The sequence below is a fragment of the Mastigoproctus giganteus genome, chromosome 5, assembly GCF_048544385.1.
Source record: "Mastigoproctus giganteus isolate SK-2022 chromosome 5, ASM4854438v1, whole genome shotgun sequence".
Classification (NCBI taxonomy): Eukaryota; Metazoa; Arthropoda; class Arachnida; order Uropygi; family Thelyphonidae; genus Mastigoproctus; species Mastigoproctus giganteus.
In genome coordinates this window covers 73,695,172-74,271,887 of record NC_143579.1, presented here as the reverse complement: position 1 = coordinate 74,271,887, position 576,716 = coordinate 73,695,172, and the positions used below count along the sequence as shown (strand labels likewise).

General features: G+C 37.3%; 2 protein-coding genes and 1 non-coding gene across 10 annotated transcripts in view; 1 reads left to right on the top strand and 2 right to left on the bottom strand.

Moving 5' to 3' along the window:
* Positions 1-189,805, bottom strand: part of LOC150085490 (potassium voltage-gated channel subfamily KQT member 1-like) — a 225,086-nt gene extending 35,281 nt beyond the window's left edge. For 2 of the 4 annotated variants that reach the window (XM_090374074.1, XM_090374075.1), the window contains exons 1-6: positions 126,106-126,773; positions 18,963-19,053; positions 15,664-15,790; positions 9,478-9,653; positions 7,963-8,091; positions 3,966-4,076 (exon numbers count right to left, since the gene is read on the bottom strand). In XM_090374074.1, the coding sequence (XP_090230200.1) occupies positions 3,966-4,076; positions 7,963-8,091; positions 9,478-9,653; positions 15,664-15,790; positions 18,963-19,053; positions 126,106-126,467 (996 nt within the window). In that variant the 5' untranslated portion in view covers positions 126,468-126,773. Of the gene's footprint in view, positions 1-3,965; positions 4,077-7,962; positions 8,092-9,477; positions 9,654-15,663; positions 15,791-18,962; positions 19,054-126,105; positions 126,774-174,385; positions 174,544-189,360 lie in introns of those variants that run through there. The other 2 variants (XM_090374076.1, XM_090374077.1) reach the window with 2 other exon arrangements.
* Positions 171,980-172,082, bottom strand: TRNAS-ACU (transfer RNA serine (anticodon ACU)). Its single transcript has 2 exons — positions 172,045-172,082; positions 171,980-172,015 (listed from the first exon to the last, which is right to left on the bottom strand). It is a non-coding gene; the product is annotated as a tRNA-Ser (tRNA).
* A 41,598-nt stretch (positions 189,806-231,403) lies between the features above and the next one.
* LOC150085489 (uncharacterized) lies at positions 231,404-496,429 on the top strand. 5 transcript variants are annotated; one of them, XM_090374071.1, is made up of 14 exons: positions 231,404-231,509; positions 275,191-275,390; positions 296,631-296,943; positions 316,171-316,319; positions 346,705-346,847; positions 364,798-365,001; positions 375,461-375,568; positions 392,077-392,178; positions 400,307-400,404; positions 408,406-408,537; positions 440,812-441,051; positions 450,835-450,950; positions 459,973-460,059; positions 494,542-496,429. In XM_090374071.1, exons 2-14 carry the CDS (start codon positions 275,271-275,273, stop codon positions 496,024-496,026), a joined length of 3,297 nt encoding a protein of 1,098 aa, XP_090230197.1. In that variant the 5' UTR covers positions 231,404-231,509; positions 275,191-275,270; the 3' UTR covers positions 496,027-496,429. The 5 variants fall into 5 exon arrangements, with proteins under 5 accessions (XP_090230197.1, XP_090230196.1, XP_090230195.1 ...); XM_090374070.1 differs by having other exon boundaries at positions 231,416-231,600; positions 275,196-275,390; XM_090374069.1 differs by having other exon boundaries at positions 231,416-231,600.
* The last annotated feature ends 80,287 nt before the right edge of the window (positions 496,430-576,716 follow it).

Genomic DNA, 576,716 nt, shown 5'->3' with positions numbered 1-576,716 from the left:
CCAACGTAAGCAGGGGTCGAGGTGTGGCGCCCACACCACATGGAGGAATGCCGCCCCTCTATGTTACCAGGCAGTACTAGGTGGTAGATGACTCTCATCAACCGGTGAAATACCACCACTTTGCTTATTGGAGGCTTGAAGTGGTGGAACCCATGTTTAGTCTCTAGAGCTAAGTTCCAGTCAACCCTTCCCTATCTCTTCCATCATGCAGTATGATTGATGACTTTTGAGGTTATGATGAACGTTGTGGCGAGATCCAATATTCCTTACATTTCGAGGGTACAGCTCTAAAACGGTTTTCGCAGGCCGGCCGCTAGTTAGTACACCGGACCGAACCTATTGGTAACTCTCTAGGAGGCTTCCGGATCAGCTAGTGTATAATCTTGCTACCTCTACTCTGCCAGATAGTGACTGGAGGGAGTCCGAGTAGTGTGTATGCGGGGAGCATTGTCGAGGCCACGTTATGTCAAGGATCTGGGTATATTCTTCCCACATGTACGCCATATCCAAAAATTTCATTACTTCATACAGCATGTCCCACCCACTTTTTCTTACTATTGAATACACCATGAATTGTCAAACTAATAGAACAAGCTTATCTGCGAAAAGATCTAAACCTCCCAAGGATTTCCTAATTCATTTCACAAATATACGTGGTCTCAATTCTAATCTCAACGATGTCCATTTCCACTTGCAGTCTGCCAAACCCCATGTACTTTTTCTGACAGAATCTCAGTTATCGGCTGATTCAACTACTGTTCATCTCAGATGCCCAAATTATTCGCTGTATGATTCCTTTCGCCTCAAAGGTGGTACTTGTGCATATGTCCGTTCTGATATTCCCTGTCAGAGACTTGGCAATTTGGAATCTCCTCTCTTTGATCTTCTCTGGCTTAAAATCTCTCTACCTCATTGTGTCAAATTCATCTGTTGTCTCTACCGTTCTCCCAACTCCACTAATCACTTGGAGCTCTTTGACTTCCTCTCGTTGCAACTTGACTTTCTCCAGTCCAACTTTCCTAACAGTGAGGTAATTTTCCTTGGTGATTTTAATGTTCACAACTCCAGCTGGCTTCCGTTTTCTAGTCACACCGACCCAGCAGGTCGAGATGCTGAGGCTTTTGCAATTACTAATGACCTAGCACAGATTGTTCATTTACCTACAAGAATACCGGACAATCCTAATCATACAGCCAATACGCTTGATCTTTTTCTCACAAACAACCCTTCTAAGTACACGGTCGAAGTGAGAGGTCCTTTAGGCACTTCAGATCACAACTTGGTGATTGTCTCTTCTCCAATGGAACCTTTATCTCATGGCTATTCCCAACCTCGTGTTGTTTGGCATTACAAGAATGCAAAATGGGATGACCTGCGAGACTTCTTTTCTTCTTTTCCTTGGTCGGATTACTGTTTCAAAACTCCTGATGTCAACGTTTGCTCAGATCGTGTCAGTGAAATTATTCTTGCAGGAATGGAATCCTTTATCCCACACTCCACTTTAAAATCTCGTCCTTTATCTAAACCTTGGTTTTCCAATAAATGTGCTAAGGCTGTTCAAGAGAAGAATGTTGCATATCGTAATTGGCTTGTTTCTAATTCTTCAGTTTCATTTTCTGCCTACACCAAAGCTCGCAACAATTGTAAAGCAGTTATTAATCAGTCCAAACTAGAGTTTGAACAGGCTAAGAGTAGAAAACTTGCTTCTTGCCCTAATGGTAGCCGAGCATTCTGGTCTCTTGCCAAAGCTATTGGCCGCAGCTTTTGCCCATCTCTGCTTCCACCTCTGACCAAACCAGATGGTTCTGTTGTCACTTCAGCCAAGGATAAAGCTGACCTGCTAGCATCCCATTTTTCTTCCAGCTCATGTATTAATGAACTTGGTAAAACACCTCCCACCATTCCCAACACGGTCCATTCAATGCCTCCTGTGGTCTTCCGTCAAAAGGATATCAGAAGGATTTTGATGAATCTTGATGCTAAGAAAGCTCCAGGTCCTGATGGTATTTCTCCACTTGTTCTCAAAATCTGTGCTCCTGAACTTACTCCTATTCTTTGCCGCCTTTTTTCATTTTCTTATTCCAAAGGTGTTTTTCCTTCTGCTTGGAAATTTGCTCATATCCAGCCAGTTCCTAAAAAGGGTGACAAATCCCTCCCATCCAATTATCGTCCCATTGCAATTACTTCTACTCTTTCTAAAGTAATGGAGAAATCAATTAACCGCCAACTCTTAAACTACCTAGAAACCTTCCGTCTGATCAACGATCGCCAGTATGGATTCCGTCGGTGTCGATCCACTGGTGATATTCTGGCTTATGTTACCCATTTATGGACTACTTTAATGGAAAGGTTCGGTGAAACACAAGCAGTTGCTCTTGACATCTCAAAGGCTTTCGATCGTGTTTGGCATAAAGGTCTTCTAAACAAGCTTCCATCTTATGGTTTGCCAACTGTTTTTAGTAATTGGTTATCCAGTTTTCTCTCTGATCGCTCACTGAGGGTGATGGTAGATGGCTCTCTGTCTTCTAACTTCTCCACTAATGCCGGTGTCCCCCAAGGTTCAGTTCTTTCCCCCACTCTTTTCCTCTTGTATATCAATGACCTTCTTCCATTGACTGGAAATCCTATCCATAGTTTTGCCGATGATAGCACATTGCATTCAACTTTCCATTTTGAGAAACCTTGCCCTGCTCAATCAGCTTCAACTTCTCGAAAATCTGCTACCAATTCCTTAAATGCAGATCTTCAGGTAATTCTCCAGTGGGGCAAAGACAACTTAGTTGATTTCAATCCTTCTAAAACTCAGTCTTGTCTTATATCTCGCAAAAAGGATTCTTCTGCTCCTATGCTTATCTTTAGTGACACTCCAATTTCTAGGCAAAAGGATATATCTCTTTTGGGGATTACCTTGACTTCTAATCTCTCTTGGCACAAGCACATTACAAATATTGCTTCCTCTGCATCTAAAAAACTTGGTTTTCTCTTTCGCTCTCGGCGTTACTTTTCTTCCAAACAGCTGCTCACTCTGTATAAATCGCAAATCCGCCCTGCCATGGAATATTGTTCCCACATTTGGGGTGGTGCCCCCAAAACCTCTCTCAGGCTTCTTGATTCCATTCAGAAGAGGGCAGTTAGGTTAATTAATGATTCATCTCTAACAGAGTCTCTCCACTCGCTTTCTCATAGACGTACTGTTTCTGCTGCATGCCTCTTCTACAGATATTTCCATGGGCACTGTTCTTCTGAATTGGCTTCTATAATTCCCGCTCTCTCTTTCAAAACAGTCCGAACACGTGCCGCCACCAGCCAACATCCATTTACTGTCCAACTTCAAACCCACAGAACCAACTTTTCATCTTCCTCATTTATTCATTCAACTGCCGTTTTCTGGAACAACCTTCCTTCATACGTATTTCCTGAAAATTACAATCTACAGAAGTTCAAGTCCAATGTCAACAAATATCTTCTTTCGTCTTCTCAACCTCCAACCCAAGCTCGGTACTAAGTACTATAGGTTCTAATACCTCTCGTGTTTGGGGTTCACATAAAAAAAAAAAAAAAAAGACAGGATTCAACAGAGTGAATCATAAGAAGAGTGAGTGGAACACCGAATATTTTTGTTATTATTGAGGGATACCTGCATTGCGTAATAAGTTAACTGAAATTAAAGGAAGCCTTGTGTTATTAGCAACACAAATAAAATGAAGTTTTTATTTTATTAGTTTTATATAACTTCTGCTAAAAGCTAGCGATTCACTGTTCAATCTGCAAATTTGCAATCGTGGCAAGATGTAACTATCACTTGCTTATATTTGAATTTTTTAAGACTTTAAAAATGAATGATAATACTCTCTATCATCCATATGAAAAAGCATTCCATAGAGTATCCAAGAAACGAAAAGACGCAACTCAGATATTACTTTGGAAAATAATCAATTTGATACTCAACTCACACACCGACTTACCGCTGGAAGGGCGAAAAATGAAATGCCCATAAGCGAACAGAAGGCTGCAATTAGTTTCCCTGGCCATGTTACGGGTACGGTGTCCCCGTAGCCGACGGTGCAGAGTGTAATCTGCAAAGAGAAAGGAGTGGCATTAATATTCTGATAAATTGATTATATGTAGTAGAGGGAAAAAAACATTAAAGATGTTAAAATAATCACTCAGTTTCTATAGTATATTTTGTACAAAATACGTACTTTTTAATATTATCTGAATGCTGTGACTGGCTTATACCAGTTTCATGATTTGTTTTTTTATGATTGCAACATGCATTCCACGTAGGTTTATACCGCTAGTAGAAAACAAGGCTAATTACTCTTAAAAAAAGTGCAGTAATTTCTCTTTAAAAGAAGGTTATTCGCAAAGACTAATTGCTTCGAAAATTCTATGTAATCATCTATAAGTCTCGAGAAACAGGTAATGTGTCAAGAAAAATTATCAATTAATCTTTATAAACAACCTTCTGCTAAATGGCACATGTACCATTGCGTACTGCGAGGTGGTGGTGAGCGAAATTTGAGCGTAATCATTTAAAAATCATTATGCCCAATATTTTGTTGGAAAGCGCAGCGGAGGGTGTAATATTGAATACCTTTGCCGCATCTTTACAAAACTTCCATTTTGTTTCTTCAAGCGAATCTTACCATAGCTGTAAATGCAGCTATGGTAAGATTCGAATGGTAAACTATGGTAAGTACGAATATAGTGTCATTTATTATTTTCACATAGTTTTGTTTCTTTGTAAAAACTAATACATTTTAGGCGCAGGTAGAGTTCGAAAATAATCCACTGTATTACTTTTTTCATTATTTCATTAAATATGTTTGTTGCAATGTGTATTCCATTACACAAGGTTCTTCTTACAATGAATACATTTGCTAGTATATAACACTATTTTTCCAGTATGTACTATTGTTTTTCCCTTGAAATACTGCACGATTATTTTTTCACTCCCTGCTATCATCGTTGCTGGTTTTCACTACTGAAGAAGTCCACCATTACGTAGACTTGATCAATGACTGAATCTTAGTGCAATATTAGTAGCGTAAGAGAATTTCGGATGGTATGAAATGAAGCTGTGGGTCCTTGGTTATCTCAGATGCGCTGTTGCAATTGATGACGTACATAATAGCCGCGATGCTATCTTGTTCTTTACGTTAGCCACCTCATGTGAGTTACCAAGTGATTCAAAAGCTAGAAATTTGCTATGTAATTCCGATGTAAAACAATATTTTGATTTTGGCTCTGCTTTCCTATTACTGTCTTGATTATGGTACACAGATGAGACTAATCCCACATTTGCACTCTAATCGGAAGGCAATATGCAAATCAGGGGATGGTAGCTGCTCAATAACATCCGTTTCCTTATTAACAAACTCTAGAAGACAGCGAGGTTGTCAAGTACACCTGCGCTGACAAAAAGCCGCGTTGTGCCTTCATAAAGGGGGAAAAAGATTACTTCTCATGTATTATTCATTTAAAATTTTAGCAATGAAGCTTCAAGGATGGTTCGCAAAACTACTTTTCCCTTTCCTGAAACGTGGAAAAACAAGTTATAAATGGTCATTAAAGTTGCCACTGTTTAAAGGAAGTCATTCATACCAGCCATTATTACATTGTTAATGTAATAATGGCTGGTATGAATGACAAAAGCGAATATCATCTGGAACGACTGAAATTTGTAGATTTAACGATAGTTTCGGTGGTCGTGTTGCCTGTGTTTATATGTGCTGAATTGCTGTTTCCAACATGTTAACTTTCCTATAATTGTCTTCGACAAGACCACGTCAGTCAGATGGTGGTGGGAGGGATTACTTTTCAATTTGCATTAAATAGAGAATGGATGATAATCTTGGTTATGAGCACTAAACCATATAACCATGCTACAGTTTCCCGTAATCGGAAAGATTGATTACTGAGAATAAATGATGGGGGACAGCTTATATTGACAAAAAATAGATATCGTGGATGCTCATATCGATTGAACAAACCGTTGCCGAGCTGTTGACGTTAGATGACCACAGATGAGATAACAAATATTGGTAACACAGGTTGAACACAAGCGCGCGATCACAAGAGCTTCCTGACACGCCATTAAGAGTTCGTTAAGCTGATAAGCGACAACAAGATGGCACTACAAATATCGTGATTTTGCTTTTGGTAAGCGCGTAAAAGATTTCTTCTTCTTCTTTTTGTGTTTTAGCTTTCGTGCCATCCACTAATGATTAATTTAGAAGCCGACATTTCGGCCAACGAATTTTCACGAGAGGCACAGCGAATTAAGTTGATCTTTCATTTTACGATGGAAACGAAATTCTTTTTATAATGATAGAAGGGAAAATGAAAGGATATACATTTGGAAGTTACTTTTAAAGAATGACGTTATTCGCAGCGGCGAAAGACTTATCTCCATTTTGTTCTTATAAATTTCTTTCAGTGCTATTATGGGGTCAATGTACTTTGGCCATCTGTCGAAGTTGAGTAATAAAATAAATGTTAAATGACATTGAATGTTTTCGTAGACAGCCGACTTGGCACATTTTCCAAGACGATAAACTCTGTCATTCTTGAAGTCCGAATTGTCGAATATTCTTTTTTTTTAAACCCAAGTTAGCATAAAAACTATGATTTAGTAATAGACTATTACAGTTTATTGAAGGCTGTCGCTTCTCTGGCATTCTTTCAGGCTGCCAGCAAGATTGGGGTCAGTTCACAGACGTTTGCCTCTACTGAAGAAGTTTAAGAAACTAAGAATAAAGTTTGTCAACGTGGCTTAGGCCACGTGGCTTAATCCAGAATATTACTTTTTTATAGCACCTCTAAGACAATAATAGTAACTCGTAAAAAAAGTCTTGAGTAACTGAGTAATTACTGAAATAGTTCCATTTAATATTTTAATAGCAAAATGAAACTATTTCTTTTATTAGTTTGAAATGTTGGATTTATCAACTTGGTAACCGTATTTTATGCACATATTTACTTAAAATTCATTTCAAATCCTCGATCCTAGACATCGTTTCTGAGATTCAGTTCCTCCTCCTCTTTCACTACAGGCCACATTTGCTACATGTACTCTACAGTCATATTCCTTACTACGTGCCAGCGTAAATGCTTACAGAAGGAACTAACACATTAAAGAAAAGTGCCTCTTGGCTCTTTATTTCTATTTAAAAACAAAAAATTTGTTGATTCGAGGTCAGAATTCGATTTGTACTTTCAGTCCATAGACTACTGTCCTCAGGCATAAACAAATTATTTTCTAGAAATCTTTTTAGTTAAAGTACGACATATTAGAAAAGAAAAGTTTAATCAAATTATGTGGCTTACACTCAACTCGCTTCCGATCCTCTTGCTGTGGTTATAAGAAGTAATTGAGTTTGTGAAGGACGTGCTCCATTATAGTAAAACATTTGTGCAACAGACCGATGATTCTCATTGGGTCTGTTGCACTCGATCATCTGGGGAAACGCGGCCAGGTGGAGAAAGGCTATCTCGATGCCGTTTCATCTGTTAGCACTGAAAAAGCCTAAAACTCTTTCTGTTTCGACGTTTTACGCTTATAGATTTGTTACAAAGGATTTTGTTTGAATATGGCAGATATATAGTTTCCGTTTTGTGCGTACGATTTCCGTTTTTGGTGATTTTCTTTTAAGATTTACAGAAAAATTGCTAAGTCGATCTCAATCTCGCAGATAATATTTTGCGATGTCTCTGAATGGGATGTTAACTAATTAAGAACCGATAGCTGCACTGCATCGTCCATGGTATTATACCATGGTCGTTAGATACTATCCATTGTCCACGGTCTAATACAAACCTGGCACCTTACAGAAGCTGGTAGAGTCGTGAAGGACATTGAGGTGCGAAGTCGCTCGATATTGTAGGGTCGCTATGTTTTTAATATTTTGGCTGGTACGTGTATTATACCATTAATAAAATAAAATAATCTTGACTTACCACACCCCACCAAAGTGCGTCTGCAAAGTTGCTGAAGTCTGTCGGATTGGCTTCCTTTTCGGCCAGAAACACAAGAAATGAAGAGAAGATGAGTCCCAAAAAGCCAATGTATAAAGTGGTGATGAGTTCCTAGAAGTAATCAACACATACTATGTAGAACAAATTACACCTAATTAATACTGTTTCGGTTCTTCAGCAGTCGTGAAAGTTTAAAACAGTAAGTTGTCTTTTCATTGAGAAGTTAGGATTTAAATTACATTATAAATAAGCCCCGCTATATATTAGAGAACAGTCAATTTTGTTTTATATTTGCACACACAAACAAACTGCTCATAGAAAGCATGCAATTAATGCACTCTGACGCACGCACCCGTGGCCTTACTTGCATTAGTGGTAATTTTAAACAGTCCATTTAAGAGTGGGAGTGGAGAGAAATATATATCACTATAACGGTGTTCTTTTCTGTACCTGCAGCGTTTTGCATTGCTTATGTTTGTCGGCTAAGGTAGTCGTTGGATGTAAATCGATCACATGTACCTGGTAGAAATCGCAAATAGCTGTAGCAACGTTTGAATCTGCTCCAGGACTTCCATCGTTCTTGTTGCTATATGAAGATTTGTCAATCAGAAGCACATGAGGTAAAAATCAGGATTTTATAAATGTTTGAGTAAAAAAAAAAAAAGATATAAAATGCAGATGCTCGTCTCACTAAGGTAAAGAGGAGAGAAGAAGATCCGCTAAGCTTTTAGTAAAATAATTTTTCTGACAATTTAGGTAGTATGTGTCCTCCTTCCCCACACTATTTGTGTACAGTAAAATGTGCATATGACCAGAAGTTCAAGCCGAGGACAAATTAAAGAATCATCTAGACATTTTTTTTTTAAATTTTCTGTCCTTAATATACAGTTTATTTAACCATTCTGCATTTACTTTACTTAATTTATCCTTTTTGGCAGTTCAGTCGGCAGCATACATCGCCATATGCCACTTGTTTGGGGAGGTTTGTGTCGATTCTGTAGAAGACTGAAGGAATTCCTGAAGTCCTCCTTAATCGTGGATGTGGTTTGCTGATCACTGGAGGAGGGAGCAAAGTTTTTTCCAGTGAGTTATTCTGGAATTTTTACAGCCCCCACAACATGCAAATCTGCCGTGAATACATGTTCCCACATAACACACATTACTGCCACATGAGGAGGGAATGTTGTTTCCTGCTATCCACAGCTAACAAGCTGGATAACGTGATTATTAATCTTAACTTCAATTTTTTTTAATTATTTGTCTTTTAAGTAAGGCTGAATAAAATATTTCTCATTCAAATACTGCTTATCGAAAAAAGGCCAAAACAAATTTATTAAATTAAAAAATCACAATTTTAAATTCTAGTAAAATTATAAGCTTTAATTCGGAATTTCTACGTTTATATTCAATTTAATATTTGAATACTGGTGACCAAATAGGGAATTACTTAACAAGTTAGAGGAAAAAAACTTTATTTGAAATAATTATTTCACCTACCTGTCGATGAGCATATACAACGGACCCCAACAGCTTCCAGGTCCCACCACGTCGATCCATTCGAACCATGCGGAGGATCTGAAAGAATCTGAGACCACGAAGGGCAGAGGTAGCGAAAACTTGGCCGCTGCTTCCAACAGCCAGGACAACGATGGAGGCGACAATGACGATGACATCTGAATCAAAAAAGGAGCTCTGTTAAGTCTGTTTACCAACATCGTAATCACTAAAGACTTGACAAACATTCCAGTTAGCTAACACATTCATATACAAGTGTAGAAGCTACACTATAACAGATTGAGGTTTCTCTTTCTTTAATGTATTCACTAAATGTTAAAAAGAAATGACCAATCAGCACTTAGAAAGAATAAATAACAAACACATATTGATAAAATACAATACCTAACTATTTGTTCTCTTCGAATAAACTGGATTTTATTGCAGTAGTATGGCAAGTTACTTTGTCGTGCTTTTAGATGTGTCAGTACATATTATTCAGTCAAACTTGTGGTTCGTCATTAGAGTCCGCATTCATCTTTGGCAAGTTTTACTTCAGTATCAGTTGTTGCATATGATGCAAGAAAGCAAGCTTATAAAGCATTAGTCATAAAAGAAAAAACTTCCCACTACATCACCTGGCCATCCCCTCCAATAGTTTGTCTAGTTCTTCCTTCAGTTTATTCAAACTCTCCACTGACACAACAACAGATGGAAGTTTGTTCCAACAATCAACCAACCGATGGCTGAAGGAAAACCTCCACACATCTATCATGCAATCATCCTTCTTAATTTGAAATTATGTCCCCCTCGTGTATGTAGTTTGAGCAAGAGAAAGAATGCTATCAGCATTGAGCTTGCTCAATGCATTCAAATATTATCTTGCATTCATTACAAACGGATGATCCAACTATACTGTAAAAAACATTCAAACCATTGCTCTTCGGACACCTCAAGAATATCTGTAGCGCTCGCTAGGTTGATGCCGAACCAACTCAATACACAAACAATGTTTTCTTCATCCGTCTCCACACAATGCTTTTCCATTATTCCAAGCATAGGCCCTCCTTGACAGCATGTGGATTCACTGTTTTTCCACTCGTTTGGAGAAGCTTGGGTTCGATTCCTGTCGACGACTGAAGTCATTTCGATCGAGGTTGTAGTTAACTGATCTCAAGCGGAGAGTAGGGTTCCCCCCCTGTGACTTATTCTGATTTTTTTTTCTGCATAGCATGGAAATTGAGCAATGAACACACTTCTTCAGACATAACGCACTCACACTTAAGTGACCTTGCGGATAGCACATTTGGTTATAATTATCGTTCCTTCATTCCGTGTGGAAAAGACCTGGATTCCAATATCGTCAATAACGCGAGGAATTTATGGTTTTCTTTGCATGCCGTGGCCGAGTTAATTGGTCTCTGAAGGGCGACATGTTTTTCCCAGAATTTAGTTTTTTTTTTCTTTTAACCAGAGAATACATGAAATTTAAAGATATAATAAACACAGGTGTATGAATAACTCTAAAATTGAAAATATTTCAAAATATTTGTTCCAAACATCAATTTCTACAACGCCCCATCACCACTGCAGCGGACAGATCGCTGACTGCTGCTGATCCAAGAAAACCATAATGTAATGTCAGTTCGGATGTGGGCAATCCGACATCACTTGAAGTATGTTGTTAAATTCTCGGAGGAGTGTTTCAATGCCTGACGCGCCATGACTGTTATGGTTCTCTTAACCCGATCTCTAGATGATTGCGTCAATCATCTAGAGATCGGGTTAGGAGAGATCCAGTTATGCACTAGCATACTAGAAATCGTGAAAACGCTGAATGAACTTCCAAAGCAACAAAAATTATGCGGAAACTCCATTCTTCTTTTTTCTTTTGGCGATAATAAGCAATCCACTTTGAATTCAACTCACCTTTTTTTGCAAACTTTTTAAAGTAGATGCCTCTTTGCATATTTACGTTCAACGAAATGTAGCACACAGTGTCCCATTCCCATTTTAAAGGTGATGAATGTATAAAATTAAGTACTTTTATACCACGTATGAAACTTTTTGCATAACTTCAACAAGCTATGCTTGAGAGGCGTTAGCGCAACCAAGCAATTAAAATAAGCTAAATTAGAAAAAAAAAATGAACGAAGCGAATTAACCCGCACAGCGTCATGAAATCCTATAATGATATGGTAATATCCTGTCGAAATAACGCGTGGAATTTCCCTAACATTTTCGTTTTTAGATGTTGGATGTCAAGCAGACATCCAACAACAAATTAGATAGCAAAAAAGAAAAATCTGAAAATACATAAGAATAAATGCATAAAATAAATAAAGCGGAAAAGTCACAAAGCAACAGTCAATAATACCATAAATGAATCTTATAGAATTTCCGCAGAAACAGAATTTCCTCAGTCCTTACAGAGTCTTTTGAAGACACAAAAATCGTTCATTACATTTGATCTAGAGTTCATGGGCACAAATTCCAAAGAAATGAAAATTCTTCTCTTCATTAATTTGTAGTGTAGCGTCCAATTCCGTTGCAATGAGCTTCCTGTAGGTTTTGTCATTTCATTACCTTGTTCGGGTCGATTTTGAAGTCTCTAAAGAGCTCCAGAGTATTCGCTGGAAACGGCCGCCTTAATCCTTCCGTGTGATGGAGAGCGCTTCAGAGACTATGAGGGTATTGAAGTCGGGCCCCAGGCGTGGCCTGACCACAATATTATCATAGCCTACTTATTCCCACTGAACAGCCCATGTCTGTCCCAATGCAAATGATTAAAACAGATTAAACTGAAAACACGCGTTTAAATATGGCTGACATCCTGTAATCAGGAAACCACTCAAGAAAACCTAAAAGATGAAATCAAAACTTCAATGTAGATCAGAAAGATCTAGCTCATGCTTGTTTTGATTATATTTTGATATCTGTGTTCGTGACTTTTTTAACCATGTTAAAATACAACATAATGCAGTACTTTATTTGCACAGTCCACATCTATTGTTATTACACACTGAAAAGTTTTTCAGCAACTTGTTTTCAATCTAAAACAAAAACTATGTATAAATGAAGGAAGTATTTTCTTTCCTAATTAGATATTCAAATCTTACTGTAAAAGGGAGATTTTTATGAGTCTTCCTTTTAATTCGAGCCCTTTAAAATTCGCTATATAACAAAAGATTTATTTTACTTTCATGTAATTATTTTGGTACTCACGCATTCTATCCTAAAACAGAATTCATTTTTTGATTATCGTTCCAGCATCTTCTCGGTGAAAAATGAACTCTTATTTTACATTAATCAGTACGCTGGGAACCAGGAAAGGTGGCGCTGATAGCAATATAAGTAAATTAATAGAGCTATTCGCAAGGCGTTAAGAAGTAGCATGTGCTTCGATGTTTAGCAGCGCTGGGTCTATTATACCCTAACTAATGGTAAGACCGATGATAAATGGCTGCGTTTTGTAGCAAGGGTTCACGGTTTTTGTTTCTGCTGTGGGAGGCTCGAGTAATTACATCCAAGTGAGCAGCTACAGCTTTGATTACTTCAAACACCAGGTTCGCTTATCGTGTGTGTTTTTATTGGAATCATCATCAAGGTGTTTTCTCCGGTTCCAGTGAATTTAATAAGAAAAATAGATGATGGCAAATGGAGTGAGGGGAGATAGATGGGTCAGGCCTTTTTGAAGTACGTATAAAGGTCGAATACGCCCGTAAATGATAAGCAGGCGCCAGTGAAATGATGCAGAAATAAAACAGGACACATTAACAGGAATGAACAAAAACTGTCTGCCATCACCACAGGGGACGTTGCACGTTGCATTGCACAGTGCTTGACAGAACTCGTGAAACGCTGTGACTAATTTTTCATTTTTATCTCCAGAAGTCGCATTTTGAGGTTGAGGGTTGGATAAAAACATAAGCGATGGCAAGGGCAGCATTATTTCATTCTGATCTTTTGTTTACAGTTTACATTTTATATTAAAAAAAAAGAAAAAAAAATGGAAATGTTTGTTGGGTTTTTTTTTTTTGCATAACAAACAATAATAAAAACAGCAATGAAAAAAGCCTGTCCTATCCATTCTCTAGTTATTCCATTGCTATCTGCGTGACTGAGATGATAAGTATGAATTAAACGTTGTAGACTTAATAATGTTTGTTTTTCTCTTGCGGTAATGGAGCAATCATGCGATTCTCCGTGTTCGCTTTTTTTCTTGTCGTTAGCATTTCCTTTTGCCCTTCATGCGACCTGACACTTCACTTAATGTGCTTAGGTGCGTCGTAGTTGAATCACGTGACTACCGGGACGATATGATTCCTCTATTTTTGGTCCGGGCTAGTGTCTATTTATCATGATCAGAGAGAGAGAGACTCCTCCCTTCCTTCTTTTCCCTGCCGTGGTTTCTCTCTCATTTATACTAATATTTCCCCACGTGCTAACTGCGGATATAATCATTTATAACGCCACGGATATTATTTCTTTCTCCTATTATAGCATATCATTCTCACTTGTCCCAGCCATTACCTCTCCGATTTCGCTGATCGTGTTCTTGCATTATACAGTCGTTAATGGACATTCACATTCTCCTTGTAATTCAATAGACGACTCAGGGCATCCACAGTTAAAAATTTTTTTTTATACTCCAGCCAGTCAATCTATTAGAAACTTTGGACATTTTATAAATCATGTAATGTGATACAGATCTCAGAAATCAGTTCTTAAAGACCATGACTAAATTTAATTAGTTCAATAAAGAAATGTTTTGCTGGATGAAAAATTCTCGTTTTTTTTTCACAGCTAAATTGAAATACATGCAATTCCAGACGCAATACTTATTTAATTTGCACAAAAACAAAGAACAAAAAAATGACAGTGTAGAAACCGCTGAAGGCAGCAGTCAATTTTTTTTAAATATAATACAAAGAGGGGGCACTATTTCCACGTGATAAAGTTTTAATTTAGTTTTATACACATGTACAATCATACATTAGTATTAGTATTGAAATGGCATAATGATACAAGGAAGCGAACTTATTTCGCATCTGCCAAATAAAATCCTCTCATATGTAAAAAAAAAAATCTTAATATAAAATCTTAAGCCGTCTATAATCTATAAAATCTTAAAGCGTCTACAGTGACACCTTAAGATTTTATAGTTATGCCGTCTGGTTCTTTACTCACTCATCAGTGAGAATATTCCTCCCTCATTTATTTTATTAATTCCCCTCAGTGTATTATACATTTTAACCAATTCAAATCCTCCCCAAAAGGTGTTTAGTTGCCAGGCCCAACAGATCATCTTTTAAGTCTCATATGAAGAATGGAATAATTCTATTGCTAAACTAGTGACAGACATTCATCGTATATAAATTAAACTGCAGAAGTGGACATATTCTCGCTTTCCTTCATTCTATGTGGAAGGCCTGGGTCCGAATCAGTTACGAAAGGAATATACACGTATATGGGCTTTAACACCATGGCCGTGTTAGTCGATCTCAAGCGAGGGTTGTATGTCCACCCCTTTCCTCTTCCAAAAAACTCGGGTTTTTCATCCAACAAAACAGAGAATACATGAAATTTGCAGCCTCTTCATCTTCATAAATTTTGCTACTTTGGTGAAAACAAAATGCATAATAATTGAAAGAAATGTTGGTGCCCTTATAGCGAGAACGTAAAGAAGTCACAGAGGACACTTTCTGATTTATATTTTCCTGGGACTAGGGTTGGTGAACAGCAAGGGACTTCCTGGCTTTGGACTCATCTTGAGGTGTGTCATGAAGTTATTGCAGAGACACACAACTTTTAACTCATTTTTTTATTTGTTTAGATGACATTCTGGTTATCTATCTTTTTCAATTTTCTAAATCTGTTTACTTGTGATAGAAATTTCTCATACAGACCCCCACACCCAATGAGCTGTTTCAGGGATGAGAACTACTGGAACGTAAATAAACAGCCTTTGATGCTAAATTTTATTAAAACAAAAAGTTTTTATTAGATGTATATTGCGTAAATTCTTCCCGCAGGTAAAGTAATATTTAAATTTATAAGTTTTTGTAATAAGAATCCAAAGATCATGCGATCGTTCTTTTATGAATATAACCTTTACATAAAATTATTATTCTGATAATAAAAAAATCAGCTAGCATATTAAGAATTCATGCGACGAAGATTACTTACCAATAACGCAGAAAGGACTTCGTAAAAACTTTAGCCTACCAAGCCACCCTTGGTATCTGGATCGACAACCCGACGACCATATTCGGAGACAAAATTCCACGCCGAACCAAACTACCATCACGATCTCCTGTAAAGTAAACACACTTGAAACATCAGTAAACTTGCTCAAGAACAACACTATTTTGATAACATACTAATTCTGAATGCTTGATAACCGTATAATGCATCACTTTTACTTTACCTGTTTAAATTTTCATTCCAAAATTGTTGAATCTATATTGTCCTAACTTGAATTATTATGTTATTAATTTGGTCACACTCTACTGATAGAAAAATATTAATGATTACTTCTCAACCTCTTATGTATGTCATGTTTTTATTCCATGTTAAAATTATTGTATTTAAGAATAGGCGTACGTTGAATAATGTTTGGAGAAAGGGAAAATCATTATCAATATTAGTCCCATCTTTTCAGATTTTGAGGATTCACCCAATTTATAGCTTTTGTTCTTCAATAATTTTGTCTTCATAATAAGTTCAATTTTTTTGTTGATTAAATTCATTCCAAAGCTGCATTTCACGAAATATTTTTCATATTAGGCTTGGGCCTCATTATTAGTGGATCACCCAAATGATTTAAAGGAATGAACCATAATACTATCAGCTTTCTAACAGAAATGCAGAACTTCAATGGTGCATGAAACATATATTACAAGGTAATGGTGTGCTAACGGGTTATCAGTTACTTCAAATAAATATGCTTTGTTCATAACTACAAGTGTCCTTAGATTTTCGATAGGACATTGTACTATAATTGATGCTTATTTTAAAATCTTTCAGTTTATAGGATAATTTAGACTTACTTTTTATGTTCGTTTATCATTTAGCTATTTAGGACGAAAATTTAAGCATAACTACATAAATGGCCACAAAGGTGTATTCATTTTTATAATATCCAAAACAATATTTTTACATCTAAAATAGTACAGACCTGTTCATGTATAAAATAAAATACCTGACAACTGATATGAAGGCGCTTGCAGACTTACTGTATGCCTGATTAGAAGCGCAAAGCTGAGGTATTGGCTGGACTGGCACAGGATGATGAACTTAATCCTGTAGAACAGCTTTAGGATGAGCTGGAACACCAGATCACGGCGCAGCTGTTCCTCTAATACTGCAGTGAGGAAGGAGTGAAACAAGTTGACAGCATTTCCATAAGGTTCATGGCATCACATACATAATATCTTCACGTATATAACGATGCCGAATAATTAATTAGACGCAAATACGGGAAATTCCTAATTAGAATTAAGTTATTGCATTTTCAAATCTACGTGATTCACAAAATATGATGAAATTCTTATATTCGTAACTCGCTGGAGTTGTAAACTCTATGAATATGTGGCCATCGCCGAGGTGTAAAGGAAAATTATATTTATTATTAGCCAAAAGCGATTAGTCTAATTATTAATTTTAAGAATAAAAATTTTTTCTCGAAAAGTACTGACGTTTGCATACGTATAGTGTATGCATAAATATTCAACATATACTGTATGTATGTAAACAACACAGAATACAACCGCCCTCTCCACACTGGGTGGAAAAGCCGAGGGTTCGAATTCTGTCAATGACGCCAGCAATCTTCATGAGCTTTTGTCTCAAAGTGGCTGAATTAGTCGGTCTCTGCAGAGGAATGCATTGTTTTCTCTCCCGTAAACCGGGTTTTTCATGCAACAGACAGGCAAATCGACCATAGAATACGTCATATTCTATGGTCGATTTGCACCATATTCTATGGTTGAATGCACCATATAATCGACCACAGAACTTATTAACTTTGGAGTACTATTTAGTGCTCCAAACGTCACTCTCTGCTCGCAGAGCACCCCCAGTCTTGTCTATTGCAACTACTAACATCAAAATAAGTAAATAAATCACCCATGACAGTAGCGGTCACCAAAACAAACAAACTGTGACAGCAAGAGGACAAACGAAATTAAAGACCACTGAAGACCAACCGTAAGCAAAGAATATCACATAACGGGAAGGTATGTAATATTATTTGCGTTGGATTGTCCGATTTCTTTTCTTTTCTTTTTATTTCCATGCATTGTTAGGAAGATAACAATATCGCAAGTCCTCTGACCTAATGCTATATAATTAAGATTCTTGTGCAATTTTATGTTCTTGTATTCTCAGTGTTTTGTGAGGTCCTCCGACTTTATATTGCCATTCCGGAATTAAACAGAATTTATTTTATTTAAGTGTTAAATTAATAAAAAATAAAAATGAAACTCGTACTACAATTAATCTACATATTTCATTTGCTGAAATATATATTCATATTATTAAAGCACTCCTTGAATATGTTTGTCCATGATCTCATTCTGCAGTTGTACCTACAATGACATATCTATTGGGTTTGTAACATGCTATTGTTATAAGAGCACAGACTATTTCTAAAAAGCAAATTAATCAATAATAACATCTATAGAGTTTGATAAACTTCTGGCGCCCCATCCCTAAAGAATTCCTCGTGTGTGAATGTAGATACAAAATACTCATTCAGTTTGTCAGCTATCGAACCAACAAGCGAACCATCGATATCAAGTGGACAAATATGATTCATCCCCCTTCCTTCTAGAGATTACACAAGTAAAGAAATCTTTGCTGTTTTTCTTTGCCCCTTTGCCAAAGTTTCTCGTAATCTGCCTTCGCTTGCCCAACCTCCTTTGTGACTTGACTACAGACTCGCTTATGTCTACCATAGGATTCTGTTTCGCCTGATAATTTTATGCATCCCATGCATATTTCTTCTCTGCCACGAGTCTCATAAGTTCATCTGACATCCATTTAGGCCAAGAATATTTCTTAGTTGGTATTAAAACCTAGTAGCTTCTATGATAATTCCTTGAATTCTTCCCATTGCTGATGGTAACATCATGGTAACAAATTTTGAATGTTGAATACATTTTCAAAGTATGAAAATCTATTTAAATTCTATATACAAATATAATAACATAAGTGTAATTCAAACATAAGAAACATTAAGACGATCTGTGCACAGTGATTACTCTCAATTATTACATAATTTTCTCAATTATGTAATAACTGAGAAAATGATAAAAGCATAATAAGAACACAAAGCCATTTGGACAATGAAAGGGGTGCATTGCATTGCATGTATGTAGTTTCTTTTTTTTGAACACGTTTTTAAATTTCATACGTTTATATCTTTAAAAGTTCCTGTTTAATAACCGATAGATAGAATAAAATAATGACATGAAACAACTAACCATACGCAATAAAATGAAGCTACTTGTCTCTTCAAGTTCTTCGATTGTGGAAAAGACACTGAGGACGAGGCAGAAAAACACCATCAGGAACCTGCAAAAGATTATAATAACAGGGAGAAGAAAATATTATAAAATTTAGAATTTATTTAAAATTGGAGCGAAAAATATGTTAAAATTTAAACTGACTTTTTAAAAAGATAGTGTATAAAATGTTTAACATATATAAGCCGTTTTTAATAAGCTTTTCTAAGTTTCTAATAAGATTTTATAATGCTTATTCATTTATTAAAAAATAAATTCATCAGAATAAGATATATATCGGAAATGTAATTATTACACCAAAATTAATTACTTCTAAATCCTCTGGCGTGTTTCCTTTGTGTGTTTTGTTTTCTTTTAGCCTTCTCTTCGTGACGCTACTGAGCCACTAATGAAAGAGATTAAAACTATAAGTAATACGCTCAATCTTCAGTCTTCGGAAAGAGCTGAAGTACCCAGTTAATGAGAGCAACCGAGACTTTTAAGACATCTCCAAAGAGCACTTACTGCTCAGTAGTGAACTACGTAGACTTGTAACAACAAGAGATAAACCAACTGATCGGAATAAAAGCAACTGAAATAAATTGCAAAGTTTTCTAAAAGTAGGTGTGATATAAGAACCTAAAGTTTAAAATTCGTAACGGCTTCTGAGGAATGGAAAGAGACCTAATCTGTGTTGAAACTCGTGTGTTATTTAGTTACATAAGTCTTAATTACGAAGGCGGATAATTTAATCCATAAACAGATAGTGCCATCAGTGTCCTAAGAAGTTCGGATAAGTGCCTCTAGAGTGCACCATATTTCTAAGAAACTCTCAAGACTGTTGCCCTGTCTGGCTTATCGTCAGTTGTCTGGGAGCGTCAAGTTGAACTGAGTGTAGATGTTTTATTTCGTTTTTTTTTTCATAGAAGACTTGGAGACTCGACATCGATGTCATATCGAATGATAGAAATTTACGGTGATCATTCGAGTGATAGAAAGATTTCAGGGAAGGGCTAAAATCTGTGGCTGACGACTTGCCTGCAGTCTGGGTGGCGCAGGCCTCTGCTCATCCCAGAACAAATTATACAAATCCATAAAATAAAATTATTTAATTGCCTTCATTGAAATAAAATCCTGTATTTTTACTAACAATTTTAATGTTTTATTTTATTTTACAATACACCACACTGTCATAACATTTTAGCAACTTCGACGACCACGTGCATTTCTTTCCAGTTTAAAGAACGATCCTCAAAGTGTTATTACCACATATTTCATTAAACCAAGGTTTCACTGCATTATAAGTACTCGTGGATAGTACAATTGGTAGGATCACCATCCTCCCCACACCGGATGGAAAAGACCTGAATTCGATTCTAATCGATGACGTGAGGAACTTTTATTGTCCTTTTTCACAATGTGGCCGAGTTAATCGATCTCAGGCGATGGTAGCATGGTTTTTTTTTTTTTTTTCTCAGAAACTCGGTTTTTTTCGTCCAGCAAACAGAAAATCGACCTCAGAACACGCAACTTACAGACAGTATACAGGGAGAAACATGGCTTTAGTCGCTGATGCTCCTAAAACCTAACAACGACACTGTATTATAATACAGAAATTAAGGAACAGTCAAATGAACGTACATATTCCCAGTCTAAACATTACCTAAAAAAAATCCTCTAAGATTGTCCGGTACATATTAAAATCCCTGGACTACTTACAACATTCTAACCAAAGGATGGCTTAATTCATCCTATTCAAATTAAATTTATGTAAAATAATTGTTTTATTATATTGTACAGAGCGGTTATAAAGTCTTTTCCCACTTTTACAAATTAATCTGAAAACTATAAGTCATATCATATCGGGTTAATAAGATGATCACCACCTGAAGAAGTTGCCACGTGACTTGATGTTCCAAAAATGTTCTAAATATTGCGGCAATTCCAGATCAACTCGACTTTGCTGCAATTTTGAGAACATGCAGATACTATACAAACATGAAGAAATTGAAAATTATCAACTGGGACTTCATTTGGAAATTTAGGTTAGCACCACAAGGTACGTAACATCTGTCTGTCTTTAATTAAAGAAATATCCATGATTCCCTGATAAACATACTTGAGTGGCAATGACTGCACCCAAATATGGATGCACTCTCAAAAAGCCTAAGAAACAGTGTTCGAAATGATTTTTTACACTAAATCTTGTAATGCAATAAAAATATTCGATGTGTGAGCCCTTCAATGTTGGCCATTTCCGTGTCGACATCGTTCATTTATTATTCTCGGCTCTAGTTTCTAGGATCCGCCTATTGTAAAGTTTCCACTGGCAGAATATTGTCAGATTGGTATTATACAAGGTGCGGACGTCAATCCTTCATCGCTATAATTATGGGAAAAGCCAAGAGACAATACCCAAGGGGACATCAAGTGACAATACCCAAGGGGACACCAAGTGACAGTGCTGGAGCTGGGAGGATGTTCGTAGTTAATATTACTTTTAGGATATTGATATTACTAGGGCAAGTGCGTATGCTAAAATTCGACGTAATATCTTGCTCTCCAAGAATATATTGTTCATTCGTTAGGAAGCTGCAAAACTGGTTTTTAAACACACTACCACGAAATGGGAAAAGTATCTGTTTAAATTGTGCAGAATAAATTCATCAGTTTTAAGTGGTGTTCACCCCTATTAACAAAGGAACAAAGAATTGCATTTCAATTTTTCAGAATCATTTTTACTGGACAGAAGAAGCTTGACCATGAATAAAGGTCTATTGTGAATAAACAAACTGATGCCTAGTAAAATATTTATGCAGCGTAAACATTTTACTAGGAATTTTTCATAAATTATGCTCATTATCTACATGCTTGCTATAGCAGAATATAGGGTAATCATTGAGAATTTACGATACCAAAGATGTACAACTGCAGATGAACATGATCAAAATATTCATCTAAAAATACGTTGAAGAACTGCAGATGAATGTGTTACTAAGTTATATTCATCAATAAATATTATGATCAGTTACGTATATGCTATGTACATCTGCATAATAATGCCAATCAGCCAAAATATTTTTAACTTCGATTATTATGCTGACAATAAACTTGGATAAGGAAACAAAGCCCTACATATATGCATCCTTATAACTAATTAATCTGAATTACATTTAATTACCTCATCCCGACCTTCAAACAGCAGCACCAAATGAGCATAAACGCGCCTGAATTATCCGCCATACCAGCAGTCGACATTGTGGCCCTCTGGCGATTGATTCCAAGCGGTAACGAATTGATTAAATTTAAATAATTAATTTTTAATTTTTTATCAATAGAAATAATAATTATTCCACTAATTTTTTTTGTAATGAAAGTTAAAATAAATGAGTTATTTTTTCTTAAAGAAGACCAAAACTAATGAAATGAACGGGGATAACATTAATAACTAATAGAGAAATTAATAAAAGTTAAAAATCCAGCTGAAATTAAAAATTAATCAATAGATTGATACATTTAAAGTAACAGAGATTAATTCAGGAATAGAAATGAAGAAGGAGCATGAAAAATAGAGCTATACGAGTATGAACCACAAAGAAACAAAAGGGATGGATGAACGACTAAAGCGAAAATTGAAAGACAATGAAAAATGAGATAAACAGGAGTTGACAGAAACAAAGCTGAATGGCAGATATGGAAAATGAAATAGAGAGAAAGTGGGAAATTTTCAGAGATTTAGTTTCTGGAGCAGCCGACGTGCCATCAACTCTTTTGGGACCTGTGACCTCGCTAAAAGCATTCAGGCAGGAAGATCACGTGATGCGTGTCGTGCAGAACGCAATGAACACTGTTGGGGTTTCTTCTTCATGCTTGGATAATTCATCCTCTTTTAAAGGAATGCTGTACGCAAACTTTAGCATTTGCTTTAAAGAAATGGAATGCTAAAAGCACATTTGAAGCTACCATACCAATAACTAAGAAGATATTAGACAGTAATCAGTGCATTATAGTCTAAGTTGCTGATGCACCAACAAATTTAACAACAACAACAACAACAACAACCATACCGATAAAATTATTTATTAATTATATTATTATTAAAATTATTTTTCCAAAATGCTGCCAAACATTATTCAATAGCACATTACATTTATATTTATTATTATCATTTATAATTATTTTGGTAATCCCTAAAAAACAATTGGGTCCCTAGCAAAGTATCAATCAACCTTGACAGAAACAAACTGGAAATTAAAAAAAAAAAAGAGTGAAACGTGTTTTGAAGTGGTATACCTTAAAGATAAATGAAATTAATTAGAGAACAGGAAAAGATGGAAAGAAGGATCGTGTTTCTTATATCTTATATGTATATTTATAATAAAATGTTTGAATAATAAAGATTTAGAATTATTGTCAGAGCTAGCCATCCTACAAATTTAATTTTATGTTTGAATTCACACATAAATCAGGATTTGAAACTTCCACTGAATGTTGAGCTAAGAGATATTAGTTCAGAGTGAAAGAATGAATAATATTTGTAGATAAACTGAACTTGCAATAGAACGATCACAGCGGTATAAAAAGGCCGGTGAAACTATTTCGTCAAGAAGAGACATAAAAATTAAGAAAGACTGTGAATACAACTTTAAAGATATGGTCCAAATTTTAAAATGATTTAATTTACACTCACTAACCTATAAATAATTTCTGATAGGCCAAAAAAAGTGATTTCTTCAGAAGGCTGTCTACATAATAAGCTTAACACTTTTCTAGAAAAGTAATAAAGTTTGTTTGATAGTTTTCAGAGATTCTCTGGTATGAAACGAAGTGTAATATCATAGGAATAGAAACTTCAAGATTTTCGGATAACGGAATAGAGGGATAAAATTTAAGATTGTTCAAGGGACCATATATTCTGAAAGGTTTACATTGAAATGAATAATTTTACGACAATCTTTTCTTATCTCCTGCTGTTAGAAAGTTAGTTTTGCATATCTTATATCTTTTCGTAATAACATTCATCCTTAGAAAGCCAGGTTATTCAAAACGGTAATACCTAGTGTCTCTTCAAACTTCCACTTTTAAAGAAATATTATTCAAACATTCGAAAGGGTAAGTTGTAGACTTTGCGTTTTCAAATATGCGAATGATATTAAAACATGCCACAATATTGACGTTAAAAATCTAATAAAACAATCTTCGCGTGCGTTTCTCAAAAATATAACTCTTCGTAAAGTTATCAGTTTTGTGTGTGGGTGTGTGTGTGTGTTAGTGTTAACTAATTCCACAGCCCGACATATAATCGGACCATGAGAACTTGGATCAATAAATGGTATGGAGTCTGGTGGTCACACGAGAACTAAAAAAAATAATTGAGTGACAATGATGGCCAATAAGATTTATAGTGACTAGATTGTACAAAAACAATATAGCGTGATATAATCTCCTGGCATCCAAAGTAAACATTCTAAGACGGTTACAAATGAAAATGTCAACTCTGTGGTGAGATTTCTTAAAGATAAACATTTATTCAGGGCTCAATATTGTCTTACGGATATCGTTCGAAAGACAGACACATAAAATCACAGCAGTCGGTGACTGGAAGTATAAGTTACTTATTCGGGTATCACCTATTTTAGTATCACCTCTGAAGGCAATCCTGAAACCCTGATAAAGTCGCTGTTATGACCGGTTGTATCGATCAATGAGTTATCAGCCAGGCACAGCTAATGCAGATATTTTCGAATCAAGCTTAATCTACAAAGTTTATACACGAAATCCAGTGTGCATCCAAAAAAAAATTAAATAAATAAAACAAGAGGCCCTACCTGAAGAGTATCTTGGCTAAAATAATTGAATGACAGTAATGGCGAATAACAATAATAAGAAGAATAAACTAATAAGTTTCGTATTGGTGAATTATGCAAATAATTTTAATAGACAGTAATGACTTTGGTAATTTTAACGTTTCATTCGTTTGTTTTATATCGGCTTGTTCAGGTTTTTTTTTTAAGCGTTAAGCTGGATTTATTAATTGATCTGAAATTTTCCGTGGTTGGGATAAATTGAGCAATTGGACATCACATAACAGATTTTAAATATTCATCTGCGATTACTGCTTTAAAATCAGTTATAACAGGCTATATTTTAATAGTAAAATTTGAATTTTGTTTTTTTTAGTATTAAACATTTTTCTTAATTTAACGTTATAGCTGATTTCTTGTTGCTTTATATTGTATATTTAATATTTGGAATTTATTTGGTTGTTTTAAGGAATGTTGGCTACTTCTTTTCAGAGGTATATGGTCTAAATACTTTTGTATTTAGGCCATATGTCTCTGAAATTATTCGCTTTGCCCTGAGGATTCATCCATTTTCATTCGTTACACACGTTTACAAAATATAAATAGTGCTTTCATTCAGAAAACAAATTTCTCTCACAATATCCAGAAGAGAGAGAATTAGTCAAACTTTAAGAGATCTGCTTGCCCTAAATTTCTTTTTACGAATTTATAAGTCTATTTAGGAGATCATCAAAAATCTAGATATCGACGAACCCAATTACATTGCACCAAATATAGTACAGCGCACATTTCAATTTTATATATTTTGACATTTTTGCAATTATTTAAGTTAACAAGCAAAATATCACAGAATGTCGATTTATAACCGACTATGTCTAGGAATCAAGCAAAAGGTTAAACATAGTTCTATCTATGTTCGACTTTATATGGCAGATCGCCTCCTCGTCGGTCCCATTTTCCAAAGTCGCCGGACCTGGGCATCTTCAGCTTTCAAATTTCTTTCTCATGGCTGATAGTGCACCTTTCTTCCATGTTTGTCTAAGGAATCGTCGCCTTCTCTTCCCTTGTGATATTCACTCATATATAATTTTAGGCCATCTCTCTTCATTCATGCGCAGCAGATGTCCAAACCATCTCAACCCCCTATTTTCTATATCTTCATCTGCGTGCATACGTCTTCTTATACCCTCTTTCGTTATCCTCTCTAGCCTAGAAACCCTAGAACCCCGACGTAGGTAGTCCATCTCTAGGGCCCTAAGCTTGTTTTTTGTTCCCCTCTTTCAGTGTCCACACCTCACAGCCGTAGCAAAGTATCGGTTCCACTAACGACTGTCCAATATGTTTTTAGTTCTACGGGAGATAGTGTTGTCCCACCATATAGAGTTGAGGGAACAAGTATCTTCCTACTTTGATGAATTCGTATGTAAACTTACTCTTTCCCCAATCCTTCCTTAATTAATCTACATACAAAATATTTGAAAAAGTCGACAGGTTTTAGGTGTATAGACTGTAACTTCCAATTCATCAGGATGTTCCACTGTCCTTAGGTATTCTGTCTTTGTAAAATTGATATTGAGGCCCCGTTGGTCATATGTAAGATGCAATTTTCTCAACACGTATTCTAAATTCTAAATCATAAGCTCCTTGTGCAATGATAATCTGATCATCGGCAAATTTTTTACTCCAAAGATATGTCGTTAACTGGTACTCCCATTCCATAACAGCTTCTTTTACATTCTTGTAAAGCATGTTCCATGAAAAAATTAAACAAAGGTCATAAGCTACATCCTTGTCTCAGCTCCCTTTTTTTTTAAATTGGGTTAGATAAAGTATTCCCAAGTTTAATGTATGCCCCGTTGAAATCGTAAAAATCCCTAATCAGCTCCATAAGCTCTGGATCAACTGCCATATTTTGAAGGGCTTTCCATAATTCCTTTCTTGGGATTATGCTACGTAGTTTGATATAATAAAACTGTATATTTAAAATTGAGTTACGTCCTTACTTATGCTAATGACATAAATTTACATTTATAAGTTTCCGAACAGAAGGATTAAAAGAGTTTAATGAGCATAATTTGTTCTGAAATGAAAGACTTAAAGGGTTTTTTAGTATGAGTAATTTTGATAATATGTGGATATTTATATACTTTTCATTGATATGCTTATGAAGAATTTTATGAAAGAAATGAAGGACTATCTGAAATCTATTGGCTCGAGGTTGAAGATTGTACTTATTGAGATAATTTCTAAAGTATTTTCGAATTTTTATAAATTTTCGAAAGTATATGCGATGGAAGAAGACTTTTCAATCGAGCTTTATGATATTTAAAGTCAAGAAAAGTTGGGCGAATATACCCAGGCCAAAATCAAGTGGATTTTAAAGGCTGATGCTGAATCATTCTGGCGTCCTGCTTTCTTCCGCATCAGTTTATTTTTATTAATGCTAATATATGTGCCTCTTGATTGAGCTCAGACTGGACAAGGATTTAAGTGCAAAGAAGGTGGGAGATTAAACAAAAACACAATATTCTCGATTGAAAATATAAGATGGAACCAAGATAAGAGTAGATAATTGCATAGCAGAACAGTTTATGGATAAGAAGTTTGATGCATTCAGGAAAGATTAATTATTGATTGCAGTAACTTGGTTGTCTAAATAGAGATGCAGAAAAATACTTTTCCTAAGGGCTATGCGGTTGGAAAAGTTGGGTCTTCAGTACAGAATCGCTATTTCTGGGGATCTGGGATGGAATTAAAAAAAATGGCATTTTCTTAAATTTTAAAGTGTGTGTGGTGTTCTGAACTCAGTTTTCAGAATAGTTATTGGTCTATACTGTAATTAATAGCATTGGTATGTAACTTTTGGTGTACACCAATCTAATGAAAATATTAGAGTAACAAGACAATCATGAAAATCCCAATGGAAAGAGATTTGGGGATGAAGTTGAACTGAGACAGGACAGTTGTTTTATTCATTTTCTTCCCATAACAAACGAGACATTTCATTAGGGTATTTACAAATTAGTCAGGAAGTGAGATATATTAGTAAGTTTATGATGGATAAGTTTGTGAGGCTAAGAATGTTTTCATTTCTCGAAACATTTCATAAAAATAGGAATTGATCCTATCGCGTTTAGTGACATGGTAAAAAAGTAGTGTGGTAAAAAGCATTGACAATTTATTTAGAATAAGTATTTCCCGAGCTCTTATGCTAGGAAATAGATGTCGATTATTACATTAAGTTAACAATATTCCAAAAAGAACGGAGATGATGTTCTTTTGAAGATGATGTCCTTTCTATAGATGCTGTGTTATTTTTAAAGCGAAACGCTCATCATGGTCTCAACTTAAAATATTCGGTAGCACCGCGTTCCTGTCAGAAAACGGAACTTAAGTGTTTGTGTGAACATGTTACATTTTTCCAAGTAGCACTTCTTGTATTCCCTCAATGTCCCGAGTGGCTCACATTTACAGTCATTCTAATAAAAAGAAATGCATCAGGATGCACCATCTCCTACCATCATCTCGTCAGCAGCCTAATGGCACTGTCATTCGGATGTCCCTTGAGTCATATCTGTTACTGCGCGGTGTCGTTTCACTGATTCTGTGTGCCCACATACACATCCTTACTGCTGCGTATTTTTTGAAAGGTGTAAGCAATTGTAAATTTGTAATTCATGGGTTCGCTATGCAGCAACGTAAAATTCTTGGTGTCTCGTGAATGGACAAAAATTAATACTTTTGTGTCTTCATTTATTAAAGCTGTGGATGTCTGCTACACTAATGCATTCTTAGTCATTAACCATTAACAACCGAAGCGCCATGATAAGATTCTTATTACCACTGACCACTCAGATAACCGATTTTTTTAAAAGAAAAACAGTAAACAAGATGCATACTCTTAAATAATAAAACATTAGTTATACAAAAACAAAAGACAAATATTACATATCAATCGAATGGCAAAAAAATAGAAATAAAACTTCCTGTTTTATTTCTCGTACTGCCTTTCTTATGCTGCATAAAAATTCCATCCATTGAAAGGAACTGAACTTAGCCCTTTTCCACACGGTGTGGAAGAACAGCTGTCGCAGCCACTATGCAGCCTGGAGGGATTTATTTAAGTCATATACAAAGAGTGAGAAATTTCGGATTGCTGCTTCTGTCAGGGGCAATCTACAATTTTAATTTTAATAGTATATGGCTGAAGTATGTCATAAGTGTTGACGCCTCTGCTGTGACTGGTCATTCAACTTAGAAATTACTTCGTTAGTGACATGGAAAGAATTGATGACTGTGCAGCCAGCGTTACTGAGTACTGTATATGTATCTGAGGAAAATTCAATGTGCGTCGTATCAAACCAATTTGAAATAAAAAGGTCAGCAAGAAATTTATATGGGGTCAAAGTATATTAAACAAGACGGCAGGATGCTAAAAACAAAATAAACGAAATAAGAAATTAAATCTTAAAAAATAATTAATATAAATTTAATGAAAAAGTCTTTGTTTTGCCTTATTTAACCAAGAGGGGTACCAGGTGTTCTTTGAGTAGTTAATAAATGATATCCAGTAATCCGTGTAATTTTTCCAAAGAACGTGTCTTAGATTTTGAACTCAAATATGGCTACATATAAAATATCTCTCTATCCGGGCTTGAGACAGACGTCAGTGGTCTAAAGAAAGCAATAGATAACTGAATTGAGATGTTTAATTATACCGTTGGTTTACAATATTTTTTAGAGAAATGCTTATATTTTTAGATATAATGCGCTTCATTTTTTAAGGAATGGCTCAAAATGAGAAAGGAAAAGAATACCCTGGAGTAATGCATAAATTGTAGAAATACTAAGCATAAAAGGAGGGAAAATAAACATCAGAGAGAGAGAGAGAGAGAGAGAGAGAGAGAGAGAGAGAGAGAGAGAGAGAGGATAGTAGACGGATTAATATATCATCTTCCACACTAAGACATCATCTGAAAAGAAACGTTAATAGACCTGCAGGTCATTGCACAACTCTCTATAGAAGAAAATAAATCTGCTTTAGAAAACAGATTAAATTCTTTATCATCAAGGATATGGATGACCAGAAAAGAGTTTTTGAAGTTCTTTTATCAATCTTGTGAAACAAATGACATTAACCATAAATTTAATAGGAATAACCAAGTGGACTCTGAAAATATTTATTCTTGCCTATCTTTTAAAAACTAGAACCTCTTTAGCAGGTAGGAATCACAAGTTTTAACAAAGAAACAGTAGGCAGATTCTTTCTTTCGAATACTTTGTTGAGTGCTCGTAACTTGCTTGATCAACCGAAGCTCATCTCAAAGTTTATGAAAATGGACTGCCTTTAAACAATCGACCATCTTAAATAGCAGACCAGAAAGGGACAACTTCTGGTTAGTTAGTGTGTGCGATAAGCGCCAAAGAAACTAGGATTGCAGGTGTCAGTATATTGTGTGTATAAAATTCCTGTATTCTGTGGTCGATTTGCTGAACGAAATACCCCAGTTTCCCGAAGAAAAAAAGCATTCTATACTCTCCTGAGACCGACTAGCTCATCTATATTGTGAAAAAATCCTATAAAGTTATTCCTGTCATTAACGGAATTCGAGCTCAAGACTTTTCCATCCTGTATGGGGAGGACGGGTATTATGGTCACTATGTTATCCGCGAGTGTGGCAACTTCTGCTATTGTAACTAAGAAAAGAAGAGTACTGTACTCTTTTTTTTGCATCTAAGAGTACATTAGGAAAGTTTAAATGTACTATCAAAGAGTGAAATTGTTTTTAACAACAGATTTGTTAAAATACAATTTCGGAGAAACTATTACCAAACGGCATTTTGAAAATATCTTAAGAAAAAAGATATGGAATCGTTCAGTAACAGTGAGGATTGCTTTGGAGGGAGGAAAACAACATACAGCTCAAGTCACACACTAGGCGTTCTCTTCGTTAGTAAGAAGCTGGAAGCCAATTAAGCAAACTTGAGTCACCTGTTGTTTTCTCCCTGCTATAGAAATAGTTTTCTGGCAATTGATACGTTTCACTTAATAGGGATATATTTCCAAACAGGCCTGACCTTTTTGGAATTTAATTCACGATAAGCCTGATTCTCTCAATTAAAGTAGCTTTGAATATGATGCAACATTTTAATCTGAAAACAGCTCACTAAATGTAGCAAATAACAAGATAAATATTACATCCATGAATGAAACTTACTGAAATAGTAATATTACTGAAAATATGAAAACTTTAGCACAATAACTAAAACGGAAAACAGATTTGAATAAACAACAGTGACAAAGCCATGAGCAGAAGGAAAATTGCTGTGGCTGAAACAATTTAAACAAATATACTCCAAAAAGAAAATTATGGATTCTGCTTAAATTATTACGATTCGGAATAGAGTAAAGTTAAAAATGGTAAAAATGCTTTAATGAAGCATGTGTAGTAGTAAAGGGCAGCAGAAATGCAAAAATTTTATTTGTGGAAGATGTTTGTAGTTTTATATTTTGTAAAAAAATAATTTGTATCGTTTCTCTGCAATTAAATCGAAATCGCAAAAATTGCTCTCTGCCTCGTTTAATACAACTTGACCCTTTTTTGATATTAGATCAATTTATAGTCCACGAACGTTGGATAAATCCGCTAAAAACTGAATATGAATCCTTATTCAAGTTATTGACTACTGAAACCTTTTGATAAGCCCAATAAAATTATATTTCCAATATGTATATTTTAATATTTCTGTCTAACTTAGCAAATTAAATTTTAAAATTTTAAATTCGCAATTTATAGACACATTAATGCTTTACTTTAGCGTAAATAATTTGTTTAAAAAAAAAACACTTTAAACACAATACAAAAATAATTGGCTGGAAGAAGGAGATACACTGGTATGATGTTTTTCTGTATTCTCAAGCTCAATCCATCAACTTTTTCACATATCGGCAAAGTTCAGAGGTTCTTCCTGTCTCCTGCCAGAAACATAATTAATATTTATTTCTACGTTCGTGCTCGTCCACCTGCTCACACAACAAGCTGCGCACCACATTTCCACCGAGAATTATTGTCAGCGTGTTTTCTATGTTCATATAAATTACTTTACCGTTCTCAGACGATGTCGAACATTTTCATTTTTACTTCAGTAAACTTCAAAAACTTGGGCCAACTGCGGAGAATATGACCTGACTTATTCCCTCTGGTCAAAGAGCGGAAAATGTCGATGCGAACTTCATCGATTTTGATATCACTCGCAATCTGTTGACTGTAAATATACATGGTACGCATTTTTTTTTGTGAGCCACTGCAGAGCTCTCAGGTTTTCTTGCTGTGAACTCCTCGGATGAGATACATACAACGCCCCCCCTCAATAAGTGATATCACAAGACTAATCCTATTTAAGCTTCTTAAGTGTTTTCACCAAAATTCCGTTTAAGTGATGTTTCAAGGTGAAAGAACAAGATTGTACTCTTGAGAATTAAACGCATCTCTCGTTGCAATAAAATATGGTTAAACTTTTTTGAATGATTTACATTCTATTCTTAATATTATTCAAAGCTTTCGGCAGTTAATTACTCTTCGTGAATACGCTTCCCTGGCAAAATATAATGAATTTTCTGTTTATACTCTTGACGACAACATAAGGTCAGAGGAGTCCAAAATACATACAGTTTATAATACACGAACATTCTGTCATATTTAGTAATCGTACAGCGTGAACCACGGTCACTTAAAGCGCGTGCATTTTTGTATCCCCGTGCTCGATCACTCGGCCTTAACACGGTTCTGTAATTTTGGAATTCACATCACATGTAAGAGAATTTAATTTGTTGGAGTCACATGGCTTTCTACATCAATAACTCTTGCCCTTATCTACGCAGCGACCACCTTTTCAATTGAGGAAATTGTATACCGTCCACTATCTTTTACCCTTTTTATTTTATTAAAATAATATAAACACTTTCATAATAATCATGATTTAGCATCTATTCGAATAGATATTGTCAAAGGAAATATCATGTGGTTATAAAAATAAAACTAGCATTTTGTTTGAAGAAAAAAATAGATCAATGTGCAGACCACCCGCTAAGTGATTGAGGATTACAGGTTAAGGTACACTGTTCTAGCCGGTCCAAATAGCAGTTGCGATCTCCTCCTCCTCCTCACTGCGGACTTCGTTCTTAGTTGTTTAATTATCCCTTCGCGGCCAAAGTTCAAAATGTCCTCCATTTTCTATCTGGTGTTTTGGTGTTTATAATCCACGAGAATTGCCCATGGTAAAGGCTTATACAGCACTGTTCTTACAAAATTGCATTATGCAATGAAATATCACTACAGATGGAGTCAGATGCTCGCGAAATTTCTAAAAACGGTACATATCTGATTGCCCCTATTCAAATTATCCTTATCAAAGTGAGTGGAAATTGTTAAATTGTACTAGATGAATAACAAAGCATAAGGCTATTTTGATACTCCCAAATTGAAGGAGGTAAATATTCTGTTAGTTTGCTGTAAGTTAAGGCGGATCGCTGTACAACAGCTGATGATGTGGCCAGGAATACAATAGGATTGAAAGGAACATTTCACCTCAATATCTGAAATATTATCAATCGGATTTGATTTGAAAATGGGATTGTGCAGAACCTAAAACTCTATGAAGATGAAGGAAAGTGCCTGAACTAGAGAGCGGTCATCTCTACGGTCGAAACAGCTCAAGACGTTTGAAAGCATTAGGGAAACCCATAAACCCACCAATTCTTCGGTAGGTTTATGGATTTTGCTGAACGAAAAATCTGGGAGATAAAACGGATCTCTCGCCTGAGGCTGACTGAGAATTAATGGAGGAATTTTATGGGCTGTTTACGCCTATAAAATTCGAAATGTTCGAATCCCTCGACGGGATTCGAACTTTTCGAAAAATGGCAATCGTAACCACTGGCAGCAGCGAGATCAAGAAAGCACATTGGGAAGGGACTAGTACCAGAGAGTTCGATTTTGTCGCCTTGCAATTTTCATGATATTTGGAATATTGAAAATATCTGACAGAACATTGATTTCTCCACAGATGATGTAGTTAAGGTTGTTAACTGATGGTGCCAACGGCAACCAAAAACTTTGTGAGCAGGTTATAAAAATCTGGTTTACTGACGGGTCAAAACTGTGGTGAAGATGTTCTTAAAAAATAATGTTCTAGTTACTAGTAAAAAAATGATCGATTTCATTTGACTCACTCTTGTAGTACTGCTGAAAATACAAGTCTATGAATTGAGTTATTGGTGTTATAGATTTATAATTTGCTGACTCTGATTATCACTTAAACTTATTATCACTTCTCTGAAATACTAGTAAACTGCGACGTCAATCGTAAACAGAGCTATCTGGGTGTAATGCACAATACTCTTAGTTCTGGAAACCGTTTAACAAAACCACAGAAACGTTTAAAATATTGAAATTGGAATACGATTCCAATTTTATAGTTTGTAAATACCATTTATAGAATATTTATCCAGTAAGATTGACCACCAGCCTACGATATTTGGTAAAAAGCTCATAATTAACGGGAATGTAGTTAAACAAGCTTTCGTGCACAAGCATGTACAAAGAGGTATAGCTAAGCAAGCTTACTGAACTAAAACCTCTATTTGGAAATCCTCTTCCCACCATTATAAAAAAAATGTCATTTTGACACAATTATCATAAAATTTACGTCCGTATGTAGTGCATTAATTAATCTAATTATAATTTTTAATTCTTAACCCCTGTAGTTGGTGAATTAACTGAATATGCAACAGTTCTACGATATATGGTTGTTTATGCTCAATATTACTATCAAAATCATCTCTCACCTTCTCCCCCCTCTCTGCAGTCTTCTTTATTTCATCACAGAAGGAGGCAAATACATCCCTGACGCCCTTCAGTTATCTGGATTAAAGAAACCCCCGACACTTTAGCTGACTTCTTATGGAAATAACTTGTAATTTGAAAAATCTTAAACATTATAAACCGGAGATACCGTTACCATAAGTTATTCACTGGTGTCCTTAGAGACCATTCTACGTATTGTGATGACGCCTCTTCATTGCGAATAGGACTATTCACCAACAAACGCAATACAGATAAAAGGATTTGAAAGAACCCACTCATTTGGGCAGGAAAAGACCTGGGCTACTACAAAAGTTGCTGAGAGCGTTTCCGAATGTCTTATTAAATAAGAAGAGTGCGTATATATATACATACGCAACCTTGCGAGCCTTACTCCATTTCTTTTATCTTGAGACAAGAACCAAAGAATCCCTGGGTACCAATGTTAGTGACGTACGATGGTGATGAATCCTCAAAGAACCGCCTAGAAGACCGTGCAGTTGCTAAGCAACGGTCCCACACTCTCACACACACACACATCCCCCCCCCCCCCAGCGGGTAAAATTTTCCTTGGTAGCACGCGAGCGCACGCAATCGGTCCGTTTTCCCGACTCGAATGTTTACATGTGACAAGCCGAGATGCAGGGACTGAGTGGAAGAGTAATGCCTTAATAAAAATGCAGAATTTGCGTCGTGCACAACAACGAATTTAAAAGAAGGATCGTTCGCGAGTAACTGCTTTTCTGTCATTGTAAGCATCATTTTCTTAGCTGCCGATGGTGTCTTTTTCTGTCCAGGAAGCTGACAGAGCAAATACAGGCACTGGTACGAAAAAGGCCTCTAAAGACGTCAATAATGCTCTGCGATCGAAAGAAAAATTCTGACTCTCAGCTTTTATTACGCTTCCTGTTACACGATTATTACATTCTCTAACTCAATTATTGGCCCTGCTCATTCGATTACTGTCGCTGTTTCTTCATATTGGAAATGCATCCTTTTCACAATTTCGCTTTTATGCAGTCGACATCTCTTCTTTCCGACTTTATAGCGTCATTTTTCTCCCTCGCTCTCCCTGTCTGTCTCATATTTATCTCTTTCCATTTATCTATAAAAGCCTTGTTTTATTTTTCTTTTATCCAAGGTCCGTGTTCATTGCAAATATTCCCCTTCTTTTCGCGGTTTCAAGATATAAATTCTGTTTCTCATTTATTTCAAGCCACACTCCGCTTTTAAAATCTTTCCCATAATTTCTTGTAATTTTTTTTTTCTTTTTAAATCTTTCTTTCCTATAAATTTTGTCCCTTTTCCTTTTTAAATCTTTCCCATGATCTTGTGTCCTTTTTTCTATTTAAATCTTTCCATTAATACTTTGGCCATTTTCTTTTTAAATCTTTTGCATAAGTTTTTCTATTTTCTTTTTAAATCATTCGAATAAATGTTTCCATTTTCTTTTCCGATTCTTTCTTGCTTCCTTTTTGCTTTCAGCGTGTGGTTTCTCCTCCCGTTTTCCAATCCAAATATAAAAACAGTACAAATAAAAATCGCGGTATTTAGCACCAGATTTCGTCCCAAAAGTAGAAACAAAACAAATGTTCCTTCTGGATGGATGGATCAATCGCATGTTTCTTTGGGGCTTTACTATCACTGTGAAAGCCATGTAAGAGGACAACTGCAGTGATACGTCATCGTATTGTAAAATATGATAGAAATGTCTGTTAAAATGACCTTGCAGATTTGTCACAGTTCACAAATATTCTGGAAAAATTACAATCACTCAAACGACTGATGAGACATGAATTTCTCCCAGTCACCAAACAGATATGAACCCAGACCTCTCTAAAAGAGCGAAAAAACTGCTCGTGCTCTCACGCAGGTCTTTTGATTATAATAATTTTAATTTGACGGATACAATCGATGGCCTAAGAATTTAAGAGCCAAAATAAAAACATAAAAAAACTAAAACTAATAATTAGTGAAATAAATTAATAGAATGGATGTAATTATCATCACCAAGCAATGGCGTCACGTAATCCTCGAATAGCGTGCCATTTTAATTCCGACAATCAAGTAATGTTGTAATGATTCCTTTTGCCGCTACATCCATCAGGTGCGTTGGGTTATTCAGGTCACGAATAGTACACGGTTGCTTAAACAGAATGTTCTCCCCATAATTATTCCATAAGGCAACGGGTAATTATAGCTCCAAGAAAAGGAAAGTGTTGTAAACACTTTGAACACTGTTGTCCTGAAGTCATAACATCCCACTACCACAAACACACACAGGAGTACACGTATCCATTTGGAGAAATGGAAAGAGTCAAGACTCAAGACGTCTTAAAATATATAATAAAATACGAAGAAAAGAAGAGAATGAATTTCAGAGATTTCCATTATTTTTTTCCTCTTTGTTCCCCCTCATTTTCTAAATTTAAATGAAAACAATTTGACGCAAACACTAAGTAATATTGTTGTTTTTTGCGCCCAGGAAGGTTATGAGGGATCTCTGTAAGGAAACTTGGGGGTGTTTTGTAATTTCGAGTATTCTCTGGTCTTGACAGTTGTCCTGGATGAAAAACCCAAGTTCCTTCTGAAAAAAAAGCGCGTGCAATCTTCGTCCAAACAGACTAATTCTGTAAAAGTAAAATTCCTCCCGTTTTGAGAGATTCCAGTCCAGGCTTTTTTCTATGTGGTGTAGATGAACAACTACCGTAGCCTACATTACGTGCGAAGGTTTAGCAACAATACTACTGTAATCTACCATATATCTGATGAAAATAAAGCGTATTTTAATCATGACAAGGTAGTGAAGTATGAAAAAGACCATAGGGTAATTGTACAGTCTAATATGAAGTAGACTGCTAGAATAGCCCATGAAGTCTGTCCATGATACACAGGAATTTTTCCAGCAGGGAAAAGGAGGCGATTATCCCATTGTATAAGGCAATGGTTAGACTGCATCTTGAGTACTGGACGCAGGTCTATAAGCTTCATTTTAGGAAGGATGTGGATCTATTGGACAATTATCAGTAAAGGTCAATAAGATTAATCATGGACACAAAAGGATATTCTTACCAAGAAAGAGTGGGGTTTCGAAAATTGGGTTGATAAACTAAATGTTGATGGCATCTTTATTGTTTCTCAGACAAAATTCCCAACGGCACATCGTTTAAATTTAAATAAGGCTGGTTGCTGAATAAATGTGCAGAAATTTGCTGTCAGGCATTAAGTGACTGATTGTTGGGACAAACTACCATCTAGTATTGTAGAAATTGGCAGGTTCAACACTCCGGAACGAAAGAGAATTCATAGGAGCATGAGTACGCGGAAGATGGGATGGAAAAGGGCCACGTTGCACAGAGAAGACGACATAAATAAAAATAAATTTACGACGATGTAAAATCAGAGAAGTTCGACAAGAATGTTATAATATATTTAGCAGTCACGCGAACTTGAACCACGGTCACTCAAAGCGCCTGCTTTTACTCATTTTATTTCTCGTGCTGCCTCAACCAACCTATATCGTACCATTTTCGTGGATATTTTATCCTGAAAGCCTGCTGTAGACGCTGCATGATTCTTTGTAAAAATATGGTTAACATCTTCATATTCATCTTGTAGAACCCGTTCTTTCAATTATGTCATCCTAGTAAAGCACTGAAATCGCAAAGTGCATTCAACATGATCTTACTCTGAGCAGTATAAAATAACACCGAAGCATGTTAGAAAAGCAGGATTAGCGAGATATTGCTCAAAGTTATACACTATCATCTGGAAGTGAAACTCCTACAGCCGTCTTGTTTCTACGGCAAGGACATTTAGGGAAAATTGTGTAGCGCCTTGAATAAAATTTATTGTTGTGGCAAAGATTATTATGGCAACATAAACTCTCGTGTTTCTGAACTTTCCCACAATCTCGAATGTAGGCGAACAAGTTAATTTCAAAAGCAAAAGCCACTCAACTAGGAATTGAAATCCCTCCTGTTCCAGAAAGATAGAGCGACTGTCTCTTCCACCATTAGATGCAGCGTTATTGTATCCTGAAAACCGTTTTGTACACTGAAAAATCGCTGAAGTGTTTGAAGTTTTAAATACTTGTATAACATGGTTCTTACTGAATGTTAATTTCTTTAACTACTGCATAACCATTCAAAGAATTAATCTATTATTTTTTTTAAATATAGGGATTTTCCCGAAGTCAACAAGAAAAGTCAATGAGTATCTTTTGTCTTCTCAATCTTTAATATTTTTGCATATCAATCCTGACAATTCAGAAATCATGGTCTTCTCGTTAAAACAACAGCCAACAAAAATCTGTCCAGTCCTTAATGGAGCTTCCATCCCGTTTGTCCAACATCACATTTACCTAGGAATCAGATTTTATCCAAAGCTTCTTTTCGGCCAGCAGGTGGACATACTCCTCACAAAAGCCGCCAGACTGAGATGGATATGCAAGCAACGTCTGCACCATGTAACAGACAAATCCACCATGGTGAGATACATTTCAACATTAGTGTATCCGCCACTTCAGAGATTTCGGGAATCTGCATCTCCCTCTACCATCAAACCAGTTTTCTCATCCGAGTATTGGCTTCTCAAGTGGGCGTGCCCACTTGAGAAGTTAGCCTGCCTCCCCAGCTCCGGACCACCGCTTTGGCCAACGCACTTAACATCCCAAGGCTCATGTCGCTCATTAATGAAAGGAGGCTCGTCACAGCAGTCAAACTGATGACCGGTCTCATCTCCTCCCTCCTCCTTCTGAGACAACTGTGCATGGAGGATCCCAGTGGCACGTCTACGAGAAATTCCCCAGCTATGCCCTCTGCAAAGACGCCTTCATCTGAAGGACCGGTTTCTTCCTCAGCAGATGCTATCTCGAGTCTGGGCCCTAGATGTTGACTTCAACGAGTTCTGTCGAGATCGACAATATAGGAAAGGAATACATTATTATAATATGAATCTTGAGCAACGTATATTTTTAACCCAAACAACTATGTACATATGCTGCAGCGTTGCAATAAAGATTTTTCTTCTTTTAACTCATGCATGGTATTAAGTGCGATGAAATATAATACCTTTGTTTTGGGTTTTCGTAAAAAGTAGCCTATTCATCCATTGGGTGGAAGTAGGAGCAATATTAGTGTGTGTGTGGAGCATAATATCGGCGTTTGAAGGCTTTCTAGGAGAGAAAGAAACCAAAATTCGCCTGCATAGAGTGGCCTAACGATAGTATCCCAGTTTTTTTTTCTTTGCACACAGATGATGAATAAATGTGCAAATGTGAATAAACAAAATGAAATACGAGTAAGTTGCGTAAAAGATTTTGAAGATGCAGTTCTTGGTAGCTTTCCAGTTCGTGTGAGCAAAGATGTTTCATCAGCCAACACATGTAAAAGATATTATGATGTAAGTCATCGATATGTTTTCTGTTTTTTTATTTTACTCCTCTTTATCAACTATGCTATGTTTTCATGTTTCTGTTCCAAAAGAAGAAATATTCCTCCTTTAAAACTTTAAATATCAGAACGCAGGGATTTTTTCCCAATCGCTCTCTACCTTGTTGCATAGTGGATTCGCCACTTGTCATTCGTTTGGAGTTGTAGGATGCAAATCCCTTCGGAAACTGGAGGAACTCTTAAAAGCTTCCTCATTTTGAGTCTGCAATTAGCCAATCTCAGGCGAAAATTGTAGGGACCTCCCTCTGAGTTGTTCCAGTTTTTTCAGTCCATACAACACAAATCGGTCCGTGAATACTCGTTTGTTTGGATAAAGAACACAATAAAAAGACCACATCTTCATATGAGAGCGCACTATGGCTAAACTAATGGAAACGGCAAAGAACGCCTAAATCTCCTTCCCCCAAAAAACAATCGGCATACTTTCAGCACTTTTTGTCGACGAATCTTTCCTTTTTTTTTCAGACTTCAGAAGTTTGGTCATCTTGCCGGATGCTGTTGGTTCACTAATCGCATGGCTCCACGTTACAGCAATAGATGCCAATCTTAGGCGGAGGTCTTTACTCTCCTTTATTCCCAAAAAGCGTGCAGCTGAAAAAATTCGGAAAACATTTGTAAAGAAAAAGAATTCTTCATATTCACTCCAGAGTCGTCTTTTTTTCTTCTTGAACAGAAGAATTAAAATCTTAAATTAATAACTGGATAAGGAAGCGGTTGGCGGACAATTCCTGACTTAGGTGGAAGATAGTTTTTTAGTTTTAATTTGAGCACTTCTTCATAATTCCACTTCTGAATGAATGAGTATTTAAACCTGAACAACTTTATCAAGTATGGAATAATTCAGAAACAAGATTTAAATAATTTAAAAGCCCTTCTAAAAAGCTTATTTCTCTGTGCATTCCTTTCTTGAAAAATCTCTCAGAACTGTGTCCTCAACGACTGAAACTATTTATGTTTCAATTTACAATTATCAGCAATTTTGGTCCTTCAAAATTTCTTTTTGTACTCCGTTAAAGAATCTGCATTCATTATTAGTACCGAAAAGAGGTTCTTTAAATTTTTTTTGCACAGAGGCATTCAATCTAAGACAAATAAGTGTATGAGTTTCTAATCTCTTCAGTGCAAGAGAGATTTAATCTTAAGACCAATTTACAATCTTAGATGAAGTAAATGAAAAATCGGTCCCGTCGAACGGGAAAACTAGTGTTCCTTCGCACAAAATGAAATACGAGTAAGTTGCAGACTGACTGACTGCAGACTGAAAGACCAAAAATCCAAGTTTTTGGTTTCATTTCAATACGTTTAAAATCTGCAGGAAATAGCGTTACTATTCTTTCATGGCATGGCAGAATTAGTCGTTCTCCATTGAGGATTACTCTGGAAGTGCTCTTTCACTGCCATACAGTTATTCGTTCTCGAGTAGGATTACTTTGGAACTGGGCTTTTTGATCTCTCAAAACAGCTAAACTGACCACAGAATACACGAAGTTTACAGTCTCTGTATAATGGCATTTGTTACTCTGGAAAATCTTAAACAACTCAATCCATTTACCATCTAGATTCTGGTTTGATAGTAATTGCCATCTCTTCGGTGTGAAATCTTCTGCAAACGGCAAAAGCTCTGTAATATAATTGTGTATCTATCCTTGACTGTCAGGTGCTACACGGAGGGGTGTGCCTTGAAGTCCACTATAACATATCAGTAACCATCATTGGCAGAGATTTGCGAAAAACTCTATTAAAATTATTCTAAAAGTACTGTTTAATTGTGCTCTACACAATAAGGATTTTTATTTCTTTTTAACTGTCATCTGTGACACGATGTTAAATAAGTCAATGGGATGAAGAGGATGAACCAGAGAAAAATAAAAAAATAGCGTACATTTAATAAATAGAAGTCATAATCTGAATAACGAAGCTCAATTGTACTTCAATTCCAACTCCATTCTTTCAGTAAAATTTGGATTAGTATAGAAATCTCCTCTCTGTATTAATCGTGTAACCAAACAGGAAACTAATAACAACTATTGACTAACGCTTCTGGAGTTTTCTGGAAGCCATCTTAAGATTGGAAAGACTCTCTCAGAACAAAAGAAGTTGCAGTTTAATCAACTACTCAAATAAGATAACGTCTCAGCTGGGAAGTTGTCACAAGTAATACGGCCCGAAGCGATTAAAAAACTTCCTTACGGTAAAATAAACTCTCGTGTTTATCTTCTCTTCTGTGAGAACAGGTTAATTAGCAAAGAGCAGTAATTTTTTTTCCTGCTAATTAGTCGGACACTAATAGGAGGAGGAAGCAATCTTAAAAGATAATGTTGCATAGTTAAAAAAAAAGGGAAAAAACTCAGTGAGAGAGAGGGATTTTTTTTCCTTAGGCACCATCTCAGAGACGCGATTTTGCACACGATTTTCTACTAATTTCACAATTAAAGTGAGCAGAGCTGACTCGTTACTATAAAATCTTCTTTAAGGGTAGATTGAGAATACAGGAACACATTTGAAACGAAATAAACTTTAATGAAGAGAAATTTCTTTTTCTTGGACATAATTAGTGATTATTACCCACTTAAATGTGCAAATATTTTTCGCAATAAGTGCAGTAAAGTTTTTTAGTAATAGATTCCTCAATATGAGAAGAATTTTTGGGTTTTCGAGTATAGTTGGAAACTCATAACAAGTCGAAAAGCCATTAATACCAACATTAATTGAACGTTGTAAAAACTGCATTCAAAATCTGTGTAAAGTGGATATGTAAGATAGGTTCATTATGAGTCATCTGATTCAATCTTTACATATTTATTTTTACTGTATTTTGTGGCATCATATATATTGGAACACGCTGTGAAAGATGCGTGAAAAGAAATGACTCAGGGTCATTTGGTCATTTCTTTTCACGCCTTGACTTTCTTGTTTACAGAGACTACTCTGCAAACGAAAGAATAGTTACGTCACGGCTTCTGGTGGGCGTGACGTAACTACCTTTCCCCTTCAGGACTGCTGATTCCTCTTTTAAAAATGTTCTTCCTGTACGTGTGTTGAGCGTCAAAGCAATTAAGTTTATGAGGAGTCAATATATTTTTCTGTTAACTGAAATGGATTGGGCAGGACATAGCTTGAAGACATGACAGATGGACTAAGAAAATAACAGAATGGTACTCAAGAGGAGCTAAAAGAAAACCTGGAAGACAACAACGGAGAGACAGATGGATGCCCATTGCAGAAAACAAAAGGAACTGGAAAGTTGCTGGAAAAGCCTTCGTCCTACAGTGGATTGAAAATGGCTGGTGATGATGATGATTCTATCGCCGATTTGCGTCTTTCTGGACAAAAACTCGAGCTTCCAGGAGAGAGAACCGTGCATCCGTCGCCTGAGACAGACTAACTGATACCGAAGAAAAAGCCCATAAAAATTCTTCACGTTATTGACGAAATTCGAATCCAGGCCTTTCCATTAAGTGTGTGAGAACGGTGATTATAGTAACTGTGATACCTGCGAGGACAGTAGTTATTCTATTGAATCATTTCTTGACTGTTGTGTTAATCTCCTCCCTCGATATTTTCATAATCTCGGCTATAATTAACTTCGGAGGATTCAAAGTTTTGAGTAGTAGGCAACTACAAATAACTTATTTGGATTCCGAGCCTTACTTCTCTGAAACTCTCATGTTTCTGTGGCCCATACGGTATTCCTATAGCAGTACGCTCAAAGTTGTTGAGAATTTGTGCCGAGGCATCAGGTATATATCCCATCTGTAAACTGCGTCTATTCTATGGCCGGTTTATTTGTTTTTGATGGATGAACCAGTGATTCCGGAGCAAAACAATCGGTTAACACAACCAATTCTCCCTATCCTTAATTTTATATAATTTTATTATATTTTACCATCCAAAACTCCATAGCCATTTTTTATTCGAATAGCCATAGATTGTTCAAAACTCTTCAGACCATAATCGTTGTTTATCCTGCATCTAGAGCTCCTTCCTGTAATTCGATTGATGGATTGCTTTCGCTGTTTTCTTAGCCATCTCTCAAGATACTTGCTCGCTGCATTCGATCAACTTAAAGACAAGGAGACGCTGGGCTAAAGTACTCAGTCGACTCACTACACTGTGTAAACGATCCTGTTCACTTAATTGAGTTTAATCAATAGAAATATGTAAAAGTGCGAACATAACGCAACCTAACATAATTTTGTTAGACCATAGCATAAGTATCCACTTATGCTATGGCCTAACAAAAATACTTAAGATGTTTCGTTCTTTAAAAATTTAGCACTGGGGCAATATATAAAACCATTTTTATGCAAGGCGATGTAACTCAGCACTTATCGATTGAAGTTCTGATTTTTAGAGTCTTTTTCTAGAGATGTACTTAAGAAAAGTCTGCTAGTAACCAGCTAATTTGTACAAATTAAAATTTTCTATCCGAAATATTTTCGCCGAGTTGCCAAAAGGGTTCCTTAAGGGTTTGGAGGAAAATGTCAAAATATTAAATTATGTGCTAGAAATGCAGGTGCTTCTGTAATTTTGATGTCTTCACACATTAAATCGGAAATAAATATTCTTTCCTAGAAAAAAGTGGTTGTTTTTTATTTACTATTTAAATATCTAAAAAAAAAGATTTAATTATGACTCACTCTGAATTTTAAAATCTACTTCCGGCGACATTTTTATTTTAAACCCTTAAAAAAAAGACAATAACTGGTTATCGTGCAAAATGAGGCAGTAGCAACTAGTGGTGGCTTTTGAAACCAAAACTTCTATTAGTCGATTAATTCTTTGTTTGAATCGTTATGTTGTTGGTAATTTCGGATAAACGATTCTCTTTTTAGCATTAGAAATGTTAAAAGAACGGAAATATTATTAATTAATTCCACATGCATCACATCATTTACTGCCTGTCGGGTTCAAATGCTCAGTAAAAGACATCGTTTCAGTATAAGCGTCATTTTGATTCTTCCCAATGGGTTTCTGACCTTGACTGTTCTCAAGAGTCTACGTTGGATCACCAGAGACTTCACCCTCAGGCTCTCCTGTCATGACAACATGAGGCTGAATTAAATGACGCGTGTTTAGCTTTATTGAACACTGCTAAAAAATTACTGCGTTATCGTCTTAATTTAATAGGATTTCGTCTATATTCATGGTAATATGCAAGTTTCTTACTGAACTGTCACTTGCAGTCACTTAGCATGGAGTTATTAGAGGGGCAGAAATAAATTCACGATGGAATAAGCAAAACAAAGGCAATTAAACATATTAAAATGTAATTAAGAATAGTTAGCATAATTTTTAGAAAGCTAATTGACAGTAAAATTTCTTTTCGTGTTGTCGGAAGGGCAACGTAGGGCCAGAGAATCTTATACAGTAAATATTATCGCTTGATCACAAGTAATTTCACCACCACAGTAAATATTTTGCGGTATTTTTGTGGTGTCACTTGAATTTGCCCACTCACGGGGTGGGCAAATTCAAGTGACACCGCAAACTTCAAGTGGCACAAGAGGGTTCCCACTCACCCCGTGAGTGGGAACCCTCTTACCGTTTTTCAATGCAGAGGGGTTTGTCAGAAAATATTCGACACAAGAAAAGCTGACAAATAACTTAATGCATACTACACAAATCGGTTAGACTTCAGTACAAGATTCTTACCCATGAATCTTCGCGACAATGAGTGATAGACAGGTCTATCCCCCACTTCTTCACAGTGATTGGCTGTTATTCACCACAATTTTGGATTAGAGTGAATTCCGTTTTGCTATCTATTCCTGTGCGAAATTTCGTCTCTCGATTTAAAACCAGCAGCAAAGGGGAGAATCTTAAATTTTCCCGATTGTCCCCCTTTGGCGCTGGTTTAAAATCGGGAAGCGATTTTCATCCCAGGACTAGATCATCAAATCACTTCAAAGCAGTGGGGGAACTAGTTAGACCTGCATATCACTCACTGTCGCAAAAATTCATGGGTAAGAACTTTTTACTGTTGACTAACCCATAAATTTTATTCTTCTGATTCCATTCATTTTCTTCCCGGAATAAAAACTGATTTTTTTAGAAAATTTCTTTCTAAACCAAGGCGTGTCTCGCCTAGGAGATAGTGCAGTTTATCTCCTTTCTAGAATTACTATTTATAGTTTACCTTAATAGTGACATTCACTTGAAACAAATACCTATAGACGTTATTTTACTAACATGTAAGGTCATTCACTGTCAAGTTCTTGTACATTCGCAACAGCATATCTGAGCTTTATTTACTCTTGCTCAAAGCGTAATGGACGTACATTGTATCCTAGGTGACGAGTCAACATTGGATATCGCTACCCAACATCTGATGATACTGTGCAAGCAGAGAAAAACATCTATGGTGATCCCCAGCGATATCTCTATGTTGACCGGTTCATTGCTTACTAGTGGCTTAATCCGTTCTTGAATATTTATTTGTTCACGAAACTGGCTTCGAGTTTTCCAAGATAAATCACATATCACTCGAAAAGTCTCAACCAGAAATCGAGTTTATAATATTATCCATAATTTATAAAGTTACTTTTTAATTAATAAAAGAAGTAATTGATGCGTTTATACCAATGACATTAGAATATTATAAGCGCAACAATATCAGTTGAACAGTGATGCAATGGATAAAAGAGTTGAGTTCCATTGGTGTTTTTATTATGTCGGGTATACATGATCAAATCCAGACATAACAGAAAAATTGAACAAAATTGTATAAATGAAAGATATAAATAGAAAAACATGCCACCGAAAGGGCATTTGATGGTTAAATTAACTAATTAAACTGGAATGAATTTCTGCAACATGTACCCACTGAATTAAATTGGAATGAATTAAACTATTGATATTATTTTTGACTTTACTAACCTCCATGGCATTCTGCGATCCACTTTTATTACAAATATCGTCTTAAAGTGGATCACGGAATTGTTCTACCTGCGGGTAAAGTAAATGACTACTTTTCTTGTGTGTTGTAGAAGTATATTAAATGTGTATCATAGTACTAACTCTTAACATTCATAACAAGAATTAGAAAATGTTTTTGAATACAGTCAAATTTTCAAAAACATTTATTATCAGATTAGATCATCACAAGACAGTACTTATCAGACAGTACCTCCAGTTAGGTCAGCTTGAAATCATAATTTCGGGTATGTTGAGATCGGTGAGTTGGGCGGCCATGAGAGAACGAAAAATTCATTGTCGTGTTCCTGAAACCAGTTATCAACCTGCTGGGCCTGGTGGCATGGAGCATTGTCTTGTTGATAGACGCCGGATTTTATGGGTACACTGTCATCATGAAGGGGTGTTGGTCGACGACGATAGAAAGGGAAGCGTTCCCATCGAGGAGTTCATTAACGGTGATCAGAATACAGTGGTCTGCGACGAAAGCAGTTCCCAAACTATAGAACTACTGCTTCCAGACAGCAAACACAATTGTGCTCCAGGTGTCATGGCCTTGTGTTGCTTTCTCCAAATGCGGATATGCCCGTTAGCATGATAGAATTGGAAAAGGGATTCATAAAACCAGGTGACAGATTTCCATGTTTTTGTTCTAGGGTTGATGCTGACGTGCCCACGCAAGGCGCAGTTGTTTGGGTTTTAGCCGCAACGGTCGTCAACTGCTTTTACGAGGTAATGCCCGACGCATAGTCCATATGGATGTCTGCGCAGGTACCACAGTGGTATCGTCACCGTCCTTCATACATCGGGTGGAAAAGGCCCGAGTTCGAATCCCGTTGATGACGCGAGGAACTTTGAGTTAGTCGGTCTCAGGCGTAGATAGCAAGGTTTTTCCACCCCAGAAACTGGGGTTTTTCGTCCAACAAAACAGGCAAATTGATCAGAGAACACACAATTTACAGACACATAACCTAAATGGGTATGTAATGTCATAAATGGGTATTAGAGTCACCCAGAATTTCTTATATAAAATAAATTCTGGGTGACTAATAAAATAATTTGAATTTTCGAGTCCATATGGATCTTGCTATTTCTGCGTTGTACTGGGTGGTTAGTTGGGCTATTGTGCTGCGTCTCTGCTGTGTTACAAAACGAGACGCTCACCACAGGCGATTGGATGCTGCACGCCTTACCCCCACAATCACTTCATATTCAAAGTCGGAAAGATCTTGACGCCGACCCATTCTTCCTGGAAGCTATTCCACCCAAAAATCGATTGAACTACAATCTTATATCAGCCGTTGCCGACTTTGAGCCTTTACCAGCGTCACAGACCAGTCCATTCCTACACAAGGGGTGGTTGCTAATGTAAAGCCAACTCAGACAGCAGTTTGCATTGCTTTTAGTATTCGAATGGCACGATTAAGTACGAATGTACTCGAACTTGTAATCGACGTTGTTCACGTAATCTCGGAAATATGTTTTTGGAAGTTTACCAACTGGAACGCATCGAGTTTATCATTAAGATCTTAACAGTTAAGAATTTCTAAAAATTATTCTTAATTTGTTTAAACTTACTAACAGTAAATTTCCTGCCCAATTCAAGCACTGCCTACAAGTCACTAAGTTGCATTTTCTTTGTATCTTAGATCCCTACCATAAAAAAGAAGTATTTTGATCACCACTGCTAATTATGCCCACTTTTTTGAAAACAAGGCCAATTCTTGTTGCGAGCGCATAGATACAAACCTCGTAGTAAGGTTTTGCTTAACTTACAAAATGTGTAAAAACCTAAGCAGTTAGCCTTTAGTATTGGGTCCTTAGTCGAAGAGGACTTGAATCCGTTTGTTGCGGATAAAATATATTAGATTTTTCTTCCATTTGTCAGGACCTCTACAGTGATCGTGTCTACAAGAAGAAATGCAGTACTGGCTTTGTCCAGCCAGTCCGCGCACGGTTCATGAGCGATATAAGATTATCCTTAATGTTGGCTACCGATGTCACAAATCTTCGTAAATCTGTCGAATTCATTTCATTAACTTTTCAGTTGTCGTAACTCATCCCTGGAGGTTTTTCCTCCTGCTTTGCATGCAACCTTCGGCTTTGGATGACTCGAATATCTTTACTTCTGAGGAACTTTCTTATTTAGGGAAACTGATAACGTAGTTTTTTCGATGCATGTGAAATGATTCCCAGTATCAGTACTTTTTAAGATCTGAAGTTAAATTATTTTTTAAACTGAAAACAGCAGATGGAAAACAGGAGTTAAAATAAAGAACCAAGTAAGGACAGAGAAAAGGCAATACGAAGTTGAATTATGTCCACTTAAATGCCTACATATTGTGTGGTTTAAGCCAGTCTCTATTAGATTAAAACATTGGTTTGCATTGAAAACTGCAATCGTATTTTAGAGATAATATCGAATTTCAAAATGTTTTTATCAATTTTTATAAAAATCGACTTTTCATCTGCTTCTGGTTTTTTTTAAAGTTAAAAATAATAAGAATATTGCCAGCACCTCAGTAATAGCTGCTAATATATTAAGTTTATTATACACACTTCCAGGATCCCGACGATACATGCAAAATAATAAAAAATATATTTTTATTCGGTATAAACAAGCCAGACATTGCCTTCTTACGACTGTCTTCCTGTAGTCTGAGAATTTCGAGTTGAATTTTTGGCTCTTTTAAGATAAATTCAGCTTTCACCTGGATATGTGCCAAGAGTATTTACAGCTAATGAATAACAGAATCTTTCTCTGTCTATCTCTCTAAAGATTTCATCACATTATAACCGCCTATGTATTTTAGTTGGTTTCTTGGAAGAGTGGCTGCAGATGATAACGGATATTTTACTTGATTTTGAAGCGCTAAACAATTTCTTGGAAATTAAGGAAGATTCTCTTCTTTTTTCTCGTACAGAAAAAAAAAGAGTCCTCTTGCGTTGTTCGTCCATTGGGGGAAAAACACTTGGAACCATTACTAAATAGAAATGTATTTTCTTTATTTTGTTATTAGCTGTAGATAAAAGCGTTGTACTTCTTAGTTTTGCAGAATAAAGTTGAGGCAGTTAAGACCACGAGGAGTTGGTACATCGTATTTGTAAATCTTATTGTCTCTAAATTCTTGACACAGATTTTGAAGATTAGTAAAATCTACGGCATAATTACTGTGAAAAAATAAACGTTTCTTCCTTCGCGGGATTCGAACCCATGTCTTTTCAGGACACCACCTTCAATGACAGTCGCAAGGTTTTCTTTTTATAGGCAAATGTACCGAATTTACCAAATAGCAGAAAATTTCAATAATCCAGCAAAATATTACGATAAAATTACATTCGTTTTAATTACTTTATTTTTATATTGAGAAGTAATCCCATATTAAACAGCTATTTTATTTATTTTGAAATTAAAAATGAAAATATATTATAAAAATGAAAATTTATTTAGAAATATCATTTGGAAACTTAAACTGCTTCATAAAGATTGTACAAGATGGATTTCTATTCTGTAAAATATTCATGCAAAAAAATGCAGTGTGGTAACCCGGTTAGGAGAATTTAAGAAATTGGCTAATTAGCAAAAGAAAGAGCTCTAGGTTGCACGATGCACAGACATCCAGAAGGGACAGAGGTAGGCGGATCAGCTCAGATAGGGGAGTGTTGATATTACCATAAGTTATAGAAAAGAGGAACTACAGGAGGAAAGGCGATGAACTTGCTGTTTAAAAAAGAGATTTCAGTATAGCTGCGTCGTGTTATTTGGAAAAAAAGTCCCCAAAGTTGCCAAAAGAATCTTCCAAAATGTTTATAAAAATATGAGTTATTGGTGTGCGTAGTGTACCCAGAGAGTTGCATTAACAGGAATTCCACGGACGAGCCAAAAATGTTTTACTCTAAAGTTAATGCACAAGCAACTAAAGTAGTAGTGTCATATTTGGAGGAATTTACCTCTGGAGATTCTGAAAAGAATTTTCTGAAATAACAAAATTCAATGTACATTCTTTGCATCATATTGAAGAATCCGAGTGTAGCACCAACCCGATGAAAGTGTAGAAAGTAGCCTCATTGCCTTTGACCTCTTGACTTTATAGTGACATAGCTATATCTGGCTTCTAAAAGGTCAACTATTTCCTGTCTCTTATTGACTATTTGTTGAAACTAAAGCAGCATGGTCGGATAGTGAATGGGTGTGCGTTATCATAAGATCATCACAGTAATCTTCTGCAGCTGTTTAATACGGCACTCCCCATTCCATAACTTTGTGATATGTTCTGCCATGCGTGTGATACCCTCATTTCTTCTAGATCCACCTCCACATTTCTGAGATTTAAACACTTTCTTCACATTATTTTCAGGACAGAGAAAATAAAACATTAAGCAATACGGTTCGTTTAATATTAGTTTGTTACACTATTCTACCAAAAATAATCGGACAGCATCATGGAAAAATACGAGTTTTAATAAATAGATTAAAAAGGACCATTTCAAAGCCAGCTAAAGGTATTGGAAATTTAAAAATTTAAAAATCAATAGTATAGTATATCCACACATCTCATGGGACGTTATTTTACTTTTTCAGGTGTAATTGTCCTTAACAGGATCATTTCATTGATATAATCTTAAATCTTGGTCCCATCATTCTTATTCTTTTAATTAAGAATGCTTTCAGTAGAATAAAGCAGTTGAGTTAATATTTATCATTAGGCCTAATTATGCATATGCGTAGTGGTTTTTGTCCTGATTCTGCCTTTATTATTAAACAAATATTTGTACTTAGGTTTTCAGACTTTGAAAGAAAGTTAACAGAACGTGGTATGTTAGTACAGGAATATTCATAAAATCATTTTTATTAGGAATAACTGTTTCAATTAAACTCTGATTCCGGCAGTTTGTGATGGTCGGAACTACTATTAAGATTAAACTATTCAATGAAACAGTTGTACATTTAAATTTACAAAACATTACCCAGTAGGAACCTTGTTTTTTTTCTGACGTTCCATGTATAACCAATTTGGCGTATTATGTCTGGAACATTTAAGCTTCTTTTTAGTTTTAGGTTATGAAATTAAGCATTTTGGCAATGCCAATTTAAGTTTTTATTATCTTTCCCATGCTTTCATGAGAGCATTTATTCTTTATGTCGGACGTGTTGTCATTATGGCAGTTGCGTGTGTAAATTCTTCGTTGAATAACAGCTTGCACATTAAAAGCATAAATGTCTCTCGCGCTTTTCATTTGGAACAGATATCTTTTGAATCTGCAGCAGAATTCGGTGAATTACAATCGAATATCACGAGACCGAAGGAAACTCGTAAATCCATAAATTTACAATGGCAGAAGACAAAATACAATTGTCTTCTGCCATTGTGGGATGCTGCTGCCCGAAGACTCTGTATCGGATTTCATTAAAGCGAACATTACTCACTGTCTTTGCCACAAATAGCGTAAATTAACTGACCTCACCAAACTTCGTACATGAGATTAAGAACTGCTCTTTCCAGCTGGTATGAAAACGTTGCGCTGTACGAGCATTTTTGTGCTGCTCATGTGATAACTCGTTCCCTTCCTTTCATGACCGAAGTCTTCTATTTTTGATTCCCACACAGCTTGCCAGAAATGTCCGACGGTGTTGAAAAAAAGTTATTTCTCTTACATCCTGCATTAGTCTTGCGAATCACGCGATTCGCTTTTCATGTGACGTGACACGCTATCCTTTACTGATAGTAACACATCGTAAAAACGTTTAATTTCTTTTTATACGTTATCGTTGTCGCTCTTTGCTCATTCCAGGGTTTTACTCGTGACATCGTACTTCTGCTGCTAAAATTAATTCGAGTTTCCTCTTCCGGCTACATGCGGTGTCTGTCTATTTGTCATAGCACCACAGTTGTTTACTCTGTTTGCGCATAAAAAGAGGACAAATTCATTTGCTTTGTTCTGTTTAATTTTCTGGCGCATTGAAAAATGATAACCACATTTTTATCAAGAACTGAAGAAAACAAAACCATTGACCTTGAGACTGTATCAACAAATAGTACGTGCCCCTTGATGTTATTCATTCAAGCAACAAATGTTTGAAAATATTACACTTATTGCTGTCTACTGCCACGCCGTAATACTCAAGTGGCTAATTTGTGAATCGCCCTGTGAATGTTAATTTAAAGTGAAATGGCAGATGCTAACACTGTTTCTCCACTTGCATTCACCATTTAATACATTAATTAATTTGATGAAACCAGAAGCGAAATCGCAGTGAAGAACAGTCAACATCTATTGGTTTCTGGTTAAACAGCTCATATAAAAATTTAAAAAATTCTTGTCACAGAAGTCATAAAGAAGCCAGCGGATGTTTTTGAGCGTAAATTGCGAAACAGTTTTTATTTCTTAGATTCAAATGTAAAAGTTTCTTCTTATCTCCCTCTGAGATAAAGAAAAAGGGAATTAATCAGTATAAAATTAAAGATTCTTAAGATCAAGCTAGCACTCCACTAATTCGTTTAATAAATTAAAAGCTTTTGACTAGGCCTCTTACATTAACTAAATTCTTAGTTAAACCAGGGCCGATCCTTGGAGGGGATGCAACACATGCGGGTGTCCAAACAAAAAAGGCTCCAAATCCAAACATATCCCTCAGTCCAGGCAACAGCGAGTGGGTGTCCCCAATATTTAAGCATTTCTTCGTAAGGTCACCCCTTTGTTCCTCTCAATCTTGTTGCCCTTCTCCTCTGTACTCGTTCTAGCAAATCTACATCCTTTCTTGCACATGGGTCCTCTAAACTCTAGGATTGGCATAGAGATAACATAATAAGCCGGGATATCTTGCAATATCACGATCTACGAACTCAGCTCGCATGACGACATAGATCAATAAAAATATTAAAAATTACACGACAGGTTAGTTTTAATATTATTTGGCATAAGGTGCAAGGAAGCCGCAGACTTTTTCTGCACCAGCAGAATTAAATAAACAATTAAAAAAAATAATAAAATTCTGTCTTGTGTTCCATTCCTCATTTAGGTGCTGATTAAGCTTATCTTTGAATTTTCTCCACAAAATTTGTATTTGTGTCCCCTGGTTCTTTCTTCTGCCAGTGAAAATGTGCCTCCCTCGTTCGATTAACGATTTCATTTTCTTTGAATCATTTTTAAACGTTCTAGATCTTTCTTTAGTAGCTGTCTTAAGGCCTGAGTTTCCCGCAGTATTCTAAATGCAGTCTACCAACCGTCTTATATTCCATTTCGCAGTAGAAAATAGATCCACCATAAGAAACCTCATGGACGCACAGACATCAATTTCTTCAAGCCGTCGAAACTAAATCTGAATTAGCTATAGTGTACGCTGACATTGAAGCTGCTTTTGCCAGCCTAGACGTCACAGCCCTTCTCAGACTCCTGCAATTCTTCTTCAGGATTAATGGAGACTTACTAGCTTTCCTCACCGCCTTATTGAAGAATAGAAGTGTCCACCTCACTTTGAAGAAAACCCACTTTACAAGAAAAATTAATGCAGGAGTCCCTCAAGGTGGTGTCCTGTCTGGCCTTCTCTTCTCAGCGATTCTGATTCCTTTCATGAGTCATCATGATGATGCTCTAATATATGCCGACGATATAAAGTTTCTTACCTTAATCCCACCGTCTGCAAACCCAATGGAAATTACGTCTTCCATCACAGAGAACTTGACCACTCTTTCAACTTACTTGAAGATGTTTGGATTAAACCTTAACCCGTCAAAATCTGCAATAATGACTTACTCATTGAAACAGCAACCAACAATAATTCAACCTTCAGTTTTAGGTACTCTAATTCCAGTGGTTACCTGCCATAAAGATCTCGGGGTCTATTTTGATCCGAAGCTGAAATTTAATGATCACACAGAATACCTCCGGAAGCGTTTTAACACCCTACGCTGGAAAGCGAAACAACACTTACTTTATTCCAACGATGCCGCAACCACTACCAGATATCTTCAAGCCACTGTTTATCCGGCTATTTTATACGCTGCTGAAATTTGGGCATCTGCGTCGCCTTCACTTCAAAAACAGGTGTTCTCGTGTGAATACTGGACCCTGAAATGGGCCACAAATAAGCATCGCCGACCCCCTCAATTGAGAACAACTGACATGGCTGAGCAGCTAAATGTGCCCAGGATCCCGAGGTTAATTGACAGCAGGCATTTAATGACTTCAGTAAAAATGTACACAGGAGTAATAAACGCCCCAAACATCTGGGATTTCTGTCAGTGGCACAATCCTACGCCATCCTTGAGGTCAGAGCCCACACTAATCCTCAAATACAACCGGTTGAAACTGTGTAGTCGGTTCCTACCTGCCCAGGAACTCTCCAAAATTCAGGCAATGCTCCGTCTTGGAGTCGACCTTCAGAAATTAGCTACCGACTACAAATACCGTCACATGCTCCTCGAGTGGATTCCATCTGTGGAACTGGGATAATTTCCTCCATATGACGTTTAGTCCTCATTTGTAATTATTATAATTTACATGTTTGTAACTCATAATTTCCATGTAACGGTATTTTTTTTCCTTTTTGCCAATTAATTTCATTTATAATGTAAAACTCCTGGCCATGTCACCGTGTTGAGTATTATTGTCTCTAGTACATGTCCTGTACTTATTAGCAATAAAGAATTTATTTATTTATATAAAGGGGCAATGACATCTTTTTTTCCACTTGCGAATGTCCTATATAGGACATCATGTGCCTTCCTAGTTGTCTGTTTACACTGCATGGAAAATTTAATATCTAACTCAATCGTAACACCTGGATTTCTGTTCCCAAGGTGCATGAAGCCATACATTTAGAAGCATTAGAGTTCGGGTGAATATTTTCAGATCGTTTCAGCAACCAGTCTAAGTCATTCTGAAACAATGACAAAATTAAATTTTTGTACTCTAGTTCTAGTATCAGTTTATAGCCGTGAAAATGTCACCTTTATTCATTTTACTTTCTTCTCTCAGCCTCAATCAAGTCTCTTCTAAGGTGTCTGGTTGCCAAGCTCTGTAGCCAGCATATTTTAATGGTATTAATCTGAGTAGCACTGGCAAGAAAGACCAGAAATTAAGCTAAAATTAAGCTAAATTTAAATAGCACCATTATGTAACCAATATTGATTGTCAGATGGCATAAGATTATTTAGTAAATGCTTGTCTCAATAAAGGAAACAAATTAGATTACATAAGTCAAGTCTATAAATGAAAATAAAGATTAAAATAAATTTGCTTGGGAGACTTGATAGTAATCAATGTCAGCGTTATATATGAAAGATAGACATTTGGGCTGACTATTCCTGGAACTTGCACGTGGACATATCAACTGGTTTATCTACAAAAATAAAACAGTTATAATTAAATTCCAAACTTAATTTGCATTAAGTTTGAAACTTAAATTAGTTCAGTAGAATATGAAAAAAAAGTTATGTTTATTATGACTAACTGGTGAACATTTAGTAACATATTTCATTTTGAAAGAAACGTTATGGGAAAAGCAGAGCACTCTGTCTGGTAAATAAATAGGGAAAATCAGGTGATACTGCCACCAGTTCATTCTTTTAACTGAAGTTTGAAAATTTTAGCATCAGGATATTGAATTTTGACTGTTCATATGATGTTAATGAATTCCAATGATATTTTTTTGAAAATCACTACGTGTTAGTGATTCATAGAAATGTTTTTAAGATAGTTGCAAATAACGTTATTACTCTAATGTGGGTTAAAGAAATCTCCATCAAATTTGTGCTTGTTAAAAGAGAAGACAGATATATTAAATGTGGCAAATTGTATTTATAAAGGACTTACTCAGCTTAAGATATATTAAACACTTAGACTAACATCATATTCGTGCTAATTGGGTCTATTGCAATACCACGCTGTGTAGAAAGGCCCGATTCTGATTTCCATCGCCGGTTCAAGTTAAAAAATACTTCTCGGAGCCGAAGAAACTTTTAAGAGCTGATTTTTATATCGTGGCCAAGTTAGCCAATCTCGGACAAAGATTGCATTCTTTCCTTCTGGAAAAATGGATCCTTTGTTTTGATAAATAGAAAATTGTCAGACGCAGGCACAATTTACAAGCGCAGCATAGCTATCTTAGTAAAATAAAGCGGCGCATAGGTTGGCTATAAATCACTTTCGTCAATATTTTATAATAAGTACAGCTGGTCGGAAGATTCATATCGAGGAGAGTTTCCCTAACAGCTTAGGGAAGTCTGAATTTCTTCATTAAAACTCCCACGAGTCTCCCGTTGCTCAGATTTTCTCTTTTCTGGAAAACAGTGTTAAGGTTTCACTTGGCCTCTGGAAGCCGTATAAATTCCCTACTGCTCGCAAATGAACCGACTCGCTTCCTTATCAATCTGAATCCTACTTGCTGCAACGAATTATTCTTCCTTTTGTAAAAGAGAGTATTCCAGCTATGTTCTTATTGTGTTTTATCGCCTCTTTTCATATTTTTCTAAGCATGATGTACTGTCCAAGCAGTAGCAGCCACTGATAATCCGGATTCTGCCTTTCAGAAGGTTCACATCTTTTCCATTTCACCTCTGTCTGATCATGAAAGAAAAATTAAAAATACGAATACACATTTTTATTTTATCTCATCAGTCAAAGCGCCTAAATATTCAAAACTGTTCCTTCGTTCTGATGTGTTGTTATTTTTACTTATCTCTGATGGATTCTTTCCATTTAAAAGCTGGAACTTTTGCATCTTCTGCAGACATTTTGATATTAAGGAATTAGTATCGTAGCAGTGTAAGTTGAAAAGAAATACACGAAAAAGTCGCATGTAAACAATGTTTTGGACAAAATTTGGAAATTTGTCCAAAACACAATTGGACAAAATTTTCGTCCAATAATGTTTGGAATTTTGTTATTATAAATATTAGGGACGGGAACTTTAGTTGGTTTTTAATATCACTATAAAAGCCTGTACATATTAATAGATAAAATAAAGAAACAGAAATCGGTATAATTTATTATAATCCTTGAATTAGAACATGATTCTTGTGCGTATACATACATATATAGTCCCGTAAACATTCCAGAAAATTAATTCTATCTACAGCTTTGGATTTATTATATTTAAAACTTTTATGGTGGAGTCCAGATACGTACTGAACTTTCATTTTCAACTGATCTCAATATTCAGAAACACTTATCTTATCTTCCTTCATGGATTAGGCAATCCGCCTGTACCGATCTCGAAGAGGTCTGCCCATCTTTTCTTTGGTCTTCCTCAGTCTCTTTTTCCTTTTTCTCTATATGTATAAGCTAATTTAGGGAATCTATTATCTTCCATTCTTTCTACATGTTCTTTCCATCTTTGTCTATATATATATATATATATATATATATAATGTCTATTTCCTTTTTTAAATATTGAAATAATTTTTGCTATCTTCCATTCTTCTGGTATTTTATATTGTTCCCAACATTTATTAAATAGATTTAGTATCCTGTCTTTTAAAAAACTTCCTCCATACTTGATCAGTTCTGCATTTATGTCACCCATTCCTACTGCTTTCCTATTTTTTGTAGCTTTCAATGCCTTTTCCAATTCTTTCTTCGTTATCGGATCTATGTCACTAACTGGATTTCTTCTGTTTGATATGTTGGGTCTTTCCACAATTCTTCATAATGTTTTTTCCATTGTTCTTCCTTTATTATATTTATTCAAGTGTTTCATCATTTTATATGCCAAGTTTTGTCTTCCATGAACATCATGTTCTATTGTGCTTATAAATCTATCCCATAACTGACTGTCCTGCTGTCATCCGGCTATTGTCCAAATGATGGCAAGGACAGTCACAAAATGAGATATCGAGAGCCTTAGACGTGTCAAGAATGGACACTTCAAGTCTATGACATCAGAAGACTGAAGGGATATCTTCAAGGCAAATTAAAGGTTGGCCAAGAATTGTAACATCCTGTGATAAAATCGGTATATTGAAGTTTTAGGGATTCTCTTAGGGAAATCTACAGTGGACGACATGGTAATTATGCCTCGTAAACTCGCTGATATTTGCTTTTTCCACAGTAAGGAATTAATAATAACACAGGCTATTGCTGTTTTCTACTCAGAGTAAATACATTTCCATACTTTAAATGGCAGATTATTGCCGTTTAGATACAACAGGAGGCGTTAGAATAAGGATATTCGATTGCATAATAGTTTGGTAAGAGTATGCGTGTTATGATAATATACTATGGGATCTGGGGTTTTGTCCTATTATTATATTTCTTTATATGACTATGTTTATTTACCCCTAGTACTTTGGAACCCAAATTGGTGGAAGTTATAATATTTCAAAAGAGAGCTGGTAGCGTACTACTCCTCCGAAGACCACAAGCTACCTGACTGCTCTAAAATTGTTTTTAGAGCAGTCAGGTAGCTTTCCTTTCCTTGTATCAGAAGATTCTAGATTATGAGGTTTTCTTTTATTTTCCCCAACCAGGATAATTCTCCATGAATTTTTCTTAGAACTGTGTGAACTTCTCTTGAATAAAGTAAACATAACAGAGATTTATTTTCGATATTAAAATTTACACATAAATATATATAATTTAATATATACATAACCTTTATTCCTTTACTGACCTTCTCGGGGTGTAGTACCAACATTAATTCTATCTGTCTCGTTGGCTACTATTTCCCTAGCCAAAGAACCAATTACCTTTCTTGTGCTGAGCTATAAATAATTTGAGGAGCACCTGTATATTTCTCTTTATATATTCTTTTAGACCTGAGCATACAATCCTCACATACCCTGACGTCTCTTCATAAGCCATGAACAATATACTTACATAATGTAAGAGTTACTTAAATATGTGCATATATACTTACATAACCTTAACCACATCAATATTAAACTAGAACAAATCCTACACTTTACCTAGGATTCCTTTCTGTAAACAAAGAATTTCAAAACCTTCGTTCTAACAGTGCTTTTGAGTCGCAGAAAGATAACATTCTCTCTCATCCCTCTTTCCTTCTAATTAACAGTTTCTCCACTTTTATTTATTTATTTTTTTAGTTATTTTTCAACGCTACCGAACTCGCTGCTATCTCTAGATGCAGTCAAGTCCGTCAGTCCTATTCATACTTTAGTTTCTACACTGAGTCAATACTAGGAGACTTACTTTCTCTTTCCTCTGCTCCCCAGTTGGCGATCTTTCGCTTTTTGTCTTTCCTACGCTTCTACATAGCTGCCTTCCAGGGTCTCGGCTTACTGGTCTGCTAGGCTTTATTTTCAGTAGTCACTCTGGGATCCTACGTTTACGGAAGTCGGGTAAGCTATGATCTACATTCTTCCATTGGTTTTCCCAATAAGACACGGCTCCTGCTTCTGAAACATTCCTCAGTCCATCCATTCAGACTGTCCTTTCTCTTGCCTGCAACTATCTTCACTTCTCCGCACTTTCCCCTCAAAATAAAGGCACTCCTACATAACTTGCTTCAACAAATCTACCCCTTCACCAACCCAACCCAACTGACCTGCCCTGTCCTGTCACTCCTTTTTCACTCTCCTCCGAAATTTTCTTCTCGTCACTCCTTCACATCATTTCCATCCTTCTCTCCTCGCATTTCTCCGTTTTGTTCTACCTCTCTCTTTTGTTTTCTTGACCAGTCACCTTCAATTTCTTTCTGCATCTTCATTCTAATTCGCTGTTGTCTCTGTCTTCAACGTGTTCTGTATGTCCTGAACATCCTTCCCCCAGAAGTACAAGCGCCAGTACGGAAATGCTTCCCTCTTGCAACTTTCCCTTAACGGTAATATTTTAATCCCTTTCGTTCTTCTCTCTGCCAGAAACAGCCTCTCTTGTTTTAAATCTCGTCTCAGGATCTGTGTCTTTGTACCCACCCGAAGCTTAAGATATCTACCATTACCAGGGTCACGGCTCTTTTCTCCCTTGAAGTAGAAAAATTTTTTCGGCAGAGGTGTAACTCTTTTCTCCCTTCATCTTTACAGTATTGCGCATTTGCTTAACTCTTACACATCGAGTTTAAGGAACAATTCGAGGATGGGGCCTTTATTCCTTCTCAAACTTATCTTATCAGCCATTACTTGAGTACAGAACCATTACAAATTCAAAGTAACAGACCTTTAGACAGACTCTTTACTAATCATCACTCTGCTTCAGACGAACACCTGTAGACACTTTAGATGCACAAGAAATTAGGCTACCCCTATCTGTTTAAAATAATTAATTCCAAAGCCAAAACTTGTAAGATTGAGATCTTACAATACATCGGTGATTGGAAAAAAAAGTCAAATAGTTAAGGGACAAGCTCGTGAATTTAATGTTTACTGTGGAAAAAAACAAAATAGTGAAGAATTAATTATGATGTACCAATCATTAAAAAAAATTCAAATACAATATTTGGGAAGTTTATCGAAGGAACCAGTTGATAAAGCTGCCATAAACTTAGAAAAGAAGAATGAACTCTGTTCTGCCATCTTGTTGGTTTATTTTTCATTTGGGCACACCGGTGGGTTTACCAGATTCCTCACATCAATTTCACCACTCCACTGGCAGGAAACAAGCGAGTAACCATTAGTGAGCATTTGCTTTCCTTCCTTGTTTTCGCATCTCGGTTTATTATAGAGTTCTCTGTAACCATGGAAACATTTTATGAGATCTGCCGACTGTTAGATTGCCACGTGAATACGTGCATGCTTGCTTTTAGGGTTTCTTACACATTCGGTGTTCTTTCGCTTCCCTCCCCCACCGCGAAAGGGCTTGCCAGCTGGGTATGCTCTATTTCCTTCGTGACTCACAGTACGGCTGATAATTTCAGTAATGATTTCTCAGTGATCGCCAGAGAGTCCGATCAATATTTTAACTAATAAAAGTCTATTTTTAGCTCAGTGGGTTAACCCAGACAATGTAAGTATATATATTTTTTGTTTATTTATTCATTTTCTGCGCGTTATCCGCTGACGTCTTGGAACGGTGGCCAAATGCAAATGATTTAATAATAAATTAGTCTTAGTCGGTATACGCGCTGTACTCTATTATTTAAGAACTTGAAATCATCTCTTTCTGTTGCGTGGTACGTTTTTATGCTCAAAGTTTCCAGAAGTTCAGTAAAATAAAATAATAGCGCTGAAATGTCCTTTTGTTCACTTTGCCTTTCTTTTTTTTTAACTTACATTTATCGGTATAAAAGACCGCATTTTGATTAACGCTAAATCCCCACCCCCGTATAGATTGACCATCCACTCTCCTCCACCAGCTATTTCCACGAAATCTAAAACAAAAACGAAACCAAACTGCAGCTGAGTTCCATTGTAACAACACAGATATGAATAATTCACTCCTGAAAACACTTTTGGTTCTTCCCGCTATTTGCTACTGCTTCATTATTCACCAGCTTAATGGGCAGAATTTCTGACACGCGACCAGTAACTCCCCCCCCCCTCTCCCCTGTGCAGTTATTACGATGAGACTTAATTTAGCTGTTCGCGGTTCTCCTTCACTGTTATTTCTCTCTAAGCCGCATTTGTTGCGAAGCTTCTGCACCCTTCGTTACAAGACCGGGAAAGAGAGAAAGAGAGAGAGAGAGAGAATGAACATCGTTGTTATGGCAACCGCTTGTGTCTCAGCTGAGCAAATGTTGGACGCTGTTTGGTGCCCAAATTCTTTCCGGTATAAACACAAGAAGTTCTTTTAAGTTTTATTTTTTTATGCTAATGAGTTGTTCTTTTTAACTCCAGTTTATCATTTTAAGTAAGGTGGAGAGGGACAGAAGAAAGAACGTCTGAAACAACTCTAAAGATAAGGTTATACTTAGCGGACAACATGGTAGTTATCTTACGCACCAATCACGAAATATAATGAGGATAAACTTGAATGCATTTGGTCACACTTTGTCAGTCCAGATGGGCACCAAACAGTCAGTTACTTTATTGGCTCAGCGTGTCTACTATTCGTTATGCTAAATACGAAATCTGGAGTTACATTCTGCCTACAATGCGCTTGGAGTTAGAGAACTGCTTTTTACGAGTACGCAGCTGTAAATAATGAATATTGAAACTAGTGATACCAACAGAAAGCAGAAAAAGAACTGGAAAATAATCCTGCTCTTGGAGGGTGTAATTCTTCAAATAAAATTTATAATTCTGTATCATTTTATGAGGTGTATAATCCGTTATAGAATGGGAAAATTACTGTGCAAATCCGCTCTAAGAGAAGCCGTTTCTGGGTTCGAATTTGTGTACTTCTATCTATAGTGAAGCTATTGTAATCAACTCTACAGAGACAGAGAAACAACCGCAATCAATTTCATTTTCGGAACTAAAGAAAAGTAAATTGTAAAGAGATAAACTGAGAAAATATATTTTTCACCCAGAATACTTCACCCAGAAATACTTTCACCCAGAAATCAAGCCACCGTATTCAAAAAGCAAAAAAAGTAAACTGCGGCTATTATCCACCCACTGAAGGATGGAAGCTCCTCAACGATTCATGTTGAGGGAAATGGACCATGATCTGCCACGCTGGTCCAGTGCGGGTTGGCAGATCGACCGTATTTAGCAGTCAGGGGCTTGAATCCCGGTCTACTCAAAGAGCGTGCTACGCCAATTAAAATTATATTTAAAGATATTAAAAATAATCAGCTAAGAAAATGGAGGTGAAACCGTCCTTGTTCGTAATTCAGAATACGAAAGCCGTAAACTTTAAGCCAATAAGTAAGGCAGATTTTCATCTTTCAAAGATGCTATTACCCATTACGTATCACACGCCCATATTAGTGCATGTCTCGAGTAATTTGCAGTTTCTGCACCATAAATTTAGCGGTACTAGCGCAGTTAAGTCATTTTTTTAAAATCTGACAGGTACTCTTTCCCTTGTAGCGCTATTGAAAAGAGAATTAGCGATTTTTATTGTCTGAAAGAGTTAAATGAAGTGAAATTTCTCTCGCGGTTTGCTTGGTATTCTGATAGCTATTTGCCATTGAAAATTGTGTACAAGTGGAGCGAACCGCTCATGAATGGCTGCTCAAGTGTAACGGATGACAGTCGGTTTGGTATGCCAGCTACTCGTAAGCAACAATTCCTAATATAGCTCAACTGCTGATCAATTTTTACACATCAGTTTGAATGTCACATCGATTTAGATGAAATTACGATAAATTGAATTTCAATTAGCAATTGTTTCGGAAACCTTAGTTCCTTAACAACAGAAGTTATCCAGCAACAGGATAATATTCGTTCTCATGGTGAAGTTGTTCAAGCTTCTTTGATATAGGTGGTGGTGTTTACGGGTGATATGGGATACGCCACATCAAGGTGTTTATAAAGGTAAAATACTGTTTTTTCGTTATACTCCGGGACAATCTTATAGCAACAGAGGGGTTTAAAATAGAACAACCAAATAAGCACAATCATAGATGAGCAGTCTGTAAGTACAAGTTTTACGTGCCTTGTAGTCGAATTCACGTGATGCAGTAGTATTCTTGTATTTTATATTGTGCAAGTCACTTCACATCTGACATTCATTTTTGTGTTAAACGATTACTTTTCCTAAAGAACAGAATAGACAGAATACTTTTCATTCAGGTCTAAAACAACTGTGCAATAGATGCAACAGAAAAAAGGAAATAAATGAACAGTTGAAAATGTATACCTATTAGTCTTCGCGGGATTTTATTTGGCTACAAAGTTTCTTCAGTGACGATTTTTTTCAGATGAAGAACCCCTTGTGCCATCATTGAAAACGGCATCCTGGGATGTGCAAACAGAATGGCTGGAGTCGAACTGTATTTCACAAACAGCTATTCCAGCGTTGGCCCTTAAAGAACTTTTAGATCGAAATTCAACACATGTTTTACTCATTTCTTCTCGAGCTTTAACTAAAAATCGCCAAATTTCGTTAGAGAATGGATATGAAAAAAAAAAAAACAACGATCTGGGCCTTCTCGGACAATTGAAGTCCAACTCCAGTTCATATTGTTAGTGAAAGCATTAGGCAAAGTCCCACGACATCAACCTGACGACGCAGGAGTTATTAAGTATTGCCAAAACTCGCTCACATTGAGTTTTACGAAAGAGTATTCATATTGGACCACAAAACACACAACGAAGGAAACCATGATGATTTTGTAGTAATTATTTCGTGGGCGCCTCAATTTCGGCTTGATATCATTAATTGGTTAGCAAAGAATACGAGAGTTTCTTCCTTTGAGATTATCTGAAAGATAGGATGTTTGCAAATAAGCCGCAGAATAGTGAAACATTAAAAAAAAAAGTTCATGAAGAAGGCCATCTTAATGACGTAACAATCATACATAATTTGTAATTAAAATTGAATAATTATATTTTCAGCTTTTGTTTTCAAGCCCTTTTTTGATCTGATTTCCAAACACAAAAGTTATTGCCACAAAACTTCAAGATTTTCCAGACACCAATTATTATTTGAATGTAGCTTCTCAACATTGCGCGGAAGTTATGCAGGGAAGCTATATTTGCATGGAGCTGCTGCTGTCAGGTTTCAATTTTCAGTTTCTTATTATAATGAAAATTCCCCCTAACAACGTGGCAGCTTTTGCGTAAACAACATGATCGATACTGCAAGCCCTCTATTTACTGGAGAGAATGGCTGTTAAATGACTTCGCGTTATTAGATGACAAATAAATTTGACTTTACTCATAAAGGGGTGGGGGATCAGTTAAAGACCGAGACAGCGTCTCTATCTAATAACCGGTTCCGGTTATTGGACAGAGACGCTGTTCCCAACTAATGCTGGATTTCGTAATAACAATGATTCAAACTCAACGACAACGTCTACACAGTCAAATAGCTCCCAGTCTCAACACCCTGGGCAGAATTACCCAAGATATTGAGAAGAGCTATTTGACTGTGTAAGCTTATCACTGCTGTTTATTCTCCCTACCCCATTCCCTTTCCATTACGGAATAGCGCGTATACTGTACAAGCCACTGCGCTTTTTCCTGGATAGATGTTTTTAATGACATTGCCAATACCTGGTGGCGCCACTAGTGTGAACTTTCTGAAACCAATAATGCGTTTCCATGGCCACAAAATGCGTTATCGGAACATTACCATACGTAGTTCAATGTATATTCGTCTCTCGATTAGGAAGATAAGGTCCATGCAAGTACCTGTTTGGGAATCCTGTATAAGATGACTGATTCATTATGACTTTTTTCTACTCAAAAGATATTATTTATGTTTCATAAATCGACCTGCAAAGTATCACGTTGTCATTGAGGCTTAAAGCATATGCTAGTTGTTGAGAAAATGGTTTCGTTTTCTCTTATCGCCAGATTTTGTTGTTATGTTTGTGAAATGTTTTCACTTTAGTTTCAATCCCCAATTGTTATGGTTTGATAAGTGGTATAGAACAACTTATCTTTACTATTATTACTATTATCTGCACTACCTTCTTTCTTTTCTTATCCGTTTAGCTTTATCTAGAAAAGAATATGCGAAGAAGTCGAGCATTCAGATATTTTGTGTTCCGAAGTCTAATATTAAATATCAGCGGTTTTAAGTTAAATCTATGGGCGAATCACGCATGACCAGAATCCTTCTCGAGTCTAATGCACGTTGGAGAACGAAGCCTTCGTTCTCTCTCAGATACATCAGGTAAAATCTTATTTACTATTTCCCTTATCGATGTTATCCCCGAACGAATACGAACTGCTGAAGCTAGATGCAGTATCCACCTTCTGTCCACTAGAGAGCGCTACTCCTGAGTGGTTTAAATGTTCTGTTCATGATTTGGCACGATCACATAAAGTAAGTCAGAGGAATTTACAACGAATCATTAGCGTATTTAGCAGTCACGTGAGACTAACCATGGTCACCTCAAATGCGTGTGCTACGGCAATTCCTTGCTTGACTAACCGTCGACGTCAGGCCTGCAATCTTCTGCAATCGACTTCATTTCAACATAGCTTTGCGCTGAAACAAATACCTGCATGTAAATACTCACAGCAAGACACTTACTAAACTCTGGTAAGTCCCTGACTAACCCACCTGCGTTGCACAGTATATAGCTTTGGACATCATATGGATCATGTTTCAAAACATCGGATCTACAAGACACAAGCAAAACCAAAATTAGCGCCAAACCAAACAGATATAAGCCGTTCCATTGCTGCAGGCGTTCGTATACTGGCCGCCTCATGTGACGACCGCAAAGGGAATGGAGTCACTATAATGTTCGATACAGATAAGTTCTCCATCCTGGCCCAAGTAGTTCTCAAGACGCCAACGTTGTGACAGCAAAAAATAACAGGGTATCATTATGGATGTCGCATCTCTGTACTTCCACTACCACTTTATCTTCCACTACATCCATAACACCACCAGAGTTGGCTTTCAGGGTTCTTTCAATGACTTCAAATCATCCAGATTAACCATCAGCCGACGATGGGATATCCAGCCATCCTACATGTCTCTTAGATATGGGCTTCTAGTGCCAAATGCAGTCTTAAAAGGATCTTTAAGATAGAATTATAGCTGTTAAAATGGGCCAAACTCCACATTTCCCCAGCTGTGAGAACAGTACAGTTAGCTGGTGCCCTTACACTGTGCTGTTGCGATCGTGCATCGGGGTAAGAAGGTTGCTTTTCATACAATGGTAAAATAATTAAGCCAAATATTGGGTATCAATGCTCTTGATGTATTATTCGGTCTTATATACAATTATCAGCACAACAGTGAGCAAACCACGACCGACTCGCACTCGCTGATATCACCTAAGAAGTTCCTTCATACACACAAACTTGACAAGATCGACGGGGACCTCCAAGAAGTGATGAAAAACGGAAAATGTGGACAAGAAATCATCGCCATACTAAAAGTTTAAAACACTGTACCTCATCAAACTGCGCCTTTCCACTGTACAAAAGTGGCTCCTCACGACTATTAGTCGACAGAGAACATCGTTCATCCTTTGGTAGAATAACGAACATTACCAAGGATTGAAGAGGCCGCGTGTTGGTTAGAAAATAAATAAATGCTAAATTCACAGACATGATCTACCAATGGCAGCTGAAGCTCCATGCTAACACACAAACTGCAGAATCATCTAAAATAGAAGCAATTTTTTTGGTTAGGACTATACTTATACCTTAATATGATTAGCGCAGACGCCGGGAAAAAGAATTGAAGGAGACTGGGCGTGGCTTATTTTCACTATTGTTGTCTCCATTGCTTTCTGTTCCATCCTGCGTGTTCATTAATGACATCACAAAAGGCTGCTGGTGACGCTTTGGGATTGGCAACCTATTTTTAGTAACGCAGTCTGCATTATTTAGATTTAATTCATCAATTAATGACATGAATTGAGGTTAACAGTTCACACTGTGCAGGATAAGCGTCAGCTGCTGAAATTAAGTCAAAAGGTAAATGAAATTTCTGTTGTTTGTCTATTTTGAAGATCTAATCTATTTATTTCAGATCGTATTTTTCATTTTTATTATTCTTATATAATAGAAATGGATAGAGATCATCCGTACCCATAAATCTTTTCCCTTTCATCGGAAAAATCTATTCGACAGTTGGATAAACTGCTACATAATTTAATTCCAGTAACAATTCACAGTATTTCAGTTTTTAACCAACGGTAAAATTGGAGAATACTCATAATTGTCATAACTGGGATGTATCAATTAGGATGTAACCTAGCGGATTGGTGAGAGTGCTATTCGGGTGAACGGTGGTTCAAGCTCGCGTGACTACCAAATATGATTAACGATGGTATTTATGATTTATTGTAAACTTCTCTGATCTGGTGGTGGTGGTGCCAGAGTATAAAAAATAACATTTTTCTATTTTTTTAATCGATATTACTGTTTTACTACCTTCTTCAAGAGTCAGCAATTCCTTTCTGTCCGTATTTTTGGCGTACCTGACTGTCTGATTAGACTTACATCGCCTCTTTCTTCCATATTTTCACTAAATCGACTACGGTTGACTTTGAGATATTCAAAATGGGCTGTCTGCGAAAAATTACAACTTTCTGTTATGGCATCCGAAGATTAAGCCTCTTTGAAACTTCATGAGTGCCTTTGCTGCAGTTCCATCTACTTATTTGAGATATCTCTGCTATTGACCTTTTGCTGCTATGCATATCCCTTTCACACCCTTCACTATACTGAGATGAATGTCCGAATACTTTTTGTAAGGTAACATATTAGTTATAATATGGTGGGAAATAATAAAGATGAAATATACACTGCCCTACCATTAATATGGTAGGGCAGTGTATATTTGGAGGCACCTGCCTTTAGACAAAAAAAGAAGCTTTTATTGTGTCATTTAATATTTTGCGCTGAAACCTTTTGCTTTTATATTCGCGCCTTTAATATTCGCGACATACTGTCAACCACCTTTTTATAAATGTCAGGTGATATGTTCCTCCACTCGGCCTTTAACGCAGCCACCAGTTCGGCCTTGTTCTTTGGACGATCTCGATGTGCACCTACCTGACAATCCAGTATATCCCAAAGATGCTCGATAGGGTTCAGATCAGCACTCTGGGCTGGCCAATCCAACTTTTCCACACCCATGTCCTCAAAGCACTCTGTTATGACCCGAGCAGTATGGCATGGCGCGTTGTCTTGCTGATACAGGTATGGACCTTCCACGAAGTATTGCCATAGTGTTGGAAGTGCATAATTGTCCAGGCTGTTCTGGTATTGAACAGAATTCATGTTTTTTGTCGAAACGACTAATGGGTCAAAGCCAAACCATGAAAGGAGCCCTATACCATGACACTGCCTCCACCAAACTTCATTGTTGGGAGAATACAATCAGGAAGGAACTGTTCCTCTGGTATTCGCCACGCCCAGGAACGGCCATCAGACTGGCAGAGTGCGAACCTCGATCGCACTCTACCAGTCCTATGGACAGTAAACTGTCCATAGGACTGTTTTCCACTTCTCTACAGTCCAGGATTCGCGCTCCTTACACCATGTTAATCGGCGTCTAGCATTTGTTGAGGTGATCAATTCTGTTGAATTGTTGATGTAATTCTGTGGAATGTGTCATCTTGCATGCCCACTTTTGCAATTGTCTCTTCGAAGCCCAGTGTGCATATTTATAGCAGGTTCTGCGACGTGTTGCATGCATAGAACCTGTTTCCCCATTCATGGAGGGGTGTCCGGATATTTAATGGTAGGACAATGTAATTATCACATACTGCATCAGAATGTTTTTGTATTTAGCACGTAATTCTATATTTTTAGAATAAAGGACTGCCCCAAGAAAGGAAATTTAAATGATAACGCATTATTAATAAAATTATTAATGAATAATTAATATTTAATTGATAGACTGGCTGATCTTAAAGCAAAATTCTGTTTAGGGTCCATTGGATTGGTTCCACATTATACAATAAGGAATGATGGCAAGATTCGTACCCAAAAATAGAAATGCCAATGAATTATGTTGGAATCTCTTTATATTAAGAGAATGCTGTTTATTGTAATTAGAAATAAAAAACGTGGATCGCTCTCACAGCTGTAAACATTGAGGTTACTGCGAGCTGGGTGATCGAAAACTGGAAACAAAGGCGATGAAAGCCATTTGGATTCGTTGCCAGCTGGCACACCATTATAGGGAAAAAAGAGCTCAACTGAACCCCCAGGTGCGAAACAATCAAAGGAAACCAAAAACAAGTAGACGCTTTGTGAAACGCGCGATTGCGACAAGTGGACAGGGTAATTAGCGCAGCAGGGGGTCGAATTGCGAGTATGTACCGTGCCAAAGGTTAGCGACAACACGACCTCAATGGTTCCGAGGAAAGGAAAACGATGTATACGCGTCAGTTTAACAAAAGCAAACTCATGCGTTAATCAAGGAGACCGATGTGCATGGGTTGAGCAGAGAAGCGTGACAAAAACAAACGCTTCAATCATTTCTGTCAAAGGGCAAGAAGGATTTAGATTGGCTCGAGAGATAAATATAGTGATTTAATATTTAGATTGTAAGAAGAGACTCTTACAATAGAGAAAATATCTTGATATTGAGTATTGAATTAAAAAGTACATTAAAATTTAAAATTAATATTCTTATTTGAAAGTAATAATTCAGAAAAATAGTAAATTTCTAGATTTTAATTAATAAAATTTAATATTATGGAATTACAAGTAACTGCTGTACTGCAGGAGCAGAAAATCCCAGATGAATTCTTCTTAAACATAAATGGTTGGAACGATAGAGATAAAGCGATCATTACCTGATGCAACCCGATCCACTACTGGAATGAATACACTGAAACGTGGGATCAGGTGTTCGTATTATAGAGAAGCGTGACCATTATTTATATCTGAATATAATTGCAGTTATCTGTATGAGACATAGACGGATTGAGTGAAAGAACCAATTAGAAAATTGGACGGGACTTTATTATTGTAAGGAAACATTTCTTTTATGAATATTGATGATAATATTTTAAATGAATATTGATGATACATTGTTCAAAAGAGAGGGTAATGTGTTAAGTTAATGGTAAGAAAGATTTATTTGAATATAAACATGGAATAATTTACTTAACGGATACAAACTGATCACATGTACGTATTTAATTCATTAAAATGTTTATACTGACCTGTGTTTTATCAAATTTCTTTTATTATAATACGATGTAGTTGATCAGTCAATGTTCCGCTTACTAGCCTTTCATGTATACACCCAACAACCTGGAGTTCTGACACAAACAGGCAGAATTGGTTTGGTGTCTGCCTATGGCTTCAATAGGGTGGAAGCTTCCAGAATAAAAGGAAAGTAAAAATTACTGATTTATCTTTCAATCACACATGTACAAAAACAAACGGGGAACCACAAAACAGTATAAATATTGGACCAGAACCAAAAAAATGTAGATTGAAATAAAGAGTGGAGAGCACTGCCACTTTTTGAACTAACTGAAATCTGAACACTTTCAAGATCCCTTACTGTGATAAGCAACTTGGTTCGTTACGTTTTTAATTTATTACCGCACGTGCGACTTTCCCCTGTCCACGCTATCCTTCAAGATCTCCCTTCACTTACTCCTGGGAAAAGCAACTCTCTAGTGGAGTACGAAAGCCAGGGATTAACTTAAGTGGATAAACATATAATTTATTGTAATTTAGAGTGTATATACAGATCAGATTCATTCATCATGCCACGCATTATTCAACTCGTTACTAAATTGGATGAAACCCTCATTGAGATCTATGGCCAGTCTACTAATACCTAAGCGGTCGACTTGCGAAACTCACAAATCGGCTGTGAAAGATCAATACATTTCATTCAATTCAAATTTCGTAGTTAAATTAATTAAATTCTGGCGAATGTCACAAACTTGATTTCTCGACAAGACCTTTCGAATTATGAATGAAATTCCTTAGAGCAAAACTAGAAGATATGATTTTTAACATGGATTCAAGAACGACTAGGATAACACGCAATATATTATCAAGACCCCTAATGTATTGACTCTAATGGGTAATGCTCGAGATTCTCTTTTCATTGCTATATGCAGATATCAAAATAATGAAGCGAGGAGAACCCGTGTCACGCTGGATTCATCCAAGTGAATATTTGTAGTATTATCTATAAATACTATAAGAATTATAAAAGTTAAATGACAGATTGGTTGATCTTCTTTACTCTGCATTAGCCGCTGAAACAGATCGCCTTATATTTTTTGATTTAGGTAAGTGGATCAATAATGTAATGTCCAAAATTTGATACCAGCAAAGTCGCAATATTTAAAATAAAAACATAATTTACACTAGCATAAAAACGTCAAAAAATTCAAGTTGTTTTATGTTACGTATTTCATAAAAAGCGAAGAAGACTGTTTCATGAAATGTGTATTAAAGTTTGTTACTACAAAGGTCCAATTTTCTGCATTTTAAAACCGAAACTGACCAAGGTTTTTTTATTCTATAAAGATGATTCTAAATCTGTTCTATTCTTTTTGAGAAGATTGAAAACGCGCTTCTTAGCTTTACGTATATAAAATGGAGGAATGTCTGAAATTCGATACAATTGGAAAGATCGCTACACCACAGAAAATAGACCAATTCTCAGGCAACTTGCATATTCCCAATATCTTTTTCTAGAGGCTGTAAATAGAATAATTAGGTGGATTAATTAAAAACGTTTTAGGAAAGAAAACAAGAGATAAATGTATAAGCCATACTCACAGCTACTGCCCGATGATAAATGAAACCCAAATTATATAGATCACGTGCTCGGCATAAGATGTATTCTACGTTAAGATGAACAGTGACACTTAACGGTGACCTAGAAGCCTTATATTCTAAATATATCATAGAAATGATAGAAATCCAGTAATAAGAGAAAATTTCTTGGCAATCAATGAAGATAATTTTCCTGCAAAACCAAGAGTTCGCAGGTATGCTTATATCGCGACATTTAACAATTTCCTTCGTAAACTACACTGATCGACAAAATTAACAGAACCCGCAGAAAACGTGGTGTAACTCGTGCAGCTCGAGATGAAGCGAGACAATTTGGTATGGTGGTGTACCATAGAATAACGATGAGAAACTTCGGGGAAGTATAAGGGACATTTAATAGGGGTTGTATAAGAATTAGCAAAAAGATTATGACATCAGTACGGCGTTTGATCCCCTCCAACGGCTAAACAGGCGGTGAACCCTGCTTGATATAAGGGTGTCTAAGATTCTGTGGCAAAAATCACGTTCTTTTCTTCCGCCAGCGTCCTACACATGTTCGATCGGATTTAATCGTGGTGGCCACGGCAGTCGTTGGATATCTTCAGTTTCAAGATATTCCTCCACCACTTGAGCTCTATGTGCAGTGGCGTTGTCATGCATGAAAAGAAAATCTGGACCAACTTCTGGGCAGTTACAGTATCCCTATCAAAACCATGAGGCGGAGTGCGGCTGTTCATCATTATTCCGCCCCAGACGAGAACACTGCCTCCACCGTAAGTGTCCCTTTCTGATATTGTAGAGATGGAACCGCATTCCTCGTTGTCGCCAGATGAAATAATGTCTGGAATCTGTTTGTAGGCTAAAATGGAATTCATCAGAGAACAGAACTGTACCCCATTTGTCAGGGCTCCAAGTCACATATTCATGGCTCCAGTTTCGACGAGCTCTGTGGTGGTGGTTTGAAGTTAATGGGATGCAAACCGATGGCTTTATTGCGTAGAGTCCACTTGAATTGAGCCTTCTTAACACAGTCCGGTTGAAAATGTTTCCACCTGTGGCCATAGCAACCTCAAGAGACAGTTAATGACAGGACATCGTAGGTTTCCGTCTTGAGCGAGATAGCGGTCTGTTATGGTTGACGTAGCCCTCGGGCAACCTTAGAGCTCTTCCTGTAATGGTTCCTGTCTCCTGAAACTGCTTCCATAGCGCAGAGACGACAGTGCGTGACACATTAAGTCAACGTGCTACCTCCGCCTGCGACTGTTCCGCTCCAAATCGTCCAACGGTCCGCCATTTCAAAGAATCATCTAAACGACGATGACTTGCCATCCTGAGTACTCGTGATGTGGCTATCCCACTGAGAAAGCCAAAAAATGGTAATAAAGGGATTTGGTCGGAACTTGTGTTTTTATAGGCATGAATAATTTGCATAATGTGCGGTTGCGCAAGGTGGTAGATCGATTTCTATTGGATACTCGAAATTTGCATGCCAAGATGCCGCCGTAGCTGAGTGGTCAGTGCGCGGGTGCATAAGCACACGTGCCTTGAGTGACCGGGGTTCAAGCCTATGAATGCTAAATACGGTGCTGTTTCTTGTATTCTATCTTGTGAACTCCTCTGACCGTTTGGTCGTCCCGGAGCATAAACAGAAAATTTATTTTATTATTATATCAAATAATCATGAGAAACATTTTGTTCTGCTAATTTTGTCGAGCAGTGTATTAAGAAAATGAATCTGGGAAATCTAAGCGTCCTTATATTAACCAATGTTATTAATATGCAGCACTTAAAGAAATGATCGATCCTCAGAACAAAAACAGCGACAATAAACATCTTTGGAGTAATGTTCATAGTGTGCAGTTAAATAAGGGATCGTTTAATAGGAAAATAAGGACAGAATTTCCATAACACTATGAAAGTTAATATAGGGTAATTTAAATTGCTGTAGCTAAATCCAATATATCCAGGATTGCTCTGGGGGAGTAGAAACGATGTAATGACATGTTTTACGGCATTCTCTATCGGTTGCATCCCTATGGTTTCTTCTGAGAGGTCTTAATCCAATCAGAAAGCTATGGAGGCCGAAATTACATCTTTATTTTGCATTATTCTGGCCTCCCTACCACTTCTTGACATTATAGTCAAATTGTAGATGCACTTCTATCTACTATGTCGAAAAATGCTTAAAACAACCGGATGTTTCATTAGCTTTCTTCTTATGTATTTGGTTAACGTTTATTTATTTATTTATGAAGCGTGTTTTAAAAACATTATCCCTATTAGATATCCCACTTTCGTTATCATATAGTGATACATCTGCGTATGTGTGTGTATTTCCATTATAAATAACTTTCGTTGTACGCTCTAGTGAGGAGGAGGAGGGGGTGGTGTGGCCGAAGCGATATAATGCTAGAATTGTCTTGTAGACTCTCCAGGAATATCGCAGGGTCGCAGATCCCTTTGTCAGAAACAAAGAACAAAGGGAGATCACTCGGGATCACTATTCAACTAGGGTGTGGGTAGGAGGAAAAGCAGCGGTTGCTATGGAAACTGTTCAAATCAATGTTAGGTAAGAAAAGAACCTCTCTCTCTCTCGAGAGAGAGAGACTAGGCGAGTATATGAATTCATTGTGGATTCCTACAATATGCAAATATTGCAATTTAAAATAAAAATCTCTTCCAAGCAGCTTCCTGTCACTAAAAATTTATACTAATTAAAATATAGTCTTCTTTATGTTCTAAAATAGCTACGTAGACCTAGATTTGCTTCAGGAGAGATGTTGTTCCCTTTCTGCTAGTTACCGATTTCTCGTTATGCAAGGAGAAGAATACGAGTTGCCCATAAGAGCTCTGCAAATAAGACTTGTTTAAATAGAAATACGAGTATGTTGTTCTTTAGTTGTAATGAGATATCATTACAGAGAATGAGCAACTATTTCAATGATGCTGGTGGTTATCATTTAATGGGTGGGTACGCACCCACCATTCACCAGACAGAGCGTGTGGTAAAACAACCATTAAGTCTGCAGTGTGATAGATGACATGACACCGTGATGGCACATCGCAGAATATCTTGAAGGACGTTTGAGAATCGAATCAATATATCTTTTGTGCCATGACCATGAAATGGAACAGCAACAGTCCTCCCGGTTAAAGAACAACATGAGTATGGTCTTTGCAACTTTTTCGAAAGTCGTATAAGAATATACGACTCGAAATTTGCAAAATGATTGGTCTTTCTCTACTGCAACCTGTGATGTAGACAGATTCTTTCTTTGTTAAGAAACAAGAATCACACGCGCTAAAAGTCCCTGTCATCGTGAACACCATCGTGCCTCTGCCATCGCACAAGTTCCATAAAGAACTATTAGTATACGTTAAATTTTTGTATGACAGTGGTTCAGACTTTTTATACACAGCCAAGAAAATAATAATTCGATTATAGATAACACACTTCGTACCACTATAAAACTTAGAGGGCTACTGGAAAGCTTAATTTATTTTAAAGATGAAACTGATTGTCATTACTGAACTTCTGGTGATAGCTGAGGTTGAAAAAAAATACGCCGCCTACAGTTATGCGTTCTGTTTGTGGCCTTACGGCTAAGTGCGCTACCGCCGTAACAATTCTTCATTGCAATTATCTGATAAAAATGTCATTACTACATCCCTGTCAGGTGTGGCACAAATTCCTTAGTCTGGACTGGAGAACTCACTTTTACTTGATAATGTCGTTCTTGCATACTCCATTGAACTTTTATGAGAAGTCAGCGAAACAGAAATCTATTTTTCAATCTTCAAGTTTGTTGATGTCATTTTTAATGCTGTGACAGCCAACAATTTCTACGCTGCCCTTAAGCGAAATCAGTAATAAACCTAATGTGATCAACGTTTGTCAAATAGAAGAATGAGAATAAGACATTTCTACTACCTACCAACGAATAAAGTTTGGCAGTTTTAGCTTAATCTTAAGAGCAAAAGTTAAAGTAATAAAATAACATTTCGGAGGGCAATTGCATCTCGATACATAAAATGGAACATCTTTTTGCTTATATTTTTGCCACGTCTTTTCAAACGTTTAATGCTGGATTAATTTTTTTAAACGTCCTCGATAATCATTGATTTCAGCACATATGAACCTATTTTTAGATATTAAACGTTATCGTTTAGTTACTTTCACAGAAATTAAACTGTGGTTATGGCTGATGGCTTCGACAGCACTTGGGTAGGGCCTTGATGGCTCATCAACTGTCCAAATGTCTTCGTATAGCTAGAGAATAATGTGGATCGACATCATTCTGAATGTAATAAACATCCTTCCCTTTAAATTCATCTAAAATGTTTAGATACGAGGCTAAACACTTCAATGTACAGGTCTTGAATCCGATACTCTTGACGATTCTTGTTGAGTTGAATACGGTACTTTTGACGATCCTTTTTATTGAGGTTGAGTCCTTTTGTTCATTGGAAAGTACCCGAGTTGATTTTTGCGACTTATAATGGCTGCCCATTAATTGCAAATATTAGCATTACGTGCAGTTTTTCTGGGTCTACCACACTACTCACATTACCAGAAAATTGCATTACTATAAAAATGTGGACCTTGTTGGGGGCTAGAGCAACATTTTCTTTCACCCATTTCCTTGCTGCTTTGTATATAACTTCACTATTTGTGTTTTTTCCTCAACAGGTTTTTTTTGCATTATTTCAATAAAGTTTTAAAGTTTCTCGAAACATAAAAACAAGCAAACAGTGTATAAGTATTTGAAGAAAAATAACTCAAAAGTGCCTCGAGACTCATCCTATCCTATATATTATTGCCTTACCTGTAATATTCTCTTTATTTTATTATTTCTTAAAACTAATGAGCAATAAAACTTTCATCGGCGCATATTGCAATTCATATAAATGAAAAATTTCGCATTCTTTATATTTAAGTGTACACGAACTCTTAAGCAACTATTGAATCCAAAGAGAGGATGCAAACGAATATCTTTCCATCATTCAGTTCGCTGCTGTTTAAAAAGAATTTCTTCCTAACGATTTCTCCTGTTTGGTAATAAAGACAAAGAGGATTTATGATCGTGTTAGCAATCTAAAATTCAACAACTTCGGTCATTTCTTCCTCATTTTCAAAGACATTTTCTTCCACTGCATGCTATCTCATTCCTTCAAGTCTTCTAAAGCGTGTCACGAAATCCACTCTCATAGCAATTAAGGGACTTTTATGTTTCTGCCGCTCTTCGTGCATCTCCATTGTCTCTAATCCCCCTTTGCCGTAAGGCTGTGAACGACGTCAGACTGAACTGTCAGAGGACACCAAAATGTTGAGCCTAACCTTAAGATACATATCGCGTAAGCATCCTATTACTCGCAGTCTGATAACGTTGCTGTATAGATTATCTGTTCAAAAGTAAAAGGAACTTCAGAGCTTATTCCCGAAGATTGTGGCAGAACGAATATTGCTTTATCCTATTCTGTCTTTAAATATCTGAACGTTTTCCCTGAATCTTGTTATCCCTTTAAATTCTAAACTGAGCTCAGCCTAGCCGAAGCAGACGTCTGAGAATACACTGCCACAATCTGGTTAAACTCACCCAACCTTTTTTCTCGTGCAGTAACATATGAGGATGCGTCAAATAAAAACCACAAAGTCATTGTAAATTACAACATATAGAAGGAATACTAAAATTCCTGTGGCACACTGTTTCCTTAAAATTTGTTTAGAAAAACTGAGTGCATGCGCTGTTCCATCGGATGGCGTCATCCATAAGCAGTCTGCGTACAAAATGGTGGCTCGGCTGCAGTCAGACATGAAGACTGAGATGCGATTCGTAATTCGTTTTTCAGGAAAGAAAGAATAAAAACGGAAATTTATCGTAGAATGTCCGTTCAGCATGGTGAAGCCTGAAGAGGCAACGGCAAGTGGGCGAAGGAGTCTGTTATCCAGAAGCATGCGCGTGCATCACGGCAGTGCCCGTCGTCATACTGCTCGTTCTACGCTGGAAAGGATATCGAAGATTCGGTCTGAAGCGTTACCTCTCCCTCTGTACTCGCCCTTAGTGATCAGCGATTTTTATCTTTTCTGAACACTGAGAGGTACTCAGTGGGTATCACCGAGTACCTCTCAGTGATACCCACGCCAGATGAAGTGGGCTGGCTCCGAGACCAGCCAAATTATTGTTCTTTCGAGGAATATTATTTATTGGTTGAGCGCTGCAGGAACTGTGTTGAACATAGAAGAGACTTTTGCGATTTTCATTTGCGTCACCACCTATTACAATTGGTGCTATATCTCGTTCTTAGGCAGTGTGCTAATTATAAGCCACAAGTCAAGTCTGCTATTCGTACTAAAAAGAGGTAGCCCATTTTACAGATGTCTGATGCCCTGAGTGGGTATCTTTCTACTAGTCAGTGTAGCCTGATGGTTTAGAAGTCAATCTGGCCCTTTAAGTGGCTTAAAAATACTGTACAGTAAAAATAAGGAACCAACGAACACTACAATCATTGCCTCCAAGTAAATTGCACTTGATCTATAATATTAGCTAACATAATAAGGTACTTACATATGGTAACGCAACACTGTATACATTCCAAAATATTCTACATTGTAAGTATGATGAAATATTTGGCTATAATCGAACAAATATCCATGTCTTATAAACTGTTGGAAAGAATTGAGGAACAAAACATAGGCGAATTATATTTACATCGTACTGTTCAGCGTCAACGAGTTCCGTTTGCCTACTGAATTTCGCAATGACTTTCCGACTCCACTCGTAGAAGACAATAATAGAAACCTTTAGTATATATGGATACGGATTAATGATAAACAGAATGCAGAAGAAAACGAACAAGAACCCATCAATGGATTTGTCAGCGGCAGCGTAAAACCTCTGTTGGCAAAACTTATCAATACAGTTGTCAGATATGCTCAGGGCGTTTTGTGGCGCTTTTCCCCTTTTTCCTTTTCTTCGTAGGTCCAGAGTAAGTTTAATAGCACACGTATTTGAGTTGACAGTGGTTAGAACTACGTGACCGAAGGTACCATTAATGATAAAATTTTTGTAAAATTACTAGTTATCAACTCCACTGATCTATGTATGCAGTTGTGCTGGAATATAAACATAAACTTAACCTTTTCTTTTTGAAGATAGCGCTTTCACTAATTCTTTAAAACCGAATTTATTCCCTCAGCAAAATGCAGATTGAACCAGCGCCAAATATAAATTGAGGACTCATTAAAATTACAACTTACTAGAAATAGCAACAAAAGCTGGACCACGTTGGAGTCGTTGGTCCAAAAACAATCTTTCATTTTACTTTGTACTGTTAAATCCATGATCCGCGAATTCCACACTCGCTTGCCAAGGAAAGTAACCCTTTTGAATATGAGATTATCAGTAATTTCAATCCTTAACCTTAGAATTCCTTCGTTATTGGCGTTGGATATCGTTGTAGTTTTTGGCTGGTTCACAGTAGACACACCAACACTTAGCTGCTAACATTTTCTTTTATTATGCGGTCTTTCTTTTACATAAAACATCACACAAAGAATAAAGTGATTAAAACAACAAAACTGTCATCACTACTCGAGTTTTACGAATGTCCTAGTGATATCATTCACAAGTTCGATAAGTGTTCGACTCGAAAAATAACATAAAATAAAAAGTACGCCACTCTTTATTTTCATTCGTGTTCCACCACTCTCACAGATTTCTTTATGGTGCTCTAGGCACGCTCATCGAAAGATTTATTATGTCTTTTCTTTTACCGTTAGCTATTTCATAAAACAGCTGTCAACAAACTTTTCTTTGATCTTCGAATCGATAAAATGTTGGAAAAAGGAACAGTCAGGAAATTAGTTTCTGATTATTCCACCACCGCAACTAAATATATCTACGAATTCTGTGGTATTGTATTACCTATCCTCACGAATTGAGCATGTGGAAGAACGTGTAGTCAATACACCTGTCCATATAAAGGGAAGTAACGTCCTTTTTTGAATTAATAAAGCTACAAAGACTTTCCAAGTTTTTCTGCTGAATGGAACTGAATTCGGCTCAATGGCACTTGGCGAATATTTTTTCGTAGCATGGATATATCTGTGAACAAAACTAAGGCGATCTTTTAAACTGAAAGCAATCCTGACACAAGGTTTGAAAAAAACAATCATAAAATCCACACCTGAAAAGCTGCAGTCATTCGGTTTTAAACAGTTATGTTTATGTTTCCTTGGGAAACATAACAGCCAGCGTGATTACGCGAAATCATCTTTGTTGAAATGCAACTCTAATGGCTACCTCGGAAGTCATTACATACTGAAAATGTATCACTACCAAATAAAAAGTAAATGTTTTTGCTTTTAAAATCGTGGCTTTAATGTACCAGCCGTTCGTATAAGAGGGTTTGTCTTTAAAATTCCTGTTTAGGGAAAATGTAAATACATATTTGGTAAATGGAGCAAAGTTATTTTAAAACTGTAAGAGTAACTTTTAATTAGTAATATTGTCATGATATTAAAGCTATTTATTCTATTCATTTTGCATCCTGTAAGCCTGAAGCAAGCTCGAATCTTACTTTTAATTTTAAAAGAGAAATCAAATCATTTATTTGGAAACATGTACGTGAAATTCTCAGCCTACACAATCTCAATTGTGTCTCTTGACACCGTTTTGAAGGTGTTTCGATGGAGAGCTTCACGTGACTAATTAACGAGTTATCGCCAAAGACCTGAAGACTCATGAGTAGTGACAAAACCCACATCTCAAAGGAGAAAGTTTTGGCGTTGTTTATCAGCTGTTTGGAGAGGGTGATAAAATTAATTTCTGAAGGCAGAAGGTTTTCGAAAACAGAACTATCTTATCGTAAAAACTGTCAGTTAATGAAGCTTTTCTTTTAGTTCTTGGATTAAATTTAATAGGCCGTTTTGATCGAGCATTTTATCCATATTTAATGGAAAAATTGCAAACGCCCATTTATAATTAGGTGAAAAAAAAAAAAAGATAAAGTGCAGCCATTATCAACCCACTGCAGGATGGAAGCCTCCTCAACAATTCATGCTGAGGGAATTAGGTGAAAACAACCACTAAATGTGATTAGCAAAGTTAGAAAATGTTCGTTTTTCCAAAATTAAAGGAAAAATGGTTCTCCTCAGTTCTTTTTATAAAGTTTAAACTTTAAATTTGTTTCTGGGAGCATCGGCAAGAGGAGTCTGCAAGCAGTATGGTCTGATGATGGGTATCGGTAAGATGCCTGAAACGTCACCTTAAATTGTAAAATGGTTTAGGCGGTTAGCTTAATAAACTATATTATTTATTTCACGTGGCATATTAGTGGTATTAATCATAGTAATAATTTTAAAATTTTCCTTTCTTATTACACCAATCCAATTCTTCGATTCTTGCCGAATTATTTTTCTTAATACGTACATTCTTGGTTTTTTTTTTTGTTTGTTTTTTTTAACGGAAGATCAAAAATAGTGTTGTGACGACATTGTGGTTCGTACTAATAGACTGAAAAAAGGCAGATGAAAAAAAAATAGCGGCTTTTTAATAATTTGAATTCTTTATAATTCGCCATTAGTTTCTTCCTTTCTCTGTTTCCATACTTCAAAGCCAATCCCACCTTAAAATGCGAGCAGTTCCCACTAAAATCGATACACTCGAGCCTGCATCTGTTGCAGAGAAATTTCTTCTGCACGGTGACCGTTAATAACACGTGACAGCTGTCAGATGTGTGCAGTTAAGGTGTCGGCTAGCAGTTTCGATAACCATTTTTCCAATGTCTATAAGTCTTTAATCATACTCAGGTTCTATGAAATAGGCAAGGTTTCCATGTCATTTGCTTCCTCATTTCTTAAAAACTCCTTGATGGAAATTTCAAAATCTCAAGTAATATTCCTTATAATAAGGAAAACAACGTTTATAAAACAACCACTGTAATGTCATTACCCCTTTTCGTGACACCCAATACCACTAGCTGATTGCGATCTACTGGTTGAGGTGGTCGATCCAAAAGCTACCGAACCAGTTTCGTTATTATTATGTATAGTTTGCGTAATATTTTAAAATAATTTTAATTAAAATTGAAAAAAAATGGACTATGGTAAAAACATTAAGTCAATCATTTTTGGATTATAACAATTTTAGGTTATAGTTCATTATTCAGATGGTGACATTAATGATTGCTGAAGATTCTCCTTGAACAGAATGAATATCCAATGTTTATTCCCACACTTATAATTAAAAAATAGAAAAAAAGAAACGAATCAAATGAACGATGCATTAGTCTGTTTAATTCCCTTAATCCTGCAGATTTCTCGTTTCTTTTTAGCCACTATATGTTCGTTCACAACCATACTCCAGTTTCGAATCTAAAAGGACACATCGTACATTATTCTAAAGGTCATGGCGAGGAACTGATTTTATGATATTAGCCAGAATTAATTGGATTAATTTTTAATTACGAAAATACTTAACTGAATAATCGCGTTTGTCTTCAAGACGCTCAATTCATCTTAATGCTGCAAACGGAAGCACGGGACATTACATCAGACGCAGAACGCGATGCAGAGTGATGAATCACAGCTCGGGTATTGGATGAATGCACCAGGATGTGGAGTGTGCCCAAAGGATGGTTTCATCCAGATTTGATTACACCAACAGTGAAGTTAGATGTTAGTAGTGTAATGGTATTTGGGTCGTTTTACGTGGTTTGGACTGGGTCCAGTGGTTATCATGAATGAAATCATGAAAATAGCTGTCTTTTGTAACATTCTGAACAATTCTGCCTTACCTGCATTGTGACAGTTCTTTAGAGAGGGGTCGTGTTTATATTAGTATAACAATGCTCCGTGTCGCATATTTGGTATTTCAAATTTAAATGATTATTGAATAAAAGAAAGCAAATCTGCAGCCATTGTCAATCCACAGCAGGATGTAGGCCTCATCAACAAGTCATGTTGAAGGAATGGACCATAATCTGCTACGCTGGCCTAGTGCGGGTTGACAGATCGATCGTATTTAGCAGTCAGAGGCTTGAACACCGGTCTACTCAAAGAGGGTGTGCTATTGCATCCCCGCTCCTGACCACTCGGCTACCTTCGATTACTGAATACGATAAGATAAAGTAAGAGCAACAAAAAGATGGTAGAATGGCATCTATTTAAACTTTAATAACTCGGAAGCAGCAAACGTTTTGCGTTAAAAACTGCAAGCTAATATGTTTTGAACAGTTGCAGCTTCTGGTACTGTTCATTTTAGCTGTTTTAGTGAAGTTCTTTACTATTGAAGAGAATACACTTCACCCCTACATAAATACTAAAACAGAAATCTAATAGAATGAGTTCGGGTGAAGGAAAGGCCAATAAATCGGGCCTGATTCTGATATATCCCCTTCCAACTATCCATTAATTCGGAAACTGATTGAAAAGCATAATTTATCAGCAAGTTCATATATACAACCGTTCAAATTTATGCAACTCAACGTTTCCACTTCCTTTAAAGTGAATATACTAATTATCAGATAATTAACTTGGTCCGTAAGCATCGCACTGGATCTTAAACTTAAAATCAGAATGTCATAAAACACACTGTGCTTTGTCTCCAAACGGACTGTCATACAACGCCGTCCAGAATCCTTATGAAACGTGTGTGAATGCAGATGAAACTGAATGGACAAGCGACACATCTGATTTCATTAACTGTACCAGAGAGAGAGAGTGATAAATATTTAAAATTTGAAATACAGGGAATGAATTCTTTAATGAAAACTCTGTATATTATAATTAATGTGTTATCCGTTTAGTTTCCCCGATCCAGTTTTAATTTCCCCACCCATACTGGTCTTATTTCTGGATTGGGTTCTAAAATTGAGTTCAATAAACATCAAGTTATAACTCGGGTGAAATAATGCCAACTTCTAAAGATATGTTCAAAGGCTAAAAATGGGAAAGAGACACTACAGTCAATCACAGATGCTGTATATCTTTAAAACTTAAAAAGAAACCTAAAAGAAAAGTCTCATTAACGTGCATTTAGAAGTGAACCGTACACATATTTACAACTCATAAGCGGAAACTGAATTATTCATCGCGTTAGGCATTATTAAGTTGAATTACAAAAGGACGTGAACTGTCTGCTTTCATACTCATGAAATATGCACAATCTATTTAAGAGGATCGTCAGTATTTAAATGTTCCACATTTATCACGATCTCGATGCGTCAGGATGCTCGTTAGAGCGGTATGAACTGAAACAGGTATATGCCGAAAATAGAGAATCAATAAATGTTCTCATTGCACGATTTAAGAGCTTAAGGACACTTATATAAGGGCAAAACAAGTCCATTACCATCTTTCTATACAGCAATTTTTTCTAAAATACTTATATGTATGGTTTTACAGATTGTTTGAAAAACTATCGGTTTTAAAGGGTTTTTTTCACACGATCTCTTTTTCAAACAGCTTGTGTCATTTGTTAATTTATTTAAGCTTAGATACAGAAGACATGATTCAAAAATAGCTACGACCAATGGAGTGGACTTAATAGTGGAAAAGTTAATCTATTGTGAATATATCAAATCATCAACAAGGCAGACTCGGACCTACATCAAAGAAAGCCTACATCGAAAATACAGTATTTTTAAAAGTAACTTTATATTGAAAATAAAGCTATTTTCAGAAATATAAATGTTATGAATTAAATTTTATTTATTTATTTAAATACATTCCGTCAGGAGGTACCACCATCGTCTAACAGGTGACAAAGTATAGTAAAACTTCGCTAATTCGGACTGTTCTTTTTATGTGTTTATTTTATTTATGTAGAACGGTGCTTTTGGGAGTGTGGGTTTCCTAAACAAGAATTTAACGATACAAATCTGAAATACTTTCAGAATGTTGCGCAATCACTTCTTAAAAGAAGTAAAATCATTAAAAAGAAAAACTGAAATGCAGATAAAAATCAGGACATTTATATTGTTAGATAACGTCTCTGTACATCCTTCAGCGAAATTTTAATAAGCAACGATAGCTATATTAAGTGTATTTTCTTAACTTACAGTACAACACTGAAAGATACAACTGAAGAATCTCTGGAGGCCGATTCCAGATTCGAACATACAGGCATCGACCATCCATTTCCTACCAAGAAGTAACTATGGTAGCCAAGCTCCTTAGAAGCTCCTTTTCGGAGTTTTGAAGCCATTTCTCTTCGAATCTCAACAAACGTCTTAAGCGAATTGTTACCATCATCCCAATTTGAAAAACAAATCACCTTTCTCATCATGCTTCCTAACCTCTACCTGTAATTGCTTTCAATGCCCATGCCCTTCCAGACGTCAATACCAATGGTGTAATCATCTCATTCCACCCTGATACCACAAGCAGCATCCTTGATAAAAATTTGGGATGCCACCACGCCAAAGTGAACAAAAAAAAAAAGATAAAAGAATATTACTATCATTCCAACTCGGACTAGAATCTTTTCTCCGGGTTTGGTCACCTCAACCAAATCAGAAAACATTAAAAACTCTTCCATTGAGTATAATATCGCTTTCAGGGTTATAGCTCTCAAAACTAGATTTTCCTCTTACCTTTCCATCGTAAACTCAAGTCCAGCACCAGCATGTAATCGAGTTCCAGATGCCTTAGTCCGAATTAGTGAGATTTTATTGCATATATTTCTCTATTGCATACATCTCTCAAATGAAACAGTTAACCATTTCAAGATTTAATTATTGTAATCCGTGGAGCGCATTGGCTAGTTAACAACAAGAGAAATGTAATTAGAACCATCTAGTAGCATTATGACTAAACAATTGAAAAAACTAAGACTAAACCCGCAGTACGAATGAAACGCAATAATATTCCTCGAAATAATATTCCTAAAAATTTCAAGAATATTTAAATCTCTTAGACGATTCCAGTCCTATAGTTTCTGCCACAAAAAAAGTATTTTGGATTTATGTTGAACGTGTTGCAAATAATGACTGCGTTGTTCGGGAACATATGTTTCTGGCAGGTGATGTTATTCATCATGCTTCAGAAGTTTCTTGCATTAATTTCATTTGCTATTCGCTTGGCAGAATTGTAGCTGATGTATTTATTAGTTGCTATTGGAGAATCATTTCATGCCTTACAAATTGACTCATCTTGATATTTCTTCGTGTGATTAGATCTCTACAGAGTATCGAAAAAAAGGATAGATATAGCGAAGTAGGATATATTCCGCCTGTATCTCTTTGGTCATCTTAATCTTCAACTTTCAGTTCTGCAGAAGCATATAAGTGGTGTACATCACCAAATAACAAAATAGGGAGACAGGAATCAATTGTACCATTTCAAATTGATCTACAATTTTGGCTCTTATGTTATCATTAGCATTGCCACCTGCATATTTAATGTATAGTAAAGGTCCCACCAGAATCAGGGGGCCTTTAGCTTGCTCCTTTTGCGCTTAAACCCACTTAAGCGTCAAAAAAGTTCCTGAGATTTTATTTTTGCAAAGAAAAATAAAATTCTTTTCTTGGACATTTTACCGATGTATTGCAGATAAAGGTCTGCTAGGTTACCATTACATTAAACATACTGAAATTATTCCTCTTTTACTATTTAGCAATTTAAATTTGGTTTTATTTTGTGGTTCTAACATAACCAAGTATTTTGTCAGTAATGACTTCAAGAGAACAGCTGTAACATTTCAAATTGGATGGGGAGGACGTTTGTAACGTGATCTAATTGCCTCGAACAATCGGCGACGAGTTTACAGATTTTTATCTTTAATTTGACAGAATTTCGAAAGAAACATGTTTTTGTTCAACCAAACCCAGAAAGAGAGAGACAGTCTAGGCAAATAAAGTTTCGCGCTGTCAGAAGATGAACCAAATAGCTTTGTAAAGTTGAAAGTCATCCACAAACAGCTGCCTTTGATATTGTCAGATAGGAACATGGACGACAACATCGTTTAAATATATACACTATCCTACCAAAAGTCAAAGGAAAGTCCTCTGATTGCAGAAAATTGTGTGTGACTAAGAAATGTGGAAATTTTTTGGCCTATAATCAAAGGAGAAGGAAAATGTCTGTTCGTTGCCAACGAATTAATTCCAAGTGAACAATTGGCAACATGCTGAAGAAATGGAAATCCACAGGTTTCAGTGAGCTCAAGAAATGATCAGGCGTACAGTACTGACCGACAGAAGACATCCTTAGCTTGAAACGGTTAGTTACCTCATCTCACTATCAAACACAAGGGTGTGCAACGTGCGGCCACGTACGCGTTTTGGCCCCTAATCTCAAAAGGTTGGACACCCTGATCAAACACGAAAGAATCTGATTAGGAGCTGCATGCGTTTAGGCAGACCTATATATCTACATGTTACGAAGATGTTTGTCATGAATTTTCACAAGTCTCTGATAAGAAAAATAAATACAAACGGTCGATTGGCATGATGCGAGACACATCGTACCTGGTCTGTGGATAAATGAAAATCCTCACAGGAGGATTTTCATTTATCCACAGACCATGTGAAGATTGTTCTATTTACAGAGATAATGTAGAGGCCTGGCGTGCATACAGATTCTTTTAAAATAATTATGGAGAGTAATTACAATCCAATTACTCCTCCCTGAGTCCAGCTTCCATTGAATAACAATATCTGTAGCCAGCCACTTCGATACGTTTTGCTTATTGTGTGATTAACACATTTCATATAAAACTTTATTTTGAATGGATCAGCTTTGTATCAAAATAAGATTTTTGTTAATGCGAGGTACGATAATGCCAGGTGACCTTAATGCAAACCCATTTTTTAAAGTAAATTTACTGATAATTAACTTGCAGTCATTAAAGGGATTTTCTTTCAGGAATTTTTTAGAACAAATCTGACTGAGGCTAGGCATTATAATGATGCCCAACTTCTTGTATTTTTCAATGCTAACAGTCTCCATTATCTCTCTGTCTCTCTCTCTCCAACGTTTGCATTTGTGAAAAACATACCGTGCTTGTTTTTATCTTGTTATTCCTAAACTTTCTTATCTCTTTCTATCCCATATTCCACCTAAAACAGTTCTAATTTATTCCATATCCCAAAGGTATTCTAACCAGTTTTCATAATATTGTCATCTAAATGGTCTTTTTATTATGCCATGTTCCAAATGAGAGTTCATCGTATAAAACGTTGTTTTATACGATGAACTCTCATTACATCCAATGCCCAAACTGGAAGGCTTGCTTTGCCACAGTGTTTCGTGTGCCCACTAACTAAACAGCCCTCGTAAACTGCCTACATCTAGATATTCATCGATCCAATCCACAAACGCCTGGATATCCTCACTTGTGGATCCACCTTCTGCATGTCTCTTGCATGTCTGTCTCTGCTCGTTATATGGTACTAAATTTTCCGACTTGATGGAATGCAGGCTATTCCATGTATTCATATTAAGGCTCGGTGGAAGAGCGTGCTCTCTATATAACCTACTATAAATTGTACTTAAGGGTTATCTAATAAACTTCAGCTACTTCAACGATAAAATATTAAAACCGCAATCTCCAAAATGTGTGTGATAATTGCCAATCACAAAAATACGCTCATAATGTTTAATTTTTTTTGATTTTAGTATATTTTTATTATTTCTTGAATTATTAATACCGATCATAGTGTAACTGGCCAGCGTTAAGATATAAAAACGAAATTAAATCATGTTCCGGCTCTGGAGTAAACGCACTGGCTGGTTTCCTCATGGAACCATGGAAAGAGATATTTTTGTGTAAAGGCTCAAAAAGGTCTTCTTTTTCCTTTGAAATAAAAATCAATTTGCTTCCTTGTTCTTTAAGTTAGAGTTTCAATTTACTCTCAGAAGAAACTTAAATCAGTTTAAATAGCAAAGGTTGAGCGAGCTAAATTTGCGCCTGCAAACGTAGTAAGTTATTTTATCCACTATATGACAGCAAACACACACCCGTACAAGTGCAGAATAAATCTACACCAGTGAAAGCGCACTGTTAATTTAAATGATTCCCTTCAAGTGATAATTTCTGATAACAAATTTTTCGTTGGGGAGACCAAAGTAATATATTCTGACTAAAAAAAATTTAAGAATTCCGTTGTAGTTTAATTAAAACCTTTGCCTTCTATTTCTTGTTGAAAAAGGCGAAGATAAATTCCATCAAGGAACTGAATCCCCTTTTTAACCACGTTCAAAAAAGAAAGAAAGAAAAGAAAAAAAGATAATACCCATCGGTCTGACAACACATATCAAAGTTGAGTTTTTAGGCGGTGGGATGGAAGAAAGAGCTAGAAGAGCCTATTAGAATTAAAAGGGAAGTTGATAAGCGAAGTAATATAGATCATCATAGCTTAACCAGTGTGTACCAGGGGAAGTGTCCAGGAGAAACAAATAAAAGATGTTGATAATAATAAATCCAATTCAATTTAATCGAAAACTAAGGCACATTTGGTCACTCTTAGCGAAATGGACGGCATGAAAGATGTCTTCAACTTTTTAGATTACAAGCATCAAAACGTTGTGGTGAGGAGTAATATCTGTTGTGAATCATAAAGATTGCATTCATCAGTTAAATCAAAAACGAAAATTAAAAAAAACATTATGAAAGTTATAAAACAAATTTTAGAGTCGATACCAAAAACAAATAGTAACTCTTCATTAAAGGACGAAAAGTGAAACGATATCGTTAAGGTCTTCGAAAGGATGTTTGGTTAAAATGGTTTTACTCCAAATTAGGTTTGTTCAAATTAACGGCTAACTTTTCTTTCCTTGCAAACAGGCATCTAAGATTATTCTCACCAATGCCTTCGGTGTAGTAATCATGTGGACTCCAACAATGATTGGGCAAACCAATCAAGCAGTTAACTGACATGTTTTGTTTTGACTTCCTTCTCAAAGAGCACCGTCTGTGTTTGATAAGATGTATCCGCACTCTTTTTCTACCAGTATCGTGTTACCTATAGTGACATGGGCTCTCTGACACAAGTCCTGATTAGAGTGTCCGTAACAGGTCTCCAAACTGCCAATTAATCTCAGAAACAGACATGCACGATCCCTCAAAGGAAAAAGAACAGTCAAGGGAATCCAACGTAATGAATGTCGTGCTGGCACTTATTGTTCAACTGCTGTACTACTAATCCTTCTCCCCTTTTAAACAGAAGCTAGACAAAGAAACAAGGTCTGATATATTTTAAGGCACCAAACAGCGAAATTAGTGGACAATATAAATAGAAAATATTTAAATGTTAAAGTATATGAAGTCTAACAGATTTAGCCTAAACTAAGTAGACAATCAAGGGCTTAGGAAGTAACTTAATGGGTAGTGCTTTTATTTCGAGAATATCTTATAAAACAATAAAATAAATTTCTCACTGTGTTTTAAGAAATCTTTTTAATGACAGAATTACAAAAGCAAGTGAAAGAGAGAGAGAGAGTCCGGAAATGCTTATTTGACAATTATGAATGGAATCTCGGCTTTCTTCTTCGCATTTTTCCACAGCGTGGGTTCTAAGTAATGCGTAATAGCAACAAAATTAATTAATAATGAACCTTTTATGATATTTCTCACGCTATAATAGTCGCAGTTTCCTTGTTTTTCCCGTTTTGTTGGTCACATGCAAACTCATAACCTTTTACCAATCTATATATATCCTTAATTACGTCCTCTACAAAGGGCATCCACACCCAGCCAAGACTGTTGAATGTTGGCCGATATCGTTGAGGCACTGCTGACTCCATTAGTCAAACTGTCATACTGATGACATCATCGCAGTATGTGTGGTGACGCAGAAATACAATAATTATCATAAATTAGCAATGCACTTATAGAATGCCCATTATAACTAGATTCATGAAAACAAAGTTCCACCAGCAATATCATGCTCTGCTTCTCTCTCCTCTTTATGTAAGAGATGAAAGTTTACTTATACTGCCAGAAGTTAACGTGAATAATTAATGCCAAATAAGAAATTAGTAAAACATTTTCCGTGATTTTCAAGTAATAATATGGAAGGCATGAAAATAAACGTCTCATTTATTTGCACTATACCTAACGTTGAAGGCTATAAAATCGAAAAATGTTTTTGAATTAAAGAAGTTAATATTCTGCCGTTTTATTTATGTATTTGTTTTTGAATTTCAAGGTCGTGACTCACCACATATACTATATTGCCAAAAGTATAGGACATTAAGGAGTAGGCAAATTGGCGATTACACAAATATTGCAGAAAGGTAGTGAAATAATACGTAGGTGATAAAGGAGCTGTAGAAGGTAGAAGTGACATTTATAATCGAAATTTCAGAGAGAAACGACTGCCAACTGCGCTTCATTTCGGCATGATGTCAAAGTTGAAAATCAACCAGATAGGTTCAACATATTGGCAACTAGAGATTTCTGAAAAATGGATGACGTTATCTAGAAAGCCGGCGCTAAAAGTTGACGTCAGGCGCTTATGCAAGCTTTGGGTTGATCTACCAAACAGTTTTGTACCTCAGAAGTGTTAAAAGGCAAATAAATGCCGTGTATTACTCTCCAGCCTCAGTCTCTATAAGCATCTTGTAGTACTGAATATTCTACAGTCCCAATACTGGTCTGAGGATAAGGTTCAACAAGGATTTAGAAATGTATCGTTAAATTTAGCCCTATATGTGCTTCCTGTAAAAACTAAACTTTATCATAAAACTGGCATGTAGACTTAATACTTTAAACACTAATAAGTTGTAACTAGGTCAATCGATGAAAGGGAAGAAAAGGGGAGCGAGAACTCTTCCTATACCTTGGTGATCGGGGACCTGGCCTGGCAGGAAAAAAAATGTCCCAATTCAGTGCAAAATCTAACGATAAACAACATTCAAAGGGGCTTTGAACGTGGGGTTGTGCTCGAGATCATAAATTTCCTCTGGAACACCAAATTGATGGTTGGGCCTTGATTGTACGAGTAACACAGTTTCTGTTGTGAGAATGAAATTCTACATCTTAATAAAATAGCAGATTTAAAAAAAAAAAAAAAATGTGGATATTGAAGTTTTTGTACATTGTACTTCTGTTTATTTACTCTTGTTTTATTAACAGTATTTTTTTCCCCTTTTCAGGGTTGTGTTTTGATTAGTACCAATGAAGAAAAGGTTGCATATGTCCTGTGGCAAGTTGAGCAGAAGTCGATAACCGCAGTTCAACGACATTATAGAAGAAAACACCGCAAAGATCCATCAAAAAACAACGTCCAAAGTTGGTTCAAGAAATTGAAAGCTTCAGGCACTGTCCAAAATGAAACACAATAGGAAGACGGTGTATCCGAGGAAACTGCGGAGGCCGTCAAGCGCGCATTTAGAAGTCTGCGAAAATAAATTCCTAGCTGAAGTCGAGAATTAAATGTTTTGTCGCTATCTGTTCACAAAATGATTGGAAAGCGGTAAAATTCGATGCGTGCAAATCCAGTTACTACGTGAAATCAACCCAACGGTGTCCACAGAAGATTGCACTTGCCAGTTACATGCGTCAAAAATTAAGATAAACCGAAATTCAGAGCAGCATTTCGTTCTCGCACGACTTTCCCCATCAAACGACACAGCTGTCGAATAAGGGGATCGGAAAATCCACATAATCTTCGGGAACGAAAAATTTACCTTTGGTGCGGCTTAATGTGAACAAGCGTCACTAGGCCATTTTGATTCGCCGAATAAACAATCAACGGAAATTTCTAGTTGGTACCAGCCAGGCAATCTTCAATCATTGTGGTCCAGCAGATGAACAACATCGAGAACAATGATTTCTGCATTATCTTTAAACAGGATAGAACGCCACCACACTTCAGTAAAACTGTACGTAAGGCCTTGCAAGTTAGATTTCCTGACGGATTCGTCAGAAGAAATGGGCCATTGTCTGGCTCAAAGGAGTCCTGATCTTATACCACTCAACTTCTTCTTACGGCCTCATATGAAGAACACTGTCTACGATGAAAAGATCGGCGATACAGTTCACCTAAACGAAGCCATCACCCGAGTAATTGAAAACTTGACTCCATATTTTTGAGGGAGTATAGATAAAAAACTGAGTATTGATATTATGTGTTCCTTTCTCTTAATGGTACACATTGAAGTTGTGTAACAATGTACCAATTTTTTTTTTTTTTTTGAAATGAAGAAAATAAACAAAATACACCAACGGAAAAGAATCAAAGCACAATGTACACTGTTGTGTAAAACTTAAGGACCAACACCATTTTTTCTAAAGGTTACAGCCACAACATCAAACGATACAGTCTGTGCAGATTTGCATAACTGTGGCCGTTCAGTAGAAAGCTGGTGCACATGCAAAAATTTGAATCGTGATGAGAGGGCTCACATAAACAGATAAAAACAGCGCTTCACCAGTTATGTGCAAATTACCGAATGGTGAGCAGGATTGTACAGACGTTCGATTTAGGACTGTACAGACGTGGGAAGCTGAGGAAAAACCAAATGTGAGGAGTGTGGCTGCAGAGTTCGGTATCGCCCGTAGCATCGTCTCATGTGCGTGGTCTGCCTTCAGAACGACAGGTACAGCTGTTCGAAGGACCAGTGGTGGTTATCCACGAAAAACAACGCCCAATGATGACCGCTTTATACTCCTACAGGCCAAGAAGGACCGACACCAGACAGCGAGATCCATTGCAAACCAGCTGCACAAGATCACAGAACTCAGGATATCGCGGTTTACTGTGGCCAGACGACTCCACAAAGGTGGACTGTTTGCTCGACGGCCAGTACGCTGTGTCCCTTTAACACCTGCCCATTGGAGACACCGTTTATAGTGGTGCATCAAACACAAGGACTGAACAGCAGAACAATGGGGTAAGGTACTCTTACTGATGAGAGTAGATTCAGTCTCAGCAGCGATTCTGGATGTCAGCTAATCTGGCGAAAGGTTGGCATACGGTATCACCCCGCAAACATCACTGAAAGGGATCGAATGGCGGTCGAAGTGTTCTCGTCTGGGGAGGCGTTATCTTGGATGGACGTACACAACTCCAGATACTGGAAGGCGGTACTGTAACCGGTGCACGCTACTGTACTGAGGTAATCCTTCCCCATGCGTCTGTTCCGAGGTGCCATTGGCCCCGAGTTCGTGTTTATGGATGATAACGCTACACCCCCATCGCACTGCAGCTGTTGATATGCTTTTGGAAATTGAGGACATTGTTCGTATGAATTAGCCTGCCCGTTCCTCTTCGATCTAAATCCCATCGAACACATATGGGACGCTCTTGCTAGACGCCTAGCGGCACGTTCACACCCACCAGAATATGTTCACCAGCTGAAGATGGCGCTGACAGAGGAACGGACGATGTTATCGCAAGAACTTATCAACAACATTGTTCTAAGTATGGACAGGCGGTGCAAAGCCTGCATCGACATTAGGGGTGGCCATATCTCCTACTGAGATATGGAGCGCCTCTTCCCTTTGTTCAATCTTTGGCAGTGATGCATCTGTACATTGGCAGCCAGTGCTATGTTGCCATTTTTGAATAAATGGCCTCTGTACCATTTTGTTTCCGTTGTTGTGTCGGTGTTGTTTCCTTCATTTCTGTACCTCATGAGGTTCCTTTGATATGCTTTTCCCATATCCAGGTCACTCTTATGAGAAGCTACAGGTGAAAACCTGACTGGTCTTTAAGTTTTGCACACCAGTGTACAAAAGAACGTACAAATGCATAACGCACAGTATGAACCTGTTTTTTTTTTTTTTTTTTTCCAAATTCTCTTACAAAACAAGGTCATTCATTTGTGGAATCCCTGTATTGTCTTCATTTGAGACATGGAAAATTATGATTAGATACAAGAGAGAGAATATTAGCATAAGGAGGATTCAGGAAAGATATGCATGTCCCACTTTGACTCCCTGAAACATTCCATTCCATATATCGGAACTGATCACACCGAAGCCTATATAACTGTCCACTCCATCAAAAAAAAAAAAAAGTCATTTTGAAGGAATTCGCCGACCAGCTGAAGCTCGTATGTAGGTGAGCATCATCATATTCCATCAAAATGAATTCAGGGTTACATGGCTCTGAAAAGCCCGACATGTGACTCAAGGGGCATTCCTCAAAAACGTGGGGATCGGTGCAGTCAACTTAATGACGCTTCCCAGGACCCCCAAGCCGCCGCAACGATAGTGGTTCCTGATGGCCTTGTGGGTGTGTTTAGATTCGCTTCAGATGAGAACATATCGGGAATTAGTTTTAAGACTGAATCTCGATTCATCTTCGAAGAAAACATTAGACTCCATATTTTTGGATTAAAGATGTCTATCTGTGCTGTCTTAGCTACCTTCCCTTACAGGTCTTCCCTATCGGAGATAATAGGGAAACAAGCTGGGTCGTTTCACAGTCACCTTTCCTCGAAGACATCTTTATACAGTTTGCCTTCAAACTGTCGTGTCTGCTATAGCCGGAAGTTCGCGCTAGGCAGTGGCAGTAGTTTCCTGGCTGTTACCTCTGCATGACGTCTCGCTGTTAGCACCAGACTTCTGTCATCCTTGGACGTTGTAACTCATGGACCTTGAACTTGCCGTCGAGACGCCTGTCTCTTGATGTTGTTATCCTAACCTTGAAATTGCGATTGTTGACCGATTTACGGTTCTGGACACGGCAGTCTGCGATTGCCCAACCCATCCTCCTCCTTCTGTTAAAAGTCATCCAGCTCTGCGCATATTTCAAACGCCTACGATGCATTCCACAGAAAGAGAAACTCGGTGTGATCCGTCTGCTTTATATTATAGATGAGTGATACTGTTGTTGCAGTGAGAACTTTGTGGTGAACCTGATACGCATTTTCGAGATCTTAAAATCGTATTCCGACTTCATATTCATCGCGTTAAAATCAGAGCGTAATTGCTTTAATTTACTTAATTGCCCTTATAAAAAGATGACTGTAATAACTTTTTGGGGATCACAAATATGATCAATATTAAACAGTAAATTATATTATGTATATATATGTAATAAAAATTAAGCAATAAAAAACACAACAAATATACGACAGATATACAAGAAAACCTTTTAAGGAAACTCAAATTTCTTATCAGCAAGTTCTTCACTTACATTGTTTTTATTTATAGCAATAATCCTAAGGGTTAATCACCATTACATCAATTTGATTTCACTTCTCCTCCATCGTACTGGAATTGCTTAAACAAGTAATGCTGAAGAGGTGCTAACTGCTACCCAAACGCAAGAAAAAAAAACTTTAAATAAGAACCAAGATACCTAATTAAAAAATAAATTAATATTAAATGAACTAGTGGAATAAACAAGAGGTTCTGCACTCACAAAGGGAAGCACACTAGCCTAAACTAAAACCTTTCGTAAATCAGGGGGCAACTGCTGCTTGAAAATATTCAAAGAAATTCCACCCTGAAACAACCTAATGAGGGAATGCAGAGGCCCACAAAGAAGAAACATAACGTGAAAGAAAGCTGTGTTTTAAAAGAAAGTAAAATAAATTTAAATATATATAATTATATCGATTATAGTTAGGTATGGCTTGATAGTTTGCAACTCTCCCATGCTTCTTTATTCTTTTGCTGAGTAAAATCTTTCTTAGCATCTATTTTGCCATCCTTCTTTTGCAGCACTTATCAAATGGGATGAATATGCTTATAACCCCCTGGATAAATCCCTCAAACATTTATTGCATAGTATTAAATAGTAAAATCCAGTTAATACAGCTCAAGAAATATTTGAGTCTACCGTATTCTCCCTTGCCATGATTAAAACCCTGACCTTTCCCCATACCACCGAATTTCCTTTAACCGCTACCTAATTATGACACTATGCTCCCTCCCTCCCTGCTATCGGTTCCTGTCGTTGTAGTAGTAGAGTTCTAGAAGCATCAGCGACTAAGGCCATATTGCTCCGTAAATAATGTCTGTAAATTGCGTGTGTTTTCGGGTTGATTTCCTCCTGTTTACTGCATGAAAAACCTGAGTATCCGGGAAAAAAAACCATCCTACTTCGCTTAAGATATCAGCTCTTGAACTATTCTAAATCTTGATACCACTTGTTGAGAAATAGTTTAATATTTGACATAGTTCTCACCAAGTTATTGAATCTAGTTGATTCATATCAACTAGATTCAATAGCTGTTGTCTAGTCGATTCACGAAAATACTCCTGCTACGTGTACTGCATTTTCACGATTTCCAATCTATTAAAAAAAGGAAATTAAGGTCACCCATAACTATGCACTCACTCCTGCATGCCCATTCAAGATGCCCGAAGAGATTTTTGTCGTATCTTTTGGAATTGCTTGGCAATACAAACGTAACACACTCCATTATTTCCTGTACCACTGGTCGTTTCACATCACACAGACTCATCATCGGCCTAGATTTGATCAGATTCTGGGAACTCCTGTTTTGAAGTAGCATAACCACCCATCCTCTTCCACTCCTCTTCACTTCTGAGCACACTGTACTCAACGTAATGAAATTTGTTATCTTCTCTCGGGATGGTACCACGTTTCAATCATAAGAATAATTGAAACGGTACCATCCCGTTGTAATAACATCAGCGTTAGCTGATCTTACCAGCAGCTCAAGTTCACTCATTTTATTTCCAATACTAAGGTGTGTAACTGATGGACCTGTTGTGACTAATCCATGGGGCCATCCCATATATACAGAATTATGAAGAATACCACAAGTACTTCCAAAGAAGGTGTAAGTATAACTTTGGTCGATACCCTTAATCTGCCAAAGACTTTCCTACCCTTCCAATTAGCAATTTTCCTGAACTCTTAAGGCGTCCTCTGTGGCATCAGGAAATATCTTTGCACCTCACCTGTTCAGGCGAACTCCATCTTTACAAAATAAATCCCCTCTATTAACTGTGGCAGGCCAAGCTGCGAAGAAATTCCCCATAAGCCTTCATGAATCGCTTAAGTATCCATTTAATCCACAAGGCTTTTATCATGTAGTCCATGCTATCATGTCAGGGCGCAATTGCAGAAAACATTTTGACCTATCTCGGGGCATTTTTCAACATAAATCGGGTGCGAATTTGGTGTAGCAGTTGGGATGAATGAGATTGCATTTATTCTACAGGGCGTTCATAACACTTAGTGAATCTGTATACAAGAGACATTTTGAGAGAGAGATAGTTTATCCACTTTATTCAGAGCAATCAATATAGCAGTCAGCTCAGAAATGTAGCTGCCACGTTCAGCGGGAAATGCTTGGAGAGCGTTGCGATACGGCCTTGAGTTCCCTTAGCAAATAAATGCATTTTTTCAGGTGACGTTACACCAACGTTTTGGGTTTTTTTTAATTATTTTTTCAACTGAAGAAATAAATGTCTATAGCAATATCTGCACGGAAATACTTTTAACAGAACAACTTCAAAGTTATATTATAATCCAGGATCAGAAAATCTACTTGTTAGATCTCAACAAACAGGAAATTATTTTCATTTTGCTGACCCATCACAAAAATTGCATTCTTCAATGAATGTTCCTGATGTCAGACAACGTACGTGCCAGTCATAGTTTGGGGATACTTGTCATAGAGCTATAGGGAAACCTGTTAAAACTCAAATTAACAATGTGGTTATCTCCTATAGGATCCGTGGACACGATGACAAACTAAAGAACAAGCTTAGGAATAATTGCTTTGTTGGTAATTATAGGGTTTGGGCGCATCGGCAACTTAGGCCACATTGCGCTGTATATAAATTTCCCGTAAATTGTATGTGATCTGATCGATTTGCTGTTTTCTAGACAAAAACCAGAGTTTCATGGAGGAAAAACCATGCTACCCTCGCCTCAGACCGACTAACTCAGCATCTTGTGAAAAAAGATCAATAAAAATACCTGGCCTTATCGACGGGATTGAAACGCAGATCTTTTTCACCGTATGGGGGAGGAGGGTGATTACACTCACTGTGCTACGTCCGAAAACAATTATTTGGACTTAGGCTATTTTATGCAACCTCTTATTAACTCTACATCGCCATAAAGGATGCAGTGGTGTAAGGAGCATAAAATCTGGACACGATGATTGGAAACATGTCGTATTTTCAGAAGAATCATCATTAACTTTTTTCCAACATCAGGAAAAATTTATATTTTGGCGAATGCCAAAGGAAACACATCGTCCTGATCTTGTGCTATCCATCAAACATGGGGTAAGGTCAATGGTTTGGGCAGTAATATCTTAACATTCTTTAGGTCGTATCATTATCCTGAACGTGCGAATTACTGCCACTGATTACTTTGATATTCTGAGTAAGAAGTTCATCCCATGGTACAAACATTGTTTTCCACAATCCATGCCATATTTCAAGGCAATAATACTCCAATACACACACAGCCAGATGTGTCCGATCTTTGTTTGAGAGGTATGAAACTGAGGCCCAGCATAGCCTGTGCCCTGCACAACACCAGACTTAAACGTTATTGAGTCACTGTGGACATATTTGGAGAGCAAAGTGAAAAGCAGATTTCCTCCGCCTTCACAACTCAAGGAGCTTAAAACGTTCCTCCGTGAAGAATGGCCTAATATTCCTCTTAAGATAGTTAGATTGATTTGAATCTATTCCAGGTAGAATACAAGCTGTTTTAAAAGCAAGGGATAGTCTCTGATCACAGGTGTTTCAATAATTTGGTCCACCTTTGCCAGTCTACACATTGTACTGATAGTATTCAAATTCTGCACCCTATGTTTGCTAGACTAAAAACTCGAGTTTATGTGAGATAAAACCACGCGACCTTCGCCAGAGATGAGAAAACTACACCACTTTGTGAAAAAAAATTATAAATCCCGTCCAGGCGGGATTCTAACCCAGACCTTTTCCTCGCTGTCTAGAAGGCCTGGGATCGTAACCACTCTCCCAGCTGCAAGGGAAGTTTGGGTGAAAAACCAAAGGGTTCACAAAGGTATTCTTTCACCTGACAAACCTCACAAGAGATGAAGGACTTTTAGTTACCAATTTTAAAACATCCATAGGAAAATTTATGCAACTCTGTTGTCAATAACAATTCGGCGCTTGTCCAGTTTCATAAACCTGATCTAATGGTTAAATGCACTATTCTAAAGTCATGGGACATCCGGCTGATTGCAGAAAATTGTAACTACGAAATGTGCAAATATTTTGGGTTATAAAGATGATCAGCTGTTAGCTTCGAATTCATTTCAAAAATCAATGAGCACAAGAAAATAAATTACTTAGTTTCAGAGGAGAGAATAATAGTTGGCTGTCTTTGGAGAGGGGTGGAATGATTAAGCGTTGGGTTTATCCGCAGTTAAATATTCTCAAGCCTCATCAGTTGCATCATGCTGAAGGAATAGAAGTGCAGAGATAACACTAATACCAAGAAACAACCAAGTAGAGGAAAAATACTGAGTGACAGGGGTCAATGCGCCCCGAGACGGTTCGTTACTTTGCCTCAGAATCAGTTGTACAGTTTTAGGCGCATCAGCGACTTAGACCATATTACGCTGTTCTGTATTATTTTTGTACAAATGTGTGTTGTTCACAGTCGATTTTCATATTATGCGGGCTGAAAAATCCCATATTACTCACAGGGGAAATCTTACTTTCTCCGCTGAAATCGGCTAACTACAGCCCCCCCCCCCCGTAGAAACCTTTAGAAATTCCTCTAGTGACGACGTAATCGAACCCAAACTTCTGTAAATGAGTGACAAATTGCAAAACCACCATACTGTCACAGAAGACTTGGGCATCAGACCCTACAGAAGCTGTTTGTAGCTTCGAGCGCAAACAGATTCTCTGGGTATGGACTAGGTCCACTGGTTACAATGCATGGGACCATGCATATCGTGTGTTCTACACTGACAATTTTATGGAAGCGGTCCTTATATCTCCATTACGATAACGCACCTTGTCAAAAAGCAATGACTGCGAACCCATGATTTAAAGGCATAACAATGGAGCATTGAAGCAGTTACTGCAGCCAAAGATGGGTCAGCAACCTATTAACATTTGGAATAAATGCATGTTTTATTCATAACTGCAAATGTCTCTTGACTTTTCGTAATATAATATATATATAAGAGACTTGTTAGATTTGTATCAAGATTGTCGAAATAAGCGTATAACACTCTACTGTGCAAGCTGTTCAGGAGGGTGAATATATTCGTAAGATAAAAAGGATTAATTCATTTGAAATCTCACCATTGATGGCCGGTTAGTTCACGAATGGATCGAAATGATATTCCCTGGTTGTCAAGTAAATTTATTTCTTAAATTTAAGAACGCCAAAAGTCTGAAACCGTCTCATAGCAGTATCGTACTGCTATAATTTATTTAAGGTCAAAAATTATTAAATTCCCTTTATTGTGTGTTTGTAGAAAAAAACCCTCGTTTGTCGAGGTTTGTGAATACGAGTTCCTTGCACACACTGACTGACTGATAAAAAAATATTTATTAACAAAAACTAATGATAAATCACTCCTAGACTAGTAAAAGCTGATAAAAAGACTTAATTTGAATAAAAAAACCTGATAAAATATACAGTATTCAGATAAGAAGCGAGAAAAACAAGCTAAAGGTATACAGGTGGTTTCGCAAGTAGATCCTTCTTCAGCGTTAGTTACAAGTCATTATGAACTTAAGTACACGTGCCGATTCAGTAAACAGGCAAGCAACAGTACAGCCCAATCTTTTTGCACATTGAATGCGCTAATCCTGTAATCTGTGACAGCCTTGAGCAAAATGATAACTTCGAGGGGAGGACACGTGGTAGAGGTTTGTGTTAAGAGCTAAAGCAACTCAGGATACGAGGCGTCAGTATATTGCGCCTGCAAATTTCGTTTATTCTTCCTTCGGTTTCCTTTCTGCACGTGTGGTACCATAAGCATTTGTGGTACCACACGTGCATCTCAGCTCGAAAACAGAACTTGCTAAGTGTGGACTATACATTGGATCTCTGTACTCCTAATAACGATTATTACTTTTGTTACTATTATATTATTTGTACATGATTTGACATTATTGATAATTACTTCTTTTATCTAGGGGAAGAAGAAAGCGCCAGTTCCAAACTATACCCTTCATCCCTTTTATCAAATTCGTCCTTCAGACGACAGTATTCTTAACTTCTATGTCAGTTCCATTATTGTCCGTTTCTCCCCGAAGAACCATGATTCTGGTAAACTACTTTACCTCTCCCTTTCTTTTCTTTTAAGATGTTTTTTTATGTCTTTAGTCAGTCTCGTTTGATACTCTCCAGGCTACACTTTAAGAGGATTACATCGTCAACTACTAGAAAAACTTGGCAAAAAGCGTAGAGATAAAATGTTTACCCTTATACCGGTCCACCTCTGCTTATCAGATTTACCTACTTACTCGCAGTCAAGTAATCGCCTAAAGATCCTCTCGCAACCTTTTTAAAGTCTGCAAGTTGCAAACTTTATTTATTACAAAATGGATTCACAACATTTTTTTCTCCAAGCAGTTCATTGTCTGTTTTTTCTTGTATTTTCTTAACGACAGTGTCAGACAAACAAGAAGCACATCCTTGTTTTATATTTATTTTGCTTCCTGGCGCCGCTTTTGTAGTAATTTTTATCAATCACTGACTGTCAAGGACAGATCAATACTGGAAGTTGCAAGGCCGAGTCTACTGGAATTAGTGATGTGGACCTCAAGTGACAGTCCATATTTTATTTCCATTAACTTCCGGAAATGTTACATTATAAAGAATTCTCTATCATCTAATAATTATCCATAATACCTCTTCCAAGAAAAAAACTAGGGAACCATGAAACAAACTTGACTAATATATGCTTTTGTTAGCAACATGTTACAGACATACTTCTCGCCCTTCTAGATGAACACTACACAAAGGTCACCGTATTATCACAATCTGAGAATGACACATTCTTTCCAGATCGAATTAACATTCCTTTACATCTACAGTGCTTCATTGCACGAATTTTTAGAATGCGTGCCTAGCTCGTTTTTGGCTTAATTTGAAATTCCTACGAAGCGTTTGCTGAAGAAATATTTACGAACTTCCCAACGCATGAAATTTATTTAAATGCTGTTTTTAAACTATTCAGCTTTTGACTACATCTGCTGGAATTATTATAATTAAAGGGCCCCTTTTAAATTATAGCAATTTGCATACGCACGTGATGAACTTATTTTGCCATATAGTAATAAATGCGATATTTAAATATTCCTCTATTTCGTCTTTAGTCTTTTTCTGGTTTTGATAGTTTGATTAGGCTGGGCTAGTTAAATCTCGAAGCAAGCTATTTAAAAAGGGAAACTGCCGTATTGTAGGACTGAAAAATTATACTACCTTGCAAACAGTATCAGGAGACATATCACTCAAATTCATTTCAATTGACTGTCGGTTTTCACTTTGGCCACCTCCACCATCCTGGGTAAGCTTTCTACCAAAGAACAATAAACTTAGTCGGGATCCTCCAATCCTCTTACAGAACAGTGGCCAATGGACCTACCAGTGTGGAACATGTTAGTGTGGCCTCACTGACATTCAGTTGATAGGTATTCCATTTGTTTCAAATCGGGATTCGGTGACAGACAACATTTTGGCATTTGCATATTCATGTCCATGAACCATTCCCAACAGGACCGGATGTATGGAATGAGACATTAACTTGTAGAAACAAACAAGAGTGCAAACCGAAGAAATGTCACATCTTAGGAACTATTTAATTTTTCGAAATGTTAAGGTGGGTGTCGGGCTCGTGGATCGTCCCACAACCACCAAAGATCCTAGGCCATACTGCACACGGTAACTCCATCTCCTCCGGATTTCATTTTTTGCACAACGCGCTACAGCAGCAAGTATCCTCCACGCCCACACCAGCCATCCGACTGTAGTAGGGTGTGACGAGATTCATAACTCCATAGAACCGATATCCACTGCTCAATGGACTATTTGCGGTGTTCGTTGCACTATGCAAGGCGACACCGTTAATTACAGTTGATGTTTGGGGCTTACGTGCTGCAACCCTCCCGCTGCTGGGAGGGTGGCAGAGCTGCTGGACAGTGGTACCGCCATGCTTCAATTTCATGACAATATCATTGGCAGGTCACTTCGAATGTGGATGTCCGAATACCTTTTGGAGGAGAGTGTACAAATTGAATGATTGCAAAGGATAAACAATTGAAATAACTGCACTGCTGCAAGAATTCAGGAAGCTAATGGATTTTACAAAAAAAAAAAAACATTGATTAAATAGAGAAAAACATATATTGATACCAATTACGACTGAAACAGGAAATTTATAAAAAGTTTTAACTCTAATAATAATTATTGAGCACAAAAATTGAATGTTTTTAGGCATCCTCGAATATTATTTGAAAATTCAAATGTCATTTGTTTTCTGTACATGGTCTTTTATATAAAACGGAAGTTATCGATTTGCGCAAAGCGGGTGTGACGCCTTTTATCGTCTCAGGATAGTTTTTCCATTCCTGTTATTTCATGATGATAAAGCCACTGTAATCAAAGTAGGTGTGGAAATCAATATTTGAACATTATCTCGGCTTACATTATGTCACAAGATAAAGTAACTTTTGTGTACTTTCATTTAATAATAAAAAGGAGAAATTTAAAAATAAAATAAATTTTCAAATGTGCTATGACCAATTTAGGGTAACGTGTGTTTCCCCCGGATAAATCCAACTGTGGTATAACTATAGTTATAATAATAAATACGGTATACTTATAAATCGAACTCCACTGCATAATAATTCGATCATTAAGACCATGCCAGCACGATTTTAAAAGATATTTCGGAAAGTTTGGAATTTAACTGTGGACAAAGTTACATGAATAAGATAATCCACTTCGGATTGGCACTGACGAAGGTCATTTTGTCAATCACTAATCAAATGAAAGCTTAAAACAGTGCCAAAGTTTGTTGTAAATAGAAGCCTCGATTACTTTTAGAAGGGTTATCATAAATGCAAGATGTTCACTGAATGGCTAAAGTGTGTCCCCTTTTTTGTGCGATTGACAAGATATGGGTGAATTTTAAACAAAAAAAAAGTTTATGCGAAACAGTCGCGCGTCAAGAGAAGTGTTAATTTTATTGTCAATACTCACTTAAAAACAGCAAAGGCTTATTTTCGTGGCGAATGCGCAGTTTGAATGTATAAGTTCGAATTCAGAAGTAAATGCATCACGTGTATATCATTTTAGTTAAGTAGGCCTACTCAGTCAATTAGAACAGGGATTACACTTTTAGGCGTTTCTTCTCTTAATGGTGTGAATAGCAATAAAACTTAAAAGACGGTACTCACCTTGATTGAACTGCTTATTTACACGAAGTTGTGATGGAAATGAAGTTTAGGTTGAAGTTTAAAATACGTTGAAATAAGTTAATTGGATGAATACGGAATTGTTAAAATTTGCTCAAGGAAGTAGAAGTGTCACGCGAGCGACTTTCGTATTAAACGTCATCGGTTGGCAGTGATAGGAAAGAAGGAAACTGTATTGTATTGAATTTAATAAAGAGATTATAAACGGTGGCTCTGTTTATCTCCAGATTAAAGAATAAACTCGACGGTATTTTGAGAAGATTAAGATCTAATAAAGAAGTCAACCTGCACACGTTACAACAAATTGGGATACGCAGAAACATCCTTCCACACATGTTCGGCATTACCAAATTACACAAACCCGGCCACCCCCCTACGACCAATAGTTTCTTTCAACAAATCCGCTTTTTCCAACCTATCCACTTTTTTAATTAAAATCATATCACCCCTTATGAGATTTTCAAAACTTAAGGTCAGCAACACCAACCAAGCTTTCGAACAAATAAATTCTGCTATAATTTCTAGTGAAGACATCGTTAGCCTCCTTCGATGTCGTTTCTTTATACACCAACGTACATTTACCCTTCACATTACAAGCCTTACGTGAACTCCTAATGAACGACAACACTTTAGCTAATCGCACCTCCCTTAATACATATAAAGAGACACACAAATATCCAATAAGCAACATCAATAACATAATATATTTAATTAAATGCCAACCCGGTTGTAACGCACGCTACATCGAGAGCACTACCACAAAATACGGTTCCACCAAAACTTCCAATACGCGTGCTTATTACCATTAGAACAGCTTCAGAACTAATCAAACCAGCACCGAACTTACACAACGTGTACATTCCCACAACCCCCTAGTCGATTCGGCCATTACATTTATTAAATTAAGATCTAGTTAGAAAATCTTCCAACACGAAGCACTTGTCATACAATGGTGTAACACAACACAACGCCATAACACTACACTTAACGTCCTAAATACGAAACTACCTACCAACCTCTCCCCGGTCTGGAATCTTACGCATATAAGGTTCCCACATGTCGCAAAATCAATTATGGGAACATAGAAATTCTTTATATACACAGTTTCCTTCTTTCCTCTCATTGCCAACCGATGACGTTTAACACGAAAGTCGTTCGTGTGACTATTGGCCTCGCTTATTTCATATTATTTTAAATTTTTCAAGTGACAACCAGGGACGAAGTAGAGCACTTCTACTTCCTTGAGCAAGTTTTAACAATTCCGTATTCATTCAATTAACTTATTTCAACGTATTTTAAACTTCAACCTAAACTTCATTTCCATTCCAACTTCATGTAAATAAGCAGTTCAATCAAGGTGAGTACCGTCTAAGCTTTATTGGTATTCACACCGTTAATAGTTATCTTTAAACAGTCAGTGCCTGGACTTCTTGTGTGCGCGTGTAGCAAAGTGGTATCGTCACCTTCCTCCCCACACAAAGTGAAAAAGGCCCGGATTCGCCTGGACTCAAAAACAAAGGACAGGACCTAAAGTCAAAGATAGACCTCAGTGATGAAAATGCAAAACTTCAGTTGCATTGGACACCGTTTGTGGGGAGCTTTACATTCATTTAACTTGATTCATAGAACTGTTAAATCCATTCAAAAAAACTTTTTAATCAATTTAAAAAGTACTTCGTCAATGTAAAAGTTGATTTTACTTAACTATCTTGAAAATAATACAAGCCTGATACAACCGGGTGAAGGCGCTTAAGTTGACAGTGGTTCGAGCTCACGTAACCACTAAATGCGATTAATGACAATATGTTGGAGTATGAATTAAGCATTCATGTTACCTCGAAATAGTCTTTCTATTTACGTAAGCACTTCTGTAGTGTTTTTGTTGACTTAAAGATGTCTTTATTTTGAAGAAACTTTGTGGTTGTTGGAAAGATAATTACTTCAATGGCATCGTCATTATTTTTTTCTGCCTTCAACTATTGATCTCTACGTCTTGAGAATATTTCCTTATCCTTTAATAACTTACAATAGTAATTAACATAAACAAGAAAATCAATGGAGATTATACGTTTTGAATCACAATAAACGCTTTCCATTAACTGCTGACAGAATCCATGCTGGTCCACTTGGAGTTGAAGTGGTTCGTTTCGATGGGTAAAGAAAATATTATATCCTTATTGTTTCTGTAGAAACTTACCCAAAACTGCATGAAAGTTTGGTCTGTTCCAGGAAAAGAAGCTGACTATTATAAGTTTTACCTCTTCGTGAAATATCTGCTCTGTACTAGCTATGCTGACCTTCACAACTGATGCCAGCTGATCAACAGAATATTCTCCGATTATTTCGAATGTCATCAATCGTTTAAATAGTTTTAGAATTCAGAAGTACCACTTTTTAGAAGTGATCTTGTCTTCCGTTTTTGTGTAGTCTAGAGATGCTGTCTATCCCAGATTTCATCCCTGAGCGATGCCACTTATAGGCAGCTAAAGTGATGCATTTAATTGCTAAATTTATACTTTTCTCATGTGGGAAAAATAAATTTCACAGTAGGGTGACAAACAGAAAACTTAAAGCCGATAAAATATGAACTAAAGATAAAATGCACGGGGGATAAAACAAGAATGCTGTAAAACGCATTACAAATTATGCGCTCCCCTCCTCACGTAGGTAACTGTCCAGTTGATCATTGAATTCCTTCACACCTTCAACTACCTGCGTAGGCAACTTGTTCCACTAATCAACAACTCACTGGCTAAAAGAATTTCCTACAATATAGTCTAAACCTCTATAATTTGATTTTATTAGCCCCTAGTTATGGAATTATTTATAAAAGTGAAAATTCCGCCTTCATTCATTTAACCCCTTTCCTCTCAGAAACATAAATTTCAATGAAGTCCCCCCCGTAGAGGTGCCAAGCACTATTGCCACATGATCTAAGTCTTCACCTCGTACGGTCACCAGTTTACCGAACTCGCTATTCGAGTTGCCGTCTTTGGAATGTTTCAAGAAGATCAGTGTTTCTTTCAGATGAGGTCTCCATATTTAGACAGTTTACCAAATGCGGGCTTACAATTGCTTATACAGCGGGACCACGACTTCCTTCTCTCTCTCTACAGAACAGTGTTCGATAAATCAGCGAAAGGACACCATGGCCATTCCTGGCGCCTGTTTATACTGCTCAGAGAACTTATATCTGCCCGTATCGTAGCTTCAGTTTAATTCAACCCCAATGAGGGGAGTTATTTTGGAATTGCTATTCCCAAGTGTAAGTGTATTTTGCCACATTAAAGCACTGCCACTTTTCTGACCATTCTTGAAGCCTGTTCAAGTCATCCTAAAAGAGCGCTGCTTGGCCCTGATCATCATTAAGGACTTTCCCAATCTTTAAATCTTCTGCAAATTTTGACATCCCGCCCCTTTCGTTGTCGTTTATGAAAATCAGAAGCAACAGTAGTCCAAAACCGATCCTTGGGATCGCACTTCTGACGTTACACCAATCTGAAGAATATCAATTAATCGCCACCTTCTGCACTGCAGTCACCCTGGTCTATCTTGGAATATTTCCAGTATATAATCCTAACGTGTTTCAGCTTTATACAGTAACCACTCATGAGTAATTGAGTCAAATCCCTTGCTAAAATACAAATAAACAATGTGAAAATTGTTTCCTACATTGAACTCATGAGGAGCTGTCAAAATAGCTTACTACGTTAGTTAAACACGATTTTCCCTTAACAAAACCATGTGTGTGTCCTTCAGAATGCCATTTCTATCTAAACGTTGACTGCACTCTTAATTATTGCCTCCAAGATTTTCCCTACTACTCAAGTCAGACCAACTGGTCTGCATTTATTGTCTTCACTCTTAGACCACCTTTACGTATTGTTGATACGTTCGCACTTCTCCAATCCAAAGGAGTCTCTTCCGACTCCAATAATGTCCTCATAATTAACCTCCATGGTTCAATATACTCTTCAGCCGTCTCCCTCAATTAGTGGGTATATGAAATCAACTCCAGAAGCCTTACTGGCCCTTAGTTTCGAAGGTTTATATGTATAACACAGTCATCTGTAATTTCGAAATCGCTGATTTCATGTCTCAGATCCACTCGCACAACCTTTCCTCAGCAAGAAGGTTCTTTCGTCAGTAAATTCCAATGCGAAGTACCTATTCAATTCATCAACGTTAAATGGTTATTTAAGACTTTCCCACTCCTTATACCAGGGTCCGAATTGATTAATTTTCTTTTTATTCACATATATGAAACTCCTTTTTTCCCATTCTTTGCTCTCTTAGCCAGTGCTTTCTTATACGCAGCCTTGGCCTCTAACCTTATCTGTGGTACTATTACAGATTAACTTTCAGCTGTTGTAGGCTTTAATACTTTCCATCGCTCTGTAATTATTTCCTTGCTCTGTTACACTGGTCAGCTTATTCATCCATTTCGGCATCCTCCTCGTGCTATATTTTCTTACTGGTATGCAAAATATATATATATATATATATATATATATATATATATAGCTTCTCTGATTATTTATTTTAAGATAGTCCATAATTCTAATGCATTCGTACTCTCTTTGCAATCCGCCCAATTAATAGATGCTATGTAGCACCTTAAACTGTCAGTTCCCCTTTCTGAAATTAAAACTCGTGCCTTGAACTACTGCAACATCTTTCTTCAACTAACGACTGCGTGATCATTACCTGCCAATGGTTCCTGTATTTTAAGCCCTGGGATATCATATGATTCTGAATAATAATGAACTCTTGAATATTCTTATCCCTAGTATTTTCTCTAACATTCTGGTGAAAATAATAATCATCTAGTTTACTTAAAAATTTGGTTCCCATGGTGAATTTCCCTACCATTTATTCCAATAAACTAAGAGCAGATTGAAGTCTCCGATAATAAGACATTCACATTTGCTTGCCAATTCCATCTGCATGTAGAGGATACTCTTCAAAATCTTCTCTATAGATTATTCCCGCTCTATTTTTGTTTCTAACTAACTCACACCACAGATTCTATGCTGGTAGGCTTAACTTCTGACTCAGCAAAAGCTCTTTTTGCGCTCAGGCTGCTTTTGATAAGAAGTATGACCTCGCCACCTGTTTTATGTTCCTTTTCTTTCCTAAATACATCATAGATACCATGGTGAAACTCGTCATTCCGAATTTCCTGGTGGCACCACGTTTTTGTTAGCTCTATTATATCAGCATTAGTTTTCCTCACCAGGAGTTCGAATTCGCCAGCTTTTTAACAACACTGCTAACATTACTGTAGATAAGATTAAGTATTCTTCTATAGTTTACTAGGCTGACATACTCCCCCATTTAAGTTATTTAGGCTTGCTTTATCTTCTCGCTTATTTTAAACTTTGCCATCCTCAGAACATCTTGGCAATATCTGCTGTTGTGGCAACAAACGAGAATTCTCAAAGTGAGTGCAAGCATTACTTTGACCTATATCATCAGATAAACGCGTGCTATATCTGTTCTACCCTTTAAGTAGCAGTTTCCCTGAACCCTTGAGTTATCCTTAATGATACTTGACTTTTGATATGATACTATCCTTAATGATACTTGACTTTTGATATGATACTATCCTTAATGATACTTGACTTTTCTGTTCTGGGTCACGAATCGGTGGATGCATCGTAAGATACTTGAGTTCTTACGAACTACCAGTTATCTTTGTTTCTAGGGCAAGCACCCGTTTCTTCAGGGACTCAAATTCTTCTCTCAATTCACCAAGTTCTAATTTGAGATCGGTACACTCCTTACATCAGGCGCAAAGAAAAGAATCATCAGTTGAACTTGGTTTGTCTACCAGACCCATCTTAAACTACATCCCATAGGCTATAGAAACGACGAATTCAAGACTCACACCGGAAATGGCCTCAGGCATTTCCGTTTGAATCACAGTGCCCTTGGACAATGTATTGAAAGTGGATCTTGTAACAACCATTATTTAGTAAAACCTGAATTTAAGAAAGATTACTAAATTTAGAATATTACAAAATTTACATTAACAAAGTATTAGAGAAATTAAACTTTGGCCATTTTATTGCTGGGTATTTTTGCCAGACACATGAAGTCAAGACCTCGTTAATGTCTTCAATCTACTGTATCATTTTTCCCATCCAGAAAACTAATTTCCGGGAGGGAAAAACACCGGGTTCTCATCGAGAAAAACGGGCAAAGGGTGGGAACATCCTAATTTTTACCGTCAAGATACAATCAACCAATCATCCACTGTACGTTTTGGATTGAAGAATCGGCGTATTAACTGAAATATGATGTTTGTACAGGTCCACAAAAGGGTACCATTCAGAACCTTTAAAGAAAAATATTGAGGTTGACTGAAGTTTTATAGAAATGAGTGGTAAAATCTTCTGTAATGATTAGCATGCGAAAATCTGATCGGATTAGTTTGGGGAAAAAATCTGTTTTATACTGTTCCAAAGAAAGGAATTTCAATCGGAAAAGAACAAACAAACAAAAATCGTTTTTTAAAACGGAAATATGACCAATACCTTTTTTCAATAGAAACATTCTGGATTATATTTAATTGGATATTTGGAATATAAGATTGCAAATGCTATGGTAAAGGATTTTTGTGAACAAAGAAAATGACAGATTTTAAAAGGATTCCAGAACCATGAAAATAAAACAGAATTCGTAAGAGAAACTTCGAAGCCAAAGAGATTTCCACTGTGTACTTTGGAGAAAGTTCGCACTGCAGGTTCATATTCTTGGTAACGAATACAATAGCATTGTCCATATTCTTTGTCTCCTCACTCGAACTTTGAATGGCTTCAGCAATCTTTTGATCTATCGTCCTTTGATTTCTTCTCGAGATATTTCTTGAAAGATGAACATCCGAAGGCAAAGACAGGTTGAAAATGACTCAGACGCCTTTTGAAATTTTCTTCAATACGTATTTTCAATTTATTGTTTTCGTTAACTAATCTTAATTCTCAAGACTTAGAATTTATAAAGACTCTTTAAACTTCCGGATTTCCACGTTCTCCTTGATTGAGGTGCAATGTAAACAGCCTGAAGGTAGGAAGGAAAACTGGTAGTATAAATTGTCCGTTACTATCCGGATACTGTAAGAATAAAGTAGGAGGTGAAGTTGGCATTATATTTACTACGTATTAATAGTTAGCATGTAATTTATTTCCACTTCTATTATTTTATAAAAATAGAAAATTAAATGCATTACTTTTATCTACAGTAGGTGCGGACACAAACACAATTTTCCAAAGTAAAATTGTAATCATAAAACGCTATTTGAAATCGCATGGTTGGGAGGGTCATATGGTCCTTCGGTAACTTTTGCAAGCACACTGCGAGATCGAACTTGCACTCCTTGCACAAAATGCATGGCCAGGCCTATTGTTAACTGTTGTAATGCAAATTCAAACTATTCTTGTCCCGGTTGTGTAGTATATAAAAGGAAATTTCTTTTTAAAGAAAGGTAAGTCCTTGAAATTCTAACGGTTTTTTCGGAATCACTATTATAAATCAGTATCTGTAAGACTGATAAATCCCATCAAATTCTTTGTATCAATCGAATTTAGAAATGATGGAACGATTGTTGCAAATTTATTTTTTTTCTAGACATTCAGTTTTGTTTAGAATTTGTCTCATTACATTTCGGACGCACTATAATTTATTTATTCATCAGATATGACTATCCAAAACTGAAATAGTCCTGCATAAATCAGGAGTTTAATAAGTAAAATCATCCAAGAAAAATTAAAGTTAAAGGTGTGTGTGTTTATTATTATTCGCCAACTAAAGTACCAGGCTTAGCACCAGTTGCAAATTGTTCGATTATTTTGAGTCCCTTTGTGCATAGACTACTCTGCTGCAGTGCACGATTTAAGGTATATCCGGTGTCTGATGGGATTCGGACTCTTCAAAGGGAGTGACAAATGACGAATTCTTTGAATTTTAATGGTAATCAAAATTACTAAAATCAGAAGTAAAGTGAATAATTCTCTTATTTTACTTGTGATACAGCTACAAAACTTGGTTAGGTCGCATCTTAATAAATAAATAAATAAATATTCATTTATTGCAAATACAGCAAGCCCATCACAGCACATGGCTAGGGGCAGATAAGAATACAAAGGAATGATATAAAGTATATGTACATAGCAAGTTTTATATAGATATTAACAATGGTTAGAAATTTTAGTTATGAATTTAAAAATTGCAGAACAGGGCATTTAGCTTTCAGCTGCCATTACTGGTTGGGTTATTTTTCTTCATTTCATCGGAGATCTGACTCCTGTAGGCTGCAGAGTTGATTAACCTGTTGGAATCAATGTTGTGATGATTTATGAGGTGAAGAAATGCATTGGGGAACATTCTGTCCATTTGTTTGAGCCTGGAGAGGCTGGATTTGAATCGCTGGTTTCTTGTATTTTCCCTGTTGGGGGCAGCTATTATATTGCCTAAATTTGGTGAATCGCATGCAGAGGAGATTATCTTTGCAAGAAGCATGACTCCAGACTCGTTGATCATCTGTTGCAGAGGCTTTGTTTTTAGGTTTTTATAAAGCTGTTGCCTCGATATTGTATGGGGAAAGCGAAGCTTCCTATTGAGCCATCTAAGAACCCAATATTCCAGGGCAAGGAATTTCTTGACGGTTACTTGGGGAGCACCAGACCAGATTTCGGAAGCATAGGACAGAATGGGAAAGATGCATCTTTGAACATGCTTAATGACTGTTTTTCTGTCTTGAATCGCTGCTGTTTCTTGTTTGATTAACCATTTTGCTTTTTGAATTTTTTGAGCAACATATAAATAGTGGGCATTAAAGGAGAGATTTTTATCAAAAACAACTCCAAGGTCTTTGTGAGCGTAAACATTTGGGATTGGGACATCTGCAATTTTTATTTCTATGTGGTTGGGTTGTTTCTGAAGGGAATAAGTAATTTGAGCAGATTTGCTTGCATTTATATTCAGATTGAGATCTTTCAGGTACTTGATGATTTCACAAATCTGTGAGTTCGCATCATTGATAACTTTGCGAATATCATCACTGGCTTTGGAGGTTATAAATAATTTTAAATCATCGGCATATGCCAGTAGATTTGGATTTTCTTGTAGAAGTGGTTGAAGAGATGCTGAAAATATTGTACTGGAGAGAACGGCTCCTTGGGGAATGCCTGTTGAGGTTGTGACGAGAATATCGTCAGTATTAGTGGGGAAGAGGAGAAGTCTGCGATTTAGGCTGTATTGAAGATAGGAAATAATCATTGCGTCAACGAGAAAGTGATTTTTTAGTATTTGAAAAGCTTTTTCGAGATCTATGTTGTCGAAAGCACCTTTGATGTCAAAATAAAATACGTCGCATTGTGCCTTGTCTTGAAATGCAGTTTGGATGCGTACAATGGTGTCAGCTAGGCTTGTTGTTGTGGAGCGCCCTCTGGGACCAAAATGCATATTGACAGGTGCTTTGGCGAAGATTGCATGTTGAAGATATGGGAGCATGATTTTTTCAATAATTTTAGTGATTATTGACGAAACAGCAATTGGTCGATGGCCGGAATGGTTATTTCTGCAAGCTTTTTTAGGAATCAGCGTAATCCTGAAAGTTTTCCACTGTCTTGGAAGGAATGGCTGGCAGATGCACCTGGAAATGATATGCACTAACGAATCAATGATGTATACGCTGGACAATCTAATAATAAAACCAGGGATGCCGTCAGGGCCTTCACTACTATCAGGGCGTATTTGGTTAACTGCATGCTGAACTGTATTTTTGTTCACAAGTTGGCTAACTAGCAGGGCTTGATCCGGAGACACATGTTGCACTTTGTCTGCTTGTTCATAGGAATTAAATGCTATAAATCTGTTTTGTATACCTTCAGTGAAAATGTCAGATCTGCTTGTTTTCATATTGCATCTTATCCATTCAACAACTAGATCATGCTGTAAGGTAGCTGTTGTTTTTGTAGAAAGTGCTCTTTTATTGTGCTTTAGCGTGGACATAACATAATTTTTGTATGACTGAATTTTTTTGAGTTGAAACAAAGCTCTGCTCTTTTTATATTTTATGTGTGCTGATGAAGTGCCGTATTTCTTCCACTGCCTGTGGTATTTTTGCTTACTTTTAAAGTATGGTTTCAGGTGGGATTGGAACCAAGGTTTGGAGTGAGAAGATATTCTAACAAGTTTGGATGCCGACTCTGTTTTCAGTTGATTCAGCCATTTTATAAGAAGAAAGGTGGCGTCCTGTATAGGAATATTTTTGAGAGAATCCCATGGGTAGTATTTTAAGAGCTGCAAAAACTTTTCTTTCTGAAGGAATTTAATTGATGATATTCTTTTAGTGATTTCCAGAAGGGGGCGAGGATTCCTGCAGCAAATTGTTGCTTGCAGTTCTATACTTTTGTGGTCAGATTGAAATGTAATGTTCGTACTAAGTTTTTCATGCAGTGGAAAGTTAGAGTATACAAGATCAAGCGCTTGATTACCTCTTGTAACAGGGACATTGATTTTGTTTGCTCCTAGAACTAAAAATGAGTCAGACAGCAGCTTCATTTGTAGATTATATTTGGGCAGGGGAAGGTTAAAGTCGCCCATTATAATGATGTTAGTTTGAGGCTTAAGAACAGTGGTGATCCAGGTTATTACTTCATTAATGATGTCATCAGTAGGTCCAGGCGGAATATAAATATTATAAATTTGAAGCAGAGATTCCTTAACTTGAATTAGTAGGGAAATTCCTTCAAAGTTGAAAGTATTAGAGTTGTATGTGTTCAAAACTTTAAATTTGGATTTTAAAATTATTGCTGCCCCACCACCTCTACGATTAATTCTTGATGTCATGAATGGCGTGTAGCTGAGATTCTTCGGCAGTAGGAAGACATCTTGTAAAGATTCCTGCATCCACGTTTCAACTAAACATATGATGTCATGCGATTCTTCAACCATTAATGAAATAAGCGTAGATAGTTTATTTTTTATGCTTCTTACATTTTGAAGAAAAATGCTGAGATGGATATTTGTGTTAGAAGGATGTTTGCAAACAGATGTATTGGATGGCAAGTTAAATGATGGATTAAGATGAGAATTAGGAATATTATTCTCTAGCTATGCAGAGAATTCAGCAGATTGAGAATTAGTTGGTAACTTTTCACTAGGGTTGTTGACCGATCCTCCAATAGCTCCATAAAATGGCATGATGAGTAGACCATTTGGCCAGATATCAGGATTTAGATATTGTTGTATGTCACAATCCTTTAGCTCAATTCTAAATGATGAATATGTGGGATGTTTCGTTCTTATTTTGAACGCTCTACCTGGAATTTCTAACTCTAATAGTAGTTGGTCCATCTGCTGGGAAGTAGTATTCGGGTCTAGCCTGCTAATAAAAATGTTATTATTTCTAAGCGTCGAACTATTTCTGTTTCTAATTTTAATACAAGACTGCACATTTCTTGTTCCTATTATGCTTGCATTTCTGTTGTTTTTGCGAGGAAACTTAAAACCTGGGGAGTTTGTAAGCAAGCCATTATGGGAAGGCACTTCAGGATATTGCTCAGTGCGATAATTTTGATAGTGCACGTACAAATTGCTTGGTTTTTGTTGATTACTAATAGAGGTGGATATAGGTTGTCTTCCTGTGTCAACACGTTGCGAGGAAACACGATTGTGTTCTCGGACAGAAAGAGAGCTAGAGCTTGATTTTTGGTATCGCGGAGCTGTTTTTTCTGGAACGAATTCTTCAGCATCTGGGCTGAGGGCTGGAACTGCAGAGGTCTGATGAAAAGAAGGGTGAGGCACCGGATGGCTTTCGACCATAGCCTTTAGTTCGAGAAGCAAGTGGTAGAATTTACATTGCTGATCTTCAATACGAAAAAGATGTTGTTTAATATCTTCATTTTCTCTAAATTGTTTCCTCAGCATATGTTCCAGAGAGGCAGATGAGCGATCATTGTTTGGGGCTGTTGAAGGCAGGGGGGACAGAGAGGAAGCGTCATCCGTTTGGGCGGAGGCATCTTTAGTTGACTTCCTTGTATGGTCTGAGGGCTTAGGAGATTGTACTATTTTGACGGGGGAAGACGAGGGATGGTCAACGTTGCTAAGGAGATCAGCATCTGTTGGGGTATCTTGGGAATTCAGCTTATGCTGATTAGGAGACTGTAAGTTTGCATTCCCCTTGTTAGTACTTTTGCATGAAGGGCATCTGAAATTGTTTTTTAAATTACTGGATTTAGAAAAGTTCTTTATTAATGAACATGCATCACAAAAAACCATACTGCAAATTCCCTTGCAGATAACCCAATTCCGTACTGTTTTTTGACAGACATTGCATGAAACCGCTTCTTTGGGTGGCATGTTGAAGAGTTGAGAATGGCTTTAAATATTAGCAAAAAGAATGTAACAAATAAGCAGGTGAGCTGTTATTGACACAGCAGGGGATCGAAGAGAAGAGTATTAAGCCTGAAGAAATAACAAAACAGTTCGGACGTGGGAGTGGCGGACTGCAAAATTGCTAGAGGGCTGCAGGACTTTAAGCAGGAACACTGTCAAGGTCACGAACAGCTTTGTGTCAAGGTAGGAATTTCAGGTCAAAAGTCAATAACGTTGCTGTTTGTAGCTATGCTAAACAAAGGCTCAGATACTAACGTTGCAGACTAAAAGTTTAAGCTTAAATAAATAGTACTTATCTTGATGAAGACTTCATAAAAACCAGCTGAGTTGCTTGATAGTCATCTATGGAACATGCCAATACATAGATTTTATAAAGATGCCATTTAAAAACTACTTAAAATCACTATAAAGCAGGAGCTGAATCACACACGTCTAACACCTAGGCCACCTGGCGGTACCAAATAAATACAAAATCGATTTAGCAGAGTATTGTATACAGGTCTGGAGGCCTTACTTTAGGATGGATGTAAATCTACTAGAACGGGTGCAGAGAAGGGCAACCAGATTGGTGAAGGAAATAAAAGGAACTCTTATCTAGAGGATTCAGCTCTGCAAATTGCATCATCTGGAGATGAGGCACCTGCATGGTGATCTGATTGAGGTATTTAAGGCTTTGAACTGATTGTGCAAGCTCAGTGCTGATGGGATTCTTGCTAAGGCTACACACGAGGGGACATAAATTCAAATTAAGGAAGGGTGGTTGCAAGATGTGTGAAATTTTGCCTTCAGCTAGTGGGTGGTTGATTGCTGGATCAAACTTCCATCTGTTGTTATGGAAGTGGATGGTTTGAATAAATCCAAGGAAGAACTAGACAAATTCTTGGAGGGTATGGATGCGTGAAGTGTGTAGTTTTATTTTTTGGCTGACTATATAAGCTTGCATCATTTGCTCCTACTAGTAGGGGCAAATGATGCTTGCTTCCTTCCCTCATTTGCTCAACTAGGAGCAAATAGTGCGATAACTGAAGTTGCAAAATTTTCAAAGAAAACTGAATTTACTTATGTGTATTATCAAGTGACATTTATTGCATATTTCAGTTAATAAGCGCTGCCTTCATTTATAACATTGGCATTCATTAAATATTGTAAATTTACCTAGAATTTCTCATTTAAAGCGATAATTGCAAATATTAGTAATTACTCGTATAATCCGCTTCGCATTTTGAGAAAAACTTTAATTTCTAGACATCTTTAAATCGATGATGAAGCTCTCTTACGGAAGATACGATTTAGAAATTTTAATAACTGAAAAAAGAATTAATGCGTTTCAATAAAAATAACATCTAGCTACAGATCTTACATGAAAAGTTTTACGTATATCTTGATTTCGTGGTCTGCAGCTAAGGTGCTGATAGCCGGTAACAGTATCTTTTATTATCACAGATTTTAGCCATCGATAATTTTGTCCTTATCAAATAAGTTATTTTTGCTTTAAGTTTATATTTAACATGAAAATATATTTTCCTTTGCGACTTCTTTTAAGCCTTCATATGACCAACCTATAATCACTCGGTTGGTCCGAAATTTCTGCCATGAAACAAAACTTAATTTTCCAGTTCAATTCTTTCTAGTGTTAATTCTTAAGTTTACAACAGTTCACTGGTTCCGACTCAGAATGGATCAGAGGGCAACAACTTCGTAGGATCATAAAACGCAATCTAGCCAATAATGCCTAGATTGCATTTCATGGTCCGACAAAGCCCACTTTTATCTTCTTGGAGCTATTAACACGCATAACTGATAAACCAATGCATGATGAGAAGGTAACAGTACGGTGCAGTTTCGAATCGAATTTAATAAAAGAACCGGACCATTGGGAAGTAACTTAATGAACACTTCGTTACTATATCCGTGTCCGTGAATAAAAACTGGGATATGGGAATATATTGGAAAATGTTCCGGATTTGAGACAGAATGGAGTAGCATTATTTATTAATAATGCAACACCCTGGTGAATATCACCGGAGAGTTATTTCATTATTAAGAGTACATTTTGGTGGAAAAAACATCAATAGAGCTTTTGAAACAGAGGGGGCTGTCTCTGAGTTCAGATTTTAACCCTATTGATTACTAGCTGTGGAGTTAAACAAAAACGCTGCATATAGACATGATCCCAATGATGTCCCACAACGGAAGAGGCGATCCCAACAGAAACAATGAATGTGTCCCAAAATCAGCTTTCCTCCACTGTTCATAATTTCATTAATCAAATCGAAGTTGATTCAGAGGGACGAAAATTTGAGCAATATTTGTAGTCATGTAGATGGAGACTGCACAATAAAACATTATGGTTTCTTCTGTGTATATTAATATATTTCCATCAAAAATGCACGTGTTTTACCTCCGGTTCCATTATGACCAGCCTTAACAAATCTTCGAGTTGTTTGATGGTTTAGAAATGCATAATAACAATTGGTTTATTTCCAATTATTTCAAGGTAAACCTTTAAAAAACTGACGATAACTATGATTGATTGAGGCGAGAGCCTAAAATTTCATATTGGTCAATTAAAATGAAACAGTTTATACAAAATTTAAATGGAAAAAACTTTCTAGTTATGATTTAGTATGAAAACGTTTTCTTCGATAATCCTAAGATGTTCTGCTAAATGGTAGTACTCCTGTCGAGACTAAGTTAGCTGATCAGGTGAAGGAAGTAGACGTGCTCCAATGAGTTATTCCTGGTTTTTCAGTCCATGAAAATCTGATGTAAAGTCATGATATACGATAAGGACCATGTTAATTAACATGTCATATGAACTGTGCATTACGGCCAAAATCTATCAAAACAAATAACCAACTGAACTAAGGACGAGATAAGCAAAAGTTTCTACTTAGTATAAGTTAAACTTTTATACCATGTACAATATAAATCATCATTGATTATTTATTAATCAGGCAGTGTCAGAGACGATCTATTTTCCCTATCGCGTGTCATCTGGTATTGTCTATTTTCACAACGGAGCTATTAGCAAAAGTTGACATTATCTATGTGTGTGTGGTCATCGAAATGGTGTAAAAACTCTACATTTCTAAATGTAGAGAACGTAAAAAATATCTACCTTGATACTGACTGTAAGCGATATTTCTATTGATCGGATTTCGCAACATAATCAGAAGTAAATGGCCCACAACGTTACTACTATCACCATTTAATTATAGTGGAATCCTATTAACAGAAACGTCGCTTACAGTTGGCCATTAAAAGCCAGTTTCATTAAGTAATAAACTTGAGCACATTAATGACTCTGCATCTCAAGTAAGAGAGAAATTTCTTTATTTTGTAAAATAAAATCTTTACGCTGCGCATCACAGCAAAATGGCCAAATTATAACGGAGAACAGTAACATTCTGATTTTCAACAAATTTTTGACTGCTGTGTTACAAAATAATTGTTTTGTGTATTAATAATTGATGTCTTTAATTTTATTGAAATTAAGTTTCCATGTTTTTATAAGGTTGAGTTATAACTAGCGAATGCCGGTATAATCTGGAGGAAAAATCTTAAAATAGTCAAGAACAGATGACGGGCCTAAACGAACCCTGTGGAACTAGAAGCTGACAAAGATGAACGCTTATTGCCAAGCAGCTTTTCAAGGAGATTCAATAAAAAACAAACGAGGGATTGAAATTTTTTTAAAGAGGAAAATATCGGAAAACTAGAATCAAATGCATGAAATCTATTAAGGAATCCATTTTCTCTTATCAAGATTATTATCTACAAGGTGGATAAATTAGTGAGATTAGAGAAAGAGCCTCTTAAGTGAGCTCTTTATTGGTGACCATCGATTGAAGTAGATATTAAAATACTTAAATTAATAGTTTAATGATTCGGTTATCACTTCTCTCATTATAATCTCATTTGGAATCCTATTTCTGAAAAGTAGGATAACAACTACACTACCCATAATGGATAAAATAGGAACAAAGCGAGACTTTCCTCCTTTAAAAAAAAAAGGATTTAGGAAGAGCATTTTGATCATCAGTGGAATCTTGCAGTGATATAGGAGTACGGTAATGCTGAAATAATTCCTCTGAAACCACAATCATGTGGTACCACTGCATCATCAGCAGTCCATGTTCTGTGACTGCTCAAAAAACTTTTGGTTCTTCTATATTTACTTACAATTCACGTGCTCAGTAATTAAGGTCCATTTCTTGGTTTCAGGTACATTTATATTCAGTTTCAATGTATTGAAATTTAAATACCGTATTTTGCTTTTAATAAAGTTTTCAATTATCTGAATTATTCATTGATCAAACTTGATGCAACTGAATATAGTTCATATCCTCATTGTGCCTTGATGGAGACACAATACAAAGTACAGTGCAAGAAAAAAGTAGCTTTTTTGCCAAAGCTACTTCTAACGAATGGAGACAGGACGTAGATGAAATCCAGCTTTTGAAATGGAAGTTTTATGAAATTTGAAGTTAGAGAAAAGATGACAAGCTTAAAGAATAATCAGCAGCAATAGGGAGAACGTTTCTCCCTATTGCTGTTCAAATAAGCTTAGGGAAGAAACTCGATAAATGAAAGAATATTTAAATATATATAAAATACTACAAACAAGGTAAAACTATAAATTTAAAATAACATAAAATACACTGAAATTATAACTTCAAAGTTTTTATTCAATATTTTTGTTATCATTTGATTAAATATTCCATATTTATTTTTTAAATAAACATTTTATTAAATATTCTGTTATTTATCGGAGATGGGTATTTTATTCAGTTATAAGTGAGGGTAAATTCTCAATTTCAGGTGTAGAAATTTATTAAATGAGCAAAAAAAAAACAGTTAACTTTGTTCTTCGACACTTGAATGACTATTATACTCGTATTGAAATAAAGACATTGTCACTAAAATGGATTCTAACTTTATGACCTTTCTATTTATGAATTATTATTATATATTGGATTGGATGCCTGTCGAGCTAGAAACGCAGCCCGTATCGAAATAACACAGCAAAAATAAGACTTAATTAAAGTTCATATCACAATTTTCTTTGTTTTTCCATCTTATGTACCATTTAATAAAACTTTAAATACTGAAATTCCTTTATGGAAATCTTGTATTACGTTAAAGATGAAACAGGAATTGTTTAAACGATACAAAACGGAATATTTACTCAAATTTCTCTGACCTTACGAGGGTCGTGCCGGAGTATAAACAGAATTTATTCATTTAAAGAAACCTCCACCGATTTCATTATATAGGCTTTCAAAATGGATATCTATCTCGGCAATGAACTTAAACCCTAAAAACAAAAAAGATAAAATTTTCACTGTTACAAATTATTTCAGAACTAGGGGCCATAAATTCCGATTATGGAGAAAGATTTATTAGGCATATGGTGCAAGGAAGCCTGATTTTTAGCCTAGATTATAGGAAGATTTCTTTCAGGCCAGCGAATTGCTAAATACTGGAATAAGTTCTCTCCCAGGAGAGTTGAGATTGACTGCTTGAGAAAATATAAAGATAGCCTGCAGTTTCCGCCGTGAGGAAGAAAACACTTTCTTGTTTTCTTTTTCACATTATTGTTATTTATTTTGATAGTACAGCAAACTCCTATGGCTTCTTTGCACTATACGTCACTAATATTAAAAGAAAAACATGAGTAGAGTACTTATTTAAACTGATTCAGTTTAGGCTTAGAATGCTGGACTAGAAGAAAATTGAAGTAATTGTGAAAGAAAAGGAAGTATATGAATGACGTCAAATGAATAAGACGGTTAAAAATTCTTAATAGAAATAATATTATGGTTGAATATCATCACAAGCAGAAGAACTTAAGGTTTGTTGCCTCAATAGAGTAAGCTATTCTAATAACAGCTCGTGCCTGTGATATTGATCCCCGGAAATTTCTAGTGTCTATGATTTGCCCGACCATGATAATGCGAGGACTGCTCCACTGCCGTGTTTTGAAGGCAGAAGGGCAGGAACTGCTGATTCCTAATGCATTAGGAAGGTGAGTGGTCCTCCCATGGCTCGACTGCCTTTTACTTCTATCACAAATGTGGAAATTAACCTACGCATTTTGTTGCTGGGTGAGCAGCGACATTAGCGTAGGAGGTACGAAGACTGTGGCATCGGTCTGCCCACTGCCGGGTCTTTACTACTTGGCATTTCCTTTACGTCTATGATGACTTTCGACAAATGGTTTCTGGTTACCACTCCATTTCCTCATCATCAAGTGACTACTCAGTCAACCTCATTTTCTCTTTATAGTTTGAGAGCAAAAGTTTCACGAATACAGAAGGCTTCCACAGAATATCGCCTGAAACTCACTGACCTTGAATTTCTCTTCGTTATGATTGACGTCTCGTGGTTTGTTTGTTGATGTTTTTCTTCCACTTAGAATAGGTCCTTCACACAGGAATTTATAAGTGTATTCTAGCTGATGAAATAGGGCAGATAGTACCGAAATAAATCAACGTGCCACTAGAAAGAGACGGACAGACAGGTAGTGAGTTATAAAAAAGGTGAGGATATCGTAAACAGAAGGGAGGAAATGCATATGGACCAAGAGGACGTTTAAATGATAAAAAGAATGTAAACTAAGACAATGATAAAAATGACCTACCTATTTTTGCAATTAAAATACTCAATCGTGAGTCTTATCTGATAAAGTTAGTAGAAATAATAATGAAACGTTTGTATATGAACTCCACAAGTCACTTAGTAGCAAAAGATGCTGCAACAGAAACGTTAATGAAGATAAACAAAATTAAACACTTATATCACGTATAAGAATTTCTTATACGTGATATAATTGTGATTAATTTTGTTGCATCATTAGCTGACCACACCAAGTTTAATTTTACATTTGAGTTAGGTTATTTGAACTTTCCTGAAATATTTAAACTGTTTGAACTCAGTTTAAAGCAATTGGAAATGGATTAAATGTTTAAAATGTCCATAAAACTAAACTTTTTGAAATCTTGTGATGAAAGGGATAGTGCAAACTGTTTATTCGTATATAGTTATAAAAATATTTTTAAATAATCACTCGATGCCAAAAAAAATTAAACTGCTACTATTTCACATTTATAAATTAAATTTTAGGAATGATCTCGAAAAGCAAGCGACAAGAATACAATGACAGAAGGTTGGAGTACTTACACGAACATGTGGTAAGCCACTGCTTTCCATCCGCGTGGCCTTTCCAAAAAGTTATTCACCATGAATCGCAGCTTCCGGTACCTCGGATCTCGGTGACGATGCTTTGTCATAGGAGTTCCCCACAAGCTAAGTCGTGGGTGCACGACTCCCGTTACCCCTCTACGGGACGCAGATTTGTGACCTCGTTCAACTTTGACATTATTTTGTTTTTGACACGCCGATGCTTTGGTATGGAGCTGGTCTGTAGCGATTGGACTCAGCGAAGAAATCGGAATCTCTCTCGAGACCGCCTTATGTAATAGGTTGTTCCTCTCTTGCACCTGGTGACACACGGTCTGCCCGCCACTCCCGACTACTGCCATCGGTGAAGCTGAGCGGCAGCCGCAAGCAGCAAGCTTGTTCGTTCATCTGTCAGCAGTGGAAGCAGGCGTTCGACACAGTAATAGTGGCGGTTTCCTTCGCGCTTTGAAACAAGCGAAGTTACGCCTTTGCCGTTGTACGATCTGTTGGTTCTCGTATGTGGTCGCCCCTGCTGCTGCTAAGGTGATGTTAGATATCGTACAGTAGTTACCAGGTTCCCGTCTTTATCGGGTAATGCCAGATGCACTCACTCGATGGCACTAGTAGCAGCGAAGGCTGCTGGTTGTTATTACATGCACGCACTGCTAGAACATCTCCGATGGAGTTGCATTCCACCAGCTTGTCACTGATTGTCTGCCGCTGCTCTGACGTTGGCTTTATTGCAAGCGGAGACTGGCGATCCTTCCTGGGTTAGATAATGCACGTCATTGATTTAGAATTCCTATACAGGCTGTTGCGCACGCGCACTAAATCAACAGAAACCGATGGTCATCAGTACAGGTAATACGGAACTAGAAAATGCATTCTTCCCCACTTGTCTTTTCTACCACTCTCAAGGGAGGCTGCTTGGACAACGGACATATATCCACCACCGTCTGAAAAGTCTTACGTTCCCGACTGTCAACTATAATAAATCGAAGGAAAAAAAAGGTCGCTAGTTCGCAGAAAGTTTCAAGTGCCCCTCAAAATTACCAATTTTCCCCAAATGATCTTTCTCAATAGAATGCAGTGGTTTCATAATTTAATTCAGATCAACATTAATAAGAATCTGTTATGTAATAATCTGCAATTAATCAAATATCCATTTTACGTATACCATCTGCATTCCACGAGACTCGTGCAACAAACGACTGATTTTTCGACTCTTTTAAAGAACGTCATTGTGGACAATCCACTAAATATTCTTGTTGCATACGAACTAATTACAGCAACATTTCTTGATTATTTTGCTTAATTTATTACAAGTTCAGCGTCACGGTATAAGTGAGAAACATTTGTTATTTTTTACCTTCTGAGCATTAGATTTCGAAATGTGCAATTCTTTCAACACATTACCAAGCTGCTGAAAACTTAAATTACTCTAATTTATCGTATCCGATAAAAAAATTACATAATCGTTACTTCCAAATATTCACATTTCCATAGCCATGAAGTTTATTAGAATACAAGAAACTTCATTAATAAGTTGTCACAGCCGTATAATTCACTTTAATTATAAAATATTAATTAATTGTATTGATTTGTATTTCAAAAACAGCTCTGCAAGTTGAATGGAGTGGAAATTTTCTTATTAATATAAATGTAATTATAAATTAATAACAAATTTAATTCTATTTATGGTAATTAAAGTACACTGAACTTTTTCTTTTCATTTTTAAATATAATTTCGTAAATTTTTAAATGAAATTTGACATCCTAATTTATTTTAACATAATGGATTCAAATATTACATCAGACTGCAATTTTTAAGCTCTGGAGATGTAGATCAGATGTAATACGAAAGATCTTCGCTAAGAAGTGGCAATTGAAGTTTAACCTTGACAAATGCAAAGTACTGCATATGGGTAGAAGTAACCCCAGAGAAACGTACCAACTGTGTGCTACTACACTTAAGGTGGTAGAAAATAAAAAAAAAAGACCTGGGAGTAATTGTGCAGTCAGATATGAAGTTTTCTGAGCAATGCAGACAGGCTGCCAGGGCAGGTCATGGGGTTTTGTCAATGATATATAGGAATTTTGCTAGCAGGGAAAAGGAGGTGATTATCCCTCTGTATAAGGCAATGGTCAGGCCACGCCTTGAGTACTGCGTACAGGTCTGGAGGCCTCATTTTAGGAAGGATGTAGATTTACTTGAGCGTGTACAGAGAAGAGCAACAAGATTGAGGGGAATGAAGGGATCCTCTTACCATGAGAGGCTTAAGTTCTGCAAATTGCAGTGGCTGGAGACTAGGCACCTGCGCGGTGATCTGATTGAGGTGTATAAGGCCTTGAGTGGGTTGAGCACGCTGAATTTTAATGGGATCCTTCCACTTGTTCAGATTACGAACCTAAGGGGGCATAAATTCAAATTAAGAAAAGACAGATGTAGAATAGATGTGCGGAAATTTGCCTTTAGCCAGCGGGTGGTTAATTGCTGGAACAAACTTCCATCTGTCGTTGTGGAAGTTGATAGGTTGAATAAATTTAAGGAGGAACTGGACAGGCATTTGGAGGGAATGGTGTTTTTTTTTTTTTTGTTGGCTGATGCTGCATAAGCTCATACACTTGCTTTCTTGCATCAAATGCCACTACTAATATTAATTTCAAAATTAAACGGATACAAAAGCAATTCATTAAGTTTTCTTTTACTGTTGAATGCCACGTTTGGAAGATTCAGAATTGTAGATCACTATTAAAACGAGGTGGCCAGAACTTTGAACAGGGCCCTGGAATTCAGCTCCCACATGGCACCTTAATCTGACTAGCCAATTGAATTCTGCCAAAATGACAGTTCTTTGATGGAGTAAATAATTTATAGGTTTTTTTACGTGAGTAAAACCCAAAGAATAAACATACTGCTATTCATTTGTAATATCTATGTGCATACACAATACCATAAATTAAATTTTTATTAAAAAATATAATCATTTTTTTAGTTTTAACAGCTCTGAATTTGTATACAACCTAGATTTCTGTTTGTATTCAATAATTCCATTAATAAACAAAGAATGAATGAACTTCTCATTAGAATAACTGTTGGAACACTCACAAGCATTAGTTGTCAGTCAAACATTTTTACCTACGCGACGGGAGGAAATTTGGAGTCTTCATCTGCATACATATTTAGTAAATAATTAACCAACATAATTATTCGAGAATTACTCGGTTGAATTTCGTCAAGTTTGAACTCGAAAAAGTTCCTATCCTCTACTAGTTCTAAAAACATCATCCAAAAAACAATACGAAGCCATTTACCGATTTCCGAATCCTGATCGTTGTATTTCGCTGGTTAAGTCCACAACATGAATTTTTGGCCAAATAATTTTAACTGCTATGTCGACAGTTTTAGCGAATTCAATGAAAATTTCAATTGTCTGAAAATGCAAACTGGTCGCTGAGTGAAATTAGTCTGTTCATCTCACGGGGTTTGCAAGTAACATCTGAACACAATTGATAAGTCGGATTAGCTTTATTTTGCCAAAACGGAGGGATTAAAATTTAATCCGAGAGCAATTGACTTCTACCCCTTTACACATGTCACGAATGGTAATTTCAAGATTGACATCATCAGAAGAAAGGAAGAGTGCCGCGAAATGAAATTTAAGGTCTACCAAGAGTTATAAAATTCCAATATGGCCGCCAAAAACAAAGTTCTACGGAATATCAGGTATCTCTTCTCTGCGTGTAGAAACGAGTCATTGGAGCTAAGTGCCAGGGTCAAAAGGTCAATGTTTTCTTCAACAGGCGAGTCGAAAAGGGGTCATCCTTTTCTTCTTTATTGAAATGAACCTATCACAGTTACCCTAATAGGCGCACCTCTAGAATCTCACTTAATTAAGCTATGGATTAGAAGCAGGATACTCTCCCTCCCAACGGATCTAAATAGCGGATCTTGAGGTTTTCGCATGCGATCGGATAGTCTTTCTTCATGTCGTTATCACCGCTGACGATGTATTTATTGCATTAGATCAAATGTATCGTAGTAATTTATCAAAAACTTATAATATTTTATAATTGTGTACGCTGTAACCGTGATTTTTCAAATAACCATAAAGTAATTCCTAAAACAATTTGACTTTCCAAAAGTCTGCTTGAAGCTGGGGTTTCTGTGGTTTTGGTTGTTTCGTGTGGCATTTCATTATGTCAACGTCACGAACAAGACACTCGCATTAAATTTTTCATTGCAATCATGAATATGGAAAATAAATATTTGAACTAGATTAAACTAATATTTGGGAACGATACTATAAAGGTAATAAGTTTCTGAATTTTTCGAGGAGAATTTAAAAACACGAAAAGATCTGCCAAAAGTGATAAATGTCCTAAGTGCCTTTCAACCTTACAATATAATAAAATTTTAGTGGTACAATTAGAAGGAAGCCACCAGAGCAGTAGCAATTAAACTCCTCGATGCTTCAATGTGACAACGTGCCTAGCCACCAGCATAACTTAAGCACCAAATTTGGACAGAATACTGTCCTTCATAAGGGTTCCCCACCCTCTTTATGAAATAGTTCCACGTAATGAAAATCACAAGACAAAATGAGACGGAAAAATAAAATAGCACTTTTCAAAGATATTATGAACAATGGCAGATGCTGGGAGACTTGTATGGTTGCAGAACGGACGTAATTCGAAGGACAGCCCTGTAGGTGAAATGTTTTCCCATACAGCTATCTTGGGTTTCTTTAAGCAACCAAGCTTATGAGGTATTAGTGTACATATTTGAAAATAGCGTTTATTCTCTGGTCGGGTTACATGTTTTAGTGGATGAAAAACCAGTTTCAGGGGAACATGCAGTCCTTTTCCCAGACCGACTAAATTGATCAAACAAACCCATAATTTTCTTCCCTGTTAACGGGATTCGAACCCAAGTAGGCGTTTTTACCACGTCGAAACATAACAAAACCATTGAATTGTCCTTAGTAACAGAATGTTTGAATATTTACACACACCGTTGTTAGAGTGGTAGGGAAAAGGACTTTATTACTGTCCTTTGTGTTTCCTTGCAAAACTAAGCTGGATTGCCATACTTTGTAGTTAAAATAATGAAAATACCACATTTTTCAGCAATCTGCACATTTTTATTCCGCTTGAGCTAATTCCAAAGCGATAAATTAATAAAGATGCCGACTTATTAGGGAGCGTATGCTGGCATGTGCGTGTCTGACAGCCTAGGTAGATTCAAGTATCGATCGTTTTTGCTAAGGCACCCACCAGCAGAATGGCCTCAGCATCGCAGCTTGAAATCAACTAAGAGGGTAACCTGAGCTATTTTTAGCACTTCGCGTGGATCTGTGGGGGTGACTGATAGACTAAAATTAATTAGTTCGTACTAAACATTAGCTTGCCTCGATATTATAAGGGGATTAAAAATAACGACCACGTGGAAATGTTTAAATTATTTTAAGGTTTTTCCGCGCGTCACCAACGTGTGGTGTGTACTGCTTAACACCAAAGCTCCTTATTTATTATCTAATTTCGGTGCATGATCAAGTAAAATATGGTTCAATCAGGCTGTTAATGACTTTCACAATCTACAGTTCGAATTAGTGAAGACATAAAACACGATAAGAGACAATTGCCTTGCTTTTATTATATATTATGTATATCATTACCTACCATTAAAATATTTCCTAGACAAATTTAGACTCAACCAAAACACTGCCGTTATGATAAAGACAGTTGATATGTTTAGGAAATTATGATACGTGGTTCATATCTATTAAGATAATACAAATGTGAAAAATACACATTTTAATCGTAAATTTAATATTCATACATCAGAACAGTCTCAGCTAGTATTATAGTGAAATGGTAGTTAATATTGTATAATAATACTTGACTGAAATTGTTTTTTCAAAGCAACTAAGGCTATGGGGGGCGTTATTTCCACCTGAGAATGATTATACCAACTGTGCTACAAATAATTATAAAACTATTGAAATAAGGTGGCCAGAATTTTGAACAGGGCCCCTGGAATAACTTAGGTAGATTAGGATCCTTATTTTGTTTCTAAAGCAATTGTTTGAAGAATAAAGAAACCCGGTAGAAACTGCATACTCGAGGTTGAAATCGTGCATCATCAGCCTATAGAATTCATTTATAGTTCCAGCCACCAATCCCACCCTCCAAATACTTTCTTTTCTTTTATATACAGGATATTTCGCATTCGATCTCAACTGCATGATCAAAGACGTTCTGATCCTATTTTGTAATGATTCTTTGCCACCGACGCTAAGGTACAAACGACCGAATCATTTATAACCTTTATCTGCCTGTCCTATTTTCTGCGTCGTGGTCGTCTTTTCTGAAGGGAATTCCACCCAGTTGATCTGAGAAAGAAAAATGTAGCAAAGTTTGTACGAGTACAAAGTTTGCTATATGTCAGTCAATAACCGTTCCATGTTAAAGCATTTTACCTCGCATCTTGATTCCAATTAAATGCCTGCATACCTTCTGTGCAGAGTACCTGTGTATATTGTGCCTTAAAATTAAATGCGTGGATCGTGAATCACGATTTTTACCAGAGTGTAATATGAAACGTATGCTGTGTTACGTAATAGTAACATGTTGTAATATCAGCTTTCATCTGCATTCTATTTCATCGTGTATTCATATCAGTTCCTGATAGTTTTCGCCATTATATTCTCTCGGAGACAACTGTTTCCAGTCACGTCAGGATCCAAAACAACCTGAACACATCAATTACCTGGCATTTTTTATGTTCTGTGTATTAATATATCATTACTTTGTTCATTCGGTAAATATAGGCTTAATCAGCGACGTAGCAAGCTGGTTAAAAGGAGAAATGAGAGCTTCCATTATGTCGAAATGCGGTTGAAGGAATGCCTGCTTTCTAATAATAATCCATAATGTTAATGCAAGATAAATATAAAACTGTATAACTATATTTTCAACTGTAGACTATATAAGCCATATTCACGTGCGTTATAAATTAATACAGGTTTAATTTCCTTTTCCACGTTTCATCCTTTGTTTCTTTTCTAAATTCGCTAATTCCATTCTGGTACATTACTTTTTTAATGGACTCTTGTCCATGAGTGCGTAGATAATTGAAACACTACCTCTAATATTAAGGATGGTGTCGCCGCTTCCTGAGGATTTGCTATCTTCATCTTCCAGAAGTCACTAAACAGGCATTTTTTTAAAAATTTCCTTCCACTCACCACAAATTTCATATATTAGTCAACAATCTTTGTTTGGTACTAGATATATCTATCTCTTTCCTTGGAAACTTCTGTCCCCCTTTTATCTAAGGACCAGCTGTCAGGAGGCGCCCGATAGTCGGTTCTTGGATATATCATGGTAACCACGGTACATCTAAATAAACACTGTTATAACAGAACTTTCAAATTTTGGATATTTCTGGGTTACCGTAGCTTATTGTGCATGGTATTGTACATAGAGTTAAAAAAAAAAAAAGTAACATAATATACAGTGCATGGAAAAGTATTATATACATACAGTATAATTTATATATACATATACCTACAGTATATTATATACATGCAGTAAGAATAAAACTATTCCCAGAATATATATGCTGAAGACCGATGAACCAATACCCAAAGTTATACACAATCGCTTTAAACCACCAAAATCATCCCGACCATTTGATTTTCTGGCAAATCAGGTTAAACATACAGCTAAGTTCCCAAACTATAGAATCCGCTGAAATCGCGAACAAAACTCCCTTAATAATTTATTATTTTATTCTAGGATAACCTAAAAATGAGTACGAATGAACAATCTTTGATTTTTTTTTTTTCTGACGAATACAAATGGCTAAAAGTTATTCTTGTTGCTTATGAATACGACAACCTAAAAGTTGCTTATATCTTCAGCGAATGTGTTACCTCAGAATGCTGTGTCTATGAAGGACTCAGAAAGTGAGCTGCCCATTGCAAAGGGTACTCATAACTAACCTAGGTAAAAAGACTGGTCCTTTATCATATGATAAATGGACCAATCATTTTTCCCCAATATGATCATGCTTGATGCGATCATATCGGCGTAAAAAATGATTGGTCATTTAGTTTTGATGTTCGTCTTACTGGACAGGTCTATCTAAAATCTCTGCAAAACGAATTGCCGAATCTGTTAGATGTACCTCTGCTACACGACGTCGAATTTACTTCCAGCATGGAGTTCCGTTCTGACTCATTTTTCCCATGCAATGGTTAGTCACCTCAATTACTGGTTCCTGAGCAACGGATTAGTCGCAGTGGTCCACAAAATTGGCCACCTAGGTCATCGGACCTAAAACCTTTAGATTTTCGCAAGTTGGTGTGGAAACGAAAGATCTAGTATACCACAGAAAAGTGTAAACAGGAGATGCATTCTTGATTACGTATCGAATGCTGCATCCCGCATAAAAGACAAACCAAACTATTTTTAGGCCACCTTGCTATCTACGCCTGAGACCGACTAACTCAGCCACGGAGTGAAAAAATTCCAATAAAGTTCCTCCCGTCATCGACGGGATTCAAACCCGGGCTTTTTCCGCCCGGTGTGAAGAGGACGGTGACGATATCACTGTGCTACCGCGCAGAACCCGCATAAGACAGCCAATGATGAACTTAGGCGAGCAGCGCACACGATTCAAACGAACCATAACGATTAATCCGATTCAAATGATTAACTATACGCGCGTACGTATCTGTAAACACAGACTATAACTTTTCTAAATAAATTAACACCTTATCGGTTATTTTTATGTATCTGTTATTTTTAATTTATTACACTCATATTTTTTTTCTAAGATTCAAATAACCACAGCCGTATAATTTTTCAGAATCGAACCCAAGTTTACATGCACTTAACTCAATTTCTTCAGAAACCAGCTCCTGAAGTTATATTATATATTCTCGAGTCATCTTGTATATTATTTTGTGTATGTTCAAGCATAAAATTGACCATTTCAGGTAGCAATCCTATTGATAAATTTCGTAATTAGCCCAGAAGAATTCCTCAAAAATTGACTTCTTCTGGACACTTTGAAAGCCATTGTTTGCCAGTCTCGGGCGGAGATTCAACCTCATCTTAGAATATAAATCGTTTTACATACACTACGCATTATCGCATCGTGGTTCGAGTTGCCTTGCAGCTGATTCAAAATAACCTAATGCTTCTATGGAAGAATCATTAGAGTGCGACTTTAATTCTACAATAAGTAAAGAATCAATAGCTTCTATTGAAATGAGCAGAAGTCTGAAAAACAGGATGCAGGATATTTCAGAGACTGCTGGTAGTCATTGCGGTACAAGTAAACACATGGGTTGTGTTAGGGTAGCTAAGAATAGAAACAGGTGCATGTATACCTGCGTGTACACCAATGCTAGGAGTTTGGTAAATAAATTTGATGAATTTGAGGTATTGCTCAAAACATCAAAGGCAGATATTGTTGGGATATCAGAGACGTGGTGTCACACAGATATAAGTAATGCGGAACTGGAATTTGGGGAATACAATGTGTATAGAAAGGATAGACAGGACAGGAGGGGAGGAGGGGTTATGCTATTAATTAAGAAACACATAAAGTCCAAGGAAGTGAAGCCAGTCGACATCGATGGACAGGGCAGCGTCGAGTCAGTTTGGTGTGACATAAACATTGGGAGATCAAAATTGAGAGTAGGAGTGTGCTATAGGCCTAATGACTCTGATGAGTATAATAAGATATTGTACAGGGAAATAGAGTGGGCCAGTAAATCAGAGAGTCTTATAATGGGGGACTTTAATTTCCCAGATATTGACTGGAATTTGTGGGTTGGTCACTCGCACACTAGCAAGGCTTTTGTGGATTTATTGGATGATTGTTTTCTACATCAGCATGTTCGTGAGGCAACGAGAGGGAGCAATACTCTTGATCTGATTATCAGTAGTGATTCCTCATGCATTAAGAACCTGCAGATAAATGAACCACTAGGTGGCAGTGATCACAGTGTGTTGAAGTGGGATTTACTCAAGGAGGTAACTACCATCAGAGGTAAAGGGAAGGGTTTTTGTTTTCGTAAAGGCGACTATGATGGTCTGAGACAGTATTTAAATTCTATACAGTGGGACCAACTGATGATGTTACCAACAGCAAACTCAAAATGGGAAGCATTCAAGGAACTAATCTTGGAGGCTACCAGGCTTTACATACCAACTAAGAAATATTGTTCAAGGTTTAGGCCTAAATGGTTGTCAGATGAACTAATGAGACATGTGGCAAAGAAGAAAAATGCATGGGATACATACAAATTAATGGGTGACATGGAAGCCTATGATAGATATAAGTTGGTCTGTAACCAAGTCACAAAGGAGATTAGGCAGGCAAAGGCAGACTATGAAAAATCCTTGGCAAAGGATGCAAAGAAAAACAGAAAAGAGTTCTTTACATACTTGAACTCGAAAAGGAAAGGGATGAATCAGATTGGTCCACTGGATATTGATGGTTCAACAGTTGAGGATCCTGCTCAGGTGGCTAACAATCTAAACGAGTATTTTGCATCTACATTCACGCATGAGGAGTTATTCAGGAAGGAGAATGATGTAGGTAAAGTAAACATTGGCAGTGAGCTGGATGATTTTGTAATAACTGAGAGGAAAGTGGAGGAGAGATTGTTGGGGATAAACATAAAAAAGGCACCTGGGGTGGATGGGATCTATCCAGTTATATTAAAGGAGGCAGCAAAGGAAGTAAGCAAACCCTTAGCCATAATTATGAGAGCTTCCTTGGACTCAGGGGAGGTACCTATGGACTGGAGATGTGCAAATGTGACCCCAATTCACAAAGGAGGTTCAAAGGCTGACACAAGTAATTATAGACCTGTTAGTTTAACTTCTGTTCCAGGTAAATTAATGGAGGCACTGGTTAAAGAAGCACTGCAGGATCATCTAGACAAGAATTCAGTTATAGCTCAGACGCAGCATGGTTTTGTTAAGGGCAGGTCTTGCCTGACCAATTTGATTGGATACTATGATGTAGTCACAAAAGAACTGGATGCAGGGAATAACTTTGATATTATATATTTGGATCTTAGAAAGGCTTTTGATACTGTTGCACATGGAAGACTGCTGCACAAATTGGAGCAGTGTGGCATTGGAGGCAAATTGCTGCTATGGATAAGGGGATGGTTGAGTGGCAGAAGACAGAGTGGTAATCAATGGACACTGCTCAACGTGGACTAATGTTATTAGTGGAGTTCCTCAAGGTTCAGTGTTGGGTCCGTTGTTGTTTTCGGTGTTTATGAATGATATTGATGATGGGATATCAAGTTTAATGTCCAAGTTTGCAGATGATACAAAGGTTGGCAGGGTCGTTAAGGACAATACTGACGCTATGCTGCTGCAACAGGATCTGGACAGGTTGAACAGATGGGCTGAGAGGTGGCAAATGAGGTTTAACATCGACAAATGTAAAGTGCTGCATATGGGAAACAGTAACCCCAGAGCAACGTATCAACTCTGCGGTACTACACTGACAGTGGTGGAGAATGAAAAGGACCTGGGGGTAATTGTGCAGGCAGATATGAAGTTCTCTGAGCAGTGCAGACGAGCTGCAAGAGTAGCTCATGGTGTCTTGTCAATGATATACAGGAATTTTTCTAGCAGGGATAAGGAGGTGATTATTCCCTTGTATAAGGCAATGGTAAGGCCACATCTTGAGTACTGTATACAGGTCTGGAGGCCTCATTTCAAGAAGGATGTAGAGCTGCTGGAACGGGTACAGAGAAAGGCAACAAGATTAGTAAATGGAACAAAGGGTTGCTCTTACGAAGAAAGGCTTAAGTTTTGCAAATTACAGAGTCTGGAGACTAGGCACCGGCGAGGTGATCTGATAGAGGTGTATAAGGCTTTGAATGGTTTGAGCATGCTCAATGCCAATGGGATTCTTCATCTTTCTCAGAATAATCACCTCAGAGGGCATAAATTCAAATTGAGGAAGGACGGATGTCGGATAGATGTGCGGAAATTTGCCTTTGGCCAGCGGGTGGTTGGTTGGTGGAACCGACTTCCATCACTGGTTGTTGAAGTTGATAGCCTAAACAAATTTAAAGCTCAACTGGACAAGTATTTCGAACGAACGGAGGGGTGAAATGGGAGTGGGTTTTTTTTTGTTTTTTTTGGCTGATGCTGAATAAGCTTGCTTTCTTGCATCATATGCCTCTGCTAATGCTAAAATGCTATTATATTATAATTTTAATTCATCATAACTGCAAATCCGTTGCCGGAATATAACCTGCATGCCCCCTTTACTTTACAAAGAAATACAGCATAAATAAAATTTCATAAACATTGCTTGAACGACTAATATCTACTAAAGTATAAATAATCAAAGAAGTAGAGCAATTTTTAAAGAACGCCCTTATACAAATGTTTAACTCAAAAACCAAAATACTAAAGTTTTCATAGTGGTGTTGTATTGGTACACTTCTTCAAACGAAGTGTACCAATGCTAAGAAGTGTGCATTTAAATGAAGATAGGGAGGGGAAGTAAGTAATAACTTAATCTTAAAATAACTGGCAATATCCAATAGAGATAAATTAGTTCGCTGATCATTGAAGCAGTCTAAAAATATCTTGCACACGGCTGAATCTACAAACAGCACAATATCCCGAATGGCGTGCTAAATATAGCTGCAAATTATTCTAAATCACTAATTACTGTCTGCAACCAAAGTTAGTTGCCACACTACGTGTAATATTTAGTGCACACATAGACTGCTTGGAAATGGTTTCAGGACATTTTGCAATATTAAAACAAGCATCCCTGCTATTTTATTAATACTGCAAACACGTGGCAGAAATAGAAAGGGTGCCGGAAACACCTTTCAGATAATCTGCAACATATTACAATGGCATTTTGACATTAGGAATAGGCAGCGAAGTAAAGAGCACGAACTCTGATCATAAACGAGATTCGTGACAGGTAAATGTCTGAGCGGGCTTCCTCATTGATCGTGTCCAGAAAAGTGGCATCGTATCATAAATGCACCTCTGTAGTTCGTGACGGTTTGTTATTACGACGAATGCTTCAAAGTTTTTTTTCTTCTTCTGTGTACATAATGCTCTACCTTTAGTCTTGTCAAAGTATTCATTGCGAAAACACAAAGCACAAATTGCCATCTACTTAGACTGCAATTAGTGTAGGTATACTTCACAGCTTTGTACATTGCAGTTGGTGTGCTCAATGCCCAAAGAACGTTGAAATAACTAATATAATATAAAGCAGGGATTCTCAACCAGGGGGGAATTTTAGTTTCAGGAGGGAGAATTGGGACCACAGATTGATAGACTCAAACTGTTGGAATATTGATCTCTCTACAAACTAAAATTCCACAGATTGTACATAATCTACGGGACATCACACTTTATTGGATGTTACGTATTAAAATAAAGATATTTCACTTTTTTATCTTTTTGGAATGCACATTGTCTGACTCAAACTTGGAAAGGGGAGTGGAATGACGTTCTGACATATGGTGAAAAGGGTGCATGGGGCAAAAAAGGTTGAACCACTGGTATCAAGTGTATACGGGAAACAATCCGAGGCTGAATTATCTTTCGCTTTTTCAGTGCTTCTGAGTTAGGATTCCCTTGTTAAGGGCATTCTGAGCAATGGAAGATAAATCTTGCAGCAATATTATTCGGTCTACTTCGTCTAAATAATACTTACAACCTTAAAAGGATTTTTTATTCTAAAAAATTTAAAGTTACGCCGTTTCCCCATACGAGACATATATCGTACGCTAATTTTAAATTACCCTATCTTGTGGTTAAACAGCAGTTTAAGAATTTATACGTATATAATGAGCATGGTAGTAAAAAAAAAACAAAAATACTGTCAAACCCAAGACGAACTTATAAGCCTAAGCATGTTATGACCATAAATTTCACTGGTCGTCTGTTTTGTTGGACAAATAACCCGAGTTTTTGGGAAGGGGGAACTTACTACCCATGCGCGAAACCGATTAACTTACCACGCAGTAAAAAAAGCCCCTAAAAGATCCTTGCGTTATTGATGGGATTCGAACCGGGACCTTTCATTTGATGTTGAGAAAGACAGTGATTAAAACCACTCCAACCTGCGCAAACATGAGAGCAATAAATAAAATGATTTAATGACGTCATGGTTATTCAGTATCGGTCTTTAAGAAACAAACGCCACATGGTTATATCATTTTTCCACCAACCCTTCCCTAAATTTACAAAAGCTTTCTTAAGCCAGCCTTTGGCTAAAAGAGAATTTTCTTATAACTAGTCCACAATAATCCTTTCTTAATTTAAGTACTTGTCCTCTACTTTGTGCCACCTGAGGGAACAAAAACTCCCACTATTTGTTAGCCACTGTCATCATTTACTAGTCTTTCGAGACTTTGAAGTAACCAATCAGATGTCTGGTCGCGAGACTTCGCAACCCACAAAACTGAAGTCGCTTTATGGTATAGGTCGTTATAGGTTTAGTTTATCTAAAATTATTTTTAAAATCTCGCAGTACTTTTAATAATCTCAGTGTTTCACAATCCAGAAAGGATCATCACTTCAACAAAGCTTTATTGAATCTAAATAAAGAATTGTTGAATTTTTATGGTCTTTTATAAACGATGTCAACGATTTCAACGTATTAAACTACATTACAATACTTTACTGCGTGTCTGTTATATTGAGGTTATGCAAGAGCTCTGTAAACTAAGTAATACGAGGTTCATTATCAATTCATTAAACTGACAGTACTGATTACATTTTAAATGTTGCAAATAACCATACATTTTGAACGAATTCTTTGTTCCTTTGAGTCACTTAATGAGATTCGTTTATTTGGTAAATATTTGCTCAGTAATTCTGTTTCACTTGGGTAAGTAAAAGCCTTAATAAACCGTTTGTAACTCCATGGCAGAAACCAACGAAATATTTATCATTTTAGGCGCCTTAGTGTATGTGTGTAAACTGCCTATTTTCTTCACCGTGTTTGTCCGTCTGTCCACCCGCATGTAATAAATCTACCCCTGGTGGATGGATTTTCATAATTTTATATTTGGTTCTTTTAGGTGATTTGTCGAGCTCTCCAATTTCATAAAAATTGGACCAATAGAAATCTTCCAATTATTATTTCTCATTTGCATGCATATCACATAAGCTATCCCTATATTGTAGCTGAAGTATCGAATATTGTATTTGCTGCCTGCGCTGATCGGAAGAATAAAGGGGCAATATGGTGGATGCCATAGCACAGAAATTAAGTGTTTTCGATTTGTGCATAAGTCGCTTCTTTTTCGGGTTTTCTCTATAAGTTCATTAAATTCATGAATCATTATTTGCTTATTATATTAATCACAGCAGAAATGTTGAGTACGTATTCAATTATTATTAAAATCCAGTAAGGAATAAGTAAACTGCATTACGAAGGCATTGACAGTATACTACTGTTTATTAAATAACAGAACCTGAGGTATATGTTGCATCTCAAGCTCTGATGCTTACAAAATACTACAAAAAGTGTAGTGAATATTGGTATGTGCAGTGAAGTGAAAACAATTACTTTTATATATTATTGATTAATTAGTAACTAATTGACAGATAATTAGTTTACTTTTCGCTTGTACTAATCGCGTAAAAAAAGTTGAATTTAAGAAATAAAAATCTAACGTGCCTGAAATATAACGCACTACGTACATCAAATATTTTAAAATTGATAGAAAAAACTATTTCAAGATACTTAATCACAAGAACGTATGTTATATAGATTTATAATATGGTGATCCATATTTCAGAACAGATTTGAGCCAGCTCAAATCTAGTCTGAAAGTGCCCATTAAATCCCAAAATGGTTCCTCAACGCTTGGTGCATGGAATACTCATGTTTTTATTTCGCCATTAAGTTTGACCATAAAGTCTTGTCTAAAACGCAATCAGCGTTTGTGTTTTCACTAAATGTTCAACATAACTGCTGCGACACCTCATTTATATACTACCTCTTGCGCAATTTCCACATTTTAAAACTTGATCTCTTGCCAATAGCTGCTGTTTCGAAATGATTCCGAAATGCAACTATTCTCGTTTTTAAAACCAAGTACGTCGTCGCATCCCTTTCCATACGACCAAAATAGTGCCCTACAATAAAAGTTTTCTGAAAGGCTAAAATGTTCAGCAGCACACCAGATGCAGCACCAACTGCCATCTTACGATCTGCTTCATAACATGTCACCACTAGGGATGCCGTTATATTTCGATAAACTTCATTTGAAGAATATTGCGTATTCTGCTGACCAGTCTGAGTTATATACAGGATTTCAAATTCCTACATAACTGCGATAATGAAATCATTTGCTTGAACCTACGCGCTAGTAGGCCTGTTGGTACTCCTGGTACAATCTGTTGACAAAAACAGTTAAGCTACCAGTATGCTGGTGAATGATCGCGTTTTGTTCGTGCTAGGGCATATTCTTTCCATATATAAAGCAATTCTAAACATTCATGTTTCTTTTCTGTATAATGATATATCTCTACTTAAATATTTATTTCATTACATCCGTTTTAAGATTTTGCTTATCCTTTGGATACCGGCATCGTATCTGTGCATGTTATCTAATACAGGCTGCTAATCTCTTTGCGCTCTTGTGGTAAGCACAGTTGGTAGAAGCATCGCCATCCCCACACCGTGTGGAAAAATGTAGTGCCGTCGATGAAGTGAGGAATTTTTATGGACCTTTTTCAAACGTGGTTCAGTTAGTCGGTCTCGGGCAAGGCCAGGAAATTTGAGTTTTTCATCCAGTAAACAGAAAATCGACCACAGTATATACGGAGCAATATGACCTTAGTCGCTGATGCTCCTAAAACCCTACTACAATGACAACAGATCATTCATCGCCTAACATAATTTTGTTAGCATAGTGGTTACAACCACTGTCTTTCACACCGTGTAGGAAAAAAGAGTTAGAAACGCTTCAATGCGGGAAGGATTCGAACTCTTCACACCATTGGATGTTGTAGGGTTTAGGCACATTAGCAAACTTGGGCCATAATGAGCCGTATATAATTTACAATATCTGTAAATTGCGTGTGTTCTATGGCTGATTTTCTGGACGAAAAAACCAGTTTCCGGGAGAAAAAACCACGCTACCCTCATCTGAAACCGATTAACTCAGCAACTTTGTGTGGAAAAGGCCCATAAATTCCTCGCGTCACTGACAGGATTTTAAATCATTTTTTCCACCCAGTAATGGGAAGACGGCGAGTCTACCAACTGTGCTACCCACGAGGCGCCAAAGCCGATGGAACTATTCAGGCTCGTTCTCAACTTTGAATCTATGCATTGTAAGCAGTGCAAGTCCAACTTTTCTTGTTTCAAATTACCCCAGAAACAATTGTTTCTTTTGTGTACACTAAAGGTTTAACTCCATGCTCAGAAAAATTCCGATATACAAATAATTTTCTTGAAAGGCTGAACAAATCAAAAATGTAATAAAGGATGACCAAAGACGTTATCTCACTTAACGTATTTTAAGTCCACACTTTTATTCTTAAACGATGACTCCTAGATATTTTAAATTTGCTGAAAAATCATTTCTCGAAATTCATCAATCGTTTCTAATTTACTTATATACTATTAATACAGGTGACTAGCATTATCTGCAATTTATAAATCAAAGGAATACATTTTTCTTTGGCTTCTCAGATATGTACAGGCAGAGAAAATAAAAAGCGATAAACCGGCTGTGTCATGGACTGATGTGATGTATTTCACATGGAGACATTTCTCATTTCAGTGTCTCACTGTGATGAATTAATTTCATTAGAAGACGTTATAACTCTTTCACACTAATCCTATTCGTAGGTCAGAATGAGCACCATAAAAATAGGATATCAAGACGGCTGATAAATTGGATTAATATCAGAAATCCAGTCTCTCCTCTTTTTGTCATTACAGAGAGAAAATGCGATGTGGTTTTGGTACTTGAAATGTTGCAATTCCAAGCAACGGAAGTAGTGCAGCAAACATTTGCGACAAACCAAAATAACGAACATATAAATATTATTTCTTCGTGAGTAATCACTTTTTTAAATCAGTTTAATCCGATAATTATTGGAAGATGGCATGAAAACAAATGTAGTTTGTAAAGGTGTTTTGTAGAAATATGTCAGGCAAAAATGTAATTTTCTTGCAGATTTATGCTTCTAAACAGAATTTCTTATTCCAAAATTCATTTCAGAAAAATGAATAGACGATATCAAAATAAACATACATATTTAACCTGAAAAACTAATTAGATAAAATATTAAAAGCAATTTAAATTACACAAATTGTCTATTTAGAATTCGCACCAGCAACTTAAGACCATGAGGTGATAGTTTAGTTTATTGTAGGGGGAAATTCATGCAACCCTTTCATGAGACTAACTCGATCACGTTGTGAAAAGGGCCATAAAAATTCCTCGTATTATTATTAGTTTATTAACCACAAGAAACCGTGGATCACCCGGGGACGACAGAGGTGCGAGGAACCACATGTACAATGTATAAGAGTACAGGCGTACTCAACTCGGGATATTTTCAGAATTCAACTTACATAGGCTTGAAATAAGAACGAAATTTGTAATAAACAGCAAGCAAGAGTAAAAGTAACAAATGCAGCAGGCAGAAAAGTCCAGGTGCAGATGATACTCAGATTCAACAGCTGGTAACAATTAAGTATCTCCTTTCTGTAGAGCTTTTCCTCCCAGAACTTCTCTGTGTTGATTATTATTAAAATCAGGTTATTTCCCAAGAAACCTTGAGTTACCCCGGGACAGCTCTGTGCCAGATGCCCAGTTTATTAAAGATCTGAAGGCAACATGTCCCCCAGGGAATCGATGGTTGTACGCGTAAATCGCAGAGGCAGGCAGGCGTCGGGGTGTTCTTCTCTTGCCTTCTTTGGGCCAGTGATTAATGGGGATACAGCTGAAGCATCAATTCGGCCCTTGTTAAGCCGTGCTAGCTTAAGGGCATTTCTTGTCATGATAAGTCAGAGTGGTGGCTAGATTAGCTTGGAGGATAGATCTGGACATCATTGACAGGATTCGATCCGATCTCGGGCCTTTTTGTCCATCCGGTGTGGGAAGACTACTATTATGACCTTTGTGCTGTCCACGAGCCTGTTAAATCCTTTTCCACACAGCGTGAAAGAGGAGTGACGCTATTCACTATGTTATCCACGAAGGCACATAAGTTTTTTTTAAATAACTTAAATAACTCAAAAGGGTAGTTGTATTCCTAGTACCAGATGTTTTTCACCGCTCAAAAAAAAATACACGGACACACTTGTTTTCATAGTTCATTGGACTCTCCGGGATAAACAAATGAATCAGACCGGTATACGAGGAAGTCATAAGAACCACACAAGTTGGCTGTTCTCGTCACGGCCCGTAGTACCGAGCTGACGATTTCAAGAGGGATGTCATTGTCAAATGTCACATTGTAGATATGTGCAATTTCTGAACACTCACACGTATGTTGAAATACCACCACTTTGCTTATTGGAGGCTTGAAGTGGTGAAACCCATGTTTTTAGTCTCTAGAGCAAAGTTTCCGGCATCCCCCTCCCCCCATACTTCTCCTTCAACCCATGCACGGTACTAAGTACTATAGGTTTTGATACCTTTCGTGTTTGGGGTTTTCATAAAAAACCATCCAAATCCCACCACTGGCGATGTTATGATGAGGTGAAAGCATGATGGTACTGCTACCGTCCAGCAACACACAGAAAACCACGGAAGTTCAGTCCACATGATCAGAAGGCTATTTGGAAGGGTAGTACGGCAATCTCGTGAGACATCCCGGAAAAACACCAATCAGGAGTTTAATGTCAACAAGGATCGCGGTCTGTACGACCACACTATGCACAAAGCCCTGTAGCCTCGTTTCATGGGAGAGCGGAGGCACATAAGCCAAACATAACCAATTTAATCAACAGTCTTGCTTTGCATGGTGCAATGAAAGCCGTAATTGACCCATCGAGTTGTGAAAGTCGGTGCTCTATGGAGTCATAAATCAGTATCCCAGGAGAATGTTGCAGCCGGAGTGGATTGCACCACCAATGAATTTCGGAGTAGGTGGAGTTATGATACGGCACTGTTTCTTGTAGTATGATCCAAGACCTTTGGTAATTGTGCAGGGAACAATGAAATCCAACTCCTCCTTTTTGGACAAATCCATGCTTCCTGCGATGTGGTAGCTTTTTATTATAGACATTATTATTAATGATTAATGAACACGATTGTACAAAAATTGGAATGGCCGCTGCAGAGTTATGATTTGAACTATATGGAACACCCATGAGATGAATTGGGACGTTAAATAAGGCTGAAACTAGCATAACCCAAGCACGGTACTAAGTACTACAAGTTCTAATACCTCTCCTGTTTGGGGTTTACATAAAAAATCCCACATCGGTATTTCAAATGGTCACTGTTCTGTAAGAATGAGGGACTTTACCTGCTGCAGTGCATCGTTCGTTGGCGAAAAACTGCCTAGAGGGGTGCAGTGTGCCGCTGCAACGATGGGACCCAGCATGATATTAAAATAAGTGACAGTGACGTCACTCTAAAGCCGACGTGTGCCCGGGTACTTTTCGAAGGCTTGTCAAGAAATCAAAAGAAGCGGTGCCCAATTAAAATATCAGGAATATTATAAATAACACCTGTAATAAAGAAAATATCTATTATGATACTTCAATTAATACAGACAACTTAACTAAAAACTGTAAAAGTATATCAATTAATTCAGATGAACTTAATTCTTTAGAATAATAAAATAGCAATTTATGATGCAGAAATGTTTCTTTATATATTTAAGCAAAGAATACATTAATATTAAATTAAACTTTGACTGTAAAAAAAGGAGAGAGAAAGGAAAGCAGAGATGCAAGCAGAGAGGAGAATTAAAATACGATAACTGTTAATACCACATACAGTTAGTCAAAAATAGCAATTAATTAAGTACGGCTGAACTTTAGGTACATCAGAGCCTAGCCAAGTTGATGCAATTTACAGAGTGGTGATCTTAAGTTGGTTTCTGTTCCAAATATCACTAAAGGTGTTTGAAATTCTGTACTGTTTATCCAGTACAGCTCGCAGTCCAGAAAGTTGGTTCAGACGTTCCATTGTGTTTGCTGGAAATACCTTATGCAGGTAGCTCGGATAACGACTGGAATATATCATGGATCCATTAAGTCTCTCACTCATACTGCTTGAACTAGTACAGTATCTGCATAATTACTCTTGAACTAGTTGGCATATGACAACTAGTTCAAGAGCAGTCACGCATTGCTGAGGCACTTAAAGCTCAACAGCTTGAACCAGTTTTGTGCTGCGATGTTTGTGCTAGCATTACAGACATGAATCGGCGATCTTCCAGCTGTCATTATGGGGAAATGACTCGATTATATGCACTTGTACCACGCATTTCAGAAAACACACTTCAGTAGAAGTGAAATTTTCACTTGCATTGAAACGCATGCTATTTCTATGCTCGTATTCATCGCACGCAAAGAAAAACGGTTTCCCTTGAACTAAAACGACGCTATCATATGTTCAGAAATAAAAAAATATATATGCATAGCAATAAAAAAGGAATAAAGCTCTTGTGTGGGGAAAAATAAATTCTACCAATTCTTCCACAACCACCATTGCTATCATTTCTGCTGTCAGCAATACGGCAGCTGGATAAGAATCTCTATTCGTCTGATTTAACAATGAGGAAAGAGCTCGCCATCTATTTCATGGAAAATAATAGTCACTGGTTAAAGAAGAATGATAAAAATAATCTAGACAGAAATATAATTATACTGCAGTTACAGCATGACTTTGTTAAGAGTCAATCTTATTTGACCAATGTTATTGGATACTATGTTGCAGTAAAAATAATTTTGATATCATGCACTTGGATTTCAAAAAAGTTTTTCCTACTGTTGCAATAACAGTGCTGTACAAATTGGATTCGTGGAGAATTAAGGGGAAGTTACTGCTCTGGATAAAAGGATGGTTGAGTGGGAGAAGGCAGCTAGTGGTTATTAATGGACATAGTTCTTCGTGGATTAATATTAGTGGACTCTCTCGGGTTTCAATTCTGGGCGCATTGTTGTTTTCTATATTGATGAAGGTATGTCAGGTTGAATGTCTAAGTTTGCAAAAGCTGGAAGGGTGATTGATGACAGTAATCAAGGTAAGCTACTCCAATAAGATCTAGAAAAATTAGGCAATGGGCTGAGAAATGGCAGTTGAAATTTAACATTAACAAATTCAAGGTACTGCGTATGAGTAGCAGCAATCACTCAGTGACAAAATGCATGGTACACTCAGGGTGGTGGAAAATTAAAGACCGGGGGTCATTGTGCAATAGGATATGAAGTTCTCTGAGAAGTGCAGAAAGGCTGCCAGGACGGCTCATGGAATTTTGTTAATGACATGCAAGAACTTTGCTAGCAAGGAGCTAATTATTTCTTTGTACAAGGTACTTAGGCCGCATAGGCTACATTTTAGGATGTAGAACTGCTGGGACGGTTCAGAGAAGGACAACGAGATGGGTGAAAGGAACGAAAGAGTGGTCTTACCAAAAAAGGATTCAGTTCTACATATTGCAGTGTCTGGAGACTAGGCACCTGCGAGGTGATCTGACTGAGGTGTTTTAGGCTTTGAATGGATTAAGCGAGCTCTGTGGTGATGGAATCCTTCGTCTTGCTTAGACTACACGCATGAGGGGACATAAATTCAAATTAATAAAGGATGGTTGAAGGGTAGGTGAGCGAAATCTGCCTTCAGCCAGCGGGTGGTTGGTTGTTGGAACAAACTGCCATCTGTTCTGGAAATTTGAATAAATTCAAGGAAAAACTAAAATTAACAGAGGTGATGGACGCGTGTATGGGAGGTGAAGGGTATTTTTTGCTGATTATTTTTTGCTTTATAAGCTTGTTTTCTTGCATCATTTGCCACTACTAATACTTAGCTTAGGGAAACGAATTCTCTTTTCATTTCCACCTGAATTTAAACATTTAGTTTTGCAATGTGACAGAGCGGGTAGTAAAGATAGGATATAAGGTGATTGTTGCTTCCAATATCTTAGTTTTCAACTCATTTGTATCGAATTCTTCTTGATTTGAGAGTTCTACTCTTTTTATTTAAATTGGCTTGCTCAGTTGGTTGCTGCGCCTGACTTCATCTGCTATATTAAGCTTCATCTGCACCATTTTAAGGTATATTTCATCGCTAGTCTGAGTCGTTGAGTCTACTTTATAGCTAAAATCGGATTTTAACTATTTGTATAGGCATAACACGCAATTAAAATACCGTACGAAGTCTCACACTATATGCACCAAACCAGCAAACTATCCACAAAGTGTAATATTATATGTGCTTTACATAAACCCGTGTAAGAAAATTAAGATAAGTTTAGCATTTATTTAAATATTTTGAAAATTATATTGGGCGATACGATTTTTTGTTATCCACTGTTGTATTTTAAAGCCACGCCAAAGAGGTGAATGCTTATAACAGGACAATTGTTTTCACTCTGCTTCAGTTTCAATCTCCTATATTTTAAACTTGCAATATCGCATCTGAGTGATGACTTCTTTTTCCTTTATTTTATTATTCATGATAAGGTTCCCAATAAGTTGTTTGGTGCTAATTTAATCAGAGATATTTACAAGAAATTTCAAATAAAACTGGAATCGCTCCAAGAACTGAAACTCCAAAATAATGGTTATAAATTTCTTGGTATCTCGTTATCCATATAATGACCAGTTCGTCCCTTTTCAAACGAAGAGCGCTATTAGCCACATTAGCCGAGTTCTTCGTCAAAGATGACAAAGTTATTATTTTTGATAACCACCAAGCTGTTCTGAATCATATTTTTAGCAAAGCGTCTTCTTTTAAAAAGTTTGTTTTTCTATATTGATGAATGTGTCTGGGAAGAACAATGGGAACCAAACTCGTTCAAGCTATGAGGTTATCAACACCCAGAGACACTTTTACTGGGATCAATCATTAGCAAACATAAGGGCAAATTACATTAGCCTCGGCCAAAAAGAGAAATATTGATATTGCAGCTTGGATGTCAACGTGTAAGCCAAGAAACAAACACAAATACTTCGTTAAAATATTTCCCTAAACTCCTAGACTAGGCTAGCATAAATTCATCAAATAATAATAGGAGGAATTCTCCACAGTGTTTCTCGGAACTGCAGATAACTTTTTTCTTCTAGTATATATCCAAATTACAGACACTGTTTGTATCGTATACTTTTATTATAATTACTCTGCTGTAATCGAGTGGTATTACGTTACTAGTTTCTCCTAAGATACATTGTTTCATTTTAGGCTATGCATTCCTGAATTTACCAAGATAAATTGAAACAGTACAAAAGGTGGACAAAATTGCAATAAAAATCCTTTCCAAATGCTTTTCCTCTTCCTCACTTTTTCTACTTTTCTTTGGAGCAGCCATCCATCCAATGCCGGATTAAAGTACGGGACAGCGGGGCGCTATTCTCTAAGGGGCGCCAAATTTTACAAACCATTCAAAGAAAGTGCATCACCTAGGAATTTCACATTTCTAACCCTTTTTCGCGACGTTACGTTACATTAATGACTAGCATCACAAATAAAAATATAAACAAAAGATATTTATAAATACAAATGGGCCTGTTGTACTGGATTCCATTTATTAAGGCAAAGCTAAGTAATATTTGACAGTTGCTCTCAAAATATTCCACATGAGCATCTGGAACTCTTATACAACAGTTTTGGTAAACACGACAATTACGGCTGAAATTTGCTTCAGTTTATCATTTTAAATGGAAAACAAAATAAAGTTCACCAGGTGCAAGCTGATATTTAGTTCAACCGCCTCCGGCCCTGATGATAGCAGCACCCCGTCGAGGCATTGACAAGATCAATTTCTGAAGATAATAAACTCACTGATAGTTCGTGGTTTCAAACACGAATTATGAAGTTCACGAAGGGTCTTTTGTTTCTTTCTGGCAACTGCAGATTCCACACGATGCCATCAGTTCTCTATAGGTTTCAGGTCCGGGCTGTTTCCTGGCCAGCTAACAGTTGTAATGGACCGTTCTTCCAACCATTTTTTCACCTGTAACAACTGTAAATACATCACTGTCGAACCTCTAATGCAGAAATGAAGCTAAAGTAACTACAGAAGTGCCTACTTACACTTTTCTCCCGATGACAAGGAGCAGGTTGAAATGGCCAGACTCTTCTTGAAAGGACCAGAGTCGTCCTGAAAGATGCAGTTCCTTGACAAGTTGAAATGGTCTCTAATGGTTGGCAGCAATTTGCCGTCCAATATAGTGGGGAACCTCTTATAAACTGCAGGTGACCTACTTCGCGATAAGAAATGCACCCCCATATCATTTGTTGGCTGGTAGATAATTTCACTGTAGACACCATACAGTCTGGATGGTATTCTTCACCACGTCAACGGCGAATCGTTCGTTTGAATTTCTTCTCATCCGAGAAAATAACTGACTGCCACTGCTTGGGAGTCTATTTGACATGCTCCTTACACCAAATTAATCGGGCATTTTTTATTTTTTGTGTGAGGAGGGGCTTTTTCTTAGGACGACTGGCTAAAAGTCCGTTTTTGAAGAGGCGTCTTCTGACTGTTACTGCACTTGCTACCACTCCTTTATGTTCTTCCCATTCTCTTTTCAGCTCAGACGAAGAAGCTTTGCGGTTTTTAAGGCATAAGCGCTTCAAAATGCGGTCCTGTTTTGGCATACTCATTTGCGTCCAGTTCCTTTTTTTCTATCAGCAGAACCAGTATTCTTGAGTTTAGAAAGAAATCTACTCACTGTCGACTGATTACAAGACACTCTATAAGTAATATGACGAGAAGAACATCCTTCCTCACGTAAAGCAATAATAGCACTTTCTTCGTGGCGTCAACTGCGCATAACATTACTCGTCATCCTGACACAAACAAGGAATGACTGCAACTCTTGCAGAGCGTGCTTATATAGCTGAAAGTAACAGCTGATGCAATATTACGTCATCATCTACGCATGTTAATCTTATCTGATGCAATCTGTAAGAAATATTGCTATATAATTACGTTATTCGTACGACAATTACAATTTTAAAGGGTGGTGCACTTTCTTCGAACACCAATGTACATGTCCTTGATAAAGGGGCGCAGAAAAATATTTCTACCGCGACGCAGAAATACCTTGGTCCGGCCTGCATACATCGCGTGTATTTCCTGAAAATTCGATCTGCGAAATTCAAGTCCGATGTCAACAAGTAACTTCTGTCTTCTCACCACTTACACACGCCGACCGGGCTAGCCAGGTGGGTAAAGTGCCTGCCTGGCAACCCAAAGATCGCGGGTTCGATTCCGCCTCGGGCTTGGATCAAAGTACTGCAAAAAAAACCTTGGGAGGTGCACTATGGCCACAGAAGCCGATGCGCCAACAACTACCAAATCAAAAAAAAAAAAAAAACACTTACACACAGCACTTGTATTATAGCTGCTTCGAATAACAGCCTTTTTTTGGTAACCATAAAGAATTTACACAACAAATTTAAGTGTACCAGAGTTCATTAAAATCGCTAAGATAATCACAAATGGCAGCAAAACGTTCTACAATACTGAACAAAAGTACTCACAGATTGCGAGTAGGCAGGGTACAGCAAGGGCGGTTCCAGGTAGGGGCTGAAGGAGTTACAGCTCCAGCTTATGATCAAAATAATAGCCCCTGGGGTGCAGGAGTACACCAAACTTAGTATTATAAATTATTTATGAATGCCTCTGTGTTAACAGAAATGACTTGCAAAAATGGGGTGGGAACCAATTTTTTAGCTTTTTTTTTGTTATAAACTCCAACTTCTGAATTAGAAAAGCCACGTAGGTAACTCAATACACTTAATACCCATTAAAACATGGGCGGGTGGGAGGAATAAAACTGCATTAACTTCACATAATCAACACGTGTGTGTGTGTTTATGTTAATTATATAAACCAGTACTCAATACCTTAACACAATCAAAATAATGGAAAAAAGTATCGGCCTTTTAAGCAAATAATGAATTTAAATGAATAACTTCAAAAAATCGTCTAGAAAGCCTATAACCAAGGAACATACAATACATCCAAACATTACTACGAAATTGTGAAAATATTTTCGTAAAAGTAAATTACACTACTTACAAACAGACGGCCAACCCTTCCAGTAAGAACCAAAACTTCATAGCATCATTATGAAAGTACAAAATATCCGCAGAAAGATGTTTGCCCAACTATAAACTTGGCTTTCATACCTAACATTAAAATAAATTCACCCATTCTATTCGCCCTAAAGAAACAGGGGTAACACACAGCAGATCCAACAGAAAGATAACAAAACCTCGGTGAGTGGTTTTCTTCTTTCTTTATTATTATAAGCTTCGCCAACTTCAATCTACGCTTATAAACTAACATTTCAGTTCTAACATGAAGCAATAAACCTCTTTGGGAAGAATAGAGCCACGTATTGGCTAGCGGACAAAAGAAACTAGAAAGAAATATTGCTGCAACATAACGACCGAAAAGTAAGCATTTACAGCTATGTTGACTTTTTTTAACCAGGGGAAATTACTAGAAGAGTTTCAAATACACGGCGAACCACCAAACACGAAATTGTTGAACCGGCACTACTCTGGGAAAAAAACACAATAAGGTGTTTCTTATTAGAACGCCAGATGAGAATTCCTCTGACGATGAATTTCTATAGGGTGTAATTTTTGAAAAACGCAAATGGTGGAAGGATATTTTGAGAAACAGAAATGGAATGAATGAATAAATAAGAGGAAAGTTAGTTCGGTAAGTTTGGTGTTAAATTTCAAATGCACGTTGGAGAGTCAACTATGAGTCTGTTTTGTTTCTGTACGTTGCACGTGTAAATAAATGGCTATTTGGAAGGCAGTAATCTTTTTAAATTAGCTTGTAAGACCCCAGGGGATTGATGCATCACTTCAGTCTGGGTTAAAAGACAGAGGTGGAAATGAAGATGTCAATTTTGAAAAAAGGCGTCCATGGAAATATCTGTGAAAAGGCGCATGCAATAGAAATTAAACATCTATCAGATAGGGAGTGAGGTGAGCTTGTGAGGGTGGGATCAGTAATTAACCTAACTATTCTCTTTTGAATTAAAAAAATAACTATTTATTGGGGTCACCTTGAAAGTTATTTCATCTATCCATGTGTACTGTCTTTAAATCGCGTGTGTAACTCAGCCACGGAGCAAAAAAAAAAAAAGTTCCTGGCGTCATCGACCGGATTCAAACCTGGGCCTTTTCCATCCGGTGTGATGGTGACGATATCACTGTGCTACACGCGCAAATTTCTCTTTTGGATAGATAGCAGTAATCTTAAAGAGGTGAGATAGAACAGTATTCCCAACTCTTTAAGTAGACATCTTAAATAGTTGGGAACATTGTTCGGCCTTGTTGAGCGAGATAACACATCGTGAACTTACAAGAGGTAGTCAATAAATTCTCAGGATGCAGTAGAATATGCCTAGGTACAAAATGTTTTTATTATTTTTAATGTATTTGTTTTTTTATTTTTCACCTCGAAGTTCAACGCAGTCATTGTATTTAATCTGCAAATAGTTTAATCCTTCAAAACGTTCCTCAGGCTTCCACAGATGCACTTAGCTCTTCATCTTGAAAATGAGTGTCACAAAGGTGCCACCTCAGATTTATGAACAAATAGTCATCTGGGGACAAATCCTGGCTCTACGAGGTGTGGTTTAATTTTGCTTCTCTATTGTTATGGACAAGAAAAACCGGATAAAAATACATGGAAAGTTTTTTTTTTTTTTTTTTTTTCCCTCTAATTTCCGGAATTGCAGATTTTAATTTTGGTGTAAGACTAGCATAACGTTCCCCTGTTATTGTGGGTTTAGGTATAAAGTAATCAATTCACGACAATCCTTTTGTTCTCAGAAAATCGAGGCCAACGCCGTTTTCAGTCGATGGTTGGGTTTGAAACTTTTGGGGTTAAAGATTCCTTCTGCTTTTAGTGCATACCTTATAATATAGATTCAGGATCATAAAGATGTAGCCAAGTTTCATCACTCACCAGGCGGGATAAAAATATATCTGGATTAGCAAGAACTAACAACTTTGGACATTCCTAAATGCTCATGTATTATTGTTAAAATGCTCCCATAGGAACTGTTAAGTACTTTTTTCAAGTTCAGACATTTAATTCTTCTGTTTTGTAATTTATTTTCTTCAAAGATGGCAGTTGTGTCCGAAATGACTGCTTCAGAGGGCCGACCAGACCTTGGAGAATCCTCAACAGACTCCTCTTTTGAACTCTGCCGACCATTTTGCAACCGTAGTATAACTGGGTGATATACTACGATTGCAAAATTCTAGTTTCGTGGATTTCTTTAGCATTTCTGCTCTCTTTGGACAAAAATTTGATCAAAGAAATCTGAAATGTAAACCCTCGTTCTTTTTATTAGTTATTGGCGCATCGGTTTCTGTGGCCATAATGCACCTCCCAAAGTTTTTGCATTTTACTCTGATCAAGCCCGAGGCGGGATTCGAGCCCGTGACCTTTGGGTTGCCAGGCAGGCACTTTACCCCCCTGGCTAGCCCGGTCGGCGTAAACCCTCGTGGGTAGCATAGTTGGTAAAATTGCCGTCCTCTCCACACCGTGAAGAAAAGACCTGAGTGCGAATCCCATCGATGACGTGAGAGATTTTAACGGATCTTTTTCATAACGTGGCTGAGTTAATCGGTCTCAGGCGAGGGTAGCATGGTTTTTTCTCCAGGAAACTCGGATTTTTCGTCCAGAAAAAAAAGAAAATCGACCACTGAACACGCGCAATTTACAGACGGTATACACGGAGCATATGGCCTTAGTCGTTGATGCTCCTAAACCCTACAACAAATGTAACCACGCTTGATTTGTTGGATATTCATTCTTCTTCCACCTACCAACATAAAATAAATTTTAGAAACTGCAAAGGACATTGACATAACGATTATTTTCCTGTTATTTTATAAGATATTAAATCAAAATACGTAACTTATTTTGTAATTTAATAATACATTTTATATGCTCTGTTCTCAGAAATTGAATGGATATAAATTCTTGACCATCCCTCATTTGCGCTACTAAACAACCCAGTTTTATTTATCTCCAAAAAACAAACTACAAAAACTGAAAAACTATAAATTCGAGTGCCAGTTGCTTTTATTTTAAGATATTTTTTTTTGTCCATTTAAAACGATGTCTTTGTTATTACCTTCTTTCTATTAATGCCTATTTTCAAAATCTTCTTTCAAATTGGAACCAACTGGCATTCCACAGCGCATTTAATTAAAACAGCCATTATAGTCCTAGAAACGAAACGCGAAAAAATGCTCCCAGAGTTTAATTTCGAAGTCTCAAGAAATTACGCTTTTTTTCATATTGCAAAAATCTTAATTTAAACAGAAAGACACTTTAGTTTTGTTTTGTCCCGATGTTTTCTTACTACCTTTATTGGATTTTTCCAGCCCTCCTTGTACTCTGCATTGCACTCTATTTTCATGTGTTACATTTCTTTCTAACACTGTTGCCTTAGAATTTCCCTCGTGATTTCGCCATGTGCCTTAGGCATCGTTTCTCACATTTCTCGCGCTAAGATGACGTACTTGAGCATTTCTTTTGTGTAGTTCCTAGATTCCTTGAAGTATAAGTATGTGACTTATACTATAAAATGTTTACTTGTAAGCGATATTTACAGATCGCATTTGAACTTCTAGGAGGAAACGAGAATATATTAACGTGAGGAATTTGATACAGATTATATATAGAAGCTTTTTTTTTTGGCAATTTTATTCAATCGCTTTCAAAGAATTTTTATATTAGAGATTCAGTATTTTCTCAATCCCCTCATTTTTTGTACTTTGAAAATTCAAGTCGTCCAAAATGTACTTGGTAGTGACATTAATCATTAACTCAAAATGTGTGCGAACTTATCTCAAAAGTACACTGCCTGGCTACTTTATTAGAACCATGAGCCGGTTCTAATAAAGAACTACCGATGACTCGAATCACTGCTGCAAAACAATGTGCTATGGAGTTAAAAAGGTGTTGAAAAGTGACACGAAAGACGGTGGAACAATCGTGTAAAATAAATTGCCCTCAACCCATGGAGCGGTGTGGGCAGACTATTGTGCTGACAAACATTCAATAGAATGAGATTTGGGCGACCAGGACAGATGTTCGAAGTGTTCCTCAAACCACTCTTTCATGCATTTTGAGCAACGAATAGTTGCATTGTCAACTTGAAAGCACTCCTGTCCGTAGGTATAAATATACAACATTGACGGTCTTATCCGATCCACAACGATGTTCTAGCGTGCGCGGCGTCCACAATCGGATCAGGGAAACAAGAGTATGCCATGAAAACATTTCCCTTCACCATTATACCACCTCCTCCAGTAGCCTCTAATTTTAATGTCGATGCATAATAGGATGGTTTCAGTGCCTCGTGTAGATTCCACCTTAAATTGTAAATCGGACCGCATGACTTGCCTCCAATCTTCCTGCGTCCACCCAGCCATATTTTCCGGTTGCCATGAAATAATTACTGCAAGAATTCGCGATGCTATCCAACCAATGGTTGGATTAAGTTGTATTACATTTTAGCATTTCTGTTAGAATTACGGTTGGTATCTGAGATAATTGACTTCCTGAACGTCTTCTCACACAACGTATTCTTTACGGGGTTCTTCGCTTGACGCGGGCACTGATGCCTTGCAATGTTTCGTCATTAAATGTAGAAGTTAACTGTTCGTTCTTTTGGCAGTAATTCAACTTGATAATTCTTGTTTTGGCGGTAATTCAACTTGATAAGACATTGTGCACCTGACTCCATCACCTTACATTTTTGACCAGAATGCACTTATTCAAGGACGTTCTCCGGACATGTCTTTAATTATTTAAACACTCAAATCACACCTTTGAACATTTGAGAAATGCAGCCATTTTCTCTGCTCTTAGCAACTGCTAAACGCACCAGTAATCGTGCCTCTTTAGAAGCTAAGCTTCTAAAGGTGTTGAAACCTTGCCTCTTCCTTTGTCCGTGAACTGATTTGGGCACTACTCGGTCACATATTTTATAGAGCTTTCCTACATGCCTCACACATGACCTCTTCGATTTGCGTGTTTTTATAGGTATGAGTCCTTATCATTGTAAATGAACATTATTATGCCATTTGGCAGAGGTACCGTGGACTTTGTTCCGCTGCTGTGTCATAGACTAACAGCATTTAGATACCCCACCAGAAATAATACAGATTTTCCCTTCTAACACGTCAAAATTACCTTTCCACCCTCCATAATTCCGGAATAATGCGTGACGCTCACCAACTTTGCAATTTCCTTTTTGGATATCCATCATAGAATTAATATTCCTAATTTCCAAGAAATGCCACCAGAGGAGCTGCAATCTACATTATCGAATAATTCGCATGCCTTTTTACAACATCTGTAGCACCTCGAGATTTACTCCTGAATAAACTTTATTCACCACTCTATCGTCTATAATAGCATTGGTGGATTGTACTATTTTTTATTTTGAATTCTTTTAAGTAAACTGGATAAATATCTTCACTGCAGAGGGTAAACATGCAATTTAAACTCAACTAACAATGGCCGTGCAGTTTTTTAATTTACTTTTTTTGGATGTATCCAGGCTCTAACTGGGTGTATGCGCCATTGTCAGCGTTCATTACCCCAGGAACATAGCTTTTCCTTTAGCACCAATGCTTTAAGTAAAGGTACACCAAGTGAGGAACACAATCTGCGACACTTGTTAATTTCAACGAAGTTCGTACAGATAGGACATAAAAGAGTGTTTTATGGTAATCCAAACACTAAAGGTTATTGGAATCCTCACTAATATAGTGATGGGATTTTGAAAAAAATGAAGAAAGGTAGTTCTGCGAGCGAGGAGTTCAACTGTGAATGGATGCCGGCTGCTGGTGGTACTTGTTCTAAACGGTCTGGAAAACAGTAGTTAGAATCATAGATGACAGCTCAGAAACAGTCAATGAAATACCTATACAAAAGGTATTCAGCAGGAACTGAATGTCACTGCGATCGCAGTTAATTAGTGCGCTAGGATTACTGATTAATCTGACTGTTCGCTTTCGAACAATAGAGGATTTTAGAAAGGTTCTGAGCCACATATGAAAATGTTCTGTGGTAAGGCAGATTTTAGATTTATAGTTAAAGTGGTTAAATAAAGATTCGAGTTAAGAGACATGTTTTAAAAATTTTTGTGGATTGCATTTGTGTAATATTTAGACGTGTTTGCTCGTAAATATATAAAAAGTAAATAAAAAATAAACCTTATCCCAGAAACATCCGAATATAAAAACGTAACGTAAATAAGAGCGTTCTATCTGGACGCCGCGAAAGAGTTACGCTCGTCAATAAATCAAAGACCACACACACCAACGGCTCAAAACGTTGCGTGGAAACCAACTTAAAGGTGGATACACGGCCAGGGAGTGAAGGAGCGGGAAGAAAAGTGCAAGCTCACTTGCTCTCAGGTCACCCAGGCCGCACTTTAGAGTTAATCACGCCATATTTTCAGTCCACCAATCATGGGCGTCGCTCTTGCCGCGAGGAAGTGTTTATTTGGTAACCATAGAACACGACATTGCTGAAAACAAGGGCAGTAAAAGCGAGCTTATCACGAATGAACAATGAATGATTGATGAATGCTTCAAGTGTACAGGAGGACAAACGGTAAAGGTGTAAACATTCCTTCAATGCGAGTCCATGACGTTTCATTTTAAGAGCACAAAAGCGAGTAGTTACAATAATGTACCTTATTTTGCATTGAATTTCTTGTTTCTCCGCTTTTAAAGCCTAGAATGCAATTTCTTTGCTAAAACACAATTAGGCTCATATTCTATAGCGATTAGACTTATAAAAAATAATTACTGCAAGAATTCGCGCTGTTATCCAACCAATGGTTGGATTAAGTTGTATTACATTTTAGCATTTTTGTTAGAATTACTTGTCTACCGTCTTTTCTGGACTGCCATAGATTGGTGCATGTTGTGCGAGCTGAAAAACCTGCGGAGGACCTCAGGGAGGAAACCACTCCCTCTGCCTTAGTTGAAGAGAGGGAGTGAGTTCCAGTGAAGAGAGGGAACGAATTTGGACCTTTCCAAATGAGTGGAAAGTGGTCGTGCCACTTTCCACTCATTTGGATTCGATTCGTGTTACAGGAGATATTCCCTGTAACATGAATCCTGGCTACGAATTTATGCATAAATACGTACAGAATAGTCTAATCATTATTTGAGAGAACAACTTCATTAGAAAATTTGAGGAATAAACACGTATTGTCTGCTCAAGTACCTGGCAGGCACTTTGCCAAGAATGTTCTATTTCTCTAATGGGTTGCTCACTAACCACAAAATAGAACATAAAAGAACATGACACATAATAAAACTAGAGTAAAGCAGAAATTTAAGCGTATTATCTCAATATTTTATTTATATAAAATACACTTCTATTATAAGTAGTCAAACCCTTCTTTGCATTAAAGCTTTTTTTCTATTAATGTAAGTACAGTTTGTGTTGCAAACTTGATTCGTTTCTTTCATCCAGAAAAACCGATGTGGTGGAGGGGACTGCATTGCCCGGCATATTCTTGTCTACATCATGCCATATCATTTAGTTACCATGGCCCAGTGGAGTGGTGCACGACGTGCTTTCGCCCTCAAGGTATTTTACAGAAATGACAATTATGAGGCGGCTCGACATTCATTATGCTTTCAATTTAAGCTCAAGGACCCCAGAGTAACAGATGACACATGTCGACGGTGCCACCTGGCCCCAGGAACAATCCGGAACATCACCGCAGGATGCAGTGCGATCCTTCAGATGGAGTACACTCAGACGCGACAAGATGGTCAGATAATACATCAGAACCTAGCGAAAAATACCATCTGATCAAAGAAAGTTTACCATATTACAAGTAAAAGCCTCAAGCTGTACTAAAGACCTTTACTCCCAGACTATACTGGGACTGTGCTATAATAACGGACAAGACGATCCTGCATAACAGACCAGACATGACTCATTGACAAGAAGGAAATGGGTACCTACCTGATCGACATAGCAGTGCCCAACACCAGTAACCTCCAGAAAACATACAAGGAAAAGATTAGGAAGTACTCAGATCTAAGACTGGAAGTCAAGGATATGTGGAATATGGAACAATGGCCATTCTGATCATCGTGTCAACCACTGACATGGTGCCAAAGAGCCTCCATAAGAACCTAGCAACAATAGGCCTCCCAGAGAACACTTACATGAAACTCCAGAAATCCACGATCCTGAACACTTGTAAGAGTTCCTCAGCCAACAATAATAATAGCAACCGGATACAACAAACGATCCCATACACTTGGTAGCAGTACCGGTCACGGAGCAGAAAAAATCCCATAAAAGGAGAATGTTTTTATTATAATAATAATAATAAGGATCAGGATAATATTAAAAAGAAAAAGAAGAATCAGGAAGTACATAGACCTAAAACAGGAGATCAAAGAGATGGGGGATAAGCAACAAATAACGACCATTTCGATCATCATATCAACCACCAGTATGGTGCCAATGACCCTACATAACAGCATAGCAGTAATAGCTCTCCAAGAGAATTCCTACAAGGAATTCCACAGTCGCAATCCTTAACACCTGTATAGACATTCCTCGACCAACAGTAATGTCAGGCGGACATAATAGCCACTCTGTGCACTTGGTACCAGTACTCGTCACGGGGTAGACCCCCATCAGAAAGTAATAATAACACACGTATAATAATAGACAAGGGACCACTAGCCTTAAAAGTCCAGAGAAAATTTTAAGATTGAAGTAAGAAAATTTATTCTTATAAAGGTCAAATGGACTAATATATAATAAGAATGATTATCAGCATTATAAAGTCCATAACATTTTACTTAAAATGCAAGCAAATGAATGTATAGTTGCTTAAATTGTTTCTTTTTCCTACTTTTAAGACAATTTAATACTAAAAAACATGTTTAACATCTAGATTCAAACTACAGTTTGTTTGTCATTTTCTGTCCTTTACGCTATTGCTTTCACTGAAAAATTCGTCAATAATTAAATTTATAATTTTTAATTAAATAAAATGTGAAGATCTACAAAGTTTAATTCTTACCAGTAACTAATTAAACTGAATGGTGAGCTACGTGGTGCCATCTGTTATCAGCACTATGAACTTTGAATTTGAATACAAGTTGTTTTTATTTATACAGCGCATTAGCATTTTAGGGCCATATTGCGCTGTGTGTATTGTGTCTCTGAAGGTGTGTTCACGAGTACAACTACATGTTGTGCGGACTGGAAAACCTGAAACAACAGGATGAAATAAGGTGGGGGACCCTACTTCCTCTACCTGAGATCGATTAACTACGCATTCAAATGCAGAAGCCGTTATAATTCCTCTATTGTCTCTGACGTGATTCGAATCCAAACCTCTCTAAACGGCTGACAATTTTTAAAACAACTGAAGAAATTTATATACGACTATATACTTATAAACACCAAGCAGAGTTAACAATACGACAAACGCTGATCCAGCCAGTTCGAGTTCCATCTGTACTAGAGGAACTTTAATGGGCTTTTTTCCACAAAGTGGCCGGGCTAGTCAGTCTTGGACAACTTAATTCTTTCACCAGGGTAGACAGGCTGCCAGGTCAACACCTGCTATTTTATGGGTCGAACTATCATTAAACTTTTTCCGAAATGCTTTGACATATTGAGCACCATAAGTTCTCTTCGATTTATATTTTTTTATTTAAAAAATGCTTAAGAGATTAATGTTTGGTTTTTTGAAGAAAAACATTTTTTTATGAAAAAGAACAAAGTATTCTCTTTGCCACGCTGAATAAAGCAGGAGGCCATTTCAACTCTTAATAACTTAATGATCATTTAAAATGGGCGCATAAAATAGAATATTTCACAAGAGAAACTTCATTTTAGAAATATCTTTTGAATTCGATGCAAGAATTTAATCAGAATCTGATTCGTAGTAAATAAGTTTTACATTCTTCGTTGATTTAAATATAAGAGATCTCCAAAACATTTATCATGGTGCGGTTCTAACAATTTTTTGCATTCAATTCATTCTTCTCCTTGTAGGAAAACTGCGCCCCCTTCCTCGCAGGACGACGACTGCCAAATATGCTTTGATTTTCCAATACTGTTTCTTCGCTTTTCCGCTTAAAATGGCAGAAAATTCTTACACATTCCAGTTCGTGAAATTGCATTTTTCAGGGGTTTTTGTTTCCAGAATGCCTTTGTTTCAGCATCAATGGTAGATTCTTCAGTTTTTCTTTAACGTTCTTGCTGTTGAAGGGCATTATAAAGATCGTACAAGGGAAAACTACAGGGCTGCAATTATTGCTTCTGTAATTACTGCAATTACTTCATCAGCAATAACAATCAGGGCCGTTTTACGATCTTCAACCTAGGCACTCTTAGATTCGGAGGCCCATCCAACATCATATCAAACATTAAAATACGCCCTCGTTAAATCTATTTTTTTTGATGCGAAAGAAATTCGAAAGCATTTTTATAATTTTGCTTTTGAAATTATTTCAACACTTCAGCCCTGTAACTTGCATTTGTGCACTTTGTTATTTATGTGACGTATGACGTACATGCAGTACTAATATATTTTTATAAGATTACTAGCCTTTACCTTAATAAATCGAATTTTAACGTGTTCACAACTACACAGATTATTGATGATTTCGCACCTTCACTATGCACTGTACATCGACATAAATGCGCTGGTAGTGGAATATATTAAATTTAAAGCCTTTAAAAAGAATAAAATCAGCATAAATGCTGTGTGAACTATTACACTTAGAACAATATAAGAACGTTGTGAATGTTATTACACGAATAACAAGACTAAACATACTATAAATGTCATTAACACCGAACAGGTGTAAGAATATTGTGGGCGTTTGTTTAAGTCATTTATTTACACTCAAATATTATGTACAATCTCAAGAAACATACAATAATTTATATACAATTTTATGTACATTTTCATTCTCATATATAATTATCCTAGCATATTTTTGTTCAGAATACTGTTGAGGAAACACTGTACAAAACATGTGTTCTGGTATCGAGGGTGGCCCCTAGTCATAGCCCATCTCCACCTAGTGGATCTGTATTGAATGTAGGACCTCTGCAAAGGAGCAGCCAACACCTGAGCAGCTGGTGCCTGTCTCCAGGCACGAGTAGCCGGGCCTCGGTTTTTCCCTCTTTTTTTTTTTACCTCTTACATGCCAAAGTGCACAAAATCCTGCAACCACTGGAGGTAGTGCAATGCCAGTGGATGCCAGCTATCCCGTTCCCAGGCTGTCCAGGCCTTAGAGCCCGCAAAAAAAAAAAAAAAACCAACAACCAAGGCTGGATCTCCAAAAACCCATTGAAGTCACACAGCCAAGACAAACATATTTTTTTTTAAAGAACTGCAGTTTTCGATAGCATTATATCAGTTACCCTATTAAGTTTAGCTTTAACAAGGAAATAAACTGTTGACATTGATTATACTATTTACATTCCAGTGAGGTTTACCACTCTCTGATCAGTTCTAGCAAAAATTTGAAAATTATTTAGTCCTTTTACAGCAACGTTAGTTGTTACTTACCAATAGTCACATGTATTTCTGTTTTATACAATTGTAAAGACTATCCAGTAGTCTAACTGTTCAGGAAATATAGTCTGATTTAGATTCTTCCCTAGTAGAATCTGAGCTTGTAGAGTAGGGCAGAAGTTCCTCAAGGCGATGTCCATGTAGAGTTCACATAGTATTCCTGTTTAGGCAGGTTTGCCTCTCAAAGAAAGGCTCTGAGAACAGTTCTTGCAAAAACAGCAGCTTCTACTCTTCTAGTAGAAGGAAAACCCATAATCTTATGGACTGCCCCTCCCACTTGTGAGGAATAAAATGGCTCCTGGATACAAGCATTGTCTATACAATGCTCCAAGGCAATCACCCTTATTTCATCAGCAACTGCCCGACAGCGCTGACCATTTATTTGCAAAATTTTTAAATCGCTATGCAAAGCTCCAGAAGTAAAATCAGAGGAGTTATTATCCATGATTGATGCGCATGTTTTCTAATTCCACTGCTCTCATGTACTCAGGACACTTAATGTACCTTACGGAGTGATTACAATCTGTTTCTTTTAAAATTAATACATTGTAGAGGGCCCTCCTTGTGAGGGCACTCAGCGAAAACATGACCCCCATTAGCACAGTGACCACAAGAAATAATGTCCAAAACCCAGATATCTAAAACTTGTTCACCGCCGTGAATTTCCGAAACCTATGGGGACCGAATTCAAGGAAAATTGTTTCATTATGAAACAAGCATTTATATGATAGAGGGCTGAAACCAATGACCCAATTAGTTGCATTAGTTCCAGATCCAGAATTAAATCTGAATATTATTTCATCTTTTACCTCATCCTGGGTAAATTCATAATTGTTAAAATTTATATAGTATAAATCCTCCAGGATTTCGTCCTTTGTAAACTCTTTGGGCACTCCGTATACAAGCACTTGGATCTGACATTTTAGGCCTCTCGATCGATAGACCAACCTCCTTTAAAGCTGAAACATTCCCTATCATAGTTGCATCTTCTGAGTTTGTGGTTTCTAATAAAACGCCTTTATTCCTCAGGAGACGAATATTTTTAATCTTCATATTCTTATAATCCTTAATTGCATCTGCCACCGCATTCCTGACACCATGGCTCGAAGCCAAAGCAGAATTCTCTGTAGGTCTTAAGTATAACAATGTTTTTAGGTATAACAATTAACAAAGTATAACAATTAGTCCTCGAAATACCTCGAGGACACAGGCACAACCTTATCTGCAGCTGCAACACCCATTGCGTGCCTCACAGTAGCCTCCCTAACAATAGTATCACCATTAGAATTCTCAGACCAAATTCTGCCTAACTGCATCAGCAAATCTGTGAGGAGCTGCCCGTTTCTCCATTAGCTGATCAAAATGATTTGCTCGAATTTCTAGTTCCGCTGATTTAGCGTTTAATCGCTCATTGTCAATCAATAAAGCTGTTGTGACTGCCTCTAAATCTGCCCACAAATTATGGATGCGATTTGAGGCCAACTTTGTTACTTTGCTTGAATCAGCTGACAAACTCTCCCAAAGCCTTTCGGATTTTGGCTACCGTTGCATACACAGCAGAAGCTTCATGGGACCCACCAGGCGCTTCCGTAGCCAGGTGGGAAGGAGCAGCAGTGCGTAGCACACGCTTCTTGATTAGACCGGGGTTCGAGCCCGTCACCACCAAATACGGAAGATGCGGAAAGGCCAGGGAATGACCATCGCATATTCCCGGAGCAATATGGCCTTAGTTGCTAATGTTCCTAAAATCCACACAACAAATAACAAGGGACCCCACCAAGGTCCAAACCCTCAGTAAATGACGAATCCTGAACCACAATTTTTTTCACTAGAACTATTTTGATTATCCGTATTAATCGTAGAAGTAATAAGATTGACATCCGTTTCTATCGATGGGGTAGACTCTTCCACCCACACAAGGATTTTTATCCTTGTCTTTATCTTTGTCCAACCGAGGAACAAGCACCCTGGGCGTTTTAGGGGTTTTCGGGGTTTTTTTACCTCTAGACAGTTTTACCTTGTCTGAAGATTTTTCTCCTCACCGAATCCACTAACTCTGATCCGGAAGACGAATTCTCTGCGTCAGAATGTCTAGTTAAAGTTTTTACCAAATCCAATCCGTATCCATGTTTAAGTGTTTTAGTGAAGAAAAACAAAAGCCATAAATAATCTTATAGCAGGATAGCTTTCTCTTCGAAATATCCCGAAAGATAATCACTCTGCTTCAAAAGATGTATATTTTGAATTATATTATATTTAATATCATATCCAGTACTATGTATTACTGAGATGGCACTAGTTAGTGTTTTTCATCTCCATGGATATATTTAAACAGATTCTCAGGTACCCATTTTCTCCCATGAAAAGTATGGGCTAATGCTAAGTCTATGGGAAATTTCACAACGGTATATATTCCAGTGTTAACCATATGTATTCCTATGTATAGTATTCAAATAATGAAAGAACACTTCACTCAATGATATCAGCACAACCCCACGATTCCGACACCCAAAATTTAACCCAACAACTCACCAACACTTTATCTTTAAGAAGCACATAATTTTATAGCAGGGGATGGCATAAAATACTTTAATCTTAAGAACAGGAGCACATCTCCACGATTAATCCAACCAACAATCCTTCTAGCGGGTTTGTTTAGGCCAGCGAGGAGTGATCAACAGGCCCAAAAGCGTGGTCCTGTTGATCACTCCTTGGCCTAGCTTACACCAGCCAAGAACCGTTATTCTCGCTAGATTGTCAACAGGTAACATCTAACGCCCTTTGCGGCCCTCATGGGTAACACAGTTGGTAGAATTGCCGTCCTCCCCATACTGGGTGGAAAAGACTTGAGTTCGAGTCCCGTCGATGATTAGGAATTTTTATGGTCCTTTCACACCTTTTATAGTAGAGTGCAGCAGACAACTGTCTCCCATGTAGTCAGGAGGGGTTGAGGTGGCAATATGAATCCAATTCCATTTTTCTTGGGCGTCAAAAGACAGCTTTCACAAAAATTTCGTCATTGGATACCAATAGGTCGACATCAGGAAAGTACACACTCCCCTGCAACTTTATGGAGTACATTCACTTAACAAATGTGAAACAAAGAAGGGAAAAAAGTTTTAGGAGTTCCTGCCACTTTGTTAATGTAAGAACCTGTGTAGGTAAGGAATAGCAGGACGTGTTGTGCTCAATTACATCCGGACAATGTATATGAAAGAGCATATGTGAAAAGTCGGGCAACGGTCGAGCAATAAGCCTTTTCAATACGTCACTCTGTGGTAGTTAGCCAGTTTCAGCCGTGAATATCATCATTTTCTCCTCCTCCCCGGAAAATTCAGGTTTTGCGTTCAGCAAAACAGGCAAATCGACCAGTGAACCCACACAATTTATGGGCATATTCACTTGGGCAGATGAATTCATCCTCGAGTGGGCCTAATATGATAGTTTTTTTATTTACTTTTTTCAAGTACCTCAGATGTAAGATAAAACTTGTGAGATTCCGTGCTTCAAATGATTACGTTGGTAATATATCTTCTGACAGCATCGATCTTCCATCAATTTTTATCTCTAGTTTTTGCATGTAAAGCATAAACGTAACGAGTATTTAGATCTTTTTTTTTTAAGTATAGACACTTACAACGTGTTCCTTTTGTGTATTTTTCGAAAAAAACATCAAAGAGGTGTTTTCTAATTTCCATAAAGGGATGCCGGCATCAACGAAAGCTTAGCATAAATCAAACGATAACTAAACTTGTGTTATACCGGTGACTCTCTAAGCATCGGAAATCTGGTCTTCCGCCCCTCCAACCTACCCGCAGCAGTTCTTGGGTCTTGAGCTTCTGCGATCCCTCAATAGGACTTCATACCATCTCTACGGCTGTACTACATTCACTGCATGGAATGACCACTTGGAAACAAATAATCACTACCCGCAATATAATATAAAAATTTTATTTATTTTATTTTATTTGTTTTATTTTATTATTTTTATTTTTTTTAGGTCCTAGCCACTGAAATCTCAGGAAATTAGGTGGCATGACCTGCCAGAGTAACTTAAGTCTACTGGGTTCCTGGTCTGCCTCCACGGGGCTAAGGTGGGGCAACGTTGGGCCTCAGCAGGGGTCCAGCGGCTAAACGACCAGATGAACAACGGTACACGGCACTACACATATACAATATCCATACACTTTTAAATCTCTGGCATTTCCAGTGAACTGGTACACCCACAATGAAAACTACGCGGAGATGGGGAAACCCCTGGTGCCGTCTGACACTAAATACACCTTACACCTTACACCCGCAATATAATTATCCTCTCCAAGCTTATTTCGGGTAGACTAGCCCAACATCATTAGCCTCAGCATCCTGACCAAGGATAACAGAAGAACTGGCCACCAAACATCTAAGATCCGACGTACCCTCAACCAAATCAGCTCCCTCGATCATATGTTTCCAGCAAACACGATTGGACTCCTGAACGACCTAATATTAACCCCGAGGCAATTTGCGTGGAAAAGATATACAGATCCAAAGTCTTTGCTGATACCTACGCTACGTTGCAATGTCAGATGTTTCAAGTCTCCTTCGTTCTCCGTAGGCTTCTGTGTTTGAGGATAGTTGCAGAAGGTTCTCCTGTTCCGGACAGCCTTCTACAACATTCCGGTAGCCCCGCATCATGCTTGAAGGGATGCTGAATTTATTTAGAACATTTCTTGAAAAGATGTCTTAGTCTGTAATTAATTTGGCGGGATACTGTATCTTTTATATTACTCATTGTATATATTATTAATCTGCTATAGTTGTTTACCCTTCCAGCAAATGTTTGCTGTGTAGGGGTCGACGTAACTTTTCCTTTACTTGAATAAATATAAATAAGTTGCTTGCTGGAAGTTAAGGAACACACAAAAATATCACAAACTACTCTATAATTCACCGATCAAACTCTCAAGGAAACAAACAGAAGTCGATGTGAAATTTAAACTTTCTTGCTACAGCGATTGGATAAAATATAAACACTGCGCCATTTAAAAGAACTGCTCGCCATAAAATATACTGTTAAAATCAAATAAAATAATCAAAACGCTGTGCATTGTAGCTTTTGACGACTTGTATGATTTCTTTATCAACTCTTTTCTGCCCGTAAGTAACCTTAATATACCAAAACAACCCAAAGTGGCTGACATTTGATGGGAATACGTGATCTCCATGCGAATAAATGCATAGCACGTAGGTATGTCTTTCTTCAACCAGTCTTTCGAGTAATTGAAGCTGGTTTGTTTTAAGAAACAATACTTCTTGCCGAAATTTACTGCTGTTTTTTTTACACACTGCTGTGCTGTCAGTAGATGGCGCTTTACTACGTAACTGTTTTAGCTAAAACTGTTCAATCTGATTTAAAGAAGAGTTCACTTCTGACATTTTCACTAACCGCGAAAACAGAAAATGGATGGCTGTTGAGGTAAAAGGTGAGGGACTAAAGTAATAAACAACCAAGTAAACCTGACATTGCTCATGCGCATCATTTATGATTCGAAATAAATAACAGTAAGTAAGAACAACAGTGGGAAATTCAAAGTTCATCTAGTATTTTTCAACACTAGCGACAACAAATGTGGGATACAAATTATTGCCCTTTCGTTATTAACAGTACTAAATATCTTTACTTTCCAGAAACTAGGAAAACGAACTGAGAAATGTGCTCTACCAGCCAATTCTTAACAAATATATCGACTTCTGTGTATGTGACAATATGTATGTGTGGACGAACTAACTGAAAACGAAATGTTGGTCGTCTAAATTTAAATTTCGCACCTCTGAGTGTAAATTTAGGGACCTCTTACAGTAGAGGGTGTCACTCCAGCAGAAATTCGTTGACATATGGAAAAGGTATTTGTCTCCAACTGTAAGTCTCGCCCACGAGTGCACTAACAGAAAAATCATTACCGTAAAGGGGAAAACTCTCTGGAAGACTGATTTTTCTTTCACACACCAAGAGGCATACATATACGGTTGTCACTGAAGAAAATGTCTTGGAAGATAATCTGATTATGAACCCTCATTGGTAGCCAAGTGGTTACGAGCACTCTTCTTCCACACCGTGTGGAAAAGACCGTCTGAAGTTGGTCTTAGTCGGTCTCAAGCAAGGGATGCGCAACGAAATATATACACATTTATTGATTGATTCATTCAATTCAATAGCTGGTGCACTCCCCTGAACAGCAATAGAGGAGCAAAGAGGTGGTACACTCGTACATACAAATAGATATATACAGTATATCTGGTCCACGCCATTCCCACACCTAGTGGGAAAGTTCTTAGAATTCTTATTTTTAAGAAGCATGGTGTCTAGGCTATGGTGGAATTTGATAGCATACAATCAGCACAAAGAGCCAAACAGTCTTTAAATGGGGCTGATATTTATTCTGGATGCTGTATCCTTAAATTTATACAAGTCGTTAAGGAAGCAATGCCTAATATACAATTTGGTCTATATACCAACTACATGCAATTTTTATGCATAATTTCAATTAACTTGCGGTATTCAGAAAGTAAGAATACCCCAGGGAGCAAATAAAAATGTGTGTAAGTACTTTACTAAGAAATTTAGCGGAATATACAGATGCAAAATAATTAAAGTTCATGAGCCACCACCAAAGGTTACTGTGACCAACTTTGGTCACAGTAACCTTTCTGATGTCCTATGACATCAGAAACAAGACATCGACAATTTTCAGTTATTTTTCTCCGAAACGTATTTGTATATGTTATGCTGGACCTCTCTTCTGTGTTTCCCGTCATTGCATACATATATAGGTCTATTTTCCTTGATTTAACTATTGAAAATGTGTTTGCTGGAAACGTTTTTCTAATGGTGCTGAGGTGTGAAGGTATGAGGATGAAACTGAGCGGTAAATGTCAATTAAGAGATTCTGCTGTTAAACAAGCCAATTATACCAGGCATTTCCAGACGATCACCTTTCCAAGTACTAACCGGACCTAACGCTGCTTAACAAGAGTTGGCCATCAAAAGAAGGGAACAAAGATTTCCCCAGGCGAGGATCGAACTCACAACCTCGGCATTAGTCGATACTGCTTTATAAGACAGTATCGAGTAATGCCGCACGCTAACCAATTGCGCCACTGGGGAGATGAGTACTCCATGAATTGTAGAACTTCCTAAGAGTCCACTCGACGATGGTAATAATGAGATGATAATATAAATTCTGTATGTACTGTTTTTAAACAATGCATGTTAATCTGTAACCATCCTACCATTCTGGCTGTAGCAGAGTTTATTCATAAACTGATTTTGATAATAACAATGTTTCTGAACAGGACTGCATCTGTAGCACTTGACTCGATATAAAGAGGAAAGAAATGACTTCTTGGATCTCAAAGGGACTGTAAATGAGATGCAAGGAGTCATTTCCTTCACTTATGTCCGTTACCTGCGTGATGTGATAAGCAATGGATACCTGGTAAAGAAATTAAAGCTGAATTTACAAAACAGTGGAAAGGTTATATTTCTCTATTCTTAATTCACAGGGACTGCTTGTAGCTATTTCCTGTGTACTCTAAATTAAGCACGAATCCTAAAAGTTTATCTGCGACGATTCTTAGATCAGAAAACCCTCTGCTAATTTGGAAAAAACTATATTGAACGTTTATCAAATTTAATAATCCTAAATTCTGTAGTGATTATAGATTAATTTCTATTGGCTGCACTCTTTAACACCTTTTGAGAAAACAATTCTGCGTGCACTCACTCAGCAATGTTTTGAAAACCGATAATACCATAAATATACGGTTATTCCAGCCAGGTCGAGCATTACTAATCTTCAAATCCTGTTAAGATTTGAACAATCACTGAATAAGAAAAAACTGCATTAAATGTCAAAGCAGCTTACGATAGGATGTGTACTGACTTATTTACCACCATCCTCCGACATTATTTTAAGATTAACATGTTCCTGCTTAAGGTCTCGGTCTGGAGAGAGGAATCCAACGGAGTGGGAGAGAGGACCTCTCCCGTTGGAATATTGGATCCTAAGATGGTTCAGTCGAATTTCTGGTAACCCCTTTACCATTTCCAAAGTAATAATATACTGTTAAGCTGCAACCATGAGAACATGTCATAATTAAAAAACAATATCCTAGTTTTAGCCTAAATTGTTAAGTGCACAAACAGATGTACCTCGAGTGCAGACTCCTGACATCCTGCACACCATCGAGAAGACAAGATTCTAATGTACAGAATTACTTCATACCAACTTTGACAAATCAATGTCATTTAACCAGGCTATTTCCGTATAGGACCAGCGTGCCATTCAATAAAATGAACATTGATCCTAAACTATTCCGTGGCAATACCTGTTATAAGAAGCTATCTTCAGACCATCAGCAATCTGTACCAAATAGAACATGAGCCATTTGACTGTTAAAAATACAGTAATGTCCATAAATTGCGTGCATTCGCTGGTATATTTGTCTGTTTTTTAGACAAGGTCTTTTCCCCCTAGTTTCCGGGGGGAAAGACCTTGCTATCGGCGTCTGAGACCAACGAGCTCCGCCACAGGAAGAAAAAAGTTACTGAGTTAGCATCATTTAGGAAGTGACGTAATTTTCGTTACCAATCGGTTTTACTTCAGACCGAAAATTTAGTAGGTGCCGTCAAAGTTTTTTTTTTTTCACATCAAAAAGTCCATAAAAGTTCCTTGAGTCATAACGGAATTTGAACCTAGGTGTTTGCTATCTAGTGTGGGGAACGGTGTTTATATACTCTGTACTACCGCGAGGAAGAATATACATTGCAGTCTGGAACAGGTTTGAATAAACAAATAATGGGGATATCGTTTCTTTTTTTCCCTTGAATCATTTTGCCTTTATCAAAGGAAGTAAAAACTCAAATTAATATTTAACACGATTGAGTTATGAATATTCATAAGACACAAATCGTCTTGATCAGTATGTGGTATTTTCGGTTATGAGGTTTACAATCACAATTTATTTTATGATATTTCCCAATTCAAAGATTGTTTTAAATATATTCGCCGTGATAATGTGCATGAAATTTTAGTATAACAAACTTTGCTATATTTTTATTCAAGTTTATGTTTTAAACAAGAAAACTAATTCCTTAGCGATTTTAAACATCAATTTCCGGCTTAAAATAAAATCTGTCTTATAAAAGGTTTGTTATTTGGAATCAATTGTCATATTAATAATCCTGAAAATTAATGTTTCTTAAGAAAATTTATTATTGTGCAGTAATATTACCAATTAACTTCAAAAATAATAGAATATCGGGCACACAAATAAAAGAAATTGCATTTCTCTTTAGAACAAATGCATAAAATTTCAATCTCAAATTATATTTTACAAACTTGGCTACTAATTGCTTTGCTTTCTGACAATATCGATCAGGTGATAAACAGAATTTGAACGTGTTACCTTGAATAGGAAAAGCATCGTAATTTGCGATGTCCATTTTTTTGCTTTTAATGTATTCATCTCTTAATTTGCGCTTTAATTTCTTCGTTTTCTGCGCTTTAATTTCTTCGGATTAACTATGCAGGAAGACAGAAGACATCGATATTCAACGAGAAAAAGAATTGTAGCGGGAGAAACTGCTCCTTGTGGAATACTCAAGAGGCGTAGTGAATAAGATATGGCACTTATTCCACCGAGAAGCTAATGTTTACTCAGAAAGAGTACAATGAACAGGAGTGTTTACACACTCCTAGTCCCTGTGCAATACAAGGATCAAAATATCTCGGAATACAAATGGAGGCAAGTACAGGCTGTTAAGAGACAGAAAAAAAAGAACACTGAAACTGTATCTATATTTAGCATAGTCTAAGTAAACAAAAAAGTTACTGAAGTGTACAGTATAAATCTGAACGTTGCGATCACACAAGGAAATCCGATGTATGACGATTCCTGTATAAATATAAAATTTCCATTTACAAAAATAAAACTTTTAAAACAGACAGATGCATAAACCCGACGAACAGTTATTTGACAAGGTGCCATGTGCAGAACCATACAAATTGGCAAAAGAATGTGAAAAACAGGATAGAAAAAGTGGTAATATAACCGATGATTTCACATAAAACAAAGATGAGCCAAAAGTGGTCTACGGAGTATAATATGGAAACCTCAAGCAGTTTTCAACTCCACCACTCCAAAAAATTCTGGAACAGTCTTAAAAAAAAAAAAAAAAACGGAACAGAAGTCGGATACATATTGAAAGAGGCTGAGATAAATATATAAGGAAAGTTTGAATGATCATTATAAACGAGTGCTTTCATCACAGGTACACCTGGAGAGAGAAAGAGAGACCTGTATGAGTGGATTAACTATACATGAGTTGGTGCAATATTACAAGGTGCTTTGACAGAATACATCAGCATGATTGTAATATCACGCTGTATTGTTTCCAGTTCAACAAGACCTACAAAATGCAACTCATTACAAAGATAGTGTCAATATACTGAAAACTACGTGTATGTTTGTTCTATGGTCTTTTCTTTTTTTCAGAAAGAAAAACCCAAATTTTCGGTAAAGGAAAAAATCGCGCAATCTTTTAAATAAGGAATTTCTGTTCTCTAAAAATCAATATCTGAAATTCTGTACTAAATGACACTAAATATATCTTTATTCTAAGCAATCACATAAACAAAGTGGTCGGTTAGCAGTAGCTGTGCCAGAGAAACTCTTCGCCATGCAGCTCCCTGAGGGCCATGAACGCACTTACGGACACCTCTGTGAGCATCAAGGGCTATGCCCACAGGGCTCAATCCTAGGAGCAGCTTTCTGGAACATGATCCTTGATGAGTTCCTAAATCAAGACCTTGGGCATGTTAAGTCCCAAGCTTATGCAGACGATTTGATCCTTTCCGTGCCTGCCAGCTCAATGGCTCAGCTTGAAATTTCTGCTAACCGAACACTCTGGCTCCTGAATGAGTGGGCTACCCAGCACAACCTGACAAACTCGGCTGAGAAAACCTCCAGCATCCTCCTGAAAGGGAACCTAAGCTCAACCATCATGCCACAACCATCAAGCATCGCACCCAGCTTAAGCATCTTGGTGTAAACCTGGACCCAAAACCATCCTTCCTCCCACACCTACAGTATATCCAAAAGAAGATAAGAAATTACACAGCATTGGTGGCAAGGGTCACCCGCAGGGACTGGGGTTTAAACCGAAGTAAACTGGAATAAAGACTGTTTTACAAAGCAGTCTTTATTCCAGCCATCTCATATGCTGCAGGGGTCTGGTATCACCGGGCAACTATTTTTACAAATCAGAAGAAATTAGCCACCATTCAAAGAGCAATACTACTTACCATCACCAGAGCCTGCTGCACGGTGAGCACTCCTGCTCTCCAACTCCTTGCTAGAGTCCTCCCTCTAGACCTTGAAATAATTAGATGCGGCATGTTGTATCATCTGTCCAAAGGAATCTCCACTACCACCATTGGATTAACCATCAACCCAGCAATCAATCGCAAGACAGAAAAGGGGCCTTCTCGCTCACCTGCAGCAGGCCTGGCAGGACAGATGGACGACATCCAGTAAGGGAGCAATCACAAAAATTCATCCCTGAAGTAACATTTGTGTTCCCAAAAGCCCCAAGCTGGTTTTCCCCTGGCCTGTACATAACGTACCTCCTCACAGGCCATGAGTCGATACAAGAAAAATTAACGTCTCTGAGCATTACAGATGATCTACGCTGCCACTGTGGCACTGACAAATCTTGGCACCATATAATGTATGACTGTCCTGACTATGAAGACTTGATCTATTCTGATCCCAAAGGACCAAGAACATATACTAATTCATACCCATGACAATTATAAATACTTCACCAATTTTGTACAGGATGTCTTCAACAGACAAAGAACATTAAGGAGCTTTTTAAACCACCAAAGCCCAATAACTTGAGACAGATTTTGGGCACCCCTCCCCAAACCCAAACATTGGAGGCACCAGCAGCTTCTCTGCCACAAGCCACATTGGCAATCAAACCGAGCACTTTAGCCTGGTTTTCTTTTACTCCTCCCCGGCCGTGGGAGGAGACGGTTCCAGTCTCATTGAGGCATGGACCTGCCTCACTGACTTTCTGGAGTAGCCTTCTCTATCGTCTCCATACCTCTGTCTTTCACTTCCAGCCTTCAGTCTCCTCCCCCCTACTGTCTAACTCGCAGCGTATACCCCACACAAATTATCAATTAATAACGTCCAAATTTAAACCGCACTTACATAAACCTCTCTCGGCCTTTTATATTCTAGCGTTAACCCCCCCCCCCTTTTTCACATAGGCCTTTGCCACTGAAATCTTTGGAAACAAGGTGGCAGAGCCTGCCAGAGTGCAAAAAATCTACTGGGTACCTTACCTACCTCCTCGGGGCCAAGTGCAGTAACGGTGGGGCCCAACGGCTAAATAAATGGTCAGAAGACAACACTACACATCAGTACGCTCCCCACACTTTTTAAATCTCTGGCCTTCACAGACTTCTGTGCTACACAGAGTACACAACGCGGAGATGGGGGAAATCCCTGGTGCTGTCAGACAACTAACACACTTTCTACTTTGCACAACATAGCTGTCAGAAGAAATCTTTATTGTGGTTATCAATCGTTTCCAGGCAATAATGTCTGGTAAACGCTATAGTTTAAGCTGTTCAACAAGCTACGTGGTCCTTGACTGATGGGGGATGGTGGTTATGGTTTACCCACTTCAGCAGCCAGAATTCTGTAGCATATATTCTTCTAATGTGGGTAGGGGTGACTGACGCCCACACTTCAGTACCATACAATACGACCGAATACACTGGTTCTTATATATTGTGCAGTTGTAGTTTGTTTCACGTGCAAGAGGTGCTGTTTCGTTGTCCAACGTAAGTGGTTCATTCTCTTTACAAGCATGTCAATGTGTGACGTGAACGTAAGTTTAGTGTCAAATATTATCCTGAGATCTGAGTTTCGACAGTTAGGGTAGGTTTGCCATTTAGTTTTGGTTGTACAAGCGTAGGCGATCTTTTTAGAGCGTTCACCATCATTAGTCTTCTATGAATTTAGGACCGAACCAAATATATCTAAATACATGAATAACTCCAGAAGCTTAGTTTTTATTGTTGTTTTGGGGGTTTGATGGCGCATAAGCTGCTTTGGCTATAATGTGCCTAGTATAGTTTATTTTGTCACACAATGCACTATTGGTCATGAACGGTTAGATGGTCGATAGAACCTTAATATCGTCTGCATCATCGCTATCCTTGCAGAATGGGATCAGCATCGCGGTAAAGAGGAGTGCGGATAAGACTCCACTTTGTAGAACTTCAGCATGGGCTGAGCGTTGGAAGGTCTGTTTGTCTGTATGGAAATACATGGAATTAAAGGTTAGTAGGGACTGGAGGAACTTCAGCATGTTTTCCGTTATTTGGAAGGCTTGTTGGAGCAGATGCAGTAGGGCATGTACATTCAGACTATCGATGGGTGCTTTTGTATCAGCATATATTATAGCAACTTCATTTCGAGCTTGGAAGGCACTCAGTTTCGCGGTTTGAATTGTGAGGTTTGTAATTGTTGACCTATTAGTTATTGCATAATGAATTTGTTGAGGCCGGCCAGTATCTTATCGATCAATTTTGGCAGTGGAGCTTTCTCCAATACTCTTTAAGAGTGTAAGATGCAGTAAATATAGGCCTGTAGTGCTCCATGAGGTTATGTAGGCTTAGGCTTTTGGTAGGATAGTATACATGCAGGTGCAGTAATGCATCGAGGATGGTATCTTGTCACTAGCGTAGGTCTTCACAGTCGGCACAGTGATTACTATCACCGTTCTTCGACACCACGTAGAAAGGGCAGTAGCTTGGAATCCAGTATCGAAGAGAGGAACTTTTATCGACTGTTTTTCACAACGTGGCTAAGTTAGTTTGTCTCGATCGAGAGTTGTACAGTTTCATCTCCAGGAAACAAGAGCATCTCAAAAACATAGCGAACTATTTTTAATAATCATAGAACTCTATTAATCCTGAATATATATTAAAAATGTAATATTTTACAGTGAAAATTTTTCTATCCAAGAAATTGATTAGTTATCAAAATAAAACCAGACTCTCCTGAAGATTTCAGTAGTGAACAATGATGTTCAGAAAATTGAATTATTTCAGTAGTGAACAACAAACACTACTGAAATAATTCAATTTTCTGAACATCATTTGGAACTGAATCTCGTACCTGCATTGTTTAAACGAATTCCTATGCAAGATTAGTCACATAATGATTCTGCTATTGGTAATTATGATCCGATGATTGACATTGATCTTCAAATATTCTTTGAAGATCAATGTCATTTGTGATGACCTCACAAGTAAGAACCCAGAAGATGATTAGATTTCTTTTCACGGTTTTATTCGGTGAAAACCGTGAAAAGAAATCGAATGGAATACGTGATACAACAAAATAATTTTCAGAAACAGGAAAAACCTGACTTAGATAAGAATTAAAAACAAAAATAATATCAAATACAGTAGTTTGAAAGGGGAGGGGTGGAAGTTGAGAAATCGAAGTGTCCAATTATCAAAATGGATATTACAGAATTCAGTGAATATCGCTCCCTGGCTGGAACTCCAGAACTAGTAGAATATATTTATGCTACGTACTAAAATGTTAACTGGATGATAAATAAATCAAATCTGAATTGCATATACAAAGGTCTTCTCAATACGATGGCATATAACAGGAAAAAATGAATGAGCGTGGGCTTAATTTCCGTATTTTTCTGCTCAATGTCCTGGTTTTGAAGTGGTGAAACGTTATTTGGATTAACTACATGAAAATAATTTAATTGAAGGCGATTTTTCTTACAAAACATTGGCGTATAGAAAATAAATGGAGTTTCATCACCGTTGTTGAAGCACGAGAAGAATTTGCTGAAACCTTAGTGTAAACGCCTCTAGTGCCAATAGTAAATAATCATTTGTATTGTACAGAGGTTCTAAAGCACAAAAAGAAGTGATCAATGAGTGATATCAGCTTATTTCACAGAAAAATTGAATGAACGCCAAATTCACTCTCTACCTGTTTCTAACTTATCAGTAAAAAATTGTTTCAATCACACTACAATTGCAAATTTCATCTTTCAGAAAGAAAAGGTTACTATTTTTTTGTTCCAATTGTCAAGAAAGTTTATTACTTTACATATGGTAATTCTAGTCAATATATGAATCGAAAAGAACCAATCGATCCAATGTAAATGAATGCTCAGAATATTGAAAACTACAGAAAATATTCTTCAGGAATGTTACAGCTACTCGAAACGCTAGGGTTAAATACTGTTTCATGCTAAAAATCTGTCAAACTTGTACCAAGCACTCAACTATGTCAACGTTGTTTGGTTTGACGCTAAAACGATGAAAGACATAAGACCTTAGTGTACTGTATCTGTAAATTGAGTGTATTAACGTCTGAGGTGGGTATTTATTGCGGGCAACTAAGGCCATGAAGCATCAATATATTGCAATGTAATTATGTCTATTTTTCAGTCTGTTTGCTGAACAAAAGACAAGAGTTGTAGGACAATAAAACCATGCAGTCCATGTCTGATGCAGGCTAACTGGGACAATTTGCGAAAAAAAAAGCCAAGTTAGCCGGCGAAGATGTGCCCAAAAATTAAAACTATGATATAGTAATAAGCAAGCACGCAAAACGCTACTTTTTTTTTACCATTTTAGAGGAGAAAGAACTATTCAGCTACAAAATGCAGACAACTCACACATTCACGACCAAGGAGACCATCGTTCTACATCAATTTATGTTTAATAGCCTCAGTTAAATATTATATGGAGTTCTTTTAAAATTGATAGAACTCTTCAAACATTAATCAATTTATTAATAATTCTAAAATGAGCGAATATCTCCCAAAATGTAATAGTTCCAAATCACTTTGATGAACATTATCATTAGAAAATTTAACATTTATGCCGATAATGGAACTTTGGAAAGGTTATAATAATAAAAAATGGAAAGATACGTTCCTCTAAATGGCAATGCTCTGTTATTAAAGTTAAACTGCAGGCACAAAAAAGCTCATGAAAACATTACGTTCTGGAATACTGATGGCTACATAAACTTATTTATGAATTTAAATGGTGCTTCAAATGATTTATTGGCAGATTTAGCTGAAAGAAACGAACACAATTGAAGTTAATTTTCCAGCAGCTAATATTAGGTAAAACACATGGCTGAGAACAGCGATTGGTATTGTACTGCTATTTTAATTATAGCCGCAACAAATGTAAAATATTAATAAGTACATTTGGTGCTTATCTTATACAGTCAAAATTAGTACTTGAAATATCTGTCTGGAGAAATTGCTTTCTGGAATTATAATGGGATGCGAAGAACTTAGAATTACGAAACTTGGAATTAATATTTCATTTTCTTCTATTTCTTTTCTGTAATTTTTGGCGAAAATCGCATTAATTTGTGCGTTGTTGTGTTACTTGTAATAAAACTAATAGATTGTCTTAACTGAGATTAAAATGGTTGCAAGAGAGAATTATCATAAAAACATAATAAACGGAAAACATAATAAAATGGAATATTTTAAAGAGTGATTATAGGTTATTTGTTGATTTTAAATAACACTGGTGTAACTACCATCTTATCAATTGATAGTACTATTGTGGTGCAAAGAAGTAAGCTTATGCAGCATCGGCCAAAAGGAAAAAATTTTAACGAATTTATTTTTTTCATTTCTTGCAATATTTTTTCCAATCTTTTACATTTATTCAAACTACTCACTTTCGCAATACTGTGTGCAAGTCTACTATAGCAATCAATTACTCTCTGGCTGAAGATAAATCTCGTACGTCTAATCTGCAACCATCCTTTTACAATTTAAATGTATGTTCTATCTTTTTCGTCTGAGAAAGAGCAAAAATGTCATCTACATTTGGTTTACTCAATCATTTTAAAGTCTTAAACCTTTCAGTTAGGTCACCACGCAAATATACGGCTTCCAGATCATATATCTGAATGGTGACCTATAGAACAAATAGTAATGTGCGCAGGTACTCAAACCTCTCGCTAAATCAGTACTTTATTTAGCGGTTGGATACTGATTTTTGGCACATGAATTTGTTCTGTTTTGACTTGTGCTCGTCACATGAACCAATTTTCAAACGCCAACGGTAGTCCGCCCTGCTATTTCTGCCTCATTCCATTTACCCTGGTATCTTTTTAGCATAATTTTGATATCGCGATGAAAATATTCATCCTTCTCTTTACTCACTGTACCAAGGTTCCATGGAAAGGATCAAAGACGGATATACAGAAAGGGAACCCTCACCCAAGTTACAACCTAGTTTATTGAAACTAGTAAGCATGTTGTTGAAAACCTTCTCATAGTCCTTTGATTTATAATTGCCTAAAACGTTTCTCACCTTGGAATGCTAACCAATCCAAGCCGCCTCCGGATCTTTTTAGACATAGAAGTTGTGAAATTACCACCTTGCAGCAGCATCTCGGACACTAACATGGAATACAGCATCGCACACCTGAAAATTTTTGAAAACAGTCCACCGAAAACAGCTTTCCTCTTAAAGTATTTAAAGGTCATAAACAATTATAACCTTTAAAAACCATTTCGTCAGGTTCAGTTTCTCATGTAGCAGTGGAAGAGTACTTTTCTTGGAGAAACAAATGACTCATTGATGAAAATACAGATTTTCGATTAGTCCTTTTTTGGTCATCTTGCTGATCTAATGATCAGATAGCCCTGATCCCACGATTTCTGTGCCAGTTGCACAAAAATCAAGACAATTTTGTGCAATCCCATTGTTGTCTAAAAAGTATGATTAGCACCACTAACTATCCACTCATGATCACAATATTTCACCTTTTCTAACGACAATTTCAGGCAGTCCTAAGTTTATTTTAGGCATACATTCCGCCGTATAATAGAAACAGTCCATCGCATTTGAGGATAGCATGTTTCAATTTAATTACAGAATTTTTAAACTCGTTAACTTGTTATCGATGAAGGTCTCCATTCCAATGCATCATACTCAACGTCCAAATGTACTCATTAAACCAAGACATCAACAGAAGCACATAAAATCCCTTATTGAAATAGAAGTAACGAATTCTTTTTCCTCTGTATTTAATCCAAGAAAATTTAAGTGTTAAACGACAACAGATTCTTATCACTTACCTGGTGCCCAAAAGCTGAACAGTTCCATTGAATTTTTCGATCCAAAATCCGTACCAGATGGTTCGGTTCAACTTGTATAAACTTCATATTCAATCCTTCCAATAAGTTTATTTACATTGGCATTACTTTAAAGAGTACCAGGGCTGAAGAATAAAAGCTGAGTTCCATCGTCTTAATTTCTTTCATTACTGCAAAAATCTCCTTATTATTCTTAGTGACATTTATCAAAAAATCTCAGCAAAGTTTTGCGCGGCCTTCGCGAGTAGCACAGTAAATCTAATCGCCATCCTCCCCACACCGGGAAGAAAAGGTCTGAGTTCCAATCAAGTCACTTTAAATTCTGTAATTCATTCCCATGTGCTTTTGATCCCTTGGAAACAGATTGTATTTCTCCTACAATCATTTTCTCTAAAAACAAATTTATTAAAATGATTAACTCATTACCAACAGCAAGGACAGCTGGTGCCGACAGCATTCCATTCTTCATTGTCAAAACCTTTGATATTTATGTTGCAGATTTTCAAAAATACTCCTTTTTAATGCTTGTGTACATAATACTTTGTTCACAATTGGTTGTAGTATTTAAAAACTAGTCCTAATTCCTAAATTTATATCTTTGACTTCGCTCAGAGACGTTACACAAGTTTTGATCTCTGCGTCAATTACCTAAATAATAAAAATTCTTCTGCCTGGATAAAACTCTGTCCGGCAAGATCTCTTCTCATACATCATGGAAATACAAATAAGATCAATTATCAGCAAACTTTTGTAAAACCAATTCCCTCATCACAAATTTAGTAATAGTAGTAGTAATAAAAATCAATTCCACAAATGCTTTAACTGCAATCATTCATCCTAATCAATATTCAGTTTCTAAAATTCTTAAAATTGTACTATTTTATTATTTTTTGGAAGATTAAAAACCTTGTGAAATAGACAACTAAGGCTATACCTATCTCATCGGATATTTCACAGGAGGTACTTTACCTTCAATAAACAGGTTAAGTGAGCTATTAAAGGTAAATCTGTTTTGGTTGAAGAATAAGGAGTGTGGTAAACCAGGGATTACTTTTAGATATAAGTCTTTACACAGCGTAATACGTAAATATTCATTGTATGTTGGAATGTGTCTATTCAAGTTTGTTCAGATTAATTTTAAATTGTCTTATTCCAATCCTTTGCCTCTGCTTGGTTTGTTGTGATTTTGGACACGACCGTAGCTGAGTAGCCATTAAAAATAGTTACTCGCGCGTGTTTGATACCACGAAACAGGGTACTGCTTTTCTAGTTTCTATCTTATGAACCCATTTGATCCTATGCGGCAGTCCAGCAGTATAAACAGAAAAAATTAATTTTTCAAGTAGAGTAATTGAAATTCTAATATTAATATTGTATACATTCAAATTTGATTTCGGATTTTCCCCAGATGGAATTATAAAGTAATTCTTCTGAACTTAATACAGCGTACGAGCAGCCTTGTTATTACATACGTTATATCCAACAAAAACCATTGTCTGCAGTCATCATTCGTTTTGAGAACAGATAACATCTTTCCAATCTTAAAAAAAAAAAAAAAAAAACAGAAGGCTACAGAAGAATAATTTAAATAAACACTTTGAAATTGCTTAGATATGTTTGATTTTCACTACCACTACGGTTTTCTATAATTCAGCAAATAACTGTTTCTCAACTTGATGAATAAACCGGTTTCTATAAGCGAAAAATAACGACAAAAAATAATGCTAAGGAATTAGAAATGGGATTGGCAAAATTATTTTGTAAATAAGACTTGTTTCTTGAACTTCCCTAAGGCAACTAAGAACACATTAATTAAAGGGAGTTCCAGGAATAGGTTTACTCGTTCGGTGGACTTGATGATTCGGTTTTTTCTGCAAAAAGCGTATTTCGATGATACTCTTTAATCACTCGGAAATTACCCGGTAAGAACCTCTTAATTAGGAAAGATGTGCTCTTACTTTTATTTCCATGTCTTATGTATTTGGGATTCATTACCAGACATCTCTGAGTTCATCAGTTGAACTGTGTAGTAGTTTTGTTTGAAAGATTTGAAGAAATATTACAATTAAAAGAATTCGTGATTTTAAATACTGTTTATAAAAGTTGATTACTTAAGGAAGTATAATTTTCTAACCAATACTGGTCATTTATTTATTCTCTTCATTTGTTACTTATCTCATATCTTAGACAAAGTTCCATAAGTCATGTTTTAATAATCAAAAATGTTGTTATTACTAATTGCAATGGAAAAATTGTAAATCGAAATTTCTGGAATAATAATAGCCACATCATTAAAATAAGATTCTTTAAAAAATTAATTTAATTGACGAATGGAAAGGGGAAAAGAGAAATAGCAGCATAAAAATGAATAAAATTTCTAAACTTTTTTTATCATACTTTGTTTTTTTTTAGTATTAAAAAGGTTGGATTTCTAATTATGTAAACTGCACTCAACAAGAGACTGGTTTGTTTCACTTATTTTATGATAACGAGAGCGTCTAACACGCGAATTGCCCATTTAGGATGTGATAAGTAAAAATGTTATTTACTCTATATACTCTAATTAAAACGGTTACAAGTACAAACTTAGTTAGATAAAAATTATGGTAAAAGTTGTTTTCCGCAATTTTTATGATGATGGTGATAATAAAACGATACAAGATTTATTGACTCAAAATGAAATACATACGGCGAACTTGTTAAAGAAAATACTCAATCAAAAGTTAAGGATAACAAAAAGATTCAATTATGCAGGAAACTAAATTAATTTCAAATCTTTTTTAAATAACAAAAGCAATTTAAAATAACAAAAGCAAAATAACAATTTTTGAAATAAAAAATATTTAAAAACCATTTTTTTAAATAACAAAAAGGAAGACAAAAATTTCATAATTGATACTGAACTCGTTAAAGTCAACAAGATGACATACATTAGATTTTAAAAATCATTTTTTAAAACAAATCTCAAAATAAATTACAATATGATTTTATTAATATTCTAATCTATACCAAATAAAACTTGTTATGACAAACATTAATTTCTGGTGTAATGCCAGACCATAAATTATTATTTGCCAATAGTTTTAAATTTTTAAATGAAATGTGTTATTGGATTTCTTCAATAGGAAAATTGATCTTTTTATATGAAAATAAACGGGCAACAGTTAAATGTATGTATTGTTATATCTTATCCTATTGATTTGGATAAAAAGTATGTCCAACATCTGGCAATATTGAAATGAGCAAACTTTAAAAGCTAAATTTGACACACGAACTCACTTAACGTTTCAGTAGCGTTAGTTCCTGTCTTGCACAGATGACAGTATAATCGCGCAGCTGTGACAGTTACTCAAATTTCAGAAGTTGAACTTCTTGGAATCATAAAATTATTGAATGACAATACCTGTAGGAGGACTCCGTGATAACCCTCTACTCAGATATGGATACAAAATTGATGCATTATGTCATAATACTGAACGGTTGGTCCACCGATCACTATTATGATATTAGTGTTGGTGGACCAACAATATCCTTAATTTTTTTGGGGTGGCACTATTCTTGATGTAAGTACCATAATTGTCTTTTTTTTTGCAAGAATAAATATTGTTAAAATTAATTGCATTATTGTATAAGTGGATGAATTTGTTAAACCTTGTAAATGCCTCTATTTTGGCGTCCTTGGTTAATTTGTGTCTCAAATTAAAAACTCAGTATATTAAAAGATTATACCGAGTTTTCTTTGTAGCTCTCTATACTTCAGAAATCTGATCATCTGCACACTGCGCGGGTAGCACAGTGGTATCGTCACCGTCCTCACACCGGGAGAAAAAGCATCAGATTCGAAATCCGTCGATGACGCGAGGAACTTTTATGGGCTTTTTTTCACTCCGTGGCTGAGTTAGTGGGTCTCAAGCATAGGTAGCAAGGTTTTTTCCGCTGGAATCCGGGGTTTTTAGTCCATCAAAACAGAAACATCGAGCAGAGAACACACGAAATTTACAGACACAGTACACATGGGTATTGTGTAGATGAAATAACCTTTTGGGTGAACCTAATAAATAGGTTTTTTGATTATCTGCACAGCCCAACATACTTCAATCAAATACTTGGAATAACATACTGGATTTTGAGCTTTGCTGCTGTAGTTGTGGCATAATTTTAGCTTAAATTTCAATTAACAGTAATAATTTAAACTTGATTGATTTTAACATAAAACTCTCAGTAACGAAAATTCTACAGTTTAGGTGGAAATTATGGAATTTTCACATTCCAACGTAATTCTAATGTCAAAGGTAAGAGCTTTCCAATAAACCACAGATCAGAGATTACGTTTTGATGCAATGGCTTAAGTTTTAAATTACCTAAAAGGAGGGAAAAAACAGTGGTATTGATTTTCCCAAAAAACATAAGTAACTTTTCCAATAATAAAAAAACGAGTGTTGACATTCACTGAATATTAATTAGTTTTTCAGGAAAATACAGTGCATTTGCTCGAAGATTATTTAATTCAATGATAGTTTCGTTTCAGTTTTACTTTTATCTGGTTTATAAAATTTTCCTATTTCTAATTCGAGGTATTCATGATTTCTGAACCTTAATATATTGTAAAGGAGGAGAACACGCAGTCGGAGAGAGTTGAAAAATCGCCTTCCGATATTTGGAAAAGTTGTTTCGTTTCCATTTTTTATTTGTTTTTTTCGATTTGTTCTCCAGGAATGTTAAAGGAAGCCTTAGTTATGATTTCACAAGAGTATTGTGCTTGTTTTATATATATCAATTATCCTCCAACCCCGAATCAAATTTTTGCTTGTGATTCCATTAAACTGGTTAGCTAACTGCGATTATTATTTTGCATAATTTAAACATTTTAATAGAAATCATTTAAAACAAGAGACAGTATGAAAATGTTTTAATATTTGTTAGAATGACTTGTACAAAAAGATTACTTGTGCATTATAAATTAGTTTATATGAAATATGATTTAACTGGATAATTCCTGTCCTCTTCAGATTTATCCTCTGTATTACACGAGGTACTACCCAGAAGTCTGTGGATTCCCTTCATCCTGGCAACGTGGATGATGGTATAAAGTTTCATTGCTAGACGGAAGCTGTGTGTGCTTATGATATTAGTGCCGCTGGTCTAGATTTCTTCGATGTTATTTTGCGAGCCTCAAAATAAGATCGTGGTGAGTTCTTTGCGATTTATGTGTTTTACCAGAACGATAGATTTGAAAGAACAATGACTTTGCATCATCCTGTTAAAAAATTCGAAAAACTACTTCTGAAACACTGAAGGCGACGTTTCAAGAGAGAAGGTAATTTTTTTAGTAATATTCGAAATGAAAAATCGATCTAACCTCTGTGGAACATACAGAATGTTCTTGGGGTCTATACACGACTAGAGTAAGATAAATATTTTTTTTATTAACAACAAGAAGCGGCCCCTAACCAGAAACTGGTAAATCCACTGTATACATATTAGCCCATATTATATACAATGGTATACATAGTCGGTCATTAATTACAATGTCATAAGTAAAATGGACATATAACATGTCCACACAGCAAATCACGTCACGCAACTAATAAGTATAAATTGAAATGAATTAATTTCATTCAATTTTTTTAAAAGATTAAATATTCGGTCTAATATTTTTTACTTTTTGTGAATCGATATGAATAAAAAAGTGAAATTACGCTGAGACATGTATTAAATTTTTATCTCATCAGTCTATTATTTAAGAAATAGTCCTACTTTATAAATGAAAAAATATATAAAAGGCCACTGAGTTTCATATAATTTATGGAAATTTACTACTTCAACAATTTTTATATAAAAATTGTTGAATACATTTTATCATAATTACTAAAATCACTGCATTGTTCTCTAATTTTTATACTCAATACTACTGTAGCAGTTAATTTTGTTCTGATAAAATTTATTTTATATCTTGTTCACTATTATAATTAAATTTAAAAAAAAATTTCATTTTGTTATTTTAACAAGATGCCAGCGTATATAAATTCTGTCACGATAATGTCAGCTGCATGACATTTTCAACAGGATGGGATCGAGGCTATTCAAGTGTGCTATTAAATTGATATAGTTCAACAAAAACAAGAAGCTACTTATTTAGTCTTCAAACACAGAAATTTGAATAAATTTTTGAAATAAAACTTACACAGCTAACTGGTAAACGATGGCTTTCTTTCCTCGCGGACGTTCAAGAAATCCGTGAAGAGAAATCTGAAGTCTGCGATATCGAGGATCTCTTTTCCGAGGTCTATATGTTAAAGGTTTCCCAAGAAGACTTAACCGGGGTTCTTTATCACAGGTTCGTAATTTCGTGTGCGCATTCTGATAATCTTTACAAGAAGCTTCTAAATCTTTCAGTTCGATGAAATTTTCTCTGCTTCGTTTAGAAGGAATGAACTGAAAACGTACCGAAGGATGGGGAACGCTACAGTTGTCATCGTTTCTACTTCCCTTCCCGTCACACATCTGTGGGTTACAGGCAGCAATCTTAATGTCAGAAGTGAATTAAACTTCCGGGTACTACATGCTTGGATGAAATTAAAACCGCCTCTCTTCTTCCGATCATCTTCCACGCAGCATCCGCAGCGTGTAGTATCATTTTATCTGTAAATGTCAACGGAGCTTCCGTAGCTGGCTGATAAAGTAATGAACGCGGAACTACTGTCATATAATAAGTAGGAGCCGATGCAAGGTCACGTGATCTCTCCCCAACAATCACAGGTGGTGCTGAGTAGTCACCATCTTCCGTTTATAAGGTTAGGCCAATCTGGGAAAATCACTCGTTATTTGGTGTGCACACGCTCCATTCATCAGCATACAAAGCAGCATTGAAAAGCGTAGCAAGACTCTTTCTATCTCCCTCTCTCTCTCTCTCTCACTCACTCCATTCTATTTCACTCTCTTCTGTTTTCCCTTCCCACAAATATTTCTCACTGTAGAGGAAATAGCACAAATAATCTGGAAAAATATAATTAATATCGTAACCACTAAATCATAATTAATAATGCAGGATTTTTATTTCAGCAACAGCGATAAATTAAATTTAAAATATTTAAATAAAATAAAACGAAAACCCGGCAGCGATTATATAAGCCAGAACATCGAAAATTTTACAAAAGAGTGATTAAAAAGGCTAAATGAAAATATTTTTATTTAATGAAAAGGAATATTCTTCATTTTCTGTTATTGTTATTTGCGCTTTGTATTTATTTTTTTAGCAACTTTTTTTCTAATAATTTAATTTCCCTTTAAAAATGCTGAATCTATATTAGGCAGATCTATTCTTTGTAAAACGGAAAAGAAGAAAAATAAAAGTTGAACTAAAACGACTTAAAGGATTACGTAATTTGATTCAGACCTATCGTCCTATAATAATCTTATTGAACTCTATCAAAGATTTATAACTCTAGTTTTTCAGAGATTTTCGGTTTATAGACCACAATATTTTCACCAGAATGGATTCACATAGAATCGTATCTATCAACATTTGTATAATAAATCGCCAGTTCTATGTATTCTGGACGCTCTACACATTTATTAATTTGGAGATCTTTCCAGAATTTCTCTTCTCCTATTACAATGGTTTCAGAGTTATATATAAGCCAGCACATTGGCTTATATAAATAAATATCAAATAATTAATGGAATCAATTACTCATTCTTCTCTGGGCTGTGTAGGGTTTGATAAGTATCAGCAGCTAGGGCCATATTGCTCCGTGTATACTGTCTGTAAATTGCGTGTGTTCTGTGCTGTTTGCTCCACGAACAACCCGAGTTTCCGGGAGAGGAAAACCATGCTACCCTCGCCTGAGACCGACTAACTCAGCTACGCCACTTGGTGAAAAAGGCCCATAAAAAGTCCTCGCGTCATCGACGGTACTCAACTCGGGTCCTTTTATTTTTGGGTTCGGCATTATTAAAATTAATACAGAAAAATGCTTTGTTATGGCTTCCACTAATTCTTGTACACTTCATCTTAAAAATGTTATTGCTGCTGATAATCAAGACTTTGGCTTGCTGAAACTATAAGACTATTTCTTTAGTTATTCCCGTTGTAGAAAGTATAATCATTCATTTGTACTTATATAATTCTGTAAACGAATGGTTATACTTCTACAGATTATTATGCTTTAATTAAATTTTAATTACATTTCATGTACATTTATAAACATTCATTTTGAATGAAATCTGTGTATAATAGATTTATTATAATTTATCAATTGCTTTTTAATATTTCATTTTTGTTTGTGCTTTGCATTATACTTCAATTAATTCTAATTATTTGTTCAGTTGTTCTATGACACCATCATTTGTATTTGTTTTTTTTGTCAGCTTAGGTGTTCGTTTGTTTTATAAACATATCAAATACTATAAATTGGCTGAAGTTAACTTTTATTAAATTATCGCACTTTTATTGCAATTTGAAGAGATCCAAAAATTAGACAAATCCACTAAAATCTATAATCGTTATTTTAATATTCCATAATTGGGTTATTCGTATTATTCCATAATTACTTTTCAATTATTTTACTGTTATTGCTTGATTACTTAGAAAATAAATAACTTTATTTATTAAATAAATACAAAATTAATTATCTCTTGCTGCAAACTATTTAACGCTTAGCAGAACACTTCTGAATTTTAATTAATTTTAGATAAATATAATTAAAAAGTGTTAACCAAATGAAAAGTAGAATTTTCAGTGGGGCTCGTTTGAACCTCTTAGCGACGCTCATATATGAGTGATATTCCCAAAAATATGATAATACCCCCGAATTTGTGAAAAGTTCGGGGGTATTACTTCAAGCTAGAATTAAGCAGATTGACGAAATACAGTAGCTGGGTCGAGACATTTAACTTAGAAACTTCCAACGGGAGAGCATCATTAGATACAATATAAAATCAATCGGTTCGTGTCCATGCGCCCTTGCGCGTAGCATGTGGTTATTATCACCGCCCTTTAACACCGGGTAGAAAGGGCCTGAGTTCGAATCCCGTCAATGACGTGAGGAATTTGTGGCTTCTCTCGCAACATGGCTGAGTTAATCAATCTCGGGCCGCCCTCACAGTAGCAGAATAGTTATAATCACCGGGTAGAAAAGGCCTGAGCTTGAATTCCTTTAATGACGCGAGAAATTTTTATGGACTTTCCTCACAAAGTGGCTGAATTAGTCTATCTCAGTCAATGATTTCATAGTTGTTTTTCTTCGGAAACTCGGGCTTTTCGTCCATAAAGCAGGTAAATTCACCATAGAATACACCCAATATATTTTACAAACACAAAAATATTGACTCTTCATAGACACTTAGCTGCTTTGAGGCTCAACGCATACCTAACCTAACCGTGCCACAGCAGAAAAATTGCAACACCTTAGATCAGGGATTCTTAACCTTTTGCTTTAAGCGAGAAAAATTTTGCAGCTTACAATACGTGCGAGCACCACATTAAAATAACTTTTTTTGCTTAAAGATTAATCTTTTTTTTGAATAATTTTTAGAAGTATTACGCATACAAGAATTATATTTCTCAATTAAAAATTTTGGGCGCTAATATTTATTACCTTATCAATGTGAATCTTTACTTTGAAGAGATGATGCTAAACCTTCAAAATTAATTTCTCCTTTATGAAGAGATGAAGCTAAACCTTTGAAATTAAGTTCTCCATTATGAAGAGATAATCGCAAATTTTCTTCCAAATGTGATGTCAACAATTTTGTCCTTTTTTGATATTGTTCATTAATGAGAAAGCACTTTAACATTTGTATGTTGATCCGAACATAGAAAGTAGTCTGAATCTCTTTTGTAATAAAGAAATTTTTTGCAGTCGGAAGAACTCTAGAATTTTAAAATAGTTTTGTGTTGGAAAAGAGATTTCAGAGCTAATGACGACTGCATATCAAAAAGTTCTAACTTGGCAGCTGCTACTTCATTTTGATTGAAAATTTGTTCCAAGTTACTGACTTCAAAATTTCTGTAATTTATCGTTAATTCAAATCTTGGGAGGTGCTCTTTCAAGTATTCAAATCTTTCTTGGAATTGGTCACTAAGGTCTTTAATTACATTCATTACAAACGTTGGGTACTCCCCAGCAGTTTTCTCCAGACATTTTTAAGAGTAGGAAAGCGAGGCAAATTTCCTTTTAAAACTTGATTCTGAAACACTTGAAGTTTTTTCTCAAATGCATTAATCTCCTCGTATAAAACTACCACAAATTTATCTTTTCCCTGTAGCCTCATTTAACTCATTTAAATGGCCGAAGATGTCAACCGTGAATGAAAGTGTAATCTTCAGTAAAAATTTCATTTAAAAGGGTTTTCTTTATTGCTTTCTATTAGAAAAGCTTTTAGTTTTTCATACACCTCCCAAATTCTGGAGAGCTCCTTTCCATGACTGAGCCAACGAACCTCTGTATGGGTAATAAGATCAAAATGGGGTACAGTACGTCAAGATTTTCCAAAAATATTTTTAGAAGTCGCTTATTTAGGGATTTAGCAATAAAATCGTTGACGACTTTAACAGTGACTTCAAGACATCCTATAATTTCTTTTTAATCTTTCATTCGTGGACACAAGGCCTCGATATGAATCAAACAGTGAAAATGCACAAAATTAGGTATCCTTTTATTTCTATTAAGATAAGCAATAAGGACTTTGTTTTTATCTATCATGGAAGGCGCACCATCGGTAAAAATTGATACCAAGTTTACTCAGATCAATTTTGTGCACTGTGATGAATTTCGTAAGTGCGTCACATCTTTTCCAGTTGTATGACAAGTAAGCGGCAAAATAATCAAAAACATCTTCACAGCTGCCATCATGTTGAATCAAACGAACAAAGCACATGAGTTGTGATATGCCCGAAACATCAGTCGACTCATCAAGTGCCAGTGAAAAAACTATACAACTTTCGATTCGACCTAATAATTCATTGAATATTACATCTGCCATTTTATGAACTCGATTAGCAACTCTATTATTTTTGGCAGAGCTAATCAAGGTAGCGTTGTTTGTCTGGTAAAACACTTCTAACGATTAAACTACACAATTTTTTTTATTATTTCACCACTAGTGTAAGGCAATGAATTCTTTGCAGTTATATTTGATAAAATAAATGAAACTTCATTCGCTAACCCTTCAGTACTATTAGCTTGACCCAAGTTTAAAATATTTTTCTGTCTTTCAAGTTTCATTTTTTCTTGAAGTTTAGCTTTTCTAATATCACTAAATTTGGGAAAAGCTTCATGAAAATTCCTATGGCATGTTTGGTAATGTCTTTCACAATTCAACTTCCGACAGCCAGCCAAACACGCCTGATCATCATCAGCCATTTTCAATCCACTGCAGGATGAAGGCTTCTCCAGCAACTTTCCAGTTCCTTCTGTTTTGTGCAATGGCCATCCATTTACTACCCACAAACTCATGAATTTCATCTGTCCATCTCCGTTGTCTTCCAGGTTTTCTCTTAGCTCCTCTTGGGTACCATTCTGTTATTTTCTTAGTCCATCTGTCATGTCTTTGAGCTATGTGTCCTGCCAAAGACCAGTTTAGTTTTGATAAGAATGTCCTTTACTTGAGTATGCTGCCTAATCCATGTGTTTCTCTTCTTATTTAACAGTCTGATTCTGATTTTCAATATAATTCCTTCCATTCTTCGCTGTGTAGTTCTCAGCTTCTCTTCCATTTTTTTGGTGAGTGCCCAAGTTTCACTTCCATAAGTCATGGTGGGAGTATACGTTGGTTCATTATTTTACGTTTCAGACAAATTGGGATATTGCTGAGAAACACGCCTGATACAATAAGCAAATTACACCAGTTCCACTACTATTATCTATTACCAAATAATCAGAGGACGGAAATGCATACTTTTTTAATTTTTTTGTTTCTTTGCATTTGAAACGTGTAGGTCTAAATCAGACGCTGCGAAGGTAGTGAGTGTTAATGCATCACTTTTTCCTTCATCATGGTTTTAAAAACTTATCCATTTTGAAAGGGTTTGTTAAATCTGTTAAAAGAAAATACATTTAAGCATTTGCACACAAAATTAAAGAATTTCTTATATAACACTTTCACCACCTTTTAAAGTCAGCACTGTACATATATATGGTACCTATTGCAGCAGCCAACTGAGTGAAACCAGGATGAAACCTGTTCTAACCTGTTAAAACTAGAAACTGAGAATTGCATGAAGAAGTATCATCGGTCTGTAACGACACCACAGAAAAAATGATCATACTCTCAAAAAAGTATTTTGTAAAAAATTTTTCTTACTAAATAAATGTAAAATTAACAATAATCAATAAGAAAAAATTTAAAGAATACCGCCAAAGTGTCAAACTTTGACCGTTTTTGAGATTAAAACGTCGCGAAATATATAATTTTCCTCCAATCACTAACAAAAGACAGGATTTTCTAGCGAAGAATGGTATGGATTTTTGTAGATTGTCGCAGAAAGTTGAGAAATAGAAAGCACATTTTTTAAATACAAAGATTTATATATAATTTTTTTAGCTTAAGCGAAGGTGCTCGCGAGCACCGATTTGAGGATCGGTCGCGAGCAAAATTTTATTTTTTAAAGAGCATAACGGTGCTCGCGAGAACCAGGAGTACCCCTGCCATAGATCAACGATGGCTGATGTAATCAGCAAATAGAAATGTCATGTCACTACTACCAGCAAAGCTCTGGGCAGATCGGGAAATTCACAGTAAGAGATCAGAAGGTACTCAGAGGAGTGATACTTTCACTCCTCGTGGAATATTGACAACCAAGAGTCCAGGGAAACCACAGGAGCTGATACTAAGTATAAGAACGGTATGTAGGATCTGCATTGCGTGACATTTTATGGCAGAGATGCAGCATACAAGCAAAACACAATTCAGAGTTGACTTAGTTGGTGCACAACCCATCGTAGTTTTTCCTTTGAACGTCGGAAAGCTGTGTTATGGAGTGACGAATAACGATACATGGTACTAACTCGATCGCCCATGTTCAGGCATATCACTTGAGTATCGCTTTCGTGGGGTGCACATGCCGTACACACTGACGTTATTACTTTGATTTATCTATGCTTAATTTGCATTGCATTACTCATACAGCACTCCAAACCTCCCAAAATCCGTCAATTTTCCAGCAGTTTTTAGACAAATGTGCTAATTCGGAAAACATGAAAAGCTGCCACATTTAGTTCTCGGTTAGCGTATTATAAATAAACTTGTTTATTCTCGATGCGACTTGAGAGATTTATCCTGTTTGCCCATAATTCCATATGTTCATGTGGAATTAGGGATAACTAGGATTTTCTGGCTTTGCAGCACACAATTAGTGCAAGTCTGTCCATTATCTCTTCAGTTATTTGTATTCATTGGCCAATTTTTGTTGTCCAGGCTGAAAAACTTTCCCTTCTCTCACTGAGATTAGCCAACTAATTATCGGTCTAATGCTCCGACTAATGCTCCGACTGAAGAGGCCTTTAAGAATTTCTCCAGTTTCCGACTGTATTCAAATAGATTTCTCCAAATAAGCAACAAGTAGCAAATCACTATTCACCAACTCAGAGTGATCAATTGCCACAGCAGCGCTTTAGATCTGATTGTGCAGAGTACAAATTTCACCTCAGAGTCCTAAACTTTTCGCACCTCAACAAGAAATTTGTTAAGACATGAAATTGTATGATTGATGTTCGTGAACACTTTTTTCCATTTATACTTCTAGAGATCTACATAGTGTCAGGAATTTGTACTACAGTGAAAATACAAGAACAGTGTAGTATTTAATACACCTAGGTTAGAACCACAGTCAGCTAAAACACATGCTACTTACCCTAGCTTTTGACCACTCGGCTTCGGCGGGGTAAGATTTGCGGATCATTCGTAATAAATGATTCGTAAAAAGTGAATTTCAGTGTTTCACTGTTTTATGTGAAGTATTAAGCTTAACGAGTCACTAAACACGTGTTCTGTTTAGTGAATTTTAGTGTTTAGAACGTTTTTGGTTTTCGTTTCTAAATGACATCGACAATTTTATTTGATCATATGCTGCTTAAAAGAAAATTAATTAGCCCTAAAGATTGTGGTCACTTAATTTTTATATAGACATGGAATTTCCCATGTACTCTACTTTGTCTTCATTTCGAAGAAAGAAAAAGGCTGCACTTGTACAATAAATTTCAGTTATAGAAATAGTTCTTTTTTTATTACTATAATATTACTCAAAATTCGAATAATTTCCACAACCGGTAAAGATCAGGTCCAGATATTGTCGAATAATGTAAGGTTCGATTATGCACATTAATCATGAATTTTATGCAGAAAAAACGACTTAAATCTACCGAATTCTGTCGATACTTGGTTTACATGAGCTAGTAAATCTATCTCCTCTGTATTATTATTCTGTTCTCATCCGTTATTGTTCTACATTCATAACAGTAGCTACGTGAGCCTAGGTCTAACTTTTGACTGCAAGCCGTGATCATATAAATAAATACATTTTCTGCTTATACTCCGGGACAACCACACGGTCAGAAGTTCACTAGGTGGAAGGAATGCAAGAAACAGCAGCCTATTTAGCAGTCACGGGCTTGAACCCCGGTCACTCAAAGCACGTGTACTTATATACCCTCGCCATTGACCACTCGGCTACGGCGGCGTGGCACCGTTCTTGTTCGGAAGTTACTCACGATGCGTGTTCTTCTCCATTCTACGCTACACAAAATATCGTCAAAATCAACGTTAATCAACAACCCATCGTCAAAACATCAACGTTCAGTTTACGATCGCCAAGTGAGTTGTGTGTTATGAAGTTAACATTCCTTTTTCCATATGGTTGTCCGTAATATGAATAAAAACCTATATATTTTTTTCCTGAATTTCGACAATCTGTGCGGCTATAAAAATCGTCCTCCCCACCAGGTGGAAACAGCCTCGCTTCGAATCCCATCTGTGGCTGAGTTAGTCGGTCTCAGGTGTGGACAATAAAGTTTTCTCCGCGTAAATTCGGGTTTTTCGTCCAGCAAAACAGGCAAATCGACTAAAGAACACACGCAATTTATGAACATAATGCACATGGGCTTATAAGTTCGGTCTTGGATGTCCTTAATATAGCAGCTTTTAATTTCATCACTATCAGCTGAGTAAAAGAATATAAATTGAAGTACGAAGCACCTTTTCTCCTGTTTTACTTATCATTAATGTGATGGCACTTGAACCGTTTCGCATTTTCAAATTTTATTCGCTTTTTCTTTGAAAATCCTCTCTTCTCCCCTTGTATCTTTATTTTACTTTTTATATACATTATGCATTGCACTTACCTCTTGTATACTATCGCTACGTTTTAATCCACATTTAGTAAGAGTGATAGTATTCGCCATATAGTGCAAGGAACTCATAGGTTCTTGCTGTACAGGCAAAAAAAGACCAAGTAGATAAGTACAAATTGTATGTTTCCCTCCTCATACAAGTAACTATCCAGTTGACCTATGAATTTATTCAAACTGTCAGCTTCAACTACCTGCGAGGGCAACTCATTCCAGCAATCGACGACTCGCTGGCTAAAAGAAAACTTCCTACAATCTAGTCTAAACCTCTTCCTTTGTCATTTAAATTTAATGACAAGTTCTTGAATTTTCTATAACAGTGAAAATTCTGCCTTCGTTCATTTTACTAATCCCTCTCAGAGCCTTATAAACCTCAATCAGATTACCTCTGAGGTTCCTGGTAGCCAAGCTCTGTAGTCCACATAATCGGAGTTTTTGCTAGTATGGTTGCCCTTTTGCTGATCTCACCGTGTGATTTGCCCGTCTTTGGACCCTTTCAAGAAGCTGAACGTCATTTTTTCTAATGAATTCTCTATACTTGAACGCAGTATTCCAAATGTGGTCATACAATTGCCTTTTACAGAGGGACTATGACCTCCCTATCTCTACAAGATAACGTTCGATAAAACATCGACAGGATACCATGGGTTTCCCCAGCTGCCTATTTACACTGTTCAGAAAACTTCATATCTGCCCGTATCGTAACTCCCAGATACCTTTCTTCCTCTACTGCTTTTAATTCAATTCTTCAAGTGTATAATTTATTTTGGAATTGTTCTTCCCCAAATGTAAGACCTTGCATTTTGCTGCACTAAATCTTAGATGCCACTTCTCTGATCATCTTTGGAGCCTGTTCGAGGCATCCTGAAGGAGCGCTGCTTGGTACTGATCATTAACGACTCTACCAATCTTTACATCGTCTGCAAATTTTGGCATCGAGCCTTCTATCCCTTCGTTGTATCTCATTTATGAAAATGAGATACAACAGTGGCCAAGAACCGATCCTTGAGGGGAGGCCCCACTCCTGACTTTACACCACTCTAAAGAATATCCATTAATCACAACCCTCTTGCCCTGCAGTCACCAAGAATTCCATCTTAGAATCTTACCAGTAATCCCAACCTGTTCGAGTTTATACATCAATCTCTCATCAGGTTCTAAATTTTATAAGTTTTGGTTCCACAATATTCCAAATTTTTCTCATTGTCTTGGAACATTCATACCTGTATATCCAGATGTAAACGGCATAAAATAAGTCGCTACCCTTTCTGAAGAATCCAAAGTGAAGATATCGTCCACAGCTTATACAAAGGAAGTTAGTGTACAGATTATTCTATAACGTATATTTTAAATCATGGGATTTATTGTTTTCCTGAAGGCTGAAAATTTCAGCCATTAGTCCGTAAAAACTCTACCTAGTCAAAAACTGTAACCGGGTTTCTCTAAGGAGAAATGTGCTAACATTAATAAGAATAAAAAGTGGTTTTGTTTCCGCCCCTCTGTCAGTAAACGCGAAATTAATTTCACTGCAATGTGTACTTCATTCCCATACCATCAGTTCAATGATCTGAAACGTGCCATAAGAATGCCTTCCTCATCAGCCATTTCACGAGTCAATCTTGCAAAAATTACGCACTTCAACAACCGATTCATTGTTTCTATTTATTTAAAGGGCATTAAAAGCGCTTGTTACTTTCAGCAAACATTCTCCCCATTTTAAAACGAAACAACCACTCATAAATTGGTGCACCGGATCACTGATGCAACACCAAATACTAGCTGCATCGATTGATTGGTCGCCGTCATTCTAATTTTCACATAAAATTTAATGCACATGCATTGCTCTGTCTCTCTCTGACACTATTCTGTGCATCACAAAAAAACTCTGGCTGGCTTCAGACGCTGAGCATGAATTGAAATGAGCTATAAAGAGAGCAAATGCTCTTGTATCCCAACCGAACTGTATGGTTCCAGGCTGGAACCATACAGTTCCGTTGGGATACAATAGTTTGCAATTCAGTATGTGATTATAGAGAATTTATGAATACAACTTAGATTTAAAAATATTAATTGCTTTTACTATAGCAATTTTAGGTAATGATTTTTGAACAATATTATGTTACTTTTTTCAATGCAGTTCATGTCACGTATAATATTTATATTTTAAATATTGTTGAAGTATAACAAAGTTCAAATGATATACATGAGAATACAGGCATAGCAAAATAAAAAGCCGTATTTTCTATCAGTCTAAAAATAATGTTGCAATTTTAACAAGGAACTCGCAACAGCTTACCGTTCTTTTCTTTCTCTTCACAAAAAATAAACGATATCTGTGAGAAGTATGCCCTGTTCGTACCTAAAATTGCTTACTTTGCAGGATCTGTCCACAGAAAAAGGTTTTCGCAGCACTCTTTGAATGTGGAAATCAATCTAAGGAATCTCATTTTTGCTCCTTTTTCTCTGCATCTCACTTTGATATAATGAGGTTGGTCTTTTCTATTATCTCTCTACCTTCTGGAAATTTTTCTCATTTCTACAGTATTATCTTTAAACCATTCTTTATTGTTCATCTTGTTTTTACTGGATGTTGAATCTAATATTTCAAAAAGATCCTTGGAAATAATATTTCATGTTTGAAGTATCCAATATTGCAATTTTATGATTTTTTATGCAACTGCACTAGTGTGCAAAACTTAAGGACCAACACTATTTCTAAAGGTTACAACCACAATCTTTACTTAAGGTACTCTTTACTGATGAGAGTAAATTCAGTCTCAGCAACGATTCTGGACGTCCTCTAATCTGGCTAGAGGTTGGCACAAGGTATTACCCCGCAAACATCACTGAAGAAAACATCACTGAAAGGGATCAATATGGCGGTCGAGGTGTTCTCGTCTGAGGAGGCGTTATCTTGTCTGGACGTACACAACTCCAGATACTGGAAGGCTGCACTGTAACCGGTGCACGCTACTGTTCCGAGGTGCCATTGGCCCAGAGTTCGTGTTTATGGATGATAACGCCACACCCCATCGCACTGCAGCTATGATATGCTTTTGGAAAGTGAGGACATTGTTCGTATGGATTGGCCTGCCCGTTATTTCCCCCAATACATGTGGGACGCTCTGGGAAGACGCCTAGCGGCACGTCCACACCCACCAGAAAATGGTGGTCCACACCCACAAGAACTTATCAACATTGTTCTAAGTAGGGACAGGCGATGCAAAGCCTGCATCGACATTAGGGGTGGCCATATCTCTTACTGAGGACCACTTCCCTGTTTCATCTTTGGCAGTGATGCATCTGTATCATGGCAGTCAGTGCTATGTTGCCATTTTTGAATAAAATCCCTCTGTACCGTTTTGTTTCCGTTGTTTCCTTCATTTCTGTACCTCACGAGGTTCCTTTGGAATGCTTTTCCCATATCCAGGCCACTTCTATGAGAAGCGACATGTGAAAACCTGACTGGTCCTTAAATTTTGCACACCAGTATATATTGCTTATTATTCATTTTTAAGTTTCATCATTAAGTAAATACTCGTAAGACAACAACTCTTTTCTTATCATACTTAGTTTCTTTTTATTCTATTAATATTTATGAAACTGGATGAAATTTCTGAAATAGAAAACTCATTGCGAAGTACTCAGTCTCGAGCTATTTTTTAAAGGGCTGGGGTTATTCCACGATATGTTTTGTGGACAAGTAGGGGACAGCAAAGCGCTTACGCTGGTGCAAATAGAAAGACTGTAGACTGTGAGTGAAAACAGCTATACACCCAATCAGGGTACAGCTCTTTACAGGGTACAATACACTATGGGTTAAAAATGACAAGAAAAGACAAAGAAAAGTGAACTTTCAATATTAAGACAGTAAAAGCAGTAAGGGAATAAATTAAAAGTAAAAAATTAAAATAATGCATAATAAAATTTATGATAATAAATATATATAAATAAAATGAACTAAACTACGACATAAAATAATATAAGTAAACTATTGTAAATCAAAATGGTTACATTTTGCCAAAAAAGAGAATTACCAAAATTCAGCTACCTGGTAAGCTCAATGGAAAAGTCTGCATAGCACTGTTCACCGACATCCAAGGAGATGATTGACGTAGTAAAAACTGCTTTCTGGATATCCATACACGCATGTGATGTCACCACTTTACTCTTCAGATTACCTTGGCAGCTGAAGTCTTCCTCGGGACAAGGAGTTGAAAAGTAATAGGCTGGTAGTAGGGATTGAAGGCAATTGTTAGAGACAAGGATGAAAGCTGGTACTGATGCAAATGCCAGGTTTAGCCGATTAGATCCTCTAGTTGATAAGTAATTTATGACATTAAAATTATTTTCCAACTTGTTTATTAAATAGTTGAGATAGAGAGATCAGAGTATATCACAAATTAAGAATGAGGAGAAAACTAGCTGATTGAAAAGAATAAGAGGAGTTGTAAAAGCAACTGCACTGGATGAATGTTTGATTATACCTAAGAGCTTAAAAGCATACGACACTCCACAGACTAGAAGGAAATCTGAAAGATAATTTAAAACATATGTACGTCAACAACGTACTCGGTTTTCAGCTTTATCATCAATGAATTAATCATAATGGATTAAAGAAATTTGCTTTCGTCCAGCGCTGAATCAACACTCATATTTAGGAAAGTTCAAAATCATGGAATTCTTGTGTGACCAATAGCGTTAACAGGCAATGCTGCAGTGAAGGACTATCACTTGAAATGGTGATGGCTTTATAGATTTTCAGTCAGGTCATCAGCACAGAGTTTCTAACCTACAAAGAGCTGAGGCACAATGACATCTACAAAACATGAAAAATAGAGGCTCCATTGAGGTAACTCTAGTGAACATCTGAAATGATTGGAAATGGAAAACATGTAAGAGTTATCGACGACAGAAGCCTATCAATTGATAGGAAGTACAAAATACAGTCGAGGAGAGAAGGAATATTCCAAAGGTCTTTAGCTTATGTGTTATGATATTAGAAATGACTTTTCCGATTGCATGGTCAAAATCTAGGAACGCAGCATTAACTGCTTTACTTTTGCCCATACAAATACTGATGTCATCGGTAAAGATGGCTAAGTTATGGAAAGGAACATATTCTACAGTTAAAATAAGAAAATAAATTCCTATAAACATCTTTCAAAATTCATTATTTCAGTGATATCAAAAATTCATAAATTACAAGCCATAAAAAGAAACCGAAATAAACGTCTAAAAGGGAAATATCTAACGCAACTGTTCAAATGAACAGTTGCATTAGATATTTCCACAGCACAACATTCAGCGTGACGTTGTAATTCCACGGAATCATGGATTCGTCGCGCTGAATGCGTAGAATAAACCATGGACAAAGTAATATAAAGATAACGTCGGGCCATCGTGGTGACCATTGTACAGAGACATTCCAGACCAATCCATCAATTATTGTATTCCGTATTTAAAAAAAAGTGTCATCACAGGAAAGTGTATTGTCGTGGATGAACCACCTTCTCTGCCAATTTTCAAGGAGTATGTCATTTAACAGTTCTCACAAACTGTTCCACAGATAAGGTTATGCCATTTCTGAAAGCCTTGTTGGTACAAGGCTTTCAGAAATTGTATTTCAACGTGATCACGTAAAAATTGCAAAATGAGCACTGACGCAAGTTTTTGCGTTTATTCATACCTCGTGGTAAAAATTCTTGTACAGGCCTACTATGAAATGAATAAAATTGCTCTTCATGTAATGTACTCAATACGCTTGCAAATGAAACATTTATCCGACCTGACAACTTTCTGATACTTTTGATAGGAGTCCCTTGTACAACACGAAGGATTTGCTCTTCAACATTTTCAGTTTGTCGAAATGTCTCTCTACCAGCGTTTACTAGTAATGGTTTCAGCGACCTGTTTCTCTGTCTCTCAACAGAAGCAAATGTTTTACGAAATCTGGTACTCGTCTAGTTGGAAATTTTTCGGTGTATCTGAAAACAGCAGCTGCGGAATTCTTATGACCCTTACCATAAATTAAAATCATAACCGGTTAATTCAGGTTTTTTAAACAGATTTGAAGTGCTTCCCATAATATCAGTTTAATAAATATCATAATAGGAAAACGTGGGCCAAGCAAGTGGAAAATGACTTGAGGAGCCGACGTCTCGACCTTAACCAGGCCAGGACTGACGCCATGGATCGTAAAGTATGGAAGAACATCAGAGCAAGTCCGAAACCCTGCGGCACCTACAGGTTGCGTGGCCAACCGCCTCCCCCAGCTGCCAGCTAAGGACCAAGAAGAAGAAGAAGAAGAAGAAATATTCTGTAAACAAAGACAGTCATTGTGGAACCTGAAACTGAAGTACGTTGACACCACCGGTAAGTGTTGTACCGCATTGGTTACTCACAGTTGACTGACTAGTATAATTCATGTAGTAGAGCACTATTCATATGTATGTTTTGTACTGTTCAAAGCCCATTTTACAGAGTCATATTTTATGATATATATAAATTTTAACATAAATGTTTGTCATTTAGACGGTTTCTAATTTATGATAAATGTTTAACAACTCGGAAGTAAAATCTTTCGAGCCCTATGTTGCTATATTTTTCCAGAGCAAAGATCCTCTTAGAAACTCGAATTAAATTAACTTGTTGAAGCCGTCGTGGAAAGCACAGTTGGTAGGATCGACGTCCTCTCCACACTCAGGCGGAAAAGACCTGAGTTCGAATCCTGTCGTTTTGAAAAAGACTCATAAAAATGGGTCTTTTTCACAACGTGGCTGAGTTAGTCGGTCTCAGATGATGGTTTTTTCTTCATGAAACTGGGGTTTTTCGTCCAGCAAACGGAAAATTGACCTCAGAACACACTCAATTCACAGACAATGTATACGGAGCAATATGGCTTAAGTAGCCGATGCTCCTAAAATCCAATAACAACAACATAACTTGTTGAAGCATAGTTGAGTTATGTAGGACCTATGCTAGGCTGCTATGTAGGGCCTTTGGCACCATCGGTTGGTTGAAACGATTATCGGGATGGTCGTTACTTGTTGCATATGCCACATCTCTTCGATCTCATGTCTTAGGTTCGTGTACTTCCTGAATTTTTCCTCATGGGTTTTCTGGAGATTGCCAGTGTTCAGTACAGCTATGTAAATCAGATAGGTAGCCTTTTCTTTCTTGTCCACAAGGATTATGTCCGGTCTGTTGTACGAGATTGTCTTATCCGTTATTATGGCGCGATCCCAGTACAGCTTGTGGGTTGGGGTCTCTAGTACTGGCTGGGGTTCGTACATGTAGTATGGTACACTTTCTTTGATCAACTGGTATTTCCTTGATACTCCTGATGTATTATCCTGGATACCTGGTCCTGTCTATGAGTGTACTCAGTCTGAGTGATCATCTTGCATCCCGCTGTGATGTGTTGGATCGTTTCTGAGTCAAGGTGGCATCGTCGACATGCGTCATCTGACTCCTTGGCGATGTATTTTCTATAGTTTCTGGTGTTGATTACCTGATCACTGATAGCGAGCATGAATCCTTCAGTTTCGGGGTAGAGCGTCCACTCGTGAATCAAGCATTGGAAGTCATTTTATCTATGTGATCTTGATGGAGATCATTGTAGTGTCTGCCATGGAGTGTCTTGTTTGCCCATCTTTCTAGCTTCGTTTGTGCCGTCTGGGTGGAAGAGAACCACTCGCTTAGGTTGAGTGCAGTATACCGCTTGTCTGTCTTCCTTATGGCCTGGTAGATTGCTGCTTTTCATTTCTGGAAGTAATCCTTCAGGTTATCAATCGCTGTTGTTTTCTGTTGCTCGATGAGGTCTATTAGACCCTTCCTCCTTCTTTCCGAGCTATTGTCAGTCTCTCCACCGCTGACTTCGGGTGATGTTGGCGCTCTTAGTGATCATTGTCCTTGTCTTTCTCATGATCTTTTCAAGCTCAGTGTACAACATAGTTAATACAATCTATGGTCCTGGAGTAGTATGTTAGCAGTGGGACTGCATAGGTGTTAGTGGCTTTAACTGTGTTTCCTCCATTCAGCTTTGCTCTGAGCATGTTTCATGTCTCTGATATTTTTCAGTCAGATAGGTCTTGAACTCCTTGTCCTCGAACTGCTGACCCTGCATCATCCCTAGGTATTTGTAGATCTTTCCCTCTGCCATGGCTTCCATCTCTTTAGTTTGCGCCAACTGATATCCCCTGATGCAACCGGTGTGTCTTGTATTTGTCTAGTCCAAATTCCATCCTTATGTCAACGTTGAATTCTTCAGTGATCAGGAGTTGCTTTCCGGTTGCTGCTTAAAGCTTGATATCAGATAAGAGAGGATGTACAGGTTTTTCCTTCCTTCTTTCAGAGTATATCTGTTGTTGAGCTGTTGTTAAATAGTGGATCGAGTGCCAGACAGAACCACGTAGTCTCGGGGCATCTCCCTGAAGGATTCCTCTCCTGATGGCGATAGGTCTGGTTGTGATGTTCTCGACCTTGATGGTGGTACTCCATATCTCCATGGTTGCTTCTAGGAAGTTTGTCACTGTCGGATTGACTTTGTAGATCTTCAGTCTTTATTAGCCAACTATGAGGCAGGGAGTCGAAGGCCTTGCGGTAATCGATCTAGGCCATGTACAGGTTGCGGTGCTTCTTGTAGGCCTGCCCCATAACTTCCGCATCAATGGTTAATTGCTTCTTGCATCCTTTGCTTATCCGTTTGAATCCCTTCTACTCCTCGACCATGATGCTATGGCTCTCCAAGTGGTCTGATATCTTTGTTATGCAGCTGGTCAGGATTTTGTACCACTGAGACTGAACTGCAGGAGTTTACTTTTAGCCAATGAGTTGTTAATTATTGAATAACTTACCTTCGTGGATAGTTGTAGCTGACAGTTTGGGAAATTTCAAATATCAGCTGGATAACCTATGCGAGAAGGAAAACTAGCAGTTTATATATTTTACTTTTTATTTTTTATATATGTTACTTTTATTTATTTTTATTTTCCTATTTTAATTTTATTATTTCTTTTTATTTAGTTATTCATTTTATTTTCTTTGTTTATTTTTTGGTAGTGCAGCAAAATAGGTGTAATTTCCTTGCATTATATGGCTACTATTAATACATTATGTGCATTTGTTTTTATTGTAGGCTGCAGCTCTTCAGTAATTATTCATCACATGTAGCTCTATGTATCGTGGAAGCACTTAAGGGTTGCCAATAACCGCTCACAGCTCCAAACTCAGATTCTTTAGGATCTGGTAACTAGCGATCTCAAGTGTGTGGGCAGTTGTCAGTTAGGTTTTCACGGCTATTTTGTTTCTGTGGATCTATAATCTCTGGATTTCCACGTCTTCAGCTCATTGCCAATTGTCAACTTCAGAATTATCCTTTCCCTCTGGAATTCTGTGAACTCTTTCGGTCTGCTCATCGTTCGATCTACACATTTTAAATAAATTCCAAAATAATAAGAAGGAAAAAAAGGCTTAAAGTGATGTATTATGAATCATTTTATTTCTAAGTAAATATATGCAAGTTTTATACGCAACTGTTCAAGTTGGCATCTCTGGACTTCTATACAGACTGTGGCTCGTCGAATATGTTCTAAAATTCCTGCAATAGTTTGAACGGTTTCACGTGGAACTTCACCTATTTGTTGTGGGGTTCCATCGAGCCTGAATGTCTGTTGTTACGTCATTACATAAAAAACATCATATTAAAAAAAAGTCATTACATTTATTTTTAATCTGACCGAGCAACATTACCACTTCGATCAATTGAAAGGGATAAACTGCATGGCGGTGGGACTGTTTGTTGGCAAATCTGCAATTGTTCCGCTGTATTCAACCAATATTTGAATTCTAATCCTTGCGACATGTCCAGCAGCAAATACTTTACTCGGGTAAAATTTATTCCGAAAAGTGGTGGTTTTATCTCAAATGAGATAAAAAAAAAATTGAGGCTTGATGAAACGACTACCAACAATGCTGCGCTGAACTGCATAAAAAATGTATCTTGATGAGACCTCGCCATTACAAGATGAGTATTTTTCGCCATCCAGTAATACACCCTATAAGAATTAAACAATGGACACTGCTCTTTGTGGACACATGTTATCAGCGGAGTTCCCCAGGGTTCGGTGTTGGGCCCATTGGTGTTGTGTATATTTGTCAATGATATTGATGAAAGTATATTAGGTTTAATGTCCAAGTTTGCAGATGATACAAATGTTGGCAGGATTGTTAACGACACTAAAGACAGTATGCTACTCCAACCGGATCTAGATAAGTTGGGTAAATGGGTTGAGAAGTGCAACTGAAGTTTAACATTAACAAATGCAAAGCACTCCATATGGCTAGCAATAACACTAGAGAACTATACCAACTGTGTGGTACTACACTCAGGGAAGTGGAAAAGACCTGGGGGAAATTGTGCAGTCAGATATGAAGTTTGCTGAGCAGTGCAGACGGGGTGCCAGGGCGGGTCATGGAGTCTTGTCAATGATATATAGGAATTTTGCTAGCAAGGTCAGGGAGGTGATTATCCCGTTGTACAAGGCAGTGGTCAGGCCACACTTTGAGTATCCTCATTTTGGAATCCTCATTTTTGGAAGGATGTAGAGTTGCTAGAATGAGTACAAAGAAGGGAAAAAGATTGGTGAGGGGAACAAAGGGGTGGTCTTACCAAGAAAGGCTTAAGTTCTGCAAATTGCAGCGCCTGGAGAGTAGGCACATGCGAGGTGATCTGATTAAGGTGTATAAGGCCTTGAATGGGTTGAGCAAGCTGAATGCTGATGGGATTCTACCTCTTGCTCAGATTAAGAAGCTGAGGGGGCATAGATTCAAATTGAGGAAAGACAGTTGTAGAATAGATGTACGGAAATGTTCCTTTTGCCAGCAGGTAGTTGATTGGTGGAACAGACTTCCATCTCTTGTTGTGGAAGTTGATAGCTTAAATATAAGGCTGAGCTAGACAGGCATTTGGAATGAATGGAGGGGTGAAATGGGGGGGAGTTTATTATTATTCTTTTTTTTTTTTTTTTTGGCTGATGCTGCATAAGCTTGCTTTCTTGCATCTTATGCCTCTGCTAATGCTAACTTACCTTTTGAAGAAATCCATAAAAATTCCTTACGCCATTGACGATAATCGAACTCAAGCCTTTACCACCCCGAGTGGAAGGAAGATGATTATATCAGTGGTGAAACCAGGTTGGAGCTGAAGAGGCTATAGTTCCCTCCTTTATGATCAAAATAATATGGATTTTTTTTTTCACTGCTTCATGATGTTTAAAGCTTAAATGAGTCTTCACACAATGCTTTAGTCCTTCCTTTTTAACTGATTTAGCCCCCTTAGAAAATCCTGGGACTACCACTGATCACTGTGGCGAGGTTAGTAGATTATGTGAGACTGCTACCCTCGCTTGAGACCGATTAACTTAGCCACTCTACGAAGAAGGCCCATAAATTCCTCGCGTCATTCACGAGACTCGAACTCGGGGAAGATGGCGATTGTACACATGAAAGCGCTATATCATGTTCTAACTGCATTATGTATATCTACCACAAAAAACAAGGTTAAAAATTGGGGATGGATAATTGATGGATGCTGACATGCTGTTGTTTCCTCCTCCCCTCCAAAAGTCTCAGTGTTTGTCACAGCTCGTTCTGATTTTATTGGAAGTTTGGTCTAGTTCCTAGAACTACATAAATAAAGCATCCACCTAGTTCTGAAAAGCAGTTTCCACCCATCGCAAGCAACTCAGTTGGACAGTTCATGTATTCGTTGAAAGTCTGTGTCAATAGTATGTAACTTCTATTATTAATATCTTCTCCATTGTTCAGCATAATATAATTCGACAATAACAAAGGACCTTGTAAAGGTTCTTTATTTATTATTATGAATTTTTTAAATGTCTTATTTAACCTTATTGTTTATTACTTAATAGTTTTGATTTTTAATTTAATTTTAATATTATCATAATTGACATCAAATGTTAATATCCTAAACTTGTAAGTCTCCTGGTCTGTAGCTGTGAAGGGTGGGTAATTTGTACAGAGCAGTATTGTTCAATGAAAGCTATTTAATTTTTTAAAAATGTTTCTTATATTACTTTTACATACGTCGACAATTCCGAATTGTCAATGATAAACAGACTAGGACATCGATGGCGAACTAATAGCACGCCCTCTGCGAGGGGTCCGCTTAAGAAAATATACCGGCACGCGGCCAGCCACTGCTTTGTATTATTAAAAAAGTATATATATATATATTTTTTGTTTGAAGACTGACTTGCCTATGCTTATCAGCAACATCTAGCGGTGAAACCATAGGAGTAATTTTGGATTGACAAAGATCTTTGTATTATTCCGCCACGATCACCAAGTTAGAAGAGTTTATAATCAAGCTGCTAGAACCACGGTCTACTCAAAGAGTGCTACTGCATTCTTGCTCTTGACTACTCAGTTATGCAGACCTCCTCAGTAGAAACTTTAAAGTATTATCTACCTTTTTATCTAATTTTAATAAAGACCATTTACTATTTTTTTTTCCCTGTAGCATGCAAAAATTATTTTTGCTTTAGTATATTTTTTGCAATTAAAAAGGACCTTGTATAGGTTCCTTCCTTTTTGGTTTGGAGTAATGCAGCAAAACCAGAAACATCATTTCATTTTCCTTCAGAAATCTATGTACGAAGTACAATGTGTGGCCACTTTATTAGGTACACCTACCGAATAGTGAAGTTAACTCTAAGAACCTACCTAATAGTGAAGTTAACTCTAAGAACCTACCTAATAGTGAAGTGAAGTTAACCCTAAGAACAGAACAGCCTGAATTCGAAGTGGCATGGACTCAAGGCGCAAAAATATGCCACGGATTGCTGGCTCCGTTGATTTAATAGCTTTATAGAATTGTTAAAAATTGGATAAGAGTAGATCTCTATTCCGAAGAGCTATTTCTGCCTCATCCAACAGGTACTCAATTGCATTCAGATCTGGTGACTGGGACGACGATCACTGTAGGCTGAATTCAGCCTTATGTTCCTGAAATCAGCTCTATATAATTTCGGGGTTGAAGCCCGGTCCACTCAAGAGCCCGCGACTGCTAAATACGATTAACGTTTGTATTGATTGATTTATTGTAAACTCCATTGACCTGGTGGTCTTGCTGGAGAATAAGAACTCATTTGCAGAGATATATTTCAGCCATGAAGAGACGCACAAACTCAAACAATTTCCAAATACGTGTGGTATCAAGGGGACCCAATGTGCGCCATAAAAATATTCCTCACACCATTACACTGCACCCACAAGCGTGCACCATTGAGTCCTTACAGAATATGTCCAAAGACTTATGCTGTTTTTATCATTCTGGTGCGAAGTGCGAAACAGCAGGAACCGGATTCGTCAGCAACCAGGCAACGTTTTTCTAATTTTCTACTGTTCAGTGTTGGTGTTATGGGTATTTGCTGACAGGAGTGGAATCCGGTTTAGTCGTTTATCTGCGATACCCCATCAATGACTAGAGATACTACAAATTGTGTGTTCTGAAATGTGTCCGTAGTTAAGAGTACCATTGTACTGGACTGATATTTGAATGACTGTAGCTTTTCTGTTACCCTGCACAAATGTTATCAGCCATCATTCGCCTTTTGCATAAACGAGCTGTTTTCAACTACAAAATCGCCGTTGCCAGATGTTATTTGACCAATCTCGGTACACGGAGGCACGGTCGTATGTGAAAACCACACCATGATTTTACTTTCCAAGTCATCAATACCGGCGCGTCTGGAGCTGAGTATCATGCCATTTGAATCTTTAGACTTACCCGTTCTCGCCCTGAATTCTGCACAGACCAACAAATGGCAAATACATGGCGAGCAGGTTCGCCCTCAAAGGCAAACTGGGAGCTCTTTCGAGAACAATCGATCCACAAAGCACAAGCATACGAGGAAGTGACCGGATGGGAGAGTGACAGGATGCAGGAGAAAGTCACCCACATTATAACCACTGCAGCGGAAACGGCGATGAAAAGGAAGACACCCCCCCCCCAGAGTTACAAAGACTACGAAAGCAAGTTCAAATAAAGATAAAAGAATACCAGAAGGCGTGGAGAACCTGGCCACCGGCAGAGGTAGCCTATTTAAGACATCAATACCAACAGCTACGCAATGCCTACACTGAAAAAATAAAGAAAAATAAGAAAGCCTCCTGGGGCTTTCTTATTTTTCCAGTACAACAACAGTGAACGGGGCACCACGTTGGACAAAAGGAAATCATTGCCCAAGAACTACTTAGGTGCAAGGTAACAATCGTGGCATTATCCGAATTAAGGCTCACCGGGTCTGGAACGATGATCATCCAACCACCAGCACCTAACGAAGCGGTTATGCTATTCTACTCTGGTGAGAAGCAGGAGTGGGCTTTATGGTCGATGTTCAGGCCACCAGTAGTGTGATCGCTTTCCAACCAATATCGGACCGCCTGGCAGTCCTTACTGTCAAGGGCACCATCAAGACCCATATTATCTCCTCCTATGCACCAACTGAGACTAGCCTGGACCCGACCACGAATGACTTCTACAACCAGCTCCAACATACGCTGGATTCAATTCCACAGACAGAAGTGATCATCCTTGCAGGGGGCTTTAATGCCCACATTGGCGTGGACAGATCTGGTTGGGAAACAACAATGGGCAAGTTTGGCCATGGGAAGATCAATGACAACGGACTACGCTTGTTGTCCTTTGCCGCATCTAACAACCTGATCATCGGAAACAGCCATTTCCAGCACCTTCAAAAACAAACTTACATGGCGAAATCCATCTGGCAAGGACTCAGCAATCCTGGACTACAATCTGATCAACGCCCGATTTCGCTCATTACTCATGGACGTTCGTGCCATGAGGGGACTTGATTGCGGATCTGATCACTAGCTCAAATTACGGCATGCAAAAAGGTCATCTCGGTCACCCAAGCTGGACTGGAGGCAACTAATGAATGCTGCCAACAAAGGGGCATATCAGATCGCCCTATCCAACCGCTTCGAGACGCTAGCTGTGCCCGAGGATATAAATGAAGAAGAAAAGCAGATCTCTGATGCCATCCTGGAATGTGCCAAGCCCCTATGTCCATCTGCCCGACGTCGAACGCAACCATGGATATCAGACGAGTGCCTCGACCACGTGGACAAACAGGCAAAGTTGGTCGACTTTGAAAGGTACCGGCAGCTAAACCGAGAAGTCCGACAGAGGATGACAGCGGAAAGATAAGCATACTGGAACCAAGTGGCAGATCTTGAAGTGGCGGCATCCAAGAACGAGTACCGCACTCTCTACCGCACCCTCAGATGTCTGAGTGGAAAGACCAAATTGACTAGTGACAACATCAAGAATGCTGATGGGATCTTCGTGCGATCACCGTCCGAACGCCTGCAACGGTGGAGTGAATTCTTCAAAGCATTGTATAATCACGACTCACCTCAGGGACCGCCAGAAGCCGCACTATCGATCGATCCCCCTGAAGTCTCCATGGTCGATGTTGAGCCTACAGTAGAAGAAGTGAAAGCAGTCATACAATCCCTAAAGAATGGCAGGGCGCCAGGAGTGGACCAAGTCACCACAGAAGCGATCAAAGCCGGGGAGATGTACTGCTTCGCCGACTACACTCACTCCTCAAAACCATCTGGTGCACTGAACAAATTCCGCTAACATGGAGGAAAGCCATTATCGTACCGATCCACAAGAAAGGTGATAACCGGGATTGCAAGAACTACCGTGGCATCAGCCTCCTTTCCATCATCGGAAAGGTCTTTATGAAGATCATCCAGTCAAGGCTGCAAAAACATCGCGAGCAAACCAGTCGAAAAGAACAGGGGGGATTTAGACCCGGGCGAGGATGCTGTGATCAAATCTTTGCCATCCGTCAGCTGATGGAGGAAAGGATCCGGTGTGGACAACGAACCGTCATTGTTTTCATTGACTTTAAGTCTGCTTTCGACTGTGTCCATCGGCTTGCCTTATGGAAACTACTAGAGGTCGAACATGTACCTCGAAAAGTCATCACACTCCTCCAAACTGCATACAACGGTTTAACCAGCCAGGTGTGCATCCAGAACGATTTATCTGAGGAATTTACCATCCAAACTGGAGTCCGCCAAGGGGATGTAGCCTCCCCGTTGCATTTCAACATCGTGGTCGACGCCATTATGAGGCAAGCATTCAGAAACAGACGGGGCATACAATATGACAAGGATCACTGTGACTGACCTGATGTTTGCCGATGATAGTGCTATCTTTGCTGGTAACGACTCTGAAGCCACGGACATCCTCTACGACATTGCCCGGCCATACGGTTTGAAGATCAATGCTGATAAGACAAAGGCCCTGACAACAGATGGGTCGCAAGCCACCATCTATCTCGAAGGCGTCCAGATCGAGCAAGTGCAGGACCTTAAAATACCTTGGGTCGCTGGTCCAGGAGAAGAAAGTTGCATCCACCATGGAAATCCACAGCAGAATTGGACAGGCGGCCACTGCGTTCGCCTCGCTCAAATGGTGTCTGTGGAAGAGGACCAACATTTCCTCAAAGACTAAAATCCGACTCTTCCGGACTTTGATCCTGCCCATTCTCCTTTACGGATCATAAACATGGATTTGTCTCAAGCTAGATTTAAACAAACTTGAGGTATTCCAAATGCGATGCCAGCGGCAGATTTTGGGCATCTCACTTCATGACCGCATCACTAATGATACCATCCACACCAGATGCCAACAGCAACCAACCATTGCCGACCAAATCCAGAAGCGAAGGCTTAGATGGTTTGGCCACGTATGTAGAATGGTCACGAACAGAATACTATCCACACTCCTTTGGAGACAACGACCCACCCAATGGAGCATCCAACGGACCGCGCCTAGGAAAACGTGGGCCAAGCAAGTGGAAAATGACTTGAAGAGCCGACGTCTCGACCTTAACCAGGCCAGGACTGACGCCATGGATCGTAAAGTATGGAAGAACATCACAGAGCAAGTCCGAAACCCTGCGGCACCTACAGCAGCATACTGGTTGCATGGCCAACCGCCTCCCCCAGCTGCCAGCTGAGGACCAAGAAGTCTCTGCGACCGAAAATGAGAACCCCTGGGGGGGTTGTATACAAAATAACCACAAATACTCTCCAGGGGTGGAAATAACGACGGCAAAAACGCCTCAAGGATCCCTCACTAAAACATGGGATGATTCAATTAATAACATTCTAAATACAATCATTCTAGAACCCCCAGACAACCTCGGTGACAAGCAGGAAGAAATCTCCCAAGCGAACGAGGCATACATATCGCAACAAATGGTGCCGCCCTTCACCATGGAGGAGCTACAAAATGCTGCGGCACAGATGCGAAATAGGAAATGCCTGGGACCGGACCTCCTGAAGCTGGAGCTGATCAAAAAGGCGGTGGAACACAATCATTCTTCTCTTTCTTGGTGATTCCCTTTTAGTTCTCTCTCTCTCTCTCTCTCTCTCTCTCTCTCTCTCTCTCTCTCTCTCTCTCTCTCTCTCTCTCTCTCTCTCTCTCAGGGTAACTCGGGGAATTTTTTTTTTGGCTGGTGCAGCATAAGCTTCAGGCTTTCTTGCACCATATAGCTAATAATACCTGTGGCCTCCTGCTCAAACTTCTAAATTGCTGCCTGCAAGCGGGGAAATTTCCGACCTCCTGTAAAACCGCAATCTGAAACTCATCCTGAAGAACCCTAACAAGCCACCGGAACAACTCGATTCCTACCGACCGATAGCTTTACTGACCGGTTTCCTGTTCCCTCCCTCCCTCCCTCCCCTGCCACTCCCCGCTTCTCTACTGGTGGGTATGGGCCTGCCCCATTGCTTTTGGAGACACCTACTCTATTGTCCCCATACTTCTGGCTTCCTCCCCTACTCTGTCTATACACCAGCGCATGTCCCACACAATGTCAAAAATTAAAATGTCCAAATTCAAACCGCACACGCAAAACTCTTTCGGCTTAAACCTTTTTCAGCGATTATTTTATTTTTTTAAATTTATTTTTTTATTTTATTTTTTTTAGGCCCTAGCCACTGAAATCTCAGGAAACTAGGTGGCAGGGCCTGCCAGAGTAAAATATCAACTACTGGGTACCTGGTCTGCCTACACGAGGCTGTGTCGACAACGTTGGGCCCCAGCAGGGGTCTAGCGGCTAAATGGCCAGAAGAACAACGATACACAACACTACACTTACAAAATCCATACACTTTTAAATCTCTGGCCTTTACAGTGAACTGTTACACCTATAATGAAAGCAACGCGGAGTTGGGAAACCTCCGGTGCCGCTAGACACGAATACACTACACTTTACACCTTCTTTATACCATATGGTTCAAACACATGACGCTGTTGCTGAAGGAGAGATCCTTTTCATGAAAGGGTTAAGTGTACCTAATAATAAAGTGGTCGTTCAGTGTATATAGGTTTCTGTATGAGAAGAGGATGATTGAATCGGAACTGAGCCTATTTTTTGGTAGATACAGAATAAATCCATTTATCTTCATCATTGGCATTCTAATATAAATACAGTGTAAGATTCCCTCCCTTCCTTCAGCCTATATGTTTGGATTCATCTCAGCACGGACTCCAATATTTACTGGAGTCTATGCTCTTTTGTATAATATGTAATGCTTTTTGTCAAAGCATTTAAAATGAGCATACCCTTTTCTAGTCTGATAGAATCATACAATGGCACGCATACTGTGGGACCTGGGTGCAAGTGTAGTTTTGGGGTGGCCTTTACTTTTATCAAAATTTAGCAAAAATTCCCTCCCTTCCTTCAGCCTATATGTTTGGATTCATCTCAGCACGGACTCCAATATTTACTGGAGTTTATGCTCTTTTGTATAATATGTAATGCTTTTTGTCAAAGCATTTAAAATGAGCATACCCTTTTCTAGTCTGATAGAATCATACAATGGCACGCATACTGTGGGACCTGTGTGCAAGTGTAGTTTTGGGGTGGCCTTTACTTTTATCAAAATTTAGCAAAAATTCTGGGGCAAGAGGGCTTTGCATCTACTGCGACCCTCCTTTTTCTCAGTCCAGTGTTGTGTTGTTGTGATGTTTTTTAACACATTCCATGCATTTTCTTTTCTGTTATACAAGGGAAACTGGTAAGTCACAGGGGGAGGGGAGGAAAGAAGCGAACAGGCAACTGACCTGAAAATGCCATTTATTTTCCAACATTAATCGACAAAAACAAAATACACTCGTTCCATTGCTTTATCGAATTGTGGAAACCGACTGCATAAGACATCAATTTGTCAAAACCAGTGATGTACATTTTCAACTGGCAAAAAAATTTTACCTCCAAGCTGTTAAATGAACCAAGCAAAGGAAAACTGCTAGTTGCAAGGAGAGGACAGTGAAGAGGACGATCCAAGCAAAAACTTTCCACCTCAAATCATTTAATTGTTTCTTGAAGTGTTGTGTGCGACTTTGCTGGCCATGCAGCAGTAGTGGTACTCCATGTCTCAATACCCCAGGTCAGGTCATTTACTGCGAATCGATCCCTAACTTCTTTCGAAGTATGTAATACAATGATTCACGGCATCTCCGGATTTTTGAAAATGCATCGTCTATGACAGTTCCAGGAAACAGTCACCATAACGTTCTCTGCTGACAGCACAGCCTTAAATTTTTCTGGGGATGAACAGGAATGCTTCCAATGAATTAGTGCACGTTTGGACTCGAGCTGAAAGTGATGGATTTTCGATTCATCGCCATCAGCCATTCTGATGACCATGAGGTTGAAAATGATATACGTCACTGTTACAACAACGACCAACGTCTGTTTCATAGCAGATTCCCAGAATTAATCAACGATAGGACAAATGTATAAATGTTTTTGGCGATTGTTTTAAAAAACAAATGCTATAGGACAGTTTCATGCTTAGTTCTTTTCTTAACTTACTTTGTCAGTTATTTACTGCCTTTTCCTCTTGAGCTGTAGCTTAGACAGAGCAGTACTCGTTGTATTCTATGGATGCCTGCTGCTGTTCTCATTCTATTAGATTTGACTGGTCTGTTATTTTCCTCAAAGTGGCACATTTGTTGGAATTTTAATCCTAACATTTTCCAAAAATATACAGTTCGTGCATACTGACCGCTTGTTTTTTTTCAGATAGAGTTCATGTTTCTTTTTTGGTAGTAGTAGTAGTAGTGGCACATGATGCAAGAAAGCAAGTGTAGGAGCTTATGCAGCATCAGCCGAAAAAAAAAAAAAAAAAAAATCACACCATTCCCTCCAAATGCCTGTCCAGTTCCTCCTTAAATTTATTTAACCTATCAACTTCCACAACGACAGATGGAAGTTTGTTCCAGCAATTAACCACCCGCTGGCTAAAGGCAAATTTCCGCACATCTATTCTACATCTATCCTTTCTTAATTTGAACTTATGTCCCCGTAGGTTCGTAATCTGAACAAGTGGAAGGATCCCATCAGAATTCAGCGTGCTCAACCCATTCAAGGCCTTATAGACCTCAATCAGATCACCGCGCAGGTGCCTAGTCTCCAGCCACTGCAATTTGCAGAACTTAAGCCTCTCTTCGTAAGAGAATCCCTTCATTCCCCTCACCAATCGTGTTGCTCTTCTCTGTACACGCTCAAGCAAATCTACATCCTTCCTAAAATGAGGCCTCCAGACCTGTACGCAGTACTCAAGGCGTGGCCTGACCATTGCCTTATACAGAGGGACAATCACCTCCTTTTCCCTGCTAGCAAAATTCCTATATATCATTGACAAAACCCCATGACCTGCCCTAGCAGCCTGTCTGCATTGCTCAGAAAACTTCATATCTGACTGCACAATTACTCCCAGGTCTTTTTCATTTTCTACCACCTTAAGTGTGGTACCACACAGTTGGTACGTTTCTCTGGGGTTACTTCTACCCATATGCAGTACTTTGCATTTGTCAAGGTTGAACTTCAGTTGCCACTTCTTAGCCCATCTGCCCAAATTATCTAGATCCTGTTGCAGTAGCACACTGCCATTACTGTCATTAACAACCCTGCCAATCTTTGTGTCATCTGCAAACTTCGACATTAAGCCTGATATACCTTCATCAATATCATTGATAAATACACAAAACAACAGTGGACCCAACACCGAACCCTGCGGGACTCCACTCATAACATTAGTCCACGAAGAGCCTAAAACTTACCTCCCAGGTACCTTGAAACATTTCATATTCAAAGATCGAGGTCCTCTCGTTTGCTTGTGTCATCTGCAAGCCCTCTCTGTGACTTTAGCAATGTTTATTTGTTAACATATACTGTACATAGGGGAAATTGCGTGTAACTGTGAGCGCTGACAGTGGTCACCCTCAAAACCGCGAGATGTATCTGTGTTGAAGCGAAGCTCTGCCAAGGCCAGATGGGTATGTGAATTGTGTAGGGTACCATGAGTTGTGTGTTAATGTTGTTTGTGTCTGCGCGTGTAGCACAGTGGTATCGTCACCGTTCTCCCCTCACCGGGTGGAAAAGGCCCTGGTTCGAATCCCATCACTGACGCGAGGAACGTTTATGGGCTTTTTCCACTCCGTGGCTGAGTTAGTCAGTCTCAGGCATAGATAGCATGGTTTCTTCTTCCGAAAACTCCGATTTTTCGTCCAGCAAAAGAGGCAAATTGACCAGAGAACACACGCAATTTACGGGACATAATACACAATGCATGGCCGATGAATATAAATATTCGGGTGGCCTAATATGATAATTTAATAAATATGTTGTTTGTGTTGTTCATCTGGCTTAGCTACTGGGAGGCCCTCTCACCATGGAAAGGGTCTTCCAGCATCCATCCACTGGCATGAGGAGTCGAACCAGGACAGTTGGAGGAGTGTCTGTCAGGGGCCACCACTTCGGCAAAGTAGGGAGAGAGTGCACCCAAGGAGCGAGACGAGGAAATAGACTAAGAATTGAAAAAAAAAAAAAAAAAAAAACGGAAGGTAGAGGTGGAATATAAGAGAATATCCATCGAGGTGAGCAGAAAAATTAAGTCCACTAGGGGGAGAGGAGTTCTAAGGAGGATGAAGGTAAAGCTGTGAAAAGTTGAAAATACATAGTTTCCTGTCAGTGTTCTGAAGGCAAAGGTGACGCTAGTCGGCAAAGCGTGTCTAGCCTACAAAAAAAAAAAATCAAATTATTATATTAGGGTCAGCCGTTATTCATTACACAAACCCGTATTTGTGCCTGTAAATTGCGTGTGTCCTCTGGTCAATTTGCCTGTTTGCTGGATGAATCCCCCCCCCCCCCAGTTTCTGGGGGAACCTTGCTATCTACGCCTGAGACCGACTAACTCAGCCAGGGCTTGAAAAAAAAAAAGTCCACTAAAGTTCCTCGCCTCATCGACGGGATTCGAATCCGGGCATTTTCCACCCGGTGTGGTGAGGAGTGACTTTACCACTGTGCTACCGCGCAAACCGCAGACTGTGTCAGCTTACAGTTCCTCAAATGTTCGTAGTGAGAAGAAAACTTAGGAGTGAAGGCATAGCCATCGTTGACGAAGGAGTGATAAGTCGTCGAGATGACACCTCCACGAATTCTTTTTACTTCATAGACGAATTAGGAGCAAGTGTGGGAGAACCTACTTAAAGATCCCACGCCGAAATTTTGGCATCAGCACGTAGCCTTGGCAGTGGTGAGCAGAAAGTTCCAAGAATCAGACAAAGTTGTCAAGGACGATTCTACATCTGGGACAGCTGGCGAGCCAGAGTATCAGGCGTCTTCTCTTCTTAAAGAGGCCAGTAGAAAATGATATGTAGGCATTGAAGACATTTTTGGAGGCCACAAGCGAATTAAAAGGCTGCATAGATGAAAGGAAAACACTTGTAAGGAGTTGTCGTAGGTTGAAGCAGGTGACGCAGTCAGTCATCGGGTGCATCCAAGTTACTCTCCCACTACAAACGCAGTGATCATCTTCAGAAAGTCCCAAGTCCATCAGTCTGGTTTTAATAGAGCCGTGGCCAGTATGCATCTATGTTGTCTGCAAGTTTGGAGTAAGCAGTTCAAAGTCTTGGAGGTTAGAAAGCCAACTCAGGAAGACTTTTCTTGTAGTTTCGCGTTTTAAACCTGGGGTATATCTATTTTGCCACCATCAAGTAACTTCTGCCTATAGGCGCTTCTTTTCAACCTTGATGTCTTTGTTAAGGATGGTGGAGATGCTCAAGAAATCTGTTTCGTGGTTTTGCTTTGTACAATACAACAGACAACTGAAGGTTAGGTGTAAGCCAGTGAGAGTTGGCCTGTAAGTACTTGGAAAGCAGATGTATAAATAAAAAATAAACATCACACTAAGGTCACCTGGAATATTAATTCAACTACCCAAGTGTATTATGTTTGTGATTTGCGTGTTTTCTCTGGTCGACTTGCTTGTTTTGCTATACTAAAATCCCAAGTTTTCAGGGGAACAAACTTGCTAGCTACGCTTGAGCCCGACTAACTCAGCCACGGAGTGAAAAAAGCTCATAAAAGTTCCTCGCGTCGTTGACGGATTCGAACCCGAGCTTTTTCACAAGGTGTGGAAAGGGCGGTAATGATGCCACTGTGCTACCCACATTTATTTTTTATTAATAACAAGATACCCAACAGGTAACCATTAGCAGTGTATCTGAAATCAGATCAATAAACATAATAACAATATAAAATCCAACAGGACGATAAACATTGATACAGATTCAAACATTAAAATCATGTACAAAAGAGGATTGCATTAAGTTAAGTTACCGGTAAAACAAGTAATAATTGATCAGTTAGAGAATAGAAATAATAAACTATAATAATTAGATGTGAGCTAATTTGCAGTTTAAGAGAAGAGGCAAACTTGTGGATGGAGTTCATCAGTGACTGGGAGTTGTCAATGAGAGAGTGATTTGCTGATTCTATTCAGTGGACTGAACTTCATAAAGTTCGTGGTGGCAGAGTCAAGGCAAAAGGGTTTAAGGTTTCTGACTTGTCTGCAAGGAGCATTGAAGTTGATTTTAGTGAGGATATCAGATGCTTCATAAGTTTCAGTGATTACTTTGGCTAGAAAGGTGATTTCAGCAGTAACTCTTCTAGTGCACAGAGGCCTCAGACGAAAGTAATCACACAGCGATTCATAATACACTGAGTGATAGAATAGAGGATTGCGGTACGTAAGGTAACGAACAATTTTTTTGGACTGCTTAAGACAGATGCAGTTCGGCAGGATCTGGTCAGGCAGAACAAAAATAGCCTCTGGATCTGTTAAAGCTTCTGAGAGAAGGTAACTATCAGCAAAACTACAGAGGTGCCTCCATAGGATACTATAGGGATGAAAACTGCCATGTGCACGAGTTCTCCTTCCTTTAGTGTCCCAGTAAGTCCTGGGACTCTTAAGCCACAATTGCCAAAAAGGCTGTATACCTCTTGGTTTTCTTCTTGATGTGATCTAGATATGGAATGAAGGGCCATCTGTAATCAATAATTCCCAGGTATTTCAAGGATTTGAAGATTTTTCAGGGATTGGCCATGAAGTTTAACTACTGGAAGTCGTCTGAAGTTCAGTGAACACTTGAGACGTATAATTTTTGTTTTGGTGTAGAAATTAAGAGCTTATGCGTGTTGGCCCAATCAGCAAGGACAACCAAGATGGAGTTCTCTGATTCCTTCCTGTGCGACCCACTTAGCGGGCACTCGACTAGGATGACGAGATTGTCGGCATATGAAAACAGTAACGCTCCTATCTTCCAAATAGTTACTGATGCAATTATAGAATTTTGCTGAGGAGTTGGCCTGCTTTATCTACCTAATGGTCCTTGGCCACCAGACCGAGTCAAAGGCAGCCTTGAAGTCGACGAAGATTCCTAAAACGTACTGGGACTGAATTTCATCTCTTGTCTTGGACAGTTTCAGCATAAAAAAAGGCTGCATAGATTGTTGAGCATCCAGCCTTAAAAACAAACTGATTATGAACAGTTGAGCAGCAAGCCCTGAAGACACTGGTTATTGGAAACCAAATTCTTGGCCTGGCAATAGCCTTGTAACCTCAGAAGGAGCAATCGCTCGCTCCATAAACTTCCCTAGGATATGGAGAAGGGAAATGGGCAGATAGGCATTAGAAGAGCCGGCTGGGGCAGAAGAGGTCTTAGGAATTAGTCGCAAGTTGGCTTGATTCCAGATGGGAAGAAAACGCCTCTCTTTAACACCAGTTTCCCTGAGACAGGTGTTAAAGAGTTCCAGCAGAGAGGCACTGGAAATATTCCACAGCCTCTTAGTGGACTCACTAGGAATTAAATCTATACATGAACTTGACATTTTATCTTGTTGATGGCATCATCGACCACTTTGTGAGTGAAGTCCAGTCTCCTGCTCGATGGAGAGAACAACTAGTGTTCCCGAATGATTGTCCGTGTTCTGATCTGGATGATAAGCTGGTCAAAAAACTTCTCCATCGCGGCCTGCCAAGTAGTCGTTTGCAGGGTTTCATTCTCAATAATGGAGTTGATAATTTCAGGGGTATGTAATTTCTGCCGTATATATTTGATATCTTTAAGCAGCATGGATCCCTGTTGCCTTCAGTTTGGGCTAGTTTAAGACTGGTACCCTGCTTTTGGTAACAGATGTAGTTTGCATAGTTTCTTCTCAGTGTCTTGAATTGCTCTAACAAAATCTCAGCTTGGTGGACATTACTGCTTTTTCGGGCTTTTTGAAGTTTCTTCCTGTAAGTTTTTTAGGTTGGTTCTGAGAGTAAAAACGGCTGTCCACCACAGGGTGCTCTTTGGATGTTTTTCCCATATTCACCATGGTGGCTCGCGAATCCTTCAGAACAATAGAAGTGATAATGACTTTTTTTTAGAATGCACTCTGAAGACGTTGCTGTTCAATATGATTATTTAATGATTGCAGTTGTTGGCTGGTTGAGGCATCACAGGTATCCTATTTTGAGTGCTTGGTTGTAAAAGCTGATGGAGTCATCCTGTAATTTATGTCCAGAAGGTTGATTACTGGTTGTACTTTATAGGTTATAAGGTCACCACTAGTTGAAAGGAATTCATGAACAGTCCAGTCAGTTATTGTGTGAGCCAGTGAGGAAGAAGCTGCCATGATATTAATATTCAACTGGCCCAGAGCAGAAGAAATTCCTCAACAAGGGAGCCCCTGTTGTCCGTGGTTATACTATGCTGGAGGAATGACTTCGCATTAGTATCAGCTGCAATTAATACCTTTTAATTGTTATAAGCTGTGCATAACACGATCCAGTTCAGTCAGGTGAGATGCATTATCATTACAGAATTGAAAAGTAGGCTATGAGGATAGATTTTTGCCTAACTGATCCGCCAAGGTGGCAGCAGCCAGACGAGAAATACAGAGTGCCTGAATCCTTGTCACAATTATGTCAGGATTCCTAATGAAATGGCAGCATAGCAGTCACCACCACCGCCTGAAGGAGCAGGTCTAAATCAGTGGTGCAGTTGATTGGCTATAGAAAATGATTTGTTGACGTTAACTTGCGCGATCTTTAACGTGTATTGCGAGTTGTTGCAACTGTTATCCATAATGAATTACTTGTCTGAGGTTGTCAGATCATTAGATGCTATTTGATATGCGGGACAAGCACTATTCAGAACTGAGTGGTCATACGTCTATTCTTAGTCTTGCAGTTGGCACATTGTGGGGGAGAAGCCTTGCTTTGACACTCCTTGTAAATGTGCTCCTCTCCCACAATGACCGCAGACAGGTTGTTTTCTAAGACTGAGGCAAATAACGGGCTGAGGTATTTGCACAGCAAAGGCATTTATGGCATTCAGTAATGGGCACAAAATACCAAAATTTGTGAGATACCCAGTCAATGTAAATTCTCTCCTGTGCAAACAGGATTTTTGTCTGTTAAGGTTACTTCTATGATCTATTTTAATGTGTTTGGGTTCTTCACATTGTAAAAAACAGAATTTTTACTTGATTGCTGGCTTCATCTGACTCCAAACAGTCAGCAAGATTTCTCTTAATAAATTTCTCCTTTGATACCAATCCGTCCAAGTCGAAAATTAGGATACCTCAGCCGTGAGCCCTAAGTTGATGATTTCTTTGAATTTTTTGATTGACTATGTCGTCCTTTGACGTTTTCTCCACCATAATTCCCCTGTCTCTGGTGGTCCTCACATTATTTAATCTTATTTTAGATAGTTGCAGCCTAAGGGTCTATAGTGCCCAATCTTGGCTTGTCTTAATAATAACTACATGCTTTGGCTCTTGAACAGGGTGTGTAGCTGACTGTTGCAGGGCAGCAGCATATGAGACACTGTGATACAACCTTTAGAGGCAAGGACTTCAGTACCTTGATTTTTAGTACAGAAATGTCATTTTTCGGAGTCGGAAGGAATTTTCCCAGTCACCTTTTGAAATACTTCATTTTGGACACGGAGCTAGTTTCCTGTGAGAAACTTATGTCGTCTCTTCCAGGGTGAATCAAGCCTTGTGATTTTTTTTGTGACAGCTCTGGAGATTTTTGAATAAGTCAGTAATGATAACTTAACCCCCCCCCCCCCGTGTGAGGATTGGAATCATAAACAGTGGTCTTTTATTGCTTGTCATAGGTGCAGATAGGACAGTTTCCTTAATATCAACCCATCACTAGCTTGTGGAGGTCTGGGTCTATGCTGCTCCTTCAAGACCTTTCCTTTCTTCACTCTCGTAGGAGAAATTACGGGGACCCTTCCATCAGGTATCTTCCTTGGCATGGTATTTGTCATTCTCACCATTCGTTATTGTATTGTTATCCTCTTCAAAGTGGAGCGTTAACTTCTGATTTTTGTTTAAGCTTCATGTCGGCAGAGCGGGGGGTCGGGGGGTTCCCATCTCCGGCGCCCTCGCCAGGTACCTGGTTATGAGCAGCAATTGTTACCTCTTCAGTAACCACTTCTTGATCCTGTCTGAGGGAATAAAACATGAGCATGATGGAGCGTGTCTTTCTCTTCCTTGGGGTTACAAGTTGGTGGGGCAGATTCCTCCTGCAGTCCTGTTCATCAGATGACATTCCTTACTGTTTTTGTACTTTTGACAGAATAACCACAACAAGGTGGCAACGTTTGCTGTTCCTGGTAGATACTATTGACATAGTTGACGGTAGATGAAACCCAAGTGACTGTGCCCTAGTGGGTAGTGCAGTTGGTAGGATCGTCGTCCTCCCCACACCGGTGGAAATGACCTGAGTTCGAGTTCCGTCAATGATGGGAGGAATTTTTATGGGTTTTTATCACAACGTGACTGAGTTAGTCAGTCTCAGGCGAGGATAGCATGGTTTTTTCTCCAGAAATTCAGGTTTTTCGTCCAGTAAAGAAAATCGACCTCAGAACACACGAAATTTACAGACAATATACATGGAGCAATTTGGTCTTAGCGCTGATGCTCCAAACACCCAACTACAGCAACAAAACGACAAGTGACTGAGTGACCTTAGTTCTGGAACAGTCTAAGGTTCATGGCTAATGAAGGGCTTCCAGCTCCTCAAAAGCACAACAGAAGTTCAAAACCTGCACAGATGAAGGAGGGAAAGAAAGCAGCAATACACAGCAAGATATTTTTCATGTGTATTGTCATGAAGGTATTCGCGTTACCTGTAATAACGGTAGCCTTAAGGATATTGTCATTATAGGGATATATCAGTTCTAACGTGAAGGGGGAGAAGGATACCGCATCCCGAAATATATACAATCCAAGGCACAAAAAAGTTTAGCAATGGAATGTATGCACAAAAGTACACAGGGGGAAACCCATACCCAGGTTAAAAGCTGCCAGTATAATCCGTGATTACCTAGACAAAACAGCAGACGACATCTCCAATGCAATGCCTATAACGGCCATCAGGGTCGACTCAGACACACAAATGATAGTTATCTTGCAGCTGAATTTTCTGGTATATACCTATCCATGAACTTCAAGATTAAGCCACACATATAAGCAAACAGGTGCATAATAATTGGACCTCTGTTGACATGTACACAGTATGCATAGTGTTAGGGCTAGGTGGACATCTGCACTATAGGTATGCTGTGAAGAAATACAGTATTACTGTAAATTCCAGAAAAGTGTTCCGTGTTGAATGTGTAGTTTTATATTATATTTAGGCCACCCGAATAATTAAATTCATCTGCCGTGCTGTGTCTTATGTCTATTAATTGTGTGTGTGTTCTATGGTCGATTTGTCTGTTTGCTGGACGAAAAATCCCAGTTTCTGGGGGATACCTTGCTATCTACGACTGAGACCGACCAACTCAGCCACGGAGTGAAAAAAAAGCCTATTAAAGTTCCTCGCTTCATCGACGGGATTCGAACCGTGTGTGGGGAGGACGGTGACGATACCACTGTGGTACCCGCGCAGACTGAATGTGTAGTGTTGGGTTCTGTTGTTTTCTGTCATTTTGCCATAGGGTATCTGGTGGAGCCCTATGTTGCCCTGACACACTGCTAGGAGGTAGCCAGGTTGCCCATCATTCTCTGGCTTGTCTGGCCAGGGTCGCCTGAGCTGCCTGGATGGACACAAAAGGTAGAGTTGGGAGTACAGAAAGCACACAAGAGGTTAGGGTATAGCTAGAAATATGGAAGATGTAGGTAATGTTAACATATACAAATGTTAAATGTATTGGCGTTGCGGACCTCAGGGTTTCCCCAATCGCCGCTTAAGTGCACTTGTGATGAGGCTTTTGCCATATGCGGCCGTGCGTGTGTAGTGTAGACTGATGTTTTCTGTTGATGCGTTGTATGACCAGCGTCTGACATCTTAGCAGGCATGAAGCATCCAACACCTGGTCAGGTGCTCCCTGTCTCCCATCCTTTGCCACATGGAGGTGTGTCAGGTTGGACTTATTTCATACTGGGACGGCCCTGTGAAGGAGAGGAAATAGCAGGAGTAGTACAGGTGTAGGGGGAAAGGTAATAGTAAAAGATGGGGGCATAAGCAGGAGGCTCCCCTGGAAAAGGAAATTAGTAGGGGAAGAACAGAAGATAGGACAGTGCAATCTCACCCAGAGTTGTCCATCAGGGTCAGCATAAATCCTACCATGGCAGCAAACTGCCAAGGTCAGCAGTGATCCCACCCACCGAAGGGATCAGCAATAGGCATCGCGTCTTGGTACATGGATAAAATGGTGTTGACGCGATCCTGCCTCTAGATGAGGCTATCTTTTGATCCTGTCCTGCATAGCAGGGTCAGCTAGTCATATTGGTTGTGTAGTCAAGTCCAGGATGTTTTCTTAGTTTTCTTTTCTTAGTTTTCTTTCCATCTTTCATAGTTTCCTGTCTGAGGAGGATTATCTGGTTTGGGGTAGATTGTCAGTTTTAGTAAGTTTCTGTCATTTGGCCATAGGGTCTCTGGTGGAGCCCTATGTTGCCCTGACACACCGCTAGGAGGTGTCTGGTGTTGTCACATTATTTTATTTTCTTCGGTGTATTCTAAGTGTTTTGTTGTGATATTATTGTGGTTTACCTCTTTAATTCTTGAGCTGCTAAGTTGCAGAATGTGTTATAGTTTCCCCTGTTCTGTACTAGTTCTTCCATTCATGATTGTAGAGGTCCTGCTTGTACGTACAGTTAGTACACGAGATCTGAATAGGCCGGGCATTGAATTAGCATGTGTTTCCATGACTATGGCTGTTGGTAGCTTCTCATTTCTGCTGACTGGGCATGGAAGCCTAAATGGCTGAGCCAAAACCATGCAGAATATGATTTGAGATATTTTTGTACTACGGGGAAAAAATACCCTCACAGTCTGCCCTGTGGCGTGCTCTCCCAGCTGGTTTGCCATTTTTCTATAAGTGTGTACCTAATTCTCCGAAGTTCTTGTTTTAAAGGGGCAGTGGTGTCCAAATTAATGCTTGATATCGCAGTGGGAAGGGCTCTCTTTTATCTGTATTTTAGATAGTGATAAATGATCTCTAAATGAATAGAAAGTTTTCATTTTACGACCTACCGGGCTAGAGTGGATACCGTCCTGCAGGATATGCTGATAATATCAAGAGCCTGCACGTCAGTGTCCACTTTATAATAATGGCTGAATTTTTTTTTTTTTTTTTTGCCAGAGTGGCAAAATCCGTTGGCTTCCTTGCACTGTGACTATGCTATTACAATTATTAAGCACACCTACCTAATATCATATGGAGCTTCCATTTGCTTGCCTCTTAGTGGCAATTCGTCTTATGACCAACTCGACTATACCATTTTGGTGGTATACTAAACAATGCTCATTGGATAGTTTCTCGTATTTTCTGTAAGGTGGATCGCAATCGTTTCTGATACTGCATTGTCCTTAAATTGCTGTTATGATCCATGGGACTAACGTCTGGTGACTGAACGTTATCGAAGAATGGAGAAATCTCCATTATGTTATTTGAACCAGTCTGACATGACCAGGGGTGTTGAGAGCAGCATGGGATCTTGGCAAACAGCCCTCACCATCTACCTTGCTTTTCTCCAATAGAGCATCTGTTTTCAGGGGCGAACTGTCTATAAGACTTACCGGGCAACCCAGTGGGCTGGAGGCTGGAGTGATTTTCAATATTACCCTCTGTGCTCTGATACATTCTGCTTATTTTCCCCATTAAGAATTTTTTACACAGTCCGCCTCTGTCTGTTTTCCAATTCCAGGCCACCTCTACTACAACGTCTGGAATTAGAAGTTGACGTCCTCCCAACTCCCTTGATGCTCGTAAATATGTCATAAGCATGGTAACATGGTGCATATCTTGCTGGAAGTAGCCATTACCTAAAGGGTAAACCCAGTGGCGGACTGAGTCTAAAAATATTGATTGCCAGGAGACAAAGGGGGCCCACCCACAACTATTATATTTTCAAGCTACTAAAAGGTCATTAACATTTTTAACATTGTCTAATGTTATTGCAAGAGGGCCCACTTGCCGTCGGGCAAGCTGACACCCTGACCAGTCGGCAACTGGGTAAGCAGCACCATGATGGTATGCATCTGCTCAGGAACAATGTTATAGCTTTCAGGTATTGGTTCATGGGAATTGGTTCTAAGGAACCCTTAGACTTCCAGCAAAACACACCCATCACAATGTTGTCTACAGCGTCTTCCCTATGATTGAAGAAAACTCCTTTATACCTAAGGTATAAAGGAGTTTTAAAGGTATACCTTGTTTGGCTACATTGTATACTCCTTTATACAATGTAGCCTAGGCTGTTAGTCACTGTGTTAATATAGAGAAAGTCATCCCAAAACCGCTTGATACATTGGAAGACAAATGGTTGTTTCATTTTTAGTGACATTTTCTCCTCAATTGTCAGCCGTCTTTGTGTGTTGAACAATGAACATCTGCTAGATGTAGCCCTGGGCCTAATTCGCCTGTCATCCTAATGATGACGTGTCAGTTCGTTTGCATCTGACATTGTGAAGTACCTAATAAAGTGGACACTAAGTGTATATACTAGACATAAACGATGGAGAACTTGTAAGCTTCCCCTAGAGGTTTAAAAAAAAATCTGCCGTCAGCAAGGAAGAACTGGTGCTAGCCGGTGCTTTCAATTCATGAAAATAACAGTTGTTGGGAAAAGATTATAAATAAAATATTGCTATATGAAAATGTCAGTCAGTGATCATTCTGTCATACCTTAACAGTAGTATATGATACAAAATTGAACAATACAAATGGTACTGCACACAATTCTTTATTTAAATACGGAAAATATAAAACTATATTTGGTAATTAAGAACTTACATTGGTTGGCAATCCCGTATCATTTCCTTAAAGGAAATACTTGATAGTAATGTATGCGGAAGTTATTACCCCCAAACGATATTTCTGCCCTCTTTCGACTGACACAAAAAGCTAAAGTGGTAAACAACATTATAGTGTAACACAACACGCGTAGTTTGGCAACATAGAATAATGTTAGCATATTTTAACTGTAACAGCTGTCCTTTTCATTTGTGAGCAGTTAGAGAGACAATGAGACCAGCATGGTTACAACGAACGGTACTACTCTAGTATTTCTTTCTGCTTATTGCAAAGTATTTTAAAGTGGATTAATGAATCAATACGAAGTGTTAAGATCCACCCCTCTTTAGTAAGTAAGGTTGTAACCATTTTCAGTAGGTTAGTGTTTCGGGTATGTTATTCAGTTTATAACGTGCATTTTCGATATATATTAGACACTTCTAGAATTATTATTATTAGTTTTTAGCTCGGACACATTTAGTTATTTAAGATGTCTTAAAGTAAATCTTATTTTCACTTCTCGCAGATTTATTATGCTGCTTCTGTTGGTGGCATTGTTTTTTTGCGTTACGTGTTTGTGTACATGCTCGTCTGACCTGGTTGATAAATAAGGCGTGAATGGCAGGACATTTACATGCCTTTTGCTGAAGGCACTTCGTCACTGTATAAACCACGTGATGAGCCAGGTAGGATTTCTAACCGTATTTAATAACTGTGTGGATCGTTAATACTTTCCATGTTATAATGATAGCGATAACTTTACCGTTATCAAAAACTAGTTAAAAGTAAAAATCTAAGTTAATGAAACTATGCTGTATCATTGAACTGTGTTTGGGATACTTCAGTAACCCAACGATAATTGTCGCATCTTGTTCCTTTTTTCATCCTGTTTACGTTGAAGAAATGGTGAAATTTTGTATAATGGAAACTTTCTAAAATATTAGCATAAAACATCAGTATTATCGAGCTTTTCTTTCATTGCCCTTCGCAAAGCAGATTAGCACTACTGATAAAATTATTACAGACTAACGATTTTCTAACTTGTTCTGGGTTCAAATCCCGATGGAGACTGGAGGAATTCTCTGCTCCATTTGTCGAGGTTGTAGTTAGCCGATTTTAGGTAGAGGGAATAATGTTTTTCAGTTCATACAACATGCAATCGGTGGGTGAACACGCACTTGTACGGACAACGCATCGGATCACGAGTTGGTTAGCCGGCGTGCAATGGCCAACAGAAATGCAACAAAATAACCTCTGGGGCAATTCTTTATTAGCTGATTCAAAATTAAATATTTGGAGTAAGTTACTTTTCGGGGTAGTTGAGGCTGACAGTTTGGGGAAAGAGGGAAACACATAGCGGTTTTTTTTTTTTTTTTAGCTTGGGTAACAAAAGCTTCTGGTTTCTGTGCACTATGTTCTCATTGTATGCTTCTTACTAAAAAAAAAATATATATATACAAATAATTTTTCTTTCATAGAGATAGAAGCTAAAGCTTCAAAGCTTAAATAATTCTAAAAGTAAGAGCATTTGACAAAATTAATTCTGTGAACTGATGTTCAGCATTTTGGGTGCAGAATTCTGAAAACCAGAATGGCTTGCACAGCTCAATTGACATTATATACAGTATACTCGTTAGTTTGATTATATCCAAATCATTATATCATACAGCAAGTAAAGGTTAATGATTGCCAAGTTCCTTGGAGATGGTTTAAGATGGCTAGAAGCAGTGTTGGATCTAAGGGGGTGAGTTTCACCCCTGGTGGGATAAAATCCCCCCCAACAAAAAATATTTTAATATTCGTTCAAAGATGGATGTTGAAATTTTTGCCATATTTTTTGTTTAATTTTAATTGAAATTTTCTTACTGCAGTCTTTAGGGACCATATTATCAGTTTACACAATGTTATAGTTATAGAATGTGAATTCAATAAATAACACAAAAAAATCACATCAACTAAGTTGCATGATGTGCAAGTCCATGGACCATTGTACATGGTGCCCACTATTAAGGCAGGTGGTGGTTGCTCAATTTGGGGCATGTTTTTCTGGCAAGGATTAGGGCCCCTGGTGCATATGGACCAACATTTCAATGGTGAAGTCTCCTGGAAGCTCTTATTAGACCATGTGCACCATGCCATGTTACATTTTTTCCCAGACAAAAACAGTTGCTTCCAAGATGACAATGTGCCATGTCATTGGGCCTGCACTGTGCATGAGTGGCTTGAGAAACAGTGAAGATATCACCCATCTTGATTGGCCTCTAGATTCACTTGACCTCCATCCAATTGAATACCTGTGGGATGTTTTGGTTTGGGAACTAAGGTGTATGGACAACCATCATCTATTCCAACACTGTAGAAAGCCTTGCAGGAAACAAGGCTGCAGATCCCTACAGACATCTAGTGGAGTCAATGCCTAGGCAAATAACAGCTGTTATCCATGCAAACAGTTGCCTGACACAGTATTAGGTAGGTCGTCATAATTCATTAATCGCCAATTGTATGTATATGTTAGAGAACATCAACAACATATGCTCATTTAAGGAGCATGATATTAGCAAACACTTGGAAGCATATTCCTGCCTGTATGTAGATTTGCCATAGCAAGTCACTCCAGTTAACACTTTATATTTCAACCCATGCCAACATTATGGGAATATCAGAAACATGGTGTCATTCTGATATTGGGGGTGTAGAATTTGATATGGTGAAAATGCATATAAAGTAAAAACAAAAATGAGAAAAGAAGTATGTTAGAGACTAAATTATTATTAGCCATATGGTGCAAGGAAGCCTGAGGCTTATGCTGCACCAGCCAAAAAAAAAAAAATTTTCGAGAGAGAGAGAGAGCACAAGCACACGATGATATCCAGCTCAGGACCCTGGATGTGCCAAGCCCATACTCACCAGATGTGAGCCCCTGGGCTATGAATAGTATTAATATTAGAATAGATAAAATGCAAAGAAATGGATTTTTTAGTAAATGCTTAAAAAAAAAATTCCAATCACTAACACTTTTCACAACATGAAAAAAGCAATTATCCACTTTGAACTTAGCCAAACTGACTTCTTCAGCCACTTTGGCAGGTAATTAATTACAGTAATTTATGATGTGCTGTCCAAAGGTAAACTTCATGAGATCTAGCCTTCTGTAACTTGCTAATATTTCATAAGATGTTGTGGTCTCTCATTCATTTTACTGATCCTTTCAGGGCCTTATTATACTTAATTTGCCCCCCCCACCAACTTGTATACCTCACCTGGTCTAGTTGCAAGGCTTGTAGATAACTTCTTGTCCACATTTATGGACATTGGTTTTGCCACTTTTCACTCATTTGGTGAGGTCTGAATTTTTTATACCATTGGAGACTGGAGAAATTCTTATCAAAGATTTCTTCAATCAGGGCTGTAGGTTTACTGATCTTAGGCAGTGGGAACCCCCTCCCTACCCCCATGAATATATATATATATATATACCATATATTCTGGCACATAAGTCAACTTCCATTTTTTTTTGCCTTAAAAGTTTGCTTAATCATATATTCAACATATAAGTTGATCCTCTTTTTGGCAGTTGTCTTTTACATGTTGCACAGTAATGTGTTACATTAAAATCTGCATTAAGAACCACTGTCTGCTTTAGACATATGATGCAAGAAAGCAGGCTTATACTGCATCAGCCAAAAAAAATCCTCCCATTTCATCCATCCATTCACTACAAAAGTTTGTAGTTCTTCCTTGAATTTATTTAACCTGTGAACTTCCTTAATGACAGATGGAAGATTGTTCCAGGCAATCAATCACCTGCTGGCTAAAGGCAAATTTCTGTGCATTTAAATACATTGCACAGCAAACTGCATAGAATGCAGGAAGCATATACATTACTGCCTCACATAGGAGGTCACAAAACCTAAAGAAATATTGTTTTTGTATGTGTACATGAAGTTTTTTTTGTGCTGAGCCATTCCTTGTTACTTGTTTAGTAGTATACTGCAACTTAGTTTCTCTGTAAACTTCACCACAATATATGGAAACATTTGCTATAAGAAACTGATAATCACAAAAGTTTACTTTTCTAGAACTCAAAGTAAAACTGAACATAATCTACGTTTTTGGTTTTGCTTCCGATGAACTGTTACCATCTGAAGATGAACAGATTCTTGGATATTAAAAAGTATGAAAAACTTTTTTCAAAAAATATATATATATATATGTAATAAGTTGGAAGTATATTGGTTATTGATTTCTATCTTTCACCCCTGAGCACATGCCTTTTTAATTCAAGCTTTGGATTTTATACTTGGCATAAGTCAATAGTGATTCAGATGACTTATATGGTATTTTAGGTTTTTCAGCACATCATGCAAATTAGCTTGTGAATACAAGTTTTCTTCACACATAATTGATGCAGTGTGAAAAAAAAAGGTAAACTGCAGCCATTATCAACCCACTGCAGGATGGAAGCCTCCTTAACAATTCATGTTGAGAGAAATGGACCATAATTTGCCATGCTGGTCCAGTGTGGGCTGGCAGATCATCCGTATTCAGCATCAGGGGCTTGAACCCTGGTCTACTCAAGGAGCATGTGCTACTGCACTCTTTCTCATGACCACTCAGCTACGGCCTTATATGATATGTGCTATATAAACAACAGCGGCAGACTAATTTATACTGATAGTAGGATTTGGTGTCTTGAAAATGTATAATAACTTTGTGCCTTTTACTAAGCTAATACTCTCACCTGTTATATACAGGATAGTCCATAAGTAAGGAAACTATTTCGAGTAACTGCTGATGTAAATGTGTATGTTATTTGAAAAATAGTTTATAACCTTTTTTTTTGTTTCAGAATAATTTGAATGTTGGAAAAGTACCATGAGCCTTATGATAAAGGAGAAAATTGAAACTGTAAAGTGGTATGCAAAATATGAAAATGCTGTAATACACTCACAATAAAGACCATAAAGAAAATTGAAGAAGTTTGAGGTGGGAACAGGGTATAATCTGCCAAAATGTGGTACACCCTGTATCTCAAAAACAATTTGGAACTTGTAACAGGATATTGAATGGAGGCCAAAAATATCTCAAAGAAAGCAAAGTGTGAAACTTAAATCTAATGGAAATAAATAAATAAACAAGCTTAAATGGAATCAAAAATCCTTAAATACAAGGTTTATCATCTTATGTTGCTACAAAGTTTGAATGAGGATGACCCAGGTAGAAGATTGGAAAATGCCAAACTGTTGTTATTATATTGTTGACACTGCTTTGTGGATTGATAAAGCCACATTCGGGCACATCCGTAGCCAGGTGGGAAGGAGCAGCAGTGCGTAGCACATGCTTCTTGATTAGACCGGGGTTCAAGCCCGTCACCACCAAATACGGAGGATGCGGAAAGGTCAGGGATTGACCACCTCATATTCCGGAGCAATATGGCCTTAGCTGCTAATGCTCCTAAAAACTAAATAACAAACAAATAAAGCCACATTCAAACTAATTAGAAACAGTAGGCACCATAATTGTATTTATTACTCTTAAAAATTCCCATTTATTCTTTAACAAGGATATAAATGCTGTTGGCTGCAATTTAGACAGGTGTTATTGGACCTTTTCTTTGAGGGAATTATGATAAGAGAAGGCTACCTGAGATTGCTAAAAGACAAAATAATTCCATTAATGCAATCCAAAATAAGTTTTCAAGCACTGCTTTATTATGCAGAATGGAGTGCCAGCTCACTGTAAAACTTGTCAACGAATCCTTGTACAAAAAATTCCTAGGCTGATTTATTAGATGGCGGGGTTCCATTGAATGCCTGCCAATTCTCCTGATTTAACATCCTGCGATTACTTCTTTTTGTGGAGATTCTTGAAGAATAAAGTATTTAGTAACAAGCACAGGTCTCTGCTACAGCTCTAGCAGTCAATAGTTAGGTAATGTGAGACAATTTCTGAGAAATTGTGCTTTGCTGTATGTCACTCTGTTCACAAAAACTACAATTTTGTAAAGACCAAAAACTACAATTTTTGTAAAAAAAAAAAAAAAAAAATTGTGCACCCTTTCTTATTTTTAGCTATAATTAAAATATATAGTTAAAATAGTATTTTTATTTACATTCAAGCATTATTGCCTTGCTTATGGACCACCACTTATTTTGATCTAAATCTTGAACCAGAGGCACTTTCTTGAATCAAGAAAATGCCTCTTTCTTGATATAAAAAGTAGTAGTAGTGGCATGTGATGCAAGAAAGCACATGTTATGAGCTTATGTAGCATCAGCCAAAAAAAATCACACCATTCCCTCAATGCCTGTCCAGGTCCTCCTTAAATTTATTCAACCTATCAACTTCCACAACGACAAATGGAAGTTTGTTCCAGCAATTAAAACAGTTTTTCAATTCTCTCCTTTATCATAAGGCTCATGGTACTTTTCCAATGTTCAAATTATTTCGAACATCTCCTGTCCAGAGCTTATACGTCAAAGCAAACGAACCACCATTATCACTTCGACGTAAGCAGTTGTCTCTAAAGTACGCCTTAAAACTGAAATCCCTGCCAGACCATCCTACGTGGCCATTCGTTTTTGAGCCACGATGGGAAAATTTGTACAACACCCGTAAGACTGCCAATCGTCCTTTTGGTATTCATCTCCAAGAGCTACTCAAAGAACTTAATATTAAGGTAGACAAGGTTGCCCAAACACCAAAGCAACCCCTTCCACCCTGGCATGCTCATGTTCCAACATGTGACTTGTCCCTTAGAAATTGGGGAAATTCAGACACTCCACCGTCTGTCTACCTGCAGCTTTATTCAGCACACAGAGCTGAACATTCTGACTTTGCGCCAGTTTACACAGACTGTTCTAAGTCAGAATCATATGTGGGATCTGCTGCTGTCTTTACAGACAGCACTACATCGGAGCAGATTCCCTCTGAATGCAGCATATTTACTGCAGAGCTGCATGCTATAGAGTTAGCCTTGGATCACATTAGTGAATGCCAATACCAGTGGTTCATTTTATATTCCGATTCTCTCAGCGTGTTACAGGCTTTAATATCTGTGAGATATAATCCTCATCCAGTTCTGTCTAGTATTCAGCAGAAGATTCACTTCCTCCTCGGACGTGAATATGATATCCGCTTCTGCTGGATTCCCAGCCACATTGGGATTAGGGGAAATGATTTGGCTGATGCTGCAGCCAAATCAGCAATTCCCAATAATAACCGCTGCCTGTCAGTCCCCTATACAGACTACAGGCAAATAATACACCAAAAGATATATTCCCAATGGCAGGATTCGTGGAATAGACACTGCAAATAAATTTTATTGTATAAAGCCTGTAATTGAACTGTGGCAGTCTAGTCTGCGCAGGAATCATAAGGAGGAAGTTGTTCTTGCCCGGACCCGCATAGGACACAGTCATTTAACTCATTCGTTTTTGCTGAGGGCTGATGACCCTCCTATGTGTGTCCTGTGGCACAATTTTAATGATTAGACACCTTTTAATTGACTGTCCAGATTTTAGCAATATCCGTTTTACTGCTTTTAACCATCTGACTGAGCCGTATACACTCAGTCAGATTTTATCTGACAATGACAATGTGTCTGCTGTTTTTAGCTTTTTTAAATCAAAGGTTTTTACTCGTATTTAAAATTTTTACTTTGTTGTTATCTTTTATTATATATCTGGACATGGTGGCCTAACTACTTAGGTCACTGAGAGAATAAATTTTTATCTATTACCTGGTTTTGGCACATTATAGCCTTAGATGCTAATGCGCCAATAAAATCTAAATCAATCAATCAATGTTCAAATTATTCAGAAACAATAAAAAAAGGTTATAAACTATTTTTCAAATAACATACACATTTACATTTGGCTAAAGGCAAATTTCTGCACATCTATTCTATATCTGTCTTTTCTTAATTTGAATTTATGCCCCCTTAGGTTTGTAATCTAAACAAATGGAAGGATCCCATCAGCATTCAGCATGCCCAACCCATTCAAGGCCTTATACACCTCAATTAGATCACCGCACAGGTGTCTAGTCTCCAGCCACTGCAATTTGCAGAACTTAAGCCTCTCTTGGTAAGAGGATCCCTTCATTCCCCTCACCAATCTTGTTGCCCTTCTCTGTATATGCTCAAGTAAATCTACATCCTTCCTAAAATGAGGCCTCCAGACCTGTATGCAGTACTCTAGGTGTGGCCTGACCATTGCCTTATACAGAGGGATAATCACCTTTGCCCTGCTAGCAAAATTTTTATATATCACTGACAAAACACCATGACCTGCCCTGGCAGCCTGTCTGCATTGCTCAGAAAACTTCATATCTGCCTGCACAATTACTCCCAGATCTTTTTCATTTTCTACCTCCTTAAGTGTAGTACCACACAGTTGATACGTTGCTCTGAAGTTGCTGTTTCCCATATGTAATACTTTACACTTGTCAATGTTAAACTTCATTTGCCACCTCTCAGCCCATCTACCCAAATTATCTAGATCCTGTTGCAGCAGCATAGTGTCAGTAATGCTCTTGACAATCCTGCCAACCTTCGTATCGTCTCAAACTTGGATATTAAGCTTGATATTAAACCTAGGCAGAATGCGCTGGTCCCACAGGAACTAGTAGTTGTTGGTGACTCTATTGTCTGGGAAGCGGGGAACATGCTTTGTAAAAAGGATAGGTGGAATAGGACCAGGGTATGTCTGCCAGGGGCAAAGGTTGATGACGTTGTAGAGCGAATATCATCTTTTAAGGGCTCAAAAGGTGATATAGTTGTACATGTTGGCACTAATGATATTAAGAGTAGGAGACTTGCGGAATTACTTAGCAAGTACAGGTCACTGTTGAAAAACAGCTGTGAATTAGGGCTGAATTTGAAAGTGTCTGCAATTCTGCCCAGACATGAAAGGAGGGAGTATATGATGAGAGCCTTGTCGATCAATTCGGCCCTAGAGGGATTGTGCAAGGCTCAAGGGGTAGAATTTTTTTTTCAGCCTGGACTGTACTTGTTAACAGGAGAGATTGCTTCTACAGGGATGGGATACACTTAAATAGAAAGGGTGCAAGAATTTTTGCTGATGCTGTCGAGGCAGAGTTAGGTGGGTCGGAAAACTGCTAGTTGGGGGATGCAAGGACTAATAGATTAACAGTAGCCACTGGCAGAGGTGGAAGTGATTCTTGCACTGCTTCTATTGAAATGAGCAGAAGCCTGAAAAACAAGATGCAGGATATTTCAGAGACTGCTGGGAGTTATTGCAGTACAAGTAAACACATGGGTTGTTAGGGTAGCCAAGAATAGAAACAGGTGCATGTATACCTGTGTGTACACCAATGCTAGGAGTTTGGTAAATAAATTTGATGAATTTGAGGTATTGCTCAAAAAATCAAAGGCAGATATTGTTGGGATATCAGAGATGTGGTGTCACACAGATATAAGGAATGCGGAACTGGAATTTGGGGAATACAATGTGTATAGAAAGGATAAACAGGACAGAAGGGGAGGAGGGGTTATGTTATTAGTTAAGAAACAAAGTCCAAGGAAGTGAAGCCAGTCGACATCTATGGACATGGCAGTGACTGGACACTGCCATGTCCATAGATGTCGACAGCCCACTCTAATGACTCTGAGTATAATAAGATATTGTACAGGGAAATAGAGTGGGCCAGTAAATCAGAGTCTTATAATGGGGGATTTTAATTTCCCAGATATTGACTGGAATTTGTGGTTGGTCACTCACACACTAGCAAGGCTTTTGTGGATTTATTGGGTGATTGTTTTCTACATCAGCATGTTCGTGAGGCAACAAGAGGGAGCAATACTCTTGATCTGATTATCAGTAGTGATTCTTCATGCATTAAGAATCTGCAGATAAATGAACCACTAAGTGGCAGTGATCAGTGTGTTGAAGTGGGATTTACTCAAGGAGGTAACTACCATCAGAGGTAAAGGGAAGGGTTTTTGTTTTTGTAAAGCAACTATGATGGTCTGAGACAGTATTTAAATTTTATACAGTGGGACCAACTGATGATATTACCAACAGCAAACTCAAAATGGGAAGCATTCAAGGAAGTAATCTTGGAGGCCACCAGGCTTTACATACCAACTAAGAAATATTGTTCAAGGTTTAGGCCTAAATGGTTGTCAGATGAACTAATGAGACATGTGGCAGAGAAGAAAAATGCATGGAATACATATAAATTAATGGGTGACATGGAAGCCTACGATACATATAAGTTGGTCTGTAACCAAGTCACACAGGAGATTAGGCAGGCAAAGGCAGACTACGAAAAATCCTTGGCAAAGGATGCAAAGAAAAACAGAAAAGAGTTCTTTACTTATGTAAACTCTAGAAGGAAGGGGATGAATCAGATTGGTCCACTGGATATTGATGGTTCAACAGTTGAGGATCCTGCTCAGGTGGCTAACAATCTAAACGAGTATTTTGCGTCTACATTCACACATGAGGAGTTATTCAGGAAGGAGAATGATGTAGGTACAGTAAACATTGGCAGTGAGCTGGATGATTTTGTAATAACTGAGAGGAAAGTGGAGGAGAGATTGTTGAGGATAAACATAAAAAAGGCACCTGGGGAGGATGGATCTATCCAGTTATATTAAAGGAGGCAGCAAAGGAAGTAAGCAAACCCCTAGCCATAATTATGAGAGCTTCTTTGGAATCAGGGGAGGTACCTATAGACTGGAGATGTGCAAATGTAACCCCAATTCACAAAGGAGGATCAAAGGCTGACACAAGTAATTATAGACCTGTTAGTTTAACTTCTGTTCCAGGTAAATTAATGGAGGCACTGGTTAAAGAAGCACTGCAGGATCATCTAGACAAGAATTCAGCTATAGCTCAGACGCAGCAGTTTTGTTAAGGGCAGATCTTGCCTGACCGATTTGATTGGATACTATGATGTAGTCACAAAAGAACTGGATGCAGGGAATAACTTTGATATTATATATTTGGATCTTAAAGGCTTTTGATACTGTTGCACATGGAAGACTGCTGCACAAACTGGAGCAGTGTGGCATTGGAGGCAAATTGCTGCTATGGATAAGGGGATGGTTGAGTGGCAGAAGACAGAGTGGTAATCAATGGACACTGCTCAACGTGGACTAATGTTATTAGTGGAGTTCCTCAGGGTTCAGTGTTGGGTCCGTTGTTGTTTTCGGTGTTTATGAATGATATTGATGATGGGATATCAAGTTTAATGTCCAAGTTTGCAGATGATACAAAGGTTGGCAGGGTTGTTAAGGACACCACTGACACTATGCTGCTGCAACAGGATCTGGAAAGTTGAACAGATGGACTGAGAGGTGGCAAATGAAGTTTAACATTGACAAATGTAAAGTACTACATATTGGAAACAGTAACCCCAGAGCAATGTATCAACTCTGTGGTACTACACTGACAGTGGTGGAGAATGAAAAGGACCTGGGGGTAATTGTGCAGGCAGATGTGAAGTTCTCTGAGCAGTGCAGACGAGCTGCAAGAGTAGCTCATGGTGTCTTGTCAATGATATACAGGAATTTTTTTAGCAGGGATAAGGAGGTGATTATTCCCTTGTATAAGGCAATGGTTAGGCCACATCTTGAGTACTGTATACCGGTCTGGAGGTCTCATTTCAGGAAGGATGTAGAGCTGCTGGAACAGGTACAGAGAAGGGCAACAAGATTAATGAATGGAATAAAGGGTTGCTCTTATGAAGAAAGGCTTAAGTTTTGCAAATTAGTCTGGAGACTAGGCACCGGCGAGGTGATCTGATAGAGGTGTATAAGGCTTTGAATGGTTTGAGCATGCTCAGTGCCAATGGGATTCTTCATCTTGCTCAGAATAATCAGCTCAGAGGGCATAAATTCAAATTGAGGAAGGACAGATGTCGGATAGATGTGTGGAAATTTGCCTTTGGCCAGCGGGTGGTTGGTTGGTGGAACCGACTTCCATCACTTGTTGTCGAAGTTGATAGCCTAAACAAATTTAAGGCTCAACTGGACAGGTATTTCGAGCGAACGGAGGGGTGAAATGGGAGTGGTGAATTTTTTTTTGGCTGATACTGAATAAGCTTGCTTTCTTGCATCATATGCCTCTACTAATGCTAATATACCATCAGTATTATTTATAAATACAGAAAACAATAATGGACCCAACACATAACCCCGAGGGACTCCACTAATAACATTAGTCCACGATGAGCAGTGTCCATTGATTACCACTCTGTCTTCACCCCCTCAACCACCCCTTTATCCATAGCAGCAATTTGCCTCCAATGCCACACTGCTCCAATTTGTGCAGCAGTCTTCCATGTGCAACAGTATCAAAAGCCTTTCTAAGATCCAAGTATAATATCAAAGTTATTCCCTGCATCCAGTTCTTCTGTGACTGCATCATAGTATCCAATCAAATTGGTCAGTCCAGACTTCCCCTTAACAAAACCATGCTGTGTCGTAGCTATAACTGAAGTCTTGGCTAGATGATCCTGCAGTGCTTCTTTAACCAGTGCCTCCATTAATTTTCCTGAAACAGAAGTTAAACTCGCAGGTCTATAATTACTTGTGTCAGCCTTTGATCCTCCTTTGTGAATTGGGGTCACATTTGCACATGTCCAGTGTGTGGGTACCTCCCCTGAGTCCAAGGAAGCTCTCATAATTATGGCTAAGGGTTTTCTTACTTCCTTTGCTGTCTCCTTTAATATAACTGGATAGATCCCATCCACCCCAAGTGCCTTTCTTGTACTTATCTTCAACAATTTCTCTTCCACTTTACTCTCAGTTATTACAAGATTCTCTAGCTTACTACTAGAGTTGAATACACCTCTGGCATTCCCCTTGCTGAATAACTCCTCATGTGTGAATGTAGATGCAAAATATTCATTTTAGTTTGTTAGCTACCTGAGCAGGATCATCAACAGTTGACCCATTGATATCAAGTGGACCAATCTGATTCATCCCCTTTCTTCTAGAGTTTACATAAGTGAAGAACTCTTTGCTGTTTTTCTTTGCATCCTTGCCATAGATTTCTTCTAATCTACCTTCGCCTGCCTAACCTCCTTTGTAACTTGGTTACAGATCAACTTGTATCTATCATAGGCTTCTGTGTCACGTGTTAATTTGTAAGTATCCCATGCATTTTTCTTCTCTGCCATATGTCTCATTAGTTCATCTGACATCCATTTAGGCCTAAACCTTGAACAATATTTCTTAGTTGGTATGTAAAGCCTAGTAGCTTCCAAGATAAGTTCTTTGAATGCTTCCAATTTTGAATTTTCTGTTGGTAACATCATCAGTTGGTCCCACTGTATAGAATTTAAATACTGTCTCAGTCCATTGTAGTCGCCTTTATGAAAGCAATAACCCTTCCCTTTACCCCTGATGATAATTAACTCTTTGAGTAAAACCCAATTCAGCACACTGTGATCACTGCCACCTAGTGGTTCCTTTATCTGCAGATTCTTAATGCATGAAGAATCACTACTGATAATCAAATCAAGAGTATTACTCCCTCTAGTTGCCTCCTGAACATGCTGATGTAGAAAACAATCATCCACAAAAGCCTTGCTAGTGTGTGAGTGACCAACCCACAAATTCCAGTCAATATCTGTAAAATTAAAATCCCCCATTATAAGACTCTCCGATGTACTGGCCCACTATTTCCCTGTACAGTTTCTTATTATACTCATCAGAGTCATTAGTCCTATAGCACACTCCTACTTTCAATTTTGATCTCCCAATGCTTATGTCACACCAAACTGACTCAACACTGCACTGTCCAGCGATGTCGACTGGCTTCACTTCCTTGGATTTTGTGTTTCTTAACTAAAAGCATAACCCCTCCTCCCTTCCTATTGTGTCTATCCTTTCTGTAGATGTTGTACTCCCCAAATTCCAGTTCTGCATTCCTTATATCTGTGTGACGCCATGTCTCTGATATCCTAACAATATCTGCCTTTGATGTTTTGAGCAATACCTCAAATTTATTTACTGAACTCCTAGCATTGGTGTACACGCAAGTATACATGCACCTGTTTCTATTCTTATCTACCCTAACACAACCCATGTGTTTACTTGTACTGCAATTATTATTATTATGCCATATGGTGCAAGGAAGTCTGAGGCTTATGCCGCACCAGCCAAAAAAAAAATTCTGAACTACAGAGAGAGAGAGCTCAGGACCCTGGGTATGCCAAGCCCATGCTCACCAGATGTGAGCCCCTGGGGTTAAATGACTTCCAGCAGTCTCTGAAATATCCTGCATCTTGTTTTTCAGGCTTCTGCTCATTCCAATAGAAGCAGCGCAAGAATCTTTCACCTCTGCCAGTAGCTACTGTTAATCTATTAGTCTGTCTCCTCCCAAGCTAGCAGTTTTCCAACCCACTTAACACTGCCTCAATAGCATCAGCAAATATTCTTGCAACCTTTCTATTTAAGTGTATCCCATCCCTGTAGAAGCAGTCTCTCCTGTTAACAAATACAGTCCATGCTGAAAAAAAATTCTACCCTTTGAGCCTTGCACAATCTTTCCAGGGCCGAATTGATTGACAAGGCTCTCATTCATCATATACTCACTTTTTAGTGTCTGGGCAGAATTGCAGACACTGATTTCATGTAACCATTTTTTTTTATTTTCAGGATATATAAAAAATGCAAATTCCCAACACTTATGTGCAAGAAATCTATGTCAGTGATTTATTTTTTAGATTTTATTAAATTATAAAAATATGACTTTTTTAAAAAAAAACTTTCTTTTAAATGCTCACTTTAGAAAATTTACGACCTGAAAAAGGTCACTGCTTTTCAATATTATGGTGAATAAATGCATTTAATGATATACCTAAAATTGAAAATATTCAAAAATGTTATTAAGTACAATACATAATTGCATTTACTGAACAAAACATTTAATGAGAATTTTTTTTGAGAATTAACAAAATTTAAAATTCTGTTTTAGTTCACTTTCCATGCCAGCCATATAAAAATAATTTGCTGGTCATATCCAGCCCTCGGGCCTTAGGTTGGACACAACTGCATTATAACATAAATAACACAGTATTGTTAGATTCTACGTATGAAATTAATTTGTATTTAATGTACAACTTTAAGTCAGTTGTTTCTGTATGTTTCTGTAATCCATCATCAGTACAAATGAAATATTTATTGTATGAGACTGAAATGTTGCATTATTGCATGTGTGCAATTACATTATTAATTGATTAGAACTAAAAATGACTTTTGCTTATTATCCTCTACTGCAAGAATTTTTTTTTTCCTGTGAATGATTGCTATTTGCTGAAAAGCAGAAGAAAGGAATTTGAAATTCTTTTTAATTGAAATGAACAAGACATTTGGAAATAGTATTAAAATTTTCTGTACAAATAGAAAATATCTGCGGAGTTCTGTAGAGGTCATATTTAGAACATTTATGTCCAACTGTGGCTGGGTGGTTGATATCCAAACTATGACTGGGCTACTGAAAATAAGCTCACAGTTTCAATGAAAGATGTTTGTTATTTGGTTTTTAGGAGCATTAGCAACTAAGGCCATATTGCTCCAGGATATGCGGTGGTCATTCTCTGACCTTTCCACATCCTCTGTATTTGGTGGTGACAGGCTCAAACCCCGGTCTAATCAAGAAGAGTGTACTACACACTGCTGCTCCTTCCCGTCTGGCTACGGAGGTGCCTTCAATGAAAGAAACAATGATGATCTTTAAGGGAAGACTAAATTATGTCAGGCAGATAAAAGTGATAAAATATCAACAAAAATCACTTCCTTTAGCATCCACACACACAAACACCTTGGCATTATCCTAGATGACCATCTGGCCTTCTCTTCACACTTGCAGTATCTCTTGCGCAATGTAGCCTTAGTTGCTAATGTGCCAAACAAACAAACAAGCAGTATCTTTAAAAAGATTAAGAACTTTACAGCAATGCTCTTCAATTTATAGGAATGAATAGAGACTAAAAAACAATACACTCCTTATCTTGTGTCATACTGTCCTTATCCCAATTCTGTCATAGGCCTCCTGTATTTGGTTTCAAAGGACCAGCCTTCTAATTGTAAAATCCCAACTGGAAACAGTACAAAGATCTTTTCTCTTGACTTTGCTACGTACATGCCGTACAGTTTCATCACTGGCTCTACAAGCTCTCAGGCACTTTACCCCACTGACCTTAATCTTATTTATAAAGAAGTTCAACAAGGAGAGACAATATCTCCAAAGTTGTTTACTACTGCCCTTGAAGAAGCTTTCAGAAGATTGGACTGGTAGCAGAAAGGAGTCCATGTCAATGGAGAGTATCCAAACCATTTAAGATTTGCAGATGACATTGTGATCATATTCTAAGATCCTGAAGAATTAGAGGAAAACCTTAATCAGTTAGGCAGAGTTAGTAAGGATTTCGGACTAAAGATGAATATGGCAAAAACAAAAGTAATGAAGCCCAAGCTTCTCTAGATGACATTTCCTTACAGTGGTAAATACATATGTGGACTTGGGAGTCGTCTTAGATTGCAAACTGACTTTCAAGCCCCACATTGACAAGCTCATAACAAAATTCTGCAAAATGCGGTGGATTATCAAACAACTCCTTCACATTAAGGATCTGGACGTGACTTGGCGGTACATATCTACTTCTGTATACTCTGTCATGTTATACACTTCAGAAATATGGGCATCTGCAGCCCCCACAAATATCAAGCGTGTGTACTCATCTGAATACTGGCTCCTTTGTTGGATCACACATAAACATTGTCCACCCCAGCAAAGAACAACTGGAATGCCAACAGCACTGAATTTTTACCCGACTGCCAAACCTTATAATGGAAAGACTCCTCACACTAACTGCCAAAATGACCACTGGAATAATCTCAGAGCCAAACATATGGGAACTGTGCAGCTGGAGAATCCCTCAACCCGGACTGAGGTCAGCTCCAACACTTATAGCCAACCATAATAGACTAGCCCTTAGCGACTGCTTTCTCCCCAAGCAGATGCTTATCGCAGTCCATGCAATCGAAGATGACCTCTACAAATTTGTCAAGGATTGCAAATACTGGACAGAGATCCTTGATGACCTAAACTCAACCAGACAAACTGCAGTAATGTCACAGTATAATAAATTTATAAAAGGATGTCTGTATAATATTGTATATAATGTCAAAAATACTGTATAATATCTTTATGAATAATTTAACTGAAACTTATATTGTTGGCCCTGGGGGATGAACCCAAACTTTGATGTGGGCCCTGTCCTCAAGGCCTTTGTCTACCAGCCAGTGTGAAGCCCCTGGAATTCCTGCAATGAAGGGTACATTGTATACATCCTTTTGTACACAATAAAGATATTTATTTATTAAATGGATGGACATTGCACAAAACAGAAGGAACTGAAAAGCTGCTGGAGAGGCCTTCATCCTGCAGTGGATTGAAAATCGCTGATGATGATGAGGTGCAAAGAGTTGTTTAGAGTTGGGGGAATCTATGCAGGTCCACCTGGAAGCAAGTACACCAAGTCTGCCTGCATCCATGGGCGATGCAGGGGCCAGCATCCCCATGGAGTGCTTTTGGCACCTCACACTATCCATATTATGATGATTTGAAATTTTTCTGAGTTCAAAAGGAGGTTCCATCGCTATAAGGTCAGTGTACCTAATAAACTGGCCATTCAATATACCATATAGTCTGGCATATAAATTGACCTTTAAGCACTAAAAAATAATCCAAAATTTGAGGATCAACTTACATGAGTATAAAATTTTAAGCTTAAATTACAGGCATGTGCTTAGGGTTAGAAAGACAAATGAATACCAATATATTTACAGTTGATTCCATATTTTTTCACAAATATATATTGTTGCCCACTTTTTAAAAACCAAGAATTTGTTCATCCTTTTTCATCAGATAAAAACAGTTAATATAACTTATCATCAGAAGTTGTTGTTGTTTGGTTTTTAGGAGCATTAGCAACTAAGGCCATATTGCTCCGGGATATGCGGTGATCATCCCCTGACCTTTCCGCATCCTCCGTATTTGGTGGTGACGGGCTCGAACCCCGGTCTAATCAAGAAGCGTGTGGTACGCACAGCTGCTCCTTCCCACCTGGCTACGGAGGCGCCTATCAGAAGTTGTATTTTTAGGTTTCCTTTTCAAGTATTCGAAAACTAAACTTTCAATTTTTTATAGCGAACAAACCCTGTATGTTGAGGCAATGTTGTTTATTATTTAGTTTTTAGGAGCATTAGCAACTAAGCCCATATTGCTCCGGGATATGCGGTGGTCATTCCCTGACCTTTCCACATCCTCTGTATTTGGTGGTGACAGGCCCGAACCGCGGTCTAATCAAGAAGCGTTTGCTATGCACTGCTGCTCCTTCCCACCTGGCTACGGAGGCACCTCTGAGGCAATGTCTACAGAGGAACTAATTTACAGTACAGCACTAAACAGGCAACAAAGAATGGCTCAGCCATATTATCAAAGCCTCCATCATACACATACCATCAATAAGAGCAATGTGATGTTGTTACTAATGCTTGTAGATTTTGGTTGTGACCTACATAAGTGATTACTGTATAAGCTTACAGCTTGCTTCAGTTTACTGTGCAGTGTAATAAAATGTCCCAATATAAACATAACTGTATTGGCTGTAAAGAAAGTTCAGAAATTATTGAATTAAAAAGTAGACCGATTCTAAATGCAGATTTTACAGTAATATGCCAAGATGTAAGTGCAAAAAGATAACTTTAAAATAAAATGGGGGTTGACATACAGAGAATGTAGATTAAGCATGAATTTTTGATAGCACAAGGTAAAGTCAGCTTACAAAGTGGATTGCATGGGATGTGTTAGAAATACCAAGAATATCTTAAACTGTTGTATGTTTGTAAACAAATGACATATCTTGCATAAACTGAAACAATGTGTGCCATTCGTGAGAAGGTATAATGTGGATTAAATGATAGGAGACAAGAGTGATTATAAATGGCCACTGCTCTTACTTGAGAGGAATTCCACACAGTTAAGTACTAGATCCCTGGTAGTTTGTTATTTGTTAATGACACTGGATGTATTGGTCACTGTCAGAATTATCACAAACCAAAATACTCATCTTTTATTTTATTCAAATATTTACAGATAACTATTCTTTAACCCAAAGACTTCTATGGTTGTGGTACTGGAAAAAAAAAAGGAAAAAAGCACTTGATAAAATTTCAACCCAAGGATGTTCAGGTGCACTACCAACAATAACACTGCATTAATGTTTCCATTTTAATTTTTCGTTTTGACTGATTTTATTTCTTTTACAAAGTACAGACTTTCAGAATAACGGCACCTTTGGGGATTCAAGGTGCCATTATTTAGATTTTTTCGTTATTTAGAAAGTTTCATTTTTAATATATTTAATGCAGAAATAATGAGGCGAAATAAGGAGATTAAGAATGCAATTTTATTAACTGCACATAAAAAGCATAAACATGGTGATCCAATGTTTATTCTGCCATCAATACACTCCTGCTTACGCCCGTTCTATTTTCTTTATTATATCAAGTTTAGTCTGCACGGGTAACATAGAGTTATCACCATCCTTCCCTCACAGGTGGAAAAGGGAGAGTTTGAATTGTGTCGATGATGTGAGGAACTTTTATGGGCTTTTTTCATTCCATGGCTCAGTCTGTCTCAGGCATAGAGAGCAAGGTCCCTTCCTCAGAAACTGGGGGTTTTTCGTCCAGCAAAACAGGCAAATCAACCAGAGAACACAAAATTTACAGACACAATTACAGATGGTATATGAATTAACTTTCATGGTGACCCCTAATGTAATAGTTTGGATTATATCAAGTTTGACACTAAGCTTTAATGTTGTTGTATAGGATGTCTCAAAAATACACGGCATAACTTCAGGAATGAGTTCCTCATATGTAGACAAAAATATTTTATATCAACATAGTTCCGGAAATGCTTGGTTCCCGAGTTAACTGGAATGTCTTATCTCCCGCAGGTGATTTCCTTAATCACAAGGTACTGACAGAATCTCGTGGTTTTCCATTCCGACCATGTGTTCAAATCAGGAGCAAGCGGATATGCACTTAATGTATGGTTTGATGGACGGCAATGCTCTGGAGGCTCGTCATTTGTACCATGAAAGGTTCCCAGAATGAAGATGTCCAGACAGGAAAACGTTTGAAGGTATCTATAGCCACCTTTGTGAACATGGGACTTTTACACCTCGTGCTGCCGATAGAGGACGACCAAGAGGAGATTTGGATGTTCCTGGAATCAGAATAACAATGCAACTAGCTGTTCAATGTTAGACTATTTGGAGAGTGTTGCGAGAACACCAACTGTATTCTTACCATCTGCCTTGTCACCAGCAGATTACCCTGTGCAAGTGATGTTCTGCCAGTGGTTCTGGCAGCAGTGTGGTACAACTCCTCACTTTCCTGCCTTGGTGATATTCACAGATTCTTGTGGGGCCATTTAAAGTCATTGGTGTATTTGACTCCGGTAGCTGATGTGGAAACTCTCCGCAATCTAATTGTGGCAGGTTGTAGGGCAATACGAAACATGCCAGGAATTTGGCATCTTCATCACGAGTCCATGAGATGTCAATGTGAGGCCTGTATTCAGGCAGAAGGTGAACATTTTGAACAATTACTATAAAGTGATGTGAACAGTTAAGTGTCATAGACAGACCTTCAAAACTCAGAAACCAAGCATTTCTGGAACTATGTTGATATAAAATATTTTTATTGTCTACATATGAGGAACTCATTCCTGAAGTTATGCCGTGTGTTTTTGAGACACCCTGTATATATTATATGAAAAAAGCACTCCTATCTAGTGAGATTTTACTATATACATGACTCTGTATGCAAAACTGATTATTACAATTGTTATTCAATCTGTGTAATGATCCTGTAGATGGAGTATACTTTATTATCATAAAATACTCTATAGAAACTAAAATAAGCTATAAATGTGGTTAAAAAAAACATAATTTTAAATTATACAACATAATGCTATGCTACTTTTTTTTTTTTTTTTTTTTTTTTTTTCCCCTGGGTTATTGCTTTAATTTTTAGCTTTAATTATAAAAAATAAATTTTTAGATTTTTTACTGAATTGAAAATGGCAACCTATTAATTGTGATTTGCTAAACTGAATTAAAAAATAATGAACAAAAATAAACAAGAGAAACCAATAATAATAAAGAAAATTTCATTGTACTTTTTAGAATTTAAGGTCACCCATCTGCTGGATTGAAACAGATGCTCAACTGGCACTGACAGCTGCAATGTGAACATCTTCATTTTGTCAACTATCCACATTTAGCTAGTGAAATCAAAGCACTATGGCAAGATTAGACACCTCTCATTGGTGTCTCACAGGCACCACATGGTAATGGAATTGCTTAGAAGGAGAGGCGCCTCCGTAGCCAGGTGGGAAGGAGCAGCAGTGCGTAGCACACGCTTCTTGATTAGACCGGGGTTCGAGCCCGTCACCACCAAATATGGAGAATGCGGAAAGGTCATGGAATGACCACCGTATATCCCGGAGCAATATGGCCTTAGTTGCTAATGCTCCTAAAAACCAAATAACAAAACAAAACAAAAAGCTGAGAAGGAAGAATGACTTTTGCCACCTGGTGTCCGTTAAATGCCAAAAAATATTAATGTCTTATAATTCATAGTATATTCAAACAAAAACAGAAAATACTGTATAACCAATTACAGAATCATGGTTGACAAGGGCACACAAGAGGATCTGATTTCATTTACAAATTTAAAAAAGACCAGACTTTTTTAAAGACCAAAAGAATACATCATACAGTATTCTCCAGTGTCCACCCATTTCACTTCCACCATTAGCAACTAAGCCCACATTGCTCCGGGATATGCGGTGGTCATTCCCTGACCTTTCCACATCCTCCGTATTCGGTGGTGACAGGCTGAAACCACGGTCTAATCAAGACGCATAATTAGGATGGTATTTGTTATTGATGTATATATCTATAACACTGCCAGTGCCAACGTACACTGTAATGGTGTTTGGTGGCTCTGTATCAACTGTTTGTCTCATGTTTCCCTTGCTTAGGTAGATCCACAAGAACAGTGGCTGTAAATACAGAACTATGCAATTTTAACTGGTCCTGACATGATGATAATAATAAGGGTTGCAATTAGCCCAATAGTTATGACACCAGGCCAGCAATATCATGGACCCAAGTTTGAACCCTTGACACAAAAAAAAAAATTGTACAAATTGCTTCACCAGACCTCCCTCCCCACGGTCAACGTGATGGCCAAAGGAGGGAGTGGTGCCATCTGGTATCACTACCATCTGCCACTGGGCAAAAAACCCAGTGGCAGATGGTAAACAGGTCCACATCCTTTGCTGGATGAAGATGGGAAGTAGAAATATTGAACATACTGCATCAAGTGTGGGACAAAGTCACTTGCCTTTGCGCAGAAGGGCCAGTTCAAAAAGTTGGAGATGGTCTCCCGAGTAAGACAGTGGAACAAGTGGCACTGTCACCCATATGGCTAGCAGAAAGGAAACACAAGATCAACCAACTGGAAGTGCTTCTTGCACAATCAGTGACCACCAACCCAAGAAGTGGAGCATACAGGCGGGCCTCAATTAACACAATTAATTTGTCCCACAAGTGCATCGCGCAAAACGGAAACATGTTAATCGAATATCATAACCAATAGGAAAAATTATAATTGGTCCTTGACCTTCTGGAATGTCCATAAAGAATTTTAAAAATAGCTTTCAAATAACTTTTTAACTGTATATAATGTAAAAGATAGTGAAAATAATTATGGAATTAAATATTTATTGCATAAAACAACAGTTCTTAAGCTATGCACCGTGGAATATTTTAAATTTTCGAGGGAAACACAGCGATACTCGACATCTGTCGGACACCCTGCGAACTACTAGCTCAAGGTAGTTCAGTTTTAGCATTTCTTATTAAGTTGTTTGGACCTAACTACTAAATGAAACTGTTAGGTATTTCTTTTGGTCTGGGTGTGCCTTGAAAAAATTAGAGACATTAAAGGCACCGTGAACAGAAACTTTGGGAACCTCTGACATAAATACACAAGGAAGAAATTACTGTTGCGGAAATATTTGAACAGTGTTTACTTTCTCTTTTCATCAATCAATTTCCGATAGCCAACAACAATCTTCTCTGGGCCCTGGCAAAATAAATATTGCAGAGAACATCAAATCTTTTGTTTGAGGTTCTATGCGATACGAAAGATTTCATCTAATTCTTTTACCGTTATCTCCTTTGCGGTAACATTTTCATCTGGCTCATTTAAAAATTTGAATTTTTAAATGCAAGTCTGCATTGACTTTATTAGCAGGAGACAAACATGTCTTCTTTCGATGGGTGATGGAACACACAGAGGTGGGCAGCCGGCAAACGTTTGTTTGACTGTACAACTTGCGGTAAGCTTAATGCGCGATTCAAATCTTTTTCAACTATCGCATAAAAAAAAAAAGATCGCGTTAACTGGCAATTTGCATTGTGTAAAGTGAAATCATTTTTCAAATAGCATTAATTGAACTCGTGTTATGCAAGGCCTAGCTGTAGTCATTACCCCGGGGTCATAAATATATTCATCATGCTATGAAGTAACAAAGCTAGAGACCAAGTCCCGACCATTAAAATTACTGAACAGCAGACCAGAGACGGACCACAGTCACCAAGAACCTCATCACTCCTGCAATCCCATCCACCTGTGGTAGATGGAATCTATACAATCATATCAAAGGATGTAGGGAGGGAAGTAAGCAAACCTTTAGCCATAATTATGAGAGCATCCTTGGATTCAGGGGGGGTGGGTCCACGAGGAATGGAGATGTGCGAATGTATCCCCAATTTGCAAAGGAGAATCAAAGGTTGACATGAGTAATTACAGACCTATTAGTTTAACTTCTGTTCCAGGAAAAATAATGGATTTGCTGATTAAAGAAGTAATGCAGGATCATCTAGACAAGGCTGCAATTATACTTCAGACAGCATGGGTTTGTTAAGGGAAAATCTTGTCTGACCAATTTGATTGGCTACTACAATGTAGTCACAAAGGAACTGAATGCAAAAAATAATTTTGATATCATATACTTGGGCTTTAAGAAAGCTTTTGATACTGATGCACATAAAAGACTGTTGTACAAATTAGCTGGCATTTACGAAGGCTTGCTGGTATGGATAAAGGGATGGTTGAGTGGGAGAAGATAAAGTGGTAATCAATGGACACTGCTCTCCGTGGGGCTAATATTATCAGTGGAGTCCCCCAATTGGGCCCCATTATTGTTTTCTATATTTATCAGTGATATTGATTAAGGCATATCAGGCTTAATGTCTAAGTTTGTGGATGATACAAAGGTTTGCAGGGTGGTTAATGACAGTATTCTATTGCAATAGGATCTAGAAAAGTTATGCAGACGGGCTGAGAAATGGCAATTGAAATTTAACATTGACAAAAGCAAAGTACTGCATATGGGTTGCAGTAACCCCAGAGTAATGTATACCAACTGTGTGGTACTACACTCAGGGTCGTGGAAAATGAAAAAGACCTGGGGTAATTGTGCAGTCAGATATGAAGTTCTCTGAGTAATGCAGACAGGTTACTAAGGAAGCTCATGGAGTTTTGTCAATGATATACAGCAATTTTGCTAGAAGGGATAAGAAGGTTATTGCACTGGTAAGGCCACATCTTGAGTACTGCATTCAAGTCTGGAGGCCTCATTTTAGAAAGGATGTAGAATGAGTATAGAGAAGGGCAATAAGATTAGTAAGGGGAAAAAAGTATTGCTGCTCTTACCAAGAAAGGCTTCAGTTCTGAAAATTGAAGCATCTGGAGACCAGGCACCTGCAAGGTGATCTGATTTAGGTGTTCAGGGCTTTGAATGAATTGATCAAGCTAAATACTGATGGGATTCTTCTTCTTGCTCAAACTATACATGAGGGGCATAAATTCAAATTGAGGACGATTGCATAACAGATGTGCAGAAGTTTGTCTGTAGCCAGCAGGTGGTTGATTGCTGGAAAAAAAATTCCATCTGTTGTTGTGGAAGTTGATGGCTTAAATAATAAATTCAACGGAACTAGACAAACTACTGGTGGGGGGGGGGGGGAATGGATAGGTAAAATGGGAAGTTTTGCATTTTTTTTGGCTGATGTTGTATAAGCTTGCTTTCTTGCATCTTTTGCCAATACTAATGTAATAATCTGGAAAAAAATTAATCAGGATGTAAGTAACCAACTAAAAGGAACAAGGAATATGAGCACAAATGAACCAGAACTGGAGGAGGAACACCAAGTACAAGAACTACAATCTAGAGCAACCGAAGTGGAAACAGTCATGATATCCAGAATAGAAGAGGGGAAGAAGACCCTAGCAGATATTGAGGGCATCAATCCCACAAAGACTCAGAACAAGATTGATGAGACTCACCATTCTGAAACAGAAACCAACAGAATCCTGCAACAAATCATAGACAACCTCGATCACCACAAACATCTAAAAACCAAAGAGAAAAAAGTTCTCCAGATGGCAGCATAAATTAACTTTCAGTTTATACTCCAGAACAGATATGGACCATATGTGGCCTCTCTGTATAAGTAGAGATGCACTTAAGCTCAGAGAAAGGCACAAAATAGACTGGACATGTCGTGTCTTATGTAAGGTGGCACCTAAATGGTAATTCAACTCTCCCATGGTACATTGTGTGATGAGTACAAAACTCTGTAAAATGGCCGGATATGCATATGGTGTTATGTCTGCGAAGTGTGCCTTTCATGTTGTTTTGTTGTTTCTGGCCACTTAGCTACTAAGGAGCAATGATCATCAGGAAGGCTGCTCCCTAGTACCTGTCACACCATGAAGAGATGGGCCATAGCAATACATGTACTGTCAAAAGAAAGTGACAAGGTAAGAATCCTGCATACACTGGAAGAGAAATCAGTTCCAGTGGATGCCAGCAGATCCTGTACAACTGCAAGCCAAAACTGGTGGTGGTGTGGGTATATATAAATAAAAATAAAGTAATAAATAAAATAAATGAATGTTAAAAATACAAAAAAAAAAAAAAAAAAAAGACACTGGAAATACTGAATAGAGAATTCAGATATGGAATGGGTCGATTTATTATTATGCAGTTGTCATATAGCCTAGTCAGGAGGTCACAACCAGAAGTTGGGAGGTTATAATCACAATCGTTGCAGATAAATAAGAGATAAAGCTTGGTCACAGTTGTTGTGAATAAAATTTCAGGTAAACTTGGCCAGGATAAAATTGGGAGAGACATTGCAAAAAAAAAAAAACTGTCAGGTCTCTATGCCATAATCACATGAAAGGAAAACATATACGGTCAACAATGATAGGTTCTGTACTAAGTAGGATAAAAACACATTAATCAATAAAAGTTCTGTTCAAGGCAGGTAATTATATCATAAGAGAGTGCATTGAGTTATAAGGCAAATATCCTGATAGAAAGGAAGCCAGTTAGCTGGTGCTGTCTGTTACAGATTTTTTGGCAAATTCTTGGAAGACTTCAAAAGTTTTCTTATTTGCAATTAAATCATGTTCACTTCTGGGAGTGAAATGTTGAGACGTAGTCGAGATCTGTTGCTAAAGGTCTTGGAAGATTGGGTAAGAATAAATCACACTGCCATTCCTCAATGTCACTGCATAATAAAGAATCTGTAGAGGTGAGATATAAACTACAGGAGCTTCACATTCAGTGATCTGTATCCCGTTATTAAGTATGATGTGCAGAGACTGGGGAAGAATCATTTCTGTACAATGTTGGAGGTAGTAAATAAAATGTCAGGCATAAATGACTTAGTAACAATACCTTTGGTAGACAAGGACCGCCTGGATTGCCAACAGTTGAGAAGATTCCAGCTTTCTCTTTTTCTTTCTTTGGGTCAGCAAAGATTAGTATTAGGTAAGTGGTCATAATTCACTGATCACTCAGTTTATATTCGCAGTTTTAAAAATGAATGGTACCAAAGGAAAAGTTGGTTTTGTGGTTGTGAAGTTAAAAATGCATTGTTTTGTTTTCCATGTTTACTGTTCGGAGGTGACTTAACATGGACAAAAAGTGGCTTTACAAACATAAACAGAATGAAAGAAAAACCTCTAAAATGTGAGAGTTTGAAGAAACATATTAATAATGTGATTTCGCTATCTCTTTTAGAAGCATAAATATTAAAGAACAGCTTAGTGAAGCCTACAGACTTTCGATCTGCAAAAATAACAAAAGTTTTCCAAGAATTGTGAGGTATTATCTAAAATAGACTGCATTAAATTTTGTGGACAGGTTGAAATTCCTTTACGTGGATATGACGGAAAAGACGATTCTAAATATCCAGGAGTATTCAGAGGATTAATAAATTTTGCCTGTACATTAGATTCCAATTTAAAGAACCATTTAGAAAGTAATGCAGCATTTAAAGGTATTTCAGAAACTATTCAGAATGATGGTCTTGACTGTTTTCTGCAAATATGCTGTGATGAAATAAAAAGAGAAATTAAAGAAGCTTCATTCGTAGCTGTCATGGCTGATGACACAACAGATGTTTCAGAACATATACAAATGGTAGCTGTTCTGAGATATGAACTGAATGGAGACATTTTTAAGCATTTTTGGGGTTTTTCCACTCCGGAAAACCAAACAGCAGGATGGAATATCAAAGTGCATTCTAGATCAGTTAGACATAATCCTTGAAGGAAATACTCAAAAACTGGTTGCTCAGACATTCGATGGTGAAGTGTGATGAAAGGCAAGAAAGAGGGAGTTCGGGCTAAAATAAAAAGTATACAAAAATGCACATTTTATTCACTGCTATGCACACCAACTGAATCTGATGATGAGAAATGCAGCAAGTAGTACCCGAGATTCAAGAATATTATTTTCGAACCTCATGTCGATACCAACATTTTTCTCGAGATCACCACAGCGTCTCTCTGTTCTCAGAAAGCACATGAGCAGCCTTGTGTTGCCCGGCCTTCCCCTACAAGATGGAACTTCAATATATGCACCGTGAACAGTGTTTTTGAAAATTGAATCCTTAAAGTGCATGGAGGAACTACAAGCAACAGCAAATGCAGATAAGACGATTTCAGAAGCAACTGAATTTTTTCACATCTTGAGTAATGAAAAATTCGAGATCTGGTTAGAACTTTTCCATCAGATAATGCCTCATGTGGAAGTTATTTATAATCAAATGTAATCTCGAGAAATTGAGGCAGTTAATAAAATACATGAATATATAGGAAACTTTAAAAATGCCATTCAAAAAATCAGAAATTCAATGTACTGTGAAAATCCTTCAAAAACACTCATGATTGAAGCGAAGGAAGTGTGCAACTATATGAGTGTTGACATAGGTGAGAGATATTCTTTTATAAAGCAATTAATTGCTGCTAAATTGTTTAAGAAGGTGAACTTCGTTATTTTTTGTACGAAAATGCCCATGGAAGAGGTATGGGAGACTACTGAGGCGTATCCCATTATTGAAAGAAAAACTTATGGAATTACAAGTTTTCTATAGCAGACATGATCTACACAATTATTGCAAATTAACTGACTGCTGAAATTTATCTCAGAAAATAATCTAGCTGACGTTCTTGGTGAACCTAAAAAACTGATAAAAGTTCTTTTGATCATTCCGATGACTACTTCGGAGCCCGAATGCTGCCATTCAACATTAAAAAGAATAAAAACATTTTTAAGGAGCACTATGAATCAGGAAAGGCTAAATGCTCAAGCAGTGCTTTCAATAGAGAAAAGCTTGGTCAACAGTGCACCAAACTTGAATGAAAAAGTTATTAATCTATTTTCAACAAATAAAAACCGAAGAATGGATTTTGTTTTTAAATAAAAGTTCAAGTCTGTTAATGGTAAATGTCTAGTTAATGTTTTGTAGATTTTTAACTTGCTTATTATTATTATTGTGTATGTCTACATGTCTTATAACCAAGGAAATTTAATGTAACTTTAAGACACAGCACCCCCAAACATCAGTCACGAGCTGCCACTGTTCATGACTATCCCCCGTTAGTTCCTTAAATGTTAATCTCCAGGTAGTTTTCCAGTGGGGAGAAGAATTCTTAGTTAACTTAAAACCAATACTGTCTTATTTTTCACCAAATAATATTCTATTCCTATGCTGATCTTCAACAGCACTCGGATTTTTAAACAAGATACATATCTTTTATGGGAATAAGCTTGACTTCTAAACTTTTTTGTTATAATTATATCATAGGCATTGCTTCCTCTTCATAGAAAAAGCTTATCTTTCACCTTGTTTGCATTGTCCTTTCTTCTGAACAGCTCCTGATTCTGTATAGATTGGAAATCTGCCCTACCCTCGAATATTGTCCCCATATCTGGGGTGGAGTTCCCAAAACCTTTTTTAAATGCCTATATTCTGTTTAAAGGATGGCAGTCAAATTAATTAATGATGCCTCATTTAAAGAACTACTCTACTCCCTGTTAAATAGATATTCAGTTTCTACTGCATGTCGTTTCAAAAGGTATTTTCATGGTCATTTTTCTTTTCAATTTTGCTCTGTAATTCTGCATCTGTTTTCAGAACTAGTTCAGACAAGTCCAACAAATAACACCCATTCTCAGTTCAATTCCAAACTCACTGACCCAAATTATACAGTTATTTGGTTATACAATATTTTCTGTATTCATTTTGATATTCTATGAATTATGAGACAGTAAATTTGTTTTGTGTTAAACAGATACCAGGTGAGCAAAAGCATTTACCTTTCTTCTAGGCAACTCCCATTCCTAAGTGGTGTCTGTAGGATGCCATGTTGAAAATGTGGGAATGAGAGTTACCTAGAAAAAAAAGGTCACTGCTTTTACGTTGCATATGGAATATGCAATGCAAATGTATGGGTTTCAGTCTGGGGATCAGTGACCTTAAAAAAATAAAATAAAAACTTTTATTATTGGTTTCTCTCATTTATGCTTGTTTGATTTTTTTAATTTGGTTCAGCAAATAATAATTAATAAATCACTGTTTTTAATTTAGCAAAAAAAAACTAAAATTTTTTTTTATATTTAAAACAAAAAATGGGTATTATATAGACTCCATGTGAGTGCCATTGTTAAAATTGAGAGTGGGAGTGATGGAGAGTTAAATATTTATATACAAAATTGTAAGGAGAAATATGTGCACTGCATGGTTTTTTGAAATTTTGCAGGTTTAACAGTGAGATAAATTTGAAATGAACTTAAAAATGGAAGTGACTACACATAATATACAGGGTATCTCAAAAATACATAGCATAACTTCAGGAATGAGTTCCTCATAGGTAGACAATAAAAATATTTTATATCAGCATAGTTCCGGAAATGCTTGGTTCCCGAGTTATTAACCGGAATGTCTTATCTTCCGCAGGTGATTTCCTTCATCACAAGGTACTCCATTTTAGGTCTCCTTCGAGGCTCCATTCCCTGGCATAAGCCCATCCATGGTTAAAGTCTTGAAGGGTACTGATTTCGGAGTCTAAAGAATTCAATAATATTAAAATTAAATTAAATTAAACAATGCAACATTAATAACTTATTTATTTAATTGGCCACTTAGTCTCTCGTAAGAAAAATCTGCTTCAACTTTGTTTACGGATCTTAATTAGGAGAGTTCCCGTCCCTGCCACCTGGAGGTGGGCCTCTACCATCTAGATAATGTCTCCTTTTAAATACTTTTCTGACATATTTATTAAAATAATAAAAGATCTGTTTATCCGTGAACAGGACTTGGAGGGCCTCCCTCTCCAGATTGTCAACGGATAGTCTCAATTCATTTCTAAAGTCTTCATAAATCGTAATGGAAAACCACCAGATTCTGTCAGTACCTTCATCATGAGGTACTCATTTAATCAAACTACACCTAAGGGCCCCCTGAGCCATAGCTCATCTGCTACTTACATCATAATTGTTACATTTATCACAACCATAATTTGGTCAATTTTGGTCAACAATTACAATAGTCTAATTTGACTAAACAGATCTAAGACAAGATAGAATAACCTTTAGCCTCGTAGTGGGGAAGGCGTCTCCGTCCCCACCATGAGGAGGTAGGTTGCCCTATCCAGGAAACCACGCTTGACAATCCACCAAACAAATAATAATAAATTGATCTAATACTTTATATTAAACATACAACTCAACACAACTCCACCATTCTTATTTACAACATCACATGAGCCCGATCCCTGTGTACCACAACCTCAGCGTCAACTATAACTGACGACCCCGGTCACCACCGGGAGAAGCCACATATGTCTTTAGGAAAACATCTCACACTGCTTGCTTTACATTTCAGTTCAACGTTTTAAAATGTCGACAGCACGCAGATAATCAGGACATGCCCGATCATTTGCGGCATGTGCAGAGGGCAATTTCCTTTTCAGACAGTTAGCACATTGCGGAGTATCCGCATGCTTGCTGCAAGACTTAAATGTATGGCCTCTCCCAGCACAGCGACCGCAGAACTCGTCTGCTTTACAGTGCCGGGCCACATGGCCATACGCCATACATTTAAAACATTGCATCGGATTCCACAGTTCACGGACTCGATGCAAACTCCACTTCAAGAACACTTGGCACCTGGGCAGTAGATACTAGAATCAGCACGTGCAGATTCCAGGATCTTTAAGTGGAGCCATTTAAAGTCATTGGTGTATTCAAATCTGGTAGCTGATGGGAAACTCTCTACAATTTAATTGTGGCAGGTTGTGAGACAATACGAAACATGCCAGGAATTTGTCATCGTCTTCGCGAGTCCATGAGACGTCGATGTGAGGCCTGTATTCAGGCAGAAGGTGGACATTTTGAACATTACTATAAGGGGATGTGAACAGTTAAGTGTCATAGACAGACCTTCAAAACTCGGAAACCGAGCATTTCCGGAACTACGTCGATATAAAATATTTTTATTGTCTACGTATGAGGAACTCATTCCTGAAGTTATGCCATGTATTTTTGAGACACCCTGTATAAATAGAAGTGTATGTAAATAAATAAAATTATTGTTAGAGGTGTTTCTATTTTATTTTTTATTTTTACAATTTTTTTATATGCAAATACCAATAAAAATATTTAAAAACAGAATTATTATAGGCTATGCCACCTGTCAAGCATAGATTTCAGAAAACTGAATTTTTCATACACAAGACTGGGTACTTTTTTTTTTATCAGGCAGCTAGTTTTGGCGGCTGTTTCCCTTTTTAGCATCCACCTATTATACTGAATACCTTTTCATAGGCATTTATACTGACATTTCATCCCCCTTGGCACTATTTTTTCCCATTTATTTTGTATCCTATTGAAATCTTTTCTCCTGCTTTTCACTTAACTACCTGAATTTTAACACTCATGTTGCAGCCTAATTTGCCAAACTTCTCTAGCATGTTATTCATGAACATCTCATGATCTGAGTGTTTATTGCTTCCCAAAAAATTGCATGTTACTTTTTAAAGCCAGTCCCCTTTCAAGTTGGTTCATATATTCTTCAAATACAGAGTTTAGCAGCAGCTTGCTGATTTTGTGGTCCAACAAAAATTCTACCCCTTGAGCCTTGCACAGTCTCTCTAGAGCCGAATTGATCGACAAGGCTCTCATCATATACTCCCTCCTATCGTGTCTGGGCAGAATTGCAGACACTTTCACATTCAGCCCTAACTCGCAACTTTTTTTCAACATTGACCGGTACTTGTTGAGTAAATCTGCAGATCTCTTATTCTTAATGCCATTAGTTCCAACATATACAACAATATCGCCTTTTGTGTCCTTAAAAGATATCTGCTCTACAACATCATCAACTTTTGTCCCTGGCAGACATACACTGGTCCTGTTCCACCTATCCTTCTTGCATAGTACATTCCCCATCTCCATGACAATAGAGTCACCAACAAAGACTTCATTATTATTCATGAATTAGACAACATCACAGGGCTTAAAATATAGGAACCATTGGCAGGTAGTGATCACACAGTCATTAGTTGGAAGATGAAGAAAGATAAAGTAGTTAAAGGTAAAGGCATGGGTTTTAATTTCAGAAGAGGGGACTTCGACAGTTTAAGGTACTAATGCCATCTATCAGTTAGGCAGATTGCAGAGTGAAACAAAAATCACAGAAGCCATGAATGCATAAATAAGAAAATGTTGGAGGAGAAGGATGCCAAAATGGGTGAACGTCGAGCTGACCAGTCAGATTGAGGAAGAAGGTAGCATGGGTTACAAAGCAATGAAAAGTACTGAAACCTACAACAGCTGCATATTGATTTGTGATAGTACCACAGATATGTTGCAGAGGCCAAGACTGCATATGAGAAAACACTGACTAAGAAAGCAAATTATGGGGACAAGGAATTTTTCATGTATGTGAATACAAGGAAGAAAAAAAGCAAATACAGATCAGACACTTATGCACTAGGTGTGGAAAAGCCTTAGACAAACCAGTTAATGTTGTAGATGAATTGAACAAGTACTTTACTAAATTGAACAAGTACTTTACTGTCTTTACTAAAGAAAGATCCTTCATGCTGAGAACAGGCTGAGTCATATGAAATTAGTTATTTGCGATTTTGAAATTAAAGATGACTTAGAAAAGTTCTTGAGCATAAAGGCAGGCAAGTAGGCTCCTGGAGTTGATGGCATATACTCAGTAATTTTGAGGGTGATTGCATATACTCAGTAATTTTGAGGGTGATTGCATATACTCAGTAATTTTGAGGGTGATTGCAGTGTATTGAACCATTGAAGTTAATGAGGACATCTTTGAACTCAGGAGAGATTTCTTTGGATCAGAAATGCTAATGTATCACCAATACATAAAGACTGTTCTAAGAGTGAAGTCAGTAAATACAGACCAGTTAGTCTGGTTTCAGTGGTAGGGAAAATCTTAGAGGCAGTGATTAAGAGTGAAATCCAGGGACATTTAGACAGATATGGCATTCTGAATAATGCACAACATGGTTTTGTTAAGGGAAAATTGTGTTTAACTAACTTAGTAGGCTGTTTTGACAAAATTACTCATTAACTGGAGGTAGGGAACAATTTCAACATAGTTTCTTTTGATTTTAGTAAGACATTTGACTCAGTCCTACATGAGAGATTACTGTATAAGCTGGAACATGTTGGGATTACTCAAAAAAATTATTAGATGGTTTACTGCAGGGCACAAGGCAGAGGATTGTGATTAATAGATATTCCTCAGATTTGTGTGAAGTCAGAAGTGGGGTCCTCCAAGAATCGGTTCTTGGACTACTGTTTCTGATTTTCAATGGGATTGAAGACTTAATGTTAAAATTTGCAGATGACATAATGATTAGTAGAGTAGTTAATGATCACTACCAGGCTGCACTCCCTCAGGATGACTTGAACAGGTTGCAAGAATGGTCAGAAAAGTGGCAGCTGTGTTTTAATGCAGCAAAATGCAAGGTCTTACACTTGGGAATAGATATACCAAGATAAATTATACACTCGGTAGGGTCGAATTATAGCGGAAGAAAGGGATCTGTGAGTTGTAATATGGGCAGATGTGAAGTTTTCTGAGCAGCGTAAACAAGCAGCCGGGAAAGCCCATGGTGTCCTGTAGATGATTTATCAAATGTGGGGTCATAATAGGGAGGTAATAATCCCACCATATACGGCAGTTGTAAGACCACATTTTGAATACTGTGTTCAAGTATGGAAACATCTGAAAAAAGACACTGAGCTTCTTGAAAGGGTCCAAAGATGGACAACTCACATGGTTACGTAGAAAGAGGTTTAGACTAGATTGTAGAAAGCTTTCTTTTAGTCAGTGGGCCATTGATTGCTGGGACAGGTTTCTTTCACAAGCAGTTGGGTTTGAATAAATTCAAATTGTCAGCTGTGAGGAGGGAAACAAATAATATGTATTTCCTTATCTGCTTCTCCCCCACCCCCCCGCTAGTGCTGCCAAAGCCTACGGCTTCCTTGCACTATTACTATATCCTCCTTACTGTCTGTGATTGGCCCTTTCAGACTTTTGGTTCTTCCCCAAAATGGAGATCCTGCATGGTGCGAAGTTTGAAAATCATGCTACTCTTGGCCCTGCAATTTACCACTATGCCTGACATGTGGATTGGGATTGTTGAATTTTCTAAGCCTTATTGAGAGTGGATATATTGATGGGAATTGTGTGTGTTCATAAAGAGGAATAGTTTGGTGAAAATTAATGCATGTTTTTGTCTTTTGTACCTTTTAGTACCTTTCAGTAAAAACCAGTATTGGCTGCTACTTTTTTGACTATATTATGCAGTATCAGGATTTTTTTATACATATAATGATATAATATCAAGAAGGATGTAGAGCTGCTGGAACGAGTACAGAGAAGGGCAACAAGAGTAGTGAATGGAACAAAGGGGTGCTCTTACGAAGAAAGGCTTAAGTTTTGCAAATTACAGTGTCTCGAGACTAGGCACCAGCGAGGTGATCTGATAGAGGTGTATAAAGCCTTGAATGGTTTGAGCATGCTCAATGCTGATGGGATTCTCCCTCTTGCTCAGAATAATCACCTGAGAGGGCATAAATTCAAATTGAGGAAAGACGGATGTAGGATAGACGTGCGGAAATTTGCCTTTAGCGGGTGGTTGGTTGGTGGAACAGACTTCCATCCCTTGTCGTGGAAGTTGATAGCCTAAATAAGTTTAAGGCTCAGCTGGACAGGTATTTCGAACGAACAGAGGGGTGAAGTGGAAGTGGTTATTTTTTTTTATTTATTTATTTTATTTTTTTTTTGGCTGATGCTACATAAGCTTGCTTTCTTGCATCAAATGCCTCTGCTAATGCTAATAATGGGAGGTTGTGTGCCATTATTACATTTTACAATATTGTTGTTGCATTCTGTGCATAATAAAAGCAGTGTAGTACAGCTTTATGTTATGTAGAGATAGACAGGGCAGTACAACTGTCAATAAGAAGTTTCAGTCTTTAATATCTGACAATCTTTCAAGTTTGGAATATATTTATTTATATATTTAAAATTTTGCTATTATTATTTTATTTTCTGAACTTTCTCAGTTATAATAATGATGTAGTGTGTGATAAATATCACACACTACATCATTAAATAATAATAAATTTTCTGTTTATTTTCCTGGATAGACAAATTCCTATTTGATCAGAGGATTTTACAAGATAGAGATATAACACATGATACCACTCATTTTGTGATATTACATGGATCTGAACAAATGATGTGGATAAATCTGCATATAAATGCAGAGTTATCCACATCATTTGTTTATGCATTTACACACAATTCCATGCATTTACACTCTGCATTTACACAAAATTCCATGAGATCATTTTCCATGCATTTACACTCTGCATTTACACAAAATTCCATGAGATCATTTATACTGATCTCATGGAATTGTGTGTTCAGTGCTAAATTAACAGGAAAATGAAAAAAATACCGTGGTTGCAAAAATTTTTAACATTAAGGCACACATTAATTATCTTTAGTATTTAAATATATTTCATTCTTATTCATTTTGCTTCAAACATTGGTATCTTTTGTAGTGGCTGAAGTCAAGCTTCCTGTTCGTGGACTGAATTGGATTGAAAGTTTGTAAATGAGATATTCCTAAATCTGGAGATTACTGTATTTACAAGGTGGTCTCTAGTGACAATTCTAAGTTCCAACTAGCGCATATCACCTTGCATTGAGCACTTCACTACCATCTTTTGTTATTGAATTGTTATTAGAAACCACTTTCTACCGATTAAGAACTAGTAAGTCCTAAAATGGCTGCAGCTTTTAAACAAATGTCAAGTTAACTTTTTGGCAGTGCCATTTGTTTAAAAGTAAAGTACCGAAAAAATCCTCCTACCATTGCATTCAATTTTCTATTTACTGAGAAGATAAAATAAAAATCCTATTAAAACAAATAACTGTTATAACAGAAATATTTCCCTTTCCCAGACAATTTTCCTTATTTTTCATGCAAGATAAGTCTCATTTGAATGAAACAGACATGAACACTTCAGTGCTACAAATTATTTTCAAAGTTTGTATATTTATAGGTATTGTTTTACAAAGAAAAAAAAAAATTATATGAAAATCATGAATAGTTAGTACAGCACAAATAGAGCTAGTTTGGCTTTTTCCCTTATGGTCAAATATCATTACCTGGAACACTATCAAATGCATTCCTATTGTAAATATGCTGAGGAAGGAATAAGGGGCACCAAAACATTTGCTTGAAGGAGAATTGCAAGTTTTGAGTGCTATGACAAATGAATTCAGTATCACACCCTCACATTGACCTCTGCAACACTTTCATACTTTTAATTATTGGGCACCTGTTTAGAAATGTTTGAGTTCGAGTCCCATCTTAGACTACTGGAACTCTGACAGCCTTTGCACTCAAATTTACATTAGCTTTGTCTCAAGTGGAGGTGTAGAGTTTTTCCCTTGAGTTATTTTGGGGGTTTATCCTTCCCTGCAAACTGGCCCTGAATATAGATGGCTACAGACTCATGCACATAGATGTGGAAGACAAGCGAGAAACCACTGCATGTGTTCTGTATGAAACCCTAAGTTTAAGAACTTCCTCTCAAACAAAATACCCACCATCACATCCACTGTGGAAAAATAATAATAAATAAAAAAGCATTTAAATCAGATGTTATAAATCTTGCTTCACTTCATGAAACTAAAGAAATAAGTGCTTAATTAAAATATGTAAATAAAATAAAATAATATATAGTTATAATTAAGGAGGTGGCAAAGGAAGTGTGGTTTGGCTTGGGTTTCATTGCAGGATTATCTAGACAAGATTGCAGTAATTATTCAGACACAGCATGGGTTTGTTAAGGGGAAGTCTTATCTGGCCAATTTTATTGGATACTATGACATTGGTCACAAAGGAACTGGATGCAAAAAATAATTTTGATATCATATAATTGGATTTCTGGAAAGCTTTTGATACTATTGCACATGGAAGACTACTACAAATTGGAGCAGTAAGGCATTAAGGGCAAGTTGCTACAATGGATAAAAGAATGATTGAGTGGGAGAAGACAGAGAGTGGTTATCAATGGACACTGCACTTCATGGACTAGTGTTATTAGTGGTGTTCCCCAAGATTCAGTGTTGGGTACATTGTTGTTTTGTATATTTATCAATGCTATCGATGAAGGTATATCATGCTTAATGTCAAAGTTTACAGATGATACAAAGGTATCACACCCTCATTGGCAGGGTCGTTAATAACAGTAATGACAGTATGCTGCTGCAGCAGGATCTGGAAAAGTTGGGCAGATGGGCTGAGAAGTGGCAACTGAAGATTAACATTGACAAATGCAAAGTACTGCATGTTTGTTTGTTATTTGGATTTTATGAGCATTAGCAACTAAGGCCATATTGCTCTGGGGATATGCGGTGGTCATTCCCTGACCTTTCCGTATTTGGTGGTCATGGGCTCGAACCCCGGTCTAATCAAGAAGAGTGTGCTATGCACTGCTGCTCCTGCCCACATGGCTACGGAGGCACCAAAGTACTGCATATGGGTAGCAGTAACTCCAGAGAAATGTACCAACTGGGTGGTGTTACACTCAGGGTAGTGAAGAATGAAAGAGACCTGGGGGTAATTGTGCAGTCAGATATGAAGTTTTCTCAGCAGTGCAGACAGGCTGCCATAGTAGGTCATGGGGTCTTGTCAATGATATACAGGAATTTTGCAAGCAGGAATAAGGAGGTAATTATCTCCTTGTATAAGGCAATGGTCAAGCCACACCTTGAGTACTGCATACAAGTCTGGAAGCCTCATTTTAGGAAGGATGTAGAGTTGCTAGAACGAGTACAGAGAAGGGCAACAAGACTGGCGAGGGGAACAAAGGGGAGCTCTTACAAAGAAAAACTTAGTTTCTGCAAATTGCAGTGTCTGCAGACTAGGCATCTGTGAGGCGATCTCATTGAGGTGTATAATGCCTTGAATGGAATGAGCACGCTCAGTGCTGATGGGATTCTTCCTCTTGCTCAGATTAGAAACCTGAGGGGGCATAAACTGAAAACTCAGATTAGAAACCTGAGGGGGCATAAACTGAAAACTCAGATTAGAAACCTGAGGGGGCATAAACTGATTGGGGAAAGACAGTTGTCTAATAGATGTGCGGAAATTTTCCTTTAGCAAGTGAGTAGTTAATTGCTGGAACAAACTTCAATCTGTAATTGTAGAAGTTGATAGCTTAAATAAATTCAAGGCAGAACTAGACAAATATTTGGAATGAATGGATGGGTGAAATGGAAAGGTTTTTTTTTTTGTCTGGTGCTGTATAAACTTGCTTTCTTGCATCATATGCCTCTACTAATGCATAATGCTAATTTAGTAATTAAAAGCAATAAAAAAGTATGTATACAGTAGGTTTACAGTGTTCTTTTTTATCAACTATGGGAAGAATAGTATGGCTGATCATAGCCATAAAACATGATTAGAGAGCATGTGAGAGATACAACCATTAACAATTGATAGTGAATGGAATTAAAATGAACTGCAAAAAAAAGAGGTGGAAGAAAAAGAAAAAAGAGGGAGAATGTTAAAAAAGTAAATAAAATTAAAAAATAAAATAATATCTCTCTATACATTAAAATAATTTTCCTCCTAATGATATTTATTCAGCTAATGGGAGAAGAGGGATGCGGGTTACATGTAATATGTAACAAATACAAAAATACATAACTGAAGCTTATTTTACTGTTGTAAAACAAGCTTCTCTTTAAGTTTGGTCACGCGCTATGTTTATCTAACACAACCACACGGTACCATTCTTGATTTCCATATGTAACATATTTATTTAAATAAACTAAATGCAACAAGGCATAATATTTCAAGATTCTGTGTCTATATAATATCAGTGTAGATACACCATAAACAACTTCTAAAGAAAAACTGTGATCGTAGTGTGAAAGGCACCCGCTGATGAAAAGCCAACTAGCTTTGAAACGGTCTGTCTGGGTGGTGGCACCACCGAGACACAGTTTCAGTAAATAACAATAGTCTTTTCAATTAGTGAAACGTTACTTATTCGGGGTAGTGCAATACTTGGTAACTCGTTGTGAAGGATAAGCACAATATGAGATACAGATGAAATGATGCCTTTCACACTACAATTGTAGTTTTTCTTTGAGTTGTCTATGGTGTATCTACACCGATATTATATAGATATCATAATGTATTTATGTATTCATAGCTCAGGAAGAGACAGTGTTGAAAGCTTCTGTAAGTATTTTATTTTATCAAAAGAAGCTAGCAGGGGTCAAAGCCCCTTTGTAGTAATAATAATAAATGAAAATACGAAATGCCTATTAGTGAGGTTATGGGGAAAAAGAACATTCTATACTGGCCACCGTACAAGGTGTTACGCAATGCTCATCATGCTGCCAGATGATAGCCTCCATAATAGCATGTTTGCAGGTCCCTATGTTGCGATTAACTTTTTTATCCTCCACACACAAATGGAATGCTTCCAACAATGAACGAAAGCACTAATCATGTGTGCAGTCCAAAATCTCAGTATTAGAATCTGGATTATGATTAACATGCTGTTATGGAAGCTGTCATTCTGCAGCATAATGAGCATCTGCAAACATATTGTAATTTGGCCAGTATGGGTTATCCTGTTTCCCCAGAGCCTGATCAATAGTTAATGTCTTCAGTTATTATTATTGATTTTATTTTATTTACTTTTACAGTTTTATTCTCCCTCTCTTCCCCTTTGTATTTAATTTTAATTCTGTTCACAATCAAATTTTAATGGTTGTATCATCTTGTTTTCTTTTCTTATATGGTGATGATCTTCTATACTGTATGTGTACTTTTTTTTTTATTATTTATTATTATTTTTTAAAATTTTATTGGTTGTAGTTTTATTTTTTATAATATCTTATTCCTGCTGTACAAGACTTTTTTTCCCATTAAATTTAGATGGTTTTTGTGATATACAGACTGTGAGATGACAAATTTATATACCAGTCTTATTTTTTCTGATTGGGGGAGGAGAGAATTACTGGTGAAATAGAAGAAAACATAAGCAGAGCAAAATGGGAGGGGAGAATTACTGGTGAAATTGAAGAAAACATAAGCAGAGCAAAATGGCACTATAATGGAAGAGGCATCATCTTAACATTCCCTTTAACCCCAGGGGCTAACATCTAGTGAGTATGGGCTTGACCCAGGATCCTGGGCTGGATATTATCATTTTTCTCTTTCTTGGTGATTCCCTTCTACTTTTGACTTTCTGTCTCTGACTCTCTCTCTCTCTCAGGGTAAATCAAATTTTTTTGGCTGGTGCAGCATAAGTGTCAGGCTTCCTTGAACCATATGGCTAATAATAAATAGTTTAATGATATAGTAAAAAAAGTAATCTTATTCAACTTTAGGGCAATCAGATGTTGTGCATTAAGGTTATAGATTATAATGATTTGTAAATACTTTTAAATATTTACAAATCATTATAAAAACATAGTTCATAAAAACAAGCAAATTTTGTTGTTGTTATGTTGTTATTTGGTTTTTAGGAGCATTAGCAACTAAGGCCATATTGCTCCGAGAATATGCGGTGGTCATATCATGACCTTTCCGCATCGTCCATATTTGGTGGTGACGGGCTCGAACCCCGGTCTAATCAAGAAGCGTGTGCTATGCACTGCTGCTCCTTCCCACCTGGCTACGGAGGCGCCTGCAAGTTTTGTCACACATCAGCAACCTATGTTAATTTGAATAATACTTGAATGTGAATATGACAGAAAAATAAACATTTTATGAAAATGTTTGTTTATATTCAAAACAGAATGAAATATATAGAGTTCAAATCAAATAAAACATGAATAATGTGATTTTTAAGCAATGAATTTTAATTAATGTGCTAAGTATTTATGACTATAAATTAAATCAGATATAGATCGGTTCCCCATATTGTATTGCGGGAGCAGACCGCTCCACTTTGCTCACCCTCTATCGTGCACTTGTCCGATCTAAACTAGACTATGGGTCCCAAGTGTACGCATCGGCTAGAAACAGCGTACTCAGATGGCTGGACCCAGTTCACCACCAGGCCATCCATATTGCCACTGGAGCATTTAGAACATCCCCTGTCCAGAGTTTATATGTTGAATCAACTGAACCATCACTGTCATTTCGACGAAAGCAATTGTCTTTAAAATATACCATTAAATTAAAATCCCTGCCAGACAACCCTACGTGGATGTCCGTTTTCAAGCCACGATGGGAAAACCTATATAACACTCGTCAGACTGCCAATCAGCCTTTTGGTATCCGTGTCCAAGAGCTGCTCAGAGAGCTCGACAATGTTGCCCAGTCACCAAGGAACCACTTCCATCCTGGCATGCTCGCTTACCATCATGCAACCTCTCCCTTAAAAATTGGGGTAAGTCCATTACTCTATCTTCTGTCTACCACCAACTCTACGTTGCCCACTGGGCTGAATATTCCGACTTCTTGCCTGTCTTCACTGATGGGTCGAAGTCGGAGTTGTCTGTTGGATCTGCTGCTATCTTTCCAGGTCGTTCTATATCTGGAAAGATTCTCCAAGAATGCAGCATATATACAGCTGAGTTGTATGCTATAGTGTTAGCCTTGGACCACATTAAACCCATAGGTATCAAAGGTGTATGGTGTACACTGACACTCTCTAAGTACACTGCAGGTTTTATCGGGTATGAGGTATAATCCTCATCCATTTGTGACCCGGATTCAGCAGACGCTACACTCTCTGTCTGAGTGTTCTTTCGACATTCGTTTCTGCTGGATTTCAAGCCACATTGGGGTCGTGGGAAATGAACTGGCAGATGCTGCGGCCAGGTCACCAGAACCCCCACAGCACTTATTGCCTGTTAGTCCCCTATACAGACTACAGGCAGTTAATACACGATAAATTACTGTCCCAATGGCAACGATCCTGGCATGAGCAAGTCATAAACAAGCTCTATCAGATAAAGCCTGTAATCCGACATTGGCAGTCTAGTCTGCGCAGGAATTGCAGAGAGGAAGTTGTTTTAGCTCGCCTCCGCATAGGACACAGTCATCTTACACATGCATTTCTGCTGAGGGCAGATGACTGTCCTATGTGCGAGAACTGTGACACCTATTTAAGTATATGCCACATTTTAACCGAGTGTCCACGTTTTAGATATGAACATGGTTTTTATTTTACCGCTTTTAGTCATCTGGCTGAGCCTTATACACTCAGTCAGATTTTATCCGACAATGACAATGTGTCTGCTGTTTTTAGCTTTTTAAAATCAGTAAACCTTTTTACTCGTATTTAAAATTGAATTGTTATTCCTTTGTTCATATATTTTGTACTTTTACACCTTTTTATATCTCGACATGGTGACCTAACTACTTAGGTCACTGAATGTTTTAACTTTTTATATATGACCTGTATTTGGCGCATTATAGCCTCAGTTGCTGATGCGCCAATAAAACCCAAATCAAATCAAATTGTATTGTCTTTTTTGAAGAAATCAAATTTTTCTGTTAAGTAAAGATCCCATTATATTGCCATTTTATGACATCACTCTTCAGTTTGCTTAGAGTATAAAAATATTTTTAAAATTTATTGTTAGAGTTAACAAATTAATAAGAGCTTTGAAGCAACTTTTGTGCTCTTATTACCCTTTTTAACTTGTACATTTAACTTTTTCCTTACTTTCATCATCCTCTTCATTCCTACTTCGCCTGCAGATTCTTTTCTAAAAATACTGTTGTTATTTCTATTTCCTTGTACTTTTTATTAGTTATAAATACTTTTCATATAAGTGACAAAGTAAAAAAAAAAGTTGTTTATCAGTGTAAACTTACTTTTTTTATATAATTTTTTTTTAAATTTAAAAGTATAGATATACGTCATACTCTGGACATAAGTAGATGCTACCATTTGCTGTGATGTAATCAAAGGTACCATTTTAAACCAAATGCCCCATAAGTTACCAATGTCTACTAGACATAAAGAAGATAGAACCAGTCCAACTGGGTCAAATACAGAAACATTTACTTCTGATATCAAGAAATTTGGTTACTTGAAAAAATTAAAGGTAAGAGCTTTTTGAACTAATAACTAACCGCTATTTTCTTTTGGAACTAGCCTCTATGCATATAATGAAGTTGAATCCATATCTGAACAACCTTTATCCATTACCACGTCAACTTCCATAAATACAATGGGTACAGAAAGGATAGACAGGATGGGATGGGAGGAGGTGTTATGCTGTTAATTAAGAAAAACAAAATCAAAAGAAGTTCATCCAGTTGATATAGATGAACAGTGCACTGTTGAGTCAGTTTGGTGTGACATAAGCACTGCGAAAGCAAAAATAAGAGTAGGAGTGTGTTATAGGCCTAATGACTCGAATGAGTACAATGAACAATTGTACAGAGAAATAGTGGGCTAGTAAATCAGAATATCTTATAATGGGGGATTTTAACTTCCCAGGTATTGACTGGAACTTGTGGGTTGGTCACTCACACACTAGTAAGACTTTTGTGGATTTATTGGATGATTGTTTTCTGCAGCAGCATGTTCGAGAGGCAACCAGAGAGGGTAATACTCTTGATCTGGTTATCAGCAGTGATCATTCGTGTATTAAGAATTTGCAGATAAAGGAACCACTAGGTGGCAGTGATCACAGTGTACTGATGTGGGATTTACTTAAAGATATAATTACCATCAGGGGTAAAGGAAAGGGTTTTTGCTTCCGTAAAGGTGAGTACAATGATTTCAGACAGTTTTTTAAATTCTGTACAGTGGGATCAGCTGACGATGTTACCAACAGTAAATTCTAAGTAGGAAGCATTCAAGGAATTAATCGTGGATGCTACTAAAAGTTTCATACCTATTAAGAAATATTGTTCAAGGTTTAGGCGTAAATGGTTATCAAATGAACTAATGAGCCTCATGACAGAGAAGAAAAATGCATGGGATGCATATAAATTATCAAACGACTCAGAAGCATATGGCAGATATAAGCTAGTCTGTAATCAGGTCACAAAGGAGGTTAGGCAGGCGAAGGCAGATTACGAGAAATCTTTGGCAAAAGATGCTAAGAAAAACAGCAAGGATTTCTTTACTTATATAAACTCTAAAAGGAAGGGGATGAATCTGATTGGTCCACTTGATATCGATGGTTCGACTGTTGATGATCCTGCTCAGATAGCAAACAAACAATGAGTATTTTGCATCTACATTCACACATGAGGAGTTAAGGTTTGAAAATGGCAGAAGGTTATCAAATTGTAGCAGGGTGCTTAATGATTTTGTAATAACTGAGAGCAAAGTGGAGGAGAAATTGTTGAAGTTAAACATAAGAAAGGCACCTGGGGTGGATGGGATCTATCCAGTTATATTAAAGGAGGCAGCAAAGCAACTAAGCAAACCCTTAGCCATAATTATGAGAGCATCCTTGGACTCGGGTCAAGTCCCCACGGACTGGAGATGTGCAAATGTATCCCCAATTCACAAAGGGAGATCGAAGGGTGACACGAGTAATTACAGACCAGTTAGTGTAACTTCTGTTCCGGATAAAATAAGAGTCACTGGTTAAAGATGCATTGCAGGATCATCTAGACAAGACTGCAGCAATAATTCAGACACAGCATGGGTTTGTTAAGGGAAAGTCTTGTCTGACAAATTTGATAGGATATTATGATGTGGTTACAAAGGATGCAAAAAATAATTTTGATATCATATATTTGGATTTCAGGAAAGCTTTTGATACTGTTGCGCATGGAAGACTATTGTACAAATTGGAGCAGAATGGTATTAAGGGTAAGTTGGTACAGTGGATAAAAGGATGGTTGAGTGGGAGAAGACAGAGGGTGGTAATTAATGAGTGCTGCTCTTCGTGGACTAATGTTATTAGTGGAGTCCCACAGGGTTCGGTCTTGGGTCCTCTGTTGTTTTGTCTATTTATCAATGATATCGATGAAGGTATATCAGGCTTAGTGTCGAAGTTTGCAAATGATACAAAGTTGGCAGGGTTGATAATGACAGTAATGGCAGTGTGCTACTGCAACAAAATCTAGATAATTTGGGTAGATGGGCTGAGAGTGGTAACTGAAGTTTAACCTTGACAAATGCAAAGTACTGCATATGGGTAGAAGTAACCCGAGAGAAACGTTACCAACTGTGTGGTACTACACTTAAGGTGGTAGAAAATGAAAAAGACTTGGGAGTAATTGTGCAGTCAGATATGAAGTTTTCTGAGCAATGCAGACACGCTGCCAGGGCAGGTCATTGGGTTGTGTCAATGATATATAGGAATTTTGCTAGCAGGGAGAAGGAGGTGATTGTCCCTCTATATAAGGCAATGGTCAGGCCATGCCTTGAGTACTGCATACAGGTCTGGAGGCCTCATTTTAGGAATGATGTAGATTTGTTTGAGCGTGTACAGAGAAGGACAACAAGATTGCTGAGGGGAATGAAGGGATCCTCTTACCAAGAGAGGCTTAAGTTCTGCAAATTGCAGTGGCTGTAGACTAGGCACCTGTGCGGTGATCTGATTGAGGTGTATAAGGCCTTGAATGGGTTGAGCATGCTGAATTCTGATGGGATCCTTCCACTTGTTTAGATTACGAACCTAAGGGGGCATAAATTCAAATTAAGAAAAGACAGATGTAGAATAGATGTGCGGAAATTTGCCTTTAGCCAGCGGGTGGTTAATTGCTGGAACAAACTTCCATCTGTCATTATGGAAGTTGATAGGTTAAATAAATTTAAGGAGGAACTGGGCAGACATTTGGAGCGAATGTTGTGATTTTTTTTTTTTTTTTTGGCTGATACTGCATAAGCTCATGCACTTGCTTTCTTGCATCACATGCCACTACTACTCCTACTACTAATATGCAAGTTGCTATATAAGCATTGAAAAGCAAATTATGTAATGTAGGTAGATAATATATGAATGAGAAGTGTTATGAATTTTGCCCTTAAATCATGATTTTTAAAAAAGTCTTAGAAATTGAACCCCAGGAGCTCACATCTGGTGCGTATGGGTTTGGCACACCCAGGGTCCTGAGCTGGATATCATCATTCTTCTCTTTCTTTGTGATTTCTTTCTACTTCTCTCTCTCTTTCAGGGTAATAGGGAAATTTTTTTTTCTGGCTGGTGCAGCATAAGACTCAGGCTTCCTTGCATCATATGCCTAATAATAATTTCTGCTTCACTTCATTTCTCATCTCTAGTCAATGAATTGGTCATTAGGTGTGTTAGTTTACATTGCATAAAATATGTGGAATGCATGAAATGATATATTACAGTCAGAATATAAGATATAATCTTGTTAGTTGTGCTGTAACTCTAAACCATATGTGTGTATACATATTTCATATTATCACTACATATTTCACTTTTAATTACAAACACTGCATTAGGGCTACCTTACTTATTTTTGTGGAGGATCTATCATTTTCACCCTCCTTTTTAATAATTTTTTTTTTTTTAAACTCTCTTTAGAAGTTCCCTTTAATTTTTGTCTTCCATAACTGTATGTATTGAAACAGTAATTTGGTACATAATCTGGTGTGGTCCCGCCCCCCCCCCCCCCCCCCCCGATAAAATACCTGTACAAGCACTCTCCGACTTATGTAATACTCGACTTATGGAAATTCTACTTTACGTAAGTTTTTGCAAGCCGATGGAAACTTAAAAAAATCTTGGAAACGTATTTTGCATCCCGGGAATAAATGGAGGTATCATGAAAATATTGTAACGTGAACCCAATGACGAATTGGTTTTTTTGGTAATTCGTTCCAAGACCTCGGAAGTTAATTTTCGCTATATAACTAAGCTATTTGTCTCTCTAAAGTGGCATTTTTATAATGGAAACTACACTACACTTTCATTGTTATTATATGTTCCATTATAAGAATCAATTCTGAATGCCTTTGTGATATTTTTCTAAAATACATTTTTGAAAAATATCACAAAAAAGTGGTTACTACCAAAAAGCAATAAAAACAATTTGCACTTTCCAGTTTGTTGGGCTTTCCTGTTAGTGCAAGCTATTATAAACAGGTAGTATAACTGGTCAACCCTTCTCCTTCTCTTCCATCATGCAGCATGATTGATGACTTTTGAGGTTATGATGAACATCGTGGCGAGATCCAATCTTCCTTACATTTCGATGGTACAGCTCTAAAATGGTGTTTGCAGGCCGCCTGCTAGTTAGTATGCCGGACCGAACCTATTGGTAACTCTCTAGGAGGATCAGCTAGTGTATAATCTTGCTACCTCTACTATGCCAGACAGTGACTGGAGGGAGTCCGAGTAGTGTGTATGCGGGGGGGGGGGGGGGGGAGTGAGGAGAATGTCGAGGCCACGTTATGTCAAGGATCTGGGTATGTTCTTACCACGTGTAAGCCATATCCAAAAATTTCATTACTTCATACAGCATGTTCCACCCACTTTTTCTTACTATTGAATGCACCATGAATTGTCAAACTAATAGAGTAAGCTTATCTGCGAAAAGATGTAAACCTCCCAAACACTCCTAATTCATTTCACAAATATACGTGGTCTGAATTCTAATCTCAACAATGTCCATTTCCACTTGCAGTCTGCCAAACCCCATGTACTTTTTCTGACAGAATCTCAGTTATCGGTTGATTCAACTACTGCTCATCTCAGTTGCCCAAGTTATTTGCTGTATGATTCCTTTTGCCTCAAAGGTGGTACTTGTGCAAATGTCCGTTCTGATATTCACTGTCAGAGACTTGGTAATTTGAAATCTCCTCTTTTCGATCTTCTCTGGCTTAAAATCTCTCTACCTCATAGTGTCAAATTCATCTGTTGTCTCTACCGTTCTCCAAACTCCACTAATCACTTGGAGCTCTTTGACTTCCTCTCTTTGCAACTTGACTTTCTCCAGTCCAACTTTCCTAACAGTGACGTAATTTTCCTTGGTGATTTTAATGTTCACAACTCCAGCTGGCTTCCGTTTTCTAGTCACACCGACCCAGCTGGCTGAGATGCTGAAGCTTTTGCAATTACTAATGACCTTGCACAGAGTGTTTATTTACCTACAAGAATACCGGACAATCCTAACCATTCAGCCAACACGCTTGATCTTTTTCTCACAAACAAACCAATTTTCCTTGGTCGGATTACTGTTTCAAAACTTCTGAAACATTTGCTCAGATCGCGTTTGTGAAATTATTATTTCAGGAATGGAATCCTTTATCCCACACTCCACTTTAAAATCTCGTCCTTTATCCAAACCTTGGTTTTCCAATAATTGTGCTAAGGCTGTTCAAGAGAAGAACGTTGTATGTCGTAATTGGCTTGTTTCTAATTCTTCAGTTTCATTTTCTGCCTACACCAAAGCTCGCAACAATTGTAAAGCAGTTATTAATCAGTCCAAAGTAGAGTTTGAACGGGCTAAGATAGAAAACTTGCTTCTTGCCCTAATGGTAGCCGAGCATTCTGGTCTCTTGCCAAAACTATTGGCCGCAACTTTTTCCCATCTCTGTCCAAACTAGATGGTTCTGTTGTCACTTCAGATAAGGATAAAGCTGACCTGCTAGCATCCCATTTTTCTTCCAACTCTTGTATTAATGATCTTGGTAAAACACCTCCCACCATTCCCAACATGCTCCATTCAATGCCTCCTGTGGTCTTCCATCAAAAGGATGTCAGAAGGATTTTGACGAATCTTGATGCTAAGAAAGCTCCAGATCCCAATGGTATTTCTCTACTTGTTTTCAAAACCTGTGCTCCTGAACTTGTGTTCTTTGCTGCCTTTTTTCACTTTCGTATTCCAAAGGTGTTTTTCCTTCTGCTTGGAAATTTGCTCATATCCAGCCAGTTCCTAAAACGGATGACAAATCCCTTCCATCCAATTATCGTCCCCATTGCAATTCTACTCTTTCTAAAGTAATGGAGAAATCAATTAGCCGCCAACTCTTAAACTACCTAGAAACCTTCCATCTGATCAACGATTGCCAGAATGGATTCCTTCAGTGTCGATCCCCTGGTGATATTCTGGCTTACGTTACCCATTTATGGACTAATTCAATGGAAAAGTTCAGCGAAACACAAGCAGTTGCTCTTGACATCTCAAAGGTTTTTGATCATGTTTAGCATAAAGGTCTTCTTAGCAAGCTTCCATTTTATGGTTTGCCAACTGTTTTTTGTAATTGGTTATCCTGTTTTCTCTCTGATCGCTCATTGAGGGTGATGGTGGATGGCTCTCTGTCTTCTAACTTCTCCACTAATGCCGGTGTCCCCCCAAGGTTCAGTTCTTTTCCCCACGCTTTTTCTCTTGTATATTAATGACTTTCCATCGACTGGAAATCCTATCCATAGTTTTGCCGATGATAGCACATTGCATTCCACTTTCCATTTTGAGAAACCTTGCCCTGCTCAATCAGCTTCAACTTCTCGAAAATCTGCTACCAATTCCTTAAATGCCAATCTCCAGGTAATTCTACAGTTGGGCAAAGACAACTTAGTTAATTTCAAACCTTCTAAAACTCAGTGTTGTCTTATATCTCGCAAAAAAGATTCTTCTACTTCTATGCTAATCTTTGGTGACACTCCAATTTCTAGGCAAAATGATATCTCTCTTTTGGGGATTACCCTGGCTTCTAATCTCTCTCTCTTGGCACAAGCACATTACAAATATTGCTTCCTCTGCATCTAAAAAACTTGGTTTTCTCTTTCGTTCTCGGCGTTACTTTTCTTCAAAACAGCTGTTCACCCTATACAAATCGCAAATCCACCCTCCCATGAAATATTGTTCCCACATCTGCGGTGGTGCCCCCAAAACCTCTTTCAGGCTTCTTGATTCCATTCAGAAGAGGGCAGTTAGGTTAATTAATGATCTATCTATAACAGTCTCTCTCCACTTGCTGTCTCATAGACATACTGTTTCTGCTGCATGCCTCTTCTACAGATATTTCCATGGGCACTGTTCTTCTGTATTGGCTTCTATAATTCCCACTCTCTTTCAAAACAGTCTGAACACGTGCTGCCACCAGCCAACATCCACTTACTCTCCAACTTCAAACTCACAGAACCAACTTTTTATCTTCCTCTTTTATTCATTCAACTGCCGTTTTCTGGAACAACCTTCCTTCATACGTATTTCCTGAAAATTACAGTCTACAGAAGTTCAAGTCTAGTGTCAACAAATATCTTCTTTCATCTTCTCAACCTCCAACCCAAGCATGGTACATGGTACTATAGGTTCTAATACCTCTCGTGTTTGGGGTTTACATAAAAAAAAAAGTAAACTCGATCTTATTGTATTTGCGATAATACCGATAACTGGAATTCTGTGGGTTTTTACATTATGATATTATGGTGATGGGGGAACCCTTGGTGCCGTTTGACACTAAACACACTCTACAGTATTATGGTGAAATGAGTTCCCCTTCACTGAAATATTCAATCATATAAAAAACAAATAAATTTTCAGAATCTTTTCTTCATTCCTATTTACTTATTACAATGGCAAAGGGAAAGGAACCAATGGAAAGTGCACATGCTGGCAGTACTAGGAAACGAAACAAAATTGATTTTAAAATTAAGATTATTAATTAAGAAGTATGAAGCAGGACAAAGTTTGTCATTTATTGCACCAAATTAGGTTTCGCTGCTTCAACAGTGAATACTATTTTAAGGGACGGTGCATGTATAAAAGAACATGTTAAAGAATCGATGCATTTAAGATCAACAGTGGTCACAAAACAGCATTCAGGTGCTATATCCAAGATGGAAAAGCTATTAATAATATGGATGGAAAATCAGATTCAGAAACAAGTGCCCCTGAGTCCAATGGCCATTCAAGCAAAAGCAAGAAGTATTTATGAAGATATTAAGAATAAGTACGGCAAACCCCAAGCCAAGCTCATGGTAAGCATTGGGTGGTTTAGTAGGTTCATAGTGCTGGTTTCCAAAACATTAAAGTATGCAGTGAAGTTGCCAGTGCCGATTCTGCAGCTACAGAAAAATTTTGCAATGTGTTGGAAAAAAACCCTTCTAAATCTCCACAGCCCTCAACTTCCTCAGTGGCATGCTTATCAGCTGGAGAATTAATTCTGGCAACAATGCTTGAAAGGTAAAACTTGCTGATGTTATGCCTGTCTCCTCTCTCTTTTTGTAATTTTGTACACTTTTGTAATTTTTCCTGCACATAAGATAAAAAAATTGAATAAATAATGCTATTCACATGTTCATCAAACATTTCTTTTTTTGCTTCAATAAAATTCAGCACGCACAGCTGCATAAGCATTTAGGGAAATTCCAACTTACATAAAATTCGACTTACATAGAGTTCCACAGAACACAACCCCTATGTAAGTCGGGGAGGGACTGTATTATGTATCAACCTTTTGTAGTTTGCATCAAACCTTTTCTTTCCCTTTTACTTTTATTTCATTATATTATTTGTCTATCTTCAATTTGATGCTCACTATTTCTCTTTGAAAATAATCATTATTTTTATTTTTCCCTTAATAGCTTCTTTCCTTTTAATTGGCTCTTTGATTTGATTCAGCCTTTAATTTCAGATAATTAGGCATCTTTTAGATTCTTCACATTCTTTTTCTTTTTCACCTTAATTTTTCTTTTTCTTAATTCCTCTTTCTATTAATTTTGGCAGCTTGTGTCTTTACAGTTCCATCTATATGCATTTTTCTATCACTTCACACTTAATTTTAACTTAATTATATATATAGTAGGGCCTCCGTAGCCAAGTAGTCAAGAGTGGGGATGCAATAGCACACACACTCTTTGAGTAGACTGGGGCTCGAGCCCCTGCCTGCTAAATACAGTCGATCTGACAACCTGCACTGGACCAGCATAACAGATTATGATTAAGAAGGCTTTCATCCAGCAGTGAATTGACAAGGGCTTATAAGCAGTAAAAGTAGGCTGGGTAAAGAAAGAATAGCATATAAACAATAGGAAAAAAAGTTTAAATAAATTTGAGAAACTCAAAATGGCTAAAATCTAAAACTCAAATAGTATAATAGATAAAGCTATAAAGGAGAATGGCCAGAGTTAAATATTACAAAAATCCAGTGGTAAACTGGCTGCATGAGAAATTGCAGAAAGCTGAACCACACAAAAAAATAATATAGTAAAGTGAAGTTGCCTCTGTTTTTGTTGTGTGTGACAGCATCTGCTTAATATATGTTTTTTTTTTTTTTTCCCCACTAATTTCCTTTATTTTTGAATTTCTCCATTCTTGTACTTGAGTATGGTGGCACAGTGTGGTGTAGTGCAAACCAATTTGCAATATAATGTTTCCATATATTATAAAATCTGGAAAAGATAAGATACTTACTTTGTGTATTGCATATGGATGTGATTTTCAGTTTTAAGTTGTTGGAAATATGATGTAATCAGATGATTACAAACAAGTGAGAATAAGAACAATGTGCAGTGCCCAGAAATGCTACTCCAACTGGATCTAGATAAGTTGGGCAAATGAGCTGAGAAGTGGCAACTGAAGTTTAACATTGACAAATGCAAAGTACTGCATATGGGTAGCAATAACCAAAGAGTAATGTACCAATTGTGTGGTACTACACTTAGGAAAGTGAAAAAGACCTGGGGGTAATTGTGCAGTCAAATATGAAGTTCGTTGAGCAGTGCAGATGGGCTGCCAGGGCAGGTCATGGAGTCTTGTCAATGATATATAGGAATTTTGCTAGCAAGGACAGGGAGGTGATTATCCTGTTATACAAGGCAATGGTCAGGTCACACCTAGAGTACTGTGTACAGGTCTGGAGGCCTCATTTTATGAAGGATATAGAGTTGCTAGAATGGGTACAAAGAAGAGCAAGAAGGTTAGTGAGGGGAAACAAAGGAGTGCTCTTACCAAGAAATGCTGAAGTTCTGCAAATTGCAGTGCCTGAAGAGTAGCACCTGCAAGGTGATCTGATTAAGGTTTATAAGGCCTTGAATGGCTTGAGCAAGCTGAATGCTGATAGAATTCTTCCTCTTGCTCAGATTAAGAACCTGAGGGGACACAGATTCAAATTGAGGAAAGACAGTTGTAGGATAGATGTGCAGAAATTTGCCTTTAGCCAGCGGGTAGTTGATTGGTGGAACAGACTTTCATGTTTTGTTGTGGAAGTTGATAGCCTAAATAAATTTAAGGCTGAGCTGGACAGGCATTTGGAACAAATGGAGGGGTGAAATGGGTTTTTTTTTTTTTTTTGGCTGATGCTTCATGAGCTTGCTTTCTTGTATCGTATGCCTCTACTAATGCTAAAGAAATGCAGAAATAGCAAGTATTCAGAAATGAAGAAGTTGCTTCCGTAGCCAGGTGGGCAGGAGCAGCAGTGCATAGCACACGCTTCTTGATTAGACCGGGGTTCGAGCCTGTGCCCGCCAAATACAGCGGATGTGGGAAGGTCAGGGAATGACCACTGCATATCCCCTGAGCAATGTGGCCTTAGTTGCTAATGCTCCTGAAAACCAAACAACAACAATCAGAAGTGAAGATAGTGTCCAGTGCTGTTTTTGTAAAAAAAAAAAAAAAAATGCTGTATTCTTATATTCCAGAATGCAAAATGTTGCATTCTTGTAAATTCCAGAATGCAGTCCTCCCTATTCCTTCCTGTTTATCTTACAATTGAAACTGGCACCTGTTTTACTACCAACGTGCCAGAGTGGGCTGTTATTCAGCCTTTATTTAGCGCAACGATTTGGCAGAATACAGAGCCAGTTTGACCATAGTTTTATTGTAATTTGAACATTCTTTTCCAGTGGCATAGGCATAATAATTTACTTTATAAATTACATAATAATGTATCAAAATAATATTTTATTAATCGAACATTAAATCCCATTTGAATATAGTATGTATACATACCATATCCAAAATGCTGAATACATGTTTTCTTTTGCCTACAAACAATGTTACAAACCTTTTGTAACAATAGACATGATATGCGAAGAACAGTATGCTGCTCTCAAATTTCGTTTCCATCTCCAAAAAAACATTAGCTAAAGTGTATGAAATGTTAAGAGGCTTATGATGAATCTGTGCTTCCATATAGCACAACTCGCAATTCGTTTAGAATGTTTAAAGATGGATGTGATTCAATCACAAAATTCTGTGGTTCCAGAGCTCCAACCATTGTTGTCACCGCAGAAACTATAAACACTGCATCTGTAATTGTGAGAAAAGATCATCATATAACAGTAAGGCAACTGGCAGGGATGATGAGAATAACAGTAGGTAGCATGCATGGTATTCTCCATGAATTTGCATATGACACGTGTTTGTGCATGCTGGGTTCCAAGACACTCATACTTGAGCAACAGCAAGTTCGGATGAAGGTTTGTCAGGAGCTGCAGTGGATGGTTACTGAAGATGGTGAAGTTCTGCACAAAGTGATAATGGCTTCATTTCAACCCAGAGAGTAAGCAACAAAACTCTGTTTGGAAGTCTGTCATTGTCAACACCAAAAAAAGCAAAAGTTATGGCTGCTACAGAAAAGGTTATGGTTATTCTTTTTTATTTATTTATTTTTTTTTGACTTACCAGCACATTGTGCCATTTCATACAGCTGTTATGGGACCTTACTACAGAACTGTACTGCACACTTTGTGAACCACATTCGTCCCAAACAGCCACAATTGCGTGCAGTTGGTTTGATGCTGCATCATGACAATGAGACCTCACGTTGCTCGTACTGTCATCATTAATGTACTTAGCCAGCATTAATGTCAAATGTGCTCCTCATCCACCTGACAGTCCTAACCTTGCACCCTGTGATTTTTTTTTTTTTTTTTTTTATTTCCCAAGTTAAAGAAGGAGGAGCTGTGAGAAGAAACTTTCCAGTCGTCAGAAGTTGCAAAGACATCGCAAGTCCTGATGTAGCCAAGTGGTCATTAGCCAGAGTAGAGTAGCATGTGCTCTTTGAGTGGACCAGGGTTCAAGCCCATGACTGCTAAATACAATTAATGTTTGTATTGATGATTTATTGTAACTGGTGGTCGTGCCAGAGTATAAACAAGAAATAAGGAGCGAAGCAATTCTCAGATGCATGCCAAAAAATGGCTTCCACCATGTTTTTGAAGAATGGTAAAAATGTTTAAGTGAGTTTCATCAAATGGGGTCTACTTGGAAAAACACCATCAAAATATAGATGAATAATAAAGGTATGTTGTTGTTGGGGGGGGGGAATTAAGATCATTCTTTATTGGTGCGTGCATGTGCATTTTAAAGTAAACCCAAAGATGATTAAAGAAAATGTGATTTATTATCAGAATAATTAACAAATAATAGTTTATAAAAAATTATAGAAGTGTCCTCTGTTATTAGCAATACATAAGTTCACTCTCTTTATCATGTTGCAAGTGATGGACAAACACCTGCAACATGATAAAGATAATAGCCTATTTATTATTCTATTTTTATTTGGTTAAATTCAGAATGAGGACACAGATTCTTTACAAGAGAAAATCACAATAATTTAGCATTTGTCCAATTTTACGAATATTAGCAGGTCTCGATCACACATGTTATCTGTCCAACATGTCTAGTAAAGTTTTGAGACAACAGGATTCTCATAATGTTTTTTATACAATGTCATTGAATTACCATTCTGAAGTAAACCAAATTTAGTTAAAATCAGACAAATAGAAATCGGGCAATTATTATTATTATTTTTTTATTATTTTTTTTCCCACACAAATTGTATGGAAAAAATGCATAAATTCATTAAAAAATTCATAAATTAAATGTAGTTTTAATTCAGTATTGTTAGCTTTTGACAGTGCGTGCATGTTTCACGTGTGTTATGCAAGATTCATGAATATCATGTTGTGAAGAAATATGTATATTCAGAGAAAAACAGCATTTAAATAAAAAGTAATATGAGATGTTAATAAACATTGTGCAGCCTTAACGAAACTAATTGTAATTAAACTAAGCTTAGAGAATATAAACATAGAATTTTATTAAGCATTCTGTAAAATTATAATCTTAACAATTGATTGATAATTTACTTTTCGTTTCTTTAATCACAGAAAATAAAAAAAAAACATTTTAATTTAAGAAAAAAATTGACTGTTTTAAAAATAAACACTGCATACATTAACCAACTTGTTTAGTATTAGTAGCAGCAAATGATGCAAGAAAGCAAGCTTATACATCAATGACAAAAAAAAACTTCTCACATCACTTGCCCATTGCCCTCTTGAATAGTTTATTTATTTCTTTCTTGAATTTATTCACACTACCCACTTCCACAACAACAGATGAAAGTTTGTTCAAAAATCAACCACCTGCTGGCTGAAGGTGAACTTACACCCATCTGTTCTGCAACTATCCTTCCTTGATTTCAGTTCATGATCTCTTTTCGGTAGTCTGAGCAAGAGAAAGAATGCCATCAGCATAGCTTGCTCAGTCATTCAAAGCCTTAAACACCTCAATCAGATCACCTCCTCACAGGTGCCTGGTGTCCAGACACTGCAATTTTCAGAACTGAAGCCTTTCTTGGTAAGAGCATCCCTTTGTTCCACTCACCAATCTCATTGCCCTTCGCTGTACCCATTCCAGAAGATCTACATCCTTCCTAAAATGAGATCTCCAGACCTGTCTGCAGTACTCAAAATGCAGCCTAACTATTGCCTTGTACAATGGGATAATCACCTCCTTATCCCTGCTAGCAAAATTCCTATATTTATCATTGACAGAATCGCATGAGCTGCCCTGGCAACCTATCTGCACTGCTCAGAGAACTTTGTATATCTGACTGCACAATTACCCCAGGTCTTTTTCATTTCCCACTACACTGAGTGTAGTGCTACATTAATCTAGAATTATTGCTACTTACTACAGTACCTTACATTTGTCAATTTGACAGTGTATTGATTAATAAACACATTAATCAAACTTTTCATTATAAGATTCTTACTTATAAATGATATAATAGTGCATATAGATAACGTCACTGTTTTATTTTAACATGAATCTCATGTATTTTGTTATACTACTATTGTCTATTTGTATGAGATTTTATCCTGCCATATTCCCCCTCCTCCTCCCACACAAAAAGAGCCCTGAGTTAACTGCATAAACAAAACTAAAAATACAGTAGGACTTATTGTTTTGATACATGTAACAATCTATGCAGAAATATAAATCAAAGAGGTCACATGATGTGTGCAGGATAGCACCATAAAGTTGGGGTACCCTATTAGTGACCAAATCAGTTCGCTGGCAGTGGGGAAACAGAAAAGATCAAAGATCTCATGAACTTCCAAAGAAGATGATAGTCAGTGCTTGGGTTATTATTTGTTATTTGTTTTTTTTTTTTTTTAGGAGCATTAGCAACTAAGGCCATATTGCTCCAGGGATATGCGGTGGTCATTCCCTGACCTTTCCGCATCCTCTGTATTTGGCGGGCATGGGCTCGAACACCGGTCTAATCAAGAAGCGTGTGCTATGCACTGCTGCTCCTGCCCACCTGGCTATGGGGGCGCCAGTGCTTGGGTAACAGATGCTACAACACAGAGGATGGCTGTGCCATTTCTAAGTATTATTGTCATTCTTTAATGCACATAAACACTTATGAAGAGAAGCAACTACAGCTAAAAATCTAAGGTGTAGAGTGAGGTGTTCGACATTTTAAGTGGATTAGAAAGTGTAATCGTCACCAAACAGTGGAATGCATTAACTACTGCATTTAATGTGAGAACATTATGAATCATTACAACCTTACCTTCACCATGCAGAGAGTGCTTTAAAGAATACACTGTGATTAGGAGAAAACAGAAGCCACTGAATAGGACATCAGACAACTAAAAGGATCATGTGTTGTATGATGAGTCCTGATTTATAGTTTTTGATACTGGTTGAAAAGTGCACAAATGGAAGAAATTGCCACCTCTATATCCCACCGCATATCCCAGAGCAATATGGCCTTAGTTGCTAATGCTCCTTAAAACCAAATAACAAACAAATAACAATGGAAGAAATCGTACAAGCACTGGAACCATCCTTTTGTGTACCAACAGTATAGGCTGATGGAGGAGGCATAATGGTGTGGGACAAGTTTTTGTGGCATATCCTTGGTCCCCTTATCCCACCCAGTAAAGGACACTTAATTCTGAGAGAATATCTGAACATTATTGCAGGTGCTCAGATCAAGTACATAAGTATGCCTCAGCAATGATGCTTCTTTTTCCCTATACTCAGGGGTACTTTTAACATGGATAGTGCAACTTGCACTGTACCAACTGTGAAAGAGTGATTGGAGAATATGAGGAATACTTCAAAGCATCTGCCTGCCCAGCCCAATTCTCAGATTTTAGTCTCATTAAGCATCTATGGGATGAACTGGAAAAGTGTGTTCATCAGCACAATCTTCTGCCCACATCACTTCAAAAATTGAGGATAGTTTTGTTACACAAATGGTTTTATATTCCTTGTGTCACTTTTCAGCACCTTGTTGATCCCCTCTTGTTGATCCACATTGTGTTAAGAGTATTGATTTGGGACAGTTGTGGTCCAAATCAGTCCTCTGACACAGTGAATGGCCACTTCATTAGCTCTTGGTGCTAATTTAAACATCCACTAATTTTAATATCACTATTGCCATTTACAAAATTGTCAAATGAAACTCTTCCAGTTACACCCAAAAAAATTACTTTTTTTTTTTTTTTTGTTATTTATCTGCTATCTGCTATCGTCCAGCCATTCCTTAAATCCTTCATGATTAAGATCTTTAGCAAACTGTTCAGCCTTTGTCGTAAGTGTTCCACTTAAATGGGTTTTTTTTTTTTTTTTTTTTTGGCTGATGCTGTATAAACTTGCTTTCTTGCATTGTGTGTCTCTACTAATACAATGCATTGTTCTATGTCTAGATAACCTGCACTTCTTATTCATTTTCTACCACTGTGGGATTGGGTATGTTCTGCTATTACTTTCAACATGTAAATACATGTATATGTACAGTAAACCCCCGCTATTCGCGGTCACTGATTTAATATAAAATGAAACCTAAAAAAATGCGAATTTTAAAGCGGCGTGAACATTTTCCACCATAAAAAAACATGGGCATGGCTAAAATTATCTTTCCCGGTCAAAACAGTGGGTGGGGGGAGAGGGGTGACAAAATCGCGAGCGTGGATGTTTCTCGCTAATCGTTGTTCAGTATGTGTTATGCACTTGTCATGGAAGGTTTCGTCATTTGCTTTTAATTTCTATGATTAAATTGATAAATTTAATCAATTTATAAATTGATATACTTACAAAAGTGATAAATCTACCGTTTTGCAGTGTAAAACAGACTTTTTCTAGTGTGTTAATGGAAGAAAGTTGACTTTATTGTGGACAAGTTCTTTCTAACCTGTATAAAAATATGGTTACGAATAACAAGGGAAATGTGAAAAGATCAAAGAAGGTGATGACATTAGCGAATAAAATTGAGTTATTAGATAAAATTTCTAATGGTGAGTGTCTCCTCAGTGGCAAAACATTATAAAATCAATGAGTCAATGGTACAATCAATCAAGAAATCAGAAGAAAAAATCCACCGTAGTGTCCATGAAAACGTGCCAATTGCTTCAAAAATTTGCTCTGTAACTCGTGATGTAAAATTAGAAAAAATGGAAAAGGCTTTAAATCTGTGGATAGAAGACCAAACTCAAAATAAAGTTCCGTTAAGTTCACTCATCATTCGTGAAAAGGCAAAACTCCTTTATCAACACTTTAGTGAAACTGGTGATAGCACTGGCGGGATACGTTTTTTAGTTAGCAAAGGTGCTGGTTGAAATATTTGTTTGAAATTTCTAATAAATATTACATTTAATATTAAATTGTTTCGTATTTTCATTTCGATTCCATATGTTGCATTTCACTATGTACTGTCTATGTACATAGTCATATTATGAAGGTACATATAATACATACATAGACAAAATTTTAGACCAGTTTTTCTTATATTTCATACTTTGGAACGGAACCTCCTTTATTACTATGGGAGCCATAACTCAGTATTCGCGTTTTCGGTATTCGCGGCATTTCTCAGGAACGTAACCCCGCAAATAGCGGGGGTTTACTGTATTTACAGTTGAAACTAAAATAGGCTAAATGTGAAATGTGGCAATGATGCCCATCCTGCACAATCTATATACAGTACATTCTCGATTTTCCGGGATAGATGGTAAAAAACAAATCCCAGATAATCGATTTCCCGGTTAATCCAAAAATACAAAAGTCCCCAACATATGTAAAAGATACTTTCCTGGACTTAGTTGAGTTTTATGTAACTCGGGAATGACTAGTAACATATTGCTACTATATTATTATTGACAAATCTAAATTCAGCGCGATACTTGTTAATGTTTGACCATTTTCATACATTCTTATTAGTTTAACTTTCTGATCCAAATCGATCGCTTTCCTTTTGTTGGTAGATTTACTAGTACCGCTGTCATTTATTCTCTTAGTCGGCACCATGATAACAGTCAAAATGAAATTTTCTGCAAAGAACTGCACAGGGTTAAGGCGAAAACTCACTATTAATATCCCGCGTGAGCTCACATTTTACTAAAGCACATTTCTGGAGGTCAAGAAAAAATTTGCATTTTCCGTTTTATTGGGCGTTTCTGTTAGCGCAATCTATTATAAACGGGTAGTAAACTCAATCATATTGCATTTGCAATAATACCGATAGCTGGAATTCTGTGGGTTTTTACGTTATTATGATGAATTGTGTGTCCCCTTCACTGAAATCTTCAGTCGTATATAAAAAAAAAAAACCATAAATAATTGTAAGAATCTTCTCTTTCCTATTTTTTTGCTCGTTACTCCAGTCTCACTTGTGCAAATTGTGTGTGCTGTGATCGTCGTTATTGATTGCTTATTATTATTTTTTTTGTTGTTGTTTTAAATTTTACAATCCCAAAAAAAAAATAAAATAAATAAAATAAAAAATTGAGTGAAAACAAATTTACATAAATCTGTAGTTGCGTAAGTCGGGGACTTATTGTATCGAAAATTGTTCAGCAACCTACTTAAAAAATATGGCATTAGACAAAAAACTTACCACATACTATTTGTGTGTCCAATATGATGCTTTCCTTTATTTTTTCTATGTCGATTTTAAATCTAATAGCTTCCCTTTATTTTTTCAATGTTACGTATGGTTTGGTCACCAACATTATAATGGTTCATTAGAGATTTAACGGATGCACCGTTTTCAAACTTTTGAATAATTTAAAGTCTTTGTTTAACTGAAAGCACAACTCTTTTGTGTTTCCCCATCATTTTCGTGATTTCTAAACAAAAAAAAATATATATTTACTATAAAAAAATTTTGACATCCCTGACATAAATAATGAAACAAAATTTGTCTTTTTACCGTGAGACAGAACACAACAATCAGCGTGATGCACTAAAACAAACTAAGCATTTATTTGGGATTTTTTTGTGTTTTTTTTTGAGCGGTGGGTGTGAAGACATTGGGGGTTGCAAGATAATAGGCACATTAATCTCCCAATGATGACTTATAACGCCATGTGTCTCTTATTTACGACTTCTAAAACATCTGTTTATACCTATTCTGGCTATTACTTGAATTTTATGATTTCTGGTTGGTTTTTTTTTTTTTTTTAATTTGGAGTCTTGAGTGTACTGGTTAATCCGATCCCGGTAAATCGAGAGTCTGCTGTATAATGAAACCTCCTAAAGCAAACTGTTTTTTATTGAGCATCATTGTAGAGATATTTGTTAAAATTAATTAAAGTTTAATATTGTATGAATATATTTGAAATGAATATAAACTGCTTTGTTTAGAGCGTTTCATTTTCTTTATGGATTATCAGATCACTTGGTAGTTTAGTCCATATTCACCATTTTTGCTCACATAGAATTATTTTAATATAATTGTATACAACCACTCCCTCCCTCTCCTTTGTCAGGGGATCTCTCCCTTTTTAAATTTATGCAAACAGCAAGAAATTTAATTTCTTAAACTAACATGTAATCAGTCTAATGCATAGGAAAATTTTCAACAGTATATTCAACTTGAGGGAGAACCTGTATGCAGGAACAAACTTCAGTTAAACCTTCATGGCGAGCTACATAAATGTCCACCATTTCTCACTATTGTGTGAAAATTGTATGTGTCAGCATGGCAATATTGTCATCATCCTTCAGTCAAAAAGCTGGACACCCAAATATTCACTAAAGCAGTTATTGAAAGTAATTTCACACATCACATAGCATTCTTATTGAAGTATGGTATATTTATGAACATGGAAAATCCCCATAGGAAACTGGTCAAAGTTTCCCATTGGTAGTGTTATTTATTTTATTATTTTTATTTTTATTTTTTTTGAAAGAAATGTATTGCAGTTGTATACCTTTTATTTTATGTAAAGTATTACAAACTAAATACTATACAGATTAGCAACAGGACTGGTTTTTTTTTCTTTCAGCAAGTGTTTTTCAGTTTAGCAATTTTATTGCCTTCCTAAATGATATGTGCCAGTGGACCTGTATTGAACACAGGACCGTACTTATAAACAGTCACATGAAGCCTCGTGCCTCACCAGAGAGGGGGAGGGCCTCGCATGGCCTCTGTAATCTCAAATTTTTAAAGCGACCTCTGTATTGCAACGTTTGTGTTTAAACAGATTGATAAAAATAATTGTTTTTTCCTGATTATATTTATATATGCAAGTTTTTTTCTTTTTGGATTCTGGACCGCTGGTATCTTTAAAGGGGGCCCCATAAGAGGCTTACCTCCTCGCGATAAGGTCCTGATTGGACAGCCCAAATAAGTTCCTTACTGGCAGTAGCGAGCCTATTAACAACATATTGTGCCATTTACTCCTTGAGAGTGTATCACCATCACAAGTTTAATTAGTATTATTGTAATGACCTTTACTTGGCACAGACTTTCGACCAAGATACTGCTGCTGATTTCTGATTGATTCTACTTGTACATTCTTAAAAATCTTATTACTCTTCTTTCTGAAGCACCAGAAAATTCAACTGCTTCTTTAAGAGGATGTTCTTTAGACCTGCCAAATGCCATCACTCATTTTTTGCCACTTACTTACATATTTACTGCACCCTATCTTTTGCAAACTCTGTGAGAAAAGAAATGTAGAAGATATACATGCTTGATCTAGAAAATCTGTTATATGTCCCAAATTACCACTAGTGATGGGATTCATCTTTCTAGGATCTAAGATTGACCAGGGTGGAGAATCTGGCCCTGAAATTAAAATAATTTCACTTGGATGCAGTGCAATGGTGAGCATGGAAAAGATCTGGAAAGACAAGGGTATTAGTATTAACCCCCTAAGTATGAGCTCATAAGTGCAATGTCTATAGAAGTGCATGCTCATGACTGATTTGCATGTTATGCACGCTGAAAAACCAGAAATAACTCGTGGGGAAACCATTCTCTCTCTCTCTCTCTCTCTCATCAAATCCAGACCTCTGCAAACAAGTGGTAAACAGTGCTGTATTGTGTCAAAATAGGCTGCCATGAAGGGCTATCATCCTTTGCAATGCTGACACATTTTACTAAAATGGTCACTCAGATACATGTATTTACAGTTTAAACTAAAACAGGCTAAATATGAAATGTCAATGGTGCCCATTGCAGAAATTCACAGGACATAATCAGTAGTCTTTCTCCTGTACATGTGTATAGCACTATAACTTTATCCACATTTTTTAAGGATAATGCTCAAATATGAAAATAGATATGAGAACAACAAAATCAGATGAACTGTTACAATAAAGCTGTGTTTTTATGGGTTCAAAATGTACCCTTATTCAACAAAGTGCATTGGAATTATTAATTAATTTACTGGCACTTCACCTTTATAATATAAAATGACATATATACTATGATACAATTCTTTTTATGAATAAAATATGCTTTTGAAATAATTTTTTGTATAAATATTTACTTTGCTAATATGTATTTTGCTCTTTTATATTTATTACCACTTTTAAACTTGATGCATAATTAAAATAAAGGAGAAATTACTACCTCTGTATGTTAGAAAAGTGCATTGGAACTAATATGAATAGATATTAATCTTTTAAAATAATTTTGACTGATATTCATTAGAACAAATTTTCAGTTAAACAAAATAGTTTGTTTTCCTCTTGAAGTTTGTTGCAATGGGATTTTAATGTATTATTAAACACATCTTGCACTGATGTATTTGCTAGTATAGTTTTTATTTCACATAAGTATTGCATTTTCTTCAAAGTTCAACAGACAAAAATAGTATAATTTAAAATTTTTCCCTTTGTTTCCCTTTACTTTCATAATGCAGACTATGAAGAAGAAATATTTCATCTTGCACACAGAGTCTCCATCAGGTCCCGCAAGGCTAGAGTACTATGATAGTGAAAAAAAATGGAAGTCAGGAGCAGTGCCAAAACGTAGCATTATTATAAAAACTTGCTTCAACATTAATCGTAAATTAGATGCTAAACAGAAGCATGCCATTGCTCTGTATACTAAAGATGACTGTTTTGCAGTCGTGGCGGAAAGTGATGAAGAATTAGAAGACTGGCTTACTGCTATGTTGGAATTACAACATGGGACCAGTGGAAGTGGAGAATTCAAACCTAAACCCAAGTTTGGCAAGTTGTGTTGATTTAGTATATGCAGAAAATTTGTACTTATTTTTACATATAAATATGCACATGCTTTGCTGTTAACTATATAATATTTTAGTTTGAGGAAGGTTGTTAAATTATTTTTATTCTGATCACCTTACTATTATTTCCCGAAACAATTTTAATTACAGGTGTATTGTGTTACAGTTGTTTCACAGGTATCATAATTCAGTTTCGTTATAAAACCATGTATAAAATCAATTTGGAACTTTTATACCCTATTATGGGGGAGATCCTTGATATGTTGTTTTCCTGAAAACTCCTGCATAAAATATCAATGTAATGAATAATTAATTAAATTGGGTAAATTTGAATGTTTCACAGTCCAAAAGGAAATGTTCCAGACCCATTTTATACACTATTTTATTACATTTAAAACAAAATCAAAAAAAAAAAAAAAATTAATGTCAATGTTATTTAAAAAATAATAGGTAAAGCAAGATTTTAAATAATTATCTGAGACATCATTTATTAATAAAGGCAGACAACTGCTTGGATAGATAAGATGACGGAAATGGTAATTGAGATTTTACATAATGGGTGACTGTGTTGGAGTGACATCTGCAGGGCCGTCAAGAGTCGAACTCCATATCAAGTAGTGTGACATTAAGGGATGGCATCATGTGGGCCATCCTTATCAGATATCATTGTGTAGTGAGGGTGTAATGAAAGCCAGATTTCCAGGAGAGGCAGCAGGGTCACAGGTGGAAGGCCTTAGGAATTGCATCAAACTGATCTATTTTTTTATTGTTTATCAGCGTAAATATTGTAGAATTATAGATTGCAAGAAGATTGTCTAATTCATGCTTAAACTGTAAGCTTGTGTCCAAATTGATGTCCATGTTTATTGCTTCTTGTAGAAGTTTTTCAGCACTTAAAAAAAAGGTTGCCATCTTCTTCGTTAACATGCCTTTGATTTCTAGAGCAGTCTCCTGCTCATCCTCCTCCTTTCTTCTTGAGGAATCATGTGAGTGCAGCCATCCACACTCATTTCTTTATCATGAGAATCTATCCTTTCCATAATAGCTGCATCTTCAAGGTCAGAGAAGCCCTCTCCACCTTTTGTCCTGTTTCAACAACCTGATGCATTGTTGTTGAAAACATGGGGAATTGCAAGTTGTTCTTGTTTATACTCCAGCAGAACCACCAGGTCAGTGAAGTTTACAATAAATCAATCAATACAAATGTTAATCGTATTTAGCAGTCACGGGCTTTACCCCAGTCCTCTCAAAGAGCATGTGCACTCGCGCTCCTGACCGCTCGGCTACGTCAGGCCTTGTCTTTTCCATCCAGCAGCTGGGAGAAAGTCTTCTTGAGGTAGTACTTCTTAAAGGTAGCAATGATTCTCTGATCAAGTGGCTGGATCAATGAGGAGGTTGTAATAGGAGGTGTTGTGTACCTTTAGATTTTATCTAAAGGTGCACAACACTGATGTTGAGGTGATGTTATTAAAGTGCTTTGAGTGTTTAATGGCATTACTCAGAATTGAGTGTTATTTCTTGTTTATACTCCGGCACAACCACCAGGTCTGTGGAGTTTAACATTTGTATCGATGATTTATTTTAATCATATTTAGCAGTCATGGACTTGAACCCCAGCCCACTGAAAGAGCGCATGTTACTGCACTCGTACTCCTGTCCACTCAGCTACATCCAGCCTCTTAAATGCAGGTTACCTGCATGAAAGAATGATTAATAAATTGGTCCTCAAACACCTGACTAGTAATTACCTATGCCTTCTTATTAGCTGCCCATTGAACAGGTAGCATGTTCTTACTCAGTCCTGTTGATGCACTGGGATTGAGGAAGTAGTAAACTAACAGACCCTTCAGCTTATACTCACCTGTATTGCCACACAGAAGGAGAATAAGCCTGCCATTTGCTGTCTTGAAGCTTGTGCACATTCTCGATAATATCCTCTTCCAAAAATTGTCCATTTCACAGGCATTAAAAATGTGCTTAGAGATATACACCTTTTCCATCATGATAGCTTGAATATCATCTGGAAGTTTAGCTGTAACAATATAATCTACACTTCCTGCTTCCCTACTCGCTTTCAAATTATGAAGTACTGTCATTTAATAAATATATCAGAATAGCCATTACCAACAATGAACAGAAGCATTTATAGATTTTCAGTCTTCTAATCACAGTGTTGCCAGGCCTGCTTTTCTTGTTGTTTTCATGCTGTATATTCTTCATAACTAAATTTCTCACCTTCATTATTTTGACAGAAAGACATGTATTTTTAACAGCACTTCATATCTTGTTTGCATTCTTCTTCTTTATATTATGAACCATGGACTCACCCAGTTTATAGGAACAGCCAAATGCAGATGATCTCTCACCTGCTTTATCACAGTTCAAGATTTATGATTTCAATTCCATTGTTAGGGCTGTACCCTTCCTCTTTATGTGTGGACAAGGGCTGGGGGAAAGATAATGTAGGATGCTTGGAAGCCATATCACTGGAAGAAAAAATGCATGTTAGAGCGAAAAACACCAAATCCCATAAGAATCTATAGGTTTCTGCACAGATCCACACAGAACTAAGGGCCTCTTAAATGTTTACATTTAAGAGGCCCTTGGTTCTGTGTGGATCTTAAATGTTGACAATAGCTGACAGATGCCATAGTCAATCTGCCTGCTTCTCATTCACCGCATGCTTAACTGCACAGAGCTGAATTTTTGCTTGCTTAATGGTAGAAGTAGAGTCAAAAAAACATTTTTATGAAATCAAAACACTATTCAACAATGTTGAAGAGAAAGTTGTGGCTGCAACCAGTAATGCTAATGAGGTGTCAATGCCATCTTCATACAAGCAAAAATTAAAATGAAAATAAAAATTTCTGAAATAAATGGTAACTTAAGGTGTTTTCTGTTGTGTTTGTTTCGATTGGTTGCATTGGGACATCTATGTTTCTTTTGCTGTTAACAAACCATAACAGAAATGCAAGTGTTTGGGAATTTCCACAGGGCTGATGCCTCTTGATAAAGTGGTCACTGTGGTACCCCAAACTTTCTTTTTAGGATTTTCTTCTCTAGTAGGTCTGCATTTGCCTTTGGGTTAGGTGAAGTAGGGGATTCTCCTAGCTTGTTTCCAATAGTAGTTGTGCCAACTTTAAGCAGGAAACCTTGCTGCTTTGCTTCTCTTGGGTGGTTGTAGGCTTCTGTTTATTTATTTATTTCTGAAATTTATCTAATTATTATTTTCATTTTTGTTTGTATTTGGCAGACCTTGTCAGCATTAGCATTTGTAGATGCATATGATGAAGGAAAGCAAGCTTATATAGCATCAGCCAAAAAAATTAAAATAATAAAATTCCCATTTCACCCATCCATCCACTTCAGATGCTTGTCTAGGTCTGCCTTGAACTTATTTAAGTTATTGACCCCCACTACGACAGATGGAAGTTTGTTTCAACAATCAACCACCTGCTAGCTAAAAGCAAATTTCCGCACATCTATTCTACAACTGTCTTTCTTCAATTTGAATTTGTGCCCCCCCCCTCAGGTGAGTAATCTAAGCAAGACGAAGAATACCATCAGCATTGATCTTGCTCAAACCATTCAAGGCCTTATACACCTCAATCAGATCACCTTGCAGGTGCCTAGTCTCCAGATACTGTAATTTGCAGAACTTAAGCCTTTCTTGGTAACAGCAACCCTTTCTTGGTTTCATTCACCAATCTCGTTGCCCTTCTCTGTACTAGTTCCAGCAGCTCTATATCCTTCTTAAAATGAGGCCTCCAGACCTGTATGCAGTACTCAAGGTGTGGCCTTGAAAGGCCACACCTTGTATTGTTATAATTTCAACTACCTCTTCAGTGTGGTATAAAAGTGTTTTAGTTTTGTAAAAATTATTTGATTACGCCACACTAATTTTCATCTTTTGAAGTAGTTCTTTCATATGCTGGACTTGTACAATTTCCTTGAGTATTTTAATGACCCAGGAGTTCATAAAAGGATTTTGTAAATCTTGTTTCTCTGTGTGTTTCTAAGCTCAAAATCCTTTATACTTAGGCGCACAAAATGTCATTATTCCACTATAAAACTGTTTTTGGTATTAAGACATTGTCCGTTGAATGAGTGCTGCCAGCATACTTTAGTGAAATCTGTGATGTGACATCTCAAAATTTGCTAGAATTGCGTAAAATTAATGAAGATTTTAATGATTAATATAATGAAGTAAGTAGCGCCTTAACGCATTTGCTACTTCTGACACGTGTGTCAAATGACACTACAAGTGATGTGCCATAATACATATGGGCAGTCATTCTTAGATGGTCAATAAACAAGTACTTAAAATTAAAGGCACATGAAATTAATAATTGCTGGATTCTCTTGGCACACTGATTGAACTCTGGGCTATTATTAGCAGCAATGCTTGGTTTTTGTATAGCTTGGTAACAATTTCATTTGTTTTTTGCTTGTGTTAAGGTTAGTTCATGTACATTGAATAAACTCTTGTTAAATTTTGAGGTCTCTTTCCTGATTTTCAGCTCAACCCAAAAGTAAGCATTCAGTTTTAGCTATAAATTCCATACTTTTACTTTTCAACCATTATTTATGAATTTTTGGAATGTTGAGGATTTCACAATGTTATTGTTTCTCAATGTTTAGAAAATTACAGAACAGTGAATGCACTATCTCAATTGTAGGTGGATGCAAACATGTTAAGCATGTAATAAACAAGTGCTGAAAGTAAGAGCACATGAAGTTAATAACTGCTTGAGTCTCTCAGCACACTGTTTTGAACTCTGGATTGTTGGCGACAACACTGTTTGATGCACAGTTTTATTTATTTGAGGTTAGTTTATGTGCATGGAATAAAAATTTTTGGTAAAAGTTTGAGGTTTGTTCTGATTTACAACTTTAAAGTTCAGCCCAAAAGGTAAGTGTTTGTTTTTAGCTATAAATTCCAGATTTTTACTTTTCAACCATTATTTACAAATTTTCAGAATGTTGAGGATTTTGGAATGTTGTTGTTTTTCAACATTCTAAAAATTATTATGACACGCTGAATGCACTCTCTCAAATATAGGTGAAAGGAAATGTTTTAAATAATGAGATTTGTAGTAGAAAATGTCTGTGATGTTTCATTGTGCAACTCGCCTTAATAAAATCCCTATCAGAAAATTGATTAATATAGCAGCATCTCACTCTTTGTGGGGTTACGTTCTCAAAATTGTCTACAAATGATAAGGAAGGATATGCTGGGGGATTAGCTCCTTGGTTCTCAAGATATTTTTGTATAGAATATATTTTAGCACTGTATTAATATATTTTATACATATTGCCTAGTCATTGATTCTGTCAAGTGTAGAAATATAGAGGTTACCTAATTGAAGAATTTGTGTTATAAATTAATTTAATGCACTGGAAAACTCTGTTGGAGTTTTCCAGTGCATTAAATTTTCCAGTGGCACCACACTTACTCAACAGCAGGAAAGTCAGACACTGTATTCTACAATTGGACCATTATAATTTTCCAACTGTGAATTGGTACTTAATATTGGCAGCCCATAAATGTTATAGATTGCTGGAACTCTTTTTCACATTCAACAGTGTTAACAGACCTGTTCAGTGATCAGTCGAATCCAAACAACTAATTTAAACAAAATCATAATTTTCTGGAGCAAACTTTCACAGATGTGTTGCTGACATTGCATTTGATACCAAAATTATTGGCACTCAGTACATTGATAATGGAACACACAACACAATACAGATACTGGCTGCAGTTAATGTTTGCTCTACTACAATCGTGTAGAAAAATTAAAACGTATTTATAAAATCATTTACTGCTATCCGATAAAGTAAGGGCAGTAACCCGGTACAGTCAAGCTAGAGGGATTTACATAAATTAAGTGACAATAATAATATATAAAATAGGTAAATGTAGCTGTAACAAAGAAATAAAATAAATAAAAATTAACAAGTTCAATGAAACTGGAGATAACAAGTCCGCAAAAGTTAGATATGAGAGAATCTAATATACTTTTTCTGTACACTATGTCATGAATCATGACATTAGATTCAAGATCGAAGCTGTTGGCTAGCTTGATGGAGTTGTTGAATGAAAAATCAAATCTGCTTATTCTGTAGAGTTCAGACTGAAAAGACGAAGTGGCTCTAGTGGTCTTGAGTGGAATTTGCCACTGAAGAAAGTTCCAGATATTAAGGAAATCACTTTGGCCAGGGCACAGGCACCATTTCAATTTTTTGTAACAGTTGATGTTGAGATGACATAATAGGATGTCCAAGTTTGGCATTTAACCATCTGATGAGAAAATAATTGGCCAACCTGACTGGCTGAAGGGTGGATTTCAAGATTAAAGACCAGATTAGTGATAGAGGAAGTGAGGTAGGAGATAGATAGCAGAATATTTCTGTGTAGTATTCGGATTATGAATGAGAGCAAGGTCGCACTTCATAAACTAAAATGTTAGAATGGTGGACCAAAGCTTTGTGCAATGGATTGTGAAGAGAAGTTTAGAATCCAGATGCACTCCGAAGAATTTAATCTTATTTACAGGGGGCATTAATTTAGACTGGATTCTAACTTGTAGGAAAGAGGAGATTGTCAGAGAAGCAAGCAGTAGATACTTGGTCTTTGTGGGATTGACATGCAAATCAAAACATGCATTTAATCCAAGGTCAATCGGTTGTTGAGCCCTATATGATGAATTGAAAAGGCTGATATTATAGTTCACCTCAGCCATATAGAATATGACCGAGGCAAGCATGTTACAACATGAAAAGTCCTTGAATGTAGGCATTGCATCGGTGGATGAGAAAAGACAAAATCTACCCAAGCCTCTAGCTTGTTCACCTCAGCCATATAGAATATGGCTGAAGTGAATATGGCTGAGGTGAATAACTGTTGAACCATTTTTAGCAGAGGTCCTGAGATGCAGTATTAGTTCTGGAGCAGAGATATCATATCTGTAACTGAGTCGAAGGCAGCAGTGATATTGAAGTAGTGGTGCAGATTTTTCTTTTTTCTGCCAAGTTTGCATAAATCATGGAAATGAGTTGAAAAAGACATGTTTAGTTGAATGTGCTGAGATGCCATAGTGAATTGATACTGATCTAGAAACAAAATGTTGCCTAGAAAGAGATTTCCATAGAATTTTGTCCAAAGGGAGCAAATAGAGATAAACCTGAATTCATTTGACTCCTGTGGTTTTGCATGCTGGAGGACATAAGCTTAAGTGCGAGTTTAGTTGTAAAGATTTGCCAAGATGTCTAGAAAGAAAAAAAACTGCTGATTTTGAGTCAGCAGCTGACAATACCATCAGGTCCTATTGCAGAGACGTTTGGAAGGGAGTTGATTAGCCACTTTAATTGAAAATGAAATTGAGATTTCAGACAGCATGTTACAACATGAAAAGTTCTTGAACATAGCATCAGTGGATGAGAGAAGACCAAATCTACTCAAGCCTCTAGCTAGAAGTCTGAGGGATGGATTTTTGTGAAAAGATCCTCTTTCCTTTTTTGAAATTGAGCATTGACAAATTCAGCTAGGGCTGTTTTTTTAGTGATATGAAAGAGGGAAACAGGGAGCTGAGAAATCAGCATACATCCTGTGAGAGGGCTGCCTTCAAAACTTAAGAAATGCTTTCTACCTCTTCCAAAAAAAGAATGATAAGGTGGATATCCACCATGGTTTGTTTTGCAAGGAGAACCAGCACCACCTAGATATTGTCACAAGTGAAATAAAAGGGAGCCAACCAAAACCAGGTATCAGGGAGAGAAATGTGAAAGCAGACTGATCAAGGAAAAATGGTGAACAGTAACTTAACAAGATCTTTGTTCAGGAAAAGTGGTGATAAAACTGCCTTGCCCAGAGACTTAGGGGAAGGTCTTAGTGTTGTAAGATGACAAGATAATGTGAATGTGGCTTATAGAGGAAAAGCAGCACATTAGTAGAGCAGCTAAAAACTTATTGGGTCATCATCTCCTGTACTCCTGTATTGAACTGGACAGGACATATCATCTCCTAAAGTAATATTATATATAATATAATAATATGTAATAATAAATGCATTTGCAGATATGTTCTCCAAATTATCTGCAGTGAATGTTTATCATAAAGCCTTTCAGTGGACTAAAGCAGTAGCAGTAAGATACAGAATAAATTTTTACACCATCTGTTTATTCCCTTATAATCAGTAATTTATTATGTTGGTGTTAGAAGACTTAAATAGCTAAATAACAATGCTCCTAGTTCTGGTGGGATATTCTATCTTATTCTGCAGTGGTTAAGAAAATGTCCTGCTTTCCTTGCTTATTTTCTTAAACCAGTTCTCTCTGAAAATCATTTGTGTCATCCAGCTGTTCTTGCGTTTTCCAAGTTACAAAAAAAAAACGTCAGATCGGATAAAATGATTCCCACTAGTTTAAATGGTAGCTTAGTTACACCGATCGGGCTAGCCGAGTGGGTAAAGTGCCTGCCTGGCAACCCAAAGGTCGTGGGTTTGATTCCCGCCTTGGGCTTGGATCAAAGTACTGCAAAAACCTTGGGAGGTGCATTATGGCCACAGAAGCCTATGCGCCAACAACTACCAAAAAAAAAAAAAAAAAGCTTAGTTACATTTGGTAATGAGTGAAAATCATTGTGGATTTCAAAAAAAAAAATATCCATTTTTTTATATATATATATCATGGTAAGGGTAGAGACAATGATCCAGAATGCTTTCACCAGAAAAGAGCACCTGGTCGTGGTATGTCTTGCTGTCCAAACATTCTTTGACACCATGTGGTACTTTGGTATTTTTTTGAGATCTGCATGTGCTTGATCTACAAGGATCTGCCATTTCTCATACAGCTTCCTTCATTGCCATACTTTTCATGTCTGTAATCAAAATATGCTTACTTAGTTTTTCACTCAGGAAGAAAGAGTGCTGCACCATTTTTTTACACTCAGAATAAATTTTAAGTTACACAATATTCCTGTTATTGTTTAAACATACTGTTATGCTGATGACCTCATTATCCCATGGCACTCCCAAAACATGAGCTGCATTAAATGGTATGTAAATTCAATGTGCAGTCAATAAAATAGAGCAGTGGATGTTGCAGAAAGGCTTCTGGAAATAGGAATATCACTAACCATTATGTTATATATATAGATGATATATCTATATGTATATAGAGAATACAATATTTGAATATAGTGAGTACAATATCTGCAGTAAGAACAAACATGACGGGGGAAATTAGGCTTTTAGTTAAGAAGCACATAGATTCTAAAACAGAATATAGAGTCAGTTTGGTATGACGTAAGTATTAGGGAAACAAAATTGAGAGTAGGACTCTGTTAGAGCCAAATATCTGTGATAAGTATAATGAATACACAAACAGAGTGGACCAGTAAAACAATATTTTACTGGTGCCTGCTAACTTCTGTGTCTGTAAGACATACTCTGGACCTATTACATACAGTGTTTCCTGTTTTGCAGACAAGTGAATCACCCAGAATTACAACATACAATGTATGTTGTAATTCCGGGTAATTAAATAACCAGCAGAAGAAGGGCCCAGCACCTACTTTTACTGTTTACCCCTTACTGTAATCATCTGTCACTATGTATCCTGCTAGATACATAGCTATAGAACAGCTCCAAAACTAGCTAGAGAACATGGCAGTCCAGTTTTAAGAACTGCTAAGTGTATTGATTGGCACCCCATGTCATGGCCGAAATTAATCTAAGGATATGCTTTGTCTTTTTTTTTTTTTGTAGAGATTTTGGATATTCATTATGTATTTGTAGAATAATTATTCTTTTAAGGGCACAAATGGTAATTTTTGTATATGCAGGTACTAGATATTAAGTGTAGGTAATTTGAGGCTATATTTCATAGATAGAAGGTGATGTATAGAAAAAGGCAGGAGATAGAACTGAATTTTAAATTGGCTGGAGTTTTGCCAAGGCATGATAAGAGGGAGTTTATGATGAGAGCTTTCTCAACCATGTTAGCTCTGAAGAGATTGTATAAAGCTTGTGAAGAATTTTTTTCATTGTGGTCTGTGCCCATTAACCAAATAGATAAATTTATATATGTCTATATGTAGGAATGGAATATGCTTGAATATTTGCCAGTGCTATCAAGTGTATTGTAGAACTGCTACTTTTGGGGTTATAAAAACTAAAAACTCAATGATAGCCATAAGCAAGGTGAAATCTTTGCATTGCTTCTATTTGGACATGCAATAACCAGGGAAGGAGGGAATTTACAAGATATGCTAAGAGACTTTATTAAACAGCCAGTTATGCAGTGTTACAGTTTCTAAAAGCATAAACAAACACATGGTGCACTTGCATTTTATACACTAATACTAGGAGAAGAGTCAATGAATTTTATAAATCTGAAGTATTGGTTAAGTCATCAATTGCTGACAATGGATTAACAATAGTTGCAGGCAGAGGTGAAAGTGATTCTTGCACAGCTTTTATTGGAACGAGCAGCAGCCTGAAAAGTAAGTTGCTGGGAAATTAAAGGACTGCTAGGAGTTATCATGGACCAAGTAAATACATGGGCTGTGTAGGGTAGCTAAGAATAAGAACAGGTGCATGTATACTTGCTTGTACACCAGTGCTAGGAATTTAGTAAACAAATTTGATGAATTTGAGGTATTAGTCAAAACATCAAAAGCAGATATTGTTGGGATATCAGAGACATTGTGTCACACAGATATAAAGAATGCAGAATTGGAATTTGGGAAGTACAATGTGTACAGAAAGAATAGACAGAATAGGAAAGGAGGAGGGGTTATTATTAGTTAAGAAACACATAAAATCTAAGAAAGTCCAGTTGATATGGGTGTCCATTGCAGTGTTGAGTCAGTTTGGTGCAGCATAAGCAGTGAAAAAGCAAAAATGAGACGAGTGTGTTATAGGCCTAATAACTATGATAAGTACATCAAACAGCGGTACAGAGAAATAGTGGGCCAGCAAATCACAATTTCTTATAATGGGTATTTTAACTTTCCATATATTGACTGAAACTTGTGGGTTGGTCACTTGCACATTAGCAAAACTTTTGTGATTTTATTGGATGACTGTTTTCTACAGTAGCATGTTCGAGCGGCAAACAGAGGGAGTAGAACTCTTGATCTGATTAACAGCAGTGATTGTTTGTGCATTAAGGATCAGCGGATAAAGGAATCACTAGGTGGCAGTGATCACAGTGTATTGATGGGGAATTTACTTAAAAAATGGAACTACTATCAGGGGTGAGGGGAATGGTTTTTGCTTTCGTAAAGGTGACTATGGTGGTCTCAGACAGTTTTTAAATTCTATACAGTGGGACCAACTACTGATGATGTTACCAACATCAAATTCTAAATGGGAAGCATTCGAGAATTAATCTTTGAAGCTTCTAGGCTTTTTCATACCAACTAACAAATACTGTTCAAGGTTGTGTCCTAAATGGATGTCAGAAGAACTAATGAGACTCGCAGCAGAGAATAAAAATGCTTGGGATACATAAATTATCAGGCAACACAGAAGCCTTTGTTAGATATAAACTAGTCTGTACTCAAGTCACAAAGGAGGTTAGACAAGCGAAGGCAGATTACGAGAAATCTCTGGAAAAGGATGCAAAGACTTTTTCTTTTTGTAAACTCTAGAAGGAAGGAGATGAATCAGATCGGTCCACTTGATATCAGTAGTCCGACTGTTGATGATCCTGCTCAGTTAGCTGACAAACCGAATGAGTATTTTGCATCTGCATTCACACACAAAGAATTCTGGAGAGAAGTGGAAGCCAGAAGTTTATCAAACTCTAAAAAAGATCACAATGAATTTGAAATAACTGAGAGGAAAATGGAAGAGAATTTAGCATTAGCGTTAGCAAAGGCACACGATGAAAGTAAGCAAGCTTATATAGCATTAGCCAAAAAAAAAAAAAAAAAAAACACCCTTATTTCACCCATCCACTCACTCCAAATGTTTGTCAAGTTCTGCCTTGAATGTATTTAAGCTAACAACTTCTACAATGACAGATGGAAGTTTGTTTCAGCAATCAACCACCCGCTGGCTAAAGGCAAACTTCCAAACATCTATCCTACAACTGTCTTTCCTCAATTTGAATTTATGCCCTCACAGTCGATTATTCTGAGCAAGAGGAAGAATCCCATCAGCATTGAGCATGCTCAAACCATTCAAGGCTTTATACACCTCAGATCACCTCGCAGGTGCCTAGTCTCCAGACACTGTAATTTGCAAAACTTAAGCCTTTCTTCGTAAGAGCAACCCTTTGTTCCATTCACTAATCTTGTTGCCCTTCTCTGTACTCGTTGGAACAGCTCTACATCCTTCTTAAAATGAGGCCTCCAGACCTGTATACAGTACTCAAGATGTGCTCTGACCATTGCCTTATACAAGGAGATAATCACCTCCTTATCCCTGCTAGAAAAATTCCTGTATATCATTGACAAGACACCATGAGCTACTCTTACAGACCATCTGCACTGCTCAGAAAACTTCATACCTGCCTGAACAATTACCCCCAGGTCCTTTTCATTCTCTACCACTGTCAGTGTGGTACCACAGAATTGATACGTTACTCTGGGATTACAGCTTCCCATATGTAGTACTTTACATTTGTCAATCAATGTTAAACTTCATTTGCCACCTCTCAGCCCATCTGCTCAACTTTTCTAGATCCTGTTGCAGCAGTGTACTGTCATTGGTGTCATTAACAACCCTGCCAACCTTCGTATCGTCTGCAAACATGGACATTAAGACTGATATACCATCATCAATATCATTTATAAATACAGAAAACAACAATGGACCGAACCCTGAGGGACTCCACTAATAACATTAATCCATGAAGAGCAGTATCCGTTGATTACCACTCTGTCTTCTCTCACTCAACTATCCCTTATCCATAGCAGCAATTTGCCTCCAATGCCACACTGCTCCAATTTGTGCAGCAGTCTTCCATATGCAACAGTATCAAAGGCCTTTCTAAGATCCAAATATATGATATCAAAGTTATTCTTAGCATCCAGTTCCTTTGTGACTACATCATAGTATCCAATCAAAAATAGTCAGACAAGACTTCCCCTTAACAAACCCATGCTGTGTCCGAGCTATAACTGAAGTCTTGTCTAGATGATCCTGCAATATTTCTTTAACCAGTGCCTCCATTAATTTCCCTGGAACAGAAGTTAAACTAACAGGTCTGTAATTACCTTGTCTCCCTTTGACCCTCCTTTGTGGATTGGGGTCGCATTTGCACATCTCCAGTCCATGGGTACCTCCCCTGAGTCCAGGGAAGCTCTCATAATTATGACTAAGGGTTTGCTTACTTCCTTTGCCGTCTCCTTTAATATAATTGGACAGATTCCATCCACCCCAGTTGCCTTTCTTGTGTTTATCCTCAACAATTTCTCCTCCACTTTCCTCTCAGTTATTACAAAATCATCTAGCTCACTGCCAGAGTTTACTTCACTTCTGGCATTCCCCTTCCTGAATAACTCCTCATGTGTGAATGTAGATGCAAAATACTCGTTTAGTTTGTTAGCCGCCTTGAGCAGGATCATCAACAGTTGAACCATGAATATCCAGTGGACCAATCTGATTCATCCCTTTCCTTCTAGAGTTTACATAGGTAAAGAACTCTTTTCTGTTTTTCTTTGCATTTTAGTAGTTATATATCTCTCTCTTTAGATATGTCTGCCAAACCTAGATATATTATTCAAAGTGTGGTCTCACATCATAATATAGAGAGGGATAATGACCTCCTCTTTACTTGCTAAATTGTGCTAAGTCATATCTATACACCATGTGTACTTCTCGATCCCTGTTTACACTGCGTGTTGAACTTTGTCTCTGTATCATAATCCCCTAAGAGGTACAAGCTAAAGGTTATAATGATTTATGCACCAACATCGAGCCATGATGATGAAGAGGTTGAAGAAATGTACACCGAAATTGAGTCTTCTAGATGAGCAGAAAACCCACTACACAATTATTATGGCCGACTTCAATGCTAAGGTTGGAAAAAGACAAAACAGTGCAGAAAGGGGAACTATAGGAAATTTTGGAATTGGTGAAAAAAATGAAACAGGTGAAAGACTTGTGGAATTTGCAGAATCTCAAGGACTGTCAGTAATGAACACTTTTTTCAAGAAAAGGGTGAACAGAAAGTGGACATGGAAGAGTCCAAATGGAAGATATATTGTGAATGATCTTACTGTCCTGAATAAGGTAAATGTTGGAAGTGATCACAGAATGGTAAGATGTACACTTGATATAGCTGTAGGAAAGGAAAAAACTGACTCGAGTAAATAATACAAAGGTCTTTGAGATAACTGAGGAGGAGAAAAAGCAGTATGTACTGGAACTTAAAAACAAGTTTGAGCTTCTGCAGACTGCTCAGGACCAAGATATCGATGAGGAATATTACAACTTTCTGAAAGTGATAAAGCCCAAGAAACCTATAGGGAAACAGAAATCCAAAGAAGAAAAAATTAGTCAAGAAACACTTGTCATGATGAACCGAAGACGACAAATGAAGAGCAAGAAAAACACTGACAGGGAGAAAATTGAGTATACTGAGTTATGCAAAGCCATTAGAAAGAGACTCAGAGAGGACATAAGAAGATTTAACACAAGAAAAGTAGAACAAGCATTAAGGGAAAACAAAGGATTTAAATCAGCAGCCATGAGCAGTAATACAGAAAGACAAATGATACTGAAACTGAAGAATAGCGATGGTGTACTTATAAACAGCAGAGAAGGCATAATTCAAATAGCAGAAGACTACTATAGAGAATTATAGAAGGAGCGAGGGAATGATGCCAGCTGTGGGGAAGATGGATTGCAAAGTAGCAACACATATGGCATACCCAATATTCTTCCTGATGAGGTAGAACATGCATTGAAGAAAATGAAGAATCAGAAGATGAAATTACTGTAGAGTTGTTAAAATTGGGAGGAAGAGACATAACACAAAAACTGGCAAGGCTCTTCACAAAGTGCATTAGAAAAGGTGTGATGCCTAAGCAGTGGAATAATGCAATCATAGTTTTGCTGCATAAGAAAGGAGATAAATCAGAAATTGGAAATTATAGACCAATTAGCTTGTTATCCTACATCTACAAGTTGTTCACAAGGGTCATTACTAACAGATTAGAAAGAATACTTGATGAGAATCAACCGAAAGAGCAAGCTGGCTTTAGGACAGGATTCTCAATTATGGATCACCTTCACGTAATATCACAGCTAATGGAGAAAGCAAATGAATAAAAAAACACCATTATGCCTGGAATTTGTGGATTATGAAAAGGCATTTGACTCCATACAGCATAAGGCAATGTTTCAGGCACTGGAAAGACAAGCCATAGATACCCTGCATATTATGATTTTGAAGAAAATATATGAGAGTGCTATCTCCTTTATTAGACTAGACAAACACAGTAGGAAATTTACAATTGAGAAAGGAGTTCGACAAGGAGACACAATATCTCCGAAGCTGTTTACTGCTGCCCTTGAGGAAGCTTTCAGAAGATTAGACTGGTCGCAGAAAGGAGTCAGTGTGAACGGAGAGTACCTAAACCATTTACGATTTGCAGATGACATTGTGGTCATAAGCCATGATCCCAAAGAATTAGAGGAAAATCTTAATCAGTTATGCACAGTTAGTAAGGATTTTGGACTAAAGATGAATATGGCTAAAACAAAAGTAATGATGAAAAAGTATACCACAGAAAGAGAAATAATGATTGAAGGAGCAGTAATTGAAAAGGTGAAGTCATATACTTATCTAGGACAAGTTATTAGCTATAATAATGATAAATGGCTGGAAGTCAAGAGAAGAATAAATTTTGGATGGATGGCATTCTGGAAATATAGTCACATACTGAAGAGCAATATCCTAGTTTGTCTGAAACGTAAAATAATGAACCAATATATGAACCAATGTTATGTTCACTAAAAGAATGGAAGAGTAGCCGAGAACTACACAGTGAAGAATGGAACGAATTATATTGGGAATCAGACTGTTAGATAAGAAGAGAAACACATGGATTAGGCAGCAAACTCAAGTAAAGGACATTCTTATCAAAACTAAAGAACTAAAATGGTCTTGGACAGGACACATAGCTCGAAGATGTGATGACAGATGGACTAAGAAAATAATAGAATGGTACCCAAGAGGAGCTAGAAGAAAACCTGGAAGACAAAGGCGGAGATGGATAGATGAAATTCATGAGTTTGTGGGTAGTAAATGGATGGCCAGTGCTCAAAACAGAAGGAATGGGAAAGTTGCTGGAGAGGCCTTCATCCTGCAGTGGATTGAAAATGGCTGATGATGATGATCATAATCCCCTATTCTTTCACATCCTGAACATCCTTTAATTCTTCATCTTTAAACTACAACTGGATTTCTGTCCCTTAGATGAATACCCTACTGGAATAACTCTATCTAAATCTTGTGGCTTAAACTGTGCCAGATTACTAAACATCGACACCAGCCATCCACCTCTTCAATCCCTATTGCACTGTGTTTGTGAGCAGCAATAACAATCCATGGCTTGATTTTTGAGTCAACCTCCCTGCCATTGTTTTTAATTGTTCTTGATTTGTGCTACGACGTTCATTTTTTTTCTCTCTCTCTTTATATTTTCCTATTTGTTATAATTTCATTTTTATATGCTTTTTAATTTTGTGTAACTTTTCCCTTTCTCACTTTTTAATCATTTTATGTATCATTTTCTGTCTTAATGTAAAACTCCTGGCCATGTTGCCGTGACGAGTATTATTGCTCCTAATACTTGTATCGTACTTAGCAGCAATAAAAAAATGTATTTAATTACATTTGGTAGCTTTTAAACTTTAGCTACTATTTTTGTGACCATATTTTTGCAATCAGTCCAAATCCTTCTGAAGTGCCATAGCCTGGTTTCAATTGTTAGCCACCCTTTCAACATTTAAGTGTAATCAGAAAACTTCAATGGCTTCCTCTATATTCCTACCTGGATGTCATTTAAGGTAAGAAACAAGAAAGGTCTGAGCACTGATCCCTGAGGGATACCAATCTACTCTGAGGAATACACAGGAGTAGAGGGTGGTCTCATTTATGACCACCCTCTATCACCTGTCCTTCAACCACTCCCTAATCCTGATCTGATATAATTATATAATTTACACAATAACTTCTCATGCGGAATTGAAAGTTAGCAGCCTATCAAAAGTCTTACTGAAATCCAGATATAGAATGTTAAAGTTGTTTCTTGCATCCATCTGATTTATTACCTCATCAGAATTTACCAGACTCGCAAGGCAACACTTCACTTTCATAAAAATCATTCCAAGACTCATTTACAATGCCATTCTTGGTCAGGTGGTCCTATATTTAGATTTACTTTACCAAAAACAGAAGTCAGACTCACTAGTCTATAATTGCCCACCACTTCTTTAACTCACTCTTGTAGAGTGAGGAAATGTTGGCACTTTTCCAGTTCAAAATAAATATTTTATTGTTCAAGGTTTAGACCAAAATGGATACCAGATGAACTGGTGAGTTTAGTAGTAGATAAGAAAAGTGCATCTAATGATTTTCAGGAACATACAATCCTACAGTTATAAATTAATGTAATCAAGTTACTAATGGGGTAAGCATGCTGAGACAGATTATGAAGTCTTTGGCTAAGTGTGCAAAGAAAAGTAGCAAAGAATTCTTTGCTTATGTTAGTGTGCTAGAAGGAAATGGGTGGATCACATTGGTATTTTTTATATGAATGGCATGAAACTGTTGACGATTAGATTATGTAAATGGAAAACATATTTTTCATCAACATTCACACAGGAAGCTATTAGAGATGAAGTCCAGACGTCCACCTAATTCTGACTGGGAGTTAAATAATTTTATGATAACTACAGGATAGCTGGATATACAAATGTCATACTTTTAGCTGTATGACATTTGTACAGGATATTTTCAATGTACAAATGTCACACAGCTAAAAGTAAAAACACCTGGATCTGATAAAATCTATCCAGTTATAAAAAGCAACAAAAGGGGTAATCTAACCTTTTGTTATGATATGAGGATTTAGAAGAAGTTTGAAGGGTGAAGCAGATGAGTAGTACAAACTGTAATTAGCCAACAAACTTGGGGGTAATTGTGCAGTCAGATATGAAGTTTTTTTGAGCAATGCAGAGCTGCCAGTGCAGCTCATGTCCTCAGTCCTATCAGTGATATACAGGAATTTTGCTAGCAGGGATAAGGAGGTGATTATTCCTTTGTGTAGGCCTCCGTAGCCGAGTGGTCATGAGCGGGAGTTAAGTAGTACACGCTCTTTGAGTAGACCGGGGTTCAAACCCCTGACTGCTGAATACGGTCGATCTGCCAACCCGCACTGGACCAGCGTGGCAGATTATGGTTCATTTCCCTCAGCATGAATTGTTGAGGAGGCTTCCATCCTGCAGTGGGTTGATAATGGCTGCACTTTACCTTTTTACCTTTTTTATTCCTTTGTGTAAGGCATTGGTCAGGCCACACCTTGAGTACTGCATATAGGTCTGGAAGCCTCATTTTAGGAAGAACATAGAGCTGTTGGAATGAGTATAGAGAAAGGCAATGAGATTGACGAGGGGAACAACAGGTTACTCTTACCAAGAAAGGCTTAAGTTCTGGAAATTGCAGTGTCTGGAGACTAGGCACCTGCAAGGTGATATGATTGAGGTGTTTAATGGTTTGAATAAATTTAGAGGATTATACAAAATAAGTGAAAAGGGTGGACAATTAGAAGCAAGTGAAATGGATTTATTTTTTTTTTTCTTTAGCTGTGCTATATAAGCTTGATATAAGCATCATTTTATTAAAACTGTTGCTAATACTAATATGGTGGTTTATTAATTTTTCATATGTCTTGTGTACAGTATCAATATAAATTAGAAATTCTGGGTGCACAAAAGGTATGTGTGATTTCAATCCATGTTGATTGTATGATTATTGCAATTCAGAAAGGTGTCAAATAACTGCTTCTGCGATTATTTTTTATAATGCTGTATTTATTACATCTTATTGATATTAAGCATAAGCATGGTAATCCATGATTTCCAATGTACAAATGTCAGACAGTAGCACAGCCTGCTTAAATGCTGTACTACTATCTGAAGCACCTGAATTGAATTTCATTTGCTTTAACCATATCACTGTATTACAGAACATGTGTGGCAAGTGACTGTAAAAAATAAAGGCCTTGGAAGTAGTAGAAACATAACAGGATCACATCGTCTTTGTTTAACTACCCAGTCATTAACTCTTGTGAAGATGAATCCACATTCTGATAAGCCAGATATGCTAGATTTTCCTGTAAGAATAATAAATATCCACTTTTAATAATAAAAAAAAAATAAATCACATGTATTGATTAATATGTATTATATCTTATCATATATAATTTCCATTAATATTTTTTGTTTACTAGTATGAGGTGTGATTAAACTGTTCAAGGATACTTTTTATCTTGAAATTGCAGCATCATAGTGCATCTAGATGTAGCAACACCTGAATCACCCATTTAACTGCAGTCAGTCAGCCATTCAATATAGTTATATATAACTATATTGAATTTAATTATTTAATTGTAATAAGCTGCTTTATCTATTTTTCTGCATTTTAAAATAGTGATTTTACTATAGGGTGAATTTTCATCCATTTTTGTTTCAAATTATGGAAAGTGTAGCAGAAGCCTACAAAATACAACAGCTATCAGAAGATATGTTATGACATTCAGAGACTTTTCATTGGTTCTCATAGTTTAAAGATGTTTTCTATTGAAGATGGTCCTCTCTCTCCACCCTTCAGTTTCAAAAACTATTGATTTAATTGCTCATGTTTGTGATCTGTTCAGGATTGATTGCTGTTTAATTATTGCCAAGTTGCTAGTGAAACTAGTATTTCTTATGAGATGCAAGTCAGTTTTAACACAAAAACACAAGGTTTGGAACTGTGACACATTCCCAAATCCCTATTACTCTCAGTAGAAAATTATCTTCTCCAAGGCCAAAAAAAAAACTGAAAGCAATCTCAATCAAATATGAAGAGCATGTTTATGTGTTTTTTTGATTTGCAGGACATTTTTCATTATAAATTTGTCCTCTATGGTCAAACAGTGAACCAGTAATGCTACAAAACAGTTCTATTGCAATTGTGTGATGCCATTCAGGAAAAAAAAAAATGGTCAGAAAAGTGAGTTTCAAGTAATTGGTGCTTGCATTAAATGCCATGCACACTTGGTGCTGTCTATTTGAGAATTTCTTGCAAAGCACTCTGTTACTGTAGTCCACCATACTCATTGGATTTAATTCACTGTGGTTTATTTTTTCTTCCCAAGATTAAAGTCCCTTTGAAAGGTCATGGATTTGCAAACTGAAGAAATTATTCAGAATACAACTCAAGAACTATTAGCAATTCCAAAAAAGCCTATCAGGAGTGCTTCCAGAAGCTGCAGAAATGTTGAAATTGTTGTATACAGTGTCAAGTTGATTGCTTTGAAAGAGATCCATCTGAATAACTTGTTAAGCTTCATTTCTCAAAAAGTTCTGTCGCTTGACTTTTTGATCACAGCCTGTATGTGTCTCTGTGTCCTTTTAATTATAGTAGTAAAGTTAATTATAATAACCATTATGGAAGGTAGGTTTTTTTTTTTTTTTTTATTTATGTGCATAACATATTACCATGAATATGCCTGCATGTTTTGAAATTTAATCTCCCACTCCGCAATGGTTTTGTAAACTGCAAAATGAAAGGGAACTAATAGTTTCACTTATGTATTTTATGTTTATAACTGTTTTTTTGAGCAGAAATAATAAATGAAACAACTTCAAAGGCAATCTGTCCAAATAGCATAGCTGGCAAGCTTCACCATTTCCCAAATATTAGTTCAATTCATGAGCTTTTTGATCACACCTTGTATAATACCAGTGACTTTATAAAAATAGCATAACACTATGCCACTCTGTAGAATTATTGCTGAAACATCTTCTACAGCTTTTTATATGAAGTTTCAAAACTAAAAATATTTTGTAGTTCTACATGTGCCTGAAAATTATTTATCTTCAGATACATCATGCCACTCAAAGTTATTCTGCAGTTCTATAGCAAGTTAATGTTGCTTAAACGTATCTCTCTAAATAGCCACTATTTATACCATGTGAGTTTTTTAATTTAGTTTATTCAACGTATTGACTAAATATACTATACAGTTAGGCAACATTTCAGGAACCTTGCCTGAACCCATCATCAGACCAAACTTGGCTGTACTAGAGGACAGCCTCTAAAACAAAAACTTGTACCAATTAATTATTATTGTTAATACAAGCATCCAATTATCTATTACTTATAAGTTTTTTAAATACAGTAGGCCCTCTTTATAACACGGTTTCCTTTACGCTGATATACTATAACGCTGTTCTTATATTATAATATGTATCTCACTATAATGCTCTTTTACCAATGAAGGATTGATTTTACGGATTGAATTTTTGGCATGTTTAACAAAAAGTTTCATCTGATGTAGTCGATATCATGAAAATGAATAGCAAAACAGCATTAAAACGTCTCCCACACCGACTTGAGAAATTTTGCCCCACGCTCAGTGAAATATTCTCCCACGCTACATTTAATTGCAGTCCAGTGACTTGTTACGTAGTTCTAAGATCAACATTTGAAAAAATTATCAAGTTAAGGAATATGCAGTATTGCTTGTAATATTTGTGTTATATGCATTTATCCAAAATGTAGTCATCACTCAGTACAGTGTTAGACATCGTCCACAACTGACAGTTTACTCAACCATTGTACTGTATCGTAATTAATGAAATGCAGTTACATTTTTGAAGAGTTAATAATGGTGCATAGGAATGAAAAAGCAACGTCTGGAGGTGGCACGAAGACTGCAAAGATAAGTAAAAGATTGAGTTTGAAAATTAAATTAGATGTTTTGAAGCAAATCGATTCCAGTCAATGACAAGTGGATGTGTGCAATAGTTTAGGACTGGCAGTTTCAACTATACGAACAATTATAAAAAATAAAGAATTAAATTTAGCCACAGGAAAGGCAGCTGTTCCACTGCAAGCAACTAAATTGATTACAGCTAGGCCAGCTATTATGGTTGAAATGGAGAGACTTCTAAATATTTTATTGAAGATGAATATCCAATGCAGAATTCTGTTAAGTTCAATTATTATTAAAGAAAAAGTGATTAGCCTATGTGAAGATCTGAAGAAAGCTCACCTCGAAAAAAAAAGTGGAACCATTTAATGCTATTAAGGGCTGGTTTGATAGATTTAAAAAGCACTATAATCTACATAGCAGTCCAGGGAGAAGCCACAAGTACAGATCAAGAAGGAGCTGAAACTTTCAAAAAAGGACTTGTTAAAATTATTGAAGAGAAGTGTTATTACTGCTCAATAAGTTTTTAACATAGATGAAATAGGACATTTTATGGAAATGAATGCCTAAAAGAAGTTTCATATCAAAAGAAGAAAAAAACATGCCAAGCTTCAGAACAGTGAAGAATCAGTTGACTTTATTGTTGGTTGGCAACGCTGGGAAGAATTTAAATTAAAACTCCTTTTAGTTTTTACCATTCAGAAAATCCAAGGGCTCTTAAAGGTTTTACTAAATCAAACCTGCCTGTAATTGGGAAAGCTAATAAAAAAGCTTGGAAACCAGGCCTCTTTTTGTTGATTGATATGCTGAATTCTTCTCTCCTGCAGTGGAAAGATATTTTACAAAAAATAACCTTGATTACAAAGCAATTCTGATCATTGACAACATGCCAGGACTTTAAACAATCATATAAAAATTTTTTTACATGCCTCCAAATGCTACATTTCTGATCCAAACAATGAACTAAGATGTTATTGCCACATTTAAAGCTTATTACATAAGGAACATCTTTTCCCAAGCTATTAAAGCCATCAACACTGGAAAAAATGTGCCGCGCCTAAAGGGGTTTTGGAAATCGGACAACATTAAAACTGGCATCTACAATATTTCAAGTGCCTAGCATGAAGTGATTCAGAAAACCATGAATGGAGTGTGGAGGAAAGTTTGGAAGGACTGCATAAAGCAGCGTTTCTCAAACTGTGTTCCACAGAACACTAGTGTTCCGTGAGATGTGAACAAGTATTCCACAAAAATTCATATTAATAATTTAAAAAAATAAAATAAATTTTGCATATTTATAGCGTACACCACTTTTGTATCATTATAATATTTAATATAATTTTTTTTTTGGTTATTACTTAATTTGGTTTACTTTTACTTAAACAAATTACTTTTATTTGGTTATTGGTTAATATACTGGCATAGACTAATAATCAAATAGAACACTTTATTTTGGCGGACTTTGCATAGAGGTAATGACACCTACGAAAAAGTAGCAATGTGATGATCTAGTATGCCATTCGTATCTGATTTAGCCTGGAGTACACGGGTTGAAAGAGAGGAGGAAGCAAACCGATATCATAACTAAACTCACTTCCTTGTATAAATTTTTTTTGATGATCATTAGTATATCGAAATATTATTATTAAAATATATGACCATAGATTTGTGATTGAAAAAAGGAACTTTAAAACGAGAAGAAAGTACTTCTAGTATTGCAAACTGCACTCGATGAAAACGAATACAATATTTTCACTCTTCAAAGTGAGGATGAACAATTGCAGTCTTTTGTTCCCCAAAAATCCAAAGTGAAAAACCAGGAACCAACTAATAAAAGACCAAAACAAAAGTATGATGACAGTTATTTGAATTTTGGCTTTACATGTGTTGGAAATAAAGATGCTCCTGATGCACAGTGCATCGTATGTAATAAAATATTACCAAATAGTTTCTTTGGCTCCCGCTAAACTCGTTTCATAAGTTTTCCATAAATATATTGTGAGATTTAAAGTGTTCTGTGAGCGTCAGGAAAGGCATCCGGCCGTAAAAATTGCATGCCAAAACAATAAAATAACGCTGACCCCATATAATAATGGGAAAAAGGCGAGGACAAAAAAAAAAAAATTTAGTGTTCTGTGAATATCTTGTGAGATGAAAAGTGTTCTGTGAATATATATTGTGAGATGAAAAGTGTTCTGTGAATATATATTGAGATGAAAAGTGTTCCGTGACTAAAAAAGTTTGGGAAACGCTGGCATAAAGGTTGAGAATGTTAAAGCGCAAATTGTTCAGCTCAGAAAAGAAGCAGGATTGGACGAAATTGACGATGACACACAAGCGATTATCAACATTGACAGCTCCTCTAATGAAGAATTTGTGAAAATGACAAAAGAACAAGAGCATGCAATTGAGGAAAAAGATGATCAAGATCCTACAGATGAAGAACTGATAAAGATGCTGACTGCAAAAGGACTTAGTGAAGCTTTCCAACACTTTGAAAAAACACGTGATTATTTCTGGGAGAATGACCCTGACATGGAACAAAGTTCCAAGGTAATAAGAAATTTAAAGAAAGAAACTAATCCCTACATGATTTTGTATGAGAGGGAGAGGGACAAAGCACAACCCAAAATCAACACATTTTTCAGTCCAAAGATACGAAAACTTGACAGCCCAGGGCCATTAGATTAATAAATTCATAATTTTAATTGACATTTTAAGTTTAATTTTGATATGTAATGTAGTTACTTACCACATAATTATATACTTATGTAATATAGAATATTTTATATGTATAAATTCTTGTATATTCTTGTGTACTTCCTAATTTTTTCTCCATGGGTTTTCTGCAGATTGCCAGCACTATGTCAATCAGATAGGTAGCCTTTTCCTTCTTGTTTATTATTATTATCTGTTTATTATTTTGACCAACATTTGTGCATCTTTTCAATACCATTTATTATTATAATTATTATTATTTTTTTTTTTTTTTTTTTTTTTTATGTGAACCCCAAACACGAGAGGTATTAGAACCTATAGTACTTAGTACCGTGCTTGGGTTTGGAGGTTGAGAAGATGAAAGAAGATATTTGTTGACATCGGACTTGAACTTCTGTAGATTGTAATTTTCAGGATATACGTATGAAGGAAGGTTGTTCAGAAAATGGCAGTTGAATGAATAAATGAGGAAGATTAAAAGTTGGTTCTGTGGGTTTGAAGTTGGACAGTAAATGGATGTTGGCTGGTGGCGGCACGTGTTTGGACTTTTTTAAAAGAGAGAGCAGGAATTATAGAAGCCAATTCAGAAGAACAGTGCCAATGGAAGTATCTGTAGAAGAGGCATGCAGCAGAAACAGCACATCTATGAGAAAGCGAGTGGAGAGACTCTGTTAGAGATGAATCATTAATTAACTTAACTGCCCTCTTCTGAATGGAATCAAGAAGCCTGAGAGTTTTGGGGGCACCACCCCAGATGTGGGAACAATATTCCATGGCAGGGCAGATTTGCGATTTATACAGAGTGAGCAGCTGTTTGGAAGAAAAGTAATGCCAAGAGCGAAAAAGAAAAACCAAGTTTTTTAAATGCAGAGGAAGCAATATTTGTAATGTGCTTGTGCCAAGAGAGATTAGAAGTCAGGGTAATCCCCAAAAGAGATATATCATTTTGCCTAGAAATCGGAGTGTCCCGAGAGATAGCATAGGAGCAGAAGAATCCTTTTTGCGAGATATAAGACAAGACTGAGTTTTAGAAGGGTTGAAATCAACTAAGTTGTCTTTGCCCCACTGGAGAATTACCTGACGATCGGCATTTAAGGAATTGGTAGCAGATTTTCAAGAAGTTGAAGCTGATTGAGCAGGACAAGGTTTCTCAAACTGTAAAGTGGAATGCAATGTGCTATCATCGGCAAAACTATGGATAAGATTGCCAGTCAATGGAAGAAGGTCATTAATATACAAGACGAAAAGAGTGGGGGAAAGAACTGAACCTTGGGGGACACCTGCATTACTGGAGAAGTTAGAAGATAGAGAGCCATCTACCATCACTCTCAGTGAGCGATCAGAGAGAAAACTGGATAACCAATTACTAAACACAGTTGACAAACCATAAGATGAAAGCTTGTTTAGAAGACCTTTATGCCAAACACTATCAAAAGCCTTTGAGATGTCAAGAGCAACTACTTGTGTTTCACCGAACTTTTCCATTGAATTAGTCCATAAATGGGTAACATAAGCCAGAATATCACCAGTGGATCGAGACTGACGGAATCCATACTGGCGATTGTTGATCAGACAGAAGGTTTCTAGGTAGTTTAAGAGTTGGCAGTTAATTGATTTCTCCATTACTTTAGAAAGAGTAGAAGTAATTGCAATGGGACGATAATTGGATGGGAGGGATTTGTCACTCTTTTTAGGAACTGGCTGGATATGAGCAAATTTCCAAGCAGAAGGAAAAACACCTTTGGAATAAGAAAGTGAAAAAAGGCGGCAAAGAATAGGAGTAAGTTCAGGAACACAGGTTTTGAGAACAAGTGGAGAAATACCATCAGGACCTGGAGCTTTCTTAGCATCAAGATTCATCAAAATCCTTCTGATATCCTTTTGACGGAAGACCACAGGAGGCATTGAATGGAGCGTGTTGGGAATGGTGGGAGGTGTTTTACTAAATCATTAATACATGAGCTGGAAGAAAAATGGGATGCTAGCAGGTCAGCTTTATCCTTGGCTGAAGTGACAACAGAACCATCTGGTTTGGACAGAGGTGGGAGCAGAGATGGGCAAAAGTTGCGGCCAATAGCTTTGGCAAGAGACCAGAATGCTCGGCTACCATTAGGGCAAGAAGCAAGTTTTCTACTCTTAGCCTGTTCAAACTCTAGTTTGGACTGATTAATAACTGCTTTAAAATTGTTGCGAGCTTTGGTGTAGGCAGAAAATGAAACTGAAGAATTAGAAACAAGCCAATTACGACATGCAACGTTCTTCTCTTGAATAGCCTTAGCACATTTATTGGAAAACCAAGGTTTGGATAAAGGACGAGATTTTAAAGTGGAGTGTGGGATAAAGGATTCCATTCCTGCAAGACTAATTTCACTGACACGATCTGAGCAAACGTGGACATCAGAAGTTTTGAAACAGTAATCCGACCAAGGAAAAGAAGAAAAGAAGTCTCGCAGGTCATCCCATTTTGCATCCTTGTAATGCCAAACAACACGAGGTTGGGAATAGCCATGAGATAAAGGTTCCATTGGAGAAGAGACAATCACCAAGTTGTGATCTGAAGTGCCTAAAGGACCTCTCACTTCGACCATGTACTTAGAAGGGTTGTTTGTGAGAAAAAGATCAAGTGTATTGGCTGTATGATTAGGATTGTCCGGTATTCTTGTTGGTAAATGAACAATCTGTGAATCTGTGCTAGGCCATTAGTAATTGCAAAAGCCTCAGCATCTCGACCTGCTGGGTCAGTGTGACTAGAAAACGGAAGCCAGCTGGAGTTGTGAAGTATCGGTTAGGAAATATCCTATGGCATAGATCACAACTCACAAATACAATGTTACCTTATGGGAATACAGTGTTCACTCAGCACTGATTCACTTAGCACTCTGTATTTACAGAACGAATTATCAGCATTAATCGGGGTCACCTGTATGTACAAATGAAAGTTAAAATAAATAAGATACTGACTTACCTATTAACAGCCTCCTACTTGCCGAATGCATGTTCGCCATTCAATCAAGAGGTGCTGTTAACATTATTATTATTATTACTCTTTATATTATTTCTCCCTGATTGAGGGTTCCACATCATGACAGGTATTGCTACCAAGTACACGTGGTGGTTGTTACGTCTGGTGTTACAGTTTGTTGAGGAACTCTCTGACAATCGTACAGGTGTTCAGGATTGCGACTTTCTAGATTTCCTCGTAGGTGTTCACTGGGAGACCTATTGTTGCTAGGCTGTTATGTAGGGTCTTTGGAACCATACCATGGTTGATATTATGATCTGGATTGTCGTTACTTGTTGCATATGCAACATCTCTTTGATCTCCTGTCTAAGGTTCGTGTACTTCCTAATTTTTTTCCCATGGGTTTTCTGCAGGTTGCTAGTGTTGGGTACCACTATGTCAATCTGATAGGTAGCCTTTTCCTTCTTGTTTATTATTATTATTATTATTATTATCTGTTTATTTCACAAAAGGAAACCACCCAGGGATGGCACTTTGCCTGTAACATCTTATTTATATCTATGTTGGGCCTAGGGCTTTTAATTGCTTAGCCAAATCAAGGCAGTGTTAGGTGGGTCGGAAAACTGCTAGCTTGAGGGGGATACAAGGACTAACAGATTAACAGTAGCCACTGGTAGAGGTGAGAGTGATTCTTCACTGCTTCTATTGGAATGAGCAGCAGCCTGGAAAACATGATGCAGGGTATTTCAGAGACATGGGTTGTGTTAGGGTAGCTAAGAATAGGAACAGGTGCATGTATACTTGAATGTACACCAATGCTAGCAGTTTGGTAAATAAATTTGAGGTATTGCTCAAAACATCAAAGGCAGATATTGTTGGGATATCAGAGACGTGGTGTCACACAGATATAAGGAATGCAGAACTGGAATTTGGGGGAGTACAATGTGTACAGGAAAGATAGGAGGGGAGGAGGGGTTATGCTATTAGTTAAGAAACACATAAAATCCAAGGAAGTGAAGCCAGTCGACATCGCTGGACAGTGCCATGTCAAGTCAGTTTGATGTGACATAAGCATTGGGAGATTAAAATTGAGAGTAGGAGTGTGTTATAGGACTAATGAATCTGATGAGTATAATAAGAAAAACTGTACAGGGAAATAGAGTGGGCCAGTAAATCAGAGAGTCTTATAATGGGGGATTTTAATTTTACAGATATTGACTGGAATTTGGGGGTTGGTCACTCACACACTAGCAAGGTTTTGTGGATTTATTAGATGATTGTTTTCTACATCAGCATGTTCAGGAGGCAACTAGAGGGAGTAATACTCTTGATCTAATTATCAGTAGTGATTCGTCATGCATTAAGAATCTGCAGATAAAGGAACCACTGGGTGTTAGTGATCACAGTGTGCTGAAGTGGGATTTACTCAAAGAGGTAACTACCATCAGTGGTAAAGGGAAGGGTTTTTCTTTCGTAAAGGCGACTATGGTGGTCTGAGACAGTATTTAAATTCTATAAGGTGGGACCAACTGATGATGTTACCAACAGCAAATTCAAAATGGGAAGCATTCAAAGAATTTATATTGGAAACTACTAGGCTTTACATACCAACTAAGAAATATTGTTCAAGGTTTAGGCCTAAATGGATGTCAGATGAACTAATGAGACATATGGCAGAGAAGAAAATGCATGGGATACATATAAATTAATGGGTGACATGGAAGCCTATGATAGATATAAGCTGGTCTGTAACCAAGTCACAAAGGAGTTTAGGCAGGCAAAGGCAGATTATGAGAAATCCTCGGCAAAAGATGCAAAGAAAAACAGAAAAGAGTTCTTTATCTATGTAAACTCTAGAAGGAAAGGGATGAATCAGATTAGTCCACTGGATATTGATGGTTCAACTGTTGAGTATTTTGCATCTACATTCATCCATGAGGAGTTATTCAGGGAGGGGAATACCAGAGGTGAGTTAAACTCTGTCAGTGAACTAGATGATTTTGTAATAACTGAGAGGAAAGTGGAGAAGAAATTGTTCAAGATAAACATAAAAAAAAAAAAAAAAAAGTCACCCGGGGTGGATGGGATCTATCCAGTTATATTAAAGGAGGCAGCAAAGGAAGTACCAAACCCTTAGCCATAATTATGAGAGCTTCCTTGGACTCAGGGGAGGTACCCATAGACTGGAAATGTGCAAATGTGACCCCAATTCACAAAGGAGGATCAAAGGCTGACACAAGTAATTATAGACCTGTGAGCTTAACTTCTGTTCCAGGAAAATTAATGGAGGCATTGGTTAAAGAAGCACTGCAGGATCATTTAGACAAGACTTCAGTTATAGCTCGGACACAGCATGGTTTTGTTAAGGGGAAGTCTTGCCTGACCAACTTGATTGGATACTATGATGCAGTCACAAAAGAACTGGATGCAGGGAATAGTTTTGATATTATATACTTGGATCTTAGAAAGGCTTTTGATACTGTTGCACATGGAAGACTGCTACACAAATTGGAGCAGTGTGACATTGGAGGCAAATTGCTGCTATGGATAAAGGGGTGGTTGAGGGGGAGAAGACAGAGAGTGGTAATCAATGGACACTGCTCATCGTGGACTAATGTTATTAGTGGAGTCCCTCAGGGCTCAGTGTTGGGTCCATTATTGTTTTCTGTATTTATAAATGATATTGATGATGGTATATCAAGCTTAATGTCCAAGTTTGCAGATGATACGAAAGTTAGCAGGGTTGTTTAGAACACTAATACAGTACGCTGCTGCAACTGGATCTAGAAAAGTTGTGCAGATGGACTGAGAGGTGGCAAATGTAGTTTAACATTGACAAATGTAAAGTATAACGTAAATATGTAAACAAATGTATATGGGAAGCAGTAAACCCCAGAGTGATGTATCAACTCTGTGGTACTAAACTGTGACAGGTAGAGAACGAAAAGGACGTGGGGGTAATTGTGCAGGCAGATATGAAGTTTTCTAAGCAGTGCAAATGGCCTGCAAGAATAGCTCATAATGTCTTGTCAATGATATACCGGAATTTTTCTAGCAGCGATAAGGAGGTAATTATCCCCTTGTATAAGGCAATGGTCAGGCCACACCTTGAGTACTGTATACAGGTCTGGAGGCCTCATTTTAAGAAGGATGTAGAGCTGATAGAATGAGTACAGAGAAAGGCAACAAGATTAGTGAATGGAACAAAGGGTTGCTCTTATGAAGAAAGGCTTAAGTTTTTTGCAAATTACAGTGTCTGAAGACTAGGCACTTGTGAGGTGATCTGATTGAGGTGTATAAAGCCTTGAATGATTTGAGCATGCTCAGTGTTGATGGGATTCTTCCTGTTGTTCAGAATAATCACCTGAGAGGGCATAAATTCAAATTAAGGAAAGACAGATGTAGGATAAGTGTGCAGAAGTGTGCCTTTAACCACCCGGTAGTTGGTTGGCGTAACAGACTTCCATCCTTTGTTAAATTGAGGGCTGAGTTGGACAGGTATTTGGAACTAATGGAGGGGTGAAATGGGAGCAGTGTTTTTTTTTTTTTTTTTTTGGCTTATGCTGCATAAGCTTGCTTTCTTGCATCATATGCCTCTACTAATGCTAATTGCCCATTGGGTTATCCTGTAGCCAGGTACTTCTTTGTTGTTTAGATGTGCTTCAAGGTTGATGGTTAGTTAAGCCTCACTCCCAAAAGGTTTTCTAAGATGTGGTTATGATGGCATTTGATTTGTTGGGGGAAGATTGTGGTGGAGGGGAAGAGTTCCCTGTGCTTCTTGTTTTTTTGTCCTTCTTAATTTATAGTTAATTAATTGTTATAGTGGCGCCTCCGTAGCCAGGTGTGAAGGAGCAGCAGTGCGTAGCACACGCTTCTTGATTAGACCGGGGTTGACCGTCACCACGAAATACTGAGGATGCGGAAAGGTTACGGAATGACCACCGCATATCCCGGAGCAATATGGCCTTAGTTGCTAATGCTCCTAAAAACCAAATAACAAACAAACAATTGTTATAGTTTTTTTCTAGGTCCTCTAGTACAGCCAAGTATGATCTGATGATGGGTTCCAGCAAGGTTCCCAAAATGTTAATTAATTTTATAGTATATTTAGTCAATAGGCTGAATCAACTTAACTTAAACCCACATAGTATAAATAGTGATTATTTAAAGAGATAAATTTCATGTAAAATCACCACATAATGTTCTTTCCTAACTATAATGTCACTTAGTATTTGTTCTCTACATTTTTGTATTGAACAAGAACTAAGTGACTTATGTTTGCATAAGTCATTTTTATATTTAATATGTACTTTATGAAAACATTAAAATATTTTTATAGCCAGTGGAGCATATGAATTCTTTTAAAATTTGAGTTCTAATTATGAAGAGACACAGAATATTGAAACATTCAGATTGTATAAAATAATTGCTTATATTATTTGCTTGCTCTGATTTACATTTTTTTATTTTGAGTGAGAAAGCCCTATACAGGAAAATTTTATTTTATGTTATGAAAAGGTAATAGTGGTTGAACCACTGTTCATTTGCCATGGAATTATCATTTCTGTTCTATAAATCACCTTGAATGCTTATGTTATCCATAAAATGCAGAAGGGAAAAAAAAATTGGATTCAGTTACTTCAGGTTACTATAAATCACATTTTAGCCATGGTATGTCACTATACTAGTATAGTGACATACCATGGCTGAAATGTGATTTATAGTAATTATTTTCAGTATCTTTGCAACGCAGTCCAGCATTATTTTCACTATCTTTGCAACGCAGTCTAGAATTATTTTCACTGTCTTTGCAACGCAGTCCAGCTCTTTCAAACAAATGACTAGGTGAAATGTGATTAGCATTAGCAAAGGCACATGATGCAAGAAAGCAAGCTTATATAGCATTAGCCAAAAAAAAAAAAAAAAACCCTTATTTCACCCATCCACTTGCTCCAAATGTTTTTCAGGTTCTGCCTTGAATCTATTTAAGCTATCGACTTCTATAACAACAGATGGAAGTTTGTTCCAGCAATCAACCACCCGCTGGCAAAAGGCAAACTTCCACACATCTATCCTACAACCATCTTTCCTCAATTTGAATTTATGCCCTCTCAGGCGATTAATCTGAGAAAGAGGAAGAATTCCATCAGCACTGAGCATGCTCAAACCACTCAAGGCTTTATACACCTCAATCAGATCACCTCGCAGGTGCCTAGTCTCCAGACACTGTCATTTGCAAAACTTAAGCCTTTCTTCATAAGAGCAACCCTTTGTTCCATTCACTAATCTTGTTGCCCTTCTCTGTACTTGTTCCAACAGCTCTACATCCTTCTTAAAATGAGGCCTCCAGACCTGTAGTACTCAAGGTGTGGCCTGACCATTGCCTTATAAAAGGGGATAATCATCTCCTTATCCTCTGCTAGAAAAATTCCTGTATATCATTGACCAAGACACCATGAGCTACTCTTGCAGACCGTCTGCACTGGTCAGAAAACTTCATATCTGCCTGCACAATTACCCCCAGGTCCTTTTCATTCTCTACCACTGTCAGTGTAGTAGCACAGAGTTGATATGTTCTTTGGAGTTACTGCTTCCCATATGTATTACTTTACATTTATCAATGTTAAACTTCATTTGACACTTCTCAGCCCATCTGCTCAACTTTTATAGATCCTGTTGCAGCAGCGTACTATCATTAACAACCCTTCCAACCTTCGTATCATCTGAAAACTTGGACATATTAAGCCTAATATACCATCATCAATATCATTTATAAATACAGAAAACAACAACGGACCCAACACTGAACCCTGTGGTACTCCACTAAAAACATTAGTCCACGAAGAGCAGTATCCATTGATTACCACTGTCTATCTTCTCCCACTCAATCCCTTTATCCATAGCAGCAGTTTGCCTCCTATGCCACACTGTTGTTCAAAAATTATTTATTTTAGGATTTCCATGAGTTTCCAAAAAAAATTATTTATTTTAGGGTTTCCATTTGATATATATAAACAGCATGACAAAACAGTTTATAAGCTGTAATGCTTCCTGGAAGGAAATATTCATGAAACCTTTCATGCAGATAATTGACAGTGCTTTTACTTTAGAGCCCCTACTTTGAATTTCTTGTTTGTCCTTTTCTGGGTGGGGCATGGATGCAACATCCAAAATATCTGCAGAAATCTGTTCTTGCTGAATACATCCTTAAAAAATTTAATTCTGACTATCCATTCTTCAGACCATTATTTCATTATATCAATTTTTTCATTTAGTCCCATGTTGATAACTTCAAAAATCTCCTTTAGTTAATTTAGTGAAACTTAAACCCAGTCACACCATATGGAACAGTAAAAAAATATCTTATTTATAAGAATTTCCTTATTTTCCCCTTAGTTTCTTCAGGAAGGTCTAAGTGTAGTACCAACTGTGTTGTACTACACTTAGGTTAGTAGAAAATGAAAAAGACCTGGGAGTGATTGTGCAGTCAGATATGAAGTTTTCTGAGCAAGGCAGACATGCTTCCAGAGCAGGTCATGGGGTATTACCAATGATATACAGGAATTTTTCTAGTAGGGAAAATGAGGTGATTATCCCTTTGTATAAGGCAATGGTCAGGCCACATCTTGAGTATTGTGTACAGGTCTGGAGGTCTCATTTTAGGAAGGATGTAGAGTTGCTTGAGTGAGTACAGGGAAGGCCAACAAGATTGGCAAGGAGAATGAAGGGGTCCCTTACCAAGAAAGGCTTAAGTTCTGCAAATTGCAGAGTCTAGAGCAATGGTTTTCAACCTTTTTTTTAATAACGGCACCCCTAAGTAATTTATTTTTTTTTTGTGGCACCCCTACTCAATTTTCTGCCTGTTAGATCTGATTCTAATTCTCTCTCTCTCTGTGTGTGTGTGTGTGTGTGTGTGTTATGATATTTATTACAATAATATAATTATAAAAATTACATTTCATAATACAAATTATATATATACAGTATATAATTTTATTCTTTATACAGAGGTACTAAGTAAACATCAATTATAGATCACCACAAAATTCAAAAGATACTATGCACCTTTTTATAATGAAATAAACATATAAATTAAAAAATAATAATAAGTTTAAGTTACTTAAACCCAAATTACGTGGCACCCCTCTAATTTTGTTGCGGCACCCCAGTTGAAAACCACTGGTCTAGAGTTTAGGCAACTGCAAGGTGATCTAATTGAAGTGTATAAGGCCTTGAATGGGTTGAGCAGGCTCAAATCTGATGAGAATTCTTCCGCTTGCTCAGATTACAAACCTGAGTGGGCATAAATTCAAATTTATGAAAGATAGTTGTAGAATAGATATGCGGAAATATGCATATAGCCAGTGGGTAGTTGATTGCTGGAACAAACTTTTATCTGTTGTTGTGGACGTTGAATAGAAGCATAATCAAATATAAACATTCCATATATTAAAAAAAAAAAAAAAAACACTGCTTGCTGTTAATAATTGAATATAGAAGATTTATTTTTTCATAAAATTTTTATATGAAGTATAAATAGAACACAGTACAATAATTAAGGCAACAGGAAAACAAATTTCATAATCGGAAACTCCGACGTTCTTGGTGCTACAACATCCAACTGAAAGAGGGCTAAAAAAACCAGTGCCATGCTCTTAATAATTGAATATAAATATCAATAAACATGGATTTAGCTTTTCAGATTGTTTATATGAAATTTAAATAGATGGTAGTACAGTAATTGCACACGTGCAGCTGGAAAACATACCAAATCAGAAACACTAGTGGGTGCACCAGACACAAATTTAGACTAGAAGTAGAATTTTACTATGGCATGACATTGGACCACATAGGTTTAAAGAGGTCAATTCACAGGTCCCAGTAGTAAATCAAGTTGTGAACAGTTATTTTTGGTGGTGATAGCATACACTTCGTATTGCACCCTCCTCTGTGATAAGTCTGTCACAATTGGACAGTTTACTTCATCCAACATATTGTTTTTTTTCAATGAAGGAATTTAATTATAGAAAAGACCACATTTCTTTAATTGAGTTTCTTTAATGTAACTTCTACCCTTTCTTTGAACAAAATATCACATATATTCTCTCTGCCTTGTTTTACTTCTGAGCAGCTGTTCACTTTGTACAAATCTCAGATTAGCCTTACCATGGAATACTATTTCAGTATCTACCTCTGAAGAGGTCTCCCCAAAGTCTCGTAAAAATTCTCAATTATTGGAAGGAGAAGATTTAGACTAATTAATGATCCCAGGCCGGCCACAAGCATGTTCAACTGGTTCTGTCAAACAGGGCCCCATGCTTAAAAGGTCTAAATAATAATATCATCCGGGTCTTTTCCACATTTCTATTAACGATCCTACCACCGTCTTAATGTCTCATTACCCACATTATTGTCACTCCAAGAGCACTTGTGCGAGTCGACTTGAAAATTGCTAGAAGTAGAGTGTATACTTCATTCTCAATGTTTATGTTTGTTTTTTTTTGATATCGAACATAGGACGTTATTTAAAAATGTAATTTTTATGTTATTAGCATTAGTAGAGACATACAATGTAAGAAGCAAGCTTATGCAGCATCAGCCAATAAAAAAAAAAAAAAATTTATTTAGCCTATTAGCTTCCACAACAAAAGATGGAAGCCTAATCCACCAATCAATTACCCGCTGGCTAAAAGCAAATTTCCACACATCTATTCTACAACTATCTTTCCTCAATTTGAAACTGTGCCCATTCAGGTTCCTAGACTGGACAAGAGGAAGAATCCCATCAACATTCAGCTTGCTCAACCCATTCAAAGCCTTATACACCTCAATCAGATCGCCTCACAGGTACATACACTCCAGGCACTGCAATTTGCAGACCCTAAGCCTTTCTTGGTAAGAGCACCCCTCACCAATCTTGTTGCCTTTCTTTGTACTCATTCTAGCAACTCTACATCCTCCCTCCAGACCTGTACACAGTACTCGAGGTGTGGCCTAACCATTGCCTTGTATAACGGGATAATCATCTCCCTGTCCCTGCTAGCAAAATTCCTATATATCATTGACAAGACTCCATGACCATTTGTCTGTCTGCACTGCTCAGCAAACTTCATATTTGACTGCACAATTACCCCCAGGTCTTTTTCACTTTCCACTTCCCTGAGTGTGTACCACACAGTCGGTACGTTTCTCTGCGGTTATTGCTACCCACATGCAATACTTTGCATTTGTCAATGTTAAACTTCAGTTGCCACTTCTCTGGTCTTGGCACATTATAGCCTTAGTAGCTAATGCGCCAATAAAATCAAAACCAAACCAAACCAAGCCACTTCTCAGCCCATTTTCCCAACTTATCTAGATCCAGTTGGAGTAGCATACTGTCTTTACTGTTGTTAACAACCCTCCCAACTTTTGTATCATCTGCAAACTTGGACATTAAACCTGATATACCTTCATCAATATCATTGATAAATATACAAAACAACAATGGGCCCAACATCAAACCCTAGGGAACTCCACTAATAAAGTTTGGCTAAGGGTTTGCTTACTTCCTTTGCTGCCTCCTTTAATATAACTGAAGAGATCCTGTCCACCCCAGGTGGCATCCTTATTTTTAACTTCAACAATTTTTACTCCACTTTGCTCTCAGTTATTACAAAATCACTTAGCTCCCTGTTAGTGTTTGATAAACTTCTGGCACTTTCCTCATTGAATAACTCCTCAAGTGTGAATGTAGATGCAAAATACTCATTAAGTTTATCAGCTACCTGAGCATGATCATCAATAGTCAACCCCTGTATGTTAAGTGGTCCAATCTAATTCATCCCTTTCCTTCTAAAGTTTACATAAGAAAAGAACTCTTTCCTGTTTTTCTTTGCATCCTTTGACAAAGATTTCTCGTAATGTGCCTTTTCCTGCCTTACCTCCTTTGGGACTTGATTACAGACTAATTTATACCTGCCATAGGCTTCTGTGTCACCTGATACTTTATATGCATCCCATACATTCTTCTCTGCCATGAGCCTCGTTAATTCATCTGATATCCATTTAGGCCTAAACCTTGAAAAGTATTTCGTAGTTGGAATGAAAAGCCTTGTAGCCTCCAAAATTAAGTCGCTGAAGGCTTCCCATTTAGAATTCAACGTTGGTAACATCAACAGTTGATCCCATTGTACAGAATTTAAAAAAAACTGTCTGAGTCCTCTGTAGTCACCTTTACAAAAGCCCTTCCCTCTAGCCTTGATGGTAGTTACATCTTTAAGTAATTCCCACATCAGTACATTGTGATCACTATCACACAGTGGTTCCTTTATCTGCAAATTCTTAATGCATGAATAATCACTGCTGATAATCAGATCAAGAATATTACTCCCTCTGGTTACCTCTTAAACATGTTGCTGTAGAAAACAGTCATCCAATAAATCCACAAAAGTCTTGCTACTGTGCGAGTGACCAACCACAAGTTCCAGTCAATATCTGAAAGTTAAAATCTCCCATTATATGACATTCTGATTTACTGGCCCACTACTTCTCTGTACAATTGCTCATTATACTCATCGGATTCAGTAGGCCTATAACACACACCTACTCTCATTTTTCCTTTCCCGGTGCTTATTTCACACCAGACTCAACACTGCATTGTCCACCAACATCAATTGGATGCACTTCCTTAAATTTTGTGTTTCTTAACTAACAGCATAACCCCTTCTCCCTTCCTGTCCTGCTATCCTTCCTGTACACATTGTACTCCCCAAATTCCAACTCTGCACTGCCTATATCTGTGTGACACCATGTCTCTGATATCCCAACAATATCTGCCTTAGATGTCTTGACTAGCACTTCAAATTTATTAACTATAAATTGGTGTACATGCAAATATACATGCACCTGTTCCTACTCCTAGCCACCCTAACACAGCCCATGTATTTACTTGTTCCACTACGACTCCCAGCAGTCCAGGAAATCTCCATTACTTTTCTTTCCGGGCTGCTGCTCATTCTAATTGAAGCAGTGCAAAAATCAATTTTGCTTCTGCCTGCGACCACTGTTAACCTTTTAAACTGTGTATCCCTCCATACTAGCAGTTTTCCGCCCCACGTAACACTTCCTCGATAGCATCAGCAAATATTCTTCACTGTTTCTGTTTGAGTGTACCCCATCCCTGTAGAAGCAGTCTACTCACTTTTAGTAATAACTGTATTGTTTTTAACTTCTGGAGGTAAGGAAATAGTGAGTAATGACTGCAATTGTTAAACAATATTATTGATTAATGTATTAGCATTAGCATTAGTAGAGGCATTTGATGTAAAAAATCAAGCTTATGCAGCATCAGCCAAAAAAAAATAAATAATAAATAAATAAATATATAAAAAAAAAATAATCACTTCCACTTCACCCCTCTGTTCGTTCGAAATACCTCTCCAGCTGAGCCTTAAACTTATTTAGGCTATCAACTTCCATGACAAGGGATGGAGGTCTATTCCACCAACCAACCACCCGCTGGCTAAAGGCAAATTTCCTCACGTCTATCCTACATCTGTCTTTTCTCAATTTGAATTTATGCCCTCTCAGGTGATTATTCTGAGCAAGAGGAAGAATCCCATCAGCATTGAGCATGCTCAAACCATTCAAGGCTTTATACACCTCTATCAGATCACCTCGCTGGTGCCTAGTCCCCAGACACTGTAATTTGCAAAACTTAAGCCTTTCTTCGTAAGAGCACCCCTTTGTTCCATTCACTAGTCTTGTTGCCCTTCTCTGTACTCGTTCCAGCATCTCTACATCCTTCTTGAAATGAGGCCTCCAGACCTGTATACAGTACTCTAGGTGTGGCCTGACCATTGCCTTATACAAGGGAATAATTACCTCCTTATCCCTGCTAGAAAAATTCCTATATATCATCGACAATACACCATGAGCTACTCTTGCAGCCCGTCTGCACTGCTCAGAAAACTTCATATCTGCCTGCACAACCACCCACAGGTCCCTTTCATTCTCTGCCACTGTCAGTGTAGTACCACAGAGTTATTACGTTGCTCTGTGATTGCTGTTTCCCATATGTAGTACTTTACATTTGTCAATGTTAAACTTCATTTGCCACCTCTCAGCCCATCTGCTCAACCTTTCCAGATCCTGTTGCGGTAGCATATTGTCAGTAGTTTCCTTGACAACCCTGCTAACCTTCGTATCGTCTGCAAACTTGGACATTAAGCTTGATATACCATCATCAATATCATTTATAAATACAGAAAACAATAATGGACCCAATACTGAACCCTGAGGGACTCCACTAATAACATTAGTCCACGATGAGCAGTGTCCATTGATTACCACTCTGTCTTCTCCCCCTCAACCACCCCTTTATCCATAGCAGCAATTTGCCTCCAATGCCACACTGCTCCAATTTGTGCAGCAGTCTTCCATGTGCAACAGTATCAAAAGCCTTTCTAAGATCCAAGTATATAATATCAAAGTTATTCCCTGCATCCAGTTCTTTTGTGACTGCATCATAGTATCCAATCAAATTGGTCAGGCAAGACTTCCCCTTAACAAAACCATGCTGTGTCTGAGCTATAACTGAAGTCTTGTCTAGATGATCCTGCAGTGCTTCTTTAACCAGTGCCTCCATTAATTTTCCAGGAACAGAAGTTAAACTAACAGGTCTATGATTACTTGTGTCGCTCTTTGATCCTCCTTTATGAATTGGGGCCACATTTGCACATCTCCAGTCCATGGGTACTTCTCCTGAGTCCAAGGAAGCTCTCATAATTATGGCTAAGGGTTTGCTTACTTCCTTTGCTGCCTCTTTTAATATAACTGGATAGATCCCATCCACCCCAGGTGCCTTTCTTGTATTTATCTTCAACAATTTCTCCTCCACTTTACTCTCAGTTATTACAAGTTTCTCTAGCTTACTGCCAGAGTTGAATACACCTCTGGCATTCCCCTCGCTAAATAACTCCTCATGTGTGAACGTCGATGCAAAATATTCATTCAGTTTGTTAGCTACCTGAGCAGGATCATCAACACTTGACCCATCGATATCAAGTGGACCAATCTGATTCATCCCCTTCCTTCTAGAATTTACATAAGTAAAGAACTCTTTGCTGTTTTTCTTTGCATCCCTTGCCAAAGATTTCTCGTAATCTGCCTTCGCCTGCCTAACCTCCTTTGTAACTTGGTTACAGATCAACTTGTATCTATCATAGGCTTCTGTGTCACGTGTTAATTTGTATGTATCCCATGCATTTTTCTTCTCTGCCATATGTCTCATTAGTTCATCTGACGATGAACTAATGAGACATATGGTATTAAATATATGTATTTAAAATTTTCAGTACAATATAAAATTATTTAATTATTTCTTAGATACTGTAAAATTTGAAAAAATAAAAAAATTAAAAAATCACTATTACAAAAACACCCTGTGTAAGTTTTGCACGGGTCCCCAGGATCCACAAGTAATTCTTGAACAGGCCCTGCAAATTTTGGGGCTGGCCCTGATTGATCCCTCTCATGCTTATGCCACTCGATATTACATAGATGTTCAGTTTTTGATTTTCGCTTTACTTTTTCTGCAGATATTTTCATTGGTATGGTTTTCCTGAATTTCCGTATCATCCATTAAGACTCTGTAGATAAACAGTCCACTAGGTGGTAGTGATCACAGTATATTCATGTGGGATTTGCTTAAAGATGTAACTGTTGTCAAGGGCAAAAAGAGGGTCTTTTGCTTTGATAAGGGTAACTACAGTGGCGTGAAACAGTTTATCAGTTAAGGGTAATTATGCAATGTGATCCGCTATGACATTGTCAGAACAAATTCAAAATGCAAAGCATTCAGGGAAGTAATCACAGAATCTACTAGTCTGTTTATACCAATTAAAAGATACTATTCAAGTCTTAGACCTAAATGGATGTAAGAAGAACTGATGAGGTGGCAGAGAAGAAAAGTGCATGGATGCATAAAAATTATCGGGTGATACAGAAGCATGTTGTAGATAAGAACTAGTCTGCAGTCAAGTCTCAAATGAGGAGGTTAGGCAATCTAAGGCAGATTATGAGATGTCTAAGAAATATTACAAAAAAAAAGCAACAAAGACTTTACTTATGTAAGCACTGAAGGAAGAGGATGAATTGTATTGATCCACTATTCACAAATAGTTTAACTGTTGATGAACCTGCACTGGTTCATCAGCAGTTAAACGGAATAGGTATTTTGCATATACATTCACACAAAGAATTTTTTAAGAGTTGGGCAAACCAGAATTTTATCAAAATCTAACAAAGAGCTGAATGATTTTGTGATAACTGAGAGGAAAGTGAAAGAGAAATTGTTGAAGCTAAACATAAAAAGGGACAGGTGGGGAGGCAGAAAAGGAGGTAAGCAAACTTTTAGCCATAATTATGACAGTATCTTTGAATACAGAGGAGATTCCTGTGGGATTGGCGATGTGCAATTCTATCCTCAATTTAAAAAGGGTGCAGGCAGGTCAAAAGGAGACGTGAGTAATTATCAACCTGTTAGCTTCACTTCTGTTCAATGGAAAATCTTGTCTGACCAAGCTGATTGAATACTATGATACAATAACAAAGGAACTGGATGCAAAAAATAATTTTGACATCATGTACTTAGATTTCAGAAAAGCTTTTGATACCATTGCACATAAAAGACTGCTGTACAAATTAGAGCAGTGTGGCATTAAGGGAAAGTTACTGCTGTGGATAAAGGGATGGTTGAGGAGAAGAAGTGAGGGGTTGTTATTAGTGGACACTGCTTTTCTTGAACAAATTATATTAGGCGAGTTCCTCAGGGTTCAGGCTTGGTCTTGTTGTCTATATTTATTAATGATATTGATGAATGCATATTAGGCTTAAAGTCTTAAGTTTGCAGATGATATAAAGGTTTGCAGTTAATGACAGTAATCAGGGTACACTACTGCAATGTGATCTAGACAAATTAGGTAGATGGCTGAGAAGTGGCAATTGAAGTTTAACATTGACAAATGCAAAGTACTTTGTATGGATAACAGTAATTCCAGATTAATGTAACAACTAAGTGGTTAATTACTATATTTAACCTAATAATTACTATATCTAACCATGTAATGCCCTTCCCTAATCATGTAGTGCCACACTCAGGGGTTTTGGTGAACAAAAGAGATCTGGTGGTAATTGTGAAGTGAGATATGAAGTTCTCTGAGCAGTCCCAAGCGTCTGCCTGTGGTTTGTCAATGATAATTACAATTTTGCAGATATAAGAACAGTTTTTCCAGCAGGGAGAAGAGGTGATTATCCCATTGTATAAGGCAATGGTTAGGTCACATCTTGAGTACTGCATACAGGTCTGTTAGCCTAATTTTAGGAAGGACATGGATCTGTTAGAATTGATGCAGAGAAGAGTAGCAAGATTAGTGAGAGGAACAAAAGGTTGCCCTTATCAGGAAAGGCTTCAGTTTTGCAAATTTCTGTCTGGAGACTATACACCTGTGAGATCTGATTGAAGTATTTACGTGTTTGAATGTATTGAGTAGGCTCAGTGTTGATGGATTCCTTATTCTTGACCAGACATCAGGGGATATAAATTCAAATTAAAGGTTGGTCATAAGAAAGATGTACAGAAGTTTGCCTTCAGCCAGTGGATAGTTGATTGTTGTAACAACTTTCTTCTGGTGTTGTAGAAGTGAGTAGGTAGGTAGCTTGAATAAATTCAAGGAAGAGCTTGATACATTATTAGCATTGTGTGTGTGTGTGTGTGTGTGTGTGTGTGTGTGTGTGTGTGTGTGTGTGTGTGTGTGTGTGTTGTTGCTGCTGCTGCTGCATAAGTTTCATTTTTTACATTGTTTGCAACTACTAATACTAATAAGAGTTGAATATAAGCTTACTATTGAGTAAAATATCCAAAAATTTAACTTCTAAAACACAAAGTTTTTCCTTATTTGGTAAACCATTGCATTGCAAAAATGATGCAGAGTAATATACGAAAATAAACACTTTCTTTTTGGGAAAACCTGTATTATGCAATGTATTAATAAATGCTATAATTCCCTTCAAATAAAAATCGTCACTGTCTTCTCCCACTTATGTACAATATCTCATTTCATATCCAGTGACATATATGCTCTCATCATTATACACAGTTGATCACTGAATTAGAAATAAATTAATAACCTTGTAATGACTGTTTTTTGTCATGGTCAAATTATTGTAATGTTTCATATATCATTAGATGTTATTAGATTAATAGAGGTTGGAATGTGAAATTTCACACATTTGCCTTCACTTTCTCACTGGAATATTATAATTTCATATTTAACCCTTCCCTGCTTTGCATCAAAAACAGAAGCAAGAATGTAGCTTTTTAATTAGTTTAACCTTGCGGTACTGGCACCTCATTTGTAACAAATGACTCTTTTTAATTTTTAGAAAATGTTTATAGGTTTTTTGTGTTCTACTTGAATATACCAATATTTCATCTTTTCTTAATGGATTTCAATTCTTATTGTATGTAATTTTTTTTTTTTGTTTTTAATGGAAAAAATTAACTATTTTAAAAATACTGTATTTTAAAAAATATTTATTGTGCTGAAAAAAAAAAAAAAAAAAAAAAAAACAGGCATAAAATATAAGATGAATTATCAATCTTCCCTATTCAGGAGACCCTAGTATCAAAACAGAGCTAGCGCTATGAAAATCGGTGGGTATGTCATTTAGGATATGGGGAAGCTATTTGTAGAAGAAAAAAAATTTAGTTCAAATTTCCTGCTGGCGGAAATTGGAACTAATTTGGCACCAGGGGAAAAAACAGCACATCACATATGTAAAAGTTGTCATTTACTTCAAGACATGCTGCTTATGCAAATAACATGCTGTTAGATAAAAGCAGAAAGGCCAACACCCCTGTCAATAACCATTATTGGCTCTTGCAAAAAAGCAACGTGCTCTTTTAGTAAAACTGTTCTACCAGAATAATAGTAATGCTAATGCAGCACTACGTGAATATCGGAAACTTAAAGGTTTGTGTAAAGGACTTTTGACGTCAGTGAGACTTCAAAAACTAATAAAGAAATTTGAAGTGACCAGGGACTTAGGTGTAATTCCGGGTAGTGGACGACCATGTATCAGAATGGAGGTAGTGGATGAAGTGGCTGTTGCAATGGACTCCAGGTCAGAACGTGAAACACTACCAGTCAGTAATGCCAGAGATGTGTCAAGAGACTTGAACCTTCCTTGGTCTACTTTACATAAAGTGCTTCAAATAATTTTATGCTGGTTCCCGTACAAGATTCATGTAGTGCAAGAACTAAAGTCTCGTGATTAGGAACAACGAATAGACTTTGCTCTACGATTTCTGACTTGTATGGAACTTGATGATACATGGGCTTGAATGATCTTGTAGTCTGATGAGGCACATTTCACTCTTCGTGGGGCTGTAAAAGCACAAAACTGCCAAATATGGGGAACTTCTCGTCCATCTGATGTGCATGAAAGACCACTACAAAGTCCATACGTTACAGTATGGACTTTGTAGTGGTCTTTCATGCACATCAGAGTTTATAATCAGACCATTTTTCTTTGAAGAGTCTACACCTCATGGCCCTGTAACGTGTATGTTAACTAGTGCACGGTACTGTGCTCTTTTAAGAGACCACATTATTCCTGCTCTGCAAGAAAGGCAATGCTTGGAGACCACAGTGTTCATGCAAGATGGTGCCACTCTCCACGTTGGTCGACAAGTGAAGCAACTGCTCCGCTCAACATTCGCAAATGATTGCATCATTTCTAGAGACTTTCCACAGTTCTGGCCAGCCCTCAATCCCTGTGATTTCTGGCTATGGGGATACCCGAAAAACAGAGTTTACCATGGCAGCATACAGACACTTGTTGATTTGAAAGCAAGAATTAAACAGCATGTAGCCAACATCCCCAATGAGATGCTACACGAAACTGTCTCACAGTCCTCTGTTTTTAGAATGTTATCTCAAGTGAAGGAAACACATAGAACAATATCGTTAGATTTTTAAGTTTTGATATTAAAATCTAATCCTAAGTTAAGTATTCCATCTCATGTTTACATTCCCAATTTCTCCCCTTGTGGTGGAAATATGAACTACTTTTTTTTTTACTTCTACAAATCGCTTCTCCATACCCTAAATGACATACCCACCGATTTTCACAGTGCTTTCTCTGTTTTGGCACTAGGGTCTCCTGAATAGGGAAACATATTTTATAACCACCTGGTATTTTATATTATAACCACAGGGTGTCTCAAAAATATTGGTACAAACGTTTAGGGGAGGTAGGTAACATCTAAAGAAATGTGAATCGCATAGGAACCCATAACCCGAAATGTCACCGTAAGTCGGTAGACGGCGCTGTTCATCAGTTCGGGAGAGGGAAAATTTCTGGTTTACTCATTCAAGCAGTAGTCGCTGCATGAAGAGCATGCATTGATATACAAACTGTGAGCTGGCAGACATGCACCTAGTGTATGGATTAGCAGAGCATAACCCGAAATGTCACCGTAAGTCGGTAGACGGCGCTGTTCATCAGTTCGGGAGAGGGAAAATTTCTGGTTTACTCATTCAAGCAGTAGTCGCTGCATGAAGAGCATGCATTGATATACAAACTGTGAGCTGGCAGACATGCACCTAGTGTATGGATTAGCAGAGGGCCCACACGGTGTGCACCCCCATGCGGCACAACATCGCTTTGCAATAAATGTGTGGCCAGGTATGGTCGGTGACTGCTTAGTCGGCCCATACCTGTTACCATCCCACATGAACTCCGCTAAATATCAGATCTTTCTCGAACAAGTTCTACCACGGTTACTTGACGATGTTCTAGCAAATGTGAGACGCAACATTTGGTTTCAACATGACGAGGCACCTACCCATTATGGAAGGTGTGTTGTGTTTGTGACCATTTGAACAGGTGTTTTGGGCGTCGATGGATTGGCCGTGGTGGACCCATTGCCTGGCCCCCACGCTCCCCTGATTTATTGAGCCTTGATTTCTTTCTGTGGGAGGCCCTCAAATCTATTGTGTATGAATTGCCTGTGGAGACGGAAATGGATCTCGTGGCGAGACTCATCTGCGCTGCTGCTACTGTCAAAGAAACTCCAGGTGTGTTCGACCATGTCCACCAATCTATGCTGCGTCGGTGTCACGCATGCATCGCGTCTCATGGTGGAACCTTCAAGCATCTGTTTTAACATCATGAAATGCATCCATCTCATACTTCATTGTTAATATTATGTCAAATAAATGTTTGCCACTAATTACTGTCTTGTGTCATTTCTGCTTCTTGTGCCTCTGTTACTACTTTCCCATGACGTTTCCGGTTATGGGTTCCTATGCGATTCACATTCCTTTAGATGTTACCTACCTCCCCTAAACGTTTGTGCCAATATTTTTGAGACACCCTGTATATACATTTTTTTTTATTATTTTTATTATTATTTTTTTTATTTTCCTGCTAATTTAAAATGGCCATATCGACCCACATGCTTTTCGTGGAAGAAAATAATGAGATGAGATTCTCAATTCTTCCATTATTTCAAGGTGTGGATGGAGTATATAACCCCTTCTAATGGATGCCATTCTTCACTGAGTCTGTTCTCCATACTCAAATCCCCCAATAATCAAATATGTGCTGCACAAGATCTGTTGCATTGTATGTACCATGCTCACTACCATCCTACTCTTGAAACCACATTCATGAATTCCTAGGCATCTATCTCTATGGGATGTTATACATCAGGAAGATGTCTATTAGCGTAACTTTGCATTCTCGTGAGTATGCCAAGTCAGGCTGTATGAGCTTGCATATGTGTATATCACACATACTGACTAATTGGTTGGTTGTTTTGGGAGTTTTTGGCACATTGACTGCATTAGTTATGTGTGGTTGCTGATTCATATGGTTTTTATTGTATCATTGGCTGATTTGCACATTGAAAAGGCAGAAAACTTAGAATAGCTCATGAGGGAAACTCTGCCTGAGATCAACTATTCCTTACTGAGTTCTGTACTTCACAGATGTTCATCAGAATTGTTGCTTCACTTTGTGACCTTCTCACAAAACTTGCCAGTTTTTGTTTGCAGCCCCACACAATATTCAAATATATGGAAAGATACTGCTATGAATATTACAATGTGGATAATACTCCTGTTATTGTTATTTTGTTTAATTGTTTAAATTTTAAATACTGAGTGTGTGTATCAAAATGCATTTGTTTTAATATTGATTTAAGAAAATTCAAAGAGACACGTGAAACCTTCTTTGCAAATTCTGTATTAGTGTACCCAAACCTATCACATTGTCTTCTGAAGTGTTTTTAATAACATTGCATTGTTTGAAGCTATCAGGTTATATGCCTGTTCCAATGGTATACACATACATTTAACTAAATTTTAAAGCCAGCAGCAATAAACTAAAAATTCTTAGTATTTGAAATTGTTATCATTTGAAACTTAATGCAAACAGCTGATCTGATACCTATTTTGATAACCCTGTAGTCTATATCAGTGGTTCCCAAACTACTGAGATCTACAAACCCCTTCAAAAATAAAAAAAAAAGTTTACGGATCCCTTCAAAAATCAAAAAAAAAAAAAAACTTTTTGGACCCCTATATGTAACATATGCATATATTATATATCTGTATGTTGTGGTCCACCATATATACAGGGTGTTTCAGTTAAACGTTTCAGAACTTCTAAGAGGGGTAGGGTACATCCTGACAACTCGAAATCATATAGCAATGTGGGGTCGGAAATGCTTTCCTGAAGCGGTGTTGTACACAGAAGCACCATAAAGAAAAGAGACCGTAAGTGAGAAATCGTTTTAATAATACATGAAAAGAAGCAAAAGGTACATGGATTAAAGTAAGTGTTCGAAGTTTCTTCCACGGGCTACAATGCACGCTTCACATCTCCGACGCATGGACATCCGAACATTCTGGAATACTCCAGGCGAATTTCGAATTTCTTCGGCAGCTACTGCGATTCTTGCAACCAGCTCCTCAGCATTGTCAACAGGGGTGTCATAAACTAGCGATTTCATATGACCCCAGAAATAAAAATCAAGACATGATAGGTCGGGTGACCGAGCAGGCCAACGCACGGGACCACCACGTCCGATCCACTGTTGACCAAATGTGACATCCAGGTAGTTACGAACATCTCCGCTATAATGGGCAGGGGCTCCATCGTGTTGGAACCACATTGTCTGTTGCGTCGATGCAGAAATCTGTTCATCTCTCAAAAGTTGTGGCAATACTTGCTGCAGAAAGATCAAGTAGATAGGTCCGGTTAGACGACACGGTAACAGGTAAGGTCCGATGAGGTGATCTCCCATAATACCGGCCCATACATTGACCGAAAATCGAATCTGTGCTGCACGACGTCGTATTGCATGCGGGTTCTCGACCGCCCAGATATGGTCGTTATGCGTGTTGAAAATTCCTTCCCTTGTGAAGGATGCCTCATCGGAAAACAACACTTCAGCAGGAAAAAAGGGGATTTGTAGCACATTTTCCAAGGTACCACTGTGCGAAAGCAATACGAGGTGCATAATCCTCCGGTTGCTGTGTCTGGACACGCTGCCTGGAGTATTCCAGAATGTTCGGATGTCCATGCGTCGGAGATGTGAGGCGTGCATTGTAGCGCCGTGGAAGAAACTTCGAACACTTACTTTAATCCATGTACCTTTTGCTTCTTTTCATGTATTATTAAAACGATTTCTCACTTACGGTCTCTTTTCTTTATGGTGCTTCTGTGTACAACACCGCTTCAGGAAAGCATTTCCGACCCCACATTGCTATATGATTTCGAGTTGTCAGGATGTACCCTACCCCTCTTAGAAGTTCTGAAACGTTTAACTGAAACACCCTGTATATGTATGGTCGACCACCATATTTGCAGACCTCCAGGGGTCTGCAAACCCCAGTTTGGGAAACGCTGGTCTGTATCATTCTTTGGAATTTAGTTTAATTATTCAAAGATGAAAAATTATGGTTATAAATCTTCATGTTGATGAAGTACTGATTTTAACATTAATTTTAAACTAATTACCCACTGAAATTTAAAAGAACTATTGTTTCTCCTGTGTGTTTTTACAGCTAATGAGCATACGCCGTTGTGGCCATTCAGATTGTTTCTTTTTTATGGAACTGGGTAGATCAGCTGTTATTGGATCAGGAGAATTGTGGATGCAAAGCGAGGATATTTCAATTGCACAAAACATGCATGAAGTTATATTAACGTAAGTAATTTTTTGAAAAAGTTATTTATCAGTTATGCCAAGGCACACAAAAAAAAAAAAAATGTCATTTTAATGACATGGGATATTTTAGTTCATATCTGTATTGTTTTTCTGTGTAAATTCATATCTGTATTGTGTATCTGTATGAATATGTGGTCATGGGCTGATTTGCATGTTGTTCAGGTTGAAAAACAAGCTGGAATAACTCATGAGGAAAAGCCCTGTTCCCTCCACCTTGGATTGCCAACTAACTACAACCTAGATTAAAGAACTTTAGATATTCCCCCGGTCATCCAAAGAGCAGATGGCAATTTCTTGTTCTTGTATATACCCTGGCATTTTGATTACATCGGAGGAGTTTACAATTAATTAATTTAACAAGTACAATAATTAATCATATTTAGCTGTCATGTAGGCTTGAACCATGGTCTACTCAAATTCATGTGCGTTATTGCACTCTCATGCCTGACTACTCAGTTCATGCCCACAAAGCTGCCATTGAGAACCCTAAGGCTCACTTGTACATGTAAGATATTTAACTTGTTTTGAAAATGACATGACTGAAAATGTGATACTATGTATATGTGTTATCATTTTCAGCCATGTTTACCACAGAGTTTGTGACTAAAGAATACCATAACATCACTGTGAAATTTACAGTTAGCGATCTCTTTAATGTAGTAGCAATAGTAATAGAGGCATGTGATGCAAGAATGCAAGTGTATGAGCTTATGTAGTATCAGCCAAAAAAAAACAATTTCGCATAACCATTCCACACAACCATAAGTAATCAACTTACTCTCTGGCTGAAAGCAAATTTTTATACATCTATCCTACAATCATCCTTTTTCAGGTTGAGTCTGTCTCCTTGTGTGTGTTATGTGAGAAATAGTTAGAACATCGTCTTATTAATTATACCCAATCCATTTAAAGCCTTAACCACTTCAATAAAGTGTCCTCACAGGTGCCTAATTTTCAAGCACTGCAATTTACAGAACTAAGGTCTTTTGTAGTAAGCGCAGCGGTGTGCTGGTAATTTTTATCAGCCAACCAACTAAAAAAAAACAAGACACAAGAATATGTATTTATATATTTCTTGTAATATATTTCAAACAATAATAAAAAAATTAATTTTTTTGTTGTAATTTCTGTGTAGCCAATTGATTCTCAAAAAATGTTTTTGTTGACTTTTGCCAGGCTCTTGTATCTGTAGCTAATCTGTGGTTGCAATTCAACCATGATTTGACAAATGGAGTTGCATCCCAATCTGCTAACTCTTTTCCCAATAAATTTATCGTCAATAAATCCGATATGTGAGCTACTGTTAAACTATTTCTCACGCCTTGGTATAAAAATTATCTTCATTAAACTGAAACCTTTTTCAGCTTCAGCACTACTGATTGCAATAGTCATTACCTGAAGAAGCGGCCCAGACAAAATTTAGCATACATTTGTTGGAAATAATATTCCTGTAAAATTGCTAGCAGAGATAATCACTACACAGTCTGCCACATAGGAAGGGGGTAAGGGGAAAGAAAGCATAAAGGTTGCCGAAATAGGCACACCCCAACTGGATTTTCCATGTCACCATATACAAGATTATTGCCCAAATGTCACTGGCCATTGTGGATTGAAGTGCATGCCACTCTACATTTATAGCCATTGTTGGTTTAACAACTGGCTCGCAAAATTCTTGAAAATTTAACAACCGACTCATGCGAGCCAGCTCAAGCACACGACTGGATAAGGGTATCTCTTTGTGTTCTTGACTAATCTGGTTGCTCTTCTCTGCACCCATTCCAAAAGAACCACATCATTTCTTAAAATGACCTATAGATTCCAGACCTGTATGCAGCACCCAGGATGTGGTCTGACCATGCCTTATACAATACCATAATCATCTGTTTGTACCTCCTGGCATACTATTAGTAGTAGCAATGATGCAAGAAAGCAAGATTATAAAGCATCAGCAAAAAAAAACTTCCCACAGCACCTCTCCATCGCCTTCCAATAATTTGTCTAGTTATTACTTGAATTTATTCAAACTACCCACTTCCACAACATCAAATGAAAATTTGTTCCAACAACCAACCATTCGCTGGCTAAAGGTCAACACATCTGTTATGCAACCTTCCTTCCTCAATTTGAATTTTTGCCCCCTCGTGTGTAGTCTGAGCAAGAGGAAAAATCCTGTCAGCATTGAACTTGCTCAATCCATTAAAAGCCTTAAAACACTGCAATCAAATCACCTCACAGGTTCCTAGTCTCCAGATGCTACAGTTTGCAGAACTGAAGTCTTTCTTGGTGAGAGCACCCCTTTGTTCCCCTCCAATCTCGTTTCCCTTCTCTGTACTCATTCCAGCAGCTCTACATTCTTCCTAAAATGAGGCCTCCAGACCTGTATGCAGTACTCAAGATATGGCCTGACCATTGCCTTATACATTGGGATAATCACCTCCTTATCCCTGCTAGTAAAATTCCTGTATATCATTGACAAAACCCCATGAGCTGTCCTGACAACCTCTCTGCAATGCTGAGAGAACTTCATATCTGTGTATCATTAACAGAATCCTGTGAGCTTTTCTGGCAGCCTGTCTATGCTGTTCCAGTGTTGGACTGCACAGTTATCCCTAGGTCTCTTTCATTCTGCACCACCTTGAGTGTGGTATCACCTAACTGGTATGTTATTACCAATTAAATTAATTATTATGTTATTACCAATGTTAAACCTCGATTGCCACTTCTCAGCCCAGTTTATCTAGGTCTTACTACAAACTTAGACTATAAGCTTGATATGCCTTCGTCAGTATTGTTAATAAATATTGTAAACATTAAGAGAACCAGCACTGAACACTAAAGGACTCCAATGAGAATGTTACTCCAAGAATTGCAGTTCCCATTTATAACCAGCTGCTGTCTTCTGCCACTCAACTATCCCTTTATCCATAGCAGTAACTTACCTTAAAATGGCATACTGCTCCAATTTGTACAGCAGTCCTTCATGTGGAACAATGTCAAAAGCTTTACTGAAATCTAAATATATGGTTTCAAAATTATTATTCACATCCAGTTCCTTTGTTAATATGATAATCTCCCCTTGACAAATCCATGCTGTGATTTCTGTATAATTCCATTACTGTTAAGATTATCTTGCAATACTTCTTTAGCCATTTTCTTCATTATTTTTTCCTGGATCAGAAGTCAAGCTTAGAGGTCTGTAATTGCTGACTTTGCCCTTTGTTCTCCCATTGCAAATAGGAGAGACAGCTGGACACATCCAATCTTTAGGAACCTCCCTTGAATCAAAGGATGCTCTCATAATTATGCCCAAGAGTTTGCTTACCTCTTTTGCTGCTGCTTTTTATATAACTGGATAGATGCCATTAGGCCTATGCGTTATTTACTTTTAGTTTCAACAATTTCTCTTTCACTTTGTTCTCAGTTATAACTTAGTGTATATTTGGTGTTTCCATTCCTAAAAACTTCTCATGTGAATTTAGATGTAAAATGTTTTTAGTTATCAATAGTTATGCCATTCTTATCTAGTAGACCATTGTTGTTCATCCCTTTACTTCTAGTTTTAACATGAGTAAAGAATTTTTTGCTGCTTTTCTTTGCATTCTTAGCCAAGGACTTTTCATAATCTGCCTTTGCTTCCCCAATTCCTTTGGTGACCTGATTGCAAGAGATGAGTTTGTACTTGCTGTAGGATTCCATGTCATGTCCCATACTAGTTTATAATCATCCTCCACATTTTTCTTTTCTGCCACTAGTCTCATGAGTTCATCTGATATCCACCTTGGTCTAAACCTTGAACAACCTCTTAGTTGCTATGAAATGCTTAACATATTCGCTGCCTTTACTCATATAAGTGAAAAATTGCATTAGGAGTGATGTGCCACAATGCATATCTGAGCTCAAAAATACACCGAAGTGTTGTACCATAATGCACATGAGCAGTCAAACAGTGAGTGCACTAAACATAAAGGCAGATGAAATTAACAACTACTCAGTATTCCCATACTGAATGAACACTTTGCAGTAATACTTGGCTTTTGTTAATAGACTTGGCACAGTTTTGTTTTTGCATATGTTGTTAATTTATGTACATGAATAAACTTTTTATTAAATTAAAATTGTTAAATCTGCATTGTTTAAAATTTGTTTTGATTTCCAGCTCAAGACAAGAGTAAGTGTTCACTTTTAGCACTGAATTCCAAAATTTAATTTTCAATCATTGTATACGAATTTCCGGCTGGGGATATCGGAATGTGATTTTTTTTTCAACATTCCAAAAATTATGGCACATTGAACAAGTTCTCTCACATTTAGGTTGCTTCAAATGTGTTAATTAGCTTCTGTGATTACTTCCCTGAATGCCTCTGCCCCGAGGTCTGCTGACGAGGCTACTAGGAGACGGTTGTGTTCAAAGCCGCTAAGTGGATTTTTCTTATTATTGATTTGAAATTATTGTTTTTCTAAAACTTTTGATTTAAATTTAGTAGTATAACATTATTTTGTGATTTTCTGATTAATTTGGTGTATTTATTCTTTACTCGGCCTTGTAATTGCATAAAAGTATCGGTAAGGGTATCCACGTGTTTGCAACTCCGCTGAACTAGAAGTTCTTTAGCCATATTTAGCCGCTTGATTGAATATTTTTTACATTGAATTATTTCTGTAAGTAGCTTATAGACCTGCGAAAATTTATTTTTATTTTGTTACACAGAGCATTAATAAACTACAATAAATAAATTATATAAATAAATAAAATAAATAAATAAATAAATTTTATTATGTACAGCTTATAGACCTAGTAAGGATCGTTAGTTTATTCTGAATTGAGACAGCGAGATTTGAAAGTTAATTAATACTTAAGTGTCCGTAGATTCACCATTCGTAACTTTCCCGCCTTTGTGATACGATAGTTATATACCGTACTAGATAGCGTTAGTTGAACTTCGTTAGCAGTTAAATTGTACTTTTAAATAAATACATATAACGACTTAGATTACAAACGTAATATAATTAATTATATTTAACTTAATTCATAACATAATTAATTATAATTAATTAATAAATTAATAGAATCATGACTCAGACCAGAGCAGCAAAGCAAAAGGCTCAAGCTAATGGAAGTGCTGTGGCTCAGAGCAGAACTGAGGGGGGGCAGTTGTCCTCTGACTCACAGCCTTATAAAATGCACTGTTTGCTTGATGTTTGCAGAGCAATCAGGTACGGGACATGATACTGCCATGGGGGATGTCTTTGTGTGTGCGCGATGCAAGGAGTGTATTGATATCAGGCAACAACTCAGCGTTCTTGTGGGCCTGTATGTGAGAGCTTGAAGGACAGGGTGGATGCCCTCGAAGAAACTAAATTGAGGGGCCCATCAAGCTCTCAGCTGCCCAAATCAACGCCAGAGCTTGCACTTGGGCATCACGTTACACAGAGACAACCCCCAAGGCAGAATGCGCTAGTCCCGAAGGAACTAGTAGTTGTTGGTGACTCTATTGTCAGGGAAACGGGGAACATGCTTTGTAAAAAGGATAGGTGGAACAGGACCAGGGTATGTCTGCCAGGGGCAAAGGTTGATGACGTTGTAGAGCGAATATCATCTTTTAAGGGCACAAAAGGTGATATAGTTGTACACGTTGGCACTAATAATATTAAGAGTAGGAGACCGGCAGAATTACTTAACAAGTACAGGTCACTGTTGAACAAAAGCCGAGAATTAGGGTTGAATTTGAAAGTGTCTGCAATTCTGCCCAGACACGATAGTAGGGAGTATATGATGAGAGCCTTGTCGATCAATTCGGCACTGGAAAGATTGTGCAAGGCTCAAGGGGTAGAATTTTTTTCAGCCTGGACTGTACTTGTTAACAGGAGAGATTGCTTCTACAGGGATGGGATACACTAAAATAGAAAGGGTGCAAGAATATTTGCTGATGCTATCGAGGCAGTGTTAGGTCGGTCGGAAAACTGCTAGCTTGGGGGGAGACAAAGACCAATAGATTGACAGTAGCCACTGGCAGAGGTGAAAGATTCTTGCACTGCTTCTATTAGAATGAGCAGAAGCTTGAAAAACAAGATGCATGGTATTTCAGAGACTGCTGGGAGCCATTTCGGTACAAGTAAACACATGGGTTGTGTTAGGGTAGCTAAGAATAGAAACAGGTGCAGGTATACTTGCGTGTACACCAATGCTAGGAGTTTAGTAAATAAATTTGATGAATTTGAGGTATTGCTCAAAACATCAAAGGCAGATATTGTTGGGATATCAGAGACGTGGTGTCACACAGATATAAGGGATGCAGAACTGCAATTTGGGGAGTACAACGTCTACAGAAAGGATAGACAGGATAGGAAGGGGGGAGGGGTTATGCTATTAGTTAAGAAACACATAAAAACCAAGGAAGTGAAGCCAGTCGACATCGCTGGACAGTGCAGTGTTGAGTCAGTTTGGTGTGACATAAGCATTGGGAGATCAAAATTGAGAGTAGGAGTGTGCTATAGGCCTAATGACTCTGATGAGTATAATAAGAAACTGTACAGGGAAATAGAGTGGGCCAGTAAATCAGAGTCTTATAATGGAAGATTTTAATTTCCCAGATATTGACTGGAATTTGGGGGCTGGTCACTCACACACTAGCAGGGCTTTTGTGGATTTATTGGATGATTGTTTTCTACATCAGCATGTTCGGGAGGCAACTAGAGGGAGTAATACTCTTGATTTGATTATCAGCAGTGATTCTTCATGCATTAAGAATCTGCAGATAAATGAACCACTAGGTGGCAGTGATCACAGCGTGCTGAAGTGGGATTTACTCAAAGAGGTAACTACCATTAGGGGTAAAGGGAAGGGTTATTGCTTCCGTAAAGGCGACTACGATGGACTGAGACAGTATTTAAATTCTATACAGTGGGACCAACTGATGATGTTACCAACAGCAAATTCAAAATGGGAAGCATTCAAAGAACTTATCTTGGAAGCTACTAGGCTTTACATACCAACTAAGAAATATTGTTCAAGGTTTAGGCCAAAATGGATGTCAGATGAACTAATGAGGCATATGGCAGAGAAGAAAAATGCATGGGATACTTACAAATTAACACATGACACAGAAGCCTATGATAGATACAAGTTGATATGCAACCAAGTTACAAAGGAGGTTAGGCAGGCGAAGGCAGATTAAGAGAAATCCTTGGCAAGGGATGCAAAGAAAAACAGCAAAGAGTTCTTTACTTATGTAAACTCTAGAAGGAAGGGGATGAATCAGATTGGTCCACTTGATATTGATGGGTCAACTGTTGATGATCCTGCTCAGGTAGCTAACAAACTAAATGAATATTTTGCATCGACATTCACACATGAGGAGTTATTCAGCGAGGGGAATGCCAGAGGTGCATTCAACTCTAGCAGTAAGCTACAGAATCTTGAAATAACTGGAAGTAAAGTGGAGGAGAAACTGTTGAAGATAAACACAAGAAAGGCACCCGGGGTGGATGGGATCTATCCAGTTATATTAAAGGAGGCAGCAAAGGAAGTAAGCAAACCCTTAGCCATAATTATGAGAGCTTCCTTGGACTCAGGGGAGGTACCCATAGACTGGAAATGTGCAAATATGACCCCAATTCACAAAGGAGGATCAAAGGCTGACACAAGTAATTATAGACCTGTGAGCTTAACTTCTGTTCCAGGAAAATTAATGGAGGCACTGGTTAAAGAAGCACTGCAGGATCATTTAGACAAGACTTCAGTTATAGCTCGGACACAGCATGGTTTTGTTAAGGGGAAGTCTTGCCTGACCAATTTGATTGGATACTATGATGCAGTCACAAAAGAACTGGATGCAAGGAATAGCTTTGATATTATATACTTGGATCTTAGAAAGGCTTTTGATACTGTTGCACATGGAAGACTGCTACACAAATTGGAGCAGTGTGACATTGGAGGCAAATTGCTGCTATGGATAAAGGGGTGGTTGAGGGGGAGAAGACAGAGAGTGGTAATCAATGGACACTGCTCATCGTGGACTAATGTTATTAGTGGAGTCCCTCAGGGCTCAGTATTGGGTCCGTTATTGTTTTCTGTATTTATAAATGATATTGATGATGGTATATCAAGCTTAATGTCCAAGTTTGAAGATGATACAAAGATTGGGTTGTCAAGGACACTACTGACACTATGCTGCTGAAACAGGATCTGGAAAGGTTGAGCAGATGGGCTGAGAGGTGGCAAATGAAGTTTAACATTGACAAATGTAAAGTACTACATATGGGAAACAGTAACCCCAGAACAACTGTTTCAACTCTGTGGTACTACACTGACAGTGGTAGAGAATGAAAAGGACCTGGGGGTAATTGTGCAGGCAGACATGAAATTCTCTGAGTAGTGCAGATGGGCTGCAAGAGTAGCTCATGGAGTATTGTCAGTGATATACAGGAATTTTTCCAGCAGGGATAAGGAAGTGATTATTCCCTTGTATAAGGCAATGGTCAGGCCACACTTAGAGTACTGTATACAGGTCTGGAGGCCTCATTTCAAGAAGGATGTAGAGCTGCTGGAACGAGTACAGAGAAGGGCAACAAGATTAGTGAATGGAACAAAGGGGTGCTCTTATGAAGAAAGGCTTAAATTTTGCAAATTGCAGTGTCTGGAGACTAGGCACCAGCGAGGTGATCTGATAGAGGTGTATAAAGCCTTGAATGGTTTGAGCATGCTTAATGCTGATGGGATTCTTCCTCTAGCTCAGAATAATCACCTGAGAGGGCATAAATTCAAATTGAGGAAAGACAGATGTAGGATAGACGTGCGGAAATTTGCCTTTAGCCAGCAGGTGGTTGGTTGGTGGAACAGACTTCCATCCCTTGTAGTGGAGGTTGATAGCCTAAATAAGTTTAAGGCTCAGCTGGACAGGTATTTTGAACGAACAGAGGGGTGAAGTGGAAGTGGTTTTTTTTTTTTTTTTTTTTTTTTTTTGGCTGATGCTGCATAAGCTTGCTTTCTTGCATCAAATGCCTCTACTAATGCTAATGCCTCCCATTTAGAATTTACAGTTTGTGTGAGAGAGAGAGTCAAAAGTAGAAGGGAATCACCAAGAAAGAGAAGAATGATGATTTCCAGCTCAGGACCCTGGGTATGCCAAGTCCATACTCACTAGATGTGAGCCCCTGGGGTTAAATTATTTCAGATCAAGATATTGCTTTCTTTTGTTCCTTCCCTAACAAGCTGCTGCAGATAATAGACATCCAGTAAATCCAGAAAATTTCTGTCTGTGTAGAGTGATCAATCCACAAGTTCCAGTCAATATCTAGAAAGTTAAAATCCCCATTATAAAATAGTCTGATTTACTGGCCCATTCTGTTTGTCTGTACAGTTGGTTGCCATACTCATCACAGTCATTACACCTATAACACACTCTTATTCTCACCTTTGGTTTCCCCATACTTATGTCATGCCACTTTTATTCAATGTTCCACTGGCCACTCACATCATCTTAGTGCACTGCTTTAGATTCTGTATGCTTTTTAACTATCTCTCCCCCATTCCTGCCTGTCTTCCTGTACACATAGTACTCACTGCATTGAAATTCTGCCTTGTTATGCTTCCTCATTTGTGCAGGCTGAGCAAAAGGAAGAATGCAATCAGCATTGAGCTTAATCAATCTATTCAAAGCTTTAAACACCTCAGTCAGATTCACCTCACAGGTGTCTAGTCGCCTGATGCTGCAGTTTCCAGAACTGAATCCTTTTTTGATAAGAACCCCCTTTGGTTCCCTTCACCAATCTTGTTGCTGTTCTCTGCATCCATCCAGCAGATCTACATCCTTCCTAAAATGAAACCTCCACACCTGTATGTATGAAGTACTCAAGATGCAGCTTAATTATTGCCTTGTACAGTGGGATAATCATGTCCTTATCACTGCTAGCAACGTTCTTTTATATCATTGACAAAACAACATGAGCTGTCCTGCCGCCTGTCTGCATTGCTCGGAGAACTTCATATTTGACTGTACAATTACCACTAGGTCTTTTTCATCTTCCACTAACCTGAGTGTTGTACTGCACGGTTGGTACGTTACTCTAGGGATTACTGCTACCCATATGTGGTACTTTTCATTTGTCAACATTGAACTTCATCTGCCATTTCTCAGCCTATCTGCTTAATTTTTCTAGATCTTGTTGCAATATCATACTTTGATTACTGTCGTTAACTGAATTGCAAACTTTTTTATCATTAGCATTAGTAGAGACATATGATGCAAGAAAGCAAGCTTATGCAGCATCAGCCCAAAAAAAAAATAATACATAAATAAAAAATAACCACCCCCATTTCACCCCTCCGTTCGTTCGAAATACCTGTCCAGCTGAGCCTTAAATTTATTTAGACTATCAACTTCCACAACAAGGGATGGAAGTCTGTTCCACCAACCAACTACCTGCTGGCTAAAGGCAAATTTCTACACATCTATCCTACATCTGTCTTTCCTTAATTTGAATTTATGCCCTCTCAGGTGATTATTCTGAGCAAGAGGAAGAATCCCATCCACATTGAGCATGCTCAAACCATTTGCCACTTTATACACCTCTTTCAGATCATCTCGCCGGTACCTAGTCTCCAGACACTGTAATTTGCAAAACTTAAGCCTTTCTTCGTAAGAGCAACCCTTTGTTCAATTTACTAATCTTCTTGCCCTTCTCTGTACTCGTTCCAGCAGCTCTACATCCTTCTTGAAATGAGGCCTCAACCTGTATACAGTACTCGAGGTGTGGCCTGACCATTTCCTTATACAAGGGAATAATCACCTCCTTATCCCTGCTAGAAAAATTCCTGTATATCATTTACAAGACAACATGAGCTACTCTTGCAGCCCATCTGCACTACTCAGAGAATTTCATGTCTGCCTGCACAATTACCCCCAGGTCCTTTTCATTCTCTACCACTGTCAGTGTAGTACCACAGAGTTGAAACAGTTGTTCTGGGGTTACTGTTTCCCATATGTAGTACTTTACATTTGTCAATGTTAAACTTCATTTGCCACCTCTCAGCCCATCTGCTCAACCTTTCCAGATCCTGTTTCAGCAGCATAGTGTCAGTAGTGTCCTTGACAACCCAATCTTTGTATCATCTTCAAACTTGGACATTAAGCTTGATATACCATCATCAGTATCATTTATAAATACAGAAAACAATAATGGACCCAGCAGCGAACCCTGAGGGACTCCACTAATAACATTAGTCCATGATGAGCAGTGTCCATTGATTACCACACTCTGTTTTCTACCCCTCAACCATCCCTTTATCCATAGCAGCAATTTGCCTCCAATGCCACACTGCTCCAATTTGTGCAGCAGTATCAAAAGCCTTTCTAAGATCCAAATATATAATATTAAAGTTATTCTCTGCATCCAGTTCTTTTGTGACTGTATCATAGTATCCAATCAAATTGGTCAGGCAAGACTTTCCCTTAACAAAACCATGCTCTGCCCGAGCTATAACTGAAGTCTTGTTTAGATGATCTTGCAGTGCTTCTTTAACCAGTGCCTCCATTAATTTTCCTGGAACAGAAGTTAAACTCACAGGTCTATAATTACTTGTGTCAGCCTTTGATCCTCCTTTGTGCATTGGGGTCACATTTGCACATCTCCAGTCAATGGGTACTTCCCAAAGAAGCTCTCATAATTATGGCAAAGGGTTTGCTTACTTCCTTTGCTGCCTCCTTTAATATAACTGGATATATCCCATCCACCCCGAGTGCCTTTTTTATGTTTATCCTCAACAATTTCTCCTCCACTTTCCTCTCAGTTATTACAAAATCATCTAGCTCACTGCCAGAGTTTACTTCACCTCTGGCATTCCCCTTCCTGAAAAACTCCTCGTGTGAATGTAGATGCAAAATACTCGTTTAGTTTATTAGCCACCGAGCAGGATCATCAAATCTTGAACCATGAATATCCAGTGGACCAATCTGATTCATCCCTTTCCTTCTAGAGTTTACATAGGTAAAGAACTCTTTTCTGTTTTTCTTTGCTTCCTTTGCCAAGGATTTCTCATAATCTGCCTTTCCTGCCTAATCTCCTTTGTGACTTGGTTACAGACCAGCTTATATCTATCACAGGATTCCATGTCACCCATTAATTTATATGTATCCCATGCAGTTTTCTTCTCTCCCATATGTCTCATTAGGTCATCTGACTTCCATTTAGGCCTAAACCTTGAACAATATTTCTTAGTTGGTATGTAAAGCCTGGTAGCTTCCAAGATAAGTTCGTTGAATGCTTCCCATTTTGAATTTGTTATTGGTAACATCATCAGTTGGTCCCACTGTATAGAATTTAAATACTGTCTCAGACCATCGTAGTCACCTTTACGAAAGCAAAAACCCTTCCCTTTACCCTTGATGGTAGTTACCTCTTTGAGTAAATCCCACTTCAGCACACTGTGTTCACTGCCACCTATTGGTTCCTTTATCTGCAGATTCTTGATGCATGAAGAATCACTACTTATAATCAGATCAAGAGTATTACTCCCTGTAGGTGCCTCCCGAACATGCTGATGTAGAAAACAATCATCCAATAAATCCACAAAAGCCTTGCTAATATGTGAGTGACCAACCCACAAATTCCAGTCAATATCTGGGAAATTAAAATCCCTTATTATACTCATCAGAATCATTAGGCCTATAGCACACTCCTACTCTCAATTTTGATCTCCAAGTGCTTATGTCACACCAAACTGACTTGACACTGCACTTCCAGCGATGTCGACTGGCTTAACTTCCTTGGATTTTGTGTTTCTGAACTAATAGCATAACCCCTCTTCCCTTCCTATCCTGTCTACCCTTTCTGTACACATTTTACTCCCCAAATTCCAGTTCTGCATTCCTTATATCTGTGTTACACCACGTCTCTGATATCCCAACAATATCTGCCTTTGATGTTTTGAGCAATACCTCAAATTCATCAAATTTATTTACCAAACTCCTAGCATTGGTGTACACGCAAGTATACAACCCATGTGTTTACTTGTACCGCAATGATTCCTAGCAGTCTCTTAAATATCCTTCATCTTGTTTTCTAGGCTGCTGCTCATTCCAATAGAAGCAGTGCAAGAATCACTTTCATCTCTGCCAGTGGCTACAGTTAATCTATTAGTCCTGGTATCCCCCCCCAAGCTAGCAGTTTTCCGACCCACCTAACACTGCCTCAATAGCATCAGCAAATATTATTGCACCCTTTCTATTTAAGTGTATCCCATCGCTGTAGAAGCAGTCTCTCCTGTTAACAAGTACAGACCAGGTTGAAAAAAAATTCCACCCCTTGAGCCTTGCACAATTGATCCAGGGCCGAATTGATTGATCATCTTCAAATTTCGATGCTAAGCCTGATATACCTTCATCAATATCATTAATAAATATAGAAACCAACAATAATGGACACAGCACTGAACCCTGGGATGCTACACCAATAATGTTAGTCCAAGAAGAGTAGTGTCTGTTAATAACCATTCTCTGTCCTCTCCCACTCACCTTATCCATAGCAATAAATCATCACTTTATCTATAGCAGTTTTTTTTTTGCCCCCCCTCGCTTTTTTCCATTATATATGGGGTCATCGTTTTTATTGTTTTTGCATGCAATTTTACTATGGCCGGATGCCCTTCCTGATGCCAACCCTCACCCTTTATCTGGGCTGGGGATGTACTGCCGTCATTCCCTGACCTTTCACATCCTCTGTATTTGGTGGTCACAGGCTCGAACCCCGGTCTAATCAAGAACCGTGTTCTACGCACTACTGCTCCTGCCTGCCTGGCTACAGAGGTGCCACTTTACCCATAGCAGTAACTTGCCCTTAATGCCACACTTCTCCAATTTATACTGCAAAGTTTTATGTACAACTGTATCAAAAGTATTGTTACAACTGTATATCAACTGTATTGTTACAACTGTATCAACTGTATTGTTACACAGCACCGTTTCAGAGCTGATTGGCTCCTCTTCATTGGGTGGGCAGGCACTCTGCTGTTGCAATGATGGCAAGGAAGTTACGTAGTATAACTCCACAATATGAGAGATGCCTGATGGTGTGTAGTAATTTAAATTACGTGGCATTTTAGGAGCCAATCAGCTCCGAAACGCTGCCGTCTGGGTGGTGGCATCCACTGAGAATAAGTAACAGTAGTCTTCTCCTGTGGTGAAGAGTTACTTATTCGAGGTAGTGCAATATCATGGCAACTTGTTGTGAAGGTATTCACAATATGAGATATACATAATGATGCCAATCTTATAACTATTTAGTAGTTAGCTGCGAGCAGATTTGATGCATTTGCACTAACTTGTAAGCATATCTGAAAAGTTAAAATCCCCCGTTATAAAACATTCTAATTAATTGGCCCTTGCTGTTTATTGATCTCTTCAGTCATTTGGTCTGTAACAAACTCCTACTCTCATTTTCATTTTCCCAGTGTTTATGTTCAGACTGATTCAACATTGCACTAGCTACCCATGTCTACAGGTTGCACTGCCTTAGATTAATATGCTTCCTAACTAAAAGCATAACCTCCCCCTCCTCTCCTATCTGCCCTCTGTACCTTTTGACCATTGTGAGAGCAAACAATCAAGCAGAAATAGAAAATCAGGCAAATATTGCACTGAAGTAACTATAGGAGTGGGTGCAGTTCCACAAACTAAAAATTGCACCAGACAAAACCAAAACTGGTTCTGTATTTTCGATATTAAAGGGCTCAATCAAAAGAGCACCAGTTATTAAAATCTATGACACTTTCATCAGGATGGTCCAAGAGTTAAAGTATCTTAGTATAATTTTTGATACTAAGATACTTTAGACCATATAGCCAAGAAAATCAGAAGCCTTGATTGCCGGAATCAGCCACGCTGACTGGGGTTTAAATAAGAAAACACTCAGCTTAATCTATAAATCAGTATTTATCCCCGGCATCTGGTTCCATAGGACAGCAATTGCAAGAAATAAAAGAAAACTAGAGAGCATTCATAGAGTTATCCTACTGGCCATTAGCAGAGCTTGCTACATGGTGAGTACCCCACCCTACAAGTCTTGGTAGGTATTCTCCCATTGGATTTAGAACTTTCCAAGTGCTCAAAATTCTTCGTCTCTACAGTTCATAGCCTCAAACCCAACCATTAACAATATTGTTGTACCTCAAGGTTTAAGTCATAATTGTAATATTAAAAGGACATAAAAACGTCTTACTTTATAAAAAGTTCACTTTATTTCACTAATATATCTTTAGTTAAACCTAAATGCATAACCATTTAAAACTTATAAATTTCTCTTGTGTTGTTACATGATGAGCAGGACAGCTGAACTTTTTTTTTTTTTTTTTTTGTAGTTGTTGGCGCATCGGCTTCTGTGGCCATAGTGCACCTCCCAAGGTTTTTGCAGTACTTTGATCCAAGCCCGAGGCGGGATTCGAACCTGCGACCTTTGGGTTGCCATGCAGGCAACCCACTTTACCCACCTGGCTAGCCTGGTCGGCCCAGCCGAACTTAAGCAGCAGCAGTACATGATAAATGATACAGCATCACAAGTAGGATGTTGTATCATTTATTGTTTTTCTGTTATGGGAGATTGATTGGGAACATAAAGAATAATGTTAAAGCTGTATTTATATTTTTCTTGCTAAGGAATTAATTTTGTTAGAGAATATCCTATAAATAGAAAGATGGATTTTATATAGTTAAAAAAAAAGCTTAATTTTGTGCTTATTGTTGATAGTAGTGCAGCTGTAATGCTAAAAATTTGGGCATTTTTGGCAAAGGTTTTTTTTTTACTTGAAATGTGGTCTCTTTTTAACCTTGAGCCTGGTGTGTAGGGTGTAGGAGACCCAAAGTGTGTGTGTTTTTTTTTTTTTTTAGGGGAAAAAATTATTAGAAGGAATGTTCAGAACAGTGAGTAAAATTTATTTTACCTTAACGAACCATTCTCTGTTCCCATTGCAACTCATAATTGGTCCATTCCTTTAACCCTTTATTGATCAACATGGGTTGGTTGGAAATTTATAAGACGTCAAAGCACTAGTACAGTAAGTTATGACACATTTGAAGGAGAAATACTTATGGTTGGGATTCTTAGCTACTGATTACAGAATGGGCATTTTAGAGATCTTGAATAATAAGAAGAATACACAGTGGAAGGGAGTCGTTTACATCAGATGTAACCAGTGAGATCATTAAGTAGACCTTGTCCTAGTTTCTGGTATAGCAAAGCAGACTTGAATGGTCTTCATCTACCACGTTTGTTCTGCCACTTCTGAACTCTTTCACCAATTCGTGCTAAGGCAGATTACAAGATTTTGGCAAAGATTGCAAAAAAAAAACAGCAACAAAGACAGCTATGCTTGTGTTAATAATAGAAGAAAGGTTTTAAATCACATTGGGCCACTTTGTTGGTGGTTTAACTGTTGATGATCCTGCTCAAGTTGCTTACAAACTGAATAGGTGTTTTGTATCTACATTCACACATGAGAGAATCCTTGGATTCAGGAGAGGTCCGTGTGGACAGGAAATGTGCAAATGTCCTCATTTCATGAAGGGGAACCAAAAGGTGACATGAATAATTACATATCTATTAACTTAATGTCAATTCCAGAAAAAATAATGGAGTCACTGGTTAAAGAAGTAATGAAGGACCGTCTTGACAGGAATGAAATTATAATGCATTTACACCACTCCTTAACAAATGCATGCATTTGTTAAGGAGTGGTGTAAATGCAAGACCACTCTGATTAGATACCCTTAACAAATCCATGCTGTGACTGCAGTATAATTGCATTCCTGTCCATATGGTTCTGCATTACTTCTATTGACCCCCATTTAAGGAATTGAGCATACATTTCACATCTCCAGTCCATAGGGACCTCCCCTGAATCCAAGGATGCTCTCATAATTATGGCTAAAGGTTTGCTCACCTCCTTTGCTACCTCCCTTAATATGATTAAATAGATCCCATCCACCCCAGTTGCCTTTTTTATGTTTAGCTTCAACTTTCCATTCAGTTATCACAGTCATTTAGCTCCCCATTGGAGTTTGATGAACTTCTGATGTCCCTTCCCATACAGAATTACTCATTTGCAGATGTAGATGCAAAATATCTATTCAGTTTGTCAGCAACCTTAGCAGGGTCATCAGCAGTTAACCCATTGACATCGTATCCCAATGTGTTTCAACCCCTTCCTTGTGTTATTAATATAAGCATAAAGTCTTTGCTGCTTTTCTTGGAATTCTTCGCCAGAGACTTCTGGCGAAGAATGGAGTTTACAATAAATTATCAATACAAACATTAATCGTATTTAGCAGTCATGGGCTTGAACCCTGGTCCACTCCAAGAGCACATGCTACTGCACTCTCGCTCCTGATCACTTGGCTACATCTCTTTCCATTTTAATACTATGCTTATGCAGTGTTCTCCTCGAAAAAGGTTGCCAACCGGGTGGCATTACGAAGTAGCTGGGCGGGGAAATATTATACTGTACTCCGCAATATTTTAAAATTTTCTGTTATTTATAAATGTGATTTAAGCAATACAGAGCAAAAATTAATTGCATATTTTAACATTATATTCTCCTGTCGCATTGACCTCAATTGCATAGTATGTTCAAATTAATATTGATCAAGATCAGTGAGCAGTGCCATATGGTACCACAAGAATCACTTAAATTTTAGCCAGGTGGTCAGTTAAATTCACCAGAGGTGCACCCATATGATAGATCCTGGGGAGAACACTGCTTATGAAACTGCTACAAAATTGGCCTGTTTCCTTTTATACATGATCTATATCATGTTATTTCTGCTATTGACTACCTGTACAGTCATCACTAATTTCTGAACACTTTGTACATATATAGGAAACCTTATCAAATTCAGTCCACTTACGTTGCCTGTTTCTCTGTCTGTCTCTCTCTCTCCAGAGCAATGAAGGCATGTCGTGAACATGAGGACCTTGGACCTCTCTCTAGGCCTCGTAGTGCTTCAACCAGTGAAAACTCAAAGCCAATTGCAACTCGACGTCCAGTTGCAGTTGTTAATCCTCAGCCTTTAGGTACAAGAGAACGTTGTGATAGCATGCCAAGTCGTCCTCGTACCATTAGTGAAGGTCAGCAAATAGGAAGCAGGTAATGTTTATGCTGTGTTTATTAGCACTAAATGATTTTTTTTATGTATAGTGTAAAATTCAGTTTGTAAAGTGAAAGTACAATGAAACTAAGTCTATATTTAAACTTTAAACAAGTTTTACCACTTTATTTTTTTTTTTATTTAAAAATAGAAGCAAAGAAGTATTTAATTTTACATATTTGTACTTGTAGTTTTTTTGTTATTTAGCTTGGGTTTCGTAAACCTAATTTGCCATAAATAAGTATTCAATTTTATGAAAATTGTAGTCCCAAATTAGTATATATTTTTTTATTATAAGAAAATAAGAATATCCTATAATTTTGGTTTCTATAGAGAAGAGTTTATTAAATATGAAAAATGCTAAACTGTTTTTCTCTGACCACACTTATTAGTGCAGAAATTGTTGCATTTGATGTTATTGATTTGTTTATATTAAATTCTTAAAGCACTGAGTAAATTAAAATATTTAATAAGGTGAAAATGTCAAAAAAAATAACTACAATTTTGGAATATGGTGGAATCAGGAAGGATAAAATAACTGAAAATAGCTAGGATGTATCATGGTACTGCATTACATGATGTATCATGTTAATAACTTCAGTGTACATTTACTTTAATGATTGTCCTCCACATTGGGAGGATTTATAGGAAATTCGGAAGAAAATGGAATTACCAGAATGTTGCTTTATAAAGCATGTAGTAGTAGTTAGAGGCTTGTGATGCAAGAAAGTAAGCTTATGTAGCATCATCCGGGAAAAAAAAAAACCCCAACCATTTCACACATCTGTTCCCTCTAAATTTTTGTCCAGTTCCTCCTTGAATTTATTTAAGCTATCAACTTCCACAACGACAGATGGAACCCCAACGACAATTTGTTCCAGCAATCAACTACCTACTGGCTAAAGGCAAATTTCCACACATCCATTCTGTTACTATCTTTCCTCAATTTGAATTTATGCCCCCTCAGGTTTGTAATCTGAGTAAGAGGAAGAATCCCATCAGAATTGAGCATGCTCAAACCATTCAAGGCCTTATACATCTCAATCAGATCATCTCATAGGTGCCTAGTCTCCATACGCTGCTATTTGCAGAACTTAAGCCTTTCTTGGTAAGACCACCCTTTTGTTGCTCTTCTCTGTACTCGCTCAAGCAACTCTACATCCTTCCTAAAATGAGGCCTTCAAACTTGTGTGCAGTACTCAAGGCGTGGTCTGACCATTGCCCTTATACAAAGGGATAATGACCTCCTTTTCCCTACTAGCAAAATTCCTGTATATCATTGACAATACCCCATGACCTGCTCTGGCAGCATATCTGCACTGCTCAGAAAATTTCAAAACTGACTGCACGATTACTTCCTGGTCTTTTTTCATTTTCTACCACCCTAAGTGTAGTACCACACAGTTGGTATGTTTCTGTGGGGTTACTTCTACCTGTATGCAGTACTTTGCATTTGTCAATAGTAAACTTCAGTTTCCAACTCTCAGCCCATCTGCCCAAATTTTCTATATCCTGTTGCAGTAGCACACTGCCATTACTGTCATTAACAACCCTGCCAACCTTTGTATCATCTGCAAACTTGGACATTAAGCTTGATATACAAAGGGTACTAGGAAAGTTTTGCAATACAGCTTTGTTTATTTAATTTTTTCAAAGTAATTTCCTCTACATTCAATACACCTCTCCATCCTCCGAAACCAATCTTTAAACCAGTTCTGCCAAGTTTCAATAGGGAGTAAAGCACACTCGTCCCAAGACCGTAGAAGGTCCTCATCACTGGAAAACCGCCTCCCTTTTAGCTTCATTTTCACATGCGGGAACAGTGCAAAGTCGCAGGGAGCAAGGTCTGGACTGTAGGGAGGGTGCTCGAGAAGTTTCAGTCCTGTCGTGGTCAAATATTCGGTGCAGGCTTTGGCGCGGTGAGCTGGAGCATTTTCGTGATGGAGGTACCAGGTGTCCATTCTTGACTTTGGCCGCAGGTTCTTCATAGATCCAATGACTTTAGGCAGGCATTGTTCAGTATACCACTTAGCTGTGACTGTCTTCTGGGTGTCCAAAACAACACGTTCCACAATTCCACTCGATTTGAAAAATACAGCTATCATTTTCTTCTTTACAGATCGGGATTTTCTGACAATTACGGGTGTGTCGTCATCATCAAAGACCCAAACTTTGTTTTGAGCCTTGGTCGGCAGATCGTAATAGTACAGCCAAGTCTCGTCACCTGTCACGATGTTGTTCACATACCGAGATTGTCCCTTATCAAACTTTTTTAACATCTCCCGGCACCAAGTCACACGTCGTGTCATCTGCTCTTCAGTCAGTTGATGCGGCACCCAGAGAGAACAAAGTTTCTTCACGTGCAAATGATCTTGCAGAATCGAACGAATTGCTGGTGCATTTAGGCCCAAAGTATCCTCTATCTGTTGGTAGGTCACTCGCCTGTTTTCGTCAAGCATTTTCCTCACAGCAGTAACGTTTTCCTCCGTAACTGACGTTCGTGGCCTTCCCGGCCTCTCAGAATCCTCCAGAGTGAAATTTCCTCTTTGGAATTCTCTATACCACCTGAATATCGTTGTACGATGTGGACAATCATCATCTAGTGCAAGAGTCATTTCTTCTAAGCACTGGTCTATGGTTAAACCACGCACAAAATTATACCGCAAAACTGTCCTTATCTCATTTCGTGACCACGATGCCATCGCAAGCACTTTACACTCTCACTACTAATGAATAACTGAGCCCATCGACTTGCCGCGGCGGCTACTATGCACGTATGAACATGTCTCAACATGCAGCAACAAGCAGCTTCCTGTGATTCATTGTTGTGTCATATTGCAAAACTTTCCTAGTACCCTTTGTACCTTCATCAATATCATTAATAAATATACAAAACAACACCAAACACTGGGGGACTCCACTAATGTTATTGGTTTAGAAATGGAGGAATTACCTCTGTGATGTCTTGTAGAACACTTCAGTGCTGATACTCTCTGTTGTTGAATAACTATACAAATAGATTACATGTATTCCACATCCTCGTAGACAAAATCAATGATCCGATGCACCATAGAATCGGAGGCCCACGGACTCCAAGCCCAACCCCAAAATACATTAAATCACCAACCCTAATCTTTGAGCAAGAGAATACAATACATCCGTATTTTAAAAACAATTTAAATACTATAAAACCAAATAAATAATGAATCCATACTTTTAATACTTTAAAAACTAATATTAAAACATAAAAAACATTAATAAGACTCCTCTGAAACATTAAGAAACTAAAGAATTTTTTTTTTTGTTGAAAATCAAGAATAAATTTCATAGTATTTAAATTGTTTTTAAAATACGGACTTATTGTATTCTCTCGGTCAAAGATTAGGTTTGGTGATTCAATGTATTTTGGGGTCCATGGGCCTACGATTCCATGGTATCGTAGGCCCATGGAATCACCCCCCACCTTTTTATTACTGTTATTAGTAATAATAAGGTGGGGGGTGATTCTCAAACCAGCAGTTCAGTGCTGCTTGTAGCAGTGAAGAGCTGTTAGAGTACTTTAAGTTCATCCCATACAAGAAAGAAAAGTTGATGAAAACTGCAAGATAAAGGAAATTGTGAGCATTCTGAAGAAATGATTAATGAAAACTCAGTTAAAATTTATTGCATCCAGAATTGCCACTGATTCGCATTTTTCATAATGAAATACAGTAGTTTATTTTAACTATTGTGAGTAGAATTTTCAAGGGGCTGAAACAGTTCAAGCATTCTCAAAAATTTAGATATTGATGATTTTGAATCAGGAAACTGACTTTGTTTAGAAACTTCAAGTTAATAATGAAATATAAGCTGAAATCATGTCATAATCAGAAAATAAAAATATTCATTACTGTTTAGTGCCCATATTATTTCAAAGAAAATAATAAGATATTGATCATTTGCAAAAAATTTTGTTTGTACCTAAAGGGTGCAAACAATCTTTAAAAGAAATTTAAGATCCCCCTCCCCTTTAAGAGATCTCAAAATTGATTGCTGCTTTACCAGGGGTTATTGAATTTGATTCACTGATGGGTGAGTGAAAGCTTCTTCAACTAAACATGAAAGTTAAGTGGAGCACAGAAAGGTTGATTGGGCTTTTCCTAAGAAAAAAAAAAATCTTCAGTTGGAAGTAAAAAAAAAAAAACTAATAGTAGTCAAGATTGTGAAAGGCTAGACTTGCACCCTCCTATTGTGGTGCAGATATAGAACACAGTTTTCTCATTCTAGTGGAGTTACTGACTGATAAAGCCAGTAGTGCTGTGACCCTATGTAGGCAAAATAAAATTTACCGCCCTAAACATTGAATAGTGATAAATGTTAACCAATCAGAAAGTGATGTAAAAAAAAATTGGGCGTTGTCCTGAACTGCTGTCCATGGACGATGCCTACCTTGCCTACCCACTTGCAGCAGCCCTGATAAAAGCTGCAAAGAAAGTTTAAATTTAAGTGGAAAACTAATGGAGTGATTCTCTCAAACAATGTGATATCAAGCCAGAACTTGTCTGTATTATTTGTAAATTGCTAAGTTTTGTGCAGAATGCACACAAAGGAGTGCAGTCCGGAAAAAAAATCTTGAAAAGGAAACACAAGCTAAGGAAAGAAGCAGGCTAGAAAGAAATGGAATTAAGAGAGAATGAAAGTAGCTGAAGTGGAAAATACAAAACATATAGCAGAAAAACAAGAATGAAAATGTAGTTCTTGAAATTTAAGTTCAAACATACTTATCAGAATTTTTTGCATGAAGCTAACAACTAATTAAAGAAGCATTGCAAAATGATTTTGAAAAAGCTAAATTGGCAAAATCTATGATAGAAGGTATTATGAAAGCCAATGAAGGAACTGAGGAAAAGAAAATTGCTGTTGTTGATTTGCTATAAAAGGTACTGAAGGATGATTCCAACTTAGTCATAGACATATGTACTGCCAGTGTTGTGGAGAGTCTAAAACAAGTGGAGATTTTGTTCTTTGCTCAGTGAGGAAGTACTTTATTGCTGCATGTGACTATATGGTGCAAGAGTAGCACAAGTTTCCAGTACAGCTTGGTGTTGTTAAAGATTAACAAATAAATGAAGCAATAAATAGTTTGCATCATCATTTCTGTCACCAACATGTAATAATAGCATCTGTAGGTTCTCACACTTTCAGTTTGAAAATCTATCAGATGTTATTAAGAAAGAAGAAATAATTGATGTGCAGTGGGCCTTGGTTAAGGAACTAACAAGCACAAGGACACTTGAAATATAAAAAATTATCCCAAGTCATGCTTGGCATTTTAACAATTGCTCATATCAATGCCGGTTAGAAAAGCAAAAACTGAGTTCAGATCTTTTCTTTCTGGTGAAGCTTTGGCTCTTGACAGCCAAGTCTGTACAGTAGTACCAATGTTATGAACAATACTTTGAATGAACATTTCTCAAGAGGGCAAAGTCTGCAACAGTATCTTTCTTGAAGCAGTTAGAATCTGTTGATTTCTAATAGAATATCCAAAGAGAAATCAGTAGTCAGAAAAATGTTAGATAAGCTAGCATTTAAGAGCATAGTGCACTGGTAAACGTGGCTCCATTTAAATATAAGATGTGCAAAATGTGTATTTTTCCAGTGAAATCTGATTCCTAGTTCCGTTTCAGCTTCAAAAAATCTCCTGTTTTTTTGGAAAGAACTGCTTTTTGCAAGAAAAAAATAAAAATAAATAAAATCCTGTTTTCTTCCTGTTTACAAATGCCTGATCTCCAGTGTTTTGTAAGTAAAAAGTTGGCAGCTGAGGTGTTAAAACAAACAATCTTTACTGGGAGTTACAGTCACTCCTCATGCTACCCTCAACACCTCCAAGGGACTATAATGGAGTGGGATTTATTAACTGTCTCAGAGGAAGAAATAGTCCAAGAACTTGGAGATTGAATTGGACAGGCAAAACATATTATGACTAGAAAGGATGACTAACTTATTCCTACACAGAACATTATACTCAATTTTAGCTTCCCCATTCTACCACAAACAGTTAAAAGCAGCATATTTGTTATGTTGAATTATGAGTATATATTTGCTGATGCTATTGAGGCCGTGTTAAGTGGGTCAGAAAACTGCTAGCTTCGGAGGGACATACAGACTAATTAACAATAGCCACAGGCAGAAATGAAGGTGATACGTGTACTGCTTCTATTGGAACATGCATTAGCCGGAAAGCAAGATTCCAGGGATTTCAAGGCCTGCTGTGGATCATCTTGAAACAAAGAAATACATGAGCTGTCTTAGTATAACTAAGAGTAAGAACGGGTGCATGTCTGCTTGCATGTACACCAATGCTAGAAGCATAGTAAATAAATTTGATGAATTTGAAGTGGTGGTACTCAGATATAAGGGATGCAGAATTTGAATATGAGTACAGTGTATGCAGAAAGGACAGACAGGACAGGAGGGTGGGAGGGGTTATGCTCTTAGTTAAGAAGCACATAAAATCTAAGGGCTGCACCTACAACAAACTTACTTAAGCTCCAGGTGTCTTCCAAGTTTCAGAATTCACTATTTATAGATGCAGCGGAGGCACCAGCTTGTGGAGAAATCCTTATACTTGTTAGGTTATCTTGCCTCCAAACTATCTCAGAAGTAATAGCATTATGCATTACTATCATCAGAATTACTTAAACTCTGACTTAAACCCTGAGTGCTGAACTTGATCATATACTAGCTTCATTCTCCATCTCAACTTTGTATCCTAGGAGATCTGAATGGTCAAATGCATTTTGGGAATCCCCTTACATGGATGTCAGAGATCAGCTAATATAATTTCATAGTAGCTTTTACGATATGAGCCCCTCAACACCAACATTTAAGCCAGGTTGGCTTAAATGTCGCCTAGAGGTCGAATACTGGATCTTCCATGGATATCTTATCCCCTAGGAAGCCTCTTTGCCATATCAAAAATTATTCTGTGCACTTGCATAGAAAAATAATTTTAAAAATGTTTTACTTGTAAAGACCACCATCCTCACTCTGGCAGGGTTGTTCTTCCATAGGTGAAAGTACCCTCTAATGCAGAAATTCTCACTCAGCCATCCAAGCCAGTTGCACCTATATTCCATACAAAATCCTACAAAGAAATATCTTGCCATTCTTCTTAGGTGGAACTAATTTCAAGTCTTTCCAGGGGATGTTCTTATATGATATGGATGAAGCAGCAAAGGGAGCTCTATCTTTTTGTTTCAATTATTTTCTCCCATATTCTACTTACTTTACCCAAGAGCCACGATCAGCCTATACTCATTATAAAAGTTTTATACATGACAGTGTAAAAAAAATTATGGAGGTCCTAAAGTCTCGAAACTTTATTAGACAGTTGGACAGACAACTTGAATAGTCGAGACCCACTAATTTTCGTAAAGTCGGACAAATGCTAATAATTTATTGTAATTTTTCCTTGTAGTGGAGTTGCAATCTCATTATAGATTTAAAATAAACTTTGTGGATTTTTTCCGAAAAAGGATAGTATAGGCTATTTTTGGAATATTAAATTTTAGAAATATTATATTTTAAGGCAGAAGAATTCTCTTACCTGGGGTTTTCTTCAGGAACTGCTGCATCTGGGTGAGATGTAATTTGAAAGGTGTTGAAATAGCATATATCTAGTAGGAGGACGAAGGAAAAAGTCAGCTTTTGTCCTTAAAAAAAAAAAAAAAAAAAAAACTATTAAAAGAATTTAATATTCCAAAAATAGCCTATACTATCCTTTTTGGAAAAAATCCACAAAGTTTATTTTTTTCCATAATGAGATCACAGATCTACTACAAGGAAAAATTACAATAAATTATTAGCATTTGTCTGACTTTACAAAAATTAGCTGGTCTTGGCTACTCAAGTTGTCTGTCCAGGTACCACACAGGACATCATCACGTCACTTATTTTCATCTTTTATGAGTTGATATTCTTCTTCTGGTAAAATATGTTTAACAATTAAACATATGAAATTTAGTAGTCACAGATCTGGAAAAGTGACACCAACAATAAACTTTACCAGATAAAAGAAGATCCAAAGCTGTGACTCTCTGGCTTCCAATGAAACAGACAAGAGGAAGCGATACTGGCAAGATTCAGAATTGGGCACACGCATCATACTCATCTCTTCCTATTATTAGGAGAAAACTCACCACAGTGCTCATCCTGTCAGCGGCAACTTATAGTCTGACATTTTCTGGTTGATTGTCCCTCCCGTCAAACACTTTTCAGTCCCTCTCCTCATTGAATATATCACCTGATTTATCTTATTTCTTAGGAAATTAAGCAAATATTGAAGAATTTTTATTGTATCTAAAACATATTGGCTTGTACAGATGCATATAATTTTAACAACTCTAACAATATGCTTCTTGTGAATTAATGAGTCATTAAACCCAATATCAACAACAATGTTTTAGTAGATAGCCCTGCTCTTTCATATGGAAAGCAGAATGTACATAACAGCTTTAGCACCCTCGGCTTTTACAGACATTAGCATAGTACAGTCAGTCCTCATATAACACGTGTTTGCATTACACGAATTCGATCATACATGATTTATAAATAGGGGAACGATATCTGATATAACACAAACCGAATTCGCTTATGCACGATTCGCCTTTGTGTTTACAAGAAATGACAGTCGAATGCGGAATCACCCCAACTGAATGCAACACGATAGGAATGAAGAGAAGATTCTGAAAATGTATTTATGTGTTTTATATCAGTGAAGGGGAAACACATTTCGCCATAATAACGTAAAAACCAACACAATTCCAGCTATCGGTATAATTGCAAATGCAATTAGATCGAGTTTACTACCAGTTTATAACAGATTCCACTAGCAGGAACGCAACTGGAAATTGTTTTAATTGTTTTATGGTAGTAACCCCCAGAAATGTGCTTTAGTAAAATGTGAGGTGTTAATAGTGTATCTCTGCCTTTACGGCATTGTTTATTCAGTTGCTACACGCATGCAGCTTTGTTTATGTGTATCAAGCGTGTCTCGTTTTGTAATTGTGCTTTATTCCCTAAAAATGAATAAAATACTTAAAAGGTGTGAAAAGGAAGCGTCCTGATGATGACACTGCAGATTCAGAGAGAAAAAGAAAAGCAATATCGATAAACAGAGGCGGACTGGGTCAAAAATTCTTACCCGGGAAAATTTGTAGTGGCCTCATGCTAGCTTTTATGGCCAAAATCACACCGGCCTCCGGCCCACTGGGGTTTTCCCGGTAAGGCTTATGGCCAGTCCGCCTCTGTCGATAGAGAAAAAATATGAAATTGTGAAACGCTTTGAGCGAAATGAAAGACCATGTGATATTGCACGTGCTACAGACCTAAATGAGGCAACGCCGAGAATTACAAAGAATGCAGTGAAAATAAAAACAACTTTCACAGCAGGAACAACTCAAAGTGTAATTAAAATCCATTAGATTAAGACACAAAGAATTGGAAGAGATGGAACAGCTGTCATCTGTTTGGATAGAAAATCAAACAAAAAACAAGTTTGCTTATGATAGAAGCAAAAGCATTAGCAATAATAAATTTTATTACGTAATAGTCGTAATAAAATACGTAAGTATTTTTTTACGATTATTTATTGTGTTTGGTAATGTTTTGGTTAAAAATGTGTGTTCAATCTTGGGTGGCCGGCACCTAACCCTATTTTTCCCATAGGGCCTGTTGTTTATATTGCACGATTTTGCGGCGCCTCCGTAGCCAGGTGGGAAGGAGCAGCAGTGCGTAGCACATGCTTCTTGATTAGGCCGGGGTTCGAGCCCGTCACCACCAAATTCGGAGGATGCGGAAAGGTCAGGAAATGACCACCGCATATCCCGGAGCAATATGGCCTTAGTTGCTAATGCTCCTAAAAACCAAAATAACAACAACAACAGCACGATTTTGCATTGCACGAGGGTTTCTAGGAACACAACTATCGTGCTATACGAGGACTGACTGTACCGGATATTTTATGTTTTTAAAAGTGATTAGCCTCTATAATTAGTTTTTATAAAATCATTAACTGAAGTATGTAGTGATCAATTATTAAAAACCTGTTACATGTACAAGTCCAGATATACATCAGATTAAATGCTCCCTCAACTAATCCTTTATAAAAATCACATCTCTGATACATTATTGTCTAAGTTGCTATTGTACCTCTAAAATCCAAATAAATCAAATCAAAAGGTTCTTCTCCGATGCTAATAAATATCTTAGTGCAGACTAAACTGCAATATGGAATTTGCAAATGGAAGTGGCTTGTTTGAAGTTCCGTTATACTCAGTTTATGTGTAAAGAGTTTCTCCTCAGGCATTTCACATGATTTCTTAATGCATTTCTCATGCCTGTAACATAAGGTTATTTTTTTTATCATTATTGAATATATAAAATAATTTAAAATAATATAAAATAATTTAATAACAGGTCCTCCTATTATGCTTCTCCTACACATCCTTTGGACTTGCTAAGACCCCAGAGTAGTTATGGAAGGACTATGTCTTATTCCCCTCCTGGAATTGGGAATCCTCTCAAGTATGTAGATAAATTCAGTTCATTTTAGAAACATAATTGAATATGTTAATTTCATTGAATAGCTGATAATTTAAAAAAAAAGCATAAATTATCATACTGAATGTTAGCAATAATAATATAAATATTTGTCCATGACTTTACATGATGAATTGATTACTTAAATTATAGTTCTATCACTGAAAATTGCCTTGGTGTTGCACTACAAATAAACAATGCTTCCCTTTCAAGAATACATTAATAATAAATAGCAACATACTTTTGAAAAAAAGAAGGTGCAAGTAATTGACATTGAGGTAATTTGCAATTTGAAAGTTCATTGTGTGGTGGAAAGATTTTGTCTTTTCTAAAGTGAAACTATTCATTTACACTGGACAACAAATTTAAACTTTATTCATCTGGTGCTGATTAAAAAAAAAAAAAAAAATACCTCAGAACTGATATATATACTCTCCAAAAAATATATGGACACATTGATTTCACATTGACATACCCCCAGGGGCTCACATCTGGTGAGTATGGGCTTGGCACACCCAGGGTCCTGAGCTGGATATCATCATTCTTCTCTCTCTCTCTCTCAGGGTAATAGGGAATTTTTTTTTTTTTTTTTTTTTGACCGATGCAGCATAAGCCTCAGGCTTCCTTGCACCATATGGCTGATAATAATAATAATTGCATTTATTTCAGTAGTGCCTGTCTTCCCTTGTCCCCCTTTTGGCCACTATTGCACATTGCACCCCCCCCCCCTTCTGTAGGTTTTCCACCAATGAACAATAGGCTATAGTGGGTATAGTCCTTAATTCCTCCTGCAGAACAGTGACTGGTTGAGCCACCAATGTGAGATTTGTTGGTCTAGAACTCACCTAATTTTTCAATTCAACCTATAGGTGTTCCATGATTCAAATTGGGACTCTGTGCTGAATATTCCAACTATTGTACCTTCATGTTAGCTATTCTCAAAGAGCACAGTGGTATGGCATGGGACATTATCCTGTTGAAACAAACATGGGTCTGTACCAATGAATTTCCACATGATAGGGAGCAAAATTTTAAAGAATGTTAAGGTTGGAGTCAGCATTCATAGTTCCCTGCACAACCACCAAAGGTCCTAGACTAGATCATGAGAAAGAGTGCAATACCATAATCCCATCTGCTCCAATCATCATTATTGGCACAATGCACTCCAGGCATCATCCTTCACACCCACATCTACCTATATCTGTTTGCAGTAGGGTGCAGTGAGATTTATCACTTCATAGAGCCAATTTTCACTCCTCCATGGACCAATTACAGCATTCATTGCCCCATGCAAGACTGCTGAGACTGCTTATTACATTTGGCAATGTGTGACTTATGCATCACTGCTCTCCCATAAAAACCAAGGCTGTGGAGCTCCATACATATTTTACAGGGATATCAGAAATTGTTTTACTGCCCTTCCAAGTACCCCCTTATTTTGTGGAGTGAACTTCTGTGGTCTTCCTATGTGTTGCTGGACAGTGGTAGTATTGTCATGCTTCCATTTCACAATAACATCACCAACGGTTAACTTTGGATTGTGTAGGCTGTCCAGCAATAATATCACTCAGCTCTATGTGCTATGATATAAATAACTAACTTGTGTGGTTCATTTAACTTCCTTAAATACCAGTGGACTACAAAAATGGGTTTCAAGGTGCCATCAAAGTATGTGTGCATGCACGTACACAAAAAAATGAATTCACTTGCCTGTTTTCAAGAATAATGCACGAAATGTTGTCTTCTGTCTTGCTCGATGAAGGCCTGCCTGCCCGATGTCAATCTTCAATGTCAACATGACCCACTTTAATGTCATTGCATCAAAATCACACCTCTGTTTTTTGTTGTCACCTTTTTTGCCATATTTTTCTTAAAAATAGAGTAAAGTTTAATATTTGCATGGTTTTATGTTAGGAGAAATCCTGCAAATACCCCTAAAGCAAAAATCAGAGTAAATCAGAATGTCTTAAATGGGGGATTTTAACTTTCCAGATGTTGACTGGAATTTGTGGGTTGGTCATTCATACACTAGCAAGACTTTCGTAGATTTCTTGGATGACTATTTTCTACAACAGCAGCATGTTAGAGAAGCAACAAAAGGAAATGATACTCCTGATCTGGTTATCAGCAGTGATTCTACATGCATTAAGAATCTGCAGGTAAAATACTCACTGGGTGACAGCAATCATAGTGTACTAATTTGGAATTTAATTAAAGACAATTACTGTCAAGAGTAAAGGGAAAGGCTTTTGTTTTTGTAAGGGTAACTACTACAGTGGTCTCAGAGTTTTTAAATTCTATACAGTGAGACTAAGTGACGAAGTTACCATCCACCAATAATAAATGGAAATTAATTGTAGAAGCTGTTAGGCTTTTCATGCCAACTAAGATATACTGTTCAAGGTTTATGTCTAAATGGATGTCAGATGAACTAATCAGACTTGTGGTAGAGAAGAAAAAGTACATGGGATGCATATAAATTATCAGGCAACACAGAAGCTTATAGTAGATATAAATAGTTTGTAATCAAGTCACAAAGGAGGTTAGGCAAACAAAGGCAGATTACGAGAAAACAAAGGATGAGAAGAAAAACAGCAAAGACTTTTTTACTTATGTAAATGCTAGAAGGAAGGAGGGTGAATCAAATTGATCCCCTTGATATCTATTGATAATCCTGCTCTGATCCTGTTGCTGACAAACTGAATGAGTATTTTGCATATACATTCACACATGAGGAATTCTTTGGGGAAGTGGAGGCTTGATGTTTATCAAACTCTAACAGGCAGCTAAATGATTTTGTAATAACTAAGAAGAAAGTGGAAGAGAAATTGTTGAAGTTAAACATAAGAAAGGCACTTGGGGGTGGATGCAATCGATCTCATTATTTTAAGTGAGGCAGCAAAGGAAGTAAGCAAACCCTTAGCCATAATTATGAGGTCACCCTTGGATTCATGGGAGGGCTCTGTGGACTGGAGATGCATGATTGTATCACCAATTAGAAAGGGGGATCAAAGGGTGACTTGAGTAACTACAGACATGTTTAACTTCTGTTCAGGTAAAATAATGGAGTCAGTTGTTAAAGAAGTGATGCAGGACCATCTAGACAGGAGTGCAGTTACACGAGGGGTTTCTGAAAAGTAAGGTAACACATTTTTTCTCTCAATGATGTTTAATAATATGAAGCTGAAATTATACACCAAGAAATAAGTGAACGTGCACTACTTCTCCACAAAGTCTCCAGTTTTATTGATGCACTTGTTCCAAAAATGGATCAGTTTATCAATTCCAGTACCGAAGAAGTCTGTGCCCACATGCAGTAACCAACATCGCCCCACCTGATGAACTTCCTCATCCATAGTGAAATGCTTTCCTAAAAGGTGTTTTTTCAGAGAGCCAAATAAATGAAAGTCTGAAGGTGTAGGGGGGATGTGACAGGGTTTTCTAATGATTATGGCGCAACCACTCACGAGTGGTGTGAGCAGTGCGTGGAGTTGTGTTGTCGTACAACAAAACCATGCCACTTGTCGAGAGTCCTGGTCTTTTGCGTCGAATGTTGGCTTTAAGTTTCTCCAACATTGCACAGTAAAGCTGTGCATTGATTGTTCCACCCTTCGGCAAGAAATCCACCAACGCCTTGGCAATCCCAGTGGATGCTTCCAAGTCATGGAGTTTTGTTTGCTCCCTGGGGTAAAGTGATGAACTCACATTTCATCTACTGTGACTATGCGAGTGAGAAAATCCTCTCCTTCGTCGATGTATCGCAACAGGTTCTCCAGACACATCCCCATACATTTTGCTTTGTCCTCCTCTGACAATTGTCCGAGCACCCAGTGGCAGCACGCCTTTCAAAAGCCAAGGACATTGTGAACAATCACTTATTCATGTTCACTATTCATGCAGTCTCACTTGCCTGTTTTCAAGAATAATGCCCTTAATGCACGAAATGTTGTCTTCTGTCTTGCTCGATGAAGGCCTGCCCGCCCGATGTCGATCTTCGATGTCAACATGATCCACTTTAATGTCATTGCATCAAAATCACACCTCCTTTTTTGTCGTCACCTTTTTGCCATACACAGCAACATGTTCACAGTGAATATCACTTGTTGAAGACCCTTTTGCTTATAAAAAGTGAATAACTTCATGAACACCTGTTTTCGACCACACTCGCACGATAACCGCCATTTTGCAACTGGAATCTGCTGTGAGGTGACAGTACCCACAACACTGCATTGGCGGTCTTTTCGAACATTATTAATGGGTCGATCTGTCCACCATGTTTCATCTCATTCTCTTTCATTGTTATTAAGAAAAAATGTGTTACCTTTCTTTTTGGAAACCCCTCTTACTTCAGATACAGCATGGATTTATTAAGGGGAGACCTTGTCTGACCAATTTTATTGGATATCATGACAGTGTGAAAGGAACTGGATCCAGTAGATAATAACCAAAAATTGTGATATCATATACTTGGATTTCAGGAAAGCTTTTGTTACTGTTGCACATAAAAGATTACTCTGCAAATTGGAGCAGTGTGGCACTATAGGCAAGTTAATTCTATACATAAAGGGATGGTTGTGTGAGAGAAGGCAGAGAGGTTATCAGTGGACACTGCTCTTTGTGCACTAATGTTATTAGTGGAGTCCCTCGGGTTTCAGTGTTGGGACTTCTGTTATTTTCTATATTTACCAATGGTATTGATGAAACATGTTTCGTTCGAATATTAGTATTAGTAGAGGCATTTGATGCAAGAAAGCAAGCTTATGCAGCATCAGCCAAAAAAAAAAAAAACCACTTCTACTTCACCCCTCTGTTCGTTCAAAATACCTGTCCAGCTGAGCCTTAAACTTATTTAGGCTATCAACCTCCACCACAAGGGATGGAAATCTGTTCCACCAACCAACCAACCACCCGCTGGCTAAAGGCAAATTTCCGCACGTCTATCCTACATCTGTCTTTCCTCGATTTGAATTTATGCCCTCTCAGGTGATTTTTCTGAGCTAGAGGAAGAATCTCATCAGCATTGAGCATGCTTAAACCATTCAAGGCTTTATACACCTCTATCAGATCACCTCGCTGGTGCCTAGTCTCCAGATACTGCAATTTGCAAAACTTAAGCCTTTCTTCGTAAGAGCACCCCTTTGTTCCATTCACTAATCTTGTTGCCCTTCTCTGTACTCGTTCCAGCAGCTCTACATCCTTCTTGAAATGAGGCCTCCAGACCTGTATACAGTACTCTAGGTGTGGCCTGACCATTGCCTTATACAATGGAATAATCACTTCCTTATCCCTGCTGGAAAAATTCCTGTATATCATTGACAATACTCCATGAGCTACTCTTGCAGCCCGTCTGCACTGCTCAGAGAACTTCATATCTGCCTGCACAACCACCCCCAAGTCCCTTTCATTCTCTACCACTGTTAGTGTAGTACCACAGAGTTGATACGTTGCTCTGGGGTTGCTGTTTCCCATGTGTAGTACTTTACATTTGTCAATGTTAAACTTCATTTGCCACCTCTCAGCCCATCTGCTCAACCTTTCCAGATCCTGTTGCAGCAGCATAGTGTCAGTAGTGTCCTTGACAACCCTGCCAACCTTTGTATCGTCTGCAAACTTGGGCATTAAGCTTGATATACCATCATCAATATCATTTATAAATACAGAAAACAATAATGGACCCAACACTGAGCCCTGAGGGACTCCACTAATAACATTAGTCCACGATGAGCAGTGTCCATTGATTACCACTCTCTGTCTTCTCCCCCTCAACCACCCCTTTATCCATAGCAGCAATTTGCCTCCAATGTCACACTGCTCCAATTTGTGTAGCAGTCTTCCATGTGCAACAGTATCAAAAGCCTTTCTAAGATCCAAGTATATAATATCAAAGTTATTCCCTGCAGTTCAAAAGAACTTGTGTCAGTTCTTTTGTGACTTCATCATAGTATCCAATCAAATTGGTCAGGCAAGACTTCCCCTTAACAAAACCATGCTGTGTCTGAGCTATAACTGAAGTCTTGTCTAAATGATCCTGCAGTGCTTCTTTAACCAGTGCCTCCATTAATTTTCCTGGAACAGAAGTTAAGCTCACAGGTCTATAATTACTTGTGTCAGCCTTTGATCCTCCTTTGTGAATTGGGGTTACATTTGCACATTTCCAGTCTATGGGTACCTCCCCTGAGTCCAAGGAAGCTCTCATAATTATGGCTAAGGGTTTGCTTACTTCCTTTGCTGCCTCCTTTAATATAACTGGATAGATCCCATCCACCCCGGGTGCCTTTCTTGTGTTTATCTTCAACAGTTTCTCCTCCACTTTACTCCCAGTTATTTCAAGATTCTGTAGCTTACTGCTAGAGTTGAATACACCTCTGGCATTCCCCTTGCTGAATAACTCCTCATGTGTGAATGTCGATGCAAAATATTCATTTAGTTTGTTAGCTACCTGAGCAGGATCATCAACAGTTGACCCATCAATATCAAGTGGACCAATCTGATTCATCCCCTTCCTTCTAGAGTTTACATAAGTAAAGAACTCTTGGCTGTTTTTCTTTGCATCCCTTGCCAATAATTTCTCGTAATCTGCCTTCGCCTGCCTAACCTCCTTTGTAACTTGGTTGCATATCAACTTGTATCTATCATAGGCTTCTGTGTCATGTGTTAATTTGTAAGTATCCCATGCATTTTTCTTCTCTGCCATATGCCTTATTAGTTCATCTGACATCCATTTTGGCCTAAACCTTGAACAATATTTCGTAGTTGGTATGTAAAGCCTAGTAGCTTCCAAGATAAGTTCTTTGAATGCTTCCCATTTTGAATTTGCTGTTGGTAACATCATCAGTTGGTCCCACTGTATAGAATTTAAATACTGTCTCAGTCCATCGTAGTCGCCTTTACGGAAGCAATAACCCTTCCCTGTACCCCTAATGGTAGTTACCTCTTTGAGTAAATCCCAATTCAGCACACTGTGATCACTGCCACCTAGTGGTTCATTTATCTGCAGATTCTTAAAGAATGAAGAATCACTGCTGATAATCAAATCAAGAGTATTACTCCCTCTAGTTGCCTCCTGAACATGCTGATGTAGAAAACAATCATCCAATAAATCCACAAAAGTCCTGCTAGTGTGTGAGTAACCAGCCCCCAAATTCCAGTCAATATCTGGGAAATTAAAATCTCCCATTATAAGACTCTCTGATTTACTGGTCCACTCTATTTCCCTGTACAGTTCCTTATTATACTCATCAGAGTCATTAGGCCTATAGCACACTCCTACTCTCAATTTTGATCTTCCAATGCTTATGTCACACCAAACTGACTCAACACTGCACTGTCCAGCGATGTCGACTGGCTTCACTTCCTTGGTTTTTATGTGTTTCTTAACTAATAGCATAACCCCCTCCCCCCTTCCTATCCTGTCTATCCTTTCTGTAGACGTTGTACTCCCCAAATTGCAGTTCTGCATCCCTTATATCTGTGTGACACCACGTCTCTGATATCCCAACAATATCTGCCTTTGATGTTTTGAGCAATACCTCAAATTCATCAAATTTATTTACTAAACTCCTAGCATTGGTGTACACGCAAGTATACCTGCACCTGTTTCTATTCTTAGCTACCCTAACACAACCCATGTGTTTACTTGTACCGCAATGGCTCCCAGCAGTCTCTGAAATACCATGCATCTTGTTTTTCAAGCTTCTGCTCATTCTAATAGAAGCAGTGCAAGAATCTCTTTCACCTCTGCAAGTGGCTACTGTCAATCTATTGGTCTTTGTCTCCCCCCAAGCTAGCAGTTTTCCGACCCACCTAACACTGCCTCGATAGCATCAGCAAATATTCTTGCACCCTTTCTATTTAAGTGTATCCCATCCCTGTAGAAGCAATCTCTCCTGTTAACAAGTACAGTCCAGGCTGAAAAAAATTCTACCCCTTGAGCCTTGCACAATCTTTCCAGGGCTGAATTGATCAAAAAGGCTCTCATCATATACTCCCTCCTATCGTGTCTGGGCAGAATTGCAGACACTTTCAAATTCAAATCTTGCAGCCATTGTTTTTGTATAGAGTGGTAGGGAATTAAAATTTTTAATTGTGGTAACTAGGTAGCTCTAATGTAAAATTATATAGCATAATAGGCATCACTGCATTTAGGATTTTATTAGATAGTGCAGTATTGACAATTAATTAATTAAATTTATTGATCTTACTAATTTAAAATATCGTGCCCCAGACTAGAGCAGCAAAGCAACGGACACAAAGTGGCAGGAGTGCTGTGACTCGGGGGAGAACTGAGGGGGGGGGCGCGATTCTCCAACTCATCACAGCCTAAAAAAATGTGCAACTTATGAAATGTTTGCCGAACTCCCTGGAACGGAACGTGATCTACCAAGGAGGATGTCTTTGTGTGTGCCAGGTGCAGAGAGTTTCTAGAAATTAGGAATCAACTCGGTGTTCTAATGAGGTCTATGAGAGCTTGAGGTGTAGGGTAGATGCCTTCGAAGAAATTAATATCAGGGTCCCGTCAAGCTCTCAGCTGCCCAACTCAACGCCAGAGCTCACTCCTGGGCATCAGGCAACACAGCGGCAATCTCCAGGGCAGAATGCGCTGGTCCCACAGGAGTTAGTTATTGTTGTTGACTCTATTGTCAGGGAGACGGAATATATTGTGTAAAAAGGATAGATGGAATGGGACCAGGGTATGTCTGCAAGGGGCAAAAGTTGATGACGTTGTAAAGCATATATCATCTTTTAAGGGCACAAAAGGTGATATCGTTGTACACTTTGGTACCAGTAACCTTAAGAGTAGGAGTTCTGCAGACTTACTTAAAAAGTACAGGTCAATGTTGCAAAAAAGTCGTGAGTTAGAGTTAAATTTGAAAGTGTCTGCAATTCTATCCAGACACTATAGGAGGGAGTACATGATGAGAGCCTTGTTAATCAATTCGGCCCTGGAGGGAATGTGCAAGGCTCAAGGGGTTGAGGTTTTTTCAGTGTGGTCTGTGCTTATTAACAGGAGAGACTGCTTCTACAGAGATGGGATACACTTAGATAGAAAGGGTGCAAGAATATTTGCTGATGCTATCGAGGCAGTGTTCAGTGTGTCAGAAAATTCTATCTTGGGGGGGGGGCTTCACAGACTAAAAGTAGCCACAGGCAGAGGTGAAGGTGATTCTTGCACTACTTCTACTAGAATAAGCAGTGGCCTGGAGCAAGGGGTGCTAGGGGTTTCAGGAGACTGATGGCAGTGATCATGAAACAGGTGGGTATATAGGATGTGTTAGGGTAACTAAGAATAAGAATAGGTGCATGTATACTTGCATATATACCAATGCTAAAAGTATAGTAAATAAATTTGATGAATTTGAAGTGTTGGTCAAGACATCAAAGGTGGATATTGTTGGGATAGCAGAGACATGGTGTCACACAGATATAAGGAATGCAGAACTGGAATTTGGGAGTAAAATGTGTACAGAAAGGATAGACAGGATAGGAAGGTTGAGGAGGGATTATGCTATTAGTTAAACACACAAAATCCGAGGAGGTGAAGCCTGTCGACATCGCTGGACAGTGCAGTGTCGAGTCAGTTTGGTGTGACATAAGCACTGGGATATCAAAATTGAGAGTAGGAGTGTGCTATAGGCCTAATGACTTTGATGAGTATAATAAGAAACTGTATGGGGAAATAGAGTGGGCCAGTAAATCAGAGTCTTATAATAGGGGATTTTAATTTCCCAGATATTGACTGGAAATTGTGGATTGGTCACTCACACACTAGTAAGACTTTTGTGGATTTATTGGATGATTGCTTTCTGCAGCAGCATGTTCGAGAGGCAACCAGAGAGGGTAATACTCTTGATCTGGTTATCAGCAGTGATCATTCGTGTATTAAGAATTTGCAGATAAAGGAACCACTAGGTGGCAGTGATTACAGTGTACTGATGTGGAATTTACTTAAAGATATAATTACCATCAGGGGTAAAGGAAATTGTTTTTGCTTCCGTAAAGGTGGGTACAGTGGTCTCAGACAGTTTTTAAATTCTGTACAGTGGGATCAACTGATGATGTTACTAACAGCAAATTCTAAGTGGGGGAAGCATTCAAGGAATTAATCGTGGAAGCTACTAAAAGTTTCATACCTGTTAAGAAATATTGTTCAAGGTTTAGGCCTAAATGGTTATCAAATGAACTAATGAGACTCGTGACAGAGAAGAAAAATGCATGGGATGCATATAAATTATCAGGCGATACCGAAGCCTTTGGCAGATATAAGTTAGTCTGTAATCAAGTCACAAAGCAGGTTAGGCAGGTGAAGGAAGATTATGAGAAACTTTTGGCAAAGGATTCTAAGAAAAACGTCAAGGATTTCTTTACTTATATAAACTCTAAAAGGAAGGGGTTGAATCTGATTGGTCCACTTGATATCGATGGTTCGACTGTTGATCCTGCTCAGATAGCAAACAAACTGAATGAGTATTTTGCATCTACATTCACACATTAAGTTTTGAAACTGCCAGAAGGTTATCAAGTTGTAGCAGGGTGCTTAATGATTTTGTAATAACTGAGAGCAAAGTGGAGGAGAAATTGTTGAAGTTAAATATAAGAAAGACACCCGGGGTGGATGAATCTATCCAGTTATATTAAAGGAGGCAGCAAAGGAAGTAAGCAGACCCTTAGCCATAATTATGAGAGCATCCTTGGACTCAGGGGAGGTCACCACGGACTGGAGATGTGCAAATGTACCCCCAATTCACACAGGGGGATCAAAGGGTGACACGAGTAATTACTGACCAGTTAGTTTAACCTCTGTTCCAGGTAAAATTATGGAGTCACTGGTTAAAGATGCATTACAGGATCATCTAGACAAGGCTGCAGTAATAATTTAGACACAGTATAGGTTTGTTAAGGGAAAGTCTTGTGTGACAAATTTGATTGGATACTATGATGTGGTTACAAAGGAACTGGATGCAAAAAAATAATTTTGATATCATATACTTGGATTTCAGGAAAGCTTTTGACACTGTTGCGCATGGAAGACAACTGTACAAATTGGAGCAGAAGGGTATTAAGGGTAATTTGCTTCAATGGTTAAAAGGATGGTTGAGTGGGAGAAGACAGAGGATGGTAATCAATGGGTGCTGCTCTTCATGGACTAATTTTATTAGTGGAGTCCCAAAGGGTTCGGTGTTGGGTCCACTGTTGTTTTGTCTATTTATCAATGATATTGATGAAGGTATATCAGGCTTAGTGTCGAAGTTTGCAGATGATACAAAGGTTGGCAGGGTTGATAATGACAGTAATGGCAGTGTACTGCTGCAACAGGATCTAGAAAATTTGGCCCGATGGGCTAAGAAGTGGCAACTGAAGTTTAACCTTGACAAATGCAAAGTACTGCATATGGGTAGAAGGAACCCCAGAGAAACGTACCAACTGTGTGGTACTACACTTAAGGTGGTAGAAAATGAAAAAGACCTTGGAGTAATTGTGCAGTCAGATATGAAGTTTTCTGAGCAATGCAGACAGACTGCCAGGGCAGGTCATGGGGTTTTGTCAATGATATATAGGAAATTTGCTAGCAGGGTAAAGGAGGTGGTTGTCCCTCTGTATAAGGCAATGGTCAGGCCACGCCTTGAGTACTGCATACAGGTCTGGAGGCCTCCTTTTTGGAAGGATGTAGATTTGCTTGAACGTGTACACAGAAGTGCAACAAGATTGGTGAGGGGAATGAAGGGATCCACTTGCCAAGAGAGCCTTAAGTTCTGGAGTGGCTGGAGACTAAGCACCTGCACGGTGATCTGATTGAGGTGTATAAGGCCTTGAATGTGTTGAGCATGCTGATTTCTGATGGGATTCTTCCACTTGTTCAGATTACAAACCGAAGGGGGCATAAATTCAAATTAAGGAAAGATAGATGTAGAATAGATGTGTGGAAATTTGCCTTTAGTCAGCGGGTGGTTAATTGCTGGAACAGCCTTCCATCTGTCGTTGTGGAAGTTGATAGGTTAAATAAATTTAGGGAGGAACTGGACAAACATTTAGAGGGAATGGTTGCCTTTTTCTTTTTTTGGCTGATGCTGCATAAGCTCATACACTTGCTTTCTTGCATCACATGCCACTACTGCTATAACATCGAGATTAATTTCCAGGTTTGCAGATGCTACAAAGGTTGGCAAAATGGTTAATGACATTAATGATGGTATGCTACTGCAACAAGATCCAGAAAATATTTCAGATATCCTCTTATTCTTTACAGTATTATTCATGATATTGGTGAAGGCATATCAACCTTTTTGTCTAAGTTTGCAAATGATACAAAGTTTGGTAAGAATCAAGTTATACTTCTGAAGAAAGACCTAAAAAAATTAGGCTGCAGTAATCTCAGAATACTATACCAATTAGGTGGTACCACACTCAAGGTGGTGCAGAATGAAAGAGATCTATGGGTAATTGTACAGTCCAACACGAAACTTATGAACAGTGCAGGCAGGCTGCTAATACAGCTCATGAGGTTCTGTTAGTGATATACAGGAACTTTGCCAGGAAAGACAGGGAAGTGATTATCTCATTGTACAGGGCAATGGTTAGGCTGCATCTTGAGTACTGCATACAGGTCTGGAAGCTTCATTTTAAGAAAGACGTGTATCCCTTAGAATGGGTGCAGAGAAGAGTAGCCAGATTAGTCAATAACACAAGATACGGTCTCTACCACAAAGTATTCTTTCTGCAGATTGCAGTTCTTGGAAACTAGGCACTTGTGAGGGGTGAATGAGTGATTGGTTATTGGAAAAACTGCCATCAGTTATTGTGCAGTTGATAGTTTGAATAAATTTAAGGGCGAATTAAACATTTTAGAGGGGATGGGGGGGGATGTTTTTCCATTTTATTCTCTGTAAGCTTGCTTTCTTGCCTCATTTTCCACTACTACTACTGCTAAATAATAATAATATAATAATAATAATAAAAACTCTAGTTGGCTTCAGTTTTCTGGTTGCACACACCCAGCTGGTCGAGATGCTGAGGTCTTTGCAATTTCTGATGGCATCACAGTGCTTGTTCATTTACCTTCTGGATTTGTCTTATGTTCTGTGTCATTTTTATATTTCCTTATTGCACTAGTGTTTTTCTTTCTGCTTGAAAATTTGCTGATATCATACCAGTTCCTAAAAAGGATGACAGATTGCTCCCTTCCAGTTGTGACTCATTTGCTTTTACTTTTACTCTTTCCAAAGTAATGGAGAAATCCATCATTTGCCAAACTCTTAAACTATCTGAAAACCTTCTATATGATTAATGATCACTAATGTGGATTTGGTAGAATCCATATTAGAATGAATGAATATGAAGATTCACTAGTTATATATTGACTTATATTATTTTGGACACTTTGGCTTCTATTATCTTTGGAATAGATAATAAATGACTGTTTGTACCATGTTTCGTTGATACTACAAAATCAGCACACATATCTGGGCATGCTGAAAAACTTTGGTTCATGCCTAAGTTGGAAAACCTTGGCATTAATTCACAAAAAATAAATAATAAAAAAATAAAGATGTTTCCAACAAAATGCAACAGCACATTATCCAATTGCTGTTAGGGAATATCTTACTGACATTTTCCTGGAATGTTGGATTGGATATAGATCACCCATACTGCCTGCTCCACTTGGCTGAGCTTGAAATCAAAACCTCTCAACATGTAATAACTCCTCTGGTGCCTATTGATGACATTAAACAAACAAATGAGGTTACTTTTAATCATACCATAATACAAATACTCTGAAAGTGATTATGCATAGAACATGGTGCAGAATTATTCTCTGTCATGAAGTCCAAACAGATACACTGGACAATTTATGGCTTGTCAAATACACTGAAAGAACAGAATTCATGGGATACCTGGTTCCTGGGGGAAATGCAAAACTGTCACCCCCTTGCGCTAGTGGACAAACCCAATACTTGGCAGTTTATATAGATAAACTGCATTCACGTAGATGGTAATTCAATGTCAGTATGGATAAACATCGTGAGTTAACCGACTTTGAAAGAGGAATGTTAGTGGGTGCTCGACACATGGGCACTCTATTGCGGGGGTAGTACAGAAATTGCACTATCCCCGTTCAATAGTATCAAGAGTTTATCAGGAATATGCCATTTCCGGAATAAATTCTCATTTTGGACAGCGCTGTGGGCGGAGAAAGATGATGGATGGATAAACGTGGCCATCGACGTCTGTCTTGCATTGTTTCAGCCAACTGGAATGCAACAGTGGCACAAATCACCACCGACTTCAACGAAGGGAGGTGCCAGAAGCATCTCCACGAAGACCATCAGGTGATCATTAGCCGCAATAGGTTATGGAAGCTGCTGACCCACCATAGTCCCATTGCTAACACCACAACACAGAACTCTATGCCTCAGCTAGGCACAAAAACTCAGCACTGGACCTTGGATGATTGGAGACAGGTCTCCTGGTCTGATGAGTCCCGTTTCCAGTTATTTTGAGCAGACGGGAGGGTGCATATCTGGTAGAAACCGCACAAAACTATGCACCCATCATGTCAACAAGGAACTGTTTAGGCAGCAGGTGGATGGTCGGTAATAGTCTGAGGCATGTTCAACTGGCACGTGTTGGGACCTCTGGTATGTCCAAACGCTTCTCTGAACAGTCCAGGTTACGTGTCCATCCTTGCAGACCATCTACATCCATTCTTGGTCATCATGCACCCACAGGGCAATGGACTCTTCCAGCAGGACAATGCACCTCCCCACAAAGCTGTAGTGAGTAGAACATGGTTCAAAGAGCATTCCGAAGATTTTACCACCATGGAATGGTCTCCCCGTTCACCAGACATAACTCCTGTGGAGTATCTTTGGGATGCTGTGGAAAGGTTTGTTCGAGCTTTGGATCCTCCACCCAGGAATGTGACGGAATTATGGACAGCGGTGGAGCAAGCATGGATGGAAATACCTGTGGAACGCTTTCGTGAACTAGTTGTTACTGCCCTTAACCGGGCATACCCATTACTAAGTAGGTATCCCTTGATTTCTGTCTACTCAGTGTATATCTTACATTGTAATATCTGTAAAATGCACAAAATGCACTACAACAATTCTATAATGAACACCACAACATTGGGTATTTACAAGAAATAAAGATACATATATTATTTTTCAGTCAACAATAATAAGAAAAAAATAGGGGTGGTGAAAAAAGTATCCCATGCACTGATGTGCCACCTGCCATTCCCATTTTCCCAGAATTGGGGAAAGGGAAAAACATTTGAATTTATAATGTATACGATTTCTCACTAACTGCATTTTTCTATAAAACTGCTGAGCTAAAACATGTATCAGTTATTTTCACTTAATTTTCGTTTGGCAAAAGCTTAGCTAATTCCAAGGAGAGTGCATGCATACTTCCCTTTCCCTGTTAAAGTCATGTGGAGAAGTAACCATTTATCTGACTTGGGCAGTATTATTCATTGTGTTTTCATGTTGTGGCTGAACTGTGTGTAAATAGTTCTACAGCCTCACATACGCAGACTGTCAGCACATTTACACTGCTCACGTTGTGCCTATTTGCAAGTAATCCATCTTTCACACCAGCTGCACTACCCATTTAAGATATACGTTTTTATTTTTCTTTGTTCAACTAATGTTAAACATAATACAAAGTTTCCTGTTATTGCACTGCCTCGAATAAGAAAAGCTTCCCCCGCATTGGAGGACTAATATTACTTATGCTCAATGGATATCACCAACCAAACGGCACTGTTTTGAAGCTTGTTGGCCTCTCATTGGTGGGCAAGTAGGTACCCCAGTGATACAATGAGTGATAACTTCATAACTGGGTTGTCACTCATTGTTATCATTGGAGTACCCCCCCACCACCACCACCACCAAAAATGGAGGATGTGGAAAGGTCACGGAATGACTATCGCATATCCCCGGAGAAGTATGGCCTTAGTTGCTAATGCTCCTAAAAACCAAATAACAACCCCCCCCCCCACAGATGAGAGGCCAACAAGCTTCGAAACAGTGCCATCTGGTTAGTTCTATCTGCCAAGAATAAGTAACATTAGTCTTCTCCACTTTGGGAAGTGTTGCTTATTCGAGGTAGTGCGATAACAGGAAACTCGTTGTGAAGGCATTCACAATATGAGATATAACAAAAATGATGCCTTGCACTAACTTTTTCATCTAAATAAATAACATGTTTGACATTTTGCTACTCATTGTCATTGGTCAATAAATTTAGAGATTTTTGCATAAATAAATTTATATTCATTTCATATCATGCAATCTTTATAAATATTTATTGAAATAATGAGTGTGTTTTGATATATTTAATTTGTTGCTTAACTTTTGAACACCAGTTTACTAGTATTTTCTATTTCACTTCTTGACAGTTTAATAATGTGTGTTACTAAGTGTCAATTAAACATTCATTAATGCAAAATTTATTACATTAATTTATATTAAAATTTTCCAATTATACAGTTTACCACTGAGTCCAGGTTCTGTTGGATGTTCCACTGACAGTGCGGGCAGTTCACTCTCAATTGATGAATTTGATAATATTCAGGGAGATTTTATGCACAGGCAGGTGTAATTCATTTTGTTCTTTTAGTGCACAAACTCTTAAATATTTGTGCTTGTGATAAGAAATGTATCATAAATTTCACTTGGCTTGTGTTGTTGCTAATATTTCTTTATCTTTCAGAAGGTAATTATACATATTTAATTTAAGAGACATACAGAAGGAAAATGTAATGGTTCTAATTTGTCTATTTGTAAGTCAGTCTGTTGAGTTAAACCGATTACAATAGCCTCAAAAATTATTTGAATTCTATTCAGTGGGAATGGTTAGCATTAGCATTAGTAGAGGCATTTGATACAAGAAAACAAGCTTATGCAGCATCAGCCAAAAAAATTAAAGTAAAATAAATAAATAAAAAATAACCACTTCCACTTCACCCCTCAGTTCATTCGAAATACCCGTCCAGCTGAGCCTTAAATTTATTTAGGCTATCAACTTCCACAACAAATGATGGAAGTCGGTTCCACCAACCAACTACCCGCTGGCTAAAGGCAAATTTCTGCACATCTATCCTATAACTGTCTTTCCTCAATTTGAATTTATGCCCTCTCAGGTGATTATTCTAAGCAAGAGGCAGAATCCCATCAGCATTGAGCATGCTCAAACCATTCAAGACTTTATACACCTCTATCAGATCACCTCGCCGGTGCCTAGTCTCCAAACACTGTAATTTGCAAAACTTAAGCCTTTCTCCGTAAGAGCAACCCTTTTTTCCATTCACTAATCTTGTTGCCCTTCTCTGTACTCGTTCCAGCAGCTCTACATCCTTCTTGAAATGAGGCCTCCAGACCTGTATACAGTACTCAAGCTGTGGCCTGACCATTGCCTTATACAAGAGAATAATCACCTCCTTATCCCTGCTAGAAAAATTCCTGTAAATCATTGATAAGACACCATGAACTATTCTTGCAGCCCATCTGCACTGCTCAGAGAACTTCATATCTGCCTGCACAATTACCCCCGGGTCCTTTTCATTCTCTGCCACTGTCAGTGTAGTACCACAGAGTTGATACGTTTCTCTGGGGTTGCTGTTTCCCATATGTAGTACTTTACATTTGTCAATGTTAAACTTCATTTGCCACCTCTCAGCCCATCTGCTCAACCTTTCCAGATCCTGTTGCAGCAGCATAGCGTCAGTAGTGTCCTTAACAACCCTGCCAACCTTTGTATCGTCTGCAAACTTGGACATTAAGCTTGATAAACCATCATCAATATTATTTATAAATACAGAAACCCAACACTAAACCCTGAGGGAGTCCACTAATAACATTAGTCCATGATGAGCAGTGTCCATTGATTACCACTCTCTGTCTTCTCCCCCTCATTTATCCATAGCAGCAATTTGCCTCCAATGTCACACTGCTCCAATTTGTGCAGCAGTCTTCCATGTGCAACAGTATCAAAAGCCTTTCTAAGATCCAAGTATATAATATCAAAGTTATTCCCTGCGTCCAGTTCTTTTGTGACTGCATCATAGTATCCAATCAAATTGGTCAGGCAAGACTTCCCCTTAACAAAACCATGCTGTGTCCGAGCCATAACTGAAGTCTTGTCTAGATGATCCTGCAGTGCTTCTTTAACCAGTGCCTCCATTAATTTTCCTGGAACAGAGTTAAACTCACAGGTCTATAATTACTTGTGTCCAGCCTTTGATCCTCCTTTGTGAATTGGGGTCACATTTGCACATTTCCAGTCTATGGGTACCTCCTCTGAGTCCAAGGGAGCTCTCATAATTATGGCTAAGGGTTTGCTTATTTCCTTTGCTGCCTCCTTTAATATAACTGGATAGATCCCATCCACCCCAGGTGTCTTTCTTGTGTTTGTCTTCAAAGATTTCTCCTTCACTTTACTCTCAGTTATTACAAGATTATCTAGCTTACTGCCAGAATTGAATACACCTCTGGAATTCCCCTCGCTGAATAACTTCTCATGTGTGAATGTCGATGCAAAATATTCATTTAGTTTGTTAGCTATCTGAGCAGGATCAACAGTTGAACCATCGATATCAAGTGGACCCATCTGGATTCATCACTTTAATATAACTGGATAGATCCCATCCACCCCAGGTGTCTTTCTTGTGTTTGTCTTCAAAGATTTCTCCTTCACTTTACTCTCAGTTATTACAAGATTATCTAGCTTACTGCCAGAATTGAATACGCCTCTGGAATTCCCCTCGCTGAATAACATCTCATGTGTGAATGTCGATGCAAAATATTCATTTAGTTTGTTAGCTATCTGAGCAGGATCAACAGTTGAACCATCGATATCAAGTGGAACCATCTGGATTCATCACCTTCCTTCCAGAGTTTACATAAGTAAAGAACTCTTTGCTGTTTTTCTTTGCATCCCTTGCCAAAGATTTCTCGTAATCTGCCTTCGCCTGCCTAACCTCCTTTGTAACTTGGTTACAGATCAGCTTATATCTATCATAGGCTTCTGTGTCACATGTTAATTTATGTGTATCCCATGCATTTTTCTTCTCTGCCATATGTCTCATTAGTTCATCTGACATCCATTTAGGCCTAAACCTTGAACAATATTTCTTAGTTGGTATGCAAAGCCTAGTAGCTTCCAAGATAAGTTCTTTGAATGCTTCCCATTTTGAATTTGTTATTGGTAACATCATCAGTGGTCCCACTGTATAGAATTTAAATACTGTCTCAGACCATCGTAGTCACCTTTACGAAAGCAATAACCCTTCCCTTTACCCCTGATGGTAGTTACCTCTTTGAGTAAATCCCACTTCAGCACACTGTGATCACTGCCCCTTAGTGGTTCCTCTATCTGCAGATTCTTAATGCATGAAGAATCACTACTGATAATCAAATCAATAGTATTACTCCCTGTAGTTGCCTCCCGAACATGCTGATGTAGAAAACAATCATCCAATAAATCCACAAAAGCCTTGCTAGTGTGTGAGTGACCAACCCCACAAATTACAGTCAATATCAGGGAAATTAAAATCCCCCATTATAAGACTCTGAATTTACTGGCCCACTCTATTTCTGTGTACAGTTTCTTATTATACTCATCAAAGTCATTAGGCCTATAGTACACTCCTACTCTCAATTTTGATCTCCCAATGCTTATGTCACACCAAACTGACTCTACACTGCACTGTCCAGTGATGTCGACTGGCTTCACTTCCTTGGATTTTATGTGTTTCACTAATAGCATAACCCCTCCTCCCTTCCTATCCTGTCTATCCTTTCTGTAGACGTTGTACTCCCCAAATTGCAGTTCTGCATCCCTTATATCTGTGTGACACCATGTCTCTGATATCCAAACAATATCCGCCTTTGATTCTTTGAGCAATACCTCAAATTCATCAAATTTATTTACCAAACTCCTAGCATTGGTGTGCACGCAAGTATACATGCACCTGTTCTTTTTCTTGGCTACCCTAACAACCCATGTGTTTACTTGTACCACAATGACTCCCAGCAGTCTCTGAAATATCCTGCATCTTGTTTTCCAGGCTCCTGCTCATTCCAATAAAAGCAGGCAAGAATCACTTTCACCTCTGCCAGTGGCTACTGTTAATCTATTAGTCCTTGTATGCCCCCCCCCCCCAAGCTAGTAGTTTTCCAACCCACCTAACACAGCCTCGATCTCATCAGCAAATATTCTTGTTCCCTTTCTATTTAAGTGTATCCCATCCCTGTAGAAGCAGTCTCTCCTGTTAACAAGTACAGACCAGGCTGAAAAAAAATTCTGCCCTTTGAGCCTTGCACAATCTTTCCAGGGCCAAATTGATCAACAAGGCTATCATCATATACTCCCTTCTATCGTGTCTGTGCAGAATTGCAGACACTTTCAAATTCAACCCTAATTCACGGCTTTTTTTCAACAGTGACCTGTACTTGTTAAGTAATTCTGCGGTTCTCCTACTCTTAATATCATTAGTGCTGTGTACAACTATATCACCTTTTGTTCCCTTAAAAGATGATATCTGCTCTACAACGTCATCAACCTTTGCCCCAGGCAGACATACCCTGGTCCTGTTCCACCTATCCGTTTTACAAAGCATGTTCCCCGTTTTCCTGACAGTAGAGTCACCAACAACTACTAGTTCCTGTGGGCCAGTGCATTCTGCCTTGGGGGTTGCCGCTGTGTTGCATGATGACCAAGTGCAAGCTCTACCGTTGATGTGGGCAGCTGAGAGCTTGATGAGCCCCTCACTTTAGATCCTTCGAGGCCGTCCACCCTGTCCTTAAACTCTCATATAGGCCCATGACAACGCTGATATAGGCCCATGTCGCCTGATTTCGTTGAATGAATTCAAGGAAGAACTGGACAAACTATTGGAGAAGGAACAAGTGATGTAGGAAGTTTTTTTTTTTTTTTTTGTTTGCTGTATTAACTTTTTTCTTGTATCATTGCCACCACTAATACTAAATGCTGATGACCCTAAACAAATAATTGATTAGATCTTTGCATCATTATTTATGTGTGAGCATTTGAGAAAGTAATTGTTAGGAGCTGCTAAGCTTTTTATATCACCTGAGAGATACTGTTATATAACATGATGTCGAAGAAGATATGAATCAGAAATTGGCAAAATTTCAAAAAAGATGTGGAACAATAAAAAGAATTCTGGCTAAGAAAACAAGGAAAGAAACACAATTGATATTTTACAAAGTAATGGCAATACCAATACTTCTTTATGGTTTGGAAACATGGATACCGAAAGAAAGAGACATTAATAGAATACAAGCTGCAGAAACGAAATTTTTAACATATGTTAAAGGATGTACAAAATTAGATAAAATACCAAATGTAAATATTAGAAAAGAATTAAAGATTTACTCAATTAATGAAAAAATTATAGAATACAGACAAAGATGGAAAGAACATGTAGAAAGAATGAAAGATAATAGAGACCCTAAGTTAGCTTACACATATAGAGCAAAAGGAAAAAGAGACAGAGGAAGACTGAAGAAAATATGGGCAGATCTCTTTGAGATCGGAACAGGCAGATTGCCTAATCCGTGAAGGAAGACAAGACAAGATATTGTTCGAGGTTTAGACCTAAATGGATGTCAGTTGATCTGATGAGACTAGTGGCAGAGAATAAAAATGCATGGGATGATCTTAAGTATCGGGGGGGAAACAGAGGCCTACAGGAATTATAAACTACTAAGCAATGAAATTAGTAAGAGGGATTAGACATATTAAGGTAGATTACAAGAAGTTTGACTACGAATGCTTAGAAAAGTAGCAAAAAAATTGTTTTCTTATGTTAACACTGGAGGGAGACAAGTCACATTGGTCCACTGGATATAAAGAGAATAGCTATTGATGAACCAGTACAGGTTGCTAAAAAACTGAATAAATATTTTGCATCTACCCTCAAGATGAAGGTTTTAAAGATGGAGATACAGAAGTATACCTTATTCTAACTGGAAATTAAATTATATTATTACTGAACTAAATAAAGTAAGAGCTGATGAGGCGCCTCCGTAGCCAGGTGGGAAGGAGCAGCAGTGCGTAGCACACGCTTCTTGATTAGACCGGGGTTCGAGCCCGTCACCACCAAATACGGAGGATGCGGAAAGGTTAAGGAATGACCACCGCATATCCCGGAGCAATATGGCCTTAGTTGCTAATGCTCCTAAAAACCAAACAACAACAACAAGAGCTGATGAAGTCTATCTAATTACAGGAAGTCCGCAGTATCCGAATATTCATTATCCAAGTCCCCACAGTTATGGGGATTTGAAAATTAAAGAATTAAAGCTTTTTCCCTTGAAAATTGACCAACGCTGGAATATTTTTTATGAGAATGATCTTCTTCATGATCGTGCAACAAAAGTTAAGCACGAAGTTAAAGACATAACTAAATGCTACAACACAATTTTATCTGAAAAAATACAGCAAAAAAAAAAAAAACATGAACAACTCTGGATTCATTCTTTATTCATACAACTGAAAAATAGTGTAACTTCATTAAACTTTACTTAACCTTATATTGTGCAACATATTATAATAAAAAATGTTGAATAAAATAATTTTCTAACTTTTCAGTTCCTTCATCCATTTTTTACTATGTACAATTACGTAATAAACATTACTATATAATATTGGTGTAGATACACCATAGACAACTCAAAGAAAAACTACTATAGTGGTGCGAAAGGCATCATTTCATCTGTATCTCATATTGTACTCATCCTTCACAATGAGTTGCCATGTATTGCACTACCTCGAATAAGTACGCTTCACTAATAGAGAATACTGTTGTTACTTATTCTCAGTGGGCACCACCACCCAGATGGCACAGCTTGCAAAATGGTATGGGATAAGAAACTGTTATCCACATACTATCCCTATTAGACTTAGGAAAGCAAAAACGTGTAGGAAAGTGATAGTAGGAGAGGAAGAAATGCCATCGAAAGAAGAAAAAGACAGTTGCTCCCACTCACGAACCCCCCAAATGGGCAATGCTTCCCCATCCTTCACAACGAGTTATCATGTATTGCACTACCTTGAATAAGTAACACTTCACTAATAGAGAAAACTATTGTTACTTATTCTCGGTGGGCACCACCACCGAGAATAAGTAACAATAGTTTTTCTCTATTAGTGAAGTGTTACTTATTCAAGTTAGTGCAATACATGATAACTTGTGAAGGATGGGGAAGCGTTGTCCATTTGGGGGGTTCGTGAGTGGGAGCAACTGTCTTTTTCTTCTTTCGATGGTATTTCTTCCTCTCCTACTATCACTTTCCTACACGTTTTTGCTTTCCTAAGTCTAATAGGGATAGTATGTGGATAACAGTTTCTTATCCCATACCATTTTGCAAGCTGTGCCATCTGGGTGGTGGTGCCCACTGAGAATAAGTAACAACAGTCTTCTCTATTAGTGAAGTGTACTTATTCGAGGTAGTGCAATACATGGCAACTCATTGTGAAGGATGAGTACAATATGAGATACAGATGAAATGATGCCTTTCACACTTCTATTGTAGTTTTTCTTTAAGAATTGTCTATGGTGTATCTACACCGATATGATATAGAATCTTAAACTCTTAAAATATTATGTCTAGTTGCATTTAGTTTTATTTAAATAATAAACATTACGAAATTTGTTCCCCATTTTAAGTGGAATTTTCTGGAACCAATTATCCTCGGATAACAAGGATCCCCTGTATATTAAAAGAAGCAGCAAAAGATATGGGCAAATCTGTAGCTGTAATTATGAGAACATCCTTGAATTCAGAAAATGTCCCCTACAGACTAGAGATTGATTTTTTTTTTTTTTTTTTTTTTTTCTCCAGTGATAACTCCAAACATTAAAGTTGTAGGAACATATAATACTTTAGTACTAAGCACGGGTTGAAAGGCGAGAAGACAAAAGCTAGGGATGTCCTACTATGTCTCCTATCATAAAGGAGGAGAGTATCAAAGGGCGAGATGAATAATTACCAATCTGTAAATCACTGAGGAGACACTTTCACCATTGATAAATTTATTCAATTTATAAGCATATAAATTAAAAGCAAACGACAAAACCTCACATGACAAGCGCATAACACATACTGAACAAGGATTAGCAAGAAACATCCACGCTCACGATTTTGTCACCCCTTTCCCCACCCACTGAGCACTGTTTTGACCGGGAAAGATAATTTTAGCCACCCCCATGTTTTTTTATGGCGGAAAATGTTCACGGCGCTTTAAAATTCACATTTTTTTTTAGGTTTCATTTTATATTAAATCAGCGACCGTGAATAGTGGGGGTTTACTGTATATTCCTAGCTAAAGTTTTGTCAGACCTGTTTATTTGCACTTGTTCTGGAACTTGAAGGGGAGGAGAGCTTGTGAAATTTATGAAAAAATTTAAGATAGTTCAAGGTATAAAAGTTTGGGACCCTCTGCTCTAAACAATGGCACTATAATGTAGCTTTGTTTAAACAGTTCTAAAGTAATTGGTTGATATAAATATTCACTAATCATCATTGGTTAATCATCTAATAAATGCTAATAAACCATGCTACACTGGAGGGAAAAACAAAAGTAAAAAAAAATTGCTTTCTCTTTTATGTATAATACATATTCATATTAAGACACTTTCTCTGGATAAGTATAATACAAAATTTATTAATCTTCCTGCATTTTTTGTTTCAGATTTCCTCACAGCCTACCCACAGATAGTACTCTTCATACAGAACCTCCAATTAAAGAGGAGCCTGTGGATGACTACCTCTCTATGTCTCTTGGACGAGGTTAGTAAACCTTTTCAAAGCATTCTCTGTTATTCTGCATTTTTAATCATAACTTCAGTATTCTGTATTTTAAATTACTGTTAGATAGACAAGGTCCAGCTTGCTTTTAAAATTTGAATTATGGTATCCTAGGTTAACATAATACACTTAAAGTAAAAATGTGGTACCATTATGTAACAACAAAATGCATGGATGTATTCCATAATGTTGTACACTTTGTGTGATCTACAGGAGCTAAATGCAACCTGCTTATCACCCTTGTAAAGATGTGGGTGATAAGCAGGTTTCCTTGTTTTTTTGTAAGTTACATCATGTTTTTACTTATGCTTTTACTATCCCATGCTACAAAGTTTTTTTTTTTTAATTTCTACCTAGCTGTCACCTCACTAACATAAATAAATTGTAAGGACATTTAATGAGTTATGCAAGTAAACAAATAACCAAAAAAAAAAGAATACAACTGCATAAAAACAAATGATTTTTATTTCTGGATTAAAATCATTGTATATTAAAAATTGAAAAAAAAAAAAAAATAGAGGAGAGGGTTGGTCTGACATTTCCATAGCTGCCTTGTTCTTTTCATCTGAGGCTATAAGAAAATACATAAAAATATAAACCACTAGGTGGACCTTTACAAATATTAAATGGGACAAGAAGTGGTTCTATGTGTTTTGAGAGGACTAATCCTGTTTATTGATAAATAGGGAAGTTAACACTCACAACTGTTGCATTTAAGAAACAGAAACCCTACATCAGCTCTGTTCTGTTCTGTCAGCATTAAAGGTAACAGTGCAGTGTGGTTCCGTTTTTGTTCATCATGGAATCATTTTCATTTGCAGAACATCATGTCACTGGCTTAAAAACCTGCACAGTCACAGGTAAACAATATGTTGACCTTTATGCCAACACCATTGTGCCTAGCCTTCAAAAATTGGAACCCAGGTGACAGTATAACATACGTATTGTGCATCCAGTAGAACAGTCACTTGCATCAGTCTTTGGTGTAGGCTGTCTACTTGGCAGACGTTCACATGATTGACCCTCCTAGATCCCCAGACTTAGCTGATTTTTATTTGTGGGATTACCTCGGGTATGATGTATTCAGAGATAATATGACATCACTGCCATCATTGAAAGATGCCATGCACTGGGAAGTTGTAGCAGTTCCATTGGATGTCTTATTTACTGCTATAAACAGGATAATACCACACCTACAATATACTGGAATTTAGTGGTAGATACATTGAGCAGTTGTGGTAAATTTGTTACTCGTGTGAACCCTATGTTTCATTAATCTCACTTTGAACATCATTGCCTTCTTCTGGTGATATTTGAAATTAAATATCACAGAAGGAGCAAGTTGGTCAGTGGTGAGTACCGTATTTCCCCATGTATAAGACACACCTTTTTTTGAAAAATTTGGGGTCTAAAAACTGGGTGCGTCTTATACAGTGGTTGTAGATTTTTTTTTACTTGCATTTCCCGCTTTTTCGTGCTTGTTGTCTCTGTGCTCATTGTTTCACACTTGTTACGGTATATTAGGTTACGTTTTGCCACGTTCTGCCCAGAAATGGCTCAAAAGATTTTTGTACAGTGCTGAATTCAAGTTAAAAGTGATCCAGTTTGCAAAAGTGAATGGAAATCGTGCTGCTGAACTTAAGTTTGGTCCTCCTCCAACTAGAAAACAATCTGAGACTGGCTACGGGAAGAAGAAATCCTACTGAAAATGCCACGGCAGAAGAAGGCCATGAGAGGCAAGTCAGCAAAATGGCTTGATTTAGAGAGGGAATTGAAGATATGGATTGAAGCGCAAAGGGCAATTGGAATTCCTGTGTCCACAAAGGTGGTTCAGCATGTGAAGCAAGAAGAATTGCTTATAAAAAAGAAGTTACTGATTTCAAAGGAGGACACAATTGGTGCTTCAGGTTCATGAAACGGAATGGACTAAGCATGCGTGCACGCACCAGACTTGCCCAAAAGATGACTGAAAGCTATGAGCAGAAGGTCCTTGAATTTCATTGTTTTGTCATTCAGTGTCAGAAGACACATCAGTTTGAGTTGGGACAGATTGCAAATATGGACAAAGTCCCCTTCAATTTGATGTCCCAAGTAACAGAACTGTTGATAAGAAGGGAGTGAAAACTGTAACTGTAAAGACAAGTGGACATGAAAAGAGCCATTATACAGTTGTTCTAGCTTGTTGTGCCGACAGAACCAAGCTGTCTCCTATGCTGATTTTCAAAAGCAAAAGAAGACATTCCTCGAAGTGATTGTCCACGTTCATGACAAGGGTTGGATGAATCAGGATGGGATGAAGATCTGGTTTGAGAAAGTTTGGAGCAGGAGACCAGGTGGGCTCTTATGAAAACCTGCCCTATTGGTGCTTGATCAGTTCAGGGCACACATAACAAAAAACACAAAGAAGATTGCTGCAGAGCAAAAAACAAAACTTGCCGTCATACCTGGAGGCTTGACATCCTAGCTCCAACCACTTGATGTCAGCATTAACAAACCCTTCAAAGCTGCCATGAGAACTAATGGAACCAATGGATGACGTCTTCTGGGGACAATTTGACACCAGCAGGAAGAGTGAAGAAACCAACTATAGGAGAAGTTTGTACCTGGTGAAAAGATCCTGGGATAATATCAAGATTGGGATTGTTGTCAAGTCATTTAAGAAATGTGGCATTTCAAATGCTATAGATGGAACTGAGTATGAGGCAATATATGAAAACAGTAATTCGTCATCAAACACAGATGAGGACAAGCTAATGGATGGGAGTTTTGACAGTGAAGAGGAGTTGTATGAATTTTATAAAGAATAAAACTTGAGTTCAATAACTTTATGTAATAAATTTTTTTTTTTCAAATTTCGGGCCCCAAAATTAAGGTGTCTCTTATACATGGGGAAATACGGTAATTTGTTTCTGTGGAAAATTCATACTTGTACAGTATTAGTAATTCAAAAAAATAATACAAGAAAGCAAGTTTATACAGCATCATCCAAAATAAAAACACCTTCCCACATCATCTGTCCATCCATTGCAATAGTTTGCCTAGTTCTTCCTTGAATTTATTCAAACTATCCACAGCAACAGCAGATGAAAGTTTGTTCCAAAGATTGACGATCCACTGGCTAAAGGCTAACTTCTGCACATCTATTCCAACCATCCTTACTCAATTTGAATTTAAGTCCCCTTGTGTGTGCAGTCTGAGCAAGAGGAAGAACCCATCAGCATTGAGTTTGCTCAGTCTGCTCAAAGCTTTAACATCTCAATCATATCAGTTGCCTAGTCTCTAGATGCTGCAATCTGCAGAACTGAAGCTTTTCTTGGTAAGAGCACTCCTTGGTTCCTCTCTCCAATCTCTGCACCCATTCCAACAGTTCTGCATCCTTGCTAAAATGTAGACTCATATGTAGAACTCAAGTTGTGGCCTGACCATTGCCTTATACACTGGTTTGCAAAACTTAAGCCAACACTATTTCTAAAGGTTACAACCACAAAATCTTTACTTAAGGTACTCTTTACTGATGAGAGTAGATTCGGTATCACCCCGTAAACATCACTGAAAGGGATCTATATGGTGGTCGAGGTGTTCTCGTCTGGGGAGGCATTATCTTGGATGGACATACACAACTCCAGATACTGTAAGGCGGTACTGTAACTAGTGCATGCTACTGTACTGAGGTAATCCTTCCCCATGTGAGTCTGTTTCGAGGTGCCATTGGCCCCAAGTTTGTGTTTATGGACGATAACGCCACACCCCATCGCACTGCAGCTGTTGATATGCTTTTGTAAAGTGAGGACATTGTTCGTATAGATTGGCCTGCCCGTTACCCCCGATCTAAATCCCATCGAACACATATGAGATGCCTAGTGGCATGTCCACTCCACCAGAAAACGTTCACCAGCTGAAGATAGCACTGACAGAGGAATGGACGATGTTACCACAAGAACTTATCAGCAGCATTGTTCTAAGTATGGACAGGTGGTGCAAAGCCTGCATTGACATTAGGGTTGGCCATATCTCCTAATGGGGACCACCTCTTTCCTTTGTTCCATCTTTGGCAGTGATGCATTTGTATCATGGCAGCCAGTGCTACGTTGCCATTTTTGAATAAAGTCCCTCTATACCGTTTTGTTTCCATTGTTGTTTAGGTGTTGTTTCCTTCATCATTTCTGTACCTCATGAGGTTCCTTTGGTATGCTTTTCTCATATCCTGGCCACTCCTATGAGAAGCTACAGGTAAAAACCTGACTGGTCCTTAAATTTTGCACACCAGTGTACAATGGGATAATTATCTCCTTATCCCTGCTGACAAAATTCTTGTATGTAAAACCCCACAAGCTCCCTTGACAGCCTGGTATGCATTTCCCAGAGTACTACATATCAACTGCATGATTACCTCCAGGTCTTTTCCACTTTTCCATTTTCCACTGCCCTGAGTGTAGTGTCATACAGTTGGTACATTAATTTGGAATCACTGCTATCCATATGAAGTCTGATAAAAAGTTCCAAGACTTTGCTTTTTTAAAAAAACAGTGTGCATACATTTTTATAAGCAGTCCCCTTTAAAGTATTTCCCTCTCCTTGATGATATACAAGTATCTGAACAATTTCTGCTACTTATGGACAAATCACTGGAGTTCTGTAACTGTGGGAAAGTTGTTAATTGTATTTCTGTTAAATGGTTGAAATGTTATCAAATATTCATCCTTTCCACTTCATTTTGAATATAGGAAAAGTGAAAAGTTACATAGATCAAAGTCAGGTGAAATGAAGAGTGGAGTACTGCTGCACTATTTTTTGGTCTAAAAATTCTTGAATGGAGTATATAGCAGAATATTTTAATATGTATTGTGTGTAGCAGCATTTTCTCCACATTTTCCCCTGTTGATTGAATGAGACCTCTTTATAAGATGTCTAGTAGCTTATCATCTGACCATTTTTTAACAAATTCATAATAAATAAAACTTTGAATACTGAAAAAAAAAAAAAAAAACAGGCAACCTTGTTATTACATTGGACTGAACGTGTCATGGTTTTTTGCGAATGTGGTAAGCTTGGCAGCTTCCACTGAGACAGGTTTTTGATGTGAAACATCTTTGGCAGCACCTACTGAACTTCAGACTGAAGTAAAACCAATTTTTCATGATTTTGCGACACGGAAATGATGTCCTTTGATATCATTTACAGTTTATCAGCTTATTTGGACAAACCGGAAATGAGGTGTTGCAAAATCATGACATAATAGTGAATTCCAAGGGGACAAAAGAGATGTCAATAATAGGAAATTACATCATTTTACGTCATTTCTGGTTTGTCGATTTAAACCAGAAATCGCGATTTTGCTTGGGAATGTTTGTTCAATTTGATCAACAAACAGGAATGTTTGTTCAATTTGTCAATTTTGCTATGTGAAATGACATGTCACAAAATCACTGTTGACACAATTTCATTGATTTGAAGCACCATTCATGCGACAAGGCATAAATGGTTCTTCAAATAGAGACTTTTTGATTTGAAAATGTTTTTGGCAGTGCCTACTAAATTTTGGACTGAAATAAAACCAGTTTGTCATGATTTTGCAACATGGAAATGATGTCATTTGTTATCATATCCAGTAGATCAAATTGACAAACTGGAAATGACGCATCACAAACTTATAACAGAATAGTAAATTCCAAAGGGACAAAAGAGGTGTCAGTGATGGAAATTAACATCATTTGATGACATTTCCAGTTTGGCAATTTTATCAATAAACTGGAAATCATGATTTTGTATGGAAATTAGGTCACTTGACGTCATTTCCAGCTTGTTGATTTGATCATCAAACCAGAAATGATGATTTTATGACATGCATTTCCGTGTTGCAAAATCATGTGTCGATACGATTTTGTCGATTTCAAGCCATTTGTGCGAAAAGGCATGAATGGTGCTTCAACCGACATGTCTGTCGTTTATCCGGTATTATTTTCTTGTAACACATGAATGTGTGTTTGAAGCTTGATGCTTCCCAAGCCTCACTATCAGAAACAGACACTAACTTGTCGATCATTGCAATGGAATCTTCTTTGTTCTTGCTCAAAGGATCTGTTAGAGTGTTATTTAGCCACAGCAAAATGTGCATGTGTGGACTACTGCAATGTTGAAATTCTATGTGCATGAAAAAGTTGACCACATAAAATTGACCAAATGGGCTATAACGTTTAAACTGCAATATGTTCATAATTACATCCACAATCTTCTTGAAGCATATTGCACAAGTTACAGCGTCACCTTCTGCATGAAGTCAGTGTCATCCTCACTAATATCACACCCCTTATTCTGTAACTTGTACAATAGCTGAAGCAAGCACGGCCAACCGATTTCATTGTCACTCAGAGTAGAGAACATTGTAGATTTACCAGGCTGTCTAATCATGATGAATAGATTGTGCTTACGTTGAGCCCAGTAGTAGGTAGAGTTTGGAATTGTCCTTAGGATGGCCAAATTGTTTTCAATACAGCTGTTAATGTTCTCAATCTGATTACCTTCATTGCTACATAAAAGAGGTGATATGGAGTAACACCTTCATCAGATTGTTTGAGCTCGCTTGTTGCCATCATGAATGGAGTCACACGCAAATTCTCTCCGATTGTTCTGAATTGTCTAAGATAAATGCTGGGAAAGGACAGTTCCTCTGCATGCTTGTCAAACAGTAAGCTCTGCGTTACATTAGTTTCTCCTGGGCTGATTCTAAGGTATTTATCATCGCTCCGCAACATTTGCTGTTCGGCGATAATATTTTCCTCTATCACAACCGCTTTGCTTATGTCTTCTTTAGCCAAATTAATTTTTGTGTGACTGTCATCAGAGAATTACTGCATCATTATCTGATACAATCAGTAGAGAGGGGTGTCCACCAAATACTGAAGCAGTGCTTTAACCACTCATTTTCTTACTAACCTGATCAAATAGAGCTTTGAATACTAAAAATAAAAAAAAAAAAAAAAACAGGCAACCTTGTTATTACATTGGACTGAACTTGTCATGGTTTTTTGTGAATGGGGTAAGCTTGGCAGCTTCCACTGAGACAGGTTTTTGATGTGAAACATCTTTGGCAGCACCTAAATTTTCCTGCATTTTATATGTGCACCTGAGACATGCATATGGACAATATAGCATTATGGGCCAAGTGATCAATGTGCCTGTTTTGATCAATCTCCTTTGGCAAGCGATGGACCATCATGTTGACTGAAACAGGCACATTGATCACTTGGCCCAGAGTAAAATAAATCTGGAGTTTTATAATTTTGTCTCTACAGATAAAATCTATGGAGACATGTCTCTAGGAGTGTTGTTATAGATACATACTGTTCTCCATAACTTTCCAGACTTTTGACCTGCTGGTAGGATTTGGCAAGAATCCAGTAACAGGGCCAGAAAATATACAGTATTTTAATCTAGTTATGTCTAGATGTGGTTGTATCATATAAGTAGTGTGTAATGGTAAACTAAAATTTATTTATTTCACACACATGGTGTGAAGTTTCTCTCATTTATGTGCACTTAATTATGTTTCTAAAATAAAACCTAAACCATGCAATAGATCACCTGATGGCAGCTTTAAAGTCTATATCAATATATTTAGTAGGTCTGTACTTGAAAAACATATTACAGAAATGACTGAAATCATCCAGAAGAAAAATAAACATTTTTGTAAATGATGCTTGATAACTAGAAATCTTCCAGGAAAACTGAAAAAGAGTGGCAGTTATACATTACTATCAACTATAGTAATATAAGTGCCACATTTTTAAGAAAAATATTAATGCCACTGCACTGATATTTTTATCTATTGTCTTTGGTTTGTGCTTCTACTTAATTATATATCAGCTATTGTGTCATTGCTTTTTGATATTTTTATGCAAACATTAGAAGACTAAGGAATTTCTTAACATAATTTTTAAAATAATCTATTTGTATAATTTTTTTTTTTTTTTTTTTTTTTTTCAGAAATGCAAAGTGATCAGCATGGTTACTTACACATGGCTCCATTATTTATAGATGTGTTATCAAAATATACCTCTCCACCTTCAAGTGGAAATGGAGACTATTTAGACATGGCATCTCCTGCTTCACCACCGGGTTTGTAATACTTAGGGTATTTTTTAAAAAAATTCTACTGTGTATTTAAACAGTGCTACATTAGGTACAAAAAAAAAAGTTTTAGAAGTATATTTAAGCATAGATTGCAGTATTCAAATAATTGGTCTACTAAAGGAAATTCACAGATAGATAAATTTAGGATTGAAATATATATGCAGTAAACCCTCTATTTAATGGACTGATAGGGGAGAAGGGGTGTCCGTTAATGCCGAAAGTCTGTTAAATCGAATGTAACCTGAGGGGACATTTTTTATTGTTCTTAATGTAAAAAAAAAAGCTTTAATACAATATACAGTACTGTACATCATAAAATTATTAAATTATAATAAAGAATATGTAATATTCTGTTGTAAATATAAAATGTTGCAATTTGGCCTTTGATTTGTGGTTATCATTAACAGTTTTTTTTTACACCGTAAATTTCACAAACACGTGCTACTGAGACACACTTTCTTTTAACTCCTCTATCACTTGATGCCATTTTAAATTGTAAGGATTGCAAAATTATTTAATAAATAAAGTCACAATTCAGAAATCACAGAAAGACCCTGTATACAACCTGACTGCACAATAGCTTGAGGCAGACTGAGATCAAAACAAAGCGAGTCGGTAGACCTGCAGTTTAGCATCCCGAGTCACATTCAGCTCACAAGTCACCACCTGCTCTTATCTGTAATCTGGGAAAACAGCTATTTGAACACGTTTTCAGAAAGAATAAAAAACAATTTCCTGAATTTGATTATAAAAATAAAAGTAGGTAATTATCAAAACGATAATGGAAATAGGTAATTATTATTAATTTTTAATAACACTGAAGCTGTTGTATAACCTAAAAAAAATAATATGGTCAAGATTAATATGTACGTTACTGTGTTATTATTTGTCCGGTCCGTTAAAACTGAAATCCATTATATCGGGATCCGTTAAATCGAGGATTTACTGTACACCGTTAACAGATAGCAGCATGTAATTGTATTATCTTAACCATACATTGTCTCTTATGAATCCGCTATTTTCATCTTGTAAGAGGCCTGTCTGATTTACTCTTTCCTTTATGAGTAGGACTTCTTTCCTCATTTATTAACCCTCTTTGCTTGTGATATATTATACTCAGCTTTTGGATGTCTTAACCCATCATTTCTTTTATTACTATTGTGCTTGCTAATTGTCATAATATGAATCAGTGTCTCCTAGTGATCTGCAACTATCCCATGCTTTTTTTATTTTCCCCAATTAAACCTTTAAGCTCTCTTGTTATCCATTTTGGCATCTTTCTTTTGCAGTACTTTTTAACTTAAATGAATATATTAGTGGCATTTAGAATAAATCCCTTAAACACACTTAAATATAATGCATTTGTATCCCACAACATATAGTTGTCATTCCAGCTAAGAGCCTAAAAAAATACTTTTCTGTGCTTCCCCTCACAATAAAAATTGAAGCCCTTGCCCTTTCCTTTTGATTTTTTTCCTTTTTCTGAAATTTATTCCAATATTACCCTTTCATTATATTGTGCTCACTACCTGCTCTCAGCTCTTTTACTGTCATCAAGAATGCTTGAGCCCCTTTTATCTTCTCTGGCATGTTGTAATGAAAAACAGCCATCAAGTTACTTCAAAATTTACTCCACAATAGTCTTCCATAATGTGGTGCTCACACTTGCTTATGAGTTACCTCAAGAGATTTATATCACACTCTTTAAAGTTATTCTATAACAATCTTCACTTATCATCTTACCTTTACCACTAATCATGTCATGCCATGTCACACACAGTAAACTCTTGCTTCTACCTGGCCTTGATTGGATGTTGGAAACATCTAGTCTTGTTTTCAGGCATCTCTCTTCCCTCTATCCCAGTATCTCTCCTGTACACTCATCATTCACCATATTGAAATTCTTTGCATCTTATCTCCAGATGACAGCACTGTCTCACTCTGCCTACAGTATCAGCATTAGTTGACCTGATCAGAAGCTCAAACTTATTCATTTTGGTTTCAGTGAATCAACCTGAGTTCTCCGCCACCCCCAGTAAACAGACTTTCTATTGCCATACAGATAGGCTAAATTTTGAATTTTATTACTGTTTACTAGATTGGTGTATGCCTTATTGCTAATTAAACAAGTTTTTCTTTGTAACCTCTGTTTGCTTTTGATTAGCATTAGCATTAGTAGAGGCATTTGATGCAAGAAAGCAAGCTTATTCAGCATCAGCCAAAAAAAAAAAAAAAAAAAAACCCACTTCCACTTCACCCCTCTGTTCATTCAAAATACCTGTCCAGCTGAGCCTTAAACTTATTTAGGCTATCAACCTCCACTACAAGGGATGGAAGTCTGTTCCACCAACCAACCACCCGCTGGCTAAAGGCAAATTTCCGCACGTCTATCCTACATCTGTCTTTCCTCAATTTGAATTTATGCCCTCTCAGGTGATTATTCTGAGCTAGAGGAAGAATCCCATCAGCATTGAGCATGCTCAAACCATTCAAGGCTTTATACACCTCTATCAGATCACCTCGCTGGTGCCTAGTCTCCAGATACTGTAATTTGCAAAATTTAAGCCTTTCTTCGTAAGAGCACCGTTTGGTCCATTCACTAATCTTGTTGCCCTTCTCTGTACTTGTTCCAGCAGCTCTACATCCTTCTTGAAATGAGGCCTCCAGACCTGTATACAGTACTCTAGGTGTGGCCTGACCATTGCCTTATACAAGGGAATAATCACCTCCTTATCCCTGCTGGAAAAATTCCTGTATATCATTGACAATACTCCATGAGCTACTCTTGCAGCCCATCTGCACTGCTCAGAGAACTTCATATCTGCCTGCACAACCACCCCCAAGTCCCTTTCATTCTCTACCACTGTCAGTGTAGTACCACAGAGTTGATACGTTGCTCTGGGGTTGCTGTTTCCCATGTGTAGTACTTTACATTTGTCAATGTTAAACTTCATTTGCCACCTCTCAGCCCATCTGCTCAACCTTTCCAGATCCTGTTGCAGCAGCATAGTGTCAGTAGTGTCCTTGACAACCCTGCCAACCTTTGTATCGTCTGCAAACTTGGGCATTAAGCTTGATATACCATCATCAATATCATTTATAAATACAGAAAACAATAATGGACCCAACACTGAACCCTGAGGGACTCCACTAATAACATTAGTCCACGATGAGCAGTGTCCATTGATTACCACTCTCTGTCTTCTCCCCCTCAACCACCCCTTTATCCATAGCAGCAATTTGCCTCCAATGTCACACTGCTCCAATTTGTGTAGCAGTCTTCCATGTGCAACAGTATCAAAAGCCTTTCTAAGATCCAAGTATATAATATCAAAGTTATTCCCTGCATCCAATTCTTTTGTGACTGCATCATAATATCCAATCAAGTTGGTCAGGCAAGACTTCCCCTTAACAAAACCATGCTGTGTCTGAGCTATAACTGACGTCTTGTCTAAATGATCCTGCAGTGCTTCTTTAACCAGTGCCTCCATTAATTTTCCTGGAACAGAAGTTAAGCTCACAGGTCTGTAATTACTTGTGTCAGCCTTTGATCCTCCTTTGTGAATTGGGGTCACATTTGCACATTTCCAGTCTATGGGTACCTCCCCTGAGTCCAAGGAAGCTCTCATAATTATGGCTAAGGGTTTGCTTACTTCCTTTGCTGCCTCCTTTAATATAACTGGATAGATCCCATCCACCCCGGGTGCCTTTCTTGTGTTTATCTTCAACAGTTTCTCCTCCACTTTACTCCCAGTTATTTCAAGATTCTGTAGCTTACTGCTAGAGTTGAATACACCTCTGGCATTCCCCTCACTGAATAACTTCTCATGTGTGAATGTCGATGCAAAATATTCATTTAGTTTGTTAGCTACCTGAGCAGGATCATCAACAGTTTACCCATCAATATCAAGTGGACCAATCTGATTCATCCCCTTCCTTCTAGAGTTTACATAAGTAAAGAACTCTTTGCTGTTTTTCTTTGCATCCCTTGCCAAGGATTTCTCGTAATCTGCCTTCGCCTGCCTAACCTCCTTTGTAACTTGGTTGCATATCAACTTGTATCTGTCATAGGCTTCTGTGTCATGTGTTAATTTGTAAGTATCCCATGCATTTTTCTTCTCTGCCATATGCCTCATTAGTTCATCTGACATCCATTTTGGCCTAAACCTTGAACAATATTTCTTAGTTGGTATGTAAAGCCTAGTAGCTTCCAAGATAAGTTCTTTGAATGCTTCCCATTTTGAATTGGCTGTTGGTAACATCATCAGTTGGTCCCACTGTATAGAATTTAAATACTGTCTCAGTCCATCGTAGTCGCCTTTACGGAAGCAATAACCCTTCCCTTTACCCCTAATGGTAGTTACCTCTTTGAGTAAATCCCATTCAGCACACTGTGAACACTGCCACCTAGTGGTTCATTTATCTGCAGATTCTTAATGCACGAAGAATCACTGCTGATAATCAAATCAAGAGTATTACTCCCTCTAGGTGGCTCCCGAACATGCTGATGTAGAAAACAATCATCCAATAAATCCACAAAAGCCCTGCTAGTGTGTGTGAGTGACCAGCCCCCAAATTCCAGTCAATATCTGGGAAATTAAAATCTCCCATTATAAGACTCTCTGATTTACTGGCCCACTCTGTTTCCCTGTACAGTTTCTTATTATACTCATCAGAGTCATTAGGCCTATAGCACACTCCTACTCTCAATTTTGATCTCCCAATGCTTATGTCACACCAAACTGACTCAACACTGCACTGTCCGGCGATGTCGACTGGCTTCACTTCCTTGGTTTTTATGTGTTTCTTAACTAATAGCATATCCCCTCCCCCCCTTCCTATCCTGTCTATCCTTTCTGTAGACGTTGTACTCCAGTTATCCCTTAGATATAAGGGATGCAGAACTGTAATGCAGAAATTCCAGTTCTGCATCCCTTATATCTGTGTGACACCACGTCTCTGATATCCCAACAATATCTGCCTTTGATGTTTTGAGCAATACCTCAAATTCATCAAATTTATTTACTAAACTCGTAGCATTGGTGTACACGCAAGTATCTGCACCTGTTTCTATTCTTAGCTACCCTAACACGGTCCTATATTAAGTCCTATATCATTGCCATCTTACTGTGTGAATGGTATTTTGAGGTTGCATTCAAATACTGTTAAGTAGGGTGCAAGTATAACTTTAATACATGCCTCTAACCCTCCCTTCACCTAAAAACACCTAAAGCCTCGTTTGTGCCATTAAAAGCCTTATTCACCTCTGTTCAGATGGCGTCATCTTTACAAAACAGGTTTCCTTTTACCCAACTAAAGTAAGCCATAGTGAAAAGAGTTGATCCTCATCCGCTTTGTGCATAGCTGCCAACTCCAGATTTACAACAGAGAATTAGTCCTTTTTTTTTTTTTTTTTTTTTTACACAATTTGACCCTTCTCTGTCTCAACGCCATAAAGTTGATGACAGAGTTTCTCCATCTTTTTGCGAAAACTCAGTTTTTCTCTGTCTTTTTCTATTCACAAAAAAAATAATAAAGCTATGTTAAAATTGGAATTTGTTTTTAAATTTTGAATTTCTGTTTTGTTTTTTTGTTTTTTTGTTGTTTTTTTTTTTTTTTTTTTTTTTTTTGTTAATGAATTGCTGTCAGGTGTGTTGTGGTACTCTCCATTGCAAAATAGAAATGTGTGATAATAGTACCTTTCTCTGTTATTACAATCATTCCATAATACTTGTTTAGTGTAAAGCTAATTAACAATGTGTTTCAGTAAGATGCTTAAAGAAATACAACATAAAATTTCAGAAGACATGCTAAATTTTCCATATATTGTAAAATTTGAAAGGTAACACATTTGCCTTGTGTACTCTATGTAGATGTGATTTTTCGGTTTCAAGCATTGGGAAATGTGATGTGATCAGACATTTGCAAACAAATAAGCATCAAGATAGCTTGCAGTAGATAGAAAAATTACAAAAGTGATGTTGCATTTCGTGGTAATACACAAAATGCAACATCTGCGGTATACAATGTAATACTGAACAATGTATACAATGTAATATTTGCATATTTAGTCATAGAAAATGATGATCTTCTGAGTTGGGCTGACCATGTAGGCACATTGTTCAGCCATTGAAGGTGGAATTTTCACTGTTATAAAGAATTCCAGAACTAGGGGCCATAAATTCAAATTACGGGAGAAGACGTTTAGACTAAATTCAAGGAAGTTTTCTGTTAACTAGCAAGTCATTGATTGCTGGAACAAGTTACCTCACAGGTAGTTGAGGCTAACAGTTTGAATAAATTCAGAGGTCAACTGGATAGTTACCTTTGTGAGGAGGAAGCACATAATTTGTATTTTCTTTTCTTCTTCTTCTAGTATTATAACCTAGGGTGGGTCTTAGCCTTCTCAACCATGTTCCACCAGTAAGCCCTCCCAGAAGTCAAACTTCTCCAACTTCCTATCCTCATGATCTCTAAGTCCTCTTCTATGTCATCCCTCCATCTTTTCCATTTTTTTCCTCTTGCCTTCCTGCTGGTAAGTTTCCATTTCATTATCCTCTTAGTTGTTCTGCTGTCATACATTCTCATAACATGTCCCAACCAGGCAAGCCTCTGGCTCTTCACAAATCTGACGATGGCTGCACCCTGAAGAAGATTGTCATGTTCATGATTCATTCTGATCCTCCAGGATCTATCAATGTCTTGTACAGGTCTAAAGGCCTTTCACAAAATTCTAGGCTCGAACACTCTCAACAGCTGCTCATCTTTACTCATTAATGTCCAAACTTCACAACCATATGTTACAACTGGTCTAATGAGACTTTTGTATATTCTTAATTTTAAATGTCTGTTCAATACTCTGGACTTCATTAGTTTTTCATGTGCATAAAAGCATCTGTTTCCACTCAGGATATGAGACTTAATTTCATTAATAATAGAGTTGGACTGGTTTATCTGTGAACCTAGATAGGAGAAATTTTGAACATGCTCAAACAAGAACCTGCTGGTTTTTAAGTTCTCCGGATTTCCATATATTTTGTCTTTGCATCATTTATCCTAAGTCCTTCTTTGTGCTTCACTATCCAGCCTGGCCACTGTTTCCTCCAGTACTCCTTTAGTCCTACTGATAATAGTGACATCATCAGCATATGCGCAGACCTGCACTGTCTTTGTGCCTGTGGCCAGTCACTTCTAATTTTCTGACAGCCACCTCTAAAACCAAGTTAAATAACACAGCAGAGAGTGCTTCGCCCTATCTAACACCATTTTTAATGTCAAAGGGAATCGTCAACTCATTGTCAATTCTCACCACTGCTTTAGAGCTAGCCAGGGTTGCTTTTATAAGCCTAATGATCTTTGCAGGTTTGCCCAGGAGAAGGAGATCATTTATCCTTTCCTCTCTGTTGAGTGGATCAAAAGCTTGTTTGAAATCTACATTTTCACTTCTCTCAATATTCACATATGACTTATGTCAAAATATTCACAGTGGTGAGCTGTGAATATTTTGACAATGGGCTCACACTTTTGCCGACTTTTTGATGGGAAACATCCTTTTGGGGGGGGGTACCTACCGAGTAAATCTGATCGGTCATGGAAGTGACGTCACCCGCGGCGTCTGCCAGAGGTGCTTCCCATGCTGAGACCACTAGTCTGTGTGGGACACTCACTAGTAGTATGATTAGATTAGAGCGTGTGACACATTTTGTGACCAGTACAATATCTCGAGTTCTAACTTTTTGGAAATTTTTAATAGTATGATGTCACAACCATATGAAGTCATATAGTGACGCGAGGGATGTTTCACATAAAACCATCTACCGCGCGTGCTCGGCAGACGCGCGACTTTTTTATTCTTTTTTTTTTTTTACAACTAGGGAAATATAATGGATACATTTTTTTTTTTCATGATAAAATTTTAATATTGCGAATAAAAAATAACAAAAATATATCCCATATTACAAGTAACGAATTATCACGAACATTCTAGAATATAAAAACAAATATTACATAAAAAACAAACTGTTCTAGAAAAGGTACACAAAAATCACAAGTTACATGAAAAAAATATTGCACAAATATTCAAGAAAATTTTCTTCTAAAAATTGCCATATGAAATTTACTTTTTTTATTAATATTGACACAACGATCTGGATCAAATTGAAGCAATGGTTTTCCATTCAGATATATGGTCATCATAATCTGCAGCGTGTTTAATTTTCAACATTATTCGTTCATTCACACGATATTATTCATTACGCTGAAAGCCCACTCAGTTTCAGCATTGCTAATCGCAGTGGTTTCAAAGATATTTCTGGCTTTCTTAATTGTAAAGGGATTTCGCTCGATTTTAAAAATAAACTGTCTTCGACAACAAAATCTCTAAAATCATTAATTTTTTCAAAAAACAAATTTCTTATTCAGTTTTCAGCCTTGCCACAGAGACGAAAGTTCTTTTAAATTCCACGATTTCCAGTAGAATATGTTTAAAATTTTTTTTTCAATGGTATGGTTATTTTCTTTATTTAATTTAAAATCACCCTGTTGCATTAATAACTTATCCTTTAAGGATAAAACAATGCATTTAATAACTTGTCACGAGGTAATTTTACTGTTCTTACTTTCAATTTTGATTCCTTCAAATTCTTTCCACTTCAACATGCTCTCAATTTTAGCTTTATATTTTCCTTCAGAATTTTTTCAAATTAGCAATAGCATTGATAGTTCGAATAATTAATTTATCTGCTTTTGCCATAGCGAATCTGTAAAGCTTCTGAAATGTAAGAGAGCTTCTGCAGGATGTCGATCATTAGTGCTAAATGGTTAAGAAATTCCAGATTTAAAAGTCGCTTTAACAATCCCGAATATTTAACTTCTGATTCAAAATGTTTGCACAATGCAGGATAATTCCTTTAACCCGCAATTACCATTCGCAAGCTACAAGCTGTTCTTTGTAGCCCGAACACATGACCGACCTTTGTAGTTTCCACATCAAGTTCTTTAGCAATCATCCTTAATTCCCGCTAGTTTTTTGGAGATTGGTAATAGTTTTTTTTTTTTTTAATTATTGCCTGTATGCCATTATATTTTAGAACATTTTCTACACAGTGAAAGGCTCGACAAAGTTTTAAAATCTGCCAACATTTCATCTTCGTAAAGTTTAAATAATATCTTAGTTGCCTCGATTTCCCCCCCCCCATGTCACTAGTTCTTTGAATACTGTGCAAAATATCGGAATCACTCAGATATTCAGCTACTGTGACCTTGTAAACATAGACAGGAGAAATTAATTGGAAGGCATGGATCACTCACTTCTCCGAAAAACATACGCCCATTTGTCGGAATAAAGGGGAACCACAATACAGGTTGACCAGAGGCTATTATCCATGTCGGGAATTTCCTTAATCCTCTGACTGGCTATGGAAAGCATATTGACTAGCGCGACTTCTCGGAATGTGGCTGCATAAGTTTTATGGGCACCACTAACATTGTGGAACGGTAATCCCTTTCACCCTTAATTCGCGTTTTCTGATTACCTAAAGGCCAGAGGTGAGAACAATGCATACAAAGTTGTCTCTCCTAATCTGTTCGTTACATGAAAATTATTTTCGTTCTACGGAAACTACTGTATTTTAAATGTAATTACCAAGGGGAATTTAAAAAGATTCGGTATAAAAAAGTTGGTTAAACAGAGGTCTGTTCTAATTAAATCAAAAATTAAGCAATTTTAAAATACATAACCGATCGATTTCACCATTAAAATGCTGGGAAGGGGCCCCGCTTGCCCCACTGTAGTTTCAGCTCTGGATACTCAATAATTGCATGCAGGATTTCATTTGTAAAATAAATGATCATCTCAACAATGGGCTTGCGAAATTTCAAATAAAATAACAATGGGCTCTTGCGAGCCCACTATAGCTCACCACTGAGGTTAAATAAGTGTATATTATACTCAAATGCTTTTTCCTGTATCTGCCTCAAGATGAAAATCTGGTCGGTTGTTGAGCAATTGAATCTGAAACCACACTGATAATCTCCAAGGATTTTCTCTAAATATGCTGCCAGTCTGTTATAAATAACTGCCAACAAAACCTTGTAAGTAACACTTAGCAATGTAATAATACCTTTATAATTAGAGCCAAGCAGTTTATCACCCTTCTTGTGAATTGACTGTATGATTCCAAGTGTCCATTCATCCAGGATTTTTTCCTCAGACCATATTAATAGTATCAGATTATGTATTCTTCTTCATAGTGTCACTCCACTGTTCTTGAGCAACTGCAGTTATTCCATCAGCTCCTGGTGCTTTAAAGTTCTTTAAGCACTTAATAACTTTTTGAATTTCTTTGAAGCTAGGGTCTTCAATGCATGGTTCTACTGTATAGTACAATAGCTGTTATGTTTCAGTCTTACCTCCTGTCTTTTGAGAGCATTCTCCTTTTGAGAATGCTCTCAAAAGACAGGAGATACTCTTTCCACCGTTTCAGAACCTCCTTTCTCTCAGTCATCAAGTTCCCTTCACTATCCCTACATGCAGTAATTTTTGATGGGAATTCCTGTGTTCTTTCGTTAATCTTCTTATGAAACTTTCTACTTTCTTTCTTGTTGTAATGTTCGACCATTTTGTCGACCTTCCTTCTCAAACCTTCTCTCTTTTTCTTTCTACATATCCTAGCTGCGCAAGCTGTTTTTCCTTGTAGTGTTCACTATTCGCTCTGCTATTCCATTGTAAACATTTCACCCTGGCTTGTCTCTTCAATTCTACTGCTACTCAACATTCATCATCATACCATTCCTCGTTTCTTGGCCTTGAGGTCTCACCCAAGGTTACATGTGCTGCACCCAGAATTGCAGCCTTTATGCAAGTCCATTCATCTTCAATCTTGTCACTGCTTTCCTGTTCCCACAGTCTTCAGGCCAACTCTGCCTGGTACTTCGTTTCAACAAGTCTATCTTTCAATTTCTCTACATTCCACCACTTAGGTTTCTCAGCCTTTCCTCTTGCTACTAGAGCTGTTTTATACTTCAGTCTGGCTCCCACTAGAAAATTATCAGAATCGGAGCTGGCGCCCCGAAAAGAACGGGCATTTTCAATTGCAGTAGCCCACCTCTTAGAGACCAGTACATGATCAATCTGATTAGCCTGATTTGTACCAGGGATTTTCCATGTACTTTTATGAATATTCTTTCTTGGAAACTAGGTACTCATGACCTTAAAGTTGTTGGCAGCAGCAAATTGAGCTACTCTAACACCATTATTGTTTGTTCCTTCATGGAGGCTGTCTCCCAAATAGACCCATGAAAATTTCCTCTCTGTCTAGTTTAGCATTGAAGTCACCGAGAGTTATAATAGCATCGTGTCTTTGAATTCTTTCGCATAAAGCCTGGAGTTCATCGTAAATTCCATCTGCTACATCACCGTCAGCACCTTCAGTTGGAGCATACACGTCTGTGGTTCCCTTGCATATACATCTGTGGTTCCCTTACATACCTTGCATATACATCTGTGGTTCCCTTGCATACACATCCTGTGGTTCTGTGCATACCAAGTCTGTGGTTCCCTTGCATACACATCCTGTGGTTCTGTGCATACCAAGTCTGTGGTTCCCTTGCACTATATGACAAATACTATTACAATATGTTTCCTGATAGCAAATAGCAGAAAAGTATGTTTGTGGAAGAACAAAAAATTTAACAGGCATTTCACAAATAGTGATGACTCTGAAAATTGGATCATTTGTAATTGTTACGGTGGCAGTAAACAAAGTGATTCCAAGCTATATCTCACTGTGGTGACTTTTCGTAATTCAAAAAATCATCAAACTGAAAGTAGCTTGCTCTCGGTGCCAGCATTTGAAAGGTGACCGTACATTGGACATCTTCTGAACAACCTGAAGGCATATGGGATTCATTCAACAAAACTGTCTGCACTTAGTATTGATAATGTATCTGTTATGGTAAAATTCGAGTATCAACGGTATTCAAAGAAGAGATTGAGTACTTGATGATAATAGGCCGTTCTTGCTATCTTATTAACTATCTTATTAATATGTGTACTGAAAAGAGAGCTACATGACTTCCTGTAAAAGTAGATGAATAGTTAGTAGACATTTACCACTATCTAGAGAGAAGTATTGAATCGAAAGTTAGATTTAAATAATTTCAACTGATGTATACCAGTGAAGTAAAAAACATTTAAAAGCATGTGTGTATGCATTGGTTGTCTTAGGTTAAATGTGTAACTAGACTGGTAGAACAGTGGCAACCTTTTTCAAGTCTATTAAAAGAAGAGATTAGAAGTGGTGAGGAAATCTGTATGAGCACTTTTCAGAGTTAGAAAATTGAAAAGTACAATAAGTAATCACTAGTGAGTGCCACTGACTCATCTAGACCCATTTCATCAAAAAAATTTTTGATGGAAGGCAAATTGATGAACTCAAGAAAAAGAACTTTTGAATTACTTCTAGTGGAAGCAATACTAAACACACCAAGTAATCTGATAATTCTAGGTATGTTAACCTCATTTGTGCAGAAAGTCTGTTCATGTTTCTCTCTTCTAGCTTGAATAAAGCATTTGCTTGTTTCTTTTAAATGTTATACCAACGTTTGAACTTCCAAACGAATTTCTTCAATCGAACATGCCTTACATCCATGTACCGAGGTTGTTACTCCTAGAAATATTGAAAAATGTATTACCATAGTTGACTAAATTAGAAGGATGATTCTGACTTAATGTAAATCATAGTCATTTCTCCTGCCAAGATGTGGAGAGTCAAAAATAAGAGGTGAAGATTATGTTCTTTTGCTCAGTAAGGAAGTACTTTGACTGCATTGACTACATGGCATGCAAGTTCCCATTGAAAAGTTATGTTCTAATAAATGTGTGAGATAGCACAAATTTCATCAGTTGATAAGTTTCCAGTACTTCTTAATATTGTTAAAGATAAAGAACTAGATGAAGTAGTGGTTTTTTTTACAGCTTCAGTTCTACCAGATGCTATTATATGAAAGAAGAAAGAATTTATGTACAGTGGTACATCAAGTACATTGAAGAAATGACAAGTGCCCAAGGAACCTTGAAATATAAAAAATTGTCTTGTAATGCTTGGCATTTTGATGCTTCCCCTCAAGGCAATACTAAGTGTGAAAAAATATTCAGCCAACAAAAATTGAGTTCAGATCTCTTTCTGTCAAAGCTTTGAGAAACATTATCGACAGTTTAGACAGCAGTTTAGGTACAAGTTTAGACAGCAGGGCCTTTGTTATAAACAAAACTTTCACTCAACATTTCTGAATAGGGCAAAGTCTACAACAGTATATTTCTTGAAGCAATCAAATTCATTTGATGTCTAATGGAAAATTGCAAACAGAAAAATGTTTGTGGACTTCTATTTAAGTGTATTCCATCCCTGTAAAAACACTCTCTCCTGTTAACAAGCACAGATCCATGCCAAGAAATATTCTACCCCATGAGCCTGGCACATTCTCTTCAGGGCTGATTTGATAACAAGGCTCTCAATGTGTACTCCTTCCTATCATGTCTGGGTAGAATTGCAGACACTTTCAAATTCAGTCCTAACTTGCGACTTTTTCCCAACATTGCCCTGTACTTGTTAAGTAAGTCCTCTGATCTCCTACTCATAATATCATTAGTGCCAACATGTACAACAATATCACCTTTTGTACTTTTACAGGATGATATCTTCCCTACAACATTGTCTACTTTTGCCCCTGGCAGACATATCCTAGTGCTATTTCTGTCCTTCACTCTATATTTCCTGTTTCCCTGACATAGAGGCACCAACAATAACCACCTCTTGTGTGACCAGTGCATTGTGCCTTGGAGATCGCCACTGTGTTGGCTGATGCACAAATGTGGGCTTTGGTGTTGAATTGGGAGAGTTTGATGGACCCTCCCATTTTAATTCCTTCTAGGGTATCTACCCTAGTCTTCAATCAGACTAGGCACACATCAAAACACTGAGTTGGTGTTTCTTCACACTCTCTGCACTACACACACAAAGATATATCGTGTCCTGTTCCAGAACGTCAGCAAACATTGCATGAGTTGCATATTTTAGGGAAATTGCCCCCTTCGGTTCTCCCCCAAGCCACCACACTCCTGCTACGGTGTGTCTGTTGCTTTGCTGCTCTAGTCTGGGCATGATTTCCATTTAAATACAATTTAATTGATTAATTGACAATACTACACTAAGCTAATAGATTTATAAATGCAGTGATACATATTATGTTATTAAGTTTTACATTATATCTTACGCTATCAAGTTTAAGATATACGTTACCCTATACCGATTGCAGTTTTAAATTACGGACACTCCCCGACTTACGGAAATTAGACTTTGTGTAAGTTTTTGCCAGCCGGTACAAACTTAAAAAAATCGTGGAAGTGCATTTTGCATCCCACTGGAATAAATGGAGGTATTGTGAAAATATTGTAATGTGAACCCAATAACACATTGTTTTTTTTTTTTTTTTTTTTTGGTAATTCGTTCTGAGACCTTGGAATTTGAAATTTTTGCTATATAACTAAGCTATTTATCTCTCTAAAAGGTCATTTTTATAATGGAAATTGCACTACACTTTCATCATTATCATATGTTCCATTATAAGAATCAATTTTGAAGGCCTTTGTGATATTTTTCTAAAACACATTTCTAGAGGTCACTACCATAAAACAATTTGCACTTTTGGGTTTATTGGGCTTTTCTGTTAGCGCAGTCTATTATAAAAGTGTAGTAAACTCAATCTTATTGCATTTGTGATAATACCGATAACTGGAATCCTGTGGGGTTTTTTACATTATGGTATTATGGTGAAATGAGTTCCCCTTCACTGAAATCTTCAATCATATAAAAAAAAACAAATAAATTTTCAGAATCTTGTCTTCATTCCTATTTACTTATTACAATAGTGAAGGGAAAGGGACCAGTGGAAGGTGCAAGTGCTGGCAGTGCTAGTAAACGAAACAAAATTGATTTAGAAATGAAAGAAGGATGATTAATTAAGAAGTACAAAGCAGGACAAAGTTTGTCATCTTTTGCATGGAATTAGGTCTCACTGCTTCAACAGTGAATACTATTTTAAGGGACAGTGCGTTTATAAAAGAACATGTTAAAGGACCAAAGCATTTAAGATCAACAGTGATCACAAAACAGCATTCAGGTGCTATATTGAAGATGGAAAAGCTATTAATAATATGGATGGAAAATCAGATTCAGAAGTGAGTGCCCCTGAATCTAATGGCCATTCAAGCAAAAGCAAGACGTATTTATGAAGATGTTAAGGATAAGTACAGCGAACCCCAAGCCAGGTTCGTGGCAAGCAACGAACCTGGTTGGTTGTTTAATAGGTTCAAGAATCACGCTGGTTTCCAAAACATTAAAGTATGCGATGAAGTCGCCAGAGCCAATTTTGTGATGTGTTGAAAAAATCTCTTCTAAATCTCCACAGCCCTCAACTTCCGCATTGGCATGCTTATCAGCTGGAGAGTTAATTCTGGCAATGATGCTTGAAAGGTAAAACTTGCTGATGTTATGCCTGTCTCCTCTCTCTTTTTGTTATTTTATAATTTTGAAATTTTTGTAATTTTGTACACTTGTGTAATTTTTCCTGTACATGAGATAAAAAAAATTGAATAGATAATTCTATTGACATGTTCGCCAAACTTTTCTTTTTTTCTTCAATCAAGTTCTGCGCACATAGTTGCAAGTGCTGCATAAGCCTAGGGAACTTCCGACTTACATAGAGTTCTGCGGAGCGCAACCCTTACATAAGTTCGGGAGTGACTATAGTTATATCCTAACTAAAATGTAAAGCTTCTTAACTAAAAACAAAAAAATATGCCTAACAAGATTAGAACCTTCAAGATTAGAACCCTGCTGTTCCACTGCGCTAGTACTTGTTATGATATTTGTGCCAAAAATGATTTTTGTATTGCCATCTCTTATAAACTCTGTCTATAATTACATGGAAATACAGATAACAGATGGCAGCCATACTGGAATTTCAAGATAATTTATATATAAAGAGACATTATTAGAAGTAACCTTCAAAAATGTATCTATATGCATATGTACTGCACAGAGCCCTAACACAAAAAATGTTTATATGTTACTGTGAAAGCCCAAAGTATCAACAGATTTCACTGTATTTCGAACTTTTACCACTCCAATATGATAAAGCCTAGTTTTATCATATTGGAGTGGTATCAAGCCCGCTTGATAATCAAATTTGTAAATTCTTTTCCTTGTCTGACTGAATTACTATATAGTGAATATATTTCCCAGGCAAATTTGTGGGCACAGAAGATATATCCCACCCCCATACCATCATTTAAAAATTGAAAAAAAAGTGAATGAACTAGGAAATTATCGTTGCTTTCCTTCATACTGTCTGAATATCACTTTTCTGATTTTTTAACAAGGGCATAAGGAGGATGTATCCCCTGTCCCCAAAATATTCTTGACAATAGTGTGAAAAGGAAAGCAGTGATAATTTCCTCAATCATTCACTTTTCTAATTTTTAAACAAGGGCATGGGGGAGATATATCTCATATCCACTCAAGGTTGTCCATGTCCCATATTCACTGTATTCTGAATATAGTGAATATATTACCCAGACATCCTTGCAGGGAGAGAAAATACAAAGGGTACTAGGAAAGTTTTGCAATATGACGCAACAATGAATCACAGGAAGCTGCTTGTTGCTGCATGTTGAGACATGTTCATACGTGCATAGTAGCCGCCGCGCCAAGTCGATGGGCTCAGTTATTCATTAGTAGTGAGAGTGTAAAGTGCTTGCAATGGCATCGTGGTCACAAAATGAGATAAGGACAGTTTTGCGGTATAATTTCGTGCGTGGTTTAACCATAGACCAGTGCTTAGAAGAAATGACTCTTGCACTAGATGATGATTGTCCACATCATACAACGATATTCAGGTGGTACAGAAAATTCCAAAGGGGAAATTTCACTCTGGAGGATTCTGAGAGGCCGGGAAGGCCACGAATGTCAGTTACGGAGGAAAACGTTACTGCTGTGAGGAAAATGCTTGACGAAAACAGGCGAGTGACCTACCAACAGATAGAGGATACTTTGTGCCTAAATGCACCAGCAATTCGTTCGATTCTGCAAGATCATTTGCACGTGAAGAAACTTTGTTCTCTCTGGGTGCCGCATCAACTGACTGAAGAGCAGATGACACGATGTGTGACTTGGTGCCGGGAGATGTTAAAAAAGTTTGATAAGGGACAATCTCGGTATGTGAACAACATCGTGACAGGTGACGAGACTTGGCTGTACTATTACGATCTGCCGACCAAGGCTCAAAACAAAGTTTGGGTCTTTGATGATGACGACACACCCGTAATTGTCAGAAAATCCCGATCTGTAAAGAAGAAAATGATAGCTGTATTTTTCAAATCGAGTGGAATTGTGGAACGTGTCGTTTTGGACACGCAGAAGACAGTCACAGCTAAGTGGTATACTGAACAATGCCTGCCTAAAGTCATTGGATCTATGAAGAACCTGCGGCCAAAGTCAAGAATGGACACCTGGTACCTCCATCACGATAATGCTCCAGCTCACCGCGGCAAAGCCTGCACCGAATATTTGGCCACGACAGGACTGAAACTTCTTGAGCACCCTCCCTACAGTCCAGACCTTGCTCCCTGCGACTTTGCACTGTTCCCGCATGTGAAAATGAAGCTAAAAGGGAGGCGGTTTTCCAGTGATGAGGACCTTCTACGGGCTTGGGACAACGAGTGTGCTTTACTCCCTAGTGAAACTTGGCAGAACTGGTTTAAAGATTGGTTTCGGAGGATGGAGAGGTGTATTGAATGTAGAGGAAATTACTTTGAAAAAATTAAATAAACAAAGCTGTATTGCAAAACTTTCCTAGTACCCTTTGTACAGGGTGTCTATAAATTATTCACCTGATTATAAAGCTCTATTAAAATTTTATTGTAATAAGTATTTTAAAATAGTTTGCTGCAATTATCAAAGCAGCTTAATGAGTTTTTTTCTCCTGTGGTTGGCAGCCTTTATCCAACGATCTTTGCAACAATACAGCATTAAAATGATGACAGTATAGGAGAAAGCAATGTGCATGCTGTGGTTGTGGGAAACCAAATCTACCGTGGCTGTAAATAGACATTTTCAAACAAAATTCCAGAAAGATCCTTCATGAAAGATCCACCTATGGAACAATCAATGAGGTGATAGTTGAAACAGTTCCAAGAAACCAGCAGGGTGCTTCACCAGAAAGGAGCAATTAGGCCTAGTTTATCTACTGAATTCAGGAAGTGTTTAGCCGAAGACCTACAAAATCTGTCTGCCAAGGAAGAGCTGCAAATACTGCAAGTAACATTGTCTAGGGTGGTTGGAAAGAGATTGAAACTTTATATTTACAAAGTGCAAATCTACCAGGAAATTAAGCCTCGTGACAAACCAAAATGAGAGGAATTCACTGTTCACATTCTCAGTAGTAGACAAAGATGAGCACTTTCCGGAAAATGTTCATTTTCAGTGATGAAGTGACATTTAACCTGTCTGATAAAGTTAACAGACACAACTGTCACACTGGAACTTGCATGTGTGCCATTTCTTCAATAAAAAATGTCCTAACTGATGGATCAGCTGGGATGGTCCCATTCCACGGCCTCCTTGTTCTCCGGATATCAGAGCTGTGGATTTCTTTGTATGGGGATATGTAAGGAAAAGGTGTATGCAGAAAAAAGTTAACAACTTTACAGAGTTAAAAGAACAGATTGAACAAGCAGTGACTTCCATTTCTCAAGAAGTGCTTGAGAACATTTACAATGGCTACCAATTACTATTCTTACCATGTGTCTGCCCTATCCAAACAAAAATTTCATTGCTTCATACAGCATTCCCCCCCCCCACTTTTTCTTGTTATTGAATACATCACGAATTGTCAAAGTAATAGAGCAAGCTTATCTGCGAAAAGATCTAAACCACACAAACACTTCCTAGTTCATTTTACAAATATACACGGTCCCAGTTCTAATCTCAACGGTGTCCATTTCCACTTGCAGTCTGCCAAACCCCATGTACTTTTTTCTGACAGAATCTCAGTTATCGGTTGATTCAGTCACTGCTCATCTCAGTTGCCCATATTATTCGCTGTATAATTCCTTTCGCCTCAAAGGTGGTATTTGTGCATATGTCCGTTCCGATATTCCCTGTCAGAGACTTGGTATTTTGGAATCTCCTCTTTTCGATCTTCTCTGGCTTAAAATCTCTCTACTTCATTGTGTTAAATTAATCTGTTGTCTCCATTCTCCCAACTCCACTAATCACTTGGAGCTCTTTGACTTCCACTCTTTGCAACTTGACTTTCTTCAGTCCAACTTTTCTGACAGTGAGGTAATTTTCCTTGGTAATTTTAACTTTCAACTCCAGCTGGTTTCCGTTCTCTAGACACACACAGACCCAGCTGATCGAGATATTGAGGCTTTTGCAATTACTAATGACCTCACACAGATTGTTCATTTACCTACCAGAATACCGGACAATCCTAACCATACAGCCAACTCGCTTGATGTTTTTCTCACAAACAACCCTTCTAAGTACACAGTCAAAGTGAGTGGTCCTTTAGGCACCTCAGATCACAACTTGGTGATTGTCTCTTCTCCAATGGAGCCTTTATCTCATAGCTATTCCCAACCTCGTGTTGTTTGGCATTAAAGAATGCAAAATGGGATGACCTGCAAGATTTCTTTTTTTCTTTTCCTTGGTCAGATTACTGTTTCAAAACTTCTGATGTCCACGTTTGCTCATATCGTGTAAGTGAAATTATTCTTGTAGAAATGGAATCCTTTATTCCACACTCCACTTTAAAATCTCATCCTTTATCTAAATCTTGGTTTTCCAATAAATGTGCTAAGGCTGTTCAAGAATGTTGTTGCATATCATAATTGGCTTGTTTCCAATTCTTCGGGTTCATTTTCTACCTACACCAAAGCTTGCAACAATTGTAAAGCAGTTATTAATCAGTCCACACTAGATTTTGAACAGGCTAAGAATAGAAAACTTGCTTCTTGCCCTAATGGTAGCCAAGCATTCTGGTCTCTTGCCAAAGCTATTGGCCGCAACTTTTGCCCATCTCTGCTCCCACCTCTGTGAAAACCAGATGGTTCTATTGTCACTTCAACCAAGGATAAAGCTAACCTGCTAGCATCCCATTTTTCTTCCAACTCCTGTATTGATGATCTTGGTAAAACACCTCCCACCGTTCCCAACATGCTCCATTCAATGCCTCCTGTGGTCTTCAGTCAAAAGGATTTTGACGAATCTTGATGCTAAGAAAGCTCCAGGTCCTGATGGTATTTCTCTACTTGTTCTCAAAACCTGTGCTCCTGAACTTACTCCTGTTCTTTGTCGCCATTTTTCAGTTTCTTATTCCAGAGGTGTTTTTCTTTCTGCTTGAAAATTTCCTCATATCCAGCCAGTTCCTAAAAAAAGGTGTAAAATCCCTCCTATCCAATTATCGTCCCATTGGAGAAATCAATTAACAGCCAACTCTAAACTACCTAGAAACCTTCCATCTGATCAACGATTGCCAGTATGGATTCCGTCAGTGTCAATCCATTTGTGAAATTCTGGCTTATGTTACGCATTTATGGACATTCAAGGAAAAAGGAAACAATTCAAGAAAAAAGTTTGGTGAAACACAAGCAATTGCTCTTGACATCTCAAAGGCTTTTGATTGTGTTTGGCATAAAGGTCTTCTAAACAAGCTTCCATCTGAATGGTTTGCGAACTGTTTTTTTTTGTAATTGGTTATCCAGTTTTCTCTCTGCCCGCTCACTGAGGGTGGTGGTAGATGGCTCTCTGTCTTCTGACTTTTCCACTAATGCTGGTGTCCCCCAAAGTTCAGTTCTTTCTCCCACTCTTTTCCTCTTGTATATTAATGACCTTCTTCCATTGACCAGAAATCCTATCCATAGTTTTGCCGATGATAGCACATTGCATTCCACTTTACAGTTTGAGAAACCTTGCCCTGCTCAATCAGCTTCAACGTCTCGAATAACCACTACCAATTCCTTAAATGTTGATCTCCAGGTAATTCTCCAGTGGGGCAAAGACAACTTAGTTGACTTCAATCCTTCTAAAACTCAGTCCTGTCTTATATTTCACAAAGAGGATTCTTCTGCTCCTATCCTTATCTTTGGTGACACTCCGATTTATAGGCAAAATGATATATCTCTTTTGGGGATTACCCTGACTTCTAATCTCTCTTTACACAAGTACATTACAAATATTGCTTCCTTTGCATCTAAAAAACTTGGTTTTCTCTTTCGCTCTCAGCTTTAATTTTCTTCTAAGCAGCTGTTCACTCTGTACAAATCACAAATCCGCCCTACCATGGAATATTGTTCCCACTTCTGGGGCAGTGCCCCCAAAATCTCTCTCAGGCTTCTAAGTTCCATTCAGAAGAGGGCAGTTAGATTAATCTGCTGACGAGGCTAGTGGGAGCCGGACATGTTCAAAGCCACTAAGTGGATTTTCTTATTTATTCATTTGAAATTATTGTTTTTCCAAAAATTTTTGATTTAAATTTAGTAGTATAGCATTATTTTGTGATTTTCTGATTAATCTGGTGTGTTTATTCTTTACTCGGCCTTGTAATTGCATAAAAGTATCGGTAAGGGTATCAAATCCACGTGTTACAGGTTGCAGCTCCGCTGAACGAGAAGTTTTTTAGCCATATTTAGCCGCTTTATTGACCAACTGTTACATCAAATTATTTTCTATAAGTAGCTTATAGACCTGGTCAGGATTGTTAGTTTATTCTGAATTGAAAAGCGAGATTTGGAAGTTAATTAATACTTAAGCGTCCGTAGATTTGCCGTTTGTAACTTGCCACCATTGTTACACGATACAATGTATATCCCGAACTAGATAGCGTTAGTATAGTATGGTGTAGTATATAATATAATATTGCCAATTAATCAGTAAAATCTATTAATTTTGTTAAACTTCGTTGTCAATTAAATTGTACTTTTAATATAACGACTTAGATTACAAACGTAACATAATTAATACATAACTTGATACGGAAGTTATATAAACGGAACTCGTAAATAATACTTGATACTGAAAAATATAGCGTTATAGCTGTGATGGGATACAAGTTTAGGGTTATAATTTTGTACTGAAATTGAAATTTTATTGAAATTAAATCGAAATCATGACTAAGACGAGAGCAGCAAAGCAAAAGGCTCAAGCTAATGAGAGTGCTGTGGCTCAGAGGAGAACTGAGGGGGCCAGTTGCCTTCTGAATCACAGTCTTTTAAAATGCACTGCTTGCATGATGTTTGTGGACCAGTCGGGTACAGGACATGATATTGCCATGGGGGGATGTCTTTGTGTGTGTGCGATGCAAGGAGTGTAATGAAATCAGGCGACAACTCAGCGTTGTTATGGGCCTATACAAGAGCTTGAAGGAGAGGGTAGATACCCTCGAAGGATCTTAATTGAGGGGCCCATCAAGCTCTCAGCTGCCCACATCAATGTCAGAGTTTGCACCTGGTCATCACGCAACACAGCAGCAACCCCCAAGGCAGAATGCGCTGGTCCCACAGGAACTACCAGTTGTTGGTGACTTTACTATCAGGGAAACGAGGAACATGCTTTGTAAAAAAGATAGGTGGAACAGGACCAGGGTATGTCTGCCTGGGGCAAAAGTTGATGACGTTGTAGAGCAGATATCATCTTTTAAGGGCACAAAAGGTGATATAGTTGTACACGTTGGCACTAATGATATTAAGAGTAGGAGACCGGCAGAATTACTTAATAGGTACAGGTCACTGTTGAAAAAAAAGCCGTGGATTAGGGTTGAATTTGAAAGTGTCTGCAATTCTACCCAGACACGATAGGAGGGAGTATATGATGAGAGCCTTGTCGATCAATTCAGCCCTGGAAAGATTGTGCAAGGCTCAAAGGGTAGAATTTTTTTCAGCCTAGTCTGTACTTGTTAACAGGAGAGACTGCTTCTACAGAGATGGGATACACTTAAATAGAAAGGGTGCAAGAATATTTGCTGATGCTATCGAGGCAGTGTTAGGTGGGTCAGAAAACTGCTAGCTTGGGGGGGGATACGAGGATTAATAGATTAACGGTAGCCACTGGTAAAGGTGAAAGTTATTCTTGCACTGCTTCTATTGGAATGAGCAGAAGCCTGGAAAACAAGATGCATGATATTTCAGAGACTGCTGAGAGTCATTGCGGTACAAGTAAACACATGGGTTGTGTTGGGGTAGCTAAGAATAGGAACAGGTGCATGTATACTTGCGTGTACACCAATGCTAGAAGTTTAACTGTACAGGGAAATACCCATAGGGCCAGTAAATCAGAGAATCTTATAATGGGGTATTTTAATTTTACAGATATTGACTGGAATTTATGGGTTGGTCACTCACACACTAGCAAGGCTTTTGTGGATTTATTGGATGAATGTTTTCTACATCAGCATGTTTGAGAGGCAACTAGAGGGAGTAATACCCTTGATTCTTCATGCATTAAGAATCTGCAGATAAAGGAACCACTAGGTGGCAGTGATCACAGTGTGCTGAAGTGGGACATACTCAAAAAGTTAACTACCATCAGGGGTAAAGGGAAGGGTTATTGCTTTCGTAAAGGCGACTATGATGGTTTGAGACAGTATTTAAATTCTATACAGTGGGACCAACTGATGATGTTACCAACAGCAAATTCAAAATGGGAAGCATTCAAAGAACTTATCTTGGAAGTTACTAGGGTTTACATACCAACTAAGAAATATTGTTCAAGGTTTAGGCCTAAATGGATGTCAGATGATCTAATGAGACATATGGCAGAGAAGAAAAATGCGTGGGATACATATAAATTATCACGTGACACAGAAGCCTATGAGAGATATAAGTTGATCTGTAACCAAGTTACAAAGGAGCTTGGCAGGCAAAGGCAGATTACGAGAAATCTTTGTCAAGGGATGCAAAGAAAAACAGCAAAGAGTACTTTACTTATGTAAACTCTAGAAGGAAGGGGATGAATCAGATTGGTCCACTTGATATCGATGGTTCGACTGTTGATGATCCTTCTCAGGTAGCTAACAAACTAAATGAATATTTTGCATCGACATTCACACATGAGGAGTTATTCAGCGAGGAGAATGCCAGAGGTGTATTCAATTCTGGCAGTAAGCTAGATAATCTTGTAATAACTGACAGTAAAGTGGAGGAGAAATCTTTGAAGACAAACACAAGAAAGACACCTGGGGTGGATGGGATCTATCCAGTTATATTAAAGGAGGCAGCAAAGGAAGTAAGAAAACCCTTAGCCATAATTATGAGAGCTTCCTTGGACTCAGGGGAGGCACCCACACACTGGAGATGTGCAAATGTGACCCCAATTCACAAAGGAGGATCAAAGGCTGACACAAGTAATTATAGACCTGTGAGTTTAACTTCTTTTCCAGGAAAATTAATGGAGGCACTGGTTAAAGAAGCACTGCACGATCATCTAGCCAAGACTTCAGTTATGGCTTGGACACAGCATGGTTTTGTTAAGGGGAAGTCTTGCCTGACCAATTTGATTGGATACTATGATGCAGTCACAGAAGAACTGGATGCAGGGAATAACTTTGATATTATATACTTGGATCTTAGAAAGGCTTTTGATACTGTTGCACATGGAAGACTGCTGCACAAATTGGAGCAGTGTGGCATTGGAGGCAAATTGCTGCTATGGATAAAGGGGTGGTTGAGGGGGAGAAGACAGAGTGGTAATCAATGGACACTGCTCATCGTGGACTAATGTTATTAGTGGAGTCCCTCAGGGTTCAGTGTTGGATCCATTATTGTTTTCTGTATTTATAAATCATATTGATGATGGTATATCAAGCTTAATGTTCACGTTTGCAGACGATACAAAGGTTGGCAGGGTTGTTAAGGACACTACTGACGCTATGCTGCTGCAACAGGATCTGGAAAGGTTGAGCAGATGGGCTGAGAGGTGGCAAATGAAGTTTAACATTGACAAATGTAAAGTACTACATATGGGAAACAGCAACCCCAGAGCAATGTAACAATTGTGGTACTACACTGACAGTAGTAGAGAATGAAAAGGATCTGGGGATGATTGTGCAGGCAGATATGAAGTTCTCTGAGCAGTGCAGACGGGCTGCAAGAGTAGCTCATCGTGTCTTATCAATGATATACAGGAATTTTTCTAGCAGGGATAAGGAGGTGATTATTCCCTTGTATAAGGCAATACAAGGGAATAATCACTGTAATTTGCAAAACTTGTATAAGTTTTGCAAATTACAGTGTCTGGAGATTAGGCACCGGCGAGGTGATCTGATAGAGGTGTATAAAGCCTTGAATGGTTTAAGCATGCCCAATGCCGATGGGATTCTTCCTATTTCTCAGAATAATCGCCTGAGAAGGAATAAATTCAAATTGAGGAAAGATAGATGTAGAATAGATGTGCGGAAATTTGCCTTTAGCCAGCGGGTAGTTGGTTGGTGGAACAGATTTCCATCCCTTGTTGTGGAAGTTGATAGCCTAAATAAATTTAAGGCTCAGCTGGACAGGTATTTCGAACGAATGGAGGGGTGAAGTGGAAGTTTTCTTTTTTTTTTTTTTTGGCTGATGCTGCATAAGCTTGCTTTCTTGCATCATATGCCTATGCTAATGTTAATGACTCATCTCTAACAGAGTCTCTCCACTCTCTCTCATAGACATACTGTTTCTGCTGCATGCCTTTTTTACAGGAACTGTAAACCCTCATTAAACTGGACTAATAGGGGCTGAGAGGTGCCCGTTTTAATGAAAGTCCGGCTTATATGAAATACTCTTTGTAATGCCTAGTGTAACAAAGTTGTACACCTGGTTCAATTGATAACCCTCCTTTTGAATAAAATCATTCAGTTGTTTCCTGAAAGGCTCAACAGCCTCAAAATCAGCACTAAGAATTTCCCCACACATTTTCTTGTTTGAAATGTTATGCTGTCTTCTAAGTCTAAAAAGCCCACCTGAGCTCGCTTTAAATTGTTCAATTCCTAACTGTTTAGCCACTCTCTCACCACTGCTTGAATTTCTATTGCTCACACAGCGCTAAACCAGACGAACGAAGTTGGGAAAACCATTTGTACACAGCATCATCTAGTGCTTATCATTTGGCATCCGTATTCATTTAACTTTCCTTTTTTCTTTCTCCACATTAAACTTAAAAACAAAATTACGAATTTCAATTTTTTTTCTTTTTAATGTCTGACATTGTTTGTTTTGCGATGCCGTACTCAAGACAGATGCTGGACACTGAAACTCCTTTTTCAAGTTTTTCTATCACTGATAGTTTATCGTGAAGAGAAAGTGTTTTATGCTTACACTTCTGTCCTACACTATGCTTACTTAAAGACATTGTTTAACTTCACAGCACAAACGACAAAAGATAGAAGTGCATAACTGCCGAGCAAACGACAAACAACTGTCTGAACTGCAGCCAGGAACCAGATTGTTTGTGCAGCGTTGAGTCATCATGGCCCAATGACCTTGGACATAATACATATGACCTTTGAGCCTGGTTGTCATTTGATTTTTACACTTTTAAATTTTTTTAGCAAATGCAATAAGATCGAGTTTACTACCCATTTATAATTAGATGCACTAACAGAAAAGCCCAATAAATTGGAAAGTGCAAATTGATTTTATTGTTTTTTAGTTGTGATCTCCAGAAACGTGCTTTAGAAAAATATCACAAACTCATTCAAAATTGATTCTTATAACAAGAACATGTGATAACGATGACAGGGTAGTGAAATTTCTATTATAAATATGATCTTTTACAGAGATAAATATAGCTTAGTAATATAGCGAAATTTTCAACTTCCAAGGACTTGGAACAAATTACAAGAAGAAAACAGTGTTATTGGGTTCACATTACAATATTTTCATGATACCTCCATTTATTCCTGAGATGCAGAATACATTTCCACAAATTTTTTAAATTTGTACCAGCTGGCAAAAACTTAAGTAAAGTTGACTATTACGTAAGTTGGGGAGTTCCTGTATATCTTCTACCACCACATTATAATTTGGCTCTTTTTACCCATCACACACACACACACACACACACACACAATTACAGACCTGTTAGTTTAACTTCTGTTCTGGGGAAAATAATGGAGTCACTGGTTAAAGATGCATTGCAGGATCATCTAGACAAGACTGCAGTAATACTTCAGACACAGCACAAGTTTATTAAGGGGAAGTCTTGTCTGACCAATTTGATTAGATACTATGATGTGGTTACAAAGTAACTGGATGCAAAAAAATAATTTTAATATCATATACTTGGATTTCAAGAAGAAAGATTTTGATACTATTGCACATGGAAGACTACTGTACAAATTGGAGCAGTATGGCATTAAGGGCAAGTTGCTACAATGGATAAAAGAGTGGTTGAGTGGGAGAAGACAGAGAAGTAATCAGTGGACACTGCTCTTTGTGGAATAATGTTATTAATGGAGTCCCCCCCCCCAAAGGTTTGGTGTTGGGCCCATTGCTTTTTTATATATTTATCAATGATATTGATGAAGGTATATCAGGCTTAATGTTGAAGTTTGCAGATGCTACAAAGGTTGGCAGGGTTGTTAATGACAATAATGACTATGCTACTGCAACAGAATCTAGAAGTTGGGCAGATGGGCTGAGAAGTGACATCTGAAGTTTAACATTGACAAATGCAAAGTACTGCATGTGGTTAGCAGTAACCTGAGAGAAATGTGCCAACTGTGTGTTACTGCACTAAGGGTAGTGGAGAATGACAAACAGCTGACAGTAATTGTGCAGTCAGATATGAAGTTTTCTGAGCAGTGCGAACAGGTGCCAGAGCAGGTAATGGGGCCTTGTCAATGATGTACAAGAATTTTGTAGGAATTTAGAAGAATTTAGAAGGGATAAAGAGGTGATTATCCCCTTGTATAAGGCAATGGTCATGCCACACCTTGAGTATTACATACAGGTCTGGAGGCCTCATTTTAGGAAGATGTAGAGTTACTAGAACGGATACAGAGAAGGGCAACAAGACTGGTGAGAGGAACAAAGGGGAACAAAAGGAACAACTTAAGTCTTTCTTGCTCTTACCAAGAAAGGCTTAAGTTCTGCAAACTGTTGTGTATGGAGATTAGGCACCTGCAAAGTGATCTGTTTGAGGTATGAGGGCTTTGAATGGTTTGAGCAGGCTCAATGCTGATGGGATTCTTCCTCTTTCCCAGATTACTCAAATTGAGAAAAGACAGTTGTAGAATAGATGTGCTGGAACAAACTTCCATCTGTTGCGGAAATTGATAGCTTAAATTAGCCTCAGGATCACATCTGGAGAGTATGGGCTTGACACACCCAGGCTCCTGAGCTGGATATCATCATTCTTCTCTCTCTCTCTCTCTCTCTCTCTCTCTCTCTCTCTCTCTCTCTCTCTCTCTCTCTCTCTCTCTCTGGATAACTCAGAAATTTTTTTGCGCCATATAGCTAATAATAAATTCAAGGGAAAAGTGGGGAAACTTTTAGAGTGAATGGGTGAAACGGGTAGGTTTTTTTTTTTTTTTTTTTTTGCTGCATCTGTATAAGCTTGCTTTCTTGCATCATATGCCTCTGTTAATGCTAATTTCTGGAAACTTTTCTCCCCTCTATCCTCAAACCAAGGACAGTTGTTTCTGGATGAAAAGTTATAAATTAATTGATGACTGAAAAAGCTCATATAGCTTGAATTTTTATTAAAACAAAATACTGCACTTGTCAGTTACCACACGATGAGTTTTATCTCGTTTAGAGATATGAATTATGGAGGTTAAATTAAAAATTTGTGATAAAAATTCATAGGACAATTTCAGAACCCCTGAAACCACTTTTCAGAAGCCCAGAGTTCTGCTGAACTCTCTTCAAAATCCCTGCTCTAGACAGTCCTGAATTTTAGCTATTTCTTAACTCAACAAGATTTTAAGGATGGGAATACCAGAGCATGCCAAGTTATTACAGAGAGTTAAATGATTTTGTGATAACAGAAGAAAGTGGAAGAGAAGTTTTTGAAATGAAGAGTAAATAAAGCACCTTGAGTTTACAGATTCTTTACAATTATCTTAAAATAATCAGCAAAAGAGGTAAGTAAACCCTTGGCTATAATTGTGAGAGCATCATTGGATTCAGAGAGGTCCCTACAGACTGGATATGTGAAAATGTCTTTCCTATTCATAAAGGGGAATCAAAGAAGAAGGTGAATAATTACCAACCTGTAAGCCTGACTTCTGTTCCACGGAAACTATTGGAGTCAGTGGTTAAAGAAGCAATGCAGGATTGTCTTGACAGAAAAATGCAGTTATACAGCAGTCACAGCACAGGTTTGTTCAGCGTAGATCTTATCTGACGAATCTGATTAGCTACTATGAAGCAGTCATGAAGGAACTGGATGCAAAAAAATAATTTTAACATCATATACTTAAATTTTAATAAAACTTTGGACACTGTTGCACATGAAAGATTGCTTTACAACTGAAACAGTCAGCAATTAGTGGCAAGTTACCACTATTAAAAAAGGGATGGTTGAATGGCAGAAGACAGAGGGCCATCATAAATGGGTGCTACTCTTCTTGGAATAATGTTATCAGTGGAGTTCCTCAAGGTTCACTGCTAGGCCATTTTACTGTTTTCAGTATTTATTAACAATATTAAAGGAAGACATATCAAGCTTAATGTGAAAGTTTGCAGATGATATAATGATTGGCAGACAAGAATCAAGCATAGTACTGTAACGAGACAAAAAATTAAGCAGATGGGTTTATAAGTGGCATTTGAGGTTTAACCAAATCATACTGCATATGAGTGACACTAATCATAGAATAACATACCAGTTTAGTGACACCACACTCAGGGTGGTGAAGAATGAAACAGATCTAGGGGTAATTGTACAGTCCAACATTGAAGTTCTCTGAGCAGTGCAGTCAAGCTGCTAGGACAACTCATGAGGCTCTCTCAATGATGTACCAGAATTCTGCTAACTGAGATAAGGAGGTGATTATGAGGAGGAGTCTGTCAGTGATATACTAGAATTTTGCCAGCCAGGACAAAGTTGATTATTCTGTTGTGTAAGGGAATGGTTAGGCTGCATCTTGAGTACTGCATACAGGTCTGGAAACCTCATTTTAGGAAGGATGTGGATCTTCCATCAGATCCACATCCTTCCTAAAATGAGGTGCAGAAGAGAGGAAAAAGATAGTCAGGGGTACAAAAAGGGTACTCTTACTAAAAAGACTTCAGTTCTGCAAATTACAACATCTAGAAACTAAACAGCAGCAGAGAGACCTGATTGATGTGTTTAAGGCTTTAAATGGATTGAGTAAATTAAATGCTAATAGCACTTTTACATTTCCTCAGATGGCACCCCCACAAGGGAACATGAGTTTAAATTGGGGGGGGGGGGATGGTTACAAGGAATATATGCAAAAATTTGCTTTCAGCCAGATTGTAATCGACTGTTGGAACAAACGTGTATCTCGTGTTGTGGAAGTGAGTAGTTGTAATGTTATTACAACTGTAGTCATTGGGTCTTCATCTGAACTGGTGTACGGCGACCAGTGTCTTCTTGTTGCATTGATCAGTCATTGAAAAACATCATGCAACCAAACCTCTTCATCTTTATATGCAATCATCACCCTGTGAGTAGATCATTCACCATCACCAATTTTAATAAAGGCTTTAGGATTGTAGCTGTTACATGAACTTTTCAGCAGAAGCAATTTATGAAGTTCTAAGTGAACTTCATTTGGAATGTAATTTTATATTATTTATTTTTCATAATTGTAGCTTATACTAATGACCACCTCTTGCACAATTTAAATTTTTACTTACCACATGCTAAGACTACTTCTTTCTTCTAAAGAGAACTTAAAAATTATTGACATTCTTTACAAAGGTAATACAGTAAACCCCCGCTATTTGCAGTTTCACGTATTCGCGGTCGCTGATTTAATATAAAATGAAACCTAAAAAAATGTGAATTTTAAAGTGCCGTGAACATTTTCCGCCATAAAAAAACATGGGCGTGGCTAAAATTATCTTTCCCTGTCAAAACAGCGCTCAGTGGATGGGGGGAGAGGGGTGACAAAATTGCGAGCGTGGATGTTTCTCGCTAATCTTTGTTCAGTATGTGTTATGTGCTTGTCATGGAAGGCTTTGTCGTTTGATTTTAATTTATATGCTTATAAATTGATATGCTTACAAAAGTGATAAAACAGACTTTTTCGAGTGTGTTAACGGAAGAAAGTGACTTTATTGTGGACAAGTTCTTTCTAACCCGTACAAAAATATGGCTACGAATAACAAGAGAAATGTGAAAATATCAAAGAAGGTGATGACATTAGCGAATAAAATTGAGTTATTAGACAAAATTTCTAATGGTGAAAGTGTCTCCTCAGTGGCAGAACATTATAAAATCAATGAGTCAAGGGTATGGTCGATCAAAAAATCGGAAGAAAAAATCCGCCGTAGTGTCCGTGAAAACGCGCTAATTGCTTCAAAAATTTGCTCTGTAACTCATGATGTTAAATTAGAAAAAAATGGAAAAGGCTTTAAATCTATGGATAGAAGACCACTCAAAATAAAATTCCGTTAAGTTCACTCATCATTCATGAAAAGGCAAAACTCTTATCAACACTTTAGTGAAACTGGTGATAACACTGGCGGGATAAGTTTTTTAGCTAGCAAAGGTGCTGGTTTGAAAGATTTATTTGAAATTTCTAATAAATATTACATTTAATATTAAATTGTTTCTTATTTTCATTTCAATGCCATATGCTTGCATTTCACTATGTACTGTCTATGTACATACTCATATTATGAAGGTACATATAATACATACATAGACAAAGTTTTAGACTAGTTTTTCTTATATATTTCATACTTTGGAACGGAACCCCTTTATCACTATGGGAGCCATAGCTCGGTGTTCACATTTTCAGTATTCGCGGCATTTCTCAGGAACGTAACCCCCGCAAATAGCAGGGTTTACTGTATATAGTAAGAATTGCATTTCAAATGTGACTGCCAATTTTTTCAGCCAAACTATATAATTCCATTGTTATTAATTTATTGAAAGTACATATGATTCTTTCTATTTTATTTCTCATCTTCTTGTATCTCGTATTCTGTTTTATATTTTATTTTCTTTTTATTTAACATTCCAGAAGACTATACACCTATGAGTCCATTAGGATCAGAAGATATAGCTATTCCTGTTTCTACTGCATATCCTTCTAAACATGGTGCATTATCAGATCAGTCTTCAATGATTGGATCATTAGGATATGAAAGATATGTTCCTATGTCATCTGCTAAAGACATGCAATCACCTTCCACTGGTAGTCATTATGAGGGTTACTTAAATATGACACCATTGTCCTCATCTTTACCAAAGACAATACATAGTAAGTGAATTTTTTTTTTTCCCCCACAGGAATATATATATATATATATATATAGTAAAAATTACATTTCAAATGCAACTGCCCATCAAGACTTGCTTGATATACTTGCCATCATTCAAAAATATTTGAGTTTGAATTCTTCAATGGTATGAAAACTTACTGAAGCTTATTCAAGCAGGGACTAAGTTAGCTGATTTTGGATAGAGGCCCCCTCCCCAAGGCATTATATTTGCAAACAAAGAAACATACAAACAAGTCAAATGAAAGATGTGATACCATAATGCTATATGGTCTAAATTCTCATAGTATTAATCCAAAACATTTATTATTTAAACAAATAAAAATATAAAAAGAAATAAAAAATATAATTGAGCAATGTCTATCATTAAAGTATATTAAAGAATAAAGTAATATGTTAATAACGTACAGTTAACTCTTGTATAACATGGTAGTTAAGTTCCTATAAAATGTCATGTTGTGAGAAACCATGTTATACGGGACTAAGAAAAAGTACAAACGGGGCTACGTTCCAAAAGCTAACAAAAATACACGAAATAGTGATTTTTGTTAACAAAACTAACAAAAATACACTATTCTTTCTAGATTTTGTGTATCTTCTGCTCTCTTTAAAAAATCAGTAATCTGGGTTTGTTTGCTTTTGCTTGATAGATCTTTGCAAATTTCATCGTATGGAACTAAGCATTTTTGAAGCTCCCTTTGAACTTTTGACTCCTTTCATTCAAGAACCTGCTTTCAAAAAATAAGATTCTAATTGCTTGGCTAACTTTATGCCTTGCCCTATGCTTTTTGGTGTAAAATTTGGAAGTTTAGAATTTTCATCTGCAGTATCATCCTCTGAATTTATTTGGTTTTACCTCCAATGCCGTTTCCACCAAATCCACTTCACCAGCTTCTTTTTCTACCAGTAATTCTTGAACATCTTTAGTAATATCTTTTTTTATTTTTTTAGTAGTATCGGCAACTAAGGCCATGTTACTCTGTGTATATTGTCTATAAATTGCATGGTCCTGAGATCAATTTTCTGTTTTGCTCGATGAAAAACATGAGTTTCAGTGAGAAAAAATAATGCTACCCTCACCCGAGCTTAACTCAGCATGTTGTGAAAAAAACCCATAAAAATTTTTCACATCATCGACAAGATTTGAACTCAGGTCTTTTACACCCAGTGTGGGGAGGAGGGCTATTCTGTCAACTGTGCTACCCACGGGGGCTTCAGTAGTCATATCATCAAAACATTCCCCTCCTACCAATGTAGCAAGTTCTACTATCACACCGATTCCATTTTATGCCGGTTTGACCATATTTCCTGAATGAGCTGACTCTGCCCATGCATTTTTCTCCATGCATTTAACGTTGTCAGTTTTACTTCTTTCAGCAATAAAGCTAGCTGGGTAAAGTGCCTGCCTGGCAACCCAAAGGTCGGGGGTTCGAATCCCGCCTCGGACTTGGATCACAGTACTGCAAAAACCTTGGGAGGTGCATTATGGCCACAGAAGCCAATGCGCCAACAACTAAATACAACAACAAACAAGCAATAAAGTTATGATTCTGATACAGTCCACAATTGAGAAATGTTTCCATTTCTTCAATTCATTTGGAATCAATTTTTTGCAAAATCCATTGTAATTATTTTCTGATGCAATGAGTTTTAAAGGTGGATATAATGCCTTGATCTAATGGATGAATGAAAGAAGTTGTATTAACCTAGTACAACTGTTGCAGTGGGAACATAACTTCAATGTTTGGATGACTTAAACCTTTTGGATGGCCTGGTGTGATATCCAATATTAGGGCACAAAATGGGCACAATAGGGCACAAAAGGTGATATTGTTGTACACGTTGGCACTAATGATATTAAGAGTAGGAGACCGGCAGAATTACTTAACAAGTACAGGTCCCTGTTGAAAAAAAGCCGTGAATTAGGGTAGAATTTGAAAGTGTCTGCAATTCTGCCCAGACACGATAGGAGGGAGTATATGATGAGAGCCTTGTCGATCAATTTGGCCCTGGAAAGATTGTGCAAGGCTCAAGGGGTAGATTTTTTTCAGCCTGGTCTATACTTGTTAACAGGAGAGACTGCTTCTACAGGGATGGAATACACGTAAATAGAAAGGATGCAAGAATATTTGCTGATGCTATCGGGGCAGTGTTAGGTGGGTCGGAAAACTGCTAGCTTGGGGGGGGGTACAAGGACTAATAGATTAACAGTAGCCACTGGCAGAGGTGAAAGTGATTCTTGCACTGCTTCTATTGGAATGAGCAGCAGACTGGAAAACAAGATGCAGGATATTTCAGAGGCTGCTGGGCGTCATTGCAGTACAAGTAAACACACGGGTTGTGTTAGGGTAGCTAAGAATAGGAACAGGTGCATGTATACTTGCGTGTACACAAGTGCTAGGAGTTTGGTAAATAAATTTGATGAATTTGAGGTATTGCTCACAAAATCAAAGGCGGATATTGTTGGGATATCAGAGATGTGGTGTCACACAGATATAAAGAATGCAGAACTGGAATTTGGGGAGTACAATGTGTACAGAAAGGATAGACAGGATAGGAAGGGAGGATGGGTTATGCTATTAGTTAAGAAATACACAAAATCCAAGGAAGTGAAGCCAGTCGACATCCCTGGACAGTGCAGTTTCGAGTCAGTTTGGTGTGACATAAGCATCGGGAGATCAAAATTGAGAGTAGGAGTGTGCTATAGGCCTAATGACTCCAATGAGTATAATAAGAAACTGTACAGGGAAAGAGAGTGGGCCAGTAAATCAAAGAGTCTTATGATGGGGGATTTTAATTTCCCAGATAGTAGTAGTAGTAGTAGTAGTGGCACATGATGCAAGAAAGCAAGTGTAGGAGCTTATGCAGCATCAGCCAAAAAAAAATATTGACTGTAATTTGTGGGTTGGTCACTCACACACTAGCAAGGCTTTTGTGGATTTATTGGATGATTGTTTTCTACATCAGCATGTTCGGGAGGCAACTACAGGGAGTAATACTCTTGATCTGATTATCAGAAATGATTCTTTGTACATTAAAAATCTGCAGATAAAGGAACCACTAGGTGGCAGTGATCAGTGTGCTGAAGTAGGATTTATTCAAAGAGGTAACTACCATCAGGGGTAAAGGGAAGGGTTATTGCTTTCGTAAAGGTGACTACGATGGTCTGAGACAGTATTTAAATTCTGTACAGTGGGACCAACTGATGATGTTTCCAACAGCAAATTCAAAATGAGAAGCATTCAAAGAACTTATCTTGGAAGCTACTAGGCTTTACATACCAACTAAGAAATATTGTTCAAGGTTTAGGCCTAAATGGATGTCAGATTAACTAATGAGACATATGGCGGAGAAGAAAAATGCATGGGATACATATAAATTAACATGTGACACAGAAGCCTATGATAGATATAAGCTGATCTGTAACCAAGTTACAAAGGAAGTTAGGCAGGCGAAGGCAGATTACGAGAAATCTTTGGCAAAGGATGCTAAGAAAAACAGCGAAGAGTTCTTTACTTATGTAAACTCTAGAAGGAAGGGGATGAATCAGATTGGTCCACTTGATATCGATGGTTCAAATGTTGATGATCCTGCTCAGGTAGCTAACAAACTAAATGAATATTTTGCATCGACATTCACACATGAGTTATTCAGTGAGAGGAATGCCAGAGGTGTATTCAACTCTGGCAGTAAGCTAGATAATCTTGTAATAACTGAGAGTAAAGTGGAGGGAAAATTGTTGAAGATAAACACGAGAAAGGCACTTGGGGTGAATGGGGTCTATCCAGTTATATTAAAGGAGGCAGCAAACGAAGTAAGCAAACCCTTAGCCATAATTATGACAGCTTCCTTGGACTCAAGGGAGGTACCCATAGACTGGAGATGTACAAATGTGACCCCAATTCAAAGGATGACACAAGTAATTATAGACCTGTGAGTTTAACTTCTGTTCCAGGAAAATTAATGGAGGCACTGGTTAAAAAAAGTACTGCAGGATCGTCTACACTGACAGTGGTAGAGACTTCGGTTATAGCTCGGACACAGCATGGTTTTGTTAAGGGAAAGTCTTGCGTTACCAAATTTGATTGGATACTATGATGCAGTCCAAAAGAACTGGATGTAGGGAATAACTTTGATATTATATATTTGGATCTTAGAAAGGCTTTTGATACTGTTGCACATGGAAGACTGCTGCACAAATTGGAGCAGTGTGGCATTGGAGGCAAATTGCTGCTATGGATAAAGGGATGGTTCAGGGGGAGAAGACAGAGAGTGATAATCAGTGGACACTGCTCGTTGTGGACTAATGTTATTAGTGGAGTCCCTCGGGGTTCAGTGTTGGGTCCATTATTGTTTTCTGTATTTATAAATGATATTAATGATGGTATATCAAGCTTAATGTCCAAGTTTGCAGATGATACAAAGGTTGGCAGGGTTGTTAAGGTCACTACTGATGCAATGCTGCTGCAACAGGATCTGGAAAGGTTGAGCAGATTGGCTGAGAGGTGGCAAATGAAGTTTAACATTGACAAATGTAAAGTACTACGTATGGGGAAACAGCAACCCCAGAGCAATGTAACAACTGTGGTACTACACTGATAGTGGTAGAGAATGAAAAGAACTTGGGGGTAATTGTGCAGGTAGATATGAAGTTTTCTGGACAGTTCAGACGGGCTGCAAGAGTAGCTCATGGTGTATTGTCAATGATATACAGGAATTTTTCTAGCAGGGATAAGGAGGTGATTATTCCCTTGTATAAGGCAATGGTCAGGCCACACCTCAAGTACTGTATATAGGTCTGGAGGCCTCATTTCAAGAAGGATGTAGAGCTGCTGGAATGAGTACAGAGAAGGGCAATAAGATTAGTGAATGGAACAAAGAGTTGCTCTTACGAAGAAAGGCTTAAGTTTTGCAAATTACAGTGTCTGGAGACTAGGCACCGGCGAGGTGATCTGATAGAGGTGTATAAAGCCTTGAATGGTTTGAGCATGCCCAATGCCGATGGGATTCTTCCTATTTCTCAGAATAATTGCCTGAGAGGGAATAAATTCAAATTGAGGAAAGATAGATGTAGAATAGATGTGCGGAAATTTGCCTTTAGCCAGCAGGTAGTTGGTTGGTGGAACAGATTTCCATCCCTTGTTGTGGAAGTTGATAGCCTAAATAAATTTAAGGCTCAGCTGGACAGGTATTTTTAAAGAACGGAAGGGTGAGATTTTTTTTTTTGGCTGATGCTGCATAAGCTTGTTTCTTGCATCATATGCCTCTACTAATGCTAATGCTAACTTTGTCATGCTTCGTACTTCTTAACTGTTTTCATTTCTAAATCGATTTTGTTTTGTTTCCTAGCACTGCCAGCACTTGTACTTTCCATTTGTTCCTTCCCCTTCACCATTGTAATAAGTAAATAGGAATGAAGAGAAGTTTCTGAAAATTTATTTCTGTTTTTCATATGAATGAAGATTAATGTGAAGGGGAACTCATTTCACCATAATACCATAACGTAAAAACCCACAGAATTCCAGATATTGGTATTATCACAAATGCAATAAGATCGAGTTTACTACCCGTTTATAATAGATTGTGCTAACATTAAAGCCCAATGAACCGGAAAGCGCAAATTATTTTTATTGTTTTATGCTCGTGACCTCCAAAAATGTGCTTTAGGAAAATATATCAAGGCATTCAATATTGATTCTTATAATGGAAGATATGACAACGATGAAAGTGTAGTGCAATTTCCATTATAAAAATGACCTTTTAGAGAGATAAATAGCTTAGTAATACAGAAATACCTTGCATAGCACTGTTAAAAATACAGTGCTATGCAAAACCGCACTGATCGAGGTATTATTAGTATGTATTTTAATCTAATGCGTTCCAACAATTTGAGTATATGGGTCGACTTGCAAAAATATATAGGTGTTTGTTTACTATAAATTGATGCACACAAAGTTCTTGCAAAAAAAGAAACTAAAATGATAAAAATGAAAAATACTAGTAAGTACCATACAAATGATTTTTATTGCAGTATGTACATACCAAAAGAATATAAGTGAAGTATGTACTGTATTTGTATTTTGAAAAATAACTGATCAGCTTAGTTTGCACAGTTTCTTTTCTTCTTTTTATCTGCATACATCTCTTTATAACATCGAATGTCATTTTGCAGCACCTGCCTTACTTTTATACCTTGTTCAATGTTTGAATCTCGAAGACCACTCAGTGCCATTACATTTCTTCTTTCCAGTCATATTTGTGTATAAAGGTGTAATGTTTTTAAAAAATAATCTAATAATAATACACAGCGAATAATATTTGTACAGCTTACGCACAGTCAATGACCTCACCGCTCAGAATATAGTGTTTACTAATGTATGAATACTAGCAGAGTCTGTATATAATGGGAGTTGCGATAACAGTCAGCATGGCTTTGAATCCATAATGCATTGGCCTACGTGATGGCATTATAATACATACATACATATCAAATGTATTGGTGCGTAACGCAGTTAATTTTTTTTCAATTTGTAAACCATGCTAGAGTGAAACCCATGCTGTTCGAAACTGCGCTATGTGAGGTATTCCTGTATAGCGAAATTTTCAATGTTCGGTCTAGGCATTGCTCAACATGCACTAGTCTAAATTTATTTATAATTGGCTTGTAAAGTTGCCCATTGGACTTTTATATAATATATTCTAAATTGTCAGGTATGGAATCCTTCTGCAACACCCTAATTCTTTATGTAATTCCCCTCCCACCCATTTCTTTATTGTTGTATAGTATAGTATAGTATAGTATTGATTTTCATTGAATTTGTATCTTGCAAGGCTTACCCACCCTGCAAACTTATTCTTAATTTAATTTACATCTATAATTTATTTTTATTATTTAGGCATTGTTTGGTTGGTTATACTTTGCAGCTGCCAGTGCTTGTCTTTCTGTATTTTTTATTTTTCCTTATTTCTTTATTTGTAATTCTTCATTATTCCTTCAGTTAATTTTAATTTCAGTTTATATTTACAAACACACATTGTGTTCCAAAACTGTGAGAAAATTTACTACAAACCAAAAGTTGCTGTGGAAATTAAGTTACAATGTTTTGATACAAGTTCTAGTAGTAATGTGGCACATATCCATCCCACCAGTAATCAGCCTCTTGCCAGATGCAGTGTAAAATGGCTGGTGTAACTCTTGATTTCCGTAGTAAGTGACCCTTCTCTTTGAGTCATTAACATCAGTTGGCAAGGGGAGTCTGTATATCTAGTCCTCAACACAAAACCACAAAAAAAAAAAAAAAAAAAAATCTAGTGGTAAACAAGCTTACCACTGGATTGGACCTGCGTATCTGGCACAGGATTGTTATATGGAAAGTGAAGATCCAAACAGCCTCAAACATGCTTAGAAAAGTGAGGTGGTACACCATTTTATTTGACTATCACATTGTTGCCAAGATCATCCTGAACGATTTGATCAGATAATTCTCCAACATGTCTCAATACATGAGACTAGTCGTTGTTCCTTCTTTGAAGAACAGACCATATACCTTTCTGCCACTTGCAAGCACAAAACACATTCACTTTGGGACTGGTTCAGTGTGTTCCAAAACCAAACATTTCTGTGTGCATTCACCTTGCTTGTGACATGGCAAGTGCACTCATCACTAAATGCAAAACATTTAAGCATGTTGTCTTCTTCTGCCATCCTTGTAAAAATGTGCACATATATGGTGTGATATACAGGGTGTCCACAAATGATTACCCTGATTATAATATACTCTAATTTGGTAAGGTTGAATCCTGCTTGAGTTTTCTCATCGCAAATAATCTTGTACAATTATAGACTTTTAAGCCCAGTGAGTTAAATTTACTGCTCTTGCTGCTAGTAGTGCTGTCGCGTCTATTCATTCAAGATGCTGTCTGTACAAGAGAAAGCTCAGTGTGTTGTTTGGTTAGCTGAAACAAAATCTCTTGTGACTGTGCAGAGAATGTTTAGAGCCAAGTACAGTAGAAATCCTCCAGATGTAAAGCTTATTAAATCATGGATGGAAAGGTTTTTGGCAACTGAGTCAATTCAGAAAGGGAAAAGCATTGGCAGACCATCTGTTTCTGAAGAAACAGTGAGTGCAATTCAAGATGCTTTTATGCGATCACCTAGTAAATCTGTGCGACAAGCTTCACGGCAGTTACAAGTACCAAAGTCTACAGTGCACAAAGTGTTACGGAAACATCTAAAGCTAAATGCCTACAAAGTTCAGATACTTGAACAGTTGAAACCAAATGATCATCGTAAACGTGAGGAATTTGCTAACCTCATATTGAATAAAATTTACGAGGATAATCAGTTTTTGCAGAACGTTTGTTTTTCAGATGAGGCCTCATTTCATGTTAGTGGTGTAGTCAATAGACACAATGTGTGTATTTGGGGATCCGAAAATACACATGTGGTAAGAGAGCATATTTGTAACAGTTCCAAAATCAATGTGTAATGCGCCCTATTACATGATTACATTATTGGACCTTTCTTCTTCCACGAAAACACGATTAGTGCGAACGTGTTTTTAGACATGCTCATTAATTATGCTATACCCCAATTGGAACAGTGGCAGCCTACTGTTATCTTTCAGCTGGATGGAACATCTGCTCAATGGGCCCAAGTTGTTCTTGACACTTTGGATAAGACATTTCCAAACCGTTGGATGGGCAGGGATGGGCTGATTTCATGTCCCCCAAGGTCACCAGACATAACCCCACTGGATTTCTTTCTTTGGGGATATGTTAAAGACTTGGTGTATGTGACAGCTGTTCCAGATATTGAAACATTACGAGAGCAGATTACACATGCAGTCGAATGCATCACCTGACAGATGTTAGAAAATGTATGGAGAAAGAGAGAGAGAGAGAGAGAGATTGAATATCACCTTGATATTTTACGTGCCACAAGAGGCACTCATGTTGAAGTTCTTTAAAGCCCTTATGTATTAATAAAAATGTTTAATATTAGCGTACAATTTGATTAAACTTTGTTAACCTCCCAATAGTAATAAAATGTAATAAGGGTAATCATTTGTGGACACCCTGTATAATCTTGTCAGTCATAATGACTTGTACCATCCACAACTTGATGGAGGCACCTCCGTAGCCAGGTGGGCAGGAGCAGCAGTGCGTAGCACACGCTTCTTGATTAGACCGGGGTTCGAGCCCGTGACCACCAAATACGGAGGATGCGGAAAGGTCAGGGAATGACCACCGCATATACCCGGAGCAATATGGCCTTAGTTGCTAATGCTCCTAAAAACCAAATAACAACAACAACTTGATGGTTTAAGATGCAACTGCTTACTCAACAATCTCCAAACTGTTTGTTGTGATATACCAATTTCTGTGCTATCCCGATATACTTCTCACTTCCCTTATCTCACTTATTTCACTTCTCTCAGCAATTTCCTCACTTGCAATACTGTAGCTCACAGAATAACCAGTACCTCCAAAAGCCTTATGCCAATCTTAGATTGTTTGCTCAGACATTCATTATAGAATTGTTTTGCTAAATCTTGTGAAAAATTTCTGCTTAACTTGTATTGTAAACTTCATTCCTTCCATCCAAAAAACACATTGGGGCAACAAGTCATGCTTTTATTTAATTGTGCTGTCCAATAGTAAGTAATATTTACCATGTCTTTATTTTTATAATATTAATATTTTAATACTTGACTCGAGAAATGCAGTAAATTCAGCTGAACTGCAGTTTATTCTTATTTTAGAGGGTTTCTGTGTAGATGTTACTGGAAGCAATAAAAGCAGCAGTAGCAACTTACAAGACTTAGATTTGGGTTCTTCCCCCTCACATTTCAAGTTAGAGGAATTTCATCTGGATAAAGTAAGTGAATGCTAATATTTTATTGCCTTAATAAACAGTAACTAAAGTATAGATATAAAATATAACCTTATAAGTAATAAAATTTGTAGGATTATTTCAACTGATATTGAAGGAAATTAATTTTTTCAGTGGTGAATGGAAGGGTATGGAAGACTTATTTTTCATGACATTTGTTTTTCACGATTTGCTCACCATTTCTGTGTAACCATGTGTAACTGACAGAATTTTCCATGATATTTGCACTTGTTCAGCATTCAGCTCCTTGAACCCATCTGGTAAACACTTTTGACATATGATAGTCAGGCACGATTTTATGGACAGAACCATGTGAAATATTAGAAAAATCTGAAATGTTAACTGTTAAATGCCTGTGCGATGTGGCATACTATCCAAATCAATCTGTTAGTCTAAATCCAAATGTACTTAGACTACCAGAATGTGCTTCTTCTTCTCAGCACTCACATATGACAATTAGAAATTATTCGCCCATTTGGCCCAACATTTCTCTCTCCAACATTGCATTTTGTCACACACCTTCAAATAAAAAATTATTTTCATAACATGTTGTTCATTTCCATGTATATCTAGAATATTCTTTAGTTTCACAGTTCCTACCTGATGATAATAGGAGAGAGTAGGTTACATTGATGGGTGCAGTATCAGAAGGCTTTTTGCAATTGTGTGAAGACCTCAACTTTCAAAACTAATTCTGATTTTGTTCTCTTGCTTCTACTTTTCATGGAATTGGCCATTAGTCTTGGCGCATCATAGCCGTTGTTGCTAGTGCGCCAAAAAAAAAAAAAAAAAAAAAAGAATTGGCCACTTGCCACTACTTTCTGGCCGTACTCTATACATGGTTTGACAGTTAAGTTCTTAGGACTGAGTCATTTTAATGAAAATTGCATATTAGAATGAAAAAAAGCTTTTAATATGCATAGCTAGTAGGATACCAATATAACCCTGCGGTATAAATATTGCAGTCTGAAGCAAACTGTTGAGAAATGATGGTATTTGGCAGAGCTGCAGATCTGCCAAATACCATCATTTCAAATTTGAAACTACAAATTACTGTCAAACTTGAAACTACAAATTTATTGTCAAACTTGAAATCATCTATTGTAACTTCCTAATGTTGATATCCAGAAGGCTATGCCTTGAGCAGGTACAAGTTGTGACATCTCTTGTAGAACTGTTGGAAACATTTTTAAGTGCATCTGAACTGACAACCAATTCCATTGTCACATTTATTTTATTGTCTTCTATACCATCAAACCATTTCTGCTTTGATTTGATTTTGGGGAATGATAAGTAATCCAGTGGAGATAAATCAGGATGGAAGGGCAGTTTATCTCCACACTTCCATGCTTTGTCAAAAAAAAATCCTTGATAATCAAAACTGAAGCCGTACCCAATGAAATTTTTTAAACAAGTAGTTCAAACTTATCCATAGTATGTTCTATTGATTTACTGATTCCCCTGTACACTACACATTTATAGTCATTTTCAGCAATGGGGTAAGAATAGCCTTCCGGATATCAACATTAGGAAGTTACAATAGATGATTTCAAGTTTGACAATAAATTTGTAGTTTCAGGTTTGACAGTAATTTGTAGTTTCAAATTTGAAATGATGGTATTTGGCAGATCTGCATCTCTGCCAAATACCATCATTTCTCAACAGTTTGCTTCAGACTGCAATATTTATACCACAGGGTTATATTGGTATCCTACTAGCTATGCATATGTCTCGGTGTAAATCCTTTTTTTTTTTTTTTTAGTTGTTGGCGCATCAACCTCTGTGGCCATATTGCACCTCCCGAGGTTTTTGTATTTTCTACTCTGATCCAAGCCCGAGGCGGGATTCGAACCTGCGACGTTTGGGTTTGCCAGGCAGGCACTTTACCCACCCAGCTAGCCTGGTCAGCTCCTCTTCTGTTACAGCAAATTTGGGCACAATTAGTACAACTTGATGCACATGATCAGTTCAGATTTTTGGTTGGTTCCCTGAACACCTTAGAATTCCAGGAATAGGCAGATTCAGCTGCCAAAAATTCTTCAAATGTGATCATGTCTACTTTCAAGACACCTACTTTGATTATAAATTCATTATACAACAAATCTGCAAGAAACAGTGATCCCTCATGTAGGAGCAACAAACAAAAAAATAATCATTTTGAAATCAAGACAGGACCTAAGCAGTGGCTATCTAGCCTGAGAAGAAATAGAAAGAAAGAAACCATAATAGTCAGCTTGCACATTGGTCATACACACTCAATCACAGTTACTTACTCTCAAACAATGATCCCCACCATAATGCCTATGTCAGTGCTCAATAATGATAAAGCACATCATCATAGAATGTCCATTATATGGAAGAGAATGGCAAATTTCTCTTTCCTCACAACTTCATAATTGCAATCAATTAATATTAGTGTTCTGAAAAATTGACAGGATACTAGAATATATTCAGAAAAATGATAAATATCATCATTTTTATGAATAAGTTTCAGAAAAATTATAATATTTATTAATCATTTTTCTGAAACTGATTAATAAATATCACTGAACCTTTGTATCATGTAAAACTAACAAATAACATGTAAGACGACATCATTGCACCAACATATCCATCAACAACAAACTGCATACATTTGCAATTCAAAAAATCCTTTTTCCTTTATTGCATTATGAATCAATAAAAGAGAAAAGGATTTTCAAGAGCTCTACCTTGTTTTTTTTTTTTTTTAAGGAAAAGCTCATGCAACTATCTTTATGTAAGGAGACTGCATCGGGAAACACTGAATTATCCATGCTCAAATCTGTCCAGCAAAATCACATAAAAGACATTGTAAAAAGTTATTTGTCTTTACATATGTAAATAAATGTGGTTTCAGAGTTAAGCAAATGTGGTTTTAAACTTTCATTTCACCAGTGTCAATTTCATTCTTAGATGTCTGGAAAATAGGTGTGTAACCAGTGTTCAGATAATCTTTAATTATGTACACTTGCTTAGAACATATTCCTTTCATGTATTTTTCCAAAAAAAAAAACTTTTTATAGAAGTGTTTTTCAATTTCCACAGAGAAACGTTGATATCACTGAAAGCTTGTCTTAAATCCAACCAAAACTGAGGTTCCTTGTTACAAATTGTCATAGTTGCAGCTGTTTTGTGTGTAGAGGTTTGTAAAATGTTGGAAAGCAAAAACAAAATATCTTACTGCAATTCCTGCTGTTTATTCAGTCACACTGGCTTGAAGAAGCATTCAATTTTTACATTTTCATTTGCCATGAAAACATAATGGAAGACCTGTGAAGTTGAAAGGTTTTGGACTAAAATAACAAATAGGAAAGTCAACATGATATTGCTCATGCATATCATTCTTGCAATGTGAAATACTTGTAAATAACAATCTTTATCTACTATTTCATGTGCTTTTCTATACTAGTTACAGCAAACAATAGAGAATATAAGGACAACTTTCGTATTTCTCAATTTGTTGCTAGAATTAAAAAACTTTGCTTTCCAAAATTTCAGAAAAGGAACTGAGAAATAAACTCTGAAATTGCACATTGAAATTGCAGCACCCTGAAGGAACAGGAATATGAAGAAGATGCTTATAATAATGATAGCCAAGGAGGTAAGGAATGTGATAAAATTTTCAGATGCTAACATACGTGTGAACACATTTAATGACGGGTGCCTCCGTAGCAAGGTGGGCAGGAGCAGCAGTGCTTAGCACACACACTTCTTGATTAGACCGGGGTTCGAGCCCGTGACCACCAAATAAAGAGGATGCAGAAAAGTCAGGGATATTTCCACTGCATAACTCTGGAGCAATATGGCCTTAGTTGCTAATGCTCCTAAAAACCAAATAACAAATAACAAACAAACATTTAATGACACAAAATGATGTTTACAGTGAACAAATCAATACAATGTAAATCCATCATGGTTGCAGATACAATGACCTAAGCTTCTCAACGTTTAGTCATACAGCCTGTCAAATAGCGTACAGCAGTATTTCCCACCAAACCACTTGCATTTCGTCATGCAGAATACTTGAGGTCTGTGCTGGCTGTTTGTAACTCTGTAAATGATGGCAGTGTTAGTAGTAATTGAGGCACATGATGCAAGAAAGCAAGCTTATGTAGCATCAGCCCAAAAAAAAACCATTTCATACATCTATTCCCTCTAAACATCTGTCCAGTTCCACCTTGAATTTATTTAAACTATCAACTTCCACAACAACAAATGGAAGTTTGTTCCATCAATCAACTACCCGCTGGCTCAAGGCAAATTTCCATGCATCTATTCTACAACTGTCTTTCTTCAACTTGAATTTATGCTCCCTCAGGTTTGTAATCTGAGGAAGTGGAAAAATCCCATCAGCATTGAGCCTGCTCAAACCATTCAAGGTCTTATACACCTCAGTCAGATTACCTCGCAGGTGCCTAGTCTCCAGACACTGCAATTTTCAGAACTTAAGTACTTTTTTGGTAAGTGCACCACTTTGTTTTGTTGCCCTTCCCTCTACACATTCTAGCAACTCTACGTACTTCCTCCAGACCTGTACGCAGTACTCAAGGCATGGCCTGACCATTGCCTTACAGAACGGGATAATCACTTCCTTATCCCTGGTAGCAAAATTCCTGACCCCATGAGAAAGTCATGACAAGACCCCATGACTTTCTCTAGCAGCCTGTCTGCACTGCTCAGAAAACTTCATTGCACAGTTACCCCAGGTGCTTTTTCATTTTTCACTACCCATGTCTAGTGCCACACATTTGGTACATTTCTCTGGGGTTACTGCTACCCATATGCAGTACTTTGCATTTGTCAATGATAAACTTCAGTTGCCACTTCTCAGCCCATCTGTTCAAATTTTATAGATCCTGTTGCAATAGCACACTGCCTTTACTGTCATTAACAATCCTGTCTACCTTTACTGTCATTAACAATCCTATCTACCTTTACTGTCATTAACAATCCTGTCTACCTTTACTGTCATTAACAATCCTGTCTACCTTTATATCATCTGCAAACATTAAGCCTGATATACCTTTCATTAATATCATCGATAAATAGTAACGAATGGGCCTGGTGTACTGGGGTCCATGGTTAGGAAAAAATATATGCATACAATAATGATAACCCAGTTTAATGTAATATAATGAAATATATAATAAGTAGCAGTATCTTTCAAGACTAAAGAGTCTCTTTTTCAACTGATTTAAATACAACGGATAAATATAAATCCGTTGTATTTAAATCAGTTGAAAAAGAGACTCGTTAGTCTTGAAAGATACTGCTACTTAATATATAGTTTATTATATTACATTAAACTGGGTTATCATTGTATGCATATATTTTTTCCTAATCATAGATAAATTTACAAAACAACAGTGGGCCCAACACAGAACCCTGGAAGACTCCACTAATAACATTAGTCCAGGAAGAGCAGCATCCATTGATTATCACTCTGTCTTCTCTCACTCAACCACCCTTTTATCCATTGCAGAAACTTACCCTTAATACCATACTGCTCCAATTTGTACAGTAGTCTTCCATGCATAACGTCAAAAGCTTCCCTGAAATCCAAGTATTTGATATCAAAATTATTTTTTTCATCCAGTTCCTTTGTAATCAACATCATAGTATACAATCAAATTTGTCAGATAAGACTTTCCCTTAACAAATCCATACTGTGTCTGAATTATTACTACAGTCTTGTCTAGGCGATCCTGCAATGCATCTTTAATCAGTGACTCCATTATTTTCCCCAGAACAGAAGTTAAATAACTGGTCTGTAATTACTTATGTCACCTTAGATCCCCCTTTGTGAATTGGTGATACATTTGCACATCTCCAGTCCATGGGGGATTTCTCCTGAGTCCAGGAATGCTCTCTAATTATGGCTAAGGGTTTGCTTGCTTCCTTTGCCACCTCCTTTAATATAACTGGATAGATCCATTCCACCCCTGGTGTCTTTGTTATGTGTAACTTCAACAATTTCTCCTCCACTTTGCTCTCAGTTATTACAAAATCATTAAGTTTCCTGTTAGAGTTTAATAAGCTTCTGTCCTCCACTTTCCTACAAAATACCTCACGTGAATATAGCTGCAGAATACTCGTTCAGTTTGTCAGCTATCTGAGCGGGATCATCAACAGTCGAATCATCAATATCAAGAGGACCAACCTGATTCGTCCTCTTCCTTTTAGAATATATATAAGTAAAGAAGCTTTACTGATTTTCTTAGTGTCCTTTGCCAAAGATTTTTTCTAATCTGACTTCACTTGCCTAATGTCCTTTGTGACTTGATTACTGACTAGCTTATATCTACCATAGGCTTCTGTGTCACCTGATAATTTATATGCATCCCATGCATTTTTCTTCTCTGCCACAAGTCTCTTTAGTTCATCTGACATCCATTTAGGCCTAAACCCTGAACAGTATTTCTTAATCAGTATGAAAAGTCTAGTAGCTTCCAAGATTAATTCCTTGAATACTTCCCATTTAGAATTTGCTGTTCATAATGTCATCGTTGGTCCCACTGTATAGAATTTAAAAACTGTCTGAGACCGCTGTAGTCCCCTTTATGAAAGCAAAAACCCTTCCCTTTACCCCTGATGGTAGTTATATCTTTCAGTAAATCCCACATCGGTACACTGTGATCACTGTCACCTAGTGGTTCGTTTATATTACAGATTTTTAATGCACGAATAATCACTGCTGATAACCAGATCAAGAGTATACTCTCTGTGGTGTCTAATCATGGCCCCACAAGCTCACTAGGGAAGAAAACTGTATATCTAGTTATCCAAGACAATATCCACGTCACAAAGACACTCAGAGGAAGCCCCTACAATATTTGTTTGGGTGTTTTCATGTGAAAAATGGTGTCGGCATCCCACTAAGAAAGGGGAGTACAGTGGGAGTTCCAAAATATTGGTAACATAACAGCGGGAAGTTAGATTGATGTTGATGAACACCAGATGCACACCGTAACACCAGCAGATTTTGCAGTGTGGCAATCAACAGTGACTCTGTTCCATGTGTGATTGGCTTTAGTTCAAGAATGAAGTGAAAATTGTAGCAGCTCAAGAGCATTCTCTTCTTAAAACAGCATTTCCAAATGAAGATGTAAGTCAAATGTTGGCCTGTAACAGCTGTCACGGCACTCTTATGAATAAAGTGATTCCGGCTCTGTCGAAGTCAAACGGTTTTAAATATTTGATGCCACAGCACTTGCCGAAACTATATTTGGTAACAGAACGTCTCATATCTCCGAGACTCCCATTCACAAATTTGTCGCCTACAGCATTCATACGGTCAATACGGGATCCTTGGTCAAATGATAAATGTTTGCTTAAAGAAGTTTCATTCATTTAACTTCTGCTCTGCGTTCTTGGCACACACACACACACACACACATACAATTTTTTTTTTATTGAGTGTGTTATCAGGATTGGCTGAAGTTTTTCTGGTCTTCATCAGTCGCACCTTCATTGCATTCCATTTCATCTTCTAAAAAACTAGTTCGTGCTGTGGAGTACCAGAATTGGCATACTTTCATCATGAGGAGGTTGATCTCATTGCTGAATCCAGGATTGGATAAACAGTCTTACGCTTAACTGAGAATCCAGTTTCATTCACAAGTCAACAATCACTATCTTGGTCTTTTGGCTCTGTCTATATCATGGACAGAGCCAAAAGACCAAGACGGTGATTTTCCTTTTTGTTCAAGCAGTCATGTAATCCTTTTGAACAAGTGGTACAAATAACTTGTGGTACCCGTGTGTCACTCATAGGATAACCAAAGTATAACTGGTTAATTTTCTGATTATATCCATTATGATTTGAGGTCATTGTGTTTAGTTGTAAAGAGCCACACACATACCAGAATTTGTTGTGGTGATTTTTACACTTTCAAGGCACATCAATTAGCATTAGATGAGGCATATGATGCAAGAAAGCAAGCTTATACAGCAAAAAAAACCCTTTCCATTTCACCCATCCAGTCACTCCAAATGTTTGTCTAGTTCAGCCTTCAATTCATTTAAGCTATCAACTTCCACAACAACAGATGGAAGTCTGTTCCAGCAATCAACTCCCACTGGCTAAAGGCAAATTTCCACACATCTATTAGCCTGCTCAAACCATTCTTCAAAGCCTTATACACCTCAATCAGATCACCTCGCAGGTGCCTAGTCTCCAGATGCTGCAACTTGCAGAACTTAAGCCTTTCTTGGTAAGAGCACCCCTTTGTTTCTTTCACCAATCTTGTTGCCCTTCTTTGTGCTTCAATAATTCATGAGATTTTACCTGAAAAAATTCATAACCTAAATTATGAAATAACAAGGATATATAATCAAACAATTACATAACTATGAATCTATAAACAATAATAACAAAAAAAAAAATTATACTCATATAAGTTGGCTGAATAGGTATGTGATTGGTATAATGTCTCATCATGTTTATATAATTGGTCTCATCCTAAAAACTAAACTTGATAGAGGAAACTCATAAACAGATTTGGAATCTGTTAAAGATCTATATAGTTTACATACTTCTTTCCAAGGAAAAACACTTCCTAACTGTATAAAAAAACATTCTGACTTGCTTACTCATTCCAATTATACATATAGCTAATCAACATGCTTTTTCCCATTGTTTATATCACATCGGGCTGACTAATATTCTGTAATCCCCAGTGGATGTACTCTTCTTGACACTGTGTGGTTTATAACCAGAAGCATAACCCTCTCTTCTTTCAATGCCTGTTTTTTCTGTACATTGTATATGCTATATTCAAATTCTTCATCCTTTATATAAGAATGGTACCAAATTTCTGAGAGTCCTAGTAAGTCAGCAACTATTGTGTTAGCAGTAATCAGATTCATCAAATTTATTTAATGATTCTGCTACATCATCAGCAAATGTAAACATTTAAAATTAATACTGAATTGTATGTGCCAAGTAATTTAATATATGTTGTGTACTTTCTGTATGTATTTACAGGTTAAATCCTATTTTGCCCCTTCTGATGATAGTTGTGAAGATTACATTAAACCAGTGCGAACTTACTCAGTAGGAAGTCGCCCTCAGGTTTGTAAGCTCAAATTAATTTATATACATATATAAAAGCTAAAGAAACCCTCTGAGGTTGGATAAGACACTTTATTCACTCTTCTTTATTTCTCTTACCAGAATGCTGAACTCAAAATTTTAGACAACTGCTAAAGTTTAAAAATATACTTTACAATGTAATGTATAAGTAAAAAATTAAATAAAACTTATTAAAAATTGACTGTATAAAATTAACATACTATTTAATATAAAATATATACAGCTAAAAAAATATAAACTTTTGACACCTGAATGTCATCTTTGTCAACATAAATCTTAATGCGTAGCAAGATCTTAAATAACAGAGTATTACCGGGATAGATGAACATTGAGTAACATGATCTCCAGTGTATGAAATACTGTTAAGTGAGAACGAACTGTAGAACTTTTGTTGATGTTGAGCAAGCACATTGGTGAAACTTTCCTGAAATATATTGTTTGCTAGAGATCATATTTGCCGCTGTGTATCTTTTGAGAATAGTACTTTGTTATTTAAGGACCAGTCGCACATTATATTAACGCAAATATGGTATACATCTACTAAAAGCTATAACAATTGGTATGTGCTAGCTGCATCATTGAAGCAAAAAAGAAGGCTTAGGGATCTTTGGAAAACCACACTAGTGTTTTATGTAGATTTGAAATCCTGATCTGGGCATAGCTCCGTACTATTGGCAAGGTCTCCAAATTGACTACTATAATGTATGTATACATATTAAGGGCTTGAGGCATTATATATCTTCAGTAACAGTCATAATATGGGAATGTTTAAATACACCCTATATTTAAGGCTCTGTTATTGCAGAGGGATGCAAAGGAGAGGAGGATCTTTGCCATGTCAATACACTGCCAGAAGAGCAAGCACACTTTTGGTGAAACTTACATAGCCACGTATTTTGCTCACCAAAGATCACATTTCTCATTTATTATTCATCACCATAGCATATTACCCTGACAAATACATATCTGTCAGGGTAATATTCTGTTATTTAAGAATCGCCTTTAAATATTAAGATCTGCGTTGACAAACATGCATACACACTAGCAGGAGCCGTGTGTTGTATTTTATTTATTCCAAAGGTTTTAATTTTCATTTACCATCAGTTTTAATAATATTTTAAAATGGTCATATATGTTTTATCATAAATAGAATTTTAATTTTATGCAGTCATTGTAATATTTTTATCTTATTTCTAATTCTTCTTCTTAGGATTTATTCTGTTATTACAATGGTTCTCCTTAACCTAACATCAAAAAGTCATTCCTTTATTCTTTTTTTCCATTTTCTTCTATCTTCCCAATCTCCATCCACCAGTCCTCTTCTATTCATAACTGCTCTCACACCCTCTATCCACATCCTTCTTGTTCTTCCTCTCTTTTTCCTTCTCCATGGCTCCTCTGGGCAATCTGTCATCCTCCATTCTCTTCACATGGCCAAACCACTCCGATCTTTTCTCCTCTATTTTATCAATGATGGTTTTTTGGACATTCATTGTATTCCTTATCACATTGTTTCTAACTTTTTCAGTCCTAGATTTTCTTGCCGATATTTGCCAGAAATCCATCTCAACAACCAATAGTTTATTTTATTATTTTATTTTATTTATTTTTTTTTTTTGTCTTTCATTTAAGGTCCAAGTCTCACATCCATATAATAAAACACTTTGTAATATTGAATTATATATTTGATGTTTAGCTTTGTTAATAATATTTTTATTCCATAGCACAGAATTGAGCATTCCTGTGACCTTTCTACCTTCCATTTCTACCCAGTCTTCTCTCAATTTCCTGCACAAATGGTCCGTCAGCCTGAATAATTGCACCCAAGTATTTAAATTTTTGTACAGTTTTCACCTGTATGCCATCTGACAGAAAATTTTAATAAGGCAAAGTACATCCTCACTTCTATTCATGTACTCTGCCTTATTAAAATTTGCTGTCAGTTCCCATGTTTTATATTCTTCTAGTAACTTTCTGCTCATGTAATTTGCATCATCATCATCATCCTGTTCTACCACAACTTTGTTGTCTGCAAACAGTAGATTGTAAAGGTGCTTATTTTGACCAAGGGAAATACCCATTGAACTGCACTTCTGTGACATGATCACAGTCTTAGAACAGTTTCCAGGTATAGCTTTAACAAAGTAGATGACAAACAGCATCTTTGAAGTAGTCCTTTTGAAGTCTTAAATTTTCTTGATAATTTTGAACCAATTTTAATACAGCATGTATTGTTCTTGTAGATTCTTCTAATTATATCACTTAATAGCTGGCTTATTGACATTTTTTCCATAGCCTTCCACAGAAGATTTCTTGGCACATTGTCATACGCTTTCTCTAAGTCTATGAACAGCAACCTACATCTTGGTTTGTAGCCTGAAATTTTTCCAGAATTTGCTTAACAGTGAATAAATGGTCTATAGTTGACGCATCTTCTGTCACCTTTCTTAAAAATTAATGTTATGTATCCAATTGTCATTGCCGTCACATAATTTGTTGAACAGTCAAGTTAGTAAATTTATAACTTTTTGAGCTCCATATTTAAGCAGCTCCATCTTAATTCCACCTGGACCTAGTGCTTTTCCATTTTTTGCCATTTTTATTTCCAGTTTCATTTCCTTAATCGGATGTTCAATCCTCTTTTTATGACAACTGTCACTGTCTCTGTTTCAGTTTCTCTAAATTCTTCTCTTCCTTCATCCAATAGCTGTTCATAAAAATTGACCCATTCCTCCAGATCTATCATTTCCAGTCTAGTATTTTGATTATGAGGTTTCCTTAAACTCTTCAATAATCACCACACCTCTGCAGATCTTGAACATCCCAGTTTGCTGTTCACCTCAGCACATGCTCTATCCCAGGACTCGTTCTTTGCCTTGATGCCTTCTGCTTTTAGTTCCTTATTTTTTTTTCTTTATATATTTTTCTGTGAACTTCACTTTTTGAGCTCAGACATCTTTGGTATGCTTTCTTTTTTTTTTTTTTTTTTCCATTTATTAATTCTGTAATTTCCATGTTCAGCCAATCATTTTGTTTCATCTTTGTTTCATTTCAAGAGACAGCTTATGAGACAGAACTTATTTCTAATTTGCTTATTAAATAAATATATTTTTAAATTTTAGTTACTGCCTAAAATTTTATTTGAGTTCAGTAGTCTGGTCAGTGCAACAAACAAGTGTGTGTTTTGTTTTAATTGCTAGGTAAATGAAGACACAGAACTTTGCATTATTTCTTGAATGCAATTGTTTCTTCTTTTACTTATTTAAGTTATTCTGATTGGGAAATGAAAGGAAAACGGACTTTACTTTGTGGAAGTTACTCACGTTTTTAATCCAAAATAGTAAAGTCCATCAATAATTACTTGTTAGCAATTCTTTCCAGGAAAAGAAAGGCAATGTTACATATTTTACCTGCAATAATCCCATTATTCTTAAGAATTAATATGCTATTCAAATAAAATGTAAAGAGTGAGTACAGTAACTATAAGCTTTATGATTTTGGCATTTTATTATGTTAAACTGCAGTTGAAAGATTTACATTTAAGAATAACATTTACCAGTTTTGCAAGTATGCAAACATAAGTTGTCTCTTAAAATATTATAATCTTATGTGTTACACTGTTATGACTTACAGACATCTGACTTTTGCATTAATTTTGTCATTCCAAGATTAACAGAAATTCCTTCATTTTCTCAAATTCACTTTGTATTTATTAATCAGATTTGATCGATGAAATTTTTTGGCAATGTTTTTTTTTTTTTTTCACAAAATTTCATGCTAACAGTACCTAGTATATATATTTATATATATATATGTTTTTTAATTATTATTTAAGCCTATTTGAATGTTGCTTCTTTATCACTTGCTACGTTAATGCTATTGTCATATGGCAATTTGACATTATACGTGCTTGACATATTACTAGTTACTTGAACAAATTTTGCTGTATTATGGTTAATTGCTTAGAAAATCTTTAATAAATTGATTTTAGATAATCTTTGATTAATTAATTTTGGTAAACTTTATTTTTATTGATTTTAGATAATCTAATTATAATTTTAGAAATATTTTTAATCTTAGAATCGGAATCAGCAAAATGGTATAGGTGATACAAAGCCCAACGGGTGAATATCTGGATAAGTGAGGAGGTTTTTTTACTTATCTAAAATTTATTATCTAAAATCAGTTTATTAAAGATTATCTAAAATCAATTAATTAAAAAGTTATCCAAAATTAAGTAATTATGTACAAAAATATCACTAAAAGGCAAAACAGATAAAGGGATAACAGAAACGGGTAGGTATGAGACATTCCTTTAATCTGGCTATCGACCCGCTCAAAGCCCCCGACGGAGTAGCGGGTAGATGACCAGGTAAAAGAATGTTAATTAACGGTGATTTGTTTGTTTGTTATCTATTATTATTATTATTATTTACCATTACATGTACAGACCCCCAGGAAGAAGTTAGACTGCACAGGCTAACTGGATCTCCTGTTCCTGATACACCTAAATACCCAAACAGATAGTAGATAAATACCAGTAAATGAAAAATTGACCAAATCAAAGCAATTTAATCAATTAACCAGTAATACAGCAAAATTTATTCAAGTAACTAGTATATATATATATATATATATATATAAACACACAATAGTAGGCACACTAGATAGCAACATTCTCTACTTACTTGACCTAAGGAGTTAAGATCAAAGCCTTGATATACAAGTATAGTTGATCAAGGTAATACACTGCAGTAAATTTACAGTATCATTGCAGTTTCTACTACATTAGTGATTTCCAACCTGGTAATTCACCAGTTATTTCTTGAAGTTTTGCAATATTTGGTCCTTGAGGTTGTCACAAACATTCTCTCAGATATGCCAGACAAGCTGTTCTTGCTACCTGGGAGTCTAAAACGCTGATGGAACTGATATTCGGGTGACACTTAAGTCAAGTGGACCCAATTTCGGCGAAGTCCGGACGGTCTATGACAGCCAAATCCTCTGCTTGCACCTTCACGATGGTGAGACTGTTAGTAATCCTGGGTATAACCTCCATGCACAAGTACATGGTGGGTGACCACCTAGGTGTCAACCAACGTAAGCAGGGGTCGAGGTGTGGTGCCCACACCACATGGAGGAACACCGCCCCTCTATGTTACCAGGCAGTACTAGATGGTAGATGACTCTCATCAACCGGTGAAATACCACCACTTTGCTTATTGGAGGCTTGAAATGGTGGAACCCATGTTTAGTCTCTAGAGCTAAGTTCCGGCCAACCCTTCCCTATCTCTTCCATCATGCAGTATGATTGATGATTTTTGAGGTTAAGATGAACGTCGTGGCGAGATCCAATATTCCTTACATTTCGAGGGTACAGCTCTAAAACGGTGTTCGCAGGCCGGCCGCTAGATAGTACACCGGACCAAACCTATTGGTAACTCTCTAGGAGGCTTCCGGATCAGCTAGTGTATAATCTTGCTACCTCTACTCTGCCAGATAGTGACTGGAGGGAGTCCGAGTAGTGTATATGCGGGGGGCCACTGTCGGGTCCACGTTATGTCAAGAATCTGGGTATATTCGTACTATGTGTATGCCATATCCAAAAATTTCATTACTTCATACAGCATGTCCCACCCACTTTTTCTTACTATTGAATACACCATGAATTGTCAAAATAATAGAGCAAGCTTATCTGCGAAAAGATCTAAACCTCCCAAGGACTTCCTAATTCATTTCACAAATATACGTGGTCTTAATTCCAATCTCAACGATGTCCATTTCCACTTGCAGTCTTCCAAACCCCATGTACTTTTTCTGACTGAATCTCAGTTATCAGTTGATTCAACTACTTCTCATCTCAGATGTCCAAATTATTTGCTGTATGATTCCTTTCGCCTCAAAGGTGGTACTTGTGCATATGTCCGTTCTGATATTCCCTGTCAGAGACTTGGCAATTTGGAATCTCCTCTCTTTCATATTCTCTGGCTTAAAATCTCTCTACCTCATTGTGTCAAATTCATCTGTTGTCTCTACCGTTCTCCCAACTCCGTTCTCCCAACTCCACTAATCACTTGGAGCTCTTTGCAACTTAACTTTCTCCAGTCTAACTTTCCTAACAGTGAGGTAATTTTCCTTGGTGATTTTAACGTCCACAACTCCAGCTGGCTTCCATTTTCTAGTCACACCGACCCAGCAGGTCGAGATGCTGAGGCTTTTGCAATTACTAATGACCTAGCACAGATTGTTCATTTACCTACAAGAATACTGGACAATCCTAATCATACAGCCAATACGCTTGATCTTTTTCTCACAAACAACCCATCTAAGTACAAGGTCGAAGTGAGAGGTCCTTTAGGCACTTCAGATCACAACTTGGTGATTGTCTCTTCTCCAATGGAACCTTTATCTCATGGCTATTCCCAACCTCGTATTGTTTGGCATTACAAGAATGCAAAATAGGATGACCTGCGAGACTTCTTTTCTTCTTTTCCTTGGTCTGATTACTGTTTCAAAACTTCTGATGTCAACGTTTGCTCAGATCGTGTCAGTGAAATTATTCTTGTAGGAATGGAATCCTTTATCCCACACTCCACTTTAAAATCTCGTCCTTTATCTAAACCTTGGTTTTCCAATAAATGTGCTAAGGCTGTCCAAGAGAAGAATGTTGCATATCGTAATTGGCTTGTTTCTAATTCTTCAGTTTCATTTTCTGCCTACACCAAAGCTCGCAACAGTTGTAAAGCAGTTATTAATCAGTCCAAACTAGAGTTTGAACAGGCTAAGAGTAGAAAACTTGCTTCCTGCCCTAATGGTAGCCGAGCATTCTGGTCTCTTGCCAAAGCTATTGGCCGCAACTTTTGCCCATCTTTGCTCCCACCTCTGTCCAAATCAGATGGTTCTGTTGTCACTTCAGCCAAGGATAAAGCTGACCTGCTAGCATCCCATTTTTCTTCCAGCTCATGTATTAATGATCTTGGTAAAACACCTCCCACCATTCCTAACACGCTCCATTCAATGCCTCCTGTGGTCTTCTGTCAAAAGGATATCAGAAGGATTTTGATGAATCTTGATGCTAAGAAAGCTCCCGGTCCTGATGGTATTTCTCCACTTGTTCTCAAAACTTGTGCTCCTGAACTTACTCCTATTCTTTGCCGCCTTTTTTCACTTTCTTATTCCAAAGGTGTTTTTCCTTCTGCTTGGAAATTTGCTCATATCCAGCCAGTTCCTAAAAAGGGTGACAAATCCCTCCCATCCATTTATCGTCCCATTGCAATTACTTCTACTCTTTCTAAAGTAATGGAGAAATCAATTAACCGCCAACTCTTAAACTACCTAGAAACCTTCCGTCTGATCAACGATCGCCAGTATGGATTCCGTCAGTGTCGATCCACTGGTGATATTCTGGCTTATGTTACACATTTATGGACTAATTCAATGGACAGGTTCGGTGAAACACAAGTAGTTGCTCTTGACATCTCAAAGGCTTTTGATCGTGTTTGGCATAAAGGTCTTCTAAACAAGCTTCCATCTTATGGTTTGCCAACTATTTTTAGTAATTGGTTATCCAGTTTTCTCTCTGATTGCTCACTGAGGGTGATGGTAGATGGCTCTCTGTCTTCTAACTTCTCCACTAATGCTGGTGTCCCCCAATGTTCAGTTCTTTCCCCCACTCTTTTCCTCTTGTATATCTATGACCTTCTTCCATTGACTGGAAATCCTATCCATAGTTTTGCCGATGATAGCACATTGCATTCAACTTTCCATTTTGAGAAACCTTGTCCAGCTCAATCAGCTTCAAGTTCTCGAAAATCTGCTGCCAATTCCTTAAATGTCGATCTTCAGGTAATTCTCCAGTGGGGCAAAGACAACTTAGTTGATTTCAACCCTTCTAAAACTCAGTCTTGTCTTATATCTCGCAAAAAGGATTCTTCTGCTCCTATGCTTATCTTTAGTGACACTCCGATTTCTAGGCAAAATGATATATCTCTTTTGGGGATTACCCTGACTTCTAATCTCTCTTGGCACAAGCACATTACAAATATTGCTTCCTCTGCATCTAAAAAACTTGGTTTTCTCTTTCGCTCTCGGCGTTACTTTTCTTCCAAACAGCTGCTCACTCTGTATAAATCGCAAATCCGCCCTGCCATGGAATATTGTTCCCACATCTGGGGTGGTGCCCCCAAAACCTCTCTCAGGCTTGTTGATTCCATTCAGAAGAGGGCAGTTAGGTTAATTAATGATTCATCTCTAACAGAGTCTCTCCACTCGCTTTCTCAATAGACGCACTGTTTCTGCTGCTTGCCTCTTTTACAAATACTTCCATGGGCACTGTTCTTCTGAATTGGCTTCTATAATTCCCGCTCTCTCTTTCAAAACAGTCCGAACACGTGCCGCCACCAGCCAACATCCATTTACTGTCCAACTTCAAACCCACAGAATCAACTTTTCATCTTCCTCATTTATTCATTCAACTGCCGTTTTCTGGAACAACCTTCCTTCATACGTATTTCCTGAAAATTACAATCTACAGAAGTTCCAAGTCCAATGTCAACAAATATCTTCTTTCATCTTCTCAACCTCCAACCCAAGCACGGTACTAAGTACTATAGGTTCTAATACCTCTCGTGTTTGGGGTTCACATAAAAAAAAAAAAAAAAATATGTATGTGTGTGCCTTTAATTCTTTAATAACATCCTACTATTGAACAGTAGCAAGACTGACAATGTTGTAGAAGATCAGTAATTGTCAGTTTCCGACAGATGCAACTTAAACCCAGCAGCAAATAATATAAAAATGTTTTTAATGTTCAAAACATAAAATTGTATTACAAAAACATGGTTCATCTTTTTATTCTCCATATTTAATTTAAGGATTAGTGAAAATTTTCTGCTTCAAGGAAGGATCTCTTCTGTATCGACATAATTGATTTAATAAATGCACTAGATGTTATGCATGAACCTTCAGAATGGAGATTCTCTATTAACAGCTCGAATGCATGCTGAGCTGTTTCTATTAGAATGTGCAGCAGCCTAGAAAGCAAGGTGCTGGACATTTCGAGGCCTGCTGTGAGTCATCATAGAACAGGTAAATATACAGGCTATATTAGGGTAACTGAGAATAAGAACAGGTGCAGGTATACCTGCATGTACACCAATGCTAGGAGCATAGTAAATAAATTTGGTGATTTGAAGTGCTAGTCAAGTCAACAAATGCAGATGTGGGGATATCAGAGACGTGACATCACACAGATATAAGAGATGCAGAATATGAATATGGGGAGTACAATGTGTACAGAAAGGATGTAATGTTTTTTGTCAAGTGGCACTGGGGGCCTCCTAAACTCCACTGGACAGAGAGGACAGACAGGATAGGAGGTGGTTATGCTCTTAGTTAAGAAGCACATAAAATCTAAGGCAGTTGATCCAGTTGACATTGGTGGCCAATGGAATGTTGAGTCATTTTGGTGAGTCACTGGGAAAGCAAAAATGAGAGTAGGAGTGTGTTATTAACCTAATGACTCTGATGAGTACAATGAGCAACTGTACAGTGAAAAGAGTGGGCCAGTAAATCAGAATGTCTTACAATGGGGAATTTTAACTTTCCAGATATTGACTGGAACTTGTGGACAGGTTACTCGCAGACTAGCAAGACTTTTTGGATTTATTGGATGACTGTTTACTACAGCAGCATATTAGAGAGGGGGGGAAGAGAAAGAGAGAGTAATACTCTTGATCTGATTATCAGCAGTGATTATTCATGTATTAAGAATCTGCAGATAAAAGAATCACTAAGTGGCAGTGATGACAGTGTATTTATTTGGAATTTATCGAAAGGTTTAACTAAGATCAAGGGTAAAAAGAAGAGTTTTTGCTTTCATAAAGGTGACTACAGTCATTTCAGACAGTTTTAAAATTCTGTACAGTGGGACCACTGGTGATGTTACCGTCGGCCAATTCTAAATGGGAAGCATTCAAGGAAATAATCATAGAAGCTACCTGGCTTGTCATGCTAACTAAAAAATACCGTTCAAAGCTTAGACCTGAATGGATATCAGATGAATTAATGACTCATTGCAGAGAAAAAAAATGCATTGAACGCATATAAATTATCAGGTGATACAGAACCTATAATAGTTATAAACTAGTCTACAATAATGTCAAAAGGGCGTTAGGCAAGCTGGGGCAGATTATGAGAAATTCTTGGCAAAGGAAGAAAAGAAAAATAGCAAAGACTCTTATTTTTATGTAAACACTAGAAGGAAGGCAGTGAATCACATTGGTCCACTTGATATCAATAGTTCAACTGTTGATCCAACTGTAGCTCAGGTTGCTACAAACTGAAAAGTATTTTGCATGAGGAACTCTTTAGGGTAATGGATGCCAGAAGTTTATCAAACTCTACCAGGGAGTTGAATGATATTTGTAATAACTGAGAGGAAAGTGGAAGAGAAATTGCTGAAGTTAAATGTAAAAAAGGCAGCAAAGAAGGTATGCAAACCCTTAGCTGGAAATCCCTATGGACTGGAGATATGTGCATGTATCCCCAATTCACAAAGGGCATCAAAAAGTGAAAGGAGTAATTACAGAGCTCTCAGCATAACTTCTGTTCCAGAGAAAATAATGGAGTCACTGGTTAAAGAAGTAATGCAGGTCTGCCTAGAGAGGAATGCAATTATAATTCAGTCACATCATGGATTTAAGGGGGTGATCTTGTCTGACCAGTTTGATCAGATACTTTGATGCAATGCCAAAGGAACTGGAAGCAAAATATAATTTTGATATCATATATTTGGATTTCAGGAAAGTTTCTTATACTGTTGTGCATAAAAGTCTACTATATAAACTGCAGTGTTGTGAATCCTCTATTCACAACAGGAGCTAGCCCTTAATGCCACATCTTTAATGGGAGAAGACAGAGTGGCTATTAAAAGATAGTTCTTCATGGACTCTATTAGTGGAGACTCCCTCCCCAGGGTTCTGTGCTGAGCCCATAGTTGTTTTCTATATTTATTAATGATATTGATGGAAATATATCAGAATTAATGTCTTAAATATATAGATGATATGTAGCTTGGCAAGGTGGTTAATGGCAATAATGGCTGTATGCTACTGCAACAAAATCAAAAAAATTTGGTAGTTGTTCTGAGAAATGACAATTGAGGTTCAACATTGACAAATGCAAACTACTATATATGAGTAGCGGTAATCCCAGATTAGTATTAGTATTAGCAATGACCACATCGTGCAAGGAAGCCTGTGGCTTATGCTGCACTAGCCAAAAAAAAAGGAATAAAATAATAATAAGAAAATTTTAAAAAATAAAAATTCATAAAAGAAATGGAAATAGACAACCTATGCGTTTCTCTCCTCCCATAGGTAACTGTCCAGCTGACCTTTGAATTTCCCCAAACTGTCAGCCTCTACCACCCATGTGGGTAACTTATTCCAGTAATTTATAACTCGCAGGCTAAAATAAAACTTCCTGCAATCCAGTCTAAACATCTCCCCCAATAACTTCAATTTATGACCTTTAGTTGTAGAATCATTTATTACAGTGAAAATGTCGTCTTCATTCATTTTACTTTTGCCTCTCGGAGCCTTTAACACCTCATCAAGTCTCCTCTAAAGTGCCTAGTTTTCAAGCTGTGCAACCCACATATTTGAAGTCTTTCCTCATATGGACGCCCTTTTGCCGATTTCACCAGGCAAGTTACCCATCTTTGGACCCTTTCAAGAAGCTCAATGTCTTTCTTTGAGTGTAGTCTCCATACAGTATTAATGTACCAACTGTGTGGTACTACACTTAGGTGTAGTTATCACACAGTTGGTACTACACCTAAAAAAGCCAGGGGTAATTGTGCAGTCAGATATGAAGTTTTTTGAAGTGCCACACTGCCAGAGCAGCTCATGTTTTCTTGTCAATGATATACGGGAATTTTGCTAGCAGGGATAAGGAGGTGATTATCCCATTGTATAAAGCAACAGTCGGGCCACATCTTTAGTACTGCATACAGGTCTGGAAGCCTCATTTTAGGGAGGATGTGGAGCTGCTGGAACGAGTACAGAGAAGGGCAATGAAATTGGTGAGGGGAACAAAGGGACTGTTCTTACCAAGAAAGGCTTCAGTTCTGCAAATTGCAGCATCTGGAGACTAGGCGCCTGCAAGATGATCCAATTCAGGTGTTTAAGGCTTTGGATTGAACAGTATTTCTTAATTGGTATGAAAAACCTATTAGCTTCCTGATTAATTTCTTGAATGCTTCTCATTTAGAATTGGCCAAAGGTAACATCATCAGTTGGTCCCACTGTATAGAATTTAAAAACTACAGGACCAGTGTAGTTTCCTTTACCCTTGATGGTAGTTACATCTTTAAGTAAATCTCGCATCAGTACACTGTGATCTCTGCCACATAGTGGTTCCTCTGCAGATTCTTAATGAATGAATAATCACTGCTGATGATCAGATCAAGAGCATTACTCCTCCTGGTTGCCTGTCTAACATGCTGCTGCTGTAGAAACCACCCATCCAATAAATCCACAAGTCTTTCTAGTGTGCAAGTGACAAATCCACAAGTTCCAGTCAATATCTGGAAAATTAAAATCTCCCATTATAAGACATTCTGATTTACTGGCCAACTCTATTTGTACAGTTGTTCGTTGAACTCATCAGTCATTAGGTCTATAACACACTCCTACTCTTATTTTTTGCATCCCAGTGCTTATGTCACACCAAACCGGCTCAACATTGCACTGGCCACCCATGTCAACTGGATGCACTGCCTTAGATTTTATGTGCTTCTTACTAAGAGCACAACCCATCCCAAATCCTTTGTATCCTGTCTATCCTTTCTGTACACAGTGTACTCCCAATATTCAAATTCGTCATCCCTTATATCTGTGTGACACCATGTCTCTAATATTCCAACAATGTCTGCATTTGGTGTTTTAATCAACACTTCAAATTCATCAAATTTATTTACTATGCCAGTGGTTCCCAAACTATCTCTGTTCACGGCATCCTTAGTATCAGTAATTTTTTTCACAGCACCCTTTGGCCAAAAGATATACCTCACAGGTCCATTTATTAAGTAGTTAGGTCCAAAGAACTTAATAAGTAATGTTGAAACTGTGAACTACCTCGAGCTAGTAGTTCACATGGTGTCCGACTGATATCGAGTATCGTATCACTGTGTTTCCCTCAAATTTAAAATATCCCACAGTGTCCCTGTGAGTTCATTGTGGTGCCCTGGGGTGCCTCTGTGCACAGTTTGGGAACTTCTGTACTATGCTCCTAGCATTGGTGTATACGTGCATCTGTTCTTACTCTTACTTACCCTTACACAGCCCCAGGGGTGTATTCCAGGGTGGGCAGAGGAGGCATATGTTCCCCTTAACCAAAATTTGAAATTAAAGAAACAGAATGCAGGAGATGTTCTAAAAAAAAAACTCAAAAGCATGGTCGCCATGCTCCCCCCTTACAATGTTACCTCGACCTGGTTGCCATGCCCCCCTTATTATGATACCTGGATACACCACTGCACAGCCCATGTATTTACTTGGTTCATGATGACTCCCAGCAGTCCTTGAAATCCCTAGCAACTTTCTTTTCAGACTGCAGCTCATTCCAATAGAAGCAGTGGAAGAATCCCTTTCACCTCTGCCTGTGGCTATTTTAAATCTATTAGTCTGTGTATCCTCCAAGCTAGCAATTTTTTGACCCACCTGACACTGCCTTGATATCATCAGCAAATATTCTTGCATCCTTTCTATTTAAGTGTATATCATCCCTGTAGAAGCAGTCTCTCCTGTTAATAGGCACAGACCATGCTGAGAAAAATTTTAATCTGTGAGCCCTCCACAATATCTCCAGAGCCAAATTGATATACTCTTGTCTATTGTGTCTGGGCAGAATTGCACACTCTCCAATTTAGGTTTAACTCGCAACTTATTTTCAACATTAATCTATAAGTCTCCTAGATCTCCTAGTCTTAAATGTCATTAGTGCCAATGTGTTCAACAATATCACCTTTTGTGCTCTTTAAAGATGATATCTGCTCTACATCAACTTTCTACCCTGCCAGACATACCCTTGTCCTATTCCACCTATCATTTTTGCTAAGTATATTTCACATTTCCCTGTGAGATCAGTGCATTCTGTATTGGGGTTGCTGCTGTGTTGCCTGATGATCCAGTGCAAGCTCTGGTGTTGATGTGGACAACTGGGAGCTTGATCCCCCCCCCCAAGTTTAAATCCTTTGATGACATCTACCCTGTTTTTAAATTCTTTGTTTATGGTTTACTTTATTTAAATATTGGGATCTGTTAGTACACAGATATTGCACCTTACTGAGAAGCTACCCTAATTGCGGCATTTATTTGTTTTGTGGGCAAATAATGTTTTTTTTTTTTCTTTATCCTTAGCTTGTTTGACATAGTATAATTGCCACACCGTACCTTTTAATTCAAACTCAGAGAGCCTCAGCTTTTTTAAGAATTATATATCAAATCTGTTTATTTTTACTTTTTCTAGAAGTTGGAAGTGTAAAGTATAAAGTATGGGAGCCTTTGCTTGAGACCAAGCTCTGAATGCTTGGTCTCATTTAAACATCATTTTGGACCAAGTGCACCTCACGTTGGCTTCTTACCCCACAAGTGATGGGTGCTCCTGACAGGATAATGCATCATGTCAACATGATTTAATCCTGTTGGATTGATTAATGGAACATAATGGAGACTTCTTCAGTCACTATCACATTCACCACACTTCAGTTCTATGGAACATGTGTGGGATGATTTTAGAAGTGCCATCTAGCCTTGGTACATTTTTGGAAGTTAATGGAGCTCATGCTAAGATGATTCACTGCTATGCACATGTAAAGAGGGCATCCTACACAGTCCACTCTAGTAGTATAACTGGTACTGCATGGGGGTCCACCATGCCTTACAAATGGAGGAGTCGGGTGACTTTTAGAGGCTGAAATTATCCAAAATTGATGAAAACCATATAGTGAAAACAAATGTGTGCTGTCTCAATCAGACAAGAGGAAAACTGCACTACAAAAGCTATCTGGTCACACCAGTTTTCATAGTCCATTGGACCTTCGTGGATAAATAAGGGACTCAGACCAGTATATAAAGGAAGGCATATGAGCCTCACAAAGTTAGTTCTTGTTGTGGCACATAAAGCCAAGCTGAATGATTTTGAGAGTGCTTTATTGTTAGATTTCACATTACTGGCTTATCCTTTTATGTAATTGATACACCATATCAATTCAGCATATTGTGTCGGCAGTGAAGCCTGGGGGAGTAGGGGTTGTGGTATAGCTTAGGATCTTTAGTGGTTCTGCAGGGCACCATGAAAACCATTGCCTAGCTTAATATTTTGGACAGTTCTATGCCATACAGACAGTGCTGTTAGGTTCATGGACATTACTACAAAAGTTGGGATGCCAGTGCAGAGCACTGATTTGAACCCTATGGAATACCTGTGGAATAAACTAGAACATCGAGTTAAGGCTAGACCAATGTATCTCGCATTGGTAGCTCAACTTGTCACTATTCTATAGGAGGAATAGAGAACCATACCCACTGCAGTGCCTCATTCATTGGTGAAAAGCTCCCCAGAAAGGTGAAGGGATAAGTGTAGCTGAACATGTACATCCAAATAAATGTTGTCCCCATAAAAGTAGTCTCTTTGGAATGCTGTGCCTAATTACAGCATTGCTGCCACTGCTAAACATTCTTAGATCATCTTTTTAAGAACCACTTTTGGAATTGACTTCAAAGTTCTTACTTTCTTTTGCATATCCTTAGTAGTGGTAATTCATCATTCTTTGATATTGGATTTGACATTTGAAAATATCCAAAAATCATTTGAAGTCAAAGCTGGTGAATAAGGTGGGTGGTCAGCCATGGGTAATGTTTTTCCCCATTCAAAACTGTTTCACAAGAAAAGGGCACTGTGAACTAGAGATATTTATCAAGTTGAAACTAATTAGCATGAGTCATTCACCCCTAATAAACCCCATGACTCATTGATCTCGTGAGATAATGTTAATGTGTTATCATTACCATTGATAACAAGTCAACATTATCTTCACTTGTGATTTTCACATGTATATACTTTCCTGTGCCTAGTAGATGTTATAATTTCCACTGCAAACTTTGTTAGTTTGTTTCTGGGTTATATTGGAAACATCATATTTCATCACTAACTGCTGTTTTCTTTAGAAACGCTATTTCTTTATCTAAATTTAGCTCTTTCAGCATCATTCTCATAATTTATTATTTATTTATGGGTTTTTTTTTTTTTTTTTTGTTTTTGTTTTTTTTTTCATGGTGAACCAAGACACAAAAGTTATTTGAACCTATAACACCTTTTCAATCCATACACATACAGTGTGCCGATAGAGAAAACAGAACATTTATCAGTGCAGGTAGGCTTTCCACATTAGATGTGAATTTCCATAGATTACACTTTTCAGGAAATACATGTAAAAGAAGATTATTCTAAAGAACAGAAGTAGAAGGGATAAATGAAGAAAATGTTTGTTCTGTGAGTCGGGAGTAAAACAGCGAATGGATTTTGACTAGTTGAGGCATGTTTGGATTGATTTGGGGAAGAGAGAGTGGGGTGAAATTACAAGATACCAGTGCCCATGGAAATATCTGTTCACCTTCTATCTATCAATAGATAGATAGAGGGTGAATAATATTTTGTGGATTCAAGATTTCACAAAGTTGGTTTGCTGTTTAGAATAAAATTGGTGCCCACTTTTCTTCCAAACAATGAAAAAGGAATCCTTAGTTTTTTCAATGTAGAGGAAGCTATATTTGTGATATGCTTATGCCAAGAGAGAGGTTAGAAATTAGCACTTATCCCCAGTTTATGATCTTCTCTAGAAATTTGAGGGTTATTGAAGATAAGCATAGGAGCAGCAGGCTCATTTTGCAAGAAATAAGACATAATAACTCAGCTTTACAATGATATTACAATGATTTAACTAAGCTTTCTTTGCCCCTTTGGAGAATTACCTAGAAGTCAACATTTAAGGAGTTGGTTGTGAGCTTCAAGAAGTTGAAACAGTTTGTGTGATCACTTGTGCAGAGCAGGATCTCTCATACTGGACAATAGAATGTACTGCATTATTATCGGCAAAACTATGGAGATGATTTCCATTCAGTGGAAGAAAGTAATTAATATTAGCATTGGCATTAGCAGAGGCATATGATGCAAGAAAGCAAGCTTATACAGCATCAGCCAAAAAAATACTTCCCATTTCACCCATCTCTGCCCACTTCCTTGAATTTATTTAAGCTATCAACTTCCACAACAGAAGGCAATTTGTTCCAGCAATCAATTATCTGCTAGTTAAAGGCAAATTTCCACACATCTATTCTACAACTGTCTTTCCTCAGTTCGAATTTATGCCCCCCTCAGGTTTGTAATCTGAGCAAGAGGAAGAATCCTATCAGCATTGAGCCTACTCAAACCATTCTTCAAAGCCTTATACACCTCAATCAGATCACCTCGCAGGTGCCTACTCTCCAGACACTGCAATTTGCAGAACTTAAGCACTTTCTTTGTAAGTGCACCCTTTGTTCCCCTCACCAGTATTGTTGCCCTTCTTTCTGCTCATTCCAGCATCTCTACCTCATTCTTGAAATGAGGCCTCCAGACCTGTATATAGTACTTGAGGGGCTTGACCATTGCCTTACACAAGGGGATAATCACTTCCTTATCCCTGCTAGCAAAATTCCTGTGTATCATTGACAAGACAAGACCCCCATGGCTTTCTCTCTAGCAGCCTGCCTGCACTGCTCAAAAAACTTCATATCTGACTGCACAATTACCCCAGGTCTTTTTCATACTTCACTACCCTGAGTGTAGTACCACACAGTTGGTACACACAGTTGGTACATTTCTCTGGGGTTAACTGCTACCTATATGCAGTACTTTGCATTTGTCAATGTTATAAACTTCAGTTGCCACTTCTCAGCCCATCTGCCCAACTTTTCTAGATCCTGTTACAGTAGTGTACTGTCATTAAAAACCCTGCAAACCTTTGTGTCATCTACAAACTTTGACATTAAGCCTGATATACCTTCATCAATATTATTGTTAAATATACAAAACAACAATGGGCCCTGGAAAACAACAACTGAACCCTGGAGAACTCCACTAATAACATTAGTCCACAAAGAGCAGTGTCCATTGATTACGACTCTCTGTCTTCTCCCACTCAACCATCCTTTTATCCATTTTAGCAACTTGCCCTTAATCCCATACTGCTCCAATTTGTACAGTAGTCTTCCAGGTGCAACAGTATCAGAAGCTTTCCTGAAATCCAGTTATATATGATATCAGAATTATTTTTTTGCATCCAGTTCCATTGTGACCACATCATAGTGGTCACAATGGAACTTGTCTTACCAATCACATTGGTAAGACAAGACCTTCCCCTTAACAAACCCATGTTGTATCTGAATTATTACTGCAGTCTTGTCTAGATGATCCTGCAATGCTTCTTTAACCAGTGACTCCTTTTTCCCTGGAACAGAAGTTAAACTAACATGTCTGTAATTACTCGTGTTACCCTTTGATCCGCCTTTGTGAATTGGAAATACATTTGCACATCTCCAGTCCATGGGGACCTCCCCTGAGTCCATGTATCGGAGGAAAAGAGTGAGAGGAAAAAAAAAGACCGAAATTACGTACCAGGTACATAATGAGTTGCTGCTGCTCTACTCTGAGACTGATAGTTTCACTGATAATGTCACAGTACCAGCCATTAAAAACGTCTTTACTGTAGGAACTTATTATGAAATTGGTAGGTACAGTAAAATAAATAAAAAAAGTATTGTTGTATTATTTTTATTGAAAAAATAATTTCAGTACAATGAAATTCAGTGATTGCCCCAGGGGCTCACATCTGGTGAGTATGGGCTTGGCAAACCAAGGGTCCTTAGCTGGATATCATCATTCTTCACTTTCTTGGTGATTCCCTTCTATTTCTGTCTCTCTCTCTCACGGTAACGTGGGAATTTTTTTTTTTTTTTTTTTGGCTGGTGCAGCATAAGCCTCAGGCTTCCTTGCACCACCATATGGCTAATAATAATGATAATGTCACAGCTGTCAAATAATTTCAGTACAATGAATGGAATTTTTCATTTTATATAAATGAAATAATTCGTATAAAATATATTATAATAACACTAAAATTATTGGTCTGTGGTAACGGAAATAAGATATATAATTTTGACACTCAAATGATTTTAATTCCTGTGTGAATACGCATTGTCATTCCAATTACATGTAGTATTTACTCAAGTATTTTACTTAATATCTAGATTGAAGACATCTTTTATAAATTTACAAAACTTCTTTCCAGACTCATAATTTAATTCTAGATTGAAATCACCAGCGAGAACTATAGGTATACGATCCAGTGGCTCTTCCAATTAAATTTTCACTTTCAGTGGAATACGGCATCAAATTCTACTGAATATGAATTTTTGAATTATATCTAACATCATCCCTGAAGTGATGTATATGGCAATGATGAAAGTAGATTCACTATTGAATTTGCATAAAGATCCACAAATGTTTCTAATTTCATCTGATACCACTGTTGCTTTACTGCTGTTATGTTTTGCAAAGATATGTAGTGTACTGATGATAGATGAACCTTCACGTTGAAATATTGCAATGCCACCACTACGAAAATCCGACCTTTTAAATTGAGTTACTCATTGGAATGGTTTAAGTAATATATGTTCATCGTTATCCAACCACGTTTCACTTAATATCAATATTTTGGATTGCTATAAGATTGTGTCCGTTTCGATATCTCAAACATGGGTCCATAAACTTTGTACGTTCATTGACGATGTAGATATACCACTTTGTATGAAATCTTGCACTTCATCCTGTATAGATGGTAGCTTATTATTTTTGAAGCAATCTAGTTCAGCACAAAGTTCTATATTACTAGTGGCTTTGCCATTTTGAAATGTGAAATCATCGTGGGGATTTGTAATATATAAACCTTGCAATGAGGTCACTCGAGATAACGCCACGTATACAAGTTTCTGTTAATGATCTTTCTCATAATTATTTACAACTTTGTCGAAGGTCCCTCCTTGAGATTTATGTATAGTCAAAGCACAAGCATATACTAAAGGAAATTGTGTACATCTACATGTTAATTTCCTGTTCTTGAATGGAATCATAGTTGATTGTTTTATTATAGGTACGGATTGACTAGGTAAATGTTTATCTTTCACATATTGTTTATAATGAGATTGAAGGTTATTTCGTATTTTTGACTCAGGAAATTTCATCCATACTTGTTTAACTGTTTCATCGTCCTCAAATTCGAAATATACTAAAGTACCAATTGCACCATTTACCAATCCATTGACCACATCTGTATTTGTAGTAATCATGTACGGTTTTCTTTTCAATAATGGTAGAATGTATGGAAGTCCTGAAGTTTCAATCACTGACATTTTATAAATAAAATTCATAAAATGTCAGTGACTGAAATAAGCATTGTTCTTTATTAGTTACTAATCATCAAATGACAGTATTCTTCAGATGGTAAGACATTCTCACACTTCCTAAGGACAGATGATAAGTTATCCATCATTGCCATTCTCATCTCCTCATCAATAGTTTTCTTGTCGGTAAAGAAATCATCATCAATTTCTTTTGATTTAAGCAATTCATATTTTTTCGGCCGCCAGTCCATTTTCATCATTCTCATCAAATTCGATACAAAGTTGCCTACAAATTGCTAGCATCTTTTCAATATCAATATCAGATTCCAACTCTTTTCTTCTCAAGGTAATTATCTCGTTGTTGGTTTCATAAAGTTCAAAATATTTATTTTCATTCTCTTCATTGATAAATGGTACATGTAAAGTTACCATTTCGCTTATATGTTCATGAAGACATGTTGTATTATAATTCTGATACCGAATTATTTTAGGAAATTGTTTTTTCACCCATCCCCATTTCCTTTTCGATAATGAGCAGTAAATTGTACAAGAGTTATATATTTTAATGTTTTGCCCCGTTTTTCATATTTATCAAAAATACTATCTTTCTATAAATCCAAAGACTCATTATCAACTTGTTCATCCAATTCAGCTGTTGATTTACCTAATTTCTGACGCTCGCTCGTGTGGCCATACTGTTGGCACGTATTCAATCACTCTTGAAGACACAGACATTGGGTATCATAATAAATACCAAGCTGCCTCTTGTGAACTCATCTCCACAGAATTCAATACATCTACACTTAATGCTTGTGTTAGATCAGTTATATCCATATCAGGATATTCTTCTTGTAGCTCTATAATTTTCCGTTGCAGGTTGCTTATTCAACTATTAGTTTTATTCACATATTCAACTACATGTGCTGCACATGAATATTCTTAAACTGTAAATCCAAATTAGACTTGAGCACTCCTAAAATCCAATCCTTGGATTTTAGGAGTTTTTCTCTGTAGAACATAATGCATCTATCATTTGGATTGCTTCTTCCATCCCACCTTCTTTTTCTTTTAATGGTGCAGAGGGTCCATTGTTCGTGCATGTGGACTTCCTCGATGTTGAAATTCAATGTGTTTAAAGAAATTCACAACATATTTCCCGAAAGGACTATAGGTTTTCGATTTTAAAATTTTGAGTATACTCTCAACAATTTTATTAAAGTATATGGCACACGTTACAGGGTCTGTCTTTATTTATTAATGTAGCTCCTTCCATGTAAGGTAGATCCATAACTTTGTTAGTTGTAATTTCTCATTTATATATGAATTTATATAACATACATAGTAATACAGGCCATATTGGTTCACACGTACTCAATGTCAAGAACATTGTAGGTTTTCCTAATTGATGGATCATGGCAGATCACGACTCGTTTACGTTGACTCCAATAATATGCTGAATTGGGAATTGATTTTAGAAATGCCAAGTTAGACTCTAATGACTTGTTTATAAATTTTTTCGATTCCAATATAGAATGAGTAACGTTAGCTGTTATTCCTACTGATTTAAATGCAATTTGCAAATTTTCTGCAGTATGCATTCGCATAATTTTCATTGCCATATATAACAAATGTTGGAGTTACTCCACAATGATCAGATCTATGAATTTCACTCGGTGCCGCCATAAAGGGAGTAATTTACAATCCAGTTTTAAATTTTCATGCTTGTCCCAAATATATAGCTGGAAAAGAAAGTTCTTCTGCATTTATATTAAATATGAAACTTGGAGATGATTTCTGACCTGGTGCTATACATAAATATTTACCTTAAGACCATGGTAATGTGTTTTTGAATTAACAATAGTTTTTTTTTTTTTTTTTACTATGTAAACCCCAAACACGAGAGGTATTAGAACCTATAGTACTCAGTACCATGCTTGGGTTGGAGGTTGAGAAGACGAAAGAAGATATTTGTTGACATTGGACTTAAAGTTCTGTAGACTGTAATTTTCAGGAAATATGTATGATGGAAGGTTGTTCCAGAAAACAGCAGTTGAATGAATAAACGAGGAAGATGAAGAGTTGGTTCTGTGAGGTTGGACAGTAAGTGGATGTTGGCTGGTGGCGGCACGTGTTCAGACTGTTTTGAAAGAGAGTGGGAATTATAGAAGCCAATTCGGAAGAACAGTGCCCATGGAAGTATCTGTAGAAGAGGCTTGCAGCAGAAACAGTACATCTTTGAGGCAGCGAGTGGAAAGACTCTGTTAGAGATGAATCACTAATTAACCTAACTGCTCTCTTCTGAATGGAATCAAGAAGCCTGAGAGAGGTTTTGGGGGCACCACCCCAGATGTGGGAACAATATTCCATGGCAGGGCGGATTTGCGATTTATACAGAGTGAGCAGCTGTTTGGAAGAAAATTAACGCCGAGAGCAAAAGAGAAAACCAAGTTTTTTAGATGCAGAGGAAGCAATATTTGTAATGTGATTGTGCCAAGAGAGTTGTTGTTGTTGTTTGGTTTTTAGGAGCATTAGCAACTAAGGCCATATTGCTCCAGGATATGCGGTGGTCATTCCTTAACCTTTCCGCATCCTCCGTATTTGGTGGTGACGGGCTCGAACCCCGGTCTAATCAAGAAGCGTGTGCTACGCACTGCTGCTCCTTCCCACCTGGCTACGGAGGCGCGCCAAGAGAGATTAGAAGTCAGGGTAATCCCCAAAAGAGAGAGATTATTTTGCCTAGAAATCGGAGTATCCCAAGAGATAAGCATAGGAGCAGAAAAATCCTTTTTGCAAGATATAAGACAAGACTGAGTTTTAGAAGGGTTGAAATCAACTAAGTTGTCTTTGCCCCACTGGAGAATTACCTGAAGATCGACATTTAAGGAATTGGTAGAAGATATTCGAGAAGTTGAAGCTGATTGAGCAGGACAAGGTTTCTCAAAATGGAAATCCTATCCATAGTTTTGCCTATCCATCGGCAAAACTATGGATAGGATTTCCAGTCAATGGAAGAAGGTCATTAATATAAGAGGAAAGAGTGGGGGAAAGAACTGAACCTTGGGGGACACCGGCATTAGTGGAGAAGTTAGAAGACAGAGAGCCATTTACCATCACCCTCAGTGAGCGACCAGAGAGAAAACTGGATAACCAATTACTAAAAACAGTTGGCAAACCATAAGATGGAAGCTTGTTTAGAAGACCTTTATGCCAAACACGATCGAAAGCCTTTGATATGTCAAGAGCAACTACTTGTGTTTCACCAAACCTTTCCATTGAATTAGTCCAGAAATGGGTAACATAAGCCAGAATATCACCAGCGGATTGACACTGACGGAATCCATACTGGCGATCGTTGATCAGACGGAAGGTTTCTAGGTAGTTTAAGAGTTGGCGGTTAATTGATTTCTCCATTACTTTAGAAAGAGTAGAAGTAATTGCAATGGGACGATAATTCGATGGGAGGGTTTTGTCACCCTTTTTAGGAACTGGCTGGATATGAGCAAATTTCCAAGCAGAAGGAAAAACACCTTTGGAATAAGAAAGTGAAAAAAGGCGGCAAAGAATAGGAGTAAGTTCAGGAGCACAGGTTTTGAGAACAAGTGGAGAAATACCATCGGGACCTGGAGCTTTCTTAGCATCAAGATTCGTCAAAATCCTTCTGACATCCTTTTGACAGAAGACCACAGGAGACATTGAATGGAGCGTGTTGGGAATGGTGGGAGGTGTTTTTCCAAGATCATTAATACATGAGTTGGAAGAAAAATGAGATGCTAGCAGGTCAGCTTTATCCTTGGCTGAAGTGACAACAGAACCATCTGGTTTAGACAAAGGTGGGAGCAGAGATGGGCAAAAGTTGTGGCCAATAGCTTTGGCAAGAGACCAGAATGCTTGGCTACCATTAGGGCAAGAAGCAAGTTTTCTACTCTTAGCCTGTTCAAACTCTAGTTTGGACTGATTAATAACTGCTTTACAATTGTTGCGAGCTTTGGTGTAGGCAGAAAATGAAACTGAAAAATTAGAAACAAGCCAGTTACGATATGCAACATTCTTCTCTTGAACAGCCTTAGTACATTTATTGGAAAACCAAGGTTTAGATAAAGGACGAGATTTTAAAGTGGAGTGTGGGATAAAGGATCCCATTCCTGCAAGAATAATTTCACTGACATGATCTGAGCAAACGTTGACATCAGAAGTTTTGAAACAGTAATCCGACCAAGGAAAAGAAGAAAAGAAATCTCACAGGTCATCCCATTTTGCATTCTTGTAATGCCAAACAACACGAGGTTGGGAATAGCCATGAGATAAAGGCTCCATAGGAGAAGAGACAATCACCAAGTTGTGATCTGAAGTGCCTGAAGGACCTCTCACTTCGACCGTGTACTTAGAAGGGTTGTTTTTGAGAAAAAGATCAGGTGTGTTTGCTGTATGATTAGGATTGTCTGGTATTCTTGTAGGTAAATGAACAATCTGTGCAAGGTCATTATTAATTGCTAAAGCCTCAGCATCTCGACCAGCTGGTTCGGTGTGACAATAAAAACGGAAGCCAGCTGGAGTTATGAACATTAAAATCTCCAAGGAAAATTACGTCACTGTTAGGAAAGTTGCAAAGAGAGGAAGTCAAAGAGCTCCAAGTGATTAGTGGAGTTGGGAGAATGGTAGAGACAACAGATGAATTTGACACAATGAGGTAGAGAGATTTTAAGCCAGAGAAGATCAAAGAGAGGAGATTCCAAATTGCCAAGTCTCTGACAGGGAATATCAGAATGGACATAAGTACAATTACCACCTTCGAGGCAAAAGGAATCATACAGCGAATAATTTGGACATCTGAGATGAGCAGTAGTTGAATCAACCAATAACTGAGATTCCGTCAGAAAAAGTATATGGGGTTTGGCAGACTGCAAGTGGAAATGGACATCGTTGAGATTAGAATTGAGACCACGTATATTTCTGAAATGAATTAGGAAGTGCTTCATCGTTGTTGACATGTTCCACAATTCCATCTGAATGTTCCTGTTCACTATCGTCATTTGTCCCCAAGGAATCGTCACTCAATTTTATATCATAGAATTTATACAAAGGTGAATTTATCAAATACCGTAACCATATTTTGAGTATTTTCTTCTGCACACGCACCCTTGTAGATATGATGATTTATGTATGAGTCTTCGTTTTATATGTATATTAATGGCATAATCGTCATCTAATTCCCTAGATAATTGATGAACCATTATGTTTACGTTAACTGGTATATTACTTGTCCAATGGTCCCATATTGTCCATGTTCATAATGTAAATGATGAATTTGCATAACGCCCAGTTACAACATCCAGTGGAGGTAAATCAGTAGGATATGTTGGATATATAAATCTATTTGATGCAGCCATAGTTGGTATCCATCCCTCTTTTAATGAAGTATGACATGTATTACATGTCATGAAAGTACCCACTTTTTGTAAAGGAAATTCATTTTGAAGTAATTCATATGAAGTTGTTGGAAATGGTTTCAAATCTAATTGAAACCATAAACGATCACAAACATTCCAACTAAATCCAAACGGGTTTTTGTACACTAGTTTTTCAAACTCCTTTCAGCTTGTGTAGATTCTATAGGGATATAATCAGGAATCTCATTATTAGCTGGAGTTTTTGATTCCTGATAAGTATCAGACCTAGTAGAACTCTGTGGTTGAATTTCATTATGATTCGGAATAGTTTGAATTTCTAATTTCCTTTTCTTCCATTCATGATATTATTTCAGTTTTTTTTGTGTGCAGTTTGAGAGGTCCCAGGCATAACAAAACACTCTTGTTGAATTTCATCTAGATTCACATTTCTGTCCAATTTCCTTTTCTTTCTTTCATGATATTCCTTCATCTTTTGAGCTTGAGTTTTCTTGTGGGCAGTTTCAGAAGTTTCCAGGCACGGCAAAACACTGTTGTTCGTTTTCATCTGGATTCACATTTCTGTCCAACTTCCCTTTCTTTCTTTCACGATATTCCTTTGAATGCTACGCTTAGATTTTGGCACAGTCACTTGATAATCATTATGCTGATATAATGGTATAACGTAGCATGTCACTGCTCAATTGTACTTGTTGTGTCACTGCAACTTGTTGCATACAATTGAGTTTTCTTGGGCACATGCATTGTGCTTGTTGCATCACTGCACATATGTACAATGCATGCACCCAAGAAAAGACGTTTTTAGCGTCAATTACAATGCATGCACATTGGGTTTCGTGGCGATTTTATATAATGATTTCTAGGTAACGTAACGTAACACATTTTTTCCAAATAATGCCGGTAAAGATGTTTTTAATCTCAAAAATAAACAAATCCTTGGAGAACACCAGAATTAGTTGGAGAAGTTAAATGACAGCGATCTGTCTTTTAACTTCTAATTATTCTATGGTGGTGTACCAAAGAATAACAATGAAATAAGGAGAGAGCAAGAAACTTTGGATAGGTAAAAGATATATTTAGGGGTCATATTACAGAAGTTGATACAAGATGCTCGAAAATATGGTCACATGACATCAGAACCTTCCAACAACTAAACAGGCCTGACAGCAGTGAACCATACTCAGTATAAGAGTGTCTATGAGATTCTGTGGCAACAAATCCCATTTTTTCACTAGCACAAACCTTAGCTCACCAAATGACCAAGGAGTTGGCTGTTGGTGTGCAATGTGACACCCAAGGGCATCCCACACATGTTCAATTGGATTTAAGTCTCGTGATCATGCTGGCAATGACAGTCATTGGATATCTTCAGTTTCAAGATATTCCTCCACTACTTGAGCTCTATGTGCAGTGATGTTGTTGTGCATTAAAAGAAAATCTGGGCCAACTGCACCCCTAAAAAGTCACACATAGGGTTCTAGGATCTGTTCTTGATACCTCTGTGCAGTTATGGTACCCCTATCAAAAACATGAAGAGAAGTGCAGCTGTTCCTTGTTGTCTCCAGATAACACAATTTCTAGAATCTGTTTGTAGGCTAAAACGGGACTCATCAGAGAACAGAACTGTATCCCATTTGTCAGGGCTCCAAATCACATATTCATGGTACCAGTTTCAATGAGCTCTGCAATGGCTTTGGATTAATGGGATACAAACTGCTGGCTTCCTTGTATAGAGTCCACTTGAATTGAGCCGTCCTAACACAGTCTGATTGGAAATGTTTTCAACTGTGGCTACAGCAACCTCAAGAGACAGTTGATGATAGGATACCATAGGGTTCCATCTTGCTGTTAGAGTCAGATAATTGTCTGTTCTGGTTGACATAGCCCTCAGGCAACCCTGGCTAGATCTTGTAATGGTTCCTGTCTTTTGAAGCTACTTCCATGTATGATGTGACACATTAAGCCAACTTGCCATCTCTGCCTGCAGCTGCCTGGCTTCAAGTTGTCCAGTGGTCTGCCATTCCAAAGAATCATCTAAACAACAATGACTTGCCATCATGAGTACTGAAGATGTGTGTGTATCCCATTGAGCAAGCCAAAAAACAGGAATAAAGTGTTATGGCCACAATCTGTTTTTATGGGTATGAATACTTTGCATGCCAGGATGCCTATCATATCAAATATACGCCTTCAGCGACACTTTCTCATGAATAAACTGTTTCTCATGAATATTATATCACGATATAATATTCATGAGAAACAGTTTGTTCTGTTAATTTTGTTGAACAGCATATTAGCAGTGGCAAAATGATGCCAAGAGGCAAGCTTATAAGCATCAGCCAAAAAAGATTAAATAAAAATGTCTACTTCCAGAACACCAAATGGAAGTTTATTCTGACAATCAATTCACAAAGCAAATTTTTGCACATCTATTCATCTATCTGTTGAGAGACTATGGGAGGCCTGTTTGGAATGTGTTTAATATTAGCATTAGTATAAAGGCACATGATGCAAGAAAGCAAGCTTATGTAGCATCATCCAAAAAAAAAAAAAAAAAACACCCTTCTCATTTCATCCATCCAGTCACTCCAAATGTTTGTCTAGTTCTGCCTTAAATCTATTTAAGCTATCAAATTCTACAATGACAAATGGAAGTTTGTTCAACAATGAACCACCTGCTGGCTAAAGGCAAACTTCCACACATCTATCCTACAACTGTCTTTTCTCAATTCTCCAGATAACATAACTTCCAGAATCTGTTTGTAGGCTAAAACAGGACTCATCAGAGAACAGAACTGTATCCCATTTGTCAGGAGATGACAATTTACCAAGGCCATTATTACAAAAGTTAGAGGAAAAGTAGGAGGCTAATAATCAGCTTTATCGTCAGATGAAAATGCAGTAAAACCTTCAGGATGCATCACAGGTAGAAGAATGGATAAACAGAAGTTGCCACCAATAGTTTTGGCCAGACCAGAAGTCTCAATTACCTTTTGGACAAAATGCAAGTTTCCAACTCTTAGTTTAGACTCCTCAAAATCAAGATTAGATTGATTGATAACTTGTTTTACAACTGCTGCAAGATTCAATGTAGGCAAAAAATGAAGCTGGAGATTGGAAAGAAGCCAGGTGCAATATATTATGTTCTTTTTCTTGAACTGCCCTAGCACATCCATTACACCAAGATTTGGATAAAGAACAAGAGTTTAGGATGTGATGAGGAATTCATTCCTACAAGAATAATATCACTTCCATTATCTGAACAAATATTAGAATCAGAAGACTGAAAACAGTAGTCCAACCAATGATTAGAAATCATGCAGATCATCTCAATACTTGTATGCTTGTAAATGGCATGGGAGAGAAGTGTGCAGAGAAGAGACAGTCACCAAGTTGTGATCTGAGGTACCTAGAGCACCACTAACATTAACTGTGTACTTGGAAGGTGTGTTAGTGAGAAAAAGATGTAGGGTGTTAAGTGTTGATTAGTATTGTTGGTATTCTAGAAGATTAATGAACAAGTTGTGTAAGGTCATTAGTAATAGCAAAAACCTCAGCATCTCTACCAGCTGGCTCTCTGCAACTATAAAACTGAAGCCTGCTGGAGTTATGAACATTAAAATCACCAAGGAAAATTTCTTCACTATTAGGAAATTTATATTGGAAAAATGTACAGTTTCGAAGAAAGAAGGTCAAAGCTCTGCATCAGTAGCATAGGAACGTTTTGGCATTGGGGCAGGTGCCAAGGCGCTGGTATCAGAAGGGCACCACTGACAGGCCACATCAGTATCATGCCAAGAGATTTCAATTCCTGAGGCTAGCTGACAAAATGGTACCCCTAGATAATGTCACATTGGGATGAGAACAGGGGATGGGTGAAAATTAATTTTCGCCAAATGGAGTGTTTTCAGAGGACGATTCAAGCCAATGTAACTTTGAAGGGACCAATCAAACGACCGCTTCATCAGCACATGCTTGAATGAATAGCAGTTTTCAATTCATGCATTATGTACGTTTTAGGATATTGAATAAGTTAGAAGTTATAAATAATGTTTGTATAATGCTTTTCATAGCACAATACTATACACATACAACATGCCACACACATTTCTGGTTTTCTGGTATTTACAGAGTCCTGTATACTTCAGAAGAGTACAGGTGGCACAGTTGTGGGAAAACACAGATAGCACCTTACCTAAACACTATGCCATTATGTATAGTATTTTTGTGCTTGCTATTTAAAACAGATTATCATGAATATTGCGATTTATAATTTAAATAAAACAACAAAAGCCCAATTAATTTTAGACTTGCCATCAAAGGGGAAAAAAAGCAGAAATCAGTACTGCATAGAAAGACCTGCATAAAGAGGAAAAAAAAAAAAAAAAAAAAATCATTCCACAGTTTACAAAACTGGCTTACAATAAGCTACTCCAAACCTAAAAGTGACAACGGAAATTAATATAATTCGAATGAGGATGAAATAAATGATGATGCCACTGAAATCGAAGTCCAAAAAAAGCCCAAACAGTTGAAATTATTTTAAAAGAATTAGAAAATATGGAGAATAACGAATAACAGTTGGCAGAAGAAAATGATGGCAGCAATGATATTAATGCGGCACATGTGAGTCTGAATTTTGGTGATCCAACCACATAGAATTTTAATATCCACAACAGATCTCTTATCATGAATTTTGGAAAGAAATGCAACTCAGTCCTGAACATATATTGTTAAGTATGTATCCTTTCACTAATGGCTGATGTTTCAATAATTCATGGAAATACAAAAATGAAGATATTGAAAAAAAAGAGGAAATGATTATTTTATTGCAAATAACAAAGATGCAATATATTGTTTTCTGTGCCTCTTATTTGTATCTGGTACATATAATGTTCTATTTTGCAGCTCAGATGGATTTAAGGACTGGAAACATCTAAATTTAAACGTTCAATTTCATGACAGTTTGTTACAGCACATAAAAAAATTTCACAAAATCTAAATTATTAGAAACAGGTCTTCAAAAAGGTGGACTAATTGATGACGTTGCACCAGCCAGCACTAAGAAGTGAAATTTCGAAATGGTGCCATATATTTAAAATAATATTAAAATGTGTATTGTTCTGTGGTGAAAATAATTTTGTGTTTCGTGGATGTGCTAGTAATATTGATACAGAAGAAAAGAAATTGTGGTATATTTTTAAACTTGATCAAATGTGTTAACCAATTTGATGTTGGTATGAAAAATGCTGTGGAATCGCATATTAAACACCTCACTAATTATTTATCGTCAGAAATTCAGAATGAATTTATTAATTTGTTAGATCAAAAGTATGAAGTGAAATAATAAAAGAAATCCAAATAGTTAAATATTATAGTAAAATATTTGAGAGCATGCCAGATGTCACACAGAGACCAATTAATAGAAATTGGCATTAGTAGAGACATATCATGCAAGAAAACAAGCTTTTACAGCATCAGCCAAAAAAAAAAAAAAAAAAAAAAATTCCCATTTCACCCATCCATTCACTCCAAAAGTGTATCCAGTTCTTCCTGAATTTATTTAAGCTATCAAATTCCACATTGACAGATGGAAATTTGTTCCAAATTATTCAGTATGTTATTCAACATTTATAAATTATTCAACATTTTCAGATGATAAATATACAATTGAAATTAATCAAGGCTAATTTAAAATTGAAATCAAATGCTTTAAACACCAAATACAAGTCGATTCCGGTTATTTGGGACACATCGGGACTAGTGCATTTTGGCCCGATTAAGCAGCAGCCCCAATTATCCAAAGTTTCATGTAAATAGTTAAAAATACAATGGACCCCCACTTTACAATCGGTTCACCGTACAATCAAATCATGTTACGATGGACTCGCCACAGTAAAGTTCACTATACGATGTGTAGTAAGCGCCGGTCATTGTGACCACATTTGTGAATTGAATTTTAATTTTATTAAACAGCGATTCTAATTAGTGAAAATAGGAGGAATATTATCCACAGGCTATAAAAAGTAAAGATATATTAAGCAAAATTTACCCTTTATTACCTTACCAATTAAAAAATTAAATGATACGTGAAAATCGGAAGAATATACGTGATAATCAGAATAATTAATACTTACTGTAATATGTACATACTAACTAGTTGAAATTTCTGTTCACTGACATTTTTGGGTGGGGGTTAAAATTTAAAATAGTAAAAAGATAAACAATAACAAAGAACACAGCACACACAAATTGCAGGTAACACAATACGTGCAAGTGAGAACGGAGTAACAAGTTACAAAGCTTTAAAAGTAGGAATGAAGAGAAGATTCTGAAAATTAATTTTTTTTATATGATTGACGATTTCATGGAAGTGTAAGCACATTTCACCATAATAACCCACAGAATTCTAGCTATCGGTATTATCACAAATTCAGTAAGATCGAGTTTACTATCCATTTATGATAGATTGCACTAACAGAAAAGCCCAATAAACAGGTGAATGATAATTGTTTTTATTGTTTTATGGTTGTGACCTCCAGAAATCCAACCGAATCACATGATACTGTCAGAGACAATCGTAGGGTAATCTCCAGTGCTACGGTCTCCTGCCTCGATTAAACGGCATGTCCCAATTAAGAGAAGTAAATGCTGGCTATTTTCTCGATTGGGTTCTGTTTTTTAAGATTTGCCCCAAATAAACAGTTTCCCCGATTAACCGATGGCCCAAATAACCGGAATCCACTGTAATTAAAATATTAGAAAACGAAAATCCCCATACAATACGTCACTTAGATATTTTAAATGTATTGGTTAAATGGGAGTTGCATAAAATGTATCCAAATACAGTATTGAAAAAACTTAAAATATTCCTTACAATGCCAACAACAGTAGCCACTGCCAAAAGGAATTTGAGCAAGTTAAAACTTAAGAATTATTTTAGATTGACATCAGGACAAGAATTCACATCATATCTATGTCTCCTTTCGATTGAGCATGAACTTGCTCGCAAAATAGACTTCGATGAAATTATCATAAATTTTGCTAACACTAAAGCAAGAAAAATTGAACTTTGATGTAATTTAATAATTTATGTTCCTATATAATAACTTTATGTATATCCATTTTAATCTGTGATTGTATATATTAATATTGTTCCTCTAGCAGTGTTTCTTCTGTATTATTTTGTTATTAAATAAGAGAAGTTTATTTTTTTACATTATATATGTATACACATATAACCAATGATATTATGTACCTTCTTTTTTTATTCGCTATAAAGAAGGTCATTAAACAGAGGTCCAACTGTACTTAATATGATTTTACCAATTATCAAAAAAAGTAGCCACGAATTTTCCAAGGGCACCAAAAACCTAGCTATGCCTCTGCTCCTGATTGATGCACAAGTACCACCTTTGCAGTGACAGGAATCATAGAACAAATAATTAGGACAAAGGAGAAGAGTGGTGGTTGAATTAACCAAAAAATTGAGTTCTGTTAGAAAAAGTAAATAGACTTGGCAGATTTTAGGTGGAAATGGAAATCATTGAGATTGGCACTAAGACCACATTGTGGTAAATTCAGATCTTTTTGGTGTTTACTCCTTTAGTTTGGCTGTTCATGATACATTTAGGTAAAGTAGATAAAAGCTTGAGGGAGGAGACAGATTGTATATACTGATGAAATTTTTGGATTTGGTATATACACACATAGCAAGAATCAGTCTGGTTGACCACCTAGCAGCCAACCTGCAAAAACTTTTAAACTGTAACATTAAAATGTAAGGAATATTAGATCTCACTGTGACATCAAAAGAGATACAGTTCAAAACATAGGCCTAAATGGATGTCAGACAAACTGATAAGACTCATGGCTATAAATAAAAATGCATGGGATGCATATCACCTGATAATTATCAGGTGATACAGATATCTACAGCAGATATTAACTATTCTGAAATCAAGTTACATAGGAGGTTGGACAAGCTAAGGCGGATTACAAGAAGTCTCGGACAAAGACTACAAAAAAAACCAGCAAAGACTACTTATTTAAATGGTAAAAGGAATCCCCAGAAGATGTCTTTTACATATCTTACTTGCAAATTTGTTTAACACCATACTTTTACCTTACTTACAAATTTGTTTAGCTTCACATAAAATTTGTTATTAGTTCTTTGCTCTGAATAACAGTTGGTCATTTTTACACTGGGACAAAGAACACACACACACACACACACACACACACACACACACACACACACACACACACACACACACACACACACACACACACACACACACACACTTCTGTTTGTTGCAACTGCTGGCACAAAACTGGCTGCCCTTGAGCTTATTTCCACTTTCTGCTTCTACAATCTTTACTTGTGGAAGCAAAAGAGGAGAGGAGTTACTATTAGCCACACATTACTATGTGGTAACATCTTATGTTCTTACTATTGCATATAGTTCTGTATAAATACTAAAAAAATTAATATATATATAAATATACACATCTATTTGTTCATCATATTTAATCATTATAATATTTTTCAGCCACGTAAGACACATCTGACAGTTCATACTGAGTCTCCCCGTATTCGTGCATACTCTGTTGGTAGTCAGTGTGCTCCAAGTGCCGGAAGAAAAGATGGTATTGAATCCCATCTGGGTGCATTAAAAAAAATTGATGCCATAGCCTCCAAGAAATCATCCAGTGCTCCACAGCTGCCTAGCCGAACTTCACGTACAAGATCTGCCATGAGAGGTGATCGAAAAGATGACCTTATGGAAATTGACTACGATAGGCCAAAAATAATGACAGAAAATCAGAGTACTGGGGATCAGTCTGTGTACATTACGGGAAATAATAGACAACATTCTAGCAGTTGCTCTGCACCCATGTCATCACTTTCTGAAATTGCAGAACAAACATACAAGGTTCTTCCTAGTGTCCCAGAAACCAAAAATAAAGAAATTTTTCATGTTGATCCTCCAGATCGTCAGCTCTTTGTAAACAAAGATGGTGCAAACTCCCATAATGTAGAAAAGAACAACAGATATAAAAAAGAGTTACAAAATAGTGATGTTGCAAAAATTAAAAGTGATGCTGACTTGGAAATTTACCAGGTAACTAGTTCTGTAGGATTGTATCCTCCAGTGCATCCAGCTGGTGATTATGTTACTCTTGATCCAACTTGCAATTATTCTTCAAATATGTTGCAAGTTGCTCCTACAAAACTCTCAAAGGATCTAAAAGAAGTTTTTGTCCAGGATGAGAATATTCCATATTTAGAAAAAGATTCAGATAGGCAGACATTGTTAAAAGACATATGTCTTACAAAGGATAACCAAGTAAGGTTACCTGTTACAGAACCAATACATTCTTGTCCTGTGAGTACTAATAATTGTATGACTGTAAAATCAGCAACTAATTCTGATTCCATCACAACTGTGTCACAGCATCCAACATATGAAATGTTTAGTAACCCTTTGTTTTCATTTGCTGAGTCATCACAATATTCAAAAATTTCACCAGTGGAATTGTTTAGTAAGAGTATGCCATTAGAAAGTGAGGAGTTCCCCCTTGAGGGCTGTCAAAGGAAACCCCTACAAATCCCAGAAAGCCAGACGGCTTCTACCTCTTCTGAGCAATCTTTAAATTTGCATACAATTTCTTCACAGTCACTAACTCATGTGTCCAAACCCAGCAAGTTTCATGATTTAGAAGCTACCACTCTTCCAAGTACAGCTAACAAGACTCCCATTTACACGACTGCCAGGTTAATTAATGAAAGCAATTTAAATGATTCACAGGAAACTTCCCAGTGCTCTCAAATAACCAGTGATCAGGAACTGAGCTATGCATTGCTAAACTTAGCTACATCTAATAGCAGTGAAGAAGTACCAATATGTTCTGTCACTGTTGCCTCAGATCCTCCAATACAAACAGAACTGAAGGATTTGACCTTGTCGTATGCAGAGATAAATTTTATGCCATCAGAAGAGCAAAAACAAAACACCTGGAAAGAAAGGCTATAGAACACATAAAAGTTGAATTACTAGTCCTGTATAAATGCCACTATTGTTAAATTGTACTCCTTGGAGTTGCTGCTCCTCTTTAAGTTTAATAATATGAAGGAATTCTGTTATTACATGAAATCTCGTCAAGTTCATAAATGATTATGTGCTTTGTTTGTGTTCATGATTTTTTAAACTGAAATGTAATGAGTTAAGCACTAGATTCTGAATATACATTATTAAGAAATTAAATATTAAAGGTCATAATTAATTGGGGGAGCAGTGATTGCAAGTGCCTTAATGCTTTTCATTAACATATGCTTAAATTGCTATTTCAAGGGAATCAAAAGTACCCTTTCAATAGGCATCTGTAATAATTAGAAAAATATAATATTTTTGATAAAAATTGGCCATTTTTCTTTGTATTACTGCAGATATAGAGCTGGCTTGTTCAGTTCTTGACTTAATTTTTAAAAGTTTGTTTTAGCTGTTAATTTAAAAGTGTAGTTTTATTAAGACAAAATATGTTGTAAAAGAAAATTCAAGTCTTATGCCTGTATAGTGTTAAAAAAAAAAGCTGCTACTGCAAATCTGTGTACCTCTTTTAAAACAGGTCATTAATTCTATGATTCATAGCCAAGCAAAAGAACATAGTAATAATGAATGCAAGTGGTTTTAAACTTTTACAACTGTCTCTTAAATACCACATTTAAATTATTTTTGCTTAAGGAATCTCATTTAATTTGCACAAAAAAGTACTCCTAGATTTCTGAAATATTTAAAAAAAAAAAAAAAAAAAAACTGCATTTACTTGAATTCCTTATTAATAATAATTATGAAAGAAGCTTAAAAAATCTAACACCAAGATTAGATTTGCCAAGCTTACTTTGACAAATTAAAATTAGTCAGAATAAGCTACTAAAGAATTTATTTCTGATACAAACGAGTGCTGCTTGTTAGCATCTCTTTCTCTATCTCAGTTCACTAGACATCCTATTCCCCTTCATAAATTTCATTCCAACATATTTTAAAATATCCATAAATTTTAAATGATATAATTTTCTTTAGATGTAATTTGTTTCTTATTTCCTTTACAATTATTACCTTTTAGATTAATAAACTGAATTAAAACATTACACATAGTTTTAAAAATAACTCTGTACAAAATTAGTTTTCATAAATGAAATAATTTAGATGCAGTTTAAAAGAGAGTCATATTTATTCAAAATATATCTTGTATGTTTTTGAACAAATTATTTGCCTGTGTCTGTGATCTAGCCCAGGGGTCAGCAAACTACGGCCCGCGGGCCAAATCCGGCCCGCCTCCTCTTTTTAAACTGGCCCGCGGGTTAATATTGTTTTTGTTACATGAAAAAAATTAAAAATAAATCAAATTACGCGCTGCAATAGTCGAGTTGAGAATAATTACCGCACGTGGCGCTACTGGCGTCACATATTCGCATTCTGTCGTCTACCATAGAACAAGTGTTGCCAGCATTTCTCTCAGTTTTGCTTTAGCGGCACACATGGTATTGTCTGTCACGGTGCTCTGCGATCTTTTTTTTTTTCCCCTTTTATTTATTACCCACCGTTTCCATTTCACCCTCAAGACCAAATATGAAAAGAAAAGTGGACTTCGAGTGTCGTGCTTTTAAAGCTGAATGGAGTGTGAATTATTTTGTCATAGAAATAAATGACAAAGTATTATGTTTATTATGTAATGACACAATAGCTGTGCGAAAAGAGTACAATATACGTCGTCATTACCAAAGTAAGCACGGGGCACAATATTCAAAACTCACAGAAAATCAACGGAAGCTAAAATTGGAAAGTTTAAAACGTAATGCATCATCACAACGCAATTTATTCGTTAAAATAAAAAATGATAATGAAGCAGTAACTAAAGTAAGCTTACGAATAGCTCATTTATTAGCCAAGAAAGGGAAACCATTTACTGATGGTGAATTAATTAAATCATGTTTGCTTGTGGCAGCTGAAGAAATGTGTCCAGAGAAAATGGATTTGTTTCGATCTGTGTCTTTTGGTGAGAACAACTGTTAGAAGAGTTGAGGACATCGGGAGCTACATCAAGAGTCAATTAAAAGACAAGGCAAAAAATTTCAAGTGGTTTTCGTTGGCTCTTGATGAGTCTACAGACATTACTGATACTGCCCAATTGTTGCTGTTTATTCAATGAGTCAATACTGAGTTTGAGGTTACTGAAGAATTAGCTTCTATGAATAGTCTTCATGGAACAACTACAGGCAAAGATACTCAAGGAAGTCGAGAAAACGCTTACACAGTACAATTTGCAATGGAATTAGTTAAAATGTGTCACAACTGATGGTGGTAAAAATATGTGTGGAACGGGGAAAGGATTAGTTGGACAAATTTTTAAAGCTTGTGAAGAAGCTAAATGTTCAAAACCTCTGGTAATTCATTGTATCATTCACCAGCAGGCTCTTTGTGGGAAACACCTCAATCTGTCACGTGTTATTGAACCAGTTGTGTCAGCGGTTAACTTTATTCGCTCTCGTGGACTTAACCATCATCAGTTTCGTGATTTTTTTATTAGAGATTGAAGCCGAATATCCTCATTTGCCCTACCATACAACAGTTCAATGGCTCAGCAATGGAAAAGTTTTATTGAGATTTTTTAAACTCAGAGAAGCAATAAAAATTTTTCTAAATGAGAAAAACTGCCCACAACCACTATTATCTAACAATAAATGGCTATGGAAATTAGCATTTGCTACAGATATCATGGGATATCTTAACGAATTTAACTTAAAATTACAGGTGAAACAGTGCTCATATGTGAAACGTATTCTATCGTAAAGTCATATCGTCAAAAATTTGCATTGTTTGAAACACAAGTCAATTACCAAGTTTGACCATTTTCCATGCTGTAAAAAATTTTAAATATTAGCGAAATCCCCATCCCCAAAAAAATTCACGGCGGATATATTTTCTGAACTTAAACTACAGTTACAACAGCATTTTTCGGATCTTGAGACAAGTGCAAAAGACATTTCCATATTTCAAAATCCATTTGGCTGTACAATTGAGGAGCTTCCATCTGACCTTCAGTTGGAAGTGATTGATATGCTAAAGGTTAGGTTTAAAGAAATGGATCTAACTGAATTCTATAAATATCTTTTGGAAGATAAATACGGTCAATTAAAATCATATGCACAGGGATTTATATCTGTATTTTACCAATGTGAAAAGTCATTTTCAAAAATGAAATATATAAAATCGCAATACAGATCATTATTAACGGATGACCATTTGCAAACAACTTTAATGATAGGAAGTACTAACTTCAAACTCCAGTATGATGAAATATTATCTCAGAAAAAACAATTACATTCATTGCATTAGTACAAAATTTAACCAGTTCTATAATACGTTTATTAATAAATGGAAATATTTTATTCATTCTTTTGTGTCAGCATGTGTATAAAGATTATGTAAAATATCACTTCCTAATAAAAAGATTTTGAACCTGTTTTGTTTTTTTTTGTTGCTCTGAGTAGAATTACCCATGTAAATATCTTCGAGCTTGCTACCTGGCCCGCTGAGCCTAAAAATTTTACGATCTAGCCCTTTCCAAAAAAAGTTTGCTGACCCCTGATCTAGCTTGTGGCAGTATTTCACATTGGGCACATTCCAGAATACTTTGGTACACTTTGATCATAACTCCTCAACATAATTAGAACAGAACTGGCTGCTCCTGAGCGTTAGTTGCCACTATTGTAGAGTAATATTTCATTTTTTGAATTAAAAGTATGCATTTTGTTAATAACAAAAGTTAAAGGGAAAAAAATTTCACATTCCTGATAAATAGGGGACAATGTCAAAATTGCAGTCACCCTTCAAAAAATTGCATTTGTTATTGCAACCATTTTTAAAATATTTATATAAAAAATTATCTAAGTTAACTATATTTAATTTGCTGAGTAGAAATTTTAAATATGGAAAAAAAAATTAAAGGAGTTTACTGTGTCATTTGGGATTGATTATAATTATCATAATTCAGATTTTGGCATATTCATAAATTTTACTTGGGTTTAAGTTTTAATTTGGTAATTCGATTCTCATTTCTTTTTAAACAACTTCTCTTGTACAGCGGTCATTCAGAACTTATAAATTTAGTCATTCAGAATATTTGTATTTTGACAACTAATTGATTAAGATATTAGCTTTAAAGTTTGTGTAGGCTGAGCTTAATAGCAATAGTTATATATGCTTTTTATAAATAACAGCATCGTTTGTTATTGAAAATATGCTTTTACTACAAGACATTAAGCTTCAAATTGAGGCTGTCATTATGAATTGCCTCAATATTGTAATACTTATTAACATCTCTCTTAATAAGTGCAGTACTATTTATTATACCAGCGGTTCTCAAAGTGTGGTCTGTGGACCCCAAGGGGTCCACAAGGTCAAAACTATTTTCATAATAATACTAAGACTGGGACTTTGGGGTCCTCAATTTTTAAGTGTAAAGGGGTCCTGAGACCAAAAAGTTTGAGAACTGCTGTATTATGCTATTTATTTGTAATGCAATCCTTTCCGCCCCCCCAAATGGTTGTTTAAGTGGTTATTGCAATTTCACTTTAGCACTTGCAATCCTTTGACCTAATTTAATAATCAGTGCCAGACAATAGCTAAAGTGAACTTAGAAAATTTAGACCATAATAAGCATCAAGTTTATCTTATGTTTGGGACAAACTTGGCTTAACAGCAAAAATGCTTTTAATAAATAGTAAGCCAGAAAACTAAAGTTATGTTTGCTGTAGTCTATTTCTCTTGTGAGAAATATAATATGGTGTTAGCCTCCAGACATCCATTTCATTGGTTATTGCCACCTCATTGGTGAGATGTCTTCAGATGTGCCACACTTATTTGATCTCTTGATAAAAAAAGAATTGCAGTTTTTTTTAACTGTTCTGTTTAAATGCACATGATCATTTCATTCATATTGCTCTTGATATTCCATCATGATTGGCAGAATATCAAAGCCCTCATCTTACAGGCACCTTCATACAAATGCATATCAGGTAAATTGTAAAATTTGGTACATAAGACATCTTCAGAAGACCAATATTAACTCCATATTAAATTTAAAATGAATATCTTAATTCTTTTACATTCAAAATATTTAATTTTTTTGAACGATTCTTATATTTATAGGCTTTACTAAAATCTTGTTAGGTTGCCATGTTTGCCAAATAAACTATAACAGAATTCCTGAAAATTAATAAGAATGATATGCCATTAATAAACACCAGGTGATTTTTTTTTTTTTTTTTTTTTCCCTACCATATAATAAACTGTTTTGGAAATTACATGATTAAATGAAATGCAGTTTATGTTAATCTTTATACCTACATTTAAGAAGTTGAGAGGAGGGAATTTAAAATTATACATGCTGTAAATAATATAAGCTATATATATATATTCTCTTTTGCTTCTTAAAAATTATGGCATAAAAATTTTTTTCACTGTAACATTACATCATATGTTATAAAACTATTGTATACAAAAGTATAAATATTTTTAGTTTTGCTAAGGAAACTCCTAACCATTCAGAATTTGAACATATAATCACTAAAGATACTTCATTATTTTCTACTTCATAATGATCATTAAGTATTATAAGTTTAAAGGTTAAACTACATCTCATGACTACAAAACCTGTGAAATAGAAATTTCAATTTCCGGGAACTTTATAAATCTATGGTTTTTGAGAGATTTTCTGCTTTCCTTAGTATTACAGGTTGAAGTAATTATATTAATTCAAATTGAAGAATTAACTTCACCTTTATGTGCAATATATTACATTTGTTGACCATTCCACTCAATTCAGAATTAGTTTTCACGTTGTTAGTTTCTCTCTGTGGACTAAGCAGAAATTACCTTCTCTTTTGATGTTGCAAAACTCAGCAAAACCAGATTTTTGTTTACTAACAGGACAGTTTCATATCTGCTTAAATTAATATAAATATTTGTATAATATATATATTCTAACAAATCTAAAATAAGTGTTAAATGTGATGTCCATATACCAGTGAAGGCTTTTCAGTTGTCCTCATTATTGACAATAATATACTGCAACAAATTTGATAAATTCCTGGATTACAATTAATCAAAGAAGTTGAACAGAAACTAATTTTTCAAACACTGGCATGTCAGTCAGTCAGTCAGTCTTGTAAGCTTTTGAAAGGCAAACTTAATTAGTATGCATATCTAAATCTATTGCAGGTTAAATATAAAAAAAAAAACTGATTCTTACTTTACAGTAATTAGCAATATCTGCATTTTCTTGCATAAAGCACCAATGCTATTAGTATGCTCCAACTAATAAAATCTTATTTCTGTGTACAAGTAGTTTATTCTGTGTTATTTAGTATAATAACTGTGTTAACATTTTACTTTTTTCAGTAAAATATATCATAAAAACTGGTATCTGAAAATGAATCTAATATTAGCAGAATGTCTATGCCTAGTGTAAATTTTGTACATTGTTTTTAAGAGATAAAATGAAACAAAATGGATTTTAATGGTTAATATGGATTCTGTTCAGGAAATAAAATTTTATATTTCGGGAATAAACTTATCACTAAGATGACCTATCAAATTTAATAAAGTTCACTAATTAAGAAAATTAATATAATAAAATCTTTTGTTTGTTCTTGTTTAAATATTTATAACAAGCATTTTTACTTACATCAAAAAAAACCTTTTCAATGTTTACAATTTTAAACTATTTATTTATGAACTGGTTGTTATAAGCTGACATATTTAAAGTCATATTTTTGGTACAAATTGTTAGCCGAAAAGGGTTTGTGTTGTAGTAATTTCATTTTTTAAATATTCAGTAAAGTCATATTATTATAAAATGGTATATAATACTAAAGTTACTAGTAGTCTTATTGTAAAATTGACATGGGTGTCAGGGCCATGACACCTGATATGAAATGTGGCACTTGTTCATGGAAAGTTAAATTAAAATTATAAAGAGGTAGTGTCTTGTATTTTATAGAACTGAATGTTTATCAGACTTTCCTGTAAATGTCACTGCCATCATATTAGTCATGTATAGTTGTTAGTACAGTGGATATAAACTAATGATTTTATGATTGTTATCCCATAAAAGAGAAGCTTGTACACTTCTTTGGCCCATGGAGAATTTTTAGTTTCCTATTTCTTGTTATTTGGTGCTCATATTGTGGGTGCAATTATACTGTTGTAATAAATTATATTGATCATAATATTGGATACTTGCGTCATTTAGTTTTTGAATGCATTTTATTTAAACAAATTTATAGAAATGTTAACAGTGCAACCCTCCATAGTTGATACACCTTGTGTTGAATCAGTGTCTCTTCCCCCTCTCTCTCCTTTCCCCCCAAAAGAGGGTACTGTGCTATACTTTATAGTACAGTTGAATTTAAACAGATATATCCCAGTTAATCTTGCATTAGAAATATACATTTTCCTTGGAAAATGTATATTTCTAATGCAAGATTAACAGTACAGTGGAATTTTGATAAACTGTGTATTTTATTGTTCATGCAGAGCATTCATTTTTTTAATGTTATTTAACTTGAGGATAATTGAAATCAAAGGGGGAAAAAACTAAGATTACAGTATTTATTTGTATTTATAAAAAAATATACTGCAAGTCTTGAATGCATGAATCTCTCCTCCATACATCTCTTACAATTTTTTTTTTTTTTTGAAATGGCAGTCAAATATACTATTTTATGTTTGGTGTGGATCTTTTTGTTATAAAATTTTGACTATATGTAAACATGTCAACTTACATTTATGAAAAATTAAAACCAATATACATGAAACCAATTTATTATCAACAAATAGTGCAGCAAAGCCAATCTCTATTGGCTTTGCTGCACTAGTCAAAATAAAATATATATATAAAAATAATAATCATAAAAAGCTATAAAAAGAAAATAAACAGCCTATATGTTTTCTGTCTTGCATGAATAACTAACTATCCAGCTGACCTTCCTTTGAATTTTCCCAAGTTGTCAGATTAAATTACCCCTGAATAATTAACAACACTGGCTAAAAGAAAACTTCCTACAATTCAGTCTTAATCTTTTCCCTGTAGTTTGAATTTATGGTTTCCTCATTGATTGCTAGGCTCTGTAGCCCACATATTTAAGGTTTTCCTCATATTTGTGCCCTTTTGTAGATCTCACCAAGCAGGTTGCCTATCTTTGGACCTTTCAAGAAGCTTGATATATTTTTTTTAGATGTAATCTCCATACTTGAACACTGTATTCCAAGTCCAGTCTTACGATAGTCTTAAACAGGAGATAAGGTTCCATTGTATCTATAATGCAGTTACAAATAAATATTTATTGTATTTTTTTCTTGATCAAATACAAATAAAAGTTGTTATAGTGATGTTTATAAAAATGATAATCTAAATTGAGCAGTTTATTGGTTTTATTTATAATGTTCAGTAAATGCCTTGCCAGCTTAATATTTTTTTGTAAGCACTGTGAAATGAGTAACTTTTGACTAATAACTGTCAAAGCTGTTAATATTGTTGGGAACAAGACAGATGATCCCCCAACATGCTAAAAAATATCCACTGCCATAAATGATTTAGAATGCACACACAAATAGAAGAAATGAAAATGCAAATATGCCTTAATTTCAAAATAGCCATACTGTATATTAGCAGTTCACCACTTACGTACCACCTGTAGCACATATACTGTTGCGTAGTAAAATACAGGTTGACACCATTGTCACATGAAGGACTGTTATTCACAAATTTAAAAATTCATTTTTGCACTTTTGGATTGCTTTTTATTTTTTAATCCCATAACAGATGTTCTTGGAAATCTATTCAAAGACACGATATACAATTTTAAGTGTCTGAGAGAAAGTGCTGTCATAAATATTTGAGTCCCCTGATGCTCAATACTGATACAAGATAGGCTAGTATTTCACTTATTTTGAACAAGAATTATTTTTTTGTTTCCAACATCTTTATTTCTAAATAAAGATGGTTATACATTTTGAAGGAATGTTTGCCTTGAAAAATAATAACTAAGTTATTCTTTCAGTGCCATGGTGTGCAGGTAAATCAAAATGGAAAATAGTGAAAATCTAAGAACTTAAACCTGAGCAAGAGAGATTATTTCTTGAAGTTATAGTTACACATATAATTTTCAGACATTTCATGATACTTGATGTATCACACAGTGAGTGAATTGCTGTCCTTATTACACTACACACATTGTAATAAGGATGGCATTTCAGCCACTGAAGAAGTCATACAAGAAGTGAAATTGCAAAACATCTGAGAATTATCTGCATTTCCTTCAAGCAATTAAACAGATTTCACTCTATGCAGGCAGAAGTGCTTAGATTTTCACTATTCTCCAAAAATAAAAATAAAAAATACTGTTCATTTTATTAAGTAAAAATGCAGAACAGTATTTGTAAATCAAACAAAAACTTAGTTTTTGTTCAGTGCTATATTATAAAATACCATAATTATTATCATACATACCACGTTCAGGACAGTAAAGATTTACAAAACATTTAACCATAGAATGATGTACAGGATCTTTCAACTGAATTTCATTCATCATTTAGGATATAATGATTTTGATTCAGTTGTGATTGTTTAACCAATTTACACATTTATCATTAGCATGATTGGGGAAAATTTGCTAAAACTCCAATGTCAGCTAGCAATAGAAGAATTATGGTCACTACATCCGGTATTGTCAGCTTCTATATCTCCATCTCAAATCAAATTATTTAATTCCAGGCATGTCAACAAGCAGTGTGGGCCCTAGGACAAACAGCCTCACTGAACCTTTCTCCACCAATTCTTCTTTTCTGTAATTAATGGCAGTAGTCCAGAACTCCCCCCCCCAATCAAAGTTCAGGACCAAGGTAGCAAGTCACCTGCTCCCCCAACCTCTGCACCACTGTTTAGTTTATAATCTCTACATTTAATAACTGTTAGTAAACTAACAGTTGTTTTGCTCTCAGCACTAAAATCACCTATAGTAATTCTTTTACAATGCAAAATGTTGCATTGTAAAAAGAATTATTGTGATTAAATAAAATAATTGCATGATTAATGAAAACAGGAACATTGGACTCTAGAATAGACACTGATACAAAAATAATGAGATTGGAATCAAATAACTACATGATTTCCCAGTGAACAAAAATGCTGCACTGAAATCAAAATAAGTGGTGGGGTGAAGGATTGTTGTCCTCCAATCAGTTTGGGCCCAAATTACTTAGATTACTGACCCATAGCAGATCTCAAATCAAATATAAAATACACACATTGGCCAAAAATATACAAACCTTTGTATAGTGACTTTTTAATTTACGAGAGTTACATTCCAGAGTGTCTTGTGCAATTTAAATTCATACGTAATGTAAATAATCACCAAAAAATGCGATAATAGGCCTATGAGAGTAATTCTTGCACTAGCTAAGTTACCCCTACTGGTACATACCATTTGTCTTCTTTGATTAGAAGAGTGGGCACTCTAAAGAAAATTATGAGAAACCAAAATGATTCATTCATCATTTTTCCTTTTTTTTTTTTTTTTTCTTTTTGTACAGTAAGAAAAATATGTTCATTATAACTAACAGTACAACACAAATAACAATTGAGAGAGAGAGATTGGGGTGGAGGGTAACCTTAGGCAGATCAATGAGAGGGATCATCATAGTCAGATTCTGTTCCCTCATATTCAGAACAGATATGTAAGGCGGGGGTGTTATGCTAACTCGGGAGGTGGAGAATTCACTGTAATATTCCCTCGAGCGCTTGAAAAAAGAATCCAGGGTTAGTTGTTTTGCACATTGCCTCTTCTCATAGCAACCAAGTTCTAGCGTAAATTTATGTTGCACTTTAGAGCTCCATTCAAGATTAGGGTCTTCATCAGCTAACAGATTTAGCCTTCATCTATAAGGTTTAATGCTGTCAGGCTATGGTCTTTAACCTCTGGACTTTGGCTCACTGCTGCCACCTCCTGAATACGATGTGCTCCATTGCAAACAGATCTTCATTTGACAGTTATTGATGATGCAAATCAATTAAATCATGGACTAACGTGATTAAATCTTTAGGCTCTGTATTTAAAGTGCATTCTGGCTGATTCTAATCTAATTGACAAGACTGACCACAAATAGATGAGTGTGCAGGAATATTGGCTGCCTTCATGCATTTGTCTTTAGTTTGTGCATAATTTTCATTGGTATCAGAGCCTTTGAAGGAGTTGCTAAGATCTCGACATAACTTATGCAACAAACTTTGAATACAGTTATGTGAGACTTCACACCATGCAGCATCAACGAATTTTAAAGCATCTTTTGTATTGAAGGCTCAGCAATATTGCTGCACACCCATCTGTTTGTGTTTGGTCTTGTCAATTAGATCAGCTAGAATGCATTTTAAATACGAAGCCTTAAAAGATTTAATCACATATTGGTCCATAGGCTGGAATATTGAGGTTGTATTTTCTGGGAAAAAACAATCTTGATATTGGAACAGACATCAACAATACTGAGTGGATGGCATTATAAGTAAGATGTTGAATGGAATTCCTTCTGCCTTGCAACACACTTCCAATTCTGGTCATAACTAAGATCCAAGATAACTTCTGAAGATAACAGAAGTCATCCACCCAGGGCTGGTTTTGGACTGTTGGCCGCCTGCGTGCTAGAGATATTTGGCCGCCCCTATCAATGCTCCCTCGGTAGTAACAAATTTTTTTGCTGTGAAAATGTTGAAAACAGTCGACAAGAGAATTGATTGTTGGGTGAATATTTAAATTCATAACGTTCGTGCGCATTTCTCTCTTTATTTAAATTTCCGTCATCAATTAAAACAATGATGTAAGTATCGCTTTAAGTTAACAGTATGGAATGAAGGCCCATTCATGATGAAAATTAAATATAACATAAGCATAAAACCTTGTACCTATGTTATTTAATGAAACCATTCACAATGAATTAAGTAAGTGTAACCTTAAATTTAATCATAAGACGTTAACATGAAAGCTTGCAAACTCCAAGCTTTTATAGTTTTGTTTATGTGGTTTAAAACAAGACACAGGTGTAGAGGTTATGGACGTCCCATTGTTGAATCCTTCTCTGGTTCAACGGATGAACCCACCATCGTCTGTGTTTGCACTTCTAAGTTTTCTGATGCAAAACACCTAACATGCATGCTTCAGCATTATAAACTGCTGAGCTATATCATCCCTCATCATGCAAACATCAATTTTTTGAAGTATGAAAGAAGAGCATGTTGTGTTTCCATGGTTACTAAATATGTTTACAGTCATGTTTATGTTCCCATTGTGAATGCCGGCTTGACTTCTTAATTTTAGGGTAATGTTTGTTACGTTATTTTTATGTTTAATTTTCATTGTGAATGGGCCTTTGGAGAATACAATATTATTTATTAACAATGCCACATTCTCTATTTCATTGCCAACCACTATATTAAATTACATTTTAATTTTAATTCTATAAAGTGCACTATCGGCCGCCCTAGGGATTTGGCCGCCTGCACTGCACACCTACTAGAACCGGCCCTGCATTCACCCCTTTAGGGTTTGAGTACCAGTACACGGACTTGTACAACCTGTTGTAACCTGTAAGGGCATGAGGGTTTTGATAGTGGTAAATGCACACAGGTTTCAGTTTATGACCCCCCATATTAGCACCAAAAAGAAGTGTTAGCTGACCTTTCGCCGCCTTAAAGCCAGGCACAGTCTTTTCAGCAATGGAAATATAAGTCAGGCATTTTTTTCCAATATAAACCTGTTTCATCAAGGTTGACTATCTGTTTGAGTATGTACTCCCCTCCTCTATGATTGCCTTCAGTTTCCCAGGGAATGCATCCACAGCATTTTTATCGGCTGATGCAACTTCACAAGTTTTCGTATGAAAACCATACTGTTGACGAAAATTCACAAACCATTTGAATTTGCCGAAAAGGGCTTAACTTCTCCATCCTCTCATTCTTTTAAATCATAACAGCTACAAGCTTTCTCTTGCACTAGGCTAATGTTAATGTGTTTTTTATTTTGGTTACTCATCCATGTAGCAAGCATTTGTTCTATGCATTCCATTAAACTTGACCGAGCATATGACAAATTTAATGCAGTTAAGAGCACACCATTCTTAACACACTTTAATTTTATCAGCACTATCCTAAATAGTATATAATGTACTCTCATTCAAACTTAGAGCTTGTTTAATGCGTGCCGTGCTCTCGCCTCATTTGTAGCGCTTGAGCACTCCAGTTTCATTTCAAGTGAAATCGATTTCCTTAGTGCTAAAACAAAAGAAAAAAAAACAATTATGCACTTCTAGTAGACAATAATTGACAATCTTCAGCAAAACAAAATGAGAAAATAATGGTAGGAGGGAGTATATCACGATAGGAGGGAGTATATGATGAGAGCCTTGTCAATCAATTCAGCCCTGGAAAGATTGTGCAAGGCTCAAGGGGTAGAATTTTTTTCAGCCTGGACTGTACTTGTTAACAGGAGAGATTGCTTCTACAGGGATGGGATACACTTAAATAGAAAGGGTGCAAGAATATTTGCTGATGCTATCGAGGCAGTGTTAGGTCGGTCAGAAAACTGCTAGCTTGGGGGGAGACAAAGACCAATAGATTGACAGTAGCCACTGGCAGAGGTGAAAGAGATTCTTGCACTGCTTCTATTAGAATGAGCAGAAGCCTGGAAAACAAGATGCATGGTATTTCAGAGACTGCTGGGAGCCATTGCGGTACAAGTAAACACATGGGTTGTGTTAGGGTAGCTAAGAATATAAACAGGTGCAGGTATACTTGCGTGTACACCAATGCTAGGAGTTTAGTAAATAAATTTGATGAATTTGAGGTATTGCTCAAAACATCAAAGGCAGATATTGTTGGGATATCAGAGACGTGGTGTCACACAGATATAAGGGATGCAGAACTGCAATTTGGGGAGTACAACGTCTACAGAAAGGATAGACAAGATAGGAAGGGGGGAGGGGTTATGCTATTAGTTAAGAAACACATAAAAACCAAGGAAGTGAAGCCAGTTGACATCGCTGGACAGTGCAGTGTTGAGTCAGTTTGGTGTGACATAAGCATTGGGAGATCAAAATTGAGAGTAGGAGTGTGCTATAGGCCTAATGACTCTGATGAGTATAATAAGGAACTGTACAGGGAAATAGAGTGGGCCAGTAAATCAGAGAGTCTTATAATGGGAGACTTTAATTTCCCAGATATTGACTGGAATTTGGGGACTGGTTACTCACACACTAGCAGGGCTTTTGTGAATTTACTGGATGATTGTTTTCTACATCAGCATGTTCGGGAGGCAACTAGAGGGAGTAATACTCTTGATTTGATTATCAGCAGTGATTCTTCATGCATTAAGAATCTGCAGATAAATGAACCACTAGGTGGCAGTGATCACAGTGTGCTGAAGTGGGATTTACTCAAAGAGGTAACTACCATTAGGGGTAAAGGGAAGGGTTATTGCTTCCGTAAAGGAGACAATGGACTGAGACAGTATTTAAATTCTATACAGTGGGACCAACTGATGATGTTACCAACAGCAAATTCAAAATGGGAAGCATTCAAAGAACTTATCTTGGAAGCTACTAGGCTTTACATACCAACTAAGAAATATTGTTCAAGGTTTAGGCCAAAATGGATGTCAGATGAACTAATGAGGCATATGGCAGAGAAGAAAAATGCATGGGATACTTACAAATTAACACATGACACAGAAGCCTATGATAGATACAAGTTGATATGCAACCAAGTTACAAAGGAGGTTAGGCAGGCAAAGGCAGATTACGAGAAATCCTTGGCAAGGGATGCAAAGAAAAACAGCAAAGAGTTCTTTACTTATGTAAACTCTAGAAGGAAGGGGATGAATCAGATTGGTCCACTTGATATTGATGGGTCAACTGTTGATGATCCTGCTCAGGTAGCTAACAAACTAAATGAATATTTTGCATCGACATTCACACATGAGGAGTTATTCAGCAAGGGGAATGCCAGATGTGTATTCAACTCTAGCAGTAAGCTACAGAATCTTGAAATAACTGGGAGTAAAGTGGAGGAGAAACTGTTGAAGATAAACACAAGAAAGGCACCCGGGGTGGATGGGATCTATCCAGTTATATTAAAGGAGGCGGCAAAGGAAGTAAGCAAACCCTTAGCCATAATTATGAGAGCTTCCTTGGACTCAGGGGAGGTACCCATAGACTGGAAATGTGCAAATGTGACCCCAATTCACAAAGGAGGATCAAAGGCTGACACAAGTAATTACAGACCTGTGAGCTTAACTTCTGTTCCAGGAAAATTAATGGAGGCACTGGTTAAAGAAGCACTGCAGGATCATTTAGACAAGACGTCAGTTATAGCTCAGACACAGCATGGTTTTGTTAAGGGGAAGTCTTGCCTGACCAACTTGATTGGATATTATGATGCAGTCACAAAAGAACTGGATGCAGGGAATAACTTTGATATTATATACTTGGATCTTAGAAAGGCTTTTGATACTGTTGCACATGGAAGACTGCTACACAAATTGGAGCAGTGTGACATTGGAGGCAAATTGCTGCTATGGATAAAGGGGTGGTTGAGGGGCAGAAGACAGAGCGTGGTAATCAATGGACACTGCTCATCGTGGACTAATATTATTAGTGGAGTCCCTCAGGGCTCAGTGTTGGGTCCATTATTGTTTTCTGTATTTATAAATGATATTGATGATGGTATATCAAGCTTAATGTCCAAGTTTGCAGATGATACAAAGGTTGGCAGGGTTGTCAAGGACACTACTGACACTATGCTGCTGCAACAGGATCTGGAAAGGTTGAGCAGATGGGCTGAGAGGTGGCAAATGAAGTTTAACATTGACAAATGTAAAGTACTACACATGGGAAACAGCAACCCCAGAGCAACGTATCAACTCTGTGGTACTACACTGACAGTGGTAGAGAATGAAAGGGACTTGGGGGTGGTTGTGCAGGCAGATATGAAGTTCTCTGAGCAGTGCAGACGGGCTGCAAGAGTAGCTCATGGAGTATTGTCAATGATATACAGGAATTTTTCCAGCAGGGATAAGGAGGTGATTATTCCATTGTATAAGGCAATGGTCAGGCCACACCTAGAGTACTGTATACAGGTCTGGAGGCCTCATTTCAAGAAGGATGTAGAGCTGCTGGAACGAGTACAAAGAAGGGCAACAAGATTAGTGAATGGAACAAAGGGGTGCTCTTACGAAGAAAGGCTTAAGTTTTGCAAATTACAGTGTCTGGAGACTAGGCACCAGCAAGGTGATCTGATAGAGGTGTATAAAGCCTTGAATGGTTTAAGCATGCTCAATGCTGATGGGATTCTTCCTCTAGCTCAGAAAAATCACCTGAGAGGGCATAAATTCAAATTGAGGAAAGACAGATGTAGGATAGACGTGAGGAAATTTGCCTTTAGCCAGCGGGTGGTTGGTTGGTGGAACAGACTTCCATCCCTTGTGGTGGAGGTTGATAGCCTAAATAAGTTTAAGGCTCAGCTGGACAGGTATTTGGAACGAACAGAGGGGTGAAGTGGAAGTGGGTTTTTTTTTTTTTTTTGGCTGATGCTGCATAAGCTTGCTTTCTTGCATCAAATGCCTCTACTAATGCTAATGCTAATAAAAATGGGTTATCACGCTGGCACTTTCTGTAAATATGGTTGCCACGTATTATTTTAAATTTGAATAATTTAAACACGTGTAATTTAAGAAGTCACTGTATTAAGATAATTACAGTAAAAAAAAATGCAAATAGATGGAAAGAAAACTGACATGGGGGTGATGAAGTGTTGCCTCATTCAGAATAGGCTGTTTGACTGCAGCAATCTGAAGCCAGAATGCGGAAAACTCATGGTCTTATCAGACTTGGAAAAAGGTCTTATTGTGCGGTGCATGTTAGCAGGAGCCACAATTCAAGAAACGAAACACAACTGTTTTTCAAAGGTTTTTAATGACTAAAAAAGCAAGTGGTTCTTCCACATCTCAAGCATAAACGTGGTGGAAAAACATTGCTTGAAGATCGAAGCCGTCATTCTTCAAAGATGACTGTATGGAAAAATAAGACATCTGGTGTGCAGCAAATAATATCTGAATTCAACCAAGCCCAGAACTGCCCTATTTCAACTGTGCCATGCACAGGGAATTGAAGAAATCGGGTTTTACAGTCGCCTGCCTATTCAGAAGACACTCGTTACAGAAAAATTCACTTATAGTGGTGACGAGAACTTCATGATTAGAGAGTGGGAAAATGGAAGAAAGTCATAGTGAGGCAAATCATGATACACTGTTTGGCACTGATGGTAGACAGAGAATGGTGAGAACCTCGTGAAATGATGTACCCTGCTTGCCTTGTTAAAACAACCTAAGCATCTGCAGATAGTATCGTGGTATGGAGAATGTTATGTTGGCACAGACTCAGTCTGTTGATACCAGTGGAAGGTCGAATATCATTCAGGGAGTACCTGAATTTTGTATCAGATCTACTGCACCCTGCAATATTATACTTTTATCCCAAGGTGATGGCCACTTTATGGATGACAATGCACCAGCACATCTTGCCAGAATCATGCAAGAAAGGTTCGGAGAACATTACACAGATTTCCGCCATATTCCCTGACCTCTACATTCACTTGATCTCAATCCTGTTGAGAATGTATGGGATATACTGGAGACAGCTATTTGGGAACTAAGTCATCTTCTTTCAACTTTGTTGCAGCCATGCAATATTTTGCTACATTTTGTAATTATGATTACTAAAACACCTTATAGAATTGTGCTATGCTGCATGACACACTGTTATTCGAAACAAAAGCAGCCTAATTCAATACTGAATAAAAGTTCATATTTTCTTGGCCAGTGTGTGTAAGTTAGGAAAGAAGTGAGCTCCAGAAATTGTTTTAAATGTGCTAGCATGCTCCATGCAGCAACTTAGCTGTTCAATATTAATGCTATTTACCTTTTAAAAAAATTATGGTAGAAGAAAGTCATACTGTATATGTTTTTAATTTTTGTAACAATATTTATATACATATTAAGCAGAAATGCATGTGCAAAATTGAAACTTCACTCGCCTAACGGTCTTTTAAATGGGAAAAATGGAGGAGACTAATAGGTTGTATTTATATTTTACAGCTAAATTTTTTTTTTTTCCTGAAAATAAAATGTGTTAAAAATACAGTATTTTTTAAATGTTTATTTTTAAAAAAAGTTAACACAGTAAGCATTGTAATCTATAAAGAAAAGATATATTGGTATTGCTGAAGCAGTATTCAAAAAAAACCAAAACTTTTTCTGGAAATTAAAAAGAAATTTGATCACCCTGTCAGGTGACTTACCACTGCCACCAGGTTAACTAAATTTAAAGAGGAATTGGATGAGTGCTTAGATGAAACAGATTAATGAATTGAGTGATTGTATGTTACATTTATTTTGTTTTAAGCTTGCTTTCTAGTATTTTTTTGCCAATAGTAATACTAAATAATCCCAAGCCTTATCATAAATTCCATACCTTCCTAGCTGATTTCCTCCAAAGGATCTAATTTACACATTAAAAAAAAAGTATATTTTAAATCACTTTGCAGTTATAATTTTACAAATGCACAAAATCATAATTGCAGTGTGATTTCAGTACCAGTGAAACTTCATGTTTGACCTAGGATAGTGGTCAGCACCTAAGCCTCACATGAAACCAAAGTCATAGTAGTATGCCATATGTGACCACTCTCAGTGTTAAATAATTATTTTTTGTTTATTGCAAACAGAAATATATATTTAAACAGTAATTATTTCAAAAATCATAATTATTCAGATCACCGTAGTATTGAAATGCATGGTGAGGAAATAGGAAATTTTTATGATTATTGAAGTTGAATTTGTCAAGTACAAATGATGTAGTACTCCTCTGTTATAATGGAAGGACTGTGTCATGGTAATGTTTTGATGAGCAGATGCATAAAAAAAAATGTTCTTGTTTATACTCTAGTATGACCACCAGGTCAGTGGAGTTTACAATAAATTATCAAATACAAATGTTAATCATATTTAGTAGTCACAGGTTTTGAACCCCAGTCATCAGAGAGCACATGTTACTGTGTACACCCACTCTTGGCCACTCGGCTACATCAGACATCAGTCTAAACTGCTCATTTTCTTGGTTGTTTACTGCTTCATGTTTATATAGGGCCTTCACAGAGTGGAATGCATGGTTCAGTAGTATTCTGCGTGAACTATTTTATTTTGTCAATTATCACTCTGCCATACTAATTTCTGATTCAGTGTAAGTTTTGATTCAGCATTACCACCATTCTACAAAAGAATAAAAAATATCTTTCAGAAGATTTAATGTGAATCCAAAGCATATTGATAATCATTAGCTGTAAATGACTAATGAATAATCGATTTATTTTAAAATCCCATTACAATGAATCCATTTTAAAATATTTTCACTATAACAAAAATATTTCTGTGTCCCCACCAACTTCTGCCCTCTGCAGTAGCACAGTGCATATAGGCAGTCTTCCCCACACCAGGTGAAAAAGGCTCAGGTTCAAATCTCAATAGGGATACAAGGAATTTTTATGGGTTTTTTTTTTTTGTACGTGGCTGTTAGTCTGTCTCAGGCAAGGGCTGCATGGTTTTTCATTCAGAAAACTGGAAAATTGACCACAGAACATATAATTTACAGACATAATACATTGTCTAGTCAAAACATTATGATCACCACTGTGTTTTAGCAATTGTCATTGCTTCATGCCTGGTGGCACATGTATAGCAGTGAGAACTAGTAAATGTGATAATGCATGTTCATGGAATGTGGTCATATGAAGTACTTGAAAGAAATAGGCAAGGGATATGATCTGATGCACTTCAAAAAAGGGATGATTGTCAGTTACCGATTGAACGGTGGCAGTATCATGGAAACTGCAAATTCTGTGGGCTATTCAAAGAGTGTTGTAGTTAGTGTTCCAAGAGTGGATGGATAGTGAACAGAGTGAGCACTAGTTGACAGACCAGTGCACACACCTCATTGACAGTTGCAGTGAACAAAGGCTGTCTTGCCTTGTGCAAGCCAACAGATGGAAAATGGTGGAACAGCTGACCATGAATGTTAACTAGGGGATGACCATAGCATATAGTGTTGATTGTCAATTGTTAACCGGGAGCCCCACCAACTCCACAACCAATGGTGTTTCCAAGACCATGATCCAATACCCTTCTCTATATGGCTACCAGAGTAGACATCCAGTCACCCATGCAAAAAAACAGATCTGACATTTAGATCCTCCACTATAGACTATGCAATTCTGGTTATGCTGTACAACACACCTCCTGCAATATTCAAAGACCTTATAGAGTCTATGTTTCAACATGTGATGGCATTACTGGTGGCAAGGAAGGACATACTACTATTAGGGAGGTATTTGTAATGTTTTAACTAGCAGTGTATGTATGATGTAATGTGATCTAAGTCGCTGATGTACCTAAAAACACTACAACAACAACTTACCTTATTAGTATTAGTAATGGCAAATTAAGCTAGAGAGCAAGCTAATGAAACAAGAACAAAAAAAAAAAAATCCCACATCAGCTGTTCATTCCCTGCAATAATTTGGCAAGTTCTTCCTTGCATTTATTCAAACTACCCATTTCCATGTCAACAGATAGAGGTTTGTTCCAATTATCAACCATCCATTGACTGAAGGCAAATTTTCGCATATCTATCGAGCAACCATTCTACCTCAGTTTGAATTTATGTCCCCTCATGTCCATAGTCTGAGCAAGAGGAAAAATGCCAACAGCACCAAGCTTGCTCAATCCATTCAAAGTCTTCATAACCTCCTCAATCAAATCACCTTGCAGATGTCAGCAGATACTGCAATTTGCAGAACTGATGCCTTTTTTTGATGACTACCCTTTTATTAGCATTAGCATTAGCATTAGTAGAGGCATATGATGCAAGAAAGCAAGCTTATTCAGCATCAGCCAAAAAAAAAAAAACCCTCTCCCATTTCACCCCTCCGTTCGTTCGAAATACCTGTCCAGTTGAGCTTTAAATTTGTTTAGGCTATCAACTTCAACAACAAGTGATGGAAGTCGGTTCCACCAACCAACCACCCGCTGGCCAAAGGCAAATTTCCGCACATCTATCCGACATCCGTCCTTTCTCAATTTGAATTTATGCCCTCTGAGGTGATTATTCTGAGAAAGATGAAGAATCCCATTGGCATTGAGCATGCTCAAACCATTCAAAGCCTTATACACCTCTATCAGATCACCTCGCCGGTGCCTAGTCTCCAGACTCTGTAATTTGCAAAACTTAAGCCTTTCTTCGTAAGAGCAACCCTTTGTTCCATTTACTAATCTTGTTGCCCTTCTCTGTACCCGTTCCAGCAGCTCTACATCCTTCTTGAAATGAGGCTTCCAGACCTGTATACAGTACTCAAGATGTGGCCTAACCATTGCCTTATACAAGGGAATAATCACCTCCTTATCCCTGCTAGAAAAATTCCTGTATATCATTGACAATACTCCATGAGCTACTCTTGCAGCTCGTCTGCACTGCTCAGAGAACTTCATATCTGCCTGCACAATTACCCCCAGGTCCTTTTCATTCTCCACCACTGTCAGCGTAGTACTGCAGAGTTGATACATTGCTCTGGGGTTACTGTTACCCATATGTAGTACTTTACGTTTGTCAATGTTAAACTTCATTTGCCACCTCTCAGCCCATCTGTTCAACCTTTCCAGATCCTGTTGCAGCAGCATAGCGTCAGTAGTGTCCTTAACGACCCTGCCAACCTTTGTATCATCTGCAAACTTAGACATTAAACTTGATATCCCATCATCAATATCATTCATAAACACCGAAAACAACAATGGACCCAACACTGAACCTTGAGGAACTCCACTAATAACATTAGTCCACGTTGAGCAGTGTCCATTGATTACCACTCTCTGTCTTCTGCCACTCAACCATCCCCTTATCCATAGCAGCAATTTGCCTCCAATGCCACACTGCTCCAATTTGTGCAGCAGTCTTCCATGTGCAACAGTATTGCCGGATAGTATTAAGGCTTTATTACACCTCAATCAGATCACCTCACAGGTGCCTTGTCTCCAGATGCTGCAACTTACAGAACTTAAGCCTTGCTTGGTAAGAGTACCCCATTGTTCCTCTCACCAATCTTGTTACCCTTCTCTGTACTCATTCTAGCAACTCTACATCCTTCCTAAAATCAGGTCTCCAAACCTGTACGCAGTATTCAAGGTGTGGCCTGACCATTGCCTTATTATTATTATTAGCCATATGGTGCAAGGAAGCCTGAGGCTTATGCTGCACCAGCCAAAAAAAAAAAAAAATTCCCACATTACCCTGAGAGAGAGAGATGTAGAAGGGAATCACCAAGAAAGCAAGGAGAAGAATTATGATATCGAGCTCAGGGCCCTGGGTTTGACAAGCCCATACTCACCTCACCAGATGTGAGCCCCTGGGGATATATACAAAGGGATAATCACCTCCTTTTCCCTGCTAGCAAAATTCCTATATATCATTGATAAAACATCATGACCTGCTTTGGCAGCCTGTCTGCACTGTTCAGAGAACTTCATATCTGCCTTCACAATAATCACCCAATCACAAAACTCGACCATACGATCACTCCGTTCTACGATCACGCCCACTGCGTGGAGACTAAATAATAGATTTAGCCAATATGTATTATTATTTTTTCCCTTCTTTTCTCATTTTTTACCTACTTCTCTTATCTCTACAACCCTTATTTACTTAATATATAATAGGGGTTTTTTTTTTTTTGGTAGTTGTTGGTGCATCAGCTTCTGCGGCCATAATGCACCTCCCAAGGTTTTTGCAGTACTTTGATCCAAGCCCGAGGCGGGATTCGAACCCGCGACCTTTGAGTTGCCAGGCAGGCACTTGACTCACCCGGCTAGCCCGGTTGGCATGTATAATAGTAATAATAATAATAATATTTTTTATTATTACATATTATTTTATTATATTTATAATATTATTGCATTTATTTGCATATTATATAATATGTATAAATATGTAAATAAATCTAAGTTTTGTAATTGCAGTATTAACGTGGTTCTTTTACTGTCACAGAGAATGGTGGTTTGATGTTCGTCCAGTGCCGTTGTAGCAGCCAGCCGCCGAAGTCAATTAGTTATCATCTTTAATATTTGTAACCTTGTTTGTGGAGGTTTTTTTTTTTTTTTATATGTTTGGTGAAGTTGTCTAAAAGATGGCAGTGTTGCATCGTGCGTTGTTGACTTGGTTTCTTGTGACAGTGTTCTTGATATTATTAACATTACGTTTAGATGAGAAAACAGAGTGGGATTGGTTTATTATTTTTATACCTATGTGGGTATTCGACTGTAAAATTGTGGTTTTCATCACTTTTAGAATTATAACTCATTGTAAAAACGGACATGACCGTTCATTTGTTACGATGCACCGAAAACTTCTCTATCTTCTGTGTGTTTTTCTCAAGCTTACTTTTCAAATTCTTGTTTGCTTACGATTGCAGTACAGTGTTGCGATGTCATGGTTTTTCATTATGGTGCCATTATGGATTGTTCTGATTGGCACTTCCAGTGATGTTTTGCTTAATTTGATATCTAGTAGCAGCTATTAGGTCAGTTTAAAAATCATAACATAGTCTTTAATTCATCTCCTTTCTTCAATTTAAACACTGTCTTGTGATTATTTATATTACCATAGAACAAAAACCTGCTTACTATCAATGCAAACAGTATTCATCCTATCCCAGCTTCAAACATTCATATCTTTTGAAATGGGTACCATAATATGTTTATAAACGAAATGTTATAAACGTTAATCCGTTCATTTTATGAACGAGGTATAAATTTTTTTATGAATTAAGTTCATTTTTAAAAAATGAATTTTAATCACAAATTTCTTATAAATTAATGTTTATATCTTTTACATCCATTCAGGTGTAATTACTATTCTCATATGTGTACGTTGAAAATTTTTCATGTGCCTAAGTTCTCTTCTAAAATTTTGCTTTCTTTGCTGGCAAGTTTTAAATTGTCCACCATTTAATTAATTACATTTTAATGGTCCACACTTAGTGTGAACTATTAAAATTTTCTCAGTAGGGATAACAATGTTTGTTTTTGTTTAAATATTGTTGTAATTAAAAGATGCCAATTCCATCTACCTTGGTAATTTACTATGTATAAAAATGATGTGATTGTGCTAACCCATACCTATGTCAGCATTTGTTTTTGTTTGTGTTCCCCAGTAGAATGCCTCCTAACAACTGTTGTATTAAACATGAATATCAACGTAAAACAAATATGTTTAGCAAGAAATATCTGTTACACCATCACTAAACATCTTTCCAAACTTCATTTTATGGAAAGCTATATTGATTCAAAAGCATTCATAATATATTATGAAATTAATTTAATAATATGTTATGAATTTTCCAACATTATTGTTATTATCACAAGGCAGTTAGAGCTTAATTAATGAGATTCAAAATTGGTTTTGCCCAGTCCAGTTGCTGAATAAATCTTAATTTAATATGAGACTCTAACAGGAAGGTACTTAAAAGTTAGCTTAAAATTTCAAATGAATACACATGGTAAACCAATTTTTTTTGCCATATCCTTGCATGATTCATATTTAAAAATAAATTCAAAAATATATTTGAATACTGGAAGTGTACATTAGACATAAGGTAAAAATCATTGTTTACTCTAATTATTTTCACTATTTTTCTACAATTATGTGATGAGTTGCGAGGGCCTTTGAAATGGAAAATAAAATTTGCATTTTTCACAAGTGTCTGACCCCATCCCCCCAAAAAAAAACACTTTCAGGTCTTGTTTAAAATAAGTTTTGCATTTTACCATTTAAATTTTTGGAATAATATTAGTTAAAACTAATAAACAATATATAGTTTTAAATGAAAACATAATTTAAAAAATCCTTTGAAATGTCTACAATATCCAGAAAATAAAGACTGCTTTCCTGCACAGAAGTGGATGCCCAAGGAGCAAACTGAACATGGAAGTGTCAAGGCCAAAGAGTTGGTGCCCATACACTATAAAAAAATAAAAAAAACTTTCAGGTAATTAAATCGTATCCTCCTGGTGTCAATGGATATCCAACTCTAGTTGGGGGTATGTAACTGCCTGACAATAGTAAACGTTCATTTTGTTGATTTCCACTGCCACGTGGCAAAACTAGTATTGTGGACTCAAGCTTTCTAAGAGGAATGTTATGGTGTCATGCATTGTCATTTAGTAATGTGTGTACATAGCAAATGCCTTTGTTATAGTCACGTGGTTATGTTATAGCATATATTCTTCGTATTCACTTACTAATTAGTTAATACAAGTATTATCTGATAAAATAATAATGATTTATTTATTGTGATTTAAACTTGTGAAACAAGTGATATTAAATAAAATTTGATTTTTAAAGTAGTAGTAGTAGTGGCATGTGATGCAAGAAAGCAAGTGTTATGACCTTATGCAGCATCAGCCAAAAAAAAAAAAAAAAAAACACACCATTCCCTCCAAATGCCTGTCCAGTTCCTCCTTAAATTTATTTAACCTTCCACAACGACAGATGGAAGTTTGTTCCAGAAATTAACCACCCGCTGGCTAAAGGAAAATTTCCGCACATCTATTCTACATCTGTCTTTTCTTAATTTGAATTTATGCCCCCTTACGTTCGTAATCTGAACAAGTGGAAGGATACCATCATAATTCAGCGTGCTCAACCCATTCAAGGCCTTATATACCTCAATCAGATCACCGCACAGGTGCCTAGTCTCCAGCCACTGCAAGTTGCAGAACTTAAGCCTCTCTTAGTAAGGGGATCCCTTCATTCCCCTCACCAATCTTGTTGCCCTTCTCTGTACACGCTCAAATAAATCAACATCCTTCCTAAAATGAGGCCTCCAGACCTGTACGCAGTACTCAAGGCGTGGCCTGACCATTGCCTTATACAGAGGGACAATCACCCCCTTTTCCCTGCTAGCAAAATTCCTATATATCATTGACAAAACCCCATGATGTGCCCTGGCAGCCTGTCTGCATTGCTCAGAAAGCTTCATCTAACCTGATAAATGTTATGTTGGTTGCTTTAGTAATTAACTAGGTAATAACCTAATTATTGATTATAAAGTGTACTTTGCTTATAACAGTATTATGGAAAAGTTTTATGGTTTTTGTTTCAAAAGAAATTATTTGAACATTTAGCACCAATGTGATGCTGTAATTTGCACACCTCCCAGAATTTTGGCCATAGCTATGATAGAAAATTTTCAGTATTTTTTGCCGTGGTTAATTAATGGATAAGTTTTTATAGCATTATAATTACTATGGTTTCATTTTATAGGGTAAGGCAGTCCAATGCATGAGTGGCAAAATTTATTTTTGCAATACTTAAAGGATGAATTTTTAAATTTATGCACAGATATATTAATATAAACCCAATTGTAATTGGGGCATGCAGTCATATACAGCTCCAAGCAGTGTAGGCAGACCTTAAAAGGGCTGTGAAATTAAATAGCTAGCTTGAATGCAAAATTTATATTGGAAAAGTGATGCAAGAAACCAAAGCTCACAAAAAAGCATTAACTAAAAATAAAAAATAATTTATCCAATCTTTTAAAGTTATTCAAAACACTCACATTCTCATCATTAGGTGCAAGTTTTTTTCGGTAATCAGGTATCTGGTTGAAGGCAAATTTCTGCAGGCATCTCTCCCTTTGTGTGTGTGTTGTCTGGGAAAAAGAAAGATGCCATGAGCAGCATTTAGTTTAATTATCCCTTTTAAGCTTTTATTTTTATATACTTTAGTTAGATCACCACACAGATACATAGTTAGCAGATGATGCAATTTACAGAATCTGTCTTTATTGGTAAGAATATCCTTTTGTGTCCCAACTAATTTTGTTGCTCCTCTCAGAACTCTTTCTAGTAGATCTGGAATACTCCATACAGCGTCGGAATAACCCAACCCTGTATGGAGTATTCTAGTTGTAGCCTAACACCATTGCATAATAAAAGGACACAATGTTATCAGACCTACCAACATTGAAACACTGATATTGGAAACAAAAATTCACAAAGAAGATAATCCCATTAGGCCCATTGTCAGTAAATATAGTTCAGTGCAAAATTTAGACAAATGTTTAGTTTCCATTTTAAATCCACTTAAAAAATTAGATAAACTTCAATATCATTAAGAAAAAAATTTAATAACAACACCTCATGGTGAGTATGGATGAAGAAGATATGTTTACAAACATTCTGGCAAGGAAAGCAATAGAGCTAGTAAAAAAACAAAAATGAGAGGGTGGGAGATTATAATTCCATAAACGAATAAAATACTCTTTAATGAAACAAAATTATCCCAATTAGCTTTAGAAAAACCTTGGTATATCAAATTCAAAGGGAAAATGTACACACAGATGAGGGTTAAGTATGGAGAATTTGCTCTTGCTGCACATGGTGGATATATTTATGGAAGATTTAGAAGAGGAAAGTCATTCATTTGATCATTACAGGAGATCCTCTATATGGATCAGATATGCCTGATGATATTTTAATAACATGGGGACTGCAATTAAAACAATTTTTTGAGTACGTGAATATTAGACAAACTATTATGTTCAAAATGAAATTTTGGAGTAGATGTGAAACTTATTTTTGGATGTCCTGGTGTCGAGGGAGCAAAATTCCATTATTACCTAGGTGTATAGGAAAAAGATGGACTCTGAGCATTATGATCATTTTAATTCAGACCATCCAATGAATATTAAAAGTACATGATCAAGACACTAATTTGTAGTAATGAGTTTGTGATTTAAAAAAAGTATATAATGAACTTAAAACATCCCCACAACATTTCATGTGGAGCATGGCCAACAAAACCATACACAAATACATGGGAAATTACTGGAATGCTACTTCATACAAAAAATTTTTTAAAAAAGTGCAGAATAGAGACAAAAAAGCAGTCACAGTACCATACATAAAAATGACAGGGAAGAAAATTTGAAAATACAAGGTATGTCTGAAAAGTTTTATAACTGATTTTTTTTTCAAATGATGCTACTAGTGCCATACATTGGCCACTACTGAGACTATTCACTATCAAGTCTGAACTGGATCTGTGCCAAGTTTCATCAGTGTATTCAAAGACGTTCTACTGGAAAGTCATGCTTAAGTTGGTGCAGTAAAATTACGTCATCCTGGATTCAAGGGCTGAGCAAAGAGTAGCGATAAAGTTTTGTTTTAAAGCCATAAAAAGTGCAACTGAAACAGTTGCAATGGCAAGTGCAGTTTATGGACATAAAGCTACCATGATACAACCTTTTTCTGATATTTCACTGTTATGGCTGGTTCTGTGAAGGGTGGAAAGATGTTCAGGATGATGCACGGAGTGATTGTCCATCCCATTCTCATATAATGGAAGATTGTTGCCCCAGGGACTAATCTGTGGTAATGTGCAATTGTAGTAAGAGTGCTAGCTGAGCACTCCTTGGTCTCACTTTGCTTACTGCTTATAGTTTGTATTGCCTGTGCATTAGCCGCCCTACTTCCTCATAGTCTGGGGTGGGTGGGCAGGGGTGATCCTGTTTGGCAAAATGGGTGATAAATGCAGGGCAAGGGACCACTAGGACCACTACTCATTGATCTTGGACAGTGGGTGATTTTAGATCACTGACAGATTTTTATGGTGAGTGTTTTACTGTTCCATTTAAGATTGGATTGGTATTGATTGAGAGCTTTTTGTACCTCTACATTAATATATTGTATATAGTTAACCAACTGTTGTGTTTGGTTTTTGGTTTTTTATTTGTAAATACAGTTAATCTGGGTTGAAATATGGAAAATTCTGTTCACAGTTACTTTGAAAGACACACAGGATTTAGGAAGGCAGATGAGTCACTCTGGCTGCATGCTGATTGACTGTGCAGAGGGAGAGATGGAACATTATATTATATTGTCTTGCATGTTGTTCAGTATCGTTTACTCTGATTCGGACGGATCTTTTAGCTTATATCTTATTGCCTATTATGGGTTCTAAAGAATTGAAAAGTGGAATAAAAAGAAAACACGTTACTTTAACTATCATTAACCCCATGGACTCACATCTGGTGAGTTTGGGCTTGGCACACCCAGGGTCCTGAGCTGGATATCATCATTCTTCTGTTTCTTGATGAATCCCCTCTACTTCTGACTCTTGTTCTCTCTCTCTCTCTCTCTCTCTCTCTCTCTCTCTCTCTCTCTCTCTCTCTCAGGGTAATTCAGAAATTTTTTTTGGCTGGTGCAGCATAAGCCTCTGGCTTCCTTGCACCATATGGCTAATGATAATAATAATTAACAAGCTCAAAGTGATAGAACTTGAAAATGGTGTTCCTGGTAAAAAAATTGCTGAAGAATTATTGGGCTGTGTTAGATATTAGAAAACAAAATGAGTCTATAAAGACATTTGCTTTAAAATTCGATGTGAGGAGTGATAAAAGCAGTGTATCAAATAGACAGACATTAAAAAAGCCAAAAGAAGTGTTGCTGGAAGAAGCTGTGTTTAAGTGATATTCACAAATCCAACAAGTTAGTGCATAGCATCATGTTAGTTCATAGTTGTTGTTATTTGTTGTTGTTATTTTTATTTTTGGCGCAAGGGCTGCTTAGGCCATATTGCGCCTATCAGTGATATGAAAGTTATCAATGGTGACTGTCATGGAAACAGTCAGAGACGATCATATAGTTTTATTCGTTTAAGGAAACAGAATAACTCCAAGGGATTAGCATCATTGCCTATGATATGAGAGAGTTTTAGAGGTTCTTTTAGATTTGGAAGGAAGCTGAATGAACATTGCCGAGCATGTTTGTACAGAGTGCATTCAACAAGAATGTGCTTCATTGTTAGCTGACAGTTGCATTGAAAACACTGTGGAGGATCATTTCCTGTGAGGAGAAATAGGTGAGTAAACTGGCTGTGGCCAATTCGTGCTCTGGTTAAGATGACTTCTTCCTTTCTGTTAGTACGAAAACTAGAGGTCCATAACTGTGGTTCTGATTTTATTTCCAATAGCTTATTACCCGTTTGAGCTTGCCATAGAAGTGTCCATTTTTCCTTACATGTCCTTCGTATCATAGGTCTGTAATCAACATATGGAACGCAAGAGCCTGAAGATAATGGGTTAGATGGATGTTTTGCAGCATGGTCTGCGCATTCGTTTCCTGGGATCCCAGTGTGACCTGGGATCCAGCAGAAGATGACTACTTGCTGGCGTTCATGAATAAGAATCATCTTACTTCTTATGGTTTTTATTAAAGGATTGGTTGGTGAGGAGATGTTTTGTAGGGCTACTAGTGTACTCTGCGAGTCGGTATATATTATACTTTTTTTAATGGAGCAATGAATAATATTTTCTAGGGCAAGTTTAATGGCAAATAACTCAGCTGTATAACTGCTGCATTCAGTAGGCAGAGATACAGAGATGATGTTAAAAGGGAAAACTGCTGCAGCACCTACTCCACTATCAGACTTTGATCCATCTGTGTATATTTTCATGAAATGCGGATAATGTTGTGTGTGAGAAGTATGAAGTTGTCGCACGTTAATATTTGCAAGGGAATCTTTTCCCCAGTTCAGAAAGTAATTGTCACAGGACGGATTAACCCAGGACCATGGGGGAACTGAATTGTTTGGATCTTGGAGGACTTTTTCAAGGTGCACATTCCAGCTTTCTGATAGAGCCTGCAATCTGATGCCAGTAGGTTGGACTGATCTGGGTTTATTTCTGTAGAACATTTTAAAATGTGGATCACTAAGTATAGGCCAAATTGGATGGGTAGGCATGCTTTGAATTTTAGCGGCATAATTCAAAAGTAACACCTTTCTTCTGAGGCAGAGTGGAACTTCATGGGCTTCGGCGTAGAGACTTTGTACTGGCGATGTTCTATAAGCACCTGTAGCAATTCTGAGGGCAGAATGTTGAACAGGTGCAAGCTGTACTAGCACACTCTCCCTAGCAGAGTCATACACCGGGGCTCCATAATCAAGACGAGATCTAATTAGAGTTCTATACAGGTGAAGTAAGGTGCAACGGTCAGCTCCCCATGTTGTAGAAGAAAGAACTCTGAGAATGTTCATTTTTTTTCTGGCAGGTTGTCCGGAGATATTTGATATGTTCTAAAAAATTAAGTTTCCTATCAAAAATTAGACCGAGGAGGCGAATGCTACTCATAACTGAGATAGGATGATTTGTCAGGTGTAGCTCTGGGTCAGGATGCATCCCTCGTTTGTTACAAAAGTGAATGGCACTAGATTTTTGATGAGATAGTCTGTAACCATTCTGTGTCATCCATAGTTCAATATTGTTTAGTGAGATTTGTAGTTGCCTTTCAATGAAGTTCATATTCGGCGAACTGCAGGAAACAGTCAGATCATCAGCATAGAGATATGAGTTCACTGTGTTGGGAATACATTTGGTAATATGATTTATTCTCAATGCAAATAAAGTAGCACTGAGAACTGAGCCCTGTGGTACTCCTTCCTCTTGTATATAGATTTGTGAGAAGACTTCTCTATAGCGAACTTGAAAAGATCTATACTGAAGGAAGTTTTGTATGTAGCATGGTAAGTGACCTCTCAGGTCAAGGGAGTGAAGATCTTTTAAGATACCAAAACGCCAGGTGGTGTCAAAGGCCTTCTCTATGTCAAGGCAGACCATGACAAGATGTTCATTTCGAATAAATGCATTCCTTATATTTGTTTCAGCTTTAACCATAAGATCTAGGGATGAGCGATTTTTTTTCTGAACCCAAACTGGTTGTCAGAGATTAGATGTTTTGAATCCAGATACCATGTTAATCGGCGGTGTATAATTTTTTCTAATATTTTACTCAAGCAACTGGTAAGAGAGATGGGTCTATAATTGTGAGGGATAGAATGATCTTTCCCTGGTTTGGGAATTGCCAGTACATAGGAGTGATGCCAGCGAGAGGGGTATGAATGTTCAATGAATATACGGTTGTAATAGGTCAGGAGCAAGGATAGTGATTTATTGTCTAAGTGTTGAAGCATTATGTAATATACTCCATCTGGACCAGCAGCACTGTTCTTTGAGGAATATATAGCTTTTTGAAGTTCAATCATAGTAAGTGTCTGATTGTATGGTAGAGAAGCAGCGGTTTTGAAGTTAAGTTTTGATTTTTCGGCTGAGGCTTTGATCTTCTGAAATGACGGATCATACGAGTTTGAGGCAGACAACTGGGAGAATACTGTCCCTAGAGTATTCGCAATTTCTGCAGGACTAGAGAGCTCCTGTCCATTCCAGTTGAATATTGGCGAAGATAATGGAGGAAATTTGCCATTTAGCTGTCTTATTTTTTTCCATATTGTTCTTACATCTGTATTTTTATTTACTGAAGTTGCAAATCGGATCCAAGAGTTTCTTTTAGCTTCCTTTCTGATGTGTCGGGCTTTGGCTCTTAGTTTCTTATAATTTATAAGGTTGTTGGTAGTAGGGTATTTGCGAAATATATTCCACGCTCGGTTTTTTTCTTTTTTTGGCATTCTTACATTCATCGTTCCACCAATAATTTATGGGTCTGTAGGTGACTGATTGTGATTGTGGGATGGCAATAGATGCAGCTGCTAGAATTTCTTTGGTAATATGATCAGTGGCTGTGTCAATTGGGAAGGATTCAATGATCTGTTTATCGAATGAAACATGAGAGGTATACTTGGCCCAATCTGCCTTGGTAAATTTCCATTTTATTTGGTTTCTTGCAGTTGAAGAGTGTGATGTTTGGATCTTACAGATTAATGGGTAGTGGTCACTGTTTAGTGGATCATCTAGAGCTGTCCACTCAATAATAGGAAAGAGGATCGGAGAGCATATTGATAGATCTATTGCAGACACTGTTCCTGTTGGGAGATGGATGTAAGTGGGTGAACCAGTATTTAGGATGGTTAAGTTTTGTCTGTCTATGAGCATTTCAATGAGTTGCCCTCGTCCATCTGCATTGGGAGAACCCCACAATGGATGGTGTCCATTGAAGTCACCCAATAAACAGAAAGGGGTTGGTAACTGCATTATAAGATTTTCAAGTTCGTGAATAGTACACGGATGATTGGGTGGTAGATAGATCGAAACAAGAGTCAGAGTGATGCCAATTGCTATTCGGGTAGCAACGGCTTCTATAGAGGTTTGTAAAGAAATGCGTCTGCATGGGACTCGTGAATCTATGAGTATGGCTACTCCACCACGAGCATTATTTGCAATAGGTCTATCTTGTCTGAAAAGAGTATAGTTTTTTATCAAAGGAGATACCTGAGGAGTCAGATATGTCTCCTGTAGGCAGATGCCCACTGGTTTATGCTGCTTAATTATGTCGTATATGTCATCAATATTGCTCCTAAAGCCTCTACAATTCCATTGGACAACGTTGGTCATTGTTTCAATTTAGATGAAGGAACTGAATCTGACTACTTTTTGGACGTCTGTTTGGCACGGTCAATTTTAATCCTATCTCTTTTTGAGAAAACTGGTCTTTGGTCTATTTCATCCTCTGGATGGATCTCCAGAATGGTTTCGGTATCATCTTGATTGGAAATTTCATTAGTATCCATAAGGGAGGAGTCAAATGTCTGTTTTCGATTAGAATCTGCGTTATCTGCTTGGACAGATCTTACGGGATCTGCATCGGCAGAAGGTGGTATCGTGACTGGTGTATTGTTAGCTCTAGTAGAAATCTGTTGCTTTGAAGGTTGAGGTACAGAACTGAGTAGGGAACGAGCCCATTCTGAAATAGAGGTATTTGGAGGTATTGATGTATCAGTCTGCACTGATACTGAATGAAACTTTTTAGCGGCTTCAGCATACGTGCGTCTAGGTGTGATTAGTTGTATTTGCTTTCTTGCTTCTGGGAATGAAACTTTCTTTTCTATTTTATATTTCTGAATTTTTTTCTCATATTTCCATTGTTCGCAATTTTTAGAAAAGGCTGGATGATTACCTTTACAATTGGGGCAGAGTGGAGCCTGGGCTTTACAGTCAGCCTGGGAATGATCTTTTGAACCACAGTTAGGACATACGGAGTCTCCTCGACAAACTGTTTGTGAGTGTCCGAATTTCTGACACTTGTAACATCTTATTGGGTTCGGGATATATGGGCGAATGCGACAATGCAAATACCCTGCTTTTACGGATGAAGGTAAATTAGGTGAGCTGAATGTCAAAATTATGCTGCGAGTTGGAAGGAGTTCGCCATCTTTTTTCATCATAATTCGTTTTGCCTGTGTGACTTTCTGATCCTGCAGTTCCTGAACAATTTCTTCTTCTGATACATTCATTAGGTCCCATTCAGAAATAACACCTTTGGATGAATTAAGTGTGGCATGTGGGGACACCTTAACTGGGACTCCACCAAATGAAGTGAGTCTGAGTAGAGACTCAGAGTGTTTTGAGTTGATGGTCTCAACAAGCAGGTCACCAGATTTCAGTCGTCGTACCATTTTAGGGGAGCCAGCTACGCTCTCAAGACATTTTTGAATGAGGAATGGTGATAAACTACCCAAGGATTGGTTAGTTAGCGAATGCAGAATCAGAAAACTTGGGTTTTCCATTCGGGGAGCATCCGTCCTCAGTCTCTTTGGATTGGATAAGTCATTATCGGGTATGTGCAAATCCAATGTATTTGGATTTGCAGTCCTAATCGGTGGAAAATTGTCACAGTCCATGTTTTGCTCCTTTTGGCCCTGGGGGTTGGTTTTACCACCCAGATTTCCGGCCCCGCCACGGGGAGGCAGGAGCAGTGCCACAAGGTGACCAAGCGGCTAAGTTAGTTAGTTAGTACTATTGGAAATAAAAAACAGAAAGGTAACTTTCCTTTCTGGGCCTTTGCCTACTTCTTCTAGTGCAAAAGAGCTACACTAATTAATAAAGAAAGAAAACGGTTGTTGAAACAAAATATAATCACTCACTTGAAGGCTCTTTAGAGATAACGCTTTGAGATACGCAAAGAAATCGCTTGGTCACGGAACGCTTGGCACCCGGGGCCCTAGTTCATAGTAAATCACCGAAGTGGGTGGGCAGGAGCAGCAGTGCGTAGCACACACTTCTTGATTAAACCGGGGTTCAAGCCCGTGACCACCAAATACAGAGGATGCGGAAAGGTTAGGGAACGACCACTGCATATCCCCGGAGCAATATAGCCTTAGTTGCTAATGCTCCTAAAAACCAAATAATAACAACAACAACCGAAGTGGATGAAATGACATTGTTTTTATTGTATCTCATATTGTGAATGCCTTCACAATGAGTTTCCCTGATATTGCACTACCATGAATAAACAATGCTTCCCCAGTGGAGAAGACTAATATTACTTATTCTCTTATACCTACCTTGGCAGATACCACCACCCATTGGTGGTGGTATCTGCTGAGGTAGTGCAATATCAGGGCAACTCGTGAGGGCATTCACAATATGAAATATAATAAAAACAATGCCATTTCACCCACATCTGTGATTTGCTATGAACTAACTTGTTCGATTAGTGAGTTTTCCGTGGTCTGAGACTTTTAGCTCTAAAACCTTTTTAGTGGTAACTCACAGCAATAATCAAGTGGCGTTAGCATGTGGTGTTGAGCTGAAGGTAGCAGCAGAAAAGTTTGCAAAGCATTTGAAGTTACACAATTTTACTTGCACTCCAGGCTGGTTGTGACAATTTAGACAAAGGCACAATATCGCTAATAGAAAAATTTGTGGTGAAGCCCTAAGTGGTGGTGTTGAGCCATTTAGAAAAAAATTAAATGAAATAATGATACAATCAGGACAGACCTTGACAGTTTCTTCAAACCTGCATTATTACATTCAAAAACAAATACAACTTCTGAGTCTCTATTGATGGATAAATATATTGTCTTTTTATAGTCTTTAAATAAAGGCTCTAAAGTGATTTTTTTTTTTTTTATTATTTATTTTCATCAGCACTACCAATATCATTAAATTTTCCATTTATTTGTGTTCTAAGTTTTTTTTGTCTTTTAAGGCTGTCTTTTGATTCACTAATCCAGATTATTGCTTGGTCCAGATGACCTCTCCCCTATTTAATCCAGATTATCGAGGATTTACTGTAGTTCTCTTTTAAGTTATACACTTACTAACCTAAGATGTCTTCTTCGAGTGAAGAAGACCTGCTTGGAGAAGAATTGTTGATGGCTACAGTAAGGTCACTGAGGAAGAGAGGGAAGAAATAGATAGAGATCTTCACTCGAGTTGAACAGATGACAGAATTAGAAGTTTTCTCAGGAAGAAGTATTCTAAGAACTCCTGTGAAGGCAGCATCATCATCATTGCCCCTTGGCCTTACACAAGGGACACAAGGAAAGGGCACAAAGAAAAAGAGGGTAAAAGCTAAAGGAACTGAAATAAACAAAGAAGTGAATTCTGATGTGAATAAGAAAGAAAAGGAAAAGAAAGAGTATAACTTAAAAATTAGAACATGAAGGTTTTGAGTATGTAAAAGAAATCAGAAATACAAAGGGTACTAGGAAAGTTTTGCAATATGACGCAACAATGAATCACAGGAAGCTGCTTGTTGCTGCATGTTGAGACATGTTCATACGTGCATAGTAGCCGCCGCGCCAAGTCGATGGGCTCAGTTATTCATTAGCAGTGAGAGTGTAAAGTGCTTGCGATGGCATCGTGGTCACGAAATGAGATAAGGACAGTTTTGCGGTATAATTTCGTGCGTGGTTTAACCATAGACCAGTGCTTAGAAGAAATGACTCGTGCACTAGATGATGATTGTCCACATCGTACAACGATATTCAGGTGGTATAGAGAATTCCAAAGGGGAAATTTCACTCTGGAGGATTCTGAGAGGCCGGGAAGGCCACGAACGTCAGTTACGGAGGGAAATGTTACTGCTGTAAGGAAAATGCTTGACGAAAACAGGCGAGTGACCTAACAACAGATAGAGGATACTTTGGGCCTAAATGCACCAGCAATTCGTTCGATTCTGCAAGATCATTTGCACGTGAAGAAACTTTGTTCTCTCTGGGTGCCGCATCAACTGACTGAAGAGCAGATGACACGACGTGTGACTTGGTGCCGGGAGATGTTAAAAAAGTTTGATAAGGGACAATCTCGGTATGTGAACAACATCGTGACAGGTGACGAGACTTGGCTGTACTATTACGATCTGCCGACCAAGGCTCAAAACAAAGTTTGGGTCTTTGATGATGACGACACACCCGTAATCAATGGAGAAATCAATTAACCGTCAACTCTTAAACTACCTAGAAACCTTCCGTCTGATCAACGATCGCCAGTATGGATTCCGTCAGTGTCGATCCACTGGTGATATTCTGGCTTATGTTACCCATTTATGGACTAATTCAATGGAAAGGTTCGGTGAAACACAAGTAGTTGCTCTTGACATCTCAAAGGCTTTTGATCGTGTTTGGCATAAAGGTCTTCTAAACAAGCTTCCATCTTATGGTTTGCCAACTGTTTTTAGTAATTGGTTATCCAGTTTTCTCTCTGATCGCTCACTGAGGGTGATGGTAGATGGCTCTCTGTCTTCTAACTTCTCCACTAATGCCGGTGTCCTCCAAGGTTCAGTTCTTTCCCCCACTCTTTTCCTCTTGTATATCAATGACCTTCTTCCATTGACTGGAAATCCTATCCATAGTTTTGCCGATGATAGCACATTGCATTCAACTTTCCATTTTGAGAAACCTTGTCCAGCTCAATCAGCTTCAAGTTCTCGAAAATCTGCTGCCAATTCCTTAAATGCCGATCTTCAGGTAATTCTCCAGTGGGGCAAAGACAACTTAGTTGATTTCAACCCTTCTAAAACTCAATCTTGTCTTATATCTCGCAAAAAGGATTCTTCTGCTCCTATGCTTATCTTTAGTGACACTCCGATTTCTAGGCAAAATGATATATCTCTTTTGGGGATTACCCTGACTTCTAATCTCTCTTGGCACAAGCACATTACAAATATTGCTTCCTCTGCATCTAAAAAACTTGGTTTTCTCTTTCGCTCTCGGCGTTACTTTTCTCCCAAACAGCTGCTCACTCTGTATAAATCACAAATCTGCCCTGCCATGGAATATTGTTCCCACACTGGGGTGGTGCCCCCAAAACCTCTCTCAGGCTTCTTGATTCCATTCAGAAGAGGGCAGTTAGGTTAATTAATGATTCATCTCTAACAGAGTCTCTCCACTCGCTTTCTCATAGACGCACTGTTTCTGCTGCATGCCTCTTCTACAGATACTTCCATGGGCACTGTTCTTCTGAATTGGCTTCTATAATTCCCGCTCTCTCTTTCAAAACAGTCCGAACACGTGCCGCCACCAGCCAACATCCATTTACTGTCCAACTTCAAACCCACAGAACCAACTTTTCATCTTCCTCATTTATTCATTCAACTGCTGTTTTCTGGAACAACCTTCCTTCATACGTATTTCCTGAAAATTACAATCTACAGAAGTTCAAGTCCAATATCAACAATTATCTTCTTTCATCTTCTCAACCTCCAACCCAAGCACGGTACTAAGTACTATAGGTTATAATACCTCTCGTGTTTGGGGTTCTCATAAAAAAAAAAAAAAAAAAAAAAATTGTCAGAAAATCCCGATCTGTAAAGAAGAAAATGATAGCTGTATTTTTCAAATCGAGTGGAATTGTGAAACGTGTCGTTTTGGACACGCAGAAGACAGTCACAGCTAAGTGGTATACTGAACAATGCCTGCCTAAAGTCATTGGATCTATGAAGAACCTGCAGCCAAAGTCAAGAATGGACACCTGGTACCTCCATCACGAAAATGCTCCAGCTCACCGTGCCAAAGCCTGCACCGAATATTTGACCACGACAGGACTGAAACTTCTCGAGCACCCTCCCTACAGTCCAGACCTTGCTCCCTGCGACTTTGCACTGTTCCCGCATGTGAAAATGAAGCTAAAAGGGAGGCGGTTTTCCAGTGATGAGGACCTTCTACGGGCTTGGGACAACGAGTGTGCTTTACTCCCTAGTGAAACTTGGCAGAACTGGTTTAAAGATTGGTTTCGGAGGATGGAGAGGTGTATTGAATGTAGAGGAAATTACTTTGAAAAAATTAAATAAACAAAGCTGTATTGCAAAACTTTCCTAGTACCCTTTGTAGATTAAAAAGTTACGTGTGGGATGTGCATAGTAAGGTGCCCACTGAAGCCATAATTCTTGATTTATGGGATAATCTAGAGACAAAAGTGTATGATGACATATTATTGAAAGACAGGTTAAAGAGGAAAATCAGTTTCTTTTCCTATGGAAAATAAGAAAAGAAACTGAAAGTTACTCAACAGTAGTAAAGAAAAATATGGATGTAAAGAGTACAGTTCCAAAAGTAATGATAATTAAAGAGACTACAAAAAGATATAAAACAAGTGATGAGGTAAAAACTTATTTTATTTAATAAAGGAGGTAAAGCCCATTGTTGTCTTCAGTTAAAGTGAGAAATATAAGACCAATTCAAGATCAAGCTGTCATTGTTGAGGCAGAAGGTGATGATGATATTGCAATGCTAAATGGTTGTCCGAGAATACAAGAACTGGGATTGAAGTATACGTTACCAAAACTTGTAAAAGAAGAAGAGAAGTTTACCTCAGTATGATACGTAGAACACTTCCCTATGATACTCTCCAGAAATTAAAATGAATAATCTGGAGTATCATACAGAAGTGTTCTATGTATCATATTGAGGTAAACTTCTCTTATTCTTTTACAAATATTGAAATCAACATAGAATGTATTGAGCATCATAGCTCTGGTTTATACTATCAAATTACCAAAACTTATACTCCCTAAGATTGTGTTGTTTGATATTGAACCGGATATTGAAAAAGAAGAATTGCTAAAGCAGTTGTGGCTGAAGAACTGGAAGGACCATAACTTAAGTGAGAAGAAATGTATGAATGGAGGTCTTAACTGTAAATAAAAATAAAAACTCATATGAATAATTGAATATTGCAGATAACACCAGTATTGTGGCAAATTATAAAAGTAAAACAAGACTATACATATGCTGGTCTGCTTGTAAATATAAAGAAATTTTCACTATAACACAATGGCCATGTGGCTAAGTATTGCAAAAAGGAGGTGCAGTGTGATCACTATTCTGTGGAGGGTCATTCCTTTAAAGATTTTCCTAATCAAAATAAACCATCCGTATGCTGTAATTGTAAAAGGAAGAATGTAGGAACTACTCATGATGCTGTGGATAAAAAATGTCTTGAATATAATTGGACCTTAAAGTTTACAAAAAGAAAATAAATTGTGGTTAATGCAATTGAATGCCCAAAGTGTGAAAAATGTGGCATCACAGGTTAATTAACTGATGGAGAGAGAGAGAGAGAGAGAGAGAGAGAGAGAGAGAGAGAGAGATAACATTGCTGTGGCTTATCTGCAGGAGCCACAAGCTGTTTAGGATAAATAAGGGATTAGCCACTGAGGTATAAAATAGTATCTGAAGGAGATTTGCCAATGACTACGATCATCATTAGAGACAAAAATCTGGTAGTTACAAAGGTTTTATCCTTATGTAACAGAAAAGCTGTTTGCTGTGAAGTGATCGGCAGCTTTGGTCGAGTATACTTAGTGATAGTTTATTGTCAACATTCTGAAACCATAGAACCTCGTAGAATACCCAAAAAATGTATTAAGAACACTTGGCTCCTGTGGGATAATCATACCTTTGGATTCTAATGAAAATTTTCCGCTATGGAGCAGTGATGAGACTGGTGATAGAGGAGTTATTTTGGAAGAATTCATCCCTGCTTCTGGTGTGGGGATCGTGAATAATGAAGGACATGCTCCCACACAACCTGATTTCTCATTAGGCACTAATAGGCACAGTGCCTAGGGCCTACGAAGGAAGGAAAAAAAAAAAACAACACTTCACTCTTTTCACTGTGACTAACGAAAAACGAGCTGAGAAAACGTGTGCAATTGACTCTAGGAGCTTCAATTCAATACGTATACGCTGTCTCGCAACTGTTCTCGAAACTAGAAGAATTGAAGTGATGGTTGCGCCATGAATTGAGGTGGTTTATCATTTATTATAGTTGAAACTTGACTCATGTTGATTGACATGATTCGCAGTCAAAGTGTTAAAATAGAAGAAAAATTTTACCTCCTCTTTTTTTAGCACATTTCGGAATAAAAGTGCCTAAGGCCTATGAACAACAAAATCCCACACATTCAACAGTACATGGGCAGTTGTACATTGATATTACAATTGCAATTGGAGCAATCAGACAAAGTTAGAAATTGGAGAGTGATGGAGGACTACACCACAAGTGATCACAATGGCATCTCTTTTAGAATTATTTCTAGGGATGATTCTAGAATGAATGTTATATGATACTTATTGATTTTTTACAAAAAGTGCTATATGGCTTAAGTTTAGTAGTGTATATTTGGGTTAAAATATATATGTTGGTAAAGTGGATTGGCAAAATTTAACTTCAGTTCAATATGTTGAAAAATTAACTGAAATGTTATGTAAGTCTTGTAAAGGGAGTGTGAGAAAGAAGTTACTGGTGAACAAGCCTGTATTCTGGTGGACACAAGATTAACACAGTTAAGACATGAGACTTAAGTTAAGACGGAAATGTCAAGAATGACTTTAATATATCAACATGTATTAATATATACAGTATTTTTGTTGATATATTAAATAGTCATTGTTGACATTTAATATATCAACACGTTAATATATCAACTATTTAATATATCAACATGTTATGTTGATATATTAAATAGTTATATAGAGATGTATAAGGAGCAAAGAAGGATTTATGTAAGAGCTGTCAGTAAATCCAAAATAACCAATGTGGAGGAGCAAGGATTTCAAGATCCATGGAGTTCCACTTTTAAAATCATAACTAATAAGAAAAATTTGGATTTTTCATGTACAATTGGGAATGATGAAAATCAAACTTTAACATGATCTGATTCAGTGAGCAGAATTCTGGATGATCTCTTTCCCGATGAAGGAGCAGAAATGGAAACTATACTGCAGAAACAAATGGCACCATTGCCATTAATTGGAGAAAAATCACTTCATAATGGTAACAAAGAAGACCAGGTGAATCTCACATGTAGTCTATGGCAGGAAATCACAAATAACCTATGGAGACTGGTGTGACAAAATACAAGTAAAACACATTTGAGATGGACTACCACTGTAACAGCCCAGTGTGTTACTGAAAATATGGAAGAAGAGTTTACATTAGAGGAGGTAGCTGAAGCAGATGACCTTGCAAAGAAAAGCAGATTGCCTGGTCTGGACAAAATAGAAGTAGTTATATTAAAACGATCTTTTGAATTAAAACTAGACATACATTAATTTATTAATGAAGGTGTCTTCCCACATTGTAGGAAAAGAGCTCAAATAAAATTAATAGTAAAGAGCACAGACAGCCTTTTAAATGAAACTGGATTCTACTGCCCTAATCTGCTCTCAGTGCTGGGCAAAGTATATGAACAGTTAATCATAAACTAGTTTATGATTAAGTATAATGCCAAAGATTTGCCCTCAGAGAACCAGTTTTGTTTTAAGAAAGAATTGTCCACTGAGGATGCAATTCATCAACTTATACAGACTGTGGAGCAGAGTGATTTGAGGTATGTCTTGCTATATTTGTGGATTTTCGAAGCGCTTTTGACTGGCTATAGCACAGGGCCGGCCTTACAGTTTTGGAGACCCTAGGCAAAAGTTATTTTTGGGCCCTAGACAAAATATTTTTCTATGAGTTGTAGGAAACATTTTTTATATTTTCACTTATTGTATAAAATAAATAATATAGTTAGGATTGGATTTATTAAAAATTTATTGAAAAGTTTTATAAAAAAATTCTATAATGTAAATGTCAATATAATTAATTTTAAATAGACAGCTTTCTTGTTTTTTGTTTGCAAATTCTGCTATTATTTCACTATAGTCTAAAGATTGACAAATTTCACTTTCAATTGAAATGACTGATAGGTCTACCAATCTTTCTTGAGTCATTATAGACCTCAGAACTGATTTTATTAATTTTAACTTAGAAAAACTACACTCACCAGAAGCTACTATCATAGGAATGGTCAATAGAATTCGTAGAGCGAATTCTATTGACCATTCATACCTCATTCAATCTATTGTTATGTATTTCATTACCTCTAAAGGTGATAATTGTGAGGGTAAAACATTTGAAAGGGTCCTAAGCTCAGTAAGAAGACTTTGGCCATCCAAGTCACTCTTGGATGGCCAAACAATTGCAGATGATTACAAAACTTTAGCAGTTCTTCGTCGCTTAAAACTTTTAAACTATGAATATCAAATAAAAATTCGTGTGATTCTTTAAATATTTCCAGCTCTTGAAATCGTTCAGTAATTGACATTATTGCTCTAACAGTACATTAAAGAATTCTACCTGAAACCGTTTTTTAGGATCACAGATTATTTCATCTTCTGTCTCAAAAGAGAATTGCTTTTTGATACATCTACATCAGACTGACTTGGCAGAAGGGAAAGCAGCTTCTTCAGGAGACATTTCTAATTCATTAGCTAATTGTTTGGCTATTCTCTGTGAAGTTTGAAACCCATTTTCCTTATAACATATTAAAAATTTCTTTGTCCTTTCCAAAAGTATCAACACTGTCTCTAATTGCACGTGCTCCCCTTGAAAAACTTTGCTCACAAAATTCACCTGAGTTAGAATATCATACCAAATGCATAGCATCACGAGAAATTTAAAACTTTTAAGTTCTCTTGGCAGGGAAAGAGCTTCTGTTCGGCATTTTAAATCGACGGTTGTTTCAGAAACATCAATTAGTGTGTCATAAATGTCACCTATTTAGAATCTAAGAGCTTTGACACTTTCAACCCTGCATTCCCATCTTGTTTCCGATAGTTCCTTGATTGTAAGATGTTTTACATGTACCTTTAAAAGATTCCATCTTTGTGTAGATGCGGAAAATAATATGTAGATATGTTGTATAACACCAAATAACGACTTCACAGAATTTGATGACACAGCCATGTCACATAAAATCAAATTCAAATTGTGGTATCCACAAGAAACATAAAATGCCCTCCGATTGATTTTTCTTACTCTTGCTTGTACCCTTTGTTACAACCTTTCATATTAGAACCATTATCATAAGCTTGACAGCGACAATCAGAAATTGGTCAACCTAGTTTTTTCAACTTTTAATTAACAGGTAAATTAACATTAACAGGTAAAAATCCTACAACCCGTTCAACGATTTCTACAGATTTCCCAATTATTTCAACGAAACGTATTACTACAGTCATCTGCTCTTGATGGCTAACATCCAGAGTGCAGTCTAAAATCACGGAGTAATATTTTGATTTATTTATACTAGCTGTTATTTTTTCTAAGACGTTCTTGATAATTAGATGAATAAATTCATTTTGCATTCTTTTACCTAAGTAATGATCATGAATTTCAGAATTGTTGATTCTCCGAATGTGTTCACCTAAAACAGGATCAAACTTCGCAACTAATTCCACCAGTCACAAAAAAATCCCGTTGTTACAAGCATGCAGCTTTTCCTCGCTACCACGGAACGCCATGTTTTTCTGTGCCAGAAACTGTACGATAGCTAAAATATGTTCTAGTACACTGTGGCAATGTAATTTTTCTTTCGCGATCGATTTTTGCAGTTCCTTATCAAGTATTTGATTTTTGTTTAAATGATTTTCAAACTCAATCCATTTCCTTTGTGACTATGTGTTTCGTTGAAAATTCATGTTCTCTTATCAGTGTAGAAAGGTTCTTCCATTCTTTAAATCCAATACTTTAAAATTTGTTTTTGAATCAGAAAACAACTTGCAACAGAAGCAAAAAACACAGTCAAGATTTTTAGAATAAACCAACCAACAACGGTCGATTAATTCACCATTTAAAAGTTTCCGAGTGTAGTATGACACAGAAAAGTGCCTATTATTCTCATCCAGAAGAAAATCAAAGTTAATAACCCAATTTGGACCTTTATCAATCACAAAGAATAGTTGACTATTATTCAGAGTACTAGCCACATACCAATATCACTCCAGTCAAGTGCACATGATTCTGATTTTTCAAACTGAGTTTCTGTTAAGGATGTAGATGAAACTAATGTCATTACTGGTGGTTTTGTAAGTGGAGTTGTTTTCAAGCGTTCTTCAACTTGTGAAGAAGTGTTTTTTTCTTCACGAGTTGAAGAAAAAAACACTTTTCTTCAACAGTGTTGTTCAACAGTTTTCTTCAACAGTTCAACAGAAAAAGACACCATTGAATCTTCAACTCGTGAAGATTCAATGGTGTTTTTTTCGGATCCAATATCTTCTGTTGTTGCAGGCAAATACTTCAAAATAGCACCTTTTTGTCTTGAAATCAATGCTTCCTGCAACATTTTTCTCTTGTTTCTGTGCACCTGATTCAAACTTTCTTCCTCCGATGTAAGACATTTAAGGGGAATCCTGCAAAGAAAACATGTTTAATCTAATAAAATTAACATATACTCCTGTTAAAATTTATATAATAAAAACATTTCATCAAATACCAATGTTTACTTGCAAGAAGTCTTGTTTATAATTATTTTATCCCCATTTTTTATTAAATATTATTGAAATATTCCTTTACTTTTCCTTGCTAATAAACTTAATTCATTTCAAAATCCAGTAAAATTGTTTTAAAACAGGATATTATACAAATATGTTGAATTCCTAACCTTTTTCCTAGCTTGTCATTTCTAGATGATTGTATCATCTTGAATTACCAACAGAGCCACATTTACCGTAAGGCGCAAGCTGGAGGTCCTCACTCTCGACAGGGCCTCACTTTAAAGCGCTCAATAACATCTTTATGAAAAACAGTGTAGTTACCAGTGGTGTAACTATTGTTCTGCAGGGGGTGCAATGTACCCAGGCCCATTAAAGGGTAGTTACGCCACAGCTAATTACAGTTTTGGTTAAGATACTTATTCATAGATATTTAATGAATTAATTTACTACGAATTTTTATATAAATGTCGACTTTTACGTTCAATAAATTCAAAAATCTATAATTTTTTTAACCAAAATAAATGTTTGAACCAACTGTAGCCGGTTGGGTAAAGTACCTGCCTGGCAACCCAAAGGTCACGGGTTCGATTCCCGCCTCAGGCTTGGATCAAAGTACTGCAAAAACCTTGGTAGGTGCATTATGGCCACAGAAGCCTATGCGCCAACAACAACCAAAAAAAAAAAAAAAAACCAACTGTTTTACATCATAATGTTTTGAACTGACATTTTGGGTCCTCATACTGATGCTGCACTTAAGGCCTCCAAAAGTATAAATGCAGCCTGATTACCAAAGTACGAAAATTAAACAAAATTTTGTAACATAAAAATTAGATTCACTTACCAAATACTGCTAATAGGGTGGCGCAGAAAGCGGTCTCTTTAGAAAAGTTGCCGGGAAGAGAAATTTATCGATGACGAAGAACTCTTAAAACTGTTACCTTTGTCTGGAGAAAATCTCTTACAATAAACGCAAAATGTTGAGGTAAAAGCTTGAAATTCAGTTATTTCAGAAGAATTTGAATTTCTTTACGTCTTCTTAAACCAGTTATCCAAAGACTGATGTACACAAAATATAAGAAATACAACTGTCGATGTTACCACAAAGAACAGTAAAATGAGACTGATCATCTGAAACAACCTCCTTTTTTCAAGAAGGGTTTGGGAAATATTCTTAGAAATGTATTTCTGAGAAACTCTTACACAAGCCTTTTGATACATTGTTTCACACATCTGGAAAATGTGAAACAATATATCGGTGACATCTGGAAACTATTAAAGACCTATCCTCTTACCCTTCATGCGGCGAAAAGGATAAGGTTCTAAAGAGCCCTCAAAGCAACCCGAGATCCTCTCTCTCTCTCTCTCTATACCTATGGTCACCATTTTTGTGAATTTGGAAAGGAGGCAGTAAAACAAATGAGGGAACGTGAGAGAAAAGAAATGTTAGGATTTTTGTGAAAAGAAAGTGTGGCAGAGTTAACAGTAATTCCATTCATCCGAACACTGTTATTACTCGGTCATCATTATTTAACCCAAGAACTTGCATTTGCCTCTGTGACTGGAGGCCCCCTTGAATTGGAGGCCCTAGGCAGCTGCCTAGCTGGCCTAAGGCCGGGCCTGGGAAGGCATCTTAGCCAGAATAAGGAAAACTGAATATTCTCAAAAGTGGTTTTCTGTTTTTAGAAGCCACTTTAATAATAGAAATGTAAAAACTGCATATACACAAATAAATAATGTTAAAAGATGATGTCCATGGGGCTTGGTGATTGGCCCTTTTACTTGGAACATTGTTATAGATGAATTTTTTTGAATGTTCAAGTATTGGGCACCAAATACATAGCATACGCAGATGATTTGGTATTGTTAATTGAAGGAAATTCTAGATCACAAATTAAAGAGAAAGCGAATGAGAGATTGCCTTAGAAAATTGGAGTAATATTTATAAGTTGCAGATATCTAAGGAAAAGACAGTTCAGATGTTGCTAAAGGGTAGACAGCTTGAACTGGGCTCCCACTGTGAGTCTTCATGGGGACTCGGTCCAATAAGTTAAAGTAACAGGGTATTTGGGGCTGTACCTTGAAGAGCGACTTTTCTTTACAGAACATGTTAAATACTTAAAGAATAAGATTAGAATGTTGTACGCCAAGCTCCGGAGGATTGTTAAGGCGAATTGGGGCATAAAAGGACAATCATTGAATTTGCTGTATGAATGCTTGTTTTTCTCAGTTATGACCTACACTTCTGGTGCTTGGGTTTACAGGATCAGCAATGTTATTCAAAAACATTTATTACAAGCACAGAGGTTTGACCCATGCATGTCGGTCTGTTTCCTCTGAGGCCTGGCAGGTAATATCTGAGAGGATTCCTGTACGGCATGGGGTTTTGTTGGCCCGTTTGCTATATTATATAAAGAAAAACATTAAAAGGACCATAACAGGAATAACATCATGCCTGGAAGAAGACAAGATTTATTTTAAGGCTGATATAAAGACAGAAAAATAAGTATACATCAGCAAATTATGGCTTTATGGCAAGCAAGCTGGGAGAATTCTGACAGAGGAAGGCAGATATTTTTGTTCTTTCCAGAAGTAAGTATAGTGAATAAGAAACAAAAACCCTGGTTGCAATTTGGATTGCATGCTACATTTCTAATTACTGGGCATGGATTGGCTCACAGGCTGCATCAATTGGGGCTAAGACAACATGGTTTATGTTCATGTGGAGAAATAGAAACATCTGAACATGTTATGCTTGAGTGTATTAATTATGTGGAGGCTAAGCAAATAGGGGGGGGTGCATTGGATGCACTGCACCAGGGCCCCCCAATCTAGGGTGGCCCCATCAAAGTCTTAACATAAATAAAGAGGCCTCTTAACCCCTTTTGCATCCAGGCCCCCAAGTACCTGTGCATGGTCCTGATGTGGATTTAAGATCAAGTTTAGAAAGATCTGTAGGGATTCTGTAGAAAGAGTCTCTGGGTTCTGTTCGCTGACAGATGCATATTGACATATTTTAACAACTATGTTAGTGCATTGTTTAGAAGAAGAGATATATTAAGACTAAAGAGTGCAAGCCTTCTCCCTAGTGGCAGGGACAGGAATTGAGATAAACAGATATATCAAAGTTTTATTTCTCTCAGGTGAAGCTGAGTGGCTTATTGTATTAAATTTAACTTTTATGTTGTGTTAAATGTTGAGTTTTACTTTAACTAACAAAATTTGAAACTTAATGATCCTGTTCTTGTTTATACTCCGGCATGACCACCAGGTCAGTAGAGTTTACAATAAATCAATCAATACAAATATTAATTGTATTTAGCAATCACAGGCTTGAACCCCTGTCCATTCAAAGCTCATTACCGTGGATAGGCTTTGGCCTAGGGAACAGTATTAGCTTGATGGTATCTTAGATGGAATGTCCCTCTGAATGTCTGTGCAGGTAACACGGTGTCAGCTGTCCTCCCCACACTGGTTGGAAAGGCCGGGTTCGAATCCTGTCAATGATGCAAGGAACTTATGGGTTTTTTCACTCTATGGCTGAGTTAGTCAGTCTTGGACATAAATAGCAAGGTCCCCCCCCCCATAAAAATGGATTATTTGTCCAGCAAAGCAAGCAAATCAACCAGAGAACACACGCAATTTATAGACACAATACACATAGGTAGTTGAAGTGACTTTCTGTTATATTAGGAATTATATTCCTAATATAATAGTTTTTTGTTCCTCTGAATGACAGAAGACCAGCTTCATATCAGCAAGGATACTGTTCGTTTGATTGTTGAAGATTTGAAAAAAAGAAAAGTGTGCTTGCATTTTGTGCCAGCACACTTTTGATGGTGGAACAGAATGAGGAACAAGTTGCTACATGTTGAGATTTCATTGAGATGTCAATGATCCAGACTTTTTTTAAAAAATCATAACTGGTGATGAATCCTGGTGCTTTTCATATGAACCTGAAACAAAAGACAATCAGCTGAATGGGTTGGAGAAAATTTGTCAAGGCCAGAGAAACTCCAGTTCCAAAAGTCAAACCAAGATGATGTTGGTGATTTTTTTGATTTGAAAGGAGTCGTGCACAAAGAATTTGTACTGGAAGGACAGATGGTCAACTCCGAATTTTGCAGAGGAGTGACGGAAAGACTGTTGAAAAGAATTTGGCATGTTAGGCCAGATGCAACCAAGTCAGGTCAGTGGTTCTTGCTTTATGACAGTGCACTTTCACTCAGTGTGACCATTGTCAAGCAGTTGCTTGCATGGAAGGGAATTGCAGTGCTTCACCATCCCCCATATTTTTTCTATTTGGCATTAAAATAAAAATATTTTTTATTTTCTGTTCCCCAAAGTGAAATCCCACATGAAGGGGCATCGTTTTGACAGCAGTTTCAGAGATCCAAACCAGTGTGAAGAGAGAGTTAAACAGGGTTCCACAAGATCAGTTCCACAGAGCCATCCAGAAGCTGTACAACTGTGCCAAGAGGTGTATTGAGTTACGAGGGATGTAATTTGAAGATTAAATGGTAATTTTTTCCTTGGGATTTTGATTTTTTATGAATGCAGTCCTAAAACTTTTCAGATACACCTTGTATGTACTGTGAATATAAGTACTTGTAATTCATAGTATATTGAAACAAAAGCAGAAAATACTGCATAACCAGTTAGAGAATATTGGTGGGCAAAGGTACAGGAGAATTTTATTTCATTTACATAGAATATTTTAAACAAAATAGAAACGTTTAAAAAGGTGGCATCTGTCAAATGTCATACTAGCAGCAGAAAGTTAAACTAATAAACAAAGTTGGTAATATTTTAAGTGATGTGATTCCCCAACTAGGAGGAGTCATGTTATATGCAAAAATATGTACAGGTGTGGGAAAACGTATACGAGCAAGACAGGTTGGTTATTTGAAATGAGAATAGTCAAACTGTAAACACGTAGAAGAGAGGAAATACTAATAAATCAGAGGTAGCAGAACACAATTACAACTGTTTTCATACTTTTAATTTAAAAAAATTTCAAAATAATCTGGGGAACATGTCTCCCAAAAGAAAGGTCAAAGAAGCAATGTATATAAGAAAATTTAAAGATAGGATAATAAATAGAAATATATGTGCATCTGCACTACCCTACCATTAATATTCAGACACTTGATAACTAATAATGTGCTGAAACCTTTAGCCTCTGATCTCTGTAGAACACTCCCCACCAGTTTTTTGTAAATGGCTTCCGATATTTTCTGCAATTCAGCCTTCTGTTTTTTGGGCAGTTTCTTCTCATATGCATCAGACCATCTAATTCATCCCAAAGGTTCTCTGTAGATTGATGTCGAGCCTCTGTGTTAGCCAGTCCAACTTTTTTGATACTCATGTTGTCAAACCAGTCTGTCACAATGTCAGCAGCATGACTTGCTGACATAACATAGGTAATGCATTACTGTCCAAAATGTCTAGGTAGACCTCAGCATTCATGCATTTGTCCACTGATCCCAAGCCAAGCCATGATAAACAGCACCAGACAATCATGCTATATCTACCAAACTTCATTGTTGGGATGATAGTCTGGCAGGTAGTTTCTTGAGGCATCTTCCACTCCCATCGATGACCACCATATCAGTAGCCCATGTACTGTGACTCATCACAGCAAAGAACAATATTTTATTGGTGTACGATCCAAGAACAGCAGGCTTTACACCAAGCTAGAAGACATCAGTCGGGGTGATTAAAGGCTTGTGGACAGCTTCTTGGCAACCCAAATCACGCAGCATTCTCTGCATTGTATTTCTGCTAATGTGTTCCATTTGTCTCACTGAGGGCCTGAGTGTGCTGTGATGTCAACCTGTGTTCCAAGCAGATGGTTCTTTGCTGCTCTTCTGTCATGTTCCTTCAGCTTTGGAGGGTTTCTGAGTTTGTTTCATGAAAGTTTCAGCACCAGTCCACTTTCATTTGCAGAAATGAATTTACCACATCAGTTGTTGAACTAGAGTTCTTCAGTGAAATTTACATGTCACATACAGACCTATTGCTTATGTGGCACCCTACACTTGTCATTCTACACTGGAAATCTATCAATTGTGGCACCTTGCATTCATAATCGTACCACTCTCTCCTTGAAGGGCTATGAGCATATCAATAGTTGTGTCTGACATATGGGTAGGAACTGACTGTCAATGGAGGTATGTCCAGTTATTAATGGTAGAGTAGTGTATTTGACAACAATATAAGTTTATAAAAAAGATTTAGAATTTTTTTTATTTGGTGGTCAGTGATTAAAATCTATGTATATTGCATAATATGTATATCACAAGAGAACCTTCAGTGGGCAGGTGAGATTACCGAGTTCCTCTGATTGACTAGTCAGGGGTCAGTCACTTAAGATGTCACCTCCCTTTTCTTTCCTGACTAGACATTTTCACCATTGAGAGAAGTAGTGCATGAGACCAAGGGACTGGCAGAAGTTCTGGGATGTGATGTTATTAATAATGATAATGTTTGTGGCATAATAGTGTATCGTTTGGTAGTTATCTCTTAATAGATCTTATCTTTGTTTCATTTTATTTTATTTTACTATACTGTGTGTAAGCAGGGCCCACTATGAATTTCCAGGGCCCCAGTACAAATCCACATACAAGCCTCCACACCCCTCGAAAGAATTAGTTTGTAAATAAATAAGAACCGCAAATACACTATAGAATTGATTGTAAATACATAAGAATTTTAAATAAAGTAATCAAATTTTCTGTAGTCTAAATCACCTCTTAATTTAATTACCTCTCCTTATAATGTAACTGCATTTTTAAGAATGTTTTGTAAATTTTAATTTTTTTTAAATTAATTACAGTATTTCCATTCCATTTTTTAAATTAAGCTGACCAGATATGAAGAATTTTAAAAACTTGGAGAAATAGTTATCACTGGATAAAAAGTACTGGCTGGCTGTAATTTGCAAAATTATTTTCATTATACTTTAAAAATCAGTATGATATACACTCATGAGCCAAAGCATTATGACCACCTACCTAATAGTGTGCTGGGCGACCTTTCTCTGTGACAACCACTTGCACCTGGCATGGTATTGACTCCATGGGACCATGAAAACATTCCTCGGGTATCTTGGATCAGCTGGATAGAAGGATGTTCTGGAGTTCAGCAGTGGATTGAACTACTGGTGTGGACTGGCGAATGCTGCATTCCACTGCATCCCACATGTTTGATGTAATTGATGTTGGTGGAATCTGGTAGATGCTTGTATGTGATCCTAGAACAGTGGTGCGCAAATTTATTTCGTTCGTGACCCCCTTTATTAAATATAAATTTGATGCGACCCCTCGGTATAAAATCTTGTAACACCCGCCCAGGGAGGATGACAAGATTTTTAGAGAAGAAAAATGGCATTTTATAAATTATGTAGAAGAAAATTTTAAGTACTGAGAAAGGAATAATTGTTTAATATTTTAACTGAATACAGCAAAAAGAACAAATCAAATTCTTATTCTTCAATTAAGATTACAAAACAATAAAAAATGAACAAATACAAAACAAAACAATTAATGAGAAGGATAAGCCTGCTAACCGATAATACTTGGTCCATATTTGGACACAATATTTGAAATTGCTAATCTCACGTCGTCTTCTGGATCAAGTCACAAATGCTGTTTTGTTTTTATAGCGGTTGATTTTATGACATAAGTATGTAGACCTGAAGGGCTTGTCCTCGGGTCTACAAATCTTTGTATCGCCATTTTTGATAATTCTGGATACCCATCTCGAAGGTTGTAGTTTTGAAACAAGCACGTAATGCTTTGTCAGATGACAAGTCGGTAAGATCTTTCCTTTGCTGAATGGTAATTTCGGGACATGAAATATCAAAAGTAAAGGGATCATGGATCCAATACAACTTTTTATCTGGAGATACATTAAATTGTTTGGAAAAATTCTTAATTAGCATTGTTAGGTGGGAGGCAATGATATCTCTAAATTGTAAAATGCCAATATTATCGCTATAAACAAAATCAGAAAAACATGGGAACATTTCAGTATTATTATTATGCTCAAATTCAGTTTTCCAAAGGTTAAGTTTATTTTTGAAAGCTGAATATTAATACACAGTATTTGTTCCCTGTCCTTGAAGACTTAAATTTAAATCATTAAATTTTCAAATATATCAACAATGTAGCTAGGTTTTCCAAGCCATTTTTGATTTGTAAACAATTGAGCATGGTTCTGATCTGTTTTGGATGAAAACAATAAAACTTCATGTTTGAGGCCAAAAAGAAGTTGCAACATTTTACCACCTCACTTTCGTATATAAAAGAAGCGTTTCATAAGTGGATCCCATTTCATTACAAAGTATAGCGAAAAGTCTGCTGTTTAAGCTTCTACTTTCAACAAAGTTGATCACACTTAGTAGTAGTAGTGGCATGTGATGCAAGAAAGCAAATGTATGAGCTTATGCATCATCAGCCAAAATATTACACCATTCCCTCCAAATGCCTGTCCAGTTCCTCCTTAAATTTATTTAACCTAACAACTTCCACAACGACAGAAGGAAGTTTGTTTCAACAATTAACCACCCGCTGGCTAAAGGCAAATTTCAGCACATCTGTTCTACATCTGTCTTTTCTTAATTTGAATTTATGCCCCCTTAGATTTGTAATCTGAACAAGTTGAAGGATCCCATCAGAATTCAGCGTGCTCAACCCATTCAAGGCCTTATAAACATCAATCAGATCATCGCGCAGGTGCCTAGTCTCCAGCCACTGCAATTTGCAGAACTTAGCCTCTCTTGGTAAGAGAATCCCTTCATTCCCTTCACCAATTTTGTTGCCCTTCTCTGTACATTCTCAAGCAAATGGCGCCTCCGTAGCCAGATGGGAAGGAGCAGCAGTGTGTAGCGCACGCTTCTTGATTAGACAGGGGTTCGAACCCGTCACTACGAAATATGGAGGATGCGGAAAGGTCAGGAAATGACCACCGCATATTCTCGGAGCAATATGGCCTTAGTTGCTAATGCTCCTAAATAACAACAACTAGTTCAAGCAAATCTATCAGTCATCCTTCCTAAAATGAGGCCTCCAGACCTGTACGCAGTACTCAAGGCGTGGCCTGACCATTGCCTTATACAGAGGGACAATCACCTCCTTCTCCCTGCTAGCAAAATTCCTATGACAAAACCCTATTACCTGCCCTGGCAGCCTGTCTGCATTGCTCAGAAAACTTCACATCTGACTGCACAATTACTCCCAGGATTTTTTCATTTTCTACCACCTTAAGTGTAGTACCACACAGTTGGTACGTTTCTCTGGGGTTATTTCTACCCATATGCAGTACTTTGCATTTGTCAAGGTTAAACTTCAGTTCCCACTTCTTAGCCCATCTGACCAAATTATCTAGATCCTGTTGCAGTAGCACACTGCCATTACTGTCATTAACAACCCTGCCAACTTTTGTATCATCTGCAAACTTTGACACTAAGCCTGATATACCTTCATCAATATCATTGATAAATATACAAAACAACAGAGAACCCAACACCGAACCCTGTGGGACTCCATTAATAACATTAGTCCACGAAGAGTAGCACCCATTAGTTACCACCCTCTGTCTTCTCCCACTCAACCATCCTTTTATCCATTGTAGCAACTTACCCTTAATACCATTCTGCTCCAATTTGTACAATAGTCTTCCATGCGCAACAGTGTCAAAAGCTTTCCTGAAATCCAAATATATGATATCAAAATTATTTTTTGCATCCAGTTCCTTTGTATCCATATCATAATATCCTATCAAATTTGCCAGACAAGACTTTCCCTTAACAAACCCATGCTGTGTCTGAATTATTGCTGCATTCTTGTCTAGATGATCTTACAATGCATCTTTAACCAATGACTCCATTATTTTACCCGGAACAGAAGTTAAACTAACTGGTAATTACTCGTGTCACCCTTCGATCCCCCTTTGTGAATTGGGGATACATTTGCACATCTCCAGTCCATGGGAACCTCCCCTGAGTCCAAGGATGCTCTCATAATTATGGCTAAGGGTTTGCTTAGTTGCTTTGCTGCCTCCTTTAATATAACTGGATTGATCCCATTCACCCCAGGTGCCTTTCTTATGTTTAACATCAACAATTTCTCCTCCACTTTGCTCTCAGTTATTACAAAATCATTAAGCACCCTGCTACAATTTGATAACCTTCTGCCATTTTCAAGCCTTAATAACTCCTCATGTGTGAATGTAGATGCAAAATACTCATTCAGTTTTTTTGCTATCTGAGCAGGATCATCATCATTAAACCATCGATATCAAGTGGACCAATCTGATTCATCCCTTTCCTTTTAGAGTTTATATAAGTAAAGAAATCCTTGCTGTTTTTCTTAGCATCTTTTTCCAAAGATTTCTCGTAATTTGCCTTTGCCTACCTAACCCTTTGTGACCTGATTACAGACCAGCTTATATCTGCCATAGGCCTCTGAGTCGCTTGATAATTTATATGCATCCCATGCATTTTTCTTCTCTGTCACGAGTCTCATTAGTTCATTTAATAACCATTTAGGTCTAAACTTTGAACAATATTTCTTAATAGGTATGAAACTTTTAGTAGCATCCACGATTAATTCCTTAAATGCTTCCCACTTAGAATTTACTGTTGGTAACATCGTCAGTTGATCCCACTGTACAGAATTTAAAAACTTACTGCATCTTTCAAAATTTCGTGAAAATCAGTTTGCATTTCCTTTGCTACTAATGCTTTCCTATGTATAATGCAATGATTAAAAACTGTATTTGGAGCAATTTCCTTTACTTTGCCTTTTAAACCTTTATTTAATGCAGCCACAGTACAAATCGCAACCAAAGTTGTTCCACGTTAGATTATTTGTTTGAAAGAAAATATAACATCAAAAACCTTCTTGCCTGCCGTTCTTCCTTCCAAAGCTTTGCAAAATAGAAAATTCTCTAAAATATCCCCCTCGTAGCAGTATCTGACATATACAATAAGTTGGGCAAGGTTTGAAATATCTGTGGATTCATCTAACAGTATTGCAAAAATTGGACTTTCTCTCAATCGATTTAATAAATTGAATTTTATGTTGTCCATGATAACTGCAATATGTTGCGAGGCTGTGTCTCTGGACTGAGGAATGGTACGATTTTTTAAATCATACTTTTCTGTATGCATAACTGAAATAATTTTTATTGCAGCAAGAATGCACCCAATCACAAAGCAGAATAAAGCTTACTTGCTATGTATATTTACTGCTACTGCACATTTGCACTGCTGGCCTTTAGGCAATACAGTATAGGCAATTTGAGAATTTGTGCTGTGGGAATCACGAATTAAGAGCTAAAGTTCTACCGTAAGGGATTAAATGAGTAGTACTACTCAGCATTTGAGTAGAACTCAGAAGTCACACTAGTCAGCGACTTTGTGTGTCCATGCCCAGTGAGCAAATTATTCCCAACACGGTAGGCAGTTGGATTCATTCGCAGATTTTTAGCTTTTATGTACACAAAAAATTGATTTATTTAAAAAAAGCCACTGTCCAAGAACCATTCCTGCACAATGTATGACTTGTGACATGGGGCATTGTCTTGTTGAGAGAGGCCAGAGCCATTTTGACACATGGTCACCAAGTAAGGCAAAACTTGGTCCGAAACAAATGCTGAGGTGTGATCTGGTGATGAGTTCAGTGGGAATGAGGAGACCCAGTGATGTCCATGAAAACATTCCCACAAACCATAATACCACTGCCACTGCCCTGTTTTCATCCAACTGATCAGTCTGGTTGCAGCTGTTCACTTGCTCACTGTCGAATATGCACCCTCCTACTGGCATGATGGAGTTGGAACTTTGATTCATTAGACCAAGCAGCTCTTTCCCAGTCATCCATTGTCCATGAATTGTGCTCCAGTGCCCACTGCAGGCAGAGATGTCGATGATGGTCAGTCAACATGGGCACATGAACAGGCCTATCCACTGGTTGTGCTTGGAACCATTTCTCTGTGCATGCAACTGGGTTGTAGTCTGCTGTTAATTGAGGGACTGTGAGGTGTCTGTTGTCCTGGATAGTATGTACCAGCCACCGTTCACCTCGACTGTCAATCAGTGGTGGTCTCCCTATCCTGGCACGTTTGGAGATTGTGTGTCCCTTTTTGGATTATTCTCATTGCACCTTCACTATGGTGGCCCTCAAACAGCTAACAATACCTGCAGTTGCTGAGATTCTGGCCTGCCTTTTTAGTGCCAAAAATTATTCCCAGTTCAAACAACTCCATGAGAACTTCCCCCATTTTACTGGCTGTGTACTGACAAGCACTATCCTTGTCATCACTATATATGCTGCACCAGTTGGTGATGTTACTCCTAGGTGCTGTGGGATGCATCCGTTCATGGAGACAATGGTCGTGTTTTGGCTCACGAGTGTATTTTGTGAAGCAATCCTAATGTTTTTTTTATCATGTCCAAAGATTCTGAACAGTTTAAATTGATTTCAGTTTTACAAGTGGGCTTTCTCTTTATTTTACATACACTGAATGTAAACAACAAAAACAAATAGCCTGTCACAAATAAAAAAAAAAAAAAAAAAAAAGTATGGTGGTGTTTGTTTAACTTTACAAAAAAAGTAAGGTCGTTGAAGTGAGGTTTTTCACAATTTTGTTTGAACAACTTTATACAAGTATAATGAAAATGTGCCAAATGTATAGATAAAAAAAACCACACATTAGGCATGTGGCATAGTCAGTAAACCATAAGTCTTCAAGTTTGTAATGACTGTAAAGTGACACTGCAGAATTTAATAAAAGACTAGTTTCATTTTTATTGACTGGTAAATCTGATTGTGAATAGCATCTGGGAAAATTCTTCAGTTCAGTGCAGCCCAGATATTTAAACTATCATCTCTTCCAGTTAAGAGCTTCATGAACATTGTAAGCCATGATTTTTCAGAAGCCCATATTCTTTATTTGTGGTTAGTCAAAACATTACGACCATTAGGAGGTATGTTCTCCTCCTGCTCCAGTACTGTCACCATATGGCAAGCACGGACTCTATGTATGTTAGTAGTGGCAAATGATGCAAGAAAACAAGCTTGTAGAGCATCAGAAAAAAAAAAAAAACTACCCGCCTCATCCATTCATCCCCTCCAAGAATTTGTTTAGTCCTTCTTTGAATTTATTCAAACTACCCACTTTCACAACAACAGATGGAAGTTTGTTCCACCAATCAACCACCCACTGGTTGAAGGCAAACTTCCACACATATACCTTTATTGTTTTAGTGTCTTGAAACATTATAAATAGTTGCCAAATTATTCTAAGAACAAGATAGACTAAAAATCTGGGCCCTTTCCCCCATATTTTTATCGGATTATTTCTATCACATGTTTAATTAAGATATTTCTTTTTTAAGATTACCTAAAGCTAAAAAATGGTGTTCAGTAACTTTTCTGTTTAAGTACTGTTCTACACATCCTGAGAACATGGACAGCATTATGCAGGCATAACTTTAGAAATTTAAGCCACTGGCATATGGATGATGGTCATTTTAATAACAATGGAATTTTCATATTTTTAATAGAGAAAGGTATTGCGAGTTACAGCCAAGTTAATGAGTAGTTTCAGAACATAAAAGAGAAAGGGCATCTAAAAAAGGCACAAGAAATCAGACCCACAACTGTGGAAGTTTTTAAGGATCACAGCAAGCAGATGTTTCATTCACAGTCCCAAGAGGGTTCCTTTATCCTTGTATAACTTGCCTTAACCCACTTCTGAGTTTGCAGGCACAACGTCTGGACACCATATGCCTACAGCTTCTCCACCTGCCAGTAGTCTGAGCAGTAGTGGCTGCTTTGACATCACTTCCTTTTCTTGTAACATGACAACCTCCTACTGTCCTTGGAGAGTTTCCAGTTGTTTCATTTCTACAAATCTTAATATTCCACGCATATTCAATGCTTAGGATTCCATGATATGGAAGCAAGTAGTTTTGAGCTGACTGCCACATGAACTGCAAGCTGGTTACAGCACTTTATGGAACTTTTGCAACTATTTTTGACAGTGGTTTTCACAGCATAAACATTCATTCACAGAATGATAGTATTCATCTGGTAGCATTTTAAATGTCAGTGTTTTTTGTGTGTTTATTATTACATTTATTATGGTAACCTTTATTATTTATGAATTGCCATGTAAATTTTAGTATGAGAAGTTTTTGTGAACCAAACAGAAATTTGTTTTATCTGAAATTTAAGTATTTGTTTCTGTATGGTCTAAATGCATCAAATATCTTCCTCTATGTGTAACCGCCTTTTCTGATGAAGCAAACAGTCTTGTTTTAAAAATGTTGAGAATTGGCAGGAAAACATAACAGTAAAAGTTCATCAAACTGAGAACTGAAAGACCATTAGCATTAGTAGAGGCATATGATGCAAGAAAGCAAGCTTATGCAGCATCAGCCAAAAAAAAAAAAAAAAAAAAAAACGTTCCCATTTCACCCCTCCGTTTGTTCCAAAATACCTGTACAGCTCGGCCTTAAATTTATTTAGGCTATCAACTTCCACAACAAGGGAAGTCTCTTCCACCAAACAACTACCCGCTGGCTTTTAAAGGCAAACTTCCGCACATCTATCCTACATCTGTCTTTCCTCAATTTGAATTTATGTCCTCTCAGGTGATTATTCTGAGCAGGAGGAAGAATCCCATCAGCATTGAGCATGCTCAAACCATTCAAGGCTTTATACACCTCAATCAGATCACCTCTCAGGTGCCTAGTCTCCAGACACTGTAATTTGCAAAACTTAAGCCTTTCTTTGTAAGAGCAACCCTTTTTCCATTCACTAATCTTGTTGCCCTTCTCTGTACTCGTTCCAACAGCTCTACATCCTTCTTAAAATGAGGCCTCCAGACCTGTATACAGTACTCAAGGTGTGGCCTGACCATTGCCTTATACAAGGGGATAATCACTTCCTTATCCCTGCTAGAAAAATTCCTATATATCATTGACAAGACACCATGAGCTACTCTTGCAGACCGTCTACACTGCTCAGAAAACTTCATATCTGCCTGCACAATTATCCCCAGGTCCTTTTCGTTCTCTACCACTGTCAGTTTAGTACCACAGAGTTGATACATTACTCTGGGGTTGCTGCTTCCCATATGTAATACCTTGCATTTGTCAATGTTAAACTGCATTTGCCACCTCTCAGCCCATCTGCTCAACTTTTATAGATCCTGTTGCAGCAGCATACTGTCATTAGTGTCCTTAACAACCCTGCCAACCTTCGTATCGTCTGCAAACTTGGACATTAAGCTTGATATACCATCATCAATATCATTTATAAATGCAGTAAACAACAATGGACCCAACACTGAACCCTGAGGGATTCCACTAATAACATTAGTTCACGATGAGCGGTAATGAAACCATCCACCAGTAATGAAAGCAGTGCTATAATCAAAGCATCAACTGAAAGATCACCACTGAAATGATTCACTGAACAAATACAATGAACAGTGATGAAAAGAAATGTAAAAGCTCAATAATAAGACCATTTTAGATTCAAAGGCAAGACTACCCCAGGGGCTCACATCTGGTGAGTATGGGCTTGGCACACCCAGGGTCCTGAGCTGCTGGATATCATCATTATTCTCTTTCTTGGTGATTCCTTTCTGACTCTTGTGTTCTCTCTCTCTCTCAGGGTAATGCAGAATTTTTTTTTGGCTGGTGCAGCATAAGCCTCAGGCTTCCTTGCACCATATGGCTAATAATAATAATAAAAAATAATAATGTTAATATCTCAATATAGGAGCACAGAAAGTGATCTTTAGTGATGAATGCACCAGTTATGATTCAGGTTGCACATGAATCTAATGAAACCTTCAAATTGTAAGAAATTTGAGCACAGTCCTCCACATCATGACTTGGGCTGAGATGACAAAGAAAGGACTTAACCAAACAGTTTTCGTTAATTCCACTTTCAACCAGCAAAATCATTTGTCACTGTTAAGAGACATGTTTACACTGGATAATTTAACTCTTGGATGAAATAAAGATTAGTAGTTGCACAGAACTCTTCCTCATTATATATTAGCAGTTAGAGAGTATCTCAGTGATTCATTGTTAGAAGATATTCACTAATTCATTGTGAAATCTTATTAAACAAAATATGGCTTTGCAATGATATAAAATTACTGCAAATTTAAACAAAAGCTATATATCACAAACATGAAAACCAACGGATATATGCTTGGATTATGATTATTAAATAAGTTAAATTCATGTTTTGTTCCATTTTTATTTATTTTTTTCGTAGCAGTCATATTTCACATAAGGGCACTCATACTTTTGCCCCACTTTTTACATGCTCTCCATTAATTAATAAATAATCTTAAGTTGCCAATTCTATTGTATATTAAATTTACGTATAATTATTGCTTTATGGTGTAATTTCATACTGTATTAACAGACCAGTGTCAGTCATGTTAACACATTTTATGTGAAAAATAAAAAAAATTAAAATATTTCATTCCTTTATTATTTGATGTGATTTGTTATCATCATATGAAATAAGTTGCTAAAATTCAAGTTCCTCTAAGTAATTTTCCGTTTTGTCCCAATTGCCAACTTTTGCTGTCATCAGGTGTTTCCTTAAAACCTAGGTACAGAATAAACAGCTGCATTGCAAAGTTAGTTATTTTTTTAGACTAATTATTCATTTATATCTACATCTGTTATTAAAATTAATAGTAAGGATCAAGATTGCTTATTTTTCATTTATTGTTACAGGTATACAGTGAATTGGATGACTTCATGCTAATTGAACTATTGTTCCCAATTTTCAAACTAAATTACTACGGTTCTTGAACAGATATTGCAAGTATGGCTAGTAATTAGCAATATCTCATATGTATATCATGTGAATTATATGTTTACTTAATAGCAGTTATATAATAGAACCTGCAATTATACCCACACATGGTATTCAGAATTTTGAAATGAAGGAATTGAGGGTAATTTGAAAGTGAAGTGAAAATGGCAAAAGTGTTGCTGTAGTCTCATAAAAGTGTAGTATTATAGATTTATCATAAAAATCAATAAAATTGTATGACCTCTTGTAGGGCACAGAAGAGTAGAGTCTTGTAGAGTAGGGGGAGATTCAAATCTACTCTAACTTCTCAAAACGAGTGTGGATTAGTGGTTCTATATTTATCACCACGATTTTGTGTTCGAGTGAATGTCGTTTTGCAAGCGAGTACAGCCGGCAAGAATACGATGTACAATCCTGGAAACGTAACGTTTGTAGTAGATACTTTGCTTCCTCTTGGCGCTGGATTATTCAAGCGAAAGAATTTTTTTTTTTTTTAACTTTTTTTTTAATATATTTTCAGGAGCGGATTAAGGTCGGTCGAGACCCCCGGGCGCAGAAGAAAATATTGGGTCCCTTAAAAAAAGAGAGAGACAGGGAAAATAAAAATACATGTTAACCATTTTTTTAAATAAATAAAAAATATTATGTACTATTAATGTTTTATTTCCAATAAAATTTGAATATAATATATATATAATAGCATAATAATAATCACAAAGTTTTGAACTAATAGTTGAACTATTAGTTTAACTATTAGTTGAACTAATATAAATAAATAAATTTGCTGTTTATACTCCGGCACGACAACCAAGTCAGTAGAGTTTACAATAAATCGTCCATACAAATATTCATCGTATTTAGTAGTCACGGGGTTGAACCCAGGTGAACTCAAGGAACGCGTGCTATGCACTCTCGCTCCTCACCACTGGGCTACGTCATATGTTCAACTAATTTGTTGGGGTTTTTCGTGGGCCCGGGGGTGCGCCCCCGTTAAATCCGCCTCTGTATATTTTCATTTTGAAGTAGTTAAAAAACTTACGCCACTAATTCATTATTATCATTATCATCCATATGGTGTAAAGAAGCCAGCTTTTGCTGCACACGGCAAAAAAATAACATTTTTGAGTTACACTGAGAGAGAGAAGGGAAGGGAATCACCAAGAAAGAGAAGAATAATGATATCCATCTCAGGACCCTGGGTGTGCCAAGCCCATACTCACCAGATGTGAGCCCCTGGGGTCGGGAACAGATTCATGTATAAAACGGTTTTCGTAATCAATGGTATACAAGATTATGGACATATGGACACCGTTTTTCGCTTGAATGCGTCCCGAATTGGTGGTGTAAACAAACATAACCGTTTTTTTTTTTAAATAGTTCAAAATGAAAGCTTACTAAAAAAAACTAAACTGCTATAATCTTTTATATACAGTAACAGCCTCTCACTTCTTGTATCAGAATACAAATGACCATAGAAACGCTGAAAGCAAACTATAAAATAATGAAGAATTACTGTATTAAGAAAAATTCACTCAGCGGAAAAATATATTTCATTATATTATCTTGTTTTCATTGTTAAAAGAAGTATGTATTTTTTCACTGAACAAAAATTTTAAGTCGATTAAAAACGTGACCCCTCTAATAAGTTCTTTTTTTTTTTTTTTCTGCTAATAACTATTTTTTTCAGTTCACGTCCTTCCTTCGTCATGTAGCGTTAACAGGAGGGGCACCTTTCCTGACTTAAAATATATTTCAAAATGTTAATACTGTATTTCTTAATACCCTATGCATTATATTTATTATCCTATTTTTATTTGGTCTAAATTCAAATGAAGACACGGCTTCTCTACAAGAGAAAATCACAGCATTTGACCGAATTTACGAATATTAGCGGTTTCGATCACACAAGTTCTGTCCAACATGAGGGTTTCATATTGGACAGAACTTGTGTGAATTTGGATTTATTTTTTAAAAATAAATTTTAAAAAATGTGTGTGTATTTCCCCCCCCCCAGTGTCCCGCATTGGAATACTAAGGATCTGGATTATTATTATTTTATTCTTGTGCGATATATGACAATATAATTATGTATACCCACCTATGAAACAAAGGCAGCAGTTGACATTAAACCTTTCCCAAATCGTCTGCCAAGTTGCATTCATTTACTTTGCAGTGAGACAGGATTTCATTACCTTGTATTTTTGCAGTTTGCTGTAAAAATGACAAAAGAATTGAACAATGAATTAACTTCAAATTTTTAAGCAAACAGCAATTGAAGGTTATGAGCAGTTATGTAGAGTTTATGAAGATTATACTATGTCAGGAGTATGCATGCTTGAATGGCATAAAAGAATTTTAGAAAGCAGAGAGAGTGTGGAAGATGAAATTTTACAAGCAAGGCCCCATCTTGAGTATTGCACACTGGTCTGGATATCTCTTTTTAAGAAGGATGTGGATTTGCTTGAATGGGTACAGAGAAGAGCAAGAAGATTAGTGAGGGAGAACAAGAGGGCAATCTTATGAACAAAGACTTAATTTCTGAAAATTGCATTGTCTGGACTCTATTTACAGGTGAAGAGATCCAATTGAGGTGTCGAATGCTTTGAATTCATTGATTAAGCTAAATTTAGTTGGCATCTTTACTCTTGCTCACACAACACACATAAAGAGCATAAATTGATGAAGGGTGGTTAGATGTAATGGGATAGATTTAACAGGATAGATGCAATGAAATTTGCTTTCAGCTAGAAGTTTGTTGATTCTTGGAACAAATTTCCATCTGGTGTTTTGGAAGCAAGGGGGTGGATGGTTTGAATAATTTTAAGGAAGATTTAGTCAAGTTATTAGAGGAATTAGACCAATGATGTGGGAAGTGTTTTTTGCTTTTATGTTCTTTGAATTGTATGGAACTTACTGATTTATGTCATTTATTCACAGGTTAGAATCATTTGTTAAAAAAGTGTTGGATAAGACTAGTCTGCTGTATGTGCCATGAAGGTAAAATTCATTGATTAAGCTAAATTTAGAATTACTAGTTAGAATTACATTAAGAATTACAGTTTAGAAAATTGTTTCTCAGCACATTTAGGTCTTTTAAGAAACTGTTAGTTTTCAGCACCTTCACCTGCCTCGCCTTTTTAGTCAATATTTTTGGTTATTTATTTATATTCATTTTTAAATTTAATTTTGGAACCCTCTCATTTTATGTCTGGGCACATGCTATTAAGTAGACATGACCCAGGGAGAATCACTATGGTTCGAAACTTGCTTTTATCATAAGGAACATTAATTTATGCAGTGCAAATCATATTTAAAACTTGGCAGTGGTGGTGGTGCACCTGACAGGTGTAGTTATAAAATGATGCTACTCTTTAACCTTGCATTGTATGCACTACACCTGTGAGGTGTCACTCAAAAATAACGATTCCTTCGTGGAAATTGTTGGTTGAAGAAACAGTGTTATTTTCCGTACCTTCCGAAATATAGACAAATTTTTACTTAGTATGGTTTGAAATTTTATTTATTATTTTCCCATAGTTTTAGCATTAATAATACCCAGCAGCTAAAAGGCTTAAAATTGTGTGTCTGTTTCTAGTTCAAGTTATTTTTGAAACTATTTTATGTGATCTAATGACTATTAGCAGTTTCTAATGATTGTAAACTATGCCTTTATAAAAGATTTATTTGATATATTCGTTATCATTTTTGATTAATGAACAAGGAAATATGGAAAACAATAATCATTTGGGAGAGATATTTAGCAACACGTGTAATATCCAAATTTAGTACATTATGAAGCATGCAAAATTTGAATAATTCTCAAATTCATTTCATTTTTTTCAAATTCATGTGCTTCAATAGTGTGCTAAATTTGAAATAAATTTTGAAAAATTTTGAAATGAAAGTGAATAATAGCATCTAATTATATGCATCATATTAGTACACAGCTAAACTGAATTAGCAAATTTTTGCAAAGGCGGCATCGTTTAAGTTATATCTCATATTGTGAATACCTTCACAACGAGTTGCCAAGATATTGCACTACTTCGAATAAGTAATGTTTCACCAAAGGAGAAGACTGTTGTTACTTATTCTCAGTGGATACCACCCAGATGGCACCGTTTCAGGACTATTTGGCTCTTCTTCGGTGGGTGGGTGCCGGAGTCATGTGGTGACGGCAGGGCAGTTATGAGGTGTAGCTCCGCAATATGAGAGATGCCTGATGATATGAGAGATTCTTAATTCATCTGGCATATCTCATATCATCAGGCATCTCTCATATTGTGGAGTTGTGCTTCATAGCTGTTTTGCCGTCATTGCATGGCTTGGGTGCCCACCCGCCGAAGAAGAGCCAAATATGCATTAAGGGCATCTTAATGATGCATTATGGTGTATCAGATGAATTAAGACTAAGAGCCTTTAATGCACTAAGAAAAGATAAAATATTGATATATTTCAAGAATTAACAAATTTCATAAACCTTTTACAGTAATTAAAGAGAAAATTTACACGTCGGGTGCAGTGGCACCATTTTTGTTACAATTAGGGATGCCAGTAACCGCATCGTTAATTAAAGGTTAAACATCTGAAATTTTTTTAGCTTGCTAAACAGTGCCAAACTTTTACTGCAATAGCCTCTGAAATTTTTTAAAGTTTTTTGTAGAGTAATTAATGCTTGTACCTGTAAGGTGTAGCACCACCATCTCTGTAACTATTTCTTTTTCACTTGGAAAAACATGAGACTGGACAAGCACCAACATCGTTATAAAAGTTTTAACTCTGTGTTTGTTTTTTATAGTTTAAGATTACATGCTTTTTTGGTCCCAAAAATAGAATATCTACAGTTTTACTAAAGTTGATTTTGGAAAATTTTATTGTTTTCACATAAGAAAGATAAAAACATGAAAAATGTGATATTCAATCAAGATATCTATTAATCTGTGTGGAATTGTGTTTATTTTAGTTCAAAGTTACTGCTTTTCCTGTCCCACGAGTTGTGTCAGCATCTACTGTCTCACGAGTTGTTCTTGAAAGATTTGTTATTGCATTCAGATAAAGACAGGAACATGAAACAAAATATTCACTCAAGATGCCTACTACTCTACAGGAAGAAACGTTCATAACTTTCAAATTTGGCATGCTGTAAAGTGCACTAAATTTGAAATAAATTTCGAAAAAAAAAGTTAAAAATTAATAAAATTTGAAAACGAAAATAGTATAAATAATATATATATAATTTTTTAAAGCATTTATGCATATTATTATGATTAGCTATATGGTGCAAGGATGGCTGAGACTTATGCTGCACAAGCCAAAAAAATTCACAAATTACCCTGAGAGAGAGAGAGAGAAAGTCAAAAGTAGAAGGGAATTGCCAAGAAGAGAAGAATGATGATATCCAGCTCAGGATCCTGGGCGTGCCAAGCCCATACTCATCAGATGTGAGCCCTTGTAATATAATACTGTTCTTATATGGCAGAATATGTACTCACAGACTGAGTGGTTAGTTTATCGAAGACAGTATCAAGTGTCCATACCCATTACATAAAGCAGGTAGTAAGATACTGAGGCAATCAGTGTTATGTAATCCAGTGGAAGAATGGGCCAACAGCATATTAGTGATTTTGAAGGCATAATGATAGTCAGTATCATATGTACTAAATATCACAGACATTGCAACTCTTAAGGGTGTTTACACACAACAGTGTCTAGAGTATACAAAGAATGGTTCAGCAATTAGAAAGCATCCAGTTAAATGTAGTCTTGTTGATGTATGAGGCCAGTAGAGGGTGAAATTATAGCTGGTCATAATATAAGACAGGCCACAATTGAGAAACTGACATTGTAGTACAAGAGATAGGTCATCAGAACACACAATGCATTGAAGCTCATGATACAGTACAGGGGTTAAAGGAATACTTACACTGACCATTTGAGGAGTGGAAATGGTCAATTGGTCCAATGAATTCTAGTTCCAGTTATTTCAAGGTGACAGCAGGACATGGGTACAATAACAGCACAAATCGACAGACCATTCATAGGCCAAGTGTTTACACTGCAGGCTGATGGTATGGAAGAGTGTTTTCATGGAATACTTTAGATTCCCTGATATTGGTGAATCAATGTCTAAATTCCAGAGAGTACATGAACATTGTTGGGGACCAACTGCCAACTATGTTGCAGTATTGGAATAAAAACCTTACCTTTTGACTTCTCAAAGCTTCTGACTTGTCACAATTTATCTATTTGGTAATAGTTACCAAATAGGATAATGTTCTAGCAGGATAATGTGCCATTATCACATAATAGGGATTGTTTATAAATGGTTATCCAAGCATGACAGTGACTTTACCATATTTCTTAGCCCAGTCACTGGATCTCAACTTGACTGAGCACATTAGCATTAGTAAAAGCATACAATGCAGGAAAGCAAGCTTATGCAGCATCAGCCAAAAAAAAAAAAAAAAAAAAACCTGCACCCATTTCACCCCTCCCTTCGTTCCAAATACCTGTCCGGCTCAGCCTTAAATTTATTTAGGCTGTCGACTTCCACAACAGAGGATGGGAGTCTGTTCCACCAATCGGCTGGCTGGGGGCGGGCTTCTGCACATCTGTCCTGCAGCTGTCTTTCCTCAGTTTGGGTTTATGCCCTCTCAGGTGATTATTCTGAGCGGGAGGAAGAATCCGGTCAGCATTGAGCGTGCTCGGACTATTCAAGGTTTAAGCACCTCAATCGGATCACCCCGTGGGTGCCTATCCTCCAAACGCTGTGGTCTTCGGGACTTAAGCCTTTCTTCGTAGGAGCAACCCTTCGTTACATTTACTTTTCTTGTTGCCTTCTCTGCACTTGTTCCAGCAGCTCTGCATCCTTCTTGGAGTGGGGCCTCCGGACCTGTGTGCGGTGCTCAGGGTGTGGCCTGACTATTGCCTTATGCAGGGTAGCCTCTTTATTCCTGCTAGAGAAACTCCTGTATATCATTGGCGGGGCACCATGGGCTATTATTGTAGACCGTCTGCACTGCTCAGAGAGCTTCATGTCTGCCTGCACAATTGCTCTCAGATCCTTTTCATTTTCTACCACTGTCAGTGTGGTGCCACAGAGCTGGTATGTTGCTCTCGGGTTATTGCTTCCTTCCCATGTGTAGTGCTTTGCATTTGTCAGTGTTAAACTTCATTTTCCGCCTCTCAGCCCATCTGCTCAACTTTTCTAGATCCTGTTGCAGCACTGTACTGTCATTAGTACAGTACAGTGCTGCAACACTACTGTCATTGGTGTCCTTGACAACCCTGCCAACCTTCATATCGTCTACAAACTCGGACATTGAGCCTGATATACCATCATCGATGTCATTTATAAATACAGGAAGCAACAATGGACCGAAAACTGAACCCTGGGGGACTCGACTAATAACATTGGTCCATTGATTACCACCCTCTGTCTTCTCCCACCCCTTTATCCATAGCAACAATTTACCTCCAATGCCACACTGCTCCAATTTGTGCAGCAGTCTTCTATGTGCAACAGTATCAAAGCCTTTCTAAGATCCAAATATATGATATCAAAGTTATTCCCTGCATCCATTTCCTTTGTGATCACATCGCGGTGTCCAATCAGATTGGTCAGACAGGACTTGCCCTTAACAAAACCATGCTGTGTCCGAGCTATAATTGAAATCTTGCCTAGATGATCCTGCAGTGCTTCTTTAACCAGTGCCTCCATTGATTTCACTGGAGCGGAGGTTGAACTAGCGGGTCTATAATTGCTTGTTTTGCCTTTTGATCCTCCTCTGTGAAGTGGGGTCGCATTTGCGCGTCTCCGGTTCATGGGTGCCTCTCCTGAGTCCGGGGAGGCTCTAGTAATTGTGGCTGAGGGTGTGCTTACTTCCTGTGCTGACTCCTTTAATATAACTGGATAGATCCCATCCACCCCGAGTGCCTTTTTTGTGTTTGTCTTCAACGGTTTCTCCTCCACTTTCCTCTTAGTTATTTCAATATCATCTAGCTCACTGCCAGAGTTTACTTCACCTCTGGTATTACCCTCCCTGAATAACTCCTCATGTGTGAATGTAGATGCAAGGTGCTCGTTTGGTTTGTTGGCCGCCTGAGCGGGATCATCAGCGGTTGAACCATCAATGTCTGGTGGATCAGTCTGATTCGTCCCTTTCCTTCTGGAGTATACATGGGTAAAGAACTCTTTGCTGTTTTTCTTTGCATCTGTTGCCAAAGATTTCTCATAATCTGCCTTTGCCTGCCTAATCTCCTTTGTGGCTTGGTTGAGGACCAGCTTATATCTATCATGGGCTTCCATGTCACTCATTAATTTATATGTGTCCCATGCATTTTTCTTGTCTGCCATATGTCTCATTGGTTCATCTGACATCCATTGAGACCTGGGCCTTGAACAGTGTTTCTCGGTTGGTGTGTAAGGCCTGGTGGCTTCCAAGATGGATTCTTTGAATGTCTCCCATTTTGAGTTTGCTGTTGGTAATCATCAGTTGGTCCCACCGTGTAGAATTTGAATACTGTCTCAGACCTCCATAGTCACCTTTACGAAAGCAAAAACCTTTCCCTTTACCCCTGATGGTAGTTACCTCTTTGAGTGGGTCCCACTTCGGCGCACTGTGGTCGCTGCCACCTGGTGGTTCCTTTGTCTGCAGATTCTTGATGTATGAGGGGTCACTACTGATAGTCGGATCAAGATTATTACTCCCTCTAGTTATTGCTCCTGAACATGCTGATGTTGAAAACAGTCATCCAATGGATCCACAGAAGCCTTGCTGGTGTGTGGGTGACTAACCCACAGATTCCGGTCAATGTCTGGAAAGTTAAAGTCCCCCATTATAAGACACTGATTCACTGGCCGAATCTATTTCCCAGTACAGTTTTTTATTATACTCATCCCATGGGCTCACATCTGGTGAGTATGGGCTTGGCACACCCAGGGTCCTCAGCTGGATATCATCATTCTTCTCTTTCTTGGTGATTTGCTTCTACTTCTCTCTCTCTCTCTCTCTCTCTCTCTCTCTCTCTCTCTCTCTCTCTCTCTCTCTCTCACACACACACACACACACACACACACAGGGTAACTCAAATTTTTTTTTTTTGGCTGGTGCAGCATAAGCCTCAGGCTTCCTTGCACCATATGGCTAATAATAATAATATATATTTTGTGTAATAATTTTTCTATTTAGCGATTTTTTTTTGAATTTTTCTTGGTCATTACATTTAAAATAGTTTCCGTTGAATGAAGAAAATTTTCATATAACGAATGGATTAGGAGAAACTTAACGGTTCGCACTTCCAGCCTTCAGGCAATACTGCTGTTGTTAAGCACTAATTAACTCCTTAGGAGAGCTAAAGGGATTGCGACTCTACAACTTAAGGGTAGTCGTAAAACTTATCTGGCGACCTGTCCAACATATGTACCGAGAAGTCGGGCTGGTGAACAGTGAGCAATTCAAGGGGTATTCCCAAATTCTCCAACAGGAAATTAGCAGAAAATGGTTTTCTTTTACCCTGACATATAATTATCTGTTGTTCTGCGAAAGTGTGTCATTCACACTTTCCGTAAATTTCCTTCTCTGTTTACATGGTCACAGTATCTGAATATCCGAATGAATGACAGGCAATACTGCTGTTGTTAAGCACTAATTAACTCCTTAGGAGAGCTAAAGGGATTACGACTCTACAACTTAAGGGTAGTCGTAAAACTTATCTGGCGACCTGTCCAACATATGTACCGAGAAGTCGGGCTGGTGAACAGTGAGCAATTCAAGGGGTATTCCCAAATTCTCCAACAGGAAATTAGCAGAAAATGGTTTTCTTTTACCCTGACATATAATTATCTGTTGTTCTGCGAAAGTGTGTCATTCACACTTTCCGTAAATTTCCTTCTCTGTTTACATGGTCACAGTATCTGAATATCCGAATGAATGACTGACATTCATTCGGATATTCAGTGTACTATTCGGATACTCGATGTACACTAAAATCCAGTGTACTACAAAAAAATTCAAATTTAATTAGTGACAATATCGATGACTAGAGAAGGAAAATGAGGACAACGAAGGTATTATAACTTCGAAACATGAAATCTTGGCAGCTTTTGAAACTTCGTCGAGGCCTCCAGTGTGAAGAAAATTGTATTATAAACTAATGTGGATATTGTTTTAATGCTCGATGTACACTAAAATCCAGTGTACTACAAAAGATAACCAAATATTTTTCAAAATAATTCTCAATATTGTGCGCATCATGTACGTACGAAAAAAAAAATCGTATCCTAATATTTTATGTTTAATATTAATACATAAAATTAATAAATTGTTTTGAAACGTTAGCAAATTTATTTCTTCCCACTTATTTCTGATTTACTTACCTTTTGCTGTATTTCTGAATGTTGAATTATTTTTTATTGTGGAAAAGGTCACATTTCTTTATAACGAAATTTTGCGGGCAAACATCGATTTCGTTATATAGAAGTCCGACTGTAAACTTATATTATTAGGGTTTATCCCACTTTCGCAGGTGTCCTGTTCATCTAAAAAGTAACACTCATTTCGGAAAACCCATGTACCTTTTTTTGTTTACTCGTTCCCATTTGTAAATACCATTTCCTAAGGGCTCGTACTGGTTCCCTACTACACCGGTGTATGTATGTTTCCGTCACAGGGTGACACCCGGATCTACATCCATCTCCACCAATATAATTGCAGGCATATTACTCATCTAAATATGGTGGTCTGTTAATGTAAGTGTGTGTAATATGTTAAAGAGAACAGGCCACTCAACCACCAGTTGATGGCCACAGTTGGACAAATATCACCCGGTGTCTGCCCTGGCACGAAAAGCCAGGCCTGGGTCTGCTATCACAGACGGTACGATATAACTTCCGCACCCACTACTGAAGTGCAAGACTAGTGGTGACAGAATCCCGACACTAGGATGCACACTCCTAGGATCTCGCAAAATAAAAAAAGAAATACAATAAAAACAAAAATTATATATATTCACACCCCAGGAGATAACTTCCAAATTCGGGATATCATCCCGCAACCTGAATCCACAGGAAGCCAGCAGGGAAAAAAAAAAATGTACGGGCATAATTAATATAAACATATTAGTAACGTCATTAATGCAATTATTCAGTAATAGTACTAACTGACAACAACCTCTTTCTAAAAACCATTCTACAAAAATGCTGTAATGCATCATAATTAACAGCTGAAGACAACAACACTGCCTCATTCCCCCTGCCAAAATTAGCCACCAAATGTATCAGCTCATATCTGAACTCACCACACAAATTACAATCGTATAACACATGATCCCATGACTCTATCATGCCACAAACAGAGTAGGCCTCATCTTCCAATCCTAACTGATGTAATTTCGCTTTCAGTGAACCATGTTAGGTGCATTATAGCTATAGTAGCTTATGCGCCATTAAACTCCCATAACAACAAAACAATGAACCATGTCCTGTAAGTATGTATGAACCTTCCATACAAGGATATGGTGTGTAAAACTTAAGGACCGACACCATTTTTTCTAAAGGTTACAATCACAAAATCAAACGAAACAGCCTGTGGCGATTTGCATAACTGGCCATTCAATAGAAAGCTGGTGCACATGCAAAAATTTTGAATTGAATCGTGATGAGAGGGTTCACATAAACAGATAAAAGCATCGGTTCAGTAGTTATGTGCAAATTACGGAATGATGAGCACGATTGTTACAGACTTTCGATTGGTTTCATACAGCGCTACAGACAACGAAATAGCCATTAGACAACATCTGGATGACTTTGCCCGGGGTCGAATAATTCGGAAGGTCGACGTGCGAGGAGCCCGGAATCGCCCATAGCATCGTCTCACATGCGTGGTCGGCCTTCAGAATAACAGGTACAGCCTTTCGAAGGACCAGTGGTGGTCGTCCACGAAAAACAATGCCCAATGATCGCTATATACTTCTACAGGCCAAGAGGGACAGACACCAGACGGCGGGATCCATTGCAAATCAGCTGCACAGGACGCAGGATATCGCTATTAACTGTGGCCAGACAACTCCACAAAGGTAGACTGTTTGCTCGACAGCCAGTACGCTGTGTCCCTTTAACACCTACCCATCGGAGACACCGTTTACAGTGGTGCATCGAACACAAGGACTGGATAGTAGCGCAATGGGGTAAAGTATTCTTTACTGATGAGAGTAGATTCAGTGTCAGCAGCGATTCTGGACGTCAGCTGATCTGGCGAGAGGTTGGCACACAATATCATCCCGCAAACACCACTGAAAGGTATCGATATGGCGGTTGAGGTGTTCTCATCTGGGGAGGCGTTATCTTGGATGGACATACACAACTCTAGATACTGGAAGCCGGTACTGTAACCGGTGTACCGGTTACAGTACTGAGGTAATCCTTCACCGAGTGCATCTGTTCTGAGGTGCTATTGGCCCCGAGTTCGTGCTTATGGATGATAACGCTACACGCCATCGCACTGCAGCTTTTGGAAAGTGAGAACATTGTTCGTATGGATTGGACGGCCTGTTACCCCCGGTCTAAATCTCATCGAACACATATGGGACAGTGGGGAGATGCCTAGCGGCATGTCCACACCCACCAGAAAATGTTAACCATCCGAAGATGGCGCTAACAGAGGAATGGACGACGTTACCCCAAGAACTTATCAACAACATTGTTTTAAGTATGGACAGGCAGTGCAAAACCTGCATCGACATTAGGGGTGGCCACGTCTCCTACTGAGGACCACCTCTTCCCTTTGTTCCATCTTTGGGTGATGCATCTGTGTCATGGCAGCCAGTGTTATGTTGCCATGTTTGAATAAAGTCCCTCTGTACCGTTTCCGTTGTGTTCTTCATCATTTCTGTACCTCACGAGGTTCCTTTGGTATGCTTTTCCCATATCCAGGCCACTCCTATGAGTAACTACAGGTGAAAACCTGACTGGTCCTTAATTTTGCACACCAGTGTAGTTTTTCAGTGATTCTTACAATGTAAAACTTTGTTCAACATTAATAACTTTGTATTTGTGCATTTTCAACTTAGATGCTTTCTTTAAATTCCCAGTGAGATAGATTGGTAACGAGATTATGAGTGAATTAGTATTAAATAAAGAAAAAAATTATAAAAAAAAAGCTGTCTTGAACCGTAAAGTAAATACTGAAAATAATTACTAGTTTCTTTTCATCTTCTACAGTTAAGAAATCAAGTGAAAATGTGAGTATAGACTTCACTACGGAGACTGTGTTAAAGGCTGTTTTTGTTCCTGATAGCATCCATGTCCAACAGCAAGGGATGACTGACATAAAGGCCTGATTAAGGGTGCTGGACTGTTGATCAAAAAAAGACTCGTATGTGAAGTATAATTGGCAAAATTATCAAAATAAGAAACTTGGCTGTGCATTATGTAAACAAATTGGAATTATTGGAGTGGAAATTAAGATGGGTATGATCCAGAGGTGTATTGCTAAAAAAAATAGTACCAGAATGCTCGTTCTCTAGAAGACTATATGATAACGCCACTTCGGTTGTACAGTAACTGAATCAGACTTCAGTCTCACGGTTCATAGAACAACCAATTGTAGTGTTCAGCTCATGGCGATTAATCAAAATGCAGCGTTCGTACCATCACCGTATATCCAGTGGTGAGCTGTGAATATTTTAACAATGGGTTCGCAGTTTATCCGACTTTCTACCGATTAAATTTGATCGGTCACGGAAGTGACGTCATCCGTGGCTTGCACTAGAGGTGCTTCCCACGCTCGCACTTCTAGTACTGTGATTATAGCGCGTAAACGTGTGTAAAGAAAAACGAATATGAATGGTATTAAGCATAAGTTTAAGAAAGCTGTTGATGATCATCTTCACGTTTCTGACAAGCCGAATTAGTGTTTTGCATCTACATTCAATCATCAGGAATTCTTAAAGGGAGTGGCAGAAGTTTATCAAACTCTTTCAGGCTACTAAATTATATTGCAATAACTGAGAGGAAAGTGGACGAGAATTTGCAGAAGTTAAACTTAAGAAAAATACCTGGGTTGGATGGGATCTATACAATTAGCATTAGTAGAGGAATTTGATGCAAGAAAGCAAGCTTATGCAGCATCAGCCAAAAAAAAAAAAAAAAAAAAAACCACTTCCACTTCACCCCTCTCTTCGTTTAAAATGCCTGTCCAGCTGAGCCTTAAACTTATTTAGGCTATCAACTTCCACGATAAGGGATGGAAGTCTGTTCCACCAACCAACCACCCGCTGGCTAAAGGCAAATTTCCGCACGTCTATCCTACATGTCTTTCCTCAATTTGAATTTATGCCCTCTCAGGTGATTTTTCTGAGCTAGAGGAAGAATCCCATCAGCATTGAGCATGCTCAAACCATTCAAGGCTTTATACACCTCTATCAGATCACCTTGCTGGTGCCTAGTCTCCAGACACTGTAATTTGCAAAACTTAAGCCTTTCTTCGTAAGAGCACCCCTTTGTTCCATTCACTAATCTTGTTGCCGTTCTCTGTACTCGTTTCAGCAGCTCTACATCCTTCTTAAATGAGGCCTCCGAGGCCGTAAAGGAGAAAGCAAACCCTTAGCCATAATTATGAGAGTATCATTGGATGCAAGAGAAGTCCCCATGGATAGGAGGCATGGGAATATGTCCCCAGTTCACAACGAAGTGATCAAAGAGTCACATGAATAATTACAGACCTCTTAGCCTAACTTCTGATCCGGAAAAAATAATGGAGTCCCTAGTTAAAGAAGTAATGCAAGATCCCCTTCGCTGGAATTCATTTATATTTCAGGGTCATCATGGTTTTCTGGGACGATCTTGTCTGCCCAATTTGATTATATACTTTGAGGCTCTACAAAGGAACTGGATGCAAAAAAATATTTTGATATCATATGCTTGGATTTCAGGAAAGTTTCTGATACTGTTGCATGTAAGAGACTATTCTATGAATTAGAGCGGTGTGGTGTTAATGGAACTTACTGCTGTGTATGAAGCAACGGTTGAGCGGAAGAAGAGAGAGAGTGGCTATTAATAGATACTGCTCTGCATGGACTAATGTTTTTTTTTTTTTTTTTTTTTTGTCAGTTGTTGGCGCATTGGCTTCTGTGACCATAATGCACCTCCCAAAGTTTTTGCATATTACTCTGATCCAAGCCAGAGGTGGGATTAGAACCCGCGACCTTTGGCTGGCACAGTAGCACGCCCAAAAGAAGAGCCTCAATGAATGGGCAAAGGCTCCAGGAGCACCTGGCCAACTCCATATTTGTTGTTAAAATTATGCATTTATTTATTATCATAATTTTTTTTTCTTTTTATTAATTTATTTGGCTTTTTTTTAAATTTTATTTATTTTTATTTTTTATTATTTATTTATTTTTATAAATGTTTTATTATATTAATTTCGGTTCCATATCCAGCACCATGGGTTATCGTTTTTTTTTTTTTTTTTTTTCCCTGAAATGGGCCCCTAGAGGATTCTGGCCTACCTTCTGACAACATCAGATGGGTCAGAGTCTCTCTCTCGAGACAGTACGTGCTTTTCATGGACTGGCCCACCTTCCCGTGGTGTGGACGAGTACCCAGAATCATCTGTCCAGGTGACTGATGCTTCTGGGTAGCCAAGAGGCCAGAACAGAACAACAGAACACCCGCATAATACACACAAACCGACATCACACACACATCTGGCCTATTTGTAGTGATACTGCTCTCCACAGATATACGAGGCGGAGTTGAACAAACGTTCTAGGAGCTGCCCTATGCATGTCCACATTTAAATAAATAAATAAATAAATCTTTATTGTGAAGTAGATTTACAGCACAATATCCCATCACGGCGACGAGCGCCAGGGGTTCACATATAGATAACATAAGTACAAATTCAAATGGCTACAAAATATAGCGAACACATACAAAAGGCTACAAAATACAGATTACAAATGCAAAAAGAAATACAAATACATCATCAAAACAAGGAGCTGAACACAAATAAAGAAAAACAAATACAAGTTGGCAGTGATTCAGGTTTCAAGAGTTTTGATAAACTTGTGTCTGTCCTTTTTACTTATTATGGTGTCGATGTCGGCGTCCACACGGTTGAGGGCAGCGAGCATCTGCTTGGGCAGAAATCTTTCGGTGAGTACAAGCCTGTTGTGGTGAGCCACAAGTGCTGGTACCGACCTTAGGCTTGGCTGTGGAATCCTCCAAGAGCAAGCATTCCAAATATTTGGAGATGATATTTGGCCTGAGATGAGTTTGGCTGTGAAGACCAGCCTCTTTTCAACGATCAGGAACTTCAACCTCGGGATGTCGAGTGCTTGTGCCATCATGGTAGTTGTGGTAGCGGGAGGTAGCCGAAGCTTGTTATTCGCCCATTTCAGTAGCCAGTATTCAGCAGTGTACACCCGCTTGAGGTTTGTATGTGCAGCAGAGGCCCATATTTCTGCACCATAGAGAATGGCAGGGTAGACGGTGGAGGTGATGAACCTTTTAACAGTGGCAGGATGTCGGACGTGTAGCAGCTGCTGCTTTGAGATCCACCGTAGAGGAGAAAATCTGGTACTGAGTTTGTCGATCTGGTGGACAAAGGACATCTTTTGGTCGAACAGAACGCCAAGGTCTGTGTGCGAGGGTACGTTTGATATTCGTACCCCTGCGAGTGAAACGTTGAGTACTGTCGGCATGGATTTAAGGGAGAATATAACCTGAGCAGACTTCAGAGGGTTGATTTTTAGATTGAAGTTTGCCAGGTACAATTCTAGATCCTTAAGTTGGGAATTGATCCTGTTGCTAAGCTGGGCGGGGTCGTCGCCAGGGTTAATTGGAGTCAGCAGTTTGAAGTCATCGGCATAGCATAGGAGACCATTCGTTGAGGCAATAATGGGCACGATGATGGCTGTGAACAGGACACCAGACAGGACACCCCCCTGCGGTACTCCAGCAGTAATGTCGCAGGATAGGGTATGTTGCTGCCGATGGAGAATAAGTATTCTGTGACTGAGAAGTGATTCCAAAAAGCACAGCATATCACCTCGAATGTGAAAATTCTCCTTAAGTAGGAGGAGCAAGGCCGGAATCGACACGGCATCAAAGGCTGCGCTTATGTCGAGGTATGTGGTTGCTAGCTCAGCTCTTTGTTCGAATGCTGAGAGAATGCGTTCTGTGGTGGCTGCCAAGTTAGTGATTGATGATTTTCCTGCGATAGCATAATGGATTTCAGGTGGTTTCGTCTGGAGGATTTGTTGAGTGATTGTGGGTAGCAAAGCCACATTTGTTGTTAGAAACCAATCTGTCTGACGACCTTCTGCAACACCTTATGGGAAGCAGAGATTGACATAACATTAGCCACGAGAGAGATAGACACCCACATCACAAATTGGACGGTTAGAAACGCCTGGACGACCTCGGACCATCGTAGAATAACCTTCACATTAGAAAGGAACCTGACAAGAACAGCTGCCGACAGGCACGTGCTAAATAGATTCGCACTCAGCAAGGCAAAGTGGGACACCTTACGAGAGACACTATTCACAGCAGGCCAGCAATAGCTGCACACACTGAGGGAGCAGGCATGCGGGAGTGAAAACCCGGAACGACTCAAGAAGGATGTAACAAAAATAATAACTTAAGCAGCAGAGAAAGCCATGAAGAGAGGAATTCCCACTGCAGGAACCACACCCTGGTGGATTCCAGAGCTCACACGAATGAGGAAATTAGTACAGCATAAAAGGAAACAATTTCAGAGGGCTAGGAGAAATTGGCCGCAACAAGAAATCACCGAACTCAGGAACAAATATAGAATCGCTTAAAATTATTATACTGAACAGATAAAGAAAAAGAAAAGAGAATCATGGGAGAGGCTGATACAAGGGTCATGGAACAGCAACCCCTGGGGTGTGGTATACAAAATTACCACTCACAAACTCCCCAGGGGGGGGAAGTCGTGGCAGCCACCAAAGCAGCACAAGGAAACTTAACCATAACCTGGGAGGAGTCGATTGGGAACATCCTTTAGGAGCTGCCATCAGCAACACTAACAGATGAGCAGCAGGCTATCTGCCAAGAAAATAATTGCT

What these genes read in the sequence shown, in the direction of transcription:
- LOC150085489 (XM_090374071.1), top strand. Translation starts at nt 275,271, where the DNA reads ATGCCCCATAAGTTACCAATGTCTACTAGACATAAAGAAGATAGAACC. An exon ending in CAGATATGCTAGATTTTCCT is followed by an intron (nt 316,320 to 346,704) that starts GTAAGAATAATA and finishes GTGTTTTTACAG; the next exon opens with CTAATGAGCATACGCCGTTG. An exon ending in GGTCAGCAAATAGGAAGCAG is followed by an intron (nt 365,002 to 375,460) that starts GTAATGTTTATG and finishes ATTTAATAACAG; the next exon opens with GTCCTCCTATTATGCTTCTC.